General features: G+C 45.1%; 1 protein-coding gene across 1 annotated transcript; it reads right to left on the bottom strand.

Moving 5' to 3' along the window:
* Nucleotides 1-253,998: 253,998 nt before the first annotated feature.
* On the bottom strand, nt 253,999-516,322 carry SERINC5 (serine incorporator 5). The gene is made up of 12 exons (XM_069223153.1): nt 515,895-516,322; nt 371,965-372,132; nt 330,406-330,584; nt 322,311-322,393; nt 306,842-306,935; nt 303,915-304,126; nt 296,447-296,542; nt 279,441-279,567; nt 267,658-267,724; nt 260,404-260,443; nt 260,119-260,266; nt 253,999-258,858 (listed from the first exon to the last, which is right to left on the bottom strand). Exons 1-12 carry the CDS (start codon nt 515,919-515,921, stop codon nt 258,711-258,713), a joined length of 1,389 nt encoding a protein of 462 aa, XP_069079254.1. The 5' UTR covers nt 515,922-516,322; the 3' UTR covers nt 253,999-258,710.
* Between the last annotated feature and the right edge of the window lie 60,394 nt (nt 516,323-576,716).

Here is a 576,716-nt window from a genome sequence, read left to right as displayed (position 1 = left end):
GGGAAGCTAGTGACCAGGAGGATGATTCCCTCCCTCCTGTCCTAGTTAGGGAGAACAGGGTCCCTCAAACCCTGACTCCACAGGTGATAATCAGAGATACTGGTTCTTCCACAGGGGAGACCAGTAACTCTGGAAGCATTGAGGGCAGCCTCAATGAAGATGACCTCCTGTTAGCCAGGATGGCCAAAAGATTGGCTTTGGAGAGACAGCTCCTAGCCATAGCGAGGGAAAGACAAGAGATGGGTTTAGCTCCCATCAATGGTGGCAGCAACATAAATAGGGTCAGAGAAAGTCCTGACATGCTAAAAATCCCCAAAGGGATTGTAACAAAATATGAAGATGGTGATGATATCACCAAGTGGTTCACAGCTTTTGAGAGGGCTTGTGCAACTAGAAAAGTAAACAAATCTCACTGGGGCGCTCTCCTTTGGGAAATGTTCACTGGAAAGTGTAGGGATAGACTCCTCATACTCTCTGGTAAGGATATAGAATCCTATGACCTCATGAAGGCTACCCTGATTGAGGGCTTTTTATTCTCAACTGAGGAGTACAGGATTAGGTTCAGGGGGGCTCACAAATCCTCGAGCCAGACCTGGGTTGATTTTGTTGACTTCTCAGTCAAAACACTAGATGGTTGGATTAATGGCAGTGGTGTAAATGATTATCATAGGCTGTATAACCTGTTTATGAAATAACATATTTTAAGTTATTGGTTCAATGATAAACTGCATCAGCATCTGGTAGACCTAGGTCCAATTTCTCCCCAAGAATTGGGAAAGAAGGCAGACCATTGGGTCAAGACTAGGGTGAGCAAGACTTCCAAAGGGGGTGACCAAAAGAAAGGGGTCACAAAGCCTCCCCAGGGGAAGAGTGTTGAGACATCCCAGGGAAAAAGTAAAGAGTCTTCTACAGGGCCCCAAAAACCTGCTCAGGAGGGTGGGTCCAAAACCTCTTCACAATCCTCATTTGGGTATAAGGGTAAAAACTTTGATCCCAAAAAGGCCTGGTGTCGCATCTGTACTCAGCATGGACACCAAACTGGAGACAAGGCCTGTCCCAAGAAAGGTTCCACAACAAATACTACTCCAGTTAGCACTGGAATAGCCAGTCTCCAGGTGGGATCAACAGTGTGCCCAGAGCAAATCAAGGTTCACACTGAAGCTACATTAGTCTCAGAGGGTGGGGTGGACCTAGCCACACCTACTGCTTGGCCGCCTAACATGCAAAAATACAGGCAGCAGCTCTTAATCAATGGGACTAGAGTAGAAGCTCTGAGGGATACAGGTGCCAGTGTCACTTTGGTGACAGACAAACTGGTTTCCCCAGGACAGTACCTGGCTGGACAGACATATCCAGTCACCAATGATGACAATCAGACTAAAGTCCATCCCATGGCAATGGTAACTTTAGAATGGGGGGGGTAACTGACCTGAAACAGGTGGCAGTCTCTTCTGCTATACCAGTAGAATGTCTGCTTGGAAATGATCTGGAGTCATCAGCATGGGCTGAGGTAGAACTCAAAACCCATGCAGCCATGCTGGGTATCCCTGAACTGGTGTGTGTCAAGACAAGGGCACAGTGCAGGGCTTAGGGTGAAAAAGAAGTGTTGGAGTCTGGAATAAAGCCCCAACCTTCCAAGAGAAAAGGAAAGAAGACTGGGGAACCAGCTTCAGCACAGCACAAGAAGCAGAACCTCTCTTCCCAGGAAGATGGTCTATCCCCTGAGGGAACTGAGTCCATGGAGGTGGGACCTTACCAGGTTGAGCTCTTGGGCCCAGGGGGACCCTCAAGGGAACAGCTGAGCAAGGGGCAAGAAACGTGTCCCTCTCTTGAAGGCCTAAGACAGCAAGCAGCTGAGCAAGAAAAAGGAAATGTCAGTGGAACACACAGGTTCTATTGGGAAGATGGACTCCTAAACACAGAGGCAAGAGATCCCAAACCTGTTGCCACTAGGAGAGTGAAGTGCCTCAGGTGTTTAGGGAGTTCATTCTGACCTTAGCCCATGACATTCCACTTGCTGGGCATTTGGGACAAACCAAGACATGGGAGAGGTTAGTCAACCATTTCTATTGGTCCAATATGTCCCAGAAGGTGAAGGAGTTTTGCACCTCCTGTGTCACCTGTCAAGCCAGTGGTAAGACAGGTGGCCACACAAAGGCCCCCCTCATTCCACTTCCAGTGGTGGGGGTCCCCTTTGAAAGAGTGGGAGTAAACAAAGTGGGTCCACTGGAACCTCCCACAGCCTCAGGGAACCAGTATATCCTAGTAGTAGTGGATCATGCTACCATGAAGCAATTCCCCTTAGGTCCACTACTGCCCCTGCAGTAGCCAAGGCACTCATTGGTATTTTTACCAGAGTGGGATTTCATAAGGAGGTGGTTTCTGACAGAGGTTCAAACTTCATGTCAGCTTACCTAAAACACATGTGGAATGAGTGTGGGGTGATTTACAAATTCACCACACCATACCATCCTCAAACCAATGGTCTTGTTGAGAGGTTTAACAAGACATTGACGGGCATGATCATGGGGCTCCCTGAAAAACTCAAAAGGAGATGGGATGTCCTCTTTCCATGCCTGCTTTTCGCCTACAGAGAGGTGCCTCAGAAGGGAGTAGGGTTTTCCCCCTTTGAACTTCTGTTTGGCCATCCTGTTAGGGGACCACTAGATCTTGTAAAAGAAGGCTGGGAGAGACCTCTCCATGAGCCTAAACAAGATGTAGTGGAATATGTACTAGGCCTACGTTCAAGGATGGCAGAGTACATGGAAAAGGCAAGAAAAAACCTTGAGGCCAGCCAACAGCTCCAGAAGATGTGGTATGACCAAAAGGCTGCTATGGTTGAGTTTCAGCCAGGCCAGAAAGTCTGGGTTCTGGAGCCCGTGGCTCCCAGGGCACTTCAAGACAAATGGAGTGACCCTTACCCAGTGCTAGAAAAGAAGAGTCAGGTCACCTACCTGGTGGACCTAGGCACTAGCAGGACCCCCAAGAGGGTGATTCATGTTAATCACCTCAAACTCTTCCATGATAGGGCAGATGTAAACATGTTGATGGTTACAGATGAGGACCAGGAAGCAGAGAGTGAACCTTTCCCTGATCTCCTCTCCACTGACCCTAAGGGTGGCTCAGTAGAAGGAGTGATCTATTCAGACACCGTCTCTGGCCAACAGCAGGCTGACTGCAGGCAAGTCCTCCAGCAGTTTGCTGAGCTCTTTTCTTTAACCCCTGGTCAGACACACCTGTGTACCCATGATGTAGACACAGGAGACAGCATACCTGTCAAAAACAAAATTTTAGACAGTCTGACCAAGTTAAAGAAAGCATCAAAGTAGAAGTCCACAAGATGCTGGAGTTGGGAGTGAATGAGCACTCTGACAGTCCCAGGGCTAGCCCAGTGGTCTTGGTCCCCAAACCTCACACAAAAGATGGCAAGAGAGAGATGAGGTTTTGTGTGGACTACAGAGGGCTTAACTCTGTCACCAAGACAGATGCTCACCCCATTCCAAGGGCAGATGAGCTAATAGACACATTGGGTGCTTCCAAATACTTAAGTACCTTTGACTTAACAGCAGGGTACTGGCAAATAAGAATGGCACCAGGAGCAAAAGAGAAAACAGCATTCTCTACACCTGATGTGCACTACCAGTTTACAGTGATGCCCTTTGGCCTAAAGAATGCCCCTGCCACCTTCCAAAGGTTGGTGAATCAAGTCCTTGCTGGCTTGGAGTCCTTTAGTGTAGCTTATCATGATGATATTGCTGTCTTTAGCTCCAGCTGGCATGATCACCTGGTTCACCTGAGGAAGGTTTTGCTGGCCCTTCAAGCAGCAGGCCTCTCTATCAAGGCATCTAAATGTCAGATAGGGCAGGGTACTGTGGTTTACTTGGGTCACCTTGTAGGTGGAGGCCAAGTTCAGCCACTCCAACCCAAGATCCAGACTATTCTGGACTGGGTAGCTCCAAAAACCCAGACTCAAGTCAGGGCATTCATTTGCTTGACTGGGTACTATAGGAGGTTTGTGAAGGGTTATGGATCAATAGTGACACCCCTCATAGAACGTACCTCCAAGAAAATGCCCAAGAAAGTGAACTGGACCGTGGACTGTCAAAAGGCCTTTGACACCCTGAAGCAAGCAATGTGTACAGCACCAGTTTTTAAAGCTCCAGATTACTCTAAGCAGTTAATTGTACAGACAGATGCCTCTGAACATGGGATAGAAGCAGTCCTGTCCCAAACAAATGATGATGGCCTTGGCCAGCCTGTTGCTTTTATTAGCAGGAGGTTACTCCCCAGGGAGAAGCGTTGGAGTGCCATTGAGAGGGAGGCCTTTGCTGTGGTCTGGCCCCTGAAGAAGTTGAGACCATACCTTTACTCACTTCATAGTCCAAACTGGCCACAGACCTCTCAGATGGCTAATGCAAATGAAAGGAGAAAACCCTAAACTGTTGAGGTGGTCCATATCCCTACAGGGAATGGACTTTGTAGTGGAACACAGACCTGGGACTGCCCATGCCAATGTTGATGGCCTTTCCAGGTTCTTCCACTTAGAAAATGAAGACTCTCTTGGGAAAGGTTAGTCTCATCCTCTTTCGTTTGGGGGGGGGGGGGTGTAAAAGGAAATGCCTCCTTGGCATGGTTACCCCCTGACATTTTGCCTTTGCTGATGCTACGTTTTGATTGAAAGTGTGCTGGGACCTTGCTAACCAGGCCCCAGCACCAGTGTTCTTTCCCTAAACTGTACCTTTCCTTCCACAATTGCCACAACCCTGGCACTCAGATAAGTCCCTTCTAACTGGTACCCCTGGTACCAAGGGCCCTGATGTCAGGGAAGGTCTCTAAGGGCTGCAGCATGTCTTATGCCACCCTGGGGACACCTCACTCAGCCCATGCACACTGCCTCACAACTTGTGTGTGCTGGTGGGGAGAAAAAGACTAAGTCGACATGGCACTCCCCTCAGAGTGCCATGCCAACCTCACACTGCCTGTGGCATAGGTAAGTCACCCCTCTAGCAGGCCTTACAGCCCTAAGGCAGGGTGAACTATACCACAGGTGAGGGCATATGCGCATGAGCACTATGCCCCTACAGTGTCTAAGTAAAACCTTAGATGTTGTAAGTGCAGGGTAGCCATAAGAGTATATGGTCTGGGAGGTTGTCAAACACGAACTCCACAGTTCCATAATGGCTACACTGAAATCTGGGAAGTTTGATATCAAACTTCTCAGCACAATAAATGCACACTGATGCCAGTGTGGAATTTATTGTAAAATGCACCCACAGGGCATCTAAGAGATGCACCCTGATTACCAATCTGACTACTAGTGTTAGGCTGACCAGTTCCTGCCAGCCTGCCACAAACCAGACGAGTTGCTGGCCACATGGGGAGAGTGCCTTTGTCGCTCTGTGGCCAGGAACAAAGGCTGTACTGGGTGGAGGTGCTCTCAACTCCCCCTGCAGGAACTGTAACCCCTGGCGGTGGGCCTCAAAGGCTCACCCCTTCTGTTACAGTGCCCCAGGGCATCCCAGCTAGTGGAGATGCCCGCCCCTCCGGCCACTGCCCCCACTTTTGGCGGCAAGGCTGGAGGAAATAATGAGAAAAACAAGGAGGAGTCACCCACCAGTCAGGACAGCCCCTAAGGTGTCCTGAGCTGAGGTGACCCCTGCCTTTAGAAATGCTCCATCTTAGTTTTGGAGGATTCCCCCAATAGGATTAGGGATGTGCCCCCCACCCCACAGGACAGAGGCACAAAGAGGGTGTAGCCACCCTCCAGGCCAGTAGCCATTGGCTACTGCCCTCCCAGACCTAAACACACCCCTAAATTTAGTATTTAGGGGCACCCCAGAACCCAGGAAATCAGATTCCTGCAACCTGAAGAGACAAGAAGGACTGCTGACCTACAAGCCCTGCAGAGAAGATGGAAGACGACAACTGCTTTGGCCCCAGGCCTACCGGCCAGTCTCCTGACTCAAAAACCTGCAACCAGCGACACATCCCACAGGGACCAGCGACCTCTGAAGCCTCAGAGTACTGCCCTGAACCTAAGGACCAAGAAACTCCCTTGAGCAGCGGCTCTGTCAACTTCAACAACTTTGCAACTTTCTTTCAACTTTAATGAACTTCACTCTTCCTGCTGGAAGCGTGAGACTTCACACTCTGCACCCGACGCCCCCGGCTCAAGATCCAGAGAACAAACACCACAGGGAGGACTCCACGGCGACTGCGACCCTGTGAGAAGCCCGAGATGACCCCCCTGAAACCCTACAGTGACACCTGCAGAGAGAATCCGGAGGCTCCCCCAACCGAGACTGCCTGTAACAAGGGACCCGATGCCTGGACCAAGCACTGCACCCGCAGCCCCTAGGACCTGAAAGAACCGAAACTCAGTACAAGAGTGACCCCCAGGTGACCCTCTGCCTAGCCCAGGTGGTGACTGGCCCGAGAAGCCCCCCCCTGTGCCTGCCTGCATCGCTAGAGTGACCCCCGGGTCCCTCCATTGTTTCCTAACTAAAACCCGACACCTGCTTTGCACACTGCACCCGGCCGCCCCTGTGCCGCTGAGGGTGTGTTTAGTGTGCCTACTTGTGTCCCCCCCAGTGCTCTACAAAAACCCCCTTATCTTTCCCCCGAGGACGCAGGTACTTACCTGCTGGCAGACTGGAACCGGAGCACCCCTGTTCTCTATAGGCGCCTATGTGTTTTGGGCACCTCTTTGACCTCTGCACCTGACCGGCCCTGAGCGGCTGGTGTGGTAACTTTGGGGTTGCCCTGAACCTCCAACAGTGGGCTGCCTATGCCCAGGAACTGAGACTTGTAAGTGTCTTACTTACCTCACACACTAACCAATACTTACCTCCCTCAGGAACTGTTGATTTTTTCTCTGTGTCTACTTTTAAAATTGCTTATTGCCATTTTTACAAAGACTGTATATGATATTGCTTTAATTCAAAGTTCCTAACTTACCTTTGTGGAAGTACCGTGCATTTTATGTGTTTACTTCAAATCTTGAACCTGTGGTTCTTAAAATAAACTATTGGCTTGGAGTAAGTCTTTGAGTGTGTGTTCCTCATTTTTGCCTGTGTCTGTACAACAAATGCTTAACACTACCCTCTGATAAGCCTACTGCTCGACCACACTACCACAAAATAGAGCATTAGAATTATCTAATTGTGCCACTATCTTACTTCTAAGGGGAACCCTTGGACTCTGTGCACACTATTTCTTACTTTGAAATAGTATATACAGAGCCAACTTCCTACAGCCAGCCAAGGAAAAGCCCGAACAGGGGGGCGAGGCAAGCAAGCGCACGTCCATCTCTGTCGATGCCTCCTCTCTGGACACTAGGCTCTCTCCCAGTAGGGCCACAGTAGGAACGGCCACCAATGTGGCCTCAGAGGGTATAAGGACGAAGTTAGGGGCAGTGGGTATTTCCCAGGGCGGGGGAGGGTACCAAGGCACCACAGTTCCATAACGGCTAGACTGAAATCTGGGAAGTTTGATATCAAACTTCTCAGCACAATAAATGCACACTGATGCCAGTGTGGAATTTATTGTAAAATGCACCCAGAGGGCATCTAAGAGATGCACCCTGATTATCAATCTGACTACTAGTGTTAGGCTGACCAGTTCCTGCCAGCCTGCCACAAACCAGACGAGTTGCAGGCCACATGGGGAGAGTGCCTTTGTCACTCTGTGGCCAGGAACAAAGGCTGTACTGGGTGGAGGTGCTCTCAACTCCCCCTGCAGGAACTGTAACCCCTGGCGGTGAGCCTCAAAGGCTCACCCCTTTTGTTACAGCGCCCCAGGGCATCCCAGCTAGTGGAGATGCCCGCCCCTCCTGCCACTGCCCCCACTTTTGGCGGCAAGGCTGGAGGAGATAATAAGAAAAACAAGGAGGAGTCACCCACCAGTCAGGACAGCCCCTAAGGTGTCCTGAGCTGAGGTGACCCCTGCCTTTAGAAATGCTCCATCTTAGTTTTGGAGGATTCCCCCAATAGGATTAGGGATGTGCCCCCCTCCCCACAGGGCAGAGGCACAAAGAGGGTGTAGCCACCCTCCAGGCCAGTAGCCATTGGCTACTGCCCTCCCAGACCTAAACACACCCCTAAATTTAGTATTTAGGGGCACCCCAGAACCCCGGAAATCAGATTCCTGCAACCTGAAGAGACAAGAAGGACTGCTGACCTACAAGCCCTGCAGAGAAGATGGAAGATGACAACTGCTTTGGCCCCAGGCCTACCGGCCAGTCTCCTGACTCGAAAACCTGCAACCAACGACACATCCCACAGGGACCAGCGACCTCTGAAGCCTCAGAGGACTGCCCTGAACCTAAGGACCAGGAAACTCCCTTGAGCAGCGGCTCTGCTCACCTTCAACAACTTTGCAACTTTCTTGCAACTTTAATGAACTTCACTCTTCCTGCTGGAAGCGTGAGACTTCACGCTCTGCACCCGACGCCCCTGGCTCAAGATCCAGAGAACAAACACACAGGGAGGACTCCCCGGGGACTACGACCCCGTGAGTAGCCCGAGATGACCCCCCTGGACCCCCACAGTGACACCTGCAGAGAGAATCCAGAGGCTCCCCCAACCGCGACTGCCTGTAACAAGGGACCCGACGCCTGGACCAAGCACTGCACCCGCAGCCCCTAGGACCTGAAGGAACCGAACCTCAATGCAAGAGTGACCCCCAGGTGACCCTCTGCCTAGCCCAGGTGGTGACTGGCCCGAGAAGCCCCCCCTGTGCCTGCCTGTACCGCTAGAGTGACCCCCGGGTCCCTCCATTGTTTCCTATCTAAAACCCGACACCTGCTTTGCACACTGCACCCGGCCGCCCCTGTGCCGCTGAGGGTGTGTTTAGTGTGCCTATTTGTGTCCCCCCCAGTGCTCTACAAAACCCCCCTGGTCTTCCCCCCGAGGACGCAGGTACTTACCTGCTAGCAGACTGGAACCGGAGCACCCCTGTTCTCTATAGGCGCCTATGTGTTTTGGGCACTTCTTTGACCTCTGCACCTGACCGGCCCTGAGCGGCTGGTGTGGTAACTTTGGGGTTGCCCTGAACCTCCAACGGTGGGCTGCCTATGCCCAGCAACTGAGACTTGTAAGTGTCTTACTTACCTCACACACTAACCAATACTTACCTCCCCCAGGAACTTTTGATTTTTGCTCTGTGTCTACTTTTAAAATTGCTTATTGCCATTTTTACAAAGACTGTATATGATATTGCTTTAATTCAAAGTTCCTAACTTACCTGTGTGGAAGTACCTTGCGTTTTATGTGTTTACTTCAAATCTTGAACCAGTGGTTCTTAAAATAAACTATTGGCCTGGAGTAAGTCTTTGAGTGTGTGTTCCTCATTTTTGCCTGTGTCTGTACAACAAATGCTTAACACTACCCTCTGGTAAGCCTACTGCTCGACCACACTACCACAAAATAGAGCATTAGAATTATCTAATTGTGCCACTATCTTACTTCTAAGGGGAACCCTTGGACTCTGTGCACACTATTTCTTACTTTGAAATAGTATATACAGAGCCAACTTCCTACAGCCAGCCAAGGAAAAGCCGAACAGGGGGGCGAGGCAAGCGAGCGCACGTCCATCTCTGTCGGTGCCTCCCCTCTGGACACTAGGCTCTCTCCCAGTAGGGCCACAGTAGAAACGGCCACCATTGTGGCCTCAGAGGGGATAAGGACGAAGTTAGAGGCAGTGGGTATTTCCGAGGGTGGGGGAAGGTACCAAGGCACCGCTCTTCACCTAGCCGCTGGGGGGTTAAATAGGCACCTCTGCTTACAGAAGCCATAGTTAACTGTGCCCCCCCCAATTCACCACCAGACCACTAGACTGGGCTGGTCCAGCCCTAAGCGGCGTCACTGCTGGTCCCGGGTTCTCCGCCCTCTGTCTCCAGCCTGGACAGCATGGGCTGCAGCTGTGCAGCTAGAATTTCTTGAGCGCTGCCCGGCTCTACAATGTGCTTTCTGCAGGGGCAGCTCCATCCTTTTAACCCCCGTTCCCCAGCTGAGGATGTGGTGCCATCCCCCCATAGGGGCCTTTAAAGGAATCCTTGTCCTTGTTTGGCCCTCATTGGCCTGATGACTTTGCGCCCGTCTTGGTGCGCTTTTAATTCCCCTGACAGGGGTAGTGGAGTGCCCATCCCTTTGTTGTTCTGCCACTGAGGCGGCTTGAGGTAATAATTTCTGGCTCCCTGGTAGCTGTTAAGGCGCCGGCCATCAATGCCCCCTTTGGGGGCGCCGTCTGCCAATACAGACAGCATGGCCACCTGCCCAGTGAAAGGAGGACAGTTAACTGAAAAACTCAGTTCACCTTTCATTGAGGCGCTGGTCAGGGTGGGGCGAATACTGCAGTAATTGTATAGGGCGCACTGTCCGTATCTGCATGTGGGTGGGGGCTGAGAGGCATGACGTGCCCATACGTTTGTGATTGAAGAAAAACAATTTGCCTTCTTTTTGTGGAAAGACATCCTTCCTGGGACTATCGGTTCCCCTGAAATGATTCAGCTGAAGTGCAAGGCAGGAGGAGAACACTTCCTGTCCAAGAAGAAATGAGGGCTCAGAAGTCTCCATCTGGTCTTCAAATGGGAGTTTGTGCTGCTCTGGGACAAGGCCTGCCTTGGGGAGGCCCAGATGGATACCTTGGATGCACACTCTCACACAGACCTGCACCCCCCACGACGCTACACTCCTACCTGCCCCTGAGTAGAGCGGCAGACCCTGATGCAGAGATTTGGCCCAGGACCAGGGTTCAATTCCCACCTCGGCGGCTCTTGGGCTCAATTCCCTTGGACCAGATAATTCTCACCTCAGTGCCTAATCTAATTATTGGGTCCCACTCTGTAACTCTCGGCAATAGCTTCCTTAATCTCCACAACGGCCCTCACAGCGCTTGGATGCCTGGCTTCACCCTGGGTATGTCCAGGAGTGGGCGTCTCACAGGGAAAAGCCAGGAGGGGTTCCACAGCGGTATGCGTACAGCGCCTTGAGACCCTAACGGGTGAGTAGTGAGATATACAAGTGCGAAGTTTACAGTTTACCTGCCCCACATCTCTACACTGCCCCAAAGCTCTGCCATTTGCACATAGCCCACCGCCCTACTGCCCAGACTGCCCCGATTCCTTCTCTGTCCTGCACCTTGCTGTCCTGGAGTCTCCAACAACCTGAATTCTCTCGTCCGTGCATCGTCCCTATCCTTCATCCTCTACTGAACTGAGTTCTCTCCCTGCCTCACAATCCAGTAACAAAAGTGCAGACTGATAATCCATGACCCTCCTGAGCTCCCCACTTAATTTTTACTTATCCCTCTCACCTCTCAAGGTAATGATTGCTCACCAGTTCCTATCCCATCCTCCAGGGAGCCTTGCTTTACCTATACAATCTTTATTTTTAGTTATTTGTTTAAAACACCCATAATCGGTGCAGTAGCTACTAGTAGGTATATGCATCAAAGCACTGCATAAAGGTGAGCACAGGCCACTGTTGCTCAGAACTAGCTGCCGAGGAGTCTATAGGAGTAGGCTATGAGGGTACCACTTTAAAGCAATTTGTTGTGGGCCTTCCTTGGGAGGGAGGAGTAAAATGGACAAGAGACAGATGACAGTGCTCTGTCGGGGATGTGCTACTTTCAATTGAATTAATTTTTGGCATTACATGATAGCAATTTAGTATTTTTAGTATTTTTGGGCTGCACTGTATTGGAGCACTTATTAAGCACTTCATATCCCCTTGCAAAGCACCAACGTGCCTTTTCGGAAAGGTAGACCGCTATAATGTAGGGAGTTGCTTGGTTGGTAGTGTGTTGCTTTTCTTATGATTCTATTTGGGAGTTAGCATATATCGGTAACCAGAGAGGTACTCTTTTCTTAGGACACATCTCTTAGCGGTGTGATAGAGAAAATGCCAGGGATAGAGGCATATATTATGACTGTTTTCAGCTGGCCCCTGGATTTAGCTCTGCAAGTGCCTTATTTTGAGGATGTTTTTCTTCTATTTTCAACCTAATCTGAGTACAGATTACAGCAGAGAGGTGAACACACTGAGGCCGTATGGGTCGGGGCATTGACTGACATAGGTAAAAAGTGGGATGGACCCAGCTCTGCATGGATTGTCTGCATTACTGCCACCTTGCATGAGATTGTGACTATGGGATGTCTAGAGATCAGTTTCTTGTAAAGGACAGGACCTCCAGTGATGGACTATATCAGAGTCTTCCCGAGTCAGCAATGTGCGTCAGATCTCTTCAGCCACTGAGTGCTGGTTTGCTTTTGAACTGAGTGGTTGACTCTAGTGGATTTATATATGGCCAAGGCTGGATTAACCATTAAGCATAATAAGCATGTGCTTAGGGCATCAGGGAAAGGGGGCGTCACAGATATTGTCCATTGCCGGATTTACCATGGACCATATGGTGCAAAACTGCAAATGGTGCACCTAAACAGGGTTCCACAAAAAGGGGTATATATATATACAATAATAAAAATAAGAATAAAATAGTACTAATGGAAGTTAATGATACACATAAATCTTGGGAATGCAACAAAATTGGAATCTGGTAACTGCCACACGGTGTGAACTTAAAAACGTGCAGATCTGTATGGATCATTAGCTGACCAACTGTGCAATTCACAAGATGAATTAGAAAGATATGAATATGAAGCAGCTACAAAGGAAATGCTACCGGATGTTGATTACAAGGCAGCTCAAACTTGCAAATATATCAGAAAGAAGCTACTCAATGACAGAGATGCTGCATCAGATGTATATCTGAATACCAGAGATACATCTTGTATCACCACTGTTTACACAAGTGTTGACAAACTTGAAACTAAGATGAGAAGAGATATACAAAGAAATAGCAGAGAGATTTTCTTTTCTAAGTGAAGCGCCACATAATGTCACCTCATCATATACTGAAAGTGAAAGGTATTCTCAGTGTCGTCAAAAGCAGATTGATGCTTACCCAGAGGACCAGAACACTAATTTCTCAGCTGAGCTTTAGCAGTTTCACTCATATGTGTGTCATAAGTTCAGTGTGACAAAAAATGTAAAAAAAAGATTGTCATGCTGAAATGTATAAAATAATTCTAGAAAACAATCTTGAATGTGCCTTTCCAAATGTAGACATTTGCTTTTGTATATTTTTTTAACATTAATGGTCGCAAACTGCTCTGCTGAGTATTCATTTTCTCAGTTGAAGTATACTAAAAATTCCAACAGAACAACTATGAAACAAGGCAGGCTGGATGCCTTATCTCTAAGAAGCAGATGGTTCTGTAAGATTAGTTTTGAGGATCTGATCAAAGGCTTTGCAATTAGAAAAAGAAGGAAAACTTTTCAAATATAAATAAAGTGGAAGTATACAAAAATAAACATCATTTTCCATCTTACTGTAAGTTTTGTTTCCTTTCGAAAAAATAAAATTCTATTTTACAGTTTATTATTGTTTATATTTTGAATTAGATATATATGGGTGCTCCAAAATCTTTTAAGTGCTTAAGGCCTCTAAAGGTCTTAATCCGGCCCTCCATATGTTTTTGTATCAAGTGTGTTATAAGGAGTCCCACAATGATTCCGTTTGAAACAGTCAATCAATCAATCAAACATTTGTAAAGCACGCTACTCACCCACTAGGGTCTCAAGGCGCTGAGTGGGGGGGAGGGAAAGACTGCTACTGCTCGACTAACCAGGTCATGAGGCATTTCCTGAAGGTCAGGAGGTCCTGGGTCTGTCGTAGGTGGGCGGGTAGGGTGTTCCAGGTCTTGGCGGCGAGGTGGGAGAAGAATCTGCCGCCGGCTGTAGTTCAATGGATGCGAGGGATGGTGGCGAGGGCAAGGTTGGCAGAGTGGAGTTGGCGGGTGGGAATGTGGAAGGTGAGTCGCTCGTTGAGGTAGGCCGGGCCTGTGTTGTGAAGAGCTTTGTGAGCGTGGATGAGGAGTTTGAAAGTGATCCTCTTGGTGACAGGAAGCCAGTGAAGGTATCTGAGGTGGGCTGAGATGTGGTCGCGGCGAGGGATGTTAAGGATGAGGCGTGCAGAGGCGTTCTGTATTTGTTGTAGTTTCTTCTGGAGCTTGGTTGTGGTTCCTGCGTAGACTGCATTGCCATAGTCCAGAATGCTGCTGGCGAGGGTGTGGGTGACTGTCCTTCTTGTTTCGGTGGGGATCCATCTGAAGATCGTGCGAAGCATGCAGAGGGTGTTGAAGCAGGAAGATGAGACGTGTTGACTTGCTGGGTCATGGTGAGTGATGAGTCTAGGATGAAGCCTAGGTTGCGTGCGTGGGTGGTGGGTGTTGGTGCAGTTCCTAGGGTGGCTGGCCACCAGGAGTCATCCCATGCGGAGCAGTTGGAGCAGAGGATGAGGATCTCTGTCTTGTCCGAGTTAAGTTTGAGGCGGCTCTTCTCCATCCAGTTGGCAATGGCATGCAGTCCGTCGTGGAGGTTGGTTTTGGCTGTGGCGGGGTCCTTGGTGAGTGAGAGGATCAGCTGGATATGGTCAGCATAGGAGACGATGTTGAGGTTGTGGGATCGGACGATGTTGGCGAGCGGTGCCATGTAGATGTTAAAAAGAGTTGGGCAGAGAGAAGATCCCTGGGGAATGCCGCAGATGGTTTTGGTGCCTCCCGAAAGGAAGGGATGGTATATATGACCACCAACCTGTACATTTATTATGCAGCCTGCAATGTTTACAGTCAGCCAGGGGGGTCATCACCTTTTTGGATCCTTGAGTAGAACCCTTCCGGTATATGAATGTTATGTCACCAACCCCGATTTCCGATGGCAGAATTGGTCTTTCAAATTAAGTTACTCCTCATTTGTTTGAATGGTCCCAAAATTGGGGATTTGTAGCTGTTCATGAACTCTACCGGTCATTTCGAGTTTGATCATCTTGGCCAATGTGCAATGTAGTGATTAAGCTATAGTTCAATACTTACAGCAGTCTAGGTTTTGTCTCTGGAACAATCAGGTTTTCTCTCCCTTCTTGAAGATTAGATGTTCTTGTATATTTCGTATCTTACCTGGCAAGGATTACCAGAGTTTTGGCACCTCCTCAAAGAAGGATGATCAAACAATGATCTGTTGTCTTTTGGAAGGAATGATCGTACAAAGTGCCTATCTTGATCGTAATGTGTTATTTTTTCATTATTGTGTGATTTTCAATTGTAAGTATTTCTGGCCTTTTCCCTGGATGGTTCTACTGGGTATATCCACAGCCTACAATGCTGCACTTGAAAGGACTCCAGCATTCCACCACGTGGTTGACATGAAGCTTTAAGTAGCAGTAGTAAAATTGTTTTACACCTTGTACATCCTATTTTAACCCCTTTGCTGCCAGGCCTTTTCCCCCTCATCTGCCAGGCCTTTTTTGGCTATTTGGGGCAGTTCGCGCTTAGGCCCTCATACTTTTTTGTCGCCAAAATTGCATCATTTTTTTCCAACATCCTAGGGATTCTAGAGGTACCCAGAGTTTTTGGGTTCCCCTGAATGAGACCAAGAAATTAGCCAAAATACAGCTAAAATGTTGTTTTTAAAAAAAAATGAAAAAAAGGGCTGCAGAAGAAGGTTTGTGTTTTTATTTCCCTGAAAATGACATCAACAAAGAGTTTGTGGTGCTAAAATCACCAGCTTCCCAACTTTCAGGAACAGGCAGACTTGAATCAGAAAACTACATTTTTCAACACAATGTTGGCATTTAGTGGAACATACCCCATTTTTGCTATTTTTTTGTGCTTTCAGCCTCCTTCCACTCAGTGACAGAAATGCGTGTGAAACCAATGCTGGATCCCGGAAAGTTAAACATTTCTGAAAAGTAGACAAAATTCTGAATTCAGCAAGGGGTAATTTGTGTAGATCCTACAAGGTTTTCCTTGCTGAAATATAAAAATATTGAAATTGAGATTTAAAAAAAAGGCATTTCTCTCCACGGTTTACTATGTAACTTTTTTCTCACAAGTCAGATTTTCGAAAGCAATATGCCTTCAAGTCTGCTGGACTCTTCTGGTTGCGGCGATATATTGGGCTTGTAGGTTCATCAAGAACCCTAGGTACCCAGAGCCAATAAATTAGGTGCACCTTGCAATGTGTTTTCACTGTATACCTGGTATACAGCAATTTATTTGAAAAAATATATAGAGTCAAAAATAGGTATCAAGAAACTTTTGTATTTCCAAAATGGGCACTAGAAAAGATGTTGAGAAGCAATGGTTATTTGTACATCTCTGAATTCCAGGGTCCTCATGTTAGCATGTGAATCACAGGGCATTTCTCAAACAGATGTCATTTTTACACACTGTCTTTCATTTGGAAGGACAAAATATAGAGAAAGACAATGGGCAATGACACTTGTTCTTCTATTCTGTGTCCCCAACACCCCCGATAAAAATGGTACCTCACTTGTGTGGGTAAGCCTAATGCCCGCAACAGGAAACGCAAGATGGACACATCATATTTTTACTTTGAAATCTGACGTGTTTTTTTGGAAAGTGCCTAGCTGTGGATATTTGCCTCCAGCTCAGCCGGTACCTAGGGAAATCTACCAAACCTGTGCATTTTTTAAAACAAGACACCTAGGAGAACCCAGGATGGGGTGACTTGTGGGGCTCTCACCAGGTTCTGTTACCCAGAATCCTTTGCAAACCTCAACATCTGGCAAAAAAACACCTTTTCCTCAAATTTTGGTGATCGAAAGTTCTAGAATGTAAGAGGAGCCACAAATTTCCTTCCACCCAGCATTCCCCCAAGTCTCCCAATAAAAATGGTACCTCACTTGTGTGGGTAGGCCTAGTGCCCACTACAGGAAATACCCCAAAACACAATGTGGACACATCACAATTTGCTAAAGAAAACTGACCTGTTTTTTGCAAAGTACCTAGCTGCGGATTTTGGCCTCTAGCTCAGCCGGCACCTAGGAAAACCTACCAAATCTGGACATTTCTAAAAACTAGACACCTAGGGGAATTCAGAATGGGGTGACTTGTGGGGCTCTTAGCAGGTTCCGTTACCCATAATCCTTTGCAAACCTCAAAATTTGGCCAAAAAAAACACTTTTTCCTCACATTTTGGTGATAGAAAGTTCTGGAATCTAAGAGAAGCCACAAATGTCATTCTACCCAGCGTTCCCCCACGTCTCCCGATAAAAATGGTCCCTCACTTGTATGAGTAGGCCTAGTGCCTGCAACAGGAAATTCCCCAAAACACAATGTGGACACATCAAAATAATCTATTACAAAACGACCTGTTTTTGCAGGGGGGGACTGCGTTTTTGGTCCCAGGTGCGGCGTTCATCTAGGGAAACCTACCAAGCCCAGACTTTTTTAAAACTAGACACCCGGAGGAGTCCCGGGAGGTGTGGCTTGCGTGCATCCCCCAACATTTTCTTACCCAGACTCCACCAAGATGCCAGGGATTTTTTTTTTTTTGTGGGGCGCCCCCTTTTGCAAGGTTTGCCCCACAAATGGGCACAGAACTGTTGGCCATTTCTGCCCCGTTGGGGGCAGATCAGCCTATTTGTTTAGTCCCATCTGCCCCCAAGGGGGGCAGAATTCACATAGGTACCAGGAATCTTGTTTGTGTGTGTCTGTGTGTTTGGTGTGGGGGGGCACAGAAATGTTGGCCATTTCTGCCCCTTTTGGGGGCAGATCGGCTTATTTTGTGTAGGTCCATCTGCCCCAAGGGGACCAGAATCCACCTAGGCAACATGGAAAATTTCTAAATGCTTGGTGGCGGTGTTTGTCAACTGGCGAAGGTTGTGCATTTGTGATGATAACAGTTTATTTCTTCTTTTTGTTCTAGTTCAAAGCTTTTGCTTCCTTTGCTGTGGCTCCTTGCAGTTTTGGCAGTGGTTGACCTGCGGTTTGCGTAGTTGCAAGTTTTAGGTAAGTAAAAACAATTTACTCCAAAGGAGTATTGTTGCCATGCATGAATGACATGTTTGTAGGTGGTGTACTAAATGCAGGACTGTGTGTGAAATTGTCCTTAGGTTTGTGCACAGTGATATTTGTGTTGTCTTATGTCTAATTTGCTTTTTTTTTCTTCTTTTTAGTGGGATATCATTGGTGATTGCTGTGTCTGTGCAGAGTAGTTGCTGGTGAGTCTAGCTTTTTCAGGCAAGTGAGTTGTATAGTTTTTGAGTACATAACTCTTTGTGATAAAGCCACACTTTATTACTTATTTTAGACAGTGCTGGTTGTTGTTGGCGCATTTGTCAAGTTACACTTCTTAGGAAGGATCATGGCTAATCGCAGAGTGACCCTTCAGCAGGTTGTTGGCATCCTTTCTGAGTCATCTTAAGACCATGATCATGAGACTAACTCTGCATCTGAGGCCGAGGAGGAAGTGAGAGATTCTGGCAGTGAGTTTTCTGTCCGAGAGGATTCTTCTGATGAGGAAGCCACTCTCAGTGCAGATGAAGGGCCTGTTTTAGAGGAGGACACTGATGTGCCAATAGTGCAGCAGCCTGGGGCTGAAAGGTTTCCCATTGGAAGACCTCAACTCTCGGTTGCCTCAAACATGGAGCAGCCACAGTTACCTGCCTTTACTGGACTCCCAGGGTGTAGAGTGAATACGGAAAACTTTTTGCCAGTCAATTTCTTTCAGTTATTTATGGACGATGTATTTTTGGAAGAGATTGTTGAGCAGACTAATTTATATGCGAAGCAGTATTTGAGGGACAATGCTGCCAGACTTAGGCATCAGTCTAGAGCTACCCAGTGGATTCCCACAAATCTGGAAGAGATTAAAAAGTTCTTGGGTTTTACTTTTTTGATGGGGTTGATAAGGAAACCGTCACTTGTTTCTTATTGGTCTAGTAGTCCCTTGATGGCAATGGCTATATTTCCTGCAACCATGACTCGTAATCGGTATTTGCTTCTTCTTCGGATGCTGCATTTTGTTGACAATCCTTCATCCTTGCCACGAGATCACCCTGATTGTGACAGTCTATTTAAGATTAGGCCTGTCCTTGATCATTTTGTGGATCGGTTTTCAAAGGTGTATGTTCCAGGCAAAGAAATAAGTGTAGATGAGTCTTTGGTCCTGATCAAGGGGCGTTTGGTTTTTAAGCAGTACATTCCTAGCAAGAGGGCACGGTCTGGAATTAAGATGTATATGCTGTCTGAAAGTAGTACAGGATATGTGCATAATTTCCGGGTCTACACTGGTAGGGATTTCAGTATTGACCCCCCTGGTTGTCTGCCCACTTTTGGAGTTAGTGAGAAAATTGTGTGGAAACTTGGTAGACGACTGTTTAACAAAGGTCACCATTTGTACATAGATACTTCTACACTGGAGTGCAGTTGTTCAAGGAATTGTTCAGAGTGGACACTTGCTTGTGGCACAATCCGTTCTAACCGCAAAATGCTGTTTTACATTTTCATATGTTCAGTTTCACGGTTGGCATTACTGTCATGTATTCAGTTAGAGCTTTTGTGTTTGTAGTTTTGTACTTATTTATAATTAGTTAGTGGTTTCTTTGTTGTTTTAAAAAAAAGTGATGGCGGTGTGCATGGAGTGGCACTTGGCTGGCGGTGTGTGTGGAGTGGCACGTGGCTAGCAGTGTGCGTGGAGTGGCGCTTGGCTGGCGGTGTGCGTGGAGTGGCACGTGGCTGGCAGTGTGTGTAGAGTGGCGCTTGGCTGGCGGTGTGCGTGGAGTGGCGCTTGGCTGGCAGTGAGCGTGGAGTGGCACGTGGCTGGCGGTGTGCGTGGAGTGGCGCTTGGCTGGCGGTGTTCGTGGAGTGGCGCTTGGCTGACGGTGTTCGTGGAGTGGCGCTTGGCTTGCGGTGTGTGTGGGGTGGTGCATTCCTGCTCTTTTCCTGTGACACCGAGCGGTGCAGAAAGGTGTCTTGCTGCGCTGCCCTGTGTCACAAAGGCCCATATGTATGGGCCTGAGGCTAGAGGTTAGGTAATAGACCCCAAACTCTGACACCACCAGACCCCTCTGCGTAGAAGACACTAGACCACCAGACATGCCTAACTCACCCTCACAGACCACCCCGATAATCGGGACATTCTGGAAAAAATGTATAATTGTGGGCTTAAGCCAACAATTAGACAGAGTTATACAAAACATAAGTGATTGCAGCATCCGTACCATTGTATCTTCCGTCCCTTCCACACAGCAGCGCACTGAAGCATGTGTGGGAGGCGTCTCTGCAAGTTCCAGGCTCGGCTCGTTGCAGACAATGTTCTAAGACTGCAAAAGAAACAAAACCTTTTTCTGAAAAATATACTTCGGTTTGCATTTGCGGTTGACATCAAAGAGGGCAAAATAATCACATCTTATGGTCGGTTAGATGACATCATTAGGCACGTGATTATCTAAGCGATCAGAAAATACGAGTCATTATCGTAAACTATTAAATCTGGAATCATTTTCTTTGTTTGCAGTAATGGCAAACGTTCTTGCCACTTTGGCCGCTATTCTGTGGAACTTCACTCAGCAATGGATTACAATTGAAACGTTTCCTTCCGAGCAACATTAAGCGGGTAATGTGTTCCAGGGGTAATGTTCGAGTCCTAAGTGCGCTCAGATGGCAGGCGGCTGCGGGGCGCGTGGACAGATAAACATTACACACAGCTGCGGTGTTTCCTAGAAGGCATCGGGATGCAGATCCTGTTCATCACTGTAACCAGTGAATAATGATCTTAAAGCATTGGAAATGACAACCCCTATATGCTCGCCTCTTGTATAGCGCATGAGCACATACAGCCATCAGCATGAACACAGTCAAGGGCACCAGTGGATATCCATTCTCACAAGGTGCACCAGATATTCAGGCCCCCACATATATAGGCCAAGCGTCATACACGTGCATGTACACAGCTCAGAGGGAGGTACTTCAGCGGATGGTCTCTCAGGGGACTGATAACGCGTCCAGCCCTTATAAATTACCTGTACCTGGACACGTTGGAGGTCGGTGAATCTTTTAACCGAGTCGGGCTCTCCTCATCCTAAAATAGTCGAGTCACTCAGATCAATAATCAATAATTATTGTAATCGGTAGTCAATACTCAATTAATAGATCAATATAGCACATCAGAAATCAATAACAGTTGGTATTTCGGCGCACCATGACCTTTCAGTCATGAATAACCACACCAGTTTATTAAAAGTTAGTGAATTTATTTCCCTATATTAACAAAGCTAGCACGATGTATATATGTCTCAAAACCAATTGATATATGTATATGAACATTACTAGCTGTCCATAACGGCGGAAGAAACGCAATCTACGTAAAATCTGAATAATGATACACTCTGTTATCGCAATGCAAATCACCAATATGACTAACTGTATTTGACTAATTGCATACATTGGTCAGCATAACAAGATTTCAATTTAGCATGGTACATTGAATGAATACCTCGACTAACCTCTAATTAGCATCGGCATGTGGGGCATCATGCAAAACGAATTTAGTCAACACAAATTTGAAAACTTCTAACTAGGACCCTATCAAAATAGCAGTTGGTACCTAAAAGGAAAAACACAATGCATAATACATTTATCCTTTCATATTTACCAAATACAATCAGCATTCAAGAAAAGTCTTTGTCCTTCAGGTACCGGTTGATCAGCATGGGGCAAATTTCAAAGGGGCAAAGTTAATGGCAAGCTTCCTTGCAGCGGCAAGGAGAATGGGGCAAAGTAACTGCATGGGCAAGACGGGGCAAATCAAAGTTAAAGTCTCTAGGGTGAGAATTCTTAAAGTCTCTTTCTCTCAGATAGAGAAAAGGGCATCAGGGTGTCGTCCAAAATGGAGTCTGGCATCAGGCTTCAAACTGGCATCGAGGAAAATGGCTGACTTCTCTTTGTCCGGTGGGTTTAAGTAAGAAACATTCCAAATTCTGCAGGATCTTCCATTGGAGGGTTCATAGGTTGGCTTCAAATTGTCCAATGAAAATTGTCTTTTACTAGCGCTCATTTATGCATACACTGTCCTTGGAGCCTTGGAACACAAATTGTAACATGGTTTGCCAATTATTTTACTATCTGTACCTTCATTGTCCGCACCTGCAGAGACTGACCTTGTATCAAAGGGGATGAAACCGGCCTAGTACGAAACCTTGGAGATAAATGTACCAGTCAGCTCTACTGGAAAAAATACAACTTCAAGGAAGAATATATGTTTCATTAGTTCAAGGAAAAACCACGCAGTTAGAATTTGAAACCAGGCAACTAGGCCAAAGCCTGTACTAAATTTAAGCTAAGCAAAACAGTTCTCAAACAAGAAATCATGGCATACATTTGCAATTATGACGGATTACTACATTTTCAATACTTCATGATTAATAAAGCTCGTTTACAATGATGGCGAACTACCCCGAGGGCACAATTTCTCTCGTACATTATTTTCTTTACTAAAATCACACTTCATTATATGTTTTGATTACACGATATGTATGAATATATGTCGGACCTTCTTTTTCTGCGTCATCAATCCCTCCTCTGATGACTAATTATGTCATCACATCAAATCTACCCACAAATTTTATTCCATTAAAATTCTGTATAGTAATTTGGCACTTCAGTCAATTCCCTTTTTCTTTTAGTCCCTTTTGATTTTTCTCTATATATTTCCACCATTTTGTTCTCTATTTTCTCTTCTCTTTTTCTTTTGTTCCTTGCTTTTAACATTTTGAAAGCTTTCCATGTTCCCCAAGAACCTAATAGACAAATTAATATTATTATTATTCCCTTTACTATTTTTAGTAACAATCCGTTCCAAACGTTGCTGAGCCAATTTCCCACAGAAGCAAATCCTTTTCCAACTTTCTCCCAAACTCCTGGTTCTTTCAATTCCTTTAAATCTACACTTTCTTTAGTTAAATTTGTAAGCATCGTTCTAATTTTTCCACTGCTGTCTGGTATATATGTACAACAGTGACGTGTACCAAGCATTTTGCAAACGCCGCCATCCTTTGCTAAAAGAATGTCTAAGGCAAGCCGATTTTGAAGAGTCATAGCTCTTTCTGCAGCAAGTTGAGCATCCATCAGGATTATAGCTCCTGAAAACTTTGTCAGCATGTTATCCACAATAGTAGACAACTTTCGTATTTTGATTGAATTCAATATGACTCCCACTGAAGGAATCAATGCTCCAAATATATCTCCTACCACACCAGAAGCTGTCTCTCTTTTCTGAACATGATGTGATTCAGACAGCCTTGGAAATTTCTTTAAGTCGTCTAGTTGGTAAACCTTTGGGAACACTATTCCCAAATAGCATCTCCCATACCATCCTTTAGGAAGACGATAATAGGCGTTGAGTCCACAAATGTAATGTACACCAGGAATAACTGGGTCTTGTCCATTCAGCATGAACGTCCACTTAGGTTTAAATGCATACGTATGTTTGCATTCACTCGTTCCCACAAAAACTGTCATAATATGATTCAGCTCTATATATACAAAATCTCCCTACGTGCAATGTATCTAAAGCTATTTTCCCTTGTGTCTTTATTGCAGCAAAAGCATAATTATCTACAGATGTTCTTTTGTGTAATTCCCTCTCTAATTTCTCCTTCATTTCATTCTTCCTATCATCAGTGCGGTCTAAAAATTCTATTTCTACTGGTGAAAGCAAGCATGTAAGGTTCTCTCTATGTGCGTGAGCTGTGTGAAAAGGTGACATCGGTTCGAAGAATTCCCTCATTAATTTGGCATACCAATCTCTAGCTATTTTACTTAGGTGCCCTATTATGGGGACATATGCAAAAGTAACATCGTAATTAGTGTAGAAATAATGAATGTCCTTTTGACCATAAAATCTGGAAGCTATTATACTACATGTAATTCCATACGTAAGAGGCATGCTGTGATACGTTACCCCTTCCACTACTGAGGTAGGTATTTGTGTACACACATAACAATCTTTCGCATCCATGGTCTCAACATACTCACTCAGTAAGCGATAGAAAACATTAGATGAAAGTTCCTTCTTATCATGCAAGTGTCTCTCGTCTTGCTCGAGTCTCTTCAGAGCTGTTAGTTCAGTAACGATAATAGGTTTAGAAGTAGAAGCATCATTCGTCTCACTCTCATTTTTACCATGCATTCCAAGAACTATTGCTACAATGATTAGTAAGCATGCAGTTATTAAACCTATACACATGTATTTACAACACTTCATTTTACGCCCCTGTGTAGTGAAGCTAGTCATGATCTGTATAGAATCAGAAAGTTGAAGACACTTTATCAAAGCGTATTTGCAGGTATTTACAAAGCTGAACGAGTTCAATGTTCACACAGTTTTCTTTAGCAGCTTAGTCTCTTATCGGTTAGCAGCGTTGTCTCAAAATCGGTTTCAAAGTCAATCAAGTTAGCAATGTCTTAGCCAGTTGAAAAGTCAATCAGGTGATCAATGTTTTCAATCAACAGAGTCCATAAAGTTTTTATTTCCAAAATGAAGTTCTGCCTCTTCGTTCTCAAGACTGAGGGATACGAATTCGTCTGACCAATCATAATTGGCTACGTATGCCCACTCCGGACCGGAAGACCTCCTGCTCGGTATCCTTTTTCTTTTCAATTTTGCATCTCTCTTTGATTCTTTCTCACTGGTACTTTCCTCTTTGGCCAAGTCCTTTTCTTCACTTGGTGTAGGTACTACGACAGACACTTCCTTTCTTTTCTCTTTCACTCTTGGCCCTTCACTGTCATTCAACGTTTCTCTAGTTCTTAATTTTACTGGCGATATGCTTGGTCTCCTTTTCGCACTGGGTCCACTTGATGGACCTGCAATCTCTTCTGAAGGAGTTTGAGCAGTTTTGTTCTGTTCTGCCTTGTCCCCTCCTTCTGGGGAGTCAATCAGGTTTTCCTTTTCTTTTTCTGTATCGTCTGCTTCTGGGAAAGCCCTCCTCTGATCAGGCTCTCCTGCTTCTTCACCTGTTTCGAGCCCTTTGTCACCGTTACTTTCTTCAGGCTCTTTATCACTTTCAGCTGCTTCAGGCTCTTTGTTACCTTCAGCTGCTTTGTCGCTTTCTGAGGCTCCTCCTTGGTCTTCCCCAAGTGAATCAGTTGCTTCGTCCTCAGAGAATATTTCTCCCTCCTCTATTTCTGCCTGTTCGCTTCTAGTTCTTTTTCGCTCTGTCTCAGCGCTTGGTACTTTGTTATCAGGTACTGGCAACTTCAACGCTTCAACTTCTTCATCTGTGGGACACAATACCCTCTTTGTGTGACTGGCGTGAATCCAGTTGGGAACTCCCGCACACTTCACAGCGGTGGTAGTCGTCAAAATCACTTGAAAAGGTCCTTTCCAACGGGGTTCTAAACACGACTTCCTCACGTGCTTCTTTATCACGACCCAGTCACCTGCTTTCAGGGCGTGTCCTGGACCTTGGATCGGTGGCAAGGTGGTTGCCTCCACCTGGTGAGAAAAAGAGCGAACCACATCAGCTAGACCTTTGCAGTAGTCTAACACCATATCATCTGTAATATTCAAAAGCGCATTTGCAGGAACTGCTGGGAGTCTCATAGCTCTGCCCATGAGAATCTCGTGTGGGGACAGTCCAGTCTTTCTGTCAGGGGTGTTTCTCATTGACATTAGTACCAAAGGCAATGCGTCAGGCCATTTCAAGTTTGTTGATGTGCATATTTTCGCCATTCTTGATTTCAATGTGCCATTCATTTGCTCCACTAGACCTGATGCTTCAGGGCGGTAGCTACAATGCAGCTTTTGCTCAATGTTCAGTGCTGCACAAAGCAATTTTATTACTTCGTTATTGAAGTGACTTCCCCTATCTGATTCTAAAGAGATCGGGAATCCAAAACGTGGTATTAACTCTCTCAAGAGTAGTTTTGCAACTGTGAGACTGTCATTTCTGCGTGTAGGGTATGCTTCAATCCAGTGACTAAAAATGCACACAACCACCAACACATACTTCAAGCCTCCATGCACAGGCATCTCAATGAAGTCCATTTGCATCCTGCTGAATGGACCCCCTGCTCTTCCTATGTGGCTCAAATTTACTGCGGTTCCCTTCCCTGCGTTCATCTGTTGGCAAATGACGCAACGGTGGCAAACTGCTTCAGCAACTTGACGGAATTTGGGGTTAAACCAATCAGTTTTAAACAATCTAATCATGGCATCCCTCCCAAGATGAGCTTGTCCATGGTAAAATCTGGCTATCTGTGTCAAAAAGCTGTTTGGAAGAACGAATTTCCCTTCACTTGAAACCCATAATTCATCTAGTCTCTTTACACATTGTGATTTGGTCCACGAGAGTTTCTCATCCTCACTGACATCATTCTGTAAGGATTTCAATTCGTCCATCGTATCTACCACCTTTAGAGCAAATATTTCGCTTGGTTCGAGTTCTGGTTCACTTATCAAATTCCATTCATCCCTAAGCAATATACAGTTCAATGCGCAAAACCTTGCGACTTGATCCGCATATCCATTTCCCAGAGAAACATAATCTTGTCCCTTCGAGTGTGCACTGCATTTTACCACTGCTACTTCTCCTGGTAGTTGGATGGCATGTAACAATTCTCTTATTCTTTCACCATTTTTCACTGGTGATCCTGAAGAGGTCATGAAGCCTCTCTGTGACCACAATTGTCCGAAATCATGCACTATTCCAAACCCGTACTGGCTATCAGTGTAAATGGTAACTTTCATTAATGCAGAGAGTTGGCAAGCTCTAGTAAGGGCTACCAATTCTGCTACCTGTGCAGAGTAAACTCCTTGAAGCCAAGATGCTTCCAAAACACCTGTTACCGTACATACAGCGTACCCTGCTTTCAATATACCCAGTGCATCTCTTAAACATGAACCATCAACAAAAATAATTTGATCATTTTCTTCCAATCGGGTATCTTTGATATCAGGTCTTGGTTTGGTGCAAAATTCAGTCACCTGAAGACAGTCGTGCTCGATGTCTTCAGCGTTCTCAATTTCAGCATTTTCACTGGGAAACAAGGTTGCTGGATTCAACGTAGTGCACCGTTTCAGCTGCACGTTAGGTGATCCCAGAATTATTGTTTCACACCTTGTGAGTCTAGCACCAGTCATGTGCTGTGTTCGGGAACGTGTCAAAAGTATTTCGAATGAGTGAGGGACCATGACTGTTAAAGGGTGTCCCATCACTATTCCTTCACTCTGAGTGAGGCTGATACCAACTGCGGCTACGGCGCGCAAGCACCCTGGCAGTGCTGCTGCGACCGGATCCAAAGTAGCTGAAAAATATGCTACTGGTCTGTTTACGCCACCATGGGCTTGGGTCAAGACAGACAAGGAACATGCATCTCGTTCATGACAAAACAATGTGAAAGGCTTTGTGTAGTCAGGCATACCTAAAGCTGGAGCCCTGCACATGCATTCTTTCAATTCAATAAAAGTATCCATCTCATCTCCTTTCAGCTCAATTTCATCCAATGCATCCTTCTGGGTCAGTTTCAGTAAAGGTTTTGCTAGTGTTGAGAAGTTGGGAATCCATTGGCGACAGTAGCTCACCATTCCCAAAAACTTCCTCACCTCCCTCCTCGTCTTTGGGGGACTCATTTGAAGTACACTTGTTATTCTTTCCTTCATTATTCTCCGTGACCCTTTCTCTATTTGGTGACCCAAATATTTCACTTTCTTCTGACAGAACTGTAATTTTGAAGGAGACACCTTGTGTCCATTCCTTCCCAAATGGTTCAATAGGGCAATGGTGTCGGCTGTGCAGTCACTTTCTGTCTTGGATGCAATCAGTAAGTCGTCAATGTACTGTACTAGGGTTGACTCGAATGGCAATTCCAACGCTTCCAAATCTTTCTTTAGAATCTGATTGAAAATTGACGGTGACTCCGAAAACCCTTGAGGAATTCGACACCAACTGTAAACTCTGTCTAGGAATTTGAAACAAAAGAGAAATTGGCTGTCCTCATGAAGAGGCACCGAAAATAATGCTTGTGACAAGTCGATGACTGAGAACCACTCAGCATCACAAGGGACTTGAAACATTATCACAGCTGGATTTGGTACTACAGGACAACATTTGATTATTATGTCATTTATTTTCCTCAAAACCTGAACAATTCGGACCTTTCCACTCGGTTTTATTAGTCCCATTATTGGTGAATTACATGGACTGCTTAACACCTCTTTCAGTACTCCCTGTTTTACAAACTCATCAATGAGTTGGGCGACTTTCATGAGGGTGTCTTGTGCCATATGGTATTGTGGGGTCTGGGGAAAGGTTACATTGGGTTTTACAGTCACTTTCACTGGTTCCACTCCTTTCACCAATCCCACCTCTTTTCCTGTCATATCCCACACTTCTTTTCCGACTGTTTCCTGTAACTCAGCAGGAATATCTGCTTCAGTGATCATTGGGTAAAGGGTAATCAGGGGATACTCTTCATCAACAGTTTCCATCTCATCCCCTTCTACACTGTCCTCTTCTTCCCCATCGCTGCTCGTCTGAATTCTAATTCCATTGTTCGAACACATAATCGAACATCCCAATTTGCACAATAGGTCTCTCCCTAACAGTGATATCGGGCTTGAGTCACATACCACAAAATTATGTGACCCTTGATAGTTACCAATTCTGACTTGTACTGGATCTGTGATTGGGTTCTTCAGGTACCTGTTTGCTACTCCCACTACTTGAACTGTTCTCCCTGAAAGTGGCAAATTTGGCACTTCAATGCTCCTAACAGTGGAACGTGTAGCTCCTGTGTCAACCAAGAATGAAACGCGATGACCCATAACTCTTCCCTCCACATACGGACCCTTTTGATCAACTTGCAAAGATGCTGCAAGCACACAATTTCCCTCCTCATCTGAACTTCCACTCTCCCATACATCGTTTATTCCATTCTTGCTGTGTAGTGGGAATTGGTGTACTGTGTCATTTTGACTCATTCCCTGACCCGTGACCTGTTGAGGAAGCATTGCTTGCTGCTGATTCATTGGTGCTAAGGGTATTTGCATTTGCTGATTAGGTACCATAGGAAACTGCTGTTGCATTGGCTGCAATTGTGTCATTTGCACACGAGGCATTTGCACCTGTTGCGGTTGCATGGGTTGTAAACCCTGCATCTGGTTTATATTGTTTTGAAAATTTGGGTTCGGACCTCTCAATTTTTGTCCTCTCATAGTCTGGAATGCATTGACATCATTGTTTTGCTGACCAACACCTTCCTGCACCATCATTGGGCACTCCTGTTTCTAATGCCCGACGATTCCGCACGTGTGACATGGCATCACCTTCTTCATTGCCTGTATACCATTTGGAATCATAACGGTATTCAAATCAGGACCATTATTCACAAAACCTCCTCGGCCTCTGCCTCTCATCTGCGGCTGAAACATAGCATTTCCCTGCTGCTGCTGCTGCGGCATCTGTTGTTGAAAACCTTGCAAACCTTGTAAACCTGTCTGAGCTGCTCTGAGCTGCATCACCATCACCTTTTCTTTCAATCTTTTCTGTTTGATCTCAATCTCATCACTGCAGTATTTCGCATAATTCAACACTTCATCGATCGACTTCGACTGCCAACAAATCAAGTGTGACTTAATCATCTGGCTAATTTCGGGTCTCAGCCCTTCCACAAACCTGAACACAAAATGGAGCATGTCCTTTGGCTCAATCGTTTCCGTGCCACTGTAATTTTTAAACGCTTTCAACAACCTCTCATAATACGCGTGTATAGATTCTTTAACCTCTTGGTCGGTCCTATCAATCCTTTGCCAATCCACATTTTTCGACGCAACCTTGGTTTTCAAGTGCTCGATCACCTTGTGGTACAAACTCATTACCGTAGGTGATGGCGCACCTGTGTCCCTATCTCTCTCTGGTTCACTCGTCGGCCAACCTACAGCCCTTTTACAATCTTCCCACAAATCTGCCGGAACCACAATTTCAAATAAAGTATTCAGGTCTTCCCAGAGACACTTCGCGAGTTTCACAAATCTATCTGTTTGTTGATACCACTCAATCGGCTTCTCTCTCAATTTGGGAAAGTCATCCGTAAAGGATTGAATATCGCACCTGTGCCATGGTACATGTACAAGTTTTCCCCCTGCTGTCTCTCTCATTGGTAACATAGTTATCAGATCGTCATTCTGTTGTTTTTTCTCATTCCGCTCTGGAGTATTTTCTTTCTTTTTGTCCTTTTTCTTAACCCACCTGCTTTCCCACTTGTCTAAACATCTCCAGACTTGTGCACTCTGCAGTATCTCTTTAAGGTGTGTTTTCATCCCTGCGGATCTCATGTGTTCAAAATCTTTTGTCTCAAAGTCAAACCTGTAGCTTCTGCTCAGGTGTTTAGTCTTACTTATATCGATCTCGTTTCTGTCTGCAATTTCTTGTAACTTCTTATGTATGCTGCTTACTTCTCTTGTAATCCTAGGGCACATGTATCTTAGTTCTTCCTCTGTGTATGATTCTAATCTGTTCAAACCCATTGTTCCCTCAACCAGTTCATCTGCCTCCATACCCAACCTTATTTTATTCAGGTATTCTTCTCCCTTCCCGCTAGATGCACTCTGTGGGGAGTTCAGGCTGTTGAACCATTGTGTTAACTGTTGCGCGTTCAGTCCCATCAGTGTAGCAGTTACATCAACTGCCACTGACGGTTTCTGTAATGTTTCAGTCTGTGAGGTTAACGGTACTAATAGTGGTGGATGTGACCTTACCACGGTTGACGGAGCACAAATTGGAATTGGACTAAATTCCGACAAGGACCCAGATCCATTTGGCAGTGCCGCTATCGGAGTTGTCTCTGGAGTAGTTTCTATGCATCTTCTCCCTGTCTCATTCTGTATCATTAACCCTTGATCGCTTGTGTTTGAATTTGCCTGTATGTACAGTGGTACTGGTGGACCTACAGTGATAGGTAGAGATATTGCGTCTGGATTCTGTCTGTTCCCCGAATTCTGTGGCATGTTAATCCCCACATTGTGGTTCATCATTGCTGGCATACCTAACTGGCTTTCTATTACTCGCACTTCTTGTGTCTGCTTTTGGGGCATCGAGAACTGTGTTGATTCAGCTTGAATCAATGTCGGTCTCTGATAGTTTTGTCCTCCCTGCACCATTGAATCAGAAGTCATTCCCATGTTATGCTCATCACAACAGTGCCTTTGAACCTGTGGCTGATAGTTATCAGCAGGTTTCAATGTCGGCACGTCTGGGTATATTCTCTGAATCTGTGGTATTTGTGGTGGGAAATGCATGTCGGAGCTGCTCGGCCTCTGAGATATTCTCAAATTTGGTGTTACATTACCCTGTATTGGTTCTGGAGGGGCAGTACTAATGCTTGAGCCTTTTTCGCTTTCCACGTATGGTGGTGGGCGATCATTCAGCAATTGTATAATGAACTCTTCATCATCTGACTCGTCTCCCCTTTTCGAGTTTCTATTGCTCTCTCTCTCTCTGGACTGACTCCTGTTTGTCTTATAGGTGGCTTTCCTTCCTTCCGTCTCCGCTTCATCAGTGATCGCTGGAAACAATTTAATCCCCTGCAATACGTCTGATCTCCAAACCTTTTGTGTGCTGTCCCATCTAGCATCCGCTAGTGTCTTTTCTACTTTTCTTATTCTTGTCTCAAATTTCTTTTGTTGTTGGTTTCTAGCTATTAGCTCCCAAATTGCTAGTGCCTCAAACTGTGCTGGTCTTGGAGGTACTTTCATGTCGTATAGCGCAAATCTCAGATTTTCTAAAACTCTTAGATTAAACGACCCGTGGATAGGGAACGCTACACTTCCATGTTTCTCTGTTAATTTGCACCATTGTTTTAACCAAAGACATGGCGCTACACCCTTTTCTTCAATGACAATGTAAGCTGGTGTACCCTCAGGCAGTGTTTCTTCTCCTACATTTGCTTTAATATAAACATCTCCCCTCATGGCACTCTTAAATGCTTTGAAAAATGTTATCTTTCCGTCTTTTGTTTTTCTAAAATATGTAATCAATAAGTGATTCCCGGAATACTCTTCGCTTGCCTTTCCCCTTCCAATTGCGCTTCACGGACTGCGTCCAATCCGTGCGTGACCCTTCTCACCAACCGACCTATCCCAGCGCGGGTCCTAGTGACGTCACACTCACACACTGCGGCTGACAAAGTCCAGCGGCTTGTCCTCTTTTCATTCGGCTTCACTCATAAACTAATTTCTGCAATATAACGCGAGCACTTAACCAAAAGAATAAAACAGATCTGTCGGTTTACTACAGGAAAGGTAATACAATCGCTTCAGAAACCTTAGGGATTTTTCACTAGCCTCGGCAGTTATTCCATCTTTCTCGGTTTCCCACTTTCGCAAGCAAAATTTGACGCGCAAACTTTACTCTCAACTGATCAATGAACTATTCTAGTGCACTTTAGAATTCGTCAAATCTCAAAGTCGAAGTTTTCTTTCACTCTGCAACATTCATACCGACTTGTTGACCACGCCCGATCAACCTATTAAACCTGACCAGATCACAACATCAAACAAGTGTCACATACACTTTTCAAAATACTCCGGAGTCTCTTGACCTCGCAGGGCCCGTCTCAACATCAACAACCACGTGGACAATTTTTCTGCTCAAAGCGCTACACACACGTGAAGTTCGACGACTTCCCTACTCTCACACCTTTGGAGTAACACTCCTCTAATATCTTTTAACCCCCCTTAAAATCCTCACAAACTTCTCAATTAATCTGCGGCGATAAGCTGTGCAAGCGCGAAACCCTAACTTCACTCATACCGTCACTAGAACCGCCTAAACCATTCTCACACCTCCATGTCCTCCATTCGCAAGCTCCGAGATTCCGGGAAAGTCATTGGGGACTTAGGGCATCATCATCCCTCCAACTTGTTTTATCAAAGAAAATTCTGACTTGACTCTGTGTACTGTTCGGATGGGGTCCCAAAGGGCTAAACCATCAATCTCTGCTACCATCTACTGATAACGCGTCCAGCCCTTATAAATTACCTGTACCTGGACACGTTGGAGGTCGGTGAATCTTTTAACCGAGTCGGGCTCTCCTCATCCTAAAATAGTCGTCACTCAGATCAATAATCAATAATTATTGTAATCGGTAGTCAATACTCAATTAATAGATCAATATAGCACATCAGAAATCAATAACAGTTGGTATTTCGGCGCACCATGACCTTTCAGTCATGAATAACCACACCAGTTTATTAAAAGTTAGTGAATTTATTTCCCTATATTAACAAAGCTAGCACGATGTATATATGTCTCAAAACCAATTGATATATGTATATGAACATTACTAGCTGTCCATAACGGCGGAAGAAACGCAATCTACGTAAAATCTGAATAATGATACACTCTGTTATCGCAATGCAAATCACCAATATGACTAACTGTATTTGACTAATTGCATACATTGGTCAGCATAACAAGATTTCAATTTAGCATGGTACATTGAATGAATACCTCGACTAACCTCTAATTAGCATCGGCATGTGGGGCTTCATGCAAAACGAATTTAGTCAACACAAATTTGGAAAACTTCTAACTAGGACCCTATCAAAATAGCAGTTGGTACCTAAAAGGAAAAACACAATGCATAATACATTTATCCTTTCATATTTACCAAATACAATCAGCATTCAAGAAAAGTCTTCGTCCTTCAGGTACCGGTTGATCAGCATGGGGCAAATATCAAAGGGGCAAAGTTAAGGGCAAGCTTCCTTGCAGCGGCAAGGAGAATGGGGCAAAGTTACTGCATGGGCAAGACGGGGCAAATCAAAGTTAAAGTCTCTAGGGTGAGAATTCTTAAAGTCTCTTTCTCTCAGATAGAGAAAAGGGCATCAGGGTGTCGTCCAAAATGGAGTCTGGCATCAGGCTTCAAACTGGCATTGAGGAAAATGTCTGACTTCTCTTTGTCCGGTGGGTTTAAGTATGAAACATTCCAAATTCTGCAGGGTCTTCCATTGGAGGGTTCATAGGTTGGCTTCAAATTGTCCAATGAAAATTGTCTTTTACTAGCGCTCATTTATGCATACACTGTCCTTGGAGCCTTGGAACACAAATTGTAACATGGTTTGCCAATTATTTTACTATCTGTACCTTCATTGTCCGCACCTGCAGAGACTGACCTTGTATCAAAGGGGATGAAACCGGCCTAGTACGAAACCTTGGAGATAAGTGTACCAGTCAGATCTACTGGAAAAAATACAACTTCAAGCAAGAATATATGTTTCATTAGTTCAAGGAAAAACCACGCAGGTAGAATTTGAAACCAGGCAACTAGGCCAAAGCCTGTACTAAATTTAAGCTAAGCAAAACAGTTCTCAAACAAGAAATCATGGCATACATTTGCAATTATGACGGATTACTACATTTTCAATACTTCATGATTAATAAAGCTCGTTTACAATGATGGCGAACTACCCCGAGGGCACAATTTCCCTCGTACATTATTTTCTTTACTAAAATCACACTTCATTATATGTTTTGATTACACGATATGTATGAATATATGTCGGACCTTCTTTTTCTGCGTCATCAGGACCACAGGGTGATGTGTTGCATGAGACCACTGAGTGATGTTCTCCATGAGACCATGGGGTGATGTGCTCCATGGGACCACTGGGTGATGTGCTGCGGACCACTAGGTGATGTGCTCCATGGGACCACTGGGTGATGTGCTCCACGGGACCACTGATTGATGTGCTGCATGAGACCACTGGGTGATGTGCTCCATGGGACCACTGGATGATGTTCTCCCTGAGACCACTGGGTGATGTGCTGCCTAGGACCACAGGTGATGTACTGCATGGGACCACTGGGTGATGTGCTGCACGATACCACAGGGTGATTTGCTGCATGAGACCACGGGGTGATGTGCTGCATGAGACCACGGGGTGATGTTCTCCATAAGACCACTGGGTGGTGTGCTGCATGAGACCACTGGGTGATGTGCTGCATGAGACCACTGGGTGATGTGCTCCACGGGACCACTGGATGATGTTCTCCATGAGACCACTGGGTGATGTGCTGCCTAGGACCACGGGGTGATGTGCTGCATGGGACCACTGGGTGATGTGCTGCACGATACCACTGGGTGACTTGCTGCATGAGACCACGGGGTGATGTGCTGCATGAGACCACGGGGTGATGTGCCGCATGAGACCACTGGGTGATGTGCTGTATGAGACCACTGGGTGATGTGCTCCATGGGACCACTTGGTGATGTGCTGCATGGGAACACAGGGTGATGTGCTGCATGGGACCACTGGATGATGTGCTCCACAGGGCCACTGGGTGATGTGCTCCACGGGGCCACTGGGTGATGTGCTCCATGGGACCACTGTGTGATGTGCTGCACGGGACCACTGAGTGATGTGCTGCATGGGACCACGGGGTGATGTGCTCCACGGGACCACGGGGTGATGTGCTCCACAGGAACACTGGGTGATGTGCTGCATGGGACCATGGGGTGATGTGCTCCACGGGACCACGGGGTGATGTGCTCCACGTGACCACGGGGTGATGTGCTCCATGGGACCACTGAGTGATGTGCTGCATGAGACCACTGGGTGATGTGCTGCATGGGACCACTGGGTGATGTGCTCCACGAGACCACGGGGTGATGTGCTTCATGGGACCACTGGGTGATGTGCTCCATGAGAGCAATAGATGCTGGGCACGAGGGGAGCGAGGGGCTGACTCATCAGGGCAGCACTTTGTGATGCACAGGGTGATGTACAGCAGGGCTCCAAGGGTGATGAACAATGGGGGTGTCTGCAGGTGTGTAGTAGGTCTGTTGTTGGTGGGCACAGACTGATTTCACAGAGGTCTAAGCTGCCCGTCAGGTATGAATGGCTTATTTAGTCGTCTTATTTCTTTGCTTTAAAGGAAAGGTAACGGGCCCCTCGTTACGAAAACTGTACTAGAAGCATCAGAAGGCAAAATATTTCGGGACTGGATATGCTATTTAGGACTGATATTTGGCGGGGGCGACGCTCCTCCACCCCTATGGAGTAGCCGCCCCTGATGAGATGTGAGAAAGACAAGAGACTCCTTGAACCATATTACTGTAATGCATTGCATGTCCTGACTCAAATGATCTATGTGAAGACTGGATTTCACTCTAGTAGTGACCAAATCAAAACATCAGAAACTTGGTGTAGGAAAGTGCCATTGTTGGCATGGTTACCTCTCCCACACACTTTTTGCCTGACATTGATGCCAACCTTGATTGAGAGTGTGCTGCGATCCTGCTAACCAGTCCCCAGCACTAGTGTTCTTTCCCAAAATCTGTACCTTTGTTTACACAATTGGAACGCCTTTGGCACCAGGTAATTCCCTTGTAAAAGGTACCCATGATACCAAGGGCCCTGTTGCCAGGGAAGGTCCCCAAAGGCTGCAGCATGTATTATGCCACCGTGGGTGTCCCCTCACCAAGCACACATACACTGCCTTTGCAGCTTGTTTGTGCTATAGGGAGAAAAAGGCAAAGTCGACATGGCGCCCCTCTCAGTGTGCAATGGCCACAAACCACTGCCTGTGGCATAAGTAAGTCACCCCTCTAGCAGGCCTTAAATCCCTAACGCAAGGTGCACGATACCACAAGTGAGGGCATAGTTACATGAGCAATATGTCCCTACAGTGCCTAAGTCCATTCTTAGACATTGAAAGTGCAGTGTAGCCATATTGAGTATATGGTCTGGGAGTTTGTCATTACGAACTCCACAGCTCCATAATGGCTCCACTGAATACTGAGAAGTTTGGTATCAAACTTCTCAGCACAATAAACCCACACTGATGCCAGTGTTGGATTTATTGAACAATATATCCGGAGGGCATCTTAGAGATGCCCACCAATCCTTTAGTGCAGGACTGACTGGTCTGTCCCAGCCTGCCACTAACAGAGGAGTTTCTGGCTACAGGGGGTGAGAGCCTTTGTGCTCTTAGTGGCCAGAAAGAAAGCCTGCATTGGGTGAAGGTGCTTCACACCTCCTTCTGCAGGAACTATAACACCTTGTGGTGATCATCAACAGCTCAGTCCTCTTGTTACAGTGCTCCAGGGCACTCCAGCTAGTGGAACTACCCGCCCCCAAGACAAAGCCCCATTTCTGTCAGCAAGTCCATCGGGAAAATTAGGGAAAGCAGGAAGGAGTGACCACCCCCAGCTAGGACAACCCCTAAGGTGTCCTGAGCTGAGGTGACCCCCTCCCTGCCGAATCCTCCATCTTGGTTTGGAGGACTGTTTTGCTTTCACTAATGACCGAGCTGACAAAAATCTCCAGAATGCACTTCTCAGTTCAAAGAAGATATTTATTATTAGTTCACCACGAGGTTCCTAAAAAGGAGATTAGCATGTTGAAAGCACACTCTTAAAAATATTCACAGCAATGAAAGGAAAACACACCAAAATGATTCTCAACTGCAATGTACACAGCAAATATATGTATTTATAATTATATCATGCAAAGCAAATAATGAAGTAAAAATTCATCACTGTATGGCCTGCCAAGCTCTTCATCTTTCTCATGCCAGCAAGACGATGAACCCATTTGACTGCGAGAAAGAGATTACCACCCTTATGGGACAGATATCAAGCATCCGAGATCAAGAATCCTGATTGAGGCCACTCTCTCTCTCGCTGTCACACTGGGTCTTTTATATCTTAAAGAACCAAAAAGAGCTTTCTGGAAAAGAGCTTTCTGGAAAACCCCCCTCATTTAGCAATTCAAAACATGCTGGCTAGTTTAGGTCTGCTTGTTGGGATTTGGCCACAGTCCCAAGATGCTAAATCAAAACAAGGCCGTTCCCTGCCGTCTGAGTACATCCTTATCAACCAAAGCCCTTGGTGAGAAAAAGCATAAAAATAAGCACAGTTTACAATGTGGAAAAATACAAACAGATTTAACATGGCAGTGTCTAACGCTACGATAAAGTCAATAGGCAGCTAAACTGAATACAAAATGTAGTCTGCAACTGGTGAACACTAGATAGCTAATCCAGGTGCAAAGTGGTGCAACATAAAATCAGTGGTCAAAAACACATATTTCACTACAAGGACAGGGACCAATAGGGTTAGGTTTGTGTCCCCCTCCCCAAAAGGAGTGGACACAAGAAGGGTGTAGATATTGGCTACTGCCCTCTGACTCCTGTAAACGCCCCTAAATCCAGGATTTAAGAGCTCCCTTGAACCCAAGTCGTCAGATTCAAGGTGGCCTCACAAGAAAGAAGAAGGACTGCTAAGATGAACCCCGAGCAAAGAAGAAGGAAGACGAAAACTGACTTGGCCCCCACTCCTACTGGCCTGTCTCCTGCAAAAGAAAGTGATGCATCCTGCAGGTCCAGCAGCCTCTGCCAAGCCTCCAGAGGACTGCCAGCATCACAGAGGACCAAGAACTCCAGTGGACAGCAGCCCTGTCCTGGAAGAAACTACACCTAAGGAATCCAGAGCCTCCCCGGATCTGCGAGTCCTGACCAATCTGCACCTGACGCCCACGGCCGTGTCCAGGTGACCCATCCGACTAGTGAGGATCCCCAGGCGATTCCGAGCAAGTGTCCACCCTGGGTTCACCTCTCCTCTCCCCCAGAACGGCACCTTAAGTGTGAATCCAGAGGACCCACCTGACTGCAACAGCATTGGACGAATATATTCAACACCAAAAGGTACACTGCACCTGCAGTCCTCTGGCCTTTGGGGAACCCGACCTCCGATGCAGCAATGTTCATCTAAGTGACCCCCGGTGTTCCCTCATAGGAAAGCATTGGGAGTCCAATGCTCTGTTTGCACCCTACACCCGGCTGCCCCCGCACCGCTGAGGGTGTGAGTTTGGTGCTTGCCTGTGGCCCCCCGGTGCTCCTCTAAACCCCCCAGATCTGCCCCCCAAAGACGCGGGTACTTACTTGCAAGCAGATCTGAAACCAGGTGCCCCCAGTCTCCATAGGAGCCCATGTTAAATTTGCCTCGTCTTTGACCTCTGCACCCGGCCAGCCCCGTGTTGCCGGTGGTGGGTGTTTGGGGTTGACTTGAACCCCAACTAGTGGACTTCCTAACTCCCGGAGACTGGAACTGTAAGTGTTGTACTTAACTGCAAAACATATTCACTTTTCTTCCCCCAGGAAAAGTTTCTGAAAATTGCAGTGTCAACTTTGAAAACAGATAATTGCCATTTATTAAAAAACTGTACAACTTACCAATTCTGATCAAAGTGGTACTGATACATATGCGAAATACTTATTTATTTATGTACTTACCTGCAACTTTCATCTTGTGGTTCTAGAAATAAATTAACAAAAGATATTTTTATTATGTAAAAACAATTGGTTTGGAGTTAAGTCATTGAGTATTTGCTCCTCCTATTGTCTGTGTGTGTGCAACAAATGCTTTGCCCTACCCTCTGATAAGCCTAATTGCTCGACCACACTACCACAAAAGAGAGCATTAGTATTATCTACTTTGGCCTCTGTTAAGCCTCTGGGGAACCCCTGGACTCTGTGCACACTAAGGCCCTCATTATGATTTTGGCGGGCGGTGGAGGCCTCCCGCCAAACTCGTACTGCCATCAGGCCACCTGTGCGGCCAGAACACCAACAGCCCTATTAGGAGTTCACCGCAGGGCAGGCAGGCGGAAACAGCATTTCCGCCTGCCTGCCCTACGGTGAACAGGGCCTTAACATTGACACCAGCTCGTAATCAAGCCAGCGCCAATGTAGTGGTGCAGCGGATGCAGCAGCACCTGTCGCTCTTTCCACTGCCCGTAATTCAGGCAGTGGAAAGCACGACGGGGCTGCCCATGGTGGCCTCTGGCACCCCCTTTCCGCTGGACTTTGCATGGCGAGGCTACCGCCATGCAAAGGCTAGCAGAAAGGGAACTTGTAATCCCCAGGGCAGCACTGCCCTGGTGGATTCCAACGGCTGAGACCATCAGGCTGTCGACTTTCGGCAACCTGGCGTGCCGGTGGTCTGACCATGGCGATTTTGCCACGGTCATAATGTCGCAGTTGGACTGCCACTTTGGCAGCGGTCCAACCGCAACCATGACCCTGGCAGTCTGGTGACCACCAGGGTCATAATGAGGCCCTATATCTCATTTTGATATAGTATATTCAGAGCCAGCTTCCTACACGTGGTGATAGAGCTATGCTACATTATATAAGCATGACACTTGTATTCTTTTCTTCCTCGACTAATCACAAAACCAGTAACTCTGTAGCACATCAAGTTCCTTTTTAGGTTGCAGCCTACCAAACAGCACAGCTGTCTGGTTTGCTAAAGACATCTTGAGGACTTTCAGAAAGTTGCCCTAAGAATGCATTCTGCTCATTAATTACCATTGGCTTTGTGGTTTGTGTTAGAAATTGGGTCTTTAGTTGGATAGGCATCCTGTCTATGTAGGAACCACAACCCTAGTCAGGGTAAGTCAGATACACATCCTAAATTAACCTGTGCTCACCCTCTGGTAGCTTGGCACAGACCACTTAGGTGTAACTTAAAAGGCAAAGTGTAAAGTATTTATGCAATACTTAAAATACAGTAACACGGTGGAAGACACCACAAAAAGACTACAAACCACGTCCCAAAAGTGGAAGAGGTTTCCCAGAAGGTTTTACTCTGATTGTTCGAAGGCACTGGGGGAGCTGAAGTGAGTCCTATGCCATAAGCACAGAGATTTGGCCTTGGTCGAGAGGTATTGATGCCTGTATAAAAAGGAACTGACCAGGCGGAAACATGATTTAAGGGAGGAGACCTGGGCTGGTTTAATTGAGGCTAGCACCTTGAAATGTAGCTCAAACTTCTGGGGCATTATCAATGGATCCTTATTTGCCTTGGAGCTGGCAGCTTCTCTGGAGGCTCATATTACTGAAGATTCATGGGTGGCTCTCTTTGTGGACTTCCATAGCTCAGTCCCATTGAAACCACAGGGCAGAGACAAAAGCTGATTGGGTCTGCCACATTAACCTTCTCTTGTGAGAAAGTAAATAAGGGCATTTTGGGTTTATCTACCAACAGGACCCTAGGCCCAGATGGAATGCCGCTTGACGTTTATGTTCATGATGTGGGTGCTTGTATCCTTTTAAAGAGGAAGCCATATATGGGCTTTGTGCAGGAAGGTCCACTGTTGATCAGTGTTTGAATCTGTATTTAATCTTAGGAAAATACACAGTCACACGTCCTGGTTCTATCTATTTAGGTTTCATGGACCCATCATCTGCGCTTGATGGGGTCAACCGATCTACGTTGTGGAAGATTATGTTGACGCAGGGGTGGAGCGGGACATTGTCCTGTTTGTACATGATCTCCATAGGGACACCAAGGCCTCAGTTCATTTCTCTAAAGATCTACAGTGTTCACGCAGTTTTAGTATTAATAGAGGGGTGCATTTTGGCCCTTTTTTATTCAACCTGTATATTAACAGCTTAGAGCAGACTCTGGTTGACATGAAAACAGATTGCTTGTGAGTGGGGTCCCGCAGCCTACCTTTTTTGTCTACGCAGATGACACAGTTCTTATGGCCACAGCCGCCAGAAGTCTCCAGTCCCCGCTGAACTCCTTCATCAGGTTTATGGAAGAGTCAGATCTATCAATCAACAAGAAGAAATTCTTTGTGACGGTAGTTGAGTCTCCTTCCACCCAACCTACCAAATTCAACTTCGGATCCTGTGCTCTTCCTAAGACCAGAGTATTCTCATAATTGGGGCTGTTGTTTGATTCAGAATTAAGCTGGCAGCCACTAATTAACAGGAAAAAGGAGGCATGCTAATGCTGTAGCTTTTAGTTATGCTACCAGACTGGGAAGTAGACCCATGAGGGCCTTTTTGCTCATTTATAGAGCGAATTGTATCTCTAAAGTTATCTATGGGAGTGAAACCTGGGGATATGCATTTCAGACCAAGCTGCAAATAGTGGTAGAATATGTTTTTAAGGAAGCTTTTGTGTTTTCCACAAAGCACCCCTTCTTTTTCGGTGCATGAGTAGTTAGGAGTAGGCTATATATCAGACCTCATGGCCTTTAACCCGCTTACTCTTTGGTTGAATATCTGGTCCAGGCCTGGTATCATACTTAATAAGGAGATCCTGCAAAACTGTTTGTCCCTCAACCACGCACTTTACATTCCTGGGCTTAAGTATGTTAGGGCCTCCTTACAAAAACTAGGTAGGAGTGATCTTTTTAGTTCTCTGGAGGGGATTTTCAAGGCCGATTACACATGGGCTAAAGCTCTCTTCCTCAGACAAAGGGGTCTGGGTAGAGAAGGATCTGCTTTAGTTAAGCCCTCTGTTCGTAGACATATCATGTTGAAGATAGTGGCAACTACTGAGCCCTATCTTCTATTCGTTAAGATAGGGACAGTGGGTTCCTGTTATCTAGGTTTCAATTGAATTTAATATCATATTTGTTAGTTTACCCCCGGGACAAGTTTAAGGGATATAAGTCTGCACGCTGCAGATGTAACAATAGGTCTCTGCAGGACACCTTGCATTTCACAACGTTTTGTAATTTTTATGCGATGCCTCGGAAGGCTAATCTTGTTCCTGTTCTGAGGAGGGCAGATTTTTCTTAAGTGAGGTCAGCTCGTATGTATCTCCGGGGACTTTATTCTTAATGTACTTTGCTTCTTGAAAGTTGTGGTATGGCTGAGGAACAGTTGTGATTAAGGCTCTGAAATGTTTTATGGTCTCTACTATGTGTCACGATGTATTGTACCATTGTTTTAGCACATTTAGGTTGCTTTTAGGCTTGCTGACATTTTATGCAATATTTTGTATGTATTTATTGTTGGTTTTATTAGCTGCTTGCTGTCCTGCCTCGCTTTTATGGTTTGCATCTTCAAAACTGAATAAAGCTAATTTGATTTGATTTGACTCCACACCAGTTTAGGAAAATAGAGAATATTTATCTGTGATAAGCAACACCACAATGACAAAAATCCAAATAAGTAGAAGTCAATATATGTATTTTTAAATATTAAATATGAAAACAGTGCTTAGAAATCACTAGCGTTCAAAAGGTTACTTGAGGTCACGAGGGACAGGTGCAAATCCAAAGTTCAGGCCAACCGCGATTGAGGGTAAGCCAGCCATAGAACCCATGCAAGGTCTGCTCAAACAGTACCTTTGAAGTAGTAAAGTGTTGACGTTGAGGGCATGATGCATCGGTTTTTGCTGAAATCAGCTACAGAACCCATTACTGAGGCCCAGGGCTGGAGGGGGAACCTCAGGCAAAGGTAGGTCTCACAGATGGCAGAGGCTAGCAGCTTCAGGAGAGTTGCAGGCAGTTTTTGATGGCCCTGAGACTGCGGCAAGTCAACAAGACCTTGGAGACTCTTGAGTTCAAGGATGTAAAGAACAGGTCCAGTCCTTTTCACGCCAAGAAAGAAGCAGCAGGCAGCAACACAGCAAAGCAAGTAGCAAAGTGGCAGTCCCTTCTCCTACAGCACAGCACACAGCAAGCAGTAGGCCAACACAGCAATGCAGTTTCAGATTGGCATTCCCTCCTGGAAGCACAGCAGTCCTTCTTCCTGGCTGAGTGTCCTTGGTTCCAGTTGAATTCTTATTTGGTGGGGTTTGGGGTCCAGTACTTATACCCAAATGTACCTTCAAAAAGGCCTTTGAAAATCACAAGGTCCCTGCCCTTACTTCCCTGGCTCCAGACACTCTACAGGGTGTTATGCAGCCCTTTGTGTGGCGAGAGGCACAGCCCTATTCAGGTGTAAGTGAGAAAGTGCTAAGCTCTGCCCCCAAACCCATCAAGCCAGTTAAGGGTCCATTATGGCCCATTAAGTCACACATAAGCTCCCATTGTGTGTGACTGTCTAGAAGAAATGCACAAAGCCCACACGTGTATTCAGAGACAGGCAGAGGCACAGAATGATTAAAAGTAAGAAAATGCCAGAGACACCAAACTCCAAATTTCTATCTTTTCCCAGTTGGAAGTTACACTTAAAGGCTGTTTCAAGAAAACTCCAATGTTAACCTATGAGAGGAATAGGCCATACAGTAGTGAAAAACAAATTTAATAGTTATTCACTACCAGCACATGTTAAACTTAAAAGTACATGTACATCTTTTTAAATACACTGCACCCTGCCCTTGGGCTAACTAGGGCCTACCTTAGAGGTGACATATGTGATCAAAAGGAAGGTTTGGGCCTGGCAAGTGAGTGCACTTGTCAGGTCAAATGGCAATTTAAAATGCTCACACAGGTTTTGCAGTGGCAAGCCTGAAACATTTGAAAGGCTACTGCAGTAGGTGGCACAATCATTGATGCGGCCCAACTACTAGTATTTAATTTACAGGCCCTGGGCACATATTGTGCACTTTACTAGAGACTTACAATTGAATTAAATATGCCAATTGTGGATAACCAAATGTTACTATATTTTAAAGAGAGAGCACAAGCACTTTAGCACTGGTTAGCAGTGGAAAGTGCACAGTCACAGAGCCAACAAAAACAAGGTCAGAAAAATGGAGGAGAAAGGCAAAAAGTCTGGGGATGACCATGCAGAAAGGGCCATTTCCAATAGTTTGTAACTAACACTTTCTGGAGTTCCATTTGTTGGCTTTATTTGCTTTAAGCTCTCCAGGTTCAGCTCATCCCTCCGGTTGCCTAAACCGTGTTTTCTGTATCCTCCCAGAAACTCGATTTCTGTTTAATCTGCCTTTAACTCTTGTTTTTATCTCGTCACAATTGCTGTACATAGAAAGACCAATCTGAAATGTCAGGCACTGTCTTCCACGGGCGTTTGTTTACTTTTCTTTCTTTGACTTCGAAATGAGAGATTTTATGTGACAATCTTGCTAGATACTGGGGGTAGAAAAGAGTGTTTTCTAGAATACTACAACGTTCAAATGGAGTTTGTAATGATTTCAGAATTTATCAGAATTATGAACGCACAATTGAAGCACATTTTATGTTATTTCTGAAGTGTGCTGGAAATAAATACTTTAATATGATCAAACCGGATCATTAAATTAGGTGATGCAAATTCCACACATTTTCATCTGAGCACTGTCTAGTTTTAATAGTAAAATTGTATGTCTGTTCTAATGTAATGATCATTTCAATTGAAAATGTGTTGTCTGTAATGGCTGGGTGAATATTCCACTCTACACCATTCCACTTTACTCTGCACCACTCCACACCACTGCAATCTGCTCTGCACCCTATGCCACTTGACTCTAAGCCAGTCTACTGTACCCTTTACCACTCTACTCTAGGCCAATGCATTCTTCGCCACTTTACTCTACACCACTGCACTCTTTGCCACTGCACCCTACACCACTCCAGTCTAGGCCACTCCAATCTACTCTGCATGGCTCCAGTCTATGACATTGTACTCTACGCCACTTTGCAACACGACACTATACACCACTGCACTTTACTCTGTAACACTCAACTCTATGCCCCTGCACTCTACGTCAATCCTGTGTACGCCACTTTACAAAACTACACTATATACCTCCTCACTTTTTTGCACCAGCTGGGCACCATATTTATGGAATGGTGCAAGCTGGTGCAAAGGGTAGGCTAGCGTATAAAAAAATGCCGTTAGGCAGGGTAGAGTCAAAATAAATGACTCTAACCAGATTAGTGTCATTTTTTTACGCTAAGGGGCATATTTATACTCTGTTTGCACTGAATTAGCGTAATTTTCTTTTTTACTCTAATTCAGTGCAAAACTAACTCCATATTTATACTTTGGTGCTAGACCCGTCTAGCGCCAAATTTATGGAGTTAAAGTCATTTTTTGGAAGTGAAAACCTACCTTGCCTTAATGAGATGCAAGGTAGGCGTTCCAGTGCAAAAAATTACTCTATGGCCTTAGCGCCATATTTATACTCCCATGCAAAAATGGTGCAAGGGAGGGAGGAGGGGTCAAAAAATGGGGCAAAGCTTGCTTTGCCCCATTTTTTAAAGCCTGGGTCAGGGCAGGCATTAGGGGACATGTGGGCCTATTCCATGGTGGAACACCATGGAATAAGCCCACAGGTGCCCTCCCCTGGCCCCAGAGGCACCCCCACCCACACCAGAGGGACTGCGGAGGATGGGGGACCCCATCCCAGGTATGTACAGGTATATTGCATTTTATTTTTTAAAGTGCCATAGGGGGCCCTGAAATGGGCCCCCATACATGGCACAGGGTGCAATGGCCATGCCCAGAGGACCCTTGTCCTCTGTGCTGGCCATTGGGGTGGTGGGCGTGACTCCTGCCTTTTCTAGGGCAGGAGTCATGTGGCATGGTAGGCTTAACACCATAAAATGACGCTAATCTGGTTAGAGTCATTTTTTTTTATTCTAACCTGCCTAAAGTCATTTTTTGGTGCTAAACTCTGTTCTTCTATACTGCCAGCCCCACCTGACTAAAGTCTTTTTTTTTTTTCTCTAGCCTACCCTTTGCACCGGCTTGCACCATTCCATAAATATGGTGCCCGGCTGGTGCACAGAAATGGTGCAAGCCGGTGCTAAACTTTTTAGTGCAAAACTGAGTTAGTGCAGTTTTGCAGCAAAAAGTATAAATAAGGGCCAATATTTTGTACGTTTGTGCCACTTTTCGTTAATGCAGCAAAAAAAAAGATAAATCAGGGCCTTGGTGCTAGACGGGTCTAGCACCAAAGTATAAATATGGAGTTATTTTTGCACCGAATTAGAGTAAATAAATGATGCTAATTCGGTGCAAACAGAGTATAAATATGCCGCAGAGTATAAATATGCCCCTAAATATGGTGTTAAGGCCATAGAGTCATTTTTTGCACGGGAACGCCTACCTTGACTTTCATTAAGGCAAGGTAGGTCTCCACTTCCAAAAAATGACTTTAACTCCATAAATGTGGCGCTAGACGGGTCTAGCACCAAAGTATAAATATGGAGTTAGTTTTGCACCGAATTAGAGTTTAAAAAAATGACACTAATTCGGTGCAAACAGAGTATAAATATGCCCCTAAACTCTATGCCACTGCACTCTACATCATTTTACTCTATGCCATTACACTCTATGCCAATCTACACAACTGCACTCTACTCTGCACCACTCCACTTTATGCCACTTCACTCTACTATGAAACAATCTACCATACGCCACTGCACTCTATGCCACTCTATTTCACTCTGCGCCACTCCACTGTATACCATTGCACTTTACACCACTCTACTCTTAAACACTGCGTTAAACCTCAATGCACTCTACTCACCTGCATTCTGTGTCACTGCACTCTCTGCCCCTGCACTCTACTCCGCATCACTGTACTCCATGCCCCTGCTCTCTACGGCATGCCACGCTACACCACTGCATTCTAACACTCTACACTGCACTCTCCACCACTGAACTATCAGCCACTCTACTCAACACTACTCCACACTACACCACTGTACTGTATGCCACTGGACTCTTTGGCACTGTACTGTACTCTGCACCATTCTATGCTACTCTACACCACTCTATGCCACTGTATTCTATGTCACTCAAATCTACTCTGCACTCTACACCACTGCACTCTATGCCACTTGGCTGTATTCTGCACCACTGCCCTCTGCATCTCTTAGCTCTACAGTACTCTACTCTGCACCACTCTATGCCACTCTACTCTATATATGCCTCTGCACTCAATGCCACGCTACTCTGTGCCACTCCAATCTGTGCCACTCCACTCTGCGCCACTCCACTCTACTATGCACCACTCTAATCTAAGCCACTGCATTCTATGATGCTGCATTGTATGCAGCTGGATTCAATGCCACTGCACTCTACACCACTTAACTCTTCAACACTTTACTCCAATGCACTCTACACCAGTCCACTGTACTCTATGCCACTCCAGTGAATGCCATTTTATGGGGCTCCACACTATGCCACTCCAATACACAACACTCTACTCCACTTTTCGCAATTCCACTCTACGACACCCCACACCACTGTCCTCTGTGCTGAACAGCAGCCACACTGGTGAACAACATGGCTAAAACACATTGGTTAAGCCACAAGCTCTTGCATAGGCAAGACCCTTTGGCTTTTCTAATGCTTGTTTTTATTATATTTGCAAAAGGGTTTGGCATGTAAATGCCAAAAGCAGAAAGCACAAAGAAAATACAAGGACAAGTTACAAACATATATTTAGACCTCTCCCTTTCACTGTCTCTCTCACTCTCTCTGTCTTACTCTCTGCTCACCTCTGTTTCTGCTTGCTTGGTCTATTTATTTCCAAGTCTCTTCCTCAATTGGTTTCTCTCCTGGCCTCATCATTCCACTTCAATCTCCCTCTCTCCATCTATTTCTTCCTCTTTCTGCCCCTCCACCCCTCTCTCTGACTCCCAGTCAGTCCTCCTTCCTCTTTTCTTTTATATTTTATCATGCATCCCTGTGTTAAGAGAACAACTTTAGTCATAGATTTACTAAAGCTTTGCAAGGTGCAAAATGACGCAAAGCAGTGCAAAGTCTTACATGGTATTTAATATCCAGAGGAAAAGTTATTTTGGGCTGGAAAGTTGCCCTTTTCTCATGTAAAAAATGCTTTGTTCTGCTTTGCATCACTTTGCATGGGGGTACTGGGATGGATCAGCGCAAATACCCATAGATGTTGATACAAAGCCTGAGCTACTAAGACAGCTAAACTGGGATTTATGTTCTGAACTAATGCTTCCTGGAAGCAGGAGTAAAGAATGGGAAATGTTTTAATTTCTCAAAAATAGCACTTTTCATGTGTGCTGCAGTGCACTGCATAAATCCAATGTGGGATCCCTCTGAGTTTGTCTAGGCATAGTAATTTATATTGGAAGGTTATGCCTCCAGAACAAATTCTATGCAAGACAGTGCCATGTAGTGAGGCTGCAAGTCATACAAGGCATCATCCTGCTCGTGTGCCAGAACAGGGGATGACAGCAGCAGGACAGACTTAGGAAATATGGCTCTACGCGTTAGGGGCCATATTTATGTTCAAGTCACACAGTGGAGCGCAGCACGTCACCTTCCTGCGCTGACATATTTAAGGCAATTCAGCACATTCCTGTCCTTTCCCCTGTCCTGGTGAACAATGGGCTGCCTAGCGCCAACACAGGCAGCCTTGCACTATGGGGCTTGTCTGCAGAATGCAGCACACATAGAAAGGGAAAAAACGAGGAGAAATAAAGATATTTCTCCTCGTAATGCCTCACCTGGGGAGGTGTTTCGTTTTGGCGCATTCTTAGGTTTACCTGCTCTTGTAAATCTCATTTTTCATTTGCATTGCTCTTGCACCACGTTACGTGGTGGAAGGGGGATGCAAAGGGGCTCATAAATATGCCCCTAGGTTTTCTTTGTGCAATGCAGTGCAGCAAATGTGGTTACTGTGCTCAGTTGTGTAAAAATATTAAACCCAGGCTTTGGAATGTAAAGTATACAGGCCCATATTTATACTTTTTGACGCAAAACTGCGCTAACGCAGTTTTGCGTCAAAAAAATTAGCGCCGGCTAACGCCATTCTGAAGCGCCATGCGGGCGCCGTATTTAATCAATGACGTTAGCCGGCGTTAGCCGCCGGCGCTGCCTGGTGTGCGTGGAAAAAAAAGACGTACACCAGGCAGCGCCGGCGTAGGGGAAAATGGAGTTTGGGCATCAAAAAATGGGGCAAGTCAGGCTGAGGCTAATTTTTCGCCTCAACCCGATTTGCGTCATTTGTTTTCACTCCCAACCCCCATTGAAGTGACTCCTGTCTTAGCAAAGACAGGAGTCATGCCCCCTTGCCCAATGGCCATGCCCAGGGGACTTATGTCCCCTTGGCATGGTCATTGGGCATAGTGGCATGTAGGGGGGCACAAATCAGGCCCCCCTATGCCACAAAAAAAATAATAATAATTACTTACCTGAACTTACCTTCATGTCCCTGGGATGGGTCCCTCCAGCCTTGGGTGTCCTCCTGGGGTGGGCAAGGGTGACAGGGGGTGTCCCTGGGGGCATGGGAGTGCACCTCTGGGCTCCTTCAGAGCCCACAGGTCCCTTAACGCCTGCCTTTTGCAGGCGCTAAAAAACGGCGCAAAAGCGGCCGTATGTCATTTTTTTTGACCCGCCCACTCCCGGGCGTGAATTTTGCCCGGGAGTATAAATACGACGCACATGCCTCGGAGTCAATTTTTTAGACGTGAACGCCTACCTTGCATCTCATTAACGCAAAGTAGGTGTCCACGCTAAAAAATGACGCAAACTCCATGGACTTTGGCGCTAGACGCGTCTAACGCCAAAGTATAAATATGGAGTTAGTTTTGCGTCGGAATTGCGTAAAAAAAAACAACGCAATTCCGGCGCAAACGGAGTATAAATATGCCCCACAGTGTTTCTAAGAGGCAAACGTAATTGAAGATACTAACATTATTAATATAACAATATGACAATTTTCGTTTTTTCCTCAACTGTATGCAATTGTCACCCATTCTAAATCCATTACATTGTCATTTTTGGATAGGAATTGTTGTTGACATCTGAGAAGTATATGTGTTTCTATTTAAATTGCAAAGTCAGAGATATACAGTAATGTATTAGGACGTCATTAAGGATTTTGTGTCAACTCTCTAAAACAGTACACCTGCAAAGTCCACAGTTGCAACATGTACACTATATTCTAAGACAACATAGAACAGGTGAAAATATCAGCATACAGAACATCAACTTTGCAATGCTTGATTAACACTTCTGCGTAATCCAAAGTGTTGACAGCTGGTAATAGCGGTAGGAAAAGGTGGCAGCTTATTAATGTGTGGTACAAATCGCCCAACACTAGAACAATTAGCTATATAGTGTATAACAGACCAGAAAGCTGGCAAAATAAAACAGACCCAGACTGACATTAGGCTATTGACAGCAATGAAGCCAAAACCACCATGCACATAATGCTCCACATATGTCATTAGCAGGTTCTAGCAAGCACTATCCATTACCTCCTCGTCCATCTTCCTCCGCTACAATCCTTACTTGCAAGATTCTTTGTCCATCCTGCAGAACCTGTTCCCTAGCTGACATCCAAAAATCCTCTCAATATGGCTGTCACTACCCTGTAGGCACTAGAAAAAGGGAGGAACCATTGCATCACATCCGCTTCATCCTTTTCTGCGTCCTGGTGACCCTAGCTGATGTCAGACCTCGAGCTTCTTCCTATTGCAGAGTTTTTTTACTTCAACACCCTTCAATGCATTCCCCTCCTTTGGACTTGCCTTTGGTTTTACTGGCTCTCTCTTTTCCTCCTTTTGAACCATTAGAGACAGTAGTCCTCAAACGTTTGACAGAAAAAGTGGTGTTTTTAGTGACTGTTTGCTCACGGTGTGAGTAGGGGAAAAAAGTGCTTTGCTTTCAGTTTCCCCTTTTATTCATTTGTCCCGGACAAGGTGGTCTCATGTCCCAGTACTTCCTTTTTCAAGTCCATCATCTTTTCAATGTTCTCAGGATATAGTTCTTTCTCTGTTCTTTCCAGAATCCGCCTCAGCTGAGGAGGAGCTTCTTCATACCTTGGATTTAGATAGGGCCCCTTGTGTATATTTGGCCAAAACAGCTCCTTTTCGCAAAGTAGATGCATTATTTGTCACCTTTGGTTTACCAAATACAAGTTCTTGTCCTTTTACATCAACTTTGTCTGGAAGGATCAAATCTACCATCATAATGTGCTATGAGTTGTCTCAGGTTCCTCTTCCGTCTGTCATTGCGGGCAGATCCACTAGAGCAGTGATAGTCAGAGTAGGGCCCGGGGGCCTCATGCTGCCCCCCTGACCTGTAGACACAGCCCCCTGATCGACAGAAGCACTGCACTGCTGTTTACTCCACTCCACACTAACACTAAAAATGTTAACTAAATGGGCAATTATTTATTTGAAGGCTAATTGAATTTGAAGAAAGGAAGTAACTAGAGTGTGCTGCATCTCTTAATTTAAAAATACCTTAATTAGTGGACATCTTGCAGCAAACGTATAAAAGTATGATAACTTCTGTTTGGAACTTCAAAAAGTGCAATTTATTAACACGCAGGACCGTTTCACCTTAGCACCCAAGATTATACCAGTGTATTGAGAAGTATTTGTCTTTTAAGTTAAAGTTCTCAAAGAGGAATTTAGAAACTTTCATTCATCCCCCAACCCTGACAACGTGAATTGTGAACTAAGAGGCAAGTTGGTTGTTATGTGAACTTCTTGGGAGGGCTGGGGTTTTATTATACATGAACATTATAGTTTACTAAATCAGACACAGAAAGTTTTTTACAGTCCTGAAGTCCTGTATTTCAAGGTCCTCATATGTTATAATGAAGACAAAAGGAAAAAGGGAGGTAAAGTTTCTTGTTTCACATTGTGTAATTCAGACACTAGGGGCCTCATTTAGTAGGAAATGGCGCAGCACGGTGCTGCAAGCAATATTGTGGCTCCGAGCTGCTTCATGTACAAGAATACGGCACATCTCTGTGTTTTCCCCTGTGCTGGTGCTAAATCAGGTGCCTAGCACCAACACAGCCACCCTTGCACCATGGCGCAAAGATACCTGTGCTGCAGGGGTGATTGTTTATGTGCTGGAAGAGATACCTTCCTGCACATAAACAATTATTAATTGCGATTTCTAGAATGCAGCACACATGGAAAGAGCAAAAAGCAAAATAAAAGTATTTCTCTTCATTGCACCACTCTAACGCCACCCCAGGGGTGGCGTTCGTTTTTGGCGCTGGCTCAGGGTTACTATTTCTTGTAAATCTGGGGAAGCATCAAAAACCATCAAAAAGCAATGGGTTGCTGTGGGTGCTCCCACAGCAACACCCATTTGCACGCCCCTTTGCCGCAGAAAACTGCGTTGGTGCCGCGCGATTGTTACAAGGCCATGTTAAGCCATGTAAAGTGGGTTAATGCCACCTAGTAGATATGGAGCAGGGCACAGTGCCACTGGAGTGTCACTAAAAGTGAAGCTCTGGTGGCACAAGGGCCTCATAAATTAATCCCTATATGTATATGCTTCACTTCCCCAACATCCACCTTACTACCACTACCTGCCACCTCTATCCCGCCACCCTACTGGCATCAATGTGGCCCTCAGTCATATCACAAACCATACTGTGTGGCCCCTGAGAAATTGTTTGTGAGTATCCATGCACTAGAGGAATGTCGACCTCTTGGGCTTCCTTTCGAGGAGCCTCCTTGAGGGACCTTTGCTGTGCTGCTAAGTGGCAACCTCCACACACTTTCATTTCCCAGTATAGGTTTCAGTTAGAAGTATGGTTTTCTACTTCTTCATAAATGATCGATTTTGGCATTTATTTTGGTATAACTGGTGATGTTTCTATAATCAATCCCATTCTGTTTGGGTATTCTCTCACAGCTAAGGACTGTCATGGAGAAAATGCATGAGAAGTAATGGCCCAGTTACTTACCTGTAATCTTCATTACTCCAAGTCTACGTTTTCCCTGATACAGTCCTGTTTTTGGAGGGGCGGGATTGTTTATCTAAGAATGTTATTTTTTCTTGATATGCTTCTACATGTACAGGATGTGGTCCGATGGTTCTTCGAGTTTTCTACTGCCTTCTGGGTAGTGGTAGTCATATTGGGAGATTATTTTATGTCAGCTAGGGAACAGGTTCTGCAAGATGGAGATAGAAGGACTGTATTGGGGGAGACTTGGGGTTGAAGTAATTAAGATCACTGGTAAGTAACTGGGCCAATATAATCCACAACTAAACAATATACTAGTCTGTTCTAACCTTGTAGGCCACTGTCTAATGTGATTACTTCTCAGCAATGTGAAGGGCAACTAAATGCAATAATAACAGACACAGACCACTTTTAATCCAGACAATCAGCGCCCCAGAGTGGTCACGGCCCCTAGATTCCAACAGCACTGGGACCTTGAAAATAGTGCTACAAAAATGCATGTAATGCAACAGTATCTTTGCAGTGAAGCATCCCCTTAATATTGCCAGCGAGGAGAGGCCAGAAAATGAGGAAACATGCAAGAAGAAAAAAAAATAATGAAACATATGAACTATAGAAGAAATGTATACTTCAAAGCTCAAGTCTGCCAACTAAGTACTGAGTTACACAAATGTGGAGCAGCCACCATAATGACTGTGTTTTCAGGAAAAAGTGGTTGACTTGGAGTAGGGTGATTTGATTTTTGATTTTTGAACCTAAAACTGGGACATTTTACCGACATAGAATCAGGACTACAATTGTAGCAAAGTCTTTGACAAAGCACAAAAGCTACCAACAATGGATACATGTAACTTTTATATTAATATTGACACCCACAGCATAACATACAACAGGCATTTTGGTGGTAATCAAGGAGGACAATAAATGCAAATGATCTGACCCATTATAAATTCTACATACAGCATAAAAACCAGGCAACAACTAAGTCAAGAGGGAGTTAGGGTTGTAAGCCTTATCAATGACAACTACTGATTTGGTGGAGCCAACCGACCTGAACTGCTCCGTGCAGACTCCTACTTCTTGTTTTATCGTCATGTCTGAATTGCAAGCAACAAACAAACGTTTTCCGTTTGTTTTTAAAAAGGCACATGCCACAAAACCATGCATGCTAAGGCATGCTGTGTGACATGTTGTCTGTCAAACTCAGATGCTACCCTTCTCTCCCAGTGAAGCTGAGTGAATGGAGCAGTTATTTCCGGTTAAGAGATGTCTGTCTTTCAAACATGTTGTAGCAAGCAACATCACAAGGGAGGGTCAGATCTATTAGCAACATGTCAACGTCAGAGCTCTTTTTCACCTTACCCCACTCTCAAAATTGGAATATGTATTCAATTTGGAGAAAACTGTTGGGACACTGGACATACGTCAATAAACCATGACTGCCCTGGAAACTCCAGGATGTCGGGTCACCCTTACCTGGAACTGAACCTTCCCAGACAGGCTAGAGACCAACTCCCCCCCCCCCCCAGACAATCTTAGTTTTGCCCCATGCTATCCCTTCCTCTTCCCCCAACAAAGCAGGGGAGACATTGCTGGGATTCAAACGGAAGTAGTTTATTCAATGGAGATCATAAACATAAAACATTTCATACTGGTTGTAAGATCAGTTCACACATTCTTCTGTGTGCTAAGTTTTCTTCGTGGTTATGTTGCTGGTCGTCAGTGTTCCAGCACAGCCTTTCCTCCCGAGGGCCCTTAGTCAGCGCTACTGCGGCTAGGCTTCCTTTGCTACCAATCTCAGTGGGCAGCCCCTTAGCCTTGCCCGGGATGCAAATGCTGACCCTTGCTAGCCTCTGTCTGCTCCCTTGTGTTCCGGCCGTGAGGCATCCCAAGGATATTACCTGAGCAGCTCTTGTTCTGCAAAGGGGCGTGCAATGTGCTGTCCATCTGGCTGAGCTCTCTCTGTCATGCTGCATGTGGTTACATGATTACAGGCAGCTCTCCCCTTCACTTCCTACTCTATTGGAAACCTAGTCATTCCAAAGCCCCAAATATGTTTAGCAAGAACATATCCATTCCCACACCTGTGAGGTTGACGTCGTCCAGTTCATACAACCTCGGTACCCGCAGGTTAATGAGTCCATGCCTAACAAAACCCCAGGAGTTGGCCCTTCAGACCTTACCCATGGAAATGTTGATTTTTCTCCTGGATCATTCTACTGCAGGTGATCCTTGGCCCCCCCTCCACTCTGGTCTTGCTATTAACTCGGACCACAGGACATCTGCAAGGGCAGCAGTCTTGCCACCACCAAGAGACCTGACACCATTGCTCCCAACAGGTCCCTTCTGCTCAGGCAAGTTAGGTTGTTCCCCCCAGGTGGGTTACTACGGCATCTGGCCGACCCAACCGCTGCAGGGCGCTCTGTAGGGAGAAGAGGAGTTGAACACATCTCATCCCCAGCCGACCCAGCCAGGAAACTGTTGCGCCCCACAACCCCAGTCCACTGTAGATCTTCCGCACTGCTCAACGTTCTACCAGTGAGACATAGGAGTGGCCCATGATCCAAATACTGCATTTGTTGCCGGTGGGGTCAGCTGTAGAAAAGAGAAGGAGGGGGGTTAAGACATAGGGTCCCACTGGTCATATGTATCTTTTAGGTGCACCCAATGTCCAGAGGCCCACTTGTTTTATCTGCTCCCTGCAAAGCCCCCTTGCTGCCACCGTTGTGGCTGCGTCAATGCAGAAGGAGTGCAATCCAAACCTATCCGAGGGGAGCTTGACTTTGGCAATGGCCATCATTACCACTGTAAATTGGAAACGTCTGAGGCACGAGCCGCCTCAGGCCAGAAGAGTGTCAGGCCTTTATGGATGCTGCACTTCATGTAATCCTGCATATAGCATACAGGGCACAGTGTGTCTTCGTCCAGGCAATGAAGGCGAGAGTACTTCCCCTTCCCCCCTGGGTCCGTCTTGGACCTGCACAAATGGATTGTCATATGTCAGTCCCCCATCATGACATCCTGTCCCTGAAGGCACACTATCCTGGGATGTGACCTGGAGGGGGCCACAAGGTTGCTGATGGGAGAGGCCCCAAATAATTCTAGCATGAAGGCTGTTTTCAACAGCATGTTTCGTTTTCATATTTCGCCCTGCAAATGTATGGCAATGACGCTAGTAGCTTCCCTGACATTGAGAAGTCAATGGGTAAGCATTGGTCCTGCCGCCTGCGTTGCAGCCTGGCCCATCCCTTCATGGCTTCCCTGCAGTTAAAGGAGTTTGGTGGAGAAACTCTGACATTGAAAATGAGACAGAGCATCAGCCATCAAGTTGTGGCAATCAGTGATATGCCTAGCTCTGACTGAAAGGTTGCCCCTCAGTTGACATCATGTTAGTTGGCAAAGAAGATGCACTACTATGGGGCACCAGGCTAACAAAACATTTAACGCCTGTACCACTACATGATTATCAGACCATAGTGTGATCTGCTTGTTTGTAAGTCCGTTTCCCCATACAGTGAAAGCTACAACTATGGGGAAAAGCTCCAACACCATGATGTTCTTGGTGACCCCACTCATGTGCAATGCAACCGCCCATTGGGCCGCTGTCCATGCTCATCACAGGACTTCCCGAAACCCTCGTCGCCTGCTGCGTCCCTTAATATTTTGAGTTGTCCAGCAGGGACCCAGTGTCCCATTAAAGCTGCCCAGGAAACCTAACCTCTGCTCCGGGTCTTCTCTGACTCCTTGCGTAAGGCGCACCCTGTGCTGCTTCCCCTGGAGGCCCTTGCTCAACCAGGCTAAGCGTCTGGCAACAAGCCTGCCAGCTGGAATCACTTTGTTTGCAAAGTTGAGCCTACCCTAGAGCTGCTGGATCTCGTTCAGTATTGCCTTCTTCCTAGTAAGCATGGCCTTAATGTCCCGCCGTAACTCCACTACCTTACCCCTGGGGCAACCTCCATACTCCCTCCATGGTGTCCAGCTCTATGCGCAGGAAAGATAAGCATGTGGAAGAGCCCTCTGTTTTTTCCCTGGCCAGCGGCACCTTCAGCTCCTCTGCTAGTGTCTCAAAAGTCTGCAACATTGCCTCACACTTGTTGGTGCCCGCTCTGCCTACAAGGAGGAAGTCACCAGATAATGAGAACATTCCCCCTTGGAGCATCTCCTTACAAGTTCCCATTCTAGGAAGGAGCTGAATGTCTCAAAATATGTGCAAGATATGGCACAGCCCATTGACAGGCATTTGTCATAATAGAAGTGGTCGTACAGGTGAAAACTCAAAAGGTGATAGCTATCTGGGTGGACCGGTAGGAAGCGATAAGCAGATTCAATGTCAGCCTTCCTAATACCTTGATCCGATATACTGCATTGCCTACTGTGGCATAAGACACAGAGCAACTGGTGGGGTCCAGACCATTGTTTACAGAACCAACAAGTGGATAAGATAAGTGAGGTATTAGCCTGAATTTCCTCTTCTCCTTTTTAGGAACCAGCCCAAGGGGGATACCACAAAAGTGTTCTAGGGGGGGAGGGGCTGAGAACAGGCCTGCTACCCTTCCCACGGACAATTCCTTTGCTACTTTTTGCCTTGCCACAGTCAGGTTTTCTACGACTGATTTCAAGTTTTTGGACATGCGGTGACTCTGGGGGCCCCTGTAAGGGATGGGGAATCATGAATTAAACCCTTCTGCCAGTAGCTGCCCTTCCTTTCTTCTTGGATAATCACTGAGCAAGTGTAGAATCCGGGTTATCTGTATGTAAGTGGGAAGAGGTCCGGTGTCCCCTGGGGCCTTCCCATCCCACCCCCACAACTGCATGACCTACTTCCTGCTGCCTTTCTCCTTGTCATTGCCAAGTCCTCTACCCTTTTACACTCGGTTGCTTTATGGGTCCCCCGCAATTGCTGCAGTTATGCTTAAATTTGCAGGCTTGACCCCATTTACATTTCTTTTCCTCATATTTTCAGCACATTGTTGAGCAGGGCTTGCCTGATTTATCCCCTGGCTGGTGTCTGTCCCTGCCACCCTGGGTGTACCCATCCTGTTTGCCTTTCCCCCAGAGGGTCAAAAATTATGCTCTTGTGTGCTCACACCCTCTCTGGCTGCCACCATGTGATTGGTGAAACCTTCCACATCCTGCTGATGCCACTCAATGCTAGACCATGTTTGCATCTTCTCCCGAAACCCCTTGTCGTATTTCAACCACGCCTCGCCCTGGTACTTTAACTGGTCCGCGTGCACCCTTTGGCCCATATTTATACTTTTTGACGCAAATCAGCGCCAGGGCAGATTTGCGTCAAAATGTTTACCTCCGGCTAACGCCATTCCAATGTGCCAGCCGGGTGCATTATTTATAGAATGACGTTAGCAGGCGCTGCCGCCTGGTTAGCGTCAAAATAAATGACGGTAACTGGGCAGCGGAGGCGAAGGGAAGACTGGGGGTTGTGTGCCAGAGAATGGTGCAAGTCAGATTGGAGTCAAAAATATTGGCTCTAACCTGACTAGCACCATTTTTTGACGCGCAACCCCCATGGAAATGACTCCTGTCTTAGCAAAGACAGGAGTCATGCCACTGTGCCCAATGGCCATGCCCAGGGGACTTCTGTCCCCTGGGCATGGCCATTGGGCACAGTGGCATGTAGGGGGGCCCAAGTTAGGCCCCCCATGCCACTTTTAAATAAAAAAGAAATTATACTTACCTGCACTCACCATGGAGGGGTCCCCCATCCATGGGTGTCCTCCAGTGGTGGGCTAGGGTGGCAGGGGGGGGTCCCTGGGTACAGGGAAGGGCACCTGTGGACTGCTTCCATGGTCTCCCACCATGGAAATGAGCCCACAGGTCCCTTAATGCCTGCCCTGACCCAGGTGTTAAAAAATGGCGCAAATCCGGCTGGGTGCCTTGTTTTAAGGCCCGCCTCTTCCTGTGCGTCATTTTGACGCCTGAGGATAAATAAGGCGCACATGCCTTAGAGTCATTTTTTGCACGGCAACGCCTACCTTGCATGTCATTAGCACTCAAAGAGGGAGAAAATATCACTAAACTTGACACGGAGTCCTTTTTTCCTTATTTAAATGTCTTTTTATTGTATCCACCCAGAGCAGCATAAACAGCAACCCGGTGTCTCCTTTCACCCGATCTTCAACCGTCCCTCCTAGAATCCCCAATACATTCTGTTGCCAAGGTAATTACGATGGCAGCACCGAAGGACACACACAACTACAACATAACAAAACTCTTTTTAGGTCAAGCATGCAAGAGATCTGACATGTTGTAATCTAGCTGTGGGCTTTTAACCATGCTTACTGCACGCCAATCACTATCACTCATTCATTGGCTTGCTTTTAAAAATCCTTTGTTATCATTGGTAAGTGCTTTACGTTTGTCCCTCCTTGGGGCGGTTTTGTTACTGCCTTGGACATTGACCCTATCACATGGATAATTGCACGATTGCCAATACGTTTGACTGAGAGTGAACTTCTTTTTCCTTTCGTGTCTTTCCTTCACACTCATGCTCAGGGCGGCCGTGGATCTTTGAATCAGCTTGCTTATCTCAACTGTTTTACTTTTCATTTTCAATTTATGTGGCAGGAAAAGTCCAGTTAGGAATTCACAATGCCAATAGCTCTAACTCGAGCAAACGCGAGACACATTGCATTACAAATGCTTGCTTCCATATCCTTTCTTTTATTGCCAAGGGGATCAGGCTAGCAAGGCCCGTTTCCCTGGTTTTCATGTGTGGGTCGACTGGGGATGGTTGTATGTGCTAGCGCAGGTGGTTTAATAAAAATTATTAACGAGTGTTCATGTATTCTGAATAAGGGGTTTGTGTAGAAAATATAATATAATCAAACAATAATGCACGAAAATTTGAAAATGTGAGTACGAAGAATGGCCGCCAATGTTCACAAAGTGTACTTATTAGTAGAATAATAGTGTGAAATGTTGAATATATGTTTGACTAATGTAGTAATATGTCATATTAAGGGGTATGCATTATACTCTAGTTTTTTTTAATTGTAGGCTTTAACTTAGCAAGTGTCTTTGCCTACTTGCCAGGCCTCATGTCAAAGCTGTATTTCTTAACGTTTAATAAATGGCTGTCCTAGAGAGTTAAACTGTGATTTTCCATTTTTGCATTGTTTAAATCTGCTCGTAGCTGAGAATCCTTTCCCATGAGAACTGACTGCTAGAAGATGCTGTTCTTGCTAATGTAACATTTTGGGCCAGATGTATGAAGAATCCACTTTGTGATTCTCTAATAGCGAATTTTGAGAAATCGCTATTTCTGATTCACACAATGTTATGTATCATATTTGCGATTCGTTAATAGCAATTTCTTAAAAATTGCAAATGCTATTACCGAATTGCAAATAGCGATTCTGAGCCCATTTGCACCTATGGGCCTGTAGGCCCATATTTGTGAATGTTTTGCATTTCCCAAATTGCAAATTCCTAACTGGAATTCGCAATTTAGGAAATGCAAAACCCGAAGGTGCTGGGGGCCTAAGGCCCCCTCTGCTGCACCCCAAAAAATATTTCAGAACATGTAAGGTGCACACATGCCAAAGGGGCATGTGTGCGTTACATGTCAATTTTAAAAATGCATTTTTAATGCATTTGTAAAATTTGCACATGGTTACCACCAAGTTTTACTTGGTGGTAATTGCGATTCCTTAATGCCCAATTCGCATTAAGGAAAAGCTTGATACATGTGCTTAGGAAATCTCAAATACGAATTCCTTATTTGCGATTTCTTATTTAGAGAATCGCAATTTGTGATTCTCTAAACGGGTTTGCAATATTAAGGAATCGCTATTTTAGCGATTCCTTAAAATTGCATAGCGAATGCCTTTCATTCTTACTGGAAGGCATTTTTGCATTTGCAAACGGCCATTCGCGCCGTTTGCGAATGCAAAAATGCTTGATACATCTGGCCCTTTGTGTGTAATGTGTGTGAGACTGACTTTCTCAGGAGAAGAACAATGGAGATACTGACTGGAGTGGAAGCTGCAACAATATTGTAACCTGAGAGGCTGGATGATGAGGACATCACAGGACAACCAATCAATGACATGTGAACGGAGTAATAGTAGAATTCATAGATTTGGAGTTTTAGTTTTATTGGACAAAGTGTGAACATGAGATTTACTGACCAATGGCGATTTGGGAAGTAGTTTTACTAGTTTTAATATAATGACGCTACACTGAGAGAAGACAGATTCATTGCCCATTTCCTTGCTGACCGAAAGGTCACTATTTTCTTGTGCATCCTGACAAGATACATGCTTAACTTTATAGATCAAATCTGTTTATTGATATTTTGGTTTAAGGAAAGAAAATGAACACAGCTTTATGCCTACAACCTTACAGACTTGCAGCGTTTATAGCACTCCCAACACATGTAATCTGATGAAGGTTTCCCTCAGAGGGTCACATTATAATCATTGTTGCACGTGCGTTATAAATACAAAAACAGTCAACAAGAACAAGTGGTGAAAAATTTATCAACTCCTCCGTATGATTATGTCAAGGATCTCCCCAAATCCTACTCCCACAAGTGTGTTAGCTAATTTGTCCGGTCCCCTTCCAGCCTAGTGGGTAGGCGAGTAGCTCTAGATATAATTGATGATATCAGTTGTCCCTCAGCAGGCATAGGGTTCTTAGATATGCAGGGCATGTGATTTCGTTGAATTCTGTAGCTAAGATTTGTATAAAGGGTGCCCATAATGAGGAAACTTCTGCTGCTCGTTGTTCTGCTGCGAGACAAAGTTTCTCCATCCCCAGAATAAATCATAGTTTGTGCAGCCACGAGGTGTAGCTTGGAATTCTGTTCGTGCCCCACTGAACTAATATCATCTGGTGAGCATTATTGAGGGCAAGGGCAATTTGACACGCTCTTAAGGATCATAGAGGGAAAGTGAGGGGGCTGGCTAAGCCAGGGATGGTGTATGTTGGGAGTCTGGGAATCTCTTTGTGGAATACTCTGTCAATTTCATCTAGGATGCTACTCCAGTATCTTTTCAACTTGGGAAAGTGCCATAACAGGGGTATTTGTGTGCCTGTGCTTCTGCACCCTCTCCAGCAAAGTTCAGATTTAGGGGGTTCCATGTATGGATTCTCGCAGGGGTGTAGTACCAGTATGTTGCTATTTTATAAACTGTTTCAGCGTCTGAAATGTTGTGTGCTGTGTGATGTGCCCTGTATTGTATTTCTTCCCATTCCTCTTCTGTTAGATCCCTCCCCACTTCGGCCTCCCATCTTTTTTGTCCCTTGGTTTTGTGTATTGATGTGGCAGCTGAAAGGTGTTTATAAAGCTCGGCAATCAGCCGCTTATCCTTTTTAAGCATTTGCCATTTCTTGAATGCTGTGAGTGGTCTGGCCAATAGGGGCTTGACCATTGGTTGGAGCACCCAGTGTCTAACCTGGTAGTATGTCATTCCATCTGCCTCCATGAGCCCGTAATCGTATTTTAGATGGTCAAAGGGTATGATGCCGTCTGGGTCGAATACGCTCCCCACCCTCTTGCATCCCCCGTCATGCCATTGTTGAAGGCCCTCCGCCTTCAGGCCAGGGCCAAAGTCTGGGTTAGCGCAAATCGGTGTCATGGGGGAGGGAAAGGACGTCAGACCATTCTTGACCGCCACTGAGTCCCAGACCCGGAGTGTTGTGCTAGTGACAGGGGAGGAGTACAGTCCTACAGCCCTGTGTCTACGTTGCAGCCAGGGCTCCTTCCAAATATGTGACCCCGCAACTGCTTGGTCCATAAAACACCAGTGTTTCTCAGTGATTGGGTGGCTCCATTCTAGCAGGAACATCAGTTGGGCCGCTTGGTAGTATTTCAGAAGGCTGGGGACCGCCAACCCCCCTGTTGTCTTAGGAAGATACAGGGTTCGGCACGGAATGCGTGCAGCTTTCCGGTCCCTAGTATCACCGATTGTGGTGTAGCCAGGGTTTTAGGTGGCGGGGGAGGGGGATTGTTTAAAATAAGTAGAGCATGTGTGGTAGGATTGTCATTTTTATTGCTGCTACTCTGTCTAACCATGAGAGTTTGTGTTTGCACCAGACCTCCAAGTCCTTTGGTACGGCTTTGGAGAGGGCGGCATAGTTCCTGTGAGATGTTTTTGTAGTCATATTTGCCAATTCAGTGCCAAGGTATGGGACATGCGATGACGTCCAAACGTAGGGGAGTTTTGAGTGTAACTCTGCTTCGTGGGTGGGAGTGACTGAAAGATTCAGAATTTGTGATTTTTGAACATTCACCTTGAAGCCCGATGTGGATCCGAATTCGTGTAGAGTGTCAGTTAGAGCAGGGAGTGAGACCATTGGTTCTGACAGCATGAGGATCACATCGTCAGCATAGAGGCTAATGAGGTGGTAATCGCCCCCGAATTTAATGCCAGTTAGAAGGGGATTGGCCCGTAATCTCTGCGCCAGGTGCTCCATGTAAAGGGCAAATAGAAGTGGGGAGAGTGGACAGCCCTGTCTCGTTCCTCGCTGAATCGGGCAGGGCGAGGACAGCGTGCCATTGACCCAGACAGCCGCTTTGGGCTCTTTATATATGCATTTTATCCATTTCAGGAGTGTTGGTCTAACACCAAAGCATTCCAACACCAGAAAGAGGTAGGGCCAGCGCACTCTGTCGAACGCCTTTCTCCGCGTCTATAGTGAGTAGTAGAGCCTGTCTGTGCGATCTATTTGTTTTGTCTATAAGATGTAGGAGTCACTTTGTGTTATCCCCGCATTGTCAGTGTGGTATGAAACCTGCTTGGTGAGGGTCAACTAACCCGGGCATGTAGGGGTTAAGGCGTTGCAACAAGATGCCAGTGAACAGCTTGGCATCTATGTTTAGGAGAGAGATGGGCTGGTAGGAGCCAGACTCCTCCTGATCATTGCCTGGTTTGGGAATTACAGTGATGATTGCATCTAGCATACTGGGGGTGAGGGTGTTGGTCTCCAAAAAGGAATTAAAGAGCATTGTGAGTACTGGGGCCAGCTCGGAGCAGAACGTTTTCTAAAAAAGTGGGGTGTAGCCATCTGTGCCCGATGACTTCCCTATCTTGAGGCGGGAAATGGCCGATATCACTTCCTGTACCTGGATTGGTTTGTCAAGAAGAGTTGCGTCTCTCTGTGAAAGTGGAGTGAGTGTGCAGTTATTGAGATACAGGGAGGGATCTGTGTTGATGGAGGTGTCTGCTGCGCATAACGCACGGTAAAATTCGGAGAACACCATTGCGATTTGTGGATCTGTGCGTGCTTCTCCCAGAGAGGAGGAGCATACCTTCTTGATGGCGTTGGTCTGGAGTTGTGCTCTTAATTTGTGGGCTTGAAGCTTCCCATAGCGGTTGCCCCCTAAATAATATTTATGTTTGAGCCGTGCAATGGCATATTTGGCTCGATCCCAATCTAATCGTTTCAGTTGGAGACGGGCTTTCTCTAGTTCCCTCCAGACTCTTGGGGCTCCCGTGTGTTTGTGGGAGCGTTCCAATTCAGCTACCTTCTGCTCAAGCAGCGCCCTCTGTTCTTTCTGGGCTTTGTTTTCCTTTGCAGAGAGAGAGATCACCTCTCTGCGCACCACTGCTTTGAGAACTTTCCATATTGTCGCTAAGGATGTGTGCTCGTCATCGTTGCGGCTAAGATAATCTGTGATAATGCATCTCATAGAGTCCACCGTACCCTGTGACAGTATGATAGTATCCCGGAACCTCCAACCGGGGACTGGCTCTATGGTAGTCACCTGGACGCGAGCTCGGAACGCTGAAGAGGCCAGGAAGTAGTCTATGCACATATAGGTTTTTGTGCCGGGCAAGTAAAAGGCATAGTCTCGGAGATTTGAATTTGCGTTCCTCCATATGTCCACTAAGTGACAGTCTGCGAGCCAGTGAAGTACCGCCGGGGAGAGAGCGCCCATCTGCCCTTGTCGGTGCCCTTACCGGTCTAGGTCATTGTCCATGACTAAGTTGAAATCACCTCCCCCGAGTAATGCTGTGTCGGGGTGGTCAACGTTGGAGAGAGAGCTTGTGTCATGAATGCCTCTTGATGTGTGTTAGGCGCATAGATATTAGCTATTGTGAAATGGAATGATTCTATCCGCACCCTGTAGGCTAAATAGTTACCTTTTATCTCATGAACTTTAGTGAGGCATTCCCCTGGGAATGCTTTAGAAACCAAAATCGCTACCCCCCCATGTTTAGTGGAAGCTGAGGACCAGTATTGTTGAGGGAACCATTTAGAGCGCATTCGGAAGGTATCTTTGGATAGCAAATGTGTCTCTTGTAGTAAGCATATGTGACTCTCCGACCGCTCGAGGAGGGAGAGGATCGCTAGCCACTTGGTGGGATTGTTGAGGCTTTGAACGTTGAGGCTCAGGCACTTAAGTGTCAGGTGTGTGAGTGTGAAGGGGAAGGCTATGACATCTGTGTGTTGTGGGTAGCCAGGATCCGGAAATAATACTGTGTTGTGTGCCTATGTAGGAGTCTGCAGACAGTCGCGTCTTATGGCATTGCATGCGGGAGTGGAATACTATCATTAACAGGGTGGCACAACAGGTGCTCATCTAACAATAACCAAGTCCTCTATATGAGGTCCACTATAGACCGGGCTTCGAGCAAAGCTCAGGGGTGTCTCGTGAGGTCCGGGTAAGCTGTCCATAGGCTCTGCCGCCCAGGCCCTATGTCAGTGCTTGTTGGGCCTGGGGGCCCCGGGCTGGCTTGTGGATCCTTCTCACAAGAGGTCAGCGACAGATGATGGCTATGTGTTGGCGCCGGCGGCGATGATATTCACCGTTCCTTTCATCTCCATCTGGTGTGGTTCTCAGGGGGCTCTTCCCAGCCCCCCCCCCCCCCCCGGGCCCTCACCTCGGGAGCATCTTCCCCCATGCTTGCTTAGTATTTGTCGGGCCTCATAAAGTGATTTCACTTGTCGTGTCTGGTCGTCCCATCGAAATATGAGCCTGAAGGGGTGCCACCAACTGTAAGAGATGGAGTGAGACCGGAGGTTGTCTGTGATGGGTTTAAACTCCCTGCACCTCTAATGTAAGCAGAGAGAGGTCCTGGTATAAAAGCAAAGTGTGACCCCTAAATTGGATCTGAGGTCGATTCCACGCTTTTTGGAAAATGTCTTCTTTGGTCAGGAAGTTATGGATGCAGGCTAGAATGTCTGGAGGGCGAGACCCAGTACCCCCGGATCCGCCTGCTCTATGAACCCGGTCTACTAAGATCTCCCGTTTACTCTCTGGACCCAGAAGTGATCGGAACAGGGCTGTAGTGTACTCTCTGATATCGTCACCCTCAGCCTCATTAGGAGCTCCTCTAATTCCTATGTTGTGGCGACGGGAGCGGTTTTCCAGGTTCTCAGTCATGATCTGCAGTTGCTCCTGTTGTTCCCGCAAATAGACAATCTCTTGTTGCATTTGTTCGACTTCTTCTCCTCTGGTTACCTCGTTGTCTTCTGTGCCTGACACGCGCTCCCCCAATGAGGTGAGATCGGTGCGAAGCTCACGCATATCTTGAGAAAGATATTTTTGCAGATCCTGGAGATCATTCTTCAGGGAGTTGAACAGAGAGGTAAGGAATCCCCTTGTAACTGGTGCCATTTCATTGTCCCCCGCATCTCCTTTGTCTGTGATCGCCTGTGGTTGTGAGGGAGCGTCAACGTGTTTGCTCTGCGCTGGTGTGGATGTGGTCAGCATCTCTCGGACCGACTGATCCTTTTTAGGTTTGGAGGAGGCCATTGTCTGCTTCTGCTTGCAGCTTAGGTCGTCAGGCGGGCAAGGCCGGACACAGCCCCAGAAGGCGTCCACTCCCGTGCTTCCCCAAGCGCAGGGGGTCTCTGTGCAAACATCCTTGGGGAGGTAGTCCCCTTACGCCGCGTCCCACCACCGCTGCCCTGTCGCTGCCGCCAATCAACTGACCTTTGTCACGCTGCTTTTACCACCGGCAACAGTGCTTTGCTCCTCTATTCCATTCTCCGGGCCTTCTCGCTTGCGACTGTTATGTATGCTTTGGAGGGGTGTGCCTGGCATCGGTACGCCTCGCGCCCCTCCGCCTATGGTGCCTGGCTACTGTGTGGGACCCCCTGTGCCTCGTGCTCAAGGTCTCCTTTCTGGCTGGTATGGCTCGGGGGCCAGCGCCACGCTTTGAAATTGCTAGGCCCAGACCAGGCCTCCACGTCCCGCTCCCCCTGTGGCCCGATCCGTGCCGCCAATCAGGTGTCCCGGTTTGGGGACCGCTCACCTCTCACTGTCGGTGCAGGGTCCGTGCCCCCTCACTCCTCTGTCTGGGCACTCAAAAGCCCCCTCCGCCCGTTGGCACTCCATCCTGGTGCGCTGAGCCCCAAGACCAGGCTGCCACCCGCGTGGCCTGCGCGTCCCAGACCTCCTCACTGGCTCGGCCGATACCAGCTCCTCCACGGGCCCGCACCAGGACTGCGTTGCTCCCTTCCGGCACCCCTCTCTTTGGTAATGTTCTGATGCACCTGGAGGTAGCAAGGGGGGGGTACCTGGGCCAATATGCTGTGTTTTCAGGCCCAGACGGCAGAGAACCCAGCAACGCATCCGTTCACTCCGCCATCATGGCCACGCCCGGATGTGCTTAACTTTAATACTTAAAGACTTTGCGTTTTCTGAACTTTGGTACTGAATCCTGATGTCTTGCAGATCGACTGATATCATGAGTCGAAGACTTACTCTGCTTGCTGATCCACATTGAGGATAGGTATTATGAATTAGACTGGTCATTATTATGCATATTTGTTTTTCCTTTCTAGGTACCAACTGCACTGTTTTGATAGAGTCATAGTTAGATGTTTTTCCAAATTCGTGTTACTAAATTGCTTTGCATGAAACCCAACATGTTGATGCTAATCTGATCTAAGTTAAGTATTCTCACTAATGAAATTGTGCTAATAGGGAATAATGCTTGATGAATTTCTCTGCTGAATTTGAATGTATGTAATTACTTTGACGCAGTTGACTTTGTTATTAATTTGCACTGTAACCATAGAATGTGTTGTAGTTCAAGCTTTGATTAGGTTACGTTTCTTCTGTCGCTTTGGACAGCCTGTATTGTTTCTGTATGTGTTTCATTTGATTTTGAGATTAATCTACATGACCTTAGCATTGTTAATATAGGGAAATAAATATTTTAACTTTTACTAAAAGGTGTGGTTATTCATGACTGGAAGGTCCTGGTGCGTGATAATTACTGACTTCATTGATTATTATTGTTGATTATTGATATTGTGTTTTGGTTATTGATTATTGATTAATATGTACTGGAGCTATGGTAAGAACATCTTAATTGCGAGTCAAAAGGTTCATCGACCTATTCGCGCCCCCTTGTAAGTTTACTTATTAAGGTCAGACACGCTAACATATGTATTCACTCGCTAGTTTCCTTGTGCCCAGCCCCTGGTTCACCCCCCCAGCCACACATTTGCAGGGTTAGTTCCCTTAGGGGGACGATTCCCCAGTGACCCCCTTCCTGCCCTTCTTTTGCACTATTTAACTGCCCAGTGCCCTGCTTGTCCTCAGGGGCCTGGGTATCCTTAGTATTTTCCACTCCTGCATGTGCCTCAGTGCATTTGCCCGCCCCTGAGGACTGCTCACTGGTGCCACCCCTGCAGCCTGGCCTTCCCAGGGAACCATACCTGGCCAGAAAAATGGCATGCAGCCTGCTGAAATTGATGGTCCAGGGGTTGGCCAAGCCCACCATTAGCCGTCCAGGGGGGGTGACGTAGGGTAGGGTTGCTTGGGCTGTCGTTGTTGGATTTTCGGAAGTTACCCATGTCTGATGTTAACAACAAGACTCAGTCACACACAGGCAATACAAAAGATGCAGGAGGGTTTCCAATAAGTTTATTGAAAATACTACAATGTATGAAAAAATGTGTGAGCTGCAATGATTATGATAACAAATAATAAAAGAAGCAAGATTGTAAAGATGAGAGTTGTGAATATAAAGATCCCAACCATCTTGTAATAATATGAAAATGTGATATCCCTGGCATGGAGAACCTAATCTTTAACCTAATGAGACCTAGGTGTGATAAACCTAATCTGCCAGTATCATGTCCATGGGAAACACCCCCCAACCCTCAGTACCATAGAATGAGGTCTAGGTCAGACTGCGTGGGGTCACGAAGGCTGAATCTGCATTGAGGCGACGTACAGTAACGCCGGCGTTGATGGCATCTGGTCGAAATCCTTCTGATAACCTTGTCTGTGTAAGATGTATTTATACAGATCTTGTAGGACCCCTGACACAGGTATGTTCCCAAACAATAGATAAGGGGGCAGGTTTGTGATGGCAATTATGTAAACAATTCTGACCAAAAGTATATTATGTTCCTGTTACACGTAAGTGAGAAAGAGACATGATATGAATACCTACGTACATCAATTGATTTTGATGCTGATAGTGACGCTTTCACAGAGTGGCACTGATGACAGAAATCTAAACATTGCTATAACTTGAAACAAAGGCCAGCATCTTAAAATAAATAATAAAATAAATAGGCTGAGACAGAGCAGGCTGAATAGTTTAAAAGTCACTAGGTGACGGGGGCACAGGCCTGCAAGCTGGAAGGCTAAGCTAAACTCCTAATACCCATTAAAACTAAATAGGATCGACTACAGGTCCAAAAACTCATGCTACCTGCCCATGGGCCTGATTGTCCCTGGTAACCATGATTGAAGCTATCCTAGCGCCCAGGTGGGTACTGCTGGGTGTTGTTCACCGACCTAACCTGCATGCCAAAATTTGCTATGTTCCTACTGGACACCCTCTTGATCTGTCGAAGTGTCCCAGGCAAGTCTGGGGGTAGCCGCTGTACTGGCACTATGCACCCCACTCTGCTCCTCATTCTGGTCATCCTCACTGTCCTGGTTGCATGATCCCTCGTTTTCTGGAAGGTTAGGTGGGTCACTCCCTTGCCCCTCTTTGTTGTGTAGCACACCCCGTGGGGAGGTGTGGGTCGCTGTTTTTCCATAGCTCCTTTTTTGGGCTTGGTTAGCTGCGTGCTTCGTAGGGGGTGCTGTTCTAGCAGCAGCTGCCCTGTGCCCCGAGCCCATGTGAGGGGCACTATTCTCCTTGTCCCTGCTGAACTGCTCATCTGTTGTAGTGCCCAGCCCCGTCCTCTGCTTCATAGGCAGGTCCTGGTCCAATGGGCTCGCATCCCTTTTGTTTGTCCTATCCTGGTGCTGTTTGGCCAGTAGCTCCATTGCCGATCAACACCTCGATGTCCTTGTCCAGTTCAGGCTCTGTGTGGCATCCCAGTGAGGCTTCTCCCTGCTTCCCACATCGTGCCTTCGCCACATGTTTGCACTCCTCTCTGTGACAGGTGGAGGGTGGGCTTCCTCACACGCCCTGTGGCTGATGCTTTCCTTCCCTGCTCCATTCCCAGGACTGCTTGCCCTATTAACTCAAAAAGGCAGCACTAAAACTGCAGCAGAAATTCACACTCATGGTCTCCTATTCACAAGCAGGTGCCTTAACCAGCAAGGCCACAGTGCCACGTGAGAGTTTAGTCTTGTTGGTGGGGTTGTTGTTTTGTTTACCACTTGCCCAGCTCCTCTAGGTAGATTGGGTGGCGTTGCCCCTTTCCAGTTCCTCCTGTGGGGACCGCAAATCGAGTGGCGTTGCCCCTTTAATGTTGCTCCGTGGGGACTGTAGGTCGAGTGGTGTTGCCCCTTTAAGGAGTAGGGCCAGATGTACAAAAGGATTTTACCCATTCTGTTTCTATGGGAAAAAGCTTTCGTACATATGGCCCCAAGTGTTCCTGCCAAACATGTTGTGGGGATCGACAAAGAGAGCGATGCCCTTTTAAACAAGCTCCTTTCTACACACCCTGCAAGCGATTGAGGAGGGGGAGGCTGCCAACTCTCCACAGGCCATTAGAAGTGCTCCATTGGCCTGCAGTAGCTCCTTTGCATCCCTGAGGGGAGAGAGGTCAATTGCAGGATCAAGACCAACGGCGACGTTGCAAAAAATGGGGGCCACCCGCTCTCCCGACTGCGCTGATCCAACGATGGCGGTTGCAATGTACCAGGGTGCTGACCTGCACCCCTTTTATGCGCCGCAAAGCCCGTCGCCTACCCGATTGATTGCCCGGTTTAAAGTACACCATCCAATCAGCCTGGCTTAAATTTGTGGGCTTAGGCCTCCCATGGTCATTAAGTCATGCCGTCGGGAGGTGTTCGATGCGGGCCACTAACGGGTCCACTGTGCGAACCGGCCTGCGAACTTTAAATACAAAGAGCCCTGGGATACAACAGGCTTGTATGCCAACTTTTTGCACTCACACTTTTTTCACCCTGAAGGCTTCTTTCCGCTGAAGGTACTGTCCCCAGTGCAGGCCTATGTTCATTGTAATAGGGTGCACGGTCCTGATCTGCATCTGGTGCACCTGCTTAAAGGTGCCCTGATAAGCAGACTGAAGCTGTGTACCTCAAATATAAAATGGCCCCTGAAAACATGAAATGCTATGACAACTCTTTCTTGCCCCAGAGCTGCCCCATCAGTGGATTCGCACAGCTATCCTGTAATCGAGTTTGCTGCAGGAGTGTTCTACAGCCACTGAAAGGAGAGGAACCATGCTTTTTAAAACTTCCTGCATTCATTAAGAAGCAACCAACTATTTCCTAGTGAGGCAGCACTTGTAAATCTGATAAAGATCAGCTTCTAAGGAATACTCCCCTACCTCGATAGAACCCTTTAAAGAGCCCTGCCAGACCTGACAGCCTCCAACCTTTTGTATACCTTCTCCACTTTTATGACCCTGTTTTTGCTGGCTTTAAGACTCTGTACACTCTACCACTGCTGACAAGTGCTAAAGTGCATATGCTCTCTCCCCTAAACATGGTAACTTTGGTTCATACCCAATTGGCATATTTACTTTAACTATAAGTCCATAGTAAAGTGCAGTACATGTGCCCAGGGCCTGTACATGAAATGCTACTAGTGGGCCTGCAGCACTGATTGTGCCACCCACATAAATGGCCCCTTAACCAATTCAACTTGGCATGTAAAACTACTTGCCAAGGTTTAAACACCCCTTTTTCTACATATAAGTAACCCCTAATGTAGGCCCTAGGTAATCCATAGGGCAAGGTGCTATGTAAGTAAAAGGCAGGACATGGACTTATTGTTTTACATGTCCTGGTAGTGAATAACTCACCAATTTGTTTTCCACTACTGTGAGGCCTGCTCCTCTCATAGACTGGAATTAGAACTACCCTCATATACTTTTAAGTGGCAGATGTTGATCTGAAAGGAGTAGCCATGTCATGTTTAGTATGGCTAGAATGGTAATACAAAATCCTGCTTACTGGGAAGTTGGATTTAATATTACTATTTTAGAAATGCCCCTTTAAGAAAGGGAGCATTTCTCTCCACATACTACCATCTGTGCCTTACAGCCTGTCTCCAATCCACATCTGGTCTGTGCTGGCTGACAGCTCCCCTTGTGCATTCCACCAGAAAGCCATAAACACAGGACACTCAGTGCCAAAGCCCAGCTCACCTGAGTTCTTGTTCAGTTCTGATGGAGGTTGAAGACATTCCGACCCCACCCTGAAACTGCTTGTTCCAGCACACTAGTTTTTAAAACAGTGCACTAAGAACAGAAGCTCAAGGGAAGGGGGGAAGTGGATAAAATAAAAAAGAGAGACAACAACGTTCTTGAGTTTCCACTGTTGAAGTGCTGCACAAATCTGCGGCCCTTTCTGACTTCTGTAGAAACTGGTGCCTAATGAAACATAAACAAAGAACAGATAAGTGCAACCTATTCCTAAATGGGTTCCTGACTATCCCTTTATTTATTAGAAATTCTCTTCTAAAAGTACCTCTTGGATCCTGGTCTCTAGTTTCCAGGTTTGGAATGTGTTACTGCTCTGGGATGTGTTTTCTATTACTGTAAAGCTTCTAAAACATTAAACAAATACCGTTATCAGAATTACCAATATCAAACATTCATCATAATATAACTAAAGCCTAAATTCCCAATAGCAGACTCACTTTTCCCATATTTCCAGAATCTTTTATAAAACAAATACTGTACTTTTACATCAAAATACAGCATGTAATTTGTGCAAGTCCTTGATTTACTGTTTGCCTTGCTGTTAATGGTTTCCACTGTTCGATTCTTAAAAGTTCCATGAGAAAAAACAATGTTTGCTTCACAAAGTTCTGCAAAATATTCTTGTAATAAAGAGTTTGAATCACAATGTTCGTGGAAGGTATTTCGTTTCAAATTGTCTATACAGGAATCCAGAAATTGTTGTCAAAGTTCTTTCAGGTAATAAAAGGTTTTGCACTTACTTGTTGCTGGCAAGAGATACTGATCAGTCTAACCTTGTCTTCTTTCTCTTTTGCAGGTTACTCATAGGAGAGAGGCTGAAGCAAGGAGGAACCGGAAACCGGAAGAAGGAAGAGCCAGAAGCTGCGCCCATTGAAGTCAATGAAAGTCTGTAAAGAGCAGGAGTGCCAGCGCCGAGGGATCTGTTCTCAGTTAAGCGGGAGGTAGACGAGCACAAGCACTGGGTGAGGATCGGGGGATGCCTTTTATAGACAGGGCTGGGTGTGGTTTGAAGGGCTGGGTGTGGTCCTCACATGCTGCACATGTTCTTGGAAGGTGTGCAGAGCTGGGTGTGGTTTGAAGAGCTGGGTGTGGTCCTCACATGCTGCACATGTTCTTGAAAGGTGTGCAGAGTTTCAGTTATTATGCAAATGAGTTGGATTAACACATGGCCTAGGGAGGAGTATTTTAAAGAAGCCTTGGTAAAAGCAAGGCCCAATGTGTAAACAAAACAGCACATTAAACAACATACACAGAAGCCGGGGGGGGGGGGGGAAGGTGAGATAACAAGAAAGGCTTTCAACAGTAAGTTTAAAAGGGAGCTATTACAGAACCCACTAGTGCAGTGAGAGGGGACATGCTCTTTGCTGTGTACAAACCCTAACAGTTGCCCCCCTCAAAGGCCCTCCTACAGGACGGGGTTTTCTTGGATTTTTTAAATAAAACCGTCTAATCAGCTGTGGGGCATGTACATATGATGCTGGTTCCCATGAATTCTCAGATTCATCATATCCTTTCCATTCTACTAAATAAAACAGACGTCCACTAATTCTTTTTGAGTCTTTTATGCTTTTCACTTCATATTCCAGATTTCCCTTAATTGGTATGGGTGGAGGTGGTGGTTCAGGTCGGGTTTTTGAGTTGTACGGCTTAAGCAAGGACACATGGAATGTAGTATGTACTGGATATTCTTTTGGTAAATCTAATTTTACTGTTACCGGGTTTACTATGGCAGTTATACTAAAGGGTCCAATGAAACGTGGTTGCAGCTTTCGGGATCCCTCTATGTTTAGGTTCTTTGTGGAGAGCCATACTTTGTCACCAATTTTATACATTGGGGCCTCAGACCTGTGTTTGTCTGCTTGTCTTTTCATGCTTTCCTTGTACTTTAATAAATGTTTCCTGGCTTTGTCTTGTATGTCACCTAACCTCGTTAGTCTATCCGTTACTGTAGGCAACAGGGAATCTTCTAACAAAATGGGTACAGCTCTTGGATGATACCCCTGCAAGAAATAGAATGGTGAGCAAAGTAGAGCTGAATGCTCAGTATTATTATAAACAAACTCTGCTACAGGGAGAGCTTCCAACCATTCACTAGAATAATCAGCCAATAAACAACGTAGCGTTTGAAGTAAGGTTTGGTTCAGTCGTTCAGTCTGTCCATCTGTCTCTGGGTGGAAAGCAGTGGATAAGGCCACATCTATTTTCAGTTTTTCACATAATTTTTTCCAAAATCTGGAGTTGAACTGGCTCCCTCGGTCTGACACCACTTTGCTTGGCAAACCATGTAAACGCACAATTTCCCTTATAAAAATATCGGCAAATTCTGCCGCCGTGGGTAATTTCCGTAATGGTACAAAATGTGCCATTTTAGATAAAAAATCCACTATAACCAACACTGTTGTGAAGGATTTTACAGGTGGTAAACCTACAATAAAGTCTACGCTCACAGTGTGCCAAGGTTGTTTGGGTGTTGGCATTGGTATTAACAAGCCGTCAGGAGCCTTATGAGAAGATTTATGTCTTGCACAAATTGGACAGGTAGTGACAAATTGCTTAATGTCCTTTCTTATAGTGTCCCACCAAAAGTGTTTTTGCACATTTTCCAGGGTTTTTACCCAACCAGGATGACCTGCCAACGGTGAGGCGTGATGCCAAATTATCACCTGTGTTTGTAATTCAGAGGTGGGCACTAACAGCATGTTGTCGTGATACAATAAACCTCGTTGTATTGTGTTATGGGAATCCTTTAACCAATCCTGAGGTGCTATTTGCATGTGTGCATTATTTAGATCTGTGATGAAATCCTTCTGTTGTACTGGTGCCAACAACTTTTGGGGAGGAATAATGGGTTCTCCTATTTTATCTTGTTTCATGTCTGAGGTATGTCCGTATCTAGATAACACATCAGATTGAATTTGTTGTGCACCTGGTCTATAGGTTATAACAAAGTCAAATGTGCTAAAAAAATTTAACCAGCGCATCTGACGTGGTGTTAGTGCTTTAAGTGATCCAAAAAACTGTAGGTTCCTATGGTCAGAAAAGATTGTAACTGGGTACTTGGCTCCCATTAAATGGTGCCTCCATTCTGAAAAGGCTACTTTGATAGCTAGTAGTTCCCTTTCAGCCACAGTGTAATTTTGTTCAGCTGGCAATAACTTTTTGGAATAGAAGGCTATAGGATGTAACTGGCCATCTACTGCATCTCGTTGAGAGAGAACTCCTCCTAAAGCTACTTGTGAAGCATCCGCTTCAACAAAAAAGGGCAAGTCAGGATCAGGATGTTTCAGAATTGGGGCTGAAGTGAACTTTTGTTTTAGGAGTTGAAAGGCGTGTGCCGCCTCATCAGTCCAAAGAAATCGTTGCCCTTTCCGCAACAAGGTAGTTATTGGGGCCGCAATGTCTGCAAAATGTGCAATAAACCTCCTATAAAAATTGGCGAAACCCAGAAATTTCTGAATATCTTTTACAGAGGATGGTTCTGGCCAATCAGCAATAGCACTGATTTTCTTTACATCCATAGTTATTCCTTGAGGTGACAGGCAGTATCCTAAAAAGTCCACCTTGTTGACATTAAAAGTACACTTTTCTAACTTAGCAAAAAGATGATTTTCTTTTAACTTTGATAATACTGCACGAACATGTTGGGTATGTTCTTCTGAGTTCTTAGAGTAAATGAGGATGTCGTCTATGTATACTATGACACAAACGTCCAGGAATTCGTGTAGGACCTCATTTATAAAGAACTGAAAGGCCGCAGGGGCATTACATAACCCAAAGGGCATTACTGTTTACTCAAATAAACCAAACTTTGTCTTGAAAGCTGTCTTCCACTCATCCCCCTCTTTTACTCGGACCAGGTGGTAAGCTCCCCGCAGATCTAGTTTAGTGTATACAGTAGAATGTCTTAATTGATCCAACAACACAGGTATTAGAGGAAGAGGATATTTATTCTTTATTGTAGCCTTATTTAGTCCTCTATAATCGATACACGCGCGCAGGGATTTATCCGGCTTCGGGATAAAAAAGAGTGGAGATGACACCGGAGATGTGGAATGACGGATGAACCCAGACTGTAGTAGGTCATCTAGGTAGGTTCTTAAGTATTTGGTTTCTTCGTCAGTCAAAGCATATACTCTGTTATTAGGTAAAGGGGCCCCTGGGATAAGATCTATACGGCAGTCATAAGACCGATGTGGGGGCAGCACACTAGCCTTTACTGGATCAAAGACGTCTTTAAAGTCAGAATATTCAGGAGGGAGACTTGATTCATCTTGTGTAACACTAGCACAGTGTAATACTGTGCTCTGTTCTGTACCTGCTTCTTGATAGCAATTGGTTCTACAGAAAGAGGAATCCAAAGTAACAGTTCTATTCACCCAATCAATTTTTGGGTTATGAGTTGTTAACCAGGGTACCCCGAGAATCAAACCAAAATTAGGAGTATCTATCAGATCAAAGCTAATCACCTCTGTGTGCCCGTTCTGACAGACCATAACAAGTGGACTTGTTTGTTTTGTGATTAATCCAGAGGTCAATTCTGACCCATCCACTGCACATACTGCTTCTGGACAAGGCTTTAGGCACATAGGAAGTCCTAAGATTTCAGCTAACTTATTATCTACAAAATTTCCTGTCGCGCCTGAGTCCAGTAGGACAGGGAGAGAATGCCTCACTTGGGTAGTAACAATTAAAACGACCTGAATTATGAAATGTCTAGGTATGTGCGGTACCCTGAAGGCTGCAGCATTAGAGGTTTGATTAAGATGTTTTCTCGAACAAGTAACCTCTCCCCTTGTCGAGCTTAATCGTTTCCCGATTCAGTTGAGGAGGTGGAGGAAACAGCACCCTTTCGTGGAGTTTTAGGCTTTACTGGACATTCTCTGGCAAAGTGACCTGCCCTGCCACAATATAAACATAATTGAAATGTTCTCCTTCTTTCTTTTTCCTCTGATGTGAGTGGACCTCTGAGTGTCCCTATTTGCATAGGCTCTGGTTCAGGGAGTTTATTATCTGTGTCTTTCTTCTCGTGTCTAATAAAAGTTAACCGTGATTCCAGTTTGTATTTATCTCCCTTTCTTTCTCCTAGTCTATGTTCTAATTTCACAACTAAATCTACAAAGTCCGAATAGTCTTTTGGCAAATCAACGATATAAGCCAGCGCGTCTTTTAACTCGTCTCTCAAACCTTTATAAAAAAGGGAGACACGCTTTTCTTCTGGCCACTGTGTCTCGGTGAGTAAACGATTAAAACTAGTGAGATAGGTCAATAAATCCTTGTTACCTTGTTTAAGATTTAAAAGCTCATTATCACTTGCCTGCATGAAAGTGTGTTTTGCAAAAAGGCTGGTCATGGTACGTTTAAATTGATTCCAATTATGGAGGATGGGATCATCTCTATCCACGAAAGGAATTGACCAATTGGCTGCTGTGCCACCCAAATAAGACAAGACGAATGCCACTTTCGTATCATCAGTAGGGAACTGTTGTGGCTTACAAATGAAGTGTAATTGACATTGATTGATAAAAACATGGAATTTGTTACTATCTCCATGAAAACGTTCAGGTGCTGCTAAGGGTACAACATTAGGAACATTAACAGTAACCTCAACTGGGGAAGGCAAAGTTGTATGTTTTGATGGCGCCCCTGTCTCTGAGGAGGTTTTAAACAAAGGCGTAGAAGCTGTGTTCCACTAAGATCCCCTAAATTTATACCTGCTTAAATCCTGTTTTAAAGAGGTATTCTCCATCTTTAATCTCTCTATTTCCTCTTGCATATGTTGCAAGATGCCAGACACTGATTCATTATGAGCCAAGTCCTCATTTAGGGCCTGCGCCATATCCGTGACGTCAATGCCCTCTATTTCTTCCCCGGTATTCATCGTCCACCAGAACTGAAATTTTTTAAGGCTTGTGCTTCTGTCAAAGCCCAGCTCACCTGAGTTCTTGTTCAGTTCTGATGGAGGTTGAAGACATTCCGACCCCACCCTGAAACTGCTTGTTCCAGCACACTAGTTTTTAAAACAGTGCACTAAGAACAGAAGCTCAAGGGAAGGGGGGAAGTGGATAAAATAAAAAAGAGAGACAACACCGTTCTTGCGTTTCCACTGTTGAAGTGCTGCACAAATCTGCGGCCCTTTCTGACTTCTGTAGAAACTGGTGCCTAATGAAACATAAACAAAGAACAGATAAGTGCAACCTATTCCTAAATGGGTTCCTGACTATCCCTTTATTTATTAGAAATTCTCTTCTAAAAGTACCTCTTGGATCCTGGTCTCTAGTTTCCAGGTTTGGAATGTGTTACTGCTCTGGGATGTGTTTTCTATTACTGTAAAGCTTCTAAAAAATTAAACAAATACCGTTATCAGAATTACCAATATCAAACATTCATCATAATATAACTAAAGCCTAAATTCCCAATAGCAGACTCACTTTTCCCATATTTCCAGAATCTTTTATAAAACAAATACTGTACTTTTACATCAAAATACAGCATGTAATTTGTGCAAGTCCTTGATTTACTGTTTGCCTTGCTGTTAATGGTTTCCACTGTTCGATTCTTAAAAGTTCCATGAGAAAAAACAATGTTTGCTTCACAAAGTTCTGCAAAATATTCTTGTAATAAAGAGTTTGAATCACAATGTTCGTGGAAGGTATTTCGTTTCAAATTGTCTATACAGGAATCCAGAAATTGTTGTCAAAGTTCTTTCAGGTAATAAAAGGTTTTGCACTTACTTGTTGCTGGCAAGAGATACTGATCAGTCTAACCTTGTCTTCTTTCTCTTTTGCAGGTTACTCATAGGAGAGAGGCTGAAGCAAGGAGGAACCGGAAACCGGAAGAAGGAAGAGCCAGAAGCTGCGCCCATTGAAGTCAATGAAAGTCTGTAAAGAGCAGGAGTGCCAGCGCCGAGGGATCTGTTCTCAGTTAAGCGGGAGGTAGACGAGCACAAGCACTGGGTGAGGATCGGGGGATGCCTTTTATAGACAGGGCTGGGTGTGGTTTGAAGGGCTGGGTGTGGTCCTCACATGCTGCACATGTTCTTGGAAGGTGTGCAGAGCTGGGTGTGGTTTGAAGAGCTGGGTGTGGTCCTCACATGCTGCACATGTTCTTGAAAGGTGTGCAGAGTTTCAGTTATTATGCAAATGAGTTGGATTAACACATGGCCTAGGGAGGAGTATTTTAAAGAAGCCTTGGTAAAAGCAAGGCCCAATGTGTAAACAAAACAGCACATTAAACCACATACACAGAAGCCTGGGGGGGGGGGGAGGTGAGATAACAAGAAAGGCTTTCAATAGTAAGTTTAAAAGGGAGCTATTACAGAACCCACTAGTGCAGTGAGAGGGGACATGCTCTTTGCTGTGTACAAACCCTAACACTCAGTTACATCTGCATTCATCTGCATACTGAATGGGTCACCTTGGGCAGGAAGGGTGGATTGTCTCTCTCTTACACTTCAAAGGCCAGTGGCCTATCCTCACACAAAGAACTGATAACCACCACCCCCGCCACAGGGGTCCTGGCAGACAGGACAGGGCTGAAAGAGGAAATTGTGCACTTCAAAACCACTCTTTGAAGTTTCCCCCATTTCAAAGGCACCCACCAAATAAGACAATTCTGGCTCTACACCTGGACTCTGTTAAAGGGACTGCCTGGCTGCCCAAAGGACTCATCTGGACTCCTTTGCTGAAAAGGACTGCTGCCCTGCTTGTTACCCTGCTGCCTGCTGGCCTCTGACTATGCTGGAAGAACTCTACCTTCCCCACAAGTGCTCTCCAAGGGCTTGCCTCCTGTTCTGAAGTCTCAGGGCCACAAAGACTTCACCAAAAAGAAGAGAATCCCTGCATGTTGGAAAATCGACACCTGCAGAAAACGACACAGCACTTGCCTCGCGGGTGAAATGTTGCTACATGATGACATGACTGACACGTGCTTAACGGATAGTAGTACGCAGCAATGCACCGTATGGCATACACAAGTGCCCCACCAATTACAAAGACATATATATCGTACTGGTGTGCTGTTCTCAAAGTGCAATTAAGTAATTTGTGGCACTAAATGAAGAGGTTCAAAAGGATGACTAAGGGACATAGCACCTGAGAACAAACTCTTTAAAAGCTAAGAAGCTAGAATAACAATGGTGAGGACATCTGAGCCTGAAAAGCTTTAATCGCTGCCCACTGGCTTGTAAGGGTAGAAACAGCTAAACCCAACAAAAAAGCATCCTGAAAGAAATCAATGATCTTCATAGATTCATGAGTAGAAGCTTGAAGACCTCTTTATGAGCAAGTAGAAGCTTGAAAACCTCTTTATAAGGAAGTAGAAGCTTGAAGACCTCGTTATGAGCAAGGAGATTCAAAGTTACACCAGTGCCTAGAAAAGAACTTAAGAGTCTCAGGATGCCAATGCAGACAAATGCAAAGGGCAACCTCAGAAGAGGCCTCCAACAGAACAGATGCCGCAGTGCACAGCGCCCAGCAGATGCTCCCCAAATAAATAAAATCCTAACTCAGCAGTGTGTGTGCCAATTATTCCAGCAGCTTGAAACTATGGTGTTTCCACCCTCAGGTATCTATGTTCACTGCCCCAGTGAGAATTCTGGGACTCTAATATTAGGCCATAAAGAGTGAAAGTGAACTGTTGACAGGGCAACACAGTAGCCTTACCTAGCCAGCATTGTATCGCGCTCAGCCTGAAAAAGTGTTGAGGAGCGTTACCTCTGTTAACTGTTAGCTCTGCTGCTTTGTTCTTTTTTGGCATTTTATTTTATTTTAAACTTCAGAAATTCATAACTCCCAATATCATTGTGTATTGCCATTTTGCTGTTTTACTTATTACATTTTCATAATTTTTACAGAGGTGGTTTGGGAATTTTATTGTTTGATTTATTTACTTAAATGCTTTACTGTTGTTTGTACACACGTACTGTTATCTGAGAAAGGCCTGTCACTTTGGCCAGTGGATCTTCTTGACTCAACAATGCCCAGGATTATTATTTGGGTGAGATTTCGTCCTCTTCTCTCCCTTAAGTAATTCAGGGTCTGGAACCCATGCATTTTCAGGCACCTCACATAAAAAGCACAACCTCTCACAGACATGTGAGTGACCATCATCAATTATACAGCTGAGTGTCCCTGTTACCCCTCACCTGCCATAAAACATTAAGCTGGAGACATTTCTGGAAGTTAAATGGCCACAGTTTATTACAGTTCACATTACATGGCTCAGAAAACATTGCAACCTGTGGTCATACATATACACCATGTTCTCTTGTTTCGCATATCTGTCCTGATGACCTTGGGTTTTTTCCTCCATTGTTACGCCTTTTTGCACAGCCTCTTGTGTACTGACCCCGGGCCTTCAGCACATGACGGTGGCTAGGCTTTCCTTGCTATCTAGTCTCTGTGGATGGCCCCCGTGGTTTACCCGGGCTGCAAGTGCCGTGCCCATTTGCTGCTGTCCAGTTTGCCGGCCACTTCCTGCACTCTGGTGCTCCTGCCATTAGGCATCCCAAGGACACTGTCAGAGTGACACTTCTTCTTAGGCTACTGTGCTTTTAGGCTGTCTGTGTGTCACCTCTGTCTTGTCCCGCTGGGACCCGATTGTGGCTGCAACGCCTGCTGTTGTGGCGTGGGTTGATGTAGCGGGATCAACAATGCAAAAGAGGGCTTTCTGCCCTCCTTTTGAACTCGAGGCCAACCCGGCCTCCCCTCCTGATTGGTGGCTTCAAACCACACCAACCAATCACAGGCGGTCATTTTCCCAGACTTTAGCCTTCGCTTTGCCGGTGGTGCCCTCAGAAGGCATTTGTCGCGGGCCCCAATCTGGTCTGGCTTTGCCTCGCCAGCCCGCGATCTAACCCCTCCTAGACGTGTGAGTGGCCCTCATCACTTATACGGCCAATTGTCACTTTTAACCCTGTCCCGCCATAAAACACCATGCTGGAGACGTTTCTGGAAGGTAAAGGCCGCAGTTTATTACAGTTGATATTACATGGCTCATAAAACATTGCAACTTGTAGTCACCTTGGGCCTTCAACACATGATGGCGACTAGGCTTCCCTTGCTACCAAGTCTCTGTGGGCGGCCCACTTGCCTTGCCTGGGATGCAAGTGCCATGTCCGCCGGCTGCCATCTCCTTTGCCAGCCACTTCCTGCACTCCTGTGCCCCTGCCGTTAAGCATCCCAATGACGCTGTCAGAGTGACACTTTTTCTTAGGCTATTGTGCTTTTAGGCTGTCTGTGGGTCACCACTGTCTTGTCCCGCTTGGACCCGATTGCGGCCGCGATGCCTGCTATTGTGGCATGGATTGATGTTGCTGGATCAACTATGCAAACGGGAAGACCTTTTGAACTCGAGGTCAACCCGGCTGCCCCTCCTGATTGGTGGCTTCAAACCACACCAACCAATCACAGGTGGTCATTTTCCCAGACTTTAGCCTCCGCTTTGCCAGTTGCGCCCTCAGAAAGCAATTGTCGCGGGTCCCCATCTGGTTTGACTTTGCCTCCCCAGCCCGCGATCTAACCCCTCCTAGACGTGCAAGTGGCCATCATCACTTATACGGCCGATTGTCACTGTTACCCCCGGTCCCCCATAAAACACCATGCTGGAGACATTTCTGGAAGGTAAAGGGCCGCAGTTTATTACAGCTCATATTCCATGGCTCAGAAAACATTGCAACTTGTAGTCACCTTGGGCTTTCAGCACACGATGGCAGCTAGGCTTCCCTTGCTACCAGGTCTCTGTGGGCGGCCCTCTTGCCTTGCCTGGGATGCAAGTGCCACATCCGCCCACTGCCGTCTCCTTTGCTAGCCACTGCCCGCACTCCTGTGCCCCTGCCATTAGGCATCCCAAGGACACCGACAGAGTGACTTCTTAGGCGATTGTGCTTTAATACTGTCTGTGTGTCACTCTGCCACACTGCACGTGGTTTTTCAACCGCTGCCAACGTCACCGTCTGCAGCTACCTAAGAGAACCCGAGCTGTTCTAGTGCCCCCACTATATTCAACCAGAACATGTCCATTTCTATCCCAGGTAAATGTGCCCCGTCTGCAGCATGATACCCCAAGGTTTTTTAAGTTAATGAACCCATGCCTCGGAAACCCCCAAGTGTTCACCCTGCAAATGTTTGCCATGGATATGTTCAGCTTCCTGCTTGACCTTTCCGTTGCCCCATGGTCCCTTGCCCCTTTCCAGTCTGCCCTGGCTATGATTTCAGATTAAAGGATGTCTGTTGAGAGCATCAAATGCACCACTGCTGTGGTCACAGGCATCATGGCACGCAGCAGGTCCTTCCTTCTAAGGCAGGCTAGGTTACCCCTCCTCCGGTGGATCACCACTACGTCAGGTCTACCTTACCGATGTATTGCGTTCTGGATGGTCTGGATTAGCTAGGCCCATTTCATGACTGGCCGGCCCACCCATGTCACCTTCGTGTTACGGAACCAAAGACCTCTGTAGTCCTTTCGCGGCACCACCTACTGCTGTGCTCTGGAGATGTACCAGTGGCCTAGGATCCATACTTTGCTGATGTCCCCGTGAGGGCTTGTCAAAAAAAGAAACAAGACTTAGAGGTTGCTGGTTGTACCTAACTTTTGAATGAGCCTGACACCCAGCGACCCATCTGTTTTATGCGATCGTCGCTCATCACGTTTGCTGCAGCTGTCGTTACTGCTCCTATGTGGAATGAGTGGGACCCAAGGTATTAGGGGGAAGCCCTGCCCTGGCTAATGCCATTCTCATGACAGCGATAAACTGAAAGCGGCTCAAGTAAGAGCCGTTCTCGTGTCTGAACAGTGGTCGGCCCTGTGGGGTTCCTTGTTTCACGTACTCACACATTATGCACACTGGGCAACATTCACCACCTCCTAGGCAGTACATGCGTGAGTATTTCTCTTCTTTCTCCTGGTCTGTCTTCGACCTCCGCTGGTGTATGGACATGAAATCCTCCCCCAAGGATACATCCTCACCCCACAGACAGGCAGTTCCTAAAAAATTTCTGGATGGTGCCACCAGCTCGCTAATTCTGTAGGCCCCAAAAAAGGCCACGGTGAACGCTGCTCTAAACAGCAACCCCTTGTGCCCTGATCCACACACTTCAGGGAGTGCTGAAAGGCACTTCTTTAGCCCTGGGAAATCAATAGGACGTCTCTGATCCTGGTATTTGGGTCGCAACCGCCCCCAGCCCTTCATGGTTGCTGCACATACAAATGAATATGTTGGGTCCTTCCCTGTGGTTAACTTTGTGTTGTAGGCAATGGCGCTGAGGTGGGCTTGCGCCCATGCTCTGCATTTTCCTGCTGAGTAAGCCCAGGATATGAAAATTTGTACTGCTTGTACTGTCACGGCACCATGTCCCGCTGCACCTGTCATGCTCTGGAAGATCTCCCAACACTTACGATATTTTTTGCTTGTCTTGGAGGCGAGTGCATTATCCACCAAAATCATCAGGTTGGACCCACCAGACCCCACAGATGCTTGGGTACCGGGGTCATGTGGGGGTCTTCATGCAGTGCCAGCTCCCTGAGTTTCTGCCACTGGAAATGAGATACTGCGTCAGCCACAGTGTTGTCACAGCCCGGAATGTACCTAGCCCTAACCGCTATGTAGTCCCTTAGTTTGCAACCTACCAAATGGCGTAACAAGCGTACTACTGTTGGGCACCTTGCTGTCCGCAAGTTGAGTGCCTGAACCACCACATGATTGTCTGACCAGAGGGTGATCTGTGTATTTGCCAGCCTCTCGTCCCATATTGTGAAGGCGACTATGATGGGGAAGAGCTCCAATACAGTTATGTTATTGGCAGTTCCTTTAACATGCTAGGATTCAGGCCATTGCGCGACGTACAGGCAGTGCCTAGTTCTGCGCTGAAGCCCTCACCCCCTGCCGCGTCCATGAATAGCTCCAATTGCTTTGCTGCCCCCCATGTTTCTTGCCATATCAGTGTACCATTAAACTTATCAAGGAAACCAAACCACCACTCTCCACACCTCAGGTTCAAACGGAGTTAAGAACTTGCCTCCAAGTCGTTGACTTGTTTTCGCCATTGTTGCGTGACGGCCATATCCAGTGCTGGCGGATCCCAGCAAACTCTTGCTGGGAAGCAGTCACGGGGGGGCAACTTTGAACAGCAGGGCGGCGGGAGCACACCCCGTGGTGCTGTGTGGTGTTTGCCGATAGGCACGCAGGAATTGTTGGTGACTACATTCGAGGCCATTGCCCCTTATTACGGCGATTCTCAGTGCTCATTTCAAAGTGCGCATGAACCTTTCCACATCGCCATTGGCCTGCAGCCAGTATGGCATTATTTTGTTATGGCGTATGGCTAGTTCATCTAGAAAGGTCTTAAAGTCTTGCCCTTGGAATGGGGGCCCATTATTTGTAGGGGTCTCATATGGAAGGCCGAATGTGGTGAAGGCTCTCTCCAGTACCGGCCTCAGGTTCTCGAACGAGGTGGATAGCACCATCTCTACTACAAGGAATTTTGTGAATGAGTCAACCAAGACCACTGAGAGCTTGCCATCTGGAAAACTCCCAAAATCCATGTTCACCTTTGACAAGGGGTGGCGGCAGGGTGGTTCAGTAATCACTGGGTTGGAGGGAGGGTCGACAGATGTGATGATACACGAGTGGCAGTTCCCTACAAATGAGTCTACTCTTGTGTCCATGGCCGGGAACCATACCTTCGCTCGCAGTCTCACTTTTGTTTTTGCTGCTCCTTGATGGCCTTGATGAGCTAGTTTCACCACTCTGTCCCACAGACTGTGGGGAATTACTATCTTCTGACCTCATAGCAGGAGGCCATCGCCGCCGACAGACAACTCCTCCCTGACTTTCCACAATCCTTGCATTGCCACCCTTTCTTCTGGACCATATGTTTTCAACCCTTCCAGGAAATGCTTCCACCTATTTTGCCCCATGGCCTCCTTAGCCCGGGTGATGACACGGTCCTTGTTCGACTCCTCCGCTAGCTCTGCCACGGTCAAGGCAACCGGACACGCCGCCTGTATTAGCAAGTTGACAAAACGTTCCATCTTTTTTTCCTCTTCCCTCTCCGGAATCCCCCTAGAAGTTGTCTGTGGATGCCTCAACAGATAGTTCCACCTGGGCATAATGCAACTCTACTTCTGACAGGGCTCTGCAGGCGTATGCAACCAGGGTCCATTCTTGGGGAACCTGCTCTTGCATGAGGACCACTCCCAGCCCTACTGGGCTTGCATCCAACACCACTTCCGTCCTTTTCTCCGGGTGGAAGTATGCCAAGGTACTTTATCTAGCAGTGCTCCTTTTATGTACTGGAAGGCTCTGTCTGCTTTCGAAGTCCATTCCCATCTGTGATTGACCTTTGTTAATTGTCTTAGAGGCTCAGCCATCGTGGCCAGTTGGGGAATGAACCTGCCACAGTAAGTGGCCATCCCCAGAAAACTCCTGACTTCTGGGGCATTTTGTGGAGTCATTGCTTGGCGGATGGCTTCCACTTTCTTTGGATCTACCTGTAGCCCATCCTTAGAGAAAATGTATCCAAAGAAATCAATGGATGAGCGATAGAAAGCACATTTGCTCTTGTGTAATGTCAGCCCCGCCTCCGAGAGTCTCTGCAGGGTGGCTTTAAGGCGGAGGTAATGCTCTTCATTCATCTCCGAGTAGATCAGAATGTCATCACTTAAGTTGATTACCCCTGCCAGTCCAGACAGCGTCTCTCGGATGGCATTTTGGAAGACTTATGCTGCGGATGAGACTCTGAAATTTAGCCGTTTCTCCCGTTGGAGTCTGACTTGGGTGGAGAAGGTGGTGATATTCCGACTGTCGGGCTCCAGTTCCAGTTTGTGGTAGCCAGAATTGAGATCCAACTTCGAGAACCACTGTGCACCATTGAGGTCCGCGATGAAGTCGTCCATTGTGGGTGTGATGTGGCGTTACCGCTTGATTTCCCGATTGGGTAGGCGCATGTCCATGCAGAGGTGGATAGCCCCTAGTTGTTTCGGCTTCGGCGCGATCACCATTGGCGAGACCCAGGGCGTGGGCTCATCCACTTTCTCAGTCACGCCCTGGTTCTCCAGTGTCAGTAGTTCCTTCTCCACAGTTGGGTGCAGATGAAAAGGCACCCTTTGGTGTCTCAGTGCTACCGGCGTCATGGTTCCGTCAATATGCATCTTCACTTGCTTGCCTCTTTGAGTTTTCCTAGCCCCGTGAATAGCTGGGGAAAATCCCGAAGGATGGATTCGACATATGACTCATACACTTGACGTGCAAAAAATATGAGCTCAAGGTCCTCTGCTGTATGGCACCCTAGCGAAGTGCCACGATCTCCCTTCACCACGTAAAATTTGGCTTGGGTGCTGCGCCCTTCATTCACGACTAGTACCTCTATCATGCCCTGCAGTGGAAGGGGGTCTCATCCTCCATAGGAATATATTTTGGTGTTGCTGGGTGATAGTGGTGGTTTAGGAGACAGTTGCTGATAAAGCGTATTGTCCATCACATTGAGTGAATCTCCTGTGTCGATGAGCACCATGGCCTGGGTGTTGTTGATCTTGACTGTACTCATGGGGGGTGGTCGTCGTTTTCGCTGCCTTCCTCCTGTGAATGATAAGACGAACAGGTCTTCTTCTTTTCCTTCTTTTCCTTCTTTTCCTTCCTTTTATGTCCTGGAAAGCTCTGTCTGCTTCAGCAGTCCATTCCTATCTGTGATTGACCTTTGTTAATTGTCTTAGCGGCTCAGCCATCGTGGCCAGTTGGGGAATAAACCTGCCACAGTAAGTGGCCATCCCCAGGAAACTCCTGACTTCTGGGGCATTTTGTGGAGTCGTTGCTTGGCGGATGGCTTCCACTTTCTTTGGATCTACCTGTAGCCCATCTTTCGAGAAAATGTATCCGAAGAAATCAATGGATGAGCGATAGAAAGCACATTTGCTCTTGTGTAATGTCAGCCCGCCTCCGAGAGTCTCTGCAGTGTGGCTTTAAGGTGGAGGTGATGCTCTTCCTTCGTCTCCGAGTAGATCAGAATGTCATCACTTCGGTTGATTACCCCCGCCAGTCCGGACAGCGTCTCTCAGATGGCATTTTGGAAGACTTCTGCTGTGGCTGAGACACCGAAATTTGACCGTTTGAACCATCAAAGTCTGACGTGGGTGGAGAAGATGGTGATATTCCGACTGTCGGGCTCCAGTTCCAGTTGGTGATAGCCTGAATTGAGATCCAACTTCGAGAACCACTGTGCACCATTGAGGTCTGCGATGATGTCGTCCATCGTGGGTGTGATGTGGCGTTCCCGCTTGATCGCTCGATTGGGTAGGCGCATGTCCACGCAGAGGCAGATAGCCCCTGGTTGTTTCGGCTTCAGCGCGATCACCAGTAGCGAGACCCAAGGTTTGGGCCCATCCACTTTCTCAATCACGTCCTGGTTCTCCAGCATCAGTAGTCCCTTCTCCACAGCTGGGTGCAGATGAAAAGGCACCCTTCGGTGTCTCAGTGCTACCGGCGTCACAGTTCCGTCGATATGCAGCTTCACCTGCTTGCATCTGAGTTTTCCTAGCCCGGTGAATAGCTGGGGAAAATCCTGAAGGATGGATTCGGCATATGACTCATACACTTGTCGTGCAAAAAATACAAGCTCAAGGTCCTCTGCTGTATGGCACCCTAGCAAAGTGCCACGATCTCCCTTCACCACATAAATTTGGCTTGGGTGCTGCGCCCTTCATTCGCGACTGGTACCTCTATCGTGCCCTGTAGTGGAAGGGGGTCTCGTCCTCCTTAGGTATATATTTTTGTGTTGCTGGGTGATAGTGGTGGTTTAGGAGACAGTTGCTGATAAAGCGTATTGTCCATCACATTGACTGATGCTCCTGTGTCGATGAGCACCGTGGCCTGGGTGTTGTTGATCTCCCTGTACTCTTGGGAGGTGGTCATCGTTTACGCTGCCTTCCTCCTGTGAATGATATGACAAACACGTCTTCTTCTTCTTCATCGTCATACACTGTTTTGTGTCCTCTTGTGCTTGGATTGCATGCACTTCTTTTTCTATGTGCTTGACTGCTTCTGTCTTCCCTCTGGGATCTCGGGCCTGCCTTTCCCCATCCTGCACACTTTCGCAAAGTGATTCGCCTTCCCACACTTGTTACATACTTTCCCCTTTGCAGGACAGTTGCATGGAGTCTTGTGTTCATACCCGCAGCTGCCACAGGCCTCTTCCCCATGTCTTGGAGTGCTGGGTTATCGTCCTGGGCTTTGGCGAGTCTGAATGGCGTCTACCTGCTCTTCTTTGACAGCTACGGTCCTTGAGGATGGTGCTGCCGCCATGGTCTGTCCCCTTACCGCTGCCATGGCATCCGCCCGTACAGCAGCAGGTTTGTGTGAGCGCGCAAGGATGAGGATCTGGTTGAGGGATATCCCCGGGTGCCGCATGATCAGTTTCTACAACAGGTTTGACCGGCAGCCTGGAATTATCAGCGCCCTTATTTCCTCATGCTGGTTCAGTCCTACGCATGTTCTGGCCAGCTTTCGCAGTCTCGCGTAGAACATGTCAACCGACTCCGTCTCAGTCTGCTGGGCCTGGCGCAGTTGGAACCTCTCGTAGTTGGGATTAAGTTGAGGATCAAAATGTTTGTTTAGCACTGCTACCGCAGCATCAAAATCCGTCGGATCTCCCGTGTCAGGTAGAGAGTCAAATAGCTCGTGGAGCTCATCACCTCCCATATGGAGCATCAATGACCTCCGCACAGCGCCATCTTTTTCTTGCGTGGCGCAAAAATAGTTCTCTAGACGGCCAAGCCATAGGCGCCATCGTGGCGCGGCCGTAGCTGGATCCGCAAGCTGGCTAAATGGTGGCAAAACCGCCACCGACGAATGAGCTCCTGATGGCGCCGGTGGGGTTTGGTGCTCTGGCGTGCTCATAGTCGCAGGTGACCTGCTTTATTTTCCTTGGTATGGAATACGATACCGGCAGCCCCTCTCTGGTGTCTCTCCTCTTCAGAGATCTAGCGAAAGCCAGTACGCAGCCAAATGCAGTGACCCCTCACAGTGTATCTTGCACACTCTGGGTTTAATTGGCACAGTTCCAGCCTTCAGTGGCCTTAGAGTCAGTTTGTATGGGGTGCTGAAGCAGAGTGCAGGGAATAAGGGCCTTCACTGTCTCTCACCTGGTGTTGCCGGTATTCCCAGAGGAAGTTGTGTGGGCACCTCAGCAGGTCCTTGTACTCAGTGCCTCCTGGGGGAGGGAACGCTTCTGCTGTGTTGAAGCAAGATAAGTCCCGACAGCAGGCTGATGCGTCCTTCTTTCCCGTTGACCTGTGCACCTCTTCGAGGTAGGCCGCGCTGGCTTCATGCCTGTGTTTGGTTTTTTTCTGTTTTTGTTTTTCTTAAATGCGCTCCAGCGCTGATTATCCCTGTGCTCGCGCTGCAGCGCGCAGCTTTGTTGGGTTAGGGATTTCCGACATGGTCACCTTGGGCTGTTGTGTCCCGATCCCACCTTGTCGCCACTGTAAAGTGTGCACAGCGCGGTGGCAGAAATACTCTTGGACACAGTCACTCGTTTATCTCTCGAGGGAGGAAGCCCGCCTCTGCGACCTTCCGGGCAACAAAGTATTACAGAGCCCGCATGGCTCTCTACAGCTACCACAAAAAATCTAGTCAGAAACTGCAATATAATCCACCAGTAACAATGCCTTCAAGAATCCTTTGATGAATGTAAAAAACCCACACACGTTCAGGTGCAGCAGTTAAAATGCATAGGTGACCTCCCTGCAAGGGGCTCTCTCCTCCTCTTCAGAAGGAGCCTTCTTTCCCGATGAAGCGCGAACCTGTTTGATTGCGAATCACGTTGCGAAGATATTCAACAAAATGTTCTGCACACACATCTGGGGAGCATCTGTCAGCTGTGCCAAACAGCTTCTCTGTGAACTGAATACGTGGAAAATGCGATTCGAAGCTTCTTTAGCGCTGTACAAATGTTAGTTGATATATTCACAGGAAATAGACAATTCCTGGCACCCGCTAGAGGCCCACCTCCCACGTGGCCCCCCGTGGCATCCTCACGTGCTGCGCAGATGGTGTGAAGCCTGTGTCTTGTGTTTATTTTTAAAACGTGCTGTCTTTTCTCTACCTGTGTCCGGATGGATTCCAAGTGAGTACACCCTAGAAGGAAAAGAACAGAACATGCCAAAGTGTATGGTTTGAAACTGTAAAACACCAGGCTACCTCTTAAGACATCTGTACTGTGAGAGCCAAGTTTACACCTACTGAAATATGAACAGAAGGACCTCACACAATATACAACATGACAAGCAGAACAATGCATTATTTTTCGTGCTGCCACATAAATTGTAAGTTTATTTATGCATAGTTAATTAAAACCATTACATACTACAAATACATAAGGAAGCAGTTAAAATATTACCATACATACACAATGTAACCACTGTGCTGTGTGGAGAAAAGAAAAAAGTTTTGTTTTGTTTCAGAATTGTCCTCCTTACCAGGAAAGCAGATCTAAACTGAGTCATGGTGACACAATGTGTTAATGGCAAAACTATACATCCATAATTTTTAAACTACAAAGTTAAAAAGTGTCTGCTTAAACAAGATAGTGGTGTGGGGCTAACCGGCCCTTAAAGTGCTAAAAGAAGTTTAAAACAAGATAGTCAGGAGACTGGAGCTAGTGAAGGCTGACAAAATTACACATCCATACTTTTTAGACTACTAAATCAAAAGCGCAAGTTAAAACAAGATGGTAGGGTGACCGGGGCTAACCGGTCCCTAAAGTGCCAAGAGAAGCTTAAAACAAGATGGTCAGAAAACTAAGCTCGTTAAGGCTTACCAGTGCCAAGGGAAACTAGTATGAAATAATCAGATGACTGAATCTGGCTGGAGACCACATAACGTTTATATAGCGCTTACTATCCCTATGTGAAACGGTTGCATATAGGAGCAGCATGCTACACGTGCAGGGTGTGTGGTTGGAAGTGTGTTGTTTTTCTTGTTGATCCTACGTGGAGATTGCTTCCATGCCCAACCAGGTGCTGTTATAGTGCTTGTTTATGGGGCGCAGCGCTTAGTAGTCTGATGGCTGAAGAAGTGTGAGACGCAGGCCGCAGTTTGTGATTTTCTGTAGGATGGCAGTTTTGGAGGCTTTGCACCACTCTGCAGGTCCCTTTATGCTAATTCTTACAACACTAGGGGCCAGATGTAGCAAGGGTTTTGCGACTCTCAAATGGCAAAAAAACGCTGTTTGCGAGTTGCAAAAGCCTCACCGGAATGCAGAAATGCATTTTGCGAGTCGGCTCCGACTCGCAAAATGCATTTCCAACTCGCAAATAGGAAGGGGTGTTCCCTTCCTATTTGCGACTCGCAATGCAATGCATTTTCATTCGCGGTCGCAAATGAAAGCGCAGTTACCATCCACTTGCAGTGGATGGTAACCCAGGCGCAAACGGGAAGGGGTCCCCATGGGACCCCTTCCCCTTTGTGTCTGGAAAAAAAAATAATAATTCAGGGCAGGCAGTGGCCCAATGGACCACTGCCTGCCCTGAAAAAAAACTGCTTTATTTAAGAGCAGTCACGGACATGGTGGTCTGCTGTCTCCAGCAGGCCACCATCCCCGTGAGTGCCCTGAATCTCTATGGGGTCGCAAATTGCGACCCACCTCATTAATATTAATGAGGTGGGTCTTTGCGACCCCATAGAGAGTCGCAGAAGGTGTCTGAGACACCTTTCTGCATTCCAAATTGCGAGTTGCAATTTGCGAGTCGCTGGGACTCGCAAATTGCAACTCGTAATTTGGAATCTTCCTACATCTGGCCCTAGTCCTCTAGCTGGTTACTGCATTGTGATGGAGTAATCTTCAAAGAGCTTCAACTCGTTGGAAGTCCTGATGAATGCAAGGATGGTGTTCCAGATCCTGGGTGCATAGATGGTAAAGGCCGGCTTGCTAGAATAGGGGAGTCAATGTAAACCTGTGAATATTTTTTAAGAAATATAAAGAAGAAGGATGCAAAAAAAGAATAATCTGTGTGCAATCACACTACGTTAATTGACCGCAGCAGCTCCTACCGACAGATCTCGTGACGTCCAAGCATGGAATACCGAGCGTGGGGTGGACTGTATGGGAAGTATTCTGTGCTACATTTAAGTGTATAATTAGGAAATGATTCGGGCCGAATAAGAACTTTTATCACACCGAAAGTGGGAGTTAGGCTGTAAGTGAGTGCTAAAGCCAGTGGGAATTAAGATGAGATTGTCTGCGCTCCCAGGGTTAGTTCTTGGGCCTGGAATCCAAAGTCAGCACACTGTTTACAATGACGTCAAGGGAGCCACGCAGCATACCCAGGAATGTAGGCCGCAAAACGCTCAGGTCACGGAGACAAGTTCCTTTATATTTTATCTTCATAAGCAGCCAGGAGTCACACACACAAACACAGCGTTCTTTTAGCAGGGTGAACACAAAGAAGCTATTGTCTTTCAGCAAAAAAAAGTGCGGGCCTCGGGGCACTTTCCCATACAAAGCCGCGAACCGCCCACTCTGTGATAACAGAAAACCTGGTTGACAACTTGTGGCAGAAATTCAGTTGCCTTGGAAATTCTGCTGAGCAGCCATGAAAACAAGCATTGGCAGTGCCTAAGCGTTTATGTGCTGCACACTCCACTCTCCCAGGCATACTGCTCAACATCCATTCAGGTAGATATACCTCTCTCTCAACTCTCACACAGGAACAACACCCATCCTGCACTCAACCTGCTCTCACCGGGGTACCCACCTTATAAAGCCATAACTCAGGAGTCACAGAGGTATGTTCAATGGGCACACCAATTACCCTGCAATCTCATGGGCACAACTTTCATTCTGCAGCCTTTGACGCAATCCGGCACTCACACAAGCACACAGTCCACGCTGCATTCACAAGGGGTCACAGCTCACGCTGCACTCACTTACACGGACCCCTGAACTCGTAGAATCACCCCTACGCTTACAACGACACATCTCTCAGCTAAGCACTCACAAAGGCACACCGCTTTACTTTGCACTCCCAGGGCATGCCGTCATTCACAACTCATGCAGACACACTCGTGCTCTCCCACGGCACTTACCCTGCACTCACAGGGGAAACCTGACCTCTCGCACAAGCAGACGTCTCACTAAGCAGTCATTAGAAACGTCTCTCCCTGGCACTCACCCTGCACTCACACAGCCACACTCCTCTCCAGAAAGTAGAACATTCACCCCTTCACTCATAGAAACAAACCCGTCCCTCTGCAGGTACTGATGCACAGCACTCACCCTGCACTTACAGTCACACAGCATCCCACAATCACAACCTTCACCCTGTCCTCACACTCGCACATCACTCTCACTCACTCGCATAGATACACTGCTCACCCTGCACTCACACTGGAACACTACACGGACACTTCACTCACACCGCTTACCCCACACTCATACGGCCACAACTCTCACCTGCACTCATTGATGCACCCCCACACTTACTCAGGCGTACCTCACGCCATACTCACAAGGGGACACTGCTTGCCCCACACTCACATTGGCATGCCTCTTACGCTGCCACATTCAGACACACCCCTTCAGTCACAGAGACAAATCTCTGATCTTGCACTTGCAAGCACACTGCTCAGCCTACGCCCCCAAAGGACACCTTTAATCCAACACCCCTACAGATGAAGCTCTGCTCTCACACAGGCACACGGCTCTGTCTGCAGTCACGTGGGCAAACCCCCCAGCGGGTACTCACACGGGTACACCACTCACCCCTCACAGCTCTCATCCTGCACTCATACAAACAAAGCCACCTCGGGAGGGGAGCAGAGTGAAAATACTTATCCATTTACATTTTCCACATATAATACCCAAAACTAGTTTATTTGAACGAGTTTGCTAAGGGTTCAGGTACCAGACGGAATATTGAGGGTTACGTGACAAAGCCTGCTTTACAATCGGTGCTCCTCCTCCCACAGTCGACAGTTTCACAAATTGTGAATGAGGGTGTGGGGAGATTTTAGGGGGCAACATCATCAGCAAAAGTAGCCATTCGTAGGGGTGGGAAGAATGGCGGAGGCCATGGCTGTATCAGCCCAGTGCCAGGCACCCGCAGTCCTCGTTCCCCTGGCATGGACCAGCCACTGGGTACAGGGCTGGATGTAGGGGGCTCTGCGCCTCATTCCTGCATCTGCTTAGAATCCTCACTCTCCCTGTGGAATGTGCACCCCCTGCCTGGGTGGATTCTTTGGGGGTAACAAAACCCTCAGGAAATGGGATCATCCCAAAGCGTACGCGCTTTATTTCTAGAGCGGCAGTGAGTACAAAACAGGTTTATGTAGATATATTATTTAATAATATATGGGACACTCGGTAGTATACAGCCATATATGAAAATAATTCTAAATTAATAATATAATTCAGTATCAACAATATAGGAGTATGATAATGGGCACAAACTATGGTACTGAACAGAGTGGATCGGCTCACCAGGTGCGGATATAAAATGCACCTGTGCATTGTTAGTCATAGCTGGGAGTTACACGTGCACAGCAGTACTTCAAGCTCTTTCTTAAACGTAGCATTTGAATGGCCCATCCTGAAAGTAGGGGGCGGACGGAGTTTGGGACTGCCTGTTTGTTCCATCTCCTTTTACTTCCTTAAATGACCAGTTTCCGTGTAAGGAAGTTTTTAAACATCACACGCATTGCCTTACGCCTGTTAATGTACAAGCAAGCTCAAAGCTTCTTGCCTCATTGGGGGTGGGGGGCAGTTTAGAGTGCTTAGGGCTGAGGTAATGTGATTTGAACTCCAGCAGCCTGGTCCTCGCCAGGTGGTAGCAATGATGGCTGTTCTTAGACAGTCAAGGTGTATTTTGGGGGACCCAGTCAAGAGGGAGCTCACATAATCAAGTCTATAAGTGATGGAACAACGGTTTTAAGGTCTTCTGGCATAAGGGACATCTTTCGTTTGAGAAGTTTGATTTAGTAATAGGCACTTGTGTGGTTGTCTATGCTGTAGACCAGAGGCAAGTTTCAGGCGTGTTGTTTGGCCCTGTGGTCTCCCTGATGGTGACCTCGAACAGTGCTTTAGTTGGCCTAAGGGGGTCTTCCTGACATTGGCACCTCTTGAGTGCGGGGGGATGCAGTTTCCCCAGTAGGTCGCAGGAGATGAACAGAGAAGTCATATGGAGGAAACAGCAGTATGGCAGCTTTTCTTCTGACCATTGCTAGGATCAAGATGGCTGCCACACCCATCTTGAAATATATGGGAGGAAGCGGTTCTTACAGTTGAAGGTGGCTGAAAACGTACTATTGTGATAAAGAGGAGACAACACTGTTTAGGGTGAAGAGGGTTGCGCTGAGACCGTATAGCGCAGGATAGCTTCGCTCTGGCTACAGCTGGGAGTGAACAGTCAGCTACTCACGCTCTGCATGTGTGAGTGTTGTTGTGTTAGTACAATTCCATTGTCACATTGAACTTTCTGAGGAGTGTGATTTATTCCCAGTGGGCCTGCTTGACTGGAGCTGACAGCTATGTGTAAATCTAACAAAGGAGGCAGTCCCAGAGACACATCTGAGCTGAAGGAACAGTGAAGATCCCGACTCCTTTGGATAGTTATTGGCAATCGGCCAACAAACATCTGGTGCAAGCCGTGATATTGACGATGCCAGTAGAGAACAAAGAGCAGAGCAGTGGTGAGTGTGGGCCAGAGGTTTCTCTAGGGTTCACTGGATTGCCTCCATTGGAAAGTGAATAACATTGAGACGGAGGTGACAGCAGGGGCAGCAGGTTCGAGGTCCCAGCTATCAGGGTAGTAGGTGTGGAAGCCTCCACTCATGCGTTAATAAAGGGGAGTGGAACCCTCCTGACCTACTACGCAGAACAAGAACCAATGATGATTCCTCTCACTTTCAAAGGGCGCTCTTTCATCTGCTATGAATACGGAGGAGCGATTGGAGCAGCTAGAGAGTGATCCGAGCTTGGTGAATATAATACTGCGTGGTTTGGAAGATCTGAGGAGTATTGGTCGATCTTTGTGTATCATTTGAGAGATTCCTGAAAGAAGAATGGCCTCTGGGAGAGGGAACTTCTGCAGTGGTTGTGAAAGGGGCAACATTTTTATCCACAAGTAGATGACCATGGACGTCAATTAGGAGTCACCAGGGACCACAGCTGCGACCCCTAGTGCTTTGCTTAAGACTGGCTTCTTTGCCATCAATCAGCTAATGTGAGATTACCTCAGGCTCGGAGTGAGATTGAGTTTGGCCGCGCCTTTTCCTGCACTTGCAGCATTTGCTTACTAGTGCGCGTGCGCGCGCATGCACATGCACAGCCGTGGTGGCTGTTGGAGAATATTAACTCCGCTGCGTCAACAATCTACATTTGTCAGTGTGACATCCTTTTATACAGCGCCTCGTTCCTGCGAGCAGAGCTGTTAGTAAAGCGACTTAAAAATGTGCCCCTATCAGGATTTATTTCCAATACCTCTAACTTTACAGGCAAAAACACTGATTTATTGATTTAAATGACTACATAAACCATGACGAGTTTAAATGTCGGAGATGCAGTCCCTGTTTACACATTTATCTTACCTTTCATTCCCTATAAATATTTACTTTCACAAGCTGCAATGTTTCTTTTGGTTTTTAATCAACATATGGCTTTTATACCGAGCATTGTTGTGTGTGAGCACATTCCTTAATGGAATGTGTGGCTAATGACGCAAGGGAGTTCCAATGTCCACGACGTTGGAATTCTCTTGTGGGCAGTTGAGCCACGATGTTCGTCTGTACGGACCTGTTCCCTTTCTCTGTACTGGCTATCTAAATAAAAGAATTAGTACTCACCTCGGTTCCTTGATTCATCTATTGACGATTACACTACTACAATTTGGCGACGAGGATGGTCTAAGTGCGATGTGACCAGCGCAACGTAACCAGCGTCCAGGCAGGATTCCCGTGTGGACACGTCCAGGCAGGATTCCGGAGTACGTTTCTTATTCTTCTTCCTGTGGCTTTTGTCGATTTCAGGTTGTGTCCTTCATCATTTTTTATAATAAGACTGTCTTTGAGGCGTGACGCGCAAGCGGATAACCGTTGGAGTCACGAGCCGCTCTGCACGCACGCGTTGCCAAGGATACAACGGAGCCACGAGCCGCTCGACGCGCATGCGTTGTTGCCTAGGATACGGAGACGCATTCTTCTTGCGTCTCCTAAGGCATTTGACGCGTGCGCAAAGGCACGATTTATGAGCGGAGCGTCTCCTAGGCAACCGGAGACGCTCTACACATCGTTAGCTGCTTGCTGCCCGTCAGTCTCTAGGCAGTGAGCACTATTTCCAGCATTTCGTACATTAGTACGATGAAAAGGGAAGGACATTAAAGTTTTCATCTTATTTAAAAAAATTAAAAAAAACTAAAGAAGGAAAAAGAAAAATAAAGAAGGAAAAGGGAACAGGTCCTGAACTGTACATTAAGTTGATTTCTACTGAATTGGTTATTAAAGTGTGGGTGTCATGGCACAACTCGCACAGCCTAATTTTACTATTATTCCACCACAAGCATTTTGGGCTGCAGGGAACGCTCCACCAGTTAAATGGATTGAATGGAAGGACTATTTTTTGAACTATATAGGGGCCATTGATCTTGAGAATAAAATGCCTGCAGAACAGAAGAAGAGACTCTTGCTACATTCGTTGGGGCCCATTGGGTTGAAAACGTACAATAAGATGCAGAAAAGTTCTTTAAGTGGTGACACTTGTGTTTTTAATGTTGCAATGCAAGATCTTGACAAATATTTTGCACCAAAAGTTTGTGTTGGAATTACTCGTTATAAGTTTTTCCAAAGGAGGCAAGAGAAAGGGGAGTCGGTGGATGACTATGTGGCAGATTAAAAAAAATTGGCCCTTGATTGTAAATTTGGTCCTATGCATGATGATCTGATACGGGATCAGGTGGTTATGCATGGCAACAATCAATCCATTCAAAAAAGGTTATGGATTAATGGTGATTCACCGCTGGAGGAGATTTTGGCCATTGCAAGGAAGGCAGAAATTTCTGAAAGGTTTCGGAATTAAAATCAACTGAGAGGAGTGTTGACAACGTTTACAGAATTTCTAATCGTAAAACGCCGAAGGAACAGAAAACATCACTGAGCAATGATAGTGAGAAGAGGTGTTATAGGTGCGACTGTAAGGAGCATCTGGCATATGCTAAGTCATGCCTGGCTTTGAAATTAAAATGCAGTAAATGTGGTATTATGGGCCATTTTGCAAAAGTCTGCAGGAGTAAAAAGAAAATAGTTAAATGTATATCAGAAGGTGATTCTCACATGGGAACTGAGAACAAAGAATATTCTCCTGAATTTAAAGACGTTACGGTTAACGAGAATTTTATCTTGAATATAACTGATGCAGGGTCTAAAGGGAAACCAATGTGTGATATGGAGATTGGTGGGATTCCGATTACTTTATATGCTGATTCTGGCTCTCCCTTCACCATTGCGAATGAAGAAGTGTGGAACACAACGTTCATGAATAAATTAGGAACACAATTGTCACAACCAGATGTATGTCCAGAAAGTTATACTGGAGAAAAAAGTGACCTGCATGGTTTCAGATGGCTCTCATTTTCCTTTAAGAATAGGTGTACCAGAGGAAAACTTTATGTATCAAAAAGGGGGCCATCAGTTCTTGGATGGAAAAATCAAGGAAAACTTCAGATGATCTTGGATCCCAACAGCAGAGAAAAAGTATTAATAGTTGATGATGGGTTTTCTTCAGCTGTGGAAATGGAAAGAAGATTCCCTAAAGTCTTTGATACACAGCTAGGAAAATTGCCTGGTTTTGAACATGAAATAGTATTAAAGAAGAATGTTATACCAAAAATTCATAAAGTGAGACCAGTACCTTTAATGATAAGGGATGCAGGGCCAGATGTAGCAAATCTGGAAATTGCGACTTGCAATTTGCGAGTCGGAGTGACTCGCAAATTGCAAGTCGCAATTTCCAGTGCAGAACGGTGTCTTAGACACCGTCTGTGACTCGCTATGGGGTCGCAATGACCCACCTCATTAATATTAATGAGGTGGGTTGCAAATTGCGGCCCCATAGCGAGTCTAGGCACTCGCAAACATGGAGGCCTGCTGTCGTCAGCAGACCTCCATGTTCGTGGCTGCTTTATCAATAAAGCAATTTTTTTTTTTTAAGTGTAGCCCGTTTTCCTTAAAGGAAAACGAGCTGCACTTAAAAAAATAACCGAAACCTTTAGTTTCGGTATTTTTTCAGGGCAGGTAGTGGTCCCTTGGACCACTACCTGCCCTGAAAAAATAATTTTGGGTCCATTCACAAAGTGGAAGGGGTCCCATGGGGACCCCTTCCAATTTGCAAGTGGGTTACCATCCACTTGAAGTGGATGGTAACTGCGATACCCTTTGCGACCGCATATGCAGTCGCAAATGGTATTGTATTCCACTCCGAATCGCAAATAGGAAGGGAACACCCCTTCCTATTTGCGATTCTGAAATGCATATTGCGAGTCGGTCCCGACTCGCAATATGCATTTCTGCATAGGGAAATGCGTTTAGCGAGTCGCAAACGGCACTTTTTGCCGTTTGCGACTCGCTAAACGTTTCCTGCATCTGGCCCGAAGTTTCTAAAGAATTGGAGAAGTTGGTGCAAATGGATGTTATTGAACCAATAGAAAATGCAGAGTGGATTTCACCAGTGGTTATCGCCCGACGCAGCAATGGGAGGATCCGCTTATGTGTCGATTTGAGATATTTAAATGATAATATTGTGATTGATCGTTTTCCTTTACCAAAGATCACTGAGATGGTTTCCAGTTTAAAAGGTTTGAGTTGGTTCTCTACAATTGACTTATCAGCTGTTTACCATCAGATTCCTTTGAGAACTGAATCGAGGAATCTGACAGCCTTTATCACTCCTTTTGGATGTTTTCAGTACAAAAGGATGCCTTTTGGACTAGCGTCTGCAGCTGCAGTTTTTCAAAGACTAATGTAGAGGTTGTTTGGGAAATCATTAGGTGTGATGTGTTTCCAAGATGATATTTTGGTATTCGGGTGTGATCGGAAGGTGCATGATGAAAGATTGAGACATGTTTTGGGGGTGTTGGAGAGTAAGGGTTTGACTGTAGAGTTGAGCAAATGCAAGTTTGCCAGGAGAAGCGTGGAGTATTTGGGGCATGAGATCAGTGGTGATGGTGTGAAACCTAAAGCGTCGTTGGTTAACGCTATTGTTGGTGCAGCGACCCCCATTTCAAAGGAAGAAGTAAGATCATTTTTGGGGATGGCAGAGTTTTGTGCGAGTTCATCCCAGATTTTGCTAGTAAGGTTTATAATTTAAGACTTCTTCTTAAAAAGAATGCCCATTTTATTTGGAGTGAAGTATGTGAACGAGAATTTGTGAAGATTAAAGATGATTTGAGCAATGTTGCAAATTTAGGACGTTTTGACCCTGAATTAGATACTGTGATAACTACTGATGCTAGCGATAAGGGGTTAGGAGCTGTTTTATCTCAGAAAAGCAGAGATGGAAGGGAGCGGATAATCTTGTTTGCTTCCAGATCATTATCACCTTCTGAGGAGAAGTACTCAGTTATCGAAAAGGAGGCTTTAGCATGTGCTTGGGCCTTAGAACACTTTCATACATTCATTTGGGGTAAGTGCATCACTATTCAATGTGATCATAAACCTTTGATTAAGTTACTTACATCAGAGGGTAGTGTGTTGGCTTCTGCGAGAATTTTGAGACTGTCCTTGCATATGAAAGATTTTATATATTGCATTGTGTACGTTCCTGGGAGGAACAATTTGATGGCTGATTGTTTATCAAGGTTGCCAGGTCCATTGGAAAGTTGCGTGGATGATCCTTCGGAGGATCATAGCATTGCTCTCATACATAATGCTGGTAGTTCTTCTATTGATAAGGACTCTTGGGGGGAAGAGATGGATAGGGATCTTGATTTGAAAATGGTAAGGAAGTTTATTTTGGAAGGTTGGCCTAGGAAGGACAAACTTACAGAGTTGAGCAAGCACTTTTGGGAGGTTAGACATGAATTGTCCATGGATGGAAGCATCATCTTGAGGGGAAATAAAATTATTCCACCGTGCGGTATGAGAGATGTTGTTTTGAATCTGTGTTATGAAGATTTAATTTTGTCATTGTCTGCACCAAATCAGTTGTTAAGGATTTATTTTGGTGGCCAGGAGTAGACAAAGCGGTGGAAAGGTTTGTAAGATCCTGTAAGGTGTGTTCATCGGCGGACAAAAGTTTGTGTACTTTGAGACCACCTATGGAACAAGCTCTCTTACCTAAACAACTTGGGAATGTGTTGCGGTAGATTTGTTTGGTCCTGTAGGGGATGAACAAGATAATGTTATTGTTCTTATTGATCTATTTTCTAAATGGCCTGAAATCGGTATAATAGAAAGAGCGGACACTGCTAGTGTGCTTGAGTTTATGGACAAGGTATTTTTGTCTGAAGGTATTCCAGCGAAATTGTTAAGTGATAATGGTGTGCAATTTGTTTCAGATGCTGCTAGATTGTATTTTGAAAGAGTGGGAATTAAGCACAAAACTAAATCTTTGTACAATCCCAGTGGCAATGGTACTGTGGAGAGATTCAATAGAGTTATCAAAAATGTTATTCAGAACTCCAGGAGTAAGGACGATTGGCACACAGCTGTATTTAAAGCTGTTTGGGCGTACAGAATTACTGAAAATGTATCTACTGGATTGAGTCCGTTCATCATTATGAGAGGCAGAAAACCCAGGGGTAAGCATAATCCTGCGTGGTTGTGTGATGTGGGTGTGGAGCATTGGTCTTTAGGAGTGGTTAGGGCTAATTTAGACAAAACGCACATTAAAAACAAGTCGTATTATGACCAATCTCATCATGTAAAATCTGTGAAAATTTCTGTGGGAGATTGGGTACGAGTTAAGAAACCTTATAAAGTTAAGAAGAATGAAAGCCAATATTTTGAACCAGAACAAGTGATGGAAGTATTGCATAATGCTGTTAGATTGAGTAATGGGAAGGTTTGGAATCTCAAACGCATTGCTGTAATTAACAATAAGGAGTATATTGTACGAAAAGATGAGATTGAGAATGGAAGATCTGAATGGTTAGAGGATGAGTTACAAGGTGTTAGGACTGCGGGAGAGAGTGACTGCATTTTGCCCGCAAACCAAGATGGTTCTAACTATGAAGAAGGGGGAACGTGTGAGGGTAGTGACCTGGAATGTGATGGGGAAGATGCTATGCGTGTGGAGAAGAGGAAGGTGACACGTCCGGGTTGGTTGAAAGATTATGTGTTAGGATATATACTTGAGAGTTAACTTCCACCTTTACATTGTAAGGAACTTTATCATTTTTGTATTTTAAATTTGAATTGTTTTGTTCTTATTTAGCTTATCTGTTGGTTATTATTTATTTTAAGATAAGGAAAGGGGATGTGTTGTGTGTGAGCACATTCCTTAATGGAATGTGTGGCTAATGAGGCGAGGGAGTTCCAATGTCCACGACGTTGGAATTCTCTTGTGGGCAGTTGAGCCAGGATGTTCGTCTGTACGGACCTGTTCCCTTTCTCTGTACTGGCTATCTAAATAAAAGAATTAGTACTCACCTCGGTTCCTTGATTCATCTATCGATGATTACACTACTACAAGCATGATTTGAATTTACACCTTCAGGTGTCTGGGTAAGGGCTATGGAGGCTGCGAGCAGCGCACGTTTCACACAGTGCCTGCTGCCTGTTATAAAGGTGCTCAGACTACATGCACATTAAGTCCTCTGCAATGCGATGGACACATATGTGCACATTAAATCTGAGAGGGTGTGTGAAGGAGGCACAGAGCTGTAGAAATATTCAGACAACAACAAAGGAAAAGAAAAGTGTGTCACCAGGTGAGTGGGTGGCTGGTATGCCAGGGGGATGGTGATGTGGTTGCAGGTGAAAGTAAGTACGTTCAGAAGGAAGGAGAAAAAGATGATGTTAGATTTGCAGATGGAGGATTTAAAGAGATGTGGGAAGAAAAGGGTAATTTAATTTCTAACTGACTGAGAATGCAGAGGAAATTGGTGTACTATGGAGAACTGGAAGGAGTAAGTCACTGCCAACAGCACTCCCTCTTCCACAGACCTTAGTAATGCTTTAATTCACAGTGTCATATTTTCAAAATTGAAACCTGTTTAATTACAACGAAATCATCGTTGTTACTCAGTTTTATGACACTGCTAAGGAGCATTGGCAAAGATAATGAGTCTGACTTGTTTTAGGCAGGCCAATTATTGTCTTTTGTGACAGAAAACATGAAGAGAGCCCCGCAAAACTAGTCATGTCGCTAGCAGTGTGAAAAAAGGACGGTGGTACACATATTATTAGCTCTGCCCCTAATTACATGGGTCATGCCTCTTGGAAAGGATCAACCGCTAGAACCAAAAGAATCAGTATACTATATCGTCAACAAACTTTATAGACTATTAGAAATTGGGGTTCTGGTTGGCAGAGATATACACCCTGTCCAAGCAGGAACCACAATCCTAGTCAGGGTAAGTCACAAACACATTCTAGGTTAGCGTATGCTCACCCTACTGTAGCTTGCACAGAACATTCGGGCTTAACTTAAGAGGCGATGTGTAACGTATTTGTGCAACACCTCAAACAATAAACCAGTGAAAACACCACACAAAAATAGTCACACATGGTTAGAAAAATAGAGCATACCCTGATGAACAAAACAAGACCAAAACTACAAAAATCCAAGAAGTCAAGATAAGATTTCTATAAAAATCAAGTGAAATGTAGTGCTTAAAGGCATAAAGCACCAACTGGGGCTATCTGGTCGTGCTAGGCAGGGTCAAATCCAAAAGCTCAAGCCAACCGCAATGGAGTGTGTGTAGGATACAGTCACAGGTAATTCCAGCTGAAGGTTTATTTTCTCAAGAATTGGGCCAAGAGTCCCGCTCGCAGGGAAGAAGTTTGCCGGAAGCAGGGAAAGCTTCGCTGGATGTGGTCCGCGGGCACGAAGAGTCCGCCAGGCATCGCAAACAGGTGGGCTGGACACTAACAGGCATGAGCGGTGATGGTTGCTGTGCGAAGAGAAGAATTTGGGGCCATTTTTGCTGATTTTTCAGGTGAGCTGCACAGTTCTGGAGCGAGCAGGCCTGTTCACGGTCGCAAAGAGCCCAAAAGCTTGATTTCAGGAGCTGAAAAAACACTCCCATGGGCTCACTGCTAGAGATGTGCCTCTAGCAGGTCAAGAGCTGGGTGAAGATGGACCTTGGAGCTAAGAGGTTCCTCAACATAGACCATCGACTCATAACACTACACATCTTTTGCACAGAAGAGCCAAGTTTTTAGCATCTTCTGAAACGTGGCTTCTTGTTTCTTGTGACTCTATGCCCTTTGCCCTGAGACTCTATGCTCCTTGCCCTGATACACATTTAAGAGTTTTTCACTACCAGGACATGTACAACTTAAAAGTACATGTCCTACCTTTAAATACACTTAAATACACGTCCATGGTGTGAGAGAGCACATGCACTTTAGCCCTAGTTAGCAGTGGTAAAGTCCTCAGAGTCCTAAAGCCAACAAAAACGAGGTCAGAAAAAGAGGAGGAGGAAGGCAAAAAGTTTGGAGTGACCTTTCAGAGAGGGCCATTTTCCAATACAGACCAAGTACGGGCCTTGCCCCACCTCATAATTCTACCACTACAGGGGGTGTTACAAGCCAAATTATAACAACATCAGTCTATCAGTTGCATCCTGCAGCTTGTCCCTAAGTTCAGGTTTTGGCAGATGTGCTGAGGACCACAGATAATAATGCAGAAAACACAGAGCAGAACAAGGCTATCCCTCAGCTCCATAGAAATATGGATAACTGCCTGTGGGTGTTTCATGAAGTTTTGTTATTATGTAAGGTGGCCTGGGTGGGCTCCATGGCTAAGGAGTTTGAACGTGACTGTGTTGTTGTGAACATCAAAAGCCATAGATGGTGGGGTCCCTGCTGCAATTATTCCATTCTCAGATGGTTGTCCCAGGGAGGGAGTGGAGGTAAAAGCCCTGTCTTTGGGCTTTTTAGGTCGAGGTTGCAAGCGCTTTGACCAGTTATAAGTAATGTGGGCTTTCAAACACGCCCACCACTTTAATTCATTACTGGGCTTGCCTTTTCAAAAATCACTTGATGTCATTGATAAATGCTTTATATTTGTCCCGCAGACTGTCCCTGTTACATTGATTGCCGATATACTTCAGCATGGGCAAACAATTTTTTTCTTTTGTCTCTCCCCTTCATGCAGCATGGCGGCCGTGGCGTTCACAGTGTGAACAGGCACACCAGCGTGAACTGGATCGGCAGCATTGGAGTGCTGGTCACATTGTTCACAGTTACCTATTGAGAGTCATTTCTTGTGGCTCTCCCCTTAAAACACCTGAAATTGGTAAATGCTTTATGTAAAACAGAAAACCTCAAAGTGAAAGCGGCTCTTTGCACCCGGGAAATCTAGACCCATAATGCTTTGCAGGGCATTCATTTAACAAAACATTTTTGCTCATAAATCAGCCTGTGGTGGTCCAAGGACAATGGGACCACCTTCAAAACATTGACCACAATGTGCTCTTTCTTTCTACACCATCTCTGGGTCCCCACACTATGTTAGTGGGGACTCCAAAATAATAACCCCTAACACCATTCATTATCTTTTAAAGCTTTCTCATGGTTGGAACTTTTGCATTACAGCTTCAAGAAATATGGTCCACAAATTAGGATTTTTGCAGTCCTTATTCGTGTTTTCAGCTGTTGCAACTCTCACACTGATTGGACATGTATGCGCAGGGCTCACTACTTGGTTTAAAACAACTCTGGGGTGTAGCATAAAAGTGCTAAATCTGGATTCTGATTTAATACAGGCTTTCCACTCTGATTTATTACAGGCTTTCTGTTTGGTGCAGATAGTGGATTTTATTTGTGTGTTATACATTTCTATAATCATAATTTTACCTATGTTCCCAAATCCAAATTTATTCAGCTTTTAGATTTTTTTGATCGGTCTAGAGGTGAGTTACAATTGAGGAATAGAGGGCTAAACGTGATACTTGCTGAGGATTTTAATGCCAAGCTAGGCAATGATGTCACCATCTCTGATGGAAGACTGTTTTGGGAGGAGTTCAGGGAGGTACCATTCAGGGACAAGATCGTAGGGGTTATTGCTTGTCTCTCTACATTTCTAAGTTTGATTTGTGTAATGCAATCGAGTTTACAGGGGCGTCTTGTAGTAATATTCCCACTTATACTTCTGGTGATCACCAGTCGGTGATCGATTCCATCTTTGTCTCTAGACATTTAGGGCCAGATTTAAGAAAAGTGGTGCTGCACTCAGCGCAGCCCACTTTTCTTTTGCCCCTAGCACCCCCCTAATGCCACCATGCGTTCAATACGGTGCACCATGGCAGTAGTTAGCGAACTAGCATCAACATTTTTGGCACTAGTCCGGAGCATTGCAGGATTTGCGTAAAAAATGTTGATGCTAATCCTGCAAAGCCCATTGAGGCCTATTATGAAAAATGGTGTGCCTCCTTTGCCTGCTCTGAGTAGGCGTTAAAAGTGCCAAAACAAATGAAGCAAAGAAATCTGTCAGATTTCTTTGTGCCATTTTTTTAACCGCCTAATGGGGGTATGCCCCTATTGCATACATTATGCATGGCGCATGCATGATGTAGTGCAAAGGGTTACAAAGTGACGCAACGCACGCATTGCACCACTTTGTAAATCTGGCATGGCATTTTTCTCCATCTAACACCACATTAGCGTTAAAAAATGACGCTAATGTGTCATTAGATGGCACAAGGGGCTCTTAAATCTGCTCCTTAGTGCCGCTGGTTTTTGGCGGTTGAATTGAGCACAGCATATTTAGTGACCACAACCCTTTGGGTATTGTAGTGGCAAGTTCAGCAGTGAAGCAGCCCATGTGGAAACGGGGTGGGGGTGATTTAGGAGTCAAAATGAAGGTAGAAGGTTAGTTTGGTGGGGGGTAAATATGGCAGGGATTCTGTCAAAATTAGGCGTAGCCCACCTACCACTACTCAACTGCTGTTTATCACCAAATTGAGAACCGATGTGTTCTGTTGTAGCATTTGAAGAACGGGGCCGAGTTGGGAGAGATTTTCTAATGACACCAGCTAGACGGAAAGTGGTTGAATCCCATTTCTGGTGTGATGGTAGATGTAGGGAGAGTTTGTGCCCAACTTCATCGAGCTCTTTGGGCCGAACCTAGAGATCGGGACGCTGCCTTTAAGCTCCAAAATGAGCATAAGCTAGTCCTAAAGCAATGGAAACGTGAAATGCAGCATGATGCCTGGGGTTAGTGCATGCACATCGAAAGGTGCTAAGGTTGCTGGAATACAGCTAATAATTTAAATTTCGGAAAACGATGGCCAAAGCACACGATGTAAACATTAGTCTGGAATCGTAGGTTAGCCACTTCAGCACAATTTATTTTTGTGTGTAGAATGTGACCTGTGTACCAGCGACCTATGTGTCATACCCGCTGGAAATAGACTTTTCTTTGGTTGACGTAATTGAGGCTATTACTACTAGTACTGGTAAAAAGGGCCTGGGCCGGATGTGGTCCCAATGGATCTATATAAAACCAACCTCGACTTTTGGGCTCCCCTGATCACTAATTGTATCATGTAAATTTGCCTTGCCACAGTCTTGGAAAATTAGTCATAATGCCAGTTTTTTAATAAAAAGGGGAAAAGGAATGACCCAAGTTGCTACCATCCCATTTCTCGCTTATAAAGACTATGGGGAGGATAGTCCTTAGTAGGTTGGTTACTTGGCTTAAGGACAAGGGAGTCTTCTTGAAACTGCAGTAGGGTTGCGTGCTGGTTTGGGGACTCTGAAACAATGTCCCAACCTTAATTTGGTAGTAAGTAGAAATACTATTGCTAAGCAGAGTCTTATCTTCTTAGCGTTTATAGACCTCTCTTGCACATTTGACTTTGTGGTAAGGTCTCTTTTGTGGGGTAAGCTAGAGACTTTTGGGGTTGAAAAGGTGCTCCTTGGTTTTTTGGAAGCTCTTCATTATGATCTTGGCTGTTGTCACAATTGGGGATAATGGGTAGTGTACTGATTCTTTTAGTTTAAGGGAGGGGGTGCGGCAAGGATGAGTGCTTTCCCCCATTCTGTTCTTACTGTCCATCATGGGGCTGAAAGAGGCCCAAATAACCAAACTTGTGGATGCTCCAGTGAATAAAAAAAGACTCCTATTCCTGCATTCATTTATGCTGATGATGTGGTCTTGCTTTCAACTACACCATGGGGATTTAAAATCCTAATAGAGAATTACATTTAATTCATGGCTAAATTGCAGTTAGAGGTTAATGCAAGCAAACATTGTGTAATGGCGTGTGGCCAAGGTAGTGCATAAGTGAGGCAATTATTTGTAGGCCAGAACCCCATAGCCAGAGTTCTTGAGTTCTTTTATCTGTGAGTTACTTTTGACTCATCAGGATCTTGGCCACCTTGTATTTTTAGGGCAAGGAAACGTTTTGTATGCAGCGTTGAATTTTTAAACAATTTAACTTTGTGTATAGGTATGAAGCCGACTGCCCCTTTTTCAGAATTGTACTGAATGAAGTGTATTCCGATTTTAACATATAGGTCGGGCATCTGGGGGTATCAAAAGGTCTAAAGCCTTCAGGCAGAAGAGACTAAAGATTGTGGATGGTTACTTTGCCTCCCGCCCAGTTCCCCTTCTTATATATTGCATGAGGAACTAGGGCTGGAGTATGTTGAGGACCCTAAAAATCTTTCTCCACTGCTGTTGTGGTGTTCTCTCTGGAGCAATCCCTTGGCTGTGCTCAATAATAAAATACTTGATGATTATGTATTTTTGTGACAGGGGGCATCATATCTCCTGGCTCCAATACATTATACATTGTCCTGGGGAGACCTTTTTTTTTTTTTTTAAATCGACAGGGCTACTCAAGGAATAATGGTCATGGGTGAAAAAAATCGTTCTTGGCCATAGGCAACAGGAGCGAGAGTCACTAGAGTTTACCAAAACTCATATTAAAGAATACAGTTTGATTAACATTTCCCTTCAGGTAGAGCCATATTTGGATCTGGATTTACGTGCTTGGGATAGGTCCCTTCTCGCTAGATTTCGATGAGGAATCATTAGATTGCAGCTATGTTTCCCCTTGGGCAGCTTAATCAAGCATCGTTTATCCTCTGACCATGCAATGAAAGATCTCTGGAAAGCCTGATTCATTTTATATTTTTCTGTGCATTTTATTCTTGTTTTACAAGACCATTTTTAATTCTCATTTTAAGGCATCAGGTTATAAGTGTAGATTAGCTTTAGTATTTTTGCAGAAATTGAGTACCCCAAGATCTGTATTAATGTTTGTCTATTTTTTCAAAAGGACTTGTGTCCAAGGAACGTAATGGCTTTTTAATTGGATTAGATCTATGAATTCTTTTTTTTTTGTGAGGCTGGGATTGTGCATGACACTGAGATGTATTGATTTTATTATTGGATTTGTTGGACATATCTATTATTTTTTATGCATGGTAATAAAGGTATTGTATTGATGTTTTTAAGTATGCATTGTTTTATCATCTGCTGTTTTTTGTATGATTTTATAATAATTGACTAGTGTTTGAATAAAGTGAGTCTGACTACATGCAAAAGCCTCAGAAGGAGAACTATTTTAATTAGCGAGATTGCAGTAGATTGATCCATCGATTTGCCAGCCGAGCACTTAAGACCACACACTGCACATCATTTTTGCTAATTATGACAGACAAGTCTCACTGATATTGAATACATAGGTATCTCACACCAGACTTGCTGCCAAACTGTGTCATCGCTTCAATAATTGGGTTGAGATTACCCTTTGGCTCTTTCACCAACAGGAGAATTTCATCAGCGTACATTGAGAGAGAAATTTTCAGAATCCAAACTTAACACCCCACTGACAAGGATACTCTCTAAAAATACTGGCAAGGTACAACACTGTGGGAGGCATTTAAAACTATAGTTAGATGAGAATGCATAAGCGACACAGAATACTCAGGATGTTTGGTAACTGGCTTCGCCAACTGGAATCAGAGATATTAGAACTTGAACATATTTACAATATTCAATTAGATATGACAGGACTTGCCAAACTAAACAAAAAGAGACTAGAACTTTGATATACTGTGGAAAGAGTTTATATTTTTCAGCAAATGCGCTGGTTATACACATGGGGAGGGTGATAGCCGAGTTGCACCCTGACTGAAATGATCCGCCCTGCTTGGGCCTCGTCAGATGTTGTCCAAATCGAAAACCGCTCCGGGAAGCTCTATAACACCAATGCGAATACTCTGCACACATATATTGAGTTCTTCACAGACTGATATTCCTCTAAAACAGACTTAACATCTTAAGATTTAAATGAATACTTTAACAGTGGAACCCTGGCGCAGCTTGAGGTTCACCAACATGAACTACTATGCTAACCAAAAATGAGTGAAGGATTTAAAGCAGTAATCAAATCCTTGAAAAACTGCTCAGACTAAAGCCGGGGGCTTCCTGATCAAATTCTATAACTAGCATAAGGATCTCCTCGCTCCATTCCTACATGCAGTATACAACGAGTCCTTCGAATCTAGGATGTTGTCTTCAACCATGTGGTAGCCTGTAGTTATTACTCTATTACAACCTAACAAACCTCAGCAGAAAAGTGCCTCATACCAACTGCTGTCACTCATAAATGTTGACAGTAAAATTGTCACCAACGTACATGCCAGTCGACTGCTCCAACGTCTCCCTTGGGTGGTGCACCATGACCAATCTGGGTTAACCCCAGGTTGCTCTACTACAGACAATTTGCACACACTGTTTGCTTTTACTAATCAGATTGACTCCAAGATGAAGGCAGTTACCACCATTTTTGATGCCACTAAGACATGTGACTCCAAGGAATGGCCTTTCCTAACTACTCTAATCGAAAGAACGGGGATAGGCAGAGCTATGTTTAATGTATCAGTCTGCTGTACACCGGGCCTAATTGCAGAGTTAGGGTCAACAGTCCGATTGCCTCCCAGCCAGAATGTTATATGCAGAGGCAATAGTCAGGGATGTCCGCTATTGCCCATACATTTTGACCCCTGGTTCTCAACAAAATATGTTTGCATTATCTGCCTTATATCTTTTACAAACACAGGACCCAGTAATACAGTGTGTTGTAATTGCCAGAATCTGTGGAGGCGAGTGCTAATCGGAATAGTGAGGATAAGGATCATAGGTGAGTGATCTTATAGATTTAGGGTAGGCGTGTTATAGTTATTTCCCAACAGGGCACATACCGGTGTCCCAGCCAGTAGTCAATCTGTGAGGATGAGCCAAAACAGCTGAGCTAAGCATGTATTCTCTGGAGGTTTGGTGTATGGTGCATTGTCAGTCCAACAGTTCATATTGACTTATGATGTCCCACCCGACCTTTCTCACCCTAACATTACAGCCAACTCTTTCACCTGTGTTATCTAGCCCAACCCTCAGGGTAAGATTGAAATTATCTCCCCTTATAATTGTATGTGGGTAAGCAATGTTAGGCCTTTCACCAATTCCAATAAAAAAAAAACAGGGTTGTCAAAGTTTGGGCCATATATATTTGTAACTGAAATATGTGTGGAGCAAAGAAGGCCCTGAACCAGCAGGAATCAATCCTCTGTGTCTCCCACTGTGTCCAAGGGTTTGAACTGTACACCTTTCTTCACCAAAACTACTATGCCTCTAGAGTAGGATGAGAAAGAGGAGAAGTAGTTATAGGATGCCCATGTTTGGGAAACCTGACTATGGCTCACATGTGCTATGTGTGTTTCTTGGAGTAATACAATATCAAGGTAATTTCTATTGATGTACGCAAGCACTTGTCTTGCTTTACAAAAATTGTTTATACCTCTAACATTGCACTTCATTAATTTAGTGGCATGATCAGGCATAGTATTGTAGCAGTTTATCAGCATGTATTGTGGTAATGTTCACCTTACTATAGTGCACAGATAGATATGTGTGGTCAATTTGTTATGTCTTTTGGATGTATAATATGATTGCCTTAACACACCTGCCCATATCGTGCCTAAACACCTCAATGAATCCCTTTAAGGTAACTCCATTGCAAAAAACATGATGTAAACAATTAACAAAATGCCAGCATATAGCGATAGTTAACTCAACCCATTCCATTGGGAGGCAAGAGAGGCAGTAATACTTTCAAATGGAGATACTACATATCCTTTCACTGTATTCAACACAGGGAGCCTATGATTCATTTTGAAAATTAAAAACAATAATCAAGTCAAAATAGCGTCAAGCTGGGAAGTTATATAATCATTCAGGAATACAAATTGGCAGTATTATCGATAACTAAACTTCAGTACTCATTCTCCCAAATATGTAGCCTTCACAGCAGAGTTGCACCAAGAATCCCAGGCTGTGTTCTTCCATTGGCCTTTCATGAAAGGGGGTGTTTTGTCACTCCACATTGCTAAGGTGAGTTTTGAAGGCGCTCGCTAAAGGTTTCCAGGTCTTCCTTCCAGATTCGGATAGTTTATTATTAGAGTCATTTGCTGTGAGAAGATAAACTTTACCATTGGGTAAAATGCAGTCTAGCTGGATATAGGAAGGCATATTGTATGTTAATATCTTGCAGTTTCTGCTTAGCAGGGATGAATTTCCTTCTAGCATCTTGCACAGATTGTGCAAAATCTGGGTAGAACATGATCGATGGGCTGTTTCTGGCCATTTGTAGGATTTTACCACAATTTGTATAATTGAGAAGTTTAGCAATAATTAGGCGGGCCGGTACACCAGTGACTGGTCCCTGGGAGAGTGACTGGTGTGCTTGTTCAATTATAAGGACCTGAGCGAAGCAGTCTCAACAGAATATGTCTAGCGGCATTTTTAGGCCGTGATTCAAGACCTGTTGTATATACTTTGTGGGCTTCACTTCCACCCATTGCTTTTCATTTATCTATGCCAGTGTCCTTTAAAAATCATTGCTTGCTAATGGTCAATCCTTCTTCTTTGGCCTGACTTTTTGTTCGTTGTTTCCTCTCATGGCGAATGGGCCAAGTACTGTATCCTTACGCTTTGGCTGTTTATCTGTTGTTTTGGGGGACTACTTTTTTCCTTGATTTCTTCCGGTGTTACTGTTTGCCTGCACCTCCCGACCCGTTGCTTGATTTTATTTTTTATTTTCTGATGCGTCCGCTCCGTCCCCTGGTTTGCTTTTTCTCCCCTTTTTGCTGGCCTGATTACCCCCATTGTCCATATTGCCTTTAGCCCCTCATTTGTCTCTCTATGTTGTCTATGTTGTAAATTCCCCGTTCCCACCCTCTCTCGTTGTCCATCCCCTTGTTTGTGTTGCCTCTAGTCCACCCTACACTGTCTATGTTGTAAATGCCCCTCTCCCATCCCACTCCCATTTTCCGTCCCGTTGTCTGCGTTGCCTTTAGCCCCTCTCTCCCCTCCCCATCCTGTCCATGTTGTAAATTCCCCACTCCCACCTCCCCTCTCATTGTCCGTGTTGCCTTCCTCCCTTATCCCTCCTGCTCTCCCTTTTAAGGGCATGTGGACAGGGCCATTTTAGATAGACGCACCTTGAGGCGCATAAGGCGCATTATGGAAGCCAGCTGACTCACACCATCGCTGCAGGGGACTGCCACCCTGAAGGTATGGAGGTAGCAGAGAGAATTATGGATGCCAAGTCGCAGGTAAGGCATAATGTAACAACTGGCCACCTCCTCCTCCTCTGAGAAAGACATGGTGTGATCCAAAAATGTTGCAGTCCGTGGGCACATGACACTTGATAGTGACAAATACAGCAGACATGTACGGGACCGACACCTCATTGCCAATGGACTTTCTAGTTTCTAAATAAAGCCAGGAAATGTGCTGAGTTGTAGTAAATAGACTATCTTTACTTTGTATTTGCAGTAATATATATATTCAAAATAGAGCACCCCTTGTGTAAATTTGGAGGCAGACAGCCTTGAAAAGGTGTGAAAATTGGAGGGGAGTGAGGATACTGCTTTTCCCTTTCTTTGCCAGTCGTGCCCTGCCTCCCCCGCCCAGCCCCCTCTTTTCTTATCCATGTCGTCCTGGATCGTGTGGAAAAGTACTTCATTGCATGCAGGCAGGAACTTTTAACAACCATGTGTTGCTGTCTCTTCTCTCTTGCAAGTATTTCCATCACTCACCAACACACATACACCATCCCCTCACTTTGTGATTTAGACCATGTCACACATGGTCTTTTACTAGCCACACACTTCACTCTAATACACCACACAGTTCCTCGCTCACCATCATAAGCAATCACATGCAGTTGCATAAGCAGTGTGAAGCTTGCACTGCTGCTGCCTGTGATGTATATGTGAGGAATCTTGGACTGCTGCAGTATCCGATATGTGCGCTTGATGAAACATACTTTGCTGCTACATTTTCAGTGCCGTAACCATTCTGTTTGTGGCAGGAAATCATGCACTGGTTTTGTGTGCATGTCTGTGCAGCACCATACACATAACAGAAGCTTGCACTAATGCTACAGTTTAGTGCTTGTTTTGCATGGGTGTGGAAATTTGAACTGCTGATTGCCAAAGGCAATATCTCGCCCAAAAGTGAGAGCTATTGGCTTTGCCAATGCTTGTTCTATATAGTCATCAACTCAGCCTATATAGGTAGATTCAGGAATCCCTATGATGTGCAAGTTACTTGTTCTAGATATAGCTTTGAGATCTTCATTCTTGGCTTAAACTTTTTCTAATTCAGTCTTAATTTCCTTTTGCACCTTGGATTGTGCCAATGTGTCATCTTCAATATTGTAGATATGCCTTTCAGCCATGTTGATTCTCGTAGGCTGCTTGCCTAATCTATTGTTCATATCATCTGGCCTCTTGCCAGAGAATCAATTTTTGCATCAATAACCACCAGGCTACCTTGAATTTCTAGTAGGATTGTTTTCACATCTGATTTCTCCCCTTTGTCAACACTCATGTTTGCTCCTGTCACAGCACCCTGGAACGATTCTTTTTCTTAGGTTCTTGTGACTTTTCTGATGCCATCACAGACAAACCTGGCCTGTTTAGCATCCTTCTGAACCATCTTGAGAGTATTAAACAGATGGCACGAAGGGGCTGGTCGATAGAGACAATGCCACACAGTCACCCCGAGTCCATAACCAGGAGGAGGGATGGATTCTTAAAAGGATAACCTATCTCATAAGCTTCCACAAACAGCACGCCCCACAGTGTTTACAGGGACTTCTACAACTCCACTTCATCCCAGTCCGGTGCACAACATGCAGAGTTTAATTCCCATTGCCCAGAGCACATATCTCAAGGAAGTGACAGTTATCTCACAGTCCATGCGATTAGGCCAAGAGGTCCGTCTTCAGCCTGCCAATCACTGGGCCATTGTATGTAACATAAAAGTGGCAGCAGAAATTCCACTCCAGGGATAATGATAGTAATTAGCTGTGTTAGAGACAAACATTAGCAGATGGTGCCAGGGAGAGCCACATCAGCCTGCACCAACTGCACAGCAGACAGGTGCAGTGCCGTTCAGCCACCTAGATCAAGTATTCATCAATCATACATGGAGAAGTCGCCTCCCCTGGTTCCTCAAGGAAAGCAATGTAACCTATTTCTCCCAATAGGCTTTGTGTGTAGTTTCAATGACATTGCAGTGTTAAATGACAGAAACAGTCAACTGTAGCCTTGCTTACCACTTCTCAGAGTAGCGCATAGCTCTGAGATTGTAGTAGGGAGTCTGTGCATCTCTTGTAAAGTCTATTTCTATATATGACCACTCGTACTCCCTACCTCTGGCCCAGATAGCGCTCAGCAGCCCACACCGCCCATGAAGCTAACACCAAGCAAGCACCTGATGGCTCCATGCCTCAGCCATGCAGTTATTCCATATTGGAAATGGCCCTTTCTGCAGGGTTATCCCCAAACTTTTTGCCTTTCTCCTCCTATTTTTCTCACCCTCTTTTTGCTGGGTCTAGGACTCTGAGTACTTTACCACTGCAAATCTGTGCTAGCCTGCATGTGCCCACTCCCCTAAAACTTGGTGTGATTGGCTTACACCTGTTTGGCATATTTAATTTACCTTTAAGTCCCTGGTAAAGTGGTTTATCATATACCCAGGGCCTATAAATTAAATGCTACAACTGGGCCTGCAGCACTGACTGCCCCACCCACAGAAGTAGCCTTTCAAACTTGTTTCAGGCCTGCAGCTGCAGGGTCTTCATGTGCAGTTTACTGTCACATTGACTTAGCGATTCAAACTAATTGCCAAGGCCTAAACTCCCCTTTTATTATGCCTAAGTCACCCCTAAGGTAGGCCCTAGATAGCCCTATGGGCAGGGCGTTGTGTATGTAAAGGGTAGTACATGTACTTATATGGCGTACATGTCCTAGTAGTGACAAACAGCCTATTTAGTTTTTCACTACTGTGAGGGCTGCTCCTCTCATATGTTAGCATTGGGGATTCCCTTATATTTTTAAGTGGTAATTTCTGATCTGAGAGGAGTAGCGTGGGCATGCTTGGTATGTTTGGAATGGTAGTGAGAAATCCTGCTTACTGGTGTAATTGGATTTTACGTTACTATTTTAGAAATGCCACTTTTAGAAAGTGGGCACTTCTCTGTGCCTATAACTCTAGTGTTTTGCAGCCTGACTCCAATCCACATCTAGGGCAGGATGACAGCTACATTTGGGGCATTCTTTCCAGACAGCCACAACACAGGAGGGGCTAGGTGTGACAAGAGAGGCATCTGCATCCATCTGCATACTGATAGTCTTCCTGGGCTGGGAGAGAGGGAGGCGGGACACACTTACTTTTTTATAGGCTATGTCCTTTCCTCATACAGTGGGCTGATTTACCCACTACTGATGTCAAGAGCAAGGGCTGGGTTGAAAGTTTTTGTGTTACACATGAAAGAGTCTCTTTGAAGTCACCCCTGAACAAAGACATTTTGGAGTATAAGTACAGGGGCTTTGTCCCCATGATTTTTAGAGCACTTTTTGAACTGGGACTGAACCTCTGTCAGAAGGACTGCTGCGCTGCAAAAAAGGACTCATCTGGACTGCTCTTCTTTTGTTTCCCTGCTGCCTGCTTGACTGTAGGGTCACCAAACACTATAGGACTGCCAGGAGGAACCACCATTGTCGGCCCTGATGTGCTGGCCTGCCTGCCCCTTGGTGCCCCCAAGTGTCCTCCTGGGACTAGGCTATCCCAGAACTGGCAGTGGGATTCTGAGTCCGGCCACTCAAGTTGCCCCATAAATAGCGCATAGTGAGCACTTTAGTCTTTTTGCTCACTGTGTACTGCATCTGGTGAGTGCTCTATTCTTCGCCCTGCTATATCCAGAGTGTGGTGAGCCATAGTGTTTTCTTTTTTTTCCTCATGAATACAGTAGTTTTCAGTGTGCACTGTGACTGATGTACTTACAGCAACATCTAGTGATTTGTGTGTCTTCTGCAAAAATTTCTCCTTCTCCGCTTATGGGTACAACCTTCCTGCTGTGGCCTCATTCAGCTCACATGCAAAAAAGAAGGAATGCAGAACAAATCAAACATTCACCCCGAGTCACAGATCTGGTTTAATCCATCAGTTTTTTTGCACGCCATGCCATTCCGGTTTGGACCCAGCCATATGACACTGCTCCCCCTGGGAACAGTCCAGCCGAACTGCCAGGCCAGGCCAGGTCCTCCTGAGACCAGAAACAAGCATCCTGGGACCGATTTTGGGGTATCACCCCTCATCAGCCAGCCAGTGACTGGGGGTGAATGTTGCATTGTTCAGCATTCCATCAGTCATTTGTTCTTTTTGCTTTTGCCTTCCTAAGTGGGAAGGGTATGCCCAGATATGGTTCCAGTGCTCACTGCACCACTGGATTCAAACTATGGATTAAATGCAGATATTTGTGACTGGGGGTGAATGTTTGCATTGTTCAGCATTCCGTCCATCATCTGAGCTTTTTGCTTTCGTCATCCTACATGGCAAGGGTATGCACAGTGGGTCCCATGCTCACTGTTCCACTGGATTCAATCTAGCCTGGCTGTTGAGGGGTGATACCCCGAAACTGGTCCCCAGATGCTCGTTTGTGGTCCAGGGAGGACCTGGCTTGGTAGTTTGATCGGGACTGTTCCCATGGGGAGCTGGGTCAAGACTGATTTGCATATAGCTGGGTCCAAACTGGTGTGGAGTTGTGGGTACAAAAAACAATGGATTAAACCCAGCTTTTGGGATTGGATTGAATGTTTGCATTGTTCAGCATTCCATCCACCATCTGTTCATTTTGCTTTTGTCGCTGTAAGTGGGAAGGGTATGCCCAGACGTGGGTCCTGTGTTCACCGTGCCACTGGATTCAAGCTAGCATGGCTGATAAGGAGTGATACCTCAAAAATGGTCCCAGAATGCTCGTTTCCGGTCCAGGGAGGACCTGGCTTGGCAGTTCGGGCTGGACTGTTCCCATGGCGAGCAGGGTAAAGACTGATTTGTATATGGCTGTGTTCAAACTGGGGTGGCATGGTGGTAAAAAAAAAGGATTAAACCCAGATCTTTGTGACTAGGGGTGAATGTTTGCATTGTTCAGCATTCCGTCTATCATCTGTTCTTTTTGCTTTTGTCACCCATTCAGCTCGCAGACTGAGTGTGCAGAGAATTCTGTGAAGGTAGTTTCAGCTGGCGAGGGAGAGATAAAATGGCTAATGTAAACAAGACCTGCCAACTTGTAAATACAAAAAGATTACCGTCTGAGGAGAGTTGGACCTTGGAGGGGGGCGGATCCTCATGCAGAGACCTACCTAAGAGGCACACCACCCTCCACCAAGTCCTCCACCTCGACCCCCAAGCCCCCTCCAAAAAAAATAAAGGGTCACTGAGGCTGTCGCAATGTCCTTGAGCATTTTAACACCCCTTAATTTACATCAGCTGCCCACTGCCTCCAAAGACGAGCTGGAAAGTTACTTTGTGCAGGGGTTTCCACTTTTTCTTACTGCCACTGTGTGATTTCAGCTCCTCATCAGGTGACTGTGAGAAGGAAGACGAAATTGTGTGACACATGGTGGCCCCAAGTGAGTTGAAAGGTCTGTATAAAGAGATGTTGGCTTCAGCCTCAGGAGCTTCTTTACTAAGCAGCCACCTTTGTTATTGCCCTCTGGTGCACCCAGGGGAAGATATTTTTGGGCAGGTTTTCAACTCTGCCCATCATTAATGCAACTCTGGTGTCCACTCACCTTGCTTACCTTAACCATCATTGGTTTGACAATGGACGCATGTGTTTTTTTGGTTTTTTTTTCACTAAGGATCTTTTCTATGCTTTTTACTCAGAGGTGTGTTCCATACCTGCAGTGCTGCCGAAGCCATTCACGCTTTGGTCTAGTATAGGGTGCTGCAAATATCCCCATGTTGCCTCTTTTGTGATATAACATAGGGTCATTGAATTATGCAATTCTACGGCTACTTAATTTTCCGCTTAATAAGTCATCTATCACATAATATATCAACGGCAGCATAATTTGTAGGCTTTAGCACAAAAACTATTTTTTTAGTTCTAACGGATCAAAAGTTACTAAAACACAGATACATGTTTTGCTGTGCAGTGGAAAGCCCTTTGCAAAGCTTGACTGGTCTATTTGGGTGTTAAACTTGTACTGAGGTGAAACCTCTGCCCAGGCAGTGTTTACCTGTAAAAAAATTACAAAAACAATGCCATCACAAAATGTGTCGCATTATGCCACATATTTGGCTTTCCTTGTCACGTAATTTAGTCAACCCTGACATATAGGGCCATATTTGTACTTTTTGACGCAAAACTGCACCGGCGCAGTTTTGCATCAAAAATAATACTGCCGGCTAATGCCATTTTGGTGCGTTGTGCGGGTGTCAAATTTATACTTTGACGCACGGCGGCGCAAACCACAGGTGTGAGTCATTTTTTTTTACGCACACACCGCAGTGTCAAGTCGTAAAGCAAAACTACGTTAACGAGGCTGAAATGACTGTGGGTCGATTTACGACCCCGCAAACACTGCCATTTCAGCAGAGGAGATCCAAAATGGATCCCAGATGCCTCTACATACCCCAGGAAGATTACAACAGACCAGGAACCAGCCAGGATGACCCACACAAGAATCAGGACACTTTTAAGAAGAAAAGAAAGTGTTGCTTCAGTGCATAGGAGCAGGAAATTCTGGTTAAAGAGATGATGGAACACCAGCACCAACTGTTTGTCACCTCAGAATTGCCCATTAGTAGGAGAGAGGCTATATGGCAACAAATTGTCGACAAGATCAACAGTGTGGCAGAAGTATGCAGAACAGTCATTGAGTGCAAGAAAGGCTGGCATGACTGCAAGCGCAGGACCAAGGAAAAGATGGCCAGGAACAAGAAGGCAGCACTGCAGACTGGAGGTGGGAGTCCAGCACACCAGGAGGCCCTGGACCACATGGAGGAGATGGTCGCAGCCATCATCCCTGAGGAAATCGTCACAGGGATTCAAGGACAGGACAGCGCAGACTACCATGAGACAGCGCACATTCAGGGAAAGTCGCATGGGGAATTAAAATGCACTAATGTCAACTACAACAGGGGTATACTGTCTACAAAATGCATGGAAGTCATCATAGACATGGAGTGGCATGGGCAAAGGGGGATGGCATGGGGGCATGGCCTGCACAGACAGAAGCTGGGGCACACCATTACACTACACCAACAACAGTCCCATGGGGGCATTCTGCCATGCCAATGATGGAGCAAAGGGAAACCCACGCCAGGAGGGAAGGGCACAATGTCAAACTGACATCCTGGCACACGTCAGCCACCATACCCCCTACATTAACTAGGGCCCTATTAACAACCTCTAGCCATACCGACAACTGTAATGTAACTGTGACAACAGTTGCCACTACCACCTCCCCTCTGTGTGCAGCTCAAGTAGCCAATGGCAGTAAACTCCCCATGGATCATAGACACCTAACTTAGAGGGTTGAGGATGACAGCGCCAGTAATCCCCTGAAAAAAGACAAAGGCCCCAGTACTGTCAAATGTCAATGCCCATAGTTGTCGCAAACATCAGCCAATGTCAACAACAAGTAACAACAACAACTAAGGACATACCCATGCTGCATATGTCAGGGTCCATCCTGTGCCTGGGTCACAATGTAACATCCCAAATGGCATACTGCTCAGACAACAGCATTAAGGGGGAGGACACATGTAACTGGTCCCTGAAATATACCTGCACAGTCAGAGGAGGAAATAGGACACTGATACGATTATCAGGGCAATCCAATGTACCACACATTCCCAACATCAGCTGTACACATTACCAATGCCAACATCCATATCGTGCCATAACATTGCTATGCATAGGATATGCTACATGTCAACTACATTTAAGTGTATGTGAAAGATCAGAGACTGGGGCAGGTCTAGATTGTTAAGTGTGCTGCCAGTGCAATCAGAACACCCACAGCCAGTGAAAGGCCTCACCATGAGAATGGAAGTAGGGGGAGGGTTGAGTGGGACAAGAAGGTGGCAATTCACTATTAACAAGACTAGAAGAGATGATGCTGAGAAGTCCAATAACTTAATACTATACATGTGACATGCAGGTGGGCCATAGGCCTGGGAGAATGCCCATCTGAAAGACTGGAGCAATAAACACGAAACAAGATCACAATGTGAATTCATCACACGGCAGGCATGTCACATCACTAATGCCACAACACAGACACACTAATTGTACCCCATTTCATTGCAAAGGAAGATGGATCTCCTGCGGATATGCCTGTCCCAGAATACCCTGATGACATGGATGACGAGCTGACAAACATTCCCCTGGAGACCATCCAAGTGGTCCTTGGAACCCTCCAGACCACACCTTCAGTCACAAGGAGGAGCACAGAACAAGCAGCCATCACAGAGGACCCACCCACCACCCCAATTGTAAGATCTGCCAGCTCCAATACAGCTGAGGACTCAGACGACACAGGCACCAGCTTTGAGTGAACTGTAGTCGGAGTACAGCAGGAGCTGGCCAAGGAGGTGCGGGTAGGGATGCAAACTATGGCAGCCAGCCTTGAGGGCGTATGCTCGTGCATGATGTCATCTGCAGATCAGGCAGCAACTATGCAAGCGCTAACATCTATCTTGCAGGAACAGCAAAAAAGCCTGAAGGAAATCAGCACAGCTGTAATACAGTTGACCCAACAACTACAACAGCAATCCTGTCAACGCATGCACGAATGCAACATTGAACCCATCAGGGCCGACCTGGCTGCCTACCATCGTGATGTGGCTGCTATTCTTAAAAACCAGCAGATCCTCCTTGCAGCAGTACTGCCCTTAAGACCTTCACAGGTAGCAGTGACCAGGATGTCTGACTCCACGTCTTCTAACACTGAGGTGTGTGTTGCCCCTTCACAACCAACACCAACAAGGACAGAGGAGGCAACACACACATCCGAAGAAGAAGACATGGAACAGATCACATTCACACGGAAAAGTACCCGGAAGCACTAGTCCCTGTCACATGGCCAACTATTACCAAGGTCCTGCGCTTTGTAACATGCCAGTCTTACAACAACTCTACTTAATGACTGTTCTGCTTACCACTGTATATCTTGTCAGCCTGCCCAGTTATTGTCTCTCTCTTACTCATTGGCAAATCCTGTCCCTCTGCACTGTCTGAAACATCACCCCAGCATGTCAAAATCATTTCCTTAACTCCTTGTGCAGGATCACAATGTAAGATGTCACTATAATGGACTCACAATCATGGACGATGTACATATAGCACTACAGCACTTTTCAATAAATAGCACTTACACAACAAATATGTCTCTGGGTAATGTGACATATCAACTGTGCAGTAGATAACTGAAATGTGCCTACTGTCAAATTACGTAGCTTGTCAATACAACTGTCCTGATATTATGTAGTCAGATAAATCTGCACAGTGGCCATGATTGCATCATACTCTGCCCTTCCTGAGGGTAATATCTGATGAAGTGAGAAACCATACACCATCATGCCGTGTTGGACAGAATAATGCTTCCTCAAGGGATATCTAAGTCATCAAATAGTGGCAGCAAAATGTTGTCACCATGCAATGCTAACACATATAGCGATGCACACAAATCTAAGCAAACACTACAAAAACTGCATGATTGAAGCTGTCTGAGTTTACATCCAAATAGGTAATCATGCTGAACTGTGTCACAAATGATCAATGTGAGTCATGAAGACAAGAATACAAGAGTGCTCACGAGAACTCATCTTATAAGGGTGTCGTTGAACATCACACTGCAGTCAGACCTAAAACTGTTACCCCAATACCAAGTCTGGAAGCACTGTTTGTGACGTAGAAAACATACTTATCGACAGAAACACGTTGGGATCCATATTAACTGTGATTGGTGGTTGCAACGAATGGTGGAAACTTTGCAAGGTAGCTCTGGGGTAGCTGCCAATCTTACAGCTCAGTTGGGATTTGTTTGTAGCATAGGACACAAATGTAATAGAACAACATTCATGTACACTCAAGGCCATGATCAAGTAGCATTTAACACATACTGTAAAGGGTTAACTATATATTTATTAAATGCTAATCACAGAAGAGGAAACTGAGGGAAAAGTCTTACCTACCCTAATCTACCCTGACTACTCATTACCCACAACTGTCCCTAACTAACCTAACCTAAACTTACTTATCACATGTAACAAAATGTTCTAAACATCAACCCCCACCCCCCTTATGAGATGGGACACATGGAGGACAACACATACTAACCTAAACACATACTATACTATCCTAAACAAATTAAACAAATATATATTTTTTTGTATTTTTTTATTTTACTTTTTATTTTTATTTTTTATTAAACACACAAGAACCCCAACATAGCCCCCCACCCACCCACTGACACACTTAATAAGTAAAAATAGAAAGAATCAGGATCCCCCACCCACTAACACTAACTAAACTAACAGACTATACTAACCTAACACTAAGCCCCCTAAGCCCACTAAGGCCCATATTTATACTTTTTGACGCAAAACTGCGCCAACGCAGTTTTGCGTCAAAAAAATTAGCGCCAGCTAACGCCATTCTGAAGCGCCATGCGGGCGCCGTATTTATTGAATGACGTTAGCCGGCGTTAGCCGGCAGCGCTGTCTGGTGTGCGTTAAAAAAAACGACGTACACCAGGCAGCGCCGGCGTAGGGGGAAAATGGCGTATGGGCGTCCAGAAATGGTGCAAGTCAGGCTGAGGCAAAAAATTTGCCACAGCCCGATTTGCGCCATTTTTTTACGACGCCCATCCCCCATTGAAATGACTCCTGTCTTAGCAAAGACAGGAGTCATGCCCCCTTGCCCAATGGCCATGCCCAGGGGACTTCTGTCCCCTGGGCATGGTCATTGAGCATAGTGGCATGTAGGGGGGCACAAATCAGGCCCCCCTATGCCACAACAAAAAAATAAAAAATACTTACCTGGACTTACCTTAATGTCCCTGGGGTGGGTCCCTCCATCCTTGGGTGTCCTCCTGGGGTGGGCAAGGGTGGCAGGGGGTGTCCCTGGGGGCTTGGGAGGGCACCTCTGGGCTCATTCTGAGCCCACAGGTCCCTTAACGCCTGCCCTGACCCAGGCGCTAAAATCCGGCGCAAATGCGGGTTTTTTAGTCCCGCCCACTCCCGGGCGTCATTTTTGCCCGGGAGTATAAATACGACGCATATGCATCGCAGTCATTTTTTAAGACGGGAACGGCTACCTTGCATATCATTAACGCAAGGAAGGTGTTCACGCAAAAAAATGATGCTAACTCCATGAACTTTGGCGCTAGACGCGTCTAACGCCAAAGTATAAATATGGAGTTAGTTTTGCGTCGAAAAAAACGACGCAAATTCGGCGCAAACGGAGTATAAATATGCCCCTAAGTATGAGAACAAGGAAAGAGGAGGGAGGGGAGGGAATCATGTCCATTGTCACAACAGTCTAGAGGTTGGCCCTCCGGAGGGTCCTCTTTATGGACTTCACACGCCTGTTAATGTGGCGAACATCCTGGCTCAGATTGCTTATCTTCCTCAAGACAGAGTCCATCTTCCGTTCCATTTCGTGGAATGCTGCAGGGTCAACTGATGGAGCTGGGGCAGTCTGGGTACCGGCGGAGGAGGTCTGTGCACGTGTGGAGCCAAGGCCAGGGGGCTGTCCTGCAGCTGTTGCAATGCTGGGGCCTGGAAGTACAGCAGACGTAGGGACAACAGTCCCAGCTGTGGGTGGGGCCACCTGGGTTGAAGTGTGGTTGTGCTGGTGGTGGCTGTGGTGGGCAAAGTAGGGCCACCCTGTGGGAAGGCCCTCCATGCCCCGGAGGCCCGTTCATGGCGGTATCGACGGGCCATCTTCCTGAACGCCGACTCTATCAGCAGGATATGCTGGTATCTCATGGCCCACCGCTGGAACTCACGGACCTGGTCGGGAGTCATGTTTGCAGCTGTGAAGACAAATGCAAATAATTTACACTAGGAACTGCATTGTGTGAAATGGCACAAGAAGTCAATCAGACAATACATCTACTGTACTTGTAACAGCTCATATCACCATACAGATCATCGAATGTCCCTGAGTAAGTACATGGCAGGCCAGCGTACAAAGGTCACATCACACATAGCACATCCAAAACCTACAAGATGGGTAACAACTGGCTTTGACTTGCCATCTGAGTTCTGCCAGTTATCAGCTAACAATCATGCTGCATATCCTCCGCCAAGACCTGGGCTACAAATGTCAGTGTACGGAATGCAAAACTAAAGCCACATGGTCTGCAAGTTGTAACAGGACTTGCCAGTATAGTACCAAGTGCCATACCTGAGTGTGTATACTAGGTTCCGACCAGTCACCTATTCACATGTATGTGTAACATACAGGTAGCATCAGTCCTAGGTCCCCTATTCACAAACCCATGCCTGTGTTTGAGGAGTGGGGTGGAGAAACAACGAACAATTCCAAACAACATAGCCACCGAGGAGTGTATAGAAAATGCCACACGTGTTTGGCTCTACGCACACACCACATGTAAGGTCTATCAAAATTAGGGGTCTGCAAACCCTTGACCAATCATAGCGCCACACATGTCAGGAAATGCACAGCTTGGTACACAACATACACTTCCAGTAAGGCATGACTTACACCAGGCACAGAGTTGCAAGAACACCCATGATCATGATTAGCATGCACACCTAGGCCATTGCACTCAAGTTCCACATACTTGTAGCACAACATGGGGAAGTACATGCTGCTAGGAAGTTCTACCTACAGTTTAATAAGTACCTTGGTAAATAGGGAAGCAGAAGTCTGTTGGAAAGCAATTTGCTGTACCTATCTGGGAGAAAGTGGGTCTGACAGGCTGACTAAATCTGAGCTGACTTCCAGTGCGACTCTTGTTGATACAAGTGTCATCCACATGACTCACCCCAGTACTCATTGTGGGGCCTACAGGAATGACCTACAATCCCTAGATAATACAATAGGATAAGCATTGGCCAACTCAAAAATGGTGAGAAACTGGGATCCCACTCATGGAACAAGACAAATGATTGTCCAACGCATCACACCTTGCTATGCGTTCAACACACAGGAGTCCATCACACATAACCAGCAAACACAACACATAACAGACATATCAACACTTACTGGAGTGGTTGGGGGCCTCAAATGTAGCCACCTCTCCCACAGTGTAGGGTGCCGGTCCACCTGTAAGGCATGGAAGGAAGAAATGTGCTCAAAATCTGTGCACTGATCAACAATTTCAAAGACATATACAGTGTGTAAGCTGAATAAGGAAATGACAGCCGTTCTGACATGATGATACTGCATCTGATATTTCACGGCCAACATGTACATAGCATGGGTCTCCTGTGACAGTTACACACATATCTGCATTCATGCAGTGGCCCTAACTATCATGTGGTCGCAAACATGCCCCGTCATTAGTGAGCAGAAAAAGTTATGGAGTGTAATCGTCTCATCATGTGCATCCAAGAGAGACATCCAGAGCCTGGTTACTTGAGGACTGCATTACCAGTCAAAAAGCCTATGTGGCCATGACACAGTTCATACACATAGGTACAATGTACAGAGGGGCAGGGACTTTTGTAAGCCCTCCTGTTGTTACAGTTTCTTCATTTGGTGTGGCCCTGCAATGGTGATTTGCACCAACCATGGAGATGTGAAGCCATGTGCATACCTTTGGACTGCTATCCCTAATTGGAATGTGGCACAACTCACTCCAAATACCAGTCTAAGATGTTAGCTGAGGGCACCTTACACCTTTTCACGATGTTTTCAAATCCAGATCTGACATGTATCCAAAAAGATGAAGGACCACAATAATCCCTAACATTCATAGAACTTCCGTGAATGCTTTCCTTCCACATTCACCAGACTCACATGATACATATGTCTGGGCCACTTTGCTATCATCAATTGACGTGAAGCCAGCACTCATTTTCTGCATCATGTAGTGATTCTAAAGTCAGTCTAGCTATTGCGTCAACAAAGTTAGCCAATATTTTAGTACATCTTTACTTCTCTGGCAAATGTGGCCTATATAGACATGATTGGCTCCTATTTTGTTTGGTTGTCTGACACAAAGGCAGCACCAATTTACTTAACGGAAAAGTATCCTGTAAGTTTGCAGAGCACGTGCTACCTGACAGCTAGAAATTGTGATCCTTCCCATAGTGCATCAATTACCCTGTATGTTTCCCCAGCATTACACACAGTCAGCAAGTTAGCTGGCAGATATTGTACAAATCACTGATGTCACTACAGAGCATTTATTCGTGCACATTTACATGATTAGTACTCACCAACAGTGCCACCAATCACGATTCCCAGGTGGTCCAAGAGATCCTGCTCCCTGGTGATGAGGTCAGCCCACCAGTGCTTCAGCTGGTGGTTACACCTCTGGCTGGCATACACACGCTGCAGGTGATGCAGCACCTTTCCCCACTGGATTCTGCGCACCTCAGTGTGATGCCCCTGTATCACCCTGCCCCCTGCCTCGATCATCAGTGGCAAGAAACGGCACACAAGCCATATGAAGCCCCCCAACTCCTCTTCACCCATCCTGCCAAGATGTGGCCTACCAGACATTGTGCAAATGAGAAGGGGAATAGGGATTAAAGAAATAGAAAGGGGAAAAGGGGGAAAGTAGGGGTACAAAAACAGAAGAAAAGTAAACTTAACCACTAAAAGAGCCCAACTATCCCCAAACTAGCACTACCCACAACAGACTCCCACAAACAACAAAAACACTAGAAAACTGGACAGATGTAAACAAAACACAGTAGGACACTATACACCAACAATATTTATTTCACAAATTGACAATTAAGACAGCACACAGGATACAAAAGCACAAAATCACTGGACACCACTCTCAACACAGCCACACAGTCTAGAAGATTCACAGACTGCAAAGTGAAAGTGAAAGTACACCCACTGTACATGATCTGTAAACAGGATATCCTATTACATCACTTCCTGAATAAAATGTCCGCCATTTTTTGCATTATGCGTCATATTTTTTAACGCATACAGTTTATGCGTCATAATTTTCGACGCACAGGAGTGAAAATTAGCCCGCATCCAAATAATAGTAAATAGTCTGTACAATTATTTGGATGCGGCCTAATTTTCACTCCTGTGCATCAAAAAATATGATGCACAAACAGTATTTGTGGAAAAAAAATGTCGCATAACGCTAGCAACGTCAAAATGTCAGTGCATGAACTGGTTTTGGGCATTTTTCAGTTTTTATGGTATGTTACATTTGGGACACATCAGAGATAGGCTGATGGCACCCACTATGGTGTTGATGGTGTATGTTCACATGTGAGACATCGTACTGCAGCGGACCATGACCCGATACTTCCTTCACAGTATTTTGACGGTTGGCTGACGCACTAGATGGCCATATGTGTGGCCTACATATATGTATTGCACAAATTGGGCATGTTTGGCATCAGGAGAGGATAGCAATGTGACGCACATATGTACAATACCTCAATGCCTATGGCTCAATGTGTGTGCTGTGGCAACTAATGTATTTGTTGAGCAAGTGTGTGTGTGTGCATCACATGATGCATTATTGCACATATGCTTGTATGAATGTGAAGTCAATGTGTCCAAACCTTAGATGCAAGTCATTGTGGAACTGAGAGAGGACATGTGTTAGTCATACATGTAGCAACATCCGTTATGTGCACTTCCAAGATTTAGGGTAACATAGACACCACATATGACAAAGCATGCACCAGATAGATGGAAGACGCTTGTTCATGTCAATGGTCCACATTTTCACCATCCTATGTCCTAGATTTTTGGTAACAGCTTCCTAGGCACTTGTTGGTGAATCACACAGTGAGTCAGACACATGCATTGAGGAAGTGGGTACCATAAAGTTGGCCCAGACAGCCAAAGGTGAACCACAAACGTATGATGACGCCCCAGTTGAGGTCATATAACTGAGCCACAACTCTTCAGTGGCTGTGGTGGACCAGCAGACGAGGCAGCACGTGTCCACATATTTCCAGTGATCAATTGCACATAGGTGTCTTGTTCATGTGTGTGGTCCAATGTTGAGCCTGTATATTTTGGGGGGTGTAATTTGTCACAGTTAGGTCCAGGTCTCATCATGAGTCAGTGGCAGCTATTCCTGTATCTACTGAGTATCCTTTGTTGATCAATGTGAGTAAAGTGGATGTGGACATAAGAACCTACATGGGGATGGTCCCACCCTGTCACTGAAGACGTGTAATGAGACAGTCAACAGGGAAACCTTGGTGTGCTGAGTGAGATAATGTCTCAGGTGTCATGTTCCGGCAGGTGTCATTACAACATTTGTACACAGGTTAGCCTCTGCATTTCCCACTGCATCTGGGAACATCATAGCCTCTGTGCTGATTATTCTTGCAGCTATTCACCACACACAGCCCATCAAAATGTTGTGGGCAATGTAATTCTGTGTGTTAACTGTCAGGGTCCTGACATGTGTGGATTTTTCATGGACATTATCAGAGGTTGCTGGTTCTGCTGAAGGCCCCGTACCCAATCCCTGCATACGGCCCTGGGACACTGTCACACTTTGTCATTCATGCATAAATGAGACCCAGACAAGGGATGGGCCATGAATTTTGGTTTTCACAGAGGATTTAACTCATATGGTACAGTTAAAAGGCAGATAATGCTGTACAATGTATTTTGGTATGCATTGATGAAGCACATGCCCAAATACCCTCTGAGGAATGAGAGGTTTGCTAACGCAAGTGTGGTACACAGGGAAAGTTTAGTGTGACGCACAGACAGATGCCAGTCAGGCTGACAGGATGCAGGGTGAATCAGGATCCAGCAATTTAACAAGTTACATAATCAGTGGTCTGAGTAAGACTGTTTGGAGGACGAACTAGACAGTTGACATGTAAAACTGTGTATGTCCTGTGTTTTTGAAGGTGACAAATGAACCCAAGGGCTGTGTTACACGGCTTAATTAGTAGCAATGCTTAACGGTGTATTTGACAAAATGGCAACTCCTATGCTGTTCCAGGCATCAGCAGGGGCAGTGCCTGTTGAAATGGGTGGTGTGCATGGAGGTGATCACAGGTGTGGGCTGCATCTGTTTCTCACAAGTCCTGTAGGTGAGATTTGCATTCTAATGGCCAACAGACATTTTCACACGGGAAGCAATCTACAGGTGCCAACAGGGCTTGGAAACTAGAAGCCAGTGTATTAATTGACCTGACGTCCATGCAGTCAGATGTTCTATGACAATGGTATACCATAGGAAAGGGTGTAGCACACTGGATTGCTATTGACAAGCTGTGTGTGTGTGTAGAGGAGGGAATATCAGAGTACACATCTTACAATTCCAGGGACCTCTTCAGACAGGTGGGTTGTGACCAGGTTGCATGGGTGTGTCAGGAGTTAGGAAATGGGCTGACATGTACATGGAATGTCATGTGCGCAATGCTGCTCATTTGTGTGGCACTTGTGCTGTCTATGTCCTTCTTCTATGGAACTCTGGTCACAGATAGTCCTTGCAAAGATTGGATGCAGTTGGACTTACTGCTGTCAAGGGTCTGGTCAGACATTCCTGTTACTGATGCACAAGCACATCCACTGCCTCATGTATGAGGCTTGTTTTCCCCTTATTGAGTGATGGTGTCTTAGTTGTGAGCCATATGCTGCGATAAACCATGTTTTCAACATGTATGTGTGAAATAGCTGTGGTCCTCTGCTATTGCCCTTTAACGTGAAATGTACAGGGTATATGTCATTTACTGTGTGTGTGTATGTGACCATTGTATGGTACGCATCACATTTGCTCTGGGATTTTCAGTGTCCTAATCGGTATATCTGCAATGCTCCATGAGGCAACACTCTTAATCTGATAGTTAGAGATGAAGGTGTGCAAAAATGAATAGCCAAACAATGATATGGTGATTATTATAGGTGTTTATTTAAATTAGTTCATAAAGTGGTGATGGTGATTATATTTAAAAGAAATTGTTCACGATATGTTGCTGCTTACATAAATCAGTGGCCGTGTTTTGTTGTTCCCCCTCATGTTTCAGGCCACCATCATCCTCTTCCTCCTCTTCAGGCATGTGTGGCTCGGTTTCCAGGAGGGGAATGTTCCTTTTAATGCAAATGTTGTGCAGAATAGCACATGTTAGGATGATCTTACAGACCATTTCCGGGGAATATAGGAGGCTACCACCAGTGATGTTGAGGCACCGGAACCTTGACTTGAGGATGCCGAAGGTCCTCTTGACTATGGTGCGTGTCCTCCTATGTGCGTCATTGTAGGCACGCTCTGCTGCAGTACTCGGGTTGCCAATAGGTGTCATTATCCATGGCTGGATGCCATACCCCTGATCAGCTGCAAGAGAAAATGAATGGGATCATATTGATGTAGCTAGCCCCATTGAAATCACCTTTCATGGCAGTAGTTGTCTTGTGTTGTCTGTGACTCTTTTGTGTTATTATGTCGCATCCTAGGCTAGTAGGATGTACCATCTACATTGTGTTGTTTCCTTGGCTGAATGAGTGTTTGGCTGCTAACCAGTTGTCAGCAGTATGTTTTGGGATTTGCAGTACAGTGTGCCCTCCCTAGCATTGTGACTTGTGATACAGGTGTCCCTGTGTCTTCACTGGCGGTGAGATGATAGTTTCATACACAGGTTAAAATTGACAGTATTGTTAACATGTTCATATCAATGTACCCTGGACATCACATACCTTTAGACTTATGCAATGGATTAATTTAAACATAATTGAGACGCTTGCAATTTGCAAGGTGACATTTAGGCAACCCACTCCAAACGTTGTGATCATTGACGTCTTAACATTAGGCGGTACAGTAATTTCAGATGTGTGACAGGTTCAATGGTGACCTAAGAAACATGGCTAGTGATGTCACAACCTCAGTGTGTTACTGTCCACATGTTGCTGTTGTGGTGTATGTGCTGTGTGTCCTAGAGGGTTGCTGTGCAGTGTGTATATAAGTAGGTTTTTGTACTTACCAACAAAAAGTCCATTGCCATACCGTCCATCCTGGAAGTGTTCATTGATGGTGCTGTGACAGAAGATAAATGAGTCATGGACACTCCCAGGATATTTAGCCACGATGTTGGTGAACAATCCTTGGTGATCGACAATGGCCTGCACATTGATGGAATGTGTGTGCTTCCTGTTGCGGTAGAGGTGTTCAGTTGCAGCAGGTGGCACAAGGCGTACATGTGTGCAGTCAATTGCACCAAGGACGTGTGGGAAGCCACTAATGAGTTACAACCCCTGTTTTGTTTCCTGCTGCTTCTGCAGTGTGTTAGGGAAGCAGATGTGGCGGGGTGTGAGTCCAATGATGGCATCCAGTACTTTGGGCAAAAAGGCAGAGAATGATGGTTGTGATATTCCGGCAACCAGGGCACCAGTTGTTTGAAAAGAGCCACTTGCCAGCATGTGAAGTACGGCAAGCAGCTTAGTTTCTGTTGGGACGGTGTGCGGTGTCAGCAAAGTGGGTGCCAACTGCAGCTCAATGTTGCGCAGCAGCTGCTGAATGGCCTGCCAGTTCAACCTGTACCTCTGGATGATATCATGTTCCCTGAGGCCCTGATGGGTTGTTCTGGGGTGGAATATTCTCTCCTGCCTTCTGCGCTGCCTTTGGGGTCCCTGCTGGTGTTGTGGTAGCTACTGTTGTTGCTGCTGGGCACTGCGTCTGTGTGCACGCTGGATGAGAATCACCTTCATGTCTCCCTTTTGCTGCTCTGCTGCTCTGCTGTTGCTTCTGTGTGTTCTGATTAAATATAGGTGGGTTTGCCCCATTTTAACGCCTGCCCTGACCCAGGCATTAAATTTTGACGCAAATCGGGCTGTGCGTCATTTTCCGGCTCCGCCTCCCAGCTGTGTGTCATTTTTGCCCAAAAGTATAAATATGACGCACGGCCTACCTTGCATATAATTAACGCAAGGCGGGTTGGCGCATCCAAAAAATGATGCACACGGCAGAATTTTGTCGTCCGCGGGCTCAGGCGTCAAAGTTTAAATACGGGGCAAGGTTTGCGCTGAATGTGCGTCAAAATGTTTGACGCACATTCGGCGCAGACGGAGTATAAATATGCCCCATAATTTGGTCCTCCATGTTGCATAGTTTTACTAGCCCTGATGTAAATGAATGAAATACCAGGCCTTAATGGAATATGTGAGTGTTGCAGCCTGATTTTTCTTATTTACCCAGTGCCCCCTGAAGTTCATGGCAGCTGGTATCTCAATTAAGGTGGAAGGCCATGGATTGAGGTGAGTTGGGAGCAGCAATCTTGAAGCCTGTTCTGTGTCACCCCCACATGCAACTGTTAAAATAAGGTTGATTGCAAATATTCTGAGTAAATATATTAAATGACTGATGTTGGATTTTGTATCAATAAATCCTGTGTCACTTTCATCGATGGTAATCTTTGCTGTCATGGGGGCGTTTTTATGGATTCCTGTCTGCAATAGAAATTATACTTTTATTGATAACGGTATTTCTGAGAGAATCACTAGCTTGACAGGCGAAATTACTGTTGTGAGGAATTCAGTGGTTAATCACTTAGCATGTGGCTCATCTTTACTTACAGCTCTGATTGTGTTTTATTGCACATTTGAGATGTATGTTTAATAATTCATTACTGCTAAACCTCTCAGGTACGTTTGTATTCAAAGGATGTGGGTGACCACAGAGCTGGGAGAATGCGCCGGGGGTATTCTTTGTTGCTTTACCAATGTACGGTTTATGAAGCAACTTATTCCTGGCTCAATGTCCGCAAGATAACTTTCATTGCTTCCTCTCTTTTAGCTGGAAAGGATGCATTAAAAAGGAAATAAACTTGGAACATGAAGAGGTTATCTTACCCAAAGAGGACTTTAAAGAAATAAGTCTGATGGGGGCTGTAGCCAATTTGGCTACTGATTGAGGGGAAGTGAAACCCTACTCAAGTAGCAAACACAATTCTGGTCAGGGGGAAACACAAGCAAACCCCAAATTAACCTGTGCTCAACCCTCTGGTAGCTTGGCACAAAACCAATCAGGCTTAACTTAGAAGGAATTTTTAAAGTATGTATGCACCACACAAACAGTAATAAAGTATTTATGCACCACACAAACAGTAATAAAGTGAAACCACTACAAAGGAACAATCCCACACCGATTTAGACAGAGTAAAATGTAATACATTAGTTGATCCCAAAATGAGCCAAATGCAGTCAGTAGTACCAGAATTATGCAATTTTAAAGATTAAAAACAGTGTTTAGAAGTACAAAGCACCAACTGTGGGTATCTGGTCGCGCTGGACAGAGACAAAGTCATAAGTTCAGGCCGTCTATGATGGAGCGCAGGCTGGAAACAGGGAACAAGTTAGAGCCACTGAACAAATTACCTTAACTCCTGTTAGAGAGTGTTGCAAGATCCTGCGTCAAGGATGGGTCGTACAGTGGCAGTTTCAAGAGCCTGCGGGTGGAGATGCAAAGTCCTGTATCAGAAATGTGTGGTGCAGCGGTGAGTCTGATAAGACTGTCAATGGGGCTTACAATGCAAGGTCCTGCATAGTCAAGGATGCTGTTGAAGTCTTGTGATGCAAAGTCCTGCATCGGAGATGTATCACACAGCACCTGTTCTAACGTGGCGCTGTGAAGAAATGCACTGTGCTGCATTGTTTCTGCCCATGAGACCAGAGTTGGGCTGGCAGGGCACCTTCAGGCCCACCTCCAAGGGTCCAGGACTGGGTGACACCACCTTGGGGGGAGGGGGAGGGAGGACTCACAGCTGGCAGAGTCCAAGTTCTGGATTCAAGGTCTTTGGAGCCTTTTCTGACCCTGAGACACTGATCTGTATGTCTGGTGGCCACTTTTTGCTCTACTTGAAGTCTGTTGGTGGGTTTAGCCATGATAGAGAGAGTTACTGTGGTCAAACATGCTGGTTACAAGGGCTTGGATTCCAAGTTTGCAGACATCAAGAGGGAGCCAGTTGAATACTTTTGTGAGCATTTTAAACGTAAGAAAATATGTTGATGCCACTGAGTTCTGGATGGAAACTGAGAGTTGGTTGTAGCCAAAGTGCCCAGGTTTCCTTGCAGCTTTCCTTGGACAAGAGTGCTGTGCCCAATTCAGCAGACTACCAGGCCGATGGACAGAGTGAGGTGTGTCTTTTGAGTAGTACCACATCAATTTTGTTGATGTTGAGTTTTAAGCAGTTACTGCTCATCCAGTTTTCTACAGAGGACATGCACTTTGCAAAGCTGGATTTGGTAATGGGTGTGTCTTCCAAGAGGTACAGGATAAGCTAGTTGTCGTCCATGTAGGAGATGATGCAGAAACCAAAGGGACGATTGTGGTGAGAGGGACCATGTGGGTGTTGAAATGGTTAGGGCTCAGCAAGGAGCCCTGGGGCATGCCACAGATGAGCTCGGTCACATCTCACCAAAAGGGGCTTAGCTCACGATTTGCATGCACCCTCAGAGTAAAGAGTCAATCCAGAGTATGGCTACGACATGGATCCCGGCTTCATGGAGGCATCTTAGGAGGATGATTTGGGAGGTAGTGTTGAAGGCTGCTATGAGGTTCAAAAGAATGAGGGCCGCCAGGTCGTCTTTGTCTGTTAGGAGGTGGATTTCATTGGTGGTGACGAGGACTGTTTATGTGCTGTGGTTGGACCTGAAGTTGGATTGTGATAAGGTCCAGAAATTGGATGGATTCTAGGTAGTTGGATCGGAACGAGTTGAGTTTTTGAGAACTTTGGCTGGATAGTGTGGTTGGTAATTGTTGAGGGGTCGGCTAACCACTTCTTCAGAAGGGGTAGGATTATGGCATGTTTCCATGAATCTGGGTAGGAGGTGGTGGAGCAGGACAGTGTGAGGATGGGGTGAGAGCAGTGCAGATTGGTTTGAGTCCAGAAGTGTAGATGTAGTGGTGTAAGGAGTAGGAGGAAACTCCTGATTAAATACTACACATTGTGGTGGTGACGTCCCCTGTGGTGATTGTAGGCTAGTAGGTCATGGTTGTTTCTAGAGTGGTGTTCTTTTCCATGATAAGAGGTCTTGAGAGACCAGAGGTCTGCTTGAGGAGTGAAGTTGTTCTAGATGGATTTGATTTTCTCAGTGAAGTAGCAGGCTATTTTCGCACATAATTCCTGTAAGCAATGGATGGGTGTGGAGGAGAAGGGGTAGAAGGTGAATTCCTTGACTGTGGTTAATATTTCCTTGGAGGAGTTGAAGCTGTCGAGTATACAGGAGGATAGGGCCAAGTGTTTGGTGGTTTTGATGAATTCAGGGCAGATACGAAGAGACGATTTGTAGGTGGATGTGTCTGTGTGGTCATGGGTGTGTGTCACTAGAGCCGCTTCTCATAAGTCTGAGATCCTCAATGAACCAGTTGGCCTGGGGCGTAGGCCGATGTTTAGAGGATCACCAAGGCACATCGCTAGACACACACTCAACTCCACCTTTTCCACCAGCAGCAATGTCACCATCAATGGCTCAACGCTGCTCCACTGGACTGACAACCACTGCATCCATTTTTCCATCACCACTCCCATAGCTCACGTCCACATCGCCCGCCCGCCCCCCCACAGGAAATGGAACCAGGCCACAGAGGAGCAACTCATCAACATCCACAGCAACTCGCCACCCCCAACACAACAGATGTCAACACCTCAGCACGCAACCTCCACCAATGGATCGCCGATTGCACCAACACCCTAGTCCCACTCCGAGCGACCACCGGGAAACACACCACTAAGAAAGCCATCTGGTTCACCCCCACACTCCAGGAATCAAAGCACATCTGCAGGAAACTGGAGAAAAAATGGAGGAAAAGCAAATCCCCAGAGGACCTCGCAGCCTTCAAATCCACCACAAGATCCCACCTTGGCCTCATCAGATCCACCAGAAAAACCGACCTGCAGGACCGCATCAATGCCACCACTCAAAACACAGAACAACTTTTTGCCATCATCCTGGAATTCTCCAAACCACAAGCTGAGGCCACTAATATCCTGCAATTCCAGGACTGCTGCCTTCTTCCATCAACAAATCAAGGATATCTACAACAGCTTTGGACCCCAAGACTCTCAAACTCACCAACAATGCCCCAAACCAGATCCACTGAACTCCCACTCTTCCTGCATGACTGGACCCCCTCACGATGGATGAGACTCACTCCATCATGAGCAGCATCCACACCGGAGCCCGCAAGGACCGCTGCCCCCACTACATCTTCAACAATGCAAGTGCCTTGATCGCACTCAACCTCAGGAAGGCCATCAACTGCTCCCTAGAGTCGGCCACTTTCCCCGAGGACTAGAAGCACACCGAGATCTGCCCTCTCTTGGAGAAACCTACAGCCGACCCCATGGATGTCAAGAATTACTGCCCAGTCTCGCTGCTGCTTCTCCGAGCCAAGGTCGCTGAAAAAGCAATCATTGCTCAACTCCAACACATCGAGGACAACGACATCCTGAACATCTCCCAATCAGGATTCAGAACTAATCACAGCACTGAGACCGCCCTGCTCGCTGCCACAGATTACATCAGCTCTCTCCTCAACAGTGGCCAAACAACAGCCCTCATCCTACTAGACCTATCGGCTGCCTTTAATACAGTGTCCCGGAGCACCCTATGCACCAGACTCCACACTGCAGGCATACGCGGCAAGGCCCTTCAGTGGACAGGCATAAGGCAGAGAGGTAAGACTCCCGCCACACCTATCAGAACCTACAGAGATTAGCTGTGGAGTACCCCCAAGGATCCTCGTTGAGCCCCAGGCTCTTCAACATCTACATGGCCTCGCTCACCTAATTGTCAGAAACTACGGACTGAACATCGCCTCCTACGCTGATCACACCCAGCTGATCATCTCCCTGACTAAAAACTCCACAACGGACAAGAAGAAGTTCCAAGGCGGGATGGAAGTAGTCGCCACCGGGATGAAGGAGATCTGCCTTAAGCTAAACTCCGACAAGACCGAGATCCTCATCCTGACACCCTCCACCTCAGCCTCAGCCTGGGAAGCCCCCTGGCGGCCCTCAACACTTGGCAGCTCCCCCACCCCTACAGACTATGCACACAACCTCGGTGTCATCACCGACTCACCACTCACCATGACAAGGCAGGTCAACTCCGTCATCTACACCTGTTTCCACACCCTCGGACTCCTATGGAAGATCTTCAGATATATCTCAAGCGACACACACACTGATCACAAGCAGACTTGACTATGGCAATGCCCTCTTTGCCAGAACCACCAAGTAGAACCTGAGCAAGCTACAAAAAATTCTAACCATGTTTCCATGAGGCATGGGCACTGCAGGGGCCCCCAGGGGCCCCACGACACCCCTTACCGCCATCCTGTTCCTGGCGGCCGAAACTGCCAGGAACAGGATGGCGGTAAGGGGGTCGGAATCCCCATGGCGGCGCAGCAAGGTTTCCCGTTTCTGACCGCGGCTGTACCGCCGCGATCAGAATGCCCAGGGATGCACCGCCAGCCTGTTGGCGGTGCATCTGCGGTCCCCGGCCCTGGCGGATTTTACCGCCAGGGTCGGAATGACCCCCATAATGTCATAAATAAAGAGAAACCCTGCCTGTTTGTCTCAGCATATAGGCAGTGCCTTAAGCATTGAAAGTTGCAGGGTATATCTTTCTTTTATCTTGGTTTTGTAAAATGTATTATTTCTGTCATGTTTCTTATGTTCTTAACTATTCACCTGCCCTAGTGCCTTAGGAGAGTTTCAGCACTTGCAGCTGGGAAATTCCTTCTTCAGGTACGTCATGCAGGGTTGTGGTCCTCAGGGTGCTGCCAAAGTACAGGCAGCATCAGTCCTCTGGTCTTCCTCTGTGACGGTCACAGGAGCAGACCCACTGACGAGTCACAGGTTCGTATTGTTTTGTTTTGGGCATGCAGGGAGCCCAAGAGAGACTCTGGCTTACTTGGATCAACTCTGGGCACACACCCACAGCAGTTCACTTCTCCTGGGCTGCTCCTCTGGCCAGACTTGGAGGCTGGGCTTCTCCTCCTCAGCTACACCGGGATCTCTCTTTTCAGCAGGCAGGTAGGTTCCCAGTCTCCAGCTGGCCCACAGCTCTTCATAAGGCTGCACAGACTTGAAGTGATGTCCCCGCCACCTCCTGGAGACAGGTTATCAGTGATACCAGCCCTTGTTTATAGAAGCTCTCCAAGTACCCCTGTCCTTGGTCTTTGAAGAGGCTTCAAACTAGAATTGGAATGAAGTGGGAAGTTTTAGGTTTGGGTTACATGATTTTCAGAAAGAGGATGTGGATCCACTTTGTAAAGTTCAGTAACCAGTTTGGTGTAGGTCTTTTCCACAACATTTGTGGCTGTACACATATAGGTTTTTTATAAGGTGATGGCCTCCCCAGCAGGTAGTAATCAGACTGGTTCCAAAGAGGAGCACCCCTAACTTAAAAATAATTGTGGAGCTCTGCACCTGGCTGTCATCAACCTTCCCGGATGGATCACTCATGGCGAAGACAAAATTACCTGGTGATCCCCAGAAACATTTCTTCTTCTAACTGAATCTGCCGACTCAGCTGCATTTCCCCATCATCAACCATATAGCAGTGCTCAAGGAGGACTTATCAGTATTCCCATTCAAAATATATTACCATGAATTTCTAAAGGAAACGTTGTCTGTATCACTCCACACTTCCAGGTCTAGGTCTATATCTTCTAGCTCAAGAAATAAGGCAATCACTTCCATTTCCTGGGGGGCTGTGCCCTAACTTCCATTGTGTGCCATATCAAACCAAGAACAATCCAAAATAGATCCCTCTGTCTTCAGCATTTAGACACAACATGTAGTCCTTCTACCATTCACCATATACATACTCAACATATATGCAGGGATGTCAGCACCGGTTCTACGTCTGACATGTAAGCAGGACTTCACATGAGCATGCCTGTAGGCATCACACTCTCACTTTTAAACCAGTAAAAACACCTGTTCAACACTATGGATTCAAAAATGGTATGCTGGCACCACTAGTCCCAGTGCATGTCCTAAATGATACGAATGCTAATCCTATGTCCAGTACAGAGTAAGCTTTTTGTGCCCCTCTTGGCCTCAGAGACAGGCCCTTAATCTTGTGGTCAATTTTGAACCTGAGCCTCAGCACACAGGAGGAAGCTGAAAGAATATCACACTACCAGTTTCACATGCACTCGGATGGTTCCGGGCAGGTTTCGTGTCATTTTACCATGCAGAGGACATTTCCATCCAACCAGATTGTACTATTGTTGCCTCTTCCTGCAAATCTACAGAGGCTTGGTATTTCTTCATTGTGACAAAACAGACTAAACTGCTGATCTTAGATGTTCTGCTCATTTTACAGACTGAACTTAATCCCCCACTCTCTACTTGAAATTCCTGATCAACACCTCCATTATATAAGACATGGGGGGTCATTCCGACCCTGGCGGTCCAAGACCGCCAGGGCCGGGGACCACGGAAGCACCGCCAACAGGCTGGCGGTGCTTCCCAGCCCATTCTGACCGCGGCGGTAAAGCCGCAGTCAGAAAAGGGAATCCGGCGGTTTCCCGCCGGATATCCCGTGCATGGGCTGAATCTCCATGACGGCGCTGCAAGCAGCACCGCCATGGAGATTCCGACCCCCTTCCCGCCACCCTGTTTCTGGCGGTTTTTACCACCAGGAACAGGATGGCGGGAACGGGTGTCATGGGGCCCCTGGGGGCCCCTGCACTGCCCATGCCACTGGCATGGGCAGTGCAGGGGCCCCCTACCAGGGCCCCATAAAGATTTTCACTGTCTGCATTGCAGACAGTGAAAATCGCGACGAGTGCAACTGCACCCGTCGCACCCCTGCAACTAAGCCGGCTCCATTCAGAGCCGGCTTCATTGTTGCAGGGCCTTTCCCGCTGGGCCGGCGGGCGCTCCTTTGGTGGGCACCCGCCGGCCCAGCGGGAAAGCCAGAATGGCCGCCGCGGTCTTTTGACCGCGGAGCAGCCTTTCGGCGGCCTGATTTTGGCGGGCGGCAACCGCCGCCCGCCAAAGTCAGAATGAGGGCCATGGTGTTTCACTGTCTAAAAATATGCCAGCTCTCAAAATAGGTGTCTATTCACCAAAATACCAGAGATAGCGGAAGTGAGATCACTTAGGCGGTCATTATGAACACGGTGGGAAACACCGCCGACCGCCGTGGCTGCAGTGAACAGAATCCCGCCGTTGGCGGTGAATGGAAACCCGCCATATAAAAAACGAAAATCCCAACTCGCCAAAAATCACCAGCCCACCACTCCCCGCCATGACCCTGTTGGCAGGAATCCCGGACCTCCCCACCCCGCCACCGCCAAGCACATCCACATCCCGCCATCCAAATTATGATGCATAAATCACCTTGGCGGACAGTGGAGGCCGGACGACCACTGGCGGCTGCGACTGCCAAGGCCGGCAAGTGGACTCAACAGCAAGAAGTGCACACATTGGATAGGCGTATGACCCACACACACACATCCAGAACCCCATAAAACAACCCCAGACACACCCCACAATCCTTTGCAACGAAACCAGGACAAGAAGACGGAGAGCACCAGAGTCAAACAGCAAATGCCAGCATACAGGAGAAGAACACCGACCCACAGAAGAGCACCCTCACCTCGTTCCCAGCCCCGACACCATTCACCACACTCACCATGTCCCCCCCAAACATCCATGCTTCACCGAAAGGGAGTTAAGGACCATGGTGGATGAGATCTTGAAGGTGGAGCCACAAATATTCGGGCTGAGGTGCAGCACACACCCATCGCAAGGAAGATGGGGCTGTGGCAGACCATTGTGAACAGGGTCAATGTAGTGGGACACCATCCACGCACCAGGGACGACATCCGCAAGAGATGGAACGACCTGCGGGGGAAGGTGAGGGGCACGGCATCAAGGCACCACATCGCAGTGCAGAAGACTGGAGGAGGACCGCCACCAACACCACCCAACTACATTGACTGGGAGGAAAAGGTACTGGCCATCCTGCACCCAGAGGGACTCACTGGACTCACTGGAGGAATGGACTCGGGTAAGTCATCAACACATACCCCATATCCACCACACCTGTAATGCATGCACCACCCCACCCCTCCCACACCCATCAGGACCAACACCCCACCCAGGCATCAGCCACTACATACACCCCCCTGCATGACCACAAACCCACTAACAGGCCCACATCCCTCCCGCTGTGCACAGCACCCACCCCTGCACGTATCCACAATGGAACGACACCCCCCACCACAATGCAACCCCACACTGGCACCAAATGCAATGTCAACCTCACAAAGGTACCCTGGAAGGCCACTGAAAGTAACACCAGCACAAATTAGCCCAGTCCTGTTCACCTCAAATGTTTATGCAGGTGTAACAGACAAGTCTATGTCCCCCAACAGGCACCAAAACCCATGCAACCCTAACGGACGGGACAAGGAGTGCCAGTGCCCCCCAGGGAGACAGAGGCACCTCAGAGGACACTGATGAGAAGGCAGGCCCCTCACACAGTCCTGGACTCTTACCATGCAGCAGCCCCACCCAGGAAACCACTGTCACCCCTACCACCCAGTCAAGACCAGCAGCCCAGGGTAGGTGTCCCCACACCAGTGTACCCAGTCCACAGACTGGTGGAACACAGGTACAGAGGCCACAGTCTCCCACTCCCAACCTGCAGGAAGGAGAGTGCCCCAGTACAAGTTGTACTGCCAGACCTGTGCTGGGGACACAGGCACAGGGGGCTAGGGCAAGTGCAAGGGTGGCAGTGGGCCAGGAGGGAGGCCACAGGATGGATGCAGCAGCCCAGGACGTGATATCAGATGTATTGGGGGCCTACCAACATACCCATGACAGGTTGGCACAGATTGTGTCCACCCTGGAGCACTGTCAGAGGATGCAGCTGGAACACCACCAACAGGCCATGGAGCAGTGGAAAGAGCACAATGCCACAATGGCCACCATAGTAGGAGCACTGTTGCAGCTGGTCCAAAACCAGTCTGACACCCACACAGGACAAGAGGCCCCCACAACAGCACCGGACAATCAGCTTCAGATGACCCCAGGAGCAGAAACATCCCAGGAACTACCCTCACAGGAAACACAAGGCCTACCATGTCATCCCCTGAGGGTCAACACCAGGCACCCAAACGGACCCTCAGGCCAAGATATGGCACTGGAACCCCAGCTAAGAACAAGGCCTCCTCCAATAAGTAACTCTGCAACAATATGCACAGCACCCATCCCACCCAATCACCAACCACACAATGCTAAGAGGCAATATGAAGTACTGTTAGACAAGATGGACCCATCAATACTACCAACAAGGCTGCCACCATGTTAGTCTTGAGGACCCCCCCTTACGACTTGCCATCACTGTAAATAGCACTATTCACTCACTTTAACCAATAAAACACATTTCACACCTGTAACACTGTCCCCTGTGTTAAATTGTGAAGAAAGTGAAGTATGGATGCAACTGGCAGAGAACAACTTTATTGTCAAATCTGTGCATGAAGGGAGCCCTGTGTGCCTAAATGGTGGCAAGGAGGAAATGCATATATTTTCAGTCTGCACCATGCTGAAGTGGGCCATGTTTCACCTATCATTACCAACCCCCCCAATATGACTGAGCACACTGACAGTATTAGTCACAAACCCCTATGTCAGGCCCAAGTCCCACACAGTTACTGGAAGTAGAGTTGTATCAGTTGGTTCCTAGAATTGACATCTTCCCCTTCCTCATCATCACAATCACTCTCCACACCTCTCTGAGGTAGCTGATCAGGACCTACAACACCCTCCACCTCCAAGAGGGGGATAGAATGTCTCGCTGCCACGTTGTGCAGCATGCAGCAGGCCACCACTATTCTACACACCTTTTCAGGCCCATGGGCCAGGGAACCCCCAAAGATATGTAGACAACAAAATCTAGCCTTCAGGAGACCTATAGTTCGCTCTATTACCCTCCTAGTACGTACATGGGCCTCATTGTAATTTCTCTCTGCATCCGTCCTGGGATTCCTCACTGGTGTCAGGAGCCAACGCAAGTTTGGATAGCCAGAATCACCTAGAAAATGGTGCAATGCAGAGTCGTCATTGTTATGCCCCTTAGTCAGACAGGCTGGTTTTCTGCAATGTGTCATTTAGTGACAGGCACACTTACCTATGATCCACCCTCTGTCCTCTTGTAGTTGTTCCATCTTCAGTGGCACACTACTGTTCCTGAACACAAAGGAATCATGGACTGAACCTGGAAACATGGCATTCACATGTGAGATGTACTGGTCTGCAGTACATACCAATTGGATGTTCATGGAGTGAAAGTTCTTTCTGTTTTTGTACACCTGTTCACTTACTCTTGGGGGATGATCGGTATGTGGGTGCCATCAATGGCACCTATCACATGGGGTATGTTGGCAAAAGCATAGAATTCAGACTTGATGGCAGGGAGGTCAGTACTTTGGGTAAACCTCATATAGGACTGCAGATGTCGTACAAATGCATTCAGAAATCTTGTCAGTACCATGCTGAACATTGGCTGTGAAAAACCAGCACCCATGCCCACTGTCACTTGAAATGAGCCCGTGGCCAGGAAATGGAGTGCGGATAGCACCTGCACTTCAGTTGGAATGGTATGCTGATTAGACTTTCCCGGAGTTAGTGCAGGATCCAGTAATGCACAAAGGTCCTGAATTGTTGCACGTGTGAGTCTGTAAGTGATTATGATCTGATGCTCCACCATGGTCCTCATATCCACAAGTGGGCTGTACACCAATGGTGCCCTTCCTCGCCACAAGGGTCGGTACCTACAAGGGGTTACAAAAAGGTGTGATGAAGACACATACATAGGCACACTTGTCATCATTTGTGCACTGCATTGTTCATTGTAGTGTCTCTTCAATAACTGCTACCTGACAGATACACATGTACATCACAAGGAGGGAACAGTGTGCTACAATACTGAATGGACAGAGGCCTAGGTGCTACATGTGGCTAGTAGGGCCTGCATTGTGAGTAGTAATTAATTCTAGATGCGTAGCTCATGGCAAAATGTCTGCCCACTGTAATTCTGCTCTTTCGTTGTGGAAGTGACCTCATACCGCTAGCGGTTGACGTCACAGTGTAAGGCGGTGTTTACCGCTGTTTGCACCCTCATTGGTTAACATGGATGCCAATGGGGAATCCTGGCGTATCATGATCGCTGGCGGAGGTGACAGTGCACACCGCCGCGGAATGTATGCACGTTCGTCATCGTTTGATCACTTGACTCCCTGATCTCGTGCGGACAGGTACTCCACTCTGTGTACTGCTGTGGCCTGCCTTTGGCTATGGATGTGCCTCATGTTGCAGAGGAAAGGGCCCCGGCCTTCACCCAGGAGGAACTGGAGAAGATAGTTGGCGGGGTCCTGCCCCTGTACGCAAAACTGCACGGAAGGCCAGAGGTACAGGTGAGTCTGGGTTTTGGGGGCACTGTGTGTGTGTAATGGATGGTGTTGATTGCACATATGTGTGCACTTCTGAGCCTGCTTGGGCCATGGTGCATGGCATGCTGCGTGCGACTGTCCTGTATGTCTGAGTGTACTGTCCGTCCCATAGTGGACGATTAGCCTACTGTTCCTATTGTGCAAGTGCCTGACCTCTGTGTTCCATTTCTGTGTCGCCCTTTTAGGTCAGCGCCCACCAGAAGAGAGCACATTTGCATGCCATCGCCAAGGAAGTGCGGACATTAGGGGTCTACAACCAGCAGAGCACCCACTGTAGAAAGAGGTGGGAGGACCTGCGGTGCTGGGCGCGTAAGATCACTGAAGCCCAGCTGGGGAAGTCCTCCCAACGTGGAAGGGGTGCCCGTCGGGCACTGGCCCACCTCATGCGACGGATCCTGGCGGTCGCGTACCCAGACCTGGATGGGCGCTTGAAGGCTGCACAGCAGTCACAGGGGGGTGAGTACTCATTTCACATACTTCAGCCTGTAAGGATGTCTGGGTGTGCATTAGGGTTCATGCTGCTTAGAGGCAGGGACTTTGACTGGTGTCCATCTACTTTATGGTCCCCAAAGGGTGTAGGGGTGTCTTTGTCAGGTTTCACATACGTCTACTCCTTAGGTATTTCAGGGGATGGGTGTAGAGCCGTATTCTGGTCAGTAGTCAGGGGCATAGACATGGGCATAGTGAACGGTGCTGCCTGTTGGGCGTGTCTTCTGGGTGGGTGTATGTCTGGCCATTATGTACCTGCATTCACCTATTTACAAGTGTCTCTCCTGTTTTGTCTCCCCATCCCTGTTCTCTTGTGTTGGTTTGGTACAGCATCAACATCAGGTGAGGGACCTGAGGCACCGGCAAGTGGGGAGGCAGCGTCCCACGGATCCTCGGAGGCAGAAACAACTGACGCCCAGTGGACCAGTGGGTGGGAGGGCGAGGGGAGTTCCACAGGGGAGGCTACTACCACAGGAGGTTATGACTCTGAGACCTCCTCCGATGGGGGCTCCCCGGCGGTGGCAGACCCTAGTGCCCACACCACTACTGTGACATCTTCTGCCACCCTCCATTCCATCACCGCCCTCCCTTCTGCTCGCTACTGAGTTGCCTGTGCCCGCCCACCCAGAAAGGTGGACGTCTCCTTCGCCCCAGGCACCTCCTCCCCTGCCCCAGTCAGCCCTGCTGCCCTCACAGAGGAGGCTATTGTCCTCCTGAGAACCATCTCTGTAGGGCAGACAAATATCGTCAATGCCATCCAGGGGCTAGCATCAGAGGTGCAGCAGACAAATGCCTATCTGGCATTCACGGTGCTGTGTCTGCCCTACAGAGATCTTTTCAGGCTCTGGCCTTCTCTTGGACGGCAGCCAGTTTCCCTGGCCATTCCTTCCCCCCTCCAACCTCCTCTACCCCTTCCAGCACCCCACTCCCTTCACCCGTCCAAGGCACACATTCAGACACCCAGTCAAGCACATCAGCACACAAGAAACACACTTCTAAACACAAGCACCACACCTCCCACCACAAGCATTCACACAGCCAACAAACACATGCACACACAACAACATCCACTTCCCCCAGTGTGCCTACCTCTTCCGCCTCCCTGTCTGTCCCCTCTACATCCACACCCTCATGCACTGCACCTTCACTCACTGTTGCTGCTCCTCTTCCTGCACTCACCACAATAGCAGGCATCCATACATGCACCCCATACACTACACCTGCACTCACCACCACTACTGTAGTTGACACATGCAGTACAATCACCAGACTTGCAGACACCCACACAAAATACATCCGCACTAGCTGTCTGTCTTCTCCCACTGTGTCCACCCCCTCCTACCAAAACACACAAACGCACCAAGACACCCAACCATCAGACATCCACCACACCACAGCATACTGTCCAGTCACCAGCACCCACTACACGCACCCCTACACCACATACATCCACACCCTCTGCCTCCACTCCCACGCCCTCATCCACGCCCACCCCAATTGTTCCGAAGAAACTTTTCCTCTCCCGTGCTGACCTCTTCCAACCCACTGGCCCACCCTGTCTTGTCCCCAAATGTGCTCACCTCCTTGCCCTTTCCACTTCTTCCACATCACAGCCCACCCCTGTCCGCCCTTCACATTCCCGTGCCCCTTCCCCAGATAAGAAAAAAGGCTCCGGACTGAGCCTAGGCCATCTAGCCCCACCCGATCCAAGCAGCCCCCACCCCCCTCTACCTTCCAAACAAAAGTCCAAGGCCCACCCCCGTCAAAAATCCCCACGCCCACTACCCACTTCCCCCCTTCCGTGAGGTGCCTGGATGCCCATATGTAGCCCTATTAGGTGGAGTACCATGCACTTGTGGGAGTCAGGTTGGGCCCGTTGTGGCCCATGGCAATTGTCGCCATACAGACTGGCCATTGGCCCCGTTCAGACTGTTTGGCTCTGTGAGCGTCACATTAAAGTTTCTGTGTCGCCTGTGTTTCGGCGGCATGCCGCTAAACCCTGGTCTTTTGTTTCATTGTTTATGGGTCTGGGGTATTTGTATGTACTATGGTCAAGTTGGAATAGCCTTGTGTCGGGTAAGTACCTCTTGCTGTGGGGTGTATGGGTTGTGCTGCTGTGAAGGGTTGGGGGTGCGTTGGAGGGTGGGTGGAGTGGATGGGTATGTGACTGTGCCCATTCTTCCCTTGTTCAGTAGGTTGCAGTACTTACCATCATCGTCTTTGTCGGCGGTCTCAGTCGTGGAGGTATATGGCAAGGAGCAGGGCTGGCATGACCTTCAGCTCTGTATCCATGTCTGCTGCGGTGCGTTCTGCGGTACTCCAGTGAGTGTTTCCTTATATTTGGTTCATTTCCGCCTGGCTTTGTGTGGCGGTGGTTCCCGCCCTGGAACTGGCGGCGGAATGGTGGTTCATTATTTGATGGGCGGGTTGAGCCTTTCCGTCGGCCTGTGGGCGGACTCTGCCGTCGGCTTCGGCACTCCTCTGCTGGCGGTGGGTGGTTTTCGGGATGCCTGACTTTCGTTTGGTTCATTATTTGGCGGTCCGGCCCACTCCTCTGTTGGCGGTTTCTACCAACACCGCCGGCGGTGCGGGACGGACCGCCATGTTCATAATGAGGGCCATAATCTTTTACCTTAATGACAAAACAGGAAGTGACATCCAAGACTATTGAGCCTCATTTTTTCCCAGGAAATAATGTCACACTAACCTAACATCACACTCTCTCTTACACCCGCTTGCACTTACTTTATTCATTCTTATTCATTCACTTGCATATCTCTTAATGTCACTCATACTTACTGACACTCAGGCCCACGTTTAATAAAATTTTGCACCACTTTTGTCTCACTTGTATGAGACTAACCTGGTAGAAAGTGCGAGAGTGGGATTTACTATCCAATGCAAATCCTGATTTGAGTTGGATAATATCTCAAAGTAACACAAAATTATGCAGCTTTGTTATTTTGCATCAAGTGGGAGTTCCATGTGTTGACTCCTCAAGGCAGATGTAGCGAGGAGAAATGTTTTTATTTCTTTTCAACTTTGCATTAGTGTTGCACTGTACAGCACACATACAAATTGGCAAAAGCCTTAAATCATGATTTTTGTACTGAAATGGACACCTTCTAGTACAAAAGCCATACTTCAAAAAATGCACACACCCTTGCACTGTGGCGCAAGGTTGTGTGCATTGGTATGTGGCTACCAAAAGTGTACCAGCTGACAGGAAGATAAAAATGCACTATCTTAGTAGATATTGTGCATTTTCTTTTTGCCTTTGACACAAGGCAGCACAGCAACTTTGGTGCAGTGTTGCCTTGAGTCAAAGAATGTTAAATGTGGGCCTTAGTCTCACTCACTACCTGTCACTGACTCTTGCTCACACACACACGCTCACACACACGCGCTGTCTCACATAAACACACTCTCACCTACATGCACAGACACAACATACAATTTAAACCATTCATACTTACCACAGCTGCCACTCCATTTTGTATTACAATCATAGTGAATAATAGAATATTATTGTTAGTAAAGAAAAACACCAGATAATAAGGACTGCCTGCAGAGCTACCCTGTGTCCTTGCCACTAATTTTGCCACCTCCGAGACCAGGGCTCGCAAAGGCAGCACCAGGGCTTCCAAGGGGCAAGCCCAGGGTCACCGCTGTGATCCCTTGTGACCCCCTAAATGACGTCTCTGGCTCTCACTCTTACTCATTAGTTGAATGCAGACCATGTTACCTGAACACCACTTAGGGCCATATTTATACTTTTTGACGCAAAACTGCGCTATCGCAGTTTTGCGCCAAAAAGATTAGCGCCGGCTAACGCCATTCTGAAGCGCCATGCGGGCGCCGTATTTATTGAATGGCGTTAGCCGGCGCTAGCAGACCGGCGCTGCCTGGTGTGCGTGGAAAAAAACCACGTACACCAGGCAGCGCCGGCTTTGGGGAAAATGGCGTTAGGGCGTCTTAAAATGGGGCAAGTCAGGTAGAGGCAAAAAAATCGCCTCCACCCGATTTGCGCCATTTTTAACGACGCCCAGATGCCATTTACATGACTCCTGTCTTAGTAAAGACAGGAGTCATGCCCCCTTGCCCAATGGCCATGCCCAGGGGACTTATGTCCCCTGGGCATGGTCATTGGGCATTGTGGCATGTAGGGGGGCACAAATCAGGCCCCCCTATGCCAAAAAATGTAAAAAAAAAAAATATATATATACTTACCTGAACTTACCTGAATGTCCCTGGGATGGGTCCCTCCATCCTTGGGTGTCCTCCTGGGGTGGGCAAGGGTGGCAGGGTGGGTCCCTGGGGGCATGGGAGGGCAGCTGTGGGCTCATTTTGAGCCCACAGGTCCCTTAACGCCTGCCCTGACCCAGGCGTTAAAAAGAGGCGCAAATGCGGGGTTTTTTGCCCCGCCCACTCCCGGGCGTGATTTTTGCCCGGGAGTATAAATACGACGCATTTTTAGACGGGAACGCCTACCTTGCATCTCATTAACGCAAGGAAGGCGTTCACGCAAAAAAATGACGCTCATTCCTCATACTTTGGCGCTAGACGCGTCTAACGCCAAAGTATAAATATGGCGTTAGTTTTGCGCCGAATTTGCGTCGAAAAAAACGACGCAAATTCGGCGCAAACGGAGTATAAATATGCCCCTTAGTATCCAACTTCCCATTCTTAACAAAAGCTCTTGAGAGCTGTATTGCTGACAGCTAAGACACTTTGTTAAAGAAGAAACCTGCTTGATGATGTCCCATCGGCTTTCAGGTCCAAATGTAGTACAGAGATTGCGATGCTACAAGTAGGGGACACATGTTGCACTTCCAAGACTAGAAAAGCTTGAGTTCAAATTCTTGATCTATTAGCAGTGTTTGACATGGCCAAACAATCCTTTCTTCAAAAAAATCCTTGAAGAATGGTTGGGAATCGATTGCATAGATCTTAAATTATTTGAATCCGATCTGACCAATAGCCGCTGAATTTAAATCTTTCAAACTCTCTAACCCATTCCACCCTGCAACAAGAAGCTCTGCAAGGGTCTCTTTTTAGGGCACTTTTCAACCTGTGCATGGCACTCATCTGCTCCATCCACCTCTTTTTATTTTTACATGGATGGCTCTCTATTGTACTTGAATATTCCTTTGCACATGACATTGCTCCCTATGCACCGTTAGTCACGGAAGTCACTCCATCCTCTCAAAGTGAACTCGTTGAAAATACAGCTCCTCCTGTGCTCCCCTCCTGAGTGCCCCATTCTGATTATTCTTGGCTCGAGGCATCAAATCTGCTCCATTGCAAGCCATCTGCTGTGGAAAATGCTATTTTTTTATGCATTCGCAACAAAAATCCGACTCTACATGCCCAGAATAATACTTTAACTAAATGAGCTGATTATCAAATTATTATTTTTTAACATTTGTATTTAGATGTTACCAGGTCATGTATCAGAGTGTAACTGCATCACGGGTAGTGCACATCAAAGAACTCAAATATAAGGTCACACGTGGGAAAGAGTAGTACTACAATGAGGAACTGCAGACCTACGAGAACAGACAAATATTTATAACTCCACAGAGAAACAGTACTGAGGTGGGGGAGCACAGTCCTTTTTCTGAAAAAAACATGCTTACAATGGAAGAATGTAATTATTATAGAGGAGAGAGAGTGAACAGAAAAGTGAAAGCATTGTGGACACTTAGATCACAGAAACAAGTGCTCTAAGGGAACTGTTGTGTTTCCCCCTTGTTTTGGGGTCACTCCCTGTAGAACCCCTAAACTCCAAAAGGCTAATCTAGCTTCTTTCAGAAACGGAGAACTGGCAGGTGTATCTCACTGAAGTGTGAGAATTAATGGAAAACAGGAACCCAGAAACCACAGCGGAGGAAACAAAATCATGAAAAACCAATTTTAAGGAAAGACAGTTTTAAGGAAATTTATATATTTAAAAAATCGACAACTAAAGGAAACATATTAACGGAAAACTAATTTTAAGGAAAAGAAATCCCAAATTACATTAAATGTGGGTAGAGTTTGGGACTACTGTGGGGTTTTGGGAACATGGGTGGGTAATGTTTAGGGTCATGAGAGTTTTTTTAGGGGTCACAAGTAACTGGCATTCCGGCAAAGAAAAGGTTTTTAGGGGTCAGAGATGGAAGAGTGTTGAGGTGGTGAGGGTTTTTTAGGGTTCCAGATGAGTTGTGTTTAGGTGTGTGAGGTGTTTTAGGTTTTAGGGATGGGGAGTGTCAGGGTGTTGAGGGTTTTTAGGGTTCATGGATGGGCAGAGTTTAGGGCTGGTGAGGGTTTTTAATGTTCAATTATGGGTAGTGGCTGTGGTGGTAAGAGTTTTTAGGGTTTAGGATGCAGTGGAGTTTAGGGTGGTGAGGGGTTTTAAAGATTCAGGGATGGGTGGACTTTAGATGTAGAAACGGGTTTTAGATTTCAGGGATGAGTAGTTTAGGATGATGAGGAGGTCTTATGCGTCATGGATGGCTGGTATTTAAGGGTGGTGAGGGTTTTTATGGCTCAGGGATTGGTGGAGTGTGGGTGTGCCAACGTGTTTTAAGTGTTATGAGACAGTGGAGTTTATGCATGGAAAGGGGTTTTTAGGGTTAAGGAAATGGGTGGAGTTAGGGTAGTGAGTGATGTTATGGTTCAGTGGATGTTTGGGGTAGAAAGGGCTTTTAGGCTTCAGGGATGATTACAGTTTAGGTGTGGTGACAGGTTTTAGGGGACATGGATTGATGGTGTTTAGGGTGGTGAGGGGTCGGAGATGGACAGTGTTTACAGGTGGTGGTGGGTCAGCGAATGAAAAGCATCCAACGTAATTGTTTGACAACGTAAAATATATAAATATGACATGTCCCCTGAAGTACAGCATGAAATAAAAACCTGTGACAAATCTGTTTGTGAAATTAAGACCTGCAACCATTGCATTTACACTTGAAAAATATGCATTCAAAAGCCAGTTTTGACCAACAAGACATTCTATGAATAGGTTTCTATGAAAAGGAAAATTACATTCATTCTGAAAATTTCAATTAAACAGTTTAGACAAAATGGTTTCCCAGTAATGGTATTGCATGAAATCATTTTTCTCACATACAACATATCTCACACAACCCTCACTGAATTAAGCGCCAGTGCAAGGGACTGTTTAGAGTCAGAAACACCTCTCAGGGAATCTCACACTCACACCTGGTTCATACGGAGCCCTGCTTCAGACCACCAAAAATGAGTATGCATGCACAATAGTTGCATATATTTATTATACCCTTTGTCCGACGCACATTATAGTGATAGCAAGGCCCATATTTATACTTTTTGACGCACAACTGCGCCAACGCAGTTGTGCGTCAAAAATTTTAACGCCGGCTAACGCCATTCCAAAGCACCATGCGGGCGCCTTATTTATTGAATGACGTTAGCCGGCACAGCTGACTGGTGTGCGTCAAAAAAAATGACTCACACCAGGCATCGCCGGCGTTGGGGAAAATGGAGCTTGGGCGTCAAAAAATGGGGCAAGTCAGGTCTGAGGCAAAATATTGGCCTCAACCCGATTTGCGCCATTTCTTTTTTACTCCCAACCCCCATTGAAATGACTCCTGTCTTAGCACAGACAGGAGTCATGCCCCCTTGCCCAATGGCCATGCCCAGGGGACTTATGTCCCCTGGGCATGGTCATTGGGCATAGTGGCATGTAGGGGGGCACAAATCAGGCCCCCCTATGCCCCCTGTAGGAAGTTGGCTCTGTATGCACTATTTCAAAGTAAGGAATAGTATGCACAGAGTCCAAGGGTTCCCCTTAGAGGTAAGATAGTGGCAAAAAGAGATAATACTAATGCTCTATTTTGTGGTAGTGTGGTCGAGCAATAGGCTTATCCAAGGAGTAGTGTTAAGCATTTGTTGTACATACACATAGACAATAAATGAGGTACACACACTCAGAGACAAATCCAGCCAATAGGTTTTGTTATAGAAAAATATCTTTTCTTAGTTTATTTTAAGAACCACAGGTTCAAATTCTACATGTAATATCTCATTTGAAAGGTATTGCAGGTAAGTACTTTAGGAACTTCAAATCATAAAAATTGCATGTATACTTTTCAAGTTATTGACAAATAGCTGTTTTAAAAGTGGACACTTAGTGCAATTTTCACAGTTCCTAGGGGAGGTAAGTTTTGGTTAGTTTTACCAGGTAAGTAAGACACTTACAGGGTTCAGTTCTTGGTCCAAGGTAGCCCACCGTTGGGGGTTCAGAGCAACCCCAAAGTCACCACACCAGCAGCTCAGGGCCGGTCAGGTGCAGAGTTCAAAGTGGTGCCCAAAACACATAGGCTAGAATGGAGAGAAGGGGGTGCCCTGGTTCCGGTCTGCTTGCAGGTAAGTACCCGCGTCTTCGGAGGGCAGACCAGGGGGGTTTTGTAGGGCACCGGGGGGGACACAAGCCCACACAGAAATTTCACCCTCAGCGGCGCGGGGGCGGCGCGGGGGCGGCGCGGGGGCGGCCGGGTGCAGTGTAGAAACAGGCGTCGGGTTCGCAATGTTAGTCTATGAGAGATCTCGGGATCTCTTCAGCGCTGCAGGCAGGCAAGGGGGGGATTCCTCGGGGAAACCTCCACTTGGGCAAGGGAGAGGGACTCCTGGGGGTCACTTCTCCAGTGAAAGTCCGGTCCTTCAGGTCCTGGGGGCTGCGGGTGCAGGGTCTCTCCCAGGCGTCGGGACTTTAGGTTCAAAGAGTCGCGGTCAGGGGAAGCCTCGGGATTCCCTCTGCAGGCGGCGCTGTGGGGGCTCAGGGGGGACAGGTTTTGGTACTCACAGTATCAGAGTAGTCCTGGGGTCCCTCCTGAGGTGTCGGATCTCCACCAGCCGAGTCGGGGTCGCCGGGTGCAGTGTTGCAAGTCTCACGCTTCTTGCGGGGAGCTTGCAGGGTTCTTTAAAGCTGCTGGAAACAAAGTTGCAGCCTTTCTTGGAGCAGGTCCGCTGTCCTCTGGAGTTTCTTGTCTTTTCGAAGCAGGGGCAGTCCTCAGAGGATGTCGAGGTCGCTGGTCCCTTCGGAAGGCGTCGCTGGAGCAGGATCTTTGGAAGGCAGGAGACAGGCCGGTGAGTTTCTGGAGCCAAGGCAGTTGTCGTCTTCTGGTCTTCCGCTGCAGGGGTTTTCAGCTGGGCAGTCCTTCTTCTTGTAGTTGCAGGAATCTAATTTTCTAGGGTTCAGGGTAGCCCTTAAATACTAAATTTAAGGGCGTGTTTAGGTCTGGGGGGTTAGTAGCCAATGGCTACTAGCCCTGAGGGTGGGTACACCCTCTTTGTGCCTCCTCCCAAGGGGAGGGGGTCACAATCCTAACCCTATTGGGGGAATCCTCCATCTGCAAGATGGAGGATTTCTAAAAGTTAGAGTCACCTCAGCTCAGGACACCTTAGGGGCTGTCCTGACTGGCCAGTGACTCCTCCTTGTTGCTTTCTTTGTTCCCTCCAGCCTTGCCGCCAAAAGTGGGGGCCGTGGCCGGAGGGGGCGGGCAACTCCACTAAGCTGGAGTGCCCTGCTGGGCTGTGACAAAGGGGTGAGCCTTTGAGGCTCACCGCCAGGTGTCACAGCTCCTGCCTGGGGGAGGTGTTAGCATCTCCACCCAGTGCAGGCTTTGTTACTGGCCTCAGAGTGACAAAGGCACTCTCCCCATGGGGCCAGCAACATGTCTCTAGTGTGGCAGGCTGCTGGAACCAGTCAGCCTACACAGATAGTTGGTTAAGTTTCAGGGGGCACCTCTAAGGTGCCCTCTGTGGTGTATTTTACAATAAAATGTACACTGGCATCAGTGTGCATTTATTGTGCTGAGAAGTTTGATACCAAACTTCCCAGTTTTCAGTGTAGCCATTATGGTGCTGTGGAGTTCGTGTAAAACAGACTCCCAGACCATATACTCTTATGGCTACCCTGCACTTACAATGTCTAAGGTTTTGTTTAGACACTGTAGGGGTACCATGCTCATGCACTGGTACCCTCACCTATGGTATAGTGCACCCTGCCTTAGGGCTGTAAGGCCTGCTAGAGGGGTGTCTTACCTATACTGCATAGGCAGTGAGAGGCTGGCATGGCACCCTGAGGGGAGTGCCATGTCGACTTACTCGTTTTGTCCTCACTAGCACACACAAGCTGGTAAGCAGTGTGTCTGTGCTGAGTGAGAGGTCTCCAGGGTGGCATAAGACATGCTGCAGCCCTTAGAGACCTTCCTTGGCATCAGGGCCCTTGGTACTAGAAGTACCAGTTACAAGGGACTTATCTGGATGCCAGGGTCTGCCAATTGTGGATACAAAAGTACAGGTTAGGGAAAGAACACTGGTGCTGGGGCCTGGTTAGCAGGCCTCAGCACACTTTCAATTGTAAACATAGCATCAGCAAAGGCAAAAAGTCAGGGGGCAACCATGCCAAGGAGGCATTTCCTTACACAACCCCCCCCCAAACGAAAGAGGATGAGACTAACCTTTCCCAAGAGAGTCTTCATTTTCTAAGTGGAAGAACCTGGAAAGGCCATCTGCATTGGCATGGGCAGTCCCAGGTCTGTGTTCCACTATAAAGTCCATTCCCTGTAGGGAGATGGACCACCTCAACAGTTTAGGATTTTCACCTTTCATTTGCATCAGCCATTTGAGAGGTCTGTGGTCAGTTTGAACTAGGAAGTGAGTCCCAAAGAGGTATGGTCTCAGCTTCTTCAGGGACCAAACCACAGCAAAGGCCTCCCTCTCAATGGCACTCCAACGCTGCTCCCTGGGGAGTAACCTCCTGCTAATGAAAGCAACAGGCTGGTCAAGGCCATCATCATTTGTTTGGGACAAAACTGCCCCTATCCCATGTTCAGAGGCATCAGTCTGCACAATGAACTGCTTAGAATAATCTGGGGCTTTGAGAACTGGTGCTGAGCACATTGCTTGTTTCAGGGTGTCAAAGGCCTGTTGGCATTCCACAGTCCAGTTCACTTTCTTGGGCATTTTCTTGGAGGTGAGTTCAGTGAGGGCTGTCACAATGGATCCATATCCCTTCACAAACCTCCTGTAATACCCAGTCAAGCCAAGGAATGCCCTGACTTGAGTCTGGGTTTTTGGAGCTACCCAGTCCAGAATAGTCTGGATCTTGGGTTGGAGTGGCTGAACTTGGCCTCCACCTACAAGGTGTCCCAAGTAAACCACAGTTCCCTGCCCTATCTGGCATTTGGATGCCTTGATAGAGAGGCCTGCAGATTGCAGAGCCTTCAAAACCTTCCTCAGGTGGACCAGGTGATCCTGCCAGGTGGAGCTAAAGACAGCAATATCATCAAGATAAGCTGTGCTAAAGGACTCCAAGCCAGCAAGGACTTGATTCACCAACCTTTGGAAGGTGGCAGGGGCATTCTTTAAACCAAAGGGCATAACAGTAAACTGATAATGCCCATCAGGTGTGGAGAATGCTGTTTTCTCTTTTGCTCCAGGTGCCATTTTTATTTGCCAGTACCCTGCTGTCAAGTCAAAGGTACTTAGGAATTTGGCAGCACCTAATTTGTCTATGAGCTCATCAGCTCTTGGAATTGGATGAGCATCTGTCTTGGTGACAGAATTGAGCCCTCTGTAGTCCACACAAAACCTAATCTCTTTCTTTCCATCTTTGGTGTGAGGTTTGGGGACTAAGACCACTGGGCTAGCCCAGGGGCTGTCAGAGCGCTCAATCACTCCCAATTCCAGCATCTTGTGGACTTCCACCTTGATGCTTTCCTTAACATGGTCAGACTGTCTAAAGATTTTGTTCTTGACAGGCATGCTGTCTCCTGTGTCCACATCATGGGTACACAGGTGTGTCTGACCAGGGGTTAAGGAGAAGAGTTCAGGAAACTGTTGTAGGACTCTCCTACAATCAGCTTGCTGTTGGCCAGAGAGGGTGTCTGAGTAGATCACTCCATCTACTGTGCCATCTTTTGGGTCTGATGACAGAAGATCAGGGAGAGGTTCACTCTCTGCCTCCTGATCCTCATCTGTTACCATCAACAGATTCACATCAGCCCTGTCATGGAAGAGCTTAAGGCGGTTCACATGGATCACCCTCTTGGGTCTCCTGCTTGTGCCCAGGTCCACCAAGTAGGTGACCTGACTCTTCCTTTCTAGTACTGGGTAAGGGCCACTCCATTTGTCCTGGAGTGCCCTGGGAGCCACAGGCTCCAGAACCCAGACTTTCTGCCCTGGTTGGAACTCAACCAGTGCAGCCTTTTGGTCATACCAAAACTTCTGGAGCTGTTGGCTGGCCTCAAGGTTTTTGGTTGCCTTTTCCATGTACTCTGCCATTCTAGAGCGAAGGCCAAGTACATAGTCCACTATGTCCTGTTTAGGCTCATGGAGAGGTCTCTCCCAGCCTTCTTTAACAAGGGCAAGTGGTCCCCTTACAGGATGACCAAACAGAAGTTCAAAGGGTGAGAATCCTACTCCCTTCTGTGGCACCTCTCTGTAAGCGAAAAGCAGACATGGCAAGAGGACATCCCATCTCCTTTTGAGCTTTTCTGGGAGCCCCATGATCATGCCTTTTAATGTTTTGTTGAATCTCTCAACCAAGCCATTAGTTTGTGGATGGTATGGTGTAGTGAATTTATAAGTCACTCCACACTCATTCCACATGTGCTTTAGGTATGCTGACATGAAGTTGGTACCTCTGTCAGACACCACCTCCTTAGGGAAACCCACTCTGGTAAAGATACCAATGAGGGCCTTGGCTACTGCAGGGGCAGTAGTCGACCTAAGGGGAATAGCTTCAGGATACCTGGTAGCATGATCCACTACTACCAGGATATACATATTTCCTGAGGCTGTGGGAGGTTCTAGTGGACCAACTATGTCCACACCCACTCTTTCAAAGGGCACCCCCACCACTGGAAGTGGAATGAGGGGGGCCTTTGGATGCCCACCTGTCTTACCACTGGCTTGACAGGTGGGGCAGGAGAGGCAAAACTCCTTAACCATGTTGGACATATTGGGCCAGTAGAAGTGGTTGACTAACCTCTCCCACGTCTTGGTTTGTCCCAAATGTCCAGCAAGGGGAATGTCATGGGCCAATGTTAGGATGAACTTCCTGAACAGCTGAGGCACTACCACTCTCCTAGTGGCACCAGGTTTGGGGTCTCTGGCCTCAGTGTACAGGAGTCCATCTTCCCAATAGACCCTATGCGTTCCATTTTTCTTGCCTTTGGACTCTTCAGCAGCTTGCTGCCTAAGGCCTTCAAGAGAGGGACAGGTTTCTTGTCCCTTACACAGCTCCTCCCTTGAGGGTCCCCCTGGGCCTAAGAGCTCAACCTGATAAGGTTCAAGCTCCAAAGGCTCAGTTCCCTCAGAGGGCAGAACTTCTTCCTGAGAAGAGAGGTTCCCTTTCTTTTGCTGTGTTGTAGTTGGTTTCCCAACTGACTTTCCTGTTCTCTTGGTAGGCTGGGCCATTCTTCCAGACTCCAGCTCTACTTGTTCACCCTGTGCCTTGCATTGTGCTCTGGTTTTCACACACACCAGTTCAGGGATACCCAGCATTGCTGCATGGGTTTTTAGTTCTACCTCAGCCCATGCTGAGGACTCCAGGTCATTTCCAAGCAGACAGTCCACTGGGATATTTGAGGAGACCACCACCTGTTTCAGGCCATTGACCCCTCCCCATTCTAAAGTAACCATTGCCATGGGATGTACTTTTTTCTGATTGTCAGCGTTGGTGACTGTGTAAGTGTTTCCAGTCAGGTATTGGCCAGGGGAAACCAGTTTCTCTGTCACCATGGTGACACTGGCACCTGTATCCCTCAGGCCCTCTATTCTAGTCCCATTGATTAAGAGTTGCTGTCTGTATTTTTGCATGTTAGGCGGCCAGACAGCTAGTGTGGCTAAATCCACCCCACCCTCAGAAACTAGAGTAGCTTCAGTGTGGACCCTGATTTGCTCTGGGCACACTGTTGATCCCACTTGGAGACTAGCCATACCAGTGTTACCTGGATGGGAGTTTGGAGTGGAACCTTTCTTGGGACAGGCCTTGTCTCCAGTTTGGTGTCCATGCTGTTTACAGCTATGACACCAGGCCTTTTTGGGATCAAAGTTTTTACCCTTGTACCCATTGTTTTGTGAAGAGGCTCTGGGCCCACCCTCCTGTGCAGGTTTTTGGGGGCCTGTAGAAGACTCTTTACTATTTTTAGTTTTGGTTGTCTCATCACCCTTCCCCTGGGGAGTCTTTGTGACCCCTTTCTTTTGGTCACCCCCTGTTGAAGTCTTGGACACCCTTGTCTTGACCCAATGGTCCGCCTTCTTTCCCAATTCTTGGGGAGAAATTGGTCCTAGGTCTACCAGATGCTGATGCAGTTTATCATTGAAACAATTACTTAACAGGTGTTCTTTCACAAATAAATTGTACAGCCCATCATAATTACTTACACCACTGCCTTGAATCCAACCATCTAGTGTTTTCACTGAGTAGTCAACAAAGTCAACCCAGGTCTGGCTCGAGGATTTTTGAGCCCCCCTGAACCTAATCCTGTACTCCTCAGTGGAGAATCCAAAGCCCTCAATCAGGGTACCCTTCATGAGGTCATAAGATTCTGCATCTTTTCCAGAGAGTGTGAGGAGTCTATCCCTACACTTTCCAGTGAACATTTCCCAAAGGAGAGCACCCCAGTGAGACCTGTTCACTTTTCTGGTTACACAAGCCCTCTCAAAAGCTGTGAACCATTTGGTGATGTCATCACCATCTTCATATTTTGTCGCAATCCCTTTGGGGATTTTTAACATGTCAGGAGAATCTCTGACCCTATTTATATTGCTGCCACCATTGATGGGTCCTAGGCCCATCTCTTGTCTTTCCCTTTCTATGGCTAGGAGCTGTCTCTCTAAAGCCAATCTTTTGGCCATCCTGGCTAACAGGAGGTCATCTTCACTGAGAGCATCCTCAGTGATTTCAGAAATGTGGGACCCTCCTGTGAGGGACTCACTATTTCTGACTAACACAGTTGGAGACAGGACTTGAGGGGTCCTGTTCTCCCTATTTAGGACTGGAGGAGGGACATTGGCCTCCAAGTCACTAATTTCTTCCTCTGTGAGGTCATCATCAGAGGGGTTGGCTTTTTCAAACTCTGCCAACAGCTCCTGGAGCTGAATTTTGGTAGGTCTGGAGCCAATGGTTATTTTCTTTATATTACAGAGAGACCTTAGCTCCCTCATCTTAAGATGGAGGTAAGGTGAGGTGTCGAGTTCCACCACCTGCATCTCTGTATCAGACATTATTCTGCTAAGAGTTGGAATACTTTTTTAAGAATCTAAAACTGTTTCTAGAATCTAATTTCAAACTTTTAACAAACTTTTAAACTCTAAAAGACAATGCTAAACAGGGACTTAACACACAAGGCCCTAGCAGGACTTTTAAGAATTTAGAAAAATTTCAAATTGCAAAAATCAATTTCTAATGACAATTTTGGAATTTGTCGTGTGATCAGGTATTGGCTGAGTAGTCCAGCAAATGCAAAGTCTTGTACCCCACCGCTGATCCACCAATGTAGGAAGTTGGCTCTGTATGCACTATTTCAAAGTAAGGAATAGTATGCACAGAGTCCAAGGGTTCCCCTTAGAGGTAAGATAGTGGCAAAAAGAGATAATACTAATGCTCTATTTTGTGGTAGTGTGGTCGAGCAATAGGCTTATCCAAGGAGTAGTGTTAAGCATTTGTTGTACATACACATAGACAATAAATGAGGTACACACACTCAGAGACAAATCCAGCCAATAGGTTTTGTTATAGAAAAATATCTTTTCTTAGTTTATTTTAAGAACCACAGGTTCAAATTCTACATGTAATATCTCATTTGAAAGGTATTGCAGGTAAGTACTTTAGGAACTTCAAATCATAAAAATTGCATGTATACTTTTCAAGTTATTGACAAATAGCTGTTTTAAAAGTGGACACAGTGCAATTTTCACAGTTCCTAGGGGAGGTAAGTTTTGGTTAGTTTTACCAGGTAAGTAAGACACTTACAGGGTTCAGTTCTTGGTCCAAGGTAGCCCACCGTTGGGGGTTCAGAGCAACCCCAAAGTCACCACACCAGCAGCTCAGGGCCGGTCAGGTGCAGAGTTCAAAGTGGTGCCCAAAACACATAGGCTAGAATGGAGAGAAGGGGGTGCCCTGGTTCCGGTCTGCTTGCAGGTAAGTACCCACGTCTTCGGAGGGCAGACCAGGGGGGTTTTGTAGGGCACCGGGGGGGACACAAGCCCACACAGAAATTTCACCCTCAGCGGCGCGGGGGCGGCCGGGTGCAGTGTAGAAACAGGCGTCGGGTTCGCAATGTTAGTCTATGAGAGATCTCGGGATCTCTTCAGCGCTGCAGGCAGGCAAGGGGGGGATTCCTCGGGGAAACCTCCACTTGGGCAAGGGAGAGGGACTCCTGGGGGTCACTTCTCCAGTGAAAGTCCGGTCCTTCAGGTCCTGGGGGCTGCGGGTGCAGGGTCTCTCCCAGGCGTCAGGACTTTAGGTTCAAAGAGTCGCGGTCAGGGGAAGCCTCGGGATTCCCTCTGCAGGCGGCGCTGTGGGGGCTCAGGGGGGACAGGTTTTGGTACTCACAGTATCAGAGTAGTCCTGGGGTCCCTCCTGAGGTGTCGGATCTCCACCAGCCGAGTCGGGGTCGCCGGGTGCAGTGTTGCAAGTCTCACGCTTCTTGCGGGGAGCTTGCAGGGTTCTTTAAAGCTGCTGGAAACAAAGTTGCAGCCTTTCTTGGAGCAGGTCCGCTGTCCTCGGGAGTTTCTTGTCTTTTCGAAGCAGGGGCAGTCCTCAGAGGATGTCGAGGTCGCTGGTCCCTTCGGAAGGCGTCGCTGGAGCAGGATCTTTGGAAGGCAGGAGACAGGCCGGTGAGTTTCTGGAGCCAAGGCAGTTGTCGTCTTCTGGTCTTCCGCTGCAGGGGTTTTCAGCTGGGCAGTCCTTCTTCTTGTAGTTGCAGGAATCTAATTTTCTAGGGTTCAGGGTAGCCCTTAAATACTAAATTTAAGGGCGTGTTTAGGTCTGGGGGGTTAGTAGCCAATGGCTACTAGCCCTGAGGGTGGGTACACCCTCTTTGTGCCTCCTCCCAAGGGGAGGGGGTCACAATCCTGACCCTATTGGGGGAATCCTCCATCTGCAAGATGGAGGATTTCTAAAAGTTAGAGTCACCTCAGCTCAGGACACCTTAGGGGCTGTCCTGACTGGCCAGTGACTCCTCCTTGTTGCTTTCTTTGTTCCCTCCAGCCTTGCCGCCAAAAGTGGGGGCCGTGGCCGGAGGGGGCGGGCAACTCCACTAAGCTGGAGTGCCCTGCTGGGCTGTGACAAAGGGGTGAGCCTTTGAGGCTCACCGCCAGGTGTCACAGCTCCTGCCTGGGGGAGGTGTTAGCATCTCCACCCAGTGCAGGCTTTGTTACTGGCCTCAGAGTGACAAAGGCACTCTCCCCATGGGGCCAGCAACATGTCTCTAGTGTGGCAGGCTGCTGGAACCAGTCAGCCTACACAGATAGTTGGTTAAGTTTCAGGGGGCACCTCTAAGGTGCCCTCTGTGGTGTATTTTACAATAAAATGTACACTGGCATCAGTGTGCATTTATTGTGCTGAGAAGTTTGATACCAAACTTCCCAGTTTTCAGTGTAGCCATTATGGTGCTGTGGAGTTCGTGTAAAACAGACTCCCAGACCATATACTCTTATGGCTACCCTGCACTTACAATGTCTAAGGTTTTGTTTAGACACTGTAGGGGTACCATGCTCATGCACTGGTACCCTCACCTATGGTATAGTGCACCCTGCCTTAGGGCTGTAAGGCCTGCTAGAGGGGTGTCTTACCTATACTGCATAGGCAGTGAGAGGCTGGCATGGCACCCTGAGGGGAGTGCCATGTCGACTTACTCGTTTTGTCCTCACTAGCACACACAAGCTGGTAAGCAGTGTGTCTGTGCTGAGTGAGAGGTCTCCAGGGTGGCATAAGACATGCTGCAGCCCTTAGAGACCTTCCTTGGCATCAGGGCCCTTGGTACTAGAAGTACCAGTTACAAGGGACTTATCTGGATGCCAGGGTCTGCCAATTGTGGATACAAAAGTACAGGTTAGGGAAAGAACACTGGTGCTGGGGCCTGGTTAGCAGGCCTCAGCACACTTTCAATTGTAAACATAGCATCAGCAAAGGCAAAAAGTCAGGGGGCAACCATGCCAAGGAGGCATTTCCTTACACCCCCCAAAAAAAACACTTACCTGAACTTACCTTAAGTTCCCTGGGATGGGTCCCTCCATCCTTGGGCGTCCTCCTGGGGTGGGCAAGGATGGCAGGGGGTGTCCCTGGGGGCATGGGAGGGCACCTCTGGGCTCCTTCCGAGCCCACAGGTCCCTTAACGCCTGCCCTGACCAGGCGTTAAAAAATTATGCAAAAGCGGCTGGACGTCATTTTTTAAGGCCCGCCCACTCCTGTGTGTCATTTTTGCACGGGAGTTTAAATAAGGCGCACATGCCTTAGAGTCATTTTTTAGAAGGGAACGCCTACCTTGCATATCATTAACGCAAGGTAGGTGTCCACGCTAAAAAATGACGCAAACTCCAAGATCTTTGGCGCTAGACGGGTCTAACGCCAAAGTATAAATATGGAGTTAGCTTTGCGTCGGATTTGCATCAAAAAAACGACGCAAATCCGGCGCAAACAGAGTATAAATATGCCCCTAAATATCAAACACAGCTCTGTACATTTTAGGAGTAAAGATCAAATATGCCCCAGTCATATTTTAGCACACGTCTCTGCGTAACTAGTTTTACCTACATTGGTTGTCATCAGCCTTCTAATGGCATGTTTAGGTAAGTTTAATTTAGTTGTTAATATTCCAGGTCACGCAATGGCTCTCTGCATAACTTTCTGTGCCTTCAGAAACAAACTCAGTCCTACATAGTTCAGTGTCCTTCCGACAACAAATCTGTGTGTCTACCATCACCCCTTATACCAGTACCTTAAAAACGTTTGTAGGCGTTGCGTTTAATAGAGGAAGGAGGGGGCTGCTTATGCTTGGCCTCTATCTTTATACTGGATACCTTAACAATACATTGTTATCAAACGTCTGTGCAGAAGCTTACTGTTTCCTTCCCTTTTTCTCGCTACGGGACGGAACATCCAAGTTCATCTCTCTCGCTGCTATCTCTCCAGCTGCTGAGCTGACAATGTGAATTAAAGATTTCCTTGTTGGTCCTGTAGCATGAATTCGAAAAAGCATACCAATCTACGCACATGTCCATTAACTGTAATAACAAGTTAGTCTGTTGTCCACTTCCAGGTCTTTCACTTGCACCTCTAACGCACAGCATCTAAATTCAAAACAACGCTAATTTGCACACATTGCATGCAAACAGACCTGTGTTCATGGATAGCAATTAGGGGTCACCAGGGAACGCAAGTACGACCCGTGGGCATTCCGTTGGGACCTCTGGTGCTTTGTTTGAAACCCATGCCTCCGACTGACATTTGTCAGGGCACCAGTAAGATTATTGGCCTCATTAATACACTGGGTTCTTTGCCATTGATACATTTAATGAGATAACCTCAGACTAAGAGTGCAGTTGAGTATGGCGGTGCCTCGGCGTGCACTTGCAGGATAACTTAGTCCTGGGCAGGGATGGTGCTGTCAGAGAATCGTGACTCAGTTGGGAGAATGACTTACATTTTGCTCCCAGAAAGCACGGGGCCTCCAGCGGCTGCTCTGTGGCCTGCATTTTGGATGTATAACTCGACCTCAGTAGCAATGGTGTCCTGATTCTGCAGCAGTGATCCCTGAATCCAGCTCTGGAGGTCCAGGCCGTGCTGCTAAAGCACACAGATAGGCCGTGGGACAGTGACAAAATATACAATTAAATTAATGTAGGAACTCTGTGAGAAATGCCTATGAAATCAAGCTATTTTCGTTTCTTACATGTCGGAATACATCTTTCTAGGTGATACACACTCAAAGTGCCTTTCATTGGACAGCTGGGCTTGAATGTTTCATTCCCCTGTAATTAAACAAAATATAAGTGTTTGGGTTATTGCATTAGCAGAATGATCATGTCCCATTTTTAGGTTGCAGCCTACCAGACAGCATAGCAGTTTAATAAGCAAAAGACATCTTGACGAGTTTTAGAAAGTTGACCTGGGAATTCATTCTGCCCATTGCTTGCCATTGGCTTTATGGTTTGTAACCCACATTTTCTTGCTTTCCATTTGCTGGTTTAGGCTCTCCAGGTTCACTTCCTCCCTCCCTATACCAGTCTCCATCCGAGAGCTCCCTTTCTGTGCACAGGCCTGTAAATATTGTTCTTATCTCATCACAATTACTGTGCATCGTTCTTATCTCATCACATTTACTGTGCATTCAAAGACAGAGATCAAATGTCAAGTGCTGTCTTCCAAAGAGCTCAGTGTTTACTTCGCTTTCGGTTGTCTTCAAAGTTAGAGTGTTTATAAGAAAGAGGAATGCAGATTTGTTATGTCCTTAGGTACAGAGAGATGAGTGACATGCCCAGAATCACAGGATGTTGCAGCAGCGACACCGCCCCTGCTGTTTAGTTTGTTCCCTTCATGTTTCTTTTAAATTATTTTTGGTGTCTCGATTTCATCTCTGACAATTATTTTTTAATTTTGAAGACTTTAAAAGCCAGGAGAGATACCTCACCTTTGAGCCAGCTTTGGATCTGAGTTGAGACAGGAGTACAAGACAAAGCAAACATAAGCCTGACACACAGCTTGCTCTTAGTTTTTTATTCGTTTAATTATTTGAGTGTGTTTGTCCAGCACTGACAAGGCACAGTGAGGCACTGGGACACTTTACAGCAGTGCTCAGACTTTACAGGGTGCCGGCTTCTTGAAAACTGGAAGATATCCCAAAAGTTCAAGACATTTCAGCTGCTACACCTCAGGTAGGCTGTCTCTTCAAGGAGCATCCTCCCTCTACAGATCAATAAACATGCTTGCATCCCTGCCTGCCCGTGTGCTTTATGTGGGATATTCAGGTTTCCGTTATTTGAGCTGCAGGGCTCTGTTGTTCCCATCGTTGCTGTTACACATGTTTCTAAAGATACCTATAGCATGGCCTATCGTTTAAGCGACCTGTGCAAGATTACACTTGCTACCAAGCAACTGAGGCTGCTGCTTACAAATGACATTATACGGTCGCATTGAGAACGCATCGCACGTAAAAAGCCCCTCCATATGCAAGTCCTTATTCCTAATGCATGTGAAATCATCCATATACCTCAAAATACATAACAGTTAACACCCATTTATAAGGATGCGCACAATAAACACAGGAGATGAACAATGGAGAATGCATGGCAATGCATGACAACAAGCTTAGGGCCTGAATAGATCTCCACGGAAGGGTTACCTTGTCACAGTGGTGACGGATATCCCATCGCCGAAATCTAAATCTCATCATTTTTCTATTGGATTTAGATTTCGGAAGATGGAATGTCTGTCACCGTTGTGATGGAGTAACCTCTCCGCTGAGAACGAAACCAGGTCCTAACTCTTAGTCATGACTAAATCACTAGTAGAGTGCGCTCCAGCGCCTCATTAGGGGTAGTCACCATTACACAAACACTCAAGCTATAGCGATAGTACAATGTCAGAGCTGCTTTGCTCTAACAACGTATGTTACACAAGGACAGCCAACATCATGAGGCACTGTTGTGCATCCCAAGGACAGTGAGAGGGACTCTGAACAAAGATGAGCAGTTAAGGTTACTCCACTCCAATCCAGTCTACCCCAATCCACTCTTCCCCAATCTACTCCAATATATCCCTTTACACTCCACCCGGTCTACCCTACTTCAATCTACCCCATTCCACCCCAATCTGGCTCACTCCACACAGTCTACTCCACCCCAATTCAATCTACAAACTTCCCCACTCCAATCTACCCCAATCCACTCCACTCCAGACTACTCTACTCCAGTCAACCCCACTACCCCAATCTACCCCACCCCAATCTACCCCACCCCAATCTACTCCACTCCATTCAAATCTACCCCACTTCACACCACCCACTCTCCCTCACTCCAATCCAATCTACCCTAATCAAATCTAACCTACTCTAATTCACCCAGCACTAACCCATCCAATCTATCAAACTCCACCCTATTCTACCCCACTACACTACACTCCAATCTACCCCACTCTTCCCCATTCTAGCTTACTTCACTCCACAGTTGGCTCCACTCCAATGTATCCAACCAGAAACCTACTCCTCTCCACTCTACCCCAATCTACCCCACTCCAATCCACCCAATCTATCCCACTCCACTCTACTCTACTCCAGTTTACCACACTCCATTCAACTCTACTCACTCCACTCACACCAGCAACTTTCACCTGGAGAACCTCACCGACAACAACACCACCGCCTTACTGGACAATCTCACCAACCTGGGACTGAATCAGCTAGTCAACACCCCCACCCACTATGCCGGACACACGCTCGACCCCATCTTCTCCTCCAGCAAACACATCACCTTCAGCCACACCACCGAACTCACCTGGTCGGACCACAGCTGCGTCCACTTCATCTTCAAGAAGACCACTGTGCACCACCACACCCAGCAACCACCAAGAAGACACTGGAATCGTATCACCACGGATCAGCTCGCATCAACCCTCTCCCAGAACCGACCCACCAGCACCACCGACCCAAACGAAGCCGCCAACAACCTCACCAACTGGATCTCCGACTGCGCCAACCTCCTGGCCCCCCTGAAAACTCAAGCCAGCACCAACAACCACAAGAAAAACTCCTGGTTCACCCCCGACCTCAAGGACTCCAAGAAAGAATGCCGCGCCCGCGAGAAGACGTGGCGCCTCAACCAGACCGAAGAGAACATGTCAGCTCTCAAGGACGCCACCCGCCAACACCACCAACGCCTCCGCGCCACACGAAAAACAGCCTACCGGATCAGACTTGACAACAACGCCCACAACAGCAAGGAACTATTTGGCATCGTCAAAGAGCTCTCCAACCCGGACGCAGAAAACAACTCCATCCCTCCATCACAGGACCTCTGCGACTCCCTCTCGACCTTCTTCCACCACAAGATCACCAACATATACAACAGCTTCCCGACCACCGACGCGAACCCCCCCCCGGAACCCGCTACCGACATCGCCACCATCCTCACCTGGAGCCCAACCACCACCGAGGAGACCACCCGCGTCATGAACTCGATCCACTCCGGATCCCCATCGGACCCCTGCCCGCACCACATCTACAACAAAGCCGACGACATCATCGCACCGCACCTCCGAGATGTCATCAACGCCTCCCTCACCACCGCCACCTTCCCGGAGAGCTGGAAACACGCAGAGCTCAACGCCCTCTTAAAGAAACCCACAGCAGACCCCACCGAACTCAAAAACTTCCGGCCCATCTCTCTCCTGCCGTTCCCCGCCAAAGTGATTGAGAAAATTGTCAACACTCAACTCACCAACGCCCTGGAAACCAACGACTCCCTCGACCCCACACAGTTCGGTTTCAGGACCAACCACAGCACCGAAACCGCCCTCATCGCAGCCACGGACAACATCAGAGCCCTGACCGACAAGGGTGAGACCGTGGCCCTCGTACTCCTGGACCTCTCCGCAGCCTTCGACACGGTCTGCCACCGCACCCTGATACGACGCCTCAGCAACGCCGGCATCAGAGGCAAGGCCCTCGAATGGATCATCTCCTTCCTCTCCGGAAGGACTCAGAGAGTCCGCCTGCCCCCCTTCAGATCCACAGCCACGGAGATCATCTGCGGCGTACCTCAAGGATCCTCCCTCAGCCCCACTCTCTTCAACATCTACATGACCCCCCTGGCGAACATCGCACGCAAACACGGACTCGACCTAATATCATACGCTGACGACACCCAGCTCATCTTATCCCTCACAAACAACCCCACCTCAGCTAGGACCAGATTTCATGAAGGAATGAAGGAAGTGGCGAACTGGATGACAGACAGCCGCCTGAAACTGAACGCCGACAAGACGGAGGTCCTCATCCTCGGCCCCACCCCCACCGCATGGGACGACTCCTGGTGGCCCCCCGCCCTAGGCAGCACTCCCCAACCCACCGACCACGCACGCAACCTCGGCTTCATCCTGGACTCATCCCTCACCATGACCAGACAGGTGAACTCGGTGACCTCAGCATGCTTCAACACCCTACGCATGCTCCGCAAGATCTTCCGCTGGATCCCCACCGACACCAGGAAGACTGTCACCCACGCCCTCGTCACCAGTCGCTTGGACTACGGGAACACCCTGTACGCGGGCATCACCACCAAGCTGCTGAGGAAACTCCAACGGATCCAGAACGCTGCCGCAAGACTCATCCTGGACATCCCTCGCCACCACCACATCTCAGGACACTTGAAAAAACTCCATTGGCTCCCCGTCAACAAGAGGATCACCTTCCGACTCCTCACCCACGCACACAAAGCCCTTCACAACCTCGGACTCAAACTCATCAACAACCGCGTCTCCTTCTACACTCCTCCGCGCACTCTACGATCCGCCGGACAGGCCCTGGCAGCCGTACCCCGCATCCGCAAAGCCACCGCCGGAGGAAGATCCTTCTCTTTCCTGGCAGCGAAGACCTGGAACTCTCTGCCCAGCCACCTTCGCGCCATACCTGAACACCTCTCCTTCAGAAGGCAGCTCAAGACCTGGCTCTTCAAGCACTGACCCCCCCCCCCCCCCCAGCACCTTGAGACCCTTTATGGGTGAGTAGCGCGCTTTATAAATGCGAATGATTGATTGATTGATTGATTGATTGCATATTACCACATGCCACTAAAATCTACCCCACTTGGGTTGAATCTAACCCACTCCACCCTAATCCAACCCATTTCACCCCACTCAAAACTACCCTACCCCATGCCTCCCTCAAACTACCCTACTCGAATCTACCCCACTTCAGTCTATCCCACTCAAATCTACCTCACCCCATCCCAAACTATCCCTCCCCATTCTATCCGACTCCACTCCACCCTACTCCACTCTAACCTATTCTAAACTACCACATTTCTATCTCATTCCAATTTACCTCACTCTGCTACAATCTACCCTACCATAATGCATCCAATCTATCTGACTGCAATCTACCCCACTTCAGTCTAATCGACTCCTCTCCAGTCCAAACTACCCCTTTTCAGTCACATCTACCCCAAACCACTGCACTCCACTCTTCCCAATCTACCTCACTCTCCCACTCAAACCTACCCCAGTCTACTCCACCTCACCCCCTATCCCACACCTCTCAAATCTACCCCACTCCCCCAATCTACCCCACTCTAATCTACCCCAATCTGTCCCACTCCATACTACCCCAATCTAGCCTCACTCCGTTCTATGCTAGCCTAACCACCCAATCTATTCCCAATCCACTCCAATCCAATCTACCACACTCTAGCCCACTCTAATCTAGCCCACTCCAATCTGCCCCAATCTACACCACCCAACTAACCTTTAACCATGCTGAATGGCAGCCACGTTGGTGTACAGCATGGCTAAAATACATTGCAAAAGCCAATATCTCTCACGTAGGCGAGACAATTGGTTTTGCGAATGCTTGTTAATGGTGAGTTCTGGTTGGATCAGCATTCACTGTAGCAGACACTCCTTACAACTTTGAAACTGGTGATATGTGGCATTTGCTGAAGTGTACAGGAGGAAAGTGTTGTACACTGCACAATTGGGGCAAGAGATGTGAGCAGCTTACAATGGGGTCAGGTCACTGATGTCCAGGCTAGCTCTACAGTCAGACAGCATGACGTATTTGTTAGGCAGTAAATTATAAATGTAGTCAATTTGTGTTGAAATGCGGAATTACTTAATTTGTGAGTATGTGTTAGCATTCTGCTTTAAAGAACAAGGGCCCCATTGGGTGGTGTCGTTTTGATCCACGTGGCATTGTTAGCATCATTGGAGCTGTCTGTGATGTCACGGTACCACCCAGGTGTGAACACGTCAATTCTTCTGCTTCCGCGCACATTAAAGCTCAGATCAGGAATTGAGCTACCATCTGTCTTTTTTGACAGGCCTTTTTTGACCCTTTTCTTTAGACTTTTTTTTTGTCTGTGCAGGAAATTGCATCAAGGAAGATGGGGTTCAAGCTGTGTAATGCTTGCCACTGGGCCATGTCGGTGTCTGACCCCCACCAGGTATGTCTCTGGTACTTAGACCGAGACCACGACTCGAAGTCATGTCAGGCCATGGCTCAGAAAGCTTTGAGGGAGCGGTCTCTGAAGTTAATGGCGGCCTGGCAGTTGACGTCAGTGGGTGAAACTCCTCCAAGGTTATGGTCCCAGTCAAGGAGGAGGTCACAAGACCGCTCCAGGAGCCCCAAGTCCTCTTCATCCCACTCGAGGTCCTCCATGCACTTGGGGAAGAGGCACAAGAATCAAAAGTCCAAGTGGACTTCGTCTTCACCTAAAAGTCTCTATCAGATCATAATGTTTAAGCATGCACAGAGAAGTAGCTCCTTTCTCCTTAACGCATACCTGCCTCTGCTCTGAATCAGAGACTGTTGGAGGCATGGGTGTCAAAATAAACAAAGTTATCCTCGTATTACATTCTTTTATACAGTGCCTAGTTCCTGATAGCAAAACTATAAGTGAATCGATTTTAAAATGGGCCCCTATCGCCGTAGTTTCTTATCTTTAATCTTTCAGGCAAAATAACTGATTTATTGATTTCACAAGCGACTACACAAACCATTAAGAGTTTAAATGTCAGAGATGCAGGCCCTGCTTACAGTTTATTTCACCTTACATTCCCTAAAAGTAATTACTTTCACTAACTGCTATGTGTCCGTAGTGTTTTTTTTCCTGTAACTGTATGGCTTTTAAACAAACCATAATCTGAATGTACTCCATCTGGTGTCTTGGTGAGGACAATGAAGACTGCAAGCAGTGCACGTTTCAGAGAGTGCTCGTCAATATGTAGTAAAGGTTCAGACTACATGCACATTCAGTCCTCTGCCGCTCTGCAATACGATGGGAAAGCGTGTGAAGGAGGAACAAAGGTGTAGAAATATAGACAACACGAAAAGAAAACTTGTGTGCATGGGGGGATGGTGATGTGGAGGAGATGAAAGTAAATACGTTTAGGAGAAAGTAAAAAGATGGTACTGTAGAGGAAAGAGATTATGTTAGATATGTGGATGAATGATCTAAAAAAGATAAGGGAAGAAAAAGTATTCACATAGAGTACATACAGTTCCTCTATGTCACAATGAAGAGAAAGGAGAAAGCAGTGAGTCACAAGAGGACTGAGCAAGCAGATCGGGGGGGTCTGATTGCTCAGAAGCAAGAGCCCTCACCCACTCAAATGGGTGTCACGCTTCATCACCGAGCAGCTCCTCGTTGGCCCGGCACTGCAATGTCCAATGCTCTTTGCCAGAGGTCTTTTGAAAATAAGACGCCACTGGTAACTGTGGTCATTGGAGGTGTAATGTATATAGTTTGGTAACTGGCATAAAATTAGCTAAGAAAGAACAGGAGTTTTAATGCATGGGTCCTCTTGTTATACGTAAGATGGCAAAGAGGGGTAGGTTGCCGCTTTCCTAAAGTGCTGGAAGCCCTACACTCCGCAGCTCGTGTGGTCTCTGTCATCAACTAAGGGGCCATTTGCTTACTCAAATTGGGTCAGATTTTAGATATCTTAAGGTATACCCTACACTGTGGACGTGACTTTTTATAATTGGGTAATTTCCTAATCATCACACCTACAACCCCAATCATCTGTAGATTAGATTTACACGGTCCTGATGAATTGCCCAGATCCACAGCAACTATCTACAGCAAGAAACACGTTGACCCACTTTTTCACTGCTCTGTGAGCTTTTACTGGCTTATTGTTTCCAATAGAGCCACTCTTTGTTTCTACTTATAACAAGAGGACCCATGCATTAAAACTCCTTAGGGCCTTTCTTCGTAATTTTACACCACACTTGCACCAATCTACAGACATTATACCTCCACTCACACTTCATAACTGCATCTTATTTTCAAAAGACCACCGGCAAAGAACCCCCTCGAGGGGCTTGTTGGGAACTGGAAAGCTGGCCCAAGTAGGAGCTGCCCGATGATGAAGCATGACACCCATCTGGGGGTGCGAGGGCATACGTTAGTGAGCAATCAGACCACCTCCTCCCTCCAATCAGCTTGCTCAGTCCTCTCCAGACTTACTGCTTTCCCGTTTCTTTTCCTTGTGACTTAGAGGAACTGCATACTCTATGTGAATACATGTACATTGAGGAAGCTTGTATGCTGGACCTAGACCTGCTCTCACTCCCCCCCTTACTGTGTTTTGATGGGAAGAAAAAGGTAATCAAATGTCTAAGACAGAGAATGCAGAGGAAAGTGGAAGAAAGTGGAGTACAGTTGAGAACTGGAAGGATTGAGACACTGATGAGCATTACCTCTTCCGCAGATTCTTCCAGACTTTAGTTATGTTACGTTACACAATTTATAGAGCGCATGGCTACCCTTGGGTTTCCAAGCGCTACTAAACCCTAACCACAGAGGGGATGAGAGTGATACGCAACAAGAAAGGAATAAAAACAACTGGACCTAGAATAACCAAGTTTTTAAGGCCTTTCAAAATTCCAGTTCTTGCTCCATCAGCCGAAGATTAAGAGGCAGCGAGTTCCACAATTTGGCTCCTAAAAACATCAGAGAGGACCCACCCCATCTTGCTTTCTTTATTTTCGGTACGGTTACTAAAGCAAGAGTAGTGGATCTCAAATCTCTATTCGGCCTATAAAAAGTGGCCAAGTTCCTAAGGAGCACAGGTCCTCTATCATGCAAAGACCTGTGGATATGACATAGAGCCTTAAATTGGATCCGCTGTACAACAGGCAACCAGTGCAAGGAGGCCAATCCAGCTTTCACAGAAGACCTTCTCGGGATGTTCAGTAATAAATGAGCTGCAGCATTTTGAACTCTTTGTAATTTCTTTTTAACATATACTGGGGAGCCTAGGAAAAGGCCATTCCCGTAGTCTAGCCTTGAAAGAATAACAGCTTGCACAATGAGTCTTCTAGCCAGTGCTGGAAGAATAACAAAAATCTTCCTAAGAAGTCTCAGTAAGGCAAAGCAAGTAGTAGATATGTTCGTAGCCTGCAGGTCTAGAGTCAGAAGGGGATCCAGACGGATCCCCAGGCTCTTAACATGCTTTTTGGGAGGAGGGAACTCACTAAGTGCCGAAGGACAGGTGCGAGAAATTCCAGGCCTTGGTTCAGGGCCCAGTATCATGACTTCCCTCTTCTCCTCATTTAGTTGCAACTTACTCCGAGTCATCCAGCTTGAGACCGCTTGCATACAAGTAAGGAAAGCGGTTCCTTCTGAGGTCTCATTAGCAGAAAAGGAAACCACCAGTTGGGTGTCATCAGCATAGGACACTAATACTAACCCAAATGATTCCACCAACGAGGCCAAGGGAGCCATATAAATGTTAAACAGTGTCGGACTAAGGGCAGAGCCCTGAGGTACACCACAACCGCACTGTAGTTTGTTTGATAGGAACGATCGATCTAGGACCTGAAAGGACCTGTCCTGTAGGAAGGAAGTAAACCAGGCAAGTGCCTGTTCCTTAATTCCGAGCTCCCTCATTCTCTAGATCAATACCTGGTGGTCTACTGTGTCAAAAGCTGCGCTCAAGTCCAGCATAATAATCACTGTGGTAAGACCCTGGTCAACCCTCTTTCTATTCCTCTTCCGTAACTGCAATTAATGCAGTTTCCGTGCTGTGACCATTTCTAAAGCCCATCTGAGTGGAATGGAGCAACCTATTCTCTTCTAAAAAGGTAGAGAGTTGCCAATTGATGTATTTATCCAGAATTTTAGCGGGGTGAGCAAAAGGGAAATGGGTCTAAAATTCTTCAACACTGTCGGGTCAAAAGAAGGTTTTTTTAATAGCGATTTCACTATAGTATGCTTCCAAGAGCTATGTACTACTCCTTTGGAAAGAGAATCATTAAGTAAATGTGTCAGCATCGGGACAATAACTTCCACCCCCTGCACAAATATGTGAGGAGGGGCAGGGTCCAGGGGGGATCCTGATTTTAGGGCACTCAAGAAATTTAACACTTGAGTTTGTGAAAGAGGGTTAAGGTGAGAAAGACAGGCTGTATTAACACCATTAACAAATTCCTCCTCCTTCAGTGAAGGACTTTTCTCCCCAAAAGTGGCATAGATGTCCAAAATTTTTTGGTGGAAAAATTCAGCTAGTAAATTGCTGTGTTCTATGGAAGCCTCTAACGGATTGTCTTTCACCGGCGCGTGTAGAATATCTTTTAATATTTGGAAAACTACTTTGGGAGAACCTGCCGCTCCCTCAATTTTCTGCTGGTAGAAAACCCTCTGTGCCTCCTTAATTTCAGCATGATACCTCCTGATAGCCCCCTTGTAATCTTCCCTATCTGCTGGAACAAACAGCTTTCTCCAATTTCTTTCTAACTTTTTACATTCCTTTTTTAGGAGAAGTAATGAGGGGGTAAACCAAGGGGCACTAGTTGTTCTACGCGGACCAGACTTTTTCCTCAGGGGAAGAACTATGTCCAGACTTTCAGTGATCCAGTCACTGAAAGCTTCAACTTCAGATCCCCTCTTACTCATGACACTGGACTTAAGGGATTCCAAAGTGACTAAATAATTCTCTTTATCCAATTTATTCCACGATCTCCCAACCGGAACAACAGGCTTACTCCCACTCACCATTGTACCTGTGGCTAATTCAATAGAAATTTAAAAATTATCAGACCACGCTAGTGGGGTCGGAGACCTACATGTCAGGGCAGGAGTGTTAGTAATGCTTAATTCACTGCATCATATTTACAAAATTGAAAAAAAATCGTTGTTTTACTCATTTATGGTACTGCTGAGGAGCACTGGCAAAGATAGTAGGTATGCCTACTAGGTACGCCCTATTAAGACAGTTTGTTTAATCAAGGGAGCTTGGTGAGAATGCATCATTTTTATTTATTTTTTAAGTTGCAGTTCTCAGGCGTGAAAATATTTTTCCAGAATAGGTAAAGTGTTGTGGGGATTGTTTTAAAAAAAATGCTTTTATTGCCATTTGAACAAGCATGATAGTTTACACTATACATCCGAATACAAATTAGCCATAAAACGTCAGCCTCCCAGCTCAACCCTTACATACAGTGTGTAGTAGAACACTTCAAGTATCCGGACACAATAGCAAACTTCACATACATACAACATTAAGACATTGTGCCAAAATAAGTAACAAAATAACACCTTCTCTCACACCTACATCTCAAGCTTCCATGTGTCCACTGATCAATACAGTAAGGAGACTTTCCATAGGCCACGGGGAGCCACCACAAGGCAACCCAGTATAATTATTAAACGACGGCCTCGTCTGCCGGGCTCTGGCTGTGATTTTTCCATTCTGGAGGAACTGGCCAGGGCCCAGGCCATGAGACTCAAAGGGATGCCTTACCCGCAGGGTAAAGATCCCTTGCATGATGCACCCACCGTTCTGCCATCTGGCATGGGGATTGTTGTGCATAACGGCACCTAATGTCTCTATCCCGTCCAAGTCACCCCAGACTGCGCTGAGTGCCTACAGGGGAGCTCAGTGCCTGGATTGCTCGTCTAAATTTGTGAAACGTCTGAAATCTGCTGTGAAAGTTCCCACATCAAACTGCAGTCGTTGCGCTGCTTCCCGAACCCCCAGTGAGTGCCTAAAGGCCGTCGAAATAATGTATTGAAAACTCAATTGAAAATGTTGTGGCTCCAGAATGTAGCAGTGACACTGCTGCCCTCAGTCTGCAATGTGGGTGTTATGAATGAGTAAGCTGGTACCGTGGGACATGCTTGAGAAAATAGGTGAATCTGCTACTTGTATATCTATTCCCCCTTTTCTGGTTTGCTTTCTCATACCTAAGGGCTCTTTTCTGTTTCTCATCTCTTTGGGTTTCCTCTTTTTTCCTTGATTTTCCATACTCTGTTTTTCTGTCCCTCCACATTTCGTTTCCTTTAACTCCTCATCTCTTTCACTCCTGTCTCCCAGACTCTGTCATTCTTTTACCACCCCTTCGCTGTTGCTCTTCGCTCTCCATTTGCTCTACTTTTTGAAACCTATATTTCTGGCAGCTGGTTTCTTGCCTTTTTTTTGTCTCACTGGTTACTTTTCCAAGGCTCACTGCTTCCGATCACTCTTTATATCTAACCTATTCTCTTCATTATGTCGCCTGTCATTGTCTCGTTGAATCATTTTCTTTCTTTCCACCCTTGCTCATGCTTGTTTTCTTACATCTCCATTCTTCCCTTCATTCATCTTCCTCCTACAGCTTCCTGTTCAGCTTCCTTGCCTTGATGTCTATAACTATGTCCCACTCGCGACCCTCTCATTTCTTCTTCTCCATTTTAATGCTTTCCTCGTTTCTTCCTTCATTATCTGTTCCCCGTTGTGATATTCTCATTCCCCTCTCCCTGGCTCCATCTCACATTTCTCCTTTCAACATTTGCTTCCTCCAAATGGTCCTAAACTTATTTTGGAATGGGGGAGGTACTATACTGCCTTTAACAGACCTCATGCAAGGGAGCAGTCAGAACCTCTGAGTGCGGCGATGCTCAGGCTGTGGCAACACTTCCCTCACAAACAGTTCTAACTCCACTGCACTCGTGTGATGTGGGTCATTACATAGTGCAAACTGCCATTGATATGGCCTTGTAATATTGCGGCCTGTCTGAAAAGGAATAGTTGAGTGCTCCGGGAGTTTTTGTAGATGTAGTATGTGGATGGTTGTTGTGTTTTGTATCTTTTGTGGAAATGCTCCGAGGGAACCATGTGTGGTGTACGTCAGACTGCCTGTTATACGTTTTCGGGCTTGGTGTGATTTTGGCCTGCATGGAGGAAGCTGTGATGTTGAAGCGACCCGTGTTGTCCCTGAATCCCCACTTAAGGGGCTGTTTTGTATGGCTAAAATGTATATAAGAAGTTACGTTGAGCCACCTGCTTACGTCTGAACTGCAGTGTTTGTAAAAGGATAGTATAAGCATAGCTACACTTTTTACTGTGTTTGTGATGATGGTTTGGGGCTTGGAGTGTCTCAGCGCCACATGATGTGCCCCACTTGGACCTGTACCTGAGCTGCCTGACCTGTGCTGCTGTATCATTGGATCATGAGTTCCTTCTTGGAACTTGGCCTTCTTCTCAGTGTCCAGGAACGTATACAGCTCATATTACGGGCTTACCGACATGTAAGAACTTTTGTGTTGTAAATTATGTAAATTCTTAAAATGTCTTGGGAGAACTCTCCTTAAACCCATTTTTTGTATTTTAATTTGTGAATAATAGTTTTTTTGCTTACCATTTATTTTTGCCTGAAAGGAGGCGTATGCCTGTGATGCCAGTTTACCATATTACAGTGGTCAGCGGGAATTTGTTAAAGGCTAATAGTTGTAGTAAACATCTTTAAAACAGTAATCCTTGAACACGATACTTGTTATTATTGTCTCACTACAGTTACCGCCCGGTAGTCAGAATGTTACAATCGATTAAATGTTTCATGTTAATACAGGGAATGCATACTTCTGCGGTGGCTTGCTATATCTTCATTACGTAATTCCTCTATTTACACATTGTGTTACATCAAGCGTCCATACACCGCAAGGTGCTTCCTTGCTGCGTGGTGGCACTTGTGGCTTTTGTTACCCAATTCAGTAGTTCTCATTTCATCAGTTTCTGAAGGATGTAATGCTGAGGAAATTCACTGGAATTCACAACCTTCACTGCGGATGGAAGACAGATTCCTGCAGCAGGCGCTAAACTCAGTGAGCTATCTTACCAATGATGCACGCATGGCAAGTAATAATCACTCTACAGCCTGCCGCTCTTCTCACCGTGAAGTCTATGCTGCATGGGTACATCAGTCAGTGATGGCAGAAGCCAGTAACGTGGGCATGGACAGCAGCTGCCAAGCGCTCTCGGCAAAGCACCATCTTGCTGTCAAGTTAGCTCTTCCTCTCCCAATGGATAGGCAGCCTCAGCACATCAGCTAGGCCTGTATGGATATGAGACAGCAGTGCTAAGCACTGTCAGCCTCCTCTTGATTTACCATCAGCCAAACACGAAGCTTGCAGTCCAGTGCAGTGTTGCATCTTCAAGGGAACAAAGCAGCATCTCTTCAGTAGCTACTCGTTGCAGCAGCCCACTTGGAAACACTCTATGGTATGATTGGCACTTTCTCTTGACTTTGTGCAAGCCCAACAACTAACTGCTTCTCGGTAAGTCTCTTATCACGAAGACAAATCAGCATCATTACTGTAGTTATTCAGAGCAGTATCCGGTATCCTTTCTGTGGACATATAGGCAAGATTTACCATTTATCCACGCACTGATATTGTTTTTTGTTTCTTGATAGTCATGCAGTAATTTGCCATCCGGCAGGTTCTTCTTGTCAAGGCAGCCAAGTAGCACTGGCACTGCCACTCTTCAGTGTACCCAGAATCTTATCCACAGACATGCAAACAACAGCTCCCAGGCGTGAGAGGCCTCCTCTAGCTGTCCTGCCAGCCATACCAAATGCACCGAGTCCGTTTTTCTCTTCCAGACTGCCGAGCATAACTGCAGCAACTATTTTCTGGACTCAGTATCTTATTCAGTCATGAAACCTAAATGTGCTGCACTGCCAGTGACCTCATTGATTTCATACTAGTCAATCATCAAAGTACCTTCTTGTCAGTCTCGTCATAGCAGAACGCCTAGCCATCCTCAAAACCACATCTAAGCATGGTCGGGAATAGCATTCCATCTGGGGACACGTTCACTTGTGTCATCTCTATTTCCCGTCAGCCAGGCAACAAGTAACTGCCCATTTAATGCCTCGCCTTTTGAAGAAAGCCAAGCAGCACCACAATAGCCATGTCCAGCAACCTCTTGATTTTACGGCAAGACAGGCGGCTACCATTTTGCATTAACTTTTATTTGATGTTCTGAGCAGCAAACACTTGAAAGCTCCACAAATCAGAACAGTGAACTACCCCACAATTAAATAGAATCCTCCCACCCTATATATCCCTTTTGTACACCATCTTCTTCCTTTTCTGTTTGTTGCTTCTGAGCCCATAAGTATCATAGATCGAAATGATCAGATATTTGTATTTGTGCATACTGGATGGTTGATTGGTATCTATGAATTACCCAGTTTATAGGTAGACCACCTTTTAAGGACATTCTTTGTAATAGGAAAGAATGTATAGTTTATAGGAAGAATTCCTTTAGAGTCGATGACCTTTTAAAGAAATGCATGTACACTATGATTCTAGGAGTATAGTTTACAATTTAAAGACTAGTCTTGTAGTGAGTAGATTGGTAAATTGCTATAAATGAGGAACAAGCTGTCTTTTTCAAAAGCCAAAGTACCACTTGACACTCATCAGTCATGCAGCATCAGCATGGCAGCCAGTATCTTTTCTGTGGGAATAACATCTGCCTGTCGACCTCCTGGACAACCCTTACCTGAATCCATCAATTCCCAAGTCAATCAGCTGCCTTCCTTTTCTTAACACTCTAAAATACGGTCAGTATGCTAAAAGGGGAATAAGCAATTAAACTTGTACGAGCATTATATTACCATTGATCACCCCATTATATAACACTTACTTTATATTGGGTCATTTAGACATCGGTAAGCACATTTTCCATTGTCGTACACTATTTGAAAGGTTCTTAAAGAATGCTGCATTATCTCAACCCTGTATCTGAAGAGGCTATGTCATGCCAACAATCTACTTGGAAGCATTTTCAAAAGGATTTGAAAATCATATGTTTGCTTATAGAGTATTCTATTTGTATCTGCTGGACATTTCTGAGCCTCTTTGTGTGATGTAACTAATCAGATCTGACACTTTTTAGTGATGGCACTGGGCCAAAAGGTTGTCCAGTGCCACTTCCTGTGATGTCACGGGGTTCCGAAGTTCACATGCTGTTACATACTGTGATGTCTCCAAGTCAAAGGGCATATGATGTCACTTCCACTATTCCTGACATTTTGGTGAATTGACGTCTATGGATTTAAGGCATATTATGACTGAAAAACAATAAATATACTGTTATCAACAGATAAATCAGGATTACAGTTCCCACACATTTTGAGCATTTCAAGCTCTGAATGTAAAGACAGATTTGAAACGGGTCAAATAAACCGAATCGCGGTTCCAGGTCATCTTTATTTACTAGTACTTGCAAACACCTTTGCACCAACCTAGAAACGCAGCCATGGAACCCCGGGGGTGGGGCGGGCGGGGGATGCGCCACATAGTTTAAAGACTCCCGTTATAGAGAAAGGGATCTGAGGAACTGCTTAAGTTGGATGGATGGGTCACCTGGGTACCTTTTGTAAGAGTTGGTGATCTGGAAACCTTCAGCACATTTGAAACTATTCTTGGATGTATAAAGAAAAAGAAGAGGAGGGAGGGGGGGAGAGTGGTAGGGGGCGGGGGGGGGGAGGAGGGAGGGAGGGAGGGAGGGAGGGAGGGAGAGAGAGAGAGAGAGAGAGAGAGAGAGAGAGAGAGAGAGAGAGAGAGAGAGAGAGAGAGAGAGAGAGAGAGAGAGAGAGAGAGAGAGAGAGAGAGAGAGAGAGAGAGAGAGAGAGAGAGAGAGAGAGAGAGAGATTTGTCATTTTACACTGGATTTAAGTGAATAACCAGTGTTTCGCTACCATTTAATAGCTTCTTAACTTATTGAGTTAAGGGAAATAGACACCGCTTCTCCAGTCACCAAAATGGCCAAAGAAGCTTCATTTGTGGATGTCACATAATCAAATAGCTCTTTGCATCAAAGGTTGAAGCTATCTCGCCATGTTTGTGCTGCGATTGGTGTGTTGCGTGCTGGTCCCGCCGCTTGATCAAACATGAAAAGGAGCAGAATTGTACACAAACTGCTATTATATCAGTAGATGGTCCTGCAGAAAAGAATTTTAGGTATGAATGGTCCAGTATTTTTCTTTTAAAAGGTGGCAACTCTAAGACCTGTCCACTTTTTTCAAGAAAATAGTTATAGTCCCACAGTGATTCAAACCTTCATCGGTACACAGGGAGGTGGGGCCAGAGGCACTGCAATGTAAATCATAAAATAGTGGTGTGAGCACAGAATGCGTTAGCAACCCAGAACTGGGTGGAATAAAAAAATTATATTTCTCTGAAGCACAGCACCAGAACAGGAATGGAAGGGGGTAGAAAAATAGTACCTACATCGCAGCGGATGGGTACAAAACAAGCAGAATTAATCTGTGCTTGGTCCATGCTCCTCCAATAGGAACGGAAGTGAGTTATCAGTCGCACTAACCAATTAGGAGGCAGCAAAGAAGATCAGCACTGGAGTCAATCTGTGGTAAGCAGCAGGCAGAATCAAAGTCCTTTATAGAAAACAATTCTGCTTCACCAGGTACTTTCATGAAGGCAGCGCAAAAAAGGAAACTTGGGTTTTCCAGAGCTGGACTCACAACCTAAAATACTTGCTGCAACATCCTCACAGGAAAAGAAATTTTGAATTTTCTCAGGAGAGAACTCCAAGAAAGACAAACAGCACGGCTGAATTCCCACTCATCCTCATAAGAGACAAAGAAAGCGTCACCATCACAAACAATCCCATCAACAACAACATTGCCACAGACGGACAAGCTTCATCAATGACCAGGGTCTCATCATCGATGCCAGCTTCTTCGGCATCAAGACCATTACTGATGACCACCCCAAGGATGTCTGTCCTTCCACTACTGACAGTGACTCCACTGGTGACAAACCATCTTTTACAGTTGACAACAAACTCGGGAATGATGCTTACTACCTCATCGATGACACTGTCAACAACGTAATTTTTATCATCAATTATCTTCTCACCCATAAGTGTGATAGCAACTCATGCAGATTCTGGACTCTGAGACGTTTTGGTCACTGGATCTGCCTCCAGCTCAGAGGCGACCGCTAGTCCCACACATTTCGAAAAAGAGGCCTTTGAGGAACAAGAACTCCAGGAGTATGTTTAATAGCCACAGACCTTCGTAGCTGACAACCCTCTTTAATCTTATGGGCCTTGTAGTGACTACATGGAACCAGACATTTTTGCAGGTGCTTGTTGTTTTTGTGTCAACTTTGCAGCAGATGGTGGTTACCTCTCAAAGACTGCTTCCTCCACAACCTTCCAGGCTACGTACTCTTGCCCTGCCCTCGGTCCCAACCTTATCCACACTACCTCTGCCTCCTATGGACATAACTCTCAAATGGTCCCACCAAAACCTAACGACATGGGGGCAAGAACTTCTCAAATTCAGAGTATACACACTTGGTAGAAGGTGAATTTCCACAAGGAGATGACAGAGGCAATAATGAATGGGGTGACTATGTCTTATTCAAGGATGGAAATAAATAGTCTGTCCAATCAAAATCACCTCTGGGTGACATAGCCCACTTTCAAGATCTGATGAAGAAGGTGGGCGAGAAATCCAATCTCCCAGTGGCTTTGGTGGATAGCAATGCTTCCTTTATGACTTTAAAGATCAGTCACACTAAGCGATAAGGTCCATACAAATACTGGATTTTGCATGGTCAGAAGGTCTGAAATGAATGAGGATGTTAGCAGTTCCAGCAGTGTTGTCCCATTTCAACAAAGAAGAACAGGGCCCCAGAGTCAGCCAAGCCTTGAATGGGTCAAAGAAGTCAGACTCCATTATTATGTCAGCGGCCCAACACAAATCCAAGAACCCAATCAATCCATCATCAGCATCTTCAAAGAAAAGCAGCAGGTGGATAGAAACTTTGGGTCATGGAGTTCTGTTGCAGTAACTTCTAAGTCGCAAATGCCTCAGCAATATTGGGATGTTATGAGTGACAGGGCACAACCTCTCACTACTGATCAATCTAATCCCTGAAGTAAAAAAAGAAAGACTGCTAAGTCAATCATCAAAGAGGGAGCATCAAAATCTGCAGTCATCATCAACTCCACAATCTACGTATCCAATGCAGGCTTCTGCCAGCTTGCAGCAGTATCTGTATTGAGAATGCAGGGAATCAGGTCCAAGCAAAGATCCTTGGCATGCCATTTTGACAGATTCACCCGGTTTGGAAAACACATGGTTGATGCCTTACAAAGCACTAGGACCGATACAGCAAAATGTTTTAGTTCTGCAGTGCAAACGTCCCGGATCAGCCACATTTGTAGCTAATTAATATCACAGGCTCGATCATTAAGGAGGTCAATGCCGACCATACTATCCCCCATGAAAGCTCAGATATGACCGGGGATATACATTCAACAGGAACCAAAGACAAAGGTATTGCAGATCTTCTAGATGGAAGAGTATACCTCTCAAGTCCACTCACACGACAACCACAAGAAGTTTGACTTTTCACACCTGCCCCACACCATTTCCATCTCAGCAAATTAGGGGGAGAATTTCCCTTTTAGCTCCCACATGGGAGTCCATAACATTATGTGGTACTAGTACAGGATTCTCCTGAAACTATCCGCTCTTCAGCTGATACCATTGAGAAACACCTTAAGTCACTGAGCCTGACAGCATGGTACCAGAACTTTTAGAGTTCGGTCATATGGATCTGCTGGTGGTATGCATGAACATCCTGGGACCAAAACGATGGCTGGCAACCACAAATACCAAGTAGAAGCTGTAGGAAGCTGGCCCTGTATATACTATCTAAAAATGCGATGTAGCGTGCACAGAGCCCAGGGATTCCCCAAGAGGCTTGACAGAGGCAATAATAGATAATACTAATGCTCTATTTCTGGTAGTGTCGTCGAGCAGTTAGGCTTATCAGAGGGCAGTGTTAAGCATTTGTTGTACACACACAGGCAATAAGTGAAAACACATGCTCAATGATTTAACTCCAGACCAATAGGTTTTTATATAGAAAAATATCTTTTGTTAATTTATTTCTAGAAGCACAAGATTCAGTTTGCAGGTAAGTACATTAAATGAAAGGTACTTTGCATAGGTATGCTCAGTACTTTGAAACAAATCAACAATACATACAGTTTTCTTTAAAATGGCAAAAAGCTATTTTAAAAGTGGACACTAATTTTCAGCAGTTCCTGGGGGAGGAAAATATAGTACAGATTTGGTGGTAAGTAACCAACTTACAGACTCAGTCTCTGGGTCATAGATAGCCCACCATTGTGGGTTCAAGATAACCCCAAACACCCAGCACCAGCAACACAGGGCAGGTTAGGTGCAGAGGTCAAACAGGAGCCAAAATAACACGAGTGACTATGGTGACGGAGGTACTCCGGTTCCAGTCTGCTTGCATGTAATTACCCGCGCTGTCGGAGGGCAGACCAGGGGGTTTAGAGGAGCACTGGTGGGGGCCCCAAGTAGGCAACAAACATGCACCCTCAGCAGCGTGGGGGCGGTTGGGTGCAGGGTGCAAACTGGCATCGGGTTACCAATGGAACTCAAAAGGAGGAACCTGGGGGTCACTTAGGCACTGCAGGGGAGGCACAGGGGAGCTTCTCAGGCAAGCCACTGACTGGACAGGGAGGAGGGCTGCTTGCTGGTCACTTCTGCATTGGTTTCTCTCGAGTCTGGGTGCGCTGTGCTTCTCCAGGCGTCAGATATCTTCTTCCTGGGCAGTTGCGGTCAGGGGCGTCCGCTTCTGGAGTGAGGTGGGAGTCCCTTTAAAGATGGTTTCTTTTTCTTCTTGTTGGATAGGTCCACTGTCCACAATAGTTTCTTGGTCCTCAGTGATGCAGGCAGTGCCCTGGAGGCTTTTCAGGGGTTGCTGGTCCTGTAGAACGCATCACTTTTATTTTGCAGGGCCTTTGAAGCAGGAGACAGGCCAGTAGGTCTGGGGCCAAGTCAGTTGTTGTCTTCTCTTCTCTGTTGGGTTTTCAGCTCAGCAGTCCTTTTCCTGAGGTCATCAGGAACCTAAATCTCTTGGTTCAGGGAGCCTTTAAATACAAGATTTAGGGGTGATTTTAGGGTTAGAGGGCAGTAGCCAATGGCTACTGGCCCTGAGGGTGGCTACACCCTCCTTGTGCCCACTCCCTTTGGGGCAGGGGCACATACCTATCCCTATTGGTCCTAATCCTCCAAAGCAAGATGGAGGATTTCTCAAGGAGGGGGTCACTTCAGCTCTGGACACCTTAGGGGTCCTCATTATCCCTCTGGACTTGCCGCCAAAAGTGGGGGCTTGTCTGGGGGGCAGACATCTCCAGTAGCTGGAGTGCCCTGGGGCACTGTAACACGAGGCCTGAGCCTTTGAGGCTCACCGCCAGGTGTTACAGTTCCAACAGGGGGAGGTGTGAAGCAGTGACCACAGAGTGCATAAAGGCACTCACCCCATGAGTCAGAAACTCGTGTGGAAGTGGCAGACTGGCATATACCGGTCAGTCCTACACTACCAGGCTGGCTGACATACAGGGGACATCTCTAAGATGCCCTCTGTGTGTATTTTTCAATAAATCCCACACTGGCATCAATGTGGATTTATTGTGCTGAGAAGTTTGATACCAAACTACCCATTATTCAGTGTAGCCATTATGGTGCTGTGGAGTTCGTAATGACGAACTCCCAGACCATATACTCAGTATGGCTACCCTGCACTTACAATGTCTAAGAATTGACTTAGCTGCATGAGCAACATGCCCCTACAGTGTCTATGCCCTAACCTGCAGTATAGTGCACCCTGCCTTAGGGCTCTAAGGCCTACTAGAGGGGTGACATACCTATGCCACAGGCAGTGGTTTGTGGGCATGGCACTCTGAGGGGAGTGCCATGCCGACTGTCTTTTCTCCCCACTAGCATGCACACTAGCTGCAAGGCAATGTGCATGTACTGAGTGAGGGGTCCCTTAGGGTGGCATAATACATGCTGCAGACCTTAGGGTCCTTCCCTGGCCACAGTGCCGTTGGTACCAGGGGTACCTTTTACAAGGGACTTAACTGTGTGCCAGGGCTGTGCCAATTGGGTATCAAAAGTGCAGTTTTTGGGAAAGAACACTGGTGCTGGGGCATGGTTAGCAGGGTCCCAGCACACTTCCAATCAAAGCTGGCATTAACACTAAGCAAAAAGTGAGGGGGTAACCATGCCAACAGTGGCATTTTCCTACACAACCCCCCGCAAACGAAAGATTATGAGACTAACCTTTCCCAAGAGATTCTTCACTGTCTAAGTGGAAGAACCTGGAAAGGCCTTCTGCATTGGCATGGGCAGTCCCAGGTCTGTGTTCAACTACAAAGTCCATTCCCTGTAGGGATATGGACCACCTCAAAAGTTTAGAATTCTCTCCTTTAATTTGCATGAGCCACCTGAGAGGTCTGTGGTCAGTTTGAACAATGAAGTGGATGCCAAACAGGTATGGCCTCAACGTTTTCAGGGACCAAACCACAGCAAAGGACTCCCTCTCTATGGCACTCCAACGCTGCTCCCTGGGGAGTAACCTCCTGCTAATGAAAGCAACAGGCTGGTCAAGGCCATCATCAAGGGTTTGGGATAGGACTGCTCCTATCCCATGTTCAGAGAGAGGCATCTGCCTGCACAATGAATTGCATAGAATAATCTGGGGCTTTTAGAATGGTGCTGAGCACATTGCTTCTTTTGGTGTGTCAAAGGCCTTTTGACAGTCAAGGGTCCAGTTTACCTTCTTGGGCATTTTCTTAGAGGTCAATTCTGTGAGGGGAGTCACAGTGGACCCATATCCCTTCACAAACCTCCTGTAATACCCAGTCAAGCCAAGGAATGCCCTGACTTGAGTCTGGGTTTTTGGAGCCTCCCAGTCCAGAATTGTCTGGATCTTGGGTTGTAAAGGTTGCACTTGGCCTCCGGCTACAAGGTGGCCCAAGTATACAAAAGTTCCCTGCCCTATCTGGCATTTGGATGGCTTGATAGAGAGGCCTGCTGCCTGCAGGGCCTGCAAAACCTTCCCCAGGTTGATCAGGTGATCCTGCTAGTTGCAACTAAAGACAGCAATATCATTTAGATATGCTGCACTAGAGGATTCCAAGCAAGCCAGCAGGGGCTTGATTCACCAAACTTTGGAAGGTGGCAGGGCATTATTTAGCCAAAGGGCATAACAGTGAACTGATAATGCCAATTGAGTGTTGAGAATGCTGTTTTTTCTTTGGTTACAGGTGCCATCTTAATTTGTCAGTACCATGCTGTAGGAAAACGTCTCCTTGGTGCAGTTACCCCTCCACGTTTTGCCTGATATTGATGCTCACTTGACTGAGAGTGTGCTGGGACCCTGCTAACCAGGTCCCAGCACCAGTGTTCTTTCACTAAAAATGTACCATTGTTTCCACAATTGGCACACCCCTGGCACACAGATAGGTCCCTTGTAAAAGGTACCAGTGGTACCAAGGGCCCTGTGACAAGGGAAGGCCCCTAAGGGCTGTAACATGTGTTGTGCCTCCCTAAGGGACCCTTCACCTAACACATGCACATTGCCATTGCAGTTTGTGTGTGTTGGTGGGGAGAAAAAGGCAAAGTCGGCATGGCATCCCCCTCTGGATGCCATGCACACAAAATACTGCCTGTGGCATAGGTAAGTCACCCCTCTAGCAGGCCTTAAAGCCCTAAGGCAGGTTGTACTATACCACAGGTGAGGGCATAGCTGCATGAGCAATATGCCCCTACAGTGTCTAAGTCCATTCTTAGACATTGTAAGTACAGTGTGGCCATTTTAAGTATATGGTTTGGGAGTTTGTCAAAACAAACTCCAAAGTTCCATAATGGCTACACTGAATACTGGGAAGTTTGGTATTAAACTTCTCAGAATAATAAAACCACACTTATGCCAGTGTTGGATTTATCTTAGAGATTCCCCCTGTATTTTACCCAATCCTTCAGTGCAGGACTGACTGGTCTGTGCCAGCCTGCCACTGAGAGATGAGTTTCTGACCCCTTGGGGTGAGAGCCTTTGTGCTCTCTGGGGCCAGAAACAAAGCCTGCACTAGGTGGAGGTGCTTCACACCTCCCCCTGCAGGAATTGTAACACCTAGCAGTGAGCCTCAAAAGCTCAGGCTTCATGTTACAATGCCCCAGGGCACTCCAGCTAGTGGAGATGCCCGCCTCCCTGGACACAGCCCCCACAAAGAAGAGGAGACAATAACTGACTTGGCCCAAGCCCTACCGGCCTGTCTCTTGCTTCAAAGAACCTGCAGGTCCAATGACTTCTGAAAAACTTCCAGAGGACTGCCTGCATCCCAGAGGATCAAGAACTCCCGTGGACAGTGGCCCTGCCCAAAGAAGAACAGAAGAAACCTCTTCTGAAGGACTCCCTCCTCACTACAGAAGCGTGAGCTCACCACTCTGCACCCGACGCCCCTGGCCCGTGTCCAGGGAAACCAACGATCCAAAGAGGACCCCCAGGCGACTCCAACGATGTGTCTACCCTGGGCTGACCTCTCTGCACCTCCACGACGATGCCGGCAGAGGGAATCCCGAGGACCCCCCTGACTGCAACTGCCCAGAACAAAGAAACCCGATGCCTGGAAGAAGCACTGCAACCGCAGCCCCCCAGGCCCGTGAAGAACCAACCACCAGTGCAGCAGTGACCAGCAGGTGGCCCTCACCCTTGCCCAGTTGGTGGCTGGCCCGAGAACCCCCCCTGTGCCCTGCCTGCAACATTTGAGTGACCCCCGGGTCCCTCCATTGATTTCAATTACAAACCCGACGCCTTGTTTGCCCACTGCACCCGTCCGCCCCTGTGCCGCTGAGAGTGTACTTTGTGTGCCTACTTGGGACCTCCTAGTGCTCTACAAAATCGCCCTGGTCTGCTCCCTGAGGACGCAGGTACTTACCTGCTAGCAGACTGGAACCGGAGCACCCCATGTCTCCATAGGCGCCTATGTTATTTGGGCTCCTCTTTGACCTCTGCACCTGACCGGCCCTGAGTTGCTGGTGCTGGGTGTTTGGAGTTGACTTAAACCCCCAACGGTGGGCTACCTATGCCCCGGAGATTGAACTTCTAAGTACTTTACTTACCACATTACCCTAACTGTAATTACCTCCCCCAGGAACTGTTGAATTTTGCACTGTGTCCACTTTTAAAACAGCTTATTGCTACTTTATGAAAAACTGTGTACATTTCTGTTTTGCTTCAAAGTCCTAACCATACCTATGCAAAGTACCTTACATTTAATATACTTACCTGCAATTTGAATCTTGTGGATCTAAAATAAATTAAGAAAATAATATTATTCTATATAAAAACCTATTGGCCTGGAGTTAAGTCATTGAGTGTGTCTTCTCATTTACTGCTTGAGTGTGTACAATAAATGCTTAACATTGCCCTCTGATAAGCATAGCTGCTCGACTACACTACCACAAATAGAGCAATAGTATTATCTATTATTGCCTCTGTCAAGCCTCTTGGGGAACCCCTGGACTCTGTGCACACTATATCTCACGTTGATATAGTATATAAAGAGCCAGCTTCCTACACCTGCAGTTAAGTCAAAGGTACGTAAGAATTTGGCTGCACCTAGTTTGTCAATAAGTTCAACTGCTCTGGGTATGGGGTGAGCATCTGTCTTGGTGACTGTCTTGGGGTCCTCTGTAGTGCACACAAAACCTCATTTCTCTCTTTCCATCCTTGGTATGAGGTTTGGGGACTAAGACCACTGGGCTAGCCCAGGAGCTGTCAGAGTGCTCTATTACCCCTAACTCCAGCATCTTGTGGACTTCCACTTTGATGCTCTCTTTGACTTGGTCAGACTGTCTGAATATTTTGTTTTTGACAACTAAACTGTCTCCGGTGTCCACATCATGGGTACACAGGTGTGTCTGACCAGCGGTCAAAGAGAAGAGCTCAGCATACTGTTGCAGGACTTGCCTACAGCCAGCCTGCTGCTGGGCAGAGAGGGTGTCTGAATAGACCACTCCGTCTACTGTCCCATCTTTAGGGTCAGTTGAGAGGAGGTCAAGGAGCGGTTCACTCTCTGCCTCCTGATCCTCATCAGTAACCATCAGCATGGTTATGTTTGCCCTTTCATTGTAAAGTTGAAGGCGGTTACCATAGATCACACTTTTGTGGGGTCCTGCTAGTGCCCAGGTCCCCCAGATAAGTGACCTGACTGTCTTTCTCAAGTACTGGGTAAGGGCCACTCCATCTGTCCTGAAGTGCCCTGGTAGAGACAGGCTCCAGAACCCAGATTTTCTGCCCTGGTTGGAATTCAACCATTGCAGCCTTTAAGTCATACCAAAACTTCTGGAGTTGTTGGCTGGCCTTAAGGTTTTTGTATGCATTTTCCATATACTCAGCCATCCTTGAGCGGAGGCCAAACACATAGTCACCACATCGTGTTTAGGGTCATGGAGAGGTCTCTCCCAGCCCCCTCTAACAAGTGCCAGTGGTCCTCTTACTGGATGGCCAAACAGAAGCTCCTGTGGATGATCAGGTCTCGAGTGATTAGGCAGATAGAAAATGGCGGTCACGCCCGCGGCGGTGCGTACCGCTACCGCCGGCGCACCTCGTCATTGGCTCCTGAAACCCATAGCATTCAATGTTAACCAATGCGGCTCCGTGTAGCGGTCTTCGACCGCCTCCCTACACGGTGTGCTCCGCCTGCGCATTGGCCTCACATCCCATTGTCCCACTTCACAGGTCAGGCAGCCGCCATTTCAAGGGCCCACATGGCATAATTTCTACTGCGACACACAGGCCTAGGCCTTGCATTGCCACACATACACGCCTTTCAAAACATAGATAACCGTGTGCTATGCAAGCTGTGGTGAACGTACCAGTGATTGGCTTGACTCTGTGCTCCATGTTGTCATTCCTAGGCACCGTCCGCTGGGACTTGCGAGGAGAAGGATGAATCCTCGCGTGTACCGACCGCTGGTGGACCTGTCGACAATGGAAGAACGCCACATCATACTACGATACCGACTTGACCGTGCCACTATCCATGAACTGTGTGCCCAGCTGGAGCCAGCCCTGATGTCCCCCATCCGCCAACCCACAGAAATTCCCCCTCTGGTGCAGGTTCTGTCAGTCCTCCATTTTCTTGCAAGTGGCTCATTCCAGACAACAGAGGCCATGTCATCTGGAATGTCTCAGCCTATGTTTTCCAAAGTTTTGTCTAGAGTGTTGTCTGCCCTGACGAAACACATGCGGAGTTACATTATATTCCCTGAGGAGGTTGATTTGGCCACTGTGAAGGGTGATTTTTATGCCCTTGGACATATTCCCAACATCATTGGTGCCATTGATGGGACCCATGTAGCCTTAGTCCCCCCAAAAGACGATGAGCAGGTGTACAGAAACAGGAAAAGTTACCATTCTATGAACGTCCAGGTGGTCTGTTTGGCTGACCAGTACATCTCCCATGTGAATGCCATGTTCCCTGGGTCAGTGCATGACGCGTATGTGATGCGTAATAGCAGCATCCCTTATGTGATGGAACAGCTACAGAGACAACGTGTGTGGCTAATAGGTGACTCTGGTTACCCCAACCTGCCTTGGCTATTGACCCCAGTGAGGAATCCCCGGACCAGGGCTGAGGAACGGTACAATGAGGCCCATGGGTGAACTAGGAGGATCATAGAAAGGACCTTTGGGCTCCTGAAGGCCAGATTTAGGTGCCTGCATATGACAGGGGGATCCCTGATGTACTCACCAAAGAAGGTGTGCCAGATCATCGTGGCCTGCTGTATGCTTCACAATCTGGCATTGCGACGTCAGGTGCCTTTCCTGCAGGAGGATGGTCCAGATGGTGGTGTTGAAGCAGCTGTGGAGCCTGTGGAGAGTGAAGAGGAGGAAGACTCAGAGGACGACACAGACAACAGGGACAGAGTTATCCAACAGTATTTTCAGTAGCACACAGGTAAGAATCAAGCACGCCATTTTACTTTTCCTGCAAGCCTCCTGCTTCTCAACTTTGTCTATGACCCCCCAGTTCTTTTAAACTGATGTTTGATTTTCCCTTCCCTTTTCAGTGCTGTATGACCCACTCCGTGACTACTGCTTGGTTAGCCCATGGACTAATGCTTATTGATCTCGGTATGTGTTCAGCACAAAGTTAACAGAACATAATTGATCGGTAATGTGTTATACATTTGTAAATAATACAGCCTGACTCCTGTTTGATTTCAGTGCATTGAGTGATTTATTTTTTGTGCTAGATAATGGTACATGATATAAACATGGTGATGGGTGGGGGTGGAGTAATGGCCATGGCAGAGTCCAGTTCTCAGTCTCACAGGTGCATTGTCCATATGCCTGTGGAAGGATGGAGCAGGGGCAGGGGCAGTTCAAGGTTGGACAGGGTGGCAATGTGGGACAGTGGGATGACTTCAGGGGGTGTCTCATGCTGGTGGGGGTCTTGACATCCTACTCTGTCGATTTTTTTGATCTCAGGCTCCTCTTGCGGGGTGGTTGTCCTTCAGCAGGAGGTGGGGTTCTGGTGGCCTGTCGTTGTGGTGGGGCCTCCTGTCCACTAGCGCCGGCGGAGGTGGTAGGCTGTTCCTGGCTAGTGACAGGGGCCCTGTGTGGTGCCACACGGTCCCGCAACGTGTCTTCTATACGGTTGAGGGCCTGGACTATACTCCCCATAGCGGTAGAGATGTTGGTGAGTTGATTGGTGAACCCCATGTAGCGTTCCTCCTGCTGTGCCTGGATCTCCTGGAACCTGGCCAGTACCGTCGCCATCATCTCTTGGGAGTGGTGGTAGGCTGCCATGATGGTGGTGAGGGCCTCTTGGAGAGTGGGTTCCCTGGGCCTCTCCTCCCCCCCCTGTCGCACAGCAGCCCTCCGAGTTGCCCTGTTTCCCTGGGCCTCTGTCCCCTGGACGGTGTGCCCACTACCACTGCCCCCAGGTCCCTGTTGTTGTTGGGGTGGTGGGTTAGCCTGGGTGCCCTGTAGTGGCAGACACACCGCTGATTGACCTGTCCTAGAGACAGAGGCATGGGCCCGCTGGGTGGGAGCTGTGCTGTTGGTCCCAGATGGGGTTGGGTCTGCTGTGGCCTGTGTGTGGGGAACCGACTGTCCAGAGGTCCCCGATGGTCCGGACTGGTCATCAGGTTCTAGGTCGACAGAGCTGCTGTCATCACTGGGGGCCTCTTCCGGGGGGATGGACATTTCTGGACCCTCCTGGCCGGTGTGTTGGCGTTCGGGTCCTGCATGGGGTAAGAGAGTATAGTTATTGTTTCTCTGTGTGCTATTGCGTGCCATTGATTGGTGCCCTTGTCCCCCAGTGCTGCCATTCCCTTGGGGGAGGTGTTGTGGGGGTGTTTTGGGGGGGGGGGGGTATGTGCAGTGGTCATGCTTGGGTGATGGGTGTCCATAGTTTGTGGGGGCATGCAGGGGTTGGTGTTGGGTGGGTTGTGCTGGAGAGACATTCTCAGGGAGGATGTGTGATGGGGGGTTGGGGGTGAGGGTGGTGGTGGGGGTTAGCATGCTGGGGGGGGGGGGTGAAGTAGTTGAGATTGTACTTACCAGAGTCCATTCCTCCGTGTACTCCAGCGAGGCCATCAGGATGCAGGATGTTTAGTACCTCTTGCTCCCATGCTGTGAATTCGGGTGGAGTGGGTGGGGGTCCCCCGCCAGTCTTCTGCACTGCGATGTTGTGTCGCGAGACCATCGAGCGCACCTTTCCCCTTAAGTCGTTCCAGCGTTTGCGGATGTCGTCTCGATTTCTGGGATGCTGTCCCACCGCGTTGACCCTGTCCACGATCCGCTGCCATAGCTCCGCCTTCCTGGCTATAGTGGTGTGCTGCACCTGTGAGCCGAAGAGCTGCGGTTCAACTCTTATGATTTCCTCCACCATGACCCGGAGTTCTTGGTCCGAAAAGCGTGGGTGCCTTTGGGGTGGTGTGGATGAGGTGTGGGGTGGTATATATGGTGATGAGTGTGTTGGTGTGTGGTGCTTTGTGCTTCTATGTGGTGTGTGTGATGGTGTAGTGTGCCTCTGTGTGATGTAGCTCTCTATTCTGTGATGTGTCTCTCTCTCCTTCGTCTCTGATCTTCGGTCGTAGGGGTTTGTGGGTGATGTGGGTGTGTGTTTTATAGTTGTATGGATGTGTGGGAGTGTTGTTGGTATGTGTGTCAGGTGTGTGTATTTCAAATTGCCCAATGTGGCAGTGTTTTGGAGCTGTGTGTGTATTTTGAGCGCGGCGGTGTGTACCGCCAATGGAATACCGCGGTTGAAAGACCGCCGCGTGGATTGGTGGGTCAGAATGGCATGGGCGTGTTTGTGTTGGCGTGGCGGTGGAGGTTTGGTCATCTCCAGTTTTCCGCGGCCCGCTGATGAGGCGGCCTTCCTTGGATGTCGGGTTTTTGGCGGATTCACAGTTGGTGGTCAGAATGACCGTGGCAGTTTACCGCGGCCGCGGCAGTAGTATGGCGGAGTTCTGACCGGCGGTATGGCCCTTTTACCGCCAAGGTCAGAATGACCCCGATAGTTTTCTTTAAAATGGCAAAAAGCTATTTTAAAAGTGGACACTGTAATTTTCAGCAGTTCCTGGGGGAGGAAAATACAGTACAGATTTGGAGGTAAGTAATCGACTTACAGACTCAGTCTCTGGGGCATAGGTAGCCCACCATCAGGGGTTCAAGATACCCCCAAACACCCAGCACCAGCAACACAGGGCCAGTTAGGTGAAGAGATCAAACAGGAGCCAAAATAACATGGGCGCCTATGGAGACAGGGGGTACTCCGGTTCCAGTCTGCTTGAAGGTAAGTACCCGCGTTGTCAGAGGGAAGACCAGGGGGGTTAGAGGAGCACTGGGGGGCCCCCAAGTAGCACCAAACAGGCACCCTCAGAAGCACTGGGACGGGCAGGTGCAGGGTGCAAACAGGGCGTCAGGTTCCCAAAGGAACTCAATGGGGGAAGCCGGGGGTCACTTAGGCGCTGCAGGAGAGGCACAGGGGGGCTTCTTGGGCAAGCTACTGACTGGATAGGTAGGAGGGCAACCTGTTGGTCACTGCTGCACTAGTGGTGGGTTTCTCTCGAGTCTGGAGGCTGCAGGTGCAGTGCCAGGTGCATATCCAGGTATCGGATATCTTCATCCCAGGCAGTCGTGGTCAGAGGGGTCAGAGGGATTCTCTCTCCAGGCATCGTCATGGGGGTGCAGAGAGGTTAGCCCAGGGTGGAGACTTGATTGGAATCGAGTGGGGATCCTCTCTGGCTAGTTGGTTCCTCTGGACCTGGTCCAAGGGCATCGGGTGCAGAGTAGTTTGGACTCATGTCCATGGGAGTTTCTCAGTCCTCTGTGATGCAGGCAGTCTCCTGGAGGCTTTTCAGGAGTCCCTGGTCCTGTAGAATGTGTTGCTTTTCTTTTGCAGGGTCTTTGAAGCAGGAGACAGGCCAGTAGGGCTGGGTTCAAGTCAGTTGTTGTCTCCTCTTCTCTGCAGGGTTTTCAGCTCAGCAGTCCTTTTCTTTAAGTCGTCAGGAATTTAATGCCCATATTTATACTTTTTTAGCGCCGTATTTGCGCTGCTTTTTGATGCAAAAATGGCGCAAACTTGCAAATACTATTGTATTTTGTAAGTTTGCGCCGTTTTTGCATCAAAAAGCGGCACAAATGCGGCGCTAAAAAACTATAAATATGGGCCTAAATCTCTTGGTTCTGGGAACCCTTAAACACAAGAATTAGGGGCGTTTTTAGGGTGAGAGGGCAGTAGCCAAAGGCTACTGGCCCTGAGGGTGGCTACACCCTCCTTGTGACTACTCCTTTTGGGGGGGGGGGGCACATACCTATCTCTATTGGTCCTAATCCTCCAAAGCAAGATGGAGGATTTCTCAAGGAGGGGGTCACTTCAGTTCTGGACACCTTAGGGGTTGTCTTGGCTGAGGGGGTGACTTCTCCTTGCTTTTCCTCACTATCCCTCTAGACCTGCTGCCAAAAGTAGGGGCTTGTCCAGAGGGCAGGCATCTCCATTACCTGGAATGCCCTGGGGCACTGTAACACAAGGCCTGAGCCTTTGAGGCTCACCGTCATGTATTAAAGTTCCTGCAGGGGGAGGAGTGAAGCACCTCCACCCAGGACAGGCTTTGTTTCTGACCACAAAGTGCACAAAGGGACTCGCCCCATGTGGTCAGAAACTCGTCTGGAAGTGGCAGGCTGGCACAGACCAGTCAGTCCTACACTACCAGGCTGGCTGACATACAGGGGACATCTCTAAGATGCCCTCTGTGTGCATTTTTCAATAAATCACACACTGGCATCAGTGTGGGTTTATTGTGCTGAGAAGTTTGATACCAAACTTCCCAATATTCAGTGTAGCCATTATGGTGCTGTGGAGTTCGTAATAACGAACTCCCAGACCATATACTCAGTATGGCTACCCTGCACTTATGTCTAAGAACTGACTTAGACACTGTAGGGGTATGTTGCTCATACAGATATTCCCTCATCTGTGGTATAGCACACCCTGCCTTAGGGCTGTAAGGCCTGCTAGAGGGGTGACTTACCTATGCCACAGGCAGTGTGCATGGCACTCTGAGGGGAGTACCATGTCGACTTTGTCTTTTCTCCCCACTAGCACACACAAGCTGCAAGGCAGTGTGCATGGACTGAGTAAGGGGTCCCTTAGGGTGGCATAATACATACTGCAGCCCTTAGGGCCCTCCCCTGGCCACAGGGCCCTTGGTACCGGGGGTACCTTTTACAAGGGACTTAACTGTATGCCAGGGCTGTGCCAACTAGGTAACAAAGGTACCGTTTTTGGGAGAGAACACTGGTGCTGGGGCCTTGTTAACAGGGTCTCAGCACACTTCCAATCAAAGCTGGCATCAACACCAGGCAAAAGGTTAGGGGGTAACCATGTCAACAGATGCATTTTCCTACCGAAGCATTTCAATGTCTGGTGAAAATGTAAAGAACACTACTAATACTAATCTGCAAGCCCATTAGTGCAGAATCAAGGTTTAGAAGAACAGAAGGCACTTGGTCCCCTCTATTGTCAGAAAGAAACATAAAACAGTTAATGAAGGGACAGTTCATTTACTCCTGTATAGCTCCCCCCTGTGCCTTTGGAGCTCAAACCCTGTCTTGAACCAGAATATGCTGGCTCCCTGTAGTACTCATTAGTAATCACACAATGCTCTGTTCATATAGCTTCCATAGGTATTTATATGTGTTGTTCTACTTTTTACTTGGTTGTTTTTACATTTTACTCAGTTGTATTTTTTCTGGAGTTCTGGCAGTGAGAGTGGGTCTCTTTACAAATAAAGAAGTTACTTCTATCTACATTTTGTCTGAGGAGTGTAACTTGGTGTCTTGAAGCAATATCTCGGTCTATCCTGACTGGCCCATTACATATTGGTACCAGGAGTGAGGTGACATGTGGCGATTTCAATCTTAAGTGACCCACCGACAAAAAATTGGCTGTGGAGAGCAACCTACATCGGACGCCGTCACTCTGAATTTTCCTGAACTTAATTTTGAGAGGTTCAAGTAAATACTGTACTTTTATTTACCTCCTTGGTACTTCAACAGCTGCCTGGTTACTGTGGTGATGTGGTTCTGCTCATGTAGCTCGGTATGCATGCAGATAGACCACGAACTCTGAACAGTTTCTTGACGTCACTTCAACTGAGGTTTGATCAGGTGAAGGAGCAGTGCGTCTAACAAGAGACGTTTATGAAGGCCCCTCCTACAGCAGGTGTCGCCTGCTGATTGGACGGTGCGCCTCTGCTTCTGATGCGAGATGCAGGCGGCCATCTTGGGTCTCTTCCAACAATGTCTCTTACAAACTAATTGGACAGTGTGCCCGTGCATCTGGCGAACAAAGCAGGCAACCATTATTCTTCAGTGACGAGATGGTCTTCCTCTGCGACCGAGCAGAATTTCTTCACATTCCACCACACTACTTGTAATGTTGTGGCACTTGAAGTTTCTATAATCACCGGTAAGGTGACAGCATGGTTTTCATCTGCAACCGAGCAGCAGTACTCTCTTCTCCACCACATGTGATTGTAAGTCTAGCTGTAGGAGGCCACATCTTTCTTGCACTTTACGCTACCACAACTTCGACAATGTGCAGTTAATTCTCTAATAACAGGCTATTCTACCAGCTGTTTCATTTTGCAGGTTTATCTTTTTATTTGAGGGGTTGATTTTATAAAAGTATCTGAGCTGCTGCACTTATTTCTCAGAGGAATTAACACCAGTTTTATACACTGTGGGGTTTTGTATCATGGCAACGTGTCAGAATGTAGTTCATACGACATTACAAAGAGGCCCAGCAAAAAAAAACTACCACAAGATGGATAGAAAAAAAGGATTTTCCTGTTAGAAAAACCCTCACCCACCAGGGTTACCCCTTGGTAGCATGCTTCATCATTGGGTTTCTTCCTGTTCTGCTACGGAGTGGGGCGTGCTACGACCAACGGGATACGTGGGAGCACTGATGTAGTCTTGTCAATGTGAATCACAGGAGGTATAGGATTGGTGGGGCCTTGGGTGAGTTAAAAATAAATACCCATCTCCTAGTAATTCCAATGATTTACTAGTTCTCTTGGAGGTGGTATGATTAAAAAGGGGCTGCGGAAGTGGGGAATGTAATGTACCTTACTTCCTAGTCTACATGTTGCGTAGCCTTACCCCTAGGCACCTCTTCAGGTCCAACGTTGACTCCCTGGTGCCACTCCTTGTTTGACTACCACTAATGAAAGCATTGATAATACATGCTATGTGATATGATGCAATTCACCTGACTAAAGTGGTGCATTAAGATTATACCTATCGTCTATGTTGTCCGCCGTTGCTACTCGAAGTACTTAGACTTTCGTTATCATAGATCCTCTGGGAGAGGGGTGTGCTTGTAGTCACACTTTCCTCAAAGCAACAATCCTGCTCTGTACCTCATGCTCACCTCCCTGGGGTCTGAATCTTGAATGTAGTTCAACCACCACAATTTCTCCAATAGGCAGAAATCCAGAAATAAAATGGAGGGAGTGGCTACATATTCTGAGAACTACTTCATGGCCATTGATGCCAACAAATATGAGCCAGCAAGAAAATTGGCTTTTCTTTTTCAATCATCTAGGATTTGCTGGTCAAAGGGTGTTTGACAATTTACCAGTATATCCAGCACCCGTGGAGGCTAATACACTTTGGAATGCATATCTAGAAGGAAAGAATATGGAAGCAGTACACTGAGTAGTCAAGCATGCTTTTAGAGAGAGATTTAATTTCTTTAAATGTAAGCAAGCAATGAAACAGTAGAATATTACATTGCTACACTAAGGGTGCTGGTGTCAACCTGTGATTTTGGGAACAATGCTGATGTTTATAAATGAGATCAATTTGTTTTTAACTATACTATTTTTCGAAGAAGATTCAAGAACATTTATTAACATGTCATAATCCGACGCTGTAAGGGACCATAGGTGTTGCAAAAAGCACACAAAGGTCAATCAGTGATGTGGCTGAAAACAGTCTTGTTTGGTCAACACTAAAAACAATAGGGGGGAAAAGGGGTCAGCCGATTTATTATTGGTGTGGTTCTAGGAATCACATAGGCAGCAGTCCATCACGCCCTGGCCTAAGGAAGAAGTGTAGCCGCTGTTGTAAACTAGGACATTTTCAGAGGGTGTGCAAGAGTTCAGGCAGTTAAGGGAATGGTCCTTACAAAGTTAGGGTCAGTATTGTCAGTGGATGTGACACACGATGCAACACAGAAATGCGTTAATAGATTCTCCAATTTGGTATTGACAATTGACACGTCTAATCACAACCATATTTCATAAACAAATCAAGCGCCTATTTATCAAGCCACTATTGATGGGAAGTAATTGACAGTCATGGCTGATTCGGGGGCACCTGTTACAATCTTGGCTAATCATACTTTCCACAGCTTGTGGCCAAAATCTACGATTTTAGCTCCATTTGACATTATTCCAAAAGCTTTTGGAGAACAGGACATCCATCTGTTAGTTTATGTCTTGGCTGGATGGATCTAGCTATATTTGGCGTTCGTTTACATCCAGGCCATGATACACCTATTGTCTTGGATGACATGTCTGTACTGTCAGTGAGTACAAAGGATGAAGTAATGAAAACAATGATTTCAAAATTCCCAAATGTTTTCAAGAATAAAGTAGGTACTGTCAGGGGATTGAAAACATGAGATCAAACTTAAAATGCTGTACCTGTGATACACAGTTAGGCCAGTACCCAGGAGTGTGACAGAAGATCTAAAGGTACTGTTGGTGAGATTGTGTTCTGCAGGAATCAGAACATCCACAGATTCTTTAGAATGGGTTTCACCAGTAGTCCCTGCAAAGAAGAAACCTGGAGAACTAAATCAGAACATTCCAGTTGCGGCTGGACAAAGTGGCGGGGGGAATACAAAATAAAAAAATAAAAATAAAGAAAGAAAAAAAACGTACCTTAATCGCACCGCTGCTCTTTGCCACACCCCAGTCCAGGCACAGGGTCTCAGCCTGCCCTTCGGTGAATCATGACACTGCACAGAGCAGCGTTATGATTAGCTGGAGCGCCCTGGCTGGGCGCTCCAAGGCAGACTAGGAGCCTGGGCCTTCCCTCTCCAATCCAGCAACACAGTGCCGGGTTGAAGAGAGCCCTGTGCACATGTGTGTTTGACCAGCCCGAGACCGCCGACCAACCATACATGCGCACTGAGGGGAGTGTTTTATGCACTCCCCGTCACCCCAATGGCCCCGCCCCTTTACAAATAAAACGATAATAAAAATCATTCATTATCCTTTTATTTTTAAAGGTTTGCAGCTGCTGCTGGTGAGGGGGGGTGACGCTCCTCCACTATAGCGGAGGAGCACCCCCTGGAACATACTAGTGGATTGCCAGAAATTGCCTCCCATTCAGGAATTTATTACAAATACTGGAGGAGCCAAGTACTTCACCACAATTGATTCAAGCTCAGTATATCACTAAATCCAATTAAACCAGCAATCCCAAGCACTCACCAGGTTTATAACGCAGCATGTTGCTTTTAAATATCTACTTTTACCGTTCGGCCTTGCATTCGCAGTGTGCCCTTTTCAGAAACTTATGGATAACCTGTTTGGTGATTTTTCTAATGTACAAGTGTTCCAAGATGATATTTTGGACTTTCACGGACAGTAGAGAAGAACATATCCAGGTGTTAGAAATAGTCTTACAAATTTTGCAAACTAAGGGCATGACCATGAAACCAGAACAATGTAAACTGTTGGTTCAACAAGTAGAGTATTTGGGCCACACCATATCAGGAAGTGGTATAAAACCAAAATTCTGTAATGTACAAACCAGTAGGAACAGATTTCCACTATCTGTGGATGCTGTGAATATTATGCTTAATTTGTGACTGGGTATGCACTAGCACGGCAATCTTTAAGGTCTCTGCTCAGAAAAGGGTCTAAATTTGACTGGAATGATTAAGGACTTTGAGCATTTGAGTACATCAAGAGACTTGTACTGAATGCTGTTGCTTTGAGTTCCTATGTTTCTAAAGGTAAATAGTTCCTCACTGTTGATTGTAGCCTCAAAAGGCTTGGTGCCATGTTTGGACAGTAGGTAGATGGCAATGAAAATACCCTTGCATTTGCATCCAGAATGCTCAGTGATGCAGAAGTTAATTACAGCACTATTGAGAGCGAAGCTCTAGCGTGTGTTTGGGCAGTGCAGCAAATTTAAAACACTGATCATAATCCACTGGTCCATCTCTTGGGTAGTAGTTTTATCAGAAAGGCTTCTGCTCGTCTGATACGACTTATCAAACTTACAGGAGTACAACATAACTGTCAAATGGATGGAGGGGGGAAAAGTATTTGTGCGGACAGCTTGTCATGTTTTCCCCGGCCAAATCCAGAGTGTTCATCCAGTGATCTGGAAACCAAGTGTGTTGTGGCTGTGGTTGATGCTCAGAAGGCTTGTTAGGGTGTTAGTTCTAAAGAGGAGTGGATGGTTGCAACGACGTAAGAAAATATTTTGATAAGCTTTGGAATACGTCAAGACGGGTTGCCCTTCTGAGAAAAACTTATCAGAGGAACCAAGAAGTTTGTCAGGTATTTATTGAAACTATCCCACGAAAAAACACATTTGAGAAATTGATTATTTTTACTACCAGTTGAATTGAGAGGGAGAATCATAAAAAAATAATTGCTCATGATGGTCAAATAGGCATTTCTGTCACTTTAAATTAAAAAAACAAACGAGACAAAAATGTTGGTGTCCAGGTTTGGACAAGCAGGTGGCTGTCATTACTGATAAGTGTCCTCAATGTGTGGTCTCTGATAAACATTGATAAAGCTCTGCTAAACCACTTTTCCCTTTTGCCACTTCCCAGAAATCCTTGGGAAAAGGCTGTCTTGGACTTTTCAGGACCTTTTCTTTTTTTTTTTTTTACCCAGAGACAAGACATTTGTTATTGTTTTAATAAACAATTTTTTTTAATGGATCTATTATTCTTTTGTAGGGTCAGCTAATTCTGATGCGGTGATCTCTTTTCTTGAATGAGCATTTCTTACTGAAGATTCTCCACAGAATATTGTTACAGACACAAATGAACACATTTATGAATAGATTTGAAACCAAACATTCTCAAGTAGCACTTTATAGTCCATACTGGAATGGACTAGTTCAGAGGGCTAATATAATACTGAAGTTTATACAAACTGCCTTTGCAGCTCACACTTATGTTTCTTCCTTCCTGCAAGAAAAAAAATGTGCATACTTAAGCAGACCCCATTCCACTACTGGAATACCAACCTTTAATGCACTGAGGGGAAGAGAAGCCAGAAATTAATACCCGAGTGGCTAGAGAAGGTCTCTGGGATTAAGCAAAAATGAGAGAGATTATTGTCTAAATGAGGGGGAGGGCGCAAGTTATAGTTACCTTATGGCACAAGTTATAGTTACTTCAGATAACTAACTATAACTGGTGATTTTTTATGGTTTTGTACATTTAAAATGTGAGCCTAACTATAACGTCCCGGTATACTTTTTTTTTTTTAAGTGAATTTCAGTTTTTTTTTATTTTTTATTCTGTTTCCTAACTATAAAATCCCTGTAACCTTTGTTTTTTTTTCAGTGAATCTCTATGTTTTTTTCAACATACAGTAATTTTTATTGCTCTACTTTAATCCAACAACCACCATGCACGGCCAGCCATGCCAATCCCCTGTAATCACCCAACCTAGCACCGTGCACGGCCTTTGCCCGTGCGTGGTAGGGGTTGTTGCAAGGCCTGCAGCCAGACCCTGCGGACAATCCCCCTAACCACCAAACAGCACACTGCCCTTTGGCCGTGAGCGGCAGGAGTTGACCGTAGCCTGTCTCTCTGGATGTGACAATAGGTGTAAGAGGGTATATTTTGGTATGAGAGTCTCTGTCTGGGTGTGAGAGTGAGTACATCAATGTCTTAGTGGGTTAGTCAGTGTCTTCGCAGGTCTGCGAGTGGTTGCATGAGGGTGTCAGTTTATCTGTGAGTGGGTGTTTGAGAGTCTGAGTGAGTGTGTAAGTGGATCCGTTAGGAGGAGGGGGGGGGGGGGGGGGGGGGGGGGGGTGTGTGTGTGTGTGTGTGTGTGTGTGTGTGTGTGTGTGTGTGTGTGGCTGCGTGTGTGTGTGTGTGTGTGTGTGGCTGCGTGTGTGTGTGTGTGTGTGGCTGCGTAAGGGTCTAAGTAGGTGTGTGAGAGGGAGAAAGATTGAAAGAGAGAAAGTGAGAGATAGAAAGTTTTTCAGGCTTTGATGTATGATATACTTAGAATGAGATACTTCTGCCCAATTTAAAAAGAAGAACGTATTTGTAATTTAAAAATAGTAAGATCACCTTTCAGTTTGAGCCTTGAACATTTGCAGGTGAGAAAACTTTAAAGGAGGGAAATACACCTGGAGTCGAACCCTGAACTGTCAGTGTGAAGGTCTGTTATTTTGTTAAATAATTATTTTCTTTGCTGTTTATGGGCTATCTGGGACCAGGGGTGAGCCTCAAGGCCTCCCCCACGTTCCCACCCCATTTATATATTTTTTTTAAATTATTGGTGGCCCTTTATTTGTTATCTGGGACCGTGGGGGAAGCTTCAATGCTTCCCACACGGTCCCAGCTGGCTCCCGCCTCTTGTGTGAGCCAGCATTTTCTCCAGCAACCAAGGAGCTGCTTTAAGTAGCAGGTCCCTGTTAGATGAAAGCTCTGCTCCAGCACTGTTCCCTTTACGCATATCTGCATGCAGGAAACAGAGACCAAAACTCCGCTTTTTGACAGAGGGACCTGTTTGACAGAAAGCAGAGTGTTTGCTGTGACTTGGCTGCAGCTGTCAAAGCTGCAGCCAAGCCACAGTAAACAGCTATATCCCAGGGGTGGGAACCCCAGGACATAGCAGGAGCCGGCCCTGTGGGGTGGCAGTCCCCAAACGCCATCAGTGGCTCCTCAAGGGGGGCCGTGTGGTCCTCCTCCAAAGTGGAGATAGCCCTGGGGAGGTGGTAGTCCCCGGGGCTGCAGGGGGTCTGAAACTGACCCCCTTTCTATTTTTTCAGGTTGCCCTGGAAAGGTGGTCTCCCCAGGGCTGCTGGGGAGCCACGCGGAACCCCCACACACAATCAGATGAATGTCCCAGGGAGGTGGTCCCCAGGGCTGCAGGGGGGGATTGGAGGAACAGCACAGCCCCCCTCATTGCCTTCAATGCTCCGCAGAGGTGATGGTCCCTGGAGGAGGAGTTAGACACGACACCCGTATAATATTTATATACAACCCCAGGGAGATGGTGGTCCCCTGGACAACGGGAGGGGGCTAGGCACCGCCTCTCCCCCCGCATTATGATCAAAATGCCACCGGGACCTGGTTCACCCAGGGGCTTAAAAAAATGACAGACTTCAGAATTAAGAAAATACAGAATTCCCCCACTGTGGAAAGATGCTGCCAGTCTACCCAGCTCTTATATTAAGGTGACAAAAGCACAATTCTGGGTCTGACAGTGATACCAATATTCAACATACAGCTGAGGCTTTAATATTTTCAACCTTTCACCATTTCCCAGGTCTTTTTTTTGTCCTGATGATACTGTAGTATCAAGTATGAAGGTCCAAACGCTGTTGACACGTTAATCAGACGAGACCTCTTCAATTACGTGTTGAGTTACCAATCAATGTATTGCCAAGCATACTTTATAACTTAATAAGTGGCCATCTTTGTGAGATACACCTAAGATCACAGAACTATAAGCGATTTCTTTATTGCTTTATGGTGTGGTGTCTCTCTTCTCACTTGGGGATCACTTTATTCAACTATCACTCTTTTTTTATTTTCCTAAAGTACGATTATAAAAATTATTCACCATTGCATGCTTATGCAGCTTCCAAAACATTAAAAACACATTTTTCACATGTGTTACTACTAGATTCAGTGGAGCTTTTTAAAAAAAAGATTGGAGCTTTTTTGAAAGATTCTAGACAGATGATTTTCGTCTTCATTTTAGAATGTTTTGTATGAGTTAACCAGTAGCAACATTTTTCTGCTATAATATTTAAATTGATTGAAAATGAGTTTCACGTGGATATGTGCTTTGTGATAGTTAAAAAAAGACAGACAAAACAAAGGAGCCCGTGCTATGTTTTTTTGTTTTAATTTACGGCAGATCTGCGGATCCACTGCGACTCCTGCTGTATATTTTAAAAGAAAAATGTTTTTTTTAGCTCTGGAGGGGGTGGGGGGAAAGGCCCTCTAAGACCCCACCACCAGAGAGAAGGGGTCAGGGTGTCCCTACCTGGGCCCTTTTTTTTTTTTTAAATCTTTTTTTCTGTGACTCGGCTAAAGCAGAGTCCCAAGATGGCTGCCAACACTGGTTGAAATGTTGGCAGCCAATCAGATCTCAGCAAAAGATCAGACGGGGTCGCAAAGCCTTCGCATCCCTATATATACAAATGTATATTTCCTTTAATTTCTCAAAACCTACTAAACAGATTTACACCAAATAACAAAAAGGGCTCTTTCTGGACCAAAATCTGCCTTTCTGCCAAATTTGGTGTAATTCTATCCAGTAGTTTTGGCGCTATCGCTGTTCACTTTTTCCTATGGGAATTAACATCAGAAACACTCTAAATTTCACCCCTCCCTTTATCTCAGACACCGCTTTACAGATCACCCCAAAACTCTCCTGAAAGCAGTTCCTGTGACTTCCAATTTTTTTGGAAATTTTTTGTGAAGATTCGTCAAGCAGCACCAAAGATATAGGCAAGCAAAAAACACCGTTTTCAATAGAAACTAGGTCCTAACTATAATTACCGGTTTTATATATACACACACAATTTTTTTTTTTTTTAATACATTTTTTTTTTAAAAGGGGGGACCGTGGTAAAGTGGCAGAAACCAAGGTGAATATGTGACTCATAATGAATAAGACTCTACAGATGAGCCAGAAAAGGTGTTAATTATGCAAAAACGTAAAAAATTTACAAGATTCTTAATTAAAAAGAATCTGTCAGATTTTGTATATTCAGTGTTATGACAACACTTGTGAACCCCACCTACAATAAGTTGTCAGGTCACAATGAAAACAGTTGTACCTAGATGAGGCATTAACACCTAAATGCACAACAGATATAAATATCTTCATAAAGAAGAGAAAAAAAACCCTGAAGAAGGTAAAACCCTTGGAAAAGAAGGAAATGTTTGAGTGCAAACACAAAAGCGCAGAGTGACTACTAAGAATCACTAATATAAATATTATATACAAGAGAGTGAACAGAATCTGCAGAGAGAGACTTCTCAATGAAGACCCATGATAGCCTGACATAAGCCAGGAAAATGAAGAATAATGTTAGGAGATCATACCCTTACGAATGTCTACACCAAAGTGATATAAAACCTTTAAGATAAAAAAAAAAGAAAGTCTTAAAGTTCCCAAGATTATCTGATTTCCTATGTTTCAAATCTTCCACAAGTAGAAAACTAATACTACCAAATCATCTGTAAAGTAGAACGTGCATAACAAATAGTGCAGAACAGCAGCTACATTGTTTGACAGTTCAAGATAGACTTAGGAAACAGATACCCTTAGTGTTCTATAATCCTTATAAAGAACCCAAAGGCTTCACAATGAAGTTTCTTAAATAATATACTGACACTACTTTGGAGTTGTTAATATGACAAGTTCCCTATAAGGGATGCTAAACCTTATGAATACAAGATCTCACCTCCTGCAGAGGGAGCAACTCTGCTCCCCCTAAATGAAGGTGTAATAGCCCACAAGCTAAGGAATCCCGACTATGTAAGTATATAAAACTGCTCATTGGGCATACAAAACAGTACTCTACTTAGAGTAAGGTACATACTGTAGAAAAGTACCCACTTTTTACCTGCTATCAGTTGCTTCAAAATGTTTTCACTGGAATCCTGCTAACCAGTGATTGTGCTATCTCCCCTAAATTTGGTTACTGTGGTACCTTTTACACTGCACAATTGGGCTGTACCCCTGTAAGTCCATAGTATATGGTACTTAGGTATCCAGGGCATTGGTACACCAGGGGTCCCGCATGGGCTGTAGCATGTATTATGCCATCCATGGGAGCCCATGCAAACTGTGTCAGCAGGCCTGCCAGTGCAGCCTGCAAGAAAAGGTGCATGCACACTTTCACTGCTAGTCACTTTAAGTCACCCCTATGGTAGGCCCTCCTAACCCAGAGGGCAGGGTGCAGGTTCCTGTGTGTGAGGGCACCCCAGCATGAGCAGAGGCGCCCCTACAAACTCCACTTCCAATCCACTGGACTTCGAAAGTGTGGGGAAGCCATTTTACCTGTGTACTAGCCCCAGGTCACTCACTACCAGTGTCCAGCTACATAATGGTAGCTCTGAACCTAGGCATGTTTGGTGTCAAACATGTCAGAATCATAACCCAATACTAATGCCAGTATTAGTGGGATGTTCCATACACTCTGGGGGCTCCTTAGAGGACCCCTCAGTATTGCTCCTACCAGTCTGCCAGAGTGTACGGGCAGCGCACGCTGTTGCCACCCCTCAGACAGCTTTCTGCCCTCCTGCTGCTTGAGAAGCTCAGCCAGAGGAAGGCAGAACAAAGGATTTCCTGTGGGAGAGGGAGGCAACACCCTCTCCCTCAGAAATAGGTGTTACAAGGCTGGAGAGGGGTAGCCTCCACAAGCCACCAGTTTGCTTTGAAGGGCACATTTGGTACCCTTATTACATGAACCAGTTTGCACAAGTCCAGGGACCTCTGATCCCTGCTCTGGTGTGAAACTTGACAAAGGAAAAAGGAGGGACCACTCCCCTGTTCATTACCACCCCAGGATGGTACTCAGAAACTGTAAACTTCGTACTTGCATAGCGCACTACTCACCCGTTAGTGTCTCAAGGTGCTGTACGCATACCACTGTGGAACCCCTCCTGGCTTTTCCCTGTGAGGTGCCCACTCCTGGGCAACCTCCAAGGTGAAGCCAGGCATCCCAGCGCTGTTGGGGCCGTTGTGGAGATTAAGCAAGCTATTGCCCAGAGTTACAGAGTGGGACCCATGAATTAGATTAGGCACTGATGCGAGAATTATCAGGACCGAGGAAATTGAGCCCAAGACCCGCTGAGGTGGGAATTGAACCCTGGTCCCGGGCCAGATTTCTGCATCAGGGTCTGCCGCTCTAACCATTGAGCCACACGTCTCCACAAAGAGCTCCTCCTGGTGGCCACTTGGTTCTGCCATCTTGAAATCAAGATTTGCAGAGGCCCCTGGGGGCATCTAAAGGGCCAGGTCAGGCAGGTGACGTCAGTGACCAAGCCCTCTGTTAGGGCTACTTCGGGACTCTCTTGCGGGTGGGTCCCCAGAGTTGGCATGCAAGACTCCGCCAGGACTCCTCTACAATGATCTTTTCTGCTTCTGGCCACCAGAACCACAGCTGGACACTTCAGGAACCAACAAGACTGCATCTCCCAAGACAATCTCGTCTTGCAACATTGTTTCCACGGCTCCTTCCAGCAACTGCAACTGAAACATTTCCATGGCTTTGCATCCTCTGGGGTGAGCAAGACTTCATCTGCACCAAGAAGCAAGAAGGAATCTCCCTTTTAGTGAAGGAGTCACTCCCCTGCATCTACAGGCACCTACACCAACGACGTCCGGCTGCGTGGATCTGCTCTCCTCTGAAACTGCGTGGATCCTGCCACATAGGTAGTGGTCTGGAGTGGTCCCCTTGGTCCTCTCTGTCCTCTGTCCACTTTGGGAGATGGTGAGCCCTTGCCTCTCCTTGCAAGACAGTAACACTGTGCACCCCTTCTCTTGCAGCAAACAAGGCTTGTTCTGTCCTGCTCCCAGGGATCTCCAGGCTGCAAAAAGCCTCAGCCTCCAGCACCTCATCCTTGCATGGACAGTCTCTCCTCTGCTGCTCCAGCGATGTGGGACAACTCTCCAGGATAGGCTGATTGGGCCTCAATGCAACTTACTTTGCCTGCTGCCAGTGGGTTGCCTGTGGGGGCTGTGACTGCTTCTGCTGGCTCTCCCAACTGCTAAGACTCAGGCCAGACTCCTCTCCAAGGGTCAAGTGGACCTTGATGGTCCTCTTCAGCCTTGCAACTCTTCTTTTGCTCCAACTTGCATGTGCCAAAGCCTGTTGGTGGTCTGCTTGACTACTGATACCTGGTGACCGACGTGGGACGTCATCTGCACTGCTCCAAGGACTTTTCTGCAGCTCCTGGGCTCCACAGCTTATTTTCTTCCTCCCCGTCGACCTGGACCTTCATCCACAAAAGGGTGGGTAGTGGCTACTACCCAGTCTGGACACTCCACAGTGGACTGGACTCTGTCCTTTTACAGATCCTCTTCTTCCAGAATCCACCTTTAAGTTCCTCTGGTCTGTTCCTGTTCTTGCAAAATTCCTTTTCTAAGTCCTCTTGTTAGTCCTTGGGAAGACCAGGTACTTACAGCTGCTCTCCTGGTCGCGAGGGGAGGGTCGCTTAAATACTCACTTCTTGGGGTCCCAGGTTCTCCCAGGCTTCCCTCTAACTACTCCGTATCCTTGGGTGGGGGACTTCACTTTGCATCCCACTATTTTAGTATATGGTTTGGCTCTTCCCTAGGGCCCTAGATTTTTTTTTTACAATTTCTTGCCAATTTATATATATATTTATTCTTATTTTCTTCCTACTAAGATCCTTTTCCTTTTCGTTTCGGGTCCTGAGAAAAGACAGCGGCGGCACCACCACATCTGTAGTCCAATTCTTGTTAACTTAGTTTAAATCATAGAGAGCTCAGTGCAAATATATGAAAATGGCGATGCGTTTCGTCCCAAAGCCTTCGACTGGCCATTGAGTTTTGTGATCTAGAGTGCCTTTTAATACATGAAAACCATCCCCGCTCACACAAGTTGCACAAACACTAGAGCGTTAACCCTAATGTTCTATATTCCCCAGTAACGTTACGATTTCCGCATTAGGAGTACCGTTTGGACTATATTGTTTTACTTGAACATTCCTTCAGCAATGTTATTTAATAATATATTCCAATCATATTAATATCGGCACCATTCTGGTTCTGATTCTCTTCTTCTCAACATTCATGGTGAAGTACCCAATCAAATCTCGTCTAAGCGTTTGATCCGTAATGTCTGCCTTTGGATCACATTGCACTTCATAAAGGGGTATTTGTACAGATCTCTCTTCACTAATATTACAACTCCCACTTCGGTCTTAAGAAATGTAGGACTTCGGTTACCTCTAGGCTGTTACAGTGCCACTAATCCTATAAATAAATTTCTTATTTTAGGTAAAGTACTTAATCAAAGTGCACATGCGCTTATAAAAAATGTCATGGGCCGAAGGACCCTTAACAATATGGCTGATCAAATGATTAAAGTGCAAATGCAGATGTGAGTACATGCCTTTTCTATCTCATCATTTTTACATTTGTCCTTTCATTATTAAGTACTTTGCAGTAAATATATGTGTATGCCCATCTTTGATAATTCATTCCTCCTACTGCTCGAGCTCTCATTTTATTGATCATGTCACCCTAGTGGACTAATTGTTTCCTCCATCTTCTATATGTTTTCCAATATATCATATGTGAAGTGTCCTCCTATCATCTCCTTCATTGTAGGTTGCTTGTTGCTTTGTATCACAAATTGACATGTAATTCTGCATCTGCATTTTACCCCCATTGATTCTCAGTTCCCATTAAGATGATCCATTTAGACTCTGCTCTCCATAAATGTTCCTGATCTCCTCCTCTGGTATTTCGATTGATACATTGTATACCATATTTTAACCCTGTCTGATCTCCATTGTGTTGTTCCCAAATGTGCTTTGCCATGGAGTATGTTGTTTCCTTGTTGTTAATTGCTCTGAGGTGCTGGAGAATGCAAAGTGTTAGTTTGTTCACAGTACTCCCCACATCTTTCTTGCCACATCCACATTCTAATACATAAACCACAAACGATATTTCACAAGTTATTCTCTCTTTAATTTTCATCGTTTTTTCGTCCTACTGTGTACTTACCCCCAGTTTGGGACAACCTATAAGTAATCAAGTTCAGTACTACTGTAATAAGTATCTGTTTGTAACACTGTGTGGTTCCTTTCAGGTATGACAAGTTGCTGTGTGACTGTTGTGGTATTGCAAGTGCTTTAGACTCCTCCTAGATAAGTCTTGACTGCTTATCCACAGCTATCTCTAGAGAGCCCTGACTTCATAGACATTGTCTTCACTCACTAATAGGGTTGACTGGACCTAGTATAAGGTGCCAACACCATAGGTGTCAACAACACACCAGGCCACACATACCATGAAGTTATCAACTCTTGAGCACCCGCTCTTCTTCAGAGTTAAAAAGGCATTACCTTTATATCAGTTTCAAAAAGAAACAGACTGCTAAGAAGCTGTCATTGACAACCCTGAAGTTGAGAACTAACACTTTCACTCCATGTAATAAGGAATAATAATAAAAGTAGCCTTGAAACATCAGGCATGCAATCTCCTGAATAAGCTTCAAAGATAATATCCCAATACTTTATACTTAACAATTTAAGAAAAAAATAACACCTGCCGAAAGCAAGAACATCCCCTTGGTGGAACAGACATAGAACAGAAAATCTCACAACTCTGCCAAAGCATGGCTCCTCTGCTAGTACAGGAGGTATTAACTAGCTCACAGGATAGTGGGACCAAGCTAATTTGCTGTTTTACCCCTACTGTCGAAAACGCTTTAAAGCAGAGTCAGCCTGTGCACCAAATAAATGGGCACCATCAAAAGGCATGTCAAGTAATTGGCTTGAACTGTCTCTGAAATTCCAGCGGTGTGTTATCACAGAAGAGGCAATTGCTTGACCCACAGAGTCAGTAGTATTAATACCGCAGCATATGATTAGTTTAGCTGCCTCCTGGCCATCTTGAATCATAGAGGCAAAAGCGTCCCTGATATCAGCTGGAAGCATAGGTAAGATGCTTGCCAGTAAGTCCCATATTGAATATGAAAACTGTCCCAGAACATAAGGCAGAACTTGTGGAGGAAACATATGCCTTGTGCAAATATCCAGATTCCTGGAATCTCTATCAGATGGGACATGTGGCAGAGCCTCAACATTATGGGATGCTAAAACAGCCTGTACCACCAAACTACAGTGAGTAGGATATCTAATTAAACAAGCCGTATCACCGGGGCTGGTCGGTGCCTATGAGATACAGCCCGATCAACAAGGGGCCCTGTACCAGGCTGAGCCCCCAACAAAACATCATGTAGGGCTTCACTGTAAGTAAGCAGGGCTTCACTCCTGTTTGTCCTTGATGAAGAATATCAATAAGAGGATCCAAGGACAATGTCACTGAAACAAGTGTCAAATCCAAAACCACAGCAACCCTTCTCAGCAAGTCAGCTAGAGAGGAACTTGCCTCTGTAGCAAGGCCAGTGGGGTGAAAGTAGGCCTGCGGCTGGTTAAGAATCCAAACCACTAGCCGTAGCTAGGTCAGCTATCCAGTTGTCCTCTATAAGAGGCTGATCCACATGTGAAATATACGGTATAACCACAGCCTCTTCACCATGTCCCTTAGAAGTACAAACATGAGGGGACTCCCAACAATGTGGAGGATGGTCAGTGATAACTGACATGATTGGTGTTGAACCCGATGTCGAGTGGCAACGAGAAGGCAAATCCTCAACATTGATGTCGACTTCAGCGGGGAAAGGGATGCGAGGTCAATAGGCGGAGTCGCCAGAGTCGGCTGATTGGATACCAGCACCAAAGGTGTAAACCCCAAAAGGCTGTGCACTGGCGCCGTAACAGATTTGTCAACTGAAGGCAGAGGCCTAACTAAAGCTGAGGGCGAGCCCGCTGGAGTGGGCACAGTCAAGATTTCTTGCACCTCCTTGGGGCCCACAGACACTCCAGGGGAAGGTGATTTCTCAAAAATAGCATGAAGAGAATTGTAGAATCCACACATCTGGGTCATAGTCATCCCAGCCTCGAGAAAGGGTGGGAAACGGAGGGTAGACTCAGGCCTCGACTTCTCAGCCAAGGAATGGTGAGAGGCCAAACGCAGGGAAGCCAGTAACTTTTGCAACTTTGAACGCTTACATCAGGACTTACCTTGTGACATCGGTGGGGAAGGATGTCTACAAGAACAACTCCTTGAACAGACCTTTGGGAACCCTAACCAGTTACCCAGAAGCAGAGACAAAACCCTTACACGATACCATATTTGTAAATCTGATCAGTTACCTCGATGAAGGGATCTACATCCGAAATGCATTGGGGTTTTGTTGGACCAACAGACATGCATTTCCAATGGATTAGACGATGGAATACATTGATTGTATACAATGAAGATTGATGTATTACTCACCAATTAAAGGAGTGAAACTGAAGAACTTCAGCATATATTTTTTTTTATAAAGATATGTGTATTGATTTAACGATTAAAAACCTGCAGGTTCCCCTTGGAAGAGCCTCCTGGGACTGGACAGCCTGCCAGCTACCAGCAATTATTTAGAATTTATTTCAGGTCTTCAGGGAGAGAGCACACACAAAGACAGCCCTTCCAAGAAAGTAGTTGAATTGGTTTAAAGTTTGGTAGAAGATTGGAAAAAGGAGTGCAGTTATCGACTAATCAGTTGGTTTACAAGCCATCTGCAATGCAGCTACCAGGAAGAGCGGGCACACACTCATGAGGCGCTACAGCCTCGACATGAACACAGCTGATGATTCACTAGTAGGGAAAGCACTCTTCCGAAACCTGTTTAAGTAAAGGTGAACCTGCTTCCCACTTTATTCCAATGGTTACACACTGCTTACTATTCTGATTCAAGCAGGTGAATTTATGAAACACACAATGCCGGAGAAAAAATGACCAACCTCAAAGTCCAGTACTGGTATTTTATTTGTGTGTGTATATATATATGTGTGTGAATCTGCAGCGTCTCATGCCACGAACAGATGTACACTGGGTAAGTGACCCACCTCTCTCTCTCTCTCTCTCTCTCTCTCTCTCTCTCTCTCTCTCTCTCTCTATATATATATCTCTCTCTCTCTCTCTATATATATATATATATATATATATATAGAGATATGCACAGCATGTGAATCTGCAGCGTCTCATGCCACGAACAGATGTACACTGGGTAAGTGACATATCTATATATATATATATATATATATATATATATATATATATATATCTCTCTCTCTCTCTCTCTCTCTCTCTCTCTCTCTCTCTCTCTCTCTCTCTCTCTCTCTCTCTCTCTCTCTCTCTCTCTATATATATATATATAGAGAGAGAGAGAGAGAGAGATAGAGAGTGGAAAATGTCACTTACCCAGTGTACATCTGTTCGTGGCATGAGACGCTGCAGATTCACATGCTGTGCATATCCCGCCATCTAGTGTTGGGCTCGGAGTGTTACAAGTTGTTTTTCTTTGAAGAAGTCTTTTCGAGTCACGAGATCGAGGGACTCCTCCCCTTTCAGCTCCATTGCGCATGGGCGTCGACTCCATCTTAGATTGTTTTTCCTGCAGAGGGTGAGGTAGGAGTTATGTATATAGTAATAGTGCCCATGCAATGGAGTAAGTATGTATGTACATAATGTGTTTAAAAGTGATATATATTTACAAATGTACAAGTTTTATCAACATATAATATATAATTTTCATCAACTTATAACGGATACAGGCTCCCAGGGAGGCGGGAGGGCGCATGTGAATCTGCAGCGTCTCATGCCACGAACAGATGTACACTGGGTAAGTGACATTTTCCGTTCGATGGCATGTGTAGCTGCAGATACACATGCTGTGCATAGACTAGTAAGCAGTTATCTCCCCAAAAGCAGTGGTTTAGCCTGTAGGAGTTGAAGTTCTTTGAAATCATGTTCGTAATACTGCCTGTCCTACTGTGGCTTGTTGTGTTGTTAACACATCCACACAGTAATGTTTCGTGAATGTATGAGGCGTAGACCATGTGGCTCCCTTACAGATTTCTGTTATAGGTATATTTCCTAGAAAGGCCATTGTGGCGCCTTTCTTTCTAGTGGAGTGTGCCTTCGGTGTAATAGGCAGGTCTCTCTTTGCTTTAACATAGCAGGTTTGAATCCACTTAACTATCCATCTGGCAATGCCTTGTTTGGATATTGGATTTCCTGCATGAGGTTTTTGAAAGGCTACAAACAATTGTTTTGTTTTGCGAAATTGTTTTGTTCTATCAATGTAATACATTAGTGCCCTTTTGATGTCTAATGTATGTAGTGCCCTTTCGGCTACTGAGTCTGGTTGTGGAAAAAAGACTGGGAGTTCCACAGTTTGATTTAGGTGGAACGGTGATATAACTTTTGGTAAAAAGTTTGGATTTCTGCGTAGATGCACTTTATGTTTGTGTATTTGTATAAAGGGTTCTTGTATGGTAAATGCTTGTATTTCACTTACTCTAAGAGATGTGATACTTATTAGGAAGGCTACTTTCCAGGTTAAGTATTGCATCTCACAAGAGTGCATGGGTTCAAATGGTGGACCCATGAGTCGTGTTAATACAATATTGCAGTTCCATGAGGGAACTGGTGGTGTTCTTGGGGGTATGATTCTCTTTAGACCCTCCATAAATGCTTTTATGACTGGGATTCTAAAGAGTGATGTTGAATGTGTAATCTGCAGATATTGCTGTGAGATGTATTTTAATGGACGAAAAAGCTAGCTTAGATTTTTTTTAAGTGCAATAAGTAGCTTACAATGTTTTTTGTGGGCGCATGTAGTGGTCGAGTTTGATTATTATGGCAGTAATAAATCTTTTCCATTTATTTGCTTAACAATGTCTTGTAGTAGGTTTCCTAGCTTGTTTAATGACCTCCATACATTCTTGTGTAAGGTTTAAATGTCCAAATTCTAAGACTTCAGGAGCCAGATTGCTAGATTGAGCGATGCTGGATTTGGATGTCTGATCTGTTGTTTGTGTTGAGTTAACTGATCTGGTCTGTTTGGTAGTTTTATATGAGGTACTACTGACAGATCTAGTAGTGTTGTGTACCATGGTTGGCGAGCCCAAGTTGGTGCTACTAGTATTAGTTTGAGTTTGTTTTGACTCAATTTGTTTACTAGTTACGGAAGGAGTGGGAGGGGGGGGGGGGAAAAGCGTAAGCAAATATCCCTGACCAACTCATCCATAACGCATTGCCCTTGGAGTGGAGGGTGTGGGTACCTGGATGCGAAGTTTTGGCATTTTGCGTTTTCTTTTGTTGCGAATAGATCTATTCGTGGTGTTCCCCAGTTTTGAAAGTAAGTTTGTAGTATCTGGGTATGAATTTCCTATTCGTGGATTTGTTGGTGATCTCGACTGAGATTGTCGGCTAACTTGTTTTGAATTCCTGGGATGTACTGTGCTATTAGGCGAATGTGACTGTGAATCGCCCAATGCCAAATCTCTTGTGCTAAGAGACAGAGCTGTGATGAGTGTGTCCCTCCCTGTTTGTTTAGGTAATACATTGTTGTCATGTTGTCTGTTTTGACAAGAATGTGTTTGTGGGCTATTAACGGTTGAAATGCTTTCAATGCTAGAAACACTGCTAGTAGTTCTAGAGGATTTATATGAAGCAGGCTTTGTTGAGCATCCCATTGTCCCTGTAAGCTGTGCTGGTTGAGGTGTGCTCCCCACCCTACCATGGAAGCATCTGTTGTGATCACGTATTGAGGCACAGGGTCTTGGAATGGCCACCCTTGGTTTAAATTTATAGGATTCCACCATTGAAGCGAGGAGTGTGTTTGGCGGTTTATCAACACTAGATCTTGAAGTTGACCCTGTGCTTGTGTCCATTGTGTTGCTAGGCACTGTTGTAAGGGCTGCATGTGTAGTCTTGCGTTTGGGACAATGGCTATGCATGAAGACATCATGCCTAGAAGTTTAATCACAAACCTCACTTAATAGTGTTGGTTTGGGTGCATGTTTAGTATTACATTTTGGAATGCTTGTACCCTTTGTGGACTTGGAGTGGCAATCCCTTTTTGTGTGTTGATTGTTGCTCCTAAATATTGTTGTATTTGACACAGTTGTAAATGTGATTTTTGGTAGTTTATTGAGAACCCTAGCTTGTGAAGGGTTTCTATGACGTATTTTGTGTGTTGAAGACACTGTTGCTGAGTGCTGGTTTTTATTAACCAATCGTCTAGGTAAGGGAATACGTGTATGTGCTGTCTCCTGATATGTGCAGCTACTACCTCAAGGCATTTTGTTATCGGTAACACTTTGAATTGGTAATGTACTCCTTGGATTACAAACCTTAAGTATTTCCTGTGGGAAGGATGTATGGGTATGTGGAAGTAAGCATCCTTGAGATCTAATGTTGACATGTAGTCCTGTTGTTTGAGCAAGGTAATCACGTCTTGAAGTGTCACCATGTGAAAGTGATCTGATTTGATGTAAAGATTTAGTGTTCTGAGATCTAAGATGGGTCTCAGTGTTTTGTCCTTTTTTGGTATTAGGAAATACAGGCAGTAAACCCCCGTTCCTTTCTGATGGTTGGGTACTAATTCTTTTGCACCTTTTTGTAACGACGCTTGGACTTCTAATTGTAATAGATCCAAGTGCTGTTTGGACATGTTGTGTGCTTTTGGAGGCACATTTGGTGGAAATTGTAGGAATTCTATGCAATAACCATGTTGGATAATGGCTAGGACCCACGATTCCGTAGTTATGTGTTTCCAATTTTGGTAATAATCTGTGAGTTTCTCCCCCACTGGTGTTATGTGTTGGGGATTTGTGACGTTGGAGTCACTGTTTAGTTTGTGGGGTGTTTGGGCTTTGGAATTTCCCTCTTGTTTTAGGGAACTGTCCACCCCTATATTGTCCCCGAAAAGCCTCCTCTTTGGTATTGGCCCTGGTATGTGGGTCTGGCCTGTGAGGTAGAAGGCTCTGTGCTTTGGGCCCGAAACCCCCCTCTAAAGTGTGGCTTTCTAAAGGTGCCTCTGCTGTGTGGAGAGTAGAGCGCGCCCATGGCTTTGGCCGTGTCAGTGTCTTTTAGCTTTTCTATAGCTGTATCCACCTCCGGCCCAAACAATTGTTGTCCATTACAAGGCATATTCAGCACAGCTTGCTGGATCTCTGGCTTAAATCCGGAGGTGCGTAGCCATGCGTGTCTCCGAAGTGTTTACTGTTCTGGCGGCTGTGTCTGCTGAGTCCATAGCCGATCTTATTTGGTTGTTGGAGATACTTTGGCCTTCCTGCACAACCTGTTGGACACGCTTCTGAAACTCTTTGGGAAGGTGTTCAATGAAATGTTGCATTTCGTCCCAATGTGCCCTGTCGTATCTTGCCAATAAAGCCTGCGACTTGGCAATTCGCCATTGATTGGCTGCCTGTGCTGCCACCCTTTTCCCCGCTGCATCAAACTTTCGACTTTCTTTGTCGGGTGGTGGTGCATCCCCAGAAGTCTGTGAGTTCGCCCTTTTCCAGGCTGCTCCTACTACCACTGAGTCAGGAGTTAGCTGTTGCGTAATGTACACAGGGTCCGTAGGGGGAGGTTTGTACTTATTCTCCAACCTAGGTGTGATGGCTCTGCCTTTGACTGGAAACACCTGTTTAGCGTGTTTTAACATGCCTGGTAACATAGGCAAACTTTGGTATTGGCTATGTGTTGATGACCGGGTATTGAATAAGAAGTCATCCTGTATAGGTTCGGAATGCAGTGCTACGTTATGAAAAGTAGCTGCCCTGGAAACCACCTGCATGTAAGCAGTACTGTCTTCTGGTGGTGATGGTCTTGCCGGGTAGCAATCCGGACTATTATCAGATACTGGTGCATCGTACAGATCCCATGCATCTGGGTCATCTTGGCTCATCCCTGTGTGCGTTGGTGATTGCATCATTGGGGGTGTTGCAATTGGGGCCAGTTGTGGGGAGTGCGGTGGTGATGGCTGTGGTGAAAAACATGGTGGTGTTTTTTCTTTAGCCACCTTTGCTTTTGGCTGTTTTTCAGTTTCCTGGAAAGCGAGTTTCCGCTTCATTTTAATTGGGGGAAAGAGTTCTTATTTTCCCTGTGTCCTTCTGTATATGGAGCCTTCTCTGTGTATAGTCTGGCTCTCCCATCTCTAGTTCTCGTCCAAACTTGTGGCCTTGTAGTTGTGAGGAAAGGCCTTGTTCGTCGGTATAGGAGCTTTGTTTCGGCTCCGAGGCTGGATGTTTCGGCACCGAAACCTTTTCAGCAGTCTTTTTCGGCTCCGAAGCAACTTTTTTAGTTTTCGGGGTGCCGATGTCTCGGTGCCGAGTTTGGTCGGAGCCGGTATCTCGGTGCCGAGTATACTCTGTGCCGGTATCTCGACCGGAGTCGGATGTATTCGGCTGGTTTGTGCCCTTTTTCGGTGCCGATGCTTGGTCACCGTGCTCATGGGTTAAGCCATGGCCTGTTGGCGGTGGCGTCCCCTGGGCTTTCATAATTTTTGAGTGAGTTTTGGCCGGGGCTGTTTTACTCACGGTTTGTTGCCTCGCTGGCTGCTCACTCTCGGGCTCATCCGAGTCCGAATCAGGAATGGAGAATGTCTCCTCCTCTTCGACTTCAGGGTGTCCAGCCGGCGTCGACGCCATTTGAAGCCTTTGAGCTCTCCGGTCCCGTAGCGTCTTCTTCAACCGAAATGCCCGACAGGCCTCGCAGGTATCCTCTTTGTGTTCGGGGGACAAACACAAATTACAGACCAGATGCTGGTCTGTATAAGGATACTTAGCGTGGCACTCGGGGCAGAAGCGGAATGGTGTCCGTTCCATGAGCCTTGAAGACGCACGCGGTCGGGCCAACCAGGCCCCGCCGGGGAGTGGAAGCCCCGAATGGCTACCGGAGCTCTTCTTTTCTTCGGTGTCGAGGTGCTATTACTAACCCGATACCGAGCGCAAACAATACCATCAAATTTTCCGATTGTTAACTAACTTTTCCGAACCGAAACACTGAGCGAAGAGGAACACGTCCGAACCCGATGGCGGAAAGAAAACAATCTAAGATGGAGTCGACGCCCATGCGCAATGGAGCCGAAAGGGGAGGAGTCTCTCGATCTCATGACTCGAAAAGACTTCTTCAAAGAAAAACAACTTGTAACACTCCGAGCCCAACACTAGATGGGAAGGGTAAGAAGGCCTACAAGTATATAGAAACTGTTTCCTGCAATTAAAGGCTACAGGGGATTCCCAGCCTGACGACTGGAATGATTCAAGGACATGAATATATGGAAGGTTCCAAAGGTGACAAACAGATTTACAGGGTAACTAAATATTTTTGTCATTAGGCAGGAAGAAGGATTGTATTTTCCCTTTTGCATTTAAGAGGGGTGACTGGCCAGGATGTATGGTGTTTTACAGGTGACTACGCTTCTGCTTTTGTTTGAGAAGTGCCTATTTTTTTTTTGAATTTATTAATTCATTTGTAGGGATATCTATGGGCATTCTCCAATGTTGTTAGGCACTCGTGCATCCCAACTGTACACGAGATTTGGCAGACCATTTCTTTGCGTTCTGCCAGAAGGCAGCGTCTAGATTGAACAGAATGGACCCCTGCAGTAAAAGGTAGCTTCAGCACAGTGGAGTTGGTCAGAGATGAGGAAGGACTAGAGAATTGACAGATTCCAAGGGCCAAGCTACTTGCAGCATTAGCTTTTTTTTTTTTCTTTTTGGGGAGGTTGAGGGCTTCCAATCATTTATGAAATTCTCATCCTTAGACTCCATCATCTAATCTGTTGTGAAAGAGTCTCAATTCGGAATGTTCATACTGAATGCAAGTCTACATACACAAGGGGTTCGCACTGTATTTAATACTTCTAGGTGTTTACAGGAGTCTGCCTGTCATTGGACACTTAATGAAAATGTGTGCGCATGGCATAGGGGTGGCTTTGCGACATTTGTTTTATGATCACTGGGGTGTTCGGAGGCTTCTTTAGTTTAATTTTATTTTCTTGGTACAGTATTTGACTTTAAAAAATGTGACCGGTATGACATTTTGAGTTCTGGGCCATGACCATCAGGGCAGAGGTAGGAGTACAAAGCAGTATGAAAAAGTTACTGTTGTAAAGTTGAACTGCAAATAGGAGTTACTGAAATTTACCTAATCTGCTTTTAAGGAATGTGAATTGCACATAGGGGATGTAGTAATCTTGAAGGGTATTGTATTGGATTTCAATTCCCATCTCAAAATACCATAATCAAAGACAGTAGTGTTAAGATACTCTCCTTTCAATACAGCTTTGGAGATACTTTGAGTGCCATCATGCCGTAGTGAACCAAAAAAAAAAAAAAAACTAGACTCTGTTCAAATAGGGGCCCTGCAGCTACTCTTTTGATACTTACAGACTCTGATCCCTGAAACATTAAACAAAGGAGATACTTGATGTTACAGATGCTTTATACGAAAACCCCATTTTCAACTGGCTTCCTGTCAAAGCCAAACTCGAGCTGAGAACCCTGATGCCGCTGGAAATGGCAATTAACAGCAATGGGTCAGTCTATCTGAAAACCTACCTATAAAATCCCAACAGAAAACACGTCAAGAGATTAGGAAAAAAAAAACACATCTAGGTTAGGTGGCTTGTTTCTCTTGATGCCAGGTGGCAAGCTCTAATTATGGAACCAGTCAAAAGGGCACCATTCTTAATCAGAATGTCGGTCTTATGATAAAGTATGTCAATTGAGGGTTTGTTAGTGTTTCATGAATGAGGGAATAAGATGCTTCTTCGTTGCTATGGTCTATATCAGAAAGGTAAAGTAACTGATTCACAAAGTGAATTTGGTAGTATTAGTACTACTTGCATATTACAAAATGCAATTCACAAACTTATGGCCAAAGTCCCCAACAACTCCATCAGCAATCTGTTCTGTGCGGGGGTCTCTGCCACGTGTGCAGAGATCGCCACACACATAGGAATGAGTTTTGTAGTAAATGTAAGATGGCCAAGGGGAAATGGCTGGAAAATGCAGAATATACACTGCTAAGCTGGAGAGGTTTAGGAAATTTTAAGGAGTGGGTTTGGACCACAACCACAAATGCAACTCACAAAATACACTTCTAAAATGACTACAGCCCTAACAATCTCAAATCAGGTGTAAATGTACTTCAGCTCACCTTTGGAGTAAGTAAAATACCACATTTGGCCATTCACTGGTACTGCAACACATTGCCATAGAAATCTAAGACGGCAGGGAATTTAAATAAAAGCCCATAATAACTAAGGCACAAGGCGCTAACGCTACAAGTAGCATTATATGCCTGTATATGCTCAATTGGGGCATGATTGATACTGTTAGATTTCTTTTCAGTTGATTTAACATTTGTGATAATGAGGTCAAGGACAGCATCCTCAGGACATTCTACACGACTAAAGGCCTGATTTAGATTTCAGCAGGCGAGTTATTCTGTCAGATATCCTGTTCGCCGAAATCTAAATCTCATTGGATATAATGGGATTTCAATTTTAGTGGACAGGATATCCATCATCACTATGAAACAGTAACCCGTCTGCCAATACCTCAATCATGTCCTACATCATATGATACACAGACAACCACATGATATATTTTTATGCATGCATGCATTTTTTTTTTTTTTTACAAATCATTTGCTTTTCTAAGAAATTAAAAATAGACTGAAGTTTTAAATCCAGCATCAGGCACATTAAGGATATGTATTTAAATTCAAAGATAATGTGTGTGTGTGTGTGTATATATATATAAAGACTACCATCCAAGATGCATTTTGCAAACATGTTTGTTACACTACTCACATATAGATATATATAGATAGATAGATAGAGATATATATATATATATTTGCACCAGGCGCCTGACCAGAGACGGTGCACAATTCCTCTGAAGACTGCTATCTTCAGTGTACTAATCCATTCTTTTCAGACTACTAGTTACAAGTATGGCGCTGGAACACTTCCAGAAAGTGCACTTTCTGTAAGTGTGCCTGCACCTTTCTTGTAAAGAGGGGGAGAGGGAAGGGGGTGTGTGTGTGTGTGTGCACACACACATATATATATATATATATATATATATATATATATAAAAATGCATGTATTGCTGCAGATACACATGCTATGCATAGCTCTTCCGACATCTAGTGTTGGGCTTGGAGTGTTACAAGTTGTTTTTCTTCAAAGAAGTATTTTCGGAGTCACGGGATCGAGGGACTCCTCCTCTCGGTTACAGTGCACCTAGGCATTGACTCCATTGTTAGACTGTTTTCCCGCAAAGGGTGAAGCAAGGAGTGATAGCGTATAAGAATATAAAACAGATGTCCATGTAAATGCATCTACATGTGTACAAATGGTAAACTTTCAACGACTACAGGCAACAGGGAGGATGCATGTGAATCTGCAGCACTACATTCCAAAAACAGATGTACACTGGTTAAGTGACATTTTCTGTTCAATGGCATTTGTAGCTGCAGATACACATGCTATGCATAGACTACAAAGCAGTTAATCCTCCCAACAAAAAGTGATGTCTAGCCTGTAGGAGTTGCAGTTCTTTGAAATAGTGTCCTTAAGACAGCTTGACCAACATTGGCTTGTTGCTTTGAAAATACATCTACACATTAATGTTTTGTAAATGTATGAGTAGACCATGTGGCAGCTTTACATACATCAGCCATTGGTATGTTTCCTAAAAATGCCATAGACACACCTTTCTTTCTTGTAGAATGTGCTCTAGGTGTGATCAAAAGTTGTCGTTTTACCTTATTGTACATGTTTGCATGCATCTAACAATCCATCTTGCTAACCTTTGCTTAGAGATAGGATTGCCTTTATGTGGTTGTGGAAACCCACCGAAAAGTTGTTTTGTTTTCCTAAAATCTTTAGTTCTATCTATATAGCATATAAGAGCTCTTTTGAGATCAAGAGTATGAAGGGCTCTTTCTGCAACTGAGTCTGGCAGTGGAAAGAAGACTGGCAATTCCACTGTTTGGTTGATGTGAAAAGGAGATACTACTTTTGGTAGAAATTTGGGATTTGCCCTAAGTACAACTTTATGTTTGTGTATTTGGAGAAAAGTTTCTTCAAGGGTGAATGCTTGTATTTCACTAACTCTTCGTAATGAAGTAATAGCTACTAGGAAGGCAACCTTGCATGTCAAAAATTGAATTTGACAAGAGTGCATGGGTTCAAAAGGTGGGCCCATGTGTCTGGTAAGTATGATATTTAGATTCCAAGTAGGAACAGGCAGTGTTCTAGGCAGAATAATGCGTTTTAATCCTTCCTTGAAGGCTTTTAGAACTGGAACTCTGAATAGAGAAGTGTGTTGGACAGTCTGCAAGTATGCTGATATTGCAGTAAGATGAATTTTAATGGATGAGAAAGCAAAATTTGATTTCTGCAAATGAAGTACGTAGCATACAATATCTTGTATTGATGCTGTAAGTGGATCAGCGTTTTTAGATTGACAGTAGTAAACAAATCTTTTCCATTTGTTAGCATAACATTGTCTAGTAGTAGGTTTACATGCCTGCTTAAGCACTTCCACACATTCTAATGGAAGTTTTAGGTGTCCAAATTATATGACTTCAGGAGCCAAATCGCTAAATTGACAGCACTGGGATTTGGGTGCCTGATTTGACCTTTGTTTTGTGTTAATAAATCAGGTCTGTTTGGGAGTTTGGAATGAGGTACTACCGACAGGTCTAGGAGTGTGGTGTACCAATGTTGACGTGCCCATGTTGGGGCTATAAGTATCATGGTCTGAGATCTCCGACGTAGTTTGTTGACCGGGAAGGAGTGGGAAAGGGGGAAAAGCATAAGCAAATATCCCTGACCAATTGATCCATAGAGCATTGCCCTTGGACAGGGGATGTGGGTTTCTGGATGCTAAGTTTTGACATTTTGCATTTTCGCTTGTTGCGAATAAGTCTATTTCTGGTGTTCCCCACTTTTGAAATGCCTGAAAGTGAATCTCCCATTTGTGTGTCTGTTGGTGATTCCTGCTTAGGAGATCCGCCTGCTGATTGTGTATTCCTGGAATGTATTCTGCTAACAGATGAATGTGATTGTGAATTGCCCATTTCCATATTGTCTGGGCTAAAAGGGACAGTTGGGATGAATGTGTCCCGCCTTGTTTTTTTCAGGTAGTACATGGCCATCTTACGGTCTGTTTTTATCAGAACAATCTTGTGTTTGAGAAGGGGTAGAAATGCTTTTAGGGCAAGGAACACAGCTAATAATTCTAAATGGCTTATGTGCAATTTTTCTGTTTGGAATCCCATCCCCCTTGAATGGTAATGTTTTCGAGATGAGCTCCCCAACATATCATTGATGCGTCTGTTATTGTGGTCTGAGGCACAGGGTCTTGAAATGACCACCCCTTCATTAGATTGCTGAGATTCCACCATTGAAGGGATGTGTGTGTCTGCCAGTCCATCTATACTAGATCTTGCAATTGACCTTGTGCCTGAGACCATTGTTGTGAGAGGCATTGTTGTAAAGGCCTCATTTTGAGTCTTGCATGTGTGCTATGCAAGATGCCATCATTCCTAGAATCTTCATGATAAATCTTAGTGTATTGTTGATTTGACTGTATGTGGGGTATGAGATTTTGGAAAGCCTGTATCCTTTGTGTATTTGGATATGCAAGGGCTTTTTATGTATTTAGAATAGCACCTAGGTAAGGTTGTACACTTGTGCTGGTTGAATGTGAGATTTCTTGTAATTTAGAGTGAACCCTAGTGTATGTAGGGTTTCTATTATATACTGAGTGTGTTGTTGGCATTGTGTAAAATTGCTTGATTGTGTTGATAGTGTTGCCTTCTTTAGTAGGCTGCAACTACTGCTAGACATTTTGTGAACACTCTTGGAGCGGTTGTTATGCCGAATGGCAGAACTTTGAACTGAAAATGTTTTCCTGCTATGACAAACCTGAGGTATTTTACGTGAGCTGGGTAGATGGGTAGATGGAAATACGCATCTTTGAGGTCTAAAGCAGTCATGTAATCTTGTTTCTGTAGTGGTGGAATGACGTCCTGCAGAGTAACCATGTGAAAGTGTTCTGACAGGATGTATCGATTGAGAGACCTGATGTCTAGGATACGCCTGAGAATGCCATCTTTTTTGGGAATGAGGAAGTATAGTGAGTATATACCTCTATTCCTTGTTGAAAATGTGGGACCAATTCTATTGCTTGTTTTAGTAGTAGCAATTGTACCAGAACGCTGTGTTCTGGGGACAATTTGTGGTAATGTGGTGGGATGTTTGGAGGGGTGGAGATCAATTCTAGGCAATAGCCACTGCGGACAATTGACAACACCCAATGGTCTGTGAAGATATTTTGCCAATGAGAGTGGAACTGCTGTAGTCTTCCTCCCACAGGTGGTGTGTGGAGTTGAGGGATGGGAAATAAGTCACTGTTTGGATGGTGTAGTGGCTTGTTTTGAGGTTTGGAATTTACCTCAGTTTCTGAAATATTAGCCTCTATAAGACCCTCTAAATCCCCCTCTCTGATATTGTTGCTGCTGTTGTCCCTGCTTTGCCTGGGAGGTAGAGACTTCAGAGGTTTGAATCTTTTGGGAGGTGGTGTATGAGTTCTTGCATCTCATCCCAGTGGGCTCTATCACATCTGGCAAGAAGTGCTAGGGAATTTGCAATTCGCCATTGGTTGGCCGCTTGCGTGGCCACTCTTGCCAGCAGCATCAAACCTCCTACTCTCCTTATTAGGCGGAGGAGCAGCCCCTGAGGATTGGCTATTAGCCCTTTTTCTAGCCACACTCACCACCACTGAATCTGGAGGATCTTGGTGTGTGATGTAGGCTAGGTCTGTAGGAACAGGTTTGTACTTTGTCATTAAGCGGAGTAATTACTCTAGCTTTGACGGCTGACTAAACATTTGGTCTGCATATTTGACCATTCAAGGCAACATGGGAAGGCACTGATATCTAGAGTGAGTGGAAGACAGAGTGTTGAACAAGAAATCCTCCTCTAGGGGCTCAGTATGCATAAGCACCCCATGATAATCAGCTGCCCTGGAAACAAACTGCATGTATGTAGTAGTGTTCTCTGGTGGAGAAGGCTTGGAGGGGTACAGGTGAGGATCATTATCTGGAATAGGATCCGGGTCATATAGATCCCAAGGGTCCACTGTATCCCCATGAGAGTACTGTGAGTGCGTTGGTGAAGGCAATGGTGGTGGACTAGTGTGTGGAGGTGAAAAAGAAAGCTTTGGTGAATGAGGAGGAGAAGTAGGAACAGGTACTGGTTTCTCAGTTTGCTGGTAAATTTTTGCTGGTGGGAGAACAGAGTCGAATTCCTCTTGAAAAGCCAGCTTTCTTTTAGTTTTCAAAAGGAGGTGTAGTAACAATTCTGCCAGTCTGTTCGTATATGTGGATTCTGGATTGTCTCATCCATAACCTCCAGTATAGGCTGAATCTCCGTGTCCTCATCAGAAGGTCTGTAAGAATCCTGCATTGGCTTCGAACTTTGTTTGAGGCGGCTCGAAAATCCTTGTTCCTCTGTATAAGAAGCTTTCTTGGGTTCCGAAGTTCGGATCTTTTTCAGTCACGAAAATGGAGTCTGCTGTTTTGGCTCCGAAGCAGGGCGTCAAAGCTTCAACTCAGAGAAGTGATGGCGCTTACTGGAGTCCGAGGCAGAACTCTTTACCGATTTACTCAACTTTGAAGTGGACAGAGGAGTGGCCTTTTTCATAGCCGAACCCGAAGGTCGGTCAACGACAGTCTTTTTTCGGGTCGAACCATGGCCTTCTGGCAGTGGTGTACCTAAGGCCTTTAGTGGTTTTTTGTATGTGGGCATAGGGGCAGACATACTCACGTGCTGGCCTGCAGTGATAGGCCTATTTTCTTCTGAATCTTGCTTGGAGTCGGTGTCTCGGATGGAGACTGCTGTCTGCGCCTGTTCGTCCATGACGTGAAGATGCTCAGTACTTTTCAATGCCATCTCTAACCTTCTGGCGCTCCAATCCTGCAAGGTCTTTTTGGATCGAAACGATCAACAGGCCTCACAATCCTCTTCTCGGTTGTACGAAGAAAGACACAGATTACAAACCAGGTGTTGGTCTTTATAGGGGAAACTTCGCGTGGCACTGAGGACAGAATCAAAATGGAGTCCGATCCATCAGGCTTCCACGTGGTAGGCCAGAACAGGCCCAAGTCGGGTGCACGCGCCCAGAAGGGTGAAGTCTATATTCCGACAGCACTATTGGTTTGAGGCTAGATGGAACGCAATCAAAACAATAACAACGATTAAATGAGTTTTGTAAGGTTTCCGATTCAAAATCTCAGAGCAAGAGGAAACACGTCCGAACCCAACAGCGGAAAGAAAACAATCGAACAATGGAGTCAATGCCCATTCATACCATAACTGAGAGGAGTCGTCACTCGATTCTGTGACTCCGAAAAGACTTCTTTGAAGAACAACAACTTGTAACACTCCGAGCCCAACACTAGATGTTGGAAGAGCTATGCATAGCATGTGTATCTGCAGCTATCGAACATATGGAAAATGTCACTTACCCAGTGTACATCTGTTCGTGGCATGAGACGCTGCAGATTCACATGCTGTGCATTATCCTGCCATCTAGTGTTGGGCTCGGAGTGTTACAAGTTGTTTTTCTTCGAAGAAGTCTTTTCGAGTCACGAGACAGAGGGACTCCTCCCTTTCAGCTCCATTGCGCATGGGCGTCGACTCCATCTTAGATTGTTTTCCCCGCAGAGGGTGAGGTAGGAGTTGTGAATATACTAGATGTGCCCATGCAATGGAGTAGGTATGTATGTAGATAATGTGTATTAAAATAATATTTATTTACAAATTTACAATTTTCATTCAACTAATAACGGCTACAGGCTCCCGGGAGGTGGGAGGGCCCATGTGAATCTGCAGCATCTCAAATAAGCAGTAACTCCCCAAAAGCGGTGGCTTAGCCTGTAGGAGTTGAAGTTGTCTGAAATCATGTTCTTAATATAGCCTGTCCTACTGTGACTTGTTGTGTTGCTAACACATCTACACAGTAATGCTTAGTGAATGTATGAGGCGTAGAGATAGGTATATTCCCCAGAAAAGCCATTGTGGTACCTTTTTTCCTAGTGGAATGCGCTCTTGGTGTAATAGGTAGATCTCTTTTTGCTTTAATATAACAAGTTTTAATACATTTAACTATCCATCTGGCAATGCCTTGTTTGGATATAGGATTACCTGCATGAAGTTTTTGGAAGGCTACGAACAATTGTTTTGTATTACGAAATTGTTTTAATCTGTCAATGTAATACATTAGTGCTCTCTTTATGTCTAATGTATGTAAGGCTCTTTCAGCTACTGAGTCTGGTTGTGGAAAGAAGACTGGGAGTTCCACTGTTTGGTTTAGGTGGAATGGCGATTTGACCTTTGGTAGGAACTTGGGATTTGTACGGAGAATCACTTTATGTCTATGTATTTGTATAAAGGGTTCTTGTATAGTGAATGCTTGTATCTCACTTACTCTTCTAAGTGATGTGATAGCAATTAGAAAGGCTACTTTCCAAGTTAAGTATTGCATTTCACAAGAGTGTATGGGTTCGAATGGTGGTCCCATGAGTCGTGTTAATACAAGAATTAAGGTTCCACAAAGGTACTGGTGGTGTTCTTGGGGATATGATTCTTTTTAGTCCCTCCATAAATGCTTTGATGACTGGGATTCTAAAAAGCAATGTTGAATGTGTAATTGGCAGATATTGCAGTGAGATGTATTTTAATTGAAGAGAATGCTAGCTTAGACTTTTGTAAGTGTAATAAGTAGCTTACAATGTCCTTTGCGGAAGCATGTAGTGGTTGAATCTGATTAGTGTGGCAGTAGTAAACAAATCTTTTCCATTTGTTTGCGTAACAATGTCTTGTAGTAGGTTTTCTAGCTTGTTTAATGGCCTCCATACATTCTTGTGTAAGGTTTAAGTGTCCAAATTCTAAGACTTCAGGAGCCAGATTGAGCGATGCTGGATTCGTTGCTGATTTGTTGTTTGTGTTGAGTTAACAGATCTGGCCTGTTTGGTAATTTGATGTGCGGTACCACTGATAAGTCCAGCAGTGTTGTGTACCACGGTTGGCGAGCCCAGGTTGGTGCTATGAGTATTAGTTTGAGTCTGTTTTGACTTCGTTTGTTTACCAGATAAGGAATGAGTGGGAGAGGGGGAAAAGCGTAAGGAAATATCCCTGACCAACTGATCCATAACGCAATGCCCTTGGATTGAGGGTGTGGGTACCTGGACGCGAAGTTTTGGCATTTTGCGTTTTCTTTTGTTGCGAATAGGTTTATTTTTGGTGTTCCCCAGCGTAGGACGTGATCCTGTAGGATCTGGGGATGAATTTCCCATTTGTGTGATTGCTGGTGATCTCGACGGAGATTGTCGGCTAACTGGTTCTGAATACCTGGGCTGTATTGTGCCATTAGGCGATTGTGATTTGCCCAATGCCAAATTTTTGTGCTAAGAGACACAGTTGTGACAAGTGTGTCCCTTCTTGTTTGTTGAGATAATAAATTGTCGTCATGTTGTCGGTTTTGACAAGAATGTGTTTGTGGGCTATTAGTCGTTGAAATGCTTTTACTGCTAGCAGTTCCAAATGATTTATGTGGAGTTGTTTTTGTTGATTGTCCCATTGACCCTGTATGCTGTGCTTGTTGAGGTGTGCTCCCCACCCCATCATGGAAGCATCTGTTGTTATCACATCTTGAGGCACTGGGTCTTTGAATGGCTGCCCTTGGTTTAAATTTATATGGTCCCACCACTGAAGCGAGGAGTGTGTCTGGCAGTCTATCAACACTAAATCTTGAAGTTGACCCTGTGCTGGAGTCCATTGTTTGGCTAGGCACTGTTGTAAGGGCCGCATGTGTAATCTTGCGTTTGGGACAATGGCTATGCATGAAGACATCATTCCTAGAAGTTTCATTACAAACCTTACTGGGTAGTGTTTGTTTGACTGTATGCTTGATGTTATATTTTGGAACGCTTGGACCCTTTGTGGACTTGGAGTGGCAATTGCTTTTTGTGTGTTGAGTGTTGCTCCCAAGTATTGTTGTATTTGGGATGGCTGCAGATGTGATTTCTGGTAATTTATAGAGAACCCTAGTTTGTGTAGAGTTTCTATAACGTATTGCGTGTGAATAAGACACTGTTGTGGAGTGTTGGTTTTTATTAGCCAGTCGTCTAAGTATGGGAATACGTGCATGTGCTGTCTCCTTATGTGAGCGGCTACTACTGCAAGGCATTTTGTGAACACCCTTGGGGCTGTTGTTATCACGAACGGTAACACTTTGAATTGATAGTGTAGGCCGTGTATCACAAACCTTAAGTATTTTCTGTGGGAAGGATGGATCGGTATGTGAAAGTACACATCCTTGAGATCCAATGTGGACATGTAGTCCTCCTTTTTTAGTAAGGGAACCACGTCTTGAAGTGTTACCATGTGGAAGTGCTCTGACTTGATGAATAGATTCAGTGTTCTGAGGTCTAAGATAGGTCTTAACGTTAACACAACAACAACACGTGCCACTGAGTGGGACATTAACAAAGTAGTAGTACGTGGCCATTGCTTGGCAGCTTCGGTGGGGATCAAAAAATGCTTAATAAGGAACTACTGGAGCTAGAGACTAAAATGCGCAAGGTAGAGACCGAGATTACTACAAACGCGTCCCTGCTCTAAACATTAAACTTGCTGAAGTCTGAGTATAGAGAGGCTGACGCCAGACTCAGCAGACATGACTACAGACATTTTAGAGACAGACAACATGCGGAAGGTGACAGGTCAGGCAAACTACTAGCTTGGCTGGTGCGTCAGCCGTCACAAGCCTCACCTATAGGCGCGATCAGAACACACTCAGGAGAAGTGGTTAACACTCAAGCTGAAATGAATAAGTCTTTTCATATGTATTACCGTTCTCTATATCAGTCAACTAGCTCCCCAAATGATCGACAGTTGTCAGAACTCCTATCGATGATTCCCCAACATGGACACATTACTGAGGATGCAGATACACTAGACGGCCCCATCACTATTGAAGAGCTCCGCTTATCTCTATCACAAATGGCACGCGGCAAAACCCCTGGATCAAATGGATTACCAATAGAATATTATAACTCACTATCCGCCCAACTCCTGCAGCACCTGACTGAGGTATTCAATGAAGCGCAAAATAGAAAACAGTTGTCAGACTCCATGCGCAAAGCACTGATAGTGGTACTGCCAAAACCAGGACGGGACCCACTTGATGTAAAATCCTACAGGCCACACACTCTTAAAAACCGACTGTAAACTCTTAGGGAAAATCCTAGCAAACAGACTACTCCCGTATCTACCAAACTTAATTCACCATGACCAATCTGGATTTATACCGGGGAGGAACACTTTCCTAAATATAAGACGTTTAATCCGCATAATGCACAGTACCACAGAAGCAGTGGCCGTATCATTAGACATAGAGAAGGCATTCGATACGCTCGGATGGGATTACCTCTTCCGTACTCTTAAAGCATTCGGCTTTCAAAACGGCTTCATCAACTGGATCACCACCCTATACTCCAAACCAATAGCACGTGTTAAAACAGGTCAAGTGATATCAGAGATGTTTCCCATTTGCGAGGGGCACCAGACAAGGATGCCCCTTATCTCCTTTATTATTTGCAATAGCTATGGAGCCACTGGCAATTAAGATCCGCAGCTGCGCCCATAAATGGGGCATTCAAGAATTCAACGCACACCATATTATATCTTTATATGCGGACGATGCCTTAATATACTCACGTAATTATACCACCTCCCTTCCAGAGGTTATGCAAATACTAGATAACTTCGCCCTTTCCTCTGGCTTGCAAGTTAATTGGTCAAAATCATGTATTTTTCCTCTTATATACACACCTCCTGAGCGGCAAATAGCACTACCAATTCACCAACTGACATGGGCATTTCAGACTTTTAAATATTTAGGGGTTCAGGTATACCACTCCATGACGGACCTACGTGAGGGCAACTTAGACAGGCTGCTGCGCTCCACTCGCGGGTCCATGACATTTTGGAGCTCACTTCCATTATCACCCTTGGGCCGCATGGCCATAGCCAAAATGTTAATATTACAGAGATTTTTATACTACTTCACAGCGCTCCCGCTGTCTCTGCCACGCTCGTTTTTTCAAAAACTGCATTCCCTTCTAACTGATCTGCTATGGGGCAGGGACAGACGCAGGGTAGCGCTAGCTATCACACAATACCCACAAGAAGAGGGCGGGCTCGGCATGCCAAATCTTGAATTGTACTACAAGTCAGCCCAGCTTCAATGGGTAACCACATGGTTTAATGAACCGCCCAGACCAGAGGGCATAGCGTTAACAGCCTACACTACACCACAAACAATACTGACATCTCTTATGTCCGGAACCCCCTACCCGCCTAATAAAACACCTCTCTTGGACACAGCCAGATACTCTGGCAGAGATATGTCCAGGTGAGAACTCCAATCCCCCCTTACTCACCATTAATACCAATGGCTCAGGTACCAGGTGTCCAAGCTCTCTCCTTTCACCATGATATACGAGTAACTAAAACATTGAACACGGGCGATCTGTTCTCGAGTTCTAAGGGAAACACTTTTGCAGAACCTGTGTCTGCAGGTATCATGTAACCCGGGGCCTTCTTAACATTCAACGCCATTAGAATACTTTTACAAAACCTATGGAGGTGCAACCTCACCGAGCCTGTCGAATCCCCTTTACTTACCTCATTACTCACTATAGGAAATACAAAGGGCATTGTCACTAAACTATATAAAATACTCCTAGCAAATAAATACCTGTCCCGCTCTGACACAGGTCAAAAGCCGCTGGGATGCCGTTCTTCCCACGCCAATCACCCAGAAATCCTGGGAGGCTGCCCTCATCACAATTAAATCTGTATCCTGCAACATGCGTCTGAGATACACACAATTTAACTACATCCACCAAGCATACCTGTCCCCGGCCTGTATTAATAAAATATACCCAAATACTAAATCAGAATGCCCTAAATGCGCTACCCCTGCCGCTAATTTCTACCATATGGTGTGGGACTGCCACACAATAAGCACCGGCTGGTGCCGCATTACCGAGACAGTAGCAGACATACTAGACAAAACGCTCACACCTACACCTGAATCCTGTTTGCTGGGTATACGCCACAGGAACAAGAATGAAAAACATACTCACAGGTTTATAGACCTTGCGTTTGTAACCTACAAGCGCTTGATCGCCACACACTGGAAGGCCCCTAACGCCCATCCCTTCTCTGCTTGGCTTACAGATCTACACAGCTCCACATTAGCAGAAGCCCACACACTCAGACAGCTGCAACATAGGGGCCAGTCACAAGAAGGGACTGAACACTGGGACCACTTTGTGGTAAAAATAGAGTCTAGGGATGATATGTATCCCCCTTGAACCATGAGGCACAAACAAAAAAAAAGATTGAACACCTAGCAATCATAAGGGCCACGTCATACTTGTTATAATACCTTTGCTGACTCTTCCGCGTTAAACCAAAATAGAAAGGTAGGCAAAAAACGCAGTTCCACCCAGGTGTGTACATGGAAATCGGTAGTGACTGCTACCAACCTGTCAGTGATGTCCACGCTTTACCACTACTCGCATAACACGCAAGTAAAGCACAAACATCTTTTGAACCTCCATAACCGAAAGTTGCCGTTATTACTTAAAACACCACACAATATATTTAAGTAAACATAAAGATATGCCTATTGTTATAAATCGTACCAAGTTAAGTTGTGTGTCAGTACACTAAAATGTAACCGTATTGCATTGAAATTACAAATATGTGTAATTATATATGAAAAGAGAAACTGTCCATTCTCTTACCAATCCAAGAGAAATGTACTGCTGTTTGCGAGTTAAGTTTAATAAACAGATAAAAAAAATAAAAAAATGAGATAGGTCTTAACGTTTTGTCCTTCTTTTGGAAATATAGTGAGTAGACGCCTGTTCCTTTCTGATGGTTGGGTACTAACTCGATTGCTTGTTTTTGTAATAGTGCTTGGACCTCTATTTGTAATAGGTCTAAGTGTTGTTTGGACATATTGTGCCATCTATGCCATAACCATGTTGGATAATGGCTAGGACCCATGCGTCCATGGTAATGTGTGTCCAGTTCTGATAGTATGCGGTAAGTCTCCCCCCCCACTGGTGTTAAGTGTTGGGGTTTTGCGACATTGGAGTCACTGTTTGGTTTGGCTTCTTTTTGGTGTCTGGAACTTTCCCCTTCCTCTTGGGAATTGTCCTCCTCTATATGAGCCACAAAACCCTCCCCTCTGGTATTGTGCCTGATAGGTGGGTCTGGTTTGCGAGGTAGAAGGCTCTTGTGTTTGCATTCGAAATCCCCCTCTAAATTGTGGCTTTCTAAATGTGCCTCTGCCCTGTGGGGAGTAGAGCGCGCCCATGGCTTTGGCCGTGTCAGTGTCTTTCTTAAATTTTTCAATTGCTGTGTCCACTTCCGGTCCAAACAATTTTTCTTGGTTAAAAGGCATGTTTAACACTGCTTGTTGGATTTCTGGCTTGAATCCGGAGCTTCTTAACCATGCATGCCTGCGAATGGTTACCGCAGTGTTGACCGTTCGTGCTGCGGTGTCTGCAGAGTCTAATGCGGATCTTATTTGGTTGTTGGATATTGCTTGTCCTTCTTCCACAACCTGCTGGGCACGTTTCTGGTGTTCCTTGGGCAAGTGTTGTATAATGTGTTGCATCTCGTCCCAGTGTGCTCTATCATAGCGAGCAAGTAGGGCTTGCGAATTAGCAATCCGCCATTGATTGGCTGCTTGTGCTGCCATTCGCTTGCCCGCTGCGTCAAACTTCCTACTCTCTTTATCAGGCCGCGGAGCATCTGACGATTGAGAGTTTGCCCTCTTTCTTGCTGCTCCTACCACCACAGAGTCTGGTGTAAGTTGCTGTGTTATAAACACAGGGTCCGTTGGGGGAGGCTTGTACTTCTTCTCCACCCTAGGCGTGATAGCTCTTCCTTTAACTGGCTCCTGGAATACCGGTTGGCAGACTCTGGTAGGAAGTGTGGGTGGATGCCAAGGTGTTGAACAGGAAATCATCCTCTATTGGCTCTGAATGCATTGCTACATTGTGGAACGTAGCTGCCCTTGATAGTACCTGCGTATATGCAGTACTGTCCTCTGGAGGTGACGGCCTTGTTGGGTAACAATCTGGGCTGTTGTCTGATACTGGTGCATCATATAAGTCCCATGCATCAGGATCATCCTGTGTCATCCCTGTATGCATAGGCGACTGCATTGGAGGTGTTCTTTCCGGGGACAGCTGTGGTGAGTGTAATGGTGAAGGTTGTGGAGAAAACCTTGGTGGTGGGGTTTTATCTCTGGCCACCTTTGCCTTCGGCTGCATTTCTGACTCATGAAATGCCAGTTTTCTTTTGGTTTTAATTGGAGGAAGAGTTTGTATTTTTCCAGTCTCTTTCTGGATGTGCAACCTCCTTTGCGTATGGTCTGGTTCCACCAAACTTATGTCCTGCTCAAATCTGTGTTTTTCATGCATTTGGCTGGAAAGTCCTTGCTCTTCTCTGTAAGAGCTTCTTTTTGGCTCAGACGCCGCTTTTTTCGGTACCGATGCTTCCGATAAAGTCTTTTTCGGTTCCAACATTACTTTTCTCATTTTGGGTGAGTCGAACTCTGTGTCGAGATCGTTCGGTGCCGGAATCTCGACCGGAGTCGGATGTCTTCGGCAAATCTTTGGCCTTTTTCGGTGCCGATGTTTGGTCACCTTCTTTTCGATGGGTTACGCCATGGCCTGCTCGCGGTGGCGTTCTCTTGGCCTTAACGATCTTTGTGTGAGTTTTGGACGGGGTAGTTTTACTCACAGTTTTCTGCATCGTCGTGGGTCGCTCACTTTTGGATTCGTCAGAGTCTGTCCCCTGGATGGAAATTCTTTCCTCCTCGACATCGAGTTGTTCTCTCGATGTCGACACCATTTGTACTCTTCTCGCTCTTCGATCACGTAGGGTCTTTTTTGATCGAAACGCTTGACAGGCCTCACAAGTATCCTCCCTGTGTTCTGGTGATAACCACAGATTACAGACCTGGTGTTGGTCTGTATAAGGATACTTCGAGTGGCACTTCGGACAGAAGCAGAAGGGGGTCCGGTCCATTAGTCTTCGTCGATGGATGCGGTCGGGCCGACCAGGCCCCGCTGAAGAGCGGAAGCCCCGAAGGGCCGCCGGAGCGCCTCTGCGATCGGTGCCGATACGCTAACACTAAACCGGTACCGAGCGAGAACAATACTGTCGAATTTTCGATATGTAGCTAACTTTCCCGATTCGAAATACGGAGCGAAGAGGAATGCGTCCGGACCCGATGGCGGAAAGAAAACAATCTAAGATGGAGTCGACGCCCATGCGCAATGGAGCCGAAAGGGAGGAGTCCCTCGGTGTCGTGACTCGAAAAGACTTCTTCGAAGAAAAACAACTTGTAACACTCCGAGCCCAACACTAAATGGCAGGATAATGCACAGCATGTGTATCTGCAGCTACACATGCCACCGAACACACATATATATATATACATACACACACACACACACACACACACACACACCTGTAAAAAAAAATTAAAAAACAGGATTTAAAATAATTTATTTAATATTAAATAAATTACTATTTTTAAAGTCTAATGTTAACGTTTTAAACTAAATGAACAAGTTACTTACCTTTGTTAACAAATTATCTGGTCAAGACATACTCTAGTTGCAGATTCCTCACCTTAGAGTTTCCCCCAGGCGTCAGACTAGAGCCAGAGATTTTTCTTCAAACACTAACCTTGGCCATCAGCAGGAGGCGTCGGTTGACTTTGCGTCCGTCATTGGCATCATGGTCACCGTGATGACATCACGGTCGTATATAGGCACCACGCCGGTGGGCTGATGTCAGTTTCTTTTCACAGCTTTCTGCGCCAGAAGTGCAGAGCCATGAAGAAGAGCAGACTGGTGTGCAGGAACTAGGGCCCTGAAAGGGAAGTCCCTGTTCCTAGAAATCAGTTCGCAGAACGGGGAGGATGGATGGGTCGGTAAGGAACCTGCAACTAGAATATATCTCTACCAGATAATTTGTTACCAAAGTTAAGTAACTTATTCATCTGATAGAGACTTCTAGTTACAGATTCCTTACCTTAGAATAGATACCCAAGCAATACCATCCCTGGAGGCGGGTCTGCGAACCAAGATTATACTGAGAACTCCTGCATGACCGAACGGGCCAAGTAGCCTTCCACGCAGACCTGACTGTCCAGGCAGTAGTATTTAGTGAAAGTGCGCAGGGATGCCCATGTTGCTGCTGGCAGATGTCCAGGACCGGAACTAACACCGTAGTTGCAGCAGTTGCTCTGGTAGAGTAGGCACACAAGCCCTCCGGGGGTTGCTTCTTAGCCAAAGCGTAGCGCATTTTGAAGCAGAGAACAACCGATGTAGAGATGGTCCTTTTCTGCACTGCCTGTCCTTTTCTCCCCCCCCCACCCACATAATCAATGAAGAGTTGATTGTTCACCTTGAAGTCTTTGGTACGATTAAGGTAGAACGCCAACGCTCTTTCAATCCAGATGATGGAGTCGCTCCTCTTCACAAGTAGGATGTGTTAAAAGTAGGCAAGGTGATAGATTGGCCTACATGGAAGGGTGGGGCCCTGGTACGGAGCATCACTTTGTCAGGATGAACAAAGATGAAGAGTGGCTTGGAAACAAGGGCATGCAGCTCACTCACTATATGTGCAGAGGTAATGGCTACAAGGAAGGCTGTTTTTAAAGTGCAGAGGACAATGAGTACCAGGTTTAAATCCCACTGGGGCTTTATGAACAGGGGAGATGGAAACATATGTTACACCTTAGAGAAACCGCACAACAATGGGAGATTTAAACAAGGAGGGTTGATCATGATGGCAGACAGATAACCTTTATGAGGGCTCAAAGTCAGCCTTGCTGGGCAAGAGAGTATAAACAAAAGAATCTCAGTCAGAGATGCAGAAAGGAGGATCAACAGACCTGTTGGTACACCATGCCACAAATGTATTCTGAGAGACATACACAGTTTTGGTGGAGGGATGCCTGGCTGCCAAGGTAACATTTACAGACTTTGGGCAAAAGGTCAAAAGCTGTCAACTGCCACCACTCAATCTCCACGCAAGAAGGCGAAGACTGGACAGGTTCGGGTGGAGAACAGACAGAAGATCCTCCCAAAGAGGCAGTCTAAGTGGAAGTTTGATGCCCATGCTCAGAAGCTCGGGATACCATATTCTTCGGCCCTGTCCGATGTGTTGCAGGTGAGTACAGTTTCAAGAATGTATCACTTTCAAGTCTCACAGGTCAGCACCAAACACACCCTCAGTGGCACAGGGGCAGCCGGGTGCAAGGTGCAAACACAGCATTGGGCGATCATTGCTTTTCAATGAGGGAACCCTGGGAGTCACAAAGATGCTGCAGGCGTAGTTCAGGGACTCGACTGAAGAAAACCAACTACTCAACAGGCAAGTAGAGCGCCCACTGGACGTTGCTGGACCATCGGTTGGATTCCCTAAGGCCAGGAGGCTGTGGGTGCAGGGGTACCTTTAGGTGTCGGGAAATATTCATTGGATCTGGACGCAGTCAGAGGGGGTCCTCTGGATTTAGGTGGCAGGCATTGTCGTGTTGGTCAGGAGGGGTCAGCTCAGGGTGAAGAATCACCCGAGGACTCTCTCGACTGGTGGGCCACTTGCAAACGGCTAGTGGGCATTAGGTGCAGACTGGGCAGGACTCGCAGATCCGGGGGGGGGTTCTGGAGTCCTTCTTGGAGTTTTCTTTGTGGACAGGGCCCCTGTCCTCTGCACACCTTGATCCATGGATTAGCAGGCAGTCCTTTGGGGGTTTGTAGAGGTTGCTGGTCCTGCAAGATGAGTCATCTTCTTGTAGCAGGAGTCTTGAAGCTCCAGACAGGCTGGTATGGCCTGGGACAAATCACTTGTCTGGAATCTTCTCTGCTGGTGTGGCTCTTAGATTAGGGGTGTTACAGGGGTCAAGGGGCAGTAGCCAGAGGCAGGAATCTTGGAGGCTCACCACCAAGTGTTGCAGTTCCACCACAGGGGGAAGGGTGTGAAGTACCTTCACCCAGAGCAGGCTTTGTCCCTGATCCCAGGGAGCACAAAGGCTCTAACCCCATGGGGTCAGAAACTTGTCTGTTAGTGGCAGACTCGCACAGACCGGTCAGCCTTACGCTAGAGGTTTGGGTGAAATACAGGGGGCATCTCTGAGATGCCCTCTGATGCCAGTGTTGGATTTATTGAAAAATGCACACAGTGTGGGTTTATTGTACTGAGTTTTCAATGGAACCATCATGGAGCTGTGGAGTTCATAATGACAAACTCCCAGCCCATGTACTCAATATGGCCACGCTACATTTACAATGTTTAAGAATGGACTTGGACAGTATAGGGCATATTGCTCATGCAGCTATGCCCTCACCTGTGGTATAGTGCACTCTGCCGTAGGGCTGTAAGGCCTGCTAGAGGGGTGACTTACCTATGCCACAGGCAGTGTTAAGAAGTATGCCATGTCGAATTTACCTTTTTCTCCCCACCAACACACCATCTACAATGGCAGTGTGCATGTGTTGGTAATGAGCCCCTTATGGTGGCATAATAGATGCTGCAGCCCTTACAGACCCTCCCTCGACACAGGGTCCTTTGTACCACTGGTACCTTTTACAAGGTACGTAGCTGTGTGCCAGGGTGTGTGTTTGCAATTGAGGAAACAATGGTACAGTTTAGGGAAAGAAAACAGTTGCTGGGGCCTGGTGAGCAGGATCCCAGCACACACACAGTCAAGTTAGCATCTGATATCAGGGAAAAAGTTGAGGGGGGGGGGGGGCTACCAAAAGGGGTACTTTACTACAGAGGTCACCCTCCACACACCACAAGCACATGAGGTGCAGATCTTTCATCAACATCATGCGGTGACAGGAGTCACATGGCTTGAATCCAGTCTTGCGGGAAGACATCTTGATGCACCAAGTAGGGGGAACAAAAAATAATAATTTTGACAAAAAACGAAGCCAGTCAAAATGCGACTGACGGTAGCGGTACTCTGGACCACCACCTAGGTTGGCATGGAAAGAAAAGAACTGAGGTCAGCCCGCCGGGGTGGTGCCTTTATACGACTGCAATACCATCAATGCCAACAACAAACGCAGAGTCGACTGATGCCACCGGACGACGAACAAGGGTACTGCTCGAGGAAAAATCTCCAGATCCAGTCTGATGTCTGGGGGAAATTCTAAGGTAAGGAATCTGCAACTAAAAGTCTCTATCCGATATACGTTTTAACTAGTTTTACTAAATCTCAAATGTTAGTGAGGGTATTTTTAAATTACAGACTAAAAATTAAGATTTAAAATTGAATATTTAAATCATTTTAATTTAAAGAGCAGTGTTGTGAAATTGTACTATATAATTTTTTAAGTTATTAATATTGTTAAAAATGGAATCTCTAGTTGGCAGTGGTTTACACCCTGTCCAAGAAGGGACCCTCACTCTAGTCAGGGTAAGGGAGTCGCATAGCTACGGTAACCCCTGTAGTAGCCTGGTCAGGCAGTCAGGCTCTTAGAAGAAATGTGTAAAGTATACAGATACACACATACAGTAACACTACAAAAGGACTCCCCACTGTTTCAGAAAAATAACCAATATTTATCTGAGTAAAACAAGACCAAAACGAAAAAAATCCAACATACACAAGTCAAAATATTTCTTTTTAAAAGTTTAAGCAAGTCTTCATCCAATCTCTTTAGCACAAAGTACTTGGGATGTATCAAAAGCATGCGGGCTGCAGGGGAGGCGAGGTGTCGGAACTGCAAAGCAATGAGCCAGTTCCTTACTGGCAGGTGAGGTGATGCATCAATTCTTTCCCCGCAGAAAAGGCGATACATCGATTTACAGACATGCAGCCTCAACTCCTTACTGGTGCAGGATAGGTGAAAAATTGACACCCAGGGAAAATCCAGATGCGCTGTGTTGATGGGAATGCAGTGAAACAGGCGCGGTGTTGACTTTTCGGCTGCAGGATAGGTGCTGCATCGATTTTTCAACTGCAGGACAGGTGCTGCGTTTGATTTTTCTGTTGCAGCGTGTTGATTTTTTTCTTCAGACCACCAGCTTGCACTTCCAAAGGCCCAGGAACTGGAGTTAGCACCACTTGGCAAGTTAGGACTCTCAACAGAAGAGCCCAGGCACTGGCAGATGAAGTCTTTGATGTCCCTGAGACTTAACAGGAGGCAAACTCAGTCCAAGCCCTTAAAGAATGTTTGAAAGCAAGATGTAGAAAGCCAAGTCCAGTCCGTTCACTCCCAGGACAGAAGCAGCAAGCAAGCACAACAAAGTGTCAGGCAGAATGGTAGTCCCTCTTACATCATCCAGCTCTTCTTCCTGGCAAAATTTCCTCAGTCCAGAAAGATTCTAACTATGGAGGGGGGGGGGGGGGGGGGGGGGGGGGGCAGGGTCAGAGATCCAGTACTTGTACCTATTTCGGTCTTTGAAATAAGCAAAATTCAAAGAGAAGTGTTTGTAGTGCACAATACCCTGCCTTTCCCTGCCCTGGCCCCAGACACACTTCATGGGGTTGGAGAATGATCTGTGTGAGGACAGGTACAGCACTATTCAGGTGCAAGTGTTAGCTCCCCCCACTTCTGTAGCTCAGGGAGACCCATCAGCCCGGTGATGGGCCATCTGGATATGCAGGGCACACCTCAGCTCCCTTTGTGTGACTCTCTAGAGTGAATGCACTAACAGCCATACTGTCATCCTAACCTAGACATGTATTCAGCAAACAGGCAGAGGCACAGAATGGTTAAGCGAGAAAATGGCCACTTTCTAAAAGTGTTTTTTTTCCCACACCTACAATTTGAAAAACACCTTTACCAAAAGATGTATTTTTAAACTGGGAGTTCAGAGACCCCAAACTCCATACCTCTATTATCTTCCAATGGGAAATTACACTGAAAATATGTTTCAAGGCAATCCCCAATGTTAAACCTATGGGAGAGGTAGGCCTTGCAATAGTGAAAAACAAATTTAGCAGTATTTCAAGTTCCGGACACATAAAACACACCAGTACATGTCCTACCTCTTAACTAACACTGCACCCTCCACATGGGGCTGCTTTGGGCCTACTTTAGGGGTGACTTAAAAAAGGGAAGATTTGGGCCTAGCAAGTGGGTGCACGTGCAAGGTTGAAAGGGCAGTTTAAAACTGCGCACACAGACACTGCAGAGGCAGGTCTGAGACATGTTTATAGTGCTACTCATGTGGGTGGCACAATAAGTGCCGCAGTCCCACTAGTAGCATCTGAGTTCCAGGCCTTGGGCACACATAGTGCACTTTACTAGGGACCTACTAGGAAATCAAATATGCCAATCATGGAGAAACCAATCACCAATACAATTTACACAGGGAGTACTTGCACTTCACCACTGCTGGCCAGTGGGAAAGTGCCCAGAGTCCTAAAGCCAGCTAAACTGAAAATCAGCACAGGATCAAAAACAGGCGGTCAGAAGCAAAAAGACAGGGGAACCACGCCAAGAGCTGACAGATCTAACAAATACATATTTTAAATATATTGAAGTGTACATTAAATAATTTTATTTTAAAAAATCATACATTTATCTTTACATTTCCATAGTGAGATCTCCAACTCCCTGCAAAGGGCTCAGTTGTCATGATTACCATGACTTTTCTTTTTAAGGTATTCCCCCTCTCGAGTTACATATGCTAATCAATTAAAAGTGAATGTGTGATTAATACAGAATGCTCATTTAGTTTCTCTATGTAACATGACAACCTATTGTGAATATATTCAAGCAAACTTGATTATCTAAAAACAACTGTTACTGGTTTCTGAAGTGTTTCTAGAAGGTTGGTAACTGTATCTTGTTTATTGTTATTATTAAAAAGAACACTGTCTTGCAGAATGAAAAAACGTCAAAAGGGCATCAGTCGAATTTCTGCCAATTGTTTAGTGTGTGAGCTTTAATAATAAAAAGAATAAGGTTATAAAAGATGAGCACAAGAAGTGAGGGTCAGAGAGGAGCCTTCACACCAAGTGACAACAGGGCATTCTAATTGAGTGAGTCTTTAGTGTCGGGATGTTCAGAAAACTGATAAACCGAGCTCTGCATTGTAGACAAATCTGGAACGCATATCACCATCCTGGTGGTAGAGGTCAATGCCATCTCTGTGGAACAGAACATGCTGTTGTAAAGCTACTTAGAGTACATTTTCAGTTATACATTCAATTGTAGGAGTCTCCACCAGTCAGCGAAGGTGGTGGCAACATGCAAGTCCATGATAAAGTGTAAATCTCCACTAGGAAATGACCAACTACAAAAAAAAGTAGATAGTTAACACCTAGGTACAGTTGTAAATATACATGTGTGTATATATGTTTGTGGATATTAGCTAGAGGAGACTATTAATGTTGCTAGCAATCATTACCGAGATTATGTATATAAAGTGTTTCAGAATTTGCTTCAGTATAATTTATGCCCTCATCTTTTCACCTTGTGTTTAATGGAATTTCAGGGTTTTAAGATAATACATTTTTTATTTCTGTATTTCAAAATTGGTATAACATTTTTCATTGTGAATGAAAAAATATGCCTTGTGGTAATAGAAAGTTAGACAAAAGAAATTACTGTATTGGATCAAAGCAGAAAAAAATTACAATGGCTATGATTTCATTTTTTTTAACATTGATTTATTATGTCTAAGCTTGCCTGAATTTAATTTGAAATTTCAACATTTCTAAATCAAGACAATCACCCACAATCCTGTTCAGTTGTTATACATGTTAAAGTATGTTCTTTACACTCAGTGAGACACAGACATTCACACAGTTTGTTTTTTTCTTGTGTATTTGGTCAAATATACTGTTGAATCATATGCCCAGGAAAACTAATTTGTAGTTAGCTAACTAGCTTTGAGGTGAGATTGTAAGCACCAGTTTGAAAAAGCAAAGTAACACATTTTTGGAAATAAATGGTGGCATAGAGAGAACAACTGAAATAATCAGAATTATTAACTTGGGCATAATGCAGGTTTTTAATACGTTTGGTGGTTTTTATTTCTAAAGGGGAGGACAGATACAAAACACAATTACTTTTTCCTCCACAAAATGAAATAGCTTTTAAAAGATGGCAAACTGTACACAGTTTGATCCATAAATAAAAAAGATAGAGTCTTTGAAAAAATGCACAAAGCTTCCAGCCACAACAGAACTAAATAAAACGTTCCTAGGGCTGAACAGAGTTCTTTCAATTCAGCATATAAGCACTAATGGACCAAATGTATGAGTGAATGCTAAAAATAAAAGATCAGATTCTAATGGTCATATCTAGAGAAGACAAAATCTTTGTTAAAATGCAAAATTGATAGCCAATTTAAGACTTTAAAAACACAGAATTTATTGACTGACAATTTGGAAACGTCCAACACAAGCACATGATCACTTTGGGTGTTTTAGTGCTTCGATCAATTAGAAAAAAAGCAATCTCATTTGAAGAACATCTGCCTTAAAAATTGAAGAGAAAATACCACCACTGAAAAAACAGAAACCAAAAAATAACAGTAGGGGGGGGACAAATCAGCTTTAAAAATATGGCAAAGCAACCAGCACAGTTTATCAATTTGCTATACAAGACAAATAATAAAAATGCTGGTTTAAATAAAATAGGACGACAATTCTTCAAAAAGTCAAGTTTAATGAAAAGCACCTTCTGTAGCACTGGTAATAGAGCAATACTAGCCCGATATGCTTAAAACTAAAGAGGACCCAATTTTGAATATCATAAATGCTTCTGTAAAGTAGCAATACCACTTACAAACTAGACAATAAATCCCTCCTTATGACAATGAAAGTAAAAACAAATACAAATTACAAGTTGCAACATTAAGACATTCTGTGCGAAAATCTTTGAAACAAAGTCTCTAAACTCAGTTACTTTGCTTTTTATGTGGAGCATGAAGGCAGATCTAAACCATCTTTAAGTATGAAGACACCATAAAATGCTGCAAATGAGCCCTGAAGAACCTTTTTCTTTGATGTTATGTGCATTCCTTTGGAATGTACAAAACGTTTAAGAAGCATACTTAAAGAACTGTTCAAGAAATTCATTTTTGATAAAACAGAAAATCTGGTTTCATAATTAAACAGAGGCCAGTGATAAAAGAATTTGCTGTAGAGGACTATGCTATGAAACAAAGACCTTGTATAATAAGTGTTTAGACTCAAGAGGTGTATAGGCAGCAAATCAGGTCAACAAAACAATGCACAGTAACCTACGCAGAACCCTTAAAGAGTTTATTTGTACACAAAGTGCCAACCAGGCAAAGGTCATGTTTACCATGGACTTAACGTTAAGAGGAAGACCTCCACAGTGACATCAAGATAGGTATACATTTGACTGAATGGCTTTGTATCCTGCTACAATACCTGATGCTTTGCCTCCTAATAAGGCTCTAGGGAACAGCATTCCCAGGTTCCTTTGACACCATGCAAACTGAAGCTCCATGGACCAATAGAGGATTAATAATATTTAGCCACGTGTCTAGTGCAATCAGCATGTTATTTGCCCATTACATCTGTGGTCACTACTATTTCTTCATAGTGGTTCATTGGAGAGAGGTTTATCTGCCATACTTGGTTGGCAGTTCGAGCTAACTCGATACAAACTGTTTATAATGGGAGGAGCTGCAGGAACTCAAATGGGCTACTACGGATATCATTCCATTTCAATGCCGCGGCAGGGCGGAAAGGCTTGCTGATGTCGAATGTTGCCATTTTCACTTAGCCAGTTTAATTCCACACCAAAAACAACCTTGCTAAGGATTAATAATTGTGTCCCAAATCCTTGTTGCTTCTTTTGAGTTCTTATAGTACAAACACTTCAAAGCTTTCCTGAGCTTCCGATTTTTTTTTCTAGATTAAAAAAGAAGAAAAAAAACAAAGCAAAGTTTTGGTAGAGTCACATCTGCCTAATTTTCCCTCTGTAATTACACTAGTTAGCGTTAAAAGGGTGAATCATGCTCAACATCAGCATTCCATTGTCTAGGAAGAGCAGCCAGCTGAGAGCACAGCAAGCTTCTGCAGCACTAGATGTATACATAGTAATGTCACACAGTGGAAAATTATACAATATGCAACAGCAAAGGAGGGCATGTGATAAATGATCTATATGCAATTAATTGATCACTTATTCACATGAAGCCTAGCTCTCTCTCCTAAAGTACGCTTTATTTAGGTTATGATTTTTCAATTAAAAATAGCAAAAATAAGTGTACCACTTTCTCTCCCAGCGCACCTATAGAAAGAACATCAAATACTCATTTTGTTACCTCATCTTCTGTTATTTTTTACTGGAGTATTTTAACAGCATACTGACTGTACATTTTTTTTTACTGCTCAAACACACCTTCCTTTGAAAGGAAATCTTCCCCTGTTCCAATCTGCATCTTTCCAGCTGCACAAACTAACTGGAAGATGATTGCCGTCAACACTCGAGTACCAGCTACCCTGCACTCAAGATCATTCTAGAGGAGCCAATGAGAGGTTATTTTGCAAACCTGTTTGTGAAATCTGCCAAATGTTCTTTTTCTGGTGCAGCTCTTCGCTCCTTCTAACACTGGGAAATCCTAGGCCGTTGTCACATTTACTCCCATTCACTTAACCTAGTCTATGCTTGCAGATGATAAAGGCCAGACCAGTCCCACGAGCAAGAGGCTCTTGGAGAGCCTACAGCAAACAGGGGCCTTGTCAGGAAATGTGCGCCTGCAGGTAGGGGGGTGCTATTACAGCACAGCATCAAAGAGTTTAACCACAGAACAACTCGCCTCAAATGCAGATTCAAATTTACAACCAGATAGTAATATGGTTCAATTGAAACCCATCCTCTGGTAAACAGGACATTTTCCTCCACCCTGAAAAGGAGACAAGGATTCATTTCAATCTCTGTTGCGTGCAACCAATGAAGGAAAACTTCTGTTATTTTATGTTTGTGCTGTTTGCTTTTTTTTTTTTTTTTTTAAAACCACTTCTATATAAGGCGCCATGCCACATCATGCTTGCATTTCCCCATGTCTTAGTATTTGAAAGAATTTTTGGCAAGCATTCAACTGTATGGGTTGGAATAAATAATGCATTACAAAATAAAATATTCAAATTGTGAAGAAAGGTTGCAGGGGAAGGACAGCAGGACTGGTGGAATAAGGTGCACTAGGATTATACTGTGATCTAGAGGAGGGTTCTTAGGCAATTTTCATATGAGGCCCAGAGAAGAGGGTTTGGTCCTGTTAGTTTTTAGGGAAGCTGAAGGAAGCAGGGTGGGTGGTGCAGGTATTCAAGAGGAAGGGAGGCGGTAAACGAGCTGTAGTGAGTTGGCGTGGTGTTGGCTAAGTAAGTAAAGTAGGTGGTAAGCGTTGGCTGGTTTAAGCTAGGTACAAGGGTCTGTTTCCTACATCCCTGTCCAGTGATACTTTTATTTAGAAACAACCACAGGGACCGACAGCCACACATCATTTGGCTGAGGGAGTCAAGGCACCTAATGCTGTGCAATCTTTTTAGGTCACCCAGTCCCAATAAATTTTCTCTTCTGGTGTGTAAATTTAGCATCACTAGGTTGGTATGCATCATGGTTACTACCAGTCCTGTTCTTACGAATGAGGCATGCAAACTCAGGCATCAAAAGTTGACTGTGTATACAGCCATTCCACAAAATCGATATACATCCTTTAGTATTGTGTACTTCTGTTCATCTTACCAGTGGTAATAGTGGTGTAGGAAGTGTGCCAGGGAATTAACAAATGGAAGGAAAACAGACATTCCTACTCTGGATATCAACAGCCAGCACTGGGATACAATGGCCCCTTGCAACCATTGCACTTGATGCACTATTACAAATATGGCCCAGCCTGGGATCCATTTTCTAGTGCAAAAGATGTTGTTATTTTAAGCACCGATATTTATAACTGATACCATTACTACCAGCCGAACATTAAACACTTACGTGTAACATTCCACAACTGACATTATGACATCAGCAAACAATAAGGTAACTATATTCTGTAGCCAAGATTCTAAAGGTTCATTGAATCAGGATTAAAAAACACTTTTATTGATCTGTCGACAATGTACACTCAAACATCTGTGACATTGGTAACTTTGAACGGTGTCAGTGTTGTTTTGAACTTATTAAATTGAACTCTAGCCCTCAGAGCAGTAAAAAAATAATTTGTTCTAAAGACCTTTATGTTTCTTGTTCATTGCTTCACAAGTTCATTGGAACACAACGTTAATGGCATGATTTGTAACTGGAGTTTCAAAAATACCACGTGTAACAAGGCAGAGAGGAAGAAAAGGTTACGTTTACAACATAAAAAAGTTATTGAAGCAAAAACAAAACCAGATGCAAAACCCAATTCAATTCCATACAGGATCAGGCTCAAACGAAGATTTGATCAAGGCACTATAGACAAGCATGACGCTTTACAGCAGGGTTGAACTATGTTGGTCCATAGACAGGAGGGTGATGGGTGTTCAGGCACGGTTAAACAGGCTGATTTAAGCTAAATTCTCTAGATATCAACATAAGATAAATGTGCATACAATAATCTAAATGTAATTAACTTAAGTACCTGTTTATCCGGATAATATGGAATTGGTCATCCCCCCACCCCCAACTCCCCGCCGCCACCAGCAAGCACCAATGTCTGGACAACCCTACTTTCAATCAAAATGTGCCCTTGAGAACAGCATCCACAAATTTATCTTCTCAGAATTTAGTGACACAAATTCAATACTGGACAACCAATAAATTGGGCACACAAATGACTACATGTTGATCAGCATAAGGTCACGACACTGCAGCCACTGATACTACGTATTTTTACAGTATTTCTCGCAAACCATTCATCAGTGTGCACATCAAACAAATCTCTAACAATGCAGAGGAAAAGTGACATGGTCCCCCTGTAACAGTGCATGTTTAGGATATTTTTTTAGTAGTAAACAACCAATGCTCCTGATACTTTAGGTGCTGTACAGTTTGACTCCGCCCTTTGACAGAAATTGCTGCACATAATCAAGACAAGTGGAGGCAAGGGATACACAATAAATTAACCAGAGAAGTACAGAAGGGTTTTCTCCATTTGTCCATTTTTGTTCCTCACAATACCACCGATAGCATCTTTTGCTGCCACACCCTGAACAATCTTCACATTTAATCACACTGAAAAGATTGATTTGCGCAGATTGCTCAGAAGTGGGCCAATGTTACAAGACACCAAAATGTGCTCGTACAAATGGAGAGGAGACTGACCATTAACTACAGTGCTGCTTTCACTGACATTTATAAAATCATATTCAACAATTGTTATTGCACAGAGGGCAGTGACTTCAAAACTCCATCACTCCCATGTATTAAAACGAAATCAGAGATCGTGCATTATTGACCAAAAACACCATCTTGAGATTCTGGTGATATTTACAAACAACTCAGCAGTTGGTTTCAAGGCTACGTGGGTTACTAGAACCCCTTGATGCATTAACACCAGGATATGATACACACATACAAACATGTATGGACATCTTACAGCTACTTGCCCATCTCAATTAAAGCATCCAGTCTCAAACACCCAGGACTTCGACCCCAGGGATGAATAGAAGGATAGAAAGTACAAAATCTGGAATGGGTAGCGAAGGGCTACCATTTAGAGGAAGCGCTATATTACATAAGAGGGAAATGGAGTTCACTTGTCATGTTACAGTTCAATCAGATTGGCCCACTATCTTCTTTACATACAGTAGCTCAAGTAATTCACTTTAACTTAAAGTACAAGCAAAAAGGACAGGAAGTCCAGAATCCGGTCTCAGTCTTAAAAAAAAATCACAAGTCATTTGTGCAGGAAATAAGATATGGAGTTAAACCAGATGCAACTGCGTTAAATATTGTCAACAAAAATGCATAGTCTGAGGACCATAACTTTTCCAGAACTAGGCAGTTTAGATATAAGCTGCATTAATTTCTTTGAAACAAAGCTGTATACATAAAGAACATGTTCGAGTGCTACAGCCCCTTAGCAGCCAGTATTTCAGTTGTGACACCGACCGGTCTTTCAAGGTTTCTGAGAGAATTAACTCACTAATCTTTTGATATCCGACTCAAAGTTGCACAATGTCACCCCTCTATGGACTACAAATATATTTATGCAACAAAAGAGGAAAAACACATTTCAGATTACAGTTGCACATGACAGTGAGGGACCTCTGAATAAAATTAATACTGGCCAAGTAAAGAGGAGTACTGATAATGTATGAGTGGGACTATGACAACTCAAACAACTGGAAGAGACATATCACTACAGTTTACAGGGCAGCAGCCATGTTTTATGGCTTTTCTTTACTTAAACGAAAATAGTTGAGGGGCCTCTCATATCCACTTCCCCAACTCTAATGTAGGCAATTCATTGCTACCTAAAGGAGGGCGTGATTCACAAAAACTCTTTTCATGAATAGTTGTGTTTCACTACTGTATTAGGTGTGAATTGCTCCTGAATTTACACAACTGAATCACAAAAGCTTTTCTGTGATTAGTTGTGCCTTAATCAGATTTAAGAGTGACCTAGTAAAAAGTAGGCATCGGCGGTGACCCCACCAGAAGTCTGCAGTCCCTGCCAATTTCACTGCTCTGCAGTGAGTGAGAATGCTCCGGTTTATGACTGAGCCAGAGAAAGGTACGAAACAGTAAATCACTAACCACATTCCGGTTAACCTGCTAACCTCGGTGCCACAAAGAAAAAAAAAATATTATATATGCAGGGTATGTAAGGACGGGTGCAAGACCCCTTTAAAAACCCATGCAGATTAGTACATTTTATGAATGAGGTCCGCAATTCAAATTAAACATAATTGTTGCTTTAAAAAGTCTTCCCATGGAGACAGATACATCCAAATAAAGTATTTTCTACTTCCGTAGACTTAAATGAGACATGAATGTAGATTCCTTAGAAGGAAAACCACAAAGTGACAGGGCACATTCTGCTTAATCAATAAGCATTAATATCCTTCTCAACCGCATTCATTATCAATATCTGAAGGGTGAACGGCTGATTTGGTCCTGGCCAGATTCATACCGGTGATTAACCGCGGCACTCCAGTACTCTGTGTTATTCGAACACCTTCATTTGCCTATTAACTAGAAAAATATTAGGGTAAAATCCCTATTATTCGGCAGTAGCCACTGGCTGCTTTTTCGGTTTTGTTTTTTTACGAAAACTCTTGAACTCCGTTGAGATCTCTTGTCAAATCTGAAAAAAATACTTTAAAAAACAAAAATAATGATTTTGACTTTGGTTCCTTACAGGCAAATAGTCAAATTGCTGCATGCTGGGACTTGAAGTGGTATTTTGAAAAGGCGAGTTTACTGCCATCATTCAATGCGTAAATTAAAATTGAAAATGCTGTTTATGTTCACTCAAATGATATAAAAAAAAAAAAAAAAAAAAAAAAAAAAAAAAAAAATCAAAAATTAAGAAATTCAAGAGTTCAGACTCGGGGACTAAGACAGTGGTCATTTTAACTTTTAAAAAAAATGAACTTAAATCGCCAGGAAGCATTAAAAGTTAGATTTACTCAGAGTGAAAATCCAAGATGGGTCTTTTTTCCTGACATTTTGGGCTTTAAATGAAACCGTCAAGTGGGTTTTTCTCCATTAAGACTAGTGCTACACACCCAGAATACGGAAAAGTAGACAAACGAATGTCGAACTGGTCAAATGTATTTGCTTTTCAACTGCATTTTGTTAATATAATGGTCAGAAAAATATTGATCGCTGTAACGAAGTTTCCAGCTTTAATGCCATCATGTACCTAAATCGAACGGTAAACATGGCTTAGCACCATAAGTAACCGAATTCTGTTGGTGAAGCGTTCACTTCTTTTGTAATTTTTACCTCGAAGCATATAAAAATGCATATTTTAAGGAAGATATAGCGTTTGCATGGTGAATGTTACAATTTAATCTTAGATCAACATGTGCTTGTTTTTCCTCAAAGAACACAAAGGACTTTAAAGACTACAAACGTCATATGTGGAACACCTGAATCTGTCCTAAAAAGCTAATGTTCCGGCCAGTGTTGACTTTTATTCACAAGGCCATGCACTTTGGCATTTAAAAAAATAATAATAGCACTTTCACCAAGGTAGGTTATTTCCTGAATCTGAAGTCCTGCAATGCTCTGGGCGCCATCAGATTATGCATTTTTAGTGGCAATTAAGACATCTTACAGATCATATTTAAAAAACAAACCACTATTCCCATGTATTGCTTCGTGATAACTAAATATACTACCAGATGACAAAGGTGGTTCAAAAGTTGCAAAGGTAGAGGATGAAGACTGAAGAGACCAAAATTGGACAAGAACAGCTGGTCAATTTCTCCAAACAGGCCACAAAGAAAGATAAGTTAAATAATACATCAACATAAAGAATAAGACAAAGATTCTTGCTCCCGTTGGGCGAACTACACACAAACTTGGAGTCGGCTATTTCTGCATAGAAAAAAATCAGTATCGGTCAGACTTCGATTCTTCATGTTGGTGTGCTGTAGACCCCATCGTGGCTGGCTGGCCAGGCGAAAGATCAATGGCTTAAAAGCTTCCACAGACTGATATTTAAATAAAAAACAGGTAACCTTGTACAATTAAAACAATCTGGTAGAGTAACAGTGTTCCTATCAAAAGTGCCCACCAGAGGGTTAGATTTGTAACAGCTAGAGTAAATACCAGGACCTCAGTTGCCCAAACTTTGTTAGGCTAGAAACTCCCTGTTTGGGCAACAAAGTGGTGCTATGAGAGTCCATAAGTAGAGTAGGATGCACGCCCAGCAGGAAGCCATTTTAATCCAGAAGGTAGACCAGTTGCCATGGAACAATTTTTCAATTACAGCATGGTCGTAACTAGAAAAACAACAAAAAACTGTGTTATTTATGGTCTCTCATATAACAAGACTTAAAGCCCTAACTTTGTCTCCTGTTCCAACTCTACCCTCCATCGTGGCTCCTCCCCTGGATTGCCATTCCAAACAGCATTACCTCTGCCTCCAAGCTTCACTAATCTGAAGCACTGTCTCCCGCTCAGCAGTAGGTAAAAGAGACTAACACCTATTTATCTGAACGAATCATGAGGTATGCATGGACACTCAAAGTTTAACATTTTTCCACAGGCTTGATGGGCGTGCTGACCAGGTATCTTCCAAGCAGTGTAACTTCCCGTAGGCTATGCTGCGGCTCAACTCAACTGCTTCAGTGTGGTCCCATCATCCGTGTCCTGCACTGTATCTAGTTTTCAACTGAGGGATTCTGTAGTTACAATTCTTTTTATTTTACTCAAGTCTGTAGGGTCATTTCTACTGAACTTCTTCCGCCCTCTTTATTTACTGCTGATTCATATAAACAAGGTCATGCCCACTAAGCTTCACCTTTATGAAAGGTATTAGGTTGACACTAGTATGCATATGGTTCTATACATAAAACATCACAATGAAAGGAAGATAATTTCAGTAAAGAATCAAGCATGTTGCATTGACCTTTCAACAGACCGATCGAAAAAATAGGGAAACAGAGTTCGCCTGAGTTGAAGGACCGTTAGGAAACGATGTAGGAGGAAAGGGGGTCTTTTAACCATCATGAGCAGGAGTGGCAGTGAAGGGGCCTTAACAGACACTGGAAGGAATGTAGGAGAGACGGGTGTACATTAGATGTGGGAGGCAACTGAAGAGGCTGGATAAGGAGTGGGGGATAGGGTGGGGAAGGGTGACTACCTGCACTTATCAACCAAATAGGAGAGTGCAGTATTAGAAGATGTGTTGTAGATATCAAAAGCTGGCTCAATGTTTGTGGTAGATGTACTCTCTCAAGTGTTCTCAGAGACTAGTTGGAGTTAATGTGACATCATCTAACACTATGAATTGACATGGATCTGAGTTTAACGTCAGTCTGTTCCAGATGCAGGAGAAAACTTGTGTGATCAGGTTTCTGGCATCTTAACATGGGATTTTGTAAATTTGGCACTAGGACAACACAACACTAGGATTCTCAAAGACTAATGAAGAATGAGAAGGAAACTGCAGCCTAACTCTGACAGGAACATGGAAACAACAGTGAACAATTAATTACTTATTACTTTTAAGCTTTCATAACAAACAGTGCGTTACTCACTGGAACCAGTTGGTTACTGTCATCATTACATATAAAGAGCCCAAGAAAAATACAAAGTGGAAGTATGTGTAGCTGTAGATTGTGGTCTTCCTCTCATCATACACCACTTGCTGACCTCCCCGGCCTGGTTTACAAACTTCGTTGTCAGCTGCATAGAACAAAAAAAATAAAAAATAAAGAAAAAACCCTTGCAGTCACCTACTATTCAACACTTGGTTATTTAATTGTCAAGTAGGCGCTACAATACACCGCCATCCTTCTTTCTAGGTTAAGAAAAATTATTACCATCTCCATCAGGTGTGCAGCAAAAGCAGCAACGTGCTACCTACAAGAGCACAAACAGAATAATTATTTTAAATGCAAAAAAATAAAACAACAACAAAAGGTGTGTGAAGATCTGTTTGTATACGGTTGATCCATTTGTATACAGTTCTTTGCAACAACATCTCCTTCAGTCTGGATAAGTATTTTCAACAACTCTAAAAACAACAGCAGCAGAGGTCTGTGGTTTTGTGGTTTAGTTAATGTTAGACTCACTAGACTTTTGTTTTGCAAAGGATCAACTTGCATGCAGTGAACATAAGGTTTGTTTTTTTAATTGGGCTATCCTGCTGGAGTTTGTGGACAAAGAATCGGATCACTCCCATGGAGTACTTTGGAATGTTTTGTTGGGTGCAGTAAAGTGTCCCCTATTCGACCTTCAAAGAAACCTGTTTACTCTTCTTGGCTGAAGGGTCTGAACATGGCGATCCGTAGAGTAGAACAGAAAAGCTTCAATTGAGAGAGCGCTCATGATCCTTTACCAAATTAGCAGGGTGTCACTGCCGTAAAAACAACCTTCTGAAGCCACCAGGGTCCCCTGGAAGGTGACAGGGGGACATAGGGACTCTGGACCTAAAAACACTATTTGTTTGCAAACATACATAGACAGGAATACTTAGGCTGCGTTTATTTAGAAGACATTAGTGACAGCTAGAAATCCCCAGTAGATCTAACGAGGTGAATAGTGCTCTTTTTAAGTACATAAAACAGGATCAAGTGCAATAATGATCACAAGCAATAAGATGGGGTCCAAAGAAAGAAAAATGTAATTTGTTCAAGAGCTGAAAATGAGACACAATCTTCCTCAAAGGGAATTATGGAATTACTGGACTCCCTGACAGTGTATGAAAACATAGTCAACGAATATCTGTCAACCAACGCAGTGAGCTGAACTTTACAAGCTATGGTTCAGATCCCTGGTTTAATGATCTAGAAAATGTCTTGCTCATATATTTATAAATACCTAATTAAGGATAATCTATTTGCCATAAATAAAAGATTGGAAAACTGAGTTGGAATGTGAGATTGCAGAAAATGGCTGGTTAAGAAATTTGCAATGCGTGGCAAAAGTTACCTCGTAGGATAGGAAGGATTGGTTTGAAAAAAAACAGGGATTTGCTAGAGATGTATAGGATCACATGCAACTATCAAAAGGGACATAATGTTTAATGTTAACGTGAAGTAAGAGCCAATAAATAAAATCAAGCTTGTCATGTTACATGGTATAGGTGGCTATATAAATTGTCCTGAAAAACTGGAAAACTTCCAAACATCTGCAAATTGACACCTTGTAATCAGAATTGGAGCACTTACTTTTAGAAAAAGGTATCTATATATCCAAGAGGTCAACTGATCTGTTCAAACTGATCATGATAGATCGTTTTCAGCACTTTATAACTACTATTTAATTAACTGTTCCCATTATCTGTATTACCAGTTCTGAATGGGTTTTATTTTGTTCTGCCCAGCCCTACCAGTGTAACTGAATCTTTTCAGAACCATACTTCCATGTATGTTTTTCTTTTTTTTACTACCAGCAGTCTATTATTTCAGCTTTTAAAATTTGATCTGTTAAACACTTATTCATTTATTTCTATGCATATATAATGTAAATTTCTATTAAATATTTTATCAGAAGGAAAAAAAAGAAGACTATTGGCACCCTAGGAGCAGGGGACTCAAATGGATCTCCTGCTAATATACCTTTTACGTTGCTGGCATATCAAGACTCTACCCAGACCTGGCCTATCAATACTCTACACAGACTATCAGCTCCACAAATGGCCTAAACAGAAACTAGATGGGATGTACCTGGAAAGGTCGCCCAGCTAGGAAAATAGCTAGCTCTCCCATGTATATTTTTCTGTTACTTGAGAGTCCCCTCAAACACAGGAATTTTGGGGTGTGGTAGTGAAAAAACATAACTGATGGATTAGACAGGCTTAGAGCTTTTCCATTTTGAGTCCCTACTCAGCTCAGCATGATGAATCACAGGACTAATATAAAGGACTGGTTATACACTGGCCTTTTTTTGTTTACATTGGGCCAGTGGGTGCTCTGCAGCACCTGGACAGTGATTTGTGACAAAATATAGCTCGATCGGTTTTGGACATCCTACGGAGCATCCTGAGGACTAAACAGCTGAAAAGGAGTCTGGGGACCTACACCTTGCCAACATGACACAGGATGATTTGATGAAGTTTGAGCTAATTCAAGACCCAAGGTCCACTTCAAGAAAAATAGTGGGGAAAGACACAGTCATGGGGGAGGCAGTGGTGAAAGTTCATGAGAGAGAGGATACGACTGAACAAGACCTCAAGATGCTAAACAACAACGCAGCAACAGGCTCATGATTTAGAGCTACAGCAGAAGGCCTTTAAATAATGTGGTATCACCTTCATTATGAAATTTGTCTACAAAAGGGATTTCCTGGAAAAGGCAGCAAGAGCAACGAAAGTAAGAGGGCTGGGAGCCCCACCTAAATTAGATGGAGAGGATGTCAGGTCAGCATTGCTAGAGTTATTAAAAAAAAAAAAAAGTCATCTTTGGGAGTTCCCTACCCACACCTTTCAAAATTAAGCAAGCAACTACAATACCAGAGGATAGTGGGGTCAACCCGGATGGCAGTAGAACCGTCATTGTAGATCTGAGCTCCATCAGTCTAAAAGGGTACCTGACAAAAGTGGCAACCAGGGTCTGTTTTGAAGGAATAAGAAAATCCATATTTTCCTTGAGTTCTTTTGTGTAACACAACAAAGGAGAAAGGACCTTCAAGCCATGAAAAGAGCTGAACTTGCTAGGTATGACACCATCCCATTGTAACCCAGTGAATGGAGAGTGGCAGCTGGAGACATGGTGAGGGCCTTTACTGAGACTGATGTTGCTTGAAATCTAGGGTTTCAAGCAAACAAACCATTGATTCTGCTTAGTGTTTGAACCCCTCTATTGTGCAATGACTTTTTGGCATTTAAGAAGTGACAAGAAGGGGATTAGGAGAATAAGATTCAATGTGCCCAGAGAATTATAACCGCCTCGTGCCAGGCAAAACCTAAAACTACTCTGATTTGCCTGTCAACTTCATTCTTCAGATAGTTTGTTTGCAGTGGCCAAACACACAGTCCCCGTCTTCGTTAGAAGATGCATTTCTTTGTCAGGTTGGACTTTGCTAAAGGAACAATATAAATAAAATCAAAGCTACATCTGATTAATGTCTCATTAAGAGCGTGGTGTCCAGGTACTTCTCCGCTAGCCACCCCAGTTAAAGATTGTGCATCGTTGTAGGACATGGTTTTGTTCACTGACAACAATATTTTTAAAGCCACATAGTAGCATGGGCTGTCAAGAGGCCTAATATGTGGCTCTGTACCTGACAATCCTCACCCTTCAAAGGCTTATTCCGGGGATTGTTATTGTTTTCGGTGTGCAACAGGCAACAAACGTTGTATGGCAATTTACTCATCTGAGTGACTAATAGTGTTTACTAAACTGCTTTCTGTATCACTGTGATGAACACCACTATTTCCTAATTGTTTTTTGGCTTTTAGGTTATCTAGGCTAGATATTTTCTGTGCACTACTGATTCTCTCCTTTTACTGTTAAGAATCTGTTTAGTAGCACCTTAACGTTTATAGTTTCTGCCTTGCTTCAGATTACCTATGTGATCTGTGCATGTTCGTTCCCGAGCTCTACAATTTCAAAAATGCAGCTACTGCCTTAAAAACAACCATATTTTCTTCTTCAGTTCCCTTTATCACAGTCATGCCTTTCTCTGCTTTCATGTGAATCCCCTGATTTCCACCATAAAAACGATGACCTCTAAGAAGCCCACAGCCCTGTTAATCTGCATACTGCACAGACAGACTTCTTACCCTCTAACCTATCGCAAAACAATACAGAGAAACTACCATTTCTGCCTTAACTCCAATACGATGTTAAAAATTGATTTGCGTTTTTCTGACCTGACATCTAACACAATGTATTTAAAGAAGATTCTATAAACTCATACTTAATAGTTATCCTGAGGATATATTTTACTATCAACATTATTAGATACTATGACTATAGTAAAAATCACTTTTAAAGACAAAAGTTAATCTATTGGCTCCTAAAACTATAGTATCTAAGCCACCACTCCAACAACATTGGTACTAAACTCATAAGGTCTCCCAACGTCATTCTCAAGCTACTGTCAGCCAAAAACCATGGCTATTTAAAAATAGGCTTGGTTAAACTATGTACTCATCCTTTTAACGTAACAACTTCAGTCCTCCTCTCGAGCTGAACCCAACAGAAGTCCATTCCTCCCCTGGCCACTCCTAGCTATCACAGTGAAATGATCAGCTCTCAATGTGTGGTTCAAACAGTTCAACAACAAGCCTAGAGTGAAGAAACCAGGGTGTTATGCATTCCAAGCAGTAGGTTGGAGAAAGTGGCAAGAGCGGAAACACTTAATTGTAGCAGGTATCTGCCAAATGCAAGAGCAAGATTCTGGTCAGCCAATGGTAGGGTGGTCCAGATCCCATCTGATTTGCATCTCTAAGGCAATACAAACTGTAAATGCAAACCATCCAGGTACGTTGCTAACTCAACCTGAGCCACACTGACTAAAATAGTATACCAGCACTTTCTACGCCAATGGTTAAAAAGTAGTAGTTGATCAAATGGAAGGTGTTTCAATAAAACAACGTTTCTACACAGTTAACCCAGTATTGTCTTAAGGACAACCAACTTCAGATCAATCACAGAATGGAAAACAGCATAGCCGAGGAGCTCAAAGATTTCTTCAAACTAAATACCCTAACTTTTCTCTCAGCAAAAAACCTAACTGGAGACTACTCATCTAGATTTAGAGTTTGACATGGTAATGAGACAGCCAGCCTGAAAGTTATTGATGATGCCTGCAGATGATTGATGGTGACTGTTGCTGCTTGCTTGCTCTACGTGGCCTCTCTGCAGTTCTTAATACTGTGGACTGCAAGCATTCGTCTAGACAGCCCTAGAAAACTTGCTTTGGAGGCACTGGGGATGTTCTGATCTCTGTAATAGTGTACAACCAGCATGTCAAGGTAAAGGAGTCTCTCCCCCATCTGCCTCTTGGCTTATATGGAACTCCTCCGAGATCAACTCAGGCCATCCACTCTCAAACAAGTATAGGGAACTTCTAAGTCTATTAGATGATCTTGGAATTTCATTCTATCAATGCACTATTGACATATGGCTATATGTCAAAGTCACTGCCACGGAATGTCTGCCAACCATTACTGTCTCAAATCTAACCATGATTAGATCCAGACCTTTCTCAGCCTAAATCCACTGAAAGACTGAGTTAATTTAACTGGGTTGAAAAACTCCTAATCCTGCTTAGAAAAGTAGGTGACCCAGTTGACCAGTCTCGCTACTGAAAAAATGTGACGTCGCTGGGCTGTACCCTCAAAAATAAAATCTTTCTGAAAACCTCATGGGCTGGCAGTCACTGCTGTCTGGTCAAATGTGTTAAAGGTTTCTAATGGAGAAACTTGACCACTGAGGAAATCGGTTTCTTTCCATTAACTACGAGATTCAATTATAGGGGAATACTAACATCTTCAGAATGGCGTTTGATAAGAGAGAAGGTTGAACTTGCTATGTGGATGCTTGCACCATTACCGTTACTACAATAGTGGGATGTGATGTAGTTGATAAACAATCTTATTGAGACAACAATTCTTAAGCAAGCACAACTAAAGCTTTAGACTTCTAAAACTAAAGTTTTAGACTGCCTGTGTTGAGTCCCTAGGTTAATTATGTTATTACAATTTTACAGATGATGCAATTTGAACATATTATGAAATTATGGTTTCCTATTTTTTTTTCTAAAAACGGTTTCTAGCATTAGTTCTAAAATGTGTGGATGAGGCCAAAGTGCCTGAGAATATCCCAGTCTATCATCCTTTTGAGAAGGGCTATTTTTAGAAGAAACTAGCCATAATAATATCCACATAAACGTTATCCTTCTTGAACAACAAGAGACTTAGTGCCTCTCCTCATTAAGTGTAAAATTACGTAGGTGGCAGTAAATGTTATTTTGGTAAGAGGTGATGGGAGAGAAAAGAGAAAAATACAGAATATGTGATCGCGGGAAAGCACAAAAACTGTGCCTGTCGACATGTTGGATGAGTCATGCAAAGGCTGAATCTTACACTGAATCATTCAGTCCAATAAAGTTTGTAAAAACAACACTGTTTGCAATTCATTCTGTTATTTTGTGGTTATATCATCATCATCAGGACTAGGTTTATGTTCTTTAGGCTTTTGTAAAGCATGATATAACACTCTTCAAACTCTACATGGCATTTTGGGTAAGGAGGTTAACTAGTGACGTTCATTTCAGCAGTCCCTACGGAGCAGGCATCAGCAGTTAAGCTACAGCTGGATCATTAAAGCATTTTCATATGCTGGTATGAGATGTCCTTCTTAGGTGCATTACACGTATCTGTCTGGGCCTTTGTCCTGGTGTAAGTAAGGGTGGTCTTACTGTAAGACTATTCAATTTCTTAAGATGTGCCATGTCTCTGCTCATACTTCAGAGATGTGCATCATTAGAACATCCTGTACTTGACAGACTATGTGGTAAGCCTTGTATCTGTTTGCTTCAGTAGCATGTGAAGCTTGAGGTAAGCGATTTTCTAAACTGCTTTCACCAGTGGGATGATCTGCAGACTGGAGCTACACAAGACCCCAATATTTCTTGCTTTGCCAGATTGAAGCCAATTCTACATCACTTTCATTTACCCTTGATACTGACCACTTCTTCCCTAAGAAATCCAACCTGGTATGGTACTAGCTCTAAACAAAGCCTTTACTACCTTCAAAACAACTTAAGAACTGCCACCCAAGCTCTCATATTTTCACACTTAGTTCAGGGTGACAACTGATCTATGGCCTCACCGACCCAATGGCCCGCCTTGAAAAGCGTCCTTCAAGTTGCAGCAGGTCCCATCAAAAGAGGGATAGAAATTTGACTACATCACCCCATCCTTTGAGGGGGGATGATAAATTATTTTGCACAAAAAAAATACTACATGACCATTTTCTTTTGTACATGTATAGTTCATGGGTGGCCCCATGTTCACTACTCATGTATTTCATCCAAACATTTAAAAGACATCCACTCTATGCTAGTCTAACCATAGGCTAATCGCACAACCAATACTTGTTGGATGAGAAATATTCACATACCTCTGTTTCAAGTGGGGGGGTATTACCCTTCAGAGCTTCAGAACTTGCACGTGTTGTGGAGGTCAAGCTACAAAAAAAAAAAAAAAAAAAAAACTGTAAAATAAAATTCAAATGTTACCACAAATAAGCAATTCTAGTATTTCATTTTTATTTGCTCGAAAAATATTGAACACCTGAAAAAACGGTTGAGCCACCATATTTGTCATTCTAGCTTATGTGAACTAAGCAAGGAGAGAGGAAATGGCCAGGAGGCCATTCTCACAGAGACCCCAACCCAGGGAGTGTGACCTCTGCCGGGGGTATTTAAAGACCAGTAGGTACCTTGTGTCACAAGTAGTGACAAACTTCTAAAAGTAAAAACATACTGCTTGCCTAAGACAAACATCTTGACTTTGTTCATTTAAAACACAGGTTTTGTTTAAAGTGACAAATTTCACTTGTGCTACAGTACTTCTAAAAGATTTCAAAGGGTTTCCAAATTAAACCACATAAATGCTATCACTTTATGATTCCTACAACTCCCCCGTTCAAACTCCCTCAGAGGCACAGCCACACAATTGTCTGCAATGCAGTCTTGGTTGGTGGCCCTGTATGAAAACGGGCCAGATTGCCACTCAAATGTTTAAGCTACATCACACTGGTAGTTATCTGATTTTAGATCCCTAAATACAACCACAGAGCTAACCAGGAGAGTTTGGGAATTTCTTAAATAATTAACATTTTTACATTCAATTTCTATGCGACCATAATATAGTTACAGTACAGTAAAGTATAATTAATTCTTTCAAGGCTTTTTTCCACATCTATTTTGCATAATTATTATTACTAAAATCGGTAACTATTTTTCTAAGTGAGGACAGGGACTGAAAGGTACACTCCAGCTCTCCTTCAATAGTATAAATAGAGTAGAATGTTATTGATCGTACAAAGTGTCAGTGGGACAAGTACTTTTTAAAGTCTTTCCTGCAGCCTGAAACGATGACCCTGATTCCGATTCTTCAAAGTATCCCTCTATGAAGTTATACATGGCCAGTAAATACTCAGCGTACACCTAGTAGTCTCAGACAAAGACAGCATAATTCCCCGCATACCATTAGTTTGTGCCGTCCAGCCTCCTTCAAACATAGGTCTCAAACACTAGGTTATTTACGATCATGTAGACCTAATACTTTTTTTTATTTTTTTTAAATCATGTCCTTGGAATTCTGTTGCGCCCTATTTTGACAATCATCCATTTATGTATGGAAGCATTATGGTTCCTGTATGTTCCTGAGGTAGGGACACATTTAATTTTCTTTGAACTTTCTGTGGTGTTCCTGTATCTGCTCCCATTGAGTTTGTTTTTTTTAACTCAGTCAATATGTATATGTCATGAGAAGAATAACACACCAATATTCATAGAATATTGTAACTGGTTTTCTTAAAGTAGTGACACATTTACAGCAGAAAAGCTGCCAACGCAGGGGAACGCATTCCTACTTAACTGGAAAAATCAGTGGCAATACAATGGGAATACTAGTATTTTTGTTTGCAATTATCAGCTACATAAGAGTTCAATTGTGTTTTCCATGCAGAGATGTACTCCATTTCTGCAGAGGAGGTTCAAATCCACCATTAACGAATAGGAGAGCATGTATTCTGTTTTCAATTAACACTATCCTTAAAAGAGCTCAGGGCTTTAGAGAAAGGAGGTGAATTTATCTTGAAATATAAAGCGCCGATTGGTCAATACTCCACCCATAATCAAAAGCACGGGAACTTTGTCTTTATGAAATTATGGCCTCACAGACAAACTCTGCCTTCTGGATTTGTGACGATATAAACCAGTGGCGGGCGGCAGCTTTAGGAGGGAGGGGGGCGGGCGGAGCGCACACACACACATTCTTTCACACACAGACACGCACACACATCCATTAACACTCATACCATTCAAACATGCACGCACGCACCAAACATTCATTTTAAAACATCACACACTCATCCTTTCACACACGCACATCCATTAACAACATTCATACCATTCAAACATGCACACACGCACCAAACATTCAATTTGAAACATCACACACACACACACACACACACACACACACACTTACCTTCGGCCTCCAGGTCCCAGGAGGGTTGGGGCTGCTGCCTTCACTCATTGACTGACCTTAGGTCAGTCAATGAGGGAAGGCAGCAGCCCCAGCATCGTCACAGAGTGGGATGGTGTCAGTGAGACTGCTGACCCCACCCCACTCTGTGACGAAGTGTCACTGATTGACACTCGCCCTGGGCACATCAGGGCTTAAACTGAAGCGCCCAGGGAGTGTGTCAATTGGTGACGCTTTCCTCGTCACTCAGGGGAGGGCCTCGAGCCACCTTTGCTGGGCTGAGGATATCACAGCTCCTATGGGCGTGACCTCCTCAGCCCAGCAAAGTTCAGCTCAGGCAGCCAGGAGTCTGCGCAAATTGCGCATGTCTGCTCCTGGCTGCCTGACCTGAACATGAAGAGTGTGTCAGGCTGACCTTTGTTCAGCCTGACACACTCTTCATTGGGGGCAAAAGGTGGAGGGGCGTGGCCCCTCCGCCTTAAAGGACGGGCCGCCACTGCTATAGACCAGTGGTTCCCGACCTTTTGACTTTTGTGGACCCCTACTTTATCATTACTGGAACCCAGGGACCCCCACTGAATTATTGGAATCCGAAGGCACCCCCACTGAGTCATCACTGAAAGCTGGGGACCTAATCTGATAATATTTTTTCATTTTCTATGCATTCGAGGACGCCCTGAGAAGGCTTAGCGGTCCCCCGACCACAGGTTGGGAACCACTGCCATAGGCAGTTGCGTGATCATCCTGAATGTTTCCATTCTCCGAGGTCTAGGATCTGTCGAAGAACAGTTTACTCTTGCCACCGTCTACTGAAACCAGAGTGGTCTAGGATCTGCCACACTGCTCAACGCTGACTACTTTACTTGTGCTCATCCTCGCGACTACTGCATAAAAACTATTTAAAAAAAATAAAGTTTAAAGACCAAGGTTAGAATGAGGAAAGAAAGGAATTCAGAATGAAAATCATTGCTTATCATGTGCAGCCCTACCCCTCCCCTCACACAGATCTGAATGGGAGAAAAGAACGGCACCTGTTGTTTATTTGGGCTCTTTATAGAGCATAAAGAAGAGGGCGGTTGTTATGCTGCTTTGCTTTTTACACTTTTGTGTATTCCCTGCCTTTTCTTTAAAAGGGGAGCTTATTTTTTTTATTGTAAATGACTAGAGTATTTTTGTTTCCCATTTCATGTTTTTTTTTTTTTTTTAATTTCTTTAAGAAAAGTACCCTCTGTTTTGGTAATGTAAAAAGATACAAGGAAATTACCACCTTTCTTCTAAATGTCCGGCTGCCTAATCAGGAACACTATGTGGCCAGATAAGTATGTACAGACATGCAATACACAAATGCTGCTAACATAATATGCACATTAACAGAGCATTGTGTGTTATTTATTGTAATCTGCTTTTATTGCTTTGGTGTTAAGAAGGTTTAGCTGAGCAACACTGAATAGTAGCATTGCCCCTTACTTTGAATGTTGCTTATAAGGGTAATTGGTTTTCACTCCCATGCAAGATATCTATTTTTTTTTCATCTTAGCAGCGGGTTTTCACATTCTTTCTTTGGAGATCTCTCAAGGTGGCTTGAATTTCAAGTTGTTAATTTGGCGATGCTGCTAGGTTTGATTCTAGGATTCATTTACCAAAGATCAAGATGATCTTTGAAGGGCATTTTTATAGAGTAATATCTGCAATCACACCTGTGTTTGTTGGCTCTGTAGCATCAATCCCCAGATTTCTGAGGTGCAAGTTAAGACTCATGGCATGAGTTTGAAAGAGTTGCTCTAAGTTGACTTTTTTTATAAAACAGTATTTTAGTGATTTTGCAGTAAATAACACGAGCTCTAAGTGGACAGTTAAATTCATTTTTTCTTTATAAGTTTAATTCTTCATTCGCTTCTGCCCTTGATGTGGTCACAAAGACTGACACGTTTCAATATGAGAGAAGGACACTGGAATTTAAAGGTCAACTGATGCCACTTACACCACATAATGAAAATGTCACTTACCCAGTGTACATCTGTTCGTGGCATCAGTCGCAGTAGATTCGCATGTTTTGCAATAGCTCGCCATCTGGTGTTGGGCCGGAGTGTTACAAGTTGTTTTTCTTCGAAGAAGTCTTTCGAGTCACGGGACCGAGTGACTCCTCCTTTTGTCTCCATTGCGCATGGGCGTCGACTCCATCTTCGATTGTTTTTCCCCGCAGAGGGTGAGGTAGGAGTTGAATTGTAGTAATAGTGCCCATGCAATGGAGTGACTAAGTATGCACCTATTTAAGGTTGAGATGATACATATACAAATAGTTGAAGGTAACTTCCAAACTGCTACAGGCTCCCGGGGAGGCGGTTGGGCACATGCGAATCTACTGCGACTGATGCCACGAACAGATGTACACTGGGTAAGTGACATTTTCAGTTCGATGGCATCTGTCGCTGTAGATACGCATGTTTTGTATAGACTAGTAAGCAGTTATCTCCCCAAAAGCGGTGGATCAGCCTGTAGGAGTGGAAGTAGTCTGAAATAATGTTCTTAATACGGCTTGACCTACTGTGGCTTGTTGTGCGGATAACACGTCTACACAGTAGTGCTTGGTGAATGTGTGAGGCGTAGACCATGTGGCTGCCTTACATATTTCTTGCATTGGGATGTTTCCTAGAAAGGCCATGGTAGCACCTTTCTTTCTGGTTGAGTGTGCCCTTGGTGTAATGGGCAGCTGTCGTTTAGCTTTAAGGTAGCAGATTTGGATGCATTTAACTATCCATCTGGCTATACCTTGTTTTGATATTGGGTTTCCTGCATGAGGTTTTTGAAATGCAATAAATAGTTGTTTAGTCTTTCTGATGTTCTTTGTTCTGTCAATGTAATACATCAATGCTCTTTTGACATCTAATGTATGTAGTGCCCTTTCAGCTACGGTATCTGGCTGTGGAAAGAACACTGGAAGTTCCACTGTTTGATTTAGATGGAACGGTGAAATAACCTTTGGCAAAAATTTAGGATTGGTCCTTAGGACGACCTTATTCTTGTGTAGTTGTATAAAAGGTTCCTGTATTGTAAACGCCTGAATCTCGCTTACTCTTCTTAGGGAAGTAATGGCGATGAGAAATGCCACCTTCCAGGTTAGGAACTGTATTTCGCAGGAGTGCATGGGTTCAAAAGGTGGACCCATAAGTCTAGTTAGGACAACATTTAGGTTCCATGAAGGAACAGGTGGTGTTCTTGGTGGTATAATTCTCCTAAGGCCCTCCATGAATGCTTTAATGACTGGTATCTTATATAGGGAAGTTGAATAGGTAGTCTGCAGGTATGCAGATATTGCTGCAAGGTGTATTTTAATGGAAGAGAAAGCCAGGTTAGATTTTTGTAAGTGAAGCAAGTAACCCACTACATGTTCTGGAGTTGTGTGTAATGGTTGTATTTTATTAATATGGCAGTAGCAAACAAACCTCTTCCATTTACTTGCATAGCAGTGCCTGGTGGATGGCCTTCTGGCTTGTTTTATGACTTCCATACATTCTTGGGTAAGTTCAGGAGCCATATTGCTAGATTCAGCGATGCTGGATCTGGGTGTCTGATCTTTTGGTTGTGTTGTGTTAACAGTTCTGGCCTGTTGGGCAATTTGATGCAGGGTACTACTGATAGGTCTAGCAGCGTTGTGTACCAGGGTTGCCTTGCCCAAGTTGGTGCTATCAATATGAGTTTGAGTTTGCTTTGACTGAGTTTGTTTACCAGGTAAGGAAGGAGAGGGAGAGGAGGAAAAGCGTAAGCAAATATCCCTGACCAGTTCATCCATAGGGCATTGCCTTGGGACTGTTTGTGTGGGTATCTGGATGCGAAGTTTTGGCATTTTGCGTTCTCCTTTGTCGCAAACAAGTCTATCTGAGGTGTTCCCCAGAGTTTGAAATAAGTGTTCAGAATTTGGGGGTGAATTTCCCATTCGTGGACCTGTTGGTGATCTCGAGAGAGATTGTCTGCAAGTTGATTTTGGATCCCTGGTATAAATTGTGCTATTAGGCGAATTTGGTTGTGAATTGCCCAACGCCAAATCTTTTGTGCTAGCAGGCTCAATTGCGTTGAGTGCGTCCCCCCTTGCTTGTTTAGATAATACATTGTTGTCATGTTGTCTGTTTTGACGAGAATGTATTTGTGAACTATTATTGGTTGGAAAGCTTTTAGTGCTTGAAAAACTGCTAGAAGTTCTAGGTGATTTATATGCAGTTTTGTTTGATGTACGTTCCATTGTCCTTGTATGCTGTGTTGATCGAGGTGTGCTCCCCACCCTGTCATGGAAGCATCTGTTGTTATTACGTATTGTGGCACTGGGTCTTGGAAAGGCCGCCCTTTGTTTAAATTTATGTTGTTCTACCACAGAAGCGAGAGGTAAGTTTGGCTGTCTATTAACACCAGATCTAGAAGGTGACCCTGTGATTGTGACCATTGTGATGCTAGGCACTGTTGTAAGGGCCTCATGTGCAGTCTTGCGTTTGGGACAATGGCTATGCATGAAGACATCATGCCTAGGAGTTGTAGTACCATCTTTGCTTGTATCCTTTGTGTTGGATACATGCGTTGTATGATGGTGTTGAAATTTTGAATTCTTTGTGGACTTGGAGTGGCTACTCCTTTTGATGTGTCTATTATGGCTCCTAGGTATTGTTGTACCTTGCGCGGCAGAATTTTGGATTTTGTGAAGTTGACGGTGAACCCTAGTTTGAAGAGGGTTTGTATGATATGATTTGTGTGATTTGAGCACTCTATTAACGAATGGGCCTTGATTAGCCAGTCGTCTAGATATGGGAACACATGTATTTGCTGCCTTCTTATGTGTGCAGCGACTACCGCTAGACATTTGGTAAAGACTCTTGGGGCGGTTGTTAATCCGAAAGGCAGTACCTTGAATTGGTAATGTATTCCCTTGAATACAAACCTTAGGTATTTCCTGTGCGATGGGTGTATTGGTATATGGAAATAAGCATCCTTGAGGTCTAAAGTTGCCATGTAGTCGTGTAGTTTTAGCAATGGCAATACTTCTTGTAGTGTGACCATGTGAAAGTGGTCTGATTTGATGAAAGTGTTCACTACTCTGAGGTCTAGGATTGGTCTCAGCGTTTTGTCCTTCTTTGGTATCAGAAAGTACAGTGAGTAAACTCCTGTGTTTATTTGTGTGTTTGGCACTAATTCGATTGCATTCTTTTGCAATAGTGCCTGCACTTCTATCTCCAGGAGATTGGAATGATGTTTTGTCAAATTTTGTGCTTTTGGTGGTATGTTTGGAGGGAATTGTAGAAATTCTATGCAATAACCATGTTGGATAATTGCTAGAACCCAAGTGTCTGTAGTGATTTCCTCCCATGCTTTGTAATAATGACTTATTCTTCCCCCCACTGGTGTTGTGTGGAGGGGGTGAGTGACATGTGAGTCACTGTTTAGTAGTAGGGGATTTGGGGCTCCGAAATCTTCCTCTATTCCTAGGGAATTGCCCTCCTCTATATTGTCCCCGAAAACCTCCTCTATACTGTCCCTGGTAACTGGACGGTGTTGCTTGTGAGGTGCTGGCTTGTGTGCTCGGACCCCGAAACCCCCCTCTAAAGGGTGTTTTACGGAATGTGCTGTAATTCTCTCTGCTCTGCGGGGAGTAGAGTGCGCCCATGGCTTTGGCAGTGTCCGTATCTTTTTTGAGTTTCTCAATCGCTGTGTCCACTTCTGGACCGAACAGTTCTTTTTCGTTAAAAGGCATATTGAGAACTGCTTGTTGAATCTCTGGTTTAAATCCAGAAGTTCGGAGCCATGCATGCCTTCTGATAGTTACAGATGTATTAATTGTCCGTGCAGCTGTATCTGCAGCGTCCATGGAGGAGCGGATCTGGTTGTTGGAAATGGCCTGTCCCTCCTCAACCACTTGTTTTGCCCTATTTTGTAAGTCCTTGGGCAGATGTTCAATGAGATGTTGCATCTCATCCCAATGGGCTCTGTCATAGCGCGCAAGTAGTGCCTGGGAGTTCGCGATGCGCCACTGGTTTGCAGCTTGTGCTGCGACTCTTACCAGCTGCATCGAACTTGCGGCTTTCTTTATCTGGGGGTGGTGCATCTCCAGATGTGTGGGAGTTGGCCCTTTTCCTAGCTGCTCCTACAACGACAGAGTCTGGTGGCAGCTGTGTAGTGATGAAAACCGGGTCTGTAGGAGGCGCCTTATACTTTTTTTCCACCCTTGGTGTGATTGCCCTACTTTTGACCGGCTCCTTAAAGATTTCTTTTGCGTGCCGGAGCATACCAGGGAGCATAGGCAGGCTTTGGTATGAGCTGTGGGTGGAGGAGAGTGTGTTGAATAAAAAAATCATCCTCGACCTGTTCTGAGTGGAGGCTTACATTGTGAAATTGTGCTGCTCTAGCCACCACTTGAGAATACGCGGTGCTGTCCTCTGGTGGAGATGGCTTGGTAGGGTATGCCTCCGGACTGTTATCTGACACTGGGGCGTCGTATAGGTCCCATGCGTCTTGATCTTGGTCACCCTGGCTTATGGTGGTGTGAGCTGGGGAGTGTGATGGAGTTTGTGCTGGTGAGACGTTAATCACGGGCGGAGGAGAGGGTGGTGGGGTAACTCTTTTCACCACTTTTGGTTGTGTTGTCGGTTCAGTTTGGAACTCCAACCTTCTCTTTCTTCTAATAGGGGGAAGGGTGCTTATTTTTCCTGTCCCCTGCTGTATGAAAATACGCTTTTGCGTATGGTCCACATCAGTTGATTGTAGCTCTTCCTCAAACCTATGCTTTTGCATTTGAGAGGTTAGCGAGTGCTCTTCTGTATAAGAGCCTGAAGCTGGGTCGGTTGCAGTTTGTTTCGGGACAGAAACCCTGTCTGCGTCCTTTTTCGGCTCCGAGGTGACTTTTTTCATTTTCGGGGCCGAAACCTGTCGGCGCCGATCTTCTTCGGGGCCGCTGTCTCGGCGTCGAGCCGTGTCTACACCGGCATCTCGGTGTCGAGGCTTGTCTCCAGCACTTTCTCGGTCCCGAGAAGGCTGCGTGCCGGTGTCTCGACCGGAGTCGGACGATCTCGGCACTGTTTGGGCCTTTTTCGGTGCCGACGGTCGGTCACCGAATTTATGGGTGGAGCCATGGCCTGGTGGCAGTGGCGTCCCCTGGGCCTTGTAAATCTTCCTCTGAGTGGTTTTCGACGTCTTACTCACGGTTTGTGTATCGTCGAATCCTTCGGAGTCTGAGTCTTGGATCGAGAAGGTACCTTCCTCTTCTTGTTCCTCGAACTCTCGGTGGGCTGTCGGCGCGGACGCCATCTGAAGTCTTCTGGCTCGACGGTCTCGGAGTGTTTTTCGGGACCGGAACGCACGACAGGCCTCGCAGGTGTCTTCACTGTGCTCAGGTGACAGGCACAGGTTACAGACCAAGTGTTGGTCTGTATAGGGGTATTTATTGTGGCATTTGGGGCAGAAACGGAACTGGGTCCGTTCCATCGGCGTTCTTCAGCACGCGGTCGGGCCGACCAGGCCCCGACGGGGGATCGAAAAAACTACCCCCGAAGGGCACCGGAGCTCTTCGATCCTTCGACGCGGTGTTGAATCTAACTACGCCGATCCCGAACGCAACAATACCGACGAAAATCTTCAGAAATTAGCTATCTTTCCGTTCCGAAACTCGGAGCGACAGGAACACGTCCGAACCCGATGGCGGAAAAAAAACAATCGAAGATGGAGTCGACGCCCATGCGCAATGGAGACAAAAGGAGGAGTCACTCGGTCCCGTGACTCGAAAGACTTCTTCGAAGAAAAACAACTTGTAACACTCCGGCCCAACACCAGATGGCGAGCTATTGCAAAACATGCGTATCTACAGCGACAGATGCCATCGAACTTTTTTTTTTTTTGAGAGGTCCAGACTGTGTGGCCTTGTACCGTCAACTCAGATTTCTGATTGTTAATTTCTTTGTCCAGAGTCCTCGGCATAGAGCAGAAAATAAGTTACCTATTTTTGGAAGGTTTTGCGATCTATTCTGCTGTACTTCATGAAGATGTGTAGAAGTTAATTAACTGTGCTACTAGCCGGTACTCATATTTGCATGAGCGAGCTTCCTTCTCTGCTGGCCTTTAATTCCAAAAAGAGTTGCAGTAAAATTCTGTGATAAACCAAGTATGAAATCCCATCTGAATTTGTTAAGTAAGCTCCTACAGCTCCCCTCTTTGGACTCGCTCTATAGGCGTTTCCTCTGAGAACCATTATGCTGTTTTTCTGATTGTATTTTTGCTCACACAGTTGTATTTTGAACCCAAAGTAAGTGCATGTTTAACGTGCTTTGAAGACTCCAAAATACTCATGCAGTGACCAGATACTGCTACGCAGTTCAGCCTTCAATACAATGTGACGAGTTGCTTGTACAATGGCTCATATTTCCGGAATGTTTTAGAATACCTCTTGAAGCAATGCCTACTCTGGCTCATTCTTCAGTCAGATGTTCTTTTATCAGACTAAAGAAACGTGGCTGCATTTTCACCTTGTTCCCTTTTCTTTAACCATTTCATCATATCAGGTTCCAATCAGCTGAATCTTAATTTTTTAAGACTGTGGTAGTTTTAGAGGCGTTCTAAATACTGCATGGGCCTATCAATTTGCACACTGTCTAAACTCTGGTTCTAGATTATTATTGTCTTGGTTGAGTGTTGTTCCTCTAGAAATAGTCCCCTTGTCTTCTCCTGCTAACCTTCTTAATTCTCCAGCCCTGGCTCTGACCACTTCCATCACTCGTTTTCCTTTGTGCGCTCAGCCTCATTCTTCAGCGTGAAAGTTCACAAATGAATTGTTTGTGCCTGCTAGCCTGCTATGGGATAGGTTAGACACTGTCCCGAGCAGAAATCACAGTTTGAGTCTAATTCTCCAGAAAGAGAGAAGAAACCATTCTGAGGTGCTACTTTTTGGATCGCGGGTGATACAGAAAAAAAAGTGGATTTTCCAGAAATGTCCCAACATCTGCTCACAGTCTTCCCCTGCCTGTTAGTACACTGATGTGTCTGCAAAATTGTAGTTGGTTGATTTAAGCCTGCAGAGGCTGCACAGTAATGTATTGACGTTTGGTAAGTATAATTATTGAAGGAGGTGTGGAGCTCAGCCCAGCATGGAGTTTCCATTTCCTGCCACAGATGATGGAGATTCCTGAGCACCAGAATGAATGTGCCCTGCTGTGGTAGGAAGGGTGGTGGGTGCATGCTGGGTTACACGTTTAGTTTATGTGATCACATTTAATGGGTGTGAAATCTACGTCCCATCCGATACAGTGCAACATCACTAAGGGGCACTAGCAGGTTCAAATGGCCACAATGCCAAAACAAATCTTCCTCCAATGAGTAACTGCCAAAAAAGTACCTGTTCAACAAAAGAGCAAGCAATGTTTCCATTAAAGAATACAAATATTTCCCCATTACTTGGCCTGTTCCCTTGCAGCAAAAACATGGAGGTCACCCATTTACCACAAGCAAATGTTACCACTTTTAAATAAAACAGGCAATAATACACAACATTCACGCTGAACCCTTCCAGGCCTGGCCACCAGATAAGAGTACTGAAAGTGTACATAAGCAGTCACTGAAAAGCATGTTTAAAAGTTAAGATTTAATTGGTGCGTATACTCCACATCAACATTTTCCTATCACAAGTTACATTAAACTAAAGAAACCTAAGCTCTCGCTTACCATGAATATAAAATGCAGCCGAACAGGATAATGGTGCCCAAAGCAGAAACCAAATTCCCTTCTTGGCTTAACCCTTGAGTGAAGCTGGGGATGCAGATGGTGACATTCTTGTTTGCTTCGTCCAGTACTGCAAGGACAAATAAATAGAAAACTGCTTAGTATGGATATACTCTAATAAAATCCACAACCTACCACCATGATACAAGCAGACAGAACTTATCACAATGTGAGCCCAATGCAACAGTGCAGTATTAGAGTTATTTGAACACGATATCCGCAGTGTGTGCGTAAAATAGGTCAGAGTTGTGAGAACTCAAAATCGTAGGCTCAATGGGTGCTATTACCAACTCATCCGAGCCTGACCCTACCGTGGCATGGCCAGAGGACAAAACTGATGGAGAAGAGCACTATGTTAACAAGAGGGATGAAGAATTCAATCATGTAAATACAAGACCTTTTCATATAAACGCATCTAAACACATGGACAGTACACAAAGGATTCATGCAAACACATGCCCCGTACAGATTGACATATTTAAACACACGCAGTAGCCAAATGACTGGCACCCATCTGCTCTGCACACACGATTCATCTCATTACACCATACCTCATATGAAGTGTGTAAACTCATTCTCTGTACATGCAAATTATGCATGTACAAATGCACCGTAAACAAACAGTACATATAAATACTTGTAAAATCGCGATAAACGGTTACACAAATGACTCCTGTAAACTTTCAAGGCACACAGCACAGAAAACACATGCAAGCATGACTTTAAAAAAAAAAAAAAAAAGTTTTCTGCTCAGGTCACAGGATGGAATCCTGAAAATAGTTTTATTTCACTGGAGTAAACAACCTTGATCCTCTAAGTAGGGGACATATTCCCTATACTACACAACAGATGCTGTTAAAAAAGAGCTATCACACATACTTTGTCAGTGCTTTAAATGGGCCGGTACTCTCCGGTACTGAGTACCAGCACTTTTTTATTTTGAGAGGGAGAGTACCGGCATATCTCAAGAAAAACGTAATACTTTTAATTGGAGAGTACCGGCACTTCTCAGAAACAAGCAGGTACTCTATTACAGAGTACCTGCACTTCTATTTTTCCATTTAAAGCACTGCTTTCCATAGTGTCCTACCAGTAGTGGCAGAGCGGCCAGACACTGCAGACTAAACAACCTTTCAAACAGCAACCACAAAATTATAGCTGGGACTGAAAGGTATGGTGTTTGCACAGAGCAAACATGCTTTAAAGCAACTCTGGACCTGTAATTTGTTCTGGGACATGAGACAACAAGGCAACCAGATGAAGACACCAACTTAATACAGCTAAGCTTAGAAACAAAATCTGGCAAACAGTTTAACGAGGCATTCTCTCTTTACCCTTCTAGTAGCACTTCTACCTGCCATGAAAACTTTCGTTAAGGGGAACACAAAACGTGCAGTTCACGTACTCGCCCTATAGCAAACAAAGTAACAATGTTTAACGGCTCTACGCTGCCTCGGTGAACTGCTGAAGGGCACAGCATCCTTTAACCACGCATCGTGCTGGCTCCCTGACCTCACATCTCCCCTCAAGTTCTTCCGACGCCAGAGGCATGCAAAGAATCACTGAGCTATGGCAGGGGGTCCAAAAGAACGGGTCAGTATCAGTAATAATGAAAATGTCACTTACCCAGTGTACATCTGTTCGTGGCATCAGTCGCAGTAGATTCGCATGCTTTGCAATAGCTCGCCATCTGGTGTTGGGCCGGAGTGTTACAAGTTGTTTTTCTTCGAAGAAGTCTTTCGAGTCACGGGACCGAGTGACTCCTCCTTCTGTCTCCATTGCGCATGGGCGTCGACTCCATCTTCGATTGTTTTTCCCCGCATAGGGTGAGGTAGGAGTTGAATTGTAGTAAAAGTGCCCATGCAATGGAGTGACTAAGTATGTACCTACTTAAGGTTGAGATGATACATATACAAATAGTTGAAGGTAACTTCCAAACTGCTACAGGCTCCCGGGGAGGCGGGTGGGCACATGCAAATCTACTGCGACTGATGCCACGAACAGATGTACACTGGGTAAGTGACATTTTCAGTTCGATGGCATCTGTCGCTGTAGATACGCATGTTTTGCATAGACTAGTAAGCAGTTATCTCCCCAAAAGCGGTGGATCAGCCTGTAGGAGTGGAAGTAGTTTGAAATAATGTTCTTAATACGGCTTGACCTACTGTGGCTTGTTGTGCGGATAACACGTCTACACAGTAGTGCTTGGTGAATGTGTGAGGCGTAGACCATGTGGCTGCCTTACATATTTCTTGCATTGGGATGTTTCCTAGAAAGGCCATGGTAGCACCTTTTTTCCTGGTTGAGTGTGCCCTTGGTGTAATGGGCAGCTGTCGTTTAGCTTTAAGGTAGCAGATCTGGATGCATTTAACTATCCATCTGGCTATACCTTGTTTTGATATTGGGTTTCCTGCATGAGGTTTTTGAAATGCAATAAATAGTTGTTTAGTCTTTCTGATGTTTTTTGTTCTGTCAATGTAATACATCAATGCTCTTTTGACATCTAATGTATGTAGTGCCCTTTCAGCTACGGTATCTGGCTGTGGAAAGAACACTGGAAGTTCCACTGTTTGATTGAGATGGAACGGTGAAATAACCTTTGGCAAAAATTTAGGATTGGTCCTTAGGACGACCTTATTCTTGTGTAGTTGTATAAAAGGTTCCTGTATTGTAAACGCCTGAATCTCGCTTACTCTTCGTAGGGAAGTAATGGCGATGAGAAATGCCACCTTCCAGGTTAGGAACTGTATGTCGCAGGAGTGCATGGGTTCAAAAGGTGGACCCATAAGTCTAGTTAGGACAACATTTAGGTTCCATGAAGGAACAGGTGGTGTTCTTGGTGGTATAATTCGCCTAAGGCCCTCCATGAATGCTTTAATGACTGGTATCTTATATAGGGAAGTTGAATAGGTAGTCTGCAGGTATGCAGATATTGCTGCAAGGTGTATTTTAATGGAAGAGAAAGCCAGGTTAGATTTCTGTAAGTGAAGCAAGTAACCCACTACATGTTCTGGAGTTGTGTGTAATGGTTGTATTTGATTAATATGGCAGTAGCAAACAAACCTCTTCCATTTACTTGCATAGCAGTGCCTGGTGGATGGCCTTCTGGCTTGCTTTATGACTTCCATACATTCTTGGGTAAGTTGTAAGTGCCCGAATTCTAGGATTTCAGGAGCCAGATTGCTAGATTCAGCGATGCTGGATCTGGGTGTCTGATCTTTTGGTTGTGTTGTGTCAACAGATCTGGCCTGTTGGGCAATTTGATGCAGGGTACTACTGATAGGTCTAGCAGCGTTGTGTACCAGGGTTGCCTTGCCCAAGTTGGTGCTATTAATATGAGTTTGAGTTTGTTTTGACTGAGTTTGTTTACCAGGTAAGGAAGGAGAGGGAGAGGAGGAAAAGCGTAAGCAAATATCCCTGACCAGTTCATCCATAGGGCATTGCCTTGGGACTGTTTGTGTGGGTATCTGGATGCGAAGTTTTGGCATTTTGCGTTCTCCTTCGTCGCAAACAAGTCTATCTGAGGTGTTCCCCAGAGTTTGAAATAAGTGTTCAGAATTTGGGGGTGAATTTCCCATTCGTGGACCTGTTGGTGATCTCGAGAGAGATTGTCTGCGAGTTGATTTTGGATCCCTGGTATAAATTGTGCTATTAGGCGAATTTGGTTGTGAATTGCCCAACGCCAAATTTTTTGTGCTAGCAGGCTTAACTGCGTGGAGTGCGTCCCCCCTTGTTTGTTTAAATAATACATTGTTGTCATGTTGTCTGTTTTGACGAGAATGTATTTGTGAACTATTATTGGTTGGAAAGCTTTTAGTGCTTGAAAAACTGCTAGAAGTTCTAGGTGATTGATATGCAGTTTTGTTTGATGTACGTTCCATTGTCCTTGTATGCTGTGTTGATCGAGGTGTGCTCCCCACCCTGTCATGGAAGCATCTGTTATTACGTATTGTGGCACTGGGTCTTGGAAAGGCCGCCCCTTGTTTAAATTTATGTTGTTCCACCACAGAAGCGAGAGGTAAGTTTGGCGGTCTATTAACACCAGATCTAGAAGGTGACCCTGTGCTTGAGACCACTGTGATGCTAGGCACTGTTGTAAGGGCCTCATGTGCAGTCTTGCGTTTGGGACAATGGCTATGCATGAAGACATCATGCCTAGGAGTTGTAACACCATCCTTGCTTGTATCCTTTGTGTTGGATACATGCGTTGTATGATGGTGTTGAAATTTAGAATTCTTTGTGGACTTGGAGTGGCTACTCCCTTTGATGTGTCTATTATGGCTCCTAGGTATTGTTGTACCTTGCGCGGCAGAATGTTGGATTTTGTGAAGTTGACGGTGAACCCGAGTTTGAAGAGGGTTTGTATGATCTGATTTGTGTGATTTGAGCACTCTATGAACGAATGGGCCTTGATTAGCCAGTCGTCCAAATATGGGAACACATGTATTTGCTGCCTTCTTATGTGTGCAGCGACTACCGCTAGACATTTGGTAAAGACTCTTGGTGCGGTTGTTAATCCGAAAGGCAGTACCTTGAATTGATAATGTATTCCTTTGAATACAAACCTTAGGTATTTCCTGTGCGATGGGTGTATTGGTATATGAAAATAAGCATCCTTGAGGTCTAAAGTTGCCATGTAGTCGTGCAGTTTTAGCAATGGTAATACTTCCTGTAGTGTGACCATGTGAAAGTGGTCTGATTTGATGAAAGTATTCACTACTCTGAGGTCTAGGATTGGTCTCAGCGTTTTGTCCTTCTTTGGTATCAGAAAGTACAGTGAGTAAACTCCTGTGTTTATTTGTGTGTTTGGCACTAGTTCGATTGCATTCTTTTGCAATAGTGCCTGCACTTCTATCTCCAGGCAATTGGAATGATGTTTTGTCAAATTCTGTGCTTTTGGTGGTATGTTTGGAGGGAATAGTAGAAATTCTATGCAATAACCATGTTGGATAATTGCTAGAACCCAAGTGTCTGTAGTGATTTCCTCCCATGCTTTGTAGTACTGACTTATTCTTCCCCCCACTGGTGTTGTGTGGAGGGGGTGAGTGACATGTGAGTCACTGTTTAGTAGTAGGGTTTTTGGGGCTCTGAAATCTTCCTCTATTTCTAGGGAATTGCCCTCCTCTATATTGTCCCCGAAAACCTCCTTTATACTGTCCCTGGTAACTGGACGGTGTTGCCTGTGAGGTGCTGGCTTGTGTGCTCTGACCCCGAAACCCCCCTCTAAAGGGTGTTTTACGAAACGTGCTGTAATTTCCTCTGCTCTGCGGGGAGTAGAGTGCGCCCATGGCTTTGGCAGTGTCTGTGTCTTTTTTGAGTTTCTCAATCGCTGTGTCCACTTCTGGGCCGAACAGTTCCTTTTCGTTAAAAGGCATATTGAGAACTGCTTGCTGAATCTCTGGTTTAAAGCCAGACGTTCTGAGCCATGCATGCCTTCTGATAGTTACAGATGTATTAATTGTCCGTGCAGCTGTATCTGCAGCGTCCATGGAGGAGCGGATCTGGTTGTTGGAAATGGCCTGTCCCTCCTCAACCACTTGTTTTGCCCTATTTTGTAAGTCCTTGGGCAGATGTTCAATGAGATGTTGCATCTCGTTCCAGTGGGCTCTGTCATAGCGCGCAAGTAGTGCCTGGGAGTTCGCGATGCGCCACTGGTTTGCAGCTTGTGCTGCGACTCTTTTACCAGCTGCATCGAACTTGCGGCTTTCTTTATCTGGGGGTGGTGCATCTCCAGATGTGTGGGAGTTGGCTCTTTTTCTAGCTGCTCCTACAACGACAGAGTCTGGTGGCAGCTGTGTAGTGATGAAAACCGGGTCCGTAGGAGGCGCTTTATACTTTTTTTCCACCCTTGGTGTGATTGCCCTACTTTTGACCGGCTCCTTAAAGATTTCTTTTGCGTGCCGGAGCATACCAGGGATCATAGGCAGGCTTTGGTATGAGCTGTGGGTGGAGGAGAGTGTGTTGAATAAAAAATCATCCTCGACCTGTTCTGAGTGGAGGCTTACGTTGTGAAATTGTGCTGCTCTGGCCACCACTTGAGAGTACGCAGTGCTGTCCTCTGGTGGAGATAGCTTGGTAGGGTATGCCTCCGGACTGTTATCTGACACTGGGGCGTCGTATAGGTCCCATGCGTCCTGATCTTGGTCACCCTGGCTCATGGTGGTGTGAGCTGGGGAGTGTGATGGAGTTTGTGCTGGTGAGACGTTAATCACGGGCGGTGGAGAGGGTGGTGGAGTAACTCTTTTTACCACTTTTGGTTGTGGTGTCTGTTCAGTCTGGAACTCCAACCTTCTCTTTCTTCTAATAGGGGGAAGGGTGCTTATCTTTCCTGTCCCCTGCTGTATGAAAATACGCTTTTGCGTATGGTCCACATCCGTTGATTGTAGCTCTTCCTCAAACCTATGCTTTTGCATTTGTGAGGTTAGCGAGTGCTCTTCTGTATAAGAGCCTGAAGCTGGGTCGGTTGCAGCTTGTTTCGGTACCGAAACCCTGTCAGCATCCTTTTTCGGCTCCGAGGTGACTTTTTTCTTTTTCGGTGCCGAAACCTCTCGGCGCCGATCTTCGTCGGGCCCGCTGTCTCGGCGTCGAGCCGTGTCAACACCGGCATCTCGGTGTCGACGCTTGTCTCCAGCACTTTCTCGGTCCCGAGAAGGCTGTGTGCCGGTGTCTCGACCGGAGTCGGACGATCTCGGCACTGTTTGGGCCTTTTTCGGTGCCGACGGTCGGTCACCGAATTTATGGGTCGAGCCATGGCCTGGTGGCAGTGGCGTCCCCTGGGCCTTGTAAATGTTCCTCTGAGTGGATTTCGACGTCTTACTCACGGTTTGTGTATCGTCGAATCCTTCGGAGTCCGAGTCTTGGATCGAGAAGGTACCTTCCTCTTCTTGTTCCTCGAACTCCCGTTGGGCTGTCGGTGCGGACGCCATCTGAAGTCTTCTGGCTCGACGGTCTCGGAGTGTTTTTCGGGACCGGAACGCACGACAGGCCTCGCAGGTGTCTTCGCTGTGCTCAGGTGACAGGCACAGGTTGCAGACCAAGTGTTGGTCTGTGTAGGGGTATTTATTGTGGCATTTGGGGCAGAAACGGAACGGGGTCCGTTCCATCGGCGTTCTTCAGCACGCGGTCGGGCCGACCAGGCCCCGACGGGGGATCGAAAAAACTACCCCGAAGGGCACCGGAGCTCTTCGATCCTTCGACGCGGTGTTGAATCTAACTACGCCGAACCCGAACGCAACAATACCGACGAAATCTTCCGAAATTTAGCTATTTTTCCGTTCCGAAACTCGGAGCGACAGGAACACGTCCGAACCCGATGGCGGAAAAAAAACAATCGAAGATGGAGTCGACGCCCATGCGCAATGGAGACAGAAGGAGGAGTCACTCGGTCCCGTGACTCGAAAGACTTCTTCGAAGAAAAACAACTTGTAACACTCCGGCCCAACACCAGATGGCGAGCTATTGCAAAACATGCGTATCTACAGCGACAGATGCCATCGAACACAGGTTTACTGAACATGTAGGGCGCTGCAGCCGCCTCTGCTACTACAAATCTTAAAGATTAAAAAAAAAAAAAAAAACGATTCATCCACATTTGCCTCTTTGCAGTCTGCTATCCTTGCCGTTTTATTTCTCTTGCTTCGAGGTGCTTGCCAGTGGGTTACGTTTTCATTTACAGTAACCAAACACTCATTTACACTTCCTAAAAATGTATACTTCCTGGAACGGAGTAATACACGAGGGAAATAAAAGGCAACAATTAGTCTTGGCTTCATGTAGTGAGCCACCTGACAATCTGAAGGCTCGGCACGGCCTTTAAATAAGAGAGACATGGACCACTCGGGGTCCAGTCCCAAACATATTGCAGTGTCCATGTCTTATTGCCTGCGCTCCCCTGTGCTGCTATCTAAGACCACCGTCCTGCTTGCAGCCCTGCCAAATACAACGCATTAGGCGTTAGACTAACATTTCAGTGTGGTGGTCTGCATCAATGCACTAAAATGCAAGTCACGCATTACAGCATCTCCTCAGTTGAAGTCTGGGGGGTGTAATAATGCATCATATTGACTGTCAGCTGTAGTGCCAATGCGTTTTGGGTACTGCTTCCTGCTCTAGCTACAATATCACACATTTACATGATGTCACCCATCACCACACAGAATTTCATTCACTGACGTCAGGAGTCAGTGCCCAGTCAGCCACTGGGCGAGGTCAGGACATGAGTTGTCAGACACTTTAATAGGCGGGTCCATCCTGCCACCTGCAGCGCAAGAGGGTGCCAGTTCATGAGAAAGTTTTGGCTGCTGCGGGTGGGCAATGGCAGCACAGGCAGCTCACCGCTGCCCGCACAACAGCTGTAATGTGATCCCACAAGGGGACCATAACCCCACCGGTGCCAGCAGCTCTCTTGTGAACCTGCTGGCAATGGCAGAGTTCGGCACTGCTCACACTGTGGCAGTAACTGATCCCGTGACTGGACCCAACCCCATCAGCGCCTGAGTGAACCATGGTACGTGGCCGCCGGCGAAGTAGCTCCTCAGCAGCCCAGAGGGCACCGTCACCAGTCCAGTGTATGTGCAGCTGACCCAGAATCATGCGGCTCATTGCCGCGGGAGTCGAGTGCACGAGCTGTTGCGGCCATGAGGGCCACCAGTTATTGCTGCGGTATCGGCTCGCTTCACACAGAACTTTATTGCCTGAGTGACAGTAGGCCGGTATAGCTGCTATGCTAATAAAAATATGCTATTAGCACACGGCGCAGTCACGATCAATCATCTTCGGAGCTCTCAGCTGCCTGCCCTGTGTTACTGAGAACTGTGCAGTCACACAGCAGTCTAATTTCAGAGCTGCGACTTTAGAGTTTATCACTGCTACAATGGGTGTAATTTCTACTATTTATAGTTTTCCCTCATCTTCATTGCTTGATTTTGCTTGCGAGAAAGTGTCACTCAGTCGTTGAAACGTCATTCATATTTATACTGAAATAATGAAAATGACACTTACAAGCAATCTGAAACCTTGGCAGCTATGCGCTTGGCCCATTAAACCGGCAATGAAAGGTCCTGCGCACTGGAGTGTGTGGTGTGCCTCCCGTACCTGGATAGGAGATCCGCTGTCCTGACCTCCCTCTGATGCTCCTGCCACCTAAGTCCTTGGTGGGCAGCTGAGGTGTCAGAACTGGCAGTGCATGGCTGCTGCACCTTTTGCTGAATGAACAATCCCTGCTGGGCAGCCTGTCAACACCAGTGCGCCAGAGATCCCTAGTGGTGACTATCATCAAACCCTGCTCCTTGAGCTGCTTGTTCTGATAACTGTGTGGCCACAAAACCACCTGGTGGTAGAAGACTGTCACCACACAATGCCACATGTGTTTGCTGGATGCAGGCCCCATCCCTCACCGCCCTTCCAAGAAGCGTAGAAGTTGTCAGGTGAGGCTCACCAAGGACCTCCTCCCCCACTCCAAGGCCTCCAGACCTCGAGGCCTGTCTCACCATCACCTCACCATGCAGGGAGGCCCACAAAACTATGCCTGCAGCGTGGCTAATGATGCCTCATCATTCCTGTAGGGGCAAATCCCCCTGCACCAGCTGCCCTGCATGCAGTAGCCAAATGTTCACCCAACTCACTACCAGCCCTTCAGTAAACTAGCTGACCTGACGACTACCTCCCTGATATGGAAGACGTGAGTGGGGCGGTTTAACAACTACTTTAGGGCCACCCAAGAAACCAACACTACCATTAAGAGATTGCTATTACTTCACTTTGCTAGGGACGAAATCTATTTGTTCTTTGAACATCTCACAGGAACTGTGCTGATGAGGACTACAGTGCTGCAACCGGACAGCCCAACGCACATTTTGACCCCCAACTAAACCCAGACTTTGAGCTTAGACAAGCACAGCAGTGAGAGGGGAAATCCATAGACTCCTTCTACGCACATTTGTGTGAACTAGCAACAACGTGCACCAGTGACTATCAGGTCAAGGAAGTCCGGGTGCATCTCATACAAGGGTGCATATCTGTAACACAGAGGTCACATTCTACCCCAGCCAAGCATTAGACTGGACGATATCCTTGCCCACTTTCAGGACCTGTTGCATCCCACGCTGCGGAGATGGATGCCCTGTTGACGAAGGCTCAAGCTGTGCTGATACCAAGAAGACCTTCCATCAAAGTTGAAACAGTAGATGACGAGTTGAGCACTTCCACGTCACGCAGGTGTGGCAGAGAAAAGCTGCAGCCAATACTGTCGTTTGGAGCCCCAACCACTTGAGAAATGCCCTGCACACGAAAAAAAAACTGCTTGCAGTATAGAAGAACAGCCCATTTGTGTTGTGTCGTCATGGGGGAGGCAGAGGATGGGGAGCAAAAGAGAGGAACTTCCCTACCTCAGCAGGCTGCACCGCGATGATGGTAACAAATACAAGTCAGATGGCCATACAGCTGTCAGAATGCTGAAGTGACTGACAGAAGATTTATTCCTCGTCTCATACACTACATATCCAAGTGGAAGCAGAATATTACATTCTGCATGTGAGGTGGTGGTGACAGGTGCAGTGACCAAAGCCCTAATCGATACATGAGCACCAGCTAATGTGATAAGTGGAGCAATACAATCAGCTCAAGCCACGACGATTACTAGTGCCAACTAAAACCAAGATATACACATCCAGAGGAAAACTATCTCATCCATCAGCGGGGGTGATTGAAGTGGTAGTATGACACAGCGAGAGGGAATCCCATGCCAGGTTTCACCTTTTTTGAGAAAAGGAAAAGAGATTGACTGCTACGTTGAGCAATTCCCCCCAACTATTTCAAGGGTTTGGTCTCCTGAAGGGGGAGCCAATCACATTCAATAATCAACAAATCAGAGAAGAAAATGGCGCTCTGACACCAGAAGGTGCCATTTCATCTTGGCCCTCTAGTGGAGGGCGAGCCTGAAGAACTTTAACGACTTAATATCATAGAAAAGTTATCAGGCCCTATCCAGTGAATCTCCCAAATGGTCAGAGTGGAGAAACCCCAGCAGTTTGGGGGAATTAGGCTGTGAATAGACATGCACCTTCCCAATCGGGTAATTAAAAGAGATACATCACTCTGATGATGGATTATATTGTGGCCGATCTCAAAAGAGCCCAATGGTTCTCTAAGGTGGACCATACTTGCAGGGTACCATCAAATGCTGCCACACCCAGAAATACGGTACATCACAACCTTCTCAACACATCTGGTTCTAAGGAGGTACAAGCAGTTTAACATCTACAGAGGAGGTTTTCCAAAACACCATATGTGAAACCCTCTCAAACCAAACAAAGGGTAATAGATGTTAGTGATAATATACTTGTCCCCTCTGGAAGAGGATCACCACCACCTGCAGGACACTCTAGTCACTCAATCACAGCCTAACCCTGAATCATGACAAATGCTTTTTCTTTGAATCCCAAATCAAGTTCTTGAGGTATGTGTTCATGAAAGAACAAAGAATAAGGGGGTGACCCCAGGAAATCCGAAGCTATCCATCAGGCCCCAGATAGCCCCAGTAGTTAGCATTTTCTTATGAATGGTCACCTACTGTGGACGCTTTCTACCAAACCTATCTACCCTCTCAGAGATGCTGAAGGTCCGGACCAAGTCGGACATCCACACAAGAACAAGCACCGGGTTTGTGGACGCCCTTGTTTTTGCAAGCAGAGTCCTCACCTCGACGGAAGCAGATATGTTCAAATAGAAAGAAGAGCCTTGGCCATCAAATGGGTGTTGTAAACCTCTTTCATCTTTACCTCTGCAGATGGGAATTCATAGTGATAACCAATCACAAGCTGCTAGTTACAGTCTTCGGAGACAGTGCACCTCACCCACCTCTGCGTATCGAGCGATGGGCAGTACAACTGCAGCAGTACTTACTGGGTTTACTGTTTTTTTTAAAGACCTGTTGCAAAACAGCCCTGCAAATTTTGTGTCCCATCTGTCTCGCCAGGAGACAACCAGAGTCCACTATAGAAGGTTACATTCAAATGGTGAGCCAAAAAGCACTTGTCCCAAAGCTCTCACTACTGGCGAAATCAGTCACATAACACAGTATGAGGAGTTTCTCTAGAAGACCATTACCACCACTGAGGAGCATGGGCAATGTTCCTTTGTGATACTAACCAGTGAGTGACTACAGACGAGAATCAGCTGCTGCAACTGTGGAGACTGTAGGATGAACTAAGTGCGACGGCGGACGGACTGCTACTGAGGGGTCACCGGATTGTGATACCAATGGCACTACACCAAAGAGTGGTGGAGTTAGAGCATGAAGGGCACCAAGGAGCTGCAAAAACCAAGGCACGCCTTAGAAAGAAAACAGTTCCCAGGGATCAAAAATGTGGTAAAAAGTGGTCAGCTGAAAGGCGGAACCAGTGTGCCTGCAACTATCGCCACTGAAGAACACTGTGAAACACCATAGACAAAGGTCAGCTTAGATTTTAAGAGTTTCCCTCTTGGACATCTCACCTAGGTCATGGTCAAAGGGTATAGTAAATATCTAGTGGTGAAAATCACGTAGTCAACAGAGTTCAGCAAAGTGGGGCCGGTGCTGTGAAAATTCTTCACAATGTTTGGACTCCCAAAGGAAATACAAACAGTGTACCCAAGCACCCCCCGCCCCACACTTTCTAAGGGTGAGAGTACAAGGATTTTTTTCAAGCACCTAGGGGTCAATCAAAGGAAAACTGCACCACAGTGGCCACAAGCAAACTGTGATGTCAAGCACTTCATACATACCATCAATAAGGCCATGCGTATCTCCATGGATGAATGGTCAGTCTCCTGAGGCAAGCCTATACGGATTCCTGGGTTTGTATAGAACAACTGCCACTGTACTATAAAGTGCTCTCCACTGGCAATGATGCTGGGATGCTCATGCCCGGATAACAATCCAATGGGCCCATTATAGCAAGCACAGTTTTTTTACCATGACAATACCCAAGACAGGCAGATAATTACCAACGACAAGGTCAGTTGATGTCTGAGAGCAAGGATGTTGAACATAAAGCCAGTGGACCATGTCCTCACACAAGACAGACACCCAGAATGGAAATTCTGCATGCCACATGAAAGTGGGCTATGGACAGTCACTGCAGTAAACAGCACCTTAGTATCTGCTACCCAAGGCACTGAGACAGTGGCTTGGAATGTGTTATGGTTTAAGAAGGTGGAGGTCAGGTCAACGTCACATGACAGGAGAAGCCGAGAAAGGGGGAGAACAGGAAGGACTAGGGATTACAACAACGACCCAAGCACCCCAGCAAGGGACTTCTGACATGTCCTCAGCAACCTCCAGCATACTCCCTAACCACAAACACCGGTGGTGGAAATAGCTGGGGAGTTCATTCCAGCCCCTGCTGTAATTCGAGCCAGAGGTATTACGTGCGACCCAACCCTACTCCCAGCCAGATACAGAAAGACTTTGTTTACACTATGCACTGAGTAGTGATACTCTTGAACAAACGTCAGGTGACATGTAGTACGGCACCGGGCTGTGTGTGATACCTGGCTGACCCTCGAGCAACCCGATGGCCGGACATCGCTGGAAGATTTTAAACAAAAGACGTGAACCGCTCGGGGTCCCGTCTCAAATGTACTGCAGAATGTCTGTGTCCTTCATTGCCCGCTCTCCCAGACGGCTATCCTAGGATCACATGCCCCCTCAAGTCATTACACTTCGCACTTGATTAACATGTGAAGCTAACTTGAAGAAAATGGAGAGAAAGGGCGATCTTTACACCTTAAGATCTCCACATATTTCCCCTTCCCGCCTTTGGAAGCTGAATGTCTTTCATGCAGGTCACTGATCGTGTTTTTAGAGCACGCCTGTTTCCGGCTCGCTGTTAATGAAGGAAAAGTTGTTGAACTTTGAGCACATGGTGTATGGTTTAACAAACCATAATGTTGCTCCAGCTTTAATAAAAATAATTTAAAACATGGGTTCTATCGTACTGCAGTCATGCTACATAGAAGAGAGTACTTCAAAAAGAGTGATGACTGGCTAGGTCTACCACAAGCTCAAAGTGAGTAACACCCCAATTAGTAATAACCTCATCTTCGCCTGAGGCACAGATTCAATCAGCAGTACTGGAATGTTCAGCTCACAGTGGCACTTCAAGTACAGGACTGCAAAGAAAAAGTTAATAATGGCGTACGCTTTTAAAATATTAATTTGAGACTACTGTCGTAACTGAGTAGCACCTGTCAAGCTGCTAAACTGAACACAAGAACAGACAACCAGGAACATTCACAAACTCATACTTCTGCTCCAACTTCAATCACGGAAACCATCTTTAATCTACACACCAAGGTGCAGCTGTTACAAAATTGGTCTTTACAAAAATATACAGTTTTCTGTACATACATAATAGGAAACACTGCATTAGTGCGAAAGTTTAAAACAATAAAGAAATACATAGGGAAGCAGAACAACTACGAATGATGGTTAAAGTGATGTATGCGACTTTGTTACATACCAACCACAAGACCATATGCTGTGCACTACAGAAAAGAACTGATAGATTTCTTGCCCTTTGGTAAGCCCTGGTCATCATACACCACTGTGTTAATTTCTCAATGCTACATTTTGTGTGACTCACGGTACCACATTCCAGTCTTACATCTCTGCGTGCACCAATCTGACACCAGTCCAAATAGTTCTCACTACTCCTTTTGACTCTACAATGCATTGCTACGGGCTATGCAGCATTTCGATGGGTTGCCCAATGTGGAAGGGAGTCAAAACTTTTAGTACCAAGGCCATCCAAGGCCTCAGCACCAACTTGTTCAGGAAAAAGGTAGCGCAGGCCAGCTGCACTGAACGTGACTGAAGTTCACTCATGAGATAAGCTCACGTGAACACAATGAGGAAGATGGTCTTTAGGGTCAGCAGCACAGCAAACAGCGAAGCATTGATTTGAAGGCAATTCACATGAGAAACGTCAAGACCAAGTTAAAGTTGCATGAGAAACGGTTTGGGAGGGAATATGTATGGCAGGGATGTGAAGGCGTACAGGAGTTCCGAGACCCATTCCTGCCAGGATGCATCCTTTAACATTTCAACACTGCATTTACAGCAGTGACAAAAGATCTAGCCAGGGCTTTCCTCACAGTTGGAAGATGCCCAACGCCACTTCAAGATGTATACACTACTTACAATCTGCCAGATGATGCCTGCCAAGTTCATCTGCTGTGGCATTCAGGGACCTGGTGAAATGGTTCTCAAGCAGGAAAATACCCGGACGTTCCAAACTCCTCCTAATATGCAGAGTCTCCTGACACAACCCAGGACCCCACTCAGTCTTGCTTTTTGCAGTACAACATGGTGATGGTGCTGTCCGTGAGAAGCTGCACCTGGTTCCCATTGATGGGCAGCAGAAAGTGTGTCAGAGCTATATGAATGGTCTGTAAATACAGCAGAATGATGTGGAGCCTGTCGTCTGCCGCAGACCAAAGTAGCCTAATCTCAACCTCCTCCAGATAATCTCCACAGTCCAGCAGGAACCAGCTTAGGCCCTGCCTAGGAACCAATTGTGTTTGAGCTGCCACCACTGCAAATTGGTCAGGCTGCTGTTTGGCCCATAGAAACTTCAAATTCCATTGCAGAGCATGCATGTGCGACCTGGCATAGCTGAAAAGGAGCACGCACAAGGTTAAACAGGAGGATCTGCGAGCCACTCACACTGATCCAGGACAGACCCTAACACTTCAGGATCATAGCCTGAATGTCCTGGGCTTATCGGAGCTCAGGGAAAGCACTTAACTTCACAGTGTCCAGGATTGCCCAAATGAATTGAAGGCTCTTCATATGGGTTAAGTGGGACTTCTGCTTGTTGAAAGTCAATCTAAAGATGTCAAGAGCTTTACCACGGTTCAGCAAGGTGGTCTACTTCGCTGTTAAGTAACAAGAGGAAACACACCGCCACGTGACGAGAGACTATGGTATTTGCAATTCTGTGTTTCTATTCCTGTATTTCATAAACGTAATGTCTATTTTATTTCTCATTTGTTTCTGGTCTCGGCTTTGTTACATGCGGCCGTTGGCATCAGTTGGAACGTTAGAATCAGAATGTAGAAAAGTTCTGTGTTGCCTGCGGCTGGTAGCTGCGGGCAGCTCTTAGTCCAGCAGTGCACTCGCCTGTGGTGGGTTCTTTCTCTCTACTACTTTTAAGGCCAGAGAACGTTGCTGGATTTATACCTTCTTTGTGTTTTTAACATGTACCACCGCCATTACTTCAGAGACCAGTGTGCAGCTTAGCTATTTAATTCTTTAAGCCTAGGCCTTCTGTGGGCTTGGCTCCAAGTGCACGGCTTTAGTAAAGACCCTAGACCAATTGTATGTAGATAAGACTGTTACAGACGTGGCTTAGCTGCGTTACCAGAACCCAGGAACTATATCTATGTCATCACTCACCAGTTCCCTCCCTTCACTTTCCCATTCCGTTTACACACCGAGATATCAAATTTATGCTTCTATTTACGCACTGTAGGCTCATTTTAGGCACAGGTAACACTTTATTACACAGCGCAGAGAGGCGTAAAGTGGAGCATATTCAAAACATATTTGATGCCACACAGAGTGGGTATTAAATAAATGATTTCTGATGTCAATGTCTTGAGCTGGGTGGGGGCCGCCTGTGTTGGATAACCTGGGGCTGAGAATACCTATCAGTTTGAGCACACTTACATTTTTTGTCACTCTTTACAAACCCACATTACTCAGCTCCTCAAAACCCCCTTTCTTGTCACCTGCTGAAACGCAGTGTAAATTAGAACAAAATGCTTCCTTTAACATAGATGCAAGCAAATAAGCCAGAATTACTATTATAATTTCTCTGAATAAATTAAACGCGAATAAACTGCATATTAAACATTTTAATTCGGCTGTGCACTCTACTCCATCTTTAAAGCCACCACCAACCTACTTGTTTCTGCTGGTTTACTGGCCAGGGCCGAGAATGTGAGGTACATCACGTAACAGCTGATCACACCCGACTGCAGAAGCCCAGAGTGGGGCTGGCCTAGAAAAGAAAGGAAACAGTCTTAGCACATAAGGAGTGCAATCCGCATAATGCAGTCATCGTGTGTGCCACAATTAGAATGGTCAAAATGACTAAACATCTGCATTCTTAACACCGAGGCACTCTGAAGTAACACTGAGATGGATTCAGCACGCAAACTACCAGAATATTCCCGACAGAGTCTTCGGGGTGACCTTGAATGACTATTTGTGATTTTTTTCAATATCTAGTTAAGAAGTAGATGCCGCTTGCCTCAGAAGGATGCTGAGGGGACGGTACTGAAGGGCACAGGTAGCAGAAGTTGTAAGTATTAGTTTATTCAGGAGGGGCAGCTGCTCCTGCTGCTTCCTCCAGTACCCATCAGTCTCGGCATCACTGCCCTGCTCACACTCTTCGACTGCAGCAAGCTCACACAGCAACTGCATTATAACATTACAGAACCACAATGAGAGAATAGCCCACATGTGTGTCAGCTGCTATGTCACACGGTTGCCTTGATCCTCTCGTTCCTTCTCACGCTGCGTCGCGGAATCCTGTGGATACCGGGAGGACAGATAGGAGAACAAAAGAACATGCCACCTGCAAAGAAGGTTGTATGCTGTGCTCTCTGTCTGGGGTTTAAATGGAAGGAGACACTCGTTGACATCGCCTTACGTGTCATCTTTACAGAGAGTAGTAGTTGGCACCTAAAACATGTGAATGCCCACTCTAAGGGCACAGAATGATTCAAACATATGAGTCTATGAAAGAGTTAGTACTGGAGAAATGATGCTTCCTTGCAGATGGAAGCTGGTTTGTGAAGATGGTCTAACTTCTGGCTGATTGTACGCAGAATAATCATTTATTATTTCCTGTGCCCAGTCTTTTCAGATAATTATGCCAATTTAGACAAACCCTAGATGTCTAGGCTTCACCAGCTATTCACTCAGGCACAAGTAATCTGTATAGGTTGGCAAAATCAATAACACTTTCTTAAAAAAAAAAAAAGAAAGAAGAAGAAGAAAAAGAAAATCCTGGAGAAGCACTCGTGTAACTTTTATAAAGTGCTAGGGATTACTCACCTGAAGCCGAGGGTGCCACATTTTAAACGGAGAAGGAAGAGCACCAAGGGCAGTAGTTGTCAACACTGTTCACCAACTGTTAGCCACCATCGGTCTTGCCCCATCAGAGGAGGACTGAGATAGTACTGTATAATAACTACCCTGACCCCAGCAAGAGTTCGCACCTACCTTGATAGTTGTTTATTACATAGCCTTGTGTTTTTGTAATTATTATAATCCTGCTGAAGTTCTCTACCCTTGATCACAGACTTACTACTGGTCATGACATTAGTAAATTTGTGACCAACTTCAGGGTGTGTAATCAACTGGCTGCATAGAATTTGCAAAGAACCACCAACACATTAGTTTGTGGGGGTTCTCCAGACATGGATGCTGCCTCCTCCTCCCCCAACCATATGGCACCCCCAAGGCCTACCCTTAGGATATTTATTCATACATAAAATGACAAGGAGAAACTCAAATTTTGCGAGTCCCTAAGCTGAATTTGCTCCAGTAAGCAAAATGTTACTTACTCAGCAAGCATCTGTTTGTGGCATGTAGTGCTGTAGGTTCACATGTGCTGCATACTCCTGCCATCTTGTGTTGGGTCCGGAGTGCTGTAAGTTTTTTTTTTTCCGAAGAAACATTTTCAAGTCATGGGATCAAGTGGTGGCTCCTCTGTGATACTGTGCATGGGCAATGACTCCTTAGTTAGATTGTTTTCACGCAGGCGGGTGAAAAAAAGGAGTGTAGCGGAAGTAAAGAGAAGGTCCATGCAAATGTAACTACATATGTACAAATATATACAAATAAAAAGTAACTGAAATGGCAACAGGGGTCCTGGGAGGAGGGAAAGCGCATGTGAATCTATAGCACTACATGCCACGAACAGATGCTTATTGGGTAACATTTTACGTTCAATGGCATGTGTGGCTGTAGACACACATGCTCTACATAGACTGTTAAGCAGTCCCTTTAGAGAAGCAGTGGCTAGCCTGTGGGAGTTGCGGTTCACTGGGAAAAGTCTTAGTAGCACTGCCTGGCCTACACTGGCTTGCTGGCGTAATAGCACATCCACACAATAATGTTTTGTAAATGTATGTGGTGTAGACCATGTAAGCTGCCTTAGAGAGATCACCTTTAGGTATATTTCCAAAGAAAGCCATAGAGGCTTCTTTTTTTCCTAGTAGAGTGCACTCCAAGAGTGACAGGCAGTTGTCTGTTTGCTTTAGAATAAGAAGTCTGTATACATTTTACTGTCCATCTAGCGAAGCTATTTTTGGATATTGGGTTGCCTTTATGAGGAAGTGAAGAAGCTACAAACAGCTGTTTAATTTTTCTTAAGTCTTTAGTTCTATCAATGTAAAACATCAATGCACATTTAACATCTAAGGTGTGGATGGCTCTTTCTGTAACTAAGTCAGGCTGTGGAAAGAAGACTGGTAGTTCAATTGATTGGTTAATATGGAATTGAGAAACCACTTTAGGAAGGAACTTCGGATTTGTGCGAAGGATCACCTTGTCTCTGAGTTTGGAAGAAAGGTTCTTCCAAGGTTAGGGCCTGCAGCTCACTAACTCATCTGATTAATGCGAAAGTGACTCAGAACGCCGATTTCCAAGAAAGATATTGAAGAGGACATAAATTAAGTGGCACAAAAGGAGGGCCCATATGCCTGGTAAGCACAATATTGAGGTTTCAGGATGGTGCAGGAGGCACTCTGGGTGGAATAATCCTATTAAGGCATCCACAAAAGCTTTGATGACTGGGATTCTTAACAAGGAAGTATGTTGTCTGTGCTGTAGATATGCAGCTATAGCTGCGAAATGTAAGCGAATGGAACCATAATCTAAATTTGCTTTCTGTGAGTGGAACTCATAACAAACGATGTCCTGGACAGCAGCTTTAATGGGATTAATAGGTTTGGGTTGGCAGTAGCGTACTACAAAACGTTTCCATTTTGCAGCATAACATGCACTAGTTGTGGGTCTATGAGATTTCTTGAGAGTGTCCATACATTCCGCAGGCAATCCTAAGTAACCAAACTCTGACTTCAGGAGCCATATGGCAAGGTTGATCGACTTGGGGTCTGGATGTCTGATCTGACCTCGATTTTGAGTGAGAGGGTTCGGCCTGTTGGGGAGCTTCTCGTGGGGAACTACTGACAGGTCCAGAAATGTGGTGAACTATGGCTGATGCTCCGAAGTGGGAGCTACAAGGATCATGGTGAGAGATGTCTGCCTGATCCTCCAAACCAGAAATGGAATGAGAGTGAGAGGTGGAAAAGAATAAGCAAATATCCCTGACCAATTAATCCATAAAGTATTGCCCTTGGACAGAGGATGTGGGTATCTGGAGGAAGAGCGCCGGCATTTTACATTTTCTGCTGCTGGCGAAAAGGTCTATCCCAGGAGTTCCCATTTTAGGAAGTATTTTTGAAGGACTTGCGGGTGGAGTTCCTATTTGTGCACTTATTGCTGCATCCTGCTGAGCAGGTCTGCAAAGTCGTTGTCCGATCCTGGGAGATACTCTGCTGCCAGGTGAATGTGGTGGAGGGCCCACTTCCGCATTGTTTGAGAGAATAGTGACTGTTGGGACAACCATGTCCCACCCTTGGTTCTGTAGGTAATACATAGCGGTCATGTTGTGCGGACTATGACAACCTTGTGAGAGGTGAACACGAAATGTGTAGGACTAGAAATAATGCCTGAAGCTAGAGGTAATCCATTTGTAAGGCTTGGTGACTAAGATCCCAAACGCCTTGTACTGTAAGGTCTCAAAGGTGAGCGCCCCAATCCATCAGTGATGGGTCTGTGGTCAGAATGACCCAAAGCACAGGGTCCACAAAAGGCCACCCTTTCAATAGGTTTTTGGAATCCCACCATTGCAGAGAGTGGCGAGTATGGTGTTATAACAACACTAAATCTTCCAGGTGACCCTGTGACTTCGTCCACTGACGAGACAGATGCTGCTGTAGGGGATGCATGTGGAGTATGGCATGGGGAACAATGGCAATGCAGAAGGTCATCATCCCTAATAGATGCAGGATAGCCCTGTCTGCATGTATAAGTCTGCTGAAACTTGGGAAACTGAAAACTGTGAACCCAAGCTGGATTGGAGTATGCTAGCCCCAACTCTACATTGAGAACAGCTTCTAGATAGGGGTGTATCTGAAGAGAATGGAGATTACATTTCACAAAATTGATTGTGAATCCCAGTGTGTGGAATAGATCCACTCATCTGAGTGTGATATTTGCACTCTGGTAGTGTGCTGGCTTTGGTGAGCCAGTCGTCCTAGTATGGGAAAATGTGTACATTTTGTCTTGAGGTGTACTCCACTACTGCTAAGCTCTTTGTAAAGACCCTGGGAGCAGTGGTGACTCCAAAAGGAAGGACCTTGAACTGGTAATGTTTGCCTGCAATTACAAAATGTAGGTACTTTTGCTGTGCAGGGTGGATGGGGATATGAAAGTAGGCGTCCTTTGGTACGAGGGACATCATAAAGTCACCTTGTTGTAAAAGTGGGATGACATCTTCAAGAGTGACCATGTGAAAATCTTCTGGAAGAATGAAGTGGTTTAAAGGTCTGAGGCCCACATCAGACTGGAAGAATGAAGTGGTTTAAAGGTCTGAGGCCCACATCAGGCGTGGGAGAACTGTCCCTTTTGGGGATGAAGGAGTATACTCCTGTTCCCTGGTGCTGTAGTGGAACTGGCTCAATAGCCCTTTTGAGATGAAGGGACGTACTTCTTGTTTGAGAAGGGTGAGGTGTTCCAGGGATAGACAGAGTGAGGGGGAATATCTGGAGGAGTGATAATGAGCTCCAGACAGTAACCATGTTGGTATTAGAAAGGACCCATTGGTCCATAATGATGTTGACTCATTCTGTATGAAAATGTTGAAGTCGTTCCCTGGCGCGCGCATGTGTGTGTGTGTGTGTGTGCGTGTAGGAGGGACACTCACAGCTGTTTTGTTGTGGAGGTAGAGCCTCGAGTATCAGTGCTCTTTCCTCTGTCTCAGTTGTTATTGCCTCTATAGGTTCCCCTGAAGAAACCCCAAGAGTATACAGCTGAAGGCTGTCTGGGGAGGGAGGTAGCTGCCTCAGAGGTTGTAGATTTGTAAGAACCTCTGAATGTGGGGTGACGAAAAGTGCCCCTTTATGAGGGGGACTGAAGAGCACCTATGGCTTTTGAGGTGTCTGTACCTTTTTTCAGCTTCTCAAGGGTGGAGTCCATTTGAGGGCCGCAAACATGCTCCTTGCGAAGGGCACATTAAGCACTGCTTACTGGACCTCTGGTTTGAACCCAGAGTAGAGTAGCCATGCGTGCCTCCTAGTGTTCATACTGCATGCAGCTGTGTCTGCAGCGTCTAGGGCACAGCGGATGGAGTTATTTGTGATTGTTTAACCCTCTGCAAACACCTGCTGCCCTCTTTCGCATGTTGAAGAAATTGGAGGAGCTCCTCTATCTGATTCCAGTAAGCCCAGTCGTATCTGGCTAGCAAGGCCTGTGAACTGGCGATACGTCAATAATTGGCTGCCTGTGCAGCCACCCGTTTGCCAGCAGCATCCAGATTTTTACTCTACTTATCTGGAGGAGGAGAGTCCCCTGTGGCCCGACTATTGGCCTGTTTCCATGCACTGGTGGCCACTATAGAGTCGAAAGGGACATGGGATCCGTGTAAAGCGGATCAGAGAGAGCAGATTTGTTTTTCCATCTACTCTAGGGGGGGGGGGACAATCCTAGAGTGGACAGGATCTTTAAACGTATTGTCTACGTGAAGAAGCATACTAGGGAGCATAGGGAGAAACAGAGGAGGAGATGGATCAGGAGGAGAAGGATGAGGAGAAGACATGTGAGATGTGCTGGTAGCCATGTCCTTGGTGACCTTTTTTGGAGGTGGCAAAGTATCCAAAGCCTTTTGGAAGGACAGTTACATCTTCAACATAACAGGGGAGGAAGCAATAATGCGCCTTGTACCCTCTTGGATATGGAGGTGGAGATGTTGAGAGTCCATCCTCTCTAAAAATACATTCAACAGGTGATGGCATAGCTGAAGACTGGTTGGAGCCTTTCTACTTCGAAGACGTTGGCTCCCTTATTTTCGGCACCAAAAGTTTCAGTCAGTGTCTTTATGTCAGTACCGAAGCAGACGTGGGAGTTGGTCAGCTCGGAGCCGAAGTACTCGAAGCCAAAGTCCAGATCGAGATGGCTCAGACCGAGGAACTGGAGGTCAATGCTGAAGGCTGTGCTGTAGTCTTGGATATCTTTGGAGCCAAGCCGGAGCATGGGGCAGCTGAAGCAGATTTCAGAGCCGTCATGGCCAGGTGGCAGTGGCGGTCTGGTGACCTTTGTTTAGGGCTTTTAGCAGTCTTAAGGTGGGGAGGAGGGGCCACGGTACTCACGGGCTGCGCTGATGTCACCTTGTGGCTTTCAATATCCGACTGGACGTCAGAGTCACAGTCCTGCATGGAGAAGACATCCTCTTGTTCCAGTTCCTCCTAGGTATGCTCCTCCCCAAAGATGTCCGGAGTGTCGTCTGGTGTCTTCCAACCGATGAGCTCTTTGGCCCCGAAAGGTCTTCTTTGACCGGAAGGATTTGCAGGCAGCTTCCTGGTGATTTGGGGAGAGGCACAAGTTACACACCAGATGTCGGTTGGTGTGGGGGAATTTAGAGTGGCACCGAGGACAGAAACAAAATGGTGTCTGTTCTATCAGCTCAGCTTATTCTTTGGTGCCGCGTGGTGAGGTAGATCCGAAAAGAGCACGGATGCCCCAGAAGGTGCACAGTCGCTGCCCGGACCGATGAGTTGAGACGAACACAAGGATGGAAATACGCAATTGAGAAACAATACCGTCACTAAAGAGAAGACGGAAGGACAGATTCCGAACCAGAACGAGTTGAAAGACGGAGGGAAGAGACACACATATGAACAAGGCAGTGGAGACAAATTCTAACAAATGAGTCTATGCCCATGTGCAGGATCACCGAAAAGGAGTCGCCGCTCAATCCCGTGACTCGAAAATTTTTAACACTCTGGACCCAACACCAGGTGGCAAGAGTATGCAGAGCATGTGTATTTACAGCTACACATGCCGTACATATTATTTATACATTCAGGTTAATTAATAGATCTGACTCAGACCGGGAGAGCTGAGCCACTTAGGGCACTAAACACAACAAAAAATTCAATTGACAAAAAGTGTAGTGCTTTCGAATATTAACACAGGCAAAAGGATTTTAAAAAATGAACACAGATTTTCTATACAGAAGAACGGAAATACAAAATTAAACACAAATGAGCCAGTTCAAAAGTAATATAATCTGTACTTACGCTTTTGAACACACGGAGAAATGGCCACCATGGAAACCAAAAGGCACAGGCCACCATTGACACCAAGGAAAATCTTGTTGAGCAGACAGCCGCTGGGATGGGTGTAAAATACGGACATCATAATAAGAGCTCCAACAGCAACAGAGTACAAGGTCAGGGTGACAAAGGCGAGCGCTCCATACCAAAGTTTATTATGTACCGTACCAGCAGTCCTGTTGCAAGAGAGGATGATTTAAAATGGTTGTGAGGACATCACAAAGAATAGCCTAACAAAATGTGAATGACTAAGATCGCTCATCATCACAAAGGGAGTGGTTAGGACAATCTAAACTGGGAACTCAGGGCAGTACAAATTCAACCCATGTAAGCAAGTAATTATTTTCGTAAATATGTCTGTCTAGCAAACTAGCCCACAGGGAAACAAAAAGAGGGGGACAATTTTTCGATACCCACACTTGGGCCTAGTTCACTATTTTCAGATAACATGACACACCAGCATTACACCCAGCAGAATGATGCACAAATCTCAATCAGTGGTTTGACATTGATTAGCCCCATCTTTGTAACCTCTTTGGTCTTTCGACCTCAACTCACCATAAAGTGAAACTGAACAACGCCCACTGAACAATACCACTTTGGTGACTGCATTACTCACGAGAACTCAGCTACCGAGTTACAAGATATGAATCACTTCTCAAAGCTGGAAATAAGGAACTTTGACAGTGGATTAGCAAGTAGTATGTATGTCAAGATTTGACAAACCCCATACTTTTATAATGCAGCTTATGCGTGTCATCGATTTGATCAACAGAAGATGGGTAGGTGCAAAACAGCGGGGAGCACATAATTTTATCCTACATTCTGAGTCTCTCCTATTGCCATCATGGTGGTGGATTCCAAAAGAAGAGAATATGAGAAAAGAAGGAGATAAAGTTGTAACTGGACAGCCAGAGACTCGGGCAATAGCGTGACCACTCTCACATCAGCTCAACGGTGACATTGCCTCCCATCCTGAACTTTTATCTTACAAATTACTGATTTCAGGGGTTACTCTAATTACTTTGATGGAGGCAAATCAAAATTAACCAGGATGCATAAGGCCATCACACAAGTCCGGGACTGGAAACAGTATCCATAAGACCTGGACGGACATGAACACCTTACTGGGCAAACTGATTTCTTGAGGCCTCTTGAATTAATTGCCCTACACCTCACAAGGAAACATTGATGCATAAGAGCATAGGGAAAAACATAAGGGAAAGCCACGTGGCTGCTCTACATCTATCTTTGACATGGTGATACGCCCCCTTGAGTGGCCTCTGCATAGACATTTGATGCAAGTTAGCTTAATAAATAGCAACGGGAGGGTAGGAGTCAATTTGACAATGGTATGTTTTGCAGCAGCCTTTTTTGCGTCTACCTCACAGCATGAAATTATAAACTGATTTCTAAGGCAGAAAATTAGAATTATGGCTGCTACTGCTGAACCACATGAGTGGCAAGGGACCCTTTCAATACTGAGCTCCTTTCGTGACATTGGGCAGTTTGTACTTAAACATTCATAACTTAATTTGAAAATCATAGTTAGCATCTTGGGGACTGTAAAGAAATCAATCCAGAGTTTGCGATTTACTCTGGAGGGTCCTGAGACAATACCTAACATATGACAAAATGCACTCCGTCCAAAACATGGGAAAAATGTTACAGAAATGAAAAAGAAAGTTTGGTTAATATTTTTGCAAGTGGTGGTCATAACTTTCTATTTTCTATTTCTGGTCTTTCTACCTGCTCGCAATTTGTAGAGAAAATGGGTATGAAAATCACAAAAAGCTATACATTTCCTAAAACTTTTCTGATTTCAGTAAAGAATCTTTTATGTGTATTAGTCAAGGTTTTCCAAAACAAACTTATCATAGAATTTACAAATTTGTGAATGCAAATGGGGTAAAAGAAGCTGACAATCAAGTTTGCATCTGTAACTACATGTATTTGCCCCCTCCTGCGTTGTTTGCCAACGCTTTTTTAATTTGAGAACAAATTATCAATGTAAGGCATTTCTGGTCACCTAAAAAGGAAATAAATGGGAAATGTAGTTGGTGAGTAAAGGGTGGATGGAGACCAGCGGTGCCAGAATGCTTGGCTCCTTAAGCTATTGTTATTTTTATAGTTAGACATACAAGAACTCCTAGTTTACAGGAGGCATGTCAGGTCCCCCAAATAAAGCGTGTGTAGGGTGAGACTAATACCATCAATTTGCTCTGCAATGGAATCTGAAAAGCAGGTGGTTGATAGAAGCCAGATCAAGGCATGCCTTTTACCAAGATGGCTGGCTTCCTAATCAGATTATTTTCCCTTTTTGATAAACATGGATTTCTGGTACCCAGAGAGCATTTGTTGACTTCTGCAGGGGTCCAACTGCCCAAATTGGTGAACATAGTGTCATACTTATCAACAAATGCCATCATGTCATGTTTTCAAATAACACACCGGGGGCCGTGTTATAGAATGTGGCACATTCTCCTTTTTAATGTGCTGCATTACATTGAATGTGCTGCCCCAGAGCAGCAGTGAGCACACGCTGCCCACAGAGCAGCGCGTTCAAGTGAAAAACAGAGCAGCTGCTTTAAAACCGCCCTGTGCTTTACTGTGCAGGAGGTACCCCACCTGCACTTTTAAGGGAGATCAGAGATCCCCATACCACAAAGCCAATAAGAGAACACGCACTCGTGATATTGCCGGGGCTACACATACCCACCAGTGCCATCAGTATTGCAGTAGGCGGGGGGGGGGGGCATCTGCAGCCCATTCAGTAATACCATAGTGCCCCCTGGTCACACAATGCACCCTTGGGAACTATCTATATTACAGCCTCAGATATCACAAATATTAATTCCATTCAGTGTAAAATATTGTGGCAATGAACTCACCAATTTTTATTCCACTTGTGTGCAAACTCCACTAGCAACATGAGTTGAATGACTAAAAACAAGAATCCACCAGCCACGCCGACATACCGCCATGCTGCATAAAAGAAAAAGAGCCACTCTTGAGATCATACATTAGGTACCATCTGGATTTTACAAGGCATAGTGGTGGAATCCGCTGTAGCATTCCTGACTTCAATAAATCAAATACATTTAAGTAGCTAACAATGTAACAGAGTTTGTGAAACTCAAAACCTGCATAAGAAGATGGCAGATGCTGACATTCTGTAGCATCCACCCTTGACTAGCCATCATCCTAGTCTTCAGGACTTAACAGCCCCATAAACAGATGGTACACACTTATCGGTTGGCCAGCATCTTTAGTCACACTCTGGGATCCTTTATGAGCAATGCTATAAGACTTACTTCAGAGAGATGCATCGCAACCTCCTCATTATCCGTACCATCACATGGGCTGCATAGGAAAAGCTTGACTATCTAGAGCACTTCAGATCCTTGGTCCTAGTGCATTCATCCCCTCGGATTGTTGCTGCAGGGAACGCAATGACGACACAAAGCGGAATGAAACAGTTTTCACTCCAGGCAGTAGTCGTGGTTCCTCACCAGATCATCAGTCATCCCTCTCACGCCTCTTCCCCTTACTGTGTGCTGAGAGTACTTCCCACATAAAGTTTAGTGTAACACATGGCCTGTGATTCTCTCCATATTTCCTGGATTTTGCCTCATCGTTTTCTTCCCTATACCTCAAGTAATGACTCATTTTGTAGCCTTATAAAGGTCTTCATTAATACCAATTAGCTTGAAGTCGTCAGAGCAAGCCCAAAATAATAAAAGCATGCTATGTGCCAATGTTTTCAAAGTCATTTTTTCTTACAAGCACATGCTCTGCTTTCAGCTACTACAGGTATCACTCGTGTTCATTTCCGTTGAGCGTGTTAGTCCTGGAATTCCTCACATTTCAAAGTGCTGGGGTGAATCCTACCAAACTAACATGCTAAAACAGAAGGGGGCTTAGCTTTATTGAGCGTTAGCTTGTTCCCTACAGAATTCTTGGTAACTCTCCATATATTTCTATGTTCTGTTGAAAAGACCTCAATAACTCCTCCCCCACACCCCAACGTGGAATAAAGTGGTCTTCTCTTATTTCCCGAGCCCCTTGGCGTCAATAAAAAACTTTGGCTCATATGTGAACCCAACATGTTGAGTCCCCAAAATAATGGATATGGGCACAGTTTTAGGGCATGGCTAAGCTCCATATTTGAGGTATTCATGCCATTTATGCATGTGTCGCAATTCTGGATGACAAGAAGGGAATCAATTCTACGGAGCAGGAACCCCATCAAAGTATAACCACAAGGACCTTATAACCCAATTTAATGAATATATTCTCAGGTGAGAAAGTGGGCCCTTTTTCATAGTGAGGGGAGAATTCAATGAATGTCCACAACATAAGATATGCACAACCCAAGGAACACTGTATCATCTTAGGACACTTAGATGAACTTCAGAATTATACAAAATAATGCTGAAGATCATGTATTCACTTGTCACTGATAACAGTGGTTGCAAACAGAAGGGAAGACGCGACAGTAACCAGTAATGTCATTCTCAACACCATGTGAGAGGGACACTGATATCTCAAGGATGTCCTCCAAGACAGCTGAAGAACTACTGGCAGGTAATCAAGCCTTGCGGGACAGCCTTACTACATTCAGTAACACTGACTGAGAAACGCAACGGGTTGCTCTGAATATCTGCCACTTGTTCCTGTATTAAGATCTTAGTTCCCCTTGATTTCCAGCATGGATCAGGAAATATTCAAACACACACAACCTTTAAGTTCAAATATGAGGGGAACAACTTCATTCGTTCCAAAGACAAAAGATTCAGCCTCAGTGGAACAGTCAGTAAAATAGTGATTAATAGCAAAACGAGGCCTGTGAAATCAACTGAGCGATAAAGATTGGGGAACAGTGTACACTTACTCCAAATTTCTGGAGGACTTTAAAAGCAAACCCATAGCACACTGAGGTCCAATTAGTCAAAGTGGTTAAAGGAATAGTTGAGGCCCCACCTCCCTGCAACGTCTAAACAGTAACCAGCCAACAGAGGTTCTCAGTTAATTGGGAGAAAGGGCAAAAAGCGGAGGACAATCCACATGGATGGTGATGAGCCCATCTTTGTGATGAGTAGCCAGTATGAAAACATGTAGTGGGGGGGGGGGCTTCCTAACATCTGCTAGAGCTTTAAGGGGAAGACAACAGGGTGACTTATGGTCAACTTTGGTCGACATGCACAAAAGTTGCAGAAAGAAGAGGGGAGCTAGAATCCAAGTTTCCAACACCTTCTTGGAATTATGGGCACATTCGGGTATAAGCCTTCCTCATCTCCTTTATGGAGGACTGACGATGGTCTACATCCTATGTGCTTTCTGGATGGTGTACCTTGTATGGAAAGATGTCTTAAAAACAAGCATTTGCAGTGCAATAGGTCTTGCATTTACTCAGGTTTGAGCTATTGGCATTTGTAAGGAAATGCCTCCTTGGCATGGTTACCCCCTGACATTTTGCCTTTGTTGATGCCAAGTTATGATTTGAAAGTGTGCTGAGGCCTGCTAACCAGGCCCCAGCACCAGTGTTCTTTCCCTAAAACTGTACCTTTGTTTTCACAATTGGCACACCCTGGCATCCAGGTAAGCCCCTTGTAACTGGTACCCCTGGTACCAAGGGCCCTGATGCCAGGGAAGGTTTCTAAGGGCTGCTGCATGTCTTCTGCCACCCTGGGGACCCCTCACTCAGCACAGACACACTGCTTGCCAGCTTGTGTGTGCTGGGGGGGAGAAAAGGACTAAGTCGACAAGGCACTCCCCTCAGGGTGCCATGCCAACCTCACACTGCCTATAGGTATAGATAAGTCACCCCTCTAGCAGGCCTTACAGCCCTAAGGGAGGGTGCACTACACCATAGGTGAGGGCATAGGTGCATGAGCACTATGCCCCTACAGTGTCTAAGCAAAACCTTAGACATTGTAAGTGCAGGGTAGCCATAAGAGTATATGGTCTGGGAGTCTGTCATACACAAACTCCACAGCACCATAATGGCTACACTGAAAACTGGGAAGTTTGGTATCAACCTTCTCAGCACAATAAATGCACACTGATGCCAGTGTACATTTTATTGTGAAATACACCCCAGAGGGCATCTTAGAGATGCCCCCTGAAAACATACCGACTTCCAGTGTGGGCTGACTAGTTTTTGCCAGCCTGCCACACACCAGACATGTTGCTGGCCACATGGGGAGTGCGCCTTTGTCACTCAGTGGCTAGTAACAAAGCCTGTACTGGGTGGAGGTGCTTCTCACCTCCCCCTGCAGGAACTGTAACACCTGGCGGTGAGCCTCAAAGGCTCACCCCCTTTGTTACAGCACCACAGGGCACTCCAGCTAGTGGAGATGCCCGCCCCCTCTGGCCACAGACCCACTTTTGGTGGCAAGGCCGGAGGAGATAATGAGAAAAACAAGGAGGAGTCACTGGCCAGTCAGGACAACCCCTAAGGTGTTCTGAGGTGACTCTGACTTTTGGAAATCCTCCATCTTGCAGATGGAGGATTCCCCCAATAGGATTAGGGATATAGGGATGTGCCCTCCTCCCCTCAGGGCTTCTAACCCCCCCCGACCTAAACACACCCCTACATTTAGTATTTAGGGGCCCCCAGAACCTGGGAAAACAGATTCCTGCAACCTGAAGACGAAGAAGGACTGCTGACCTGAAAGCCCTGCAGAGAAGACGGAGATACCAAATGCTTTGGCCCCAGCCCTACCGGCCTGTCTCCCCACTTCAAGAAAAACTGCAACAGCGACGCGTCCCCCAGGGTCCAGCGACCTCTGAAGCCTCAGAGGACTACCCTGCATCTAAAAGGACCAAGAACTCCAGAGGACAGCGGCACTGCTCCAAAGAAGATACAACTTTGTAACAAAGAAACCACTTTTAAAAGACTGCACGTTTCCCGCCGGAAGCGTGATACTTTCCACTCTGCACCTTACGCCCCCGGCTCGACCTGCGGAGAAACAACACTACAGGGAGGACTCCCCGGCGACTGCGACCCTGTGAGTAGCCAGAGTTGACCCCCCCCCCCCCATGCCCCCTAGCGACGCCTGCAGAGGGAATCCAGAGGCTCCCCCTGACCGCGACTGCCTGCTTCTAAGAACCCGACGCCTGGTAAAGACACTGCACCCGCAGCCCCCAGGACCTGAAGGATCCGACCTCCAGTGCAGAAGCGACCCCCAGGTGGCCCTCTCCCTAGCCCAGGTGGTGGCTACCCCGAGGAGCCCCCCCTTTGCCTGCTTCGCTGAAGAGACCCCTGGGTCTCCCACTGAACTCTATTACAAACCTGGCGCCTGTTTGCACTCAGCACCCGGCCGCCCCCGTGCCACTGAGGGTGTACTTTCGGTGCTGACTTGTGTCCCCCCCCCGGTGCCCTACAAAACCCCCCTGGTCTGCCCTACGAAGTCACATGTACTTACCTGCTGGCAGACTGGAACCGGGGCACCCCCTTCTCCATTGAAGCCTATGCGTTTTGGGCACCACTTTGACCTCTGCACCTGACCGGCCCTGAGCTGCTGGTGTGGTAACTTTGGGGTTGCCCTGAACCCCCAACGGTGGGCTACCTTGGACCAAACTTTGAACCCTGTAGGTGGTTTACTTACCTGCAAAACTAACAAATACTTACCTCCCCCAGGAACTGTTGAAATTTGCACTGTCTAGTTTTAAAATAGCTTATTGCCATTTTTACCAAAACTGTACATGCTATTTTGCTGATTCAAAGTTCCTATGATACCCGAGTGAAGTACCTTTCATTTAAAGTATTGATTGTAAATCTTGAACCTGTGGTTCTTAAAATAAACTAAGAAAATATATTTTTCTATATAAAAACCTATTGGCCTGGAATTGTCTTTGAGTGTGTGTTCCTCATTTATTGCCTGTGTGTGTACAACAAATGCTTAACACTACCCTCTGATAAGCCTACTGCTCGACCACACTACCACAAAATAGAGCATTAGAATTATCTCTTTTTGCCACTATCTTACCTCTAAGGGGAACCCTTGGACTCTGTGCATGCTATTTCTTACTTTAAAATAGTACATACAGAGCCAACTTCCTACATCATTGTAAAGACATAACAGGACTTTTTTTGCCACATTAATTGGTCAACCCTGTCGCATATTTTGGTCCTTTCTACCACATAATTTCAGTGGCCCTGCATGTAACTAAAGGGCTAGTAGGCCTTCTGGGATGTTTTTTTAAACAAGGCCCTATAAACAAACTTCTCCCAGGTGCAAAACATATTTACTTGGCAGTTGATACAGGCGATATTGCCTGCGGGGCAATGAATGAATAATTGTACGTCAAGAATGCTTGCTTACTGGATCACGGACCCTTTACTGCAGTCTGGGGAGTCAAACAAAACCCCCATGATTTGTCACACGCTTGAGGACAGCCATCTCAACATGATATTAATGATCCTCAGTCAGTCCTGAACTGAATTATTAGTTATAAAATATTGACCATTGTACAGCATAATCAACTGTAAGCTCTTTGGGGGTTGGTTTTATAAATATATGCACACATAGCTCAAGTTTCACAGACTCAAACGTATGAAGTTCATCTAGTCAGGTTTCTGCTTTGTATTTGCAGCTTGCATCACGTTATAAAAATAAAACTACAAGTCCTAGAATGCAAAGCTGAAACAAACTAAATGACCAAATCATGCATCGAACTAGGGAGCTAGAGAACTTTATGAATACTACTCCAAGGGCTGGTTTCCAACTTGTATCACGTTATAAAAATAAAACTACAAGTCCCAGAATGAATATGTGTGCTGCAAAGAACGTGTACTAAGCAGATCAGAGTGCATATAATGTAAAAATGTCAAAGTAACTCTGGAGATTGATGTACTTTCTGGAGAGAGAACGCACTTTTTGTCTAGTGGAAGCCAGGACTCCTAAGGAAGCGCAGAGGGTTAACGTGCCTGCTGCAAAGAACATGTGCTAGGCAAAACACAAAGTGCCTATAGTATAAAAACATCGAAATAACTCTGGCGATTTATGTTCTTTCTGGAGAGAGAACATACTTTTGTCTAGTAAAAGCTTGGAGTCATCATAAGGTAGCGCACAGGGTTAATATGCCTGCTCCAAAGAACATGGACTAAGCAGATCTGAGTGTATATAATGTAAAAACGATACCACCGTTCGAGTTCGAGCTCTGAGCACTGTGAGTGCCATGGCAGCCCAGAGAACATACTTTTGTCTAGTGTAAGCTTGAAGTAATCATAAGGTAGCGCACAGGGTTAATGTGCCAGCTGCAAAGAAAGTTTACTAAACAGATCAGAGTGCATACAATGTAAACAAGTATTTGCAATGCAATGGGTCTCGCATTACATCGAGTTACAGCTATTAGCGTTGTAAACGCCTAATCGGACTTTTCCTGCCACATTAAATTGACAACATTAAAAAAAACGAGAGTGATAGCGCTGTGTAAAACACAGCGCGATCGCGCTGCGGAGTAAGGAGAAAAAGTAGTCCAGAAACCATACGGAAAACAGAGCCTCGTAGGTTTCCTATACTTTACCGGTGCTCTCGAGGAGGGCTGAACACTGGAAAAGGCATGGCGTATGCATGCCTTTCACGAATGAAAACAAGCAGATTTTAAAAGGCAAGCCCACGAACCAATGTAAGCGAACCAATGTAAGTGACTGACGTGGCATGGGCGTGGTTAAAACCCCCTAAAGGGAGATTAGAAGAGGGACAGAGCGTTTTGCGCTTGCCCCTAAAAACCATACCGCCGATCGAGTTTGCACTTTGAGCGCCATGGCAGACACGAAGCGCAGACAAAAGAAAAAAGTAGTTTGCCCACGCTGAAGTATATCGGGAATCGTCCAATTATCCCTGTAATAGGGTCGGTGTCCAAGGCGGTAGCCAACCTGCCCTAAGGCAGGACAAATGTAAAGCATTTAGCAATGACACCAAGTGACTTTTGAAAGGCAAGCCCACGAACTAATGAAAGTGATGGGCGTGAGGTGGGCGTGGTTAAAAGCCCACAATACTTCCACAAGGTCAACGCGCTTGCGTGCTCGACCTAACAATTGGGGTTGGACTACCTCTTTAGGGGGATAATGACACAGGCAGTTCTCGAACCTAGAGGAATTTGCAGGATGGGCATTAGAGATGGTTACCTATACAGCCATACAGCGAGGCTACCAGATGCACAGAAGTCTATTTTACAGATAATCATGTGCCAAGTCTTCACACTATATAGCTGTGTGTATAAAGGGAACTGAGATACAAACCGATTACAGCCTTCTGGAGCTAAACTAATTATGGACAAGGAAAGTCCTAAAGTATTCACTAATCTCTTCAGAAGAGAAGTGTGCCTTTTTTTTTTAACCTGTTTGTGAAAATTAATTTGTCCATTCTGGTAGACTATGCACAGACATAGCATATGGATTAAGCAAACAGTCAACATAACATCATCCTTTCACAGTTACATAAATTTCAATTTAAAAAAAAATTAACACGTAAAAGAAGAGCAGCGAAGAAGTGGGAATGGACAATCTAGTATTTTCAAATCAGACATTCAGCTAATAAGAAAAGTATTATAGTAAACATTAATAATTGAACAAACATCTATTAGTGATTGATGGGTAAAGGTAAACATAATATGTTATACACATGTTTCTTGGCGCTGATCATGTAAGGGCCTAACCAAAAGTAGGGCCTACTCGGTCTACTCAAAAAGCCTGGTCTTCCGTTTTGTGCAGAATTCATGAAGTGAGGAAGAGGCTCTTAAGTGCAGGGGTAGGTCGTTCAGTGCTTTAGGGGCAATGTAGGGGAAGGCCTGACCGCCAGATCTGGTTTTACGTAGGTATTGGATGTATGCAAGTAAGAGCCGGACGAGCGGAGGTGTCTGGAAGGTTTGTGAAAGCAGATGCGACTGTTGAGATATGCTGGGCCCATGTAATGTATTGGCTTACGTGTGGGTGAGGAGTTTGAATTGTGCTCATTTGGTTGTGGGGAACCTGTGGAGCTCCATCAAGTGTAGCGTGTTGAGAGTGCAGCATGGGAGGTTGACAGTGATTTTGGCTGCTGAGTTAGGAGTACACAATTTAGGAAAACATCTTAAATATTTTTTATATCCAACAAATCCCTGCAAATCAGGGAGATGGATCCTCTGATGCAATCATTCAATCTCGCTGAACAGTTCTTTCCCTTGTTCCATCCTAGGATTAGCAGAATTATGAAAGGCATAAAGGATTTAGTTCCAGACAGGTGCTCTTTGCTATCTGCAGTAATTTTTCTCTTGCCCACATGAAGTGAAAGACTTGCATTTGGGCCATTAGTCCACATTGTGGCATCATTTATTAATGTTGGTAAGTAGGGGGTAACTGACTCCTCCAATTCATGTCTATGCACATTTCTTGAATCACAAAAGCCATATCTGTATGTCTACTTCCTGCTTTTGTAGGTTTAGGTCTTGTGTATTCACCCAATAAACAGGCCTCGAGGGAAGCAAGCCTTCCCAATCAAGCAGACACTACAACTGTCACTTCACTTCTCTCAAAAAAAATCTCTAAACTACTAAACATAATCACATCATTTTAAAAAGATGTCCATCACAATGGGTACATCTGGGACAGTGTATGTCAGCTGTTCATTCGATCAAATTCAATTGTTAGGGCAGTGGTTCCCAAATTTTGACTTGTGTGGACCCCCACTTCATCATTACTCGATCGAAGGGACCCCCACTGGATATTATTGGAAACCAGGGACCCCCACCCACAGAGTCAGTGCTGGAAGCCGGGTACCCCGGCCTAAATATTGTTGATGATTTAAAGGGCAGAACAATACACAAAAAACTGAAACAAATTTTCATCAAATACATACACAATAAACACACATTTTAATTAATTTGCAAACAAATATAAATAAATAAAAAAAATATAATAGGAAGTGTGGAGTTTTTATAAATTAAATTCAGGCCACATATCGTCCATACTGTATTCTGTTTGATGCACCTGCACTGCTCCCCTGAATCAACCTGAGGATACTAATTTAATTTTTAGCCTTGAATTTCAAACTCCTTGACATTTACATTGCGTTTTCATATTTTCTAAGCAGTCGGGGACCTCTGAGGAGGTTTCGTGGACCCTCAGGAGTCCCCCTGGACCACAGGTTGGGAACCACTGGTCTAGGGGGCATGCAAGTCATAGGAAGGTAATTCAATGGTGCACATTTACACCTCACATTCTTGGAGGCGTTGTTTCAGAAGCATGCCTTCTTACCATTCTTCCTAGGTTTTGTTGCTCCCAGGCAGCTGGCCAAGCATTCGCTGTGTTGGCGGCCAGGTTCTGGAACTCTTCAGTCGCATATTAGAACTTTTGACCACCTCTTTCTAAGAAGGGAAGCTTTAAAAACCTGCTAATTCGCCAATTAACCTCATCGCTCGTGCCCTTATCCTTTGTCAATTTCCTAAATTCCACAGCACCAGGAAACCTTTTAAGTAAATTTACACTCTATAAGTAGCATTACGAAGGCATTGGAGTTTGAGGTGTGGAAAATATTGCTGAGGACTGGACACATACAGAAGGAGCTATTACCAAGTGTTTCAAATTGAAGTAATTCAAATATTTACGGTTTGCTAACTAGAGAAGGACTTTGGTGCAGGGAGCATGACATCACACTTCCTTATTTACATAGCGAAAGCCTGACCTTTTGGGTGCCAGAGGTTCTGTTGAGAATCCTGGGATGGAAACGTGTTCTAACCCATACGACAGCACTGCCAGGCCTACTAGAGAACCTTGTGCGGACTAGATATGCCAAACCGGTCAGAAAGCTCAGGCGGCTTGTACATCTGAGGTCGTGGAACTCTCCCTTAAATATAGGCATGCCTAACTTTGCATACAGGCAATGTAATCTGGGTGTCGGTGTCATTACTTGGGGAATCCACTTTCAACATCTTACTACATAAGACCCTCGTTCTGCCCGCTTTCGGCACCATGTCTTACTCCACAAGTGCGATTATGTAAATGCACTGTATTCTATCCAACATTCTTGAAGTGAATGTATTTTTAAAAAGCCAATAAAATCACTTATGAAAACGAGCCAATTTCAAATCAACAACAAACACCACATCTTTGGGAAGGGCACGGTTTGATTCCTTGAAGTGCAGGTCGAAGGGCTGCGAGGAGTATGAGCAGCAGTGTCACAAAGATGCATGCGAAACACGTTCCGGCTCCAACAGGACCTACTTGATCCCACCGGGAATCTGAGGATACAGGAATATTAAAAAAAAAAACTAAAAAAAAAAAAATTATGAAAAATAGATGCTACACCCTTGCCAAGATTCAAACTCGTGACATTGTGATCGCCGCCCTAGGACCAGCTAGCGTTCATGTCACAGAGCCACCCTGCTGGGTCTCTTGAAAGACTACAAGGAAAAGAGGGGAGATCCTTAGCATTGTATCTTCGGGTTGTCCCAGCCGGCTCCTGTGACCATTATCCAGTCATCTGTCCTCGATTTGTACCTTAGCTGCAAAAAGGAACTGAACGCGGTTACCCGATAGGAGGCAGTATCTGGAAAGGCAAGTTGCTGTGTATGCCTGGGTAGGCAGCACCAAGGTATTCCAGTCAAAAGGACACAGTAGCTGCTGGCGAAGAAATACAAATCAACAGTGACCACAAAACAGCGCCCTGCCCACCATATGCTGCGAAATATGTGACTGCAGATTGGCGACAGAGTGTGCGCTCGAGGGAACGTGGCCACAATTAAGGCAGGTACGCACTTGCCTTGTTTCTGAACGGTTTTGAGCAACAGCTTCTTTTCTCAGCACTAGGCCGCGCCAACAGCACTCGTTTGATAATTTTCAGGAGGGTTCACTTGCAGGAGAGGACAGGTTCTACCTCATTTAGAGAGACTGCATCATGTGACAAATGGCTAAGATTTGGCCAGGAGGATCCCAGCTTGCAATTCCTATATAATATATGCAATGCATTTAAAACTGGTCTTTAAACTGCTTTGTGAAATACAGAAGTCATTCATGACTCATGAATCGAACCTCTTGTCCATTTCTGGCACAAATGATGTCACTGAATCTGCATTTCCAAGCCCTTAACAGATCCTTTTGTTTAATGAAGCAGTGTTCTCTGTAAGGCAAATGGAGTAGTTGTAAACACCCCTCCTCCCCTGCATCACGTTACAGCTGACTCCAGCATTCGTGGTCACACTGCATCAGAAAATAGGCCCAAATGATGTCCCCTACTGATTACTATGCGATTTCCTTTCTTAGCCATGGCCCAACCCGGTGAATTTAATTCTACGACTCTTCAACAATGAGGCAAGGCCCATGTATTAATCAGCTTAGGCTTCGTTCACATTAGAAACAGCATCCAACCCACCTGCAATCTGCTCCTCACCCGTGACGTCTCAGAAGCCATAACACGTACTCCACGTAGTGCCGCCCAGCAGAGAAGCGCAGGCCTGTACCTGAAATCCTGCTGTGGAACTCAGGGCTCGGTCGCTGATGTGCAGTTTACTGTGCAGCACAATCCAAAAGCCACCCACTGAAGAGAGATCCATAGCTTCAGAGCACTCGAAGGAAGAGAAGCCAGCAAATGTTCTGATCAGGACTCCAGCCCCACAGGGAAGTAGGTAACGCTAATTGACATGCAGCTTTACTCACAAGCGCTATCCCAGTGCCACTTACCAAAGACCAACCTGCCGCCTTGGAGCTGCTCGAGGAAGCAAAAAGTCAGCATGTCCTCCAAACTGAAAGGGAGCCAGACATGGGGTCTGAGGTTCAGGGGCTGGGCAGACGCATTGACTTCCTTGATTCAGGGAAAGACACTATAGGGCATTCAAAGTAAGCTGCAACGGATGGACTGCATAGTAGTTGTCCGTAGAAGTAACACAATATTTAACCACCTATCTCCCGCTTTCCTGGCCTGATGCAGGAGTTTTGCAGGACCTTAATGAAAGTCGATGGGGCAAACTGAAAGCCAAAACTAAAAACCAAGTATTGGTCAAGGCAATCTCAGGCCATAAATCATGCATGTGTTTCTGGAAGACTGATTGATATACATACTATCTGAATATCTAGAGCAAACAAACGGCAAACTGAAGCTGTCGCAAGGATGAAATAAGGTAGCCACTGAAATATGCAGCTTAAAAAGCAAACTTCTGTTTTTAGCAGCAGTATGAAACAACACTGGCCTACAGGAAAGATCAAGGTGCATCAATCTGCATAATTTTCTATCTAGCTGCAGTTTCAAAGCTCAGATTAGAATGAATACCAGAACTCAGGGTGATTAATCAAACAGGTGCGTTTTAAATGTATTCCTAAAGCTTAGCAGATTTCAATCCTCTCTGTGTTTGAGTGGGGAGAAATTCCAGTGGGCAGCACATTAGAAGGTGAAAGTTCTACTTCCCAAGATCAATTTTTGGTTTTAAGGCTTTTGAAGAGGGGAAGTGGGGGACGAGATGAAACATATTTGGCTAATTTCTTTGCAAGAAACTAAGAGGTATTTGAATGAAAAATTCAGTGAATAATACAGACCAACTTAAAATTATATTCTTAAAATGCCACCAATGCAGGCGTTTCAGTTTGATATGCAAATGGTCAAGATTTGTAAGCCAAAGAATCTTCTGGATGCTGCATTTTGAATATACCGAAGTTTCAGATTTGATTTCGTTGGGAGACCCAAGGTCAAGGTCGAGGCCAAGGCCACAGCTCCTTTAAATGTAGTTTTGCCAAACTTTGGCGCAAGATGTTATGATGGAGGGAACTGAATGCTGCTCAAAGATCCAGAAGGATGAGGACACCGAGAGATCGGTCACCTGCTACACGCCTCAGGTCATCATTAATGACTGGGGGTAACCTGAAGCCCATGCCCAAGTTTGGGCGAAAACTTGCTTGGCATTGAAGGGGAAGAGAAAGACTCTCTAAAGAATTTTGCTACAGCGTAGTTACTGCTCTCACCACCACCTTGTATGCTTTCTACCCTGTTCTCCTCACACAGCGGACGCTTTTCCTCTTTGTTCCAAAGCAGATACCCACACTGCCCTGCTTGCCTGTAACATACATTTGCAAGCAAGGTATACAATGGAGAAAGGTTGGGGGCAGTCAGGCTCCTTGCTACCCAGTGTGCCTGGCCGCTGGACAACCAGTGCTTGCAACCTTTCCATACCTGCTTCAAAAATTCAGGTCTTTTGAGGGGTTTCTTTAATGATAATATGCAGGCCTTCGTCTTAAAGTTGTTCAAGTAATATCCTCGAGGTGAATCTAACAGAAAAACAAGCATTTGCAATGCAATGGGTCTTGCATTTGCTCCAGTTAGAGCTACTAGCGTTGTAAACTCCTAACCGGACTTTTCCTGCCACACAAATTGAAAAAAATAAAAAAAATAAAAAAAAAAAATGAGCGCGATCGCGCTATGTAAAATGCAGTGCGATTGCGCTGAAAATCGAAAACACAAAAAAAGAAGATTGCGCTATGTAAAACCCGGCGTGATCGCACTGCATGGAAAATAAAAAGATAAAAGTAGCGCAGAAACCAGGCTGAAAACATCGAGCCTCGTAAGTTTTCAGTAGTTGGCTGGTGTGCTCGAGGAAGGCTAAACACCGGAAAAGGCATGACGTATACATGCCTTTCACTAATGAAAGCAAGCAGATTTTAAAAGGCAAGCCCACAAACCAATAACAGACAGGCATAACATGGGCGTGGTTACAAGCCCCAAGAGAGATTACAACAGGGATGGAGCGCTTGTGCTCTCGACCCTAAAAACTTACAACCTGCCACAGAAAAAAGCTTAATGATATTTGTACACAGCTAGCCGCTGCTGCTGGCCTATTGAGTCACTCAATCATATTGTCCGGTTATTACTTTTGTAAAATTTCTGAATGCTAAGAAAGTACCTCCTTTTACTACAACCAGTGCTTTAAATGGGCCGGTACTCTGTCTGGTACTGAGTACCAGCACTTTTTTATTTTCAGAGGGAGAGTACCTGCACTTCAAGAAAAACATAATACTTTTAATTGAAGTGTACCAGCACTTACCAGAAATAAGCAAGTACTCTGGTACAGGGTACCTGCACTTCTATTTTTCCATTTCAAGCACTGACTACAACTGTGGTGGTGTAAGTGTGCAGAGATGCTTTGGAACCACTTTTTTAAACATTTCAATTACTCATCATGTTTTGCAGCCACAATAGCGTTGGACCCTGTAAGTACATGTATAAGAACTTGTAGAACTCGGATGCCAAACCATCAAACACACCTAGTAAACGAGCATTCTCAAAGCCAATAGGTCTGTCTTGCATTTTGTGTTCTTTATTTTTTAAAGTCGTACAGCAGTGAAAAAAGTAATTGCTTTCGGTGTGAACTACAAGAAAAAGAAACTAAAAAGTTTTACGATTCAGTGCACTTTTGAGATGTAAAATACTTCTCAATCCACTGTAATGTACACACTTCATAGGAGGTGAAATGATGCACCAAACAGCAAGAAGTGAGAGGAAAAATACTCCATTGGGTGCAGCCAGAGCAGATTGTGTGTATATTATAAATACTTTTTAGCAGGATTGGTGACAGACAGCAGCCCTGTCAATCTAGACTTAAAACATGGCATTTTCCAGTATTCTTTATTTCTGAAAAATGCAATTCAAAAAGAAATACACTGGAAAACGGAAGGGGGGTGGGGGGGAATATAAAAGAAAAAAAATCTAAATGATGTACTTTACGTTTCGACTTAATATGGAAAACAGAGGTTTAAAACCTCACATGCAGTATAACTTAAAGAAAAGATCACACTCTGCAAGACGGTCGAGATCTGGTAAAGACATTTTCAGCAGGCGGATCTGACGGGCCCACCCCCTTTCCCTGAACGTTAAAGTATCATTAACGAGTCATTTGATTTGTAGTGAGCGTTTCTTTTAACCACACTATAGGCAGTCACGCCACATAGTGTCATTTCGGTTACCCAGAATAGTTCCCTTGTGAAATTAGTCACAGCATGCTCTCGAAAACCAACTCTACCAGTTCTATAGAAGTCTGTTGTGCTCTCGCTGAGCCCTTCGACTCACGCTAACAAAGCGTCCAGAGAGCTGGAAGCGCGCGCCACGGAGAAGAAAGCCTCCGTTCTTCCCGCATGCCTCATTCGTAGGGCGCACTTTTGTGCCCGTCGTGTGGGCATCCCTTCTCCGGCAAAGAGAACTTCATGCATAATTCAATTACAACAAAAAAAAGGCGAGCTGCGTGTTCGGCATCAAAGAGACCTCCGTGATGCTTGGAAAATAAAATGGCTCTTTCAGATATCAACAGAAATGGACCAACGTGCAGCAGGAGTTACCACTCCGGAGGGAGGACATGAGCGAAGGGAGGAGGACCAAACACGCAGCAAACACTTACCATTTAGGAAAGTGTCTTGATCTGGGATAAAGAAGGCTCCTGAGCACATCGCTGCCAAGATCACAAATTTGACGAACCAGAACCTGAAAGAGACAAAAACATGGGTTTTTGGCAAAAGGCACTCCGCCCACAAATAGGAACATGACAGCTAAACATTTTTTTCTCCAAAATTATTTTGTTCCCAGTAAAATACATCAGCGCATTTGAAGGCGTCCATGTGTTTTCTGAGGCCAGGTAAGAGATGTTAGGTCCTTACATTCGGAGATAAAGTTAGGTGCCTCATGCCCAGGAAGATGATATTAACAAATGCGCAATGTGTTGAAATAAAATTCTAGATTGAGACACTTCAAAATTAGTCTGAAGCAGCACACGAGAACAGAAAAATGAATACCCTTTTTAACATTATTGAGCTCATTGTTATTTACAGTTCTCAAAGATTGCACAACATTAGACAACCAACCGCAAAAAAATATTTTTATTATAAACCTTTCGATACAATTACAGAACTATTATAACCAGTTTAGGGAAAACCCAGATCAAAAGGATATAAGAACAGACCTAACAATATACATTATTCATTTCAAAGACGCATAAAGAGGCAGCTTGTTCCACAAAGACTAGGGAGGAATCATATCTGTTCATTATTTCACAGTGACTACGGAAAACAAATACATGCTGGCAATCTTACTTCCAACCAACATTAGTATCAACCTTATTAAGGACAGGTTAAAAAAATAAAAATAAAACAACAACAATGAATGAGTGCGTTGAAAAAGTAAATCCCCGAGTGATCACCCTTTGTAGATACTAAAGAGGTTATTAACATGGGAGCGCTGACAGCGCACCCTGCATCAACTGGTCCGTAAATGCTGCGCTGCAGGTTCAATCTAGCATGGCGTATGTTACGCAGGTAGCGTGTTACCAGGTGGTGAGACGTTCTGGAGATAGACGGGAAAGTGTTTTCTGTTCAGGCTCGCCTTGGCACACACTTCCTGATTCCCAGCTTTACCAGGCATCGGAGTAACGACTGCCCTTCTGCGTCCTCCCTGGCCCGGATTAATTCATTTACTGTAACTGTGCTTGAATCATCCTGCATGCATTCTCAACTACTGCTCTGAAAAAGCATTGTCGAATGTTACCTCTCAATCTGCTGCTGTTTAGACTCACACTTTGACCTCTAGCACTAGGAGTACTACATTTTCCATTGTTTATGTACTCTTTATGAGCTTACAGCTCTTTAGCATATTCCATCTTTCCCCAGTGTACTTAGAGTATATGAGCAAAATTCTTAGAAACTGTGACATCTATGTACCATTTTTGGATCTTGCTGCAGACTGTTTTAGACCTCTTTAGAAGGCAGTGTTGGAATCAAAAGTGGGCTTTGAGCCTTCCCTTTGCTCATGATTGGACAACTTTCTTGTATCAATTCCCTTTCAATTGCTTTCCTCTCTATTCTTGTGTTTGTCTTGCTCCTGGAGCACATATGCTTTACTGCACATATGCATTTTTGCCTAGTTGGGTCGATCCTTCCACTGCTGGCATCATGGAACTATTTTTTCTTTCTATTTTTAGGTTGAGTTTAACAGAGCGCAAACGCTACTCTTTGGCCTGTTGTAATCTGCTGTGTGCTTTAACCACACTCATCACTTCCATTAGTTCCTGGGCCTGCCTTTCAAAATTCCCTTGATTTCGTAGGTAAATGCTTTACGTTTGTCCAGCCTTGATTCTGCTTTGTTACACCTTGCAGACTGACCCGGTTATATGGATAATTGCACCATCGGCCAGATACCTTAGTGTGGCAAACTGTTTTTTCTTTTGCCTCGCTGCTTTACACTGCATGGCTGTATGTTGTTTCTTCCACTTACTTGTTTGAGGCATGCCGCTGTTTCTTTGTGGTGTCTGTATACAAAGGCTGCAAGCTGGAGGGTTTTTTAAAATGCAATACATTTTTTTTTTTAAGATTCATATAGCGAGAACTCCATCAGAGGAGCGCTTTACAGGACTATGTCAAGTTTCATATAGTGCGACCTCAATCAGAGAAGCGCTTTACAAGTTTAGCAGTTGAAAAATATACAAACTGGAGCAATTACAACTAAAATAAACACAAATCCTCAAAGTGGCTCTTCCGACCCAGCAGGAGAGCAGATACTACAATATTCACTGAACTTGGGAAACTCGCTCCATAATGCTTTGCAGGGCATTTCTTTTTCAAAATGTTTTGCCCATAACACAGCCTGTGGTGGTCGTACGGCAACCACCAAACCTTTCAGCACAACACACTTTTTTCTATCTAGGTCATCTCTGGGTCCTCGCCCTAGGATAAGGGTGGGGGATGTAGGGGGGGGGGGGGGGGCAGAATAGTAACCTATCCCACCATTCAGTGTGTTTTTAAGCTCTCTCATGGGTGGAACATTTGTTTTACAGCTGAGAGAAGTTTTTGTTTTAAGGGCCTTGATTGTAATAGTACTGCAGTAGGCCTGCTAGGCCTGAAAATGTGTAAGGCCCTATGCCCTCTAGTGGCTACATATATGGTTACACTGCATTACATTCTGTTTTTATGTTGTTAGCCCTCTAGGGGCTGACTATATGGTTACATGACCATGTTTCTTCCAAATAGTATTTTTATTATGATGTCCTCTAGGGGCTGTTCTGAGCATTACAATCAAGATACTACTACTTACTTCTCTCATCACAGAATTCCTCTCTCCAATATTCACTGCCTTTTTGCATTCTGCAAAGAGATCCTCCTCCTTGGCTGGTATGAAGTCTGGGTTGTTTACAAATGAGGTTGCGGGGAGGGAATTTAAGTCAGCACTCTCCTGCTATACAGGCCGACCCACACAGTTAGGATGGACTTAGTACATGGGGAGGCATTAAGTCCCAAGCTTCAGTGTTTTTGTGAAGCCGTGGAATCTTCCAGTCCTGTATGTCTGCAAAATTTTGATCTGTCAAGCACCATTATTTTTCGGTCTCTGGCTTGCCCCATTCCACCAGAAGCCAAAGCTAAGGTGCTTGATAACCTCTCGTGATGTTCAATACACCTAGCCCACATTATTTTGGTGAAAGGTACATTTGCTGTTCAGGGTTTCTTTCCAGCACATATAAAATCAATAATGGCCCTCTGGAGGTGTCACAGCAGGTTTGAAGGATCAGAGAGGAATAATCTGGAAAAATACAATAGTCTAGGAATGAATACTGTCTTAATCACAGCAGTGCAACCCAGCCCCCTTTATGCCATGTCTGCGACTCGTTCAAGGTCTCAGCCAACACTGGTATATATTTGGAATGAGCAGCTATGTTGGCATGATTCATATACCTCAATAGGTGAGAATATAGCTCTGGAACAATGCCTGTAACTAATTTTGTTGTGCATGGATTTGATCACCATGGAAGTTCTGCAGATTCACTTTAAACCCAGACATTATGTCATTAGCCTTAAATTTGTCCTACACCGGAGGTAGCAAGCTCAATGGGCTTGATATTAATAATAATATATCATCGGTCTACATTGTGATTTTAATCTGATCTTCCTATTAATGTCTCCATTCCTGGTTATCCTGTTCACGAGGGGTGTCAGAGCAAAGAGCAGTTACAAAAAGGGGTACTCCCAACTGGTCCCTCTGTATCAGAAGACTGGTGAATTAACAGCAATGACTCAGACAATTGCATTCAGGTTAGAATATCCAGCCACATTCTATCTCTGGACTGTGCACCAAGCCCAAATTCCTCTAGGACGCAATCAAGGAACCACCAGCTCAATTGGTTTAATGCCTTTTCAACATCTAAAACTCATACTGTAGTTAGTGTGGTGCACATTTGTGACTATAAACCATACTTTCTTGGGGCTGTCATCCCCATTGCTCCACTGTATGCCCCAGATTGTTTTGAGTCCATTAACCTCAGAATTAAGGGGTTCAGTCTGACTATCAGAATGCTTGCATACAGCTTTTCATGCATGCTCAGCAAGTCTGTTGGCCTATACAAACCACAAAGAGTGACTCTTCCCTGACGGATGACAGTTATTGACTTTTGCGTAGATAAGATGATCCAGGCTGAACATGGGTATGAGTTATATAACCTTGTTAGGATGGGTGGTAGTGCCTTGCAAAACATTGTAAAATTGAATGGCGAACGCACCTGGGCACAGTGCTTTACTCACCTTTAGTCTCCTTATTCCTACAAGGGACCTCAATCTCGATTGGTCTGTCCAGGTCAATGGCCTCTTATGGTGAAACTTTGGGGAGTTTTGTCATTCCTAGATATTCATCAATGTGCTTATATGGAAATTTATGGGCTGAACAGAAGTATTTATAAAAGTTGGCATTCTTTCGGTGTCCTTTCATCACAAGCCTGCCTATGACCACTGAACCTCCTGCACTCTATGCCGCATAAGCTTAGTCCCAAGCTTGGAGGCCAGGAATTTCTGGAACCAATCTCCTTGATAATAAAATTTTTGCTGCAACTTTAATTGGGAGTCTGCCGTTTGATCACGGTCTAGTGTTCTAAGTTGGCCCTTTAATGCTAGTACACGTCTCGAAACGTTCAGAGTTCTTTTGACTGAACTCCATTAAGTTCCTTAAGTGGAGGCTTCAAGTTCAGACGTGCCTCCATACCAACCTTCTTCCCTGTGGCAGAGGCAGCTACTATCTGCCCTTGCAGAACTGCCATCAGTTGATTCCAAAGTGTTGTTCTCAATCAGAAAGGCTTTTAACCCCTCTTCCAGTTCCCCATACATCTCTTAAGGGGCTGCATCCAGTCTCCGCCTTAGCCCTGTGAATGTGCCCCTTGGCGAAGCGATAGTCACATACATGTAGGACTGACCTAATAATGCTATGTACCCTATTGTGCATTCCTCTAGTATCAAGAAACGTGGTGCTAGTGTCTCTGCACATCAATCAAGCCAATCTCAACCAGCCATGTCCTCTACTCTTTCGTGAGTGCCCTTGCATATGCAGTCAGTATGATCTGATGCATATTCTGTCTTTTTTAAGTGCATCTCAGGAGAGTAGACTCCCATCTTTAGTCTTGCGTCTCTAGAACACTGAGAACCGTGGTTCTCTTAGCTAATCTAAGAAATTAAAACACTACTTCCTTAAGTTATCATCATAGATTCCATCTTGATAACCCTCGTTGCTGTAATTCCTGTCCACCCACCCCCCCTTCCCCTCACTGAATTGTCCCAGGCCAACACATCTCATCTCACCTTTTGCCGGTTTAATCACAAGTGCCTCCTTTGATCCTTGCATCCCTTCACCATCACATCACGTTGCCCTCAGATGTCACATTACCACTGTTTTTGCAGCGTCTGCAGATGGGGGCCTCATCGTCTGCCACACAGGTCGACCTAATGCCAACGGGACAGCATTCTAATCTTCCCCAGACTTTGTGGTCTCCTCTCTACCTATGCCCAGTTGTTTATTCACCCCGGTTAATTATCTCAATCTCTCACTGCCAATGAAAGATGAGGCAAAACGGAATTGTGCGTGGTGGTACAAAAGTCTCTTGAGCACTTGAGTGAGGGGGGGCCACACCAGGCCTTTGAATCGTTGAATCTTACATCCTTTAAAGAGTTATGGCCATTTTGCTTGTGCTGCTGCCGCCACCAGCTTCTCTTGGTCTTTAAAAAAAAAAAAAAAAAAAAAAAAAAAAAAAAAACATATATTAGGATATCTGGACAGACTTCTGGACTGGGTCCTCTGTCCTCAATATGATGCGTTCTGTCCTGGCAGAAGGGGCTTTCTCATGGCCAGCCCCCAACTCTAAAAAAGCAATAGTCACCTTTTAGTCCCTTCGTCAGCTACCTTATACAAATGTTGCACCAGGACTGATGTTCAATGTACTCCACTTTTAGTTGCAGTTAGATGTTCTGATCTTGTAGATCTTAGGTGACAATCGCCCACATCTGGCGGTGTTCCTCTGAATGGTTGTCTACTATTCTGTCCAGGTCGTCCACTCTGGCGCCAAACAAGCACCCAGTCTTCATTATCCCAGGCTATTCTGCCACTTCTTCCATAGTCCACCATCACATCCAGGCCTTCCCTAATGGATTCTATTTCTACTGGGGTGCTCTCTAGACATTAGACACAGGGGACTCAGCAGGGGGGCAGTATTACATGTTTACTGTATGTCCCTGCAAGCTGCACCTCCTTGTGGCAAGCAACCTCAAAGTATGAAAAATATCAATCCAAGTTGGTCTGCACTGCTAGTGACTTTGCCAATGCTTGTGCCGCATTGTCAAAACTAACAGCAGCAAACAAGCACTTGCAAAGCAAGAAAGACTGGCTGTGCCAAAGCTGGTTGTACTCCAGTCTCTGGTTTGCTTGCCCATCTTGAATTGCACATAATACTCTAATTCAGTGTACAGTGGTAACCCCTCCTATATGCTACAACAACTCATGAAGACGTGGTCACATTGTTTAGCCTCATAAGGTGGTCAACACATTAAAACACAACTGCTTGTCCCATATGTTGCTTTCTATCCATGTAAACTGTTTGTTCCCCAAATGCACTTAGTAGCCTTTTACTACTTGTACCTTTACTTTGTTACTTCTGGCCGCTCCTGCCTTTACTGAAACAAGCAAAGATCTGTTATGCCGTCACTTAAACGACTGAGTCATTCTCTCTTCTGTTTGCGAGTTTACTCTCCTTTCACTTATAGAGCTGTCCTCGCACTCACTGTTGACATTTCTTGCTTATTCAAAATGCTGCTCTTTGCCTTTTAGCATTATTAAACATCCTGCAAGCACTAAATACGAGGAAGGGAATTTGAATAACTAAGGAGGGACAGACCAACTTATAAACGAGGAGCAGAAGCAAGCGAAAATATGTTCTACAATAAAGCAGAGCTGGGCGAGTAGGTGTTTGTAATGGGGGTCTGCGATCAGCACGTGACTCCTAACATCAACAAATAAATCAAAAATTGTAAGAAAATCAGTGCAAAACCTGTTTAAGCGTTCCTGGTCTACTGGAACCAATGATGGTGTAGCTCTCATGACTGCAATGTGTCCACCACTATGCCCAATAAGAACTGAACGTCACTGTTGACTACTAATATTTGTTGCGCATAGACTGCTCTGCAATTCTAGGTTTGTCGAGTTGAACAATGTTCTTGGTACGTAAATGGCGCTTACATTGAAAATACACAAAGAAACCTATTCCAAACACCATAATAAAAAAAAAACCAATCAACTGGAGAGAAGAAAAATGTATGTTATTCTTCAGAATGCTACACTCTGCAATATCCAAATATTTGCTAATTGACGCAAGGCTTTGTGTGACCCCCGTGAGGCCCATACCCATGCCCTGAGAAACCTCGCTGGTGCACTTTGAGGCTTTGCTTATTTCACGGACTCCAGTTCAATTAAGTATTTCAGCATACTGTGTGTTTTGGCTCAACGCTCTTTCAACATCGTTCATGCGTACAAGCTGCCAACGCCTTCATTATCTCTTACAAGGCAAATTCCTGCACCCACCCCTCGTGCAGACCACTTCACTCCCCCGACAGCTGTCTGTGCAAACTCTGCCCCTAGATTCTTGCAGCCCATCCAAGTCCCTTAAACTCTAAATCAAGGAGTACAAAGGACTGGGTCAGTCACGGACAAAGGGTCTAGAACAGAGACGTGACCGCCACTGACAATAGGTCTGTAACACAAATGCGAGCTGTGAGAAGTGATGGCTGGGAAGGCACCATACAGGAGGAGTGATGGGGAGGTGTCCAGAAATAATGGACTGCATGAAATGCACAAGTGATGGCTGGTTACACCACGAGGGGCAGCCCCTTCCAAACCTATTCTGGCACTCAGTTTGTCATCATAGAGATCCAACTCGGGAAGTACCGACAATCACATCGGTGTGAAGTCGGACCACGAGAACAGCCAGATAGAAATTATTGCTTTTAAAGATCTACAAGTGTAATAGATAATGGCGTCATTTAACTGAAAAAACACCGTAGGAGGGTCAAACAATTTTATAATCTATCTATCTAAATAGAGGTCATAACATGCCAGTAACAGCTTCAGCTAAAGAATGTCCCAAGTTGTCGTAGGAAGAGGAAGCATAGCTGGCTTGCTACAGGACAGCATAGGCTCCAACTTACCCATTGTGGATATAGGCTCTACAGTTCTTGCTATTTTCAATCCTGATGGTGAGAAGGCAGAAGATGAAGAAGAAGCAGGCCATACCGAAGCAGACTCTGTAGACGGCAGAATATCCAACCAGCTTGTCACACGCCTCCCCGGCCTGGATACCCACGCAAATGTCTTTGAAGTAAGGGATCTGGACATAAAAAAACAACAAAAGAACCTGGTTGAAAGCAACAGCAAGTGCTATGGTTCCAGACACAATGTTCAGCAGCACACACACTGCAAGCGCTACAGTTCCAGTCACAATGTTCTGCAGCAGAAACATTGCAAGTACCATGGTTCTGGTCCCAACCTATGACAGCGGAAACACAAGACTACACAAAAGGTAACTTTCTACAGAATGGCAGGGGAAGAAACCAGGTTCTGCAATTGTAGTTACCGCAGCACAAAAAGACTATTTTCATTTATCACAATATATTATTTGATAAACTGAATAACATTAATCAGATTTACAGTAATGCTTGTTATTTACAGAGCTCATAAACGACAAGCCTTATTATGTGTCATTAAGGACTGCCTACAATCCCTGTATAAGTCTGTCTTTCATTTCCTTAGTACATTGATCTGTGATGTCTCAAGTCACCTGTAAGAAGAATATAACAAAGCTGCTCAGCTGTAACAACTAATTATGGTTGAGTTGTGACATGGCAATGCTTTTTGCAAGAATCAACACGCAGGGTAAACAGAAAATCAAAGACCATAATTTATCCCAGATATTAAAACAAATATTATTACCAGTACTCCCTGATGTCTTTCAACAGACAAAGATTCTGCTAAATGTTTGGGGTGGTTAATATTTTAAGACAAAAAAAAGGTGGAATGTGCCTGCGAATGAATACGCACCAAATGAAAGCGGGCTCAAAGTTTAGAAAATAGTTCGCTTCCAAACAGATGTGAGGTGGCGGGAGGAAGCAGGAGATGAACTGTCTCTTAAAAACATCTGTGTCGCACTTTAGGCAAACACATAAATAAGTGCAAATGAGCTGTGATTTCCAAACCAAACTGATTCTCAAAATGGAGACAGAGGTGGATTATGACATTACCGCTATGCTCTAATTATCATCGGTCTCAGGGAGAGAAGAGTGACAAATGAGCAGAGAACACCACCAGCACACAAGATTTCTTTTATTAGACAGTGGATCTGTTGTCAGTCTTTAAAAAAAAAAAAAAAAAAAAATCAACCAATTTTAAGTTTTGAATAAAACAGAAAATGTACAGTGCAAATTCTGTAAACATCGAGAGCAAATTTTGAGGAGTGAGACCTGTGACAATTTGAGATAAATAATATCCATATACGTGTCTCGCGTAACATATATCCAGAAGGTGCAGAACACTTAATCGTATCATTATGTGTAAGGATGATCATGAGAGGTAACATTGAGCCGGTATCTCTTCGAAATATATTCAAATTGCAATGCAATTGGTCTCTCATTTGCTTGAGTTAGCGCTATTGGTATTGTAAATGCATAACTGGACTTTTCTTGCCACATGAATTGGTCAACCCTGCCGCATAATTTGGTTCTCTGTCACATAATTCCAGTGGCCCTGCATATAACTAAATGACTTCCATTTACCTTCTTCTAGCTGCAGCAAAAAAAGAAAATATTGCTATTTAATTTATTTATATTTTGAGCCCCCCCCCCCCCCAACCTAGTGTGGGCACCCAGAGATGACTTACACAGAAAGATCACGTCATGCTGACCGCTTTGATGGTGGTCCCATTGTCCTAGGAGCACCACGCAGTGAGTTACGGGCAAAAATGTTTTGTAAAAAGGAATGCTCTGGAAAGACTTATGGGGCGAGTTTCGGAATGCAGTGAATATTGCAGTACTGGCTCTCCCGCTGTGCCGCGAAAGCTGTGTTAAGGATTTCTGGGGAGTTTTTCTGTTTAGAATGCACTAGTTTATTTTTCAACTGCTAAACTTGTATGTAAAGTGGTACTCATGTAAATCGCTCCTCCGACCGAGTTCTCGCTATATGGAACTTCCAAAAAATAATAAATTAATAAATAAAAAAAAGAACCCTCTCCCCCCTCTCCAGCATGCAGCTTTTGGGCACAGACACACAAAAACAGCAGAATGCTTAAAAACAAGAAAGGGGAAGAAACAACATAGGGACATGGAGCATGAAGCGAGCAGACAGAGGAAACAAGTAGTGCGCCACACTTAGGTATATGGCTGATCATGCAATCATCCATGTAACAGCGTCAGTCTCCGAGGCGGTAAAGCAGTGTCGAGGCGGGACAAACGTAAAGCATTTACCTACAAAATCAATGGAATTTTGAAAGGAAGACCAAGGAACAAATTAAAATGATGGCAATGGAATTGTATGGTGGTTAAGCGAATAATTCAGGAAATATTCATGTGTCATTGTAGTCCTTATAAATCTGGGCAGAAATGTATGCAAACTCAGGAAGCGCGGGGTCAGGGCAGACGCACCAATCCACTGTATATGGGGCCGGAGACGTCAAAGAGGAAAGTAGGGGGGGGGGGGCGATCCTGTGTGGGGGTGAATATGTCACAGCACAGGTGGAAAATGATTATTAGAGAATGTGTATAGTTCCACAAAGAAATGGGAGCCAGGGAGTAATAGGAATACATGGTGGGCTGTCTGCTGCGAACCCTTTATTGGCAGAGGTGTGCACCCTGGACCTGCCAAGGTCAAGAATGTAAGGGCCAGGAGGGTGGAGGGAGAGAAAAAGCAAAGAGGGGTAGACAAGACCCAGTGAAGATGTTATTACAACAGTCCCCAGGTGGCAAGGCTTCTGGTTCCAGGAAGGACTGATGGATTCTCCTGCATTTGTTCTGGATTACAAACATCAGGCTACTCTGTTGAGATTCATGAGCGCCTGAGCCTCTGAGCCCGTCCTGCCGCGAGCAGATGTCTTGTAAGTAATGGCCATTTCATTTCAGCAATTACTCCCTGAAACACCGCCTCCGAGCTGTTCCGACGCACGGCAGGCGAGCAGGCAGGGAACTGGCACTTACCGCAATTTTATTACAGGGTCTGAAAGAGAGGACAGCTGAGGACACTGCTAATGATCTCATGTTCTCTTGCGACCCGTGTGCAGTTGAGTTACGGAAAGCCACGTTCGTCTGTGGAAGCGCAGTTACAACACGTGTGGACTACAGTCTCGCTCCAGGGGACACGGTCCCTTGCAGCAGGCGGTGAAGTATTCTTTATTCAGCTTACACGTTCTTATGAGCTCCATATAGAGGGACCCGGATATTGAAGCAAAATGTGAGGACATGGCTACCACGTGAATGACTACAATGTTCACCAAATTACAAGATGAACATTCAATTACACGTCTGCAAGGTCAGTAACCCCGGTTTGAAGTGCGCCACAACACAAAGTTCTGGAATAGGAGGACAGCCAAAGTGAAATCACTACTACCTGCCCCATCGCTCCCAGGATTCACTCGAGTTTCCTTTAGTCGTAGGCAGCTGCCGTCATTTTACGACCAGCTGAATGGTCCTCTTACTCATCTGATTCTTAAGGTCGAGGGTCCTCGTCATTAGAGGCTTCTACGTGCACACCTGAGAGATCCTTGCTATTCTCTGCTGTGGGGGCCTTCACACTGGGAGTCTCGGTCTACAACAAGAACACCATGCAGTGTGCTGCAGACGCCGCTCTTTGCCCGGATGCACCGTACCCCTCTGCGCATGCTCCCCATGACCAGGGTACAGAGCCTGGGTCTCAAGCCGAGCACTGCTCGGAAGCACGTGCAGCACTTCTGGCAGATACTCGAGCATTCTTTTCAGGGGAGTTAACCCTTCTCAAGCCGGTCTCATTCACCCTCCATGGGGAATAAGGCAGGCTCGCTGTTCAGAAGTCTTGCCCAAGCAGCTGTACCCTTCAATGGGTGGGTCAGGAGGCCACTACAGCAGGTCCCTGCTACTTTCCGCTCACACCAGTAGGAGCAGCAGACCCCTCCTAAGGACCAATAATTCTTCTTCCACTCAATATCTGGAGCAGAAGGGCCAGCTGTAGGCCATTGTCATTGTATGTCTAACCTACTTATGAAAGTCTGAGGTGTGACAAACTCCACCCTACAGCCATCTGCTCTGAACACCAAGGTCACGGACCCTCTCATACCAGTGGGACAGCAGCCCCCACCCCCAAAGCAGACTCCTACCCTCACTTCCTAATGCAAGTAAATGTGGTGAAGACTTCTGGGCAGCAGCCCGGCTGCATCTAGATCTTCTCCCTCATGTTTAAACTAAGGGCTGAGTACCATACCCCTCTCTTACTTTTCTTCCTGCATGGCTGCAATCAGGAATTATAGGGTGGATAAGAGTGAGGAAGGACTGGGCCCAAAGCTCTCAAGCTGGTCTTCGGCAGTTAATCTTAGCCCCTAAATAGGCAGGTCGTGGCATCTGGACACTTTCTAGAAATGCCAAAAACCTTCCATCTTATTCTAGTTTTCACTGCAAACCGGTGTAGTTCAACCCTACCTCCAGACAAATGGTCATTTTCTGGAAGTCCCATGTCAAATGTACACCTGCTTTTTAGATTTGTGTAGTTAATACCTTCTGCAGATCTCCATGCAGACTCTAATTCGGATAATCATGTTACGCTGACCTTACCACAAGCATTAGCAGTCAACAAAGAAAACCTAACATGCATTTAAAAACGGATATCAAATTTATCAAACTGGAAGCTGCCAAGAAATTCCAGCATGGCTTCACTAGTTGGGTAGAAAAGCCCTTCCTTTAAAACACATAGAAGGTTTTATCATTGAAATATGCCAATCACATACAATAACACATACAGATAAAACATACTATGCAGTCGACGCTACTTTATGAAGTGCAAAAATAATGAATCACAGCAACATTCTATGCATAGAAATACACTTTAAGAACATGGTCTATAAATTGCAAATTGACCCTTGTCTTGTGACTTCAAACTCCTCCAAACTGAAACATTAGGACACAAAAGATTAAATCTGTATGTCGGTTCTGCTTGCACTGTAACATTCGTTAATGTAATGTGCATACTATTTACCTGCATTTGTAAGTAAGTGTCTTGTAAATTACCAGTTCCAAAAAGTCATTTTAGAGGGGTGCGGATGCAACATTCACTACAAGATAGTGAGCATAATGTACCCCCTCCCCACCAAACAAGGCAAATTTAGGTTTTTGCCATTTAGATTTTATGGTTCAAATCTCTTTATTGAATTTTCATACAAAGAAATTTAGCAATATCATGAGCTTAAGTTGCTCACAAGCCATAGTACAAGAAAATTAAATGTAACATTCCCAAACTCTCCTCTCCCCTCCCCTCTGGGAACCACAGTGCCAGAGTGTAGTGAGTAAGGTGGCCTCGCAGAGCATGACAGGTCGCCCTGAGGAGTGTCCCCCTAGCTAAGATCGGAAGAAGTCTTCCTCATGTGGAGAAGGGGAAGATATCTGGGGCAAGTGAGTTCTCAGAATTCAGAGGCTAGCAAGGCAATGAAGGGACACAAGAGATCTTTGTGGAGAGACTGAGGCTCAGCCTTTCCATTCTTAAAATGTACCAGAGACGGTGGAGCCAACCCTGGTAGGTGGGGACCTGTCCTGTTCCTCAATGTGTCAGAATGTTTTGCAAAACCGCCCCAAGGTCAACACTATCTGGTGTCCTTTATGCGATTTGAGCGAAAAAGGGAGCTCATTGGGCAAATCCAAAACAGTGTAGGCAGGGAACCGGGGAGGCTGGGTGTTGGGATGTGTGTCTATATCATCTAATCATCGGGTCCAGTAAGTGGTAAGTTGTGGACAGTCCCATAGGAGGTGCAGAAGGGATTCCAGGAGAGCCGCAGCCATGCCAGCACTCTGGTTTATATGTAGGAGTGCCCCGATGGAGGACTGGCCTAAGGTACCAATATGTAATGATCTTGGTGACTGTTTCAATACTGGTTATGTTGCGGCCCACATGCCTTGAACGATCTTATATTTCACCCCATTCCTTCTGGGAAAATGAGTGACCGAGCTCTAGTTCCCAACGTTTCTGACTGTTCGATTTGGCATGTGAGATGGGTGGGCGGAGGCGTCCATACAGTTCAGTAATGAGGCATCTATTGGATGTCTTAGTGAGCAACCACTTCTCAAAAGTAGTGAGAGAGTGTTACGCTCCAAAGTAAACTGTAGGGTGCATGACCCAATGCCTGATTTAGCAATAGTGCAATCTCTCAGTTTCAGGTATTGCATATTCAGAACGAAGTTTGTCAAAAGACAGAGGGCCCTCTTCATCAAACAAATGGCCTATGGACCAGCATCCAACTTGTTGCCAGTGATTGAAGGCTGTTGGATGTAACCTAGAGTGAAGTCCACATTGCCAACTACTGTTGTCGGCAGGGAGGGTAAAGAGGTCAGACCCCCCCTACTTTCACTCAGTGGGTCACAGACCTCTAGACCGACCTTGCGGATGGGCATTCATGTGCAGGAAGGGGATCTTCTGTGGATGCTGTCCTGCCACCACTCTATCCATGAAGAGCCAGAGCTTTTCAGATTCCTCCTGAGACCATTGAAATAGGAACCAGAGGTGGGCTGCCTGGTAGCACTGTAAAAGATTCGGAATGCCCGAGCCACCCTCATTAGGAGGCCTACAGCTCAGCTCCTTCTTCATACGGATGGGGCCGACGGTCCATACAAAGTGATTCAGGTCATGTTGCATGGTCTGAAGAATACCCGTGGGGGCCAAACTGGTAGGATCGTCATCTTGAGAGTAGCCACTTGGCCGAGCCAAGAAAGGCGATACAGCCTCCATCTAGCCATATCAGTTTTGATCTGTTGGTGCACAGTCTTGTAGATGAGATACAGTTGCTGCAGCCAATGGGGCTAACTATATACCTAGATAGGGAATAGAAGACGCCCATTGTATTGGATAGTTGCGAGACAAGGCCAGTTGTGTGTCTGGTGTGAGGGAAAAATTAAAAGCAAGGGACTTGTGCACATTGAACGAGCCCTGCTGCCTGTCCAAAGGTCTCCAGCTCATTCAGAAAGGCTGGGAGTGAAGTGAAAGGCTCTTCCAAAGCTACCAGACTCATCAGCGTACATACTGATAGTATGCTCCTCCCCACCAAAAGGGAACCCCTTAATTCTCAGGTGGTCGCGAATCCTCTGGGCCAAAGGCTCCATGCATAGCACAAACAGCAGACGTGAAAGAGGGCACCTATGGCATGTGCAAACAGGGAACAAGGCTGTTGTCCGTCCATTCACTCTAACCATTTAAACTGGCTGGCCCTAATTGCAAAGGGCCCACAAACAAAATTGTTCAGAGTCCAAAGTGTTTAGGTGTAGTTACGAGGTAGAGCTAGTGGACTCGGCCGAACACCTCTGCATCCACGGCCAAAGCATGCGCTCCCGGTCTGAATGGTGTGCCATGTCAATCGAGTGTATGATCCTTTTTGTATTGTCGCTGCTTTGGCAATGAAGACCAAGGCTCGCCTGATCCAGTACGATGAGGGCTGGGAGAAGGGGACCCAACAGGACCGCAAGGATGCAGTGAAGAGCTTAATGTCAACATTTAAGAGGGATATCAGCCTATATGGAGCGCAGAGGCATGTATCTTTGCTGGGCTTCGGGATGATGACTACAAAAACCTCCAACATAGAAGGTGGGATCGAGGCTGGGTTCTTGATAGGGTTGAAAAGTCAGGTGAGGCAGTTGTGCAGAAGGTTTATTAAAAAAAGAAAATTAAAAAAATAAATAAATAAATAAATAAAAAATAAAAAAGAGGGAGGGAAGCCATCAGGGCCTAGTGATTTAAGTAGCTTCTACTTAAATGTGACCGAGATCACCTCCTCAATTTGAATAGGGCGATCAAGATCAGATGCCAGTGCCGGTGCTAATTTGGGTGTGTGGGCTTCCCGGCGATAAAGGTCTGCGTCGCCCCCAGGTAAAGTTCCTTATGGAAGCTGTGAAAGTCTGAGGCTATATGGCCATTACTGGCAGATTAGATACTGTCTGCAATTAGGATAGCCAAAACGCTTGCGGCCGGTCATTGCGCTCATAGCTACGGCCAAGAGACGGCCACATCTATCCCAGTCAACATAAACAGAGTCAGGGAGGCGGAGAGTGGCGTGCTTCACTCTGTCTAAATCAATGCCAGCCAGTTGTTTTTGAGCAGTTTCTAGCTGACGCCAGACCCAGGAACCCAGGTACGTTGGTGGATACGTTCAAGTTCCAGAACTTGGTGAGACAACAGGTCTTTTGTTTCGCTGAAGCTTAATGTCAGCTGCAAATATCGCCTCTAACTACCACCTTCAGGGTTTCCCCACAGTGTGGGGAGTGAGACCTCAAAGGTGTCGTTCAGTGCAAGGAAATCTACTAGAGTTTTGTTAATTTGCATGATAACCTCCAGTCGATGGGGAAGGGTTTCGTGCAGCCACCATGGTCTGTGTGTGGGTCAAAGCAGCGGAAAGGTCAAAGTAAGGGACACAGCTGTGTGGTCCAACAGTGAATAAAGCTCAATCTCAGAGGCTGCAAACAGGGATTGAATGCCTGAGGTGCCTATGAAGTAATCTATGTGGGGGCATGCTTTGTGTGCATAAGAAAAGAATGTGTGGTCCTGTATATGTTGATGTAGAGAACCCCAGAGGTCCCTTAAGTCCATCCCCCCCAGCCAGAGCACTCCCTCCCAAGACAGAACTCCAGTGTGGCCCTGACACTGGCCAGATCTGTCGAAGTAATTATTTTAAAAAAAACTGATTTTGGTCCCCTCCCAGAGGCATTAGATGGTCCGGTGTAGCCATAACCTCTGCCACTGCTCGTCTTAAAAGGGATCCCTGTCGCTTGTTGGGAGTATACAAAGTCCATAGTGTGAAGGCCTGATGCTTAACAGTGTTATTGAGACCCTTCACATTAAGGGTGAGTATCCGTAGGTTGTACTGCATGGGGCTAGGAGAAGGAATTTTGTGTGGTCTCATGGGAGGACGAGAGTTGCATGATTATGTAAACTCTGCAGTATGGGGCACAAAAAGACCATTTGCAAGCTCGTGGTTGTGATATTGTGAGACAGCAAGCTGTAAGATTCCTCTCAGGTAAAACTAGAAAGTGATTAAAACACATTTAACAATAGGTGAAGCATTATCCATTGAAACCAATGGTTAGGGTCAGCTGCCTGACCGGTAAAAGGTGTTGGAAAGTGTGGCGCAGGCCAGGGATCCCATCCCCCACTCAACCCACAGTGATGGAATTGGAGGATCACGGCCGTGGTCACAGTGGATCAATGCCTGCCAGGTTTCCAGAGAGCATCTCTAGTATCGCCTGCCATTCTTTCGTCTTAGTGGCTGGGTCGGGACAGAGGCCCGAGAATGAGGCCCCAGCACTACTCGATCGCTGGCGTCTGTGGGCCCCACATTCGCGTTGGCTTTTCTGGGAGGGTTCAGGTGGGGTATTGTTGATGCCCAGGAACTGGCCGGCCTCTTTAAAGGAGCGAAGTTGATGGAGTTTGCCATGTAGTCAGAAGACCAGTCAGAAAGGGTAACCCCCACGAACATGACATGCCCTCATTTCTCAGATGAGCAGTGACTAGGCGGAATCCTCTGCGTTTCTGGAGTGTGGAAACAGATAGATCCTGACAGAGCATGGGTTTGGTTTCGTCAAACTGTATTGGGTGTTTGTTTTGAGCCGCCCAGAGGATGCGTTTTTTTAGCTGAAAATCGTGGACATACACCAGTGTATCCGAGGAGGGGCAGAGTCAGATCTCCTGTGCCCTACCCAGTGTGTCCCATCCAGCTTGATGTCCCCATCTGAGGACACGTTCAGAATTGATATAAAAAGATCTTCTATAAACCGTATACATCATGTCCTTGAACCCCGGATGATACACCTTTGATCAGTATGTTATTACGCCGTAATCTGTTTTCCAAATCTTCGGTATGGGCTTTGAGGTCCAGTTCTTGCTCCTAGAGTTGAAGGATTTCTTGATGCAGCTGCTCAATATCCTCTTCACGAGCCATTTCATGGTCTTCTTCCAGGGACGAAACTGTTGCCCAAGCTAACAAGATCACAGCAGACTTCCCCAAGTTCATTTGAAAGATCCTTCTCAAGGGCCTGGAGATTGTTGTCCCGGAGTGAAGAGAAGAGGGCCTCCAGTAAGGGCCAGGTAACCAGCGCATCCGCCTCTCCATCAGCTGCTGCGGGGTCCAAGCTTGAGAGTGGTGGGGATTCAGTGGTCTGCAACCACAAGGGTTTGGCAAGCATCTCTTTTACTGAGCGTTCTCCCTTCCCCCACCCATCGGCCATCTCTCCAGTGTTCTGTGAGGGCCCGTCGCTAAAGTGGAGGGGAAGGAAGGGCTACTGGCACTCTGTCTCAAAGAGCTCTTCCGTGGGAAGGGGGTTGATGCGGTCAATGGGGCACTCAAAGGCATGCGAGGTTCGGTGCACAGGTACTGGTATATGTGGTACATAAATTCCTATGGAAGAGCGTGGAGGCCTTTGAACGACTCAGGGGTTGCCCTGTGGAAGAGGCACTAATGAACCGGGGCAGGCCTCATAAAACCAACACCACGCACCGCCAGAAAAGTATCACCGTTCGAGGCCAAGAGCGGGATAAGCTTTAGGAGCTGCGGTGTCTGCAACGTGGTGAGATTAGGTGCACAAGGCTCTGTCCCTAGGGCCTTCAGGAGCTAAATAATAGTAAGAGGTCTAGTGGAGGGTGCAGGTCTTGATGGAAAGGCCAAGAAGGTCAGTGGTGAGACAGACCTCGAGCCCAGCAATCAAGGTGAGACCCCGAGGGTAATGTGGCATCATGGCAGTTCAGCAGGAAGGATGGGGGCTGTGTACACCACCAGGATGGCCCGTTTCCCTCCTGGGGGCCTAGTGTGATCTGCGAAAGTCTGCGGCAGCGGTAACAGCTCTTCCAGCACCGGGCCTCAATCCGGCACAGCCCCTCCCAGCTCTCTGTCCCAGGGGGCCACCTCCTAGTGTCCAGAGCAGTGCATGGTAGAGCTCGCCGGGCGGGACAGAAGTTGCAGGGGTACGTAGGTCCCAGGCCCCTTTTTGTGTACTGGCTGCATTACAGACTGTTCCATGCATAAGGGATACAGTAGTACCATAATTTACTATATTGGTAAAGTAAAGTGGGACCTTTTAAAAAAATAAATATTTAGGTATTTCCTTTGGATCTGGGTCGTGTGAGGGTTCTCTTTATCTTTCAAGTTCTTTAACTGCAACTAGGATATCATCAGGCACTGGAACGCATGGTTGGTATAGATAGTCTAGGTGACCAGATAACACATAAGACAAATCAATCTACATTTTCCAGATCATGGAGCAGGAGTGGCAAAAAAAAAAAAAAGTGTTTAAAGGTTCCCGATCCATACCCAATTAATGACCAAAAACCATGGCTGTATTTATACTAGTCTAGGTGTCTTCATGACATTGAGGTAGAATGCGGACCAATTCCTTCCTTCTTATTCCATTGAAAGGCCCTAACTGCAGAAGGTCTTAAGCTAGCTGCGGTCTCTGTCTTCGAAAACTGGAAGACATTTCTTATAGAAGCCTTTGATCTGCATTAACTCAAGTAAAAACATGTGGAAGGTTGAATGTTCCTGGTTTTGGTAAAAAACATTTGGATGTGCCTATTGAATTGGTAAATTAGTATACTGATACAAGGTTCCCAAAACAACTGATCAAAATTGCTACAATACGGGTGATTTTACTGAATGCTGTTCTTGGAGTATATCCAAATGTATGCTTAAGTATTTATACCATTTCACAGGTCATCCATGGTGCATTGTACACGAATGGGGTACCTTGTCATAATAATGAAAATTAAAAAGTAAAAAAACAGGTTACATAACCAAACAAGCATTTAAAATGCAACGGGTCTCGCGTTTGCTCATGTTAGAGCTGATCGCGTTGTAAACTCCTATCCCGACTTTTCACTTATCGGGCAAAAGTGCATTTATGTACGTAACCCGAAAAAGTGAAATTAACTATGTAAAGCGCTCGACTTCTGCCAAGCGAGATTGCGCTCGTAAATTAGAGAAAAAGAAGTCCACGAGCCCGATGGAAAACAGCGAGCCTCGCATGTTTTCTGTACTGGGTCGCTGCTTTCGAGGAGGACTAGCCACCGGAAAAGGCAGGACGTATGCATGCCTTCGACTAATGAAAGCAAGCAGATTTTATTAGGCAAGCCCACAAACCAATAAAAAACACTGACGTGAAGTTGACAGGGCTCCGAGCCCTTTTCTAAATACTAAAGCATCTCACTGCGATACACATGCGCATGCAACACAGGCTTGACCCTAAAAAGACCATTACATCTACAGAAAAATTGGTATCTTGTGAAAAGGGAATGTCATAGAAGGAAGAGACCGGGGAAGAACTCCATTAGCATTGGAACTAGGTCTAGCATATATATGGCTTTGAGGCTTTGTGAAAGGACAAGGTTACGTTCCCGGAAGAACATTCCAATGACTAAGAACAAATGAGGAAAAAGCTTGATTAGAGATTTTGATCTTTTTCGTTTGAAACACATTCCCCAAGAAGTGCTTTTATTGAGGAGACGTGATGTACTCAAAGTGAACAGCTTTAAAAATGATTAAACAAATTTTAAATGTGACCTTGGCTTCACACTGGAGATCAATGAGTATTGACAAGACAGGATCTGATTTCTTATCGCAAGACATGAGTCATGCCAATTCCTCATTTGTCCGCATCGTTGTGAAAGAACGGATATCAATGCTGTACTCAGCCTGCCTCTAAATACCTTCTAGAATGAAATCCAAGAAATCTATAAGCTGTGAGACTGTGTTCTGTGGACCAAGGTACTGATTCCAAGATTTGTGCGGCTTCGAAATGTTTCAATGGAGGGCTGTTCGATTCTCTAGCTTAGTAAGCATCAGGATTACATTCCTGCTTGCTTGCCAATCATAGGGAGGAAATGCATGTGAACGTCTATGGTGTATTTGGGTTTATACAAACCATACAAAAGAAAACAGACTGAAATTAAACTTACTCTTGGCAATTACTGCAAAATTTGCTAGAGGTGCGAAATTGGGTGGTTTTATTAGCCCAAAAATGTGTTTATACTCGGTTTTTTTTGTACACAAGTAAACTCGAGCATATTTAGAAATATCATCAAGGCTAGAACACCATACAAACTGTGTGCTTCTTAGGGTAGGGTCAAAGCCTGTGATGGTGTGCCACAGACGGCGGGGCTGTGCCAGATATAGAGAATAATGCTAGATATTACTGCTGGGCAGCCTCCATGTACAGCCTGAAAGCAAAACAGCGTCTGTGTCTAACGCTCTTATTAGACATAAGTATGGGGGATGCTGCTATGGACCAATGAATGGACACTTTATATAGCTGTAAATTTAAATTGTAAATATGATTACGTCAGCGTGACATAACTGCTTACGGAGATGGGTGCCCAATGTAGGTCCAGGAAGATCAGAAATGCCAGGTTTTCAGGATGAATATATTATAAGAAAAATATATAGAAATAACAAAAGTTAGATCGTGATTTATAACAGTTACTGGTACTTTGTGTGTTAATGTAAGTTTTACGATCTTTACTAGAAACCGGAATACTTCAGTCTGTGCTGGAGCCCCAGGTGTTGACTGCTTACTGAAGGCGCTGCAGCACTAGCGACAACCGCTTCCATCACATGTGACCAAAGCTTTGTAACGCGATGCAGCGTGAATTCGGATTCTATGTCGGGACCAGAGGCTCAGATTATGGTTCTCTTTCCATGCTTTATTTTTAACAGCAGACAATGAAAGTCATGGAAAACAAAAAACTACATATCCCAACACCTGCAATATCACGTGATGATCATAGAGGAGGAAGCCTATAAAGTGTTGCACCACACCCAGCCACTCCTCTTTCTTTGCTGCTTCGCAGCCAGTTAAGTGGTTTTCCCTTTTTTCTTCTGTTATCAGTATATTAAATGGTTATTGTGTATGGAGCGTTTTTTTCCCTCCTTATAAAGCGTCCGTTTGGATCGCTTTTTAACTGTGTGGAGTGGGAGCAGGGGAGTGAGGAATCGCGCGTTCCCGCGCAGTCCTCACTTTATAGCCGGTGTTGTGTTCTTTAATTATTTTATTTTATTACACGCGCTCTACGTGAGCGCGTTATCCGGAGCAAGTGCAGCCCATGTGCACACTGCTCCGGATCTTCATTCTGCCCTGAATCGCAGCGCGAAGACGCGTGTTGTTTGCTCTGCCCCGGGGGGCCTGTAATTTACTCGAGCCCGAGCGCTTTCTCTGCCGGGCAGTCTCTTGTTTACCTTGCCCCAGGGGGTTCCCTGCCTGTAGCGCTCGTACCGGAGCACGAAGATAATTACCTAAAGCCTTTCTAGGCCATTTCACGCTCGTTTGAGCGCATGCTTAAGAGGTTCTTCCTCTTCATGAACAAGCGCTGCTGCGCTGTCTATTTACTGGATATTTTTTCACTGGCTCAGCTCCCCAACCTACACCCCAGTGCCTGTACACTGGGGTTGAAATAAATTATTATTCAGGCTGGGCCTGCTTACAAGGATATAATTACCTCTTCACAGGGCAGCTCCCTCCACATCCTAATTGATTTGTTTTTTCTGCCCTGCTTTTTTCAACTGTTTATACTGCTCCTTTGGAGCCCTTTCTGCTGTCCTACAGTATGGCTGGCTACGATGACCAAGCAGAGGAATTGTACTATCTGGATGATACTACTGGTTCTTTGACCAAGATTTAGTATATGCTCTTGACGAAGAAGTGCGTCACTCGGTCAATCAGGCTCTAGCTCAGGCCATTCAGCCCATCAAACACCATCTCTTGCGTTTGGTGGAACAACAGGGCTGGGTAGGCCTGTCGGGCGTCCAACTCATTGGGGATCCTTTCCTTTCAACTAACACCCAAGCTTCTAAGCAGATTTCTAACCCGCATGCTGCGGACTTTGAATCCCTTATAAGAAACATGGCAAGGGAGCATGACTATAATGCAGGATCGCAAAAGAAAGCTGTTGGTGACCCAGCTTCTTCTTCCTCTGAGCACTCCTCCGAACAGGGGGATCACCCCCCTCGTAGGCGCAAGAAGGTTCATCATCAGGAGGCTCCTACCCCTAAGGTTCTGACTTTCGAACCAGAGGACATTGTGCACCCCAGATCTTCACTGTGGTTGCCACCCCCTGAAGTGGCGGATTATGTGGAAGCCCACATTAGACACAGCTTTGATAAGGAATTAGATTCTACTCTGGTCACTTTCCTCAAGAAATCAGCAAAAGACCCAAAGAAGGGTATTGATCGTGTCTGGCGTGGATGCCAAGCTGTTGGACATTTCCGGTCCTTTAACTAAGATTTTAGAGTTGGCTTTTTAGGCCAAGGAGTCGGGTGAGCCTATCAACCCGGACATTCTAGTAGGTTGGGCTCAGAGAGCTCTTTGCTTTTTTGGCAATGCCAATTGCGCCATATCTTCTGAACGGCGCAGATCTGTGTTGATAAAGCTAGACCCCAAATTGGCAGACCTCGCTGCATCTGAATCAGGCCCGGTGGCCCAGGGGTTGCTGTTTGGGTCCCCCTTTATGAAAGAACTTTCCAAATTTGTTTCCACCTATGCCAGTTTGGACAAGGCACAAGGATCCATCAGGAGAGTGCTGCGTCCACTTTTTAGAGGGGCCGGACGCTACAGAGGGAGTGCCTTCGGCCGCTTCAATCAACAAGGCCCTCAACGTGGCTTCTACCAGCAAGGAAGAGGAGGTTTTCAGGAGTACGACTCCTCCTCTTCTACCTTCTACCCGTTGAGACCAAGATATGGTCGGGGCAGATTCCGCAGGGGGAGATCCAAAGGCCATCAATCTTTCTCCCAGAAGTCGGGAGGCACAGGTGAGCTTAATTGTAAGTTCAGAGGTAATGTTGGGGGGCAGAACTAAAAGTTTTTTGGAGGCTTGGCACCCGATTTCTTCAGATGCTTGGGTCTTGGAGACCGTGCAGGGGTTCAAGCTAGAGTTTTACGAGTCCCCATATCAACAGTGCCTTCCCAGGCAAGTATATTTTTCCCTTCAAGAACACAGTCTCATTTCTGCAGAAATTTCAGCTCTAGTAAAGAAGGGCGCCATTGTCGGGGTTTCTCGTCACCCTTCAGGTTTTGTCAGCCCGGTGTTTCTAGTGGACAAGAAAGGTGGCAGTTCTCGTCTTTTTTACTATATCGTCATTTCAAGATGGAGGGCATCCATCTGCTGAGAGACTTTCTCCAAGAGGGAGACTGGTTGGTCCGCTTAGATCTAAAGGACACTTACCTGACAATTCCTATTTTTCCTCCACATCGGAGATTTCTCCAGTTCTGTTGGGAGACCGAATATTACGAGTACAAAGTTCTCCCCTTTGGTCTGTCTTCTGCCCCTTGGTGTTTCACGAAGATAATGCGTCCAGTTGTAGAATTCCTTCGCTCCCAAGGGGTCCAATTAATAATTTATCTAGACGACATTCTGAACATGGCCCAGGATCGAGACCTGCTGTTGTCTCATCTGGAAAGTTCAGTGTCTCTACTTCAGAGTCTGGGTTTCATAATCAACGCCCAGAAATCCATTCTGGTTCCCTCTCAACGGATAGATTTTCTGGGTTTCCAGATAGACTCGATACAATCTCTATTGTTTCTTCCCCCGTGAAGATTCATTCAATCAAGAAAGCGTTGAGGTCTCTGTTATCCAAACAGACTGTATCATTGAGGGCGATTGCCCGCATGGTGGGCCTGCTTTCTTCTTCGATTCAGGAGATTTTCCAGGTCCTTTGCATTACTAAGCCCTTCAACGTTTGAAGATATCTCATCTTCAGAAAGGCCTCAGTTATGCGGATCAGGTTCCCCTATCAGAGAAGTCTCGTGCAGAGATGGACTGGTGGTTGGATCATATGGAAGCCTGGAACATCAGAGCCATATTCAGCTCTTATCCATACGTGGTGATAGAGTCCGACACCAGTCGTTGGGGCTGGGGAGCCCGGTGCGGATCAGTGTCCACGGGAGGCAGATGGTCCAGCACGGAGTTGAACCTCCACATCAATTGTTTGGAACTCCTAACCAGCTCATTTGCAATCAAGAGTCTTTCTCCCATCAGGGCCAACTGTTGTATTCTCCTTCGCATGGACAATCTCGGCAGTGAGATATGTCAACAAGTTGGGGGGAACTCGTTCCCGCATTCTAGCGGAGATAGCCAAGGAGTTTTGGCACTTTTGCCTTCAGCACAGGATTTCAGTAGTGGCGGAGTACCTTCCTGGGTCCAACAACTTGGTGGCGGACAGGAACTCTTGTCACCTGAGAGACTTCACCGATTGGAGGTTACATCCCAGAGTTTTCAGAACTCTTTCTGCACAGTGGGGTCCTTTTTCAATAGACCTGTTTGCGTCTCGCCTCAACCGGCAGATAAAACGTTTTTTCAGTTGGAGACCAGATCCGGAAGCATCAAAGACGGATGCCTTTCTTCAGGACTGGTCTCAAGAACAGAGTTACGCTTTTCCTCCCTTCTTAATGATACCCAGGGTTTTGGCTCAGATCAGACGTCAGCAAGCAGAGTTGGTCCTGGTGACTCCTCTTTGGAGATCTCAAGCTTGGTTCCCGTTGGCAATGGAGTTGAGTTGCGATCATCCGATCCTTCTTCCCTTCTGGGAGAATCTTCTCCAGGACCCTCTGGGTCTTTTGGATCCATTAATCCTGTCGGTCAGCTATCTCTGGTGGCTTGGCGTCTTTCAGGGAAAGATGGAGCATCTCAGGTCTTTCGAAAGAGTCTTCCGAGTTCATTGCAGGTTCCTGGTCCTCCAGTACTCACAAGAGATACGCTTCGGCTTGGAAGCGATGGAGTTCTTGGTGTAGTACTAGGAGTGCGGATCCTTCTTCAGCAGGTTGCTGTCTGGTCCTAAGTTTCCTATCCTCTCTAGCGGCAGCAGGTCTAGCTTATCATTCTATCAATAATTATCGGTCTGCTATTTCGGCAGGCCATTTACCAGTGGAGGGTGAACCCCATCGGGGAGTCTCCAATCGTGTGTAAATTAATGAGGGGTATCAGATTGGCTAATCCCCTTCGTCCTCGTTATACTTCCCTTTGGGATGTGAATATTGTCCTTAGTTTTTTAGAATCTTGGCCTTCCAATAGATTTTTGTTTAGGAAACAACTTTCAGCTAAACTTACTATGTTGTTATGTTTAATTTCTTGTAAGAGAGTTTCAGATGTTAGGGCTCTGGATTTGGCAGGGAGAGTTTTTTCCCGAGGGGGTTTCTTTTTCTATTTCGCGTAGAACTAAATGCAATCTGAAGGACGTTTCTTATCCCTGTTTTGTGGACAACCCCAAACTTTGTGTGGTGCAGTGCCTTAAAACTTACGAGGTGAGTACAGAAGAGTTTCGTTCTGATATGGGGGGGGGGGTCAATTACTCATTTCATTAGTTAAGCCGTATCATCCCGTTTCGTCAGCGACCCTCGCTAGATGGATGCGTTGGTTACTGAATGAAGCAGGCATTGATATTTCTAATTTTGGTGCTCATTCTGCCAGAGGCGCTAAGGCTTCAAAGTCTTTTAAGGGCAGCAGACTGGTCTTCTCCTTCGACTTTTAAAACTTTCTATTGTAAACCTATTGTGGATATTGCATCGGTGGTTGTGAATCAGCTTTCAACCAGCATAATCTGAGCCTCCGGTCCCGACATAGAATAAAAACTTTTCTAGCATTCGCGCTAAGAATTTTTCAATTCTATTAAGGACACGGAGGCGAGGATTATCCCGCCGCACTGTTGTATATGTTTTATGGAGGTACATATTATTCTTGAAGTTCATGTACAAGTTACTGTAGTTCAGTGCTAACCCACCCTGTTTAGTAGTAGATATAAGTATCTCTTTATGGCATTCAGTTTTTATGGCCTGAATTTTCCTTTTTTCCTAGGAAATGACGAGAAGTAGTTTCGGCCCATGCTGGTTTCGCTCTATTTCCAGTCAAGTTGGATTCCAGTTCTTCTGTTTTTCAGGATTTCGTTTTCAAGTTTCATGTTAAGATTTTGACTTATCTGTTGCGAGTTTGGACAAAGAAAGAGGAGTGGCTGGGTGTGGTGCAACACTTTATAGGCTTCCTCCTCTACGATCACCACGTGATATTGCAGGTGTTGGGATATGTAGTTTTTTGTTTTCCATGACTTTCATTGGCTGCTGTTAAAAATAAAGCATGGAAAGAGAAACATAATCCTCGCCTCCGTGTCCTTAATAGAATTGAAAAATTCTTAGCGCGAATGCTAGAATTTTTTTTATTACAAAGCCAAGGGTCTGACTGGCCTACAGGGCAGTCCCATGGTGCTAGAAAGGCTATGCTACGGGTCATTGTGTATGCCGGGTTTTGGCAGTTTGTGGGCTTGTTTTTTAGTGTGATAGGTCCGTTTTTACGGCTCATTTTCACGATATTTACACAAACATTTCCTGCAGGAAGTACAACTGTATGCAGTCTCCCACACCTTGCAAAATATCTATAAATCTTGTCTTTAGAAGATCGAAACGACCCCGATTTACGAATATGAGACACTTTTTAGCTACAGGGCTCTCTAACTGCGGTCACTTTTTTTGGGGGGTCTCAGGGCTTATTTTTTGTCCCAGTCCGACCCAGAGTAAAACCAACTCGGTCGTTGGCTCATGAACAGCATAATTTGAATACTTCCATAAGGGCTGTTTCAGATTATAGGAGTCAAAGGCACTTTTAGAATTCACTTCTAATATTTGTTCTGATCAGGAAATAATTTCCGAGTACACTACAAGCAAATGTGGAATGTTTATGTTGGGAATGACTGTAATATAAACCACGCAGTCACCAGGTCTCATACAGGCACTTGGGGCAAAATAACGTGCACTTAAGAGTTACTAAAAGCACTATTAAGTCTATGTTTTCTCAAACTTATTTATGACCACTATTTGTGTTATGCGCTTGTGGCAGATGAAAACGTGGCCAGCCTGTAAACACTGCTATCCTTCACATCTCAGTGTAGACAGCCACAAATAGACAGGAAGCAATAAAAACCACAAACACCTCCTGTTACGTGAAAAGGTGCACTGCAAGACTGTCACGTGGTGTAGTGAAGTTCCTAGAAGTTGGCAAGTGATTACATTACAATATATTGTGAAGCAGCTATGATCCTGACCAGACAAACATTACGATATGTCTCATTACCACCATATATGGTGGTATATGATTACATTACAATATATTGTGAAGCAGCTATGATCCTGACCAGACAAACATTATGATATGTCTCATTACCACCATATATGTCTCATTACCACCATATTTAAAGGTCTGCTAACGATGTGGAATAGCTTGTAATGACATGGTTACCGCAGGTCATTGACACATCTTTGTGGGTATGTTCTCCAGACGTCTTTAAGTGCCAATGAACATTGTGAAAATTACCATGCTCTTACAGTAAAAACCTAATATGCCAAGAAGTTGTAGAGATGTCTGCTATGTAGTAAGCAAAAGAATCAATGAAAAAAGTATTTGAAAATCACTGCATTAACAGGTATGGGAATTATTCACCTCAACTGTGCTCATTTTACTGGTCAAGGAAAGGTTTCTGGTTGAGCCGACCAGTGGTGGGTAAAACCTACATCTTAAATGTTATAGACCTCTGCAACAGATACTGCATTTAACTAACTTACTAAATTTCTATCAGTCTCCTGAGAGTGGGCACCCAATCAAGAGAGCTGCATGCATGCCAGTACTCTGATGGTATTTTAATTCATATTAAGCGCTGTGTGATCTCTGGAGGCGGGGCAGGAGCCCTTTAAAACTTGTTTGCGCTCCCGCCACGCGGGAAGCGCTGTGTGATCTCTGGAGGCGGGGCAGGAGCCCTTTAAAACTTGTTTGCGCTCCCGCCACGCGGGAAGCGCTGTGTGATCTCTGGAGGCGGGGCAGGAGCCCTTTAAAACTTGTTTGCGCTCCCGCCGCGCGGGACGCGCGCGGGCGAAGCCCGGGCCAAGGGCGGGCCCGTCCTGCGCCCGTCAGCGGCTGACAGAGGCTGGGCTGGGCCACCCCCCTAACATCTATCTCCCAAGAAGGCCATATTGTACTCAGTCCCTTTTGCTAGTTCCTACTCTGTCTCCCCAGTCAGCTGCTCCATTTAATCTGACACCTTATCATTTAACCCTGCACCTACACTAACACCAGATGGGCAAAAGGAAAGCAATAGAGGCAGGGGCCGGGGCAGTACTAAAAGCCAAGCGAAAAAGGCATAAGCATGCTGCTAGCAATTGCGTTATGGATAGAATCGACTCTCTCCTGGGCGAATGCAACGGAATACTAACTAGCCCCCAGGGAAACATTTCTATTGCAACTGGGGAGGGGCCCACTTCAACTAGCAGGAAGGAAGGTTCCATGAAAATCGCTGAGATTTTCATGAAACGTGGGCAACAAGTTACTGACACTACAGGGGCGGGTGAAAGTAGGAACGTTATCACCCATGCGGCCCCCTCCCTAGCAGAAGACCTACCACTTGCCATCAACGATTCCATCCAGCTCAGTAACCGCTTCAATCCCCTAACCAACCTCCCTGAATCACGCGACGACATCAACCCAGACACTCTGGCAGATGGGCCAGCAGCAACCAACACGCACTCTCCTCATGTAACCCCACAGCATATCGAATACATACAAGCTCTAAGGAAGGAAGTCACAGAACTCAAGCATATGGTTAACTCATTACTTGCAATAGTAAAACAGCTAACCCACGCAAATAACACGACCACCAGTAACCTTGCCCAAAATCCAATCCTATCAGGCATCACAACAAACTCGCCCAACTCCTCTGCTTCTAGCCACGCTGGCCCTCACCCTACCAAAGAAAAGACCATGAACTCCCACCAGTCTTCCCCTCTTGCACAATTTAGGCATAGGAAATTCACTAGACATCTATCATAATACCCTCAAACCCATGAGCAACACCCCCTCAAAATACTCTACGCAACCTGCCACTGACCAGTCCCATTTAGGTAATATAGTTCTAATGGTTAACGTTCCCAAGTTAACCACATTGGCGCGCAAGGAAGGGGTAGACTCTATCAAAAACAAGGCAATCCACTGGATTCGCCATGTTAGAGGCTGCCGATCCATAATACGTGAGGACCTAATTACCGTAGTACGACGGCCAGACCCGGGAACTCACTTTGATATCCTAAAACTGACACTCAAGAACAGGACCATGGCGAACAATCTGGTGGCCCTAGACGCAAGAACAAGCCCACCTGCACACTCACGCATCCAGTTTAAACAGCCCAGGTCACCCACGCTCCACGAGGAACGCCCGAGTTACCACCCGGCAGAAAACCTATCCCCTCTTGGTAAACATGATTGACTCACAGCCCCACCTAAAATCTATGCAGGCAAACCTTGCAACCTTCCAACATCCATCACCCCCAGATCCTCCTTTTACCCCACCACTGTCTGTCCATGTATTCACCCCCCCTACCCATGATACCGCGACCATTTCCGGCTCACCGAGCAATCATGACAACGATGCTCCACCCATCTTGCAGGCACATTGCCCACCAAACCTAGAGCTGCTGTCTAGGCCCGCAAGCATCTCCTTGATCAGGACCAGGCCTGTTCCAACAGAGGAACATCACCAACCACCACAAACCTCACGGGCAAACATTGGCATCAACCCATCCCTGCTCCCCCAGCCACATCTGCCAAACCAACCCCTGACAGCCAACCTCAAAAACCCCGGGCATTTAGGTAGGACAACTCAGTCACAATCTGGGGTACGACTTGTCTCATGGAACGTGGCAGGTCTGAAACCTATTCTTCCCCTTCCATCCTTCTCCTCATTTATTGACGAACATGACATATGTCTCCTACAGGAAACATGGTCACTCGACCCACTCTTCCGAACAGGCTACTCAAATTTCCACATCCCCGCTGTGGCCAGCACGAGAGGCAGGCCCTCAGGGGGTCTGACCATCTGGATCAAAACATCACTTAGCTGCCATATATCACAGCTACCTACCGCCTCTCCCGACCTGTTAGGCCTTCGTCTATCCTTTGGGCCTGACTCTGTGGTGAACATCTTTAATATCTACGCTCGAGGGGTCGGGGGGGTCAAGTCTCCAAAACCCTCTGCGCCCTCGTAGCCCTCTTACAAAATTATCCCCGCCATCATAAAACCATTGTGGCTGGGGACTTCAACGTCAGATTCGAACCCCTTGACTGGGACGATCTCAGGTCCACCCGCGAGGAAGATCAAGTCTGGTCTATCCCCGCCCTGTCCATTGCACCCATCAAAAGGTGGACGTCGGTTGCGATTCAGGTAAAATCATTGACCATGGAGTTTGGACTCAGGGCGCTAAATGGCAGAACTAATTCAGACACCAACGGTAGTCACACATACAACAAAACGAACCACACCAGCAGAATCGATTATTGCCTATTCGATATAAGATTATGGCCTCTAGTCATCGATATGACAATCATCGAAAGGACCGAAAGTGATCACAACCCTCTTTCTGTCCACACATTAGCCCTAGGTAACCTCCCAGCCACGTCTAACCCCGCAGCAGTAGCACCCGAGGGTATTAACCTGGCCAACAACAAAAGACACCTAAAATGGGTCAATATTGTGGCCCGGCCCGCACTCATCAATGCTGCCAACAACACCCTAAAATCCACACTAAGGGACCTAGAGGCAGGTTCTGCAACACCCCACCAGGAAATTAGCTCAATCCACACCTCCTGCTTTAGGGATATCGCAACCCACTTCTCAGCACCCCAGCCCACGACGACAAACGACCCAAAGCCAGGCACCGCTGGTTCAACAAAACGTGCCGGTCCCTAAACAAGCGCCTAGTTCAAGCCATTAAATCCAAGGACCCCATCGCCATCCGCGTAGCTAGGAAGTCCTATAAATCTGCAATATGCATAGCCAAGCGTGATCAAGATAGCAAATGGTGGACATCACTCAGCGACACTGTGCGCGAGAGAAATTATAGTCTGTTCTGGTCCCTGGCAGCGCGAGGCCCCGAAACCAGTGGTTTGGACATCACAACCAATATTGCCCCAAGAGACTGGATAGCCCACTTTAGTAGTCTGTACTCCCCTGATCATGATAACCCCACCTCTGTTTGTACGGGCCCCCTCCTATTTCACTCGTTAGCACCAACCACCGCAGCACCCCTGTTGTTCTCCCAAAGTGATATAACTTACTCTCTAAGCACTCTAAAACGCGGCAGGGCCCCTGGTTCAGACTGCGTCCCAGCAGACCTATTCTCAACAGACCTAGCATCCTGGTCAAGATATCTCACCATTCTAGCTAACGCAATAGCATCTGGGGCGCCAATTCCCGACTCTTGGAAAGCGGCCATTGTTATTCCAATCTTTAAAAAGGGCGACAGATCTCTTCCCTGTAACTATAGACCCATTAGTCTAATTGACTGTGTCCAAAAAGTCTTCTGCCACTGCCTCCTAGGGAAGATAGAAGAATGGATAATTGACCACGATATCCTTAGCCCCCTCCAAGCCGGTTTCCGAAAGAAGATTTCCACCACTGATCAAGCCCTCAGATTCCTATTATTATATTGGAAAATAGTGTTCATCGGTAAAGGCAGCCTTTATGTAGCTTTCGTGGATCTCAAATCTGCTTTTGACCTAGTACCTCGCAACAAACTGTGGGTCACTCTCTCTCGGATGGGAATCCCGGAACACATCCTTGCCATTTTGATACGACTCCACGAGGACAACTACGCACAAGTCAGGTGGGGCAACAAGGGCCAACTTACCGATAGAATCCACGTCTCTAGGGGTGTGCGGCAAGGTTGCGTACTTGCCCCGACCCTCTTTTCCCTGTACATCAACGAAATTGTCCCCTCCCTCCTCAGACTGCAGGCTGACGCACCTTCACTTGGCACACAAAAAATCCCAGTCTTACTCTTTGCCGATGACACTCTCTTGATATCTAAGACCCCTAGTGGTCTAAGGAAACTCCTTGCGTGCTTCGAGCATTTCTGTTCATCCCAGGGACTCGAAATCAACGCAACGAAAACCAAACTAATGACCCTTAATCCCCACAGATCTTTCAAAGGGAAATTTACTCTAGAGGGCTCCTCACTCGAGAAGGTGGGCATTTTCAGCTACCTGGGCATAACACTCACTGACAACATGTCCTGGAAGCCACACATAGGAAAACAAGCCCTTAAATTAAGACAAACAACTGGGGCTCTACTAAAAAACTTCCACCTCTCACACACAAAACCAATTCGCCCAGCATTACAATTATACGAAGCCCAGGCAGTTTCCTCAGCGCTCTACGGGGCTGAACTTTGGGGTTATACCAAAACCCAAGACCTAACCACCGCTGAAAACAACTTCTTAAGAAACCTTGTGTCCCTTCCGCTAAGCACCCCACTGTTCCCTCTTTTCAAGGACCTCGGCATCAAACGCATTGGTCACAAAGCCCGCCTGCGACCTCTGCTGTACTAGCGGCGTCTCTGGACCACTCCGGAACTTGTCATCTTCACCGAAGCTCTACAGGTCATCCTAAAAGCCGACCACCTGCACAGAATCCCCTGGCTACGATCCATCAAGGATTTACTCCACTCTATCGGGCTCGATGATCTCTGGAACTCACCAGCCACGTCAGTCTTTCCCTCGAAAAGCGAACTAAAGAAACTTTACTGGCAAAGGGCCAACAACGAAGACACTCGGGCTGCACTCCACACTACATTATCTTGTGACTTTGCCAACCTAAAAGAGTCATGCAAGTACGAAACTTTTTGGGACCTAATCACGGCCCCAAGGGAAAGGAAACTGTACTTCCAGCTCCGCATTGGAACACTCCCATTAAGACTTTTCACCAGCAGCTGGTCACACAACGAATCCACCGCATGCCCTGCTTGCAAAGCCCCCGTGGAGAATCTCCCTCACCTCCTTTTTGCATGCCCCGCGTATACTGCCCCCCGTAGGAAATGGCTGGCCCCGGCATGCAGACTACTGGGAGCACGCTGCTCTGCGCTAGCTCTGCGAATCCTTAGATCAGACACCAGACCAACGCTAGTGATCGCTATCGCCAAATTCCTCGGAGCTAATTGGCTTATTAGAGGGAAAACTCTCCTGGACAAAGACTCCAAATAAGACTGTCCCAACATCCTGCAGAGTGCATTTCACTTAATTTTTTCTAATTTCATTCCATTTTATTCTATCTCATTTTTATTCCATTTTAATTTTTATTTATATTTCATTCCCTTTTATCACCATATTTACCTGCAATTTTATTTTATCATGTGCATTTATTTGTATTTATTACTGCTCGCGCTTTTTTGGCTCTTGTAGCCGCAATAAAGCTTCTTTGAATTGAATATCAGATCCAGATTTAAGGAATGTACAAAAAAAAAGTTGTGTTAGCTCTGGCAACAGCCCCTGCTGTGAAATTGCCATGAGATGTGAAAAAATACATTTATACACCTCAATTACATGTGGTTGTGCAAAATAAACCCAGTTACACATTGAAATTCAAGTCCAAATACACACAATCATAATAAGCGGAATTCACTACATCCACTTGCGACCACAGAAAATACATCATGGACATTTTGCGACGCACGTTCTCTGGTGGGAAAGTAGCGGAAACCGGGAGAAAAGAGAAGCCACTTAAAATGCAGCGAACAACCATAAAGATTTGAGATTTTAAACAAACATTTTACACATATTTTCTCACCCTGGAAATACAGTTTAAAGCACTCCTCTTAAACGCAGGTCTAAGTGTCTTTTCAAGGAGGAAATGGAGCACCCCAGCCCACATTATAGGGGCCATAGTGTTAGACATGGCATCCTTGTGGGAGGGTGTTTGGGGTTGACTTACCCCAGACCTTTTGCCTTTTACCTTCTGTTTTGCTGCTATACCTTTTTGTGAGCCTTAGGACTCAGAGCACTTCACCACTGCTAACCAGTGCTAACATGTATGTGCGCTCTTCTAAACATGGTACCATTGGTGTATCTACAATCTATATAATTAATTTACATGCAAGTCCCTTGTAAAGTGCTATACCAGATACAGAGGGCCTGTAAATTAAATGCTACTAGAGTACCTCGAACACTGACTGTGCCACCCACTTAAGTAGCCCTGCAAAAAAGCCCCAAGCCGGTCTCTGCAGAGCCTGTGTGTGCAGTTTCACTGCCACTTCGACTTGACATTTAAAACCTCTGGTCTAGCCTTAAACTTTCCTTTTTGCACACCTACGGTGGGACCTAGGTAGACCACAGGGCAAGGTGCCATAAATAAAAGGCAGGACATGTACGGTTAATTTTTACATGTCCTGGTAATGAAAAACTACCAAAACAGTTTTTCATTACTGTGAGGCCTGCCCGTCTTATAGGCCAGCATTGGGAATGCCTTTAAATACTTTAAAGCTGTCATTCTTTATCACAGAGGAGCAGCTGTAGCATGTTTGGTATTATTGGAACGGTAACAATAAATCCACTTTACTGATAGTTGGATTTATTATTATTATTATTATTTTAGAAATGCCACTTTTAGAAAGAGGGCATTTCTCTGCTCTTACTGTGTGCCCACCGCCTGACTCCAATACACATCTGGCCTTGGATAGGTGACAGCTACACCTGTGCATTCCCATCAGACACCTACAACACAGGATACTCAACTGCATCTGCACGCTGATGGGTCTTCCTGGGGAGGGGGTGGGAAGGACTCCCACTTACACTTGAAATGGTAGTGGCCAGAGCCAACACAAAGGGGCATATTACTTCTCACTGGTAGCCTGCAGTCATGGCTGAGCTGAACGGGGGACCTGTGCACTTCAGAGAAACCTTTTAAGTCTTGCCCACAAAGGCATTTTTTGGTATAAGTACTTGGTCCCTGACCCTCTAAAATAAGTACACATCTGGACCTAAAACAGAGCCCTGCTGGAGAGAAAGCTGCTGTGCTGGAGGATTGCCTCTTTGCTGCTGTCCTGCTGACCTCTGCCCTGTAGCAAGGAACCAAGAACTATCCCCAGAGTGACTCCAAGGGCTTGCAGACTTGCCTCCAGTTCTACTAAGGGTCTCCATGACATCAAAGACCCATCGGCCAGTAAGTCACCATTTGGGTCTCACACTGCTGAGAGACTGAGCATGGCACTCCCACTGTGATCCCTACAACCATGAGCCTGCCCGTGGTTGTATGTGCAAATCAAACATCCCAGTGTCCCTGAAACCAGGAGGAAGTGCCTATCCCCAGGGCCACGAATACTGCACCGATGCTGTAACACATTGCTGGGGGACTAAGGCAGCGCAAGGGCTGCTTTCAACTGTTCCAACACCTTCAACGTGCTGAGCGTGCACTTGCTGGGTTTTCTCCCTGGAGTGGGGGGCGACTACCAAATTGGGCAGCACAGCGTTGTTGGGACAGTCTGCCTACCTCTGAAGGAGCTGTGCACCAGCATGACTCAAGCCAGCAGCGTGGGCTCTAGGTGAGACCACCACCATAGAAAACTGCATAGAAGCGCACAGGTGATTTCAGAATTACAGTAACTCCAGAGACCTGCCTGACGAAAGTACTCTGGCATTCCGGCCTCTCTGTTCCTACAATTGGGGGGGGGATAGATGCCAGTAACTCCCCTATAAGGGAACACCTGTGGTATTTTCCTAAAAAATAAAAATAAAAAAAAAACAACTATCGGAGAACATTGCCATATCTATAAAACAGTGTGGCACTTGGCAATGACACTCTCCCACTGCTAGCTGGGATATCATGAAATTAATAATTTCTTTGCCATCTTGAGACTCTTAAATAGTGTGTCACAAATACTTTATACATTGCCTTCTATGTTAAGCCTGCCTGCTCTGTGCCAAGCTACCAGAGGATGAGCACAGGTTAATTTAGGTTGTGTGTCTGACTTAACCTGACTAGGACTGTGGCCCCTACTTGGACAGGGTGCATACCTCTCCAAACTAGAGACCCAGTTTCTAACACATGGTAGTCCCCCTTCCCTCTCATCTCACAGCAACCGACACAGACATTCCATGACAGCTACAGTTCTCATATTACCAGACCATAAGGTTTCGGTTCTGACTAGATGACCAAAAGAAGTGTTCTAAACCCATATCTGGGCTCCAACAACAACTGACACATGCTCTCCTTTGTAAACTATTTTGAAACAGTCAACTAGGGAAGTGGATGTGAATAAATCACAATAATGTTCATAAGATTATTTTTCAATACAAGTGATAAAGGATAAATACATTATAAATGCACATTATACGGATTATTTTACGTTTATGGAATGAGAAAGTAAGTAGCAAGATGAAAAAGCAGCGCGACACGATCAATCCGTGAAAAAATGTGTTTACATAAGCCAATTAGAATGATTGTAGAGTTTCATACTCAGATGGAAGCATAAATAAAACCTATAATAACCAAGTCTGAAATTTTAAGTTCACATGATGAGGATAATTACTCAGACTGATGTGTTAAGCCAGAGACCAGAAATAAATGATCTATTGTTCAAATAAAATTTACAGATCAATCAAATCAATTGGACCTTGGCATGGAAGTGTTAATGTGTTTCAATCGCACTGTTGTGCTGGGGTCTCCGCAGGACAGTGACTTAGGTATCATGTTTTCGTGTGTGACTGGTTCTTCAATACAGGGATAAGAGTAATTTTATGGCAAATGAATAACTCAATGTTACAGGGAATGGGTAGTCCTCCCCAACAGTTTCTACAAGTTTTCTTTACAATATGCAAGACTCGTCCAAAACAATGGTTGGGTTAGTGTCATAAAAAAAGAAAAAAAACTGTTCCATAATCAATACAAGAGTAATGTTTCCAACTCTTTCACCTGCTCTTCCTTTGTCCCAAATAGTTGATTTGACAACCTAAAACTCGTGTCATAAGGCTTCAAGCAAGGAGACTGAGCTGAACACTCCAACTAACAGTTTTAACTTTAAAGGAAGACAAAAGGCGGACAGCAAAACTTATTAAGAGCATCCGGAATGCTGCTGAACAAATGCCCGCAAACAGTAAGTGTTGGTAAATGGCTCATATATTGCCCCATGCTTTGGTACAGGGCACAAGAAAATGTTCAGGAACCTGTTAAGATTAGGCAAAAAAATACTGACTGCACATGACAAGGTGCTTTTGCGCTTTAGTGCCTGATGTAAGCCCACCATATGTGATACACGTAGGTTTGAATCTCTAAGGTGATTCGTTTACTTCTGATAGAAATATAATCCTCTAGACACTTCAAAATTGTGTAGCCCTACGTCTGCCAAGTAAGCTTGTGGTTCAAGCTTGAAAAAGAGGAGCATTCTCTCTCAGTTCTATTGAAATTCAGAGAGAATGAGGAAACCATCAGCAGGACTACAATGCGTTTATGTATTTCATTAAGGCCCTTTAGAAGATGACAGCTGAAGCCCACCAATTAGTCTAACAGAAAAGCCTTCTTTTAAGTGGAGAAGTAAAATCCCTAGGAATGACAACCTCAAAGAACTTGCGCATAGAAGATGCTAGAACAAGGGTCAAAGCCCATTACGCAGCTGGGTCTGTTGTGCAGGTATGCAAATAAAGCAAGTCATCAAAATACAAAAAAAATGTTTTTATGCAGCACTTAATACCACACATTTTGACATTTCTAAGCCGTGCAGAAAACAGCTTTTTATTATAATTCAATTTGATTGTTGTCAATTTATCAACCTTAAGGAAGAAAAGATGAATTGCCATTTATGGGATTTCGGCACATGACCATATGGTGGCAGCAGCAGCAAAAACATCTCACAGAGTCAGTTTGCCAGTTCAAATAGCCTTTTAGTCCATTTAAATAAGACCCTATGGCTGCAAAATAATGCTTACCGGAATCATCCACGCTTCCTGTGCCAGCCAACAATTGCAATCTGTTTCTGCTTCTAAAAGGAGATTACGTATGAGGTCTAACTACTTTCTTGAGAGATTTAGCCCCCAGATCACAGAGAGCTGAGTTCTCTTCTGCAACGTGTATAGTCTTGCTGTGGTAAAAGATCATCTGTTGCTAGAGAATCTCAAATCATGTGATCCAGGGTTTTCATTTGATGAGGTAGGAGCAGCTAGATGGGGCTCTATAAAATAGCTGGCTTAGGACATAGAAGTGGGATAGCAACTCTCAAATAGGTACCAACGGTCAATGTCAACAAGCTATGACCATTCCAGAATCCATCCCTCTAATCTACGTGAAACACTTTGTCCTGTGATATATGAATTGTTTCCTTAGGTTTTGCTCGGAATTCTTTTAGGAAAAGGGAAATAACTGATTAGGTGTAATTTTATTTTGATAAAAACATGCATGCAGCTAGAAATGGTGTCTCTAGTTGGCAATGGCTTGCACCCTGTCCAAGTAGAGACCCTCACTCTAGTCAGGGCCAAGGAGCCACACAGCTAAGACAACACCTGCTCACCCCCTTGGTAGCTTGGCACAGGCAGTTAGGCTTATCTCAGAGGCAATGTGTAAAGTATTTGTAAACACATGTATACACAAATTTGAACACAGTGAAAACACTATAAAAAGGACTCCACACCAGTTTAGAAGAATAGCCAATATTTATCTGATTAAAACAAGACCAAAAACAACAAAACTCCAACATACACAAGCAAAGATAACATTTAAAAAAAGTTGCAAAGAGTCTTAATCCAGAGGAATCAATGGCTATCTCTTTTTAAAACAGTACCTGTGATGGGTCAGAAACAAATACGATGCGGGCGGAGAGGAGGTGAGGGGCCGGGAAAAAAAAAAAAAAAAAAAAAACAATGCGTCAGTTCCTTACAGCGCATGGGAGGTTTAATGCGTTTGTTCCTTACTGACAGGGGAAGTGATGCATCGATTCCTTGCTAGCAGGGGAGGTGATGAGTCAGTTCTCTCCCCGCAGGCGAGATGATGCTTCAGTTTATGGTCACGCAGCCTCGGTTCCTTGCTGCAGTGCAGGGTTGAAGCGAAAATTACGCCCAAGGACGATCCATGGGAAAATCCAGATGCACGGTGATAAAGCTGCGGTGGAAGAGGCACTTCATCAGTCCTACAGGCTCAGCATCGATCCTTCCACCACAAGGCAGGTTGTGCATCGATTCTTCAGCTGCAAGGCAGGTGCTGCGTCGATTCTTCAGCCGCAAGGCCAGCGATGTGCCGATTGTCAGCCACGGTGATCCAATACGTGGATTTTCTTCCTCAGAACATCAGTTTCCACTTCCAAGAACCCAGAGACTCGATTTGGCCCCACATGCAGCGTGCACATCTCAGTAGAAAAGTCCAAGCACTGGCAGATGAAGTCTTTGATGTCCCCGAGACTTCTTAACAGGAGGCAAGCTCAATTCAAGCCCTTAGAGAACCTTGGAAAGCAGGATGTAAAAAGCAAAGTTCAATCCTTTCACTCTCATGTTAGAAGCAGCGAGCTGCAGGCCAGCACAACAAGCAGAGTGGCAGTTCATCTACATAATCCGGCTCTTATTCCTGGCAGAATGTCCTCAGTCCAGAAGTGTTCTGAAGTTGTGGTCTCAGAGGTCCAGTACTTATACCCATTTCGGTCTTTGAAGTAGGCAAACTTAAAAGGAAAGTTTTTGTAGTGCAAAACTCCAGGAGGTTGGAGACTGCTTTGTGTAAGGACAGGCACACCCCAAGTCAGGCGCAAGGGTCAGCTCCTCACACCACTCTAGCCCAGGAAGACCCGTCAGGATATGTAAGGCACACCTCAGCTCCCTTTGTGTGACTGTGCAGAGTAAATCCACAAACAGACCAACTGTCATCCCTACCCAGATGTGTATTCCACAGCCAGGCAGAGGCACAGAATGGTTAAGCAAGGAAAATGTTCACTTTCTAAAAGTGGCATTTTCAAACTTACAATCTAAAAACCAACTTCACCAAAAGATGCATTTTAAAATTGTGAGTTCAGAGACCCCAAACTTTACATATCTAACTGCTCCCGATAGGGAAATTAGACATTAAAGATATTATGAGGAAATCCACGTTAACCTATGGAAGAGTTAGGCCTTGCAATAGTGAAAACCGAAGTTAGCAGTATAACACGATCAGGACATCTAAGACACACCAGAACATTTCCTACGTTTTAAATACACTGCATCCTGCCCATGGTGCTGCCTTGGGCCTACCATAAGAGTGACTTACATGTAGAAAAAGGGAAGGTTTGGGTCTGGCAAGTGGGTGCATTTGCCAGGTCGAACATGCAGTTAAAACTGCCCACACAGACACTACAGTGGCTAGTCTGAGACATATTTACAGGGCTACTCAGGTGGGTGGCACAATCAGTGCTGCAGGCCCACTAGGAGCATTTGATTTACAGGCCCTGGGCGCACACTGTGCACTGTACTAGGGACTTACTAGTAAAGCAAATATGCAATCATGGATAAACCAATCACCAATACAATTTAGACCGAGAACTTGCACTTTAGCCCTGGTCCTAAAGCCAGCAAAAATGAAAAATTCAGCAGAATATCAAAACAGGAGGACAGAAGCCAAAAAGATAGGAGAAACCACGCCAAGAGCTGACGGGTTTAACACATGCCTTCTAGAGACAGTAGCTGAGAACAGTCCATCGCACATGATACATTGTTTGAATCACAATGGCCTGATCAGGAAAGGGAGGCAACTCCTTTTCATTTAGATAGCATTTAGAAAAAAATAATCTAAAACACTTCTTGGGGTAAGAAGAGCTAGAGTAAAATAGCAAAACACATAAAAAAAACAGAAGGACGTTCCCGAAAAGGGTAATCACTGAGCCCTGACGATGGATTGAAGAAATAAGAACTAGCCAGCATTGCTAGTGACATGTGGCTAAGTGGTGGGACTAAAAGTCTAACAATGTAGGAGGATGGCACGCTAGCACTTGGGAGCCCAGACAACCTTTTCAATTGACTATTTTTTGTTGGAAATGTTTCTTAATCCTTGTGACTGCAGACAATTCTAAATTAGTTGGGAAGAAGGGAGATTATAAAGAAATTCTGCCTCAACAACTAGAGGAACACTTAGGCAAACAGCAACCTGGGAAAAATTGAAATTGGTGCCTTCCTACAACACCCCAACCCTTTAGCACTCTCCACTTTCACATCAAATGTTATCATAAAACTATTATGTGGAAGAGGAGACAGACAGCAACAACACTAAACGGATTAACCCTTTGATATACTTCCTCCCGTCTCATGACACTTAATGGTCAGATCATTTCTTGATTTCGTTTTTATATAATAGAGTGAGGACTCCTCCAAAACACACTTTTATAAGTACTTTTAAAATAAGATACAAGTAAATATGTGGAAAATAAATACCAAATATTACCCAATGGGTGTTGGGAATGGTGGTGGGGCACTCCCAGGTGGATATTCATCAGAGTCCTCGGCTGACTCCACCTCGATCGATACCTACCCGTGAGTGTTCTCCCCCTTGGATAACACTGCTCAATTATCCTGAACCAAAGAGCAGCTCCACTTTCCACCTTGGAACATGGTTTTGTTTTACAACTAAGCATCTCCGAATAAATGGAATGTGGAACTCCATGGAACAATACAGAAGGAAAGTGTCAGGAAGGGGCAGTTGGCGGCAACGCCATCAAACTGAGAGGAGGCCGGATGGTTCTCTGTGTGTACTCCTATGATGTTCTCAACAAATCACAGCTAACTGTGAACTCGTGTATTCTTTATAACACAATCCACTAGTAACAAAGTTTGTAAACATGCTAATAAGTCAGAGAAATCCGAGGTGAGCGCAATACTACTATTAAGAGATCAGAGAGTAAATGGAGCTTTAACTAAGATGAACGGCAAAATGAGTTCAAGGCTCAACTAAAAACAATACAAAGAGCTACTGCACACCACCACCGTCTCCTTCATTATATAAAAAAAAAAAAAGAAAAAAAGTTTCTTCCTCCCGCAAATCCTGGAAATTGTTTGACAGGTGCAAATATTTATGTCCCCTGCCTGTTTCACCACTAAAACTACTTTGTTACAGGATTGCTGCAACAGACTAGCAACTCTCCACCATGATTTAAAAAAAAATAATAATAATAATAATCTTATTTAGGAGGATATTATCTGTTTCCAAGCCACTACCCAGGTTTGTTCACCACCCCATTTATCATCTTAGCCCAAACACATTTTCTGCTTATGATGGATCTGCCTCAAGTATTTTATTCCCTGCCATCAGTGTCAGCTACTCATGAGTCTTAAATGTGGCTCCCTGGACGATCCCAGATCAATTTCTCTTCTCTAGTCTATAGTGGCTGGCACCCTGTCCTTAATATCGTGTGATTATTTCATGATTTACTGAAGGTAGGGGACCTGCTGTCTGCAAAAAGGGGGCAGTTACCCCATTTTTCAATAATTTTGACAAGGGACACCAAAAGCTACAGACCCCATTACGCTACTTGTGAAACAGCGCTTACCTAATTCAGTGCCCTCCTTCCTTGATCATCTAAATCTTACATGAACTCAAGAGGTTTGTCAGCACACACAATACTGAGGTTGTTCTGGTTGCTATACTTCATGAACTGTATTCCATCCTAGACCAGTGTGTCCCGGTCAGGCTGATATTGCTCAGCATGTCAGCCACACATCATAAGGTCGATCATTCCATCTAACTCAAGCAGCTAAAAGGATTAGAATTAACCAGAACACCACCAAACAGTTTAAAATATTTTCTGACGAGTGACAGAAATTGTCTCAAAAAAATTTCTGTTCACCAGAATATCATGTCACTAGAGGAGGCCACAGAGAGCTTCATTCTCATATTTTGTTCATTTACGTGCAACCGCTGGGAGAGTTAATTTGTATCTGAGTCCAAGGCTATTTTATGACAATAACACCCTATTGCTACTAAAGTTTGACCCAGCACCTGGACCATGACTATAGAACTATCTTTCCACACTGCATATTTATTTGCCATATTCCAAACACCTTTGTTAACTTGAAAGGTATTAAACCTGACATTTTATCATTAAGCAAAAATTCTTCAATCACCAAATCCAAAAAGTGTGTACTTCCTGTTTTCTCATGTGACGTTGGGATGGAGAAAGGACCCGAACACCGTTATGGAGTGTGTGCACCCCTACTTAGAGCTCTGTCAAAGCAAGCTGTAGCTTTTTGATCCCACTCGTCAGCACACAGAATCATGCATGTGCACTGGAGGCATTTCTGTGACACTGATTGAGACAGTGAGCAGGGCTTGATAGTCTGAAGGGCCATACCATGTTCTCCAGTCTTTACAGTGTGTGATCGCCATCAGCTAAGTAGGCTTAGTCTGACAACGATACCGTTTATATATAGGCAAGGTAGGCTTTTTTTTTTTTTTTTACCGCCCTGTTGCCAAGAGACTCTCCCATCTTTATGTAAATTGTCTATTACATGGGATTTTGTATGTGTGCATCGTCCTGGGTGCGTAGAGGATGTATGTATGGAGCATGTGTGATAGATGAAGCTATGGTCCCTGGAATAACTTTTGTATTTGCTATAGCCAATCCCTGGTACCCAAGAGAGCCGGAGAAAGCCTAAAAAGTAAACATGAATTGCAGGGTTCTCACAGGACATTCATTCCAGTGATCTCTTGTTCTGGGTCAGACTTCTGGGTATGTAAAAGGTGCTGCTCACCCACCAGTTCAGGACCGTGAGGCTAGCCATACAATGGTGGTGGAAAGGCTTTTCTCCCCAGAACAGTACACCGGCCAGATGTGTAGGGTGACACCAGCCCATGGGCAGGACTTCTTCTGTCTTATGGCCCTGGTATCCCTAGAGTGTGGTGGGGAGGTGACCCAGAGGCCCATGGACTGCCTTCTGGGGAATGAGTTGCCCCAGGTGTCAGGGGAGCTGTCAACTTTTAAGACATCCTACCAACCAACATTATTTCCTCACTTTGCTTCCTTTGTTCTCATGCAACACCTACATTCTAATTCTCCTCCCTCTCTTTCTTTCCTCACACTCAATTACAGACTGTCCTTTTTGGTATCCTACTGCACTTGCCATCAAGTGTTTTGTGAATTCAATCCACTTCTCAAACTTGTATCTAAACTTTACTTTAATGCTGTAACTTGAATATTTCTGAAGTTTGGTACCACTTTTGAGATTTCTGTGAAAATCATGAATAATATTTAAAATTAAAACGTTAACATCTGCCTTTCAGTTCAGTATGAATTAAAAACGGTCTCAATTTCATTTTCTGCAGAAATATACTTCTAATTTTTAGAGTGATATTTAGTAATGACGCGGTTTCTTCTAGAAGCCAATTAAACAATTCTATGTATTTCAAAACCAGAGAGGCTAGAGACCCTAGCATGGCATGGGTCCTGGCTCTTGACACTGACAGCTGTCAGTGGCCTCTGTTGATTGTTATCCTTGTGGTCAGAGTTTTCCCTGGGAGGGGGACTGAAATCAGACCCCGGGGTGGAATGGACCACACCACACCACACTGTTGGCCCTGGTGGTACTGTCTGCCTACTGGGATGCATCTGTGAGCAAGGTAAGGTTAAGTGCTGCACAGATGGAGTTCTCAGATGAGAAGAGGTCCCCCAAGATAAGTTCAGTGGGCCCTGAGAGTGTTGACCGAGGGATCAGCCTGGGTTCAGAGAGGCGTAGAGCTAGCAAGAGCTCCTGAAGTAGTGGGCCATTATCCAGGTTATGTCGCCCTGAGCAGGGAAGTCCAGCAAGGTACTGATTGGCCTACCTTGAGTTTAGGCTGGGAGGGGGTTGTGTTGGAAATGGCCCTTTTTGCAGGGTTATCCCCAAACTTTTTGCCTTCTTCCTCCTATTGTTTTATGTCTGTTTTTGCTGGTTTATTATCTCTGCTCACTTTACCACTGCTAATCAGTGCTAAAGTGCATGTTCTCCCCATATAAATTGTACTGTGGATTGGTTTATCCATAATTGGCATATTTGATATACTAGTAAAGTGCACTAGAGGTGCCCAGGGCCTGTAAATCAAATGCTACTAGTGGGCCTGCAGCACTGGTTATGCCACCCACATTAGTAGCCCTGTAACTATGGCTCAGATCTGGCACTACAGTGTCTGTGTGTGCAGTTTTAAACTGCCAATTCAACTTGGCAAGTGTACCCACTTATCAGGCCCAAACCTTCCCTTTTACTACATGTCGGGCACCCATAAGGTAGGCCCCAGGTAGCCCCAGGGGCAGGGCCCAGCGTATGTTTAAGGTAGGACAAATACTAGTGTGTTTTATATGTCCTAACAGTGAAATACTGCCAAATTTGATTTTCACTGTGCAAGGCCTCTCTCTCTCATAGGTGAACATGGGTGCTGCCTTTAAAATATCCTTAAAGCGCAGATGCCCCTTGAGAGTAGAATAAAATGTGGAGTTTAGGGTCTGTGAACTCACAATTTAAAAATAAATATTTTAGTGAAGTTGGTTTTTAAATTGTCTGTTTGAAAATACCACTTTTAGAAAGTAGGCATTTTCTTGCTTATACCATTTTGTGACTCTCCCTGTTTGTGGATTGTCTGTCTAGGTCAGTTTGACAGTTGGGCTGTTTTGCACCTCTTTAGGCAGTGACACAAAAGGGGGCGGGGTGTAGCTTGCATACCCTGATGAGCCATCTGAGCTAGAGAGGAGGGAGGAGTGGTCGCCCTCACACAATGCCGTCTCCGATCCCCTGGTGAGTGTCTGGGGCCTGGCCTGGACAAGGAAGGATCTTGCAAACACTTGAGACTTTGCTTTGAAGTTTGCCAACTTCAAAGGCAGAACTGGGTATAAGAAGCAGACCCAAAACCCCAGACTTTCAGAATCTTTCTGGAATCAAGAGGAACCACTGCCCAGAAGAGCTGAAGGAGGAGTCCTGTCCCTTTGCTGTGTTGTTTTGCTGGACTGGCCTGCAGTTGCTGCTTCTGCCTGAAAAGAGTGCAAAGGGTGAACTTTGCTGTGTGTCCTGCTTGAGAAAGTTCTCCAAGGGCTTGGAATAGAGCTTGTCTCCTGTTGGAAGTCTCAGGGACAACAAAGACTTCGGTTTCCTTGACTTGCAGCACTGGGAACTGTGTGCTTTGTGCTGCTCAAGAGGAGAAATCCTTGCGACGCCGCTGGCCTGCACCAGGGCCTGCCGACGCCACACGGAGTCGCTCTGCCCCGCGCCCCTTGTCTCACCGATGCCGTCATCGGACGACTTCACCGAGCCGCTGCTCGCACCGCGACCTGTGGGCCCTGCACTCCGGCATCGCCTGCTCACACCGCAGACTGGGCATCCCCGACAAAGCCGCTCCTGCTGACACCAGCAGCGCTGCCTGCACCGTGGCCTGTGGACACCGGTCGTGAGGTACACGAAGCACCGTCCCGTCCCGCGCCGCAGCCCTGGTCCACCGACGCCAGCACCATCGACTCCGGTGTCATCACCATGCATCCTGCCTGCACCGTGGCCTGTGGACACCGTGAGGGTCACGAAGCACCGTCCTGTCCCGCACCGCTGGCTTGGGCCTACTGACGACAGCGCTTCAGCAACGACGCCGCCGCTGCTTGCACCGTGACCTGTGGACACCGCACGTCGCACCGCCCCGCTTCACACCGCAGCCCTTGTCTCACCGACGTCGCTGGACGCAGTCACCGAGACTCTGCCTGCATCGTGACCTGTGGGCACTGCACGTCGAATCGTCCCACTGCGCACCGCAGCCCCGACGCCATCCACGCCGGCGCACCTGACTTCATCAGCCTGGAGTTCGATCTGCAACGCGTGTGACCTCAAGGGTCCGACGACTCCTGCACCGACTCCAGACCAGACACCGCAACATCAGTGACGCCGCCCTCTGGAGCTTACCGCGAGGATGACGACACCCTGCAAATTCAAGGTACTGTTTGCGGGTCTTCCCGACACCGTAGCTGGCCCACAACGCCGCAGCTGGTCTGAACTGTTGGTTCTGTTGATCACGACACTGTGATAGCCTCAGGTGGAGCTATCGACTTCAAGGAACTGTAGATTTGAGAAAATCTTGCATAATTCATATTTTTCTTACTGTATGTTGGATTCATTATCGTATTTTGTCTTGTTTTATATAGATAAATATTGGCTATTTTTCTAAAACTGGTGTGGTGTCCTTTTGTAGTCTTTTCACTTATTACTGTGTGGATGTGCAAATGCTTTACACATTGCTTCTGAGATAAGCCTGACTGCTCTTGCCAAGCTACCAAGGGGGTGAGCAGGGGTTATCCGAGCGGGTATCTCCTTTATCCTGACTAGAGTGAGGGTCCCTACTTGGACAGGGTGCAAACCAAATGCCGCCATCTAGAGACCCCATTTCTAACAAGGCGGATACTGTTTGTCCTGCTCTGATGGTATTTCACAAAATTATTGCTATGGCGGCAGTTAGTTTTAAGCCGTGCACGTTTGGTTTTGATTGGAGCCAGAGTCCCTCCTGCCCTCGTCCCCCCCCCCTCAGGATACACAAGGAGGCCATTTACTGTGAAAACATTCTAAGATAAGTTGTGAATTAGATGCATCAGCTGCTCTCAGCAGTCATGTATGTACTTTCAACTTACCCTCATGGTACCATAAGTTGCTTTAATATGCACGTTTTCCTTTCCTTTATTTGATTGTACTGCAACTCTGAATATAGTAAAGCAATAAAAAGATTCAAGCAAAAAAATAAGGTCTGCTCCTCACTTTCTATCCGCCTTACGCTATACACCCTTCTCACTTCATAATCTATTCTATAGTCATCTCTTCAAAACTTCGAAAGCTCCTCTAGTGCTGCTTAAGATTTCTCCCAACCACATCCATCTTCTCTGTATTTGATATTCTTTGCATGATGTTCAAATTCGGTCCCACTTTCTAAAATCTTCCTATCTGTCAACTTTTAAGACATCCTACCAACCAACATTATTTCCTCACTTTGCTTCCTTTGTTCTCATGCAACACCTACATTCTAATTCTTTCCTCACACTCAATTACAGACTGTCCTTTTGGTATCCTACTGCACTTGCCATCAAGTGTTTTGTGAACTCAATCCACTTCTCAAACTTGTATCTAAACTTTACTTTAATGCTGTAACTTGAATATTTCTGAAGTTTGGTACCACTTTTGACATTTCTGTGAAAATCATGAATAATATTTAAAATTAAAACGTTAACATCTGCCTTTCAGTTCAGTATGAATTAAAAACGGTCTCAATTTCATTTTCGGCAGAAATATACTTCTAATTTTTAGAGTGATATTTAGTAATGACGCTGTTTCTTCTAGAAGCCAATTAAACAATTCTATGTATTTCAATAATAATGCTCAGTAATCACATTTACATATCAGTATATTAAAATCGTAGAGACACAATAAGTCTAAGTTCAATTTCTGAACATAAATGCGGACCCAAATTCTGTTTGTTGGAATGTTGCTGAGTGGTGTTTAATGCAGGTACTCAAAGTTAGTGGGAACGGTTTCCCAAAGAGTACTTATATTTAATACAATGCATAAATCTTGAAAATTGCAAAGGTAAAAAATTCATTCCGCTCAAGCCATCGGGTAAAGGATTTGAATCAATGTAGATGAATGGGTATAATACATTACAAGAACTAGTACAGATCTCAAGAAGGAAGCATGCAGCAGAGCGTTTGCTCCAGTACACCCTACCACCTCCCCAAAGTCGCACTTACGTTATTGTTCATCGCATCAGATACGGTCGGGGACATCATGATGCAACAAATGACTGTGACAAGGATGAAGTAGAGAGCATACATGAAGCGTGTACTGGTGGACTGCTTGATCTTGGGGCAGCAGCCACAGCACAGTGTGCAGGCTGCTGTTCCGCAGCAGCAGGCGAGCTGTGGGGAGAAGAGAGAGACAATTTCAATCTTCCGAAGTGGGCTGGCTATGAGCGCATAACTATATCACTGGTCTTTACCAAAGCCTTCAGAAAATTGTAGAACGTACCCAATGCACGACTTCCTGGACACTGCTTCTACCCACCTCTTTAAGTAATGTTACCTAATAACTAATGTTCATTTCCAATGCTTAGCAATTTAACCAATGTCTATAATCATTCCAGAAGAACTAAAGTTAAGCACCCACATAAACAGCAACCAGGACACCGCTGCATCATTCCCACCTCTTTCCAACGTTTGTAAAGCCAAACTAATGCAAGGAAAGATTCCACGCTAACAGCAGGCCACTTTGTAGGGCTTTCGGTGGGTGAGATGGGGTTGACATTTCCTGGAAATGGGAGGCACAGCAGATGATCACAAACACTTGAGAGAAGGAGAGGTACACATGTAATAAGAGTGCCTTGTAGCAGGTTAAACAGAGTACCATATCAGCTACAGACCTGAACAGACAGCCATAACTTACAAGGTCACCACAAATTCAGCCTAAAAGAACAAGTTACTTACCTTTGATAACGATTTGTCTGGTGGATACAGTATCTACCCTGTGGATTCCTTACCTTTTGAATATCCCCATTCGCCAGCATTCCACAGAAACTTTTCTTCAAAGCTCTCCCACGTCAACAAGGACATCACAAAAGCACAGCTCCACACGCAACTCCATCTGACATCATCTGGGCCATAAGAGGCCCTCATTGGCATGCTTGTGTTAGTTCCCACCCACTTTTTTCATGGGTGAAACCAACATCACAAAAACCACATCTTATACAAAGTTTGTTCATTTGTAGGGTTTTTTAAATATAATTTTTCCATATCAACTGCAAAATATAAACTCATATACAAATAGACTTATTTTTGGTACATACAGACAAGCAACAGGGAGGTGGGTAGGTCAGTGAGGACTCTACTGGTAGATACTGTATGCACCGGAAAAATAATTTCAGAAGGTAAGTAACTTGTTCTTCTGATGAATTATTCTACCTGTGGATTCCTCACCTTTTGAACAGAATCCCTAAGCAGTCACACACACTGAGGTGGGTGTCTGTCTGCTTATACCAAAAAAACTTGCAACACAGAATGAGCAAAGTGATCTTCCCTCCTTATCGCCAAGCCTAAACAATAGTGCTTTGCAAAGGTGTGGAGGGAGGCCCAAGTTGCCACTTCGCAAATGCCAACCACTGGGACACTTGTAACCAAGGTAGAAATAGAAGACTTAGCTCGAATGGAATGAGCTCTAATACCCCCAGGAGGCTCTTTATTCGCCATGGCATAGCAGATTTGTATGCACAGAATGATCCACCAGGACAATGCCTTCTTTTGCACTGCCTTGCCTTTCATCTTGCCAATGTAGCCAACAAACAGCTGATCGTCCAGCCAGGGATCACATGTCCTGTCAAAATAGAAGACCAAGGTCCTTTTAGTGTCCAAGCGATGAAGCCTTTCCTCCTCCTTAGAAGGATTGGGAGGATGATAGACTGACCCAAGTGGAACAGAGTAACCACTTTTGGCAGGAAAGCAGCTCTGGTTCCCATTACCAACTTATCTGCGCAGGAAGTTGTGAAGGGAGGTTTCACACTTAACGTCTGTAACTCACTAAAATCGTCAAGCAGACGTTATGCCAACCAAAAATTTGAGAACGTGAAAACTATGTAAGGGTTCAAATAGAGTACCCATAAGGTAAGTCGGAACCAAATAAAGATCCCACTGAGGCGTGAGAAATTGACTGGGAGGGTACTTATTAGTAAGTTCCTTAATAAACCTTAGCACTAAAGGGAGCTTTAACAAGAAAGGTTGGTTGGGTAAATAAAGGTAAGCCGAAAGGGCAGACAAATATCCCTTAACCTTTGCAGCTGAACAACCTTGCTGTGCTAGGGAAAGCACAAAATGTAAAATATCAGACAAATGGGCTTTCAAACGGTCAACTGAATTTCCTTCACACCACTTAAACTTAGCCCATTTGCCAGCATAAACCGACTTGGTGGAGTGTTGCCTGGCTGATAAAATAACACCCACCACGTCGGGGGAAGACAAAAAAATAAAATAAAAATAAAAAAAACTCAGGGTGCACCTTTCAAACTCCAGAAATGCAGGTGCATGCTCTGGAAGTGGAGGTGTAGAACCTGCCCCTGCGACTGCGAGCAGAAGTCTTCCCTGAGAGGAAGACGGAGTGGAGGGTACAGTGAGAACTGAAGTAGGTCTGTGTACAACATCCTTCTTGGCCAATCCGGGGTTATTGATATGACTTGGACCGATCATGGCTTGAAACGCATCTCCAAATGCTCCCTGCATGGGATACTGGAGGCTGCAGAATGACAGTGTGTTTGTGCTCATGAGTGGCAAGCAGGTCTATCTGAGGGGTCCCCCATAGCCTGAAGATGTGTAGCGCTACCTCTGGATGGTAACGCCACTCGTGATAGATTGAAAAATGTCAGCTGAGACTTTCCACACCTAGGTTCAGAACTCCAGCCAAGTGATTTGCAATGATGCGAATCTGATGGTCCAGAGCCCAGGACCAGAGTCGAAGAGCCTCTCTGCAGAAGGTATGACCCCTACACCTCTGTTAGTTTACATACCACATTGTAGTAGTATTGCATGTCAAGACCCATTCCAACTGACGGCAAATGGAATGGAGGAAGGCCTTGAGAGCCAGATGTATTGCCCGCAATTCCAATAGGTTGATGTACAACAATTGTTCCTCTGGAGACCAAAGTCCTTTGATCTCCAGATACCCCATGATGCGCTACCCACCTTAAAGTAGAGGCATCCGTTATCACCATGGCCACCAGAAGAGGAGGACAAAACGGCTTCCCTTGTGGATAGAATGCCATCCACACCGCACCAATAAAGATCCGCTGCAGTGTCTCGGGAGATTCTGACCAACTCGGAGATCTCCGCAGGTTGAAACCACTGCCTGCGGAGGCACCACTGAAGGGTGCATGGATGACAAAAAGAATGCAGGAAGCAATCAGACTGAGCAGGTGTAAGACCGCAAGAACTGAAGCCAGTGCTCCATTCTGAAAACATCGGATTCACAGCCTAAATGTCTTGAATCCTCTGCGGAAGAAAGAAGGCAAAATTCACTGCAGTGTCCAGTACTGCCCATATGAACAGGGTGAGATTTGGTCACGTTTATGAGAAAGCCCAGGTTGTACAACAAAAGAGTTGTCAACTGCAAGTGATGCAGTACCAACTCTGGAGACCTGGCTTTGAGCAACCAATCATCCAGGTAAGGGAATACTGGTATTAAACCTCCCCACCCTCCTCCACCTTCTGAGATATGCTGAAACCACTGCCTCCACCTTCATAAAGAAAAACGAAAGTAAGACCAAACAGAAGGACCACAAACTGGTAGTGTTGTGATCTCACCATGATGCGGAGATACTTCCTGTGCATTTGGGGATGTGAAACTAAGCATCCTACAAATCGATTGAAACCATCTAGTCTTCTTTGTCCAGTGCCAAAAGCACCTGTGCCTGGGTCGGCATTTTGAGCTTTTCCTGTTTGAGGAACCAATTCAAAACCCCGACGTCTAAAATTGGATATGAATGCCCATCCTTTTTGAGAATCAGGAAATAACACTAATAACATCTCTGACCCCTTTCCTGCTCCAGGACCAGCTCCACTGCGCCTCTCAAGAGTAGAGCTTGGACCTCCTGTTGGAGTAACAAAAGATGTTCTTCTGAGCATAAACTTTGTTGGAGAGGGATAGAAGGGGAAACTCATGGAAGGATAGACCATATCCATCTTCTACAACACTCAACACCCACAGGTCCACTGTAATGGACCTCCACTGTTGTTGAAAATGAACCAACCTCCCTCCCACGGGTAAAGCATCTCTAGGGGTTTTGAATGTTGTTCCTGCTGATGATGATATTGCTGTTGTCCTCGAAAGGAAAAAGATCTGCAAAACCCTTTGAACCTCTGAAATTATCTATAATCTTTTGGCTGCAACTGCAGGCCCAAAGATAGTGTCATTGCCTTGCACTCTTGTTAAATAATAATCCGAGATGTATTTGCCTCAGACTTTATTTCTGCGTATTCCATTAATATTGCCATGTGCTCGACAAAGCTGACTCTTCATTTAAACTGTGTAAGTTGACTTCCCTGTGAACTCAGTTTTTGTGTAAAACCATTTCCTTCTCTGGGCCTCTCCACTTATCTAACCAAGCTGACTTTCAGGATACCGAGCCACAGCTGTATCCTTCTTATCATTGTGCACGAACAGAACTGCACCTCTTCCCACCGCATTCCAGGGGCCTCCGGCAAGGGATATCCTCGTAAATTATCAAACCAACTGTGATAAGACTGACATTTGACAAATGAACTGTCACTTTGCCGTGTATTAGCAGGATACTCCCGAGACAGTGGGAGTACAAGCAGGAAAGACTAATCAAATGTATGTACGTCAGCAGGATGCTCTCGGGTTAAAAGGAGAACTGTTTGAAGCTTTTGTGTTCGCCAGATATGGAGGGGTGGCTTCCTGGCTGAAGGGGGGCAGCTTAACTATATAAGATTGTACGCTGCAGAATGAAGCAGCCAGCCTCCGTAGGAAAGTCATTCAGACTGTCCTGGGACACTGTGCTCAGCTCGAGCTATTATCTGTTTTACTAATAAAACTTTTCTCTTCCTCATCAGTCGTGACTCCGCCTGTTGTGTTCTTTGCTGGTAAGAGACCCTGAAGGCCTAGGGTGTCCCCTCCACCGCTGGGAGAGGTGAGCCTGCCTTTCCCGGTTCTTCAGTTGGCGCCCGAACAGGGACTCCATCAGTGGCACCCGCCGTCTGCTCGGAAGGAGGAGGAGGTTCACTGCAGGACTACCAAAGGGGGCGCCCCACAACTGATTTGGGAAGTATCTTTTTCCTCGTGGACCTGCGGTACTCCAGCGGTGCTCCCCCCTCTTGGTCTCAACGGGCGCCGGCGGCTCTGCCCTGACTGGAGTTCCTGACATAGCTGGCCCTGAGTTCGGAGTCCTGACTGAGGAGGAAGACAAGAGTAAGGTAAGGACAGGGTTAACCCCTGTCTTTTCTGTGTCTGTCTGGTAGGTGTCATTCGATCTTTGCAAAGACCGAAGTCAGTGGATGTTTTGTAAAATAATTAACTGTCATAATATATAGATTGCATATTTGCTTCCGTTGTTTCTGTTTTCCATCCACTGATACTAAGTTACAACTGTCTGTTTAAAATAATGCCGGCATTCAGTAAATTAAGGAAATGGTGCTGTTTTTGTTGTCAAGCGGACTCCCGCTTGGAGGAGTCTTGTCCGGCTCCTCCAATTGGAACTCCTTGTCATGAAATGTATGTAAAACACGAGGTGGGAAGTATAATATGGACTGACATATGGCGTAAAAAGACTAGGCATAGTGCTGAATTACAGTGGCCACTGCATGGGACTTTTGATGAACTGAAAATTGATTTTTTAGAAGAAAGATTATTTGCAACCAAAAGTAGGCCTGGTATGTTTGATTCACTCAGGTTATGGCAGAAAGAGGGTAGACAAAAACGAATTAAAGCAGCAAAGGATGCTAAGAGACATAATGCAAAATCAGATGCTGAGAAAGCCCAAGCATATGACCGGCAGAATGCAGAGCAGGGATGGGCCCAGATAGATAGAAGACACCAGTTAGATACAGACAGGATATATGTGGTTCAACAAACACCTGAAAAAAAGAAAAGAGTCCCCGAAAAGGATCCTCTCATGCAAGATGTCCTAGACTGCCCCCCTGTTTATACCCCAACAATATATCCAGCTTTACCCCCAATTGCTCAGATGCCCCAGCCATTAGGGTCACCAGTGAATGCAGTAACATTTGCCCTACCACCACAATCTGAACACCAGAGACCCCCAGCATCAGCTCCAGTGACCCCCAGGTCAGACTCCCCAAGCGCTTCAGCCCCCTTGCTACAAATAAAAGACGAGAGCTCAGACGATGATGGCCTCACAATATCACCTCCCCCAGGACGTCCACGACGCAATAAACTGACAGAAGAAAGGAAAATTAACACAATGTTGCATAAATATATCTTAACACAGCCAAGCCTGGAGACTATTTGGCAGAATTTTGCTCAGTTTCAAGCAGTACAACAGGCAGACATGATACAACGTATGTGTGAGATACTAATGGAAAAATGGGACGAAAATTTAGATAGCAATCCCCCCTTGCAAGTACTCAGAATAAAACAGGAGGTAGCCACAGGCTATCATCAGGGAAAGGACCTTAAGGACTACCTCCGTCAGCTGTTAAGTTATAGGAAGAAATACCACCACAAGAGGGATAAAGAAACAGGTTCACCCAGTCCTTCACGTATTCCTTCCACTCACACAACACAGCACCCCTTAAGGGAAGTCCCACCCAGCTACGTTCCAGCCACAGGAGAGGGTGCCGCGGTAGTGCCCGCTCACTGGAAACAACAATTTGTGTACCAGCAATGGGATAGAACAGAGGTCCTAGCGCTAAAAGCCCACTTGCCTGATCCACGCAAGAATCCTGCCGGCTTCTATAAAGAATTTTCCCAAATAATAAGTCCACAAATATTGACTCTCATGGACATTAAAATGTTGTTTGGTACCCTTGTACCACAGGATATCTGGAAGACTATCATACAGAAAGACTATCCTGTTGAGCTAGGCGGTACCTGGGATCAACTGGACCACGAGGACAAAGACAGGAAGCCTGGTGACAAGCCGGGAGCCCTAATCGTAGCTCTCCCTGACAGACTTCTTACGCTTATACAGAAGTCCTTGTCCCCGCAATTAGTAGACTGGGATAGAATAGATACATGTAAACAAAAGAAAGACGAACACATTGCTGACTTTTTCTCTCGGTTTGAAAGGGCATACACTGACTTTAGTGGACAAGACACCTCTACCGAAGGTGGTATGCGGCTGTTTGTAGATAAATTTGTAAATTGCATATCACCTGAGGTGGCCTCAAAAATTCGGTTGACTGAGAGTACCTGGTCGACAAGCACTCCCATTGAGATACTTAATATGGCCCAATATTACGAGAATAGGGTTCATGAAGAGAAGGACAGAAAAGACAAACAAACAAAAGAGTTAAAAACTAAAATTCTAGTACAGCAGGCGTACCCCCAGAATAGGTCAATTCCCCGTGGACCTCAGTACCAAAATAATGGTCCCAACAGTTATCAGCCCCGCTATTCCCTGAGCTACAATCAGTGTGCCTATTGTAAAGAGGAAGGTCATTGGAAAAATGATTGCCCAAATAAAAACGGGTTTGCGCCCCAGACAAGAGGTAGAGGAGCGCCCCGTGGTGCACCCCGAGGTAGAGGACGGGGAGGTCCCCCACAGCAGGGACCTAATAGAGCCCATCAACAGCAAAATATAGCAGCCGCTGAAAATTACTTTGACAATAGTTCTGCCCAACGCCAGTATTATAATGATAATTATGATCCGGAAGAAGGTCAGGGCTTCTATTCCTGCTAGGACAGCTTAGGACAAGGGAGGATAGGACCCGTCCCAATCCCAGTTAAACAGAATGGCCCACATGTAGAAGTACAACTAGATGGTACTTCTAAGAATTTTTTAATTGACACTGGAGCCACTAAGAGTTCTGTTATGAAGGATGCGGTCCCTGGTGTCCCTTTGTCCAGCAATACTAACGTGTCTGTAGGATTCTCAGGCGTCCCAGTGATTAACCCCGTATCCAAGCCACTGGAACTCACAATTGGTCCCTACACTGTTGATTCTCCTCTAATACTTACCTCTGGTTGTAGTGAAAATTTGCTAGGTCTCGATTTACTGAAAAGATTACACGCCACTATATATTGTTCCCCTGATGGCGTGTACGTCACCATGGGTCCTCACGTGACACCCACCCAGTTCATAGCGTTACCACTCCCGCCTGAGCTAGAGATGCTCCCCGCTACACTTTGGGCTTCAAACAATGAAGATGTGGGCTGCCTTGATATTCCCCCGTTCTCCATCAAGTTAAAAGAGCATGCACTACTTCCCCGTCTGCCACAGTACAAGTTACCACATCACACTGAACAGGCCCTCAAGGACATTATATTGCAGCTGATTGATAAAGGGGTTGTTGAAGAGACCAGAGGTAATACATGTAACAGCCCCATACTCCCAGTACTCAAAAAGTCCGCTGATTCTTCCCATCAGCCCGGCCTACGCTTTGTGCTTGACCTTCGAGCAGTTAATAAAGTAGTGGAGCCTCAATTCCCTGTTGTACCCGACATTACCACCCTCCTAACAATGATACCCTCCACTGCTACCTGGTTCTCTGTAATTGATCTCAAGAATGCATTCTTTAGCATACCCATTCACCCGGACAGCAGACACATTTTTGGATTCTCCCTGGGCGGTCGCAGTTTCCGGTTCTGTCGCGCACCTCAGGGGTACACGGAATCACCCAGTGTTTTTAGCCAGGTGCTCAAGGGACAGCTGGATTCCTTTCAATTCCCCGCTGGTTCCGCCCTGGTACAATATGTTGATGATCTCCTTATTGCTTCTGACTCCCAAGAAAATTGCAAAAAAGACACAGTTGCACTTCTCACTTATCTATCCCAACACCATCACAAAGTATCCCTTACTAAATTACAGTATTGTCAACAGCAGGTTACCTATCTTGGTCACCTGCTGTCGAAGGAGGGACGTACACTTACCCCGGCCCGGGTACAAGCCATACGCAATATACCTGTCCCCACAACACAGAGGGAGGTCAGGGGATTCATTGGCATCACATCTTTTTGCCGCCAATGGATACCTAATTTGTCTCTCCTTATCAAGCCTTTCTTAGCACTCACCCACAAAGACTGCCCGGACACCGTTGTCTGGAATACTGAATGCCAGTCCAGCTTTGAAGATTTTAAGGACGCTCTCTGTTCAGCCCCTGTGTTAGGCACGCCCGACTATCATAAGCCCTTTACATTGTTTGTAAGTGAACATAACGGTTGCTCTCTCTCAGTCCTGACACAAGAACATGGTGGCAAACAGCGACCATGTGCTTATTTTTCAGCCCTTCTGGATCCTGTTGCCAGGGCTCTTCCAAGCTGCCTACGGGCTGTAGCTGCAGCCGCAGTAGCAGTGCGCCAATCAGCTGGAATAGTTATGGATACTTCATTATTATTGTTTGTCCCACATGCCGTTGATGCCCTACTTAACAAAACTAAGACACAACACCTTACAAATGCCCGCCTGACCAGTTATGAGTTAACACTTCTTGCCAGTCACATCACCATCAAAAGATGCACTACCTTGAATCCCGCAACGTTATTACCCCTGACTGAAAGCTCTGAAGATACACATACTGATATACATGACTGCATTATCAGGACAGAGGAGGAAACGAAAGGAAGGGTAGATCTGCAAGACACGCCTCTAAGTAACCCCCAAGGCACCTTGTACATTGATGGTTCATGTCTCAAATTACCTGATGGCACCACATCAGCTGCATATGCTATCACAACACTAACGGCAGTAGTTGAAGCACGTCGGATACCACATAATTCAGCACAAGCGGCTGAGTTAGTGGCACTGATTAGAGCCTGTGAAATAAGCACAGATTTAGATGTCAATATCTACACTGACAGTCAATACGCGTTTGTAGTGGCACACAATTTTGGCAGATTGTGGGCGGAAAGAGGCTCTCTCACATCACACGGCACCCACATACAACATGGGGGGTTAATACACAGACTGCTCTCCGTTCTAGCCCTGCCACGGACCATGGCCATTGTGAAATGCAGCGCACACAGAAAGATCACTGATCACGTAGGGAAAGGGAACGCCTTTGCAGATCAGGTAGCGAAGGAAACAGCACGTCAGACGAAAAACAAGATGTATGTAGCGGGACCGGCCAGATGGGTCCCAGATAACGGGATGTTTGAGGACACGGTAGAGAGTGTGAAAAGCATACAGGCAGAAGCGACGGAAGTTGAATTGGCATCATGGAAGGAGACACACGCGAGGTTTAATGAAGAAACAGGGTGTTGGACAGACTTGTCAGAAGCCCAGAGATGGATGCTTCCTGATGGGTATGTCCTTCCTGTAGTGACAATGGCTCATGGTCCAGCACACATCAGTCCAGCAGGGATATGCAAACTTCTTGCCCCTGTCTGGTACAACAAAAATATTCCAAAGGCAGCTGAGAAGTTGGTTAAACACTGTATGATTTGCATGCAACACAATCCTGGCAAGGGCATTAAAGTACCTCCCGGCCATTTCGCGCCCCCTGATTATCCATTTGAAGCTATACAGATGGATTACATCGAAATGGAAAGATGTAACAATTTGAAGTATGTATTGGTGGTCGTCTGCATGTTTAGCAAATGGGTAGAAGCCTATCCTACAAGGGACAACACAGCCCTCACAACTGCTAAGGTACTCTTGAAAGAGTTCTTTCCCCGGTTTGGAATGCCTCGAATTGCATGGTCAGACAATGGCAGCCATTTTACAGGTCAGGTGATGAAAAAGGTGTGTGAAGGATTGGGAATTAGACAGAAATTCCATGCTGCCAACCATCCACAAGCTGCAGGACTAGTTGAGAAATATAATGGTTCACTCAAATTGAAGTTGTCCAAAATATGTGCTGACAAAGGCATATCGTGGCCTGATGCTCTCCCCCTGGCCCTGTTGTCACTTCGGGCTACACCACATTCCAAGTCAGGTCTCTCGCCATATGAAGTGGTCATGGGGAGACCGGCTAATGTGTGGGGAGTTCCAAGGCCAAAGAAATGCTCAGATTTACCATACCCTGTATTGATGGATTACCTCAATGAACTCACTAACTCTTTACGTCTCATTCATCAGCAGGTGAAGGATATTCTGCCACCATTACCTCTTACTCCAGGCCACTGTATCGAGCCTGGTGACTGGGTCCTCACCAAGAATTTCCAGCGCAAAAAGAGTCTCGAGCCCCGGTGGAAAGGCCCCCGCCAAGTACTCCTTGCTACCAGGACTGCTGTGAAAGTCGAGGGAGCAAAGAATTGGATCCACGCTTCACACTGCAAAAGGGTACCTTTGCCCTTACCATACGATCAGTGGGTGAAAGAGGGTCAAGGTGACGACGAATGCGAGAAAGTACCCACTTTTGTTCCTTTCAGTGACGCGCAGATAGAGTGGACAGCCACCCAGGAGGAGAGTGATTCGGTCCTTCGGGGAGCAACACCTGAAGGTGTTCCAGTTGTTCCCTTGTTTCCGGATCAGACTGAGCCTGGTTCTGCGAGATATGACCTCCGCAAACGTCACCAACATTGAATAGATGATTCATCGTTTACCTGTTGCATCCAGTCAAACATTCGCTGCAGGGCCGTGATTTTGTCCGGTGTGGCGGACCAGAGAGTGTCAATAGGACTGCTGGAATCACCCACCGGTGGAGCAACCACCAGTCACGGGCAGCACCTAGGGGAGGCTGGGTGGCACGCAGGTACTGAATAACTAAATTTGATATTGATCACTGCCAGTGAGAAGAGCAGACTTGAGAAAGGAAAAGGACTATGTATTCAGATTACGAGAAGAGCGTACAGAGATAGAAACTGAGAAAAATTAAACATTTAAAAAAATTGTTTGGTCCACGTACAACGTGTCTGGCGATAATTGTAGTGCTTCTTGTCATATTAGCGTGCATTGGCTGGACCATCCACACTGCTACAGAGAAAAGACAGCCTCCTACACCAACGTCTGCGCCCATGCATACACATGTATCTCTACCACCTGAGATACATGCCAGGAGACAAGAATATGACAATAATACGTTCATCCAGATGCTACATCAACATCAACTTGTTACAAACTTGACAGACTGTTGGGTTTGTGGTCATTTTCCTCATACGGCTGCTCATGCATTTCAGTTTCCAGTCTTTCCTGTAACGGCTGCCTACACTTGTTCCTTAATGTCCAATGTTTCAATACAGACCCCCCTACCCGGTTCTAGGCCTGTGAGACGACCCGGTATCATAACGAACAACACACTCTTTGAAGACTTTATCCTTCAGTTTCAAGCCAAGATACACATCGCGTGCAATTGTACGGATTCTCCAACAATGCGTAGGATCATGACCTTGCCCCGCTATCCACTCATGGAATATACATTTGGTCCGGTCTCCATGAAACCAAAAACAATATCTATCAGACCTCGGCAGGCCCCACTCTGTATCTGCGGACAAGGACGCATACCTGTCGGAGTCAGTGTCTGTAATGCGACCATCACGTACAACACCTCCACCCCTTACCTCAATGCACCTACAGGACTATACTTTGTATGTGGGAGTAAGGCCTACACCTGGCTGCCACCTGGTTGGAGCGGCATTTGCTATATTGCCTTCCTTCTCCCACCAACGTTCAACAAGCCACCTACGTATCATCGACAAAGAAGAGATACTGTAGACCAAACAGACACTTCCGCACAGCTGTTCATGGATATAACAAAAGGACTGCTACCCTTTTGGGGGCCCTCGGTGAACAGTCTGCAAATACGACGACTAACGCGAGTCTTGGAGGCTACGATAAATGAAACAGCTGGAGCACTTGCCAATAACACCGCAGAACTCCAAGCTACCCGGATGGTAGCTCTTCAGAACAGAATGGTGCTTGACGTCATACTAGCAGATAGGGGTGGAGCTTGTCGCATCATAGGGGCCAGCTGCTGCGTTTACATACCAGATAATTCACCCTCAGTATTTGCAGCCATTTCAAGATTACATAAAATAGCATCGGTTATACATGAGGACAACGGTACGCCTTGGTCTTGGACTTCAGGTCTGTGGCAGGTGTTGGTCTCCTGGGGTTGGAAGGTTTTGATATTCCTGGCTATCATAGCTGCCACATTCTTCACATGCTGTCTATGCGTACAATGTGGTCCTGCATTGTGTGGGGTCTGTGCTTCGATGTTAACACCCAAACCCACCAATATCAAAGAGAATACTGAGCGACTAATGCCTCAACAACAAATTGATGAGCTTCTAAAGATAGAAGTGAACTGAACAGAAATTTGCCTCGCAATGGCAAAAGGAGGGATTGTTAAAGAATAATCCGAGATGTATTTGCCTCAGACTTTATTTCTGCGTATTCCATTAATATTGCCATGTGCTCGACAAAGCTGACTCTTCATTTAAACTGTGTAAGTTGACTTCCCTGTGAACTCAGTTTTTGTGTAAAACCATTTCCTTCTCTGGGCCTCTCCACTTATCTAACCAAGCTGACTTTCAGGATACCGAGCCACAGCTGTATCCTTCTTATCATTGTGCACGAACAGAACTGCACCTCTTCCCACCGCATTCCAGGGGCCTCCGGCAAGGGATATCCTCGTAAATTATCAAACCAACTGTGATAAGACTGACATTTGACAAATGAACTGTCACTTTGCCGTGTATTAGCAGGATACTCCCGAGACAGTGGGAGTACAAGCAGGAAAGACTAATCAAATGTATGTACGTCAGCAGGATGCTCTCGGGTTAAAAGGAGAACTGTTTGAAGCTTTTGTGTTCGCCAGATATGGAGGGGTGGCTTCCTGGCTGAAGGGGGGCAGCTTAACTATATAAGATTGTACGCTGCAGAATGAAGCAGCCAGCCTCCGTAGGAAAGTCATTCAGACTGTCCTGGGACACTGTGCTCAGCTCGAGCTATTATCTGTTTTACTAATAAAACTTTTCTCTTCCTCATCAGTCGTGACTCCGCCTGTTGTGTTCTTTGCTGGTAAGAGACCCTGAAGGCCTAGGGTGTCCCCTCCACCGCTGGGAGAGGTGAGCCTGCCTTTCCCGGTTCTTCACTCTTTAAAGCGTTCCAAGGCTGAGTCCGCTTTTGACACAACCAACTTTGTCCCATCGAATAGAAGATCCAACAAAGTTGTTTACACATCGGGCAAAAAAACAGATCCCCGCAACAACGCGTGCCTTCTAAAAAACACGAGGTCCCCATTGTTCTTGCCACAGTCTCTGCAATATACAACCCTGACTTAAATGATGGACAGGCTGCTGTGTGCCAGGACATTCAAAGTTCTCCAAAATGGCCTTCAATATCATCCAGCAACTTTGGGCTTACCAGCTTAACAGAGTCCATAAAAGCATGCAGGTAATGACCCAGCAAACACATAACATTTGTCGATTTTAATGCCATATCACAAGACAAAAACACCTTTTTTGCGGACTGTTCCATTTTCTTTGATTCTCCATCAGCAGGTGATGTGGGAAACAACCCAGGAGTTAACTTGGAAGAACACAAGGCTTGCACAAAAATAGACGGTCTCCAGGAGCAGGTTTGTACGGTCTTGCAATCCGCCATGACAAAGCAGCAGACCACATAGGTTTCTGCCAGATATCCAGAATGGGTTCCGTCAATACCTCATTAAAAGGTAATAATGGCTCAGAAGAAGACAAAGGTGAATGCAAAACGTCCGTTAAGAGATCTGACTTAAGTTCAGTAGTGGGTAGAGGCAATTCCAACATCTCTGCTGTCTTGTACATGACAGAATTATAAGACAGAACCTCAGGTGGAGGGATACCATTAGGTGAAGGCAGCTCCCATTCAGGGGAAGTATCTAGCCCACTTGCTATATTCCAGTCCCTCAAAATCAGGGTCCATCTGAATTATCTCCCCCTCTTCAATATCATCTGTACACAAAGCATACTGTTCCTCTTCTAAAAGTCTTTGAATTTCTCTCCTTGATCTCTGCTTCAAAGCTGGTGTCGGCAGCAACGGAGCAGACTGTGCCAGTAATGGCGCTGAGGAATCCAACATTGACACCGGAGACTTAGACTTGTAACCTTGGACCGAAAGAACCGATGATGCAGACATCGTATGCCGGTACGTCGCAGCCACTTGAGCCGACAATGGGGAAGGCCTAGCCGGCGATGATAAACTTTGTTCAATCGGTGAAGTCGACTGCCATGCCATGTCTTTTGACATGATGCACAGGTTTCAAAGCTATGACCATAACTTAAGCACCAAAGACAATCGCCATGTGGGTCAGTAATGGACAATGGACCTTCACATTCCCTGCACAGCTTAAAAAGCCTGACTTCCTAGGAGGAGACATCTCTTCCCACAACAAAGTATTGGAGAAGAAACTATCTAAGAAGTCTAAAATGTAACTTCGAGAGCTACCAGAAAAACTGTTACCCATCGAAGGTGCGGAAAAAGGGAACTTGAAGTCAGCACGCCTTCGAGGGAGTCTTATGGCTCCGATGACGTCAGACAGAATCGTGTGCAGAGCCATGGTTTTGTGATGTCCTCGTCGATGAGGGAGAGCTATGAAGAAAAGGTTCAGTGGAATGCTGGTGCATGTAGATATTCAAAAAGTGAGTAATCCACAGGTAGATGTATCTATCAGCACTTGATTATACTAAACAATTTATCACTGTCCACAACAAAAATGGACACCAGCTGGCTCATTTGGAATGGGGTTGTCAAACAAGGATCCTTCTAGACAGACAAATCCTTCACCCACAACAAAGTCAAAATCAATAAGTATTGCAAAACCAAACGGTTTCACCTATGCAACAGCTACTGGTTTTGCAAATGTGTTTCAGCCACTTTGTAAACCAGAGTGTCAGCGGTAGAGCCCTGCTAAAGGTCAGTGGCATAGAATGGTGTGGCATTAAGAGGCATGGCACAGAGTAGAGTGGCAAGGAATAGAATGGAGGGTGGTATAGATATGGAGGGGCGTGGTGTTGAGTGGAGAAGGGGTGTGAAGCGGAGTCGGGTTGTGGAGAATATGTAGGTTGGAGTGGAGGGGAAGGAAGGAGGTTGGAGGGGAAGGAGGTAGAGTGGAGTGGGGTTGGAGGGGAAGGAGGTAGAGTGGAGTGGGGTTGGAGGGGAAGGAGGTAGAGTGGAGTGGGGTTGGAGGGGAAGGAGGTAGAGTGGGGTTGGAGGGGAAGGAGGTAGAGTGGGGTTGGAGGGGAAGGAGGTAGAGTGGGGTTGGAGGGGAAGGAGGTAGAGTGGAGGGGAAGGGAAGGAGGTAGAGTGGAGTAGAGGGCAAGGGAAGGGAAGGAGGTAGAGTGGAGTAGAGGGCGAAGGAGGTAGAGTGGAGTAGAAGGCAAGGGAGCAGAGTGGAGTAGAAGGCAAGGGAGCAGAGTGGAGTAGAAGGCAAGGGAGCAGAGTGGAGTAGAAGGCAAGGGAGCAGAGTGGAGTAGAAGGCAAGGGAGCAGAGTGGAGTAGAAGGCAAGGGAGCAGAGTGGAGTAGAAGGCAAGGGAGCAGAGTGGAGTAGAAGGCAAGGGAGCAGAGTGGAGTAGAAGGCAAGGGAGCAGAGTGGAGTAGAAGGCAAGGGAGCAGAGTGGAGTAGAAGGCAAGGGAGCAGAGTGGAGTAGAAGGCAAGAGAGCAGAGTGGAGTAGAAGGCAAGAGAGCAGAGTGGAGTAGAAGGCAAGAGAGCAGAGTGGAGTAGAAGGCAAGAGAGCAGAGTGGAGTAGAAGGCAAGAGAGCAGAGTGGAGTAGAAGGCAAGAGAGCAGAGTGGAGTAGAAGGCAAGAGAGCAGAGTGGAGTAGAAGGCAAGAGAGCAGAGTGGAGTAGAAGGCAAGAGAGCAGAGTGGAGTAGAAGGCAAGAGAGCAGAGTGGAGTAGAAGGCAAGAGAGCAGAGTGGAGTAGAAGGCAAGAGAGCAGAGTGGAGTAGAAGGCAAGAGAGCAGAGTGGAGTAGAAGGCAAGAGAGCAGAGTGGAGTAGAAGGCAAGAGAGCAGAGTGGAGTAGAAGGGAAGAGAGCAGAGTGGAGTAGAAGGGAAGAGAGCAGAGTGGAGTAGAAGGGAAGAGAGCAGAGTGGAGTAGAAGGGAAGAGAGCAGAGTGGAGTAGAAGGGAAGAGAGCAGAGTGGAGTAGAAGGGAAGAGAGCAGAGTGGAGTAGAAGGGAAGAGAGCAGAGTGGAGTAGAAGGGAAGAGAGCAGAGTGGAGTAGAAGGGAAGAGAGCAGAGTGGAGTAGAAGGGAAGAGAGCAGAGTGGAGTAGAAGGGAAGAGAGCAGAGTGGAGTAGAAGGGAAGAGAGCAGAGTGGAGTAGAAAGGAAGAGAGCAGAGTGGAGTAGAAAGGAAGAGAGCAGAGTGGAGTAGAAAGGAAGAGAGCAGAGTGGAGTAGAAAGGAAGAGAGCAGAGTGGAGTAGAAGGGAAGAGAGCAGAGTGGAGTAGAAGGGAAGAGAGCAGAGTGGAGTAGAAGGGAAGAGAGCAGAGTGGAGTAGAAGGGAAGAGAGCAGAGTGGAGTAGAAGGGAAGAGAGCAGAGTGGAGTAGAAGGGAAGAGAGCAGAGTGGAGTAGAAGGGAAGAGAGCAGAGTGGAGTAGAAGGGAAGAGAGCAGAGTGGAGGAGGGAAGCAGAGTGGAGGGGGAAGTGGAAGGGGGCGCAGAGGGGAGGGGAAGAAGGAGCTGGGAGGGACACGGAGGGGAGTGGAGGGGGGCTGAGCGGTGTGGAGGGGCGCAGAGTGGGAGTGTGCAGTGGGGTACAGTAGACTGGAGCAGAGTTGAGTGGGGGCATTGCCTGGGGTGGGGTGACGTAGAGTGTAGGGGGCACAGAGTGGAGTGTCGGGTGTAGAGTGGAGGAATACAGTGAAGGGGAGCGTAGAGTGGCATGAGGAGTAAAGTGGCATGGCCTGGAATGTAGTGGTGCGGCGTGAAGGGGGCATGGAGTGGCAGGAGCTGAGGAGATTGGCACAGAGTGGAGATTGGTGTAGAGTGGAGGGGGGGCGTATAGTAGAGGGGGGGTGGAGGGGGCGTAGAGTGAAGGAGAGGCGTAGAGTGGAGAGGGGGGGCATAGAGTGGGCAGAGTGGAATGCAGTTTTAGGTAAGCTTTCAGAATGTCTCCAGGAAGTCTTTAGCAACCACACAACTGCGCTGTCCGATAGGCTTCGAACTAAATAAGGTGCCAATTTAAAAATCAAGGTTTAAAAAAGGGGCACAGAGTAAAGAAGTCCTCCAATTTCGAAGATATTTTGAAAAGAACAAAATATTACGCACATTCTGCTTTTCACATCTTTTGAAAGTCACTTAGGCAATATGTTCAAAATGCTAGATTGTAACTTTTGCAATATCAGACCACGCACTTCATACAGTTACATGCTGTATACGTTGTACCATGACACACATGCCGACTTTTACTTCTACACCCTAAAGTCACAAACATTCATGGTCACCCACAATACTCACTTCTCCCATTTCCCACCGACCCACCTGTTTAACTAATTTCTCTCAGATCACTGAACACACACACAAATCTACCAATTGTGATTCAGAGGTGCAAAACATACTTACCACCCACCATTAGCCCATCTCACTCTGACAATCCATCATACATGTCTGCCTGACTCCCTCCCAAATGAACCTTCCTAACTCTAGACTGAAAACAAAATGCTAACATCTTTACGGTCTGACATTATTAATACATAACATTGACAAAAACTTTACACCCTTAGTGAAAGTCTCCTCTGTTGAGCAAGTCTACATCCGACTTAAACTACACTCTCCGTAACTTGGCTAGAAATTTTAAATAATGAATGTGTCCACGCATTATAAGCAAAAACATATGTATGCGGTCCTTTGTAAAGTGAGAGAAAACTCAATCACAGGACCTATTTTGAACCTAATTAACACTTTCTAAGAGATCTCCCATCCGCACTCAAGAATTCTAAATTCTCCTAAATGGAAATACACTCCAGACTCAACATCTTGCCTTCACATCAATACTCCTCTCTACCTCTCCCATCACTCTTTCCTCCCTCTCTGCTGAAGACTGCTTCACTTTGCTTCTAAAAGTGAAAATTAGAACTAACCTTGTTGCACTCCAATACATCTCCTAGACTTGCTTACTTGAATGACTTAATGAATGAAGATATACGTGGCACCTGGCCTCGCCAGCCTTCAAATCTGGCCTCTATGCGCGTTCTATAAATCTGCAGTAGTTTTAAGACTACAAATAACAATCACCTCAACCCATGCTAACTACACCCATTTCTCTCTAGTCTCATTGCTACTATCTAGCCTCTAACCTCAAGTTCTAAGGTCCTCATGCAGCTGGTGTTTAAGCACCTCACCACTTAAAGCTTGTTTGATCCCTTTCAGACTTCATGTGATGCTCTTGCTCGTGAGCAGACCTTCATAACCTCAGCTCAGCACATTCATCATGTCTATATGCTTGATTTCTCTGCAGAATTTGATACTATTTATCAGCCCACACGACTACCACCTGACCTAATATGGATATCATCGACCTACCATTAAACCGGTTTCCATCACGTCTCCCTAATAATACTTTCTTAGTGTCTTGGTGCTTCTCCAGCTACACTCTTGCACTTCAGCCAGCAAGCATCCATAACGAGCATACAAGACTCCCTGTATCCACAACTAAAAACTACCTTGCAAACAAACTATCCTTGGCTAGAAGAAGCAAAGACCTCTCTGCTCATCTATTTCAAGTCTTCTCTCAAGGAACACCACATCATTTAAGAATGTTGAGGGGAGAGGTGAGAGAGAGAGAGAGAGAGAGAGAAAAAGAGAGAGAGAGAGGGAGAGAGAGAGGGAGAGAGAGAGAGAGAGGGAGAGAGAGAGACTCAAAGATATTTGATAGCTCCTGTTGCTCCCCCATTTCTCTTTGAGATCAGTGACTCCGCCTATAAACCAGCTGCTTTCACATTCAGAGCTGCCGAAGGCCTGAGCAAGTAACGCTGGAGAAAGATCGGTTTGAAAAGGACAATGACATCACCTACACGCCAAAGTGCCAAGAAACCCACAGCCAAGGCTGCAGTGCCCTCAGTGCAACTCGGATGGAGCTACAGTGTGAAGGTATCCGAGAATTCGTATCCCCACAACCCATTTAGGTCAGTGAGCAAAGCTTTATGTTGAGTACAAGGGGAAACCGAATACCTCCTCCTCATATACAGGTAAAAACTCACCGCAGCACACGGACCTCCAAGACCTTAAGATCAACTAATTAACTACCCTGAAACAATCAGATGTGCAAAATATAGCGCACATGCAAAACCTGGCAATACAGAACATAAAGTATGTTACAGACTTAAAACTACACTTCAGTAAGCGCCCCTGTGCACCTATGCTACTGTATTGAAAGATAAATAAAAATTTCAAACTCACAATGAACCTCTACATTTGCTGCATCATAAGTGGACATAATCTAGTCACAGAATATCCAATATTTTCGGCCAATTGCTCGAATATATTTCATAACTGTATGTCTAAATATGAAGACCGCGATCACTTGTCAATCACAATTTTTTAAGAACTCAAAATTGTTTAAGCTTGTTACAAAATTCCCTATTTATTCAATCGAAGTATAATCGTTTTGCACAACACCACCAGGAATCACGGCCAAAGGACTACTTACTGTAAAACTTTCACTAAGGGCTAGATGGGGCTAGACACGTGTCAGCGATCCAAAGAGTACCAAAAAGTGAAGCTGAGCTCAAGGCCTAGTCTCCTTCCTCCTTAGAAAATGCCATTTATATCTTCGCATTTGCACTGTGTATGCTAAGAACAGATACTTCCGCTTGAATACACAGAATGACAATTTAGAGTACAATCTAGCTACAAATTACTATAAATCTGGCCCGTTTAGAATGCAAACCAGGAATCGGGCCTAGTTCTAAATTTGCAACACGTTAAGTGTTTTGTGGCTACTAAAAAGAAGTTTGCTGTATTTCGACATGCACACAGAATTGTTAAGCCTCGCCTACAGCATGGTCTGTTAGCGTAAAATGGACTTAGTGTCCACCCAATGCTTCACGCTAAATTGCTGGCTTCTTGTTCGTGAGCTTGTGTGCGCATTTCTTCATGTGCCGGATCCGTCCCTGAAGCACAAATTACTTAAACCTTCACCTGCTCATTTTTCAGGCGCTCTTGTTTGTTTCTTCAAGCACTCCGCGAGACCGCATGTTTTCCGGCTATCGCCTTAGCGTGCTTCTCGTCCAACCCGCTGTACCCTAAGCTGCGCTCTCCCTCCCAGGTGTTCCTTCTCCCTTCCTCGCCCTCCACGACTCTGCCACTGTCCTATGTACTGCTTCCTCCCAACCCCCACGGAACACGCTCAAAGTTGTTGTATGTCACCTGTGGTCCCCCCTTTAGTGCTCGACTCCCAGAAAAACTGAGGATATTTGGACCTGATTCGCCAGGGAGCAAATGACCTGCTCGACTCCTGGATCAACAGTGCCAAGGAAAAAAATATGGCAGCTCCACGACAAATGGGTGCAGTGGCACCAAGAGCCCCGAGACCGACAATCCTGGCCTCGGGTGTCACAGTGGAGATGTTTAAGCCCTCGTCTTCTTTCAGGGAAGTGCACCTCCCCCCCTCTGAAACCTAACAGCAGCTGTGCTCCTGCCCCCCCAGAGATGCTGCGGAGTGAGTGCCAGGGGATGGATGCTCCACACGTTTTACATTGCACTCCAAGGACTCCAGTTTTACATCACAATTTTGAGTTCTCGCCTACAAGACAGCTTTTAGCTGCCTGTAGGCAAAAGTCTCTTGTGGATCACAGTGCTTTAAATGGGATGAAAACAATTTGGAAGGCGGCGGTCTCTAATACAGGTATGGCTTAAATAATTAAAGGAGTAGCTTGAGAAACGTTAACTACAATCACCTGTTTTACAGATCTGACCAGCATTTAGGTACCGGTTTGTGAGTTTTCCGCTACTGCACCCAGGCATCACAAAACAACATTCTTACGCCTAAACAAGCCAGACCTACTGGCCTTGTGAGGTTCTGTTAGCAGTTTCATATAAAGACGGGTGATATTTACCGTCTTGCTGCAGCCTGGGACTAATCCGCTCTGATTCGCGTGGATGAGGCGAGGGAGGATGAATTGAATTCAGACAGACCGGATCTTACTCAGGATTTCAAATTCCATATTTAAGGTGGCTCTAAGACGGTAGGATGTCGAGCATGAGGAGTCCTTCCCCCAAATCTAGTAAGGAAACCAGTAGTGGCTTCAGAAGTGTAGCCAGGAGGAGGGGGTTAAGGTTCCTAACCTTTTCTCAATGGCCATTTCCGTTATGGCTGCTTTGATGTAGTACCTACCCAGTCGGGGCTTGCAAGAAGCCGGCCCCCTTGTTTTGATCCCATATTGTCTTACTACTTTTATATATGAATTAATAAGATATTTTTGCAGACAAATCATTTTTGTTATTCTCTGTAAATACTGTTTCCTACCACACGACTATTTTTTTGTTTTTTAATATTCAAATGTTAAGTGCTTCTTGTTTTCTATAAGGTATGATATTTTCTTAAGTGTGAGCAGATTTATATTTATAGCAGAAATATTTATACAGAAATCAAAGAAAAACAGAATATCTCGTTTAATCAGGTGCTCTTACATCTGCCCCACACGCACACCACACAAGTGAATCAAACTAGGTGGCAATTTACATAGTTGGATATGCCTGTCAGAAGGCGGTGATTCACGGTCCTTTTGTCTATATAAGATGTTATTTAAAAAAAAAAAAAAAACACACACACCAACAACACACACAGCCTCGTATGTTTAATTCTGGTTAATTCGTTGAGATGAGTGAAAGAACACATTTTTGAAGCGAGTCACTGATCAAACACTGCCACTATAAACAAATGCTGATTATTTTCCAATGGGTTTAGCCTGATAAAAAGTTACTCAACGTAAAAACGAGGACTTATGTTCAGTGCTGCCTTGTCAGCAAGTTCAAATGCTGGCGTCACCATATGACTCCATTCAGCCGAGAACCGCGATGGAATTTGTGTCCATACTGTAGGAAGCTGCAAGGGTGAAATGGGGGGTAAGGACTGAGGTGCAGCCTAGAGAGACCAGGAAATGAAATCATTACCGCCAACGGGCCAACGTGTCACCTTGTAGCTGCATTCCATAACAGCGCTGGCAGTGGTGCTCTGTGGACCGCTGCTCTTCTGCCGCCTTGGACCTGCGTGTTCCCTGGCAGCATCACTGCTTTACCTTGATAGGTGGCATCAAGAGGTCTCTCGCTACCAGCAGCGCATTATCTGTGGGTGCTGTTGTGATGGACATGCATGTTCTTGGGAGTACCTGCTGTATGACCTCTTTGGGGCGCTTCTATTTAGAACCTTCTTGTCAGAGTGTTGCTGGGTTTCAGTGGTGACAGTTGCTCATAACAGGGGTCCTGTGTGTAGAATTACTTGTCCTTTGTGTTCGATAAAACTTGTAGTATTCTGCTGCGAGCTAGTAGTCTTTTCAGTATCAATGAGGACCATCACAGGACCAGCGTTTCGGCCTTTTAACTCCGAAGCCTGGCTAAACCCAGTAGGAGCAACACTGGCATGGTATGGGCGGTGAGTGAAAAGCTGTCTGGGTTAGAGCTATGTAGTGCGGGAAGGGTCTGCCTGGTATCATTCCCCTAGCTCGTCCGATATGAGCCATAACCAACAAGCGCTATCGGAAGTGGTGCACGGCACTTTGGCTGTCACCACTGAAGGGCCCATATAACCAGACCTACTGCAGAAGTTGCATAAGCAGGGATTTGGGAACTGGGAGTGGCAAGACTGAAATGGTGACTGTTAAATAAGGTGCCCGGACGTGGGGGAGTGGCTGGAGGGGAAGATGTTGGGGCATGAAGCAAGGCTCCCAGGAAGATGTGCCTTCTTGGCTCCTTTGAAGCCCCCTCTGGCAGTCTGAGTGCCGAGTACATACTGGTGATGACAGCCAGTGTTTGGTAGCTCTTTCAGGGAATCAAGACAGACTCCATGCATGAAGCTCGAGCTCCATTGCACTGAAATAGTTGAACTGGCAGCTACCGAGCCTTGGGAGACCCAGACGTGGAGGGACACACAATGCAGGGGTAAGTAAATCCCTTCATGCTGAACCAGAAGTACACAACACCAACTGGATCAACGTGAAAGGCATAGACTGGCACGCCTAGTGGTAGCTGTCTAATACTGGGGCTCCAAAGAACATACAGGAGGTGTGAATAATTGGGTGAGAGGTGCCTGGGCCCTGGGAAGACCTTACGGTGGGGCTTGTAAAATGACTGCAAGTACTGTGTCCATACAGAAGAAAGTGAGAACAAAGTTGCCCCCTCCCTGATGACTAAAAATCTTGGTTGCTCTTTCATACCATATAAGGAAGATAAAATATAAGCAAAAGAGAATGAGGGAGAATGAGAAGAGTGAGGAAATTTGGTGAAGGAAAGCTGAATAACAGGATGAATGGTGTGTGCAAGGCTAGGGGTCTCAAGGCTGATCACCAGTGAATGGGACCCTCTAGTTCTACTCATTCGAGGCTGATCCCCAGTAGAAGGGAGCCTCGAGTTCTACTCACTTATCCAGAGTCCTGTGTGCTCTGGACTAATGCAGTGCTTCTCCCAAGATCAGTTTAATTTAAATGGAATAAAATTTAGGTCAAATCACACTGACGAAAATCCCTACGTAGACCCCAGTAATATTATTTCCTGCTGGAATGCACCCTCATTAAACCTCGTTCCTTATCCACATCCTAATGTCACTGGTTACATATGAACCGCTATGAAAGTTCCCAGTTAACACACTTTGCCCCACACAAGGTTGGCCTGTTCAAAACAAAAAAAAAAACCTTTAAACTAATGAAGTCAGGCCACTGTCAAAGGATGGGCTAGGAAGAAGTCTGTGAGAGGTGAGAAGGTCCAGTATGCCACCTGTGCTTACATGCACATTCAGGCCTCTGTTGTACAGTCCAGATATCTGTCTCATCCATAGCACATTTAAGGCAGGCATGTGCATCTGGAATGCACTGAATGGCAACTTACAGCAAAGCCACATTTTGCCCTCTTGATATTGTTTGATAATATCGTTTGCAGCCCACATAACAGCCTAACAGTATTGGAAATATCAAGCGCTGTGCTCTCTAATTTTGTTTCCACATCTCCTGAATGTTTTACTAGTAGGGTATCTTAGAACAACACATCCCTTCTGTGCTGACGAAACTGCAGCATACTCCATGGTGAAAAGCACAGGGCAGTCTCAAAAGATGCTTAACAAGGAAACTCGATGTGTGCAGCGAATGCTGTCGCAGCATTGACTACTGTGGGCAACTTACTCACCACTGATGAGATCTTCGAAGAGGCTAGCCACCCTAAATGATGTTCGATCCTTGAAGGTTCAGATTTGCATTCTTTGATTTCTGCTGTGGGATCTGCCAGGTAACAGCAGCAAGGCGAAGGTATTGTGCTATTATGCGTTATTTAGTAGCAACGCAGGAAATACCAGAATCGCAGTTGTCGGACAAAAAGGGACTTTGGTGATTAATCTTCAGTAGTGATGTGGAATGAAAATGTCACTTACCCAGTGTACATCTGTTTGTGGCATCAGTCGCAGTAGATTCGCATGTTCTGCAATAGCTCGCCATCTGGTGTTGGGCCGGAGTGTTACAAGTTGTTTTTCTTCGAAGAAGTCTTTCGAGTCACGGGACCGAGTGACTCCTCCTTTTGTCTCCATTGCGCATGGGCGTCGACTCCATCTTCGATTGTTTTTCCCCGCAGAGGGTGAGGTAGGAGTTGAATTGTAGTAATAGTGCCCATGCAATGGAGTGACTAAGTATGCACCTATTTAAGGTTGAGATGATACATATATAAATAATTGAAGGTAACTTCCAAACTGCTACAGGCTCCCGGGGAGGCGGGTGGGCACATGCGAATCTACTGTGACTGATGCCACGAACAGATGTACACTGGGTAAGTGACATTTTCAGTTCGATGGCATCTGTCGCTGTAGATACGCATGTTCTGCATAGACTAGTAAGCAGTTATTTCCCCAAAAGCGGTGGATCAGCCTGTAGGAGTGGAAATAGTCTGAAATAATGTCCTTAATACGGCTTGACCTACTGTGGCTTGTTGTGCGGATAACACGTCTACACAGTAGTGCTTGGTGAATGTGTGAGGCGTAGACCATGTGGCTGCCTTACATATTTCTTGCATTGGGATGTTTCCTAGAAAGGCCATGGTAGCACCTTTCTTTCTGGTTGAGTGTGCCCTTGGTGTAATGGGCAGCTGTCGTTTAGCTTTAAGGTAGCAGATTTGGATGCATTTAACTATCCATCTGGCTATACCTTGTTTTGAAATTGGGTTTCCTGCATGAGGTTTTTGAAATGCAATAAAGAGTTGTTTAGTCTTTCTGATGTTCTTTGTTCTGTCAATGTAATACATCAATGCTCTTTTGACATCTAATGTATGTAGTGCCCTTTCAGCTACGGTATCTGGCTGTGGAAAAAACACTGGAAGTTCCACTGTTTGATTTAGATGGAACGGTGAAATAACCTTTGGCAAAAATTTAGGATTGGTCCTTAGGACGACTTTATTTTTGTGTAGTTGTATAAAAGGTTCCTGTATAGTAAACGCCTGAATCTCGCTTACTCTTCTCAGGGAAGTAATGGCGATGAGAAATGCCACCTTCCAGGTTAGGAACTGTATGTCGCAGGAGTGCATGGGTTCAAAAGGTGGACCCATAAGTCTAGTTAGGACAACATTTAGGTTCCATGAAGGAACAGGTAGTGTTTTTGGTGGTATAATTCTCCTAAGGCCCTCCATGAATGCTTTAATGACTGGTATTTTATATAGGGAAGTTGAATAGGTAGTCTGCAGGTATGCAGATATTGCTGCAAGGTGAATCTTAATGGAAGAGAAAGCTAGGTTAGATTTTTGTAAGTGAAGCAAGTAACCCACTACATGTTCTGGAGTTGTGTGTAATGGTTGTATTTGATTAATATGGCAGTAGCAAACAAACCTCTTCCATTTACTTGCATAGCAGTGCCTGGTGGATGGCCTTCTTGCTTGTTTTATGACTTCCATACATTCTTGGGTAAGTTGTAAGTGCCCGAATTCTAGGATTTCAGGAGCCAGATTGCTAGATTCAGCGATGCTGGATCTGGGTGTCTGATCTTTTGGTTGTGCTGTGTCAACAGATCTGGCCTGTTGGGCAATTTGATGCAGGGTACCACTGATAGGTCTAGCAGCGTTGTGTACCAGGGTTGCCTTGCCCAAGTTGGTGCTATCAATATGAGTTTGAGTTTGCTTTGACTGAGTTTGTTTACCAGGTAAGGAAGGAGAGGGAGAGGAGGAAAAGCGTAAGCAAATATCCCTGACCAGTTCATCCATAGGGCATTGCCTTGGGATTGTTTGTGTGGGTATCTGGATGCGAAGTTTTGGCATTTTGCGTTCTCCCTTGTCGCAAACAAGTCTATCTGAGGTGTTCCCCAGAGTTTGAAATAAGTGTTCAGAATTTGGGGGTGAATTTCCCATTCGTGGACCTGTTGGTGATCTCGAGAGAGATTGTCTGCGAGTTGATTTTGTATCCCTGGTATAAACTGTGCAATTAGGCGAATTTGGTTGTGAATTGCCCAATGCCAAATTTTTTGTGCTAGCAGGCTTAACTGCGTGGAGTGCGTCCCCCCCTGCTTGTTTAGATAATACATAGTTGTCATGTTGTCTGTTTTGACGAGAATGTATTTGTGAACTATTATTGGTTGGAAAGCTTTTAGTGCTTGAAAAACTGCTAGAAGTTCTAGGTGATTGATATGCAGTTTTGTTTGATGTACGTTCCATTGTCCTTGTATGCTGTGTTGATCGAGGTGTGCTCCCCACCCTGTCATGGAAGCATCTGTTGTTATTACGTATTGTGGCACTGGGTCTTGGAAAGGCCGCCCCTTGTTTAAATTTATGTTGTTCCACCACAGAAGCGAGAGGTAAGTTTGGCGGTCTATTAACACCAGATCTAGAAGGTGACCCTGTGCTTGAGACCACTGTGATGCTAGGCATTGTTGTAAGGGCCTCATGTGCAGTCTTGCGTTTGGGACAATGGCTATGCATGATGACATCATGCCTAGGAGTTGTAATACCATCTTTGCCTGTATCTTTTGTGTTGGATACATGCGTTGTATGATGGTGTTGAAATTTTGAATTCTTTGTGGACTTGGAGTGGCTACTCCTTTTGATGTGTCTATTATGGCTCCCAGGTATTGTTGTACCTTGCGTGGCAGAATTTTGGATTTTGTGAAATTGACGGTGAACCCTAGTTTGAAGAGGGTTTGTATGATATGATTTGTGTGATTTGAGCACTCTATTAACGAATGGGCCTTGATTAGCCAGTCGTCTAGATATGGGAACACATGTATTTGCTGCCTTCTTATGTGTGCTGCGACTACCGCTAGACATTTGGTAAAGACTCTTGGTGCGGTTGTTAATCCGAAAGGCAGTACCTTGAATTGGTAATGTATTCCTTTGAATACAAACCTTAGGTATTTCCTGTGCGATGGGTGTATTGGTATATGGAAATAAGCATCCTTGAGGTCTAAAGTTGCCATGTAGTCGTGCAGTTTTAGCAATGGCAATACTTCTTGTAGTGTGACCATGTGGAAGTGGTCTGATTTGATGAAAGTGTTCACTACTCTGAGGTCTAGGATTGGTCTCAGTGTTTTGTCCTTCTTTGGTATCAGAAAGTACAGTGAGTAAACTCCTGTGTTTATTTGTGTGTTTGGCACTAATTCGATTGCATTCTTTTGCAATAGTGCCTGCACTTCTATCTCCAGGAGATTGGAATGGTGTGTTGTTAAATTTTGTGCTTTTGGTGGTATGTTTGGAGGGAATTGTAGAAATTCTATGCAATAACCATGTTGGATAATTGCTAGAACCCAAGTGTCTGTAGTGATTTCCTCCCATGCATTGTAATAATGACCTATTCTTCCCCCCACTGGTGTTGTGTGGAGGGGGTGAGTGACCTGTGAGTCACTGTTTAGTAGTAGGGGCTTTGAAATCTTCCTCTATTTCTAGGGAATTGCCCTCCTCTATATTGTCCCCGAAAACCTCCTCTATACTGTCCCTGGTAACTGGACGGTGTGGCTTGTGAGGTGCTGGCTTGTGTGCTTTGACCTCGAAACCCCCCTCGAAAGGGCGTTTTACGGAATGTGCTGTAATTCCCTCTGCTCTGCGGGGAGTAGAGTGCGCCCATGGCTTTGGCAGTGTCCGTATCTTTTTTGAGTTTCTCAATCGCTGTGTCCACTTCTGGACCGAACAGTTCTTTTTCATTAAAAGGCATATTGAGAACTGCTTGTTGAATCTCTGGTTTAAATCCAGACGTTCGGAGCCATGCATGCCTTCTGATAGTTACGGATGTATTAATTGTCCGTGCAGCTGTATCTGCAGCGTCCATGGAGGAGCGGATCTGGTTGTTGGAAATGGTCTGTCCCTCCTCAACCACTTGTTTTGCCCTATTTTGTAAGTCCTTGGGCAGATGATCAATGAGATGTTGCATCTCGTCCCAGTGGGCTCTGTCATAGCGCGCAAGTAGTGCCTGTGAGTTCGCGATGCGCCACTGGTTTGCAGCTTGTGCTGCGACTCTTTTACCAGCTGCATCAAACTTGCGGATTTCTTTATCTGGGGGTGGTGCATCTCCAGATGTGTGAGAGTTGGCCCTTTTCCTAGCTGCTCCTACAACGACAGAGTCTGGTGGCAGCTGTGTAGTGATGAAAGCCGGGTCTGTAGGAGGCGCCTTATACTTTTTTTCCACCCTTGGTGTGATTGCCCTACTTTTGACCGGCTCCTTAAAGATGTCTTTTGCGTGCCGGAGCATACCAGGGAGCATAGGTAGGCTTTGGTAGGAGCTGTGGGTGGAGGAGAGTGTTAAATAAGAAATCATCCTCGACTTGTTCTGAGTGGAGGCTTACGTTGTGAAATTGTGCTGCTCTAGCCACCACTTGAGAATACGCGGTGCTGTCTTCTGGTGGAGATGGCTTTGTAGGGTATGCCGCCGGACTGTTATCTGACACTGGGGCGTCGTATAGGTCCCATGCGTCCTGATCTTGGTCACCCTGGCTCATGGTGGTGTGAGCTGGGGAGTGTGATGGAGTTTGTGCTGGTGAGACGTTAATCACAGGCGGAGGAGAGGGTGGTGGGGTAACTCTTTTCACCACTTTTGGTTGTGGTGTTTGTTCCGTCTGGAACTCCAACCTTCTCTTTCTCCTAATGGGGGGAAGGGTGCTTATTTTTCCTGTCCCCTGCTGTATGAAGATACGCTTTTGCGTATGGTCCACATCAGTTGCTTGCAGCTCTTCCTCAAACCTATGCTTCTGCATTTGGGAGGTTAGCGAGTGCTCTTCTGTATAAGAGCCTGAAGCTGGGTCGCTTGCAGTTTGTTTCGGCATCGAAACCCTGTCTGCGTGTTTTTTCGGCTCCGAGGTGACTTCTTTTTCGGGGCCGAAACCTCTCGGCGTCGATCTGTTTCGGTGCCGCTGTCTCGGCGTCGAGCCGTGTCGGCACCGGCATCTCGGTGTCGAGGCTTGTCTCCAGCACTTTCTCGGTCCCGAGAAGGCTGCGTGCCGGTGTCTCGACCGGAGTCGGACGATCTCGGCACTGTGTGGGCCTTTTTCGGTGCCGACGGGCGGTCACCAAATTTATGGGTGGAGCCATGGCCTGGTGGCAGTGGCGTCCCCTGGGCCTTGTAAATGTTCTTCTGAGTGGATTTCGACGTCTTACTCACGGTTTGTGTATCGTCGAATCCTTCGGAGTCCGAGTCTTGGATCGAGAAGGTACCTTCTTCTTCCTGTTCCTCGAACTCCCGTTGGGCTGTCGGTGCGGACGCCATCTGAAGTCTTCTGGCTCGACGGTCTCGGAGTGTTTTTCGGGACCGGAACGCACGACAGGCCTCGCAGGTGTCTTCGCTGTGCTCAGGTGACAGGCACAGGTTGCAGACCAAGTGTTGGTCTGTGTAAGGGTACTTATTGTGGCATTTGGGGCAGAAACGGAACGGGGTCCGTTCCATCGGCGTTCTTCAGCACGCGGTCGGGCCGACCAGGCCCCGACGGAGGATCGAAAAACTACCCCGAAGGGCACCGGAGCTCTTCGATCTTCGATGCGGTGTGGAATCTAAGTACGCCGATCCCGAACGCAACAATACCGACGAAAATCTTCCGAAATTAGCTAATTTTCCGTTCCGAAACTCGGAGCGACAGGAACACGTCCGAACCCGATGGCGGAAAAAAAACAATCGAAGATGGAGTCGACGCCCATGCGCAATGGAGACAAAAGGAGGAGTCACTCGGTCCCGTGACTCGAAAGACTTCTTCGAAGAAAAACAACTTGTAACACTCCGGCCCAACACCAGATGGCGAGCTATTGCAGAACATGCGTATCTACAGCGACAGATGCCATCGAACATGTGTTTTATTAATATATTGTGTCTTTTGTTGGACCATCGTAATATAAGTGTTTAGGACAGCTGCAGAATCCAGCAGTCTTACTAATTACTTGGTGTTGGTAAATCGCTCTTCTATAACAAGGAAACTGAGTCATAGTTCACACTTAGTATAAAACTGAATGCTAAGAGCATATGTGGAATCTCGCCATCTTCTTAGTGTGGCCACAGAGCCTTTGCTTCTCACACTTACACTCTGAAATTGCTTTGTGAAATTGCTTCCTTAAGCATTTTGGCCTTTTCAGCTAATTATGAGTTAGCTATGATTGGTCTTATTTAGTCGACCAAGGAACAGTAGTTGCACTCTTTGAAGCAGATGTGCTACCTTTCAGTCTGTTAGGCAGTTCTCCGTGCTTTGGAAGTTTTGTAGTCTCGATTCTGATTGAAAAACAAATAATAATAAAGAGGTTGTCAAAGGATATAGGAAGGATGGTTGATATGCTAACCTGGAGATGTGGATTCTGATCTTGGTTCAGTACTTGACGTAAAATCTGAAAATCATGCAATTCTGAACAAATCACTAGATTACCCTGTGCCCACAGAACTTCCCAGTACCCATACATGCACGTGAAATATGGAACTGGGTGCTTTAAGCTGTAAAGTGAGAGCACTATAGATGATGGAAGGCAGGGGCGGCTCCTCCGCTATGGGTGGAGCGTCGCCCCAATGGCGGTGTCAGAAGCAGACAAATAAAACGATAGATTGTTCTATTTGTCTGCTTCTGGCACAGCCAGCAGTGCATGGACACTGCCACAAGAGGGGTAGGTAGGTAGTTAGGTAGGTGTGTGTGTGTGTGTGTGTGTGTGGGTGGGTGGGGTGGGGGGGGGGGGGAGAGAGGGAGAGTGCACCTAGGTGTGCATGTGTGTTTGGGCAACTGTCTCAGGCCGGCCAAACACACATGCACACTTAGGTTTCTCCAGCCTGACAGTACACAGCCGGGCTGAAGAAACTGCACAGGCCCCAGGGCTGTGTCTGTGCGGTAGTCACTGCTGCTCGGACCAATCCTGGTGCTGCTTTCATGCAAGGTTTTGCATGAAAGCCTCGTCAGGATTACTGGTGAGCCTGTGCTGGTGGCCCAGCAATGAATGCTGGGACACCAGAAGAAGATGAATGCGAGGCGGCAGGGACGGAGGCGAGGTGAGGTTTCACATATACAGTTTCGAGATGGATATGCTGTCGACAGCACTGTGTGCATATTGAATATTATCTGAAACTATCGTTGTTTCTATTTGTCTGAAAGTCTGGAAAAACACAGACTATTAGACTTCGTCAGTTTGTAACTTGTTTTTCTTCGATCTGTAATCCATCTTTTTTTTCGGCTGTGTTGCAATTTCTATTTATAATGACTATGCCCTGAGGCACCTTTCAGTTCTATTTCTCTTTCTCTGGGCCACTGACTGTCCTGTCCACTTGATTTAATTTAGTGAACAAAGTACACAAAGGGATAGATGAAAAGCTTGGATTAATCTGAGCCACTGGTAATTACTAGGGCTTTATTCCAGTTTATTGTTATTTTGAACATCAAGCCACCTCGTGGAGAAGCGTGGCACCATGGTTAGAATGGCAGGCCCTGATGCAAAGATCTGGCCCTGGACCAGGGTTCAATTACTGCCTCTGCAGGTCTTGGGCTCAATTCCCTTGGACCAGATAATTCTCGCCTTGGTGCCTAATCTAATTAATGGGTCCCACTCTGTAACTCTGGGCAATAGCTTGCTTAATCTCCACAACAGCCAACATCAGTTGGATGCCTGGCTTCACCCTGAGGGTTGCCCAGGAGTAGGCACCTCACAGGGAAAAGCCAGGAGGGGATCCACAGCAGTATACGAACAGCGCCTTGAGACCCTAAGGGGTGAGTAGGGTGAGTAGTGCGCTATACAAGTGCGAAGTTTACAGTTTACATTATGGACCCAGCCATATGCAAATCAGTCTTGCTCCTAAGATGGGAACAATCTGGCCCGAACTGCCACTCTCTCCTGCGTCAGGGAGGTGGTGCAATGTCGCAGGCCAGGGCTGCTGCACATATATACGTCATATAATCCAACTGCTATACGAAGCACCCACGCTGCACGTCAACCCACAACATGTCCGATCTCTTCCTCCATTAAGGTGGGAGAAGGCACCAGACAGGGGGGCTACTTTCCCCACAACTACCTGCTTTGGCGGTGGAGACCCTGGCTGCACATACTCACTAGGCACAGCAGGGCATTCACTTGCCAGACAGGACCCATAACATTTCTCCATTAACAGATGATGTCCGTTTTTATTTTTAAGGACCCAACTGCTAATCTCTCCGACATCACGATGATCTGACCACATTTGGGGATCTCTGGGTTGTGAGTGAGTTTGGGCTGAATCCTATGTATTCTCCTTGGTACTCACTAGGATCCAGGTTCCTATTGATATGGGACATGGACTTACACGGTGGAAAGACGGGTGCTTCCACTATTTGGGAAATATTGTTTTCCCAAGTGAACCAGATTTATTGGATGGTAACCTTATTGTGATGGATGTCCTCCCACTGAGCTCAACTAACCTTTTGGAAACCCCTTCGAATCTCTGTTAAAAAAAAAAAAAAAAAAAAAAAAAGGACACATTTTCCTTGAGGATATGAGAATGCTCCCTCCTTTATTGTACAGCTTCACCATCCATCCAGTAACTCCCCGTCAGGTATTCAAGTATCTAGATAAGATGTCAGGGACATAATCTGGCACAGAGTGGGCATTACAGAGCTACAACTTCCACTGCCATCTGGGGGCCTGGTAGCTGCAAACTTTGAATTATACTTCCCAGCTGCTCAATGACAATTGCTAGCCCATTGGTTGGCAGGCCATGGGTTGGAAGACACTAATAAAGGAGCACCTGTTCTTGAATGAGTGACTCTCCTAGTGCTATCGGTGCCAGGGATCTGTTCACTGCAGGGGCTCCCGCAATACATTTTTTCCACAGAGGTTGCTGGTTCAACTGCAGTTCTCCTCCCTATGCTCCCTCCATTTCCCCTTTTTGGTCTCCTTGATATACCCGGCAGCCTCACCAAACAAGAGCTATGATCCTGGGACTGAGCCGGTCTCTCAACCCTAAGCCATCTATTTAACAATGGCCAAGTACTGTCCTTTGCAGAGTTGGCGGAACAGTACAGCCTCCATCAGGGACAGTTCCTAACATTAATCCTCCGCAGAATCTTGAGGGAGCACTGGCACACAGAGGACTCTGAACCAGCTCCAAACGCGTTTGTACATGACCTCTAAACTAGGAGTACCGAGAAGGGATTGATATGCTGGCTCACGCAGGCTATGATCACGCACATGCAGAACTCTTTGCAACACCTCCTTAAGACTTGGGAAGCGGAATGAGGCAGGACATTTCATGAGAAGGAATGGGCAGGGGCCTTGGCAAAGAAGATTTCCTGCAATGCACATCCAAATTTGATCTAATTTTACGTTCTCCATACAGCCTACCTCCCACCTCAGCGAATCAACCATATATTTCAAATATCCCCAACGTGTCCCCAGTGCCAGGCTCCAGACCGCAAACATGTACTGTGAGATTGCCCCAACCTCCGTCACTACTGGAGGAAGATTTTGCAAACAATTCCCACCACCACTGGTCGACCATCCCTAGACACATGGGAGGAGGGAGCATTGAGGATACACAAATGGCAAAGGGAAATGAAAAACGGCTGCACGTTTTACCAGTCTGGCCCTAGCTTTAGCCAAACGTGCCATGACAATGTGGTGGAATAGTGCAATCCCTCCTAGTAGCATGGCTTGAAGAAAGGCTATGGTGCAGTTAGCCAGATTTGAGGCGAGTGGTCTACATAAAGAGGGTGCCAGGGACCTTCACTGATTGCCAGTGGCTCCAGTATTGGGAACAGTAGCCGTCCTATTTCCTAGATTCAGGACGGGAGGGCTCCTCCTCATAATTCAACAAAGAGGGTGGACTTCTTTCAGTTCCATTTGCCCCCTCACTTAACACATGATGGTGGTTGGGGCAGAATGGGAGCGGGAGCTGGAGGAGAAATAACTGCCCGGCTCAGGTAAACCAGGATCCCAACCTCAGCCCCTAGCAAAGACCTTTTGGTTCTCATTGACTATGGCCTGAATCCTAACACATAGCCACTGGTATGATTGTCTAGGTCCCTTGAAGTTCCACTTCCCTCTTGCCCCCACTCTCACATGTCTTAACCCTCCCCACCACAAGTTTGTCACTACCATGCCATAATAGGGTTGACAATACTGCACCAGGATTTCTCTCCTTTAAAATGTTTTGGGCTCTCTCTGAATGTCCTTAGCAGAGGGCCACCTGACTTAACGACTTCATGAGTATATTGTTCTGTGCCTTTTTAAAGTCGTCAACTATCGCCATGATGCTAAATATGTCCTTACAACTAATCATAACCTGAACAATATCCCTTTCCATGACTCTGTAGTGTTAACAGGGTGACCATGTTAAATGTATGACATTACAAAAGCCATGTTAATGGAGGTGTACTATATTAGACAAATGCACTGAAATGCATGTGCTGTATGTAATAAAAGTAGAAATGCATAACCACATGACAAACATTTGGGCATAAAATAAGTTAAAATCTATGAGCAGTATGACCTTAAAGGCCAATCTCCAAAAATATAATGACTGTACAATGGAGCAAAAAGCTAATTTTCGCCATCTCTCCTACACTGCCTATTCTGGGTAGGAGTTCAACTGGCGTCCCTCCTTTGATGTAGTTTGGGTGTAAGGCAGCAAGGTGTTTCAGTCACTGTATGCAGCAATACATTGACTAGCTTGTTAACCTAGGGTAGATTAAGAAAAAATGGGCCAGTATAAAATATCTGAAAGGGCAACGTGGGTAAAGTTGTAACCTGCATCCAGCAGTAAAATAGGTCCATAAGTGAACACATGAACTCCATCCACTCAGGCTCCCCAACAGACCCTTGCCCCACCACATGTTCAACAAGGCCAGCCAAATCATTGCTCCCCAGCTCCGCACCGTCATCAACCGTTCCTTCGACACAGCAACCTTCCCAGACATTTGGAAGCACGCTGAAGTCAACACTCTTCTCAAAAAACCCAAAGCAGACCCAGAAGACCTCACGAACTACTGTCCCATTTTTCTTCTCCCATTCCCCGCAAAGGTCGCTGAGAAGATAGTTAACGCTCAACTGTCTCACTTCTTAGAAGAAAACAACATACTCAACTCCTCCCAGTCTGGATTCCGCAAGAACCACAGCACTGAGACCGCCCTCATCGCCTGCACAGACGACATTAGGACCAGAGTGGACAAGGGCGAGACACTCGCCCTCATCCTCCTAGACCTCTCTGCAGCATTTGACACTGTATGCAACCAAACCCTCCGCGCACGCCTTTTTGACGCCGGAATTCGACACATGGCCCTGGACTGGCTCACCTCTTTCCTCTACGAAAGAGCCCAAAGAGTTTGCCTCCCTCCTTTCCGGTCTCCAGCCACCAAGATCATCTGCGGGGTCCCCCAAGGATCCTCTCTCAGCCCCACCCTCTTCAACATCTACATGGCCTCTCTTGCCAACATTCTCTGCCCCCACGGAATCACCATCATCTCATACGCAGATGACACCCAGCTCATCATCTCCCTCACCAGGAACCCAGCCACCGCCAAGATAAACCTGCACACCGGACTCCTCGACATCGCCAAATGGATGACAGCAAGCCACCTCAAACTGAACTCAGACAAATCAGAAATCATCATCTTCGGCCCCAACAAGACAGCATGGAATGACTCCTGGTGGCCCACCACCCTCGGACCACCTCCAACACCCACCCACGCATGTAACCTTGGCATCGTTCTAGACTCATCTCTCTCCATGACCCAGCAAATCAACGCCATATCATCCTCCTGCCTTAACATCTTTCACATGCTATGCAAGACTTTCAAATGGATTCCTTTAGAAACAAGAACAGTCACCCACGCCCTCATCAGCAGCAGACTGGACTACGGCAATGCCCTCAACACAGGGACCACAGCCAAGCTTCAAAGAAAACTTCAGACAATTCAGAACGCAGCCGCACCTCTCATCCTCAACCACCCTCACCACAAACACATTCACCCACCTCAAATCCCTACACTGGCTGCCCATCAACAAAAGGATAATTTTCAAAGTCCTCGTCCACGCTCACAAAGCCCTCCACGACACTGGGCCGGCCTACCTCAACGAACGAGTAAACTTCCATATACCAACTCGACAGCTCCGCTCCGCCGACCTTGCCCTCGCTACAGTGCCCCACATCCAACCTACCACCTCAGGCGGCAGATTCTTCTCTACCTCGCCGCCAAGACCTGGAACTCCCTCCCCAATAACCTATGCAAGACCCAGGACCTCTTACCCTTCAGAAAGCACCTTAAAAAATTGCTTTTTGAGCAGTAACCGGCAACCCTAACCCCCCCCCCCCCCAACAGCGCCTTGAGACCCTAACGGGTGAGTAGTGCGCGTAAGAAATTATTTGATTGATTGATAAGTAAAGTGTGCGTGGGCATATCAAGGCTGCTTGTAAGCTATGCAAGCTCAATGTAATAAATTAATAGGGAAACACCCCTGCACAAGTCTTGGATAGTTTCCCGGATTCTGGAAGCAAGTAGAAAATACAGACGGAAAGTCTGTGCAAGTTACCCATTAACCTAGTAAGAGGTACTATAGACACTGAGGTAAGGAAGGCACGGAAGCTTGCTTAGCACTTCTATGACAACCATCAGAATTATTTTCTTTTAAGAGGAAATAACTAAATTTAAGAGATAACAGTATGTTTGCTTTTAAGTGTAGGCAATTAAAAGAAAATGAAAGTCCCTAGTCAGAAGCGTTAAGTCTCGCCTCTAACAAAGGCGAAGGTTACAGCAACCACAGGAAACACTGAGCCCCATTTCATTCTATATACGCTATGCTGCTCAATGCAGTATGTTACTCTGCAACAGGTTCAGCACCAGTATCACAAAAGTAGAGAAGTTAGTCACGAGGTCTCCAGCCAATGATATGCTGTGGAGGGACTTCAGTGAGGGAGCCACTGTCCGTTTTTTGTGAATGCTTGGGAACCTCAAAGTTAGGTTTTTTTTTGTCACTTGAGCTTTTCTCAATTTAAGTGCTTGCCATTAGCTGAGGGAGAACATCCCCCAGGAATAGGCTGCGAGAGCATTGTGTCCTATTTCTGTGCACTCAGTCATACTTTGAGCTTTTCATCATTCTGGATAAGCAGCACCTAAACTCATGTGTGATTTTATGTCTCCCTTTCCAAGAGAGTAATTGAATTAGGAAGATTAAGGGTCTACCAAAGTGCATCCAACTATAGAGAAGAAAGACTAAGGTCCACTCATCAGGCTGAGAGGGACTGAAAGTTGGTGGCGGCACAACCAGAAGAGAGGAACAAGGGCATTTTTCCCTTGATGTAGTATCTACTGACTCTTATCCTGAACCTCCACAAGGTTTTCTATAACTGGACCGTCCTTCATGTGAAGCAACTAAGGCAAAGGGCAGATGAGTCAGAGTTCGTGGAGGTATTTTGCTATACTTCGTTATGCACGTTTCATCCACTCACTAGAGCTAGGTGTGACAACTAGGTTTCAATCTTTACCACAGAATAGAATAGGACCTTTGGCTTTGGTGCATATCTTAAGTAGAACTGTTTCCTCATTAATGCTGTAAATAAAGGCCTACTCCTGTCACAGGACAAAAAAAACTGAACAAGGGCAGTACAGTGCTACTGTACAAGTACTGTTGACCAGGTACAGCCGGACGTGAGTAGTGCAGGGGTAAAAGCTCTGACATCACGTCTGGAATTATAACAAAGGCACCATGAGGGCACCATGAACATAGTGTGCCCAGCAGCTATAATAATCTTGAACCCACTAGTCGCAGAATGGAGCAGTAGGTGTTGTGGGAGCCAGAGGTTTCCTTTTTCGAGGAGGGGAGGCATAACTTGTAGGGGTTTAACTTGTACTGGCTTCCTTCTCCTACTTGGGTCACATGTGGCAACTGGGAAGGTTTCTTTCGAGGCACACTTTCTAATTCTGCGTTCAGAGTTAATTTAGTCTTGGTGTGGTCAGTAAGTGACCTGACAAAGAGGCCAAGTCATTGTTCAACTGTACTTTGTAGGAGGTTGCTGCTTTCCTCTTGCTCTGCTCCGCAGTGGGGATCAGCTGGGCTCTCGAAGTTTTGTCTCCCCAAGATTGTTGCTAGAAAAGCAAGCAGCAGCTCTCGAGTCTGACAGCAGGCTTTTCTGGTATCACGTTGATCAATAATTGTATCTGCCAAGCTGGAAGACTCCAAAGCAAGGTCCCACCTAAAAGCACACATTTGTAAAGGACCTTGTAGTAGAGTTCAGGGGAACAGTTGCAAACCTTGACTTGCATTCTAAATTTCAAACATCTTGGTCCCCTCATAGCGAACACATCATATTCAAACTTTTTATCAAGAATTTGCAAAGTATCATATAGCGGGAAAGAGGAGTGTCCGCTGCAGTGCCTGAGAAACTTTAGACAGTCAAATAATACTCTTTACAAAAGGGGAGAAGGGACTAGACGGAGACCACAAAAGGTACCAATTATTGGTGCAGAACCTGGCCACAGAGGTAGGAGGGAGGGGAAATAAAAAAAATTCCTGGACAGGTCTGGCAGAGTAATCTTTTTTTTTTTTTTTGCCCCAAGGATAAGCATCTCTACCACGCGTTCTACAAGTCAGAACGAAGTTAAGCTGCTGAGGATCACCCTGGATTTTGGTGAAGTAGTGAAAACACTTTTACCGGCATTGAAACCCAAAACAAAGTAACAAAGTATATGGGCTAACACAGATCAGTCACCGTAAAGCCAGCAAGCTAAGGTTACTCACCCACATACAGGCTACTAAGAGTGCCATCGTCATTGGATTCTAGCATTTTGTGATGCACATCCTGAATTACCAGCTTCAGTAGATCAGTATCAAAAAAGTAAAAATAAAAAAATGGGAAGGTCCTAAGGTAATACTCAGCTTAGGACGTTTCACCTCATGTCTAGTACACCCCTCCCTCAGTTTCTTTTAATAGTAACAAAAAGCATAACACTATAAACAAAAGTGCAGCTACAGGGGGTCACAGCAAATCAAATGATTTAAAACATATTCCTGTGAAGCAAATATATATTTGGAAAAAAATACTGAGTTAATACAAAGAATATTGTCTAAAACTATATATTTAAAAACAGCTCTACATATCAACTTTTTAGAGTCTGATATTTTTGTTGAACGTCTGAATACGCCACTCCAAAAGGACTGTGGTCTTAGGCTTCTAAGGGACCGCTTTTTAGCAAACTTCCAAAATAATTCTAAATATATTTTAGTCCACTGTTAGAAATTGAGTCTCCAGTTGACAGTGGCTTGCACCCTGTCCATGTAGAGACCCTCACTCTAGACCGGGTAAGGGTGACACACAGTTAAGATAACCTCTGCTCACCCCCTTGGTAGCTTGGCACGAGCAGTCAGGCTCGTCTCAAAGGCCATGTGTAAAACACAAATTCCAACATACACAAGTAAAGATATCACTGTTTAAAGGTTTAAATCAATGGTTCCCAACTTGTGGTCCAGGGACCTCTGGGGGTCCAGGACTGCTCAGAAAATTAAATAATCTTAACAGATTAGGTCCCCAGCTTTAAGTAATGACTTAGTGGGAAGGGGTCACCGGATTCCAATAATGATTCAGGTGGGGTCCCCGGATTGCAGTAATTATAAAGTGGGGGTCCATAGATGTGAAGAGGTTGGGAACCACTGGTTTAAATTAGTCTTAATCCATAGAAATCAATGGTTGGATCTTTGTAGCACAAAGTAACTTGGATGAGTTATATAAAATAAAAAAAAATAAAAAAAATGAATGTGGTTCGGAGGTGAGGCACCAAAAAGCAAAGTGATGCGTCAGTTCCTTACTTCGCAGGGGAGGTGATGCATTGATTCTTTACTCACAGAAGAACGAGTTACTTACCTTCGGTAACGACTTTTCTGGTGGATACATTAGCTACCTGTGGATTCCTCACCTCATGAATACTCCCATGGCGCCAGCATTCTACGGAAATCTTCTTACTAGTCTCTGCACGTCGACGAGGACGTCACTGTTTCGCACGCGACGCCGTCTGACGTCATACAGGCAATAAGAGGTCCTCGACGACGTGCGGACGTCAGTACCAATCATTTTTTACGTGCATGAGAACAACCAGGCAATGCAATGAAAGAACAAAGCAACATCCATTATATTGTAAAAATACACCACATTGTATGAATAACTGTAAATCTTTTTATGTACATATATATATATATATATATATATATAAAACTCTCTCTTTTAAAATATATACACACACCAAGTATATACATAAAGATATATACACATATACCTATATATATATAAATATATTATATATATACATCTATTGCACCCTCAAAGACCAAGAGGAGCACACTCAAGGATTACTTGGCAAGACCATAAAGGCAACGGGGAGGCGGGTGGGACCGTGAGGAATCCACAGGTAGCTAATGTATCCACCAGAAAAGTCGTTACCGAAGGTAAGTAACTCGTTCTTCTGATGGATACAACTACCTGTGGATTCCTCACCTCATGAATAGAGTCCCAAAGCAGTACCACGCCCGGCGGTGGGTGCCTAAATGGTCAAACCAAGAAATCCTGCAGCACTGACCGTGCAAAATGGCCGTCCCTTCTAACCTCAGAATCTAAACAGTAATGTTTTGCAAAAGTGTGAAGGGACGACCAAGTTGCGGCCTTGCAGATGTCGACCACAGGAACACCTCTGGCTAAGGCCGAAGTGGCCGACTTAGCTCTGGTGGAATGAGCTCTAATGCCCTCAGGAGGATCCTTCTTTGCCAAAGAGTAACATATTTTAATGCAAAGAACAACCCACCTGGATAGTGTTCTCTTGTGGACTGCCTTTCCTCTCCTCTTGCCCACGTATCCAATAAACAGCTGATCCTCCAGCCTGAAATCCTTTGTTCTATCGATAAAGAAGCTCAACGCTCTCTTTGGGTCCAGACGGTGCAGTCTTTCTTCCTCTTTGGAAGGATGAGGCGGAGGATAGAACGTGGACAAAGTAATTGCCTGAGCCAAATGGAAGGGTGAAACAACCTTCGGGAGGAAAGCAGCCTTGGTCCTCAACACCACCTTATCCCCATAAAAAGTTGTATAAGGGGGTTTTACTGATAAGGCCTGCAACTCACTCACTCTCCTTGCTGATGTTATAGCTATCAGGAAGACTGTTTTTAAAACCAAATACCTCAAGGGGCAAGAATGCATAGGTTCAAAAGGGGACCCCATAAGGAAAGTCAGGACTAAGGACAAATCCCATTGCGGCATAACGAATGGCTTTGGAGGATATTGATTTAGAAGACCTTTCAAGAATCTGATAACAATAGGGGATTTAAATAAAGATGGTTGGTCTGGAAGACATATGAAGGCTGACAAGGCCGATAAATAACCTTTAATGGTAGCCACTGCACAACCTTTCTGCGCCAGAGATAGAGCAAAAGACAAAACGTCCGATAGATGAGCATGTAAAGGATCAATCTGCCTCTCTCCACACCACGCAACAAATTTAGACCACCTATTAGCGTAGATAGATTTAGTGGAGTGTCGCCTGGCCGCTAATATAACATCCACTACCTCAGGCGGGAGAGAGAAGGAACTCAGGTTGCCCCGTTCAATCTCCAGGCATGTAGGTGCAGACTCTGGAGGTTGGGGTGTAGAACCTGCCCCTGCGACTGTGAGAGGAGGTCTGCCCTGAAAGGGAGACGGAGCGGCGGGCACGTTGAGAGTTGGAGAAGGTCGGAGTACCACACCCTCCTTGGCCAATCCGGAGCTATTAAGATTACTAGAGCCCGGTCTTGGCGAATCTTCCTCAATACTCGAGGAATCAAGGGTATGGGAGGAAACGCGTAAAGCAACTGGCCGCACCAGGTCATTTGAAACGCGTCCCCCAACGCTTCCTGCATCGGATACTGAAGGCTGCAGAACAACGGACAATGCGCGTTCTCTCGAGTGGCGAACAGATCTACCCGAGGAAACCCCCACTTCTGGAAGATTAAACGGACTTGATCTGGATGGAGACGCCACTCGTGGTCTGCCGAGAAGTGGCGACTGAGACTGTCCGCACGCACATTCAAGACTCCGGCCAGATGGTTTGCTATCAAGCAAATCCGATGGTCCTTTGCCCAGGACCATAGTCGAAGAGCTTCTCTGCAGAGAAGATACGACCCCACTCCTCCCTGCTTGTTTATGTACCACATCGTGGTAGTATTGTCCGTTAGGACCTGTACCGACTGACCACGAAGGGAAGGGAGGAAGGCCTTGAGAGCCAGACGTACAGCCCGTAACTCTAACAGATTGATGTGAAAAATCTGTTCCTCTGGAGACCAAAGACCTTTGATCTCCAGATCCCCCAGATGAGCTCCCCACCCTAGAGTGGAAGCATCCGTTAGGACTGTGGCCACTGGTGGCGACTGCTGGAACGGCTTTCCTTGTGAAAGATTGTTGCTTGCAATCCACCACTTCAAATCCACAGCAGCATCTCTGGAGATCTTGACAGTACCCTCTAGATCCCCTCTGTGTTGAGACCACTGCCTTCGGAGGCACCACTGAAGAGCCCTCATGTGCCAGCGAGCATGCGTGACCAACAGAATGCAGGAGGCAAAAAGACCGAGCAGACGAAGGACCTTGAGGACTGGAACTACCGCTCCATTTCGAAACATTGGAACCAAATCCTGAATCCGCTGAGGCGGAGGAAAGGCCCGACCCAATGTTGTATCCAGTACTGCCCCTATGAACAGGAGGCGCTGAGAGGGCTCCAGGTGAGATTTGGGCTCGTTCACCGAAAAGCCCAGGTCGAACAACAACTGGGTTGTTGACTGCAGATGACGCAACACAAGCTCCGGGGACTTGGCTTTGATCAACCAATCGTCCAAGTAAGGGAATACTGCTATCCCCTTCCTTCTGAGCTCTGCCGCAACCACCGACATCACCTTCGTGAAGACTCGAGGTGCTGAAGTAAGACCAAACGGAAGGACCGCAAACTGGTAGTGTTGCGATCCCACCACAAACCGGAGATACTTCCTGTGTGACTTGAGTATCGGGATATGAAAGTAAGCATCCTGCAAGTCGACAGACACCATCCAGTCTTCCATGTTCAACGCCAAAAGCACCTGTGCTAGGGTCAGCATCTTGAACTTCTCCTGCTTGAGGAACCAATTCAAGATCCTCAGGTCCAGAATTGGTCTCAAACGACCATCCTTCTTGGGAATCAGGAAATACCTTGAGTAAACTCCTTGACCCCTTTCCTGCTCCGGGACCAACTCCACCGCGCCCTTTAAAAGGAGGACTTCTACCTCCTGTTCTAGCAACAGGAGGTGTTCTTGTGAACAATACGAAGGGCGGGGCGGGATGAGGGGCGGAAACTCCCGAAAGGGAAGGGTGTAGCCTTTTCCCACAACACTGAGAACCCAAGTGTCCGACGTAACAGTCTCCCATTTGGTGAGAAAATGCTGTAATCTTCCCCCTACAGGAGAGGAGTGAGAGGGAAATGGTGGAAGCCTAAGGCTGCTTCCCCTGCTGCACCCCGCCAGAGGATGAGGAAGAGGCAGAGTGCTGCTGAGAGGCTCCCCTGGTGCGGACCCTACCCCTCCCCCTAAAAGATCTATAGGGGTGGGAAGAGGCAGGTTGCTGATATCTTCCCCGAAAGGAAGAGGAGGAAGAGCCACGCCCAAATCCACGAAACCTCCTGAAGAATCTGGAAGAGGCCGTGGAAGAAGGAGCTTGGAGTCCCAACGACTTAGCCGTGGCCCTGCTCTCCTTAAAACGTTCCAAGGCCGAATCAGCCTTAGCCCCAAACAGTTTGTCCCCATCAAACGGGAGATCCAACAATGTGGACTGTACATCTGCCGAAAAGCCCGAGTTACGGAGCCAGGCCTGTCTCCTTTCCACCACAGTTGTGCCCATTGCTCTGGCTACCGAGTCGGTGGTATCCAGTCCCGTCTGGATAATTTGGGTCGCAGCAGCCTGGGCATCAGAGACAAGATCCAAAAGACCCTGGGGAAGCTCTGTAAACGAAGAGGAGATGTCATCCATCAGAGCATGAATATACCTCCCCAGGATACAGGTCGCATTAGTGGCCTTTAACGCCAGACTGCAGGACGAAAAAATCTTCTTCGACTGCGCCTCTAGCTTTTTTGAGTCTCTGTCCCCAGGCACCGTCGGGAAAGAACCAGGCACTGACTTGGACGAACAGGAGGCCTGCACTACCAAGCTCTCCGGCGTAGGGTGCCTAGATAGGAAACCAGGATCAGTTGGAGCCGTCCGATACCTCCTGGCCACGGCTCTGTGAACTGCTGGGGAAGATGCCGGCCTCTTCCACACCTCTAAAACCGGATCCAGCAGAGCGTCATTAAAAGGTAACAGAGGCTCCGCCGCGGCTGAGGCCGGATGCAACACCTCCGTCAAAAGGTTTTGTTTCGCCTCCACCACCGGCAAAGGCAGGTCCAAAAAACTAGCTGCCTTCCGTACCACTGTATGAAAGGAAGCAGCTTCCTCGGTATATTCCCCCGGGGACGAAAGGTCCCACTCAGGGGAAGTGTCCAGCCCACTGGCCGACTCCAGTCCACGCAGCCCATCACCCGAGTCCTCTAGCTCTCCTTCCTCTAGGGCTCGTTGGTACTCCTGCTCTTCTAGTACCCGGAGAGCACGCCTCCTTGAATGCAGTCGTTGCTCAATCCGCGGAGTCGACAATACCTCCGCCGAAGTCGGAGATCGGCGCCGATCTTCCGAAGCCACCGACGCCACATCCGGCGCCACGGGTAACTTCGGCGCCGACTGAAGAGCAGCCGAAACAGATGGACCCACCGGAGTCACAGGCCGAAATCTCGACGTCGACGGGATGGAAATCCCTGGGGCCAATCCCTCCGAAGCCACCGGAGCGGCCACCGGCGCCGACACTGGCGCCGAGCCCACGTTCCCAAACGGGAGAAAGGGCATAAAGGGTGCCGGCCGAAGAGGCGCAGGATCACCCAAAGAAAAGGCCAAAGGCCCAGCCGGAGCACCCCCTGGAGCCATCTGTTGGAAGATGGCATACATCGCATTCAAGAATGCGGAACTATCGGCTCCAGGGGTGGGAAAAGCCGGATACTGGGGTGCCTGTCTCGGAGGCGACCCCGACTCCGGCCTCGGCGTCTGCGCCGGAGAAAACACTTGAGGCTCCAATACCTCAATCACCGACGCCTGTCCAGGCGAAGTTGGTGACGCCGGAGAGGGCAACGGCGTCGAAGGATGCGGCGTCACCGTGGGGCTGACCTCCCATGTCTTTCGGCGCAGATCCGGAGACCTGGAACGAGCCTCCCTTGAATGACGCCGAGATTCTCTACGGCGCCGGGAGTCTCGATGACGCCGATGTTTTGGAGAAGACTTCTTGTGATGCTTCTCCTTTGACTTGGCCATAAACAGCTTCGCCTCACGTTCTTTAAGGGCCTTCGGATTCATGTGCTGACATGAATCACAAGTCGAGACGTCGTGGTCGGAGCTCAAACACCAAAGGCAATCGGAATGAGGATCCGTCACCGACATCTTGCCTCCACACTCACGACAAGGCTTAAATCCAGACTTTCTCTGCGACATTATTTCCACAGAGAAAGAGTACGCAGCAAGATATACACTGTAACCGCAAGAGTAACAGTTGCTCCCTCGAAGATAACCGTTTCGAATGCACGGAAAAAAGGGAACTGACGTCCGCACGTCGTCGAGGACCTCTTATTGCCTGTATGACGTCAGACGGCGTCGCGTGCGAGACAGTGACGTCCTCGTCGATGTGCAGAGACTAGTAAGAAGATTTCCGTAGAATGCTGGCGCCATGGGAGTATTCATGAGGTGAGGAATCCACAGGTAGTTGTATCCATCAGAAGTAGTGATGCATTGGCTTCTTAATGGCAGGGGAGGAGATGCGTGGATTCTTTCCTCGCAAAAAGGCGATGTGTTTATTTCCGGACCTCCAGCCTCCATTCCTTACTGTAGTGCGGTGTTGATGAAAAACTGACCCTCCCTCCCCCCGGGGATGATGCATGGAAAATTCTGAAGAGTTGTGTTGATGGAGCCACGAGAAAACATGCACTGAGTCGATTCTGCAGCCGATGGACAGGAACTGCATCGATTCTGCAGCCGATGGACAGGTGCTGCGTTGATTTCCTCCTTCAGGTCACCAGCTTACACTTCCAAGAGACTAGAGTTGGCACCACTTAGCAAATCAGGACTTTCAACAGAAGAGCCCAGGCACTGGCAGATGAAATATTTGATGTCCATGAGATTTCTTAAAAGGAGGCAAGCTCAGTTCAAGCCCTTATCGAACTTCTGAGGAATAGAGTTGTCAACGCGTTTCGAACGCATCGACAACTCTATTCCTGCGAGGTGTGCTAATGTTATGTGGACTGAAACAGATTTGCATGGAATTGCGGATTATAACGAATGAAATAACTGAATCCCTGCATAAGTCTTCAATTTGTGTTAACAGTGGTGTTCACACTCTTTGGTCTTTTGCCACCTAAGTAGGGGCATGATAAGGGAAATGCTGCCCCCATCTGTCCCTGTGGCCTTCTATAATTTCAGAACTGACAGACTTCATACATGTTTGTGTAATTGTTGTTTTATTATGTGAATGTTGCTTGAATGGGACAGATTTTTGAATTGGTGTTACAAATGAGTGTTTGTCTGATATTGACAGTTGTGCAAGAGTGTAAAGTTATTTACTGAGATTTTGAAATATTGAATTAAAACAAAGATCATGATAATTAAGTTGTGTGACCATAATGTTAATGGTGGTTTTGAAAAAATAGTGCCAGTACTGGCAATCAATAGTTTTTTTTTTCCCCGATTTTTTGGAGGCCTAGCCTTGCTGACATTAAACAGGCCTGACCCCTTGCTAGGTTTTTGCATGCACTTGCTAAAAGTGGCATTTTAAAAAAAAACTTACAATTCAAAAACCTACTTCACCAAAAGATGTATTTTTAAATTGTGAGTTCAGAGACCCTAAACTCCACAACTCTATTTGCTCTCAATGGAAAATTATACTTGGAAGATATTTCAAGGAAATCCCCATGTTAATCTATGGGAGAGATAGTCCTTGCAATAGTGAAAAACGAATTTAGCAGTATTTCACTATCAGGACATGTAAAACACACCAGTATGTGTCCTACCCTTTAAATACGCTGCACCCTGCCCCAGGGTGACTTACATGTAGTAAAAGGGAAGGTTTTGGGCCTGGCAAGTGGGTGCACTTTCCAGGTCGAAATGGCAGTTTAAAACTGCACACACAGACACTGTAGTGGTAGGTCTGAGGTGCTTATAGGGCTACTGGGCACTCCTGGTGCACTATACTAAGGACTTACTGGTAAATCAAATATGCCAATCGTGGATAAATCCATTACAAATACCATTCAGACAGACAGCACTTGCACACTTGTCAGCAGAACTAAAGTGCCCTTTAGTCCTAAAGCCAGCAAAAACTAAATTCAGCACAGGATTAAAAAACAGGAGATCAGAGGCCAAAACGACAGGGGAAATGCTGCAGAAAGGGCCATTTCCAACATACACCATCTAACAAAAAGATTCTTTACAAAGCAACATTCTTAACATATTTCAAATGCTTGTTTGAACGCCAACACAAATTCAAAAACCTTAAATAAACCTATTAACAAAAACCCACACAAAAGATAACTTGGATGAAGTTTAACTGAAACTACTTTTTGTGCAACAGATACTGAAACTACTTTTTGTGCAACAGATGTTGTTATTCCTTAGCGTGAGCTAACTTTGTCTCATGAGAGGAAACAGCAAGCACCAAAAGTAAAATGTGGTTTCCTGCAAATGTAAGCACATACTTGAAGCACTGAGAATCAACCCCTTATCAAAAATACCACAAAAAGATTAGATCATGTCCGAAGGCCTATAGAAAGAGCTAATGGAAACTTGGATCAAACACACTCGTTTTTTCACTACTGTCCGCTAGGGATAAAGATGAAGGTTTATTTTGCATCTGGAAACGTTCAGGTTTTGCTGTTTGTAGCGATTAAATGTTTAAAGAGGATTTGAGTTTCTGAAGTGGAAGAATCCTGCATATGGCAGGAAATATTTTCGAATGGCACTCAGTTGAAGAGTTAGCAGCTATGCCAGACAGCTCCAAAGAGTCATCTTACAGCTGCAGAGCAGTATCACCAGTAGGTTATGCTTTCATGCAACAATAGGTTTTGCTTTCATGCAACAATAGGTTATGCTTTCATGCAACAATAGGTTTTAATGCTATTCACTACGGTGTCTCAGTGATATCCTATTAGTTCATTTGCATCACCATACAGAGCGCCTACAGCTTACAGCTCTTTTGCTCTCACAGACAGTGTGGCCAGATCGGCTGAGATGGACATGGATGGTCAGGTGGTGGCAGAGCAACAGGATTCATAATGATGCAGCATTTTTGTGTGGGCAGATTAGTCACATTGACAATGGACCGGGTAGAGGTACTGCGAGTATTTAAGAACACCATGTCCACAAAAGACCAGGTGGTGCTGATGCATATCATCCCAGTGCATTACAGATAAATGTAATGTTCTAAAGAAAAACATTTTAAGAACTGCCAAACAATACCTGAGAAATGCACACTGTATAAATATACTGAATTAAAATTGGGATAATAAAATAAGGGACACCATCAATAAATGTGCAGGTAAGGGTAAAGATTAAGGGTAGGGTAAGGTTAGGAATAAAGATGGGTATAGATCAGGGTTAAGTTATCTAGTGTCAGCATTTGGTCACCTAAGACCAAGGGATAGCATCTGGATAAAGGTGCAGAACCAAGTTCGAGTGAGGCAGGGCTGGGCTAAGTATTAGTCTAAGATTAGGGTAAGGTTGTGGTTAGGTTTTCACTTTTCTAAAAGGCACTTTATAAAAACATGTTTTTCTTTTCAAGTGAATGAGGGCTTCCAGTACAAAAATCAATACCCTTTTTCAACAAAAAAGGTTTTCAACCAAACAGTCATCAATAAAATGCCCATTTCAATGCACAACGTTTCAAAATCAGATTCATGGGTATGCATTTCAGTAAAAATGCATTGTTATGAAATGGTATTTCTCTGAAATTTACTAAGGTTTTGAAACACTTGTCTTCCAGGGCCTGAAAAAATATGATCACATCACCCACATTCTCCTGCAACTCCGCTGATTCCCCTTGCCGTTCAACACCATCTTCAAAAACAGCAGCATCATTTGCAAACTCAACAACCACTACCCCCTCTAATATTGCTTACAAGCTCACTATTTCTGGTGCTTCTCGGCACACCCGCAGCCAGGACACCATCAGACACAACCGCAGCTAGGACACCATCAGACTGCAGACTAAGAGGTGTAACAAAGAAAAATAATTATTCAATTTAGGAAAGAGTCAAAGACGTACCTCTCTAAGGAGCACTATATCGCAATGCATTAACTGTTCAAAAATAAGCATTAGGAAAGCCAATAGGTCTTAATTATTTGAAAGCTATTGGCTTTGCCAATGTCTTTTAGCCATGTTGTACAGCTGTGCTGCAAGGCAAGAATTAAAGTTAGAGAAAAAGTGTGATGGCACGACTAGCACGGACTGTGTCATATCGTTTTTTTTTGTGGGATTGGGCAACAATGTCAACAGGAGGGTGGGAAGGAATGGCAAAGGGGCGGTAAAAAGCTGTATGATGGCAAAAGGATGGTAAAAAAGCGCTATGATGCGGCTAGCAATGGCCATTTCATAGTGCTTTTATTTTCTTATGAATGGTGAGGGGTGACAAAATGAGAGAGAAAAAGCAACACGGACAAGGGTGAGGGTGGGAGGTAAGAAACAACGCGGACAAGGGTGGGAGGGAAAGAAGCAACACAGACAGGAAGATTAAAAAAAGAAAATATATGTGAATCACAGCGTGCAGCGGATAGACTCTTTAAGGACACTAATCTAAGTAAAACAAATGAGCACTTCAACCATGCTCCAAATGAAAGAATAGGAAATGACACGCAAGAGCTCACCAATTAGAACAAAGCAAATAAGGACAATGATATGTCTTGCAGCAACATGGAATGCACTGTCAGCAGACGAGACCTATCCAGCTACCTTTCAATTTAATAATTGACTTTATACTTGTCTTTGACCATGCAAAGACCTCTGCTGGCTATTGCCACGGTTTGTGTTAAAGAAAGAGCGCATGCATACATACAAATATGGAAGTGGAAAAGATGGCTGCTTATGGCTTATATAGAAATCTATATGTCTATGACCTATTCTTTGTTTCTTAAACTCATTACATCATCTTTGCCAACACAGAGAATATGCTCAATGTCAGTTTCAGGTTTAAGGTCAATGTTGACCAATTGGTATTTGTTCAGTCAGCTCTGCAGGAAAGCATCCAACTACTCAACCCTGCCTTGAGTACAACAGCGGTTGGCAGCCCACAGGTTCCTTGGTATAACACACAAACCAGAGCTTGGACTACTAGATGGCAATAAGTTTAACCTGTATGCAGTCTCTTACTCCACACACATTTTGACAGGCCATACTGCAGTGGTCAGGCTACATAGGGTAGGCCTAAAGCCATGTTTGCAGTGGTACTATAATGAATGGCACAATGGGTGCAGCAGTCCACAAGTGGCATTTAACTTCCAAGCCCTGGGAGCATGTCTTACACCATATACTAGGGATGTATAAGCTAGTTAAATATACCTATTTGAAATAGGTCAATTCAACTATGTTTAAAGGGGGGGGGGGGGAGTACTGCCACTTTACCTCTGCTTAACAGGGGTACATTGCACAAAGCTTTAAAAATTAGCAACAAAGTAGGCACCAGCAAAAAGAGAAAGCACTAAGTGACCATACAGAAATGGTGGATTTCCTACATTAAGCAGCAGTTAGTTTTGCGGAGTTTTAGCATGACTGATGCCTGTGCAGAACATCAACAAGAACATTGGGAGTACAATCCCTTATGCCTATGACCAAATCAACACCAACTTATCAACTTTGTTTTCTAATGCAGAAGGTACAAAAAAGTAGTGCAAACAAAATGGAAGCTTATAGTGTCTGAGTGCCTGCAGCACATTAATAGTGCAACATGTTCACTGGGCAAAAAGTGGGGGACAGAATATAAACCGGGTTATTAAGGTCACAAGGCCTGGCCAGAGCCAGTATTGGAATTAAATAGAATATTTACTTCAAAGAATTCATAATATATTTTTGAGAAATACAGGTCAATTGGGACACAGAAGGAGTTAGAACAGGGCAAATTAAGACAATTAAATTTAGTAGGACTTTTGGATTTCAGTCACTAGATAGAACCTAAGAGCAAAAGTGCAAATTTTTGAAGCATAACGGAAAGATATTAAGCATGTTTTAGGCACACAGTCTGGACTCGACCCATGTTGCGCCCGCACAATGTGTTTTTAGAGTGCGTTATATCACACATCTTTTCTAAGCAGAAAAAATAACAAATGTCATTTTTACAGATCTAAACAGTACTCCATTCACTGAACTCAGAAGGAGTATGGGTGTGGAATTTAACAAAATAGCAAAATGGGGCAGATTACTTCAAAAATCTACATGTCCTGTATAAAAAAAAAACACTTAACAAAAACCTTTGGTGCTATGTAGTGCAGCAACAAATGTCAGCAATTTCATTATGTAAGATAATAGCTTCTCTGATCATGCCAGGGCTAATACTATAGTATGGCTTGAATACTAGCAATTTCAAGCCCTACTATGGCAAGTTCTTTAATTGCCTCCTTTCCACAGATCTACATACTGAGGCTTGAGCAGTAACCAATAGTTCTAGGGCTGGAATGCCTTGGAGTCTGTGCAAAACTACTAACTTGCATGTTAGTAGGTCTTTTCCCATACTGAGAAAGGTTGGATATTTACTCATGACAATGGCAGAAGTAGACATTCTTCCAGGGTTAGGGGGAAAAAAGTGGTTGGCGGGAAAGTAAACTTGTAAACACACAATAGATCTTCACATTAGCAAACCTACATATGCATATTTACTTGTGCTAAACTATAGCTCACAAATATTTTATAGGAGTACTAATTCCTGGTCTACTTCTGTAAATTCTTGTGAATTAATGAAACCCACTAATGCAAATACATACACATGGGTGCACGTTTGCGACGGTCTCTAAGAATTTGGCCCCTAATTAGGGCTAGCGTTAACAAGACATTTTGTTTTCATTAAAATTCTATTTATTTTTCTCTCTCTATCCATCTTTCGGCTGGCTTTACTGTGAGTGGCAGCATTCTGCTCTTCAACATGATGCATACTGGCACACAAAGTAGTTTGGTTGAGTGCTAGGAACTACTGTGGCAAGGTGTGCTTTTTGAACCCCCCAATTTTGTGTGTGATTTTTGCCAATGTTTAATACAAGGGCGCGGGCCTGGCAGCTTCCATAACAATAAAGTGTTATGAAAGCCCCGTCAAACAAGTCGCGCATTGACAGAACCAAAAGACTGGCCACCAATGTCGGAATGGATGGTTTTGCCAGTGCTTGTTTATTTTCATGTTTTCCATAATCTTGTTTAAAATGGTTACACTGATTTTCTATTATGAATATTTTTGAAAATACTAGCATGCATCAACACATTTTAGTAAATGATTCAAAGAATTAGTATCTGAAGTTTCACAGTAATTTAGCAAAAACTATTTTTTTCCTACTTGCATTTTTTTCTGAATATCTATTTTTGAAATCAAAGAATCATCAATCTTGCTTGCAATCTTCTGCAAACATTTGCATCTAATCAGAGAGCATTCTGGTAGCATTATACGTAGCCTCATGTTACATTTTTCAAATGTGTATGTTCACAGTTTTTCACTGGAACCACCGTCAGTAGTGCACTGTGACCTTACAACGTTTATTTAAAGTGCTCACCCTAAAAATAAAGAATTTGCATTAATGAACCATAAATACAACTTCAAACAGCATTAACATACAGACACAAATATCACATGAACTGCAAACAGTTTCCTTCCCTGTAAACTGCCAGCCAAAGAGTTTGTGCCTCAGGGGGATGGGCCTAGTTGTCCAAAGGACAAAATAAACAAGAAAACTTGTTGTCCTTGACCCCAAACAATATCTCCTGGGTGTCAAGCTATATGAATTCTACACTCCTGAAGGAGAAATGAATGAGTTGGCTTTGCAGGATTCAATCTTGTGACTTTCAGATCACTAAAACAGCCACTTGCAAGCTTAGGGCTAGTAGTTATTGCTCCACATACATGTATTTGTAATCTGCAATTTGGATAAAATATCCCTTTGTATTGGCAAAGATAGCAAGTACTAGTGATAAAAAAAGGTCAATTTGTGAGCTTTGTCAATACTATTTAGCACTGGCATTAATTTAATGCCAAAATGGCCACCAACTCGTCATGATACTTGTGCATGCGTCAGTGGCCATTTCAAAATGGGGTTTTTATTTAAAAAAAGCTACACCAAAATCACAGCCAAAGCAGAAGTATGTATGTGTTATGAGTCAGCAGAAATTTTCACATTTTTTGTTTAACCATAATAACACGGCCTATGGCCACATTACAATGGTAAATTTTAAGTTTAAAAAAAGCGTACAGGACCACAGAAAACGATAGCATCTTAGAACCAATTTGCAGGGGGATGAGCCAAACACTGTAGAAGATGGCGGCTCCTTTCAAGAGCCGGAACAAACGGAGACAGGGAGACATGCCCAAATACATTTCCCAGATCTCCATGTAACAAATAAAAAGAATATTATCAGAAGAAGAGAGGACAACATAGGATTCATCGCTTGAAGTCAAACTGTTTTACAAACGAACGTATTGCTCAAAGACTGGACGACCAATGAAACTTAAAATGGTGGCGTGAGCCTTGTTCCAAACTCCGGTTGGTAAAGTATGAAATTTTATGCGCTTAAGAAATCAAAATGGGTGCACTCCATACCCCATCGTATCGCGCAACATCAGAAACATCACACGCTGCTTTTGGATGCTGTTCGTTCTGATCAATGAAGCCGTAGTGAAGCGCGATGTATAAGAAGGCAGGATAACGTACCCGCAGACTAGCTGAAATACCTACACATCGGCATTTAACAAGCACAGACGACGCGATGATCTCACGCTGTATCTGAAAGACGGAAATTTAAATAATCTACTGCTTTTTTCCTCTTTTATCATCCTCTATTAATATAACCTGTCATCACAAAGGAATCAAGTTTAAAAAAATAAAAATAAAAAAAAAAGGAAATAAAATTATGAGCTGAAATATAAGAATTGCAAAGGTGAGTGAAAACAAGCTTAATCAGATGAATGAAGCAATTTATGATTAAAACACCCACAAAACTAATGAGACATTGGAGGTGATCTGTTAAAACAATAATGGGAGGGGGCCAACAGTGGACAATATATATGAAATGTTTAAGCACAATATTCAATAAAGTCAGTAAAACTGGAAATATTTGCCTCTATCGAAGGTATATAGTGCTCCCAAATCTGTACAACATTCCTTCTGGGCCCGCAAGTACTACCCCAGGAAAATCATCTCATTTAATGATGAAAATACTGGCATAAGGGAATTTTTGAGCCGTGTTTGCAGATCGCTGATCCCCATTGATTTTGAGAGCTCTGATTGCAGAGGAACTTGAGATAGTGAGAGTGGAAGGAGAAAATCGTTGAAAAATAAAAAAGACAGCTGAAGCTGGAAGAATTCTGGAAGAAGATTAGTATCATTCCCTATGCAAGATCCTAAAGTGGTAAGACAATCATATAGTGCAGCTCTGTTATCTACTTCGGACCCCAATGCCTTAAAATGGCCGAGTCTACTGAATTACCCTCCACAGCTATGGATACAATATTAAAGGAACTATTAGATATAAAATCCTCCATTGCACCTCTGGATAATACAGCCTCTACAAAAACCACAGAAGTTCAAGGTTTAAGAAATTATGTTACCAAATTTCAATCCCGCATGCTGACAATAGACAGTCATATTACGGATATTGAATCTCATCTCTATAAGGCTCCTGACACAAGTAATGATATTTGGTATCTACAGCAGAAAATGATTGATTTAAAGGATCGAAGTCGAAGGAACAATCTAAGAATTATAGGTCTACCGGAACAAATAGAGAAAGATAATGTTAGACTTTCTAACCAATTTAATTCCAACGTTGATGAACATCACCTTTACCATACCCTTCGAATTTCAGAGAGCTCACCGTGTCCAGTCACGCGCAATAGACCACTCTACTAGACCTCGACACATTTTGTCCTGCTGTTTAGGACATCGACATGCCCGTCAAACCATTATGGCAGCTAAGAAACATGGTCCGTACGCTTACGAAAAATCACAAGTTATTATCACTGCAGACTTCTCAGCACCTGCTAATCCCAAAAGGATAACATTTTTAAACTTACGCGCAAACTAAAAAAAAAAAAAAGACATAAAATACAGTTGTTTGGAACCTGCTACTATGATTATAACTTTTCAAGGGAAACCAAGGAATATTTTGATCCTCATGACTTTGGATCATTTTCGAATGACTTAGAAGATAAGGACTCAGAGATGGAACATAAGACTTCATCTCCATCACCCACAAAAGAACCTTCCACATCTAACACTCCAGATCAAGGAGGATGGGACACTGTTCAGCGTCATTGGTCTCATGACGGTAAACTTACAGCATGGAAAAAATATCCTCCTAGAGACAAGTCTAGATCACCTCTGAAACCTTAATTATGTTTAAAACTTAAAACATGTGAAATAATATTCTGTACTTTTGCTTCAAATATACTTTTCTTTAGTGTCCATTTTTCTATATGTAATTATATTTTTATATGGTATTGGATATTTTACCTTCCATTTGAGCTAATTCCCTCATCTCTGTTCACCACTCCGCGACACAAGTGCTTACACCCCACAGTCTAAAGTTTTAGTGAAGTGTATATAATTGTCTTATCACCTGTGATGGACACTTTCTTTTTTTTGTATTGATAGTTCATACAAATAATAATTTCTTGTTTTAGCATACTCCAAGTACTTAATTTGATTCCATATCCAACTTCTTAGCATTGAAATGTACTGACATATTTTGAATTCTGTATATTGTTCTTGAATTCCTTTCATCTATTTCTTATATTCTTTTAGGTCGTTATAAATCTTAATAATTCTATAATTTTACTCTAAATATGTCAGTTTATAAATCAAAGCCTTTGAATGTTGTTCTCTTAAATGTTAATAGTTTAACACATTTTATTAAGAGAAAGAAAATAATTTTCTTGGTTTAAAAATAAATAAATAAATAAATAAATAATGATATTGCCTTACTACAAGAAACTCATCTCACTGAATCAGAATGCGAGAAACTGAAAAGAGATTGGATTGTTCAAGTTATACATGCTAGTGTAACCCATAGCAATTCTGGTAGCGATAACACTCCTATTCGTAAATGTGGGGTAGCTATCCTTTTTCATATAAACTTACCATATAAAATTATTCAAACATGGATAGATGTTAATGGTAGATATGCATTTGTTAAGATTCTTGTTAGAAATTCCTTTATTATAGGTACGATCTAAGCACCCAATGACTCCAAAACAATCTTTATCTCTAAGATTAGTAGATTGTACATGACTAATAATTGGGGGAGACTGGCATGTCACCATATATCCATTCCTTGACAGATTAGGTAAACCGGACATCCATCACACAAATGACAGATATATCTTAAAAGATCTTATCATAGATTTTGCATTACAGGAACCATGGCGTCTGTTAAATCCAGATGACAGAGAATGTACTTTCACATCTTGTTCTTATTTAATTTGCTCTAGAATAGATTATTTTCTGACCTCATCTTCAACATTACAAATCGATAACACATACAGGAATTATTCCATGTAGCCTTTCGGACCATGATCTAATAGATATACATATTAGTATTGGATTGACAAAGATCCCCAAACCCAACTGGAAATTGAATACCTCTTCATATAAAACACCTCAGGATAAATTTAACTTATGTCAACATGTTGAACAATTTCTTAAAGAAAATGAGAATTCGGTTACAGATGCTGGTACACTTTGGGGTGCTAGCAAAGCGGTAATTAGAGGAATGATTATGAGAGACTCCTATTTTAAATAAGCAATTAAATATTGAAAGGTTATCATTGGAAAAATAGGTCATATCACTCATGACAAATTATAACAAAACTGAATCTCCTGAGATATTAAAAAAAATACTTTGTTAAATGTAAGCTTAATGGTTTATATTCATCTAATGTTGAAAAATATTTATTTTTAATCCGTCAACGTAATTATGAAAGGGGAGAAAAAGCTGGAAGCATACCAATTACACCAACAAGAATCCTCCAGAACAATATCTGCTATAAAAAAAAATTCTTCAAATGATTTATTTACGCTACTAACTGATATATTGACTCAATTTCAGATTTATTATCAAATACTTTATATGTCATTGAATTGTAAAGATACTAAAGAGAAAGATGATTTTTTCACTAATTTAAATTTTCCAAAATTATCCAAAAAACAGAAAAATAGTCTTGAATGGCAAATAACAGAAGAAATCATAAAAGCTACCGATTGTCTAACTACAAATAAAGCTCCTGGAGAAGATGGCTTCCCTATGGAATTTTATAAGGTTACAAAAACTCAAATAACCCCATTATTACAAACTTTCTTCAATGAAGCATTAAACAAAGGGCACTTCTCGCAAGAATTTTTACCACCACGTATCACTAATTCTTAAAACCGGTAAAGATCCACTAGAATGCTCTAGCTACAGACCCATTGCATTGATAAATTCTGTTATTAAAATTTTGGCAAAAATATACTAGCGACTCGTTTAAATTTAGTTATTACATCACTTATTCATCCATCTCAAGTCGGTTTTGTTCCATCCCGTTCCTCCTCAAATCTCCAAACAATTCTACACTTACTTTGGCAACAACATAATAAAAAATAATTTTTTTTTATATTATCCCTAGATGCAGAAAATAGGAATATTTATTTCGAATTATGGACAGAATGGGTATTGGGACAGATTTTATGACACTAACCAAAGGAATGTACCACTCCCAAACTGCTGCGATCACTAGCAAAGGCTTTACACCGTCTTACTTTAAAAAAATTCGGGGTACCAGACAAGGATGTCCACTTTCTCCATTGTTGTTTCTTATTGCTTTGGAACCTTTGGCTGTTGCAATTAGACAAAATATCAATATTAGAGGTATTGCTACCTCTTCGGGAGAGGCAAATTATTTTGATTACGCAGATATATTATTGACAATATCAAATCCGGATTCCTCAGCTAATAACTTGTTTTCCCTTTTAAATCAATTTTTGAAATTCTCCGGGTATAAAATTAATTGGTCCAAATGTGAAGCTTTACCAATAAACACTTGTATCAGCCTCCATAGATAAATTTCCTTTTAAATGGACATTTTCACAACTTAAATATCTTAGGATTTTACGTAATACTGGGTTGAAAAACATAATGATGGATAATTTGAATCGTATTGTAGATAACCTTAAACAGGATTTTATAAGATGGTCTCAATTAAATCTTTCATTATGGGGTAGAGTACAAAGTATTAAAATGAATACAATTCCAAAATTCAATTATAAGTTCAGCATGCTATCACTGCCAATCACTTAAAAAAAATTAAAAAGCACTTAGTCTTTGATAACTCTTTATTTGGGGAGAAAAAAAAGCCTTGGATAAGTGGCTCAAAATTGCACTCATCCTCATTAAAAGCAGGTCTAAGACTTCCACATTTAGCTTATATTGAAAACTACTATTCCCATGGCCATTTATTATACCAAAAATCCAAAATATTCACAATTCTCAAAGCCAATCATTTACTCCTCCCAATTAACATGGCAAAAGGCTCATAAAATAATAAAATGCAATGCTTATATTCATTTAATGCTCCAATCTGGAATAATTCTGCTATTATCCATAAGGGTAAAGAGCTCAATTGGTTTGTTTAGAGAAATCATAAAATAAATACCCTATCTGATTTATATACACAAAATAACTCCTAGAGATCATTCTCGCAAATGCAAGAGACATATAATCTTCCGAAATCACAGCTAAATAATTTTGTTCTGATATCGTCCATTTTAAATTCCAAAATAGACTCATGTATGGACCGTACTACACAATCATCTATTGTTCACATGGAAAAATTTCAAAGGTACTGTATCTGGTTTATATTCCATATTAATGGACAGATCTTTTTCAATTGATACATCCGATAATTTAAAAATATGGTGGTCAACTCGGCTAAATACCACCTTCTGAGATAAAGATTGGACTAGAATTTTAGACAATTATAATCAGGGTCTTTGCAATGCAAGATAAAAAATTTATTATTTCAAAATACTACATTGTCACCTTCAAAACTCTATTCCCCCAAACTTAGTCCAAACTCTGATTGTTGGAGATGTCAACAATCCAATTGCAATATATTGTACATGTCTTATGGGAATGTCCAGAGATTCAACATTTTGGACACAAATAGCAAATTATTTTAGAACACTGTTACTTAATATTACTTCTCTATCACCCAGATTGTTCTTGTTGCATGATACCATTAATTTAGGAAGAATTACTCCACAGATATTCAGATGGTTATCTACAGCAATTAGTATGACTAAAGTGAACATAATAAGTTTTTGGAAATCTAATGTTTTACCAATGTTTCAATTTTGGTTGAAAGATATGTTTGAAGTGGCACAGTTTGAAAAAGTGATATATAAGCTAAATGATAACTTAACACAATATGATGCTATTTAGGGCTCTTTCTTAGAATAGTAATATTTTCTTTATGTGAACCTCTTAATATGGTTATGCTTTATGGTGTTTTCCTGAAAACTTTCATTCTAAAACAATAATGAACAAATTGATCCATAATTTTCTACAATTTAACAGGATATCCTTTTCCTTTTTTTCTATTTTCTTTTACCTATTGGAAAATGTATATGCGAATAGGACCCTCTCTCTATATATTTCAATAATTGTGTATTTTTCTTTTTTTTTCCTATTATTTAATACGGAATGATTATAAAAATTCTTTATTAGTACATTTTTGTTTTTAACTATTTGGTGTGTATTCTATTTAGTTAATATGTAATTTATTTTTATATATGTTTACAAAATTAGAAAATTGAAACACACAAAAAAAGGAAACACCCCAAAAAAAAAATATATATATATATATATATATATATATATATATATTACAAAAAATTGCAGCAACTGCGCACTTCCTTAAAAACAAAATGTGGGAGGGGGGGGCTGGAGAGCTCCAAGAGGGTACAGTTAAAATACAAAATAGAGTGCATGCTGGACAATAAACAATGGAACACAGAAGCAAAGAAAGGGGTCATCGGAGTTAAAAAGCAAAAAGACAGCAGAGTCTGGTATGCCAGGAGGAGCAAGGAAAGCACTAAACTACCATGGAGTTCTGAAAGGGTAAAAAAAAAAAGATCCCCCTAAAGTCAAGAGTGGAAGGACAACTCATCCAATTACAATAATGGGTACGACAAACACAAGAAGGAGGGAGGAAACTCATCAACCTGTGATGGACAAAGCCATTGCCATGAAAAAGGAGCGGACCTTAAGCCCACTTTAAGGGTGGATAGCTAAATCTGTAAGTCACCATGAACTAACAAACCCACCCCACCCCCCAAAAAAACAAGCATTTACAATGCATCGGGTCTCGAGTTTGCTCGTGTTAGAGCCGATCGCGTTGTAAACTCCTAACCCTAATTTTCGGGCAAAAGTGCATTTATGCACGTAACCCGAAAAAGTGAAATCAAGTAGGTAAAGTACTCGACTTCGGCCAAGCGAGATCGGGCTCGTAAATTAGTTAAAAAAAAAAAAAAAAAAAAAAAATAAATGTCCACGAGCCCGATGGAAAACAGCGAGCCTCGCATGTTTTCTGTACTTGGTTGCTGCGCTCTAGGAGGGCTAGCCACCGGAAAAGGCATGACGTATGCGTGCCTTCGACTAATGAAAGCAAGCCGATTTAATTAGGGAAGCCCACGAACCAATAAAAAGCACTGATGTGAAGTTGACAGGGCTCTGAGCCCTTTTCTAAATACAAAAGAGTCTCCCTGCTATACGCATGCGCGAGCACATGCAAAGCAGGCTCGACCCTAAAAAGGACTTCATTTAGCAAGACTGAAGAGTGGGACAGTGGGACACAGTGCTAGTCTTCCTAGCTAGGTTGGACCATAGAGGTTCTAATACATACAAACATGGAAACTACTTCTTAACCAATTAAGCAACAGCAGCTGGCAGCCCTGTTAAGAGATGGCTGAGTGTTCTGAAGGACCACATGTTGTTTAATGGTTTTGTTTATGGCTTTATGATGCCTCTGGAGAGCCGTTCTTAAACTGTCAGCTTTGAAAATATTCACTGTACAGTGTTTGTCAGGAAAAGAAAACGATGTGACTTGGATTACAGTCTTTAGAGGGTGAAAGAAATAGGCTGTGTCCGAATTGGCAAAAGGATTTTTTTTTGTTTCAAAGAATTATTCAGAAGGCTCACTTTGCTAACAAATAAACTATTTAGACCTGGAAATTGTAAAAGCATGCAAATTCCTAAATCAAATGCTACGCACACTTGGAACAAGAGTCTTTCTACACAAAGGTACTTAGGCCTGAAACAGTCCCCCTGCTGGCAAGTTCCTTAAATATCCTCCAGTGTGGCAGGACTTAGTAAAGTTATGACGCTACTTGCGCTCAAAATTACAGCTCTAGACCTGTTTGACAAAGACCGTGAGCTGCACTATTGCAAAAATAGGGTTTTCATGATGTTTCAAGCATATGCGTCACACAATAAGCCACATGCGCTTATGAGGCCCCTTCTGCAATGATGCTGGCGCAGATGTAGTGCCAGTGCTGTCTTCCAGTGGCGGCCGGTAATTTTAGGAAGGAGGAGGCGGGAAGCCCACTCACACTTATTCATTCACATACTCATGCACATCCATTCACAACACTAAACATTCAAACACACACGCACCAAACATTCATTAAAAAAAAAAAATTCCTACTACCAACCTACCTAACTTCAGCTCGGAGGTTGGGACTCCTGCCTTCCCCCTCTGGCTGACCTAAGGTGAAGGAAGGCAGTAGTCCTAACTTCGTCACAGAGTGGGATGGGGTCAGTGAGACTTCTGACCCCTCCCCACTCTGTGACGATGGGTCACTGATTGACACTCGCACTGGGGGCTTCGGGGCTTAAACTTAAAGCGCCATGTTCGAAGTCAATAGGTGACGCTTCCCCTCATCACCGAGGGGAATGGCCTTGGGGCACCTTTGCTGAGCTGAGAAGGGCACGACCATAGGAGCTATGACCTCTTCAGCCCAGCAAAGTTCAGCTCAGGCAGCCAGGAGTCTGTGCAAATCACACATGTCTTGCTCCTGGCTGCCTGATCTGAACATGAAGAGTGTCTGTCAAGCTGACCTTTGCTCAGCCTGACAGACACTCTTCACGAAGGGCAAAAGGTGGGGGGCCCTCTGCCCTAAAGGACGGGCCGCGGCTGTCTTCATGGGGTGTTGGCTCAATCACATGGGGCCGCGTCCTCATGCGAATCAGGGGTTCACTTGGTCTCTGCACCGTATTATGAAAGCGGGCGCAGAGACACATGACCACACAAAGCATGCTGAAAATGCAACATATTAAAGGTGCCACAGTGCCCTGTTTTCCTCCCTCCCCCCAGCCACCTCCCCCTGAGAGTAGCCCTATGGAAGGGGATAACAGGGTCGCATGGATCTCATTACACATCCTACTGCAGTGAGATGCAGTCACTCACTGCACCTGCTTGCAGCAGCATCACTAACCCTTCTTAAGAGCAGGAGGCACAGAGAAACATGGAGCACATTTGCACACTGTCCCTGTTTGCACCTGAAGTATCTGCTTAAAGGTTTGCCAAGCGCAAACAAAGAGTGCACCCTTTACGTAATACAGGCCGTAGTGTTAGGGTATTTGTGAAAAGTCACATCATTTTTTTCTTCATAAACATTCCATTCAAAGGTTTCTTGACCAACAACTTAATGAAATATGGGGGCAGGGTTATGCCCTTTCCCCTTCAGTTCATGCATTTCTAAGGGGTAAGGGAACAATAAAATGAAACCCAATTTAAAAAAAACAACAACAAAAACGTAACTCTCTGCAGACGCCCGCCTCACTGCTCTCCCAATGGTGTTGGTGTCCCAGCAGTCCCTGGGACACCAGCACAGGATCCCCGTGCAATCCTGGCACTGCTCTCATGCTATGCCTAGCATGACAGCAGTATCAGGATTGGTCTGTGCTGTTTCAACCCAAGGGCGCATGACAGTTTGGCCGGCCTAACAAGGCCTGCAAAACTGACATGTGCACTTAGGTGCACTCCACTTCTCCTCTCCCTGCCACCCTCCCATGGCCCAACCCCACTCCAGCCCATCCCATCCTCTCCCTGCACATGCTGGTTTAGAAGCAGCAGCTGAAAAATAAAACTATAATCAAATCTAGTTTTATTTTTCAGCTGCTGGCTCTGAGCCGGTGGGGTGACACTCCTTTGCCATTGGGAAGGATCCGCCCCGGACTCCAACATTTGTTATGCTTATCTTCCAATCAATGATCATAAATTAGTTGTTCTTTTTTACCACAGAAGCTGTCAGTTTAGGAAAAATTGTGCCTTATACGCCACTCTGTGTACTGCATAAGTCAACCTGGTGTTAGTTCCCAGTTCCACTGTAACAGGTGAAATACTGAGTGAACCTTAGTGAACAACCCAGAAACACACTCAGAGGTTTCGCAACATTTGCCTGGACCACTCAATGACCCACTCACTGTCATTCAAAATGGTTTTGCAACACTGGCTTTTCCTACCAGCACTCCTACTTTTTTTTTATTTTTTTAATACAGCTGCTGCTTGTACTTAAAACGTGTTTGGCCATTTGTATTAATGGATACTCCTCTACAACGGCTATGTGTACCTTTCCAAAGGCTGCAATCGTCATCAAAGGTAAACAACTCATGCAACAAACATTGCAAAGCCAGTAGGTCTCATGTTTGGGACTCACTTGCTTTGACAGTGCCTTTGGCAATGCTGTACTACATGCTGTACGAAGCAGAAGGTAACGAAGTACCCCAAAACAGCCTCTTACCCTAAATAAAGCACAACTCACATTACACAATAGGTAGTAGACAGTGAGATGTCAAAAATGCCACACAAAAAAATAGTAAACACTTTTTTTTGGGGAACTTAACCCAGACCTTCCTTTCAACTTAATTTAATGGGTGAATCTTCACTTGTTCCTCATGTCTGGATATCAGTATTGCACACCTCTGGGTGAAGACAAACCCCTGTAAGCACAATCAGTTTTTAACAAGCCACAAAGTACTACCAAATAAAAGTTGCACACTTCAGAACTAAAACTTTCAAGTCACCAGGAGTAGGGCTGTGAGAGGTTCATAAAAACAGACGAGACATCCGGTGAGAGCAATGGGTATAGCTTCCACCGTATGGCCAATGAATTGCTGGACACATACTGCGGGCCTCACACCTCAGTATGTTATGTGCAAATGGTTCTTATCGCAAGGGTAACTTGTCATTTTGCAGATCTCAGTGATGCGTAACTGGTTAACAAGGAAAACTTCACTGAGTGAACTGCATGGCTTGTTTAACATCAGTGTTTATAATCACGCTACAGTTTACACTGTGCTCTCATCGCCTATTTCGAAACCGCTCCTGGTCCCACTTTACCCACTAACCTTATGTTGTGCTTGTTATCGGTTAGTGCACTATAAAACGGGCCCAGTTCCTGAGCTGTACGTGAATTTGTGCAACTTTGATTTTCAATAAGAACAGTTGAAAAACAAACAAAAAAAAGGCATAGGGTGCAGGTGCGGCTCCTCTGTAATAGAGTCAGGAAGGCAGTGACAAAATGATAATAAAACAATTTTATTATCATTTTATTTGTCGCTGTCTCCGACAGCTTGGAATGTGGAATTCAGAGCAAGGTGGGGTTGGGCCATAGGGAGGAGGAGTGGTGAGCACTGCAAAGTGCAAGTGTGTGTTTGGCCAGCCGCCTTAGTCAGGCCAAACAGACATGCACACTTACATTTCTCCAACCCAGCTGTGTTACACAGTCCAGTTGGAGAAATCGCATAGGCTCCCTGTGCCCAAGCAAGCATCCAACCAGCCCACTCGGCAATCACGGCACTGCTCTCATGCTTGCTTTCACATGAGAGCAGCGTATAGGTTGGCAGCTTGTGGTGACTGCCGGGAAGAGAGGGCACGGCTGGCAGCACAACGGCAGGTACGTTTTTTTTTTTTTTTAATACTATTCTCCACCCCCCCAGAAATCCCCTTCGACATCCCCCCCTCCCCACCAACCATGAATGGTTGTAGCCGCCACTGATAAGGTGACATTTTAGCCAGAGGGCTCCATCCGACTGGAAATGCAAGCAAAGACCTGGGCAGGAGTGGGAACAAGAGCTATTCTTCTAGGATGAAAGTGAAACGCTATTTTGTCAGTTCCTGGAATTCGAGTTGGTCTTCTGCTAAGAAATACAAGCAGCTGGGTATCTACAGAAGTGCACGCGTCCATGGAAAACGGCCTCAAGATTTCCTCTTCCCGAACTGAAGGATTAATGGGGCAGTTACATCACACACAGCAAAGGGAACATTGCTACCGCTGTGTGTTAACACACACACACACACGTCATTTACAGATGGCTTTGGATTCCGTTTCTGTGCAACTAGACATGCTACTCCTCCCTGCTCAGGAAGGCTGCTTGCTGCTGTGAAGCAAGGATTGGCATATTCTACAGATCTTAGCGCAAAAGCACTTTCGCTTATAACGAACCACGATAAAGGCACAAATGTAGGGAGCCAAAGGGGTTGGGAGGAGGTGTAAGAGCTGGTGAGGGGGTGTTTGAGAACTACACAGGAGATACAGCAATGCGGGTGAGGGACAGGCACGCCCCGATGTGCAGGGCGGGAGGGGTACAGAGAAGGAAAAGGACAAGAGCAACGGGTTGTGAAAGGTGAGAGAAGCACACAATGAAGACAGCGGTTTGCACTCCCAGGGAGAGCTTCAGAAACAAGAAAAAATAGCTCTCAGATAGCAAGAACTCATAGAAGAACGTAAGGAGCCAGTCTGAGAGGTGATATATATGCTCCATAGGAGGGACAAACACAAGCTGGACTGCCGAAAACAAATAAAGCCATTGAACAGAAAGCAAGCAAATGTGAGTGACAAAAGGCAAAGCAATTCAAGAATTCCTTTCTAGGTAAACATTTAGCATGGCTCCAATAAGTCTTTGCAAACCAGACAGCTGTGCTTTCCCATAGGCTTCGACCTAAAAAGAATTATTCACAACATTATTTTCCAAAACAAAAAAAATCCTCCGACAGTTCTGTGGAAATAGTCAGTCAAAGGGCCATCATCCTTCCTCATCACAGCCTGGCACGGAGGAAGATTTGCCTCACGCTCAGGTCGGCATCTCTTCACCTGGCTACGAGGAGCGATGCCATGACTGCCAGCAAGCGGGGATGAGGTGACAGTGGAGTTACAAATGGGAAGAGCACAACGCTGCCTTTAGCTGCTATCCACAGATGTAGCTGCTACAAACTGCTGAAGGAGCAGTGCGCGCTCTGAGGAGCGGCCCACAGGGAGCGGGGGCGACCTGCAGCACAGCATGAAGCGGCAGCATCTTCTGCTGTCAGTCTAGCAAGTGGAAAGTGACAAACGAGTTTCCTACCTTTAACCACACACAAAGCATCACAGTATGCAGTCAAGCAATTCCACTGTCCACTTATGAGATATGAACTGGGCTTTATTTGCCAGTTTCCAAACTAAATTACACTTCATTCCTCAAAATGTCTGTTGCAACTGAATCAGACGCATGCAGGCACAAACTGGCAAACATGGTGCATGTGTTGAGATTTAACGAAGAATATACCCTGTTCTTGTATTTATGACATTACAGTGTCATATCCATGCCAGTGTCATACCATATATCCCCAGAAAGATTAAGAGGAGGGGTGCACTTTAAGGGGAAAGAAAGAAGGTCAAATAGTTAAATACTGTACATGTGTTATTGTGCTCTATATAATCTTTGAAAAACACAACGGGTTGTTCTAACTTCCACACATTATGTAATGCCGGCAACAATGCACACTTTGAACAGTGGCCGCTGTCAAGGGGACGAGAGAGACTCTGTCTTTCCCCACTGTGCTTTCCTTGTTATCCTGGTCAGAGAGGTGGAGATCAGCTCATGCTTTGGAAGAACTGCTGTGTCCACCCCAGCCCGCTCCTCACTCAGCCAAGTGTGCGTGGGTACCAGCATCTCTTACTCTGCCCAATCGACCAACAATCTGCAAAACTATTATATACTTGAAGTATGTTTACTGCCTCTTTGTGAGAAGCAGAACGTTTGCACAAGAGAACTGCTATGAAGAATTATAGGACACAGTCAGGACACCTTATGGGCCAACCACAAGCAACTTCTTGGCTTTCCCAGGACTATCAAACTGAGAAGCACCACAAACAACAGTTAAAAAAAAACCTGGAAATACTAGTGTCACACTGTACACCAGGCACGGCCTTTGAAAGAAAGATCAAATGGAAATGTTGCCAACAGACATCGGCCAAGAAACCTCACATAAAAACAGTGTGAGAGCTCCCAGCGGGTACAAACCCCAACACACTCCATGTGTACGAGCAACACAGAGGAGAACTATCCTTTCCCATGACCTTCCCGAGATCATCCACCAGTCACATGCAGAGCATGAACAGAGAAACTCCTGGACAAAACGCGAGATATTAGTCATTAGAAAACCACAATGGCTGCCTGCAGCGGTTCCCTCAGAGATTGGCACGTCATCCGAGAACTCATTCTATGCAAGGCACATACAACTTTCACATTATCAAAAGGTGCAAAAACCTAGCTGGGACAATATTACTGTTTAACACTGATCAGATCACTTACCAGAGCAAACACAAGTAACTGGTCATTTTGTATTGTGTCGACCCTTGCACCAACATTGGAAGAGACAACGGGTGACGGGGATGCTGTCCAGGTACGCAGGCACATTTCCAAGCATTTCAGCGAGACAGCAATGAATGCATTTATAGATGATCATCACTGAAATAGAACTGCTGCTAAACGTCTCCCTTATATTCACTGTTAATCCACAAGTCTATATCATAAACTAGAGAAGAGCAGGACATCCCCCCCGAAGCGAACCAGCACATTACACCCAGGGGCAAAAAGCAAAGTAAACAGGATTTTCACCTCACCAGAAAGGCCGTCCCTCTCTCTAGACCATCCTTAGGTTCGACTCGCATGCAAGGATAGAACTCTTCGGCATGAAGGACGATATTACCCTGAATTTGCTTACCATTGAGTTCAACGTCCTTAATTCTCCTTTGCCCCTGTCTGTGTGTGTTTAAATGTCATATTTTTACACGTGGGAGCAAAGACTGACCTGGGCACTAAGCCCCTGGTGTTGCAGTGAAGATTGGAATGGGAAACCTAAGTGGGACTGGTAGCCGTCATCGAACAATTCCTTGTACCTGTGCCTCACTACATGAAAAAAAAAAAAAAAAAAAAATACATATTGTGCGATCAAAAATATATACAAAAACCAAGGGCACTGGTTTTGCTGCATACATGATGTAGTAAATCAGTCTATTGTAGGCCTTCAATATCCACTCTTCAATGTATGCATATTCTACATCGCTGACTGACTGCGCAAGAGCAAAGAACGATCAGGAGACTAAGGGCCTGTTTTAAAGTTCGGCTGTTACGTCACGCTCACAAACATGACGTGCTATTGGATGTAATGCACTTGTAATAAGGTAGGTGGAATATCCGTGACATCTGTGACAGTTACCCGTCCGCGGACTCCAAATCGGGCTCCAAGTCTATGGAGCTTCAGAAGGCAGGGAACGTTAATGGGTTAAGTAGGCACAGTAGTTCCTACAACAACCATGGCTTAATAGTCATACCTCCAGGTTTGTAAGTTGTGGAGGGGTCTTTACTGCCACAAGTAAGAAGTTCCACATTTCGTAAGAACATGTTTCAAATACAGGCCACACTTCCAGAATAATAAACAGCTTTAATATGAGGGAAATACATAAGCATTTGTGGCATGGAAGAAGGCAAGGCAAAATAAAGTATACAGGGGTCATGTGTACTCAAGCAGTGCACCCCAAAAATAATGGGTGTTGCAATGTTTGCACGAGTTATATCAAAATGAATAAGGATGTATTAAAAATAATCTGGTAATATTACTTGATATATTTCTTAGATTACTGACTTCGCTATCAAGCAGCCCACGGAGTTCAGTGATAATTGGGAACAGAATTGCTTTCTCCAACCCATGCTGAACAACTACTTGGAAAGACTACTTCAGAATCATTTTGGGGTGCATTCTGTCAAGTTCTATGATGCTATTTTAACTGGGAGTGTAATTATTGCACTGTGTCACTCCTCATAGCCCCACCACACATTTCCGCTCAGTCCTTCCAAGATAGAGTCCAAAGAGCTCCCGGCATGACAAAGTAGCACAGTGTGGAACTTACAGCTCTGCTGTGAATAACACCCATCTCCCCATGCCCACACACCTCTCAGTCCATTAGGCTTATAGGAAAAACGATCTCTTATTCCCCAAGCTAGAGTGAACCCCTACCATCATTTCTACATGTAGAAGTACCCAGACTGCCTCATCCAAGCTAATGTCAAAAATGACAAAAACTGCGAACAGAAACAGTGGTCCCATTATACCATAGTATCACAAATGCCACATTCACAGACTTGTCGAATTTGATGCTTCGGTCCTTTCGTAAATAGGTCCTCAATATGATCAGCAATTAATGTCATCTTACGAAACTCAACCTAGGTATGCAAGTAGTCTAAGAAGTTCATTTAGCTGAACAAGGTCCTATACACACTGGGGATATCCAGCCAGGCGTTTTTCTGCACTCAAAGAACTGAACAATTCCCATCTTATCAAGAGACCTTTGGAAGCACAACAAGCCCACACGAGTAGAATGAATAAATAAGCATGTCTTCCTGTACACGAGTCATGCTAATCTGCACTGAACGCTATCAAACTCGAAAATAAGATGCTGAGGCAAGTCCATAAACTAGGCCAAAGGACAGGGTGCGGAGTAAACACTTTGAGAGGTTTTTTTTTTTATTATTATTTTTTATAATCAAACGAATTCATGGTAATTTCAATATACACACTTCTGTAAAGCGTTTCTCAAAAGGTCCACAGCTGAAAGGGGCCACCAAGCACTCCCAAAAGTGAAAATACTCGGGGTCCCAACTGATCAGGACATCAGATACACTCTGCAATGAGAATTTGGCCACACTACTCCTCTATTCACCTAGAAACCGCGAAAAAGTAAGCAATCCCTAGCGAAGGAATGTGGTGTATGGTAAGTAAGTCTAGTTACACTATAACATAATTATCCAGGCAAAATAAACAGGTTACTATCAGGTCACAGTTATCACTACACAACATAGCAAGAATAACTTGTGCGGCTGCTGTTCAGCATGGCTAAAAGTTGAGTGGAGTGGGGGAGTGTTGTTGTAGTGTGGATTTGCTGGGAGCAGAGTGTCGTAGAGCAGAGTAGAGTTCACTGGCAGAGTATGTTGTATAGTGCAGTGTCCTGGGGTGGGTAGGGATATGGTAGAGTTGGTTGGAGGGATTGACGTAGTCTGGTGAATTGGACTGGAGTGCAGTAGGGTGGATTGAAGTAGGGTGGACTGAAATTGGGTGATGTGGATTGGATGGGTGAAGATTGGAGTGAGGGTAGATTAGACTGGATTTTGGTGGGTGGACTGAATTGGAAGGATAGGACTGGGGTGCTTTGGAGTGGGGTCGATTAGACTGGAGTAGAGCTGACTGGAGTGGGGGCAGATAGGAGGGGGCATATTGTTTTGAGTTTGAGCTGACTGGAGTGGGACAGATTGTTATGAACTGGAGTGAGGCAGAATTTTTTTTTTTTTTTTTTTTTTTTATTTATTTTTTTTAAGATCAGAGTGGGGCAGACGGGAGGCAGATTGTTTTGGACTGGAGTGAGATAGGGGTTTGGATTGGATTGGGGCAGATTGTTGTGGAATGGGGCAGATTTGTTTTAGATCAGAGTGGGGCAGACTGTTTTGGATTGGAGAGCAGCAGATTGAAGTGGGGCAGTAGTTTGGATTGGAGTGGGACAGATGGCTGTGGAGTGGGGCACATTGTTTTGTATCGGGGTGGGACAGATTGGATTGGACTGCAGTGGGGCAGATTGTTTTAGATAGGAGTGGGATGGATTAGACTGGATTTGAGTGGGTGGAATGAATTGGAATGGTGGGACTGGGGTGGCCTGGACTAAACTGGCCTAGAGTGGGGTGAACTAGACTGGTCTGTGGATTAGGCTGGAGTAGGGAGGATTAGACAGGCCAGAACTGGGGTGAATTGGTTTCATTGGACTGGAGTGGGGACAGGCAGGAAAGGGGGTGGGGGAGTTACAGATAAGGGGGTGGGGGGGGGGGACAGACTTTTTTTTTTTTTTTTTTTTTTTTTAAGATGGGAGTGAGACAGAGCCTTTTCTAGATTGGAGTAGGACAGGTTTTTTTTTTTTTTTTTAGATTGGAGGGCGGAAGATTGAGTGGGGCAGACTGGTGTGGACGGGAGTGGGGCAGACTGGAGTGAGGCATATTATTATGGATTGGACTGGGGTGGAGTGAAATGGGGTGAGGTGGATTGGATAGGGGTAGATTAGATTGGATTGGAGTGGGATGAATTAGACTGGACTGGAAGAGGTTGGATTTGACTGTCATGGAGTAGGGTGGAATGGATGAGATTGGACTGGAGTGGGGTGGAATGGTTTCACTGGACTGGAGTGGGAGCAGATAGGAGGGGCACAGATTTTTTTGGGATTGGACTGGAGTGGACTGGAGTGGGGCAGTTTTCCCTTTTTCTTTTTTTTTATTTTTTACATTGGAGTGGGACAGATTGCTATGGAGTGGGGCAGATTAGAGTGGGGCAGATTGTTTTAGATTGGAGTGGGACACATTGTTCTGGGCTGAGTGGAGTGGGACACATTGTTCTGGGCTGAGTGGAGTGGGGCAGATTGGTCTGGACTGGAGTAGATTGTTTTGGATTGGACTGGGGCAGATTGGAGGGGGGGCAGTGGTTTAGACTACAGTGGGGCAGATTGGTTTGGACTTGAATGGGGGGAGATTGTTGTGGATTGGAATTGGACGGATTGTTATGAACTGGAGTGGGATAGATTTTTCTTTTTTTTTTATTGGACTGGGGCAGATTGGAGGGAGGCAAATTGTTTTGGATTGGAGTGGGACAGATTGAAGGAAGGCAGATTATTTTGGATTGGAGGAAGGTAGTTTGTTTTGGATTGAGTGGGGTAGATTGGAGAAGGCAGATTGTTTTGGATTGGAGTGGGGCAGATTGTTTTGGACTGGAGTGTGGCAGATTGGAGTGGGACAGTGGTTTGGACTTAAGCAGATTGATTTGGATTGGCGTGGGGCAGACTGTGACTGGAGCGGGGCAGACTGGACTGTGGCAGATTGTTTTGGATTGGAGTGGGGCATATTGGAGTGGGATGGGTTGGAAGGACTGAGTGTGGTGGACTGGGGTGAGTGGTGTGGTTTGGGCTAGATTAAATGGAGGTCAACTGGATTGAGTGGGGTGGACTGGACTGAGTGGTGTGAATAGGTGGTGGCTGAGGTGGGATGGATTTACAAGATCTAGAGTGGTGCGGACTGGGCTGGAGTTGGGTGAATTAGGGTACATTGCATGATTGTGTTTAAAGCATAATTTCTGAATTACACATAAGAAAGAAACAATGTCGCTTTGTAATATTTTGACCAAGATAATAATAATAATCTTTTGAGAACAGCGCCAACGAGCAATAACAAAACATGCGCGCAAAGTGAGAAAGAAGACTTGACAAAATAGAAGACAATAGTTAACTATAGAAAATACAACTTTGCAATTTTGTTTGCCCTGCTGGGCATGTCCTTGCCAGCCACATGCCTTCTGTTTGCATGGCCCTAGAAGTTAAAAAGAAGCAGCTCAATCACGTCGGGAGCACGTAAAGTTCAATCAATCATTGCTTGGTCACTGCTCCACAGACAGGAACAGTAATGATGCTTGGCCTGCAGTGACCAATTACGAGGCTGCAAACAGTGCAAGGCAAGCAAATAAGTGGTTAACGGGTGGGCTCCAAGACCTTTCTTTTTGTTAACAACAATCTTGCAGGTGAAACACATGCAGTAGTGCATGCTCTCGCAGGCTTGATCGTAAAAAAGGATTCAAAGTAACACTATGATAGCAAAACCAGGGCCCTGGATAGACACACTGTACAATTCCTGCTATCGCTAAATGATCCATAACACAAGCACAATCCTGCAACACAAAAATAATACACCTGCAGAAATACTCTCCATGTTAAACAATATTATTAGCTGAGAGCAAGCAACACACTGCTAAATGGAGGATTTGCAACCCTCACTCAAAACAAAGTAGCCGTCAATAAGGATTACTGTTTGCTACTGCCTAAAGCAATAGAGAAAGAAAAGCAATGGCGAACAAAGAGGACGGTGTCATAGGATTCGAAAAGTGCACTTTCTAGATCAGGAAAGTAAGGATAACTACGAGTCAGTGGGTGCCCTGAACAAGGATCACTTGCTTTCTGGGGTCCCTATAACCTTGAATAAGTATTTCAACAAAAATCAAAATAAAGAAAGTGGGGGGGGGGGGGGGGGAGATAAAAAAAAAGTCCAGTGTCCTGTCTCCATACAATGGATAATCAAAAAAATAGAGGAACAGTATCCCTCTAATTTTAAGTATTTCAACAATCAGGTTTAAGAGGGGAGGAGCCAGAAAATAAGAATATCCTCACTCTGGTCCATACCTCAGGAGTGAAGCAAGTAAGGCCATGGGGGTGTTTGCACCCAATGGCACTTTAGTTACAAAGTTAAATTTAAAAAAAGGACAATTTCTGTAACCAATTTGTGAAATGTTTCTGAAGAAGCACTTGAGAAAAAACCCACAAAACAAAGTACTGCTAATGTGCTGAGGGAGACCTATGCTGGGAATGTTGGAGGTGTGGGAAAGGGGCAGTCTATCCTTTTTCCAGCTTTGAACTTATCTATTTTCAACACTTTTCCTTTCTCAGTTTTTATTGTTTTATTTCCTATGTGTCTCACACCATTAGCCCTCACTTCCTTCTTCCCAGTTTCATCAATGTACGTGCCTTTTTTGTTAGCAGTCAAAACCCGCCCACTCTATCATGCCACTCCTGTGAACTGTTGTTTATGAGATTCAGTCTGTAGACAGAGGAATATCATGTGATCTAGTCTAGTGGTTACCAACCTTTTGACTTCTGTGGATCCCCACTTCATCATTACTGGAACCCGGGGACCCCCAAAGAATCATTATTGGAATCTGGGGGCCCCCACTGAGTCATTACTGGAAGACGGGGAGACCCTGGCCTAAACATAGTTTATGATTTAAGCTGCAAAACAGTAAACAAAAAAAACAAACAAAAAAAAAAAAAAAACAGAAACAGGCATTCCACTAAACCTTTTATGTAACGTTCAAACATAAAATAACAATAAAAATTGTAATTCTAATTCGAAGAAAGGAGCTTTTGTAGATTTAGTTGAAACCACATATCGTCTGTAATAAATTCTGTTTGATGGTCCTGCACTGCTCCCACAAATTAATTTGAGGATAATAACTTACTTTTGGCCTCCAATTTTAAATTCCTTCATATTTACATTATGTTTTAAAATTTTCAATTGTATGTTTAGCCACTAGATTTAGATACTCTTGATTAATCTGTTAACATCAGTTAATTTTTTAAGCAGTCACGGACCTCCTGAGGAGGCTTTGTGGTCCCCCCCCCACCAAGGGTCCCCCGGACAATAGGTTCTGAAACTCTGATCTAGTCAAAGTCTATCAGCTTCCCCTGGCCACGTGCCCCAACTGCCTTATGGCGCTCTTTCATTATCTCAGCACACCAAAGCAAACAGAAATAAAAGGTGGTCTGCTACATCTAGTAACCTTCTATTGGGGTTAGCCACCACCTACCCAACATTACTAGCACACAGATTTTCATGCTACAAACTATGCAGGTCAAAGAAATATTTGGGAATCTGGGAATCTAAAAATTAGGAAGAACTCTGATTGAAACTTCATTATCGCTAGCAATTTTGGATCTTGAGTATTAAGGATTTGAAGTATTTGCCATCATCAATTATAGGCTAAGTTGTGCTCATTAAAACAAGCATTTTTCCTCTTTTGTTATTTCTCTTCTCTATGTTGCCAAGTGTACTTTTTTTATTTTTTGTAAGAAAAATATAAGGTATGGTGACTAGTGTCCCCAGGCATGAGTGAACCCCAAGAGTTAGTTTAAAAAAAAAAAAATTTTTTTAAAAACAAGCACTGTCGAAGCCAACAGGCCTCACCTTTGCAAGAGCCACTCGGTTTGCCACTGTGTTTCAGGCATGTTTTACACCAGCGTGGCTGCTGTTCAGCAAGGCTAGGGGTTAGTGACCGGGGAGAGTGGCGTAGAGTGGAGTATTGTGTTTGAAGAGTAGAGTGCCATGCATGAACTGGAGTACCATGGAGGGGCATAAAGTGTCGAAGGGTGGAGTATGGTAGAGTGGACTATCAGAGAGGCGCACAGTTGTGGAGTGACATACAGTGGAGTGGAGCAGAGTGGAATAGCATATAGCACAATGGAGTGGAGTGGAGTAGCATGTAGCAGAATGGTACAGAGTGAAGCAGAGTGGCCCAGAGTGGAGTGGTATAGCGAGGAGTGGAGGGGCACAGAGTGGAGTAAAGTGGCATACAGTGTTGTATAGTGGAGGGGCGTAGACTGGAGTAGAGTGGAATGGAAGGGCGGGAGTATGTATTGTAGGGTAGCACGGCGTCATTAAAGACACACTTTCAACAGAAATGACATTACATCTGCACATTTAGTTTTACTGGTAAAACTATACAGTGCACAAAACGATAACAGCATCACCTAGTGTACGGATTTATTTCGATATTATTAAATTATTTCTTACCATCATGCTTCTGAATTACAAACAAAATTGGCTTCCATGGTGCTTTCCAAATTGTGACATTCTGAAATATTTAAACAGCTCATTAACTGATATTGAAATTTGGTTGTGTGCTAGAAAAATAACCTTTTCTTTACCAGTACCTGGCAAGACTGCCACATTAATCCTCCCACTTTGAAGTCCGAGAAGAAAAGTGGACACCAAGCTCTCTCGGAAGACAGCAAAAAAACAGATGGATTAAACCCAGATCTGTGACTGGGGGTGAATGTTTGATTCGTTCTGCATTCAGTCCATCATCTGTTGTTTTTGCTTCCCTCAGAAGAGAGAGCCTGACATTTAACCTCAGTCTCTGAACATACAGCAAAAGTGACAAGATGGGAACAAAATGTAATGGTCTGTGTACAGAAAGTGAAGATTTGTGGAAGATTACAAGGGGCAATGGTGAACAATCTTTGCTCCATAGGAGGGACAAAGGCACATTGGACAGCTTAATACAAATAAAGCCAGCAAATGGCTAGTAAATGTGAGTTACTAGCCACAAAGCGACTGGTAAGCAATGGGTGGAATACATTCCCGGGCAAGCTTTCAGAATTCCCAAAAGGAGTCATTTCACAACCAGACAGCTGTGCAGTCTGGTAGGCTTCAACCTAAAAAAATACAACTCAGAGAAGAATGGGGATAAACATTATCTGATGCTGGGAACTATTACCAAGCCACACATATATTGATACTACCCTGTTTATATGCTCATTTGCATTATCGGATATCTGATTATATCTATTTGCACTTAATAAAGAGGGGGAACTTTGTTCATACTGACCACAAAAACAGCGAAATTGGAATCCAAATTGGTAGGCTTCGGACTTACATTTATTTACAAGAAAAGGAAAGAACAACTATTTTGCTTTCATGCAGACTATACACTAGTGACTATTTAGACCGAAATTACCTTAAATGAGCTTAATCTCTGGAAAGATTAGATTAGAAACATAAGAGTGCTGGGTTATTAAGGGACATTTTTTATGGGAAACTATAAGTGAAAAAAATGAACGAAAAATAGGGAGTGGTACCAGTTCTCCTATCTGTAAATCTGTAGCTTGACACGCGGTTATCCTGTTCTCAAAATCAAAATGATGAGGGAGTGGGCCAAGCACTTGCATAAGGAATGGTCAATAAAGATTGGTTACTGAGCTGCCTACATCATCCACAGAAAAACATCTCTCCGGCAATCCAAGAAGGAATCTCTACCAAAAAAACAGCAGGAAACTTTAAAATCAATCTTGCATCTTGGAGGGATGGTTCCAAACATAATATAATTGCTTTAAGGGGTTCCAATTTTAAAAGGATTCAACTTTACACACAGTGGTATTTATAAAAGTGGCGATGGTGTAACTCGGACCGACACCCACTCCTATGTCCGGAACGTTGCGAGCATTATTAACAGCAAATTTGACATGAACACACCAGTGAGAACAGTCACTGAATCCTGCTTCCAAACCCTAAAGACACGGAGTAAGATCTTCAAATGGCTTCAAGGCAACACTAGAACAGGCAATTGCAATGCAATAGATGTTGCATTTGCTTGAGTTAGAGCTATTGGCATTGTAAATGCATAACTGGACTTTTCTTGCCACATAAATTGGTAAACCTTGCATCATAATTTGGTCTGTTCCTGGATATTATTCCAATGGCCCTGCATATAACTAAGCACTTCCATTTATCTTCTTCCTCTATCTGCAGCACAAAACTGAAAATGCTGCCATTTAGCATCCTAATTAAATTCATGCTTATTCCAATAGAATACTATTCCATCAGAGTTGCTGGCTGGCTAAAACAATCCCCCCCCCCCCCCCCCCCCCCCAAAATAAAAACACAATATGTGCTAATGAGGATAACGTCCACATAGTGATTTCCAGTTGCGGACATCAGAATCAGGTTTCAGTCCCCTGACGTAAGAGCAGCACATTTGAGGCCACACTAAACAACAAATAACCAAGATCCTAGCATACAGCAATGTGACTAACAGCATTTGAGTTAATGAATGACTCCATCTGGCAACATTTTAAAAACAAGCAATGAAACGGCATTGAACATGCTTCAAAAGGCGTTTGGTTAGACCTGCCGACTCAGGAGTTTGAGTCACTTAAAATACAAGCAGCAATCTCGGAGGGGTGGTGAGAGAGCGCAGGGCGAGTAGGCTGCCTTGAGGTGGAAACAACAGGACATGGTGAAAATGAGTAACGAGCAACGTTTCTGGGATCACAAGGGTGCGTCTGTAGTGGAAGCGGCGATCCACAGCAAATGTGAGGAGAGAACATGTATTACAGGCTTAAATGGAAGATGTCTCTTAGAGCGTCTGAAAACATCCTGCACTTGTGCTCTCAGGCAAGTAAACAAGAAAGTGTGTGCCGTGCTGAAAAACATGAAGTGCGGTACCCATGTAGCTACGAGTTAGGTGTGTATTACCGCTGTAAACGAAAGACGTTGCTTAGTGCGAATAAAAAACATCCTGCGCTCGTGCTGTTAGACAAGTAAACAAAGTGGGCGCCCTGCTGAAACATGAAGCATAACACCCATATAACTACAGGTTAGGGGTGCAGCAGGAACAGAGAAAAAAATAGTCCCAAGACCACAGATAACCACGCAAAGTGTAACAATACAGTACTTGGCCGGTGCTCTCGAGGAGGGCTAAATACCAGAAAAGGCATGACGTATGCATGCCTTTAAACAAACTAAATCAAGGGAATTTTAAAAGACAAGCCCACAAACTAATTAAAGTGATGAGCGTGAAATAGGTGTGGTCAAAGCCCAAAGAATATATGACAACACTCACTCACGCGTTAGTCACTAGAAACTTGGACTAAGGGAACAACCTCTACGCTGGTATCACCACGCAAGTCACCAGAAGACTACAAACCATCCAGAGCTCTGCAGCCAGACTCACCCTCAATATCCCACACACAACTCTCATCACGCCACATCTGCAGGTGCTCCACTGGCCTCAGATACACCAACTACCAAAACCATGGCACATATCCTTTCACCACACACCTAGACAACCCAAATCCTCAAAACTCATACTCAAACACATCCCACACATACATAGAACCTGATCAAAAGGATAGGCATTCTCTTACATTGCTCCTAAAGTGCTGAACAACCTCCTACTCTTCGTCATAGCCTCCTCCTCTCTTCTTGAATTTACCAAAAAGCTAAAGACCTGGCTTTTCACTTAACCAGTCTACCCATGCCAGGTCTACACACACACACACACACACGCTCACTGCCAGGATACCCTCACAGGTGATAGTGCTCTTTACAAATATGCAAAACATATTATATCTCAGCCTTTTAAAAAGAACTGAAAACTCTGCCCTAGGTGTGGACACAGGAAATGGGTTCAGATGATATGGCTCTGTAAGGCCTAAAAGAATTCTGGAGTGAGTTTCACAAATTTGTGACAAATTGTCTCGAATCAGAAATAAATCCTTATAGAACATCAATTGTGCTGGGAAGTACTGGCCATCTGGGAATTCAACTCAATTACGTAGTTGTGGTTTATCAAGACTGTAGTTGCAAGGACAGTTATCACCACTTACTGGCAAGCGAAAACCCGTCCTCCTATTTCAGCTTGGCTTCTATTTTTTTAAATGAATAAATGTATAGAACACGGACAGTATTTATGCAATGCAAATAGGTGCTGGTAATACATTTCACAAGACCTTGAAGTATGAGACTTTTAATGGAATGTGTTAAGACTTTTTCTCTAAGTCACAACTAAAAGATGCTATTTCAATAATGAAATTGAATCAATAGTTTAGATATTAAGTTGCGTTTTGGTTGAAAGGCTATTTTTTATTCTCTTTTTCTTTTCATGTAAAATCCTGCTACAATGTATTGGTGTACAAAGTATTAATCCTGATTAATGTGCCCTCGAAGTATAAAGAAGAAAAAGGAAAAGAATATATGAACAAACTTGGACCTTATCCAAATTTACGGTTTTTATCATTTTGAAGCTTCAGATTCCAAAATTGAGGCTCCAGAACCACTTTGTAGGAGGTCATCAAAACCCTTTAGAAAAGGTGCGTTGGTAACCAGACTTGCTCTGGGAATATTTAATCTCCGGAGAATGAACAAGGACAAAGGCATCAAAACTATCAGACCACCTTGCATCCAGACCTCGGTGCCGCAGATGGATTATTACAAGACCACCATATGAATGGATTCAGCCTTGTGGAGCTCTTTTTCCATAGTGATTATATTTACCCCATTGAAAATACTTCTCCTAACAGGAAACCATCCAAGTACAAGAATAACCGCTTTCACTCCCAAAGACATACACTGAATTACCCAAGGTTTTAAAAAAAAAGTTTTTGCCATAACCATAAATCTTTACCTCAAATGTTGCTCAGGTCAGTGTCATTGTAAATGTCCAAATCAGCAAAATCTTTATTTCTTTATCAGTACTATTTTTTCTTTAAGCTGACTGGTTGTGAAAGACCTTTTGTGGGCTACATCAAGTACTTACAGTGGGCTTAGAGTCCATCCACCGTTTCCAAAGGTTGGCTGTGTGCCAGTTTTGTGACTGCTTCTTAATCAATAGCTTTTCTTCTTTTTGCTTTTGCCACTCCTCTGGAGGTTATTACCATCCTTTTGATTGGCTGACTTGTATCTTTCCACTGGACACTTTTAGGGAATTACCTTTTCATCTATATTTCAGGCCTCCACTTTAAGTCTATTTTAGCTTGTTTTACCATGGTGCTTAAATGTTTATGAATTGGTGAATTAATACAGCTGAAAACTGTTGCTGGAATTAGTGGGAGTTGTCACCGCATTGAAGGGGGGGAACACTATCATCAGGTCAACTGGAAATGCCATTTTTGTTAGGGGAATACGTTTTTCAAGCAGGCCTTACCATTTAATGAGCGCCAGGGCACAGATGCGCAGTCTTTCAGACTTGCATTTGGCACTCTTAGTCTACGCTGGGAATTAATGCGGGTGGGGGTCTGACACGTTCAAGCTAAACGCACGTAGTGACCGTGTTCGGTGCTAAATGTCATCATTAGGACAACTAGAGATGTCATTTCAAATAGCGTTCTAGTAGTTCAAGCAGGCCTCACTATTTAAAGAGCGCTGGGCACAGATGTGCCGCTGGCACACCCAAGGGAAGCCCGGCTGGGCCAGAACCCCTGCCCCTTTGCCAAAAATGTGCTAAATCCACCACAAGGTAACAACTCGTATCACATTTAATATGTGGCTCTTGCTGGCAGAACTTTGGGCATTTAGAGTTACCGAAACAGACTCAGTTGAACGCCCTGATATCAATATGAATAACTAGCACATGTTTCTGCTGAGCTGTAGATCCCTCCCCAAACATAAATTACATCTGTATGCCTTCCTTAAGAAAATCAGCCCAAGGTGTTTTTTTCTTTCTGTAACCTGGTGCAGAGACAACTCCGTGCCAGGTGTAGTAGTGGCCCATCCTCAGGGATACACCATAGCTAGGTGCGATCGGAAAAACAAAATAAGTGGTGGAGTTGCCATAATCTTTAAGGAATATTTGAAAGGGAACTTTGTCCCCATCAATACCTCTGTGTATGCTAGTCTTTTTTGGAGCTGAAATATCCCCAACTTTCACGCTCTCTGGCCTTCTGGTTTACTGTGTCTCAGGACCAGCTACACAATTTATTCATGTCATACCTGATATTGTGGCCGAGCCACGCTTACATAAAGCCAATTTTTCTCTAAGTGATTTAAACATTCATTATGATACAATATTGCAAATGTACCACAAATGTACTCTATGATCTTTCCACTATTCAACTTACTCAAAAGGTAACATCGCTCACTCATTAAAAAAAAAAAGATAACTTTCTGGACTCCAATTTTACCAATATTCCAAAAATGAAATCTGATGACCCTCTCCCAGTCTGCTGGTCAGACCACTATATTATTCCTTGTAACCTCCAAAGAGTAGGAAATAAAATCTTACCTGCCCATCAGTCTAGATCTAGTCACTGCTGGTCTTCATTAAATGAAGCCAGCTAATGAACCACATTATCCAATTCTACTCCCAACATGAACAGAGAGATATCTGAACTGAATGCCAACTTTAATGAGTGGATAAAGGATTCTTTGTATAAACCTATCCCTATGTGATTGCACAAAAGTACCCAGCCACAAGGTCATCCTCCGGGGTATTCTGGAATACTAGTTGAATTAAAAAAAAAAAAAAAGCATGTAAAAGAAGGGAAAGGAAGTGGAGACAACGCTATGATGCTACAAATAAACTGAATTATAAACAAAAAACAACAAAAGAATACCAGTGTGCTATAAGAGAGGGATGGATTTCCTATTTTAACAACAGGATTGATACTGCCAATTCATCTAAGCAGTTTTAGAAGATAGTTAACTTTTATGAAATTGGCTAGTATGTCTTCAAGTCCACTGCCCTTGGAGTCTCGTAATACGCTAGCAAATTATTTTCTTGGTAAAGCCATCAGTATTTATTCTACATACAGCGGGATTCAAGGATCCAACATTGCAGTCGATAAGACCCCTGTGAGTTCACTTGTCAAAAGAGAAATTATCTTCCGTCCCGCCAGTGACAACTGAAAATATTAAAGAACTTATAAAAACTGTAAAATCCAGTTCCCTGCTTGAACTGGCTCCTCTTGATATTCTGTTGAAAGGTCAAAATGCAATTTTCCCAGTACTGATGAATATTCACTTGAAAGCAGCTGCATTCCGAATGCTTGGAAACATGGGATTGTCAAGCCTCTACATGTGTGTGTATATATCTATATCTATATAGATATATATAGGCGAAATTTGTTAATAAACACATCTCTTCATTCCTGGAGTTTTATGGAATTCTACATCCCATTCAAATAGGTTCCAAACCAGAAAGTAGCATGGAAACCGCACTACTTATGGTCACCGAAGAACTGAAAAAAATTCTCAACCACAGCAATTCAGCAGCACTTAAACTGCTAGATTTAAGTGCAGCCTTTGATACCGTCTCCCATCCAGTTTTAATTCAGAGGTTAGAAGAGGCTGGAATTACCGGATCAGCCTTAAAATGGTTTGCTTCCTTCTTGGATAATAGAAGCTTTCAGGTGTGTGATGGCTCTGTTTTTTCTCTGCCTCTCATCCCTTAAAACAGGGGGAAGGGGGCTCTCACAGGCCTCCTCTTTAAGCCCTACTCTTTTGAATCTTTACATCCGCCCGCTCTCAGAGATCATATGCTCCCATGGATTCTCTATGGTGTCAACTGTAAATGACTCACAGATTGTTGTTTCACTTACGCCTGGCAAAGCAGCAATATCATGTCAACTTAATTCATGCTTAAGGCAAGTCATTGATTGGATGTCCACCAACAGTCTAAAACTAAATGGAGACAAAACCAAAGTATTAGTAATTGACAATAACTCTTCCATTTGGAGGGAAATCTGCTGGCCTAATTCTTTCAGGGAGCATCCATCCCCTAAATCATAAGTTAAAAGTCTGGGTGTTCTAGTTGAAAATAACCAAACTATGGACCCAGACCCGTTCTTTCGGCCTGCAGAGAACCCTTAGGAATGTGCTAGACTAGTTACCATTTTCCACATGAAGAGTGGTAATACAAGGTCTGATTCTGTCATGCTTAGACTACAGGAACTCTCTATATTTGGGAAGCCCACAATCGGTGATAAAAACACCCCAGAGGATCCAAAAATGCAGCAGCCCGGACTCTTCTGAGGCTAACATAATACCACTCTGTCTCAACTTCCTTAGCCACATTACACTGGTTACCATTACACAAGAAGATACAGTTTATGGCACGATGCTTAGCTTATCGGAGATGAACAGGAAGTGACCACAACTTATACAAGATTGCCGGACCCAGCGAAAGCCAATCTGTTATGGAAACTGATATACTAAGCACCCAGTCCCCTTTTTCCACCACTACTGCGTATGCTGCCATTACCCTCATTAACATTCGTCCAGAGCAGTCTCGGGGAGGTTGGTGATACTGTGCACCGAGAGAGCCCTAAGGCCTAATTAAATAAATGAACTGCCCTCTTTGACCCCAACGTTTCATTGGATTTAGTAGAATGCATAGAATACGCTTTACCATACTTCAAGAGGCCCAGAAGTTGTGGCAATGCACTGCCTTGCACTGTGCATCCCACTCGGGATAGTCTGAGTGGGGCTGAAGATCCTGGAGCTACACAACGCCCCAGAGGTCTACAGATCTTTGGGCCTACAAATGACTGAATCTTGGCCTCCCTCATTAAACATCCCATCCAGAGTGGCTCATGTTGTAGTTGCACTTCTAGTACTGTTGCCCCTACGACCACCAAACGTGTATCATGACCGGGGACTCCTCTCTGTTCCCCCGGTGGATTCCACGAGACTCGCAGGACAGCTACTGGACACTGGTTTGCTGACCTCCAGGAGGGCTGCAGCGGGTGGTCGGGAGCGGTGTGACCTGGCCTCCCTGCCCTTACTTCTCAAACCTGTGCTGTCTCCATGGCACAACAGAGTGTGATAACCTAGATGCTAAAGTCGTGGTATCTAGGGGATTGGGGGATGGTGCACGTCCCGCCACAAGTTTTGCAATGCGGGATTGACTGCTTGCGAGCTGTACCCAGGCATCTGCAGCTTTGAGGGTGGATGATCATACTCCATGTTCGCTAGGGGGGGCATTTTGTTCAGAGCACTGGAGACACCTGTTGACATGGTGCATCTTAAGACCTCTAAACCCCTCTGCAGAAGTCAATTATGCCATGCTGTCTGCTACCACGACTCCAGTGGATCCTATCCGCCAGTTGGAAAGTAAACTAGAAAAACACACCAGCATGTTCGATAAGATCCTGCAGTCCATACAGGACTCCAAAATTGCAATGGAGGCTCAACTGGAAGCCATACAGATTGAGACTGGCATTCTGTGTGCTGACCACACCAAGCTGGTGGAGTGTGTGGACAAGACAATCAAAACTAACATGAATGAGGCCTATGGTGGCAGCTCTACAGAACCAGATGTGTGCGCTTCAGAGAAAAGTTGGGGACCTTATAGCAGGGTCAGAGGACACAGAGGGTGCTCCAGTTGCAACAATATTCCCTTCTTGGGGTTTCAGGAAGATGCTGAAAGCTCAAACACTGAGCTGTTCTTGGAGAAATGGCTGACAAAGACAGTGCTGGCTGCCAGGGTCCTGAAATTCTTTTCTATTAAAAGGGCACATAGGACCCTGGGTCACTTCCACACCCAAACATAGCACGCATCCTCAACATTCAGGACAGAGACGTCTACTACAGATGTTTAGGGCAAAGGGCAACTGGACATATAATGAAGCCACAATCACAGTTTACCCGGACTACACTGCTGAGGTCCAAAGGAAGCACAATACAGTTGGAGCAGTTAAGGCACAACTCCGCACCCTGGGCCTCTCATTTGCTCTGCTGTTTCATCTGTGGGTGGTGGACTCCAGCTCCACCCATTTATTTTCCACCCTGGAGGAGGGATGGGGATGGCTGCATTCAAAAGGCATACATGAACAGCCAGATTCTGCAGGCAATCACCTACAGAGAGTGCCCGATGGGGGGCCGAAGCGCCGTCGCCGCCCACGCAAACCACATTCCCACCCCACGTATGAAAAGGCAGCTCAGATGAGGGCACGGGTGGTCGCTGAGGTCTCCATGCACAGTGCTAACAGATACCAAGCCCTAGCCACGGACACTGACTGACTCGGAGCTGCAGGTTCCTGGCTCAGTTGCCTCCGAAGGAGGACTTCTAATCACCCCACAAGGCTCTCCCCATAGTGAGATGCCGGTTTCCTGATGATTCTACCATGGTGGTTACTCCAAATAGCACAATGAATGCTAGAACTAACACACTGGGAGGTGAGGTACCTTTGCTCTGTACATTACTGAAATGGGGCTCCCTGCTCGGATTCCTGAAATTGGTCCCGGGGGCTTCACCTTGCAACACAATAGTCAATTTGTTTACTAGGCTCAGCCCGCCCCCTGCACATTTCCGCAAGGACTTTCTATAGTTGCCATTACACACCTAACCTAGGTTTTTTTTATTTGGGAGATAATGGAAAGATGCTAGTTAGCGTCTAAGCTTGGGGGTCGGGCATTTTGTAATGTTGCAGTTTTGTGCGTTTCTTTCTCTCTGGCTGGGAGGGATGGTTTAAAAGGATCTGTGGGGTAAATGCTCAAGGAGAGGGAGGGTAGGTTGTGGATGCTTTTGTGTAGGACTACACACCAGCTACTATGGTAACTTCCTTTAATGTGTTGACCTTGAACATCAGGGGCATGGCAACACCTATGAGATGACCTAGAATGTATGCGTGTCTTAGATGCAGGCATAGTCACATAGCGTGTCTTCAAGAAACACACCTTACAAGAGCGAAAGTTGAAAAGGTTGACAGGCCTTGGAGTGGACACTTTTTTTACACTCCATACTCCGCATTTGCCCGTGGGGTACTGATCTGGGTGTCCCATGGGGTGCCCTTCATGAAACAGAGGGGATTAAATGACTGAAGGCAGATATGTTCTAGTGGGAAGCTCCTTAGATGTCCGTCCCCTCTCCCTGCTCTCCATCTATGCACCCAATACACAGCAAGGCGAGTTTCTACACACTGTCGCCATACCTCCTTTTCAATTCCAAGGCCCCTGGGTTATGGTGTGGGGATCTGAACTGTGTTCGAGCACTCAGTGCCTCTGTTTCCAGGTACTCAGGGGGTGCAGGCAACCAAACAATTCCAGCACTGGACCAAGATGCTACGCTTACATGGCATTTGGCACTTAGGCCATCCTGAAGACACTGAATACTCCTAATATGCCCTTGGTCATCAGGTTCACACTAGACTTGATTATATATTTTGCATCTCAGATTTTTGGTCTCTGATGCAGACCTCTGAATAATGGGTGGGACAGTTACAGATCATAACCCACTCAAGGACACTTTTTACTGGGGGTGGTCCGGTCCGCCATCCCAATGTGGATGTTGTGAATGGAGGCACTACATGACACCTTTCAGGGAGACCATTGGTACACATCTTGGGCATTGCTTTACTGAAAAAGCCGACAATGCTGAGGGATGGAATGGGATGCCATGAAGGTGGTTATGAGCGGACACTGTATAGCATGACCTGGGGTTGGGAAGCTGCACTCTTTAGCTCTGTCACAGATTTAGAGTTGTGAATATATGCTGCAGAAATAGAGGTAGTGATGGCGGCGAATGCCTACCCACGATAGTGGAGCCCCACTGTCGATATAATAAAGATCATGTAGTCGCTTGGCCTTATCAGTATAATTCCATCCTGGTGCACCAGCACGAGGATGGCGACAAACCAGGGCACACACTGGCATGGCTACTACACTCAGAAATACCAAAGACAGTCAAGGAGCTGTCCGCGACTGTACCGGACAGATGGTCACTACCCAAGTGGACATTAAGGAGGTGTTTGTCCGATATTATGAAAATATGTATTCTCCCCCGCCTGCACCTTTTCCGCTAGCTATCAGGGCCTTCCTCAGTGAGACTGCTTCCCCCACCTATCCCCTCTGCAACTGTCAGAATTAGAACACCCCTTGCAACTGGAGAACCTTCAGTTGGCTATTCGCCAGATGGATGGCACTGGGAAAGACCCCCTGGCACAGGTGGCTTTCCCTTGGAGTTAAGGGACGTACTGGCCACCCTGGCTCCTAGACCGCTGGCAGTCCACTGTGAAGCCCACCTGGGGGGAGTTCTCCCCGTCTCACTCCGCAAAGCTCTTATACTGGTACTTCCTGAACAGGGCAAGGACCCACTATTGGTGGGTTCCTTTCACCCACTCTCCATGCTCCACATAGATTACAGGATTCTGAGCAAGGTCCTGGCCAACAGACTGCTCCCAATGCTTGACTGCTCTGCCCATCCTGACCAATGTGGGTTTATCCCCCAACCTCCTATAACATACGGCACCCATGTCATATCCTGGGAGCCATGGAGGACGCAGCCAATCCCCCAGTAGCAATCTCCCTAGCTTGAGAAAGCCTTTGGCACTCTGGGATGGACTTTTCTAGCCCACGTGTTGGAGGCCATGGGCATGGGCACGGAGTTTTAGATAAATCCAATGATTATACACTGAACCACAGGCTAGGGTGCGCACGGGAGGCCACATATCACGCTCCTTGATTATATGCAGGAGAATCTGCCAGCGCTGTGCACTCTCGCCTATAACCTACACACTAGCCAAGGAACCCCTGGATGCTACATTGCAGACCAGGGTTCTTCCTGGGGCACACGGGTTGGCACATCATCTCTCTTTATGACAATGATGTGCTCATTTACCTGCGGGTCTATGCCTACTCTTTATCTGGCCTATATGGCCTCTTGGACCACTCTGGAGACCTGGTGGGTCTTAAGGTAAACTGGGGCAAATCCTGTGCTTTTCCCCTGCGCTGGGTGGACCAGGGAGGCCAAAAACACTGACGTGACCGTCTCCCTTGAAACAACAAGATCTTTCGCTATCTGGGGATAAATGTACATCACAGTGAGGGGGACATATTGGACAGTAATTATGGGAGAGCGCTTAATTTCATACGGCAGTCGCTGGCCTTCTGGACCAGATTACTTCTATCACCTGTAGGGCATGCGGCTATCACCAAAACGCTTGTCCATCCTCAAATATTGTATTTTTTGCAACTATCCCGGTTATGCCCTCTACAGCCTTTGTTAAGGAACTGAGAGGACTGGTAACTGACCTAATCTGGGGTCCTGCCCCAAAAGCAGTCTCAATCCTGACACTGCAATGCCCTATGTTAGAGGCCAGCCCATGGGTGCCAGAACTAGAGCAGCGGCTCAATTACAGTCACCTCAGACAGAAAATGACCCCCTATGCACCACAGATTCCTCTTTGGGACACAGCAGCCACAAGGGCACTATTGTATGTCCATAACACCGTGCCATGGCAAGAAGCTCGTACCACCCATATGGGTGACTTGTTCGAAGAGGGAGTCCTGCAATCATTTCAAGATCTCCAAGATACATATGGACTTAGTGCGGGATCCTTTCTCACCTACTGAGCATTTGTACTCATTCTTAGAGGCATGTGGGCGAAGGGGGGGGGGGGGTAACAAGCCCAAACTACACCACGGGCTACAATGCTTTCTTACTAATGGAGTAGGGCGTAAAGCAGTATCTGTCCTACACAGTGCTACTATCAGCGGGCATAGGCCGTACCCTGGAGGATAAATCCTGCTGGGAGGACACCCTGGGCACCGAAAACACCAATAAGCGATGGGGGGGATGTCTCTGGAACATGTGAAGCAGGTATCTTGAAATTATGCCAATAAAATTCATGCAGTTACATTATCTCCATCAAATATATCTTACTCTGCACCAGCTCCATGCAATGTATCCTGCAACACAATCCACTTGCCCAGATGTGGATATGCCAATGCTACATTTTTACATATGGTATGGGAGTGCCTGCAGCTTGCACGAACCTGGGCTTGAGTGCTTGTCCACATGTCGTCAATAGTTGACATACAGTTAACACCAGACCCACTGCTCTGCCTACTGGGGATTACCAAATGCAACAAGCGCACTAACCACCACCTGAAACTGGGAGACCTTGCTCCGGCCCTGTTCAAAAGATTAATAGTCATGACCTGGAAAGCTGCTTTAACTTCCACAGTACTTACCTACCTTCAAGTGACACCAAAAATGGGCACTAGCCGAAACAGACAATGATGTCTGATCAACGCCAATGGGGTGGCACAGGTGAGGCTACTCTTTGGGATACCTATGTCCTCAATTGTAAAGTAAACCCACCCCCCCCTCCTTAATTCATATCCTTGACTGGAATAGTTTGGCCGACTGTCTCACTACTCGGTCGGACCTGCTATAGTAAGAGGGGGGGCACCAGATTTGGAAATTGCATCCACAGGCCCTTGCAGTTTATTCTAATGGCCCCTCCTCCTCTCCCCCTCATGTAGGACATGGATACTGTATCATAGGTTGCCTATAATTATATATATACACATATATATACACACACACACACACACATATATATACACACACAAAAAACAAAACTTATAACTGTTATTTCTTGTACTGCTCTGATATTACACCCGGGGATGTACATTTTACTGTCCAATTTCTTTGCTATATCTTGAAAACGTCAATAAAGATTATATATATTTTTTTAAAGAACAAACAAAACAAAAAAAGCCTGGTGAGGAGGACACTCATTTTCGTATCTGGTTCATAAATTATGGAACAGTCCACCAGAAGCACTCAGGAAGAACAAGGATTAACTTTTCAGGAAACAGCTCAAGACATTTTTATTTATTTTTTTTAATTGATCATTTGCAGCCATAACAGAGAACAAACAATCCAACGCAGTACAAGCCGCAAAATAATATCACAAGATCAACAGACCCTTGATGCAAGACATATAGGCCCTCATTATAACAATGGAGGTAAAAACTACCACGGTGACGCCCACCAAAATACCATCACCGTGGCTACCATCTGGCAATGATCATACTGGCGGACGGTAGTAAGTTGGTGCTGCTACCACAAGCACCGCCACGCCAGTTGAATGCCACCAGCCGTATCATGACCTGTGATACGGCCTGGCGGTGTTCTGCTGGCGGGGTGCTGCCGGCGGTAGCAGTGCCCCTTCCCTGCCAGAAGACATCCTCGCCCAAGGCAAATCAGGCTTCAGAGAGGGGTGCTTGTGGGGGGTATTGTGCATGCGTGTCCGAGTGTGTGCATGAAGGTGAGTGAGTGTGTGAATGCACCTGTGTGTGTTGTTTGAGCGGTTGCATGCGTGAGTGAATGCGTGTAAGAATAATGAAGTAAGTGCATGTCTGCATGTCAGTGTGATCGTTGTAAGAATGTGTGAGAGCATGTCTGGAAGTATGCATGTATGCCAGTATGTGTATGAATGCGTGTATGCCAGTGTGAGTGATTGGGTGAATGTGTGGTGTGTGTCTGCAGGGGGGTGGAGTGTGAAGATCGGATGAGGTGTGTGTGGTGTCAGGTGGGGTTAGGGAAGCCGCCTACCGGTGACAGGGAAGGAATTCCTACCGCCATGTTTTCCTGGCGTTACTAACATAAGCATGGTGGTAGGCAAACTCATAACGCCGCCAGTGGTACTTTGCCAGCCGCCGGTCTGGAGACTGACCACTCCGGCCTGGCGGCTGATACCACCATGGCGGTATGAGTGAAGAAGTGGCAGGTTGGCTGCAGCCAACCACCATTCTCATAATGTTCCACTCACCGCTTGGGTCATAATGACTCCCAATACGGTGTTATTGATAACAATATAACATTGGTCGGACAGCAGGTGGCACAACGCCCGATAGAGTCAAAGCGGAGATAATAACATGGATATGCTCCAGTTGAGGTCTGCGGGACCGGCGAGGAAGCAGCGATTCTGTTTAAATAGTCCCTCAGTGGTTGCCAATTATCTTTAGGTCTACACGATACTGGCTGCAGTGAGGCATACAGCTCGCCATTAGTGTCACGGTATGTAAAGCCGGCCAACCCGGAGGCAGCGCGATTAGAGACCAAACAGAGCGCTATCTCCCCCTTCGCCAACAGAAGCGATATCACAGTGAGGTGCCTGATGGACTACAACAATTCACAAATGTATCTGAGCAGAGCTGCAAGTGGGTCAGGACTGTGAGGCCAACCCACAATGACCGATAAGGCGGAGGAGCGAGCTGGGTCAATACGGGTCTTAACACTGGGGGTAATGTAGGCTCTCCTAAGGAATTCAAAGTGGATTAGCTTGTGGCACTGGGTGGATGAAATAAATCTGCTCTCTGCACAACATGCCTCCCAGACTTTTTGGGACAGGGGCATACCAGATGCCTATCCCAGGATTTCCTGAGCCCAGCATCCGGAACAGGAGGAGCCCTAATAACCATTAGGTAAAGCTTGAAAACCAATCGGGCCCCTGAGTCTCCCGAAGCCACCAGGGAGAGTAGAGCAAACTCGGCCGGCGCCAGTGGATATGTGGGATAGCGTGCACGCAGAGCACTCTGCAGTCGGAATAGTATGAAATGCTGCAACTGTGTGGCATCAGTGAAGTGAGTATCTGTGGTGTAGGAGAATATGTGGTCATCCGGGAAGAGATACCCAAAGGTATGGAGTTTAAAAGTCTGCAACATGCGCTGAACCAGTGCCTACTGTGTAAGGAGTATGAAAGGATTATTAAATCAGTTTCAGTGTGGGGAATACAATGAATCACAGAGAATCACAGCCAAGCCCAGCTGGTTGTGGCAAGAGTTTGGATATTTCTGCAATGCAATGGAACACCATGGGACAACAGGGCGCTCAACGGAACAGGGCCTGACCGATCACGTTCTGGGATGGAATCTGAAGGCAGGCATCAGGGTGTAACCAATTATATGTATACTGACATTGTGTCACCACATAATAAAGCAGGAAGTTGGGAACCCCAAGGCCTCCACACTCATAAGTGAGAGTCAGGACTTTCCAACAAATGCGTGGGTGTCTATTCGCACACACCAGCCAAGTGACCAGACCACGGAGTGTCACAAAGAAAGAGTTAGTAAGCGGAACCAGAACGTTGATAAAGAGATTCAAGAACTGTGGAAAAACCTCCATTTTAATGAGTGATCTCCGGCCCTCCATGGACAGCTGCAGTTTCACCCACCTGTCCATTTGAGCAGTAAATCTCTCTATTGCAGGCCCATAGTTTAAACATATCATCTGTTCCTTATCTCTATGGATGTGAATACCTAAATATTACACAGAGTCAGAACACCAGCTCAAGGGAAACTCAGTTACAGGTAAGCGGGTGGTGTCAGTTAACGTAAAGAACTCAGACTTGTTCCAGTTTATATGCAAGCCTGAGAGTTCGCCAAAATGCTTTACTTCATCCAGTATTAGAATAAGATGAATACCTGGATGGCGAACAGAGAGTAATATATCATCGGCATATAGCGACACCAAGAGTGGCCCACTAGCAGATTGCAGTCATCTGTGTGTGTGTCCTCACCTCACGCTGTGCACCAGGGGATCCATCAGCAGAAAGAAGCGCTGTGGGGACAAAGGGCACCTCTGCCTCTACCACGTAATATAGGGGGGGGGGGGGGGGGGGGGGGAGGGGGAGAGAAATCCATTACGCCGTATGGTCACAGTGGGTTGCGAGTATAGCAAGGAAATCAGATCGGTAGAACTGCGAGGGAACCAGAGTTTACCAAGTACAGCGTGCAAGAAAAGTCATTCAAGTGAATTAAAAGCCTTCTGGGCATCTAACAGAGCAATCACCGCTGGAACCTCTGGTGATATTCGAAAAAACTGTGCAAAGATTGATGAGGTGGAGCAGTGTGGCACAAAAACAGACTGAGCTGGGGAGATAATCTTGTCAAGTAAGAGGGAGAGGTGGGTGGTGACCATCTTGGCCAGACTTTTATTGTTTAATAGGGAAAGAGGTTGGTATGATTCGCAATGCAGGGGATCCTTACCGGGCTTGTGAAAAACAGTAATTACCGCCTCTCGCTTGGTTTCAGGGAGAACCTTGGATTCCATTGCCTCAGCATAGCCTGATATGAAGCGCGGGCTAAGTATATCTTTGTATTTCTTATAAAACGACCCAGTAAGCCCATCCAGCCCTGGAGCTTCCATCCCAGCAAGCGAGTCAATAGCCTGTGTCTCCTCTTCGACAGTGGAAAGCTCACTGAGGAACCGCTGCTGGGGCAGATGCCAACCAGACCATAGCAATTTTTTCAAGGTAATCCTGCAAAGCCGGATCTCACGGTGTGGGCTGCACTGTATTCAGATTGGAGTAGTATGTGTAGAGTACTGCCTGAACCTCGGCGAAGCAGAAGGCCATACTGCCATCCAGCCTTTTCATTTCTAGTATATGGGAAGCAGGGCTGGATGGCCTGATCAGTCTGGCCAGCAACCTCCCGGGTCTCTCCCCCCTCACCATATCTACAGGCTCTAGCACACCTGTCCATGTATTGTGTCTCCCTGCTGGCCAGTGTATTAAACTCTTCGAGCAGGAGCTTACGATGATGCAGGTGAGGAATAATCTCAATGGGCTCTGTCTCGCAGTCAATATCAGGGAGCTGTGCCTCCACCTCCTCATGCCGTATATCTCTTAGGATATCTGTGTGCATGGATATGCAAATACCTCTGGTATATGCCTTTCAAGGTGTCCCACAGCACCACCTAGGTGCTCACCGAGCCCCCCATTTAACTCGAAAAAATCATCTATTGCCTTCCTCAAGGCTGCGCAGAACGGAGCATCCGGTAGTGCCATATCCAGAAACCTACAAAATTTGCTAGTACCACTGGCTACAGGGACACCAAGTGTGATATGTACAGGTGAGCGATCGGACAATGTACGGAGCAAATGTTTAACAGCTGTGACCCAGTGTGCAACAGTTCTAGTGACCAGCCAATAGTCAATACACCACCAGGTGCTATGAGGTGCTCAATGGAAGATGTAAGCCAGGGTGCCACTGCCAAGCGATTGCCATGGATCGTAAAGAGCTAGAGTGCTGCAGAGGTCCCTCAGTGCCCACAGTGAATGGGGTTTGGAGGTCAGTGTGTGAGAAGTGGTGTTAAGTGTGGGGTCCATTGCTATGATAAAGTCCCCACCCATCAGGATGTGTCCCATGTCGAAGCGATCAATGTGTGTGTGGAGATCATGAAACAATTCTGGAGTGTCACTGGTGGGTGCATAGACGTTTACAAGCAAAATCTTACAGCTATCCAATAGCCTCACTATCATCACATATCTACCATCACTGTCCCACCAAGTCGACAGTGGCCTAAACGGTACAGTTTTATGAACCATGATACACCCCATGAGAGTAAGTGCTGAAGCTAGCAAAATAGCGGTGCGGGCCCCATTTGAACAAAAAAGGGGGGGAAGGGGCGGGGGGTCTCCAGTAGGAAAGTAATCTGAACCACATGCCTGTGGAGGTATTGCAGTACTTGCCTTTGTTGGGGTTGAGGCCACAGATGTTCCAGGACATGAGCCAGAGGTCTGAAGAGTTTCTCGCCACTGAGGTCTCAGCCCCCACATTACACTGCATTACATAAAACGTTTCAACACCCATCCCATAGAGGTAGAACAGCCCTTTCCGCCTCCAACACCTGGCCTAAAAATGCCAAGTGAAACCCACATAGCCCTAACCAAAAACCAGTACAACAAAAGAACAGATATCTTGGTATAAACCATGGGAGCATGACAACGCAGCCACGAAGAACTCCCATTTCAGTAACAGGAATGTCAAAGTGAAACAGGAGTGGGCAGTCTATTTATGAAATCTGTGGAGAGGCTATAGAGCTGCCACATAGCATTGCTCTAAAGCATGGGTACTCACAAACTTTTTCTCGGGGGCCAAAATTGCAGTATGGTTTGCGGCCGAGGGCCGCACTGAAGTGACAGCAGGGGGCGGGGCTTAGAGGGGGAACAACCACCCCACCCCCTTTTTCAAAACAATGCCCCTACCCCAGTAACACACACAGCGCGCACACATACAGCGCCATCTGCTCTCACCCCTACCCCAGTAACACACACAGCGCGCACACATACAGCGCCATCTGCTCTCACCCCTACCCCAGTAACACACACAGCGCCATCTGCTCTCACCCCTACCCCAGTAACACACACTGCGCCATCTGCACACAGCGCCATCTGCTCCCACCCCTACCCCAGTAACACACACAGCGCCATCTGCTCTCACCCCTACCCCAGTAACACACACAGCGCCATCTGCTCTCACCCCTACCCCAGTAACACACACAGCGCCATCTGCTCTCACTCCTACCCCAGTAACACACACTGCGCCATCTGCACACAGCGCCATCTGCTCTCACCCCTACCCCAGTAACACACACTGTGCCATCTGCACACAGCGCCATCTGCTCCCACCCCTACCCCAGTAACACACACAGCGCCATCTGCTCTCACCCCTACCACAGTAACACACACAGCACCATCTGCTCTCACCCCTACCCCAGTAACACACACAGCGCCATCTGCACACATTGCCATCTGCTCTCACCCCACCCCAGTAACACACACACACACACAGCGCACACACACAGCACCATCTGCTCTCACCCCTACCCCAGTAACACACACAGCGCGCACACACACAGCGCCATCTGCTCTCACCCCTACCCCAGTAACACACACAGCGCGCACACATACAGCGCCATCTGCTCTCACCCCTACCCCAGTAACACACACTGTGCCATCTGCACACAGCGCCATCTGCTCCCACCCCTACCCCAGTAACACACACAGCGCCATCTGCTCTCACCCCTACCCCAGTAACACACACAGCACCATCTGCTCTCACCCCTACCCCAGTAACACACACAGCGCCATCTGCACACAGTGCCATCTGCTCTCACCCCACCCCAGTAACACACACACACACAGCGCACACACACAGCACCATCTGCTCTCACCCCTACCCCAGTAACACACACAGCGCGCACACACACAGCGCCATCTGCTCTCACCCCTACCCCAGTAACACACACAGCGCGCACACATACAGCGCCATCTGCTCTCACCCCTACCCCAGTAACACACACAGCGTGCACACACACAGCGCCATCTGCTCTCACCCCTACCCCAGTAACACACACAGCGTGCACACACACAGCGCCATCTGCTCTCACCCCTACCCCAGTAACACACACACACAGCGCAATCTGCTCTCACGCCTACCCCAGTAACACACACTACATTAAAAACAAATAAATAAATAACCAAAGAGCCTTACCTGACTCAAAGCACTGTAAAGATGCCACAAATGTGGAACAGCAGGCAGGCAGGCGGGCAGCAGACGTGGAGCCGGTGACAGGAAGCAGACGACCAAAGCCCCATAAAAGTTAGCTGCAAGCGCTGACTTTTATGGGGCTTTGGCTTCCAGGATCGTCAGGGCAACGCCATAAACAATGGCCGCCGTATGTAAACATAGAGGAGGGCCGCGGGAGCATGCTCCCGCGGCCCTCTTCTATGTTTACATACTGCTGCCATTATGATGTGGCGTTTGGTGTGCGTCTCGCGGGCCGCCAAGCTAGGTCCGTGGGGCCGCTGGCGGCCCGCGGGCCGTACTTTGAGTACCGTTGCTCTAAAGTAACCGAGGGAGATTCATTGTTAAGTCAACAAGATAGGGACCTAGGATCGACCGGCTCAGTCTAGTCAAGAGGAAATAGTTCCATGCTTAAGGCAGACCTGGCGTCTGGAATGTCACGTTCTCGGGGGATCCACGGGGTGATCCACTGGGCCCAGGGAGTTGCTTGCAGAAAGCCATGGCATCCTTATGGTTGTCGAAACAGCACGGTTTACCGTTCACCTCAACTCTCAACCTAGCTGGATAAATCATGACATATTGAACGCCAACAGCGCGGAGCGCCGCCTTGACCTGGGAAACTTTCCGCCTGGCTTCTTGCACTGTGGGTGTGAAGTTGGGAAAGAGGGAGACCACTGCTCCCTGGTATTGCAACGGGCCCTACTCTGGCCAACCGGAGGGCAGTATTGCGGTCCCTACAATTCAAGAAGCAATCGATAAACAGGCCGGCATGCGACCCGAGGGGGAGGGGTGGGCCAAGGTCCTAAGGTGTGGTGTGCCCTTTCCACCAAAAAGGTGGATGTGAAGCTTTGTCATCCAAGCAGCTCTCCCAGTAGGTTCTCAATAAACAGGTCCAGCCGGCCAGTGTTGGTGGATTATGCGATTCCAGCTATACGCAGGTTATTACTGCGCCCCGTGCCTCCAAATACGCGTTTTTAAATAGCCACGGTTTTTACCCTTCCTTCCACTTTCTCAAGGCACTTTTTCAACATCGCTGTGTCGTCCTCAAGAGCAGAAATGAGACCCTCTGCTCCCCCCAGGCGCAACTGCTGCTTATCCAACTTTCGTCCCATATTATTCAGTCTGGAGGAGAGTAGATCAAACCGGATGTCAATGGCTCGGAATTCGGCCCACAGCTCCATCAGAATATCCTCCGCCCCAATCACCTGTTCTTGCATCAGTTCATCCCGGGCCTCGCCGTCATCCCCTGCCAGAGCAGCAGCCATGTCCCCCTGCCGTCTTTTCCAAGGGGAACTTCAGCAGTTTAGGGTCACCATGGCCCTCGCGGGGCCTCACCACAGCCTCTACAAACAGCCCGCAATTGCTCCAGGCACCAGTAGGCCACGCACTCCGCCACCCAAAATCCAGCAGAGACGACTACCACCCAGGCCGCAGACCACTGCTGGACCACCGGGCAGGTGCCCACGTCTTCATGCTCATATAGGGGCAAAAGCAGTAGCGAGATGCAACTGGTGTGCGTAATGGGGACAGACCAGGCGGAGTAGCCAATGTCCAGACGAGGGATGAAGGGCACCCAGTCGATCACTGGGATCTAACTCCGAACTGGATCATAGGCCGCTCAAACCTTTGATATATGCATAGCCCCTCCCACCTCCCCCCTCCTGCACACCCAGCAGCGCACCAAGGTGCGCCAGCAACCACCCCCGCCTCCATCATCAGACCCTGGGACAGAAACCAGGACAAAGCCCCACAGCGGTAGGGCGCATCACCACAACCCTGGCAGGAACAGCCGCATCAGGCCACACTGCCCAGCAGCCACCAAGGCACAGGCCCAAGTGAACAGACTGTACTCTCCCAGTTCACATTTTAGTCATAGGGGTGGGGGGAGATGGGAGGGGAGGGGGAGGGGGACACAAACGACAGTGACCACAGCACCATCTGTAGGCCCAGTGCCTCAGGCTCACCCAAGGTCCCTGTTGCTTTGGGGCTTCTGAGGCACGTAAGCCGGTGGGCCAGCAGCACTCGCGACCCGTACTGCGGCCGCCAGAGCACACCCCACCCCCTTCTCCTCACTGCTGTGTTGCTGCTGTAGTCAATGGCCTGTGGAGATCGCCAATCTCCTCGGTTTGCTGGGAGACGCCGGAGGAGCTTCACTGCTGTGCGGCCATTTTGGTCTGAGGCATGGCCACGACACCGAAGGACATTTCTGTTAATTTAATATGCAATAGTGATGAGGCCGGAAAGACGCAGAGCACTGGGAGGCCCGTTGGGTAGCCATGTGCTTAGGAAGTGCAGAGAAAATAATACAATTTAGCATTATAAACCCCAAAAGAACGCATGTCTTTTCTAGCTCTTTCCCTTGTGTGTTTCTTCTCTTGCCAAATACCCACAACACTAGGTTGCTCTCTTCCTTGTGTTTCTCCCCCATGCTCCATGTTGCACTCCCCCCCCCCCCCCCCCCTTATGACGCCCCCAAACCACCTCATCCAGCTTTATTATTTTTATTTTATCCCTCTCGAACATCCCCTGACTTCACCCTCCCACTCCTTAATTGCTCCCTCTCCAATCACGGGCATTTAATTTTTTTTTTTTTTAAGTAGTATTTAAGGTCCAGCAGCTTCCATTTGTTGGCAGGTGCTCAGCTACATGAAAAGTTCGTTTGCACATTTTAAATTTCAAACTTTGTTTTTAAGCTTCCTGATCTAAGTGGTGTTTAACAATTTTTTTTTTTTTTAAATAAATAAATTAAAAAGGTCACACGCATCACTTAGGTAGACACATGGATACATGGTGATATATACACACACCTACAGAATGACATGACAGCAACAGCGGCCGCACGATCATGCATTTTTTCTTTAGACGACGCTGTACATCAAAGGAAGGCATAAAGCATTGGCACAGTCAACCGGTTTAGAAGACGAAACTTGTTGGCTTTGCCACTGCTTGTTTAGGTTAACTTACTACGCACAACCCGTCACCCATTTACTCTGAGAATTGCCTTCTGCTCAGGTCCTCACCAGGAGGGTGGGCATCCTTTAAGTTAACTTCACTTTAACCTGCTCGTCACCTGTTCACCTTCGTAAGTCTTTGTTTGGGCAGTGCGAAACCTCAGGGCCCCCGAGACACGGAGGCCTGTCTTTATCCCATAGTTCTGCGGAACAGTCGTGTGCAACAACTGAAGCCAATATTTAGGACTTTAAGCACATAATAGCGAAAGGAGGATTTTTTTTTCTTCAGTCTGATGTGCTTATTTTGACTTTATGAAAGCAAACATTTAATGAAAACAGAAAAAATGTGCGTCTGGAACTTAGAAGTATTATACATTGAAGTGAAAAAAAAAGGCAGTTTTTTGTTTGCTGAATAATGAAAAAAAGTGAAACCTGTGTCGTAAGATTAGATTTACCTACTTGTACGACGTGGTGAGGACTGGATTAAAGTAAGATATATGTAAAATCAAATTTATTTTAAAAGTGGGTACTTTCTTTTTCATATCATTGCACCTGTCTGAGGAAGGAACATTGGTGGTCTTGAAAACTGGCAATTAGAGATAAGTTACCAAAACAATATTCCTCACCGCTGTAAATTTGTATTCATGTTCTTCATTTGTTCTCAGAAAAAAAAATCCTACTTGTGTTCAGAGCTGTGCGCTTGCTGTCTGCGAATTTGGATTTGTCCTATTCTAACTACGACATTATCTAGTTTTTCCCAACATTTCCCGACACATTTACCTACGTTCCTCTGCAGAAACATTGTTTTATTAACATCACTTTGCGCAATAAAATCGATTAGTGCAGATTTCAAAAGGAATGCAGCAGGAGTATGCGGAAACAGTTGTGGTTATGAGGGGTAATTAAGTAATTTATTGACGATCCCAAAGAAACCGACTGAAGAGTAGCTCATATGAAAAGTTTCTTAGAGACCACACAGAATCGAGCCCCCCCACTTGATCCGCGGCATCAGGAAAAAGAATAATATAATAGCAGCCAGGAAAATCTCTTTACTTGCTTCTAGTGAGAAAATGTTAAGAGTTCAACCCTGCCATTTAACATTACCTGGCCCAAGAACCCCGACCACCAGCTATATAAAACAATCCATGCTCCGAAGGGTGCAGACCCACAGGGAGTATCGCTAAAGAAGCATCTAAGAAAGCACATGGACGTCATTTAGGGGTCGCAGCTGCGAACCCTAGCTTGCCTCTTGCCCCCGGCCTCAGAGGTGGCAAAATCAGTGCCAAGAACAGAGTGGCAGCTGCCCTTATCGACGTTGCGTGGGGCTCCACTTCCTTGTTTTCAGTCTGTTTTTTTTTTTTATTGCACTAACAGTGAATAATACATAATTGACTATCAGTGTAACAAAAATGGAGTGCAATTAGCTGGAAAAAGAGCGTACGTGGTAGCGGAGGTAAGGAAAAAAAAAAATCACAACATTTAAATATATGTTGTGTTGCGTGCTTGCAGACGAGACTACGCTTATGTAAAATAGAGTGTGCCTGAGTGAACGTGTGTTTGTGTAAGCATGTGTGTGAGTGAAAGTAAATATGAAATGGCGCGTGATGTCACTTCCGCTACCCCTTACCTTTAGGCGATTGAGGACCATGAGAAAGCAGTGCTTAATTTGAGTTGGTGTATGTAGGTAGGGATCACAGGCACACTTTTTCTGTCAGACTTTGACAGAGATAAAAAGAGCGAAAGGAAGCTAAGTGGGAAAGAAGGAAGAGACATCGTAAAACTGCGACAAAGTAGAGTGTAAAGAATTCGGAAGAGTGAGATAAAAGGGGCAGAGAAGTTGTGTTCACGATGGATGAAAGACGTTTGAGATGAAATCAAGAGTATAAAGCATGGAGATTTTCCAACCCAAACATTCGGCATTAGCACCACTGGACTTCTGAGAAAAATGTAGACACTGTATTGCTGCTTTGTTGTGCAGCAGGAAGGCACAATGTGTTTACCATCAAAAGGAAGAAAAAAAAAAAAAAGAAAAAAAAAAAACACACAACACACTCACATACGCCATAAGGTTGGTTCATTTTCAGGTCTTGATAGCTTTTAAAGGTCTGGTTTTGAAAGACCTTTTGTGGACTATACCAAAAACGTATAGTGAGATAAAAAAAAAGCCAACTCTCTGCTTCTACTTGTTGGTTCTGTCACTTTTTTTTTTTTTTTTTTTTAAATAAGAAATGAACAAACAACACCTTTCCTTCCTTTTCTTGTGTTGGTCTACAACCTAGGGCATGGTCTCTATGATCTTTTTGAATGGCTGACTTGCGGTCCTTTATTAATGTATATTATCTTATGTTTATATTTCTTGGTTGGCATGGAAGCTGTCATTTGTAGGGTAGCCACACCGCTTGCTGAAATGTTCTTCGGCACAATTCAAAATATATTTATTTTTTCTGTGCAAATTCAAGTCTGCCATCTTGGATCTGTCAAAATATTTAAAAAAAAAAAAAAAAACACCACACACACACACACACCCGTGTCCCTCGGTACCAATGTCATATATGCAGATGCTCGACGTCCTGGTGGATTTCTTCCTCACCCCCACCATCTCCTACCACAACTGCTGCACACCACTGGCAGAAAGCATTGGGAATGCCCATCGGTTCCAAAGAAGAAACCCATTTGGCTTTACCAAAGCTTGTTTGCTTTGTCAGTGGTCAGTTCTGGCAAGCCCCGGCTTACCTGGAGCACTGTCCAAGCTATAATTTTTGTATTATGTTAAAATGTAAGTACACATAGATACCCAAGATAAAAATAAAAAAAATTGAGCAACAAAAATATTTAAAAAAAATTAAAAAAAAAACACACAAGGTCCACAACTATAGCAATTATTAACCAAGTTTGCGCTGTACGAAGAAGTTCAAAGAATTTTTTTTAAACATCACCATAAAAAATTGTAGGTTAAGGATTGCCAAATGTTGACAGAAAAAAAAAAAAAAAAAAAAAAAAAAAAAAGACTGAAGACCACTATTGGGCGCTGACAAAAGTTACAGATAGGTAAAACGGACGAATTTGACCAGCGTGTATTTACATGTTGAAGCCCCCAGAATTACAATTTTTTTTTTTTTAAATGACTACGAAAATGTTGCCTCTAAATTGGCAACTTTGTAATATTACATTAGTCCGCAGATAGTATAAAAAAACAGGAAGATCATCAATATTGATGCAGTAGTTACACAGAAAGCTCGGACTTTTACACCTTTTTTTTTTTTTTTTTTTTTTTTTTTAAACAATTCCTTCTCTGTGAAGCAAGCGGATTATACGGTATATCACACCCAATGAGGACTTCAGGCGACCATAACAAACTTTTGTTTCGGTTAAATAAATACAGATTCACTCTACTGTTATGCAGCTCGGAGCAGCCGAAAGTAATAAATAACAGTATTCGGCAAGGCAGACAGTTTCAAGAAATAACAAATGATCTCCGATTATAGTTTATAGCTCTTTCCACAGAGCTGCGATTTATAAAGAAGAGCTCCCTCCACTTTTTAATTTTTTGCTACATGGTTTAAATCAATAACTGACGACCATGTAAACTAATGACTGGGATTCTGAGTTATAAAAACGAGATATTACCTCCAGCACGAGTTTTGAGAGGTCGAAAACTAAATTATTGACTATTTCCCAATTTATTTCCAAAGGCGCACGTGCCTTCTCCTCGAGAAGCCTTCTCGCCTGCAATTCCGTGTCCTTGGAGCTCCACTAATCTCGAGCACTGACAGACTCTAGACTCGCCTGTGCCAAAGGGAAACAATTTTAAAATCAAGACTATCTGCAACGACCTCACAAAATAATGAGCTACAGCAGCCGAAAAGGAGAAGGAAAAAAAAAAAAAAAAAAAAAAAAAAGGCCGACGCCTAAAGGAGGCTGTAGGGCAACAATACCGCGACGTAGCATGGACAACAGATGGTTCCAAAAACGTAGTCTCGCAAAACTATCTCAAGTTCAAAAGGCAAAAACAGCTCGGCAGCATTAGTGAAAAGGTCTCTACTGCCTAACCCTTTGTAAATGTTATATTTTACCTGCATTTTTTTTTAGCCGTACGTACTGCATCGTAGCGCTTTTGCAGTCTGTGTGGCCTTCCACCATTGTCCTGGGATTTCTCATTGGCAGTGCCTTGGCGGTCTGGGGTCACTGAACATAGGTCGGTTTAATGTAGCGTTTGGTGGCGATTCAATTACATATGATATTTTTTTTGTGTGGTTACATGTGCCGCAGGACTAGGGGGTTAATTTTTAACCACGTGTGCGCAGCTGTACATTGCTCGGCCTTTGTGGTGTTTGCTGGGTCATGGGAACCCAGCAGCAGCAGCTTACATGAAAGCAACACTCCACACAGTCTGCAGTTACTTCCGTCTACCGGTAAAACCTCCGTAGAACATTTATTTAAATTTTATTCATGACATCATGGACCAAACCATTACCCTATTTTAGGAGAGGGGGATTAAAAACCATTCCCCTAATCCTACAAAGAAAATGGAGGAATCCATTACAAGACATAACATTCCTCCTTTACCAATAACAAAGAATAATAAATAAAATAAACATAAACAAACATTATTACATCGTTCACAATACCTTCCCAAAACGGGCTAGACTTCTAGCATACATCTGCCTCATAAAACATATTCAATCCAACACATAACCTTGAAGCCTGGTAGAACATTTTGGGCGGGGACGTCAATTATACCGACCATTCCCACGGCTTAATGCAGCCGAGCCAACCGTCTCGAACCCGCATGTGCCAGAGTCTGACACCACACGATCATCAGAGTCCTGCAAAACGGGGATTACCGGTACCGATCTATGTGTGTCAGGCTCTGAAACCAAATGACCCTCAGGGCTCTGCAGGTCCGAGCATGTTGACCCACTACACAATGCACCCTCAGTCACCAAACATGGACTTTGAGAGGCAACAACATCAGTGTTATGAGTACCAAGGCTCCCAGGATCCAAAACACATGATTCCCCTACAACACCTGTCCCCGAAAAGTCTGGAGTATGTACCTGTTTAAAAAATGAAATATTCCTTGTGACTGTCTCCTGACCTCGTCTAGCAGTAATCATGGTACCCTTGACTTCACTCACCACCCATGGATCCTCCTCAAAAGGTAACACAAATTACCTTCCCCTCTTCTGCATTTTACTAGAACCAAATCTCAAACAGAAACGTCACGTTCCTTAGCCCCCCTTTTCAGTGACATCTTTTCATTTCTGATCTGTCTTTTGGATAATGCTTCTCCCACCGGACGATGCAGATCAGATGGTTTGGGAACATGGGGAATAGTATCTCTCACATCCCTATTAATGCATACGGAACTAGGTGTTACTCCGGTGGTAACATGTGGCGTCAAACGATATTCACGCAGAAAAGCATACACAGCACAGTCCACATTATGACCCTCAGCAAAAGCAATACTTTATTCAAAGTTCTCATGAACTATTCCACCTCTCCGTTTGCCTGAGGCCAACGAAGAGTAATCTTTCTGTGCACAATTCCTAGAGATTGTAAATATTCAGCAAACTCTTGACTAGAGAATGGAGGCCCATTATCAGTACGAAACTCCTGCAATAACCCATGGGTAGCCATGATCTTCTCCAAACGCGGGATAACCTGTGCCGCCATGATAGAGTCCATGATTTCAACCTCAGGGTATTTGGAGAATTCATCCATCACAACAAAAGTATGATGGCCATCTGGCATACTGCCAAAATAAGCACATGCTCAAAGGCAGGGGACAGGATGAATAGTCTCAGTAATAATCGGTGGAGGAGGTTCAGCCTGACCAGCAGCTTGACACATCGTGCATTGACATACAACCCTTTCGACATGATCGAGTCCCGGAAACCACACCTTGCTCCTTAATCGAGATTTAGTCTTTACCATGCCTTGATGAGAAGCATGGGCAAGTTCCACCACATAGTGCTGTAATACCATAGGAATGACAAGCCTGTGCCCTCTTAACAGGCAACCATCAGGAGATACAACCAACTCCTGTCTAACCTTATGTAGACAAAATAACATGGTGCGAGCTTCCGCCGCCCGGAGAGTCATATTCCGAAGTATAGAATGCCATTGTTCAGCTAACACAGCCAACATCACCAACTGTAAACACTCATCATTTGTGGCTGACCTGATTTCATCAAGAGACAAAGGCAACGGACGAGATCATTCTACAAATAGCCTTACATACTCTTCCACTTCCTCAGCACCTGCGACCTCCTGAGAAGTGGCAGGCCTAGCATGTCTTGATAAATAATCAGCAGGGTTCAAACTGCCAGGACGAAACACCACCAAAAAACAATAGTCTTGTAGTTGCAGAATCCATTTTTCAATTTGTGGGGGTGGTTTAGAAGAAGACCCATTAAACAATGGAATCAAAGGCTTATGATCAGTATGTACTACAAATGGCTGACCGTACAGGTACACATGAAAGTGTCTACAGCCCCAATGAACAGCAATGGCTTCTTTTTCAATCTGGGAATAACGCTGCTCAGTCTCGGTTAGGGCTCTGGTGGCATACGCCACAGGAGCCCATTCCCCGTCAGTTTGCCTTTGCGCTAACACGGCTCCCAACCCCATGGGACTAGCATCCACTGACAATTCTGACTCCTTCTTGGGATCAAAATATACTAAAGTGGTGTGCTCAGACAGAGCTGACTTTGTAGCTTGGAAAGCAGACTCCTGATCAGGTCCCCATTCCCAAACAGCATTGGCCTTAATAAGGTCCCTGAGGGGGCCTGTCAGAGCGGTCAAGTTCCTGATAAAGCGCCCACAGTAATTTAGCATCCCTAGATAACTGCGGACCCCAGAGACATTGAGGGGAGCCCTGGCAGACTGAATATCTTGTACCTTAGCCGGATCAGGCAACACACCCTCTCCAGAGAATCGATACCCAAAAAATGCAACTTCTGTTTGCAGAAAAGAACACTTGTCCCTGTGAAGCGTCAGACCATTCTCGTAAAGCCTCTGAAATGTAGCTCTAAGTCTAGTAATATGTAACTCCTTACTTGGAGCATGCACAAGGATGTCATCGCTGATGTTGATGACACCTGGTAGTCCAGCAAGAACCCCACGAATGGTGTCCTGAAAGACCTCCTCGGCTCTAAAAAATCCCAAAGCTCAAACTTTTATAGCGCCGGAGTCCCATATGAGTAGAAAACGTAGTTATGCCTCTGGAATCAGGATGTAACAGCTGATGATATCCTGCCCTTAAGTCCAACTTCGAAAACCATCTCAATCCCACCACCTCTGTGACAGTGTCATCAACCGTAGGGGTCAGATGCTTTCACGCTTAATGGGAATGTTGGGCAGGCGCATATCCACACAAATCCTCACCTCCCCAGGTTGTTTGGGCTTCCTGGCAATCACAATGGGCGACACCCATGGCGTGGGCCAATCAAACTTCTCAATGATATCCACTTGCTCCAACTTCCGAAGCTCCCCCTCAACCTTGAGCCTCAAGCGGAACGCAACCCTACGATGCTTCAATGCCACCGGTTGTATGGACTTATCAATGTGTAACCGCAGCATCCTATCCTTCAGGCAACCGATGCCTTCAAATAGGGGCTTAAACTCAGTTATCAGGCTCTCCACGGTCTCCAAGTGAACACTAAATGTAAAAGAAATAAGATTAAGTTGCTCTGCCGTCTGGCAGCTTAGTAACATGTCCGACCCTGTAACAGTGACAAACACCTTGGTCTGTATGGAATGCTCCTCATGAGATAGTGTCGTGGTAAAAACCGCTGCCAACGGCAAAGGTCTAGATGATCCAAAGGCATAAACCCGAGTAGTCATAGGATGTAACTGGGGCTGAAAAGGAAGGCGCCTTAAAACAGATTTTGCCATAGCATTAATGGAAGCACCAGTGTCAATCAATGCTTCAACCTTGTAGCCCGCCAGGAGAACCGGACATCTTGGTACTCGCTTCAGAGGTTGCCCACTGGGTTGCAACTCATGTATCACATGGACTGTTCCTTCACCCTCTTCATCGTCATCCAGATCATCATCTGCCTCTATCAGAACTGATGGTTATATGGAATGGACAGCCTTAAACTTCTGTGACCGAGGACTGGGCATTGACCAGCATACTTTGGCGAAATGATTTAACTTATTACGACTTGAGCATTTCTTGCCCTGCGCAGGACACACCCCTTGATGAGGGAATGGGCCCTCACAAGAGTAACAGGATCTCAACGACATGGTGGTCTTTTGCCTGAATCTCCTTTTATCCACACTCGCAGCACCAACTGCATTCACTGGCTCCACCTTGACCTGGGTCTGCAAAGCTGCTTCCATATGTGCAGCACGTACTTTAGAAAGTTCCTTAGACATTCCTAGCGTAAGGATGTTTACCACTGACATACCCGGAACTTGAAATATATGTTCCCTCAATTTTACAGATGCACATCCCTGTATGAACTGTGCTCGTACTTCATCTTCAACATCCACCAAAGTACACGTCTTGGCTAAGTCTTTAAGCCTGGCGTAAAAAGTATCAACTGATTCGTACGGAAGCTGCCTGGCCTGTCTAAGAAGAAAACATTCATAATCAGGATTCACCAGAGGCTCAAAATGATTTGTAAGTGCTTGTTTCAATGTCTGATAAGTGTACGGTGGGCCCTCTTCAGCCACTGATCGTCCCAGTTTATAAATGGCGGCACCCCCCAAATGTAAAAGCATAGGACGATGCCGGTCATCATCCAAAGCGGCGGCAGCAAAATAGGTCTCCAACCTATCCACCCACTCCATCCATCGAGCAGCTAGGGCAGATGGTGGGCCAAGGTTCCAGCACAGGTATAGACATCATAGTTACACCTCACACTGGTGACGTCAGACCCCCCACCCCCTCCTTGCAGGGAGCCAAAAATATGCAAAATGGGATGAAATAGGCAGACCACCACACCAAAGTCACTGTATGTATAAAGTCAAATACACATACTCGTGCAATCTGAAGGCAGAAATGTCCAAACAGAATCCCCCCTCCATGGACAGGAGCCACATATCCAAAAGCACTCCAAAACACATAAACACTTGAGGGTAAGTGCACACCATGAACTCAACACGATTTCAACAGCTCAGGCCATCCACACACCTCACCGCTTGCCTTCCATCACGGCTGATCCCAGTTGCTACCACTGTAACGGCTGCCGCGTAATACAAACAGCTCCACAGAGAAACCATCTCAGGGAATGCAGCAAAGCTGGTTACTCCGGTCTCCAGTAACCAACAGTCCCATCAGGAAGCACCACAGGTGTCCAGCACGCCTCCAGCACACCGCAACGGGGAATGGTGCACGTCTCTCCGGCACACCGCCTCCAGCAACAAGCCCTGCCGCACCACGGGACTCAGGACTCCAACGGGGAACAAACACTCTGCCACCACAGGACTCCACACCGCAGGGCAGCAGACTCGGGACTCCACACGAGGACTGCTTCGTCGCCACAGGATGCCACTCCGTAAGGCAGCAGCGCTCCGCATGCGCCACTCACCTGCCTCGCCAAACACAGGCCAACGAACGCTCCCAAAGGGAGCGCAGACAAGGAAGAACACAAGGGGGTCCTCTCACCAGCGATCCCACCCTCGTCCCAAACTGTGGTGTTTGCAGGGCCACGGGAACTCAGAAGCAGCAGCAGCTTCCATAAAAGTAACACTCCACACAGTCTGCAGTTACTTCCATCTACCGTTAAAACCTCCGTAGGCCATTTATTTAAATTTTATTCATGACATCACGGACCAAACCATTACCCTATCTTAGGAGAGGGGGATTAAAGTCATTTCCCTACTCCTACAAAGAAAATAAAGGAATCCATTACAAGACATAACAGCCTAGAGGTATGGTGGGACTAGGCAGCGTCGTTTACGAACAGCGTAACTTTAACTGTATGGTTTTGTCTTATGTTGTCCGTGGGAGGGTATGGTTGAAGTAAATACAATACAAATGTACTTGCCAAGTTTCTACGTCCTAACAGCAAACTTTCATCCCTGTCCCACTTTGAGATTTCAAGTTGAACTGCAGGACGCACCTTTCAACTTTTAAGAACGCTAACGATATATACATGCAGAACATCGACAAAGTAGGCCAATTTTATGGTTTCTTTAATTAAAAGGGTTCACTACTGTGTTTTTCATGCAGATAACATCCTTGCAAAAAGGGATGCCAGTCTATGGTTTGGTTGAAATATGCATTTTTTCCAAAAACGTCTTGAAGAGCATTACTGGTTAGATGATCGACAAGGGCCACTTATAGCGTGGCAGGAGCATTATATCTAGGTAACAACAAACGTTTACAGTAGAAACAAGTATGTACCGCAAAACGGTTTGTGCTCCACATGAAAAAGTGCTGATGTCACAGCTGTACTGTCTAGCACATGTTATAAGTGATATATATTCTAGCTATTATGTCCGAAGCAATGTGACATAATCACTAGAATGTAATGAAAGCTTGGTTTAGGATGTGAGAGTTCACAGATACATGCAGAAGTATAAAGATGTGACATACTCATTGGCAGATGTCCAGGCTGGGGAGGATACTACAACTGGTGATGAGATGGGGCTAAATAACCCGAAGTAAGATAGTGCTCTCCCAGAGAGTTTACAGTCGTTCAAACAAACTGCTTGTGCGTGCCACGTGTGCCATTAGAAGCACTGAGTCGACAGATGGCATTTGTGGAGTCACAGTGCAACTCCAGCCGATATGAAACTTGTGAATGTAAAGAAAGCTTCACTGAGAGGTCTGTGCATCGTTAGTCAAGAAGCTACAACCAAGACCACACTAAAAAGGTACCGCGCTGCCACACAGAATAAAGTTATACATTGTATGGAATGATAACCAGGTTTACAAAGTGCAGTCAAGGACAGTCACAACTTCCCACAAGAGATTGTGATTAACAGCGCTGGCTGATAGAACAAGTAAAAAAAGAAGCATACTGTTATTATACTTACCAGTGTCTTGATAAGTGGAGAGTTATGACCTCAGGACCGGGCAGGAAGACCAAAGAAGAAGCACTGGGGGTGTACTTACTGAGCTGTCCAATACCTGAAGCGTCACACCACCAAGGGTGCCAGGTGGCGGCTCAGAACAACTCCAGAGGTCTCCACAAGTGACAAGGCTTTAATGGAGACCAAGGAGAAGGTCAATACTCCAAAGACTGTCCTGGATGATCCAAAGGCTGATCCATTACCTGGCCTCAGTGAAGATGCAGATTCTCAGGGACAGCCGACAGCATCTGAAAGAGCTCCAACCTCAATGCCAGCCACACCCATTAACAATTATAAATACTGCCACATTCCTGAAACAACCACCACCTTTCGATACCATAGAAAAGCAAAATATTGGCAATAGATGGACTGCTTGGATAGAGACATTTGAAGATCTCATTGATACACTTGAAGAGACTAATAACAGCAAGATTATCAAGTATCTCAAAAATCTTACTGGTGATGCTGTGAAAAAAGTTATAAAGAAAATGCCGAGAACTGATGAAGTCACATACCATCAGATTAAAAAGGTTTTGAATCTCGAGTTCAATCCAGTACCAAACATTGATTATGAACAATATGTTTTCAGTCATGATCCTCAAAGAGTTGGTGAAACTATTGATGAATTTGTGGAAACACTTGATGCACTCAAACACTGCAAGTTCAATCAATTTAATGAGGAAGCTATGCGTCTTAGAGTTAGTTATAGATGCTTGTCAGATTAATTCAGATGACGAATGCAGAGAGAAACTCTTAGTATGGAGTGAGTGTTGATGGCTGCCAGAGCTGAGGAATGTGCGGAGAGACCAGCTGCTGACATGGAGGCTGGAGGTGCCCAGAGTTAGCCAGTCATGAGTATGAAAAGTAATGTGAAGCAAAACACTAAAGGACACAAAGTGATATCTACATGCAAAAAGAAGTTGTGTTTTAGATGTGGATTTTCGTTTCCGCACAAATGAAGGTGTTCCGCCATTGGACAGACAAGTAAAGGGTGTGGGAAAAAGAACCATTTTGTGGCAGTGTGTAAAGCAAAGGAAAAAGTATGCAAGGCACGACGCGAAGGCAAAATGGCCGTCAGAATGTTCCAGAAACAATGTTAGACACACTCCCACAAGGCCCAGCGGTGACATCAGTTGAGGTAAATTGATACTAAACTAAGTTGATCGTCATCTTAATCATCGTAAAACAGTTCATCCGTCTCAATAACAAGTGAAAGTGATTGGGCCAGGTCACTGTTTACCTCGGAGAAACATGAGCATGTTGGACTGGTCGCATGTGGGGGAAAAATAAATAAATAAATAAGTCAGTCAAAGAAAAGTAGACATGCCAAAGGAGCAAAAAAAAAAAAAAACATACAATCACTGTCCAACGATTACATTGAATATAAATGGGTGTTCAATACCATTCATCATAGACAGTGGTGCATCGATAAACATAATGCCTGAAAAGAAATAAAATGAACTCTCTCAATTACAGAGGCTTCGCCCATCGAAGATCAAAGTGTATACTGAGGCTGAATGGATGCCCATAAAAAGTCAAGGTCAATTTGTATTGACAAAGAAACATAAAAAACGAAGGTACAAGAGCCAATCCATATGCTTCAAGGTACAACGTCAAGCGTCTGTTTACCCAGTTTCAACACAGCTTCTGATATGGGACCAATTTCTGGAAATTACAACAGGAATGCTCTTCACAAAACAGTAAGTCCATTCCTTTTGTTGTTTCATGGTTTAGGAAAACTGAAGGCTATGAGAGGATGTTTCTCCTGTAGCTCAGAAATATAGACAAATTGCTTTTCATATTGAAGAAGCTGTTGAAAAAGAACTTCAATCGCTACTTAAGCATATTTTTGAGCGTTCCACTGGTCCAATGCCATGGGTTTCTCCCACAGACGTAGTACCCAAAAATGACAGTGAAGGAACTGTACGCATTTGCATGTGTCAGGCAAACAAGGCAATTAAGGAACAACAACATCTAGGGCCCAACATTGCTGGTTGACATGATAACGCAATTGAATGTTGCAAAGGTATTTTCTCGCCTTGATTTAAATAAAGGTTATCATCAACTGGAACTAGAAGAAAGCTGCAACACAATACAACCTTTTCTACATATGTCAGTTTGTTTACATACAAGATACTTAGTTTTGGTGTGTCAACGGCTGCAGAACTTTTTCAGGACATCATTCGACGGATCATACAGCCTGCTGTGAATGCATTCAATTATAGAGAGGACATAATAGTTTTCGGAGCTACACTCAGTGATACAGGATTGACTTTGAATGCAGGCAAGTATGGGTTCAACAAGACTAAACACATTCTTTGGCCATATCTTTTCTGATGGGGGTATGACACCTGATCTTGCAAAAGTACAAGCTCGGTCAAATTCTGATCCCCATAAGATGTTTAAGTTATACATTATTTTATTGGCACAGCCAGTTAATGTTCAAGGTACATACAAGACTTTGCCATTGTTAGTGCTCCCTTATAAGAGCTGACAAAGAAAAATGCTTCTTTTCAATGGACACGCCACTGAAAATGCTACTGAAATGCCGCAGTTCAATCCAAAGCATCATATAGAGGTTGTAGTCTATGCTAGCCCAGTTGGGTTAGGCTCTATCCTTGCACAGCATAGCCAACACCCATATGCTCCATAGCATATTGTGGCCTATGGTAGGTAGAAGTTTGTCCCAAACAGAACATGCTTGATTACAACCCGAGAAAGAAACCTTGGCTGAGTGAACCATTCCCGTAAGGAAAATCTTATACGCTGGTAATTGACCATCAAGTTTCGCTGACCAACTCTGGCAATCCAAAAGCCCAGATGCCTCCTCGCATTAAACAATGGAGACTCAGATTGCAAGAATACAATAATACAATTGTGCATCGTCCAGGAAAAGATCAGAATCCTGCTGGATTTTTTGAGAGTGCCTCTACAAGGTCACAGTACTCCAACCAAGACAGCTGAAGCCTACATTAATTTCATCGTCAAGTCCACCAGCTGCTATCTCATTAGCCAAGATTATAACTGCCATGAGCCATGATAGTGATCTGCTGGATTTAAACGACAATCACACATTAGTCATGGAACCGACAATCTCTCACCAATAACGGGGAATATAAAAAATGTCAAGGATGAATTAAACTGTAAGGGTCGTAGATTCTTGATTCCGGAGAGTCTACAAAAGAAAGTAATTGAACTGGTTCACAAAGCAAATCAGGGTATTATTGCCACAAAGAGTTTCCCAAGACAAAGTTTGGTTTCCATACTTAGATGAAAGACTTGAAAAGGAACTCAAGGCCTGCCATATATGCAACTGCCTTTCTACCAACATTACTCAACATATACTGAACACAGGCATAGAGTGTAGTGACAAAATGGGGTGGTGCAGGGTAGAGTGCAGTTGCGTAGAGTGGCATAGAGTGTAATGGCGTAACGTAAAGTGGTGTAGAGTGCAGTGGCATAGAATGCAGTGGTGCAGAGTAGATTATAGTGGCATACAGTGGATTGGCATAGAGTTAAGTATTACACAGTAAAATGCATTGACCGAGCGCACTGGCATAGAGAGCAGTGTCTTAAAGTACAGCGGAGTTGTGCAGAGAGGACTGCTATGGCCTAGACTGAAGTGGTGTAGAGTGCAGTGGTGAAAAGTGTAGTGGTGTACAGTAGAGTGGGGAAGAGTGGATTGGCATAAAGTAGAGTGGTAGAGTGTTGAGTACAGAGGCAGTGCATGAAGTAGCATAGACTGCAGTGGCGTAGAGAGCAGTGGCATTGAGTGATGTAAAGTGGAGTACAGTGTTGCGGTGTGGAGTGGTGCAGAGTACAGTGGAATGGCATAGAGCAGAGTATGCATGGTATGGTAGCACACTGCCATTACAGACACATTTTCAACTGTAATGACTATTACATTTGCACAGACCTACAGTTTTACTATAAAACTATACAGCACACAAACAAAAATGTGTGGAAACTGCATCACGTCATGTAATGATTTGTTCTGATCTTATTAAAGTATGTTTTTTTGTTATTTCTGAAGTGTGTTGGAAACAACGTGCTTCATTTGTGTTCCTTATTCTGGAATACTTACACAGTTCATTTAAATATTGTCCTGTGCTGGGGGGGGGGGGGGATGGGAGAAAAAAAAAACCTACCCTCAATATCGAGTAAGATTGTAACTAAAATACTCTCATTTTGAAGTCAGAGAAAGAAAAGTAAACAAGCGCCCTCGGAAGACAGCTCGTGGCATTTAACGGTCTTTGAATGCACAGGGAAATGTGACAAGATAAGAATAAGATTGTGAGGCCTGTTTACAGAAAGGGAGTTCATGGAAGAATACATTAACAGGAGCGACAAACTGAACCTGGAGAGTCTAAAGCAAATAAAGCCAGAAAATGTGAGTTACACAACCACAAAGCCAATGGTAATCAACTGGCAGAAGGCATTTCTCAGTCAACTTTCTGAAATTTCCCAAGAGGTCTTCAGCAAACCAGACAGCTGTGCTGTCTGGTAGGCTTCGACCTGAAAAGGTGTGCTCTGGTTTCATCCACCTAACCTGGAAAAGAATCCAAGTTTCAAAGAAACTCAAGAAGCAGCCCCACCCACATTCCAAACAGAGACAAGGTGTAAACAAAGAAAGCATTTGCTCTGAACTTGCAGGTCACAAGCTTGAAACAAATCTACTGAACTCCAAGGAGGGAAAACAAGTACTAGCAGCAAGTTAATTTGGGTTGAAAATAACTCTGGTATGTATACATGTGCAAAACAAGTCAACACTTTGTCCCAACCATGCTTAAACGTTGCCGCAAAAACAAATACATTCTTAAGAAATCTTCATGACAGTCCACGTGTGTGTTTTGGATGCGTAGTCAAAAAAAATATATATATATATATATATATCTCATTATATTTGATGGTTGACAGACACCGTTCCAGGAAGAAAGTAATATAACTTCTGAAAGCTATATTAGAAATACATTTAAAAAGTCATGTTTTTAAGGCAGATTATACATAGTTTTCATGCTTGTTCGGCACAGTATAAAAAGGCCATATGGAATGTTAAACTTTCCTCTTAAAAGCTTATTAACAAAAGGTCCATGTTAATAGAGAGTACAAAGAAAGCAGGTTGACATCTGAATTAGGATGTTATCCAGTTTTATTCATGAAATTTAGTGTATGAAATATGGTAGTAGGGGTCAATTGGCCTTTAAAGATTTACATCCTCATGTTTTAGATGTAGACCACTTCTAACCAATATCTCCCCAAGGTACGATGAGTCAATGAAGCAAGCAGGTGTTCTTCCCCAGATCAAGGTAGCATTTGGGGGCTGGACATTCCACCTTCCTGTAACATTATACCACAAGCACTTATTCGATAACAGGCATTGGCAACGCACACAAATCTGGTTTTGGCTGCTGACTGTTTGGCTTTACTAATGATTATTTTGTTGGGGAACAATTTTTTGTATGAAGGTAGAAAGAACTAAGAGTTAAAATAGATTATTTTATTAAAAAAGCACACAGTAGTCCTGGGCACTGAAGAGTGCTAGTTATGTGGTTATAGAGTAGGATGCTGTCACTCACAGTCAGTTAAGCCAGTGGCTGAAGTGTGCTGAACCTGTGCCTCTTTAAGTGTGCTATGTGAGTTGAAGCCGACCAATGGATGAGGAGGGCCTGTCTAAAAGCTCATATGAGTATGCACAGCCCAGATATTTATTAGAAGCAAGGAGGTCTGGATTAACACCAGTCTTAAAAAAAGCTGCTAAGCAGGTCTACCCAATGTTGTAGTAGAACAGAATTTCAACATGTACTGTTCCCTCCGCAATTCACTCTACCCAGGTTGGGGATTTATTAAGTATGTTTGAATAGTGAGAAATTATCCACAAGGGCAATGGCTTGCTTTACACATAATCAAAAATTACAGAACAACAATGTGAGTGAACCTGTTTAATAATAAGCATGGGTGAAGGGCGAGGTTTTAAGGGTAGATTCTGTAAGAGAAGAGTTTTCAGGTATTAGAAGAAAGACACCAGATTGTGGCTAAGCCATAGATCTTCAAGTAAGTGGATTCAGAGACTGAAGGCTTGGTATAGTGTTTCCAATGAAAAGGCACCTGCCTTCTGAACATGATAGAGAACATATCTTCCCTGTGTAGGATACAATATTCTAAAAGAGGTGCCTCAAGTTAGAAAATGGCATGACATGTTCTCAAAATTTTCATGAGACACAAAAGGCCAGTTTTCTAGAGTCCTGGCACTAAGAACTCGGTTAATGTGTCAATCAAATATTAAAAACAGTTGTACTGTAACGACTACACAACCCACTAAGTCCTAGTAAAGCGAGAGGTGTTTCAGGTAACACTAAATCTCATGATACGTTACAGGGATACTTAGTAGAACACCCCCCTCCCCACACCTTCTTTCATTAAGGAATAACACACTAAAGACAGTAGCCCATGAAGGATACATTGCAAAGATTTATTTGTAATCAAACTCCTACTCTAGCGCACACAATATGAATTTTAAAAACAATGAAGTGAAATACAATGGCAACAGCTACGTTTACCAAAAGCGTAAATAAAAAGGAACCTCTCTAACATGATTGATCTTATAAATCTATAGCAATCCTGTCCTCAAAGTGCTATTTCTAAAGCTCATCTAATTCTAGTATAGCAGACAATAAAACCTATTTAAAGTTTCAGAAACGGTGCACACCCACAGACCTGTTTGAATAAGAGTACTAGGTTCAAAGAAATAGCTAAATTTGCCATTTACACCTCACAAAGCCACCTGCACTGATAAAGTCAGCAAGCAAAGGCCAAGTAACTCCCATCCTATCAGCCTTCAATTAGGACCTAAGATAATATTCTATAAAACCTCTCCCAGTGTCTCCTGGTGTGAAGACACCCTTCTCCTGTTCACTCTCTGTGCTCAGTTTTTATAACCTTATTTCAGTGTTAAAATCTCTTAGCATAAACAATTAACAGAAAGTGGCTAGATAGCCCTCCACTTATTTTCATTCTGCAAGACAATGTTCTTTTGAATAACAACAACAAACAAGCCATGTAATTGTCAGTGTGGAAACTCTTAGAAATAAATCAGTTAGAATTTAAATTAAATACTGCAAATATATTCACATAAGCTTGATTACCACATTACAAAACATCAGACAACCTTAATGTGTGTCATACTAACTACACATATTAATCTTAGCCTGATTAACTAGCACATGCAACTCAAGCAGAGGAATACCCAGAATAGAAAGCATGTTGTATTCATAACAAGATGAAACACTAAACAAACAAGTTACATTGTTAGTACTGATTAATCATTTTGAAGTGCACCATACTGCCCCACCCAAGTTGATTACACAATCAAATATGCTTGGCTCTTCATATCAGTATTTCCTTTATTCCCGTTTTCTCCACGTCTGACATTTTCCTCATGCACTGGCAACTAAACTATTATGAGCTCCTTTTCAAGCAAAATGCTGAAACAGGCTGACAATGCAATAGGTTCCACTTCAGCAAAAACGCAAACTAACATTACCACCCTGTTCACTCTTATCACAGTAGTGAAAATGGGTTCTGCCTCATTTAATCACCCTGAAAGTTTGGCTTTTTGGACTGCCCAGTTTATGGACTTCTGCCATGAGTGAGTCTCACCACCAGAGTCTCACTCACTGGAAGCACGGTTATAAAGGGTTGGGAGTGTTAACAGTCAATGTCCACCTTTTAAGGTATACTCCACAGCTAAGATAGGAGGCTCTGGGCTGGTTCCACGTGAAACCATGCACACAAATGACCAGGCTTAGCCTGCGAGACTACTGTCTAACAGGTAGCCTGCCACAGAAGTGACCGTTCATGGACTGATGTACTTTGCAGCCCTTAAAATATTAGCAGGCATAGTGCTGTATGTACATGACCAGCACTTCACTGAAGTATTTAGAGAGGTTCACTGTATTGTACACCGTGGCTGAAAACTGCACCAAAGTACAGTTTTGCCACAGTAGGGACTAGAGACAAGTATTATACACCATTCCTACAGTAAACCAGGATGCTGTACGCTTATACAACACTCATTTCTGCATATCATTTCATTTTACTCCTCGTGGCTTTTCAAGACATCATTTTTTCATGAATTTGACTTATAATTAGATTCAGTCATCTGAATTAGCTTGCTGGGCTAAAGTAATTACTGTTGGCCAGTTGGATGATCAGAGGCCTCCCAACACAACAGGGTCATTTGCCAATAAGTAGGTTGCTCCTTGGAGGGGAGAGGAGAGGGTGGGGGTGGGGGCGGGGGCGGGGGCGGAACAGGCAGATGCTATTTGGTGTTAAGACTGCACCTGACTTGGGAAGGCTCAAGCCCACAAACAATGGAAAGTAGCCGGATCTTTAGAGTAGTGGTATTCAAACTTTGTAATGACCCCCCCCCCACTCCCATCCACCCTTTTGAATTTTTCACAATTTTAATATTAAATTGGCAATGTTTAAATATGTCTAACGTTATTTAAACGTTGCAGTGAAGTATGGATATGGTTTTTAAAAAATCCAATCAAATACATGATGCCAAAACATACTACTCTGGTCAGGAAGGCCCTGCTAATGTGTAAAAGTATTCAAGTGTGAATATTAGAATTGGGGGTGTGTGTTGTGATGTGTATTTGGAGTCCCTTCCTTTTGACACATACTTCCAGCTTGGATATAAATAACAAAACATGTTAGTGATGGTCTGTTACAAAGTGATTTACTGCTGCTCAGTTTATTCAGCTTAAAACAAAATCCTGATATTAGCAGAAACGCTTCTTTTGGCCAGAGAACTTGAGGCCCGCCTAGGGGGGGCTGCCCCCTCCGTTTGAAGACCCCTGCTCTAGAGTCAGGCACAGGACTGGCTGTCCTCTGAACTTTTGAAGGAATGGACCAGGCAGTTGCATCATGGCTCTCTTAGAAGATCTTTAAATGAGATCACTTGACCGCACCATCTTGGAAATTCGACAAAAGCTGCGCCAGGGGGTTGGGACATGGGTGGAGTGATGTGTCAAACTACAATTAGGAGAGGCACCTAGCTTCTGGAACTTCCACTATACACTCAAAAACCTCTGCACAATGGAGAAACTCGAGAACAATCAGGGCCTGGGGAAGAGACACCGGAGGACTGCCCAGCTGCAGCAGTTAAGACACCTGATCCACTGCAAAGAAGGACTCGAAGGCTTGTTTCTCCAGGGCCAGTATCACTGCCTCGCACTACAGTCTCTATGATGGACATTTTGTTGAAGGCTGGGACCCTGGAGTGTTACCTCGGAGCTGGTGCAGCAGGAACCTGACTACCAGGAAGAGGATGCCCAGGACTTTCAGTGACTGATCTGCCCTTAAAACGGCCAAAGCAGGAGGTGAGACCTGAAGGGTGCAGACATGCACTCTGTTTTAGAGTCCTAATGGTGCTGCTGAGGAAGCCCACCAGTTCAAGGGAAGTGCTACACGTCAACACAGGAAACAGAACCTGTGTGAATAAGGAGAGCAGTTAAAAAAAAAAAATATATATATATATATATATATATTAAAAACAGGCTACCCAAGAGCAACTGCAAAATTCAGAGGTTAGAGGCCTGAGGAAAAACATCTCGTCACGACTGAAGCACGCCACCAAGAACAAAATGCAACTTACCTTGCACAGTGCAGTTTAACAGAGCACCCTTCTTTGTGATTTTAATGGTACTGCATTAGTTTATTGTGACACTTCTCCCTCTGTTAATGTCTAATCTTGACAAAGTCAGTACTTCTGGCTTTTGATAACTACATCCTGTTGCTTTGTATCCATCGTAAGGATTATATGGGGGTAGGGTTCTGGAGTCTCAACTGTTAAGGTGTCACCACAGTCACTGAAAACACTAACTGGACCGGATTTATTGCATGCTGTTTTTGAATGCCTGTGGACTGGGGTACTTGCCCACACCACCTACCCCGGGTACGCCACTGACTACTCTGCCTCCCGTGGTACAACAGCACACCTTCCCAGTCTGACGAGGGGGCATGGAGAGCTTTCCCAGCTGCCGACAATGCCTCTCCTCCACACCCCGTGGACAAAAAGCTAGGTGGACCTCAGATTAAAAAACAATAGTAGTAATCATACAGTGGTGCCTCTGGTACTACAGCTGGAATATACTGCTCGATCACTGGACAAAGGTTTGCAGGCCCTGTACTAGTTGTACTATTCTCATGCATACTGGCAGGGTATAATGAAATTGAAGCGTCTGCCACTTTTCATATGGAATACTAGTTTCCCCCCCCAATCTTTTATACAAGTGCCCTAGTTTCTGACACTCCGCTTTGGCTTGGATTTCCGAAGGGGAGGCATCGATGAGATTCCGCTACCTCATATGAGATTCACAAAGGTGAAGGCCTTCATTAGAATCCCTTCGGAAACAAGCTTTTGATGAATGAATGTCATTTAAAACCAGATGCATACCATCTGTATACAATCACACTCCCCCCCGTGTTTCAGTTCTACAAAGGCCAGAGGTCATCTCATGGCAAGGGTCAGGGAATAGTCCCGAAACCACAGCCACCTCTTGTCCAGTAAAGTCCAAACTAAGCAGAGATCTGTCCGACCATCGCATGACTGCCAGTAGATTGTCGACTGCAGCAATCCCACCAGGTCTGGCGCTCCCATATAACCAATCAGTGGATGTCAAAGGATATTAAGAGGGGCTGTCCCACTTGGTGGGTTTCTCATATCAATTGGTCGAGTGTTTCTGGATCTGGTTAACAACGGCAGCATCATAGACACAGGCACCGAAGATACACGTGAACGTCTCATCCTACAGACGCATAAATAGATCATTAAGCAGTTGAAATGTCACCTCCTCCAAACCTAAACACTACTGCTCATCTCCGCGTACGAGTCTGAACTCAATGAGAGAAGGTATTTTATACAGTGCGAGCTGTAGTGATAATTACCCGCTCTAATACATAACACGTAGGCACCGCCTCATAAAAGCAGGAGAAATCTAGACGAGCAGTGGCACACCCAATAATTCCAGAATCGTCAAACTGTGTAGTCGTTAGTATTTTGTTTTACATGCACACGGCACAAAAATAAAAAGTTAAAGAAAAACTTGTTGCAGAACGGCGTTTTCTTGCAAAAATAAAAATCGAAGTTAAAAGCAACTGTAACCTTAAGCATGGCATATAACTTTAGCAGAACTGCAATGTGCAACCTAGTAGGAATGTGTACCTAAAACATGTATAGAAACTATTTTCTGTTTTTATGCAGATCACAGGAAAATGTGATTTTTATAATCATAGACCTAACAAACACACAAAGATGACAAACATTTGTAATGCAACAGGTCTCACATCGGTGAGAGTTAAAGCTATTGGCGTTGTAAATTACAATGTCTCTTACCTATGTGTTTTGGTTTGGAGTGTAGTGGATGTATGCCAGGTGCCACGGTAACCCTCCCAGGCCTGTTGCTGCAGGAGAGAGGACACAAGAAGACTGCCATCTTGGGAGTGTTTCTGTCTCATTCTTATAGACGGGCTGTGATATCCTATAGATGCAACCCTTTCTAGTGTGTTCAGGGATGTGGAGTTCCAATATGTCCCACGCCCAGGACATATTGTTTGGGGTCAAGGTCAACAAGTTTTTATGTTTATTTTGTCCTTGTGACAAGTAGGCCTAACCCCCTGCAGCACAAACCCTTTGGCTGCCAGTTTACAGAGAAGGGAAACTGTATGCAGTTGTGGTAGTGTGTGTGTGTCCATAAGTTAATACTGTTCAAACTTGTTTTTATGGTTAATTAATGAAAAGCCTTCATGTTCTTTAAAAAGGGGGTCTCCTCCAGTTTCGTTACGCCGCCGATTGTCACAGTAGTTCCTGGCAATCAACAAAACTACTTTGTGTGCCATTATGCTACTTGTAGAAGAGCACAATGTGATCACTCATTGTAAAGGCAGGCAATAAATGGATGGATGGATCGAGAGAGGGAGAGAGAGAGAGAAATAGAAATTTAATAAAAACAAAATGTCTTTGTTCACGCCAGACCTAATTAGGGGCCCAATTCAAAAGAAAGCCACAAAAGTGCACCCATGGAATAAGTCTTTGAATTAGTGGCTTTTCGGAATTCACAAGAACTTACAGAAGATGACCAGGAGGTTGTACTCCTAGAAAAATATTTGTGAACTGTATATTAGGACAAGCAAATGTGTAGATTTGCTCATGTGAACATCTATTGAGCGTTTACAAGTTCACTTTCCCTCCACCCACATTTTTCCCCAACCCTGGAATAACCTCTACTTCTGCCATTGTCAGGAGTAAATTTCCAACCTTTCTCATTATAGGAAAAGATTAGAGAAGAGCTGATGAAAATCCTTAAAACATGCAAGTTAGTAGGTTTGCAGACTCATAGACATTCCTGCCCTGGAACTATTGCTTACTGCTTTCTCCAGCCCAAGTATGTAGATCTGCGGAAAGGTGGCAAAATAAGGGAATTGCCATAGTAGGGATTCAAATTGCAAATACTCAAGCCCTACTATAGTAGTAGTCCTGGCATAATCAGAAAGACTTATCGGAGCTCTTACATAATGAGATTGCTGCCATAATTTGTCGACGCACTACATGGCGCCAAAGTGACAAGTCGTTTTTTTTTTTTTTTTTTTAACAAAACAAGTAGATTTAAGAAGCAACATGTCCCATGGACAAGTAGATATTTTATTAAAATGTCACAGCCCTGGTGTTTACCTAAACGTTTATAGCACCAAACAAGCCACAAAGAGGGACCTTCATTCCATTTAACCTGGAGAATAGAGGGGGGGTGGGGGGGGGGGATCTCAAAAGAGTTAGGAGCAAAGAAAAAGGGGCAGTCATATATTTCTGTGTGTTAAACTTTTAAAGGAATTATTACTCTACATTGGCAATACCAGCCTAACTTTTAAAAACATTGACTATATACAAAGAGAACAACAGAAGAGGCAGCTCAAGTGCAAATTAATTATAGAGATTTTGTTACGAAAGGCACCCACTTTGCAGCGCTACGAAATGGCAGAACCTGTATTACCAAGCACTATATAAAAAAACTAGTTAGTCCCAGACTGCTCCAACATGCACCAGACACAGAACCCTAGGGGGAGAGGATCTGGCATAAGGGCCAGAGCTGCCGAATCTGGAGTCACGGCGCCGGCTCAACGTCCTGTGATTCTGGGCAGATCACTTAATTTCCCCTTGCTACCGAAAATGGATGTGTTCTTGTGTAATGTAACCAGTGCTCATGTAAAGCACTGTAATACCTTTGTCTCAAGTTTAAGCTATATAAAAAAAAAAAAAAAAAAAAAAAAAAAAAAAAAAAAAAAAAAAGCAATCCAATACCTGAGTCGAGTTCTTGCTACATAAAAAAACTGTAAATAAATAAAAGCCCTAGCAGACATCGCAAAGAAACAGCAAGATGCCCGAAACCTAGAAAGACAAAAAAATATATATATATACAGGGAGTGCAGAATTATTAGGCAAATGAGTATTTTGACCACATCATCCTCTTTATGCATGTTGTCTTACTCCAAGCTGTATAGGCTCGAAAGCCTACTACCAATTAAGCATATTAGGTGATGTGCATCTCTGTAATGAGAAGGGGTGTGGTCTAATGACATCAACACCCTATATCAGGTGTGCATAATTATTAGGCAACTTCCTTTCCTTTGGCAAAATGGGTCAAAAGAAGGACTTGACAGGCTCAGAAAAGTCAAAAATAGTGAGATATCTTGCAGAGGGATGCAGCACTCTTAAAATTGCAAAGCTTCTGAAGCGTGATCATCGAACAATCAAGCGTTTCATTCAAAATAGTCAACAGGGTCGCAAGAAGCGTGTGGAAAAACCAAGGCGCAAAATAACTGCCCATGAACTGAGAAAAGTCAAGCGTGCAGCTGCCACGATGCCACTTGCCACCAGTTTGGCCATATTTCAGAGCTGCAACATCACTGGAGTGCCCAAAAGCACAAGGTGTGCAATACTCAGAGACATGGCCAAGGTAAGAAAGGCTGAAAGACGACCACCACTGAACAAGACACACAAGCTGAAACGTCAAGACTGGGCCAATAAATATCTCAAGACTGATTTTTCTAAGGTTTTATGGACTGATGAAATGAGAGTGAGTCTTGATGGGCCAGATGGATGGGCCCGTGGCTGGATTGGTAAAGGGCAGAGAGCTCCAGTCCGACTCAGACGCCAGCAAGGTGGAGGTGGAGTACTGGTTTGGGCTGGTATCATCAAAGATGAGCTTGTGGAGCCTTTTCGGGTTGAGGATGGAGTCAAGCTCAACTCCCAGTCCTACTGCCAGTTCCTGGAAGACACCTTCTTCAAGCAGTGGTACAGGAAGAAGTCTGCATCCTTCAAGAAAAACATGATTTTCATGCAGGACAATGCTCCATCACACGCGTCCAAGTACTCCACAGCGTGGCTGGCAAGAAAGGGTATAAAAGAAGGAAATCTAATGACATGGCCTCCTTGTTCACCTGATCTGAACCCCATTGAGAACCTGTGGTCCATCATCAAATGTGAGATTTACAAGGAGGGAAAACAGTACACCTCTCTGAACAGTGTCTGGGAGGCTGTGGTTGCTGCTGCACGCAATGTTGATGGTGAACAGATCAAAACACTGACAGAATCCATGGATGGCAGGCTTTTGAGTGTCCTTGCAAAGAAAGGTGGCTATATTGGTCACTGATTTTTTTTTGTTTTGTTTTTGAATGTCAGAAATGTATATTTGTGAATGTTGAGATGTTATATTGGTTTCACTGGTAATAATAAATAATTGAAATGGGTATATATTTTTTTTTTGTTGAGTTGCCTAATAATTATGCACAGTAATAGTCACCTGCACACACAGATTTCCCCCTAACATAGCTAAAACTAAAAACAAACTAAAAACTACTTCCAAAAATATTCAGCTTTGATATTAATGAGTTTTTTGGGTTCATTGAGAACATGGTTGTTGTTCAATAATAAAATGAATCCTCAAAAATACAACTTGCCTAATAATTCTGCACTCCCTGTATATATATACACACCCCGCAAGAACGAAGCGGCAAGACAAAAAAAATAAATAAATAGGGCACCACACTAAGGTACCTTCCTGATCGTGCAATAACAGGGTCAGTCTCCAAGGCTGTAACAAAAAATAGCCTCAAGGTGGGACAAATGCAAAGCATTTACCAGCGACATCCAGGGGTCTTTGAAAGGCAGGCCCAGGAACGGATGAAAGTGATGGGTCCAAGATAGGTGTGTTTAAAGCCCATAGAATATATTACAACATGTCGAGAAGAGCAACACTTGAGCTTTATGCTCGACCTACAAATACACAAGGGGTAAAGAATTGATAGAAAAAAAAAAAAAAAAAGCACTGGTAAAATATTGGCCCACCAACCTGGCACTGAAGTGTACTTTCTCTTAGGCGGTTATGCACACGATCAGCCAATCACTCCTGCAGTGCAAGACAGTTAATGGATGATGTAGGCTGACTCAGTGCCCCATGTTCTATGCCATGTTGGGGATTTGGTGGGGGTAGGGGGAAGCAAAATGTAAATGATAGCTGAGCCCACCACTGGATGAGGAAAGCTGACCTGAGGCCTTTTATGGGTGACCAGGTGTATTTTTTATTTATGAATCTTATGGGCCAAAAGGGCTTTCAAAAAGCATAAGCAGCCTCTGGACCTCACTTAAAAATAAGTCATAAGCATCGAAAAGGAAGACGGTTGCAGCAGTTTTTCAAGTATCACTGGACTTCGCAATACTCTTCCAAGGTACACCATTCTGGAAACAGAAAATAAGGTAGCAAAGGCCTTTATGAAATCAACATGATCCATTTCTCGTGACATATTTACAAGAGTACAAACGGGCCAGCAGACTTAAATTAATAGTTTGTTACCAGCAGTGTTTCAGCTCAGCTCATGTATTTCAGATGATTTTCCATTTAAGAAGCACCATGTCTTCAGGAGTCCAGCCAGGGCACTACGTTGTTCTCCATCAACACCACTGGCTAACTATTTTTTTTCTGAAGTGACAGGTAATCCTGCCTCATCATGTAATTCATTGTGGGCCCTTCTTTGCGTGGACTTCTCTGGACCATAACCAGAAGACCAGTGCTCTACTGTCAGGGCTGTGTGTAAATGCTGGGTGGAGGTCTCAAATACTCCAAGCCCTCCAGGGACTCGAAACACTCACCTTCTGGGTGAAAGGACTCCCTTATTGTGCTACCCGCAGGAGGATGGAAGGCGCGGTTATCTGTCTTGCAGTAGAAAGGAAACAGTTCTTTGCCGAGCTACCTGCCGCAGATGGCCGGTTCGTCTATGACTCACCGCGGCAGGGATCATGGGGAAGACGAGTAGAAACCCTGTCTTGGTCAACTTGTCAGGAGGTGGATATGACTCATGAGGGGGATCTGGTCGACCTCAGACGTTCCTCGGAGAGCGAGCAGACCTGTCACTGCGACTGCTCCTCTTACGAAAGAGGGGAATTACTATCCCTGACCTCTTGGGCTTCTCTGATACATGCAAACAAAACTATGGAGGGGTCTATTACCAAGGCCTTTGGATCTGCAGTCCTGAACAGAATTATTCATCAAATAAAACTTAAGTGCTGCCTTTAATGTTGCATTAATACATTCCGAGGCCTCTTCCTGGTTCAGCAACAGGAGCAAGACAGGCAGGTGTTGAGTTCACGTCTCTGGGACACGGTCTTCTTTTACAGCTATTTAAACATTTTGGATAGGGGAGCCCATCACAAAAACTGAATTATTTTCTTGTTCTCCACATAAAGCATTCCAGATGAGTTCTGGGAGTGTTAACAGCACGTACGTTACAATTACACGACCCAGCGCCTAGTCAGTAACTCGGCGCTCCTAATCATAGGCCTCGATGGCGGCAGCAGCCAGTCTGACGGCAGCCGCTCTCATTACCTCCCAGCTAAACGCAGTCTCGGGAGCGTGGGGCGCCAGCAGCTACACACAACAGTCATTTATCTTTCCGAACACGAATCATCCCCAGCTCTTCTCCTCTACGTCACCGCGATTTCTGTAGCTCGATACTACTTGATGCAGGGAAAAAAAAAAATAATAAAAAAAAAAAAAAAAAAAAAAAAAAAAACCACACACACACACACACACACAGTATTTCTATTGTCGCAAATCCCCCTCATCCTATTTCTGCCTGGTGTGCAGCCACAGTAGAGGGCGAGAAAGGGGGGAAAACAGAGGAGATCTGAAACACTAATAAAGTAGAACTAACAATAATTAAGGAAAACAAACGAAGGTTCGGTATTAATAACATACACACTCCAACGATGGCTGTAAAAAGCCTCCTAAAAAGTGAGCAATTAGACACATCAAAGCACACAGAAGCTATAACAAAAAACTGCAAATGTAATTTAATTTGAAAGAAACCGAGCCGACGTTCACTCCAAACACGGCGTCGCCTTTGCCTTCGAATTCACCCCTCGGTGTAGGGGTAAGAAACGTCCACGATGTCACTTGTGGGAGCGCGACACTTGGGCATTTCACCTCCTTTCAGACAAGAGCCAAGGGCAAGCGCTGCATCCGTCAGCGGTAAGCTGCTTGCTTTCCCCATTTTTCGCCTACAAGCCAATATAAACAGTTTCCCTAGCAAACGTCCAGGACTGAAGGAAGAATGTGGCCCACCAGGCCCTTTCCGAAAAGAGGAAGGCGAAGATATTCACCCGGTCAGTCCACACAGCAGCCCTTGCGCCCACCACCGAAGGCACTGAATGAAAACCGCCGAGCAGCTCCATCTCGCCCCCGGTGTCCTGAGCGCTTGAGCGGTTGCCTGGGTAGAAGCACGCTCCATGTTGGCGCTTTACTGGCAACGGGCAAATGAACAGCACTGACTCGTTTACACCATATTCACGTTACCGTTATACTCCACAAGTATTGGCCTAGTAAATGACAGAACAACCTGTACCGTCCCAAGACCAAAAAAAAACAGGAATTTACGGCAGCAAAGGTCAAAGTAAACGGGTCTATAAAAACTTTAATGTGAAAGTGATTATTAAAAAGGAGGTGCATAGTAAAGTGAACAATTTTCATTCACGTAACACTTCATTGGCGTCGAGAGGTAAAGAAAAAATGATAAATTACTCATTAAATGACGCAACGGAAAGATAGCGCAGTTTACACTGAACAAACGTTAGTGCCTTCTCGGGAAGGAACGCCGGCGCTGTTACAATCGGTACACATACGTATCTCTGGTAACGGTGGCATCTAGCAGCATCACATTTGCTGTGCAAAGTAATGACAGTCTCCAGTTGAGTTATTCTCAAGTGGGTGGGGGGCATTATCTGCACGTATACGCTGGGAATTATTTAAACCAAACACAACAAAACAAAAACAAAAACACTACACGATGGATAAAGTGCTCACATGAAGGGACCACCGTGCAAACGTTTGTTAGGACCTGTGTAGTCCCCAATGGATTCTGCACCTCTGCAGGTGTGTCCAACCTAGGAAAGCCTGATCCATGCTAGATTTTAATGACATCTACAAAAGATATGTTACGTAGAAATCTGAACCGAGATTATTTACATCGTCACGGGTTGTCCTGAAAGCTATGCATCTCCCCATATGGCTGCCCTATTGGGAGAGGTTTATGGGCCGGAAGAAGCATTATTAACTCTTTAAAAATTGTCTCACTCCTTCTCTGCGTTGTGAGGATTAAGCTACTGTGCAACTAAGTTGGGTATTCAACCTGTCCATGTGCTAAGAAAATAAGTAGTATCCTTGTTACACACAGGAAGCACAGAGGTTCCCGCCGTTTTACAGCGTTTCTCAGTCCACCCACCCCCCCCACCCCCGGGCGACACACGACATAGTGCATACTTATCCAGTGCTTGAAGGAAGATCTGTATTACTGGGAGTGTTTTGTTCTGGTCCAGTGCCTTCCGGCTGTTTTGTTTTTGCTGATGAAGACACCGGCCTATTCATTCCTTTAAGGGTCGAAACGTTGACCCTCACAGGGTCAATCCCTGATTTTATAAGTGGACATTTGATTGATTCATATCCATATCAAGTTCCTGCTTTCTGGCTTGACCTTTTTTCTTTGTACATGTTGTATAGATTTTTTTTTTTTTATTTTTTTTTAAAACTGTATTCACTTTGTCACACTGTATCACTCTGCGTCATCACTTGCAGCACTGTTCTGTAGGACAAATCAGTCTCCGTTTACATAGAATAATGTTGGGTTCAAATACAGCAAGTGTAAGTATATAGAACATTTTATTTGTTATCTGTTTCTTTTCCCATATTTATGATGGCGTTTTTCAAACAATGTGCCTCTTTGTTTCCAATAAGCCTCAAAAATTGTTCCACTTGATAATACTTCCTGACAGAACATGGTTTTGTTTTGATAAGAAAATAAGTAGGCCATTAGCTAATATTATGCAGACCGGCCTCACCCAGCTGCCCACAGGTGCAACATGGATTTCTAAATCTCGCAGTTGAAAAAAAGAAAAAACATGGAGTACTGTAGATTTTTTTTTTATTTTACCGTCATCCTCTGTGCCAGAGCCCATGCATATGTTTAACACATGAACATACCACCAGTGCAGCATTGCCAAGTTGTGGGTTCTCTTTTAAAATTAGTTAAAAAGTGCGTTAATCCATATGAATTAACATCATGTCCCCACAAATTAGTTTTCCTGGTCTTTATAAGACCCCAATACAGGTGCCCAAAGCACCAAAGGAAACACGTATCTAGTATCGTACAAACCGCCTCAAAACTCAGCACCTTACCACCTTCCTTGGCCTACATCCACACCTACAGGGTAGGTTGTAAGACGTGCTGGCCTCTTGCCCCCTATCGGCATGGCATCCTTTACTCCACAGCCTACTGTTTTTACATTATGCACGCATGCATACATGCAGAAATACTTCTATAGAAAACGCCTAGCTGAGAAACACAGTTCTGGAAATAGCCTGTGTTTTGCCACACCGACCTTACAAAATAGCCCAAAAACGGCAGTCTGTCATTCCCCGAATCCTATAACAGACCCACCATACCTGCATACCATGATACTCATCCCCCAAAACACATTCCATGCTTTGCGTCTGCACCTCCCAATTGAAAGACGGCCCATATGTAGGGCCATGTTACCACCAATGCAAGGGAACACAAGATGTAGGAGGTGGGGGACTGACTAACATTTTTTGGGGACCAGAAATTGATTTCAACTCGAGATTTTACTGTAAAAAAAAGGCTACCTATCAGTACCACTGCAGTACTTCACCAGCATTTTATTCATCCCTGAAAACTTCGTCTCACTTTAGGAATTCTTTGGGTAGAGCCCGTCACCCCGGTAGCCTCGCAAACTCCCCACCAATTCCAGGGGATGATTCTGGGTTACATCATTACAGTGGGCAATTACACTGTAGACTTCAACGATGTAGCAGGACCTCAAGAGTAAAAAAAAAAAAAAAAGCAGTTATTAAAAATTCAAATTACGTTTCCGTCAGTCATTCTGCTCCACCAAAATGAAGTGTCCAGTAAAGACCATTTCACCCTTTGTGGTCAGACAACATCTATCAGAGCCACAGAAGTCTGGTAAACACTCCAGGTGGTTGAAGGCTTTTTTCCCCTCCAGACTGCACGTGGTGACGTGGGCCAAACTAATTAAGCACTGTTATAAGGGGATTTGGACTCCAGGAGTTGTAATGAATGTGTGGTTTCATATGGGACATCCACCATGGTACATATTATTGCAATGCTTGTATCTATCCCAACGGCACCCTGTATCATAGGTTGTGACTGGATGCGAGGGGTGGGCGGCATGTTTCAGCTGGTTCTCTGTTCATTTTTAGGTTGAGCGTGTAAGCACTTTGACCTTTTATAAGTATGGTGGGCTTTTAACCACGCCCACCTTACGTCCATCACTTTCATTAGTTCCTGGGCCTGCCTTTAAAAAAAAAAAAAAAAATCACTTGATGTAATTGGTAAATGCTTTAAGTTTGTCCCGTTCTGGGGTTGTTTGGTTACTGCTTTGGACACTGACCCGGTTACAGGGATAATTGCATGACTGCCAATATACTTCAGTGTGTACAAACTACTTTATTGTTTGTTTGCACTTCGTGCCTGCATGAGGATCACAGCGTGAATTCAATCAGCAGTATCATTTTTGTCTTATATGCACTCTGATCTGATTAGTACAGGATCTCTGGGGCAGGCATATTAACCCCGTATGTTACCTTTTGACGATTCAAAGCTTCCATTAGACAAAAGTAAGTTCTTGTGGCTGCCATGGCAGTCACAGCACTCAGAGCACGAACTCGAGTTGCGGTATCATTTTTACATTATATGCACTCTGATCTGCTTAGTACACATTCTTTGCAACAGGCATATTCACTCTGTGCACTACCTTAAGATGACTTCAAGCTTCCACTAGACAAAAGTACCTTCTCTCTCCAAAAAGAATATAAATCGCCAGAATTATTTTCACATTACATGCACTTTCTGATTTGCATAGTACTCGTTCTTTGCAGCAGGCACAGTAACCCTGTGCGCTACCTTTTGATGACTCCCAAGCGTCCACAAGACAAAGGTACATTTTCTTGGCTGCCATGGCGCTCATAGCGCAAACTCGACCAGCATTATCGTTTTTACATTATATGGACTCTGATCTGCTCAGTACACCTTCTTTGCAGCAGGCACATTAACCCCATGTGCTACCTTCTGATGACTCAAAGCTTCCACTAAACAAAAGCACGTTCTCTCTCCAGAAAGAACGTAAACCTCCAGAGTTATTTTTACATTTTTATATTACATGCACTTTGTGATTTGCCTAACACACTTTCTGTGTAGCCGGCACATTAAACCTCTGCGTTACCCTACAATGAGGACAAGTTTCACTAGACAAAAGTAAGTTGTCTCTCCAGAATAAACATTACCCCTCTGCGCTACCTTAGGAGTCTAAACTTCCACTAGACAAAAGTATGTTCTCTCTTCAAAAAGAACATTGCCAGAGTTATTTTTACATTGTATGCACTCTGATCTGCTTAGTTCACGTTCTTTGCAGCACACATTAATTCTGGGACTTGTAGTTTTATAATGAGATACAAGCTGGAAACCAGCCCTTGGAGTAGTATTCATAGAGTTGTCCAGCTCCCTAATTCAATGTGTGATTCGGTTATTTAATTTATGTTTCAGCTTTGCATTCTGGGACTTGCAGTTTCATTTTGATAACGTGATACAAGCTGCGAATACAAATGCAGAAACCTAAAAAGATGAACTACACATGTTTGAGTCTGTGAGACTTGAGCTGTGTGTGTATTTATTAAAGTAACCTTGAGGAGAGCTTACAGTTGATTATGTTGACCAATTGTCAGTATTTTATAACTAATATTTCAATCCAAGACTGACTGTGGATCAGTAATATCATGTGAGGTGGCTCAAGCGTGTGAAAAGTCACGGGCATTTTGTTCAACTCCCCAGACTACAGTAAAGGGACAGTGATCCAGTAAGAACACATTCTTGGAGTACAATCATTTATTCATTGCCCCGCAGGCAAAAGCACCTGTACCAACTGCCAAGTAAATAAGTTTTGCACCTGGGAGTAGTTTGTGTTTTAAGGGCCTGGTTTCAAAAAAATATTCCAGTACGCCTGCTAGCCCTTTTGTTATATGCAGGGCCACTGGGAGTATGTGGCAGAAAGGACCAAAATATGCAACAGGGTTGACCAATTAATTTGTCAAACAAATCCAGTTATGCTTTTAAAATGCCAATGGCTCCAACACACGTAATAGCGAGACCTATTGCATTGTAAATGCTCGTTTTCTTTATGTGTGTTTTTTGTAGACTACTGTAGCACTGTAAAATCCCCAAATAAAGGTGTATATGACTAGTTCATAAAATGGTGGTCTTATAAATAATTGATTGTGGGACTTTAATGCAAAAAAAACAAAAAAACACACACACACCACCACAAAAATCCTGCCTAAGGAAAAAACTGAAGAGCAAGAAAGCGAGCCCACCTAATTACACCCTCCTTCCCTAGCCGGACATGACACCGTGCACCTAGGTTCAGTGGCTGAGTTCTTGTGCTGGCCGTGGCTAGGTTGCTTAGCCAGGTGGCCACTGAAAAAAAATACTATCCTCCAGGCAGTGAGGAAACACTAAGGGGCTGTCTCCTTTAATGTCCCCATGCTGGTGACTGGCCATCCACTTTCACTCTCCCATGAGGCATGCTGAACAGCAGCAGCAGCAGAAAGATGAAGCGGAGCAGCCAGGAATGCTGAAAGGCAGCAGCAGTCCTCCTGTAGGTTAGGAGACATAATACCATTATGCTTGCCCACCTTAAAGTGATGTTGTTCCAGCCTGAACCAGACATGCCACCAGAGTGACCATCATAAGGTCAGACACACACTCAAGTACGGACAAAAGCATCTGACAAATTAATGCTACAATGGTGAGACTCAAGAGGATCCCCATGAAATACTGCAACCCGGCTCCTTAGTACAAGATCACTAACAAGGGGCAGGACCCGTGCAGCAGAAGCAAATCAAAAATCGAATTACATACACTCCCCTTTAAGACATTTGTAAATTAGCTCCAAACATACTGAAACCTTTCCGCAATGAATCACGCTTATAACTATGGGGGCTGAAAGTGGACAAGTTGGAAAGAAGGTCCAAAGCAGGCACGGCTTTTCCCTCTTATATGAGAAACACGGACTGATGGAAAGCTCACACAACCTACAAGAGAGGCAGTAGTCATGGCGGCATTATTGAGAGCTGACAAGGATAAACCACTAGGTCAGTCAGGCTTCCCTTTCTTCCAAAGAAATGTAGATAATACAATTCTATCAAAAGTTATTGATAACTCACTTACTACTTGACTGAATGGATGGTCTTGTAACACCAATGCACATGTATTCCACGTACAATTTACCTACCTTATTTTCTGTGTTTATCAACTGAAGCAATAGCTCATTTGATTCACTAGAAATGCTATTCTCGAGTCATTTGTTACAAAGGGTCGACGTGGGGAAGTATATAATTAGCCTCATAAGGATGCTATATGCAATAGCAAGAGTTAGGGTTAATGGTTTACTAGCGCAACCATTTGAGATTCGCAGGGGAGACAAGGCCTGTGTCCAGTTTCCCACTGCAGTTTGAGATTGTTATGGAACCACTGGTTTTCTGGCTCTGGAAATACCACACACATAGGGACAACAATTTCTTGGAAGATAGTTTTTAATTTCGATCAATTTAGAGTGCATGCTGCTCTTCATTAAACGCCATGAGCATCATTTAAATACGATCATTAGAGAATTAATTAAATTTAGCAGCTGTCCTGGATTTAAAATTAACCTGGGAGAAGTCAGATATTTCCAGATATGCCCAGCACAGGTAAAGGAAAAAAACTTCCACTACAATGGTTTGGGGAAGCAATTACATATTTTAGTATTCAAACAATGAAGACTGCATTGTAGAACCGATTGATAATTATGTGCGGTTGACTGAAAGGTTGAGTACCCAAGCAGATAAGTGGATTACACTACCACTATCCCTAGCTGGCAGACTTACATTTATTAAAATAATACGCATCCCAAAATGCTTATATCTATTTGTCAAAATCCTGATATCATTAGTCAAAACTATTTTTCCAATCTGCGATCCATCCGGTCTCAGTTCATTAGGTCAGACAAATAGACATATATGCAACGTGAAATTATGCAGCTTCCCTTTGAGGGATGTGGGTTAGTGGTTCCAGCTCTGGAGCTTTATAAAAGTGGCACAGACCCAATTTGTGGTGTGCGGATACCATTTTTCACCTAGATCACTGCATATTATAGTAAAGAAGGAAGAAATATCTTAAGGCTCGCTACAAACAGTTTTAGCCGCCGGGCCAAAAAAAAATAAAAAAATCCAGGCCACTGACTGTTGACAGTTGCATCTACAAGCTGGGCTTGGCGCAAGATGGAGAGATTTATGGGTCACACACAGCCATACTTGACGATTACTTCCCCTACCTCCCCCAAAGGAGAGGCCCATGCTTGCTCCAATTATACAAAAATGTGTTGTGGATTCACTGACCAGGGTGGATATAAAGTGACGGGGACAGTTACACTGTGGTGGTGAACTCCTGAATCAGATGATTACAAAAAGAGGGTTCAGATATAAAGAAATCTGATGTTCTATATTTATTTCTACGGTCCACTCAAGGCAGCATACCACTCATTTCATACAGAACCCCCATGCCTTATGCTTGTGTTATACAAGTGCGGGATGCTAGGCGATGGTTGTTGCGATTATATGGTGCAATCAAAAGTCCAGGACAAACATGGTCATTAGGCCCATTGCGTCTTGGGGAATAGATATTAATGATGTATTTAGCGGCTACTGCTGCATCTAAACTACATTAATCTACAAGAATTACAGACAAAGCTTGCTGCATTTATGACTTGGACACAGCATTTACTGTGCATTGGCTGTCCTACACAACTTTGATTCTTTGAAAAGCCCTTAATTTAGTAAATATCAACAAACAAGTACTGATTTCATTCATGTAGCCTGGAATTGCCCACATTTACAAGAGTACTGTAATGAAAAACAACCTTTTTGGTCTAAAATGATTAAACTAGGACATTCCGGTTTTGCCATCAATTGCATGGCTAACTTTTTGTGTGGATGCCCAAAACAGTCAGGAAATTTGTGTCACTGGCTCTTCTACTTGAGAGGCGAGGAGCAGCTATGGCATGGAAGAGAGGCACCATGCCTCCTCTGGAGCGGGACTGCCTAAAGCAGTGGTTCCCAACCTTTTGATTTCTGTGGACCCCCACCTTAACATTAGTGGAACCCAGGGACCCCCACTGAATCATCATTGGAATCTGGGGACCCCCGCCTGAGTCATTACTGGAAGCTGGGGAAACTAATTTGTCAATATTTTTTTTTTTTTCTAGGCTCTCAATGACCCCCTGAGAAGGCTTTGCGGACCCCCAGGGGTCCCCAGACCACAGGTTGGTAACCACTGGCCTAAAGGAATCGTTTCTAGGATATCAGCAGGCAGAAGCATGTACAACCCTAACGTCGTACCCCAAGCATATTTGGAGTCCCAGGAGGATGAGCACAGACCATAAGACAATGTTCAATGCAGATCACCAACGGAGGTAGAAATAGATTGTAATCACGATTGTAATTAACACGACCACCTGCTAAACAACTTCTCCCTATTGCACTGCAGAATAAGTCAATAGATAAAAGTACGTACATGTTCATAAGTCATTTGACTGGTATAATCTGAGGTACCGCTACATTTAACACCATACAGGCTATAACAGGAAAAGTGGCTACTGGGCGACACCACCGTTGACATGGTTACTTAGTTATGGATGTGCAGTTATAAAAACATAAATTATAAAGGGATTTACAAGGGGAGTCCGATGGCTTCCATGTTAATTGTTTTTGTATCTGGTGTGTTCTAAGGCTGCACATGTTTACTGTGCAAATATTTAGTTTACAGGGATTCCAGCAACACTGCAGTTTGCAGGGCCTAAAGATTTGAAAGAGTTCATAGGAAGCCCACAATGCAACTGATGAGAATTAAATGTGAGGCCAGATCCTGCCACCAGACAAAAGATGTCACAGCAGGCATGTGGATCACTGAAAAAGATTGGAATTCTGAACCAACAAGCAAGTGAATTAGATCTGAGGAGGAAGGGCTGTTGGCGCACCTGCGAAAAGAAAACGTTAAAAGAAAAACAAGGATCAACTACTATAGTAAGGACACAACATGGAGTGTGAGAAACTGGGTTTTTGATTGAGAGGGTGAAAACCCTTCTCGAACCACAACCACAACCACAACCTTGGTCAAGGTGAGCTTCAAAAGGTAACTAAATTAACCTGCTCTTAACCCTCTGGTAGCTGGGCAGAAAAGCAGGCAAGCTTGACTTAAAGAGACTGTGTTAAGTATCTATGCAGCACACAAACTGTAATAAAGTGAAAACATAGCACAAGAGCTATCCAACACCAATTTAAAAATAAAAATACATTTAATAAAATGAGACCAGAATGACAAAAATCCAATCAGTGGTACTGGAGATATGCAATTTTAAAAGTGTAATAAAAAATAGTGCCAAGAAGCAGAAAGTACTAACTGTGGGTATCTGATCACTCTAGACTGGGACAAAGTCAAAAGTTCTGGCCAACTGCAATGCAGTGCAGCTGGATACAAGGACCAGGATAGTCCTGCTGAAAATGTTGCTTTCTAAAATTCTGGGGAACAACATTCAAAATGGACTGGTGCCAGCCAGGGGTCTGAAACCTGGAGAGGCATCTCTTGGGGATCAGGAACTCAGTCCAACAGAGACCAGAAAGGCTCAAGCAGGGCCATTTGAGGTAGATTAGCTGAGGTGTTGAAGGGAGGCCTCTGGAGCTGCTTGTGTCCCTGTAGCTCAGAAAAGGAGGTCAACCAACTGACCCCTGAAATCACTCTGATATCCCTGGGATCAATCAGCAGGGCAGGCCTCTGAGGTACAATGCAAGCCTTAAACAGCAGGTAGTGTTTCTGCTGGGGGGGGGGGGGAGGGGTTAGTCCTCCACAAGTACTGAAGTGAATCAATGAGTGGCTCAGATGGTCCAATATTTATACCTACTGCCAAAAGTATTGGAAACTATTAGTCCAACCCCACAGCAGGTCCTGTAAAGTTTCTTCCTCCACCCTTCTTCCCCTGCCCAAGTTCCAATCACCCTTCCCTAAGGGTAGCTTAGGGCCTACTTTAGGTTTTTTGGCTTCCAAGTATTAAAAGGAAAGTTTAGGCCTGGTAAAAGGTTTATTTTGCTAGGTCAAATGGACAGTTCAACTGTTCAAAACTGCCCTCCCCCCTGTAATGGCAGGCCTCAGCCATGTTTTAGAAGGCTACTTTTGGAGGGTGGCACAATGAATGCTGCTCCCCATTAGTATAAAATAATTTACATACCCTGAGTATCTGTGGTACCATATATGAAGGACTTACAAGTAAATCAAATGTGCCAATCAGGTGTAAACCAATTGTGATCTGTTTTAAGGGGAGAGTGCTAGCACTTTAGTGTTGGTTAGCGGTAGAAAAATGCATAGAGTCCTAACAGCCAACAGAAAAGGATTCAGAAAACAGGAGGGGTGAAGGCAAAATGTTTGGGGGTGACCCTGCAGAGAGGGCCAGGTCCAATAGAGAATAACTAGTAACTGGGTGGTGTATAAAACTGTGGTGAGCAGCAAGGGCTCATCAGGGTGCAAAGGAGCACAACACACTCACAAAGTGCTGGGCTCAGAGGGACCAACTTCCAGGAAATCACCAAATTACAGGGAGAACTTAGGTCGGAGAGCCCAGTAAGAAAGCGATACTTAGCTGCAGCAACAAGAGGCATGGATCCTGCCCACCACCCCTCATTTGTCCCAGCGAAGAAGGGAAGCCAGCAGCACACCGAGTGAGAGATAACCTAGAATGAGCATGGCTCTAGAGGCTCGTCACCTAATGGTACAAGTAGATTAAATGACTTCAAAGCATTTGAAAGTACTGCTGATAGATAAGATCTCAGCAAATGTACAAAGATAGTCTGCTAAGTTAAAGCAAAATCAGCACCACACAAGGACACTCACCAACCAGTCCCTACAGAAGACCTCCGGAAACAGGAAGTAACTTCAATGAACAGTACTCAAACTGTTAAAAGTAGCTGGATACTAATAGCCAACATAGCTTCATGTCCTTCCCCATATTAGAAAGCATCAGTTAGAGGCACTATTAGCGGTAATAATGTTTTTCTTTCAATACTGACGTTGTCTCGAGTGAACAATTTTCTTCTGGTATTTCAATAATTAAGCCTGGTTTGATGCCAAGTACCGCACCCAACACATTTCACTCGTCTGGACAGGTAAGCAAGCTTTATCCAGGGTGATACATTGGCACGGAAAAAAACACACAAGGAAAGAAAAGAGATGTTCCAGTCATATATCGTCCTGCAAATGCCAGTGACTAAATTATAAACCCCACACCAGTGACTATCAGGCTACTGGTAATTGCTCCACGCTACAAGAAATGATCACTGTCATACTTTGCAAAGATGTAGCACATGCGGTGAGAGGTTCGTTAACTCAAGCACTAAACTTAAATATTTTTATTTGTGATGTAATATACATTTATTATGGATGGTGTGAATGTGCCTGGTGCCGCCCAGGCGGCATGCATAATTTCATCGATTCATTTTTACATTTTGCGTGGAGGATGTGATAATTGTGCACAGGAATACATTAGAAACTGTAATCGTGTTTCAGTTGATGTCTCCTAAAAGGTGACCTATGTAGACACATTGTGGACAGTGGCACCAAGACAGTACTTCAGTGACAGTAGCTTTTTTTTTTTTTTTAAATATATACAAGTACAAATTATTTATGCAAAATGCATTTACGATTTTTAAATTCACAGAATCTGGATAAGTTAAAATTCATCACAAGGTGCACTTAGGAACATTAAGGCAAATGATAAGCAGAATGTCAGGGAGGGGTGGCGATTAACAAACATTTGCATGGAAGAGCCCCAATGTGACGTCAAAGTAACTTGCAGACATCAGTGGAGTAACTGTTTCTCTCATGGTAAGAGAAAGTAAACAGCAAATTTAGTGTGGGATTATGGAAAGAATGTTCACAGGAAAAAAATATTTACTCAATCGAGAAAACAGAAGCAAAACGTAAATCTGTAAATGTAAGTTTGATATACTTAGGCGAACTGTACACTGGAAAAAAATAACTACCGCAGTACGGACACTGGGAACTCCTATAAATCTAAAATCGCCCTGTACTTCAAGAAGAACCCGCTGGAATTGTGAATCCCTCAAAATGGACAAATATAGTTCAAACCTAAAATAAAGCCCACTTGTAGACTTTCTACTTTTTAGATGGCGGTTTCTAAATTGGCCTGCAGGGTGGAAGGAAAGAGGTACTAGATAGACATGAATGTTTCACTCACCAGTCATCAAGTTTAAGGATGCCCTTTGATTATTATTATTATTTCTATTAAAACTACCAAGTTACTTTGAACACAGTTATATAGTGGATATGGGCAGTGATATGCCAGTTACTGCACGATCACGTTTTGAACTAGGTCACGGTTTCGAGGCCATATTAATGGCAATACATCATTATGCAAATCTCTAACAGCATTTACTGTTAACAAAGAGAACTGGGCAATTGAACAGCTCTATATGTTGAACATAAAACCACAAAACAATGCAAGATGCCTATATATCTCGTACATTTTGTAAAATATTTTTTACAAGATTTCTGCTGACGAAACCTAAGAAGGTTCTCTGGTTTCATGAGCTGGTTTAAAAAAACAGACTAAGTTGTTATGACCGTCGTGGGAGAAGGGGTGTCGACTGTATTGTGTTACTGTACCAGGTTGGGAGCTTTGATGACTTGGGGGTAAATCTCACTAAAAAGAAAACGAGAGGAAATTGGATTTCAGATAAACTTCTAATGTAAATCGTGTAATGTGTTTTGCATTTTAACCCTTTACTCAAATGCAGACTAAAAAGGGAATGTAAAAACAACAAGTGATGGACGGAATGTAACATTTTCAATGTTTCCGAGACAAATATGAAAAGCAAGAAAACAATGCTGGTTTTAAAGACTGTAAAGGTTAGACTTGATCACATGGACTGTCTTTTCTTAGGAATTAAGGATATCCTCTACAATTAGGACAATGTGGCTGGCCTTTGTCGTGACATTTAAAGACTTTTCGGCACCTCCTAATCGAGTGCCTAGGTTCTGGGGGCTGAAGAGTGAGCATGGAACGGTCCCCGAGTTTGCCACAGAAGCAAACAAAAGTACAAGCATACAGGAGGGACAAGGCGAGTGATCGTGCAACACGCTTTGTAAAAGCAACTCGACTACATTGGAGTGAATGACAGAGACGTCCCGAGGCTCCGAAAGGATCAATTATAATCCCGGTAGACAGCTTCCCAGTTGAAAGACAACAACACAGCGCGCCGGTTTTAGCTGGGAATTCTTGTTTTTTTCGCGGTGTTACATGATTTTACAACAGTAGCACATATTGCTCCAAGCTCGACTCCGAAGCAGAAGTCCGTGGCTGAAAGAGTGCGACAAAGCTGTGGAGTCGAATTCAGTGGCCCTCGTTGGTAGCAGCTGCTCTGTAACGGATGCATTCTACAAAACAATATGCACGCATTCCTAGGTGGCATAGCGCTGCATGATGTGGCGCCGCTTCAAGGCACACACGATCTACAAAGTGGCCGACATAACCCTGGCTTAGAGAGTTCAAAAGGGGGGGGGGGGCGGGGGGGGGGGGGTTCTTGTGGTACTTCCACGACCTTTATTTAGACGGGCACTGTAACCCTAAGCCTTGCTTTCACCTTCCAAACACAGCAGGCGCCTGAGTGCGGATGCAGGTTGCCTCCTGGAATATTCATGCAGATCTATAGGTGCTGCACCTGCAGCGCAGTCCTCGTGCAGGGCTGTGCGACCACGGCGCGCGCAGACGAGACAACCAACTTTTCAGTCGCGTCTAGGCTACCCACATCCAGGCACCATCGCCCAAAGAGACATTACAAACGAGATTTATATCGCACAGCGGACTCCCAGCCGTCCACGCGGGTTGTTTACAAACACTGCAGCACGGGCTTCCCTTACCTGCCCCACGCAGCACGGCACAGACATGCCGCCGCTGTACAGCACCGCCCGGCTCCACTAAAGGGGCTGCGGTCCGCCGGCGGAGCCTCCCCACACTGCAGCCCCGAGCTCCGCGGGCGATCCCGGCTGCCACCACGGCGGGCAGTCTCTTGGCACTCCAAGCGCTGGCTCCTCGCGGACTCACGGCAAGAGACCGGGCTCCCCGTCGGCTGTTGACCTCAGTAGAGTCTCTCGGCGGTAGGACCGTGGGGTAGTCTCCGGACAGCTCGGTGCAGGGGTCGCGGGAGGCCCCCGGTGCTCGGCGGCGTGCCCGCACAGCGCCTGCCCTCTGCTCCACGCTCCTGGCCCCGCCCCTCGCACGGGATCCCCTCCGGCAGCAAGACAGACAAACACTCGCGGCTGGTGCGCGAGACGCCCAGGCAGGGTCTGGCGCTTCACTTCCGCTGTCGTCAGTTGGTTCGGGGGATTTAACGCTTTCCGGTGGTGTTTCCCAGAGGACCTCCTCCCAGCTCAGTGCGTCACGTCAGGTCCCTGGTAGGTGAGGAGCTCGTCCTCCTACACAGCGTGTTCCCTTACCTGCAGGGCCCTTAGGGGGCTTCGGTAGGTCTAGTTACCGTGCACCTGCGGGATACCTGGCTGCATTACTAGAGCGCACAGAAGCATCTTTAGACGGCATTCTGCAGCTTCACGGAGCCAGCGGAACAATCACATTTTTCTTTCCTAAGATGGCCAGTTTCTCGTAGCGCCAAGTTTAAAAGGAAGGTAGAGGAGAAGCCTTTTGAAATAAGCTGGTGAAACTAATGGAATCACAATAAAGCGGCACAAGCAGTTGCGGGCAGGGCTTCTATAGGTTGGGAACGACCGCACCTGTTCTTCTCAGCTGGGCTACTGCGTGAAAGTACCCTGAGTTTGAAGTTTCCATGTTCCATACGTGAGACGTTCTCCCAGGCAGATTTTTTCTTATGTATTCTGCGACTTGAAGTCCTAAATGTAGAATGGGGTCAACTGGATAACAGCAATGAAAGCAAAGCAAATCTCTGGAGTGTGTGAGGTACTCACACATGAAACATGGGAGCTCTGCTCTTCCAACACTTTTAAGCAGGCTCTACCACACAGCAGTAGTGCTTCTTATCAGGTGGTGTTGTAGTTCTATAAATTGGACAGTGGGAGCACTTCTCAGAAAGTGTGCCACATAATTGGCATAGTGCCAGCACACCTTTCCTGGGGGGCGATACTATAATGTAGTGTCTTCCCCAGTCCGGGAGCATACAAATGAATAAGCCACACACAGAGCTCTGTAAGAGATGTCTTTATTCTTCACCATAATATCGCGCTCTGCACGCAGTGCATCATAACTTTATTAACCATACCTTAACACCTTGCATCAGATTACGAAATTCCAGGGCTTCTTGTCCATGTCTTCTCTACTTCCATTGTGTCCCACGAAAGAAGGTACTGAGGGAAGTTAGGTACCCAAATTAAAATGACCAGAGGCAATGTTACCTTGCCTCAGATTCATCTTCAGATTAGAAACAATAGTTTTAACAATGTAGACAGGTGTCTGCTACAAGGAAATCCCAACAATGGGTGGAGGATGTGCTCTTCTCTCTGGTAACTGCAGCCCTGAAACACATGTATGTGGTAATATAGAATTGGATTGTGGCCTCCTTTCATAAAGTGATTAGCTCGTCTTCGCTCACTTCCTAGTGATGGAGCCCATATTTCCCAGGACCAGGGCACTCCCTCATTTCAAATTATTGTAACCAAGAAGTACTCTAAAGATAAAACTGCAGCCCTGAAATTCATGATATGTGGTAACATTGAATTGGATTGTGGCCTCCTTTAATAAAGTAATAGCACTTCTTCACCCACTTCATAATGATGGAGCCCATATTTCCCCAGACCAAGGCGCTACCTCATTTCAAATAATTGATACTCTAAAGATAAAATAGACTACCCGAGGTGTCTCAGATACTGGAAGCTCATTGGCTTCCAGCAGTTCTTTAGAGTTAGGGTTGTACAGCTTATTGGGCACGCCTTAGTGGTTAGATGATTGCTTTTCCATTTCCAGTTTAGGATTCAGAGTTGTACTAATGCTTCTGGCAGCATTTCAGAGCCCTTAGATAATTTAACTCCTTCAGGAGGTCTAGAGAGTGTCATTTTGGATGTTTCGGGTCAACCCTTTTTTTTTGACCCGGGAATGTGACCTTTTTAGCAAAGAAGGGTAAAGACCCTAAGTAGAGGATCTATAAAGCCCTCAAAATCTGTCAAAGTAAGTTGTTTGACATCAGGGGCTCTGTAAAAAAATAATGGCGCTCACTGAAGAAACAGTTGTGTCAGGAGCCCCTATGAATCTGCAACTTTTGAGAGGTTGGAATCAATGGACAGTGTGTTTATTTGGCAATGCCAACTCCTCCCTCTCTGCCAAGTGAGGAAAAAGACTCTTAAGATTGAGTCAGAGCTGGCAGAGATAAGGTATTTAGGCCAGATACTGAGGGACCCATTTGTGGTGAAAAGGTTGTAAATAAATTATCAGCATATGTTCAAACTTTCACATTCTGCAACAAAGCTCAGCAAAATTTGAGGAAGGTCTACAGGCCTCATGTTTTTACAAAGGCCGACAGAGGCAAAGCTCACTCTTTAACCCATCATATTATGCTCCCATAGGTGGCCACCTATTGTTCTTTAATGTTAGAAGGAGGTTCATAGCCTTGTACCCTCAACAGGGTGTCAGTGGATAGGAATAGGCCACAAAAGACTCTCACATCCATTAACAGTAAGTGCAATTTAATCTTTCTTTCCTGAGAAAGTTGGGTGGCAGATCCACTCTATTTCTCAAAAAGTGGGCCACAATTACATCAAGTCCTTAGGTTTTAGAAAAAAGTACAGAGCTATAGGATAAAGTTTTACTGCCACTCATTCCACTTAACTCATCCTTGGCCAAGTTAAAGAGAGATCTGTTAAGAGAGGAAATTCAAGAGTTGTTGTGTAGAACCATGATGAGGTTTTCTAAGCAATTAATTTTTGGTCAGGAAAGGGAACAAGAGTTTACGTCGGTGTAACAGGCTGGCTGTTACAATCGACTCCACCAATCAAGTGGGGCCAATAAGCAAGTACTTTCAATAATCTCCCATCCCTCGTAGAGTGTGAAAACCCAGACGTAGAGGGATGCACGGAGACGCCGGGAGACAGAACTACAGCCGGAGAAACAGGAAGAGGGAGTTAGTCATCGGAGGAGGAGGAAGGTGATGCCGAACCAAGGACAGAGGCGATCGACAAGCAGAGGGCGGAGGAGACCACTACGACCACAACAGAGAGAACTCTGGAACCAGAGACCTCTGCCGGAGCCGCCGCCAAGGACAAAAACGCCAACACCACCTGGGACATGGCTTTTACAGGTATAGGCATATTTGCCAAACCTGTATTCCTCTATTACGGGTATGAAGGGAGGGTAGGGGAAGGGGGAAAAAGCCTAGCAGAGAAAACAAGGGAAACAGGAGTAAAAACAAGTACATGAACAAAGGATTATTTTTTTTGTTTTGTTTTCACAAGCACTTGAGCACTCAAACCCAAAACTCAATATCAGCACTATTAGGCACAACCTCACACCGCTCCCCCTCATAGATAAGAAAAGGTGCAAGGTAAATCCTATATACTTAACTGTTCTCTACCTTCTTTCATTCCTTTATAATACCTCTGAGGATTACGGTTACAGTGGAGGAACCTGTAAGAAAGAAGAGATAAAAGAACCAAAAGTGACTAAAAGAAGAGGACAACCGTAAGAGACAGAGAGCAAGAAAGAGAGAAAGAAAGAGGAGAAACCTAAGAGGGAATATAAAGACTGAAAGGGATTAAGATGCAAAGAAAAGAAGAAAGATAGCCCATAAAGAAGGAAGAACAACAAAACTAGTGAAATAAGCAAAAACCTCAATATCAACGAAAAATTAGTAAAATATTTAGTAAAAATTTGCTTGATTTCTGTTTTACCAATCTAAGACTCTAATCCAGACATACACCTACTACATATTGGTGTCAGAAGTGGAATTTATAGACGCAGGAAAACAAAAACAAATATAGATACCAAACCTACCCTGGAAGACATGATACAATAATTGGCAGAAGGACAAAGGCATCTTCAGATGGTATGGTAAGAACAAGTTCATGAAGCTCGGATTGATAGAGAAACCCTGCAAAATGCATTAAAGAGTCAAGCAACAATAATTGCTAACAACCAATTGGTACATGAAAGTGCTCTACAAAAGCTAACAGATACCATTGCCACTACTAGAGTACACCCCAATGTACCCAGCTTAGTGTTACAAAAATTTAAAGAAGGGGAAGACCCGGTGCATTTTTTTACTAATTTTGAAAGAGTTGCTTCTTCAGCAAACTGGCCCCAAGAGCAATGGGGTCAATATATAGCCCCCCTTTTCACAGGCTTTACAGTCCGCGTACCAGGCTGTGAATCCTGGAGGTACCACCCCCTACATGGAAATAAAAAAAGCTATTCTAGAGTGAGTGGGTTATGATACAGAATGCTATAGAATAAAATTCTGCAAAACAAAGTGGAAACCCATGGAAAATCCTAGGGCTCTTTATTATCGGGTACAGGATTAAAATGGCTAGGGCCAATTGGAACAAATAGGGAAGAGGTCATACAAATTATTTTATTAGAACAATACCTAGAGGCCCTCCCTTCACAAACTCATAATTGGATAAAACAACATCCCAACATCAATACCGCCATAGACCTGGCCTGCACATTTCATAGAGCCCCAGAGTTTAAGGGCAGCCATCAAAAGGGGCCCTCACTTGGAGGGAAACCCTATTTCAAGACACAGGTAATGAAAGAGACTGAAGAACGCACTAGTCTACGTGTCCCAGATAAAGAACCCTACCAGGCACCCCAATGTTGTAACTGTGCAGAGTGAGGCCATATAGCTCGTAATTGTCCCCGTAAAATGTCCAAACCTGAACCATTGGAAATCAGTATTACCCGGGGAAGGGTACTAAGTACAGCCCGAGGAACAACTTGCTTCATGAAAGACATGATGGTGAATAAGAGAAATACTAGGGCTTTAATTGACTCTGGCTGTAGTCAATCGGTAATTAAAGCGGATTTAGTAAACCCTAAACAAATAAAGGCTGATGATTATGTTTCAATTTGTTGTATTCATGGAGACATGCGACCATATCCCCTGACTGAAGTTCAAGTAGAATGGAGAGGAAAAGAAGAATCTCTCGTAGTAGGAGTCATACCACACCTTGTAGAAGAGATGATTATTGGAACAGACTACAGTGCTTTTCATGATTTATTAAATAACATAACACAAAAAGGAGTGTTAAACTCCTGGCTAATAGAAGCCCCCTTCAGTCAGTTAAGCATTAAGGGAGGCAAAGAAAATGTGAAGTTATCAAGGTTTGAAAAAAGAGAACAAAAGAGAAAACATCGTTTAACCCCTGTTACCCCATCTGTACCTTCCTTTCCGACAGAGAAACCTGTCGTAGGTACATTACGAACCTTCCGAGCTAGCCAAAGAGAGATCCCACTTTACAAAATGCCTGGGTCTCAGCAATGACAGAGAAAACCAGACAGGTAGGTCCATATTTTATCACCCAGAACAGATTATTATATAGGGTGACCCGTCATGATGATCAGGAGAAGAAACAGCTTGTGGTACCCACCCATTACCGTACTCAGGTATTACACTTGGCCCATAATCAAGTAGGGGGTGGGCATTATGAAAGGGAAAAAACAGAAGAATATCTCCTCAGACGTTTTTATTGGCCTGGAGTTTTTTCAGATATCCGTAAGTTTTGAGCTTGCTATCCAAAGTGTCAACTAGTCAATCCTGGAACAGCCAAGAAAGCTCCCTTACATCCATTACCTATCATTGATATCCCTTTTTCCCGAGTGGGTATGGATCTTGTAGGACCCTTAACACCGTCATCTAAGGGAAATATGTATATTCTTGTGCTAGTCGATTATGCAACTAGGTACCCTAAGGCAATCCCTTTTTCCAGTATGACGACCAAGAAAGTGGCACATGCTATGATTGTTTTTTTTTCCTGAGTTGGGTTTCCCCAAGAATTATTAACAGATCAGGGTACCCCATTTATGTCCAGACTGATGGCCCAAATATGCCAACTATTGCGAGTAAAACATATTCGCACATCAGTATATCACCCACAAACAGATGGTTTAATAGAAGGGTACAATCGAACAATTAAAACAATATTAAAAAAATCCATAACCGACTCTGGGCGTGACTGAGATAAAAAGCTACCATTAGTTTTTATATGCCATAAGACACACGTACAGGCTTCAACCGGACATAGTCCCTTTGAACTTGTTTTTGTCCGGCAACCCCAAACCTTATTAGATATGGCTGCTGAGCGTTGGGAAGAGAAAGAGACAGAAGATAAAGATATTCTAGAATATACACAACAATTAAAAGACCAAATACAAACAGTGTGGGAGGATGTCAGAATACATCTAGAGGAAGCCCAAGATATACAGAAGAAGTATTACAATCAAGGAACATAATTAAGAGAAATAAAAGTGGGAGAGAAGGTACTTGTACTGTTAGCTAGTTCTGACAACAAGCTCTTAGCAAGATGGCAAGGCCCCTATGAAATAATAGAACAGATAAATCCAGTTACATATTGCCTTAAAATTTCCGACTCGCCTAGGAAAACCCAGATCTATCATATCGACCAATTGAAGAAATGGGAGGAGAGCAGATATTTCTTTCCTACGATTAGACACTGGGTATTTTATAAATAAAATAAAACCCCTAGATATAACATTATGTCCCTAGCCAGATACGTCAGAACATTGGCTTCTTCATATCAATCCCCACACATCCCCTGAACAACAAGAACAATTATTAAAGATCCTCGAGCGGAATAAAAGGTTATGTTCCTTAAAACCTGGTAAAACTTCTTTGATATATCACAAAATCAAAACAAAGGAAGGGAAATTGGTGCGTCTTAGGTCTTATCGTATTCCGGAGGCACGTAAAAAAGTGGTAGAACAAGAGGTACAATCTATGTTACAAATGGGTATATTGAACCCTCCACCAGTCCGTGGTGTTCACCGGTGGTACTAGTTCCCAAACTGAATGGGACAGTTCATTTTTGTATTTATTTTAGGCAATTAAATAACATATCTGACTTTGATACGTACCCAATACCCAGAGTGGATAAATTAATTGAACGTCTAGGGAAAGCCAAATACATGTCCACTTTAGACTTAACAAAAAGGTACTGGCAAATACCCTTAAACCTCACAGATAATGAAAAGACAGCCTTTTCTACAGCATCAGGGTTATACCACTTCACGGTTCTCCCATTCGGTCTACACGGGACTCCGGCTACGTTCCAATGCCTAATGGACAAGCTATTATGTGGACATAGAGGATATGCATCCGCCTATTTAGATGACATCGTCATATATAGTGAGACCTGGAAAGACCATCTACATCATCTATCAGAAGTTTTTCATACCTTGATAGATGCAGGTTCAACCGCAAATCCAGAGAAATGTAATCTTGCCAAAGAGTCCATCTCATATCTTAGCTATATCATCGAAAGCGGATGTATACAACCACAACTTGACAAAGTAGAGGCTATTTTAAAGGTACCACCCCCACAAATGAAAAAAGACATCCGATCTTTTCTGGGGTTGGTCGGTTACTACCCGTAGATGAATTCCTAACTATTCCACCATGGCCACCCCCTTGATAAATCTCCTAAAAAAGATCAACCCACTAAACTTAGAGGGCTCACACCCACCCAACTGAAAAGTTATGAATACTTGAAACTGAGCCTTACTACTCAACCAGTGTTACATTGCCCTGGTTTTTCAAAACGTTTCTATTTGCAAATGGATGCTTCTGATGTGGGTATTGGTACTGTTTTATCCCAAAAGAATAATGACGGGATAAATCATCCAATCATCTATCTCAGCAGAAAATTACTACCTCGCGAAACACACTATCCAACAATTGAGAAAGAATGTTTAGCCAAATGTGCAGTTGAATCCCTACAATATTACTTGCTTGGACATCCCTTTGTTCATATTACCAGTCATGCTCCTCTTACATGGTTGGCAAAAAATAAGGATACTAACTCGAGGATATTAAGATGGTTTATGGAGTTGCAACCTTTTGTGTTTCAGGTACAACAGTGCCCAGGGAAAGACTTAATCACCTTGGATTTTTTGTCTTGCAGTCCTTTGGACTCAAGCCTCGATCAGCCCTCTGCCAGGGGAGGAGTATGTAACAGGCTGGCTGTTACGATCCACCCCACCAATCGAGTGGAGCCGATAAGTAAGTACCCCGGGGGTGCTCTTAGTAATCTCCCGTCCCTCGTAGAGTGCAAAAAACGGAAGTAGAGGGTTGCACGGGGACTCCGGGAGACAGAAATACAGCTGGAGAAACAGGAAGAGGGAGGTCACCAGAGGAGGAGGAGGAAGGAGATGCCGAACCGAGGACAGAGGCGATCTACAAGATGAGGACGGAGGAGACCACTACAACCGTAACGGAGAGAACTCGGGAACCAGAGTCTTCTGCCGGAGTAGCTGCCAAGGAGAAAAACGCCACCACCACCAACCAGGTCCCAGGAGGGACGTGGCTTTTACAGGTACGGGCATATTTGCCAAACCTGTATTCCTATATTACAGGTATGAGGGGAGGGAGAGAAAGCCTAGCAGAGAAAACAAGAGAAAAAAGAGTAAAAACAAGTGCATGAACAAAGGATTTTTCATTTTTTATTTTCACAAGCACTTGAGCACTCAAACCCAACACTCAATATCGGCACTGTTAGGCACAACCTCACACCCGCCCCCTCACAGATAAGAAAAGGTGCAAGGTAAATCCTATATACTTACCTGTTCTCTACCTTCTTTTATTCCTTTGTCAAACCTCTGAGGATTACGCTTACAGTGGAGGAACCTGTAAGAAAGAAGAGATAAAAGAACCAAAAGTGAATAAAAGAAGAGGACAACCATAAGAAACAGAGAGCGAGAAAGAAAGAAAGAGAAACGTAAGAGAGAATATAAAGACTGAAAGGAATAAAGAGGCAAAGAAAAGAAGAAAGAGAGCCCATAAAGAAGGAACAACAACAAAACTAGTGAAATAAGCAAAAACTTCAAGATCAATGAAAAATTGGGAAAACATTTGGTAAAAATGTACTTGATTTCAGTTTTCCCAATCTAAGACTCTAATTCAGACATACACCCACTACAGTCGGTCAACCAAAACTCCTGCAGGGGTCTATCATACGCAGACACTTCAAGATCTGAGGGACTTCCTACAGCAAGGGGATTGGATGATGAAGATAGACTTGAAAGCACATACCTTTTATTTACATTCATCACTGTCACAGGTCGTTTTTCCAGGGAAGGAAGAAATATTAGTTTCCAGCTCTACCCTTCGGCCTGTTGTTGGTCCTTTGATGTTTAACAAAGCTTCCCAAGCCAGTTATTGTGTTGCTCATATCTTGTTGGATTCGAATGGTGGTGAATCTGGACAATATGCATATTGTGTCTCACAACAGATCCTTGTTAGAAGTCAAGATAGAAAGGATTATTTATTTGGTGAAGAATTTGGGATCAATCAGAGAAAAATAATGTAACTTCCATCTCAAATGGTTCTTGGGGTTTGTCATAGACTCAGCAAAGGCATCACATTTTCTTTCCGACTCCAAGATCAAAGACGTAATGGAACAACATTCAGTCTGTGTTGTAAGGAGACAGATTTCTTTCCTAGAGTCTAGTTAGAAATGTGAGGCTGTTGACTGCATCCATTCACACAATTTCCCTAAGTCCTCTTCATCCAAGTCTCTGCAGCATATGAAGATCCTGCCTTTGAAGAACGTCTTCTCACATTCAAACTTAGTTTCCTTCTCAGTAGACGCACAAGGTAAAAGCAAGGGATGTTTTGTCGATTTTTGTTCTACTTCCTGATTTCATGTTAGAGTTCAATGCCAGCAAGTTAGGATGAGGAGCAATATAAAGGGACATTCTAAGAGGTGGCAGGTGGTCTCTAGCCAAAGCTCGGTGTTATAGAGGTTACATAGAGCTGCTCACAGGTTCTTTTACAGTAAAAGCTCTGTTCTGTTATGCATGGATAACATTTTAGCAGTGAGATGGAAGTGATATTTGTATTTTGCCCACTGACTTCATGTCGCACCAGTTTGCACTTGGCTTAGCTGTCCACTGTCACATTAGTGATCACCAGTTACAGACTCAGGGGGTTATTACAACTTTGGAGGAGGTGTTAATCCGTCCCAAAAGTGACAGTAAAGTGACGGATATACCACCAGCCGTATTACGAGTTCCATAGGATATCATTGACTCGTAATACGGCTGGTGGTATATCCGCCACTTTACCGTCACTTTTGGGACGGATTAACACCTCCTCCAAAGTTGTAATAACCCCCTCAATTTTGTATTCAGCTTAGCCACGCCACGTTAAAGGTACGAGTAGTTTTCCGTACAAAACATGTTATGCAACGTGTTTTCTATTTTGCATGTTCTTTTCTCAGAGAGCTAGGACATAACATGGAGCAGTCAGTTAGTCAGCACAATAAGGATGTACTAAACTGATGTTTATGGTACAGCAGGGAATGGCTTAGGTTTGGGAGAAACACCTTGGGAAACTGGCCCGTTCTAACCTGTTTCTTTCAACCCTGACCTAAAATAGCCAGCATTTTTAAATACTTCTTGCGCAGTGGAAGTTTTTTTTTCCAGAAAGCTCCTTCCTCATTTGTTTAAAGTATATGAGACCCAGGTGGACAGTGGGAGATTCAAAGACCTCAATCAGGATTTTAGACATCGAATGCCTGATATATTTCTCGTGAGGATAGAGTTCTCTCTTTCTCATCTAAGTTGAACGGGGTCATCGGCTTGCTGGCAGGCGAAAGATGAAGCACTACGGTGATGCATTTTTATTAATTATTTGCTTTGCATTGTGTATGAATATATATACATATATCAATATAAGTGTTTGTATCCTTGCATGTATATATTTGCTGTTTATAGATTGAAGATTCTTTGTACCTGGTCTTACTTCAGTGTTGCACATTTTAAAAGTACACTTTTGGCTATTCAAGCCTTCCTTCACGAGCCTTGGGAAAAGATAGAATAAGCGTCTTCTTCAGATTAAGAAGTGCATTCCAGAGGATCTTTTCTATTCCTTTCAGTGTGAGTATTTTGGCTCAGTCGAAGTAAAGCAAAACACAGATGCATAAACAAGTTGGGGGGCGCCAGCCCCATGGTCTAGCAGAGTTGTCCAAAGAATTTTGGCACTACTACCTAGACAGAGGAATTTTGATTCAGGTGGAGTACTTTCCAGAAGCTAGCCAATTCTGGTGCATATCAGGATTCCTGTTTTTTTTGCAGGACAGGAGGGAACATGTGGGCTGTGGATCCCACTGTATATAGGAGGTCAGTTCTAGGTTGATCTTTTTGCTTCCAGGCGGAATCACAAATTTCCTCATTTTTTCAGTTACAGATTGGATCCAGAGGAAGGGAAGGCCAATGCTTTATTTCAGCAGTTGAGATCCCTTCAGGCGTATGCTTTTGTGCCATTGACAATGATTCCCAGCTCAGTACTGAATGTTAGGAGAGACAACAAGGACAACAAGGTGTTAATAACTCCATTTTGACCAACACAGGTTTTATACCCTCAACCACTAGAACTCAGTATATACTCTCAGGCTCTTGCCAGTATTTCCCCAACAGGAGGATCTTACAACCCTGTGTTAAAGATATCTTCAACTGATGGCTTTGAAGATTTTAGGGTGATCCTGGAATGCCCCAGGACTTTTCGCATGAAGCATTTTCATTCATTAGGGATTCTTGAGCCCTGCCAAACAGATCAAACTACATGCTTGCTTGGTCAGTCTGGGTCAGCTGGTGTGTGGAACTGAAGATTAAGTTAAGTTAGGTGAATTAGGTTGAGGTGAAGTTTTTAGTTATGATGTTTCCAGAGGCCTAAGTCCGTAGAATGATTAACACTTACATGTCAGATATTACAGCAGGCCACTGTTTAACCTTGATAGTCAGTACTTCAGGATGTCAAGTTGGTTTTAGAGTGTTTTTTAATTAGCCATACAATGAATCATTTTCTTTGAAACAAATTTCAGCAAAGGTGTTAACGTCTTAGATGTCAAATCCATTGATGTTGATAACAGATCTTTTTCTCCACACTGGGTTATATTTTATATCGTTAGACAAACTAAGATGCTGTCTAAATAAGTTTTTTTCCTCATGTGTACAAAATTGTGTATGGTCGAATGTCTAAAATGACATGGAGCACAGACTGCCACTTACTGTCCACGTTCTGCTTCTCGCCTTCTAATATCTTTTAAGAAGCAATTCAGTTTCTTGACAAGGTGGGTCAGATGGATTATGGGTGAATCTGGGATTGATCTATCCATTAGGAGCCCATTCTGCTAGGGGACTACATCATTCAAAACATTTACAACCTCTGCACACATGGTAGACATTATAAAAGTACAAAAAGTGATGGATGTAATGCTTGAATTTGTATTAATCTCAGCCACTGGTAATTATTCGGTGCCACATCCCAGTCCATCATTATTTTGCCCGCCGTGCCACCTTAGTTTGGACTCAGCCACATTCAAATCAGTCTTGACCCTGCTCCAGTGGGAATAGTCCAGCCCAAAACTGCCAGACCAGCATATTGGGAAAGTATGCAGGATACAGAATACCATGGGGAGTATATACTGGTATTTCACACTTTCACACACAGCCTAACAAGGCAATACAATACACCAATCTGACAACATACCTAGAGGGCTGTGTTGGGCCACATGAAGTAGAATCCTCGGGGTCTACTATGTCACCACCTCAACATATTTTGGACAAGTGCAAACCTGGCTGTGGACTAGTATTGTTCCCATCCACGTGTTGACTCACTGGAACCAAACTGGTCTGAAATTTGGAGTTGGCAACAATATTTTCAAACCTCATTTGTCCAACCCTACTAGTACTCTAGTGATGTGGTCAGATGCGCAACACTATATTACATCCAGGTTGGTTCCATCCATTGTAGGGTGCACTATACAGCCTGGACCCATTTCTGCTGCTTACAGAGCATGCACAGTGAGACAATACATACTGTTTTTGTGAAATTTTCACACAGCTGCTCACGGATACCTGTTGTAGTCCTCCAGGCGCCTGCCATGATGGAGGCATCACAGAGACAATATCTACTGCATAACTAGTTTGCCAACTTGTCTTCACAGAAGCTGTAAACGATGATATGGAAAAAGCAAGCAAATTCACAGTAAATAACACTGGATACTATAATGTGAGAGATCGCTGCCTTAAGGAGAAAGCAAAATGTTCTTTTATACAGGATTCCAGAGTCCATGGTAAAAATTGGATGTGCCACAATTCTTTTTAGCAACATCTTTACCTCAGCCACTGAACAAAAACTTCCCCATACCCTTCGACTTCCAGTGAGGAGTACAAGATATTAAACCAAAAAGGCACATTATCGCTCCATCCAAAGACAATCATTGTCTGTTTTCTCAGGCATCAACAGCCACAGCAAATAATACAATGGCCCTCATTGTGACCCTGGCGGTTATATGGTGGAAAGTACTGCCAACAGGCTGGCGGTACTTTCCACCATATTATGACATTGGCAGTTTGGTTGAAGCCAAACCGCCAATGTACCACACCGACCACCACGGCGGTAACAGCCGCCAGGCTGGAGATATCAGTCTCCAGCCCGGCGGCCATCACTGTACCGCCTGCGGAATAATGACCCCGCCTACCGCCATGGTGTTCGTGGCTTCCTTACTGCCACGAAAACCATGGCGGTAGGCAGTGTCAGTGACAGGGAGGATAGAGGTCTTCCCCACCCTCACCCTCCTCCCCAGATTCCCTCCCACCCCCCCTCTTCCTCTCCAAACCCCCCTTCATTCACGCCCCTCCCTTCACACACGAATACACACACCCATACCCACATTCATCCACACATGCATACATCCATTCACACACACATCCGCACACACCTTCATACATACACGCAGACACACATTCACACAACACAACATACATGCACTCACACATCCACACATGCACACATTCTACAGGGAACACACATGCATATACACGCACGGACAAACATTCACACATACCCCCCACACACACACACAACAGCCCCTCCCCTGTTGGAGCACCCACTTACCTGTGTTTAGGGGGTGGTCCTGCAGGAGACGGGATGGGACGCTGCTGCCAGCAGAACACCGCCAGTCCGTATTATTGGTCATAATACGACTGGCAGCAGTCTACTGGCGTGGCACTGCTGCTGGCAGCAGCGTCTCCTTACCGCCATCCACCACAGCCAGATTTTTGTCGACCGTCACCGCGGTGGAAGGCAGTTTTTACTGCCAATGTTGTAATGAGGGCCAATATGCCAATTCCATAGGTCCACTTACTCACAATGGTCACATGATCAACAATATATCAGATTACTCTTTTGAAATTCATCTTAAAAGGAAACCCTGTTTTTCCCTCCGACTAGGGTTGTCTAACTGGGATATCAAATATGGTCTGTTAGAGCCTGCAACAATTAAAACAATTGTCAGTAGCAAAACCTCTGATTACACTGACCCATTGGACCAGGAACACTTCCATGGACAGCCTACATATATTTCAAGCCTAGAACAGAAGCTACTTTACAAAGTCATCTACGGAAACTAAGGCAAATGGCATTCATGGCCACTTGCCCTTCAGTTTACCAGACACACACAGTCTTCAGGTAGTGAAACAAGCTTTTTACAGGGACCGAGCCAACTCCATGTCCCTCCTAATACAACCATTCAGTCTAGTACCTCCCAGCATGCCCTGCTTTCAAACACCTGAGGTCCATGGACATGACTCTCTTTGACACTTATCCTCATCGCTAATGATTCCTCAACCCCTTCTTCATCTGATGCTGGCTGATTTCCTATACTCTGTCCCTCACGCCATTCATGACGACGTTCATCATCTTTGTGACAAACTATATAATACCTAAGGCTCCCAATTTTCCACTTGTACTGATTTTTACAGAAAAATACCGACAGAAAATAATGTGTTTCCTGTCTGTACTTATCTTTAAAAGTAGAAAATATAGATACGTTTGCTTATTCTGAGTGACTCTCTAGGCTGTCCTTCATGAATTGCAGGCCAACAGCTGAGCAGATATCCAGCATGGGGAGTTAAAAAAACAAGATATGACTTCCTTAAATGCAGGCATATGTTCACATATATCTGTATATAATGCTAATATTTACCTGTGATTGTAATGTAGTGTTATATTTTGTTATATTTGGCTGCTTACTTTGCTAAAACATGACAGGCATCAAAGTATGAGTGCATGTCCATCAGTTAAATAAATGTGGAACTATACCATTTTGCAGCTCCATTTATTCTCAAAACACAAAATGAACATGGGTAAATACGAATAATATGGCTAAAACAAAAATAAATATGGATAAATAGATATGGAAATGTTAAAAAAATAAATACATAAAACCAGGAGCCTTAATAATACCCCTCCCACCACACCCTCTCTCCTCTACTTGTACTGATTCCTCTACAATCGTAAAGAATCTGTTGTGCTCTTGCTGCAGCACAGCCCACCTGCCCGAAGCACAGCCACTAGCTAAAGAATTCAGCAACTCAACTCCATTCCCTTATCCCAATTACCTACAGGAACCCACCCTCCTAGTCACAAATTTGTGGCTACAAATGGGTCTTCGCCTTCGTTCGATACAGCTCGGTAACCCTTCTCACAACCTCCCCTCCTCCCACAACACTGGTTGCTTGCACTCTGTGCTGTTTACATTCACAGTCATCCTACTAGGTCTTTACCTGAAAGGAAATTAGCGATAATTTACCTTAGTGTTCATAATCCCTGACACTTCATCTACAGGAAGAAGTTATTACTATACCTGCAATCTCAGCTGATTTTATCCTGTTCCATGAGATTCAGGGCCTCATTAAGAGTTTGGCGGGTGGCAGAGGCCGCCTGCCAAACTCTTTAGGACAGACGATCGCCAGTCTGGTCTTCCACCCGTTGGCCCTATTAAGAGTGTCCCACTGGGCCAGCGGGAAATTCACCACAAAATTGACCCCGGCTCGTAATCGAGCCGCTAGCAATGTTGCAGTGCATCGGGTGCGACAGCACCTGTTGCGTATTTCACCACCTTCTTTGCAGGAAGTGAACAGTACAAATGTGCTGTCCATGGGGGCCCCTACACTGCCCATGCCAAGTGCATGGGCGGTGCTTGTTTCCCATGGGGCTTCCGGCACCAGGTGTCTGCCAGCCTTTTCATGGCGGTAGAACTGCCATGCAAAGGCTGACATACATGGGGGTTGTAATCCTCAGGGCAATACTGCTTGCAGCACTGTCCTGGTGGATTAAGACCGCTGGCACCGCCAGGCTGTCGACTGGCGGCAACCTGGTGGTGCCGACGGTCGGACAGTGGTGCTTTCGCCAAGGTTAAAATGTGGAGGCCAGACCGCCGCATTGGCAGCGGTCCAACCTCCACCATAGCCCTGGCAGTCTTATGACTGCCAGGGTCATAATAACGGCCTCAGTAATCCAAAAATGAAAGCAGTAAAGTGTAGAAAGACTGGATGGGTTTGGTGCTCAACAGCACAGAGAACTAGTCAGTATCAGCTTCCAGCCCGAAAAAGTGTGGAGTAGCCATGCTGCAGTGAAGTTCCCTCCCTTATTGAGTTTTGAAAACATGGATTGACACAGCAGGTAAATACATCTTCAGAAAGTTATAAGTAATATCGTCTGCGTTTGTCATGGGGACAGTCTATGCCCTAATCAATTGAAAAAATTACTTTTTTGAAAAAAGGCAGACTCCTTACAGAAATTGGTCAAACCGACACAAAAGTAGACAGAGCCTCGAACCTCACAATACACCCTATATTGAACACATCCAACAACAAGCATTTGCAATCCAATGGGTCTCGCATTTGCTCGAGTTAGAGCTATTAGCATTGTATATTCCTAACTGGACTTTTCCTGCCACATAAATTAAAAATGAAAAGTAAAAAAGCTGACATAAGCGAGCCAGTTCAATGCGCGACGGCCGCCACCAGCGTGAGTGCGAAGGAAAGACACAAAAAGAAAAAGAAGTTTGCTCGCAGTCAAACGTATTGGCAAACATGCAATTATCCATGTAATAGGGTCAATGGCCAAGGCGGTAACAAAAGTGCCCTAAGGAGGGCCAAACGTAAAGCATTTACCAATGATAACAAAGGATTTTTGAAAGGCAAACCCATTAACGAGTGATAGTGATGAGTGTGTGGTGGGCTTGGTTAAAAGCCCACAGATAGATTACAACATTTGCAAGCTCGATCTAAAAACAATGTGAGAATGGTGAAGATAGAGACATTTTAAAGTGCATAATACAAGCCAGCAACCTGACATATATGTGGAGATTGACTCACCCAAGAAACCAAACATTTATTTTCATGTCAAGCATGCACAGCACAGGTTCTTGCATAGACTTCTTCCTACTGATTGGCTCAGTGCTGCCTAAGTTTAGTAGGTTGGATTTCAGATCTTGCACCTGTGTCACTGTGCTTGGCCCTAGCACTGATACACCCCCACTAAAACATTGGGGTCTGGACCTCTCAAATTATAGCCTGCATGAAGAGAAAAATGCTGTGAGATCAGACCTGTAATTGTACCTTGCAGAGAATGAGTAATCTGTATAGTCAGCACAGACCCTTTGGGCAGCAAGTATAGCAACAATCGGGTCACCTAATTCTGCTAGACATAGCTATGAGGGGTTGTGCAAGACATCATTGTTTGTTGAGGAGACCCAATGAAATTAGTTTGTGGGTCGCAATGCTGACACGAGTGGGGATTATCCAATAGAAATAGGATCTCATTCAGAATCAGTATTTGTTGTGAACTGAACATCAGAACTGTGGCTATCCCCATTTCTATATATTTATCAAATTTTATTGGTCACACCACTGCACTTACGAGCACTGCACCATCTGCAGTTTTGGATTTATAAACCATCTACTGGAGCAATAGAATTTAGTATTACTGACATGTAATGTTTGAGTGGACTTTAATTGCATGGGATGTTCGGAATAAGATCAACAGACCCAATTGTTCTATGTCTACACAAACTATAGCCACATTCATGAAAGGCTTGTACCACTGAGCCTTAAGGAATACATTGAAGGACAAATCCTGATTTATGGACACTGCATTGACAGTAGAAGGCAGGGAATTGCTAGAGGGTCAAATAACAAAGGTGGAGATTGCAGAGGCCATGTCATCCTTACAATTTAGCAAAACACCAGGGGAAGATGGTTTCCCTGGTGAGCACTATAGAACATGCAAATCCAAGGTCATTAAGATGCTCCACATGACCTTCAAATAGGCTGAAATGACTTACAGGAAATTGCTTGAGGGTGAAATAAAGTAGGAGATTACAGAGACCATTTCGTCCTTAACATTTTTCAAAATACCAGGAGAAGACGGCATTCCTGGTGATTCCAAACCATAGGAAAGACCGTGTGCGGACATGGTGATTCTAGAGAAGATGTTGGCAAGTAGACTCAGGAAGGTTATCCCCTCTCCGGTTCACTCAAAGCAAGTCAACTTTGTTCCTGAATGTTCTTCAAGAAACCACCTTGTCACACTCTCCCACTTAGGGTGGCTTTCCAGGGACAGCCTGGATGACTTAATCGAATACCAAGGAAATGTTTGACCAAATAAAGTTGGGGTACTTGTTTGGGGCACCGAGTAAATTTGGCCTGTAAACAGTTTTCTATCTAAGGTCTGTTGGCTGTGCTCAAGTCCAGTGGCCCACATTAACTCTGGGGCTTCATGTTCCCTTCCGTGCTGGTTCTGAAAGGTACCCATCAGAATGTACTGGCTCTCTCTCACCCTTCCTCTTAAAATTTGCTCTGGAATTCCTTTCAAGGACAGCCCAACAAATGACTTTTAAAAGGACATAAAAAACCTTCAGGGAGTCAAAAGTATTCTTATACACTGTGTTGGACCTTTCCCTTTTTGCAGGGTCACCCCCAAACATTTTGCCTCCTTCCGCCTATTTTTCTGACCTATTTTTTTGGCTTTAGGACTGTGGTCACTTTACCACTGCTACACAGTGCTAAAGTCCAAGTGCTTTCTCTCTAAATTGGATTGGTAATTGGTTTATCCATGATTGGCATATTTGACTTGCTCGTAAGTCCCTAGTAAAGTGCACTGGAGGTGCCCAGTGCCTGTAAATCAAATGCTACTAACTAGTGGGCCTGGAGCACTGATTGTGCTTCCACATGTGTAGCTCTGTAAACGTGCCTCAGACCTGCCATTGTAGTGTCTGTATGTGCAGTTTTTGACCTGCCAGTTCAGCCTTCCCTTTTACCACTTATAAGCAATGTTCCCTCTTTTTTTTTCCACTGTGTGCGGCAGTGTAAGATCTCTGTGCGCTGCAGCCAAGGATATGTGCGCCAAGAAATTGACAATTCACGCGAGCGCAGCGCATAAATACCAAGATCTTTGGCATTTGCCGCTCCATTGCTTTGTTTTACCACTAAAGCAAAAAAGGGATATTTGTATGAACATTGCTCCATATAATAGGCCATTAAGTTAGTATTGTGAACTGATGGCACACCCCAAGGAGATGACCTGTTATGTGCCACCTACACCCCAGTTAGAGAAAACAGAAATCAGGAGGTTGAACCATTGTGAAACTTTAATGAATATTCTCAGAGTGCTGCAGGGGGCCATGCACATGAAATAAAGGACGTTGTACAATTAGTTAACATTTACAATTTGATGAACACACTACTGATGTATTCCCATGAAGCCCCTGCCTAGAGACAGGATGAGAAATGTTCTTACCCAACCCACACATGGACTGTAGGAGAAGCTGCATCAAAGTTTAGACAAGCCGGGTGCCAACATTAGATGTCTGACATGTTTGTTTTTCTCGCCGGTCCTTGCCATTCTTCCAGTGCTGATAAACTCGTTCTAAGTCAACTTTACCATTTGAGAGGTAGGCCTTTGTCCTCATGAGCATATCTAGGTGACTCTCTTCAAGTCTGTTTCTTAATTTGGACTTGATTGAGTTCATGAGGCTGAATCCTCATTCACAGTCTGCACTTGAAGCCTGGAAAGTTGCACAGACATCAATAAGCTGAGATACAACACTATACTGTGCAGCATTCCGCAGAGTGAAATTCACCATGTCTTGAAAGGTCCTAAACAATCCGCTTTTTATATGTTCTGCCACCACATATTTATAATCTCGGTATTGCTGAACAAAATCATCAGGGGTGTCACAATCACCCAGGACCAAAACCTTCTTATACTTTTCTACAAGTCTTTGTACATTCTCAGTCCCAAAATCAAACTGTGATTGTGTTGTTACTGCATGGAAATCAAAGCTTGTCTATTCCTTCAACTCATCTTCTGGGAACCTTCTTTCCATGTGCTCACAAAGGAGTTTAATGCAAGATAACATCGGCTCACTATCATACTCTCGGTCCTCTCTGCACAAAGACATCAGATCTCTTACTGTGTCTCCAAAAGACAGTGTTGCCCAAGTACTGTCCCTTTATTTGGCCAATTTTTGCTCTTGCATACTGTACAGCTTCAACAGTGGTCAAAGAGCTTTTTTGAAACAACTTGCACAAAGATGCAAGTTCACCCAGAATGTCGTTCAGTGCTGCAAAGAAAACATGGTAGTTTGAGTCAGATAGTTTTTTGTAGCAATATTTAGCAATTGGGTCATTCTCCTCAACTCATTCATGATCAAAGTATTTGAGAGCAACCTCATAATTACGCAAGAGTGCACCAACAGCAAAATGCCTTGAAAGCCACCGCACTTCATTGAGTGGCCGAAAGGAGACAGCTTCACATTCAGTGACCAAAGCAATTTCGTCCAGCTTGGACTTCTTTACAGGTGAGCGGGAGAACACAGTGTAGACGGTCCTCAGTAATGTTTCCATTTCCCTGATCATCGGCACTTTTTTCCAGGCATCATCTCTCTGTGCACAACACAGTGCTGCTCAACTAGATGGGGAATGGATTGTTTGAGGCGGGTAGCAACACCATTGTTCTTTCCCAGCATCACTGATGCACCATCTGATGTAAACATGACCATTTTCATAAGGTCCAGTTTATTGGCAGAGTAGAAGTCTTTCACAGCTATAGTGATAGCCTCCGCATTGCATTTACTCAGAGTTACAATTCCCCCAAACACTGTTTTGTGCTCTGTTGATGTTACAGATCGGAATTTGAAGTAGAGGATGAGCATTTTTGTAACTGAAATATCTGTGCTCTCATCAATTATCAATGTGTGATACCGAGCACTGCGAAGTTCTGCCATGAAGTCCGAGCGTATCATGCTGTTGATGGCCTCCAAAAACTCAAAGGCATAGTTCTTGCTCCTCCAGCTGTCTGGTATCTTCACATACAATGCGACGTGGTCATGGATGTCTTGAACAGATAACATTGATGTGTTAATTTTGACTGCTAGTAACACATTGTTGATGAGAATCTTTATCTCCTCAGGCATGGATCTATGCCGTTCAACTACTTCTAGTCTGTTTGCTCTGTCACTGGCAGTTTCCGTCAGCATGGTGCGCACTCCAAAACCCAGCCTGGCAGCAGCACTTTTATTTCTTAGGGTCACCAAAGCAGATTCGTGAACTTTGCTAAATGGATGGCGTTTCAAGTAGTCCAGCTTCCATCCATCACTCCATTTCTTCCCAGTAGAAAAGTCCCCTGCAATCTTTTCTTCTGCACATACTTTGCACATCAGGCCTACTTCTGGATTGTATAGAAATATCTCTCCCAGTTGTACGCAAACCTTGCTCCGTGACTTCTGTGTCTCAGTCTCCACAATTTCTTTCAACCATTCTTCTTTGAACACAAGACAGCATTTCTTCCTTTGTGGCAAAGCACTGCTCTCTGCTGAAGTCACAGCGTTGCGCTTGAACATTTTGGTGACAATCAGTCTGAGCCTACTACTACCTGCAAAAAAACAAAAATCAAAAAAGAGGAACATTATTTAAAGTTGGTTCTTATGCTATTGAATGCAATCTACCAGACAAGTCTGAGCTATCTCTTGGAAAATGTAGCAATGAATTACCTGGGCCTTTCTATTTGTTCTCACACCTGCCTGTAGATGTAACAAAAAAAAAAAGGGGCTGACGAATGTTATGTTATAATGTACTAGGTGCATCACAAGTGAAATCAACCAAATAACTACCTTGCCTTTCTGCTTCTACTCGCATATGCCTGTTGAAATTTCTGTGTAGCAGGGTCTAAGATGCCTGTAAAAGAAGAAAACATGATTAAAGCACCTGATCGTTTCAATGTCTCAGATGCACCATAAGGAAAACTAGCAAATAATAACCTTCTCTTTCTGCTGCTACTCCAGTCTGCCCATCCTGATCTATGAACAGTACTGTCTGAGATGCCTGCAACAAAAGAAAAGATGGTTAACAGTTGGTTACAGCATGTTGTCATATTATAATGTGCCAGGTGACCCAGATGGGGTACCGACCAAATAATTACCTGGTCCTTATGCTTCTACGCATGTCGGTCCATTCAAATCAATAACGTGCTCAGTCCGGCAAACCTGTAATAGAAGCAAAGGTGTGGATCATGAATGTGATTTATCTAGAGACCCTTAATCCCACCTGGAACGTCTACAGAATTACCTGGGCTTCCTTGGCACTCACGCCTGCCCGTTCAATTCCAAATGTAGGCCGTCTGTAATTGGGAAGAAGATATTTAGCATAGGTTATAGGAGTTACAAAAACATTATGCATGACAGTTCCAATGCACTTGAATAGTTACCTGGGGTTTCAGTTTAGCTGAACTCCTGTTCCATATTATCATCCGCTTACAAACCTATGTCATGCATTAGACCTTCAATGGTGCAGCCTTTACAGGACTCAAGTTATCTGCTCACCCACTCGCCATGACTAATCGGATTTTATAAGCATTTTTGTGCCATTTTTTCAGCCCCTCCCAAACAGGAAACACCCCATTTACATATATTATGTCTGGCGCAGACATAATGTAGTGCAATGGGTTACAAAGTGACACAATGCATATATTGCACCACATTGTAAATTTGGGGCAACGATTTTCGCATCGTTGGGCCACCTTATCGTAAAAGAAATATCTGAAAAAGGATAATACATACATGGTTGTAGGTACAGAGGGCACCAAATGATATGTTGCCTGGGGTTCCAAAAGGACAACATGACTTACCTCGTTCTTCCTACTTCGCTACTTCCAGAAATCCATGAACCACCTTGTCCTGCCGCGAAGAGAGTGACCGTGATTTCGCCCTGTATGTTTTTAAAGCACAGCGCTTACGTACGGTTTCACTCTCCCCGCGTTATGCAGGAAGTGACGTGGCTAAAAAGTGCAGGCATTGGAAAGACGACTGTGTGGTGGGGGAAGGAAGGGTGCGCTCACCTTACAGGGAACGTTGGTCAGGACTGGTAAGCATTTAATTTTATAAATTTGCAATTATGGTAAAATTGGTTTACTCCTTATCTTTGAGGAAAACCTAAAGAGAACAGCACATGCTTGACTAAAATGCTGGCATCTGTTAGCCAGACAGGGTATCCAATTATTCTGTTGATCGAAAGCAATGCCCAGATAGGAGAACACACTCTCCCTTGATAGGACCTTCCCTTTGAGGGTTATTAGCCTAACTTTAGAAAGCTGCATCCCACAAGCCATATAGTGTGTTCTTGCAATATTAGTTTCCAGATCGAGCTCATCCATAAATTTGACGAACAAATCCACAAGGCTCAGGAATCTGTTTGATGTACCCGCGAGTAACACTGCATCATCTACAAATAACAGAGATGGAACCAATGGAGATTTAACTTTGGGCATAGCCTACCCATTTACTGCCAAAAAACTATTCAGGCCATTTATGTATAGTAAGAATAAGAGAACTGCCAGGACAGGACACAGCCCTGCCTGATCCCTCAGGAGAGGCAGAAGGAGTCTGTGCATTTGCCATCCAGACCCCAACTAACAGATGCAGCAATATCCATATGTAATGCCTATAAAAAATTATCAAGGGCTGAGACATTCCTTGGTCAACTAATATGCTCCACAACTTTGACCTGTTGGGCCGGTCAAAGGACCAACTCAAATCCATGAACACTAGGTAAATAGACACATTTTTGCCCCAACATATTTCTCAATCATTAGGTCAAGGTTAAGGTTTAGGCACTGCTGCAGTGTTCCCCTGCCCTCTGTAAATCCATACTAGGCTGGGTTAAGAAAGATGTTAAGTTCAGCCCAGTCACCTATTTTTTAAGGATAAAACGGCCTGCCACTCTAAATATAGGGAAATAGGTCTGTAGCAGCAGGGATCTTGCCTGTTAGGCTTCTTAAAAACCAGTACAATGGTAGCAAGTTTCCATGACCTAGGAATGCCATCTAACGAAGCTGCGTTTAAAAACTTTGGTTAGCAGGGGAGCCCATGAAGGAATAGTCTCCTTTTAAAGGTTCCTAGAGACCTATCCAGCCCTGGGACCTTATTGTAATGACTAACCTAAATGTCATAATGTACTTCCTCTAGTTGGAAGATTAAGGAAATTAAATCCTGCGCCCAGGTTTCTTGCAACATTGTCACATCAAACTGGACAATATTATTACACTACTCAGAGTCCAAAAGCTTAGACTTAATCCCAGCTATATTTTTAACTAAGGAGTCTTAATGTGGAGTCCTGGTTGGAACACTCAATATTAACAGGGGGACATATCATTGGGGGTCTTTCCTCGCATGTGCTATTTGGAAGAGGATCAAGGAGTCAATCATTATGGTCAAATCAGACAAGGGGAGAATAAGTAGTGATAGAAGGTCTCTCAATTGCTCTTGCTGCTGAGGGGGCCCGGGCCTGGATTCTGGTTGCAGGTGCCTGTAAAAGACCCCTAATGGTACAATACGTATGCCCTTCTCTAGTGCAGGCTGCCAACTGGTACTTTTGATCAAGCTAATTAGCTAATGCAGGGTATTTGAAGTTGATTACCAAGCAATCCTGTCTCACTTTTTTAAGAGGCTCAGCCCACCCATCCAACTCTCCTCACAAACAGAATATCATTATACTCACTGATGTTGATATTAGCTTTCTTACATAGCCATGACAAACTTTATTTTTCAACTGTGAGGTAGTCTCCTCGGTATTGGGGATTAGTTGTGGTACCACCTTCATTATAGCATCATACGGACAGCATTCAGGTAGTAAGCTTAGGATGGGCATGGTGCTATTGTTTTGGGTGATCCCCCTTGTCCCCTCTTTCCCTCCCCTAGTATCCCTGTTCACCTACCAACTCCTGATAATGATGTCACATTACTTCTATTAGGTCCGAGCCATGAAGGCACAATGTTGGTAACAGAATGAGAAGAACTGTGAGGTATACAAACAGCGTCCAGGGGGAATTCTGCCCAACACCTACATGACTACCAGAAGCAGCAGGTATGTCCTTGTCATCAAAGACATTGTTATTAGCAGTGGCAACTGACTTAAGTAGGTTTGGGACCATTGTTCCTAAGTTTTGTAGTCTGTCCACCAAAGGGGCAACAAACTGGGCTATGACACTTTTAAACGTTAAATGTATCCAAAATAATGTCCCAATATAATAGTGACCTGTCCCGGGCAACTTGCTGAGCCCCAGATAAATCATGTTTCCTCGAATTCGGGTGGAGGGGTCTACCATTAACAGTTTGTTGCTTTCTTTTCACGGAGGGGGCATTAACATTGCCATTCAGAGCATCTGTGCCACTATTCTCTAGTGGTGCTTCCTCAGAGGTCAGTTGCAAATTAGGCACAGTACTTAGGCCCAGAGAACCATTACTAGGTGCAGACTTGGCTGAATGGACGTAGAAGAATTAAGGCCATCACCTGTGTCAAGAGATAGCCGTCGCTCAAAAAGATAAATTTCTTTAGAAATAGCACCCACCGCTTAGGCTAACTAAGAATCCAATGTGTTCCCGTTAGAGGTCTTGGCAGCAACATCCTTGTCCACATACAATATACACTTGCTTATACTTCTCAGATTTAATAGCCACAGTCTAATACATTAGAGTGTTAAAAGATGAAGAGTGACCGGGCTTCAAATAACCATGCACTAGGCCTAGCGCACCAGAGTTAAAGTGCTCACCAGAGTGCTCTGGAACAAACTCGAGGGGTGCCCAGCCTCTCCAAGGCGAAGGACGGGCCCCAGTTTTGTTCGGGGGCGTCCCACCCTGCGGGATCAGTGTGTGCTGTATAGCACTAGTTGGTCACAGGTGACAGCAGTTGACAGGGCCCTCCTCCTTAGCCCCGGGAAAGCTGGGGCACATAGCCCCTCTCGACTAGTGCAGTGCTGTACTGCTGTCAGCTCGGGGCTGGGGGTTGATATAGGATGTATTCTGGGATACACCACTAGTATTTCACACCCTTAACTAATTTTAGCATCTTCACAAATAAAAGTCCTTTGTTACGACTCCGCTTTACAGTCATACCAAGCCTTCAGCCTTGTTGAAACCTCAGCTACAGTTTCGAATCTGGCTCTCATAGAGCAAACGCTCCTACCACACAAGCGCGTACATACAGATGTGTAGAGATTGCCACACCAGCCAGTGCTTCTCACAGGATCCCTCAGCGCACCCCCAGTGCGAAAGTCAACGTGAAGGGCACAAACAGGCACACAGGATGCCTCAATGTAGTGGCAATCACGCGCAGTAAAACAAGAACAATCTGCCTGAGGATAGTTTCCGCTGTTCTGTTCGTATGAGAGATTCGGGAGTGCACGGACCCCCTACCCCATTGGCTCAAGAGCATGTCAAGCTGCGGGATGTTTAAATTGATAGAAAATATAAAACTACAAGTACCAGAATGCAGAGTCCAGTGAGTTAAACAATCCCAGGACCGCATCAGTGGAGGCCGCGGAAAACGTACAGTAGGGATTTCAGGGCAACATGTCTTACCTCGTTCTTCCTACTTCGCTACTTCCAGAAATCCATGAACAACCTTGTCCTGCCGCGAAGAGAGTGACCGTGATTTCGCGCTGTATCTTTTTAAAGCGCAGCGCTTACGTACGGTTTCACTCTCCCCGTGTTATGCAGGAAGTGACGTGGCTAAAAAGTGCGCGCATTGGGAAGAGGACTGCGCGGTGGGGGAAGGAAGGGTGCGTGCGCGCGCCTGCGCGCACCTTACAGGGAACGTCACTTATAAGTCACTCCTGAGGTATTTAAAAGATAGGACATGTACTGATGTGTTTTCCATGTCCTGATAGCAAAACACTACTAAATTTGGTTTTCACTATTGAAATACTACTAAATTAATTTTTCACTATTGCACGCCCCATCTCCCCCATAGGTTAACATGGAGATGGCCTTGAAATATCTTTTTAGTGTAATCTCCCATTGGGAGCGGATAGAGATGTGGAGTTTGGGGTCTCCAAACTCACAATTAAAAAATATATGTTTTGGTGAAGTTAGTTATTAAATTATAAGTTTGAAAATACCTCTTTTAGAAAGTGGGCATTTTCTTGTTTAACCATTCTGTGCCTCTGCCTGGTTGTGGAATGCATGTCTTGGTCGGATGACAGTTGGGCGTTTTGTGAATTCACTCTAGACAGTCACACAAAGGGAGGTGAGGTGTGTCCTGCATATCCTAATGGGTCTTCTTGGGCAAAAGTGGAGGGAGGAGCTGACACTAGCACCTGAATAGGGCTGTGCCTGCTCTGACACAAAGCAGTCTCCAACCCTAGAGTGTGTCTGGGGCCAGGACAGGGAGAGGCAGGATCTTGTGCACTACAAAGACATTACTTTGAAGTTTGCCTACTTGAAAGGCAGAAATTAATATAAGTATTGGACTGATGACTCCACAACTTCAGAACACTTCTGGACTGAGGACCTTCTGCCAGGAAAAAGAGCTGGATGCTGTAGGAGGAGCTGCCACTCTGCCTGTTGCTTTGTTATGCTGGTCTGCTGCTTACTGCCTTTGTCCTGAAAGTGAAAGGACTGGACTTGGCTTTCTGCATCCTGCTTTCCAAGGTTCTCCAAGGGCTTTTACTGTGCTTGCCTCCCGTTGTGAAGTCTCAGGAACATGAAAGACGTCACCTGCCAGTGCCTGGGCTCTTCTGCTGAGAGTCCTGACTTGCTAAGTGGTGCCAAATTCCTGTTCCTGGGCCCTTAGAAGTGGAAGCTGGTAACCTGAATGAAAATCGACGCACTGAGGTCGTTGCAGCAGACAAATCGACGCAGCGCCTGCACAGCGGCTGAATAATCGACACAGCACCTGTCTCGAGGCTGTAAAATAGATGGATCACCTGTTTCAGCTTGGATCCATTGTTGCCGTACGTCTAGATTTTCCACGCATCATCCCTGGGTGTCATTTTCTTCATCGACGTTGCTCTGCAGCCAGGAACCGACTCATCACTAGACCAGCGGGAAAATAATCCACGCATCAGCAGTCGGGTGGGAAAAGAATCTACGTATCACCTGCCCAGCGTGAAAATAATCAATGCATCACATCCTTTGCGGCCTACATCATCTTTGTTTTGACACATCCAAGGTACTGTGTGTTATAAGGGTACAACCACTGATTTTTCAGGATTAAGACTCTTTTAAATCTTTAAAAAGTGATATCTCTACTTGTGTATTTTACTCAGATAAATATTGGCTATTTTTCTAAACTGGTGTTGAGAGAAAGAGAGTGTGTGCATGTGTGTGTGTGTGTGTGTGTGTGCGTGCATGTATACTTTACACATTGACTCTGAGATAAGCCTGACTGCTTGTGCCTAGCTACCAAGGGGGTGAGCAGGGGTTATCTGAGCTGTGTATCTACCTTACCCTGATTAGAGTATGGGTCCCTGCTTCGACAGTGTGTAAAGTGACTCCCAGATAGAGAACCCATTTCTAACACACTAATAACATAGTTTTGACCTTATCAGTTCTTGATCATTTATTCCAGTACTCTTCCAACTAATTGCTAACTTGGCTGCCTTCCCAGGGTACAAAATTGTTTAGGGAAAGTGTATAGCCATGCAAATGTCAATATCAACTACCTGTAACTCTGCAGTAGTTCATGACATTGAGTAGGCACATTTATGGCTCAAAATACCTGGGTTTCTACCTTTCCCTGGGGTTACAAGACTTGCTAAATGCTAACCTGTACCACTTGTACACACAATGCATGTTGATTTGCGCATATGATTATGTTTACAGCTGTCCCCGTGGGGGAGAATGCAGATAGACAAAAAGGTCACTATCCCTCATTGCAAATATATCCTAGAAATGCTACTTCTCTCCATCTCAAACACATCAGAATATGGGACAACACCCCCCACATCTCTAACCAGCAAAATTGTATGCACACACCCAATCAAGCAGACATCATTAACCTGGTGTGGAATCTTGCTGTCATGCACATCACTTGTCACATGCGGCCAGTCTCTTAATCCCAAACTGGACACCCTGTTGCGGGTACCCTGAAGTTCGAAACTCTAGGAACCTGTAAAGGATGTAAGGTCCTTTATGCTTATAGAACAATGGCCCATATTTATACTTTTTGACGCTAAACTGCGCTAACGCAGATTAGCGTCAAAAAATTTAGCGCCGTCTAACGCCATTCCGAAGCGCCATGCGGGCGCCGTATTTATGGAATGGCGTTAGCCGGCGCAAGCAGACCGGCGCTGCCTGGTGTGCGTGGAAAAAAACCACGTAGACCAGGCAGCGCCGGCATAGGGGGAAAATGGCGCTAGGGCGTCTTAAAATGGCGCAAGTCGGGTTGACGCTAAAAAATCGTCTTAACCCGATTTGCGCCATTTTTTCGACGCCCAGACGCCATTTAAATGACTCCTGTCTTAGTAAAGACAGGAGTCATGCCCCCTTGCCCAATGGCCATGCCCAGGGGACTTATGTCCCCTGGGCATGGTCATTGGGCATAGTGGCATGTAGGGGGGCACAAATAAGGCCCCCCTATGCCACCCAAAAAAAATTGAAAAATATAAAAAATTATACTTACGTGAACTTACCTGAATGTCCCTGGGGTGGGTCCCTCCATCCTTGGGTGTCCTCCTGGGGTGGGCAGGGGTGGCAGGGGGGGTCCCTGGGGGCAGGGGAGGGCACCTGTGGGCTCATTTTGAGCCCACAGGCCCCTTAACGCCTACCCTGACCCAGGCGTTAAAAAGTGGCGCAAATGCGGGGTTTTTTGACCCGCCACCTCCCGGGCGTGATTTTTGCCCGGGAGTATAAATACGACGCATTTGCGTCGCCGTCATTTTTTTAGACGGGAACGCCTTCCTTGCATCTCATTAACGCAAGGAAGGCGTTCACGCTAAAAAATGACGCTCTTTGCCTATACTTTGGCGCTAGACGCATCTAACGCCAAAGTATAAATATGGCGTTAGTTTTGCGCCGAATTTGCATCGAAAAAAACGACGCTAATTCGGCGCAAACGGAGTATAAATACGGGCCAATATTTGTTCGCAAAAAATGTGCAACATTGCTTTATGAAACTCCAGTGTTTGTGAAGGAGTAGACCCAGGCCTTGGAACCTCTGGCTAGCATAGGGCGGGATCAGGAACCAGCTACACAAAAAGACTTCAGGAGCAGGTCCAAGAGCACGATGATGCCTTTGTGCCCTTTCAAGAGAGAGAGAGAGAGAGAGGCGAGATGGGGCCATGTCCAGCTTCAACTTCTTTCACTTCTTCTTGGATTTATCTCAAGGCTTGGACCTCAACAAGGACCTGTTGCTGGAGTGAATTTGGGAGCGTGACCAAGCTCTTCCCAGTGACTTTGACTGACGTGGGGTCTTCTATTGCTTGGTGACAAAGAGCTTCGCCTCGCACACCCAAATAGCCTTTGGGTGCACTAAGGCCCATACTTATTCTTTGTTAGCGCCGCATTTGCGTCAGTTTTTGAGCGGCACAAACGTACAAAATCTAGGCCCATATTTATACTTTTTTAGCACTGCATTTGCGTCAAAAAGCGGCGCAAATGCGGCGCTAAAAAAAGTATAAATATGGGCCCTAATTGTATTTTGTTAGTTTGTGCCACTTTTGCCACTTTAAATATGGGCCTAAGTAGCATCCCTGCAGGTCTTGGAGTCATGGTCCAACCGCAGACACCACAGGCAAACCAAGTAAGGTGGGGTGGAGGGGTGAGGGCGGTGTCATTCACAGACGCATCTTTCCAATATTCACCACAGGGCTTAAACCATGTAGATTTAGGAAGAAGAGGGGACGTCATTAACACACTGAGTTTCATATAAGGTTTGTACAGTGCAATTATCACATACTTTTTTTCTACTCCCATATTGACTGCATGCTTAATGGTGTCTATTCTAACACTCTTTGCTACATCCAGTGCATATGCGCAGTGGCATTAGTCATACAATGTCCCCACCATCTTGTTTCAAACCTCACGTATTAAATTACATATAGGCCAACAGCACACTTTCAACCATGCACTTTGTTATTCGGTTGCTGTGCACCGTTCAATCCCATTGCTTCTTGGCCTCGCCAGTGGCACAAAACACAGCAGTAAGGCCACTTGGGGAGCGATTTCTGCTTCACAGGGGGTTTTGAATACAAAACAATACTTTTGATTCTGCTGTGTAGGCTGTACAGGTTCGGTACCAGTGCTTCTCAGCAGCACTAATGAATCGGACAATTACGTTCCTTCTCAACAAGGCTGCCAGATTGTAAACAGGACAGTAGCAGCGCTTTTTTTTCTTAGCAGGGATGCTATAATTGTAATAACAATACAAGCAGCTAACAGCAAAGCTCTGCCACTTGTTAGTACTCTAAGAGAGGATGGCACGCTTTGAACGTGCATGGATCACAAACTCATGTTACACTCTTGAGCAGATGCCATGTACACTTGCATCTTTCAGAATGTCACCCATGCCCATCCAGTGATAGACACTGCCTGAACCATGCCAGCATCTCAGAAATACCCAGTAGGCAGAGGCTGTGACCGTGCATTATGCCAGGCAGCTGTATATACTTATAACTCCTACATAAACGCGTAATTTCCCTTCAAGATGTATTAAATATTCAACCACAAGAATGTTTGTATTGCATACCATTTGGATCCCTATATAGCTAGCTCTGTCGTTAGCCCTAGCGTCCACAAATAGGTAGTATCGAACCCATCAGCTTACCTTTGTCTGTGGGTCAGCTTTGCACTAGCCTGCACAGGAGAAGGCTCACATCCCATCTGGTCCATAGTGTGCGTGTACCACAGAGAGTTATGGTTTCTCTTTTACAAAACCATATATAGTGCCTCCGTCCTGATAGTGGGCAGAGGAAAGCACTCTATGTAAGTCTCACACTGCGGAAGGAAACATGCACATCCCACATCTACGCATCCAACCTCTTCCAGTCGGGCTTCACTTCACAGTTTTAAACCCTTGTGACTCCTGCCTGTACCAGGAAGTATCGTTCCTTTCCTTCTTAACCACATGCAGGGGTTCTGTCTGACCAGAAATGTCAGACACTTCATCTACTGCTGCATCATACAACCAGGCGTGAGGACATGACACTTATGTCCTTTATAAACCATTAAGGACAATTAGGTGTGAGACTCTGGAGCCCTTGAATTCAACTGTCAGTAGACTTCGTTAAAATCCAGGGCCAGGAGTGAGACTGCAATGCAGATAGGATAAGGAGCCATTAATACTGGTTAGAAAAGTGACACGACTAAAAGGTATTACCCTTTATAGTCTGAGGAACTATTAAAGCTGGCAAGGAGTCAGACCTCAGGAACGTCCACAGTCCATTTAAACATGGCCCGTGAGACCCCCCATTAAAACAGGATAGTGTTTTTACTAGTGCTGAGTCACAGTTAAAGTTTATGTGCCAATAAAAGATAGCCACAAGTGAGACCCAACTGAAGTTAAAACCAATGACGCTGGTCAGGAATGCACAGGAGACAAAACTGTCTGCCGAGTGGTGGTGTAGTATTATGGTTGCTGAGATGTATAATTGTGTGGTAAGCATGTTGCCTATCGCCTTCTTCCGTGTGTTTTGATGGTGGGGGACAGGGAAGAATTACAGGACAGGGGACACCAGTTCAGAAATTAGATGGTCAGTTTAACTAGAGAGGCAGTTGTATGGGATGCAATTCAGAGGCTTGACACAAGGCAAAATTTCAGATCCTTAATTTAACATGGTCTGTCAAGTAAAAAAATAGCTAATGGTACCATTTTCACTGCAGAGGACCAATGCACATACAGAATTCTACCCAGAAAAAAGTCTCACCCATGTCATGTGGAGGCATAGCCCCTCGTGGGTAGCCAATGTAAGGTGTCTGGTTGACAAGCATGGCGCTATCAATTTGTGAGGGACAAGCATTTGCAATGCAATTGGTCTCACATTTGTGAATGTAGAGCTGTTGGTGTTGAAAATTGTATTTTTTAAACTTTTGTGTGTGATCAGTATAGGGAAAGGTGCGGAAGACATTGTGACGCAAAGGGTTAATTAGCTTGAACAGTGTAGATGAGCATGATGCCTGCTGAAACCTGAAACAACGTGGAAAAGTCCACAATGTTGTTTTCAAGTTTGTTTTCCAACATTCCATAGATAAAATTATTCGCAGCTGCATGTGTAAGAAGCAGGATGTGTAGGAGAGAGACACGAAGGTCGTCCTAACCCTGGGAAAGGGAGTACAGGAAAAAGATGAAAAAAAACAATGGCTAGGGAACGGCAGAGCAGCCAAGGGACATGTGCTGATAACATAGCTAGAAGATGCGAGAAAGGGATAGAATCCAAGCTTCAGGTTATTTAAGCACTGAAGCGCGGGTGAGGGGATTGAAGCTTGCTGCCTCCCTGGTTTTGCTGTTCAAAGACTGTGACGCTTGAGGGGAAGAGAGGTCCAAGCAGGCGGTAGAGGGCTTCCCAGCATTTGTGGATAAAGTTAAGTTCCACCCAGGGATGAAAGGCCTTTGTTTCTCTGCTCTATCATGATTGATTCTTATTATGCTTGCACTATGTTTATAATCTGAAGTATTCAGCTCATTTATATTTTGCTTCCTTAACGTCTTAATGCGAGCATGCTGCAGCAATTGAAATATGCGTTTTGTATACAGTTAATCAAAGCTTATATCTGTCAATGAACTCTTTGCTCGTATATAAATAGATGCTCTTTATCGCTGGTTTTCATTTTACTTGGTTGATGTGCCAAATGCATATATTTTCCTGAAATTCTAGTAAAGCTAAATTGTGTTCATAATTGGCGTGTGGGCTTTCATTGAGCGTCCTTATTGACTTACATCGAACAGATCAGGTGTCAATCAGTCACCTGGATAAGACAGTGTGTTTTGTATGCAGTCGAGTGATAATACCTGCATAGTGCCATTGCTATTCGTATGACCTTGCAGCACTGGAGAAGCAGAAATGGGATATATAGGTTATGAGGGAAGGGAGACAAGAGTAATATGCTGGCTGAGAAAAAAAAGTAAGTAACAACCTCCTGGAAAAAGCAAACACTCGTAGAGAATGCAAGTTTAATTAAAGCATGTAAAATGTAAGCAGGAACAAGATGGTCATGTTAATTCATTTAAACTTATAATATGCTGGCTGAAAAAAACTGCAACATTAACCGTTCTAATGTGCACAAAGCAGGGAAAGAGTGCAGTACCACAGGCTGTCCCTATGTGTCCCTAGGGACGTCTTTGGCCGCATAAGATATGTGCGAGAAAGGGATAGAATCCAAGCTTCAGGTTATTTAAGCACTGAAGCGCGGGTGAGGGGATTGAAGCTTGCTGCCTCCCTGGTTTTGCTGTTCAAAGACCGTGACGCTTGAGGGGAAGAGAGGTCCAAGCAGGCGGTAGAGGGCTTCCCAGCATTTGTGGATAAAGTTAAGTTCCACCCAGGGATGAAAAGCCTTTGTTTCTCTGCTCTATCATGATTGATTCTTATTATGCTTGCACTATGTTTATAATCTGAAGCATTCAGCTCATTTATATTTTGCTTCCTTAACGACTTAATGTGAGCATGCTGCAGCAATTGAAATATGCGTTTCGTATACAGTTAATCAAAGCTTATATCTGTCAATGAACTCTTTGCTCGTATATAAATAGATGCTCTTTATCGCTGGTTTTCATTCTACTTGGTTGATGTGCCAAATGCATACATTTTCCTGAAATTCTAGTAAAGCTAAATTGTGTTCATAATTGGCGTGTGGGCCTTCATTGAGCGTCCTTATTGACTTACATCGAACAGATCAGGTGTCAATCAGTCACCTGGATAAGACAGTGTGTTTTGTATGCAGTCGAGTGATAATACCTGCATAGTGCCATTGCTATTCGTATGACCTTGCAGCACTGGAGAAGCAGAAATGGGATATATAGGTTATGAGGGAAGGGAGACAAGAGTAATATGCTGGCTGAGAAAAAAAAGTAAGTAACAAACTCCTAGAAAAAGCAAACACTCGTAGAGAATGCAAGTTTAATTAAAGCATGTAAAATGTAAGCAGGAACAAGGTGGTCATGATAATTCATTTAAACTTATAATATGCTGGCTGAAAAAAAATGCAACATTAACCGTTCTAATGTGCACAAAGCAGGCAAAGGGTGCAGTACCACAAGCTGTCCCTATGTGTCCCTAGGGACGTCTTTGGCCACATAAGATATGTTACACTAATTGTAATCATATTTATATATCGCTTACCTGCCCCTGACAAGGCGTCAAAGCACTTTTCGACAAGTAGCACTCTACTCCGGAATCCAAAAGGATTAGTGGTGGATTAGTATAGGGAAATGTGAGTATGGTATTAGTATAGGGAGGGATGAGTTAATTTGAGCAGAGGACATGTGAGTCTGTTAGTTGATTTGAATAGAATAACTGAGGACTAGAGGAGGGAAGAGTCGAGAAGTGTTAACTGGGAGATCATAGTAGTAAGATGAGGTTTGGGATGAGTAAAGGAGAGGCGGAAGATGTAAGAGTCTGTAAAAAAAAAAGGTATTACATAGGTCATAGTAGTTAAATGGAGTTTGGGATGAGTCAAAGGAGAGCTAAATGAAGGAGAATTTAGTAGGGATGTTTGGGAGTTCAAAGTCGTAATCGGAGGTTTTGGGTGAGCCAGGAGGGGCAGAAGAGGTAAGAGTCTGGGAACGGTTATTTTGGAGGTCATAGTAGTAGAATGGGTTTGGGATGAGTCAGAGATTGGAGACATAGGATATTCTGATTGAGGTATATGGTGATGGTCAAACAGAGTAAAGCTTTCCAGAGAGTTACTTGTTTTTTATTGTTTTTTTTTCTCTTGTACAGTAGGATTAGAGTACTAAATATATAGATATATTATTAAATAATCAAGGGAATAAATGTGTAAGGAATATAATAATATATTGATATTTAAAGTTGTATATTATAAACAAAGGCTTTCAAGAGTTACAGTGTTTGAAGCTCATTTATTTGTGTACTTTCATAACAGTATTTTATCTTTCCTCACTATTTCTATAGTGAAATGCTTGTAGATAGTTAAGATAATATTTATCTATTGTGATAGATAAAATAAAAACAGAGTCATAAGCATTTAATCAAGCAACTTACATAGTAACTATGCAATGACCTATGAACATGTCAAGTGTAGAATAATATGCACACACACATACATATATATATTTATATATATATATATATAAACATATCCATAATATATATTCACATACATACACCTACACATACAAATACATACATATATACATTTAATTGAAGTAAAATATACATTTGTTAAACAGGACTAAAGTATGTATATATTTTAAGATAAAATAGCTATTATACATATTACTACAAAGAAATCTAGATATATACACATAATCAAATATGTTTACGTACACAGGGATATGCAGTCTATTGCTGTTTGAGTATGGTGGTTATGTAGGAAAGAGCCAACTGTCGAGTAGTCTTCTGAAGATAAGATAGTTATCCATGGATCTTATATTTGGGGGTAACGAATTCCATAGTTTGGCCGCTTGAACAGAGAACGATGTACCTCATATTGTCTTTTTCTTGTATGTTGATGTTTTGAGGTGGGGTGCCAATCTTGAGTGGAGGTTTCTTAGTTGAATGTATTTTGTGATTTTATTACTGATAAAAAGCGGTCCTGTTCCATTTATTGCTTTGTGGGTGAGACAGAGCAGCTTGAAGGTGGATTTTCTGGTAATGTCAGAGTCACCAGATCCTCGGGGTCTGTGCACGTCCCCAACACCTCTACCACTGAACAGCTCCAAGACTCTGATAGATAAATCACAGAGACTGAGAGAGTTCAAGAGGGGAAGAGGGGATTAGGAAGGGAACAGCTGGGAAGGAGACCTGTAGTAAGAAAAAGGTTAGAACACACAATATGAAAATTATATCTCCTGAAATCACTACTAAACTATGATTCTAAGCCTAGTCACTCTGAAAACATGAACAATCTAAGAGTTAAGTTTAAAATGACTAGGTTTCAAGATGGCCGGATACCTGTAGGGGAATCAAGATGAATTAAATGAAAACTTTCTTATTCAAGTACTTTCCTTTACATGAGGATCAGAAAAAACATTCTGACTAAATTTAAACCAGTCATATAAACCCTGTTTTTTGAGAATGTATACTAGGACCATACAATATTGCATCTAGAAATTCTGGCCTTCTGTGTACTCTTAAAATGTTTCAACACAAAATGCGACTATTGCAGATATATATATATATATATATATATATATATATATACTAAACACCATAAAAGGATTGTGCACCATGAATAACACAATATGGATTCAGGATACAAATCACATAACTTGTCAATTCGAATATAACATAATAAATATCTTAGAATAGTCGCTTACAATAAACAACATGAATTAAACTCGAGGAGAGAATCGTGCGTCTTTCCAATTCGAGTGTTACCATGTAAAATACCTAGAAATGGTAACATGCAATGAATATCAAAGTCAAATCCTCATTAATCGAATCGCGTGCCTTGCCGATTCGTAAAACACGATATAAATGTCAAGGAATAACAGTTCACAATAAATAACAAGATCAAAGTACAATGAAACGAATCGCGCTTCTTTTGCCGATTCTTAAGCCACCATGTAAATGTCAAGAAATGGTAGCGCGCAATGAACAACAAAGTTAAATGCTCATGAAACGTGTTGTGCATCTTGCCAATTCGTAAAACATCATGTAAATGTCAAGAGATAGTAGCGCGCAATGGCCAAAAATGTTTAAACACCATAAAACGAATCGCGCATCTTGCCGATTTTTAAGCCACCATGTAAATGTCAAGAAATAACAAAGTCAAACCTTTATGGAATAAATCGCGTGTCTTGCCTATTTTTAAACTACCCTATAAATGTCAAAAAATTGTAGCGTGCAAGTAATCTGTTACTCATTTAAGAATTAAACCAAGAATATGAAAATTCTCAATAACGGTGTCGGGAAATGTCCAACCACCGTCTTACCGCCTGGAACAATGATCACCAATAAAGGATGAGGGCAGAAGACTGGAAGATCCAAATAGGCCGCCGGGACAGGAGCTCAGGAAGAAGCTGCTGCTCTGCACCAGGACCTCTGAATAGTGAGCACTGGGAGTTGGGCTGGCTCTCTTTTATAGAGTCTTGGCCAAGCCCAGAATCACGCCCAGGCATGTTGCAGGGAAAGTCTCTGGAAGGCCCTGGAAAGGGGCCACACCCTAACACACTCTGAAAACCTGCAGCAATACATTGCAAAAGAACAGTTTTTGTAAGCATATTAAAAATAAGTTTTCAGGATTGAACTCTGCAATGCAAAAGGTTAAACCACAACATATCAGCACAATGCATAAATTATGTTGTTTTGAGAGTGCTGGGTTTTTGCATTTTTGTCGGCAATAGAGCACATACTGCTCTGGTGTTGACAGGTAACCAGTAACCAATGTAGTGCCATCAAGGCAGGGGAGATGTGGGCTAGTGGCTTTACATGTAGGAGTAGTCTGGCAGCTAGGTTCTGAATGTATTGTAGTTTTTTCATAGTAGATAGAGATGATCCGTGGTAGAGGCCATTGGCGTAATCCAGTTTAGATAGTGCACAAGAGATGGTAGCCTGCACCTTGCGTGGAAATCCGAGGTGGGGGAAGATGCATTGCAGAGTTTTCATGGTGATGAAACTTGCTCTTGCTAATTTGTCCACTAGATGGTTCGTTGTTAATTTGGAGTCCATGGTAATTCCAATGTTTCTTACTTTCTTAGATAATTTAGGAGGTGACCCCAGGCCAGGCACAGAGTATGTCATACTTTTTCCAATAGCCACATGTGAGTATTTGTATTTTAGAAGCATTCAGTTTGAGATGGCTCCTTGTCATCCACTGATCAACGGCTCTGAGGCAACTGGCGATTTGTGAGTTTGCGATGTCTTTGGGGCATTCCAGTTTAAGGAGTATTTGTGTGTCATCTGCATAGTTGTAGCATGTGAGTTGAAATTCATTGGTCATTGTTGGCAATTACATTATGTAGATTTTGAAAAGCATGGGTGAGATGATTGAGTCTTGAGGTACACCTTCTTTTGTGAAGTAGGGTGTGGATGAGAAAGGGGGAGTATGGATGACATTAGCTCTGTTTTGAAGGTAGGGTGTGATCCGGTCGAGAGCAGTCCCCTCTATGCTGGTTTCGCAGAGTCTTTGTATTATGGTGTCATGGTCAACTGTGTCAAAGGCAGCTGAGAGGTCCAGGAGAAGTAGTGCAGCAACTCTATTGCGGTCTGTTGGGCAGAATCAGTGCCTCTTCCTGGGCAGAATCCTGTTTGGTAGTTTGAAAGTATGGAGTTATGAATTGCGACATCTGGATGAAACCTGGTCTTTCTATCAGTTTGCCCAGGAAAGGACCATTTGTAACTGGTCTGTAGTTGTTGGGGTCCTGCGGGTCTAGGTTTGTTTTCTGTAATAACAGGTGTATACATGCCTTTTTAAGATCTTCAGGAAAGTTTCCCATAGTTAAAGAAGTATTGATGATTATTCTTATTGGTGTGGCAGCAGGTTGGAGTATAGTGTTAACAGGTTTGAAACTCTGCCTACAAATGTGTTTGGGAATGTAGAATTGCTAGGTGGTGGTCTGTAAAGGAGGAGGAAATTACAGGAAGAAGTTTGTGAAGGGTTGCATCTGGTGAGGAGGGCCTCACAACCTTGTATGGAGATGTCTGTTTTGCTGAGATTTATTGGTTGTCCACCTCCTTTTTTTAGCCTATTCAGTTTTGTGTGATGGTTTAATAGCCTGGAGGAACAGCTTCATGCAACACTGGGGCCATGTCATCTCCCAACCATGATTCAGTTATGAAGATTAAGTCAGGTTGTGTGTGTCAGTGAGTAGCTCATAGATGTGGTACTTGTTTTTAGAGAGTGATCGAGCATTTATGAGTAGGCAGTTTAGAGATTATGTATTGGTGGTGGTGTGATTTTGTTCCGTAGAGGATTATCAGTATATTTTGAACTTTTAGCAGGTGTGACACTGGTGTTGATATTAACTCAATGAGGGTCACAATAGTGTGGTTTTTAGGGTCGAGCCTGCGTCGCATGCGCTTGCGCATGCGTTTCGCTAAGCGAGACGCTTTAGTTACTAAAAAGGGCTCGGAGCCCCGTCCACGTCACGTCATTGATTCATGGGCTTGCTTGTTAGAATCTGCTTGATTTCATTAGTGGAAGGCATGCATACGTCATGCCTTTTTCGGTGGATAGCCCTCCTCGAGCGCATCGACCAAGTACAGAAAACATGCAAGGCTCGCTGTTTTCCGTCTGGCCCGTGGACTCCTTTTTCTCTCTTTTCCCAGCGCCATCTCGCTTGGCAGAAGTTGAGCGCTTTCCATAATATCAACCCTGTGACACAGTTAATTGCACTTTTCCGGTTAGTACATAAATGCACTTTTGCCGATAGGTTTACTTACCAGTGTAAAGTCGGGTTAGGAGTTTACAACGCTGTCAGCTCTAACACGAGCAAACGCGAGACCCGTTGCATTGCAAATGCTTGTTCTATATCGTGTTTCTCGTCCAGCAGGCTTAGAAGGCATTTTGTTGGGTTTGAGTATGCTGGTGGTAGAGATGGTGGTTGTGAGCAAGATGCTGAGTTGTGTTGTTTTGTAAAGTAGCCTTGTTGTGTAATAGACATGGGGATGCAAAATTGTGAAGACTGACATTTTACATATTTTGTTTGCATCTGTTTAGGGTGGAAGGAATATTGGTTGGTGGGTGGTAGACCATGTGAGTCATATTGGAAAGCTCTAAACTGTGCAATGGATGAGAGGCGGGTGAATGAGTGTTGCTTCGTTAGAGTGTTTGTGGTAGATGTTGGTGAAGAATGTGAATTTTGGAGTAAAGTTGGTTTTGGATTTGCATTATTTGTGTAGTTAGGAGGGTGGTAGTGGGTGTGATTGAAGGTATTTTGAAAGTGTTTGTAACTTTGATGTTCTTGAGTGTAAGTGTTGTTTTGTGTTTGTGGAGTAGTGAGAGGAGATATGGATGTAGTGTTTTTTTAAGGGTTTGTATGTGAGTTACTGCTGGTGAGTGGTATTTGAAAAGTGTACAGGGTGGTGATGTGTTTTGGAGAAGTGTTTTTTGTGAGTAAAAGGAAATGAACAAGAGTTATGATTGTGTTAGATTTGATCACTGAAAGAGGTAATATATGTGGTGGATTAGAGTGTAAGGAATCTATAGTTGTGTGTAATTGGTGAAAAGAGGAGGAGAGGGTAGATGGTTTGATGGAAGGCTGAGTATAGTTTTTGTCATTATAAAAGGGGTCCATAATGAGTATGTAGAGGGAAGAGCTTGTGTTTTGTATGAACATGGAGTGTGGGTCTGGATGCATTAAAGTTAGGTATAATTGGTGGCCAACCAAGATGGCCGGCGGGACTCGTCTCTAGTGCGCTCCACCGTCCCGTAGTTCTCCTGCAGGGATCCTGAGGGCTGGAAGGTAGCACCTCCCCTCCCCGCTACGGCGAGTGGAGGTGCCCTGAAGACGCCGGCGGGCCCCCTCCTGATTTTTGCCCCCTGTTGGAGGTCTGAGATTGGAATGTGGGGTTGGGCCTGGTGGGACGGGCGCAGATGGGTGACTGGAGTGCGTGGGGGGGTGATTGGGGCTACCCACCCCCCCGGAGTCAGCAGTGAGGACGGCTGCAACCGGGGTGGGCGTGGCTGCTGACCCTCTCCATAGCAAAGCCTCGAGGTGAAGGAGGTCGGTGAGGGCTCATGTGCCCCCCCTCTCTGGACTGCCTGCAAGTGTTATGCTCCCCACATGCACAGAAGTCTAATCCTGCGTGGCGGTGGGCTGCAGGACGGGAGCGAAGGTGGTCGGGGGCCTAGGCTGTGTCCCCTGGGAGTTGCCTGGGTTGGCGTGCTCCTCTGCAGGGCCTTCTGTTAACCGCGACGAGGGAGGCCACACTGGGGCCCGACGGATGTTTCCGCTACCATGGTGAGGTGTTTGTTTTTCCCACTTCTGGAGTGTGTGCGGAGGCGTGGAGGACTTGGATCCGTGCTCCTGCGTGTAGTGTGCGCACCTGACCCACGCTTGGCTGAAGTGGTCGGCGCGGTGGCGTGGGCATTTGGGGGCCACGACGATGGACACTTGGACTAAACAGTGGATTTCCAGTGCCCTGATGGTAATATATCCTATTATCCTTCTGTGGAGGTAAGATGGGGCGACATCGGCAGTCTGTGCCGTCACAGGGGAACACAATGGAGCAATATACTACCCCTATTCTGCTGCCACAGAGACAGACTCGCATGGGAGGGTTGGGGGAGGCACTGGAGGCGCCGGCCACAATGGGGGAGCCCACGCGTGCTGAGCTGTTAGCCGCCGTTCATGGTGCAAGAGTGGCCCTGGAGGGGAAAATAGAAACGTTGGCTGTGGAGGTGAACCTTTTGCAAGCTGACCTCTGCAAGGTATCTGATAAGGTCAAGGTGGCCGATGGGACTATCGTGGACTTGCAAACAGAGGTGGGCACACTGCGCAAGCAGATGGCTCAGGTTACATCAATTGTTGGGACATTAGAGGGACAACTGGAGGATGCAGAGGGCAGATCATGACAGAACAACGTGCGCCTCCTTGGATTCCCAGAGCGCGCAGAGGGCTCCAAGGTGGAGAGCTTTGTTGAACAATAGATCAGAGAAGTATTGCAGCCAGAGGGGTTGTCCAGGGTGTTTGTAGTGGAGTGCGCTCATAGGGCTTCAGCTGCTCCTCCTCGGCCTGGGGCGCCGCAGAGGGCCATCATTGTGCGCCTACCAAATTATAAAGACAGGAAATGTATCCTATAGACTTCCCGTGAGACCGATAGGGCTGTCTTTGAGAATCGCAAGATCTCCATCTTCCCAGACTATACGAATAAAGTCCAGTCTTCCCGCAAAGGGTTTCTGGAGGTGAAGGCCAAGCTTCGTGCCAAGAACATCAGATACATGTTGTTGTATCTGGCACGGCTGAAGGTGATTGCCGACGGTAAAACGCAATTCTTTGATTATCGTGAGGAAGTCTGGAGGTGGCTGGAGATGTGGGATAAGGTTGGCCCGTGTCCCTCTGGGCTGTCTGGAGTCAGTTCGGCTTGCACTTCTAGAGTGGATGGTTCGGACTGGAGGAGGCGTGGAGATGGTCCGTCACGGGTCTGTGCGCAGCGGTGTGATGACTCTGACTATCAGCAGAATTTAAATCCAGCAGCATGGTACTATGGCAATAGTGGATCCTGAGCAGGTTGTTGAACTTGCTGGCCCCATGGACGTGGAGGCTGGGCTGTTATCTGTTGATTCTTGACTATGTGGGTCCTTGGGAGATACTGTTTGTGCCGCTTGACGGGGGGCCCTGTGATCAGCCTGTGGGCCACGCCCTCCACCATTTGTCACGACCTACTCGTTGTCTATGTCTGTGGCCCACTGGAAATGTGTCGAGGTCTTGGTTCCTATATGTTCTGCCTTGACCCAAGTAGGGGCGACCCTTTCTGGTAGCCGCGGTGCTGCTGACGGAGGGAACGCCAAAGGTAGTCAGTGCCCTCCAGAAGGAGTCCCAGAAGGAAAAAAACCAAAAAGGGAAAAAAAATCAAACTGCAACTCCTGGAACAAAAACAAAAAGTAAAAAGTAAATCTGAACAAAACACAAAAATGACAATGAAAAAAGTTGGAACAGGCTCAGAAAACATATAACTGATGCAAAAGAACAGGAGCGAAGATCGCCACCCAAAGGAAGTTCTGCAGCGCAAAGAGAACAGGATTCACACACCTTATATACCCAAAGAACAGGAAGTGACTGGCAGGAAGTAAAATACACCATATTGGATTGGGAATATAGCATAGAAACCTATAGAAAAAGTCACCAAGTTAAGTAAGGTTCCAAAGGCATGCAGGGAGAAGGAAGGCATGCTGGGAAGGAGAAAGTATCATGGAAATGAAAGAAAGGCATAAATCCAGGAAGAAACGAGGAAGACAGAAAAGGAGAAAAAAAAAGAAGCAGAAGGTAAGTGGGGGTGAATGGAGAGTGGAGGGAGGCAAAAGCTAGCAGGGGCACGCCGCTGCCTTAACGTATCAAGGCCCATGCCCAATTTGGGGCCTCAATAAAAATAGAAAATGGCAGGGGCGGCTCGCGTCCGCGTCCTGAGCCTAATGTTGGGCTCGTGGCGCGACATGATTAGGAGTAATGAAACTCTTACGGAAGTTGTTTAAAGTGGCTTCATACGTCTGTGTACTATATGGTTGAGGGGGGAAATGTTTATCCTAGATGATGTTTGTATGGGGTGTAAGGCACTGTGTATACTGGTGGGGACGGGGGGTTCACTTCCACAGTTGTGGTAGACTTTTTGGGTGTTTGGGTGTGGGCTGTTGTCCTGGCAGCGTACATATATATGGATCTACAGTATATTTTCATAAGCATGTTTTACTGTTCATCCGGGGTGGGTACAGGGGTTCGGGGATGCAAAGTTTGCGTAAGTTTTCAACGGTTTAATGTTTATACCGGCAGTGCATTGTTCAGTGTGAGATCTTGGGTATAGGGCAGGAGTAGGGGCGCTAGCAGGAGGGGTGACTTTGCAATCTAAACATGGGTCGCCAGTTTCATATACTGACATGGAATGTTAGGGGTCTGAAAAGCTACACTACGTGTTACATAGTACACTCCTTCCTGAGACGGCATAGGGTTCATATAGCGTGTCTTCAGGAAACTCATTTGACAGAAGAGGAATCACATAAATTGGCTAGAAAGTGTTGGGGAAAGGTGTTCTCTGCATCTTTTTCCTCCCATGCACGGGGAGTGTTGATCTGGATTGCCCTTGGGGTTCCGTTTACACATATCTATAGTGAAGCAGATGTAGATGGGAGATATATACATTTACATGGCGCGTTGGATGGAATGCCCCTTACCATTCTAAATACTTATGCAGCTAACATAGATTATCCCTCCTTTTATGACACCACACCTGAGCTACAGGGGGAGGGGATAGTCTCCCCTCTGATATGGGCTGGGGACTATAATTGCATATTGGATGGCGAGGTGGATCTTTCTCCTCCTAAGTGGGGGACAAAACCATTGATGACTTGACAGAGGTCATGCATAATCTAGGGCTTTGGGATGGCTGGAGAGAACTGCATCCGAAGGCCATGGAACACACCTGTCACTTTAAGACTCACAATACTGTACATATAGTCGGTTGGATCGTTTCCTCTTGGGTGAATAGACTTCTTCACAGGTAATGGAGGTTAAGCATTTGGGGAGGTTTTTTTCTGATCATGCACCAGTGCTGATGGATGTGCTGTGGGAATCTGATGCTAATGTGTCTTGTAGGTGGTGTATGTTTTTGATGGAGGCTGGCTGTCGTGAGAAAATGTCGGCAACCCTCAAGGACTATTTGGATTTCAATTCGGGTACGACTAACTCAAGGGGCAGGGAATGGGATGCCATGAAGGCGGTCCTAAGAGGAGTGTGCATCAGCATGGCGTGTAGGGTGCGCGAGCAAATGGAACAGGAACTTACAGATTGGGAAAGTGAACTGGACATAGCACAGCAGCAGGCATCGGTAACCACAGAGGTTAAACAAGAGCAGCTTCGGCTGTTTTAGGTCAGTGACTGCTGGGACACGGTGGATAAGGTTACCCTTAGATCGTATAGACAGCGCCTTCACAGGGAGGGAGACAAGTCTGGTAAATTGTTGGCATGGCTCCTTAAGCGTGAGGTTGACTCTCCTCCCATCCTGCATATTAGGAATGTGGATGGGGTACAGGTTACTAATCGCAGAGAAATTTTTCGGCCACTAGTGGAGCACTTGCAGGTGTTGTCTAGGGCTGGTCCCTCTGTCTCGATGTTAGATTAGGAGAGTTTCTGAAACAGATGAGCCTTCTGCAGCTAGAGCCGGATGTTGTGGCGAGCCTAGAGGCTGAGATCACAGTTGAAGAAGTGGGTGTGGCTCTGGAGGCGTTGTTGAGGTCTAATTCGCCTGGTGGGGACGATTTCCAGATTCAATTGTACCAGACATTTCCTCTTCTGCTGAGGGAGAGGTTGTTGGTGGTGTTTGAGGAAGCTCGGTAACGGGGTATTCTTCCTGAGACCATGCGACAGGGCATTGTCTGTTTAATGCTTAAGCCTGGGGGGGGGGGGTTCTGATGACCCTTCTTCATATCGCCCGCTTACTATGCTCAATACAGATGTCAAGATTCTGTGTAAAATTTTGGCTACTCGATTGCGTGGAGTGATCCGAGGTCTAGTACACGAGGACCAATGTGGATTCATTCCCGGTCGTAGTACGACTTACAATTTGCGCCATTTGGCTCACGTTTAACATGAAACTGCAGAGGTGGGAGACGAATTGGCATTAGTTTTACTGGATCTAGAGAAGGATTTTGATACTGTGGAGTGGAAGAACTTATTGGCAGTTCTGCAGGGAATGGGCTTTGGCTCTCGATTCTGTGCTTGGGTTAGTTTATTGTACACTGCTCCCACTACACGTGTGCGAGTGAGCAGAGAGCTATTGGATGTTTGGATGATTGGTAGGGGAACCCGGCAGGGATGCCCATTGCCACCGATCCTCTTTGCTTTAGCGGTTGAGCCATTGGAGGCCTGGCTGCTTGAGGAATTAGGGCCCTGGGGTGTTCAGGTGGGTCAGCCCACTCATATCGTCTCCCTGTATGCTGCTGATGCGTTGCTGTACCTTCGTGAGTCACGTGTCTCAGTTCCCCTATTGTTACAATTGATGGAAGAATTTGGGGCTGTGTCTGGGCTACAGGTGAATAGGAACAAGTCCCTGCTGTTTCCTTTGAGTTTGTTGTGTGATGCCCCACCGTAGGCTTTGCCTGAGGTGGGGCTCAGACGGGAACTTGAAAGTTTTCGGTATTTGGGCATATGGGTTACACATACGGCGACGGCACATCTGATGCATAATGTGCAATGGGTGGTGAGGGGTTTGGAGCACTCAGTTTAGTTCTGGACTAAGCTGCCTCTATCCGTGATGGGAAGGGTGGCTGTGGCCAAGATGGTGTTCTTGCAGTGGTGTCTTTACCTGGTCAAGACTTCCTGGTTTCCATTGATGGCTCGGCTTTTTAATCGTCTAGATAGCTTGTTGATCTCCTTGGTTTGGGCTGGCTGCCATAGCAGGGTGGCGTTGTCCACGTTTCAAAGGGATATGGAAGATGGAGGCTTGGTACTCCCTAATATTAGACTTTATTATTATGCAGGTCATTTACAACATGCTGCTAAGTGGATGACGCAGACGGATAATTGGGAGAAGCGGCTATTTGCGGGCATGTTGGGAGATGAGGCACTGGTGCATGCATTAATGTCAGGCGGTAGGCCGGTGACTCCTGTCCCCTACCTGGTCAAGAATACAGCTGGGATCTGGGAACAGGCGGTTAAGAGGATACTCCGACGTGCTCCCTTTGATAGGGAACTGAAGATTTGGAGTCTTGCCCCCTTTCGGGATATGGATACATTCATGTCAATGGAGGCTTGGAGAATGGGTGGATGCTTGCTGACGGGTGATCTATATCCCAATGGAGAGTTTATTTCCTTTCAGGAGGCGCAAGATACATTTGGATTGAGCACTGTCCAGTTCTTGCAATATGCCAAGATTGAGAGTGTGGCTCGAGAGGACTGGTCTGGGTTTCCAGTGGCCCCTGTGACATCAAAGATATTGCACGGGTTAATAAATTGGGGAGATGATTCCCACTATGTGACTCTGTTTTATAGGGTGCTGTGCGTGGATAGTGTGGGGGTAGAGAGTGCAGTGTGCAGGGCCTTGGCTCAAGAGCTGGAGAACCCCATAGAAGATGTTGACTGGAATTTGGCTGTATCGCTGGTATGCACGGTCTCTTGTAACCATAGATTTAAGTTATTGCACTTTAATTTTGTCCATCGTGTATACACCACGCCTGCTCGACTTAATAAGATGGACCCTACAAGGAAGGTAGGGTGTCCTAGATGTGGGGAGCTGGGTGCTTCTTTTCTTCACTTGGCCTGGGCCTGTAGGGAGGTACAGCAATTTGGGTGGGTGGTAGTTCGGAAGTTGGACGGGGTCACCGGTCTGGGGCTCGAGGCAACGCCACTGGCATGCCTCCTTGGTATAATACAGAGACCTTCGGGTTGGCGTGTCCCATACAGATTCACGCAGCATCCTCGCATGTTGGCTAAGCGAAGGGTGGCTATGGGTTGGATGGGTACACAAAGTCCATCCCCCTCTCACTGGTCCCGTGATGTTTTGGAATGGGGTGTGGCCGAAGAACAAAATATGAGACTCACACACAGGGAAGAAGGGGCACTGGCAGACATAACGGCCTGGAGTGCACTGTTAGAACGCTTCATGGGGGCCCAGGAGTCCAGTTCCGATTGGAGCACAGATGAGGATCCTTGATCATGGGATGTTATACTATGCATATAAGTGACAACCAACTGTGGTAAAAGAGTCACGCTGGTAAATGAGATGTGTGAACGATTTGGTTACATATGAGGTCCTGGGGGAGGAGAGTGGGGGTGGTTATTGCTGGTCTGCTTGGAGATGTCCCATGTTTCTGCCTCCGGCCGGGAGAACAACTGACATTAAGATATCTTATGTGAAATTGCACTCCTGTTTTATTTTTTATTTTAGTTGTTAATGATAAACTCAATAAAACAGAGGTATTAAAAAAAAAAGTTAGGTATAATGGGGCTTTGTGTTGTGTTGGTGATATGTGGATGTGTTGGTGGCATGGGACAGAGTTGTATTTTGTGTGAGAATGAAAGTGCCATAGTGTTGTAGATGGGGTAGAATGGAGTAGAGGTGTGGTTTTGTAGTGATTGTTGAGATATTGAGATCTGTATGAGGTTTGTTTGTGGTGTATGTGTAGAATACATTTGCTGATATTGTGTTTGAATGTTGGAGGATGAGGAGGGATTACAGTCCTTTTTGAAAAATTGGAAATTGGGCAGCATCTCTGGCCCTAGGCAACAGCCTTTGTCCTCTCTGCCCTTAGCTGAGAAGTCCTGAGACTAAGGCTTAAATAGCCCTATTGGCCAATAAAACCCTAGCCCCAACCCTAAACAAACAGAATCTTAACTCTAAACCCAAGAGCCAATGGGGGACAGGGCCCTATTAACCAATCTCAACACTAGTCGTAATAGCCAATCAACAGTAGCCCTAAACCCTTAGTCCAATAGGAACCCTAAAACTAGTACCAATCAGAATGCAAACCCTACACTCTTACTCCAGTAGAAAAGTCTAGCCCTAGAGCCAAACAAAGCACAACCCCTAAGCCCTTAAGCCAATAGAAATACTAGCCCCAACAACCAAGCGCAACAACAAATGCAACATCCAATAGGAACTTATATAAGGGCAAAGTTACATTAAGCCCAGGCCCCTGTGGAAGGTAGGAGGGAGGGACTCCTCTATTTGGAATCTCCCTGGATACAGACAGACACAATCCACACTTCCAAGCTAACAGATTGTACTTTTCAGGTAAGAGACAAATTTGAAACCACTGAAATATTGCTTCTCCCACACTCAAATATATGACTTTGTCAAGGCAAAAACAAGTGGTTCATACACCTTCCCAGAGCAGATTAAGCAGTCTCCTAAACACACTTTGATTAGCCACTGAGGTGTATGTAGCCTTTTGTTTAAAAATAAAAAGGAGGGTTGCTTAATGCAGTCTTTGTGAAAAACTAGGAGGGAAAATTAAAACTGTTACGGGTAAAATAAAATCCCAGCAGTTTAAAGGCATCAAGGCCCATAGTTCTACTTTTTTTGCACCGAATTTGCATTGTTTTTGGACGCAAAAGCGGCGCAAACTTACAAAATACAATTATTATGTAAATTTGTGCCGCTTTTGCATCACAAAATGACACATATGCAGCGCAAAAAAGGTATAAATATGGGCCCAAGTTTGCAGAAAAAAAGGGAGACAACTGTAAACAGACACGGGTAGTGGAAAAAAACTTTTTTTATACAAATAACAAGAATACACAAAGGCTGTAGTCTTACAAACCTTCTGGGACTCTTCCTCACTGGGCTGTGTTAGGGCTCAGACAAGCTGGGCTTATAAAATGGAGGGAGTTGTATTGGGGTTACCTCCACACACTTAAAGGCCCAGTACAGATGTGAGAGGAGGGCTCAGGTTGCCTGGGAGCTAGAGAGCCAATCACCAATCTCAGGCCCATGCGGCAGGGAGGAGGGAGGTGCTTCTCTATTCAGAATCTCCCTGGATACAGACAGGCAAAATCCACACTTCCAAGATAGCATATGCTACTTTTGTTTTCCATTGGAATTTAACAACCAAGTGCTTTACATTGTAAAACGGCCTGTTCCTGTAACTGTTAAATCCTAAAAATATAACCAGTGGAGTTTATTTGCAAAACGCAAAAAATAAAATAAAAACATCAACAGTGTTAAAAAAGCAATGTGGACTAAAACACACATACAACACAAGCAGGAAGTTCTTGAGTTTTGAATTTTGAAAAAATAGCCTAGTGAGCTGAAAACTCCATGTAAAAAGTTATGAAATGAAGCTGCGTGAGAGACTGCTAAATTTCTGTCAATGAATAAGCTGTAAACAGTGCCGGCCCTCAGGTGGTGCAACAGGTACCACCGCACCAGGTGTTGACTTCACATGGAGGTGCAGTTTTTGCAAGTCTATTATAATTTTAAAAGGACCTGCTGTTAGCATTTCTTACCACCATGTATTTTCAGGCAACAACAAAAATGTCAACAAAACTCTGTGATTAATGTTCTTTCTGGCGAGAGATCGGAAATCTGTCTAGTGTAATTTTTGACGTAAGGTAGCACAGATTTAATATGCCTGCTGCAAAGAACGGCTGTGTGACTGTTGCCACTGCACCAGGTGTTGACTTGGGGTCGGGGCACGGTTTGTGCAAGTGTATTATAATTTTAAAAGCACCTACTGTTGGAGTTTCTTGCCACCATCTATTTTCAGGGAACAATAAAAATGTCAAAATAACTCCAGGATTAATGTTCTTTCTGGAGACATCGGAAATCTGTCTAGTGGAAGTTTTGACTATTGTAAGGTAGCGCAGAGGGTTATTATAAATGATTAAATGAAGCAAATCAGAGAAAAACACACAGAGACGATGATTACTGTGTCGAAATTGTAGCAACGTGAGCACTGACATACTGGGAATTCCATCCATATAAGCACAGAAAATAAGAATCCCAACTAAAACAAAACACTCCGAAACCAATAATAAAACAGTTTCCAAATGTGTGACTTGCGTATTTAAACATAATAAACAATACAAGTAAAATATGAACCAGCCAGATTACAAGGGAGGGGAGACAAGAGTAATATACTGGCTGCAAAAAGCAAACACTCATAGAGAATGCTAGGTTAAGTAAAGCATGCCAAATATAAGCAGCAACAACACGGTTACATTAGCTGACAGCAAGAATGCTGTGGAAATGAAAAGGGAAGCTTCACCAAAAATGACTCAAATTCAGTAACAGTGTAACATAACTGGTACTCATGCAAAGCGCTGCAATACCGCCGATCGAGTTAGTGCTATATGAATCTTCAAAGCGCCATGGCCGCCATGGAGCATGAAGGAGAGAGACAAAAGTAGTGCGCACACATAAAGTATATGGCTGATTGTGCAGTCATCCATGTAACAGGGTCAGTCTGCAAGGCGTAACAAAGCAGCCTCAAGGTGGGACAAATGTAAATCATTTACCTACGAAATCAAGGAAATTTTAAAAGGCCAGCCCAGGAACGAATGAAAGCCACAGAATAGATTAACATGTCGAAGAGCAGCGCTTGTGCACTGCTACCCTCAACCTAAAAAAGCTGCAGCTACATGTTGTACCCATTGCACCATGTCAGTAGAGTCCACTAAGATGGTGCTAAATTAGTAGCCAAACCAGACACCAAAATAAGGGTGAGTGTGTGCTGTACCAGCTGCAGGAGCAAAATTCCCTTAAAACAGAAGTTTAAAAATAAATTTTTGGTGTTTAGGGACCTGTGAAATTAGAGCGATCAGCATTAATCCTGCATCTCGAGTTGCCGTTTCGGAGCGAGCCTGAGGGGACCCCATGACAAACTGCCAGTCAGAAGGGACTTAAGTGGGGTCACAAAGCGACAGCATCTTTCAATTTCAGTCTTCTTGAACAATAACCATTATCTTGAATTAGTCCTTCCAAGGTACAGTATCTGACCCGGGGCATTTGTACTGTATTTTTCCCCAATGGAAGAATCCCCTACGCAACAATATGCGAGATTTCCAGCAGGTTTCGTTTATTCTGCTCATGGTTTTCACCCCTGTCCGATCCATTGTTGTCTTCTGGTGTTTAAGTGGCTTTGTACTCGTTCTAGGTCAAGCAGGATTTTCTGGATGGGTGCTGCTGATGTTTAAGCTTTTCTGGCAGGAATCAGGGCTTTCTATATCCGTCTTCTCTTTTTAGAGTTTTGGTCTGCCACTTTTCTGCCTTGATCCTGGAGAGAATGACCTTTTTGCAGCAGAATAGTTTGATAAAACCTTTTGTTTCATAGTTAGCAATATCTTCCTATCCTGCTCCTATTCAGAAGTCATCATGGTCTTCTGCTGTGGAGACTTATCATTTGTTCTATTAGTTTCTGTTCATCTAGGTCAGAAGCCATGACCTAACATAGCGTCACCAGGAGTTCTGGCTGAATTCTTGAGTCGACCAAGTAACCGAGACCTCCGAGGCACGAGGCCAGCCTATCTGCTTTCACTCGTGGTATCTGCTGTCAATTGAGATCTTAGGAATATGGACACACTCACGGGCATCTAGTTAGGAAAACACTTCTACAAATGGTATTCTGATAATCATAGCTGAAACCTCTATGTATGCACTGCTGAACATGATCAATAAGTATACTGCTGTCTCTGAATATAGTCTAAACAGCGTCACGTTCGAGATTTGTGCCCTGAACATCTATGTATACAGGAATCACAGGCTGCCAGTTGCAACCATCGTCTTCAAGTACTTTGGATATCGTTTACCAATAATATGCAGATTCTGCCAGAGAATGAGAAAGATTTAGACAATAAACACCAACCCCAGCCATTTAAATACTTAGCATGAAGAAGGACGAGTGGAATTAATTAAGATAATGGTTATGCCAATAGAGAGCTTAGTATGTTCCTTATGCACCCTTCTAACTACTTATTTAAATCCATTAACATACTACTCTTAAAATGCCTTCAGAAAAATAAAAAGCCTAGACTCGCACTTCACAAATCTAGACTTGGAAAGAAACTAGGAGGTGTAAGCTTGGCAAACTTCTCTCTTTATCCAACTGAATACCTGGATAGGCAAGGGGCCTTATGGCTCATACCAAAAGCAAACCAGTCTAGCTATAGGCTGAACGGTATCCTCTTTTTCTGAACCATATAACCTCCATCGTTATTAATAACAAAATAGAAACTTCACCTTCCAAACACATCTTTTCAGATACTGCCTATGTCTTTATTCAACAAGGTAGAAAGTTAACTGATTAATTATCCCCATCTCAATGATGGGGGAGCAATAAAACAAAAATTAAAGGGACGTTCATATTCTGGCATTTCTCTAGGAAGGTACTTAGGTTTCGTGATTCACCCCTCACCAGGAGAGTCACAAACAAAATGTAACTTAGATTATATGGACTTCTACAAGTTCTTGAAACTGAAAGCATCTAAAACACAAACTGACTGACCACCACAGGTGGACTTGCAAAGGGTTCTGCAGAAAATAGCTAATGAGGGCCACAAAGTCTCCAAACTAGGTAAACTCTTCATCCCTTCATCGTAATAAAAGTCTAAACAAAAATGTAAAAAGATGGGAGTGAAAAACCTTAAAGAAATAATTCAAGGTCAAGGGATACAAAAACAGATTTTCTCAATTGTTTAAAAAGTTGTTCCTGCTCTTACTTATACCATACATGGAGTTGCTCATGGGTGTTTTTGACATCTTCAAAGTTACACAGACTAGGATTACTCCCTATTGTGAATTGGTGCACTTTCAGTATGGAAGATGAGACCAACCACATGCACCTTCAAATCCCAAATTCGACTTTTTCTTTCTTTATTTATTTTTTAAAAACTATGTTTCTAAGATTATTTAAAGAGGTAGTGCAAATCAACAATACATTCCACTTCACTGTAGCCTATTTAAGAGTCCATGCCATGCACATCTTACCCAACCTGTTCAGCAGTTATATCCTTCTAGACACACTCTTGACCACTGGTCTAAAAACAAATCTAACAGGAAAAATAATGATCAGATTTTGGTGCATACTCAGTGGGCCTAGCTGGGTTATGTCCACAGCTCCAATAATACAGACCTGAACTACTCTGACGTTATCAACGAAAAAAACCATCTCTCTGAAGGACCATAGAAGCATATTTTCATGAAACGCAAAACACCATGCAGTGTTTCTCGGGATTCTGAAACCATCTTCCAGTGTCCTGCTCTTCCAGTTGTATCCTCGCCAAATTATCCTAACCTGATTTTATGTGGCCTTGTACGTTGTTATTTTGGTCTGATATAATGGTACCAAACTACTGTAAATTGACAATGTACATGACAGTTTATTGAATTTAACAGGATACCCAACCTGTCTTTCTTGTATGTCTCACTTTGTTCATTTATGTTTAACCACCATAATACATTAATATGGAGGCATTGGTCATACCTTGATCATCTCTGTAGGGGCTCTGACCAGGTGTAACCTCAGTTAATAGATGGGGGTCTATTGTACAGCTGTAATCCCATGTAAACATCTAATAAAGATAGCCGAAGAAAGATTACTATTGACGTGCTCAGTTGAATTTCCCAGACTCAAAACTGAGACTATCTTGCGAGTATCTGCATTTCCAGCAAATAAAGTTTCACTTGAAGCTCAATTTAGCCAATGTTAAGATGTTCAATAGGTGTGCGTTTTATTATTCTCTTTTAAGGTTAAAATTATGCCTGGACTTGGGCCAGCTTTACCAGTTTAAAGCTTGCTGATTCTCGTCAAAAATATGCATATGCAACTTAAATGACCATTTGAAATGAGTTTGTATAATTTAAAAGCGCAGATTGTTTTTAGCTTCTGGTGAGGTTAGATCCCAGATAAGCTCCGAGGGGCTTTCTCGAGCAAGCAATAGGTGAAAACCAAGGCATACTCCGTGGTACTCCCTCAATTCACACTTGGAAAGCAAATATGTATTTTGTAAACTTCTAAAAGACAATCATATTTCTCTACATAGGCTGGCCAATAGACAAAAAGCCTTTCTCTTTCAATTGAGGCCAGAAGAGTAGTTTATTAGAGTTTCCACTGGGACCATACAAGAACCTTGGAGAAGTGGGGGGCCTGGCAGCCAAACTCCCAGACTAATAAACGCTGGGTCCCAACTGGCAGAGAGCAGCCAATAGGAGGTAAATTTTTTGGTGAATAGGGCGTTGCTAGCAGGATGGCGGGCTAGACGTTGCTGCGTAGAGCTCCCATCTAACCGCTGTGACCCCGACTTAATTCGGTGTCTCCCAAAGCCTGTCCGACTTGCTATCGCTCGGGAGCTGGTACTGGAGACCGTGGGCCCCTTCGCATCAGTGTCAGGAGATGGTAGCTGCCATTTTTTCAGCCCTAGAGGGTGATTAAAATGGCGGTCTTGGTCAGGCCATGGAGAACTGCGGGCTTCAGGATGGTGACCTGCTGATTCCAGCTGGCCATGGAGCATACAGATGGGCCCCGGTATGCTGCGAGATCCTGTGAACTGGCTGGGAGGCCCTGTCTTCCCTCCTCCCACCCTACCAAGGGGACGCCAACCATGTTGCGCCTGGGCCCCATGGGAGCTGTGGTGATCATATAAGTCAGCCTTGAGACCAGCGGCTGGCAGCGGTCTTGGTAATTGTGGCCGACTGGCTGGTGCCGGCCGCAAAGTGCACAGGTGAGCCCTAGTGCGACAGTGGCCTGCGATCTTGGATTGGAGGCCCTGTTTACCCTCACCCCCTGCCGGGGTCTCTCTGGAAGAAACTTGAGTCGAGGGACCATGGTCAGTTCACAAGATGGTGGTCGCTTGATACTGACAGGCTGCAGAACCTGCAAACGGGCCCTGGGTGCTGCTGGGGCCTGTGATCTGGTTAAGAGACCCTATTCTTTCCGCCACCCCCTGCCAGAGGGGCAGCACCTCAGGAGTGCCTTGCCCTGAAGCAAATGCAGTTCTTGGCCGAGATGACAAGGAGATTTGGAGTGAGCAGCAGTCCCGGAGATGGCAGGCGTCTGACTGCAACTTGCCCCAGACACCACTGACAGACCCTTGCAGGTGGGCTCAAGGTCAGGCTGAGAGGTCCTGATTTCCCTCTCTCTCCTGCCAACGAGACATTGACTACACTACGGCTGGCCATGGGGGTGGTGCGGTGATTGAGGAACCCTGAAGACCAGTGGTGGACTCCTGGGGCGTCACAGTATAGGACTGTGCTTAAGTACCTTTGCAGTGCGACAGAGTGTGGCTGCCACATGTGAGGGAGGTAGGAGGGCACAGACCTTGCCCTGACCAATGGGACACCTGAGGCTTAGTGACTCATGGACTTGGGCAGCAGGCAGAGTACACATATGAACTTGTGGGCCTTGGGGGAGCCCTTGTCGACTTCTACATATATCCTGTGTTGCTCTCCCCCTTTGACTCCCTGCTGCAACTAGTTTGGAGGAGTTCCTCAGGGTGCTTGGCGTCGGTTCAGACATGGAGGTGGCTGCAACGGTTATTTCCCCCCTGCCCAGCACCCACCTGGTGTCAGTTTGCCTGCTGCCCGTACCTTGATACTGGCTTGAGAGTGGGACTCCTCCTTTCCCCACTTCCATTCTCTTGAGAGACATGAGTGCTGCCTGGAAGGTCTTCAGTGTGTTGGAGACTGCCAGGCCTGCTTTGATCCACTGGAGATAGCCGCCGCTCTCTAATGAAGGGTGCCTGTGCTGCAGGGGTATTGCCTGGGAGGTGCTGAAGCTGTGGCCCAGCAGGCCTTGTGAGTGCTTTCGGTGGATGGCTCCACCTTGGGGTAGCGGAGACTGGACACACCTGCTCCCACGCAAAAATACATACAGATGGATGCAGCGACTGGCTAGTGCGGCTGTGACAGAGGCTGAGATGGCAAAAGATAAGGACCCTAAACTGCCTCGGCAAGACAAAACAGACCACTACATTAGATTAGTGGAACATCCTGCCCGAGAACTGCCGGGTAGTCCCCGGAACTGCCGGATAACAGCTCTCTTGGCTACAATCCCAACCTCCCAAATTGCCCTGGAGTCTAGGATTAGCGAGGTGCCTTCTGAAGTCACTCCTCCAACAGATATACGGAATGTGGCTGAAAGAGTATCTACGGTGGAGGGTAGACTCAGAACAGTCTGTCTTCCAATTCCATCTAACAAGAGGCTTTGGCGTTTCGGGCTACCACAAGAGACCTTGCCTGTAGATTCGATGATACTGAAAACAGGGCAAGAATGACACCCTACGATTTGCGGGCTTCCTTGAGGAGATTGTGAAGGGTCGCACCATGGAAGTTTTGGACACCTACCTCCATGCCATCTTTACATCTGACAAATTTTCCTTCCGTTTTTTTTTTTTTTTTTTTAAACCGAAAGAGCACAGGGCAATTGGCTGAAGTCCTCCCCCTGGTGCGCCCCCAAGGGCGGTCATAGCCCATTCTTTGAACTATGATATGATTCTCGGAGGTGCAGAAACAGCGCAGGACTTATGACACAATTAAAGCAAAGCTCCACATACTGCAGTTGAACTGTGCTTCTGTTTCCTGCAAAGCTGAAGAGGCTCTATCTTGATACAGTCTACATCTTTTCTACCCCGGAGAAAGCTTGGTAGTGGCTGGAAGAGCGCCCACTGTTGCAGTTGGCGCAAAAGGACAACCGGGGTGATGATCACCAGGGGGATTTAGGGGCCTGCCCCAAGACCTGGAGAACTGTAAAAAGAAAGCCCAGGGGCAAAGGGTCTGGAGGAAGAAACTTGCAGAGACCAAGGGATATCCCTTCCAGAGGCGATACCACATCAGTTGCACCGTATCCAGATGAAGGAACAACAGATACACAACATGAGCAGGGCGAGGGGCAGGGCGAGGGGCAGGGCCTGTGCATGGATGGAGATGTAGTTGATCCTGAACTACTGGGCAAGGTGACTCACCAAACGCTTGACATTATTGCAATTCTGGGTGGGCTCCCAGAGTCGTAACATATGGACACTGGAGGTGACTCGATATCAGGTGTTTTCCTCCGCTGCACCTCACCCGGAGACATCTTCTAGGGTGTAGGTATGCGTTATGGGATTAGTACTTTCACTTGTAATTTTGTGAAAATTGTTGGTATTGGGATGGACTACAGACCTCTCAGGCCCTGCCTACGAAATAGTTGTCTTTGAGATGTGGTTTCACAATCGCTGGGATGGGTGTCAGTTGGGTGCTTTTAATGTGTGGGTTTTTTGTGGAGAGGGATCCAATGCAGACACAGTGCATCTATCATACCTGTAGACAGGCCCATGGTTACTGTTACACCACATAGCCATGACACTGGCCAATGTATTGGAGAACACCAGGCATTCCATATTGGCCTGGAATGTCAATGGGCTAGGAAATAAGGTCGGGCAAGGCCTGGTCATGAGGTTTATCAGATCCTTAAAACCTGATGTAGTCTCCCCTCAAGAGACCCACTTGTTGGGGACCCAATGTCACTCTAGGTTGAGGAGCTTAAACTACCTTGGGTCATGCAGGGTTCACCATGGGCTTTCAGGGGAGTGGAGGATGACTATCTTGATTAGGAAGAACCCTCCTTTCCAGGTCCTCAAGACTTGGATATATCCAAACGGGACATACACTGCAGTATAGGGACTATGGGGGAGAAGTGATGACACCCTTATAAGTGTTTATGAACCAGACAGCTTCAACAGCCAACCTTAGAGAAAGTGGCAGCCTTACTAATAGAAACAGACTCCTCCCTGCATATTGTTAGGGGAAACTTCAATGTTGTTATGGCCTCCGAGTTGGACCGTACAGGCCTAGAGAAACTACACAAGCCTGATTTGCAGCCACCCTGGGTCTCTCAGAGCTTTGCCACAGTCATCACTCAGAAGGCAGCGGTTAGTCATACTTCTCTGGAACGCATAGTTTTTTTTTTTTTTCTCAAAGTTAGATTATGTTTTTGCCCCTTGCTGGAGAGGTTGCTAGGAACAAAAGGGTTGATTATTTAGCTAGCGGTCTGTCTGATCATTCACCTCTTTGGAATTTCCAGGAAAGGAGGCCCAGACTTGTGGGTGTAGGCTGGAAGTTAAGCGCCTGAGAATTGCAGGATGCAGAAGTTTTGCAGAAGCTGCAAGTGGATACTGAGCTATATTTTAATGAAAACAAAGGGCTAGTGGACTCTGCCATAGTTCTCTGGGAGGCCTACAAAGAGGTTCTTCATGACAGGGCACAAAACGTAGTTGCACATAAGAAAAAGAGGACAACTGTGGAAATAGAGGATCTCAAGCATTGGCCGTCACTTATGGAGGGGACACCTGGGGCTTTGACCCTTAGAATTGCAGGGCTATATACTGAATATCGCAGTCTGGCACAACAGGATGCTGGGAACCAAATGTTGACCACACAACACTGCCTTTATGAAACTGGAGATAAGGCAGGTAAACTCCAGGCATGGCTTAGTAAGAGGAGAGCAGGGGCTGCTGGGTATGGTGTATTGTTAAGTAGCTCTGGGGAGTCCTACACAACTGATAGGAGTATAACAGAGGAACTTGCCAGATACTACGAGTTCTTCTATAAAGTGTGTCACTTGTTGGACACCCAGCAGACTGTGGGCTACCTTGCTACAGTGGCTACACCTGGACTCTTCACAGAGGGTCGAGTGGCCTAGATGAGGAAATCACATTCCTCGAGATACAGTCGGCCATAGCAAAATAAACCTGGGACAGACCCTTGGGTCAAGAGAAATGTCAGGATCCTTGGTCCTTACATCCTAAATATGTTCTTTGAGGCTCGGAATGTGGGTGCACTGCCATCTGACCTGCAAAGTGCAACAAAAAGGCAAGCCTGATTTCACTGAGTTTGCTTTTGTTAAGACTAAAATACTGTCCACGGTACTGGCAACTAGGCTGCTTAGGGTCATACTTCCCTTGATCAACAGAGATCAGTCAGGCTTTATACCAGGGAGGTCCACCAGACTCAATTTTCACCCTCACAATAGCCCCTAGCCTATGTGATTCGTGGTCACCCTGACATCCAGTGGTTCCAAGTCACTGAGACTACCATGGAAGAAGAACATTTTTTGCTCTACGCGGTTGATATCCTTAGGTACATTACCCAGTGGGTGGAGATGATCCAGGTGGTTCTTCAGATCTTTGAG

Source organism: Pleurodeles waltl, chromosome 1_1 (genome assembly GCF_031143425.1).
Source record: "Pleurodeles waltl isolate 20211129_DDA chromosome 1_1, aPleWal1.hap1.20221129, whole genome shotgun sequence".
Classification (NCBI taxonomy): Eukaryota; Metazoa; Chordata; class Amphibia; order Caudata; family Salamandridae; genus Pleurodeles; species Pleurodeles waltl.
This window is presented reverse-complemented; position numbering and strand designations above follow the sequence as displayed.

Bases quoted from the DNA above. Each gene is read 5' to 3' on its own strand.
- SERINC5 (XM_069223153.1), bottom strand. From the start codon at position 515,921: ATGTCTGTGCCGTGCTGCGTGGGGCAG. The intron at 296,543-303,914 runs GTAAGTACAGAT...TTTCTTTTCTAG, and splicing joins TTCTCCGTGTGTTCAAAAGC to GCCAGCCCCACTCTGGGCTT. The intron at 279,568-296,446 runs GTAGGTTGGTGG...TTGTCCTTGCAG, and splicing joins CAGTAAACCAGCAGAAACAA to TACTGGACGAAGCAAACAAG.